A 527,073-nucleotide genomic window follows, 5' to 3' on the forward strand; every position below is an offset into this window, starting at 1 on the left:
ATTCAATCTGCCCCTAGTCCTCTGGAAAGAAAAAAAATTATCATTCTTTTCAAATTTTGAGTTTCCAGTTCTGTCCCTCCCTCCCATCCTTTCACCCATCCACTGAGATGGCAAGCAACAGGCTATCAATTATACATGTGAAATCAGGCAAAACATATTTCCATATTAGCCACACAGCAAAAAAAAGAAAAAAAAGAAAAAAAAAGAAAAATAAAGTGAGAAAATTCTACTTCAATTTGCACTCAGTTTATCAGTTCTCTCTCTCCAAAGGGGGAAAGCAGTTGTTCATCATGAGTCCTTTGGAATTGTCTTGGAACACCGTATTGCTCAGAGTAGCCAAGTCTTTCATAGTTGACCAACATGAAAACGTTGCTGTTATGGCACCCAATGACCTCCCAGTTCTTCTTCCTTCTCTTTGCATCCATTTATACAGATCGTCATATTTTTCTGAAACAATCCCCCTCATTGTTTCCCACAGCACTATTGTATTCCATCATAATCATATACCACAACTTGTTCAGCCATTTCCCAATTGATGGGCAACCCCTCAATGTCCAATTCTTTGCCACCACAAAAAGAGGTGCTATAAATATTTTTGTACATGTGGGCCCTTTTCCATTTCCTTTGGTCTCTTTAGGATACAGACCTAGTAGTGGTATTGCTGGATCAAAGGGTATGCACAGTTTGATAGCTTTATGGGCATAGATCAGTTCATAACTCTACCAACAGTGTATTATTTTTCCCTCATCCCCTCTAGCATCTATCACTTCTGATAAGTGTGAGGAAGTACCTCAGAGTTGTTTTAATTTGCATTTCTCTGATCAAGAATGATTTAAAGCATTTTTTCTCGTGACTACTGATAGCTTTAATTTCTTTTTCTGACTACTATTCATATCCTTTAGCCATTTATCAAGTGGGGAATGGCTCTTATTTTTGTAAATTTAATTCAGTTCTATACTAAATATATATTTGAGAAATGAGACCTTTATCAGAGAAACTTGCTGTAAAACTTTTTATATTACTTCATTGTCTATGGTACCTTTCAGCAAAACATAGTTTCCCTGATTATCTTTTTTAATTAATTTAATTAATTAATTTTGCTTTTGCTTTGTCTGAGATCATGATTGCTACCCCTGCCTTTTTTTAAAGTTCAGCTGAAGTATAATACATTCCACTGCAGCCCTTTACCTTTACTCTGTGTGTGTTTCTCTGTTTCAGATGTGTTCCTTGTAAATGACATATTCTGGTTTTTAATCCACTTTGCTGTCTGCTTTCATTTTATGGGTGAGTTCATCCTATTTGCATTCACAGTTATGATTACCAACTGCTTATTTCCCTCTGTCCTATTACCACCCCCATTTATCCTTTTCTCTCTCTCCTTTCACTCTATCCCTCCCTAAAAGTGTTTTGCTTCTGACCACCACCTCCTCTAATCCACCCTACCTTCTATCAGTTCCCTACTACCCTTCTCTTTATACCCATTCCTTTTTACTTCCCTGTAGGGTAAGCTAGTGTGTATGTTATTCCCTCTTTGAGGGAATTCCGATGAGAATGAGGTTCAAGTATTTCCCACCATCTTCCATCTTTCCCTTCACTGAAAAGTTCTTTCTTGCCTCTTTTATGTGAGACAATTTACCCCATTCTAGCTTTCGCTTCTCTTCCCAGTGCCTCCCTCTCTCACCTTTTAATTTTATTTTTTTGCATATCATCACATTACAGTTAACTTCCATTCATTCACTCCGTCTTTGTCTATGTCCATTTCTTTTAACTTTCCTAATAAGGATCAAGTGGAAGTATCATTTTCTTGTGTAGGAATGTAAACAGTTTAACTTTATTGAATCCTTTACGATTTCTCTTTCCTGTTTATTTTTTTTTTGGTGATTATCATGAGTTTTGTATTTGAAAGACAAATTTTCTATTCACCTCTGTTCTTTTCATCAGGAGTCCTCAAAAGTCCTCTATTTCATTAAATGCCTATTTCCCCCTTGAAGGATTATACTTAGGTAGGTGATTCTTAGTTGGAATCCAAGCTCACTTGCCTTCTGGAATATCATATTCCAAGCCCTCCAGGATCCTTCAGTGTAAAAGCTGCTAAATCTTGTTTTATCCTGATTGTAGCTCCACAGTACTTGAATTTTCTTTTGGCTGCTCATAATATTTTCTCCTTAACCTGCAAGCTCTGGCATTGGTTATAACATTCCTGGCTGCCCACCCTACCAGTCAGATGATCCAATAAAGCTCCTATCGAGACGGAAGCTTCCCTTTGGCATGCTAGAGACAAGAATTCTGTTAGGTGGGTTCAGAACTGGCTGAAAGGCTGTCATTAATGGATTAAAAGTATCTTGGAAGGAAGTCTCCAGTGGAGTGTCCCAGAGATTTGTGCTTGGCCTTTTGATGTTTTACATTTTCATTAGTGACTTGGAAGAAGGCCTTGGCTTTATTTATTTGATGAGCATGGCTCATCAAATAATAAAGATTAAATGTTGGCAGGGAGCTAACAAATTGTATGATAGAGTTAGCATCCCCAAAGCTCTTGGCAGGCTAGACACTGGCTGAATCTAAGAAGATGCAGTTTAATTGGGAGAAATGAAACATCTGATGCTTGTGTAACTGTGATTACCCTGACACCCCCCAAGCCTGATAGCCAAGTAGGACACATTTAACCCCTCCCCCGGTATTCCCTGGTTCCCTTAGGAGGTTCAGGGAGATCTGAGTTTTCTGCTGTCAGCTCCTGCCCCCACCATAGTGTCTCCCAATATTAGGGGTTCCCTATTCCCCAGTAAACAGTCAGTTGTACCAGAGGAATATTTACTTCAAAGGCATGGTAAGAATAAACATATAGACAACTCCTTTTCATCACATGGGGAGAAAATCCTTCCCTTCTCCACCCCTGCACCACCTTGGTCTCTGCGAAAGGAAGTGCATTAGGCTCAAAGCATAACTCAGGTCCTATATAGCATGTTGTCACCTGGTTCCAAGTCCAAAGACCATCATCTTCCTCCTGTTCTGCATGGGGGTCCAGGCACCCTGACTTTTCAGGGCTTTCCTGATGGGTTGACAGCAACATCTGGCCTGGAGTCCTTGCTTCCAAGGCCACCATTTCTCTGGTCCTGGTCCAGTGGACGCTTCACTGTCTGTGCCTAGAACTGAAAAAGGCTGGCAAAGTTGACCAGAACAAACCCCCAGGACCATTTTGGGGTCTATAGGGTCTCAAAGGGGTGAAGGGAAGACAGTTTTTGTGTATTGACCAGGCAAACAAAACTTGTATCCTCTCTGGATCTGGTTCAAAAGAGAGTATGTCCCAGTATGACATTTTAGAGATGCTGCCTGTTTGCAACATGCTCAGGAGAACAGGCTGCTCCCATCTGTGGCAGAGGAGCACAACGTCTTTGCCTAGAAGCGAGTCTTTGGAGTCTCCCATGTGGGTGACTCCATGTTAGGGGAATCCTCTTAAATCCATTACCTGTGAATGTAAAGAACCTGCTCCCCAAACACAGGGGAGGATGTAGGACATGGGCTGAGATAAGAGAGACTGAACTTCCAGGAAGAGGGGAGTGACTGTCCCTTCACCCCCTTTGCTGGCCAGGGGACTGGTTACTCCTTGTCCCCAGGGTGTGTGAAGGGTACTGGTCAACTAAAGAGTATCCCAAGGTGAAGGTGCTGGACATTAGGTCAGAAAAGACTGAGGTGCAGAAACTCTATTAGGAGACTTTGGGTGAGGAAGGGAAGGACAGGGCCTGAGAGCTCTCCCTCAATGGTCATTGGGTTAAAGAGGGATTAGCTTTATTCTGCTTAGCTCAAGAGGTCAGAGCTTAGAAGCACAGGGCAAAGGTGTGGAGGGGCAGGTTTATTCTGGATGGACCACTCCTTGATGCCTCCTGAGGTCCTCGGACCAGGCTGCATGTTCCCTGCTGGAATTTTTAGCAACCACAGGCTGGACCTAAGGTCTCGCTCTCTGCCTTTCCTACCAATTTGTAATTTGTGATTCCATGACACAGCTGGGGCATTAATTAAGAACTATTTTCTTCAGTAGGCTTTTGAACTTCCTTTTCCATTTGGCTAATTCTGCTTTTGAAAGCATTCTTTTCCTCATTGGCTTTTTGAACCTCTTTTGCCAATTGAGTTAGCCTGTTTTTCAGGGTGTTATTTTCTTCAGCGTTTTTTTTTGGGGGGGTCTCCTTTAGCATGGTGTTTACTTGTTTTTCATGCTTTGCTTGCATTTCTCTCATTGCTCTTCCCAGTTTTTCCTCCACCTCTCTAACTTGATTTTGAAAATCCTTTTTGAGCTCTTCCATGGCCTGAGCCCATTGAGTGGGCTGGGATACAGAAGCCTTGACTTCTGTGTCTTTCCTTGATGGTAAGCATTGTTCTTCCTCATCAGAAAGGAAGGGAGGAAATACCTGTTCACCAAGAAAGTAACCTTCTATAGTCTTATTTTTTTTCCCTTTTCTGGGCATTTTCCCAGCCAGTGACTTGACTTCTGAATATTCTCTTCACACCCACTTCGCCTCCATATCTGCCCAGCCAGCGCTTGGGGTCTGAGATTCAAATGCTGCTTCCCAGCCTCAGGGCTTTGGGTGGGGGCGGGGCTGCTATTCAGTGTGAGATCAAGTTCAGGTGCTCAGGTGGGGGCAGGGCTGCCTCATGAGCTCAGTTCCCTCAGGGGGTTTATGCAGAGACCTTCAACAATGGATCCAGGCTCCTGCCTGCTTGGGGAGCCCTGGTCTGCTCCCGCCTCTGCTGCTGCCTCCCGAGGGGGCCCAAGCCACGGGGACACCCCACTCCCCTCTCGACCTGCCAAAGAGACCCTCTCACTGACCCTTGTCACCTGTGGGTGGAGGGACCCGTGTGGCCACTGGAAATTCCGTCCCTGAAGCCCTCTTGGATCCGCTCCTCTCGGTGCTGCGGGGCCAAGGCAGGGCTGGGCTCGGCTCCGGGTCTGCAGCGCGACGGACCGTTTATGAGAGGTTTTCAGGCTCTCTGGAACAGAAGTCTAGTCAGCTCCGTTGTTCTGTGGCTTCTGCTGCTCCAGAATTTGTTGGGAGTTCTTTTTTACAGATATTTTATGGGCTGTGGGTTCAGAGCTAGCGTATGTGTGTCTTTCTACTCCGCGCCCCCCTGGGGCATTAATTAAGGTGCTTATCATCCATCGTGTGGGTTTAAAGAATTCATGGAGGAGTAAATACACGATGATGGTGGGAGAAGAGGGCAGCCATATCCACAGGGGCTCTGGGAAAGTTTCATGGGGGAAATGATGCCTGATCCTTGACAGCAGAGAAGTGTCTGAAAGGTGGAGATGAGGAAATTGTTTCAGGAAAAGGGGATAGCCTCTGCCCACCAATCCTAGCGGGTTTTGTGCCACCAACCTTTTCCAACAACAACATGTGTTCTGAATCCTCAAGGTACTTGATGATACTACTCAGAACATCCTTTTGGATCCAGTCATTAAATCTTTACATTAACCACAGTGGTCATTTTTGTGATCCAAAGCTCCAAGTGAAAACAGATGCTACCTAATTATAAAATTGAATTTTTCTATGTATAATTATGAAAATGCTAAACATAAGATTATAAAATAATGATGAATATTCTATGTGGGAAATCAGGAAGAACTTTAAGAAGTAATTGAGGTCAAGAACTAAAATTTACCATTATCTACAAGACTTTCATAGGTTTATTTTTATACACTTTCTTGGAGATCAATGACATTTCAGCTGAAATAAGTGTGCTTATCATCCTATAATAATTATATGTCAACTTAATTTTGATTTTGGACTTTTTAGTGATCCAACTTGGGTGACTTTTAGAAAAGAAGATCTTGCAGAGGCTATGTTAAGACTCCTTTTTGGAGGGAAATCTGTAAGGCATGTTTTGCCCTAAAGCTGAGGAATAACCACTGATATAGGCTCACAGATACAGAACTGGAAGATTCCTTGAAAGTCCTCTGGTTCAACGCTCATTTTACAGATGAAGAAACTGAGGCACAAAGATGGAATAAATGGCGTATCCAGACTCTGAGTGCAGGTCCCCACATTCCAAATTCAGCCTTCTTCTTACTCAGTCTCTCTGCCTCTCCTCAAAGAACAGAGCCCAAGCAAGCCAGAAGGAGAATCTCCAGAATTCTAACCAAATGGCTTGTCCATCGTACCTCTCATCCCCCATGTTCCTCATCTGTTGTTATCTCGTTTGTTCTCCAAAACAACCCTGGGAAGTACTGTTTTATTTCACAGATGAAGAAACCAAGGCTCAAAGCAGCTGGCCAACCTTGCCAAGGTGACTCAGCCAGTGTTAGAAGCAGGATATGAACCTGGATCTCCTGTTTCCAAGTCCAATGTCCTGGTTACTCCATCCTGACACCTGGTTTTGTAACCAAGAAACACCAAATGGATGGTGCAGGAGACACACTTGTTTACCCTATACCTCTCAGTCAGTGGTGTGACTTCAAAGACTTGTACTGCCATAGCAAGTGATCTGGGATGGGTATCTCACTAAATACACAAAGTAATTGATTAGAGTACTGCCATTCTTAGTACATCCATTTGAAACATCCATGCTCACTGAATTGGGGCTCCAGTAATTTGGTTCTTTTTTTTTCAGTCATTACAGTTTTGTGGATTCCCCTGTAGGAATCCCTTGTTTTTCTTGTTAGGTCAGTTCCTGACTATTTGATGTCTTTTGTGTTAATAAATTGGATTTCTTTTTGAGAGCTTTTCTTCTATCATTTGTAGCCTGTGTAAGCTCTGAGGCTCTGACTCATGAACTGCATCCACCAAACTTAGCCACAACTTCTTCTCAAGGTTCTAGGGGTTCCCCTGAGTGGTCAAGGGATTCTCTACTGCTATTGGCTCGAGCCTCTGAAGGTGTAGTTCCTCAGAGATTATCAATACAGAATCATTGGATCAGCCAGCTTTAGGTAGCTCCTAGGGGGCATTTACAAAGATAAATTCTGAAGAGTTAATACACAGCAACCCAAAGGGGTATGGCACCCTTTCCCACAAGGACATGTAGAATCCAGGGAAAATGAAGTCCAAGTTTAAGGAAAACATGTTGCAAAGAGAGAACTCTTGCCTCTGGTTGCTGAAAGCTCTCTTTTCCAGTTTGGGGCAGGTTAAAAATGTTCCCTTTAATATTGCGTAACATCCTTGCTTGGCTCCTGAGAGACTCTTAAGTCCAGTCTGTCCTTGGCTCCAGATAGTACAGATACTGCATCAGCTGATCCAATCTGCTTAGGGACCAATGGGAAGGTGGGAAATCCAGCATCTCTGGACCCTTTGAAACTGGTTGTTCTCCTTTACTGAGAGGGAGAGGGCAGGGAGGAGCTCTTGGCAAGGCAGAACGCGCTCAGGAGGATGTTGGAAAGCTACAAGCTCGAGTTTCTGGAAATAAAAACTCCCTTTTCTAGAACTTTCTAGAAACTTTGTATAAGGCAAAGAGGAGGTCACAAACACCCCCAGACTTGGGGAACAGATCTCTTGTCAGGCATCGCTTCACTTTATCCAATGGTTTTAACATTTAGTCTAATGTCTTTTGATCGACTATCTGAGACATGCTTTCACCTAGTTAAGGAATCAGGCTATAATATGATGGTTTCAGCTCCCTCTTACACATTCAGCCAACATTTATTAAGTATTATGGTGTGCCAGAAGCATCACTAGATGCCATAGGTCCAAAGACAAAAAGAAAACATTCTCTGTTTTCAGGGAGCTTACATTCTCCTATAAAGGAGGAAGAGGAAGCTTTTTTTCTGGTTTTGAAGCCCAGAAAATCCCAAATGGGGACAAGAGAGTCAGATCTGACTGAAACAACTGAAGAAATGGTAATTGACCAATGGAATAGTTGCAGCTCTGCAAACCTGGTAAAGTCCTGCTTGGTCAGGATAGAAATTGTTTAAATTAAGACCATATTCTATTACAAATATTTTATTTGTCATTTTTACACTTTTTTTCATTATCAAGGCAGTGTGGCGTAATAGACTGAACAGCCTCCGATGCTTATTAGCTATGTGATCTCTGTGCTTCCAGCAATTCCTTAGTGCTTATCCACTTTCTACATGCTGTCTGTCCTCTATTCATTAGTGAAATTAGCCTGTAGTTTTTCTTTTTTAATGTTATCTTTGCCAGGTTTTAAGATTAATACTACTCATGCATCTTAAGCAGTACTGGGCAATGGACCTTCTCTCTCTGTGTTGATCAATATTCTATGTAACAATGAGAAGATTTATTTATTTTTGGAAAATTTGAGAGAATTTCTCTGAAATCATATGAGCCAGGTTTGGGGTTTGTTTGTTTCTTTATTTTTGGCCAAGTAATTCTCTCATGCCATGACTTATTTCTTCCTTTAAGATTGGCCTATTCAGTTATTAATTTTCTCTTACATGGGTTCAGTTAATTTGTATGTTTGAAGGTAATCGTCTGTATGCTTTGAAGTCTCACATTAGCTAGGCTGGTGTGTGTTGTATGTGTATGTGTGCATATGCATATATGTCTCTGTGTGTGCATGCCTGTGCACATGTATAGGCATGTGTATGCATGTCTGTGTATTTTCATGTGTGTTTCTCTGTGTATGTGTCCACATGTATGTGTGTTGGTGTGTTTGCATGTGTGTACATGTGTGTGTGTGCAGAGGTTTCTAACATGATATTTCTGACTTCTTGTGCACTGGTTTTGATCTCTTCTCTCCCACTGGTAATTTTGCTGATTAGAATTTTCTCCTTTCTTTCGTGTATTAAATTCAACCAACTGTAGTAGCAGGGACCCTGACTCATCCAGGATGGCCTACAAGCACAGGTTCTTAGATCTGATTTTCTAAAAGGAAAGCAACTTTTGAGGGGTCAACAATCTACTTTAATCAGATATACCAAGAGAGAAAATACAAGCAGAAAAATAAAGACCAACAGACAGGGCTTCCAACTGTCTGACCATTACATACATACGTAATTACCAGAGAGACACACCAACATCCAGGTTTTCAAAGGGGGTTGGGGGCTCCTTAATGACTACCCAGAGTCTCATCTGATGCACAAGCCTTCTTACAAAGAGGAAGCCCCCAAACCAAACCTCACCTCAGAGCATATATACACTTTTCAGAGGAGCTGGAGGGCATCATGACCAATCATCACCCAGTGCCTCATTAGAAAGTAACAAAAAGTGTGCGCCTTCCTCCAAAACAAGATGCCCCAATCAAGCAACTCTCGTTAACCTCACACCAGCCAACTCCTAGTCTTATTGATTGGATTTTGACTCAGTTATTATATCATTTAACTTAGTGAGTTCCAGTTAGATGGCAGATTAAACACAAATATAGGAAAAGTATAAAAGGATGAAAGAAAAAGGAATTGTATATTTGGCTTAATTGTGGAGGGGAGATGACTTATCCCCCTCTTCCCAATTGGACAAATAAGAGGAATGAATAAGGACAAGGTAGATGTGCCTAGCTGCACAAAAATACTGATATTTATCTACCACAAAATATGTAAAATTCAAAGAAAAAGAAGAGATTAGGAAAAGTCTTCCTGTCTGATCTAGTCTAGAGGCCAGAGAGCTGGCATTAGAGTCAAGAGGACCAGAGCTCAGGTCTTGCGTTTGTCACATCTGGGGCCCCTGAAGTCACCCCCTGCCCCAGCTGCAGAGAAGGCTCTGGCCTGAATGAGAAGGGGTTTCCTTACTCAGGAGTCTCTACACCAATACAATCACAGAGCCAGGCCCTGCCCCTAGCCTTACACCAAATGAAAACATCAGCACTGAAAGGTATTGTGTAATCAGCAACTGTGTTTAAAAAAAATCTCAAATTTCTAAAGTGTTTAGGGTTCATAAAGCGTTTTACAAATATCTTTGTTGATCCTCACAACAGGCCTGGGGGTGGGAGGTGCTATTATTATCCCTATTTTACAGATGAAAAAACTGAGGCAGTTAGAGGTTAAGTGACTTACTCAGGGTCACACAGCTAGGAAGTATCTCTGGATCCAGGTCTTCCTGACTCCAAGGCAATGCTCTATATACTGAGCCACCTAGCTCTAAACAACTAAAGTTGTTGTTGCTCAGTCTTTGTGATTCCGTTTGGAGTTTTCCTGACCAAGATACAGGAGTGGTTTGCCATTTCCTTCTCCAACTCATCTTACAGATGAGGAAACTAAGGCAAACAGGGTGAAGGGACTCACCCAGGGTCACACAACTACCGAAGTCCGAGGCTGGATTTGAACTTAGCTGACTCCAAGATTGGTGTTCTATCCACTGCACCACCAGATGCCCAACTAAAAATGAGAGAATTACTAATTAAATCAACTCTGAGGTTCCACCTTACACTCATCAGACTGGCAAAAATGACAGAACAGGAAAGTAACAAATGCTGGTGGGACTGTGGGAAAACAGACACACTTCTGTGCTGTTGCCGAAGCTGTGAATCAATTCAGTCATTTTAGGAAAACGATTTAACTTTGCTTACCCTTTGACCCAGTTGGATCACTACTAGGCCTACAGGGAGAAAGGGGGAAGGGGAAGGGGAAGATCCTGACTAGGTCTAAACCAGGGGTGGGGAACCTGCAGTCTTGAGGCTACACATGGCCCTCTAGGTTCTTGGTTGTGGCCTTTCGACTGAGTCCAAGTTTTACAAAACAAATCCTTTTATTCAGGGGTTTTGTTCTGTGAAGTTTGGATTCAGCTGAAGGACCATGCTTGAGGACCTAGAGGGCCATGTGTGACTTGGAGGTCGCAAATTCTTCACCCCTGGCCTAAACCCTATAAAGACTGTAGAAAGAGGAAAAGGCACATGCAGGAAGATTTATTTCAACTCCTTTCAATGTAGCTAAGACTTGGGAACTAAGGAGCCGCCCTACCGAGTGTGAATCGACAAAATACGGCTCATGGATGCAACAGAATATGACGATGCCACAAGGAAGGACACAACAGGCCAAATGGGGAAAGTCTGTGCATTTGCTGGAGAGGGACGTTAGCAGGAGGAGAGCAGCTTATACAAGGGCAGAGAAAAACAGTTTGAAAAATAACTTTCTGGGGAAAAATCACCTTGACACATTTGAGAATTCTGATCAAGGCAACGATGAGGCCCAATGTCGGGAGGTGAGGTGTGCCCCTTCCCTCCTGCCACAGAGGTGGTGCAGAAAGAAGGCCTACCTTTACAAGGCATGGCCAATGTGTGTGTGCAGTGAGAGGTTCAGCTCATAAGTGCTTGTGAAAAGAAACACATCTCTGTAAGAACCCAGACACCTAGCCAACTCTTAAACATTTACAAAGTAACTCTTGGTCAAATCTTGGTTAAAGGATGTGAGCAGATAATTTTCTGAAGAGGAAACATTGTTAATACTTACTTGAAAAGGACTCAATCTCACTAATCATCAAACAGGGTGAAATCAAAATAGTATTAAGCTTCCACTTTACACAGGAGAAGGATGGGGCAAACCTCTCCAGCGTCTTTGCCAAGAAAACCCCAAATAAGGTCACCAGAAGTCCTATTCGGCCTCAGGTAGTTACTGACTGGATGACCCTGGGCAAATCACTTAATTCTGTTAAGCTGGAGAAAGAAATGGCAAACGCGCCCCCCCCCCCCAGTATAAGCCCAAAGGAGCCACGAAGGGTCGAATACGACTGAACCACAGCGACAACAACCACTTTACACTCACTCCAGTGGCAAAAAATATTGAAAAGTGGCCAAAGAGAGACTCACTTGTGATGGGGGAAGTTGCCACCTTGGGGTATCCTTTGCAGATCTATCTGGAGATCTACAGTAAACGTTACAGGGGGGTGCATTCTTGAAAACTCCTGTGTAGAGATGGTCTCTTGAGGGCTTTCGTTTTGTGATTCATCGCTAGTTCTTTCTATCTTAAGAGGGGAATACAGTTCTTTCCTACTTAGGCCTCCTTTTCTTGGCTCCCTCATAGGAGTAGCCAAAATTCCCCTAAATTGAGAAATCCTCATTTTGGTCAGCAGGTGGAGCCCTGAGACCGCAGATGACTTTTCAGACCTTGGCTCCCTTCCTGGAAAACAAGGGAAAATGTAGGCAGGGCAGCTAGGAATGCTGAGGATTACCAAGGCCAGGTCTCCAAAGGCGAGGTGGGGACCCATCCTCCTTAGGTTGCTCATCCTCCTCTGTTCTTAAATGTTCCAGAGCAGAAGAGATCTGAGACCAAAGATCCCTTTCCCTACCCCCATGCCCCCATAACAGAGTTCTTCTTTGGCAAACTCACTGGAGCCAGGGCCCCCCCTTCCACCTCAGGAGGGGGCATCTCTAATCCTGGCAGGCCTGACCTGACAATGCCATGGAAATGAGGAGGGGAGTTTATTGATCTTACCAATGGCATGGCCTTGGAGGGGAAGAGATCACAGAGACCCTTAATTTCATAGCCTTCATTTTACAGAGAAGGGAACTAAGGCTGCTGTGAGGGGAGAGGGTTACACAGGGAGGCCACCAGTGACAGCACTGAGTTTTGAAGCCCAGTCTTTGTACCAGGAGGATGATGGAGAGCACAGTGTCCCACTGACAGAAAGAAAGGATCCCCATGAGGAGGGGACAAACCCTCACCCTCTGCTTCTTTAGGAAAGATTCCTGTCTACTGGAGCTGAACTTTGATGCTTTCCAAATAACTGACCACGATATGGTGGAAGATGGACAGCAGGAGTCCTTGGTCTTTCTTTACCACTCAGTCTGTGTGACTTGGGCCAAGCTGCTTACACTCCATGGTCTTCCTCTCTTTCTCTATGTAAGAAAAGGGATCTAGATTCAGTCTCTAATGTCCCTCCCGGTATACTACAGTAGAAAGAATGTGAGTCTGGAAACAGAGAGCTTGAGTTTGAACCCTCAATCTGTCACTTGCTATCAATGGGACATATAGCCAATCACTTCTCCTCCCTGAGCCTTGGTTTCCTCATCTGTAAAATTGGGCAGTTGAGCTGGATGGCTGAGGTCAATTCCAGCTCTCAGCCTGTGGGCTGAGACCTAACTCCAAATTCTATCCCAAAGAGAGCAAGGACAAAGGGATACCAGTGTTTTCACTGGTGCTAAAGTGCCCCAAAAGAGAGGGCAAGTGGTCCATGACTCTGGAGCTCAGTGACCACTTGTCTCAATGATTTAAGCAGATGGGAGCCAAAGTGACCCATTTAGTGGGAAGGAAATTTGGGCAGGAACAATGTCATTACTGAAAAAACCAACCACTTCCCAAGACTGATCTTGTTTCAATGGAAAGACTATGGTTGGCACTCCTGGGATCCGTGGGCAGTGGGAGCCGGCCAGATGGACTTCTGGGTTTGAACGCTGGCTTTCTGGGGTTACAGCAGTCAGGCGCAGGGGTAGGTGCAGTGTCCTAGATGGCCACCAGGTGGAGCGCCATTTGACCTCTAGAAGCTTGTCAGTGGCTTTGTGCTTTCTAGACCTGCGGCAGTGTCTTAACTGACCACCAGATGGCGCCGATCTGGCAGGCACCCAGACTGCTGCTGCATGGCGAGGGAGCTGGCTGGGTTGATGGGGCTAGCAGTTTGGTTCAGTGTTCCCCCACCTCACCAGAAATTAATCCGGGGGATGAAATGGAATATTATTCCAAATGCTAAAACACAAAGTTTACAGTCTACACACTTTGTGAGGGCCTCCTCTCAGTGCATGATGTTCAGGGATTCAATACATTAAAAAGAGAGGAGCTGAACCTGTGAGCTAACTGGAGTAGGGAACTCCCATGTGGGAAAACTCCCTCCACAAATGCAGGTGGGACACCTTGTCTGGAAGTTCTAGGCTCAGAAATATGTCTGGAGTGCTGAGAGGATCCATGACTTGCCCAGAGTCACACAGTCAGAACAGATGGTCCAGAGACAGGACCTGAACCCAGGTTTTCTTGGCTGAAGGGAATGTTTGTTCCTTATCTCAAGATCTAGAAATACGGCCAGCAGCAAGCAGGAGAATGGAAATGGGTTCCCCCTTCCGGTCCCTCGGTGGAAAGGGATTCTCAGTAGCTGGCAGTCCCAGCAGTTTGGGGTCCCCTTCCCTGACTTCTGCTCCCAGATCAGGATCTGAATTTCTCCCTGAGCCCCAGTCTCCACTGCTAGCTCCCTGGCTCCTCTGGTCACTGGCTACAGCAGCAAGGGCAGCGGTGGCTGCTGGGGCTCTGAAAGCTCCCGCTTTCCTCTGGAAGACCAGCAGGGCAGCCTGGATGTCTGCAGCCTCTTCCTGCCAGCCAGAAAGCCTTGACTCCAAGGCCAGGGGAAGGAAGAGAGGAAACCAGCCCTGGTGCTGCAGCACAGACCATGCTTGCTCTCCTGGAGCGGGGGTTCCTTCCTCCTTGCCAACACATGCTCAGTTCACTGCGACCCCCAGAAGTGGAGGACAAACCTTCATCAGTAACTGCTCGGTCCTTGGAGATCATCACTTGGGGCCATGGGTGTCTTTCGAAGAGATAAGAGGACAAAGCAGACATTTGTTACATAGTGAAAGTGGTGGAGAGGTAAAGTTCCACTCAGCAGGCATTTATTAAATGCCAGCTATGTGCCAGGCACTGACCTGGGGTCTGGGGGCACAAAGACAAGCGTGAAAAGGGTCCTGTCCTTAAGGAGATTGCGTGCTTCCCACAGGATGCAACATGTGCCCAGAGTCCAAGGAAAACTGAGGCAGCAGAGAGCACTCAGTGGGGATGGGGCAGGAAGGGCTGGGGGGGGGGAGCTGAGCCTTGAGCCTTTGAGAAACCTCAGGTTCCAGAGGCCAAAGGCGAAGAGTGAGTGCATTTCAGACCTCAGACGCAAGAGCCTGGAAGTAGGAAAGATGTTCTGGGGCTGGAGCAACTGCTAGGTTCTGGAGACAGATGAGAGAGAGAGAGAGAGAGAGAGAGAGAGAGAGAGAGAGAGAAAGAGAGAGAGAGAGAGAGAGAGAGACAGACAGACAGACAGACAGACAGACAGACAGAGACAGACAGAGACAGACAGAGAGGAGAAAGATGAGGAATGGAGATGTGTGTGTTCGTCCTTCGTTGCTGAAGAAGACCATGCCATCAGAGAAATGATGACATGACTTGCACTTGACTTTGTTTTGAGTGAGGGAGGGCTGTGCTGGTCACTAGCTTCACTCCTCCAGAGCCATCTGAATCCAGTGACCAGATATTGATCAGAATGACTGGAGATGACCTAGGATGAGACAATTGGGGTTAAGTGACTTGCCCAAGGTCACACAACTAGTGAGTGTCAAGTGTCTGAGGTGAGATTTGAACTCAGTTCCTCCTGACTCCTGCATTGACTCCTGCACTGACTCCTGCACTGCCCTATACACTGCACCACCTAGCTGCCCCGGGGAGATGGAGATAGAGGATAATGAATGGATGGAGAGATGAAGAGAAGACAAAGGTAGAGGATGGATAGACAGATGATAAAGATGGAGGACAGATAAAGGATGGATGGAGGAATGGATGGATAGAGGAATGGATGGATAGACAGAGGACAAAGAGAGCACTTGAATGCACATCAGCTTCCAGTCAATGCGCAAAGCCCAGTGCTACAATAAAAACCAGCAGAACTGAGCTTGCCTTCCAAGGAGCCTCCCATTCTAATAGGGAGAAGACTACACAAAATGCAGACCTGGCAAATGGAATGGGAGAAGGGGGGGACACTTGAGGATATGGGGACTAGGTGGAGCACTGAGACCCTCCCCCCAAGTCCAAGATAAGGTGAAAACTCCCTGGTAGTTGGGGTGGACTTCATGGTGCTGGTGGGAAAGGGATAGGGATGGTGGGCTATGAGCAGAGCTCTGCACATTCTAGGGAGAGTTGTGAGAGAGTGGTGAAGGTGGGACTCCAGAAAGAGGGGCGTTTGTTTATGTTTGATCCTAGAAGTACTAGGAAATCACACAGGCTCATAGATGTTGCCTGGGGGAGAGCCCATGATCTGTATTGGAGACAGGGTAGGGAAGCATGGCTTTTAGTTAGGAGTAAGAAAGCTTGAGTTCTGGTACTGGGTCCATCACTCACCAGGAGTAGGAAAAGAAAAGAGAGTCCTAGGCATCTAGGGGACACCGCAGTGCACCAAGTCAGGGAGACCTGAGTTCAGCTGTGGTCTCATACACTAACTAGCTATATGCAACCCTGGGCAAATCACAACCTCAGTTTCCTCATCTGTAAAGTAGGAATAATGGTAGCACCTACAGCCCAGGTGTATTGTGAGAACCGAAGGAGAGGGTATTTGTAAAGCTGTTTGGCATAATAGATGCTGGCTATGATTCTTATTAGACCCAGAGGGATGTATGCCTCTAGAGAGGGACAGAGTCAAGGAGATCACACTTAGCCCCCCAGTTCTGATATGGCCTGTGGGGCTATCAATGCTTAGAGAGCTCTCATTCCCCCTCCCCACCCCCCAATCCTGCTGCAGACGACCTCAGTTCAGGACCAGGAGCTGCCTGCCCCAAATGGAGAAAAAAGCCCAGGTGGCACCTAAGCAAGGTTAGAAAGTTCTTCAACTAAGGAAAGCAGAAATCCTGAAGAGGGAGCAGCTGGTGGAGGTTGGAGGTGGCTCAGAGGGCTGTTCCTATTGTATAGATTAGGAAACTGAGGCTCTGAGAGGTAGTGACAGCTCATATCTATACAGGCTTTATATTCTGTTTTTTAAAATTCACTTTTATTTTATCTTCAGCTCTAAAATCTCTATCTCCTCCCACCCCCACTCAAGAAAAAAAAAACCTGTTACAAACATATACAAACAAGCAAAAACAACTTCCACATTGACCATGGCCAAAGCTATGGCTCTAGCTCTACCCTTAAATCTCTCTATACTTACACCTACATCTACATCTATCTCTATCTGCCTATACTGGTCTCTTCTTTCTCTGTCTCTCTATCTCTGTCTCTGTCACTCTCTTTCTCCTTTCTCTTCTCTGACTTTCCTTTTTTTTCTCTCTCTCTCTCTCTCCTTCTCTCTCTCTTTCTCCTCTCTTTCTTCTTTCTCTCTCTTTCTCCCCCTCTCCTCTCTCCTCTGTCTTTTTCCTCTCTCTCTTCTCTTTCTCTCTCTCCCCTCCTTCTCTCTCTCTCCTCTCTTCCTCCTTCCCTCTCTCTTCTCTGTCTTTTTCCTCTTGCCTCTTTCTCTCCTTCTCTTTCTTCTCTTTCTTCTTTCTCTTCTTTCCTCTTCCTTCCTCTTTCTCTCTCTTCTTTTTCCTCTTGCCTCTCTCTCTCTCTTTCTGTCTCTCCTCTCTTTCTCCTCTCTCCTCTGTCTCTGTCTCCTCTTTCTCTTCTCTCTCTCTTTCTCTGTCTGTCTGTCTCTCTTTTCTCTCTCTCTCCTCTCTCTTGGACATGACTGACATGACTGGACAACAAAGGAATGTAGCAGGTGTTTTGGAAGGGGGCCTTTTCCCAGGGTGGACAGCATGTTAGCAGTTGAGCTGATCTCTGTAAATGGAAGGGGAGAAGATAGAAGAATCTCTCTGTCTCTCTGTCTCTTCGCCCGCCCCTCTCTCTCCCATAAGCTCTGTCTCGGAAGGTAGACAGAATTCTTCACCCCTCATCCTCTGGAATTGTGGTTGGTCTATCTGCTGGTCAGGGAGCCTAAGTCTTTCCTGGTTGTCGTTACAATGTTGCTGTTACAGTATAAGTGGCTTTCCTGGATCTCCTTGCCTCCTTCTGCATCAGTCCATAAAGGTATTCCTAGGTTTTTCTGAGCCTGTCTCTTCTATTTCATTCTCCTTGTTCAGTCATTGCCTGATGGAATGACAGTCCCTGTTTCCAATTCTTCAAGCCGCTACATCCATCCTTTGTACTTTGGGGCCCTTTACCTCTTTCCTGGTTCTTTATTTTGCAAAATTTCATTGGATCTTATCTCACTGGATCTACCCACAGTCATTCAGCAGGGAATGTCCTGAGAGGAATTTGAACCCATGTCTCCTGTTACCAAGTCCATTCCTCTAGGCCTTACATTATGCGGCCTATGGACTGGGAAGAGCTGCTCATGTGGAAAGGCCTGTTTCAATAGGTAGTGAGTTTCCTGTCACCAACGGACTTCAGTCAGAGCTGAAGGGGATTCCTGGGCCAGTCCAAGCTGGATCAGAGGCTTCTGGACCCTTCCTACTCTCAAATTCTGTAGGGTTTAGTGACAACATGGCTGTGCCTTTCCCAGGGACAGCCAATGGGTAAAGGCTCCCTGGGAGGAATGAGTGGGTGAGCCCAGCTGCCTCTGGGATAGAATGGGATGGGACACCCTTCATGCCTGGCCACTCACCTCTCAGAGATACAGTGGCTGAGAAAGCTGGTGTTCACTGTCACATTTTCTCCCTCAGATAACTGGAAATCAATATGTCTCCTGGTCTGGACATCAGATTTCAGCAAGGGGAGGAGGGAAGAGGGGCAGAGGAAATGATTCCATGAAAAGAGAAAATGGGAGTGTAGGAATGTAACAGGCAGTTAAGTGGCACACGGACAGAGTGTGGACCTGGAGTCTGGAAGGCTCGTCTTCCTGAGTTCAAATCTGGCCTCAGACGATTTACTAGCTGTGTGCCCCTGGGCAAGTCACTTAGCCCTGTTTGTCTTAGTTTCCTCATCTATAAAAGAGCTGGAGAAGCAAAAGGCAAACCACTCCAATGTCTTTGCCAAGAGAAGCCCAATGGGCTCACAAAGAGTTGGACGTGACTGACATGACTGGACAACAAAGGAATGTAGCAGGTGCTTTGGAAGGGGGCCTTTTCCCAGGGTGGACAGCATGTTAGCAGTTGAGCTGATCTCTGTAAATGGAAGGGGAGAATATAGAAGAATCTCTCTATAGGGGCAGCGTCTGAGTCACTGTAGGCCTCACCTCAAGTTCAAAAGGACCCTGGACTGTCTCTAAAAAAACCCAGGCTTTCCAGAGGGAGAGATCCAAGAGGCTGCCAGACCCAGCTGGATCCAGATGGGCAGAAGTACTGGGGAATGCCCCTGGCATCCATCAGAGTGGCACCAAGGAAGGAGCTTTTAGACTAAAGTGGGTCAAAGGTCAGCAGACCTCCCAGGCTACACTGGTCCAGAGATGATGAATTAGGGAGCATGGAAGGAGCTACATCACTCACAGCTGGAGCTCCAAGGAGGGCTTATGTTTGTCCATTTGGGCTTTAGCCCCAAAAGTCCTTGCACTGTTGACCAAGTGCTTGTTTCTCCGGGAGAACATGGGAGCCCATCCTATTACCATGCTGAATTCCTGGAGGCCTTTGGGCACTCTTCAGAGGCCCCTCCCCAAGTATTTATTCCATCTACTTGGCATGCCAGTTTAAAAGACATCCAACAAGGCTGTGGTCCCTGCTCTTGAGGGACTACCAGCCAGGTGGGACCCTGGGTGCAGCTTGTCCCAGTCTAGAGCACAGACAGGAGAGACCCAAACAGGGAGCAAAAGCAAAAAATTCAGGGACAGAAGAAAGCCTTCAGATGGATCAGCAAGTATTTCTTTTTGTAAAAAATATTTTTTTCTGATTGCATGTAAAAACCACTTTTAGCACTTGTTTTGAAAAATTTTAAATTCCAATATCTCTCCTGCCCTCACTTTCCTCCTCCCTGAGATGGCAAGCAATTTGATAAAGTTTATACATGTGCAGTCAAGCAAAACATATTTCCATATTAGTCATGTTGTGAAAGAAAACACAGACCAAACAAAAAAACATGAAAAAATAAAGTGAAAAATAGTCTGTTTTAATCCACACTCAAACTTCATCAATTCTTTCTCTGGAGATGGATGGCATTTTTCATCATGAGTCCTTTGGGACTGTCTATATAAAGTCTGTCACAGTAGATCATTGTTACAATGTGGCTGTTACTGTGTACAGTGTTCTCCTGGTTCTGCTCACTTCACTCAGCGTCAGTTCATGTAAGGATTTCCAGGTTTTTCTGAAGTTCACCTGTTCGTCATTTCTTATAGCACAATAGTATTCCACCACAATCATTTACCACAACTTGTTCAGTCATTCCCCAGTTGAGGGGCATCCTCTCAATTTCCAATTCTTTACTGCCACAAAAAGAACTGCTATAAATATTTGTGTACATATAGGTTCTTTTCCCTTTTTAAAAATCTCTGAAATGCAGATCTAGTAGCGCTTTGCTGAGTCAAAGGCTATGCACAGTTTTGATTGTCTTTTGGATATGGTTCCAAATAGCTCTCCAGAATGGGAGGACCAGTTCACAACTCCACCAACAATGCATTAGTGTTCCAATTCTTCCACATCCCCTCCAACACTTATCATTTTCCTGTTTTGTCATGTTAGCCAATCTGACAGGTATGAAGTGGTACCTTAGAGTTGTTCTAATGTGCATTTCTCTAATCAATAGAGATTTAGAGCATTTTTCATATGACTATAGATATCTTTAATTTCTTCCTCTGAAAACTGCCTCTTCACATTTTTTGACCATTTGTCATTTGGGGAATGAGTCATATTCTTATAAATTTGACTCAGTTCCCGATATATTTGAGAAATGAGGCCTTTATCAGAAACACTTGCTGTGTGTCCCCCCCTCCAGTTTTCTGGTCTTCTTCTAATTTTGTTTGTATAGCCCCCTTTTAATTAATTCAATCAAAATTATGGTTTTACATCCTGTAATGTTTTCTATTGCATTTGGTCTTAAATTTTTCCCATAACAACAGACCTGACAGGTAAACTATCCCACATTCTCTTAATCTGTCCAAGGTATCACCCTTTATGCTTAAACCAAGTCCTCATTTTGACCTCCCTCTTCCCTTCCAGGGTCTATTTCTCTTCTCCCTTCCAAATTTTCAGAAGTGACCTGGGGTTGGGGCCAGAAATGCAGGGTCCTTTCTAGTTATCTCCCCAACTTCCTCAAGTCCAAAAATAGGCTTAGCAACTTTCAGATGGTCAGACTGTCTTCCTGAGCTGGGTCTTGGTGGGGAGACTGAGTCAAGGCTAGGGCCAGAGGCCAGGCTGGGAGGTGTCATCATCTCATACAAATCCATGGACCCTGCTGGCTTCTCCTAGGGTCCTTGTGTTTGGAGATCTGACCATTGCTCCAGGGAGGGTTAGGCGGTGGGACAGCTCAGACTTTGAGACTGAATCACAACCCTGCGGACTCCATTGATGGTTTGTTCAGCCAGGAGTCCAGGCAGTTCAAGATGAAAGAGCTCAGCTTCTGAAATGGAAGCTGAAAGGCAGCTTCCATTTTCTGACAGGGTCTGCTGAGGTTTCCTGGTCTTGACCCCTTTCTGTTTTATCTCTTACTGAGCAGGTGGGAGAACAAAACCAGATCCTGGGAAGTCCAATAAAAGTGGGAAAGTGGCCACCATGTTCACTGGTCTCCACTTGCAGATTGAGTGCTCCATGATGAGAGAAGATGGTGTACCATATCCCTATCTGCATGGACTCCGTGAACATATGTGTGTCTGAGTCATATCTGTGCCATGTGAACAGTGAGACAGAAAAGGGACAGGAGATCCAGCTTTAAGCTAGGGAAGGGGACTGGCCCTGGGATCTCACTGACAGAGGGAACTCCCATGGGAGCAAACTCCCTCTCCCAGTGCAAGTAGATCCGTCCTTGCCAGTCAGGGTCTCCAGGAGTGGCTGAGAGGTCCTGAGACATTAAATTTCTTGCCCAGAGTCACAGTCACCATAATTCTGCTCTTTTTCCACCAGCCTGGATGGTCTCACATCTTTAAAGTCTAGATTTAAAAGCATCTATAGAGGGACCCATCCTTTCCTTGGCTTTCTTAAGTATGCCTGGCACCATAGTGGCCCCATAGAATCCTCCCAGTTCAGGAAGTGCCAGAACTGCTGGTCAGGAGAATTTCAAATGTTGGGGGCTATACAGTGGAAACCCTTTGTGTTAGGGCTGGGCTGATGGGAGGGTGGGGAGGGGATGCTTAGGATGCTCAGCCCACGTTAACCCAGAAGACAATGGCCATTTCTGGGTTTCTCTGGGGGAGGGGGCAGGCCTGCTCTGCAGCCTGGGACTAGAAAAGTGTCCAGAGTACGGCTGCCCAAGGGATGGTGTCCTGGGGGAGGAGGGCAGAGAGGAGCTGGGCTTGACTCCCCTCCTCATTGCTGGCATTCCTGGCATCCTGGAGAGCAGAGAAATCACTTTGGGTTGCAGACATCCCCAGAAAGCTGGGAAGGAAGCTGGTAATTAAAGTGATTACTGACATTTCTCTAGAGAACAAATGTTTACAAAGTGCCTTACCTCTGTTGTCTCACAATCACCCATGGAGGGAGGGGGAGGAAGTGGCAGGTGGGGAGAGCCACAGTTTCTCTTAGTCCCATTTCATAGATGAGGAGATAAAAATTCACAAATCTTAATTGAATTGGCAGGGTCACACAGGCAGGAATGAAGCCCACTTCTGTGTCAGTACCAGTCCATAGGAGGATGTGTGTGTGGGGGTTAAGACCGGTTTGGGGAGGGAAGAGGAGGAGCTGCTGAGGTCCTCAAAGCTTATGGAGCTTAAGGGATCTGGCCAAGGTTGCAGGAGGAGTCAGGGGCAGAGCCAAGGCTCGAACCCAGATCTTCCGTCTGGCATCCCTGCCACAAACCCAGACCTGGTCCCCTCTCCTGTGTGTGGCTAATGAACTGCAGCCGTAGTGTTGGTCACGTGGCTAACTATCCAAGTGTCATTTTTCAGCCCTGGGGGTGCCTTCCTCATTCTGGTGCCTTTGGCGAGTGTGTGCCCGGAGCCCAGCACAGCTGATGTCAGAACCAGAGAGAGTCCACAGGGAACAGTGTCTGGTCGACCACAGCGAGCCCGCAACTAGAAAGCTAGGTTCCTTCATTTCCCCAGCGGACAGGTACGCAGACACACAGAGCAGCAGAGCCACCCCTAGCCACAAGGAGGCAGCAGAAGCAGCTAGTCTTTGAAGTCTTGATTTGAATCCCATAAGGTCAAAACAGGAAGCGCCCGAGAGTGTGTCATCTAACGGTGTCGTTTGGCAGAGGGGGAAACTGAGCCTTCCTGGACTTGTTCCTGTTCCTCCCCGCTGCCTCTGCCTCCACGGTGTCCTGGGGGCTGCTCTGGGAGCTGGTACTGCCAGACAGAGATTTAAGAACTTCCCTCCTGAGCTTCCCTTCCGATTAGTAGGGAAGAAAGCTGAGTGACCAGACACATGACCCAGGGCAAGTGACGGAGGCTTCGTGGCTGGAAGACTGTACAGAAGCCTGAGTAAATGGAAGGAAGGCTGTCAAAGCCAGTGAACTTGTCCAGAAACATGGTCCCCCAGGCTTGGATTAAACCAAGCACACCCTTTCTCAGGAGAGAAGGGCATTAGGGAGGGGAGTCTCTAGGGCATCACATATGTACAAAGGACTTCCCAAATTTTGTGGTGTGTCCTGGGGGTGGGTAGAATGTGAGGGTGAGGAAAGGTCCCTGACCTTGGGACACAGCAGAAACAGGATGGAGACCAGCTCGGGGGCTACATTCTTCTAGATAGCCTTTCCAAACTCCCTGGTCCCCTCCCAGGCCCCTCCTAGCTCCTTCCCAGCCCCAGGCACTCACATCTCTCCCTCTTAAAGTGACTTGGTATACGCTTTGGGAAGAAACATAGTTTAGATCATATTTGAGAGCTGAGTCAGGAAGACCTGAGTTCAGATCCTGCCTCAGAAAGTTACTTACAGTATGACCTTAAGAGGTCACTTCTGAGCCAGTCTCCTGGTGGATCAGCTGGGGGTTCGACTAAAACCACAGATCCAGGTGAGTAGTGCCTTTCCAGGGCTCTCGTGATGCTGGGTATCCTGTGGTACTGTGTAGGTGCTTACTGGGGTTGGACCCACCCCCCAGCCCAACTCCATGGGCAGAGACTTTGGTCTTGTTGTGTCTGTATCCTCAGCATGGAACACAGTGTCCAGCACATAGTAGGCACTTAATAAACAACTGGTTTTATGGAGAACTCTCATGGGGCAGGCGATCACATGGCGGCCAGAAGAAACAATACAAGGACACTCTCAAGAACTTTGGATTTGACTGTGCAACATGGGAGACACTGGCGCAGGATCGCTCAGCATGGCGTGCCCACATCAGAAAAGGTGCTGTGCTCTTTAAGCAAAGCAGAATTGAGACAGCACAAAGTAAATGCAGGATGCTCAGATTTGGAGTAACTACCCCAGATATTCACACGGATTGTCTGTGCCCAACCTGTGTAGAGCATTCGTATTGGTCTGATCAGCCATAGTCGGACACAATGAAACTTCACTTTATCATGGTGATGTCATTTTGGTCCTCTTCAAAGACGAAGGACAACAACCATTAAACAACTGAAGACTTGAAAACCAGCTTCCCTATTTAACTGTGTAATCATAGGAAAATCGCTCAACTTCTCTGGGCCTCAGTTTCCTAAACTGTAAAATGGAGTTGTTGCTGTTGCTGCATTAAGGCGAAAAGGGTTAAGTGATCTGCCCACGGTCACACAGCTAGTTTGAGTCTAAAGCCAGATTCAATTTCAGGTCTTTTTGATTCCAGGCCCAGAGTTCTATCCACTGAGCCACCTAGCTGCCTCAAAAGGAACTTACTATTACTTATACTATCCAGCTCACTGAGGAATAATTTTGTTTTTATTTTTAATAATGTATTATTTTTATTTTTCAAGTAATACGTTTTTTTAATTAATCTTTCCTTCCCACTATTTTTGGCTCCTGCAACAAGAAAAAAGTAATCCCTCAATATATAGTGAAAAGTCCAGCCAAACAAACCAGAATCCCTTTCTGCATTTGTCACTGTGGGGGAGGGGCGCATCCCATCTTCAGTCCTTTGGACTCCGGAGTTTAGCACGGAATCCAGCAGAGTTTTCAAGTCATTCCTAGCTGTTTTTCTCTGGAAAGTTGTTCCGTAACTAGTCCCCATAATTCTGCTCACTTATTCTGTATCAGTTCGTAGAGCTCTTCTCAGTGTTCTCCGCATTTCTTCATCTCCTATGGGACAGTAATATTCCACCAAATTATTTGTGTTCATCAGTAATGTTGGCCACTTCCATGATCTCATGCTTACATGGGTTCTGCATAATGGATGATGCTCTTCAGCTTTCTGGTCACCAACAGAGTGAAACAAAGGGGTGTGTGCTTGCTCCCGTGATTTTAGCATGATGTTTTCAGGCATGTTGTCAGATGCCTTCAACAAAGATGAAGGTGAGCTTCAGCACTGATAATAAATTTTTTCACTTAAAAAGGCTACAAGCCAAGACTAAAGTGCAGGAAGAAATGGTGAAGGACTTTGTGTACTCAGTGCAGCCTCTGAAGCTGAGATGCATCAAAGTATAGACGGATTCTCTGCTGCTTGTGCTAATTTTGGCCTAACAATGAACATCAAGAAAACACAGGTGCTCCATCAACCACCACCACACCGTCCATATGTGGAACCACTGGTTACAGCAAGTGGAAGACTTTTGAATGCTGTGGATAAGTTCACTTACCTTGGCAAGTATACTTTCCAGGGATGTACACATTGATAATGATACTGATGCATTCATTTTCCAAAGTTAGCTCAAGAATTCGGGAGGCTCCGAAGGAAAGTGTGAGAAAGAAGAGGTGTTAGACTAACTACTCAACTGAAGGTCTACAGAGCCATTATGCTGACATTATTGTATGCCTGTGAAGCCTGGACCATCTACCAGCACTATGCCAGGAAACTGAATCGCTTCCACTTGGATTGTCTTAGAAAGATTCTGAAGATTACGTAGCAGGATGAGGGACCAGACACGGAGGTCTTTTCTTGAACTAAATTGCTACGTAGTCAAACTACTTCAGAGAGCACAATTCCAATGGGCTGGCCATGTTGTTCCAATGCTAAAAGTACATTTGCCTACAAGGCTATTTTACATAGAACTCACACAAAGCAAGTGCTCCCATTGCACACTCTCTAAAGAACTTTGGAATCAATGGAGAGACATGGGAGATATTGGCAAAGGACTGCCCAGCATGGCATGTCCATGTCAGAGAAGGGACTGTGCTCTGTGAACAAAGTTCAAAAGAAACTTGAGATACACAGATTTAGAGATATCTCTCTTCCAAATATTCACGGGATCTGTTTGGGCCCAACCTGTGGTAGAGCCTTCTGAGTCCATATTTGTCTGATCAGCTCTCCCCCCGCCCCCCATCATGATATAATTTTGGTGACATCTTTGCGCCTACATCAATCAAGCATTTCTTAAGTGTCTGCCATGTGCCAGGCACTGCACTATGTGCTGAGGATACAAAGAAAGGCCAAAACACAGTCCCGGCCCTCAAGGAGCTCCCAGTCTAATGAGGGAGACAAGAAGCAAACATCTACACCAGCAAGCTACAGACCACGTAGAGAAGTAGCTAGAGAAGGTGCTGGGATTATGAGGGGCTGGGGGAAGCTTTTAGCTGGTACTTAGAAGGAAGCTGGGGAGGTCAGTGGTCAGAGCAGAGGAGGGAGAGTATTTCAGGCCTGGGGACAGCCAGAGATGGAGGGGCTTAGATTTTAGTTTGGGCCTGAGATATACTTGTACACTAGGGAGTTTGTGCAGACTCTCATTCAGAGACCCTTTTATCCAGCCACATCTTCTCCCAGAGGAAGAAGCAGGAGCCCAGAGAGGGAGAAGGCCCCAGGTTACACAGTTGAGTGGCTGTGAGTAGCTATCCACTGCTGAGGAGGCAGAATTTTCACCTGGGACCTCTGACATAAAATCCCAGGCTCCCCATCTAGCCAGGTAGATACATTTATGTTTATTTCTTCATCTGAAGGATACATTGTATCTCTTTCGGGGACAATGGGTGCAGACTGAGCTCCTATGGTATGCATGCCCCCTCCAGGAACAGCCTCGTCCCATTCTGGGACCTCACTTTGCCAGCAGGGCTCCAGCTGCCTACACAGCATCTGCACAGACAGGCAAGTAACTAAGTAACTTCACTAATGGCTGGAGGCCAGAGGCAAAGCTTGGTTCCAGGCAGCGGGTCCTTCGAAGCCCTGTGGCCCCAAAGGCCGAGGGCCTGGGGTCCGAGGTTTCTGATTTTATGGAATAGCTTGGATAAGAGGCAAATTGGGATTGAGCGGGCTGAAAGGACTCAAGCTTCCTGCCATGAATATGAACACATGCCCTTGAGCTTGGTACCTGGAAAATGGCCTTGTAAGTGGAGACAAGCTTGCTTTGGGGATGGGGGCATCCTGGAGGCTGGGCCAAGAGAATGAATGACTGTGGACACATGCCATTCACAGAAGATGTTGGCGAACACCAACCGCATTAAGCTCTGTTAGGAAACCTAGAGGAGGGACACTGGGTGGCTGCCACTGCCTGTGACAGTGGCTCCCCATCACCTTCCAAATTGTTCATTTGGGGCTCAGATCTCTTCATGGCCTGGTGCCCTGCCTTCCTCTCCAGGCTTCTTGCCCCTTCCTTCCGACCCACTTGCCTCCTCACACAGACTGCTTCTCTCTTAGACTCAAGCATTTCCATTGCCCATGCCTAAAATGTTTTCTCTCCTCATTTGCACCTCAAATTCCAACCAAAGTCCCCCCTTCTACGAGAAGCCTTTCCTATACCTCCTTGATGCTAGTGCCTTACCCTCAGTGTTAACCTCAATTTACCCAGACTTCATCTTGTTTGTACCAGACGTCCCCCTCTCCCGAAAGTCCATGTTGCTGTCTGGGGCACCAACTAGTCAGTGCACTAGTATTTATTAAGCCCCTACTGAGTTCTGTGAATACAAAAGAGAAGCAAAAGCCAGCCTCTGCCCTCAAGAAGCTCCCAGTCTAATGGAGGAGACAACATGAAAACTATACGCAAACAAGGTCTATAGAGGGTGAATCAAGGGTGATCTCAGAGGGAGGCCCTAGTATTAGGGGGATTAGGAAAGGCTTCTTGTAGAAAGGAAGGCTGAAAGGCAGCTAGGGAAGTCAGGAGGGAAAGGAGAGAAGCATAACAAGTTTGGGACCAACCAATGGCAATGATGACAATAGGGGGATGGAATGTCCTCCGTGAGACACCTAGAAGGCTGATGTCATCGGATTGGAGTGTGTGGATGTGTGTGTGGGGCGGGGAGAGAGTGAGGAGTCATGATGGCAGCCTAGCCTGATGATCAGGAGGATGCTGGGACCCTGGACCTGAATGGGGAGTTTAGGAAGACGGGAAGAGGTCTTTTTTCCATTAAGCAGTAGGGTCTTTATTTTTTCTTATGCAGTATTTTATTTTTCCTCAGTTAGGATTTTTAATATACATTTTTAAAACTTGGAATTCCAAATTCTCTCCCTTCCTCCCTCTCCACACCTGAAAAGGTCTTTTTTTGGAGGGGGGAGATGATGAGTTTGGTTCTGGCATGTTGGTTTTAAGATGTCTACAGGATGCGTAGTTTGAATTGTCCGGTTGAAGATGAAAGTTTGGAGGTGAGTGAAGAGATTAGGGCCGGCCAAAGAAATCTGAGAGTCTTCTGTAGAGATAACTGTCCACTCTGCCACCCGGGCTCAAACACTTGGCATCCTCCTCTGCCTCCAGCCAGATCTGTGGTAGATCTGGGAATTTTGGCCTTCAAGCAGCAGCCACAGAGGCCCCGTTGTCTCGGCTTAGCTGGCCAGATCAGCCTGGCTCTGTTCCTTATCGTTTCATGCTTGAGTGATTGCAATGATTTCTCTCTCCCTCCTTTCTCCTCTTCACCTCTCATCCATCTCCAACCCAGTTTTAGTCCCAGCTGGACAAGGTAATAAGTTGTAGGGTGACCATGTCCCTCACCCCCTACTCCATGGGTCCCAGGAGCTTTCTATGACAGTCAGAACAAAATCTAGTAATGAAATGATGCCTCCGCTTGGAATTTCAAGCTCTTCACAACCTAGCTCTTTCCTACCTTTCTAGTCTACTTAACTCGCCTTCACACATGCCTGCCTTGATGGCCTCTCAGTTTCCTATCTCCACACCTTTGCATTGGCTGTCTGCGGTGCCTGGAATGCTATCCCCTCACTGCTCTCAGATTCCCTGACTTCCTTTGAGACAGCTCCAGTCCCAAGCTCTGCAGGACTCCTTTCTCAGTATCCATAAGCCACCCTCTCTTCCACCTACTCTGAATCTACTCGCATGAATATATCTCTTTCATTAGAATGTGAGCAACTTGAGAGCAGAGCATGTCTTCGTTTTTCCTTGTGTGTCCAGTGCTAACCCTAGTGCCTTGAACCCAGTAGGCACTTAATCAGTGCTTGACTGATTCAATTTCACCATGGCCTTCTTCCTAGGAATCATCATTCATCCAGACTAGGAGCCAAGGCTTTCCTCCCTCACCATCTTGAACAGCTTGGGAAATGGGGCTTCACTGGGTCTCCCACCACACTTGGAAGTGGGGAACCAGAGATCATCATGGTCCCACTGGCCAGAGCCAGCCAACTCAGCCTCACACAGTGGCTGAAGTCATCTTCCTGAGCCACAGTTCTGATCCTCTCCCACCTGTCTTCCAAAGTTTCCTGCCTCCAAACTCTGATCTCCTGCCTAGTCCTTCAATTCCCATCTGGCTGATGCAAACAGAGGGAATAAACATTTATGAAGTGCCTACTATGTGCCAGGCATGTGCTAGATGCTTTGATCTCACTTTTTGTCTCACTTGATCTTCACCACAATGGTGGAGGAAATGGAGGCAGAAAAGCTAAGCGTCACACAATTAGTAAGTGTCTGAGGCTGGATTTGAGCTTAGGTCTTCTTGACTCCAGGCCCAGCATTCTACCACCTGGCTGGGGTTCAGAAGGAAGTTAGAGGGCCCCGGACTTTGGAGACCAGACTGAGCTCAAGGAAGGGCCTCAAATAAACAGTTTCCTCCCTCACAGCCTGGCACACCAAGTGAAAGGGGCAGGCTGGGGACTTGTTAGGGACTCCTCCAAAGTATTTGGGCTTCCCTCCAGGCCATAGGCCTTGCTTTCTGCCCTGGACTCAGCTGCCCCTCTGGTCCTTAAGAACAGCCAAACTATTTTATGGAAAAAGTGAACCTACAAAGGCCAGATCCCCGAGTTGAACTGAGCCAAGGTTGACATTCGAGAACCTCATGAAATGAAACAGAAAGAGAATGCCTTCAAATCTCAGCCTTGCTACTTACCTGTGTGACCTTGGGCAAGTCACTTCCTCCTCCCTGGGCCTCAGTTTCCTCATCTGAGGAGATTACTTTTCAGTTCCTTCCAGTTTTGAATCTATGACCCTGTGAAAATGGATGAACTCTTGTGTCATCAGCAGTCCTGGGGTTTCACAAATCAAGGACCTTGGTGGGGGGGAGGGGAAAGAAGAGGGAGTGTCGGTCGGGTAGTTGTGGTAGCATCTCCTCTGGAAGGGCTACAGCCCCTGGGGGGTCATTACTCTCAGCAGGGGATTCTCCAAAGTCCGATCCGGGCTGGTGAGCTCTTGATACTGAGGGAGGGGGGCAGTGTGGTACATGGAGTTCCGTGTCCTTGGCTCCAGCTTCCCTCGGCTCCCCCACTATCCCTCCTGACTTTCCACACCTTCTGCTCTGCCCTGTTCTCCCCAGCTCCAATAGAGGGCAATGTCGGGTAGGGATTCTTAATCTCTGAATACAGGAGGTTGGCAGGCAGTGCCATGTCATGCCACTACAGGGAGGGGGGCACCTTGCTGCCACCCAAGCCTCTGCTTTTGGGACACTTTCTCTGAGTTCTTACTAGAAGCCAGTAACTTCCCCCTGCTCTGAACTCTTCACCCCGAGCTCTGTTTGCCCCCTACAGGATGAGATCCGCACAGGGGGCACCTCAGTGTACTCCAAGTGTTTCTTTTCTGGTTTAGTTTTGTTTTTGCAGCCAGACTCTGGGTTGCTGCGAGATCCCCTCCCCCCTCTCCCCACCTAGGCTAGGCTCTGCTCCTTCTTTATCTACACTCTGCCTGCTGAGCTTTCCTGTGGGTCCCAGGGTTTCTGAAGCCTTCTCCCCTCACCACCACATAGAGGCTTTCTCTATGCAGACCCTTCAAATCTCCACAGTTTCTGACACAAAATGTATCTCCCCCACCCTATTTTCTCCAGAGAGCTCCAAGATATGTTCAGAAGACTAACTTCCCTCACCTCCCTTCCTTGGGGCAAGCCCCAGTGCAAACTTACAAGTCATGTTGTGGCCTTTAGCTTCTGGAGTCTGGGGTTGGATCCTCCCCCTCCCACTGTTGTCAGGAGTCTGTGAAAGACGGAGAACCAAAGACACCTGCAGACCCAGGCTCGGATGTCTTTGTGTTCCCTAAGGAATGTGTCCTTTGAGCCAACCTGCTAGGACAGCCCAAAGTCTGAAAGCAGTGCTGGCACACGGTGTCCTTCAGAGGATCTCCACGGCCCTGTGGAATACAGAAAGAAGCTCTGGGAGTTCACAGGGCCGGGAGATAGAACCACAACCATTGCTGTGTCCACAGATCTTGTTTGAATGGATGGATGGATGGGTGGATGGATAGATAGATGAATAGATGTATGTATGGATGAATAGATGTATGTATGTATGGGTGGGTGGGTAGGTGGATGGATGAATAGATGGATGGGAGGGTATATGGATAGATTGGATAGATGGATGAATAGATGTACATATGGGTGGATGATTAGCCCTGATGCAAATTATAGGATATTCTAGCGAAGACAACTGGAAATTACCCAACCAAAACACATGCTTGGCGGGGGCAGTGGGCAGCTAATAACAGCTGGCATCATCCCCAGAAGTTGGCACATCCTTAAGGATGCCACAGAACCATCTCCATGAGTTTCTTGGATTGTTCATTTGAATTTAGTGGGAGAAACCTCATAGACCATAAAATCCCTCCCTCACCCCCATTTTACAAAGGAGGAAACTGAGACAACTCAGAGAGGAAGGCACTTCAGCTCAATTGGCCAAGACTCGGGGTGAAATGGCAGGTGGCCCAAGCAGCTGCCCACATGGGCAGGCTGGGCAAAGCATCTCCCATGCTGTTTAGCAGGGTCACAAGATAAACCAAAAATAGTGCTGAAAAGTTGACCTGAGGGAACATTCTGGGAGGAGGTCAGCTGTGGACTCTAACCAAGACAAGTTCGTTAAGCCTGGAGCTGGTTTCACCCAAAAGCAGGCTTCCTCCGTAAACATTGCCACTAAGAGTCTGCATCCCACTAAACCCAGGACAATAGCCTCAACTGAAGCTTCCCCTGGGCAATCTCACCTGGCCTGAAGGGCTGTGCCAGGGTGACCTTTGATGGTGGCAGGACAAGGGGAACATAGACGTGGCTGCTCCAAGAGCAGGGATTGCAGAGGTGAGCTCCCAGCATAGGTGGGTGTGCCTAGAATACCAGGATGGAGGTCACCTCTTCTCTGTCCTGTGCAGTGAGGATATGTCTGGGGGCAGAGTAAGTTTTCCTTTGCTCAACTAACGATGAGACCAAGCACTAGAGGCACTAACAGTGATGAGGGCTGATCCATCATTTTTCTTTCATTTAGATCCATCCATTTTCTTCCATTTCTTCCACCTTTCGGAAGGAGGCAAAAATTTTTTTTTCTGCCCCTGCATCAGCTGATGCTTAAGTATCAGTGCTTGGGGATTTCCAGATCCACCTGATTTCCTCAGAAGGAAAGTTTTTTTTTTTTTAAAGAGTCATTTAGTGACATTAGAAGGGACTGCTGAGTGCTCATCTGTACTGAGTCTTCCCTCCTCCCTCTTTGGGCATCCCAGTTCGGAGGCTACTGGGTTTGGTGCTCGAGGTACAGACGAGTCATTTTAATGAATAACTGCTCTTCATTTCTTAGACACCTGAATCTGAGGAGAAAGAAGCCTCATGGACAAGTCAAGCGGCCTTGGAAAATGTCAAGCAGAGGGTCCTCTTCTGGAGTGCCCACAGAAGATGGGCATCCCGATTTTCCTAAAGGAAAATCTTTGGACGGGTAATGGCCTCCTGTTTGTTCGAAGTCAACTGAAGCCATGAGGCTGGTCCCAAAGAAGCTTACAGTTTCAGGCTGAGGGAGGTTCCTCCACAGCTCATGTTGGACACCATATCTGATTCTTCTCCTGTCTTTGGCATAGACAGGAGACTGAACCACACCTGTATATCAGTCTACAGATGACAGAGGTCCCAGAATCTGTGAGCTGGGCTCGGACTCAGAAGGTATCTGGCCCAGCCTCTTGCTGGGGGCTATGCCAATAGCCTGGCCAGCTTCCCCCAGGTCTCTTTGGTCTTCTGGCTAGTACCTCTGATGGCTACACTTGCCCAGCCTTGCATCTTCCATCCACCAGTGTCCATAGCTCAGTGGGAAGTTTGGGGCTGGGACCGGTATATGGTGAGAATTTGAATAATTCACTGGGTTCATCCACCCTGCCCTGTGTAAGACCCTCTTCTAAGCCTTCATTGCATCTGAAGCTCGACAAAGTCCCTGGGGATGGTTCTTGACTCCTAGTACTTTGGGGGGCAGGTTCTTTGCCCAAGGCAGGCCCCAATTTCCCCATTATTCTCAAAGAACTACAGGGGGAGGAAGAGATCTTGAAGCTGGCAGGAGTAGGCAAAGGCACTGAGATTCTCTCTTCTCCCAAAGCCTGACCAACCAGTAACATGAACATGGTGGGGATGGGGGGAGAATGGGGGAGGGCAGAGGACTTACCCTGGATTTCCGGGTATTTCAATATAGGTCTAGGCTAGAGTTTTAAAATGAGAATGCAGAGAAAGAGGTAAAAGGAGGCCTCAGGGGCCTAAACAGCTATCCCCCATCATATGAAAGCCAGGAGACTCTCTCATTCTGCTGAGAATGTGTTTGTGCTGAGCACCTCTGCAGGTGGGAGATCTGGTGAAAGGGTAAAGGTGGCTGTTTTCTGGGAGCTTACCATCAGGAAAATGAAAAGGCATGTCCAGGGCTATTGATCGACCAGCCCAGTTCGGCTAGGACTCTTACAGGTGCTGCAGCACACCCAGTACGGGCTGGGAAGTCAGATCACCTGTGTTTGCAGCCCAGCTCCTTGTGATCCTGAGATCACTGCATGTCTCTGGCCTCCTGTGTAAAATGACACTACATGGCCTCTTGGTCCCTTCTGACTGATCCTTCCCTCCCCAGGAGGCAGGACCCACCAGCTTCCCCAGCCTCTGTACTGACTCCTGCCTGGGGGCCCAGGGGCAAAGCCTTAAGACAGAGGTTGGGGCTCCATGAAGCTTCCTACCCATAGACTGAAAGGGAGAAGATGGGAGACCTAGCCTCCAAGAACAAACCAGTTGGAAGAAGGGAAACACCTGGGGCCTTATCCTCCTCCCCACTTCCCTCCGATGCTCCTGGTATCTAGCAGGAGGGGTGGGTCAATTACGGATGGTGATGGAGGATGCCGGTGTGTTCTTGGGCTGCAGAGGACTCTCAGGACAGGTCACTCCAGCTCAGGAGAACTCTAGGGGCTGCTGGATATTGGTCTCTGTGATGGGGAGGGCAGAAGGGGGGAGTGGTGATGAAAGAGGCACATCGAGTCCCTGGAATGGAGGGTCCCCAGTCACAGCAGTCCTCAGCCCCTCCGATTGTTGCTAGGGAACCCCGCTCCCAGATCCACATATGGGGGAGCTGTCCTCAGCCTAGCTGAAATCCAGGGCCCAGTCCTTCTCAGCCCTGGTCACTCCAGGGCCAAAGCGGAGTCAGAGACAAAGGCAAAAGCTCTAGACAGCGCGCGCGCTGCTGGGACTGGGAAAACGGAAAGAGCCCGAGGAGTTTGTCAGAAAACCTGACACTTCCTACTTGCGCAGTCTTGGATAAGTCACTTCCTACTCCCTGGGCCTCGGTTTCCCCCAGAGTAAAATAAGGGAGGTTTCAGTTCACTGCAGATGTGCGATCCTAGGAACTGTGGAGCTGGAGAGCTCTGAGGAACAAGGTGGAGGGAGAGACAGAGACACAGAGACAGAGAGAAAGAGAACTCTCGAAACTCTGGGTCCCGCGGCAGGAACAGAGCCTGGGCTCCAGAGGCCACGGTTCAGCCCCAGGCTGGCGATGGGGGGGCGCTTACAAAGGGACAGGCTCAGCCTTTCCCTCTCAGCCTCCGAGGGCCCCCGAACCCCGAATTTCCAAGCCCTCGGGGCAGCAAAGGCGGCTGGTGCAACGGAGAAGAGGGGGGAGGAGAAAAGGGGATCCCCCGCGCCCCCGGAGCGTCCGGGAGCCTCTCTGCAGCGTTAAAAGGAAAGGGGGAAGAGCTAGCGGAGCGGGGCGGAGGGAAGGGAGGGGAAAGGAGGGGTCCCGCGCCCCGCAGCCGAGCCCCCGCCTGCAGACAAAGAGCCCGGGACTTGGGGGGAGGGGCGGGGCGGGGCGGGGCCCGGGAGGGGAGAGGGGGATGGGGCGAGGGAGCGGGGCAGGGCCAGTGTCACGTTACCCTCGCCCCCTCCCCCCTTTCCCGGCAGGAGCTCGCGGCCCGGCCCGCCTTCCAATGGGCCGGGCCCCCCCTGAGGCCGCGGGGCGCTTGCTCCCCCCGGGAGGGTGTGTTCCGGGGGCCAATGGGGAGCGGGCGGGGGCGGGGCCGCGCGCGCCCGGGGGGACCAATGGCAGCCGTGTTGTCTAAACAGAAAATACTATTATGCTAATGGCGCGGGCGCCCCGCGAAGGGGGGGGGGTCGGGGGGAGGTGGGGCGGCGCAGGTATAAAGGGGCGCGGCGGCTGCGGCGGCGCAGCGCGGAGGCGTCCCCGTCCCCCCGGCCTCCCCTCCGCCGCGGCTGCGTCCGCTGTCGCGGTAGCCTCCTCCCGGTGCCCGCCCGTGCCCAGCGCTCGCCTGGACCAGCGCCTGCGGCTGCCGCGGACCGCACGGCTCGAGCCGTCCCCACCCCCAGCATCGGAGCCGAGCGGACAAGTGAGTAAGGAGCGGGCCCCGGGAGCGGCCAGGGCTGGGGCTCTGCGGAGCTCGGGGAGCCGTGGTAGCGCTCCCCCGGCCTGGGCTGGCTCCCCGCCCCCTGCGGGGGCCGGCCTGGCCGCCGCCTCGGTCCCCTCCATCGCCCCCGCCCCGTCCCGTCGGATCCGCCCCGCCCCCGCCCCGGCCCGTCCGCTTCTCCCTCCGTGGCCGCCTGACCGCCTGCCAGCTTCCCCGCAGGAATGGACTTCACGGGCGACCGTCGGGCGTTCCCAGTGGAGGCCAGCGCGGGCGTGTGCCGCACCCTCTTCGGGCCAGTGGACCACGAGGAGCTGGGCCGCGAGCTGGTGGGCAAACTCGCCGAGATCAGCGCGGAAGACGAGCGCCGCTGGGATTACAGCTTTCAGCACGACAGGCCGCTCGTGGGCCCGGGCCGGCTGCAGTGGCAGGAGGTGGACGAGCGCGCCGTGCCCGCCTTCTACCGCGAGACGGTGCAGGTGGGCCGCAGCCGCTTCCCGCTGCTGGTGCTGCGCCCGGCAGCCTGCCCCCCGCTGCGCCCGGCGCCCAGCTGTGCCCCGGACGATGAGGGCGCTGGGCCCGACGGGGCTGCCCACTCTCCGGTCGTGGCCATCTCTGATGAGCTGCCCCTGGACGCCGACATCGACTTGGACTCCGGCTTCACCATTCTGGCCACTGCGCGAGCGGGTGCCCCCGCCAGCAACGCTCTCATCACAGGTGAGTCCGGCCCCGCCCCGTCCAGGCCCCTCTCCTGGCCCCGACTCTGCGCGGGTGGAACCTGTGGGCGGGGTCAGATTAAGGACCAGCGCCTTACTCGCAAGCAGCCGTCGGGCAGGGGCTGGCAGACCTTTGAAAGCAGGTAGTGCAGTGCAGGGAGCTACCTCGAGCCTCCTGTTTGGATAAATAACAGGCCCGGGGTAGGGACTGTCTCCCCACTCAACCGGGTGGGAGCCTGGTCCCAGAGGCCGCTAGGGTTAAGCCCGGACTGAGTAATGTGCGTCCTGCCCTCAGATGGGCGCCTTCAGGCCGTCCTGGGCCCAGGCTTTCCTTGATCTGTTATTTGTTCGCAGCTTTCTTTGTGAAGCGCAAAAGGCCCCGAGCCTTCAAACCCTTTCACCTGGACCACGGTCTGCCCCGTGGACGGAGCCTGGATGCTGCCCCAGCGAGCCTGGATGGTTCGGACAGCTCGGGTTCGGACAGCTCGGCGGGCAGTTCAGGCCGGGACAGTCCAGCCGGCCGCGCCCGCCGCGTCCGCCGCACCCGTCGGCCCCGCTCAGCCGCCCCTCCCTCTGATCAGAGGACCCGTAAGCGCAGTCGGTAAATAAGGTGAGTGTCGCTCTCCAGCCCGCAGCTCGCTTGTGGTCTGGGGCAGCCCTTCCGTTTCTGATCTTCTCTCTGTGTCTCCGTCAGCTCGTATTCGAACCGCCTGCCGATGGCCTCCACTCAGACTTCCCCGCACCCGGAGGAGAGGGCAGGTGCAGGAGGAGGGGGCAGCCCTCCCTTGCTCGGGTGAGCCAGCTGTCCCACCGGGAACCGCCTCCCTTCAAGCAAGTCCTCAGAAGGACCGACCTGCTTTTGTACTTTGATGTAGCCACGACGGCTGAGCCTGCAGCCCGCCCCGGGGCAGTGTTTAAGAAAAAAAAATCCAGTAAAAAAAAAAAGTTGGACAACCGTGCAATGTATTAAGTTTTATGTAGAAATTGTTTATACGCCTGATGTGAGTAGCTGGTCCCAAAGTGCAAGAGCTTTAAGAAATCATTTCTATAAAATGTGTAATCTCTGCTGGAAACGCGGTGCCCAGCCCATGTATATTTGTACAAAAGTGTAAGAAGTTATGCGCGCTAATAACTTAATTCCCTATTTATGGCAGATCTCGCTGATCCTCAGTCTGGCTCTGGGGAGCGTGGAGAGGCCCAGCTTGCAGCCGAGCGCCCGGGCAGGTGGGCTGGCAGGGTCCTCTCTCCAGAGCCCAGGCCCGACTCTCCGACTAAAGGAACCCGGCCTCTGGGTTGCGGGTATTTTTTTTTATTTTACTTGAAAAGACAAATCTATTTCCGTGATTCCTGAGCCGGTCTGTACCACTGCCGTTTCAGTCCCACCACCCCGTTAATAATAAAGACTTAAAGACTTATTGGGTTTGGTCTCCTCTCCTTGGCTCCTCTCCTCTCCTTCCCATTAACAGCCCAAACTTGGCCCGACAGCAGCAGCCCCCGGGTCTGCCCAGGTGGCTGGAGCCCTGGCCAGGCCCTCCAGCTTTCCCTTTCTCCTAGGTTAGCTCTCTTGGAAACCTGCCCCCAGAGAGCAGAAAGCCAGGGGTGTTCTTCAAAGCCTGTTCTTGTAGCTGCCTTCCGGGCAGGGGGAAGGGGGTGGGATAGGGGTGGGAAGAACAGAGGAGAGCGCTTTCATAAAGCCGGGAAAAAGACCTGCACCTGTTGGCTGCTGGTAACAGGCTGAGAAGGTCACTTGCCTGCTTTAGAAATGGGTTCTGCTTGGGAATACGTGTGGACTGGAAAAGGGCATTTGTGGATGTAGAGAGCCAAGACAGCTGGACCCTGGACGTCATTAAGGGTCCTCCTCTTAGGCCCAGGCTTCCCTTCCCCCACCTCAGGCCTGCAGGTCCCCAGACTTGTGTTGGATGGCAGATAACCTGCCACTTTCAAGTGTGTCACCTCTCTTGTAAGGGGTGGAAGGAGCCCTTTATCCTGAGACTGGAAGGTGTGGCTGAGATGAAAGGGTGGGGTGAGAGACAGAGACACAATTGGAGATGAAGCCCTCAATAGTTCCAGTCTCTTCGATCTCACTAGTAGGAAGGGAACTTGAATTCCCCCAAGAGGCCACCTGTCACACCGGTCCCCCTCTTTCTGGGGGAATTGCTCTCATTAGAGGAGGGGTTGTTTGTCTTACAGGTAGCCTGAGGTCCTTGTTCCAGGAGGAGAGCAGAGTTATTAGCCAATGGCTGCCCAGCGGGAGGGTTGGAGTACAGAGAGTGGGTACGGTGGCACCTGAAGGCCTTTTAAATTACTCAGCAGGTGACCTTCTAGCCACAGAATTTTGTACAAGCCAGACCCTGATCTGAAGCCAGAAGCCTCTTGTGGAAGGTACCCAGTTGGAAGTGATCGGGGTCTCCATAGCAATGCCTGTTGCCATACAGTTGGCCTCGCCTTGCTTGCTGTTTTTAGAAAAGGCTTTCTCTGTAGCCACACAAGAGAGATCTTTTTTATTGTTGACCTATAAACCACCAAACTGTGGCTGTGAGTGGAGGGGTGGGAGAGGGGGGCGTACAAAACAGCCAAACCAAGGCAGAACGGGCTTTCTGCTTGTGCCTTTGGAGACTTTCTCTCATTTTCTCTCTGGCTCTTTTTGAGGTGACCTGTTACAAGGCAGTCACCCAAAGCTCCCTTGCTTCAAAGGGAAAGGTCCATAAGATTTGCATGATACATTTATTAGTTGAGCAGTCTCCAACCAGCAGGGGCAGGTTCCCAACTGCTCATCTCCTGGGACCCTCCCAGCTCCTGCTCAGACATTGATCTGTGTTAGAAGTTAGACCAGCCACTGCTCCCCAACATTAATCCTGGGTTTAGCCCCTCTTGGCCTCCTGACCCTTCTCCTTTGCCTGCTCTCTTCTAGACCTCAGGCTGCATAACTCCAAAAGGTAAACTGATCTGGACAAGAGGTCCCTTACCCGAGGTCTGTCCACAAGGGAGTGGCAGAGTAGCCACATTACCAGCTTCTACAGGAAGCTGCCAGAGACCTCTGCTCCCAAACGACTGGTCGTATTCATTCTCTGTGTGTTTGCTATATGTTTGGATGAATGAATGAGAAGACATGGATAAAATTTGCTATCTGCCAAGTGCTGTGCAAAGGAATGGTGATACACACACAAAATCAAAGATAGTCCCTGGCTCCAGGGATCTTACCTTCGAACAGGAAGAGCCAACACAGAGAGGGGAGTCACATTGTGGAGGACTGTTTTACTTTTGAAAATTATAGGGAGGGTGAATGTTGCTCTAAGAGAAAGAGTTGGATTGATTGGGGTTCTAGAACTAGGAAGGGAAGTGGGAGGGGAGGGGATAGAGGCATGGTAGCAGGGAAGGAAGAAAAGAAGTATTCATTAAGTACCTACTATATGCCAGATACTATACTAGGAGCTTTACAAATATGATCTGCTTTGATCTTTACAACAAACCTAGGAGGTATGTGTTATTATTATTCCTTTTTGACAGTTGGGGAAACTGAGGCAAATAGTAGTTAAAGTGAGTTATCCAGAGTCGCACAGCTAGGAAATGTCAGATTTGATCTTGGGTCTGCTCGAGTCCAGGTGACTGTACCACCATCAAACAGCGGAGTCTCATAAGCTTCAACAGAGCAGGGTATCCCCCCAGGAGGGAAAGCATGAAGGATGCTTAAGGATGCTTAAGGATGGATGTAATCATTGTCTCTCTCTGTTCTTTCCCCAGTAGACTGTAAACTCATTGAAGGCAAGGATTTTCCTTCGGTCTTTGTACTCCTGGAACCAGGTACTACACCTGGCCCTTAGTAAGACCTGAACGAATGCTAACTTGATTCCGTATTCTGTCTCTTAGTAATTCTGTCCTAACCTCCAGTCTTTCTTTAAGTGTTGGACATCTCAAATTGGCCATCTTGGAGATGTCAGACCCAATATGTACAAAACATCTCCTTACCCCCACCCCCTTCCCTCTCTTTCTCAGTTCCCTGTTACTGAGGGTGCTTGATATAGCCTATATTCTTCCACCTCCTTCTCACTAAAGGCACCCCTTAATGCAAAGAATGTTTTTTAAGAAAGGAGGAGAGAAAAAAATGAGCATTAAACAAATCCTACAATATAGGTGAGGTACACAAGACACAGTAGTCAATGATTATAGCAATCTATTGTGTGATAAACCCCCAAACCTCTGGGATTAGAACTCACTGCTTGGCAAAACTGCTGGGAAAACTGGAAAATAATGTGGCATAAACAGGGCATAGAGCAATGCTCTGTCTAGTATATGACACCATATACTAGAATAAAGTCCAAATGGGTACATTATCTAGGTATAATGACTGATACTACGAACAAATTAGGGGAGTAAGGAATAGTTTATTTGTCAGGTTTGTGGAGAATGGAGAAATTTATGACCAAATAAGAGACAGAGAACATTATGAAATGTAAAGTGGATAACTTTGATTACATTGAAGTGGAAAGTTTTTGCACAAACAAAGCCAATACAGCCAAGATTAGGAGAAAAGCAGAAAACTGAGAAAGAATTTTTACAACTAGTGTCTGTGAAAAAGGCCTCATTCTAACAAATTTACAAGAATACAAGTCATTACCCAATTGACAAATGGTCAAAGGATATGAAGAGACAGTTTTCAGAGGAAGAAATTAAAGCTATCTATAGTCACGTAAAAAATGCTCTAAATCACTGTTGATTAGAGAGATGCAAATCAAAACAACTCTGAGGTACTACCTCACACCTATCAGATTGGCTAATGTGAAAAAACAGGAAAATGATAAATGTTGGAAATATAGAAAAATTGGAACACTAATTCGTCATTGGTAGAGTTCGTAGAGTTAGTTGTGAACTGATCCAACTATTCAGAGCAATTTGGAGCTATGCCCAAAGGGCTATGAAAATGTGCATGCCCTTTGACCCAGCAATACCGCTTCTAAGGGCTGTATTCCAAAGAGATCATAAAAATGGGAAAAGAACCTACATGTACAAAAATATTTACAGCAGCTCTTTCTGTGGTGGCCAAGAACTGGAAATCAAGGGGATGCTCATCCGTTGGGGAATGACTGAACAAGTTGTGGTATATGAATATAACGGAATACTATTGTGCTATAAGAAATGATGAGCAGGCAGATTTCAGGAAAACCTGGGAAGACTTATATGAACTGATGCTGAGTGAGATACTAAGAACCAGCAAAACATTGTACACAGTAAGAGCTGCAGTGTTCGATGATTGACTTTGATAGACTTAGCCCTTCTCAGCAATGAAAAGTCCTAAAACATTTCCAGAGGACTCATGATGGAAAATGCCATCCACATCCAGAGAAAGAACTATGGAGTTGGCACGTAGAGCGAAGCAGACTATTTTCTTTTTTGTTTTATTTTGTTTTTCTTTCTCATGGTTCCTCCAATTCCTTCTAATTCTTCTACACAACATGACTAATGTGGAAATATGTTTAATAGGAATGTATGTGTAGAGCCTTGTAAGGTTAATGTAAGGTAATGGTGGGTGGAGGGAAGAGTTAAAGATCTTCCCCGCCCAATAATAGACCTCAGACACCTTTTGTTCATTTCTAATGAGATACAGGGTCACAGGGTGGTGCCCTCCAGCCCTGAAAAGAGTATCTATACTCTGAGGTGAGGTTTTGCTTTGGGGTTTATTTTTTGAAAGAAAGTTTGCATGCCAGGTGAGACTCTGGGCAGCTGTTTTAAGAAACCCCCCGGCTTTGAACACTCAGATGTTGGTTTTTCTTTCTCTGGTAACGATGCATGTATTGTGTATGGTCAGATAGCTGGAAGCCTTGTTTGTTGGTCTGTTTGTATTTTCTCTGAAGTTCAGGGTGCTGACTTTCCCCCTTAAACTAAGGGAATGATATATGTGTTTGATTAAAGTGATCATGGAGCCCTCAAAAGTTGCTTTCCTTTTAGAAAAGCAGATGTAAGAACCTGTACAGCAGCCCTCCTGTGTATGTCGGGGTGCTTGCTGATACGAGCCTATATCAGATTACATGCTATCTTGGGAAGGGGCAAGGGAAGGGAGGGGGAGAAACTTATAGAAGTAAATGTTGAAAACTAAAAATAAATAAGTTAACTTTTAAAAAATCTGACAATTAATGCAGCATTTCCCACCTGCAGGCCTTCTGCCACCTCTGCAAAGGAGCAAAGGGACAGGTTTTCTTCTATCTCTTCTTTTGGGCCAGACTTGCTCATTTTAACATCCACAACATCCCATTTAAAAAAAAATTATTTGTAATTTTTCTTCCCATTTCCAGGATTGGAGTCATTGTGTGTGCATGTTTTTTCTTGGCTCTTTACTTCACTCTGCATCAGTTCAGGTAAGTTATCCCTGGTTTCTGTATCCATCATATTCATCATGTTTAAAACTACACTTACATTCATATCCCACAATTTGTTTAGCTGTTGCCTAATCAATGGGCAGGTGTCTTACTTTGTTTATAGTTCTCTCCTACTACAGAAAGTTCTGAGATAAAGATTTTAGTTATACAGAGCCTTTTTTCTTTCTTTTTTTTTTTGGAGGGGGGTATCAATGATCTTTTGGGGGTATATATCTGGCAATGTAATCTCTGGGTCAGAGGGTATGGGCATTTTTGTCACTTTATTTGAAGAATTCCAAATTGCTTTCCAGAAGGGTTGTACTAATTCACTGCTTTACCAAGAATACACTAGTGTGTCTATCTTCCCACAACTCCTCCATCACTCCACGCCCATCTCTGACAATGTGTGGTGTATGAAGTGAAACCTCAGTGATTTAGCACATTCTTTTATGTAGTTGTGAATACTTTGCAATTTTTCTTTTGAAAACTGTCTTCCTATATCCTCTGACCACTTATCTATTGGGCAATAGCTTTTGCGATTACATATTTCTGTTAGTTGTCTATATATCTTGGATACCAAACTCTTACTCAAGAAATCTGATAGAAAAATTTGTTCTCTGATGCCTCTCTTCTCATTCTAGATGCCTTCATTCCATTTGTGCAAAAGTTTTTCAATTTACTGTAATAACAATTGCTTTATTTTATCTTTTGTAATGACATCAATCCCTATTGATTTGGCAAAAAAACCCAAAACAAAACAAAATCAATTCATCTCCTACCCACAGCTCCAAAATGCATGCCATCCACTTCTTGTCTAAATCTTGAAGGCATAATCTTCAATATTCAGGTTGTGTGTTTATTTTGAATTTATAATGGAATCTGGTAGAAACTGTTTGTCCAAATCTACTTTCTGAAAGACTACATTCCACTATTCTCACCAGATCTTATGTCCTAATAACAAACAAAAAAGATACCCAGTTCAACACAAATTTGATAGACTCATTTTTTCTCAATTTTCTTAACTGTAAAATGGGGGTGATGATAGCAACTAACTCACAGGGTTGTTGTGAGGATCAAATGAGATATTTGTAAAAAGCACTTAGCACAGTGCTTGGAACACAGAAAGTGCCAGATAATTGCTTGTTTCTAGAGGAAACAAGATCTAGAAGGAACAATGTGTGGATGGATGCTGCCAAGAGGCAGATTTAGGCTTGGTGTCAGGAAAATGCTTCCCAGTCATTGAAGTTCTCTCAGAGGGGAAGGGGTCTCTTTGGGTGGTCATGGGTCCTTGTGCAATGGAAGTCTTCAAGCTATAGCCAGATGGCCACTTGTTGAGGATGTTGTACAGGAGAGGCAGTTTCAGAAGAAGAAATAAAAGCTATCCATAGTCATGTCAAAAAATGAAATATTTATAGCAGCTCATTTTGTGGCAAAAAAGAATTGGAAATTGAAAGGATGTCCCTCGATTGGGGAAGTTGCTGAACAAGTTGTGTTATATGCTTGCAATGGAATATTGTTGTGCTATAAGAAATGATGAGCAAGATGATTTCAGAAAAACCTGGAAAGACTTATATGAACTGATGTAAAATGAAGTGAGCAGAACCAGGAGAACATTGTACACAGGAACAGGAATACTGTATAATGAGAACTGTGAAAGACTTAGCTATTCTCAGCAATATAATGATCCAAGACAGTTCTGAAATACTCATGATGAAAAATGCTGTGCCCCTTCAGAAAATGCTAGAATCTGATCGCAGATCGAATGAGGCTATTTTCACTTTATTTTTTTTTCATAGTTTTTCCCCTTTTGGTCTGTGTCTTCTTTCACAACATGACTAATATGGAAATATGTTTTGAGTGATTGTGATATATGTGTGCGTGTGTGTATGTGTGTGTGTGCGCGCAATATATAACCTCTATCAAATTCCTTACCATCCTAGGAAGGAGGGAGGAGAGGGAGAAAATTTGGAACTCAAAATCTTATGCAAAAACGAATGTTAAAAATTGTCCTTACATGTAATTGGAAAAAAGCAAAATACTATTTAAGAAAAAAAAAAAGAAAACTGGTTGAACTAATGGCTGTGAAAGTTCCTTTCTGCTCTTTGGGACTATATCTCTCAGCACCCAATTCTCTGGTCCTTTTGCTTTTTCCTCCCTTCTCCTATGCCCATGAGGACTGGGCATCTCCACTGCAGGAAGACCCCCTCTCCTGTCCAGCAGTCTTTCATCTCTTATGCCCTCCTTGTTGATGGGCAAAGGAGAAGAGAAATCATGTTCCTGTCCCCTTCCCATCCCCTAGAAAGAATCTTGTTCCTTTTAGAGTGGTCCTTGTCCCCCTGTCAGAGAGAGGATATATGGGAATTATCATTAAGGACTAGAGATGAGACTGTAGCCTTTTGGACATTCTCACTGGTAGTCCAATCCAAGCCAATGCCCAGTGCAGTGCAGTGCATTACCATCTAGTCTAATCCAATGCAATCTGGCAAGCTTTCATGAAAAGCCTACATGTGTGAAGAATTGTGCAGCCCCTAATGACACTGAGCCTTGATGAGACGGTCCCAGCCCTTAAGGAGGCAGACATTTCATAGTTGGCAAATCTCTCTGTTTAAAAGATAGATTCCATTTTTCCAGCAAAAGTCGCTTGGAGTCATGATTTGGACCTTTACCATGAGCTGTGTCTGACCCCAGGGAGAAGAAGCAAACTTCCTTCTAAGGCCAGTGACTGGCTCTCCACATGAGTGAGGGGCTGCAGCATGGCTGGAGGAAAACCACAGCCTCCCCGTTACAGGGATCAACACTCCTTTGGACAAAGATTCTGGCAATGTTCTTTGCTTCTGCACATGAGGTTCACCACCTATCCCAGGATCATGGGCAGAATTGGGGCTCTCTTGTAGTTGGCTTACACCAAGACTGCAGTGTATTTGGAGTCAGGAGACCTGGGACTAAAATCCAACTGTAACCATTACTACCTGAGTAACCTTGGGCAAGTTACTCCTTTTTCTCTGAAACACAGTTTCTTCCTCTATAAAATGAAAGGTTTGGCCTGGTTGACACTAAGGGCTCTTCAGACTTGGAATCTATAATCCCACAAAGGGGAAGAAACTGTGCACTTGGGGATTTACTTGGGACAAACACACATGATTTTACTAATGTGTCGAGTCCCTTGTCTCCTGCTCCTTAGCCAGCTTCTGGATAACCTGATCCTAGAGCAAGTGGAGAGGCTTGGTATGCATGGTGAACCAGCGAACTCCCCAAGTGCTTGCGTGTGCACCTGTGTGAATGCTGGCCTGTGCTGGACAGCAATTTGCTTTACTCTGTGTCTTCCCCATTAGAACATAAACTCCCTGCAGGTAGGGATTGTTGCATTCTTTGTCCTTGTATCCCCAATCAATCACTTAGTACACACTGAATGCTTGATGAATTACAGATGAAAGCAAAAAGGATCATTGTTGGAGGCCAGCTGTACCTATCTTTTCTCAATGTATGTAGGTTTTATTGGAGTCCTGACAGAATCCTAGAAGCAGAGTCCATCAGAGCAGAAAGAGATTTTAGAGTTCACGAAACCCAGTCCTTTCATTTTACAGAGAAAGGCACTGAGGCTTAGTGTCATCCATCCTTCCATCCATGCATCCATCCATCTATCCGTCCATGAATTCATTGTCCAGTTGTTTTCTAAAGTTCAGTTGCCTTGGTAATGAGGTCCATTAACTCTTGACCAGTGGGGGAAAATGAGCATTTCCACAGCAACATTTAAAGGGAGTTTTGTGTTCTGATTACTTCCACCAGTCACATCTGGCTTCCTGCCCTAGTTCTTTGGGTCTGCAGGCCCTCCAGGAAAGGCTATTCCTCATTATTCAAATGAGTGACCAGCCCAAGAATCTGCTTAGGTCAGCATTTTCAAAGCATAGAATCATAGGTTTGAAGCTTGAAAGAACTTCAGAGACCATGTAGGCCAGCCCTGTCATTCCACAGATGAGGAGACTGAGGTCTAGAAAGTGAGGTGACAGGTACAAGGTCACACAGGTAGGAATGAGTAATTTCTTTTAGTTCTTCCCTTAGCCTCTGGGCTTCCTCTACTTTGAACCTTCTTTCTTACTGCCTTTAGGACTGGGAACTGGATTGTCCAGAATCCTTGGACACTCTTTTCCTAGGAAGTAGCAGCTCTCTGAGATTCCTTTGCTCCAAAGTTCTGCCAACTCTGGAAATGTCACCAGATTTCCTTCTACTTCTTTTGGTCTGTACCTTCAAGACCAATGTTCCTCTTTCTTTCCCCCAGATCCTTTTTATTTTAAAATCAATTTAATTCCCTCTCCCTTAGTGATGGAGTAGCTTATCCGCCCCAAATGCTGTCTTTTTAGGGTCGAGTAAATGTGCAGCCCCCACTTGGGAGTGAGGAGCCTTGGAATGGCTTATGGCCAGTAGCCTAGGCCAAGCTGAAGTGTGTCTCCCAACCAGGAGGGTTTTCTAGATGGACCAGGAAAAGCCAATCTGGCCTTTATGTGTGGATAAAGCTCTTGATTCATCTCAGGCAGTGCAAATTTGTATAATGTGCATCTTCACCAGACTGGTTAAACTCAGTTTAGACGGAAGGAAGAAAGAGTGAAAGAAAGGAGAGAAGAAAAAAGGAGGGGAGGAAGAAAGTTAGGAAGGAAATATGAGAGGGTGGAAGGGAATTCTATTGAACAATAGTTTCAGGTTTTCTCAGTCCACATGTCATGAAACTGCTCGTTTGATGGTGCTCGGTTCAGGACTCCGCTGTAACGCCTGAGCCCCAGTAAGTCCGCTTTCTTCCACCTCCTTGGTATCCTTCCTTAAGCACTGTTAGGTTATGAGGATACAAACGCCAAATGAGTAACAGAATGAAAGCTTAAATTCAGAAATACCTTGGTTCAATGCCTGAATCTGAAACATATGAACGCAGAAACCATGGGCAAGGTACAACCTCTCAGTCCCTCCCTAGACAAATCTTTAAGACTACACTAATGAGGTCGCCACTATCACCCACAAATAGAAGCACCTTTCAGCCCCCAGGATGCAGGCGGGATGCCCATAGCTCTCTAGCCAATGAAAAGAGTTTCCAGTTCATCACATTCCTGTCTCCCAGAAAAAGAAACAAAAAATAGCGAGAAGGAGGGAGCTAAGAATCAACACTATGAAGTGCTTTTAAGGAAATACATTGCAGTGCCCCTGGGAAATCTCTTGAAAAGTGTCATGAGGAGGAGCTTGAAATGGAGAAGGGACCCCAGGAGAGCTGGATCTTCCTTTGTAAGTGGGCCACAAGAGATTCTGGACCAAGCTAAGGCTTACACAGAGGCAGAAAGTATGCCCCAAAGAAGCTGGCCACATGATCACCCAGGGGGCCTTAAGGGAGAAGCCAAGCCATGTTGCTCTCCCAGGATTCGTTGCAGGTCAGAAAAGTGATCTGCAATTGGTAAAAGATGCCAAAGGAAATAGGGGAAAATCTCACCCCACCCAGTATATCAGAATATTGAGAGAGGAAATATGCTCATGAAAATGCCAGTTCCTAGAGCATGTAGTTTTTCAGTTGTTTCAATTGTGTCTGACTCTTTATTTTCCCATTTGGGTTTTCTTGGCAAAGATACTGAGTGGCCTGTTGTTTTCTTCTCCTTCCTAGAATATGGCCCATAGAAGGAATAGCATTGTATGAAGAGGACAGGGAAGGGGGCAGATAAATGACAGTCGTGACAAGGTGAGAGCTTTAGGAACAAAGAGCAGCCACAAAGGATTGGAACGTCAGCTCCAGTGGGTTGGGAAATGTGCTGGCTTCCAATGACATCCTTAGATTCGAGTTCCCAATCTCTGCAGGTCTTTGAGCTCAGGTTCTGAAAAGCTCTGAAGGGGCTGGGCGGGAAATCCACCCGAAGAGAGCAGAAAACAGCCCATGGAAAATGTTCATATCAGAGGGGCAACTTTCACAGCCACAATCCCAGATATATCCATAATTTTCTGGTCTCCTGGGACTCAGGCAAGAAAGCTCTAAATCTCTATTGCCCAGAGTGATGCGGCATTGCAGTTCAGTACAATTAAATTAAATTACACATAATTTAGCACAATTCAATTCAATTAAGTTCAAACAACATTTATTAAGCACTTTCTTAATATTATCAGGCACTGTGCCAGGTGCTAGACACACAAAGGCAAAAGCCAAAAACAGTCCCTGCTTGTTCTCAAGAAACTGGCCTTCTACAGAGGGGAGATAAGTGGCTTCTGTTGGAGGTGTGTGTAGCAATGGGACATGTGGCTGCTGGACCAGAACCCTTCCCATTTTTCTGGTTAAATTCTTCAATATTAATACATATCCCTTGGCCTCCCTCTCTGGGTCTCTGTTTCCTCAACTGCAAAATGAAGGGGTTGAACTAGAATCAGGGGTGGGGAACGTGTGGCCCTCTAGGTCCTCAGGTGTACCCCTTTGACTGAATCCAAACTTCACAGAAAAAATCCCCTTAATAAAAAGATTTGTTCTGTAAAACTTGGACTCAAGGCCAAATACAAGGTCCCAGAAGGCCGCATGTGGCCTCGAGGCCACGGGTTCCCCACCCCTGGCTGATGGTCCCCTTTCCAACTCTCATTTACAACTCCTGTGTAAATGAAAGGTTCAAACATCATTGTTTATTTACTTTTTTAAGAAGAAAAGTAATTCTGGTTAGAAAAGAATCAACATTCCCAAATTGGAGAGTGCTGTTTTCAAGATGTGGTTAGTACATCCCAGAGTGTACAATTAAAGAGAGATTTTGAGGACCTGGAGGAGTCAAAGGAACTTTCTTATCCCTTTCTCCTTCTCCTTTCCTCCTTCCTTTTGTGCACACCAAGAGTGGTAGCCTCCATTTCTACCAAACTGCAGCGTCCCCTCTTCCAGGGAGGTTGGTAAGAACGTGAAACCCATTCTCTTGGTGAGGAAAGTGCCAGTAGCAGGCTTTGAACCCCAGACTCCTGACATCCAGCCCAGCATGTCCTGTGGTTTAGTGTAACTGCTACCTGGATTATGAGGCTAATAATGTAACAAGAACTCCCGCAGCTCTCTGGCTTCGAGGTTTACAAAATACTGATCTCAAACATCCCCTGAGGATGCTGGTTCAGATATCAGTATCTGCCCTTTCTGTGGGTGAGAAACTTGTCCTTGTCTCCCCTTGAGCCCTGAGGCATACAGCTGCAAATTGCAGGACTTTTCCCATTCCCCCAGTGATGGGACCACAAACTTCTCATGCGAAGATGGGAAGTGGGCCCACGACCCTAGATCTGAGGCTGGCCCTCAGAGGTCAAGGTCAAGCCCTTCATATTCCAGAGGAGGGAAGTGGGACTCAGAGATTTCGTGACCTGCCCAAAGCCCTGTAGTTGGTGGCACAGCCTGAACTCAGGCACAGAGACTTTGACCCCAGATCAAGATCTTGGGTTCTTCTCAGGTTCTCTCTGCCTCTGTATCTGCCTCTATCTCTTTCTCTCTCTCACTCTCTCTTTCTTCTCCCACTCCCTTTCCTTCTCCATTATTAGAAGAGAAGTCCCTTGAGGGCAGGAGCCGTATTTACTTGTAATTTGTATCCCCATTACTTAGCCCAGGACTTGACACATAGCAGCATTAATAGCCTAATGCTTGTTCTGTCTTTCTGTCTGCCTGTGTGTCAGCTCCAACGTGACTGGGGCAGAATGGATACACAGGATAGAACCTGGGGTCTGCTTGTTCTGGGGAATGGGTCGGAATGTAGTGTTCCCTAGAGTGTGGGATGAGGGTCAAGGGGTTAGTGGTGGAGCCCAGCTTGAGATTCCCAAGGGCCTCTGGGCACCAGGTCACTGAGACTGTTGGGGGAATGGAGGAGACAAAGGAGTAGCTTTGGGATTGGCCATTGGGGGCGGCTGGGTCAGCCTTGACCTTCTGAGTTTTGCAGATTTTAGGCAGGATTTTACTGCTCTCTTTCAGGGATGACATATGTCCCTTTTCTAGTCATCCAGAGCTCCCTTTAACAGGACTATATGTGGATTGGCTTTGTGGGATGTAGGGCCGAGCGGGGGAGGAACAAAGGTTCATTGGGTTTGCAAGGAGGTGCCACAAATAGCTGATATTGAATAAATCTCATATTTATGAGACCCACAGAACCACCTTTGGATCATGCAAAGAAGCAAAGAAAGGAAAATGAAATGACTGGAAGCAATGAAAATAGGCTCTATCTCAGGATCGATGCGCAGTCAGTCAACACATCTCACTTGGACAGCTTTTGTGTGCCGGGTTAAGTGCTAGGCTCTGTATGTGGGGATACAAAAAACCAATAGGCAACACTCCCTGGTCTTAGTTACTGTCTAGCATGTCCATCTCATTCAGTCTGTCCCACCAAATGTCTTAACTCGCAGGCTCTTCTCCTTGCAGGCTGGCTCACTCTTCTCAGCCTAGGCTGGGCATCTTAGCATTGCCCCCTCCCTAGCACTCTCCCCCTACTGAGTGCTGCCCACTTGGCCTCCCTGTCTATGCAGGAATCTTTAGAGGAGCACAGCAGAATTGGCAGCATTAGGTCTCAGCCGAGCCCCAAACTCTCCAGCTCCAGCTTGGGGAGAGCTTTAGTTTTGCTATATTATTTCGTCAAAGCTTCTGATCCAGGTCAAGAAATTTCAGGCAATTTGGACCTGCCTTAGAGACACTCATCTGAAGATTGCTTTTTTCTGTGATGTGCAGACCTTTCGGAAGGGTGGACCAGCTATCAGCACTGAACTCAGAACAGGATTCAGTGGGCAGAGCTAGACACCTCTCTGTTTTTGTGACTCCCTGCCCACCAAGAAAGAGAGGTTTTCCTGTTGAGTGGGGCCCAGACTGACCTGAGTCAGAGTATCCTCCCTGGGGTGCCCCAATCCCCAATTCTAGTTCATATTCCAAAAGAAAAATAAACCTGAGATACATGGACCCAGGGGAGCTGGCAAGCCTGGGGCGGGGGTCCTGCCATGTGGAATTCAAGGAGCAGACATGCTTTGATGTGTTGGAAGGAAGATGGAGAAAGAAGAGCGTGTTGAAGAGACTCCCTGGACAAGATTTGTGAAAGCCTTCTCTATTTTGTCCCAGGATAGTTTTCAGCATTATTCCAAGGGCCATGGAAACTTTGAGTCTTTGATGAGTGATTGGTTTTCTGGGCTCCAGGCAGCTGGCCAAGACTCCAAGGTGCACACCCAGGAGCTCCCAGTCCACTGGGATGGAGAACTTGCCTTGGAGAGTTCTCCATGAGGGTGAAATCCTGGGTGATGATCCAAGTGACAATACAGAGAGGTCAGGCAGGGGTGTGACTGGTGCTTCTGAGGCCTCGATTAACTGATGGATGCCACTGATGAAGCGCATCCTAAAAGCTGGGGTTCAATTGCAAAAATGGAGACTTGGTCTTTGATAGCTAACACACCAGATACCCCCCTTCTCTAACAACAGGCACATACTGCAGCCTGAGGTCTGTGGGCAGAGACCCTCATCCTTCCCCGGCGTGAGTGTGTGCACAAGACAAGCAGCTCTCACTATCCTGGACCCAAGAGTACTAAGAGCTTCATCCCTATTAGAGGAAGCCCCAGGAGGAGAGTGAGGCAAGTATAATCATCCCCTTTATTAGCTGAGAAAACAGGCTCAGGGAGAGGGAGAGTGAGAGAGGAAAGACAGAGACATAGAGAAACAGAAAAAGAGTAGACACAGAGAGACAGAGGAGAGACAGAGAGACAGAGAGACAGAGGAGTAAGAGAGGAGGAGGAACAGCTTTAGGACTCAGATAGAGGCCCCTTTCCACTAAGGTACCTAGTTATGGCCCCAGAAACATGGGACAGGGCCGGAGGAGGAAGGAACAGAATGAAGAAGAGGAAGAAGAGGAGGGCACCCTGAGCAGAGCAGCCTTCACTTGTTCCCTCCATAGCAGGAAAGGATGTCCCAGATGTCGCCACAGGTAGGCAGCTGAGAAGAGATTCTGGGTCCCTTCTTTGCCCTCCCGACTTCAGGGTTTCTTGCTTGTCCAGGGGTGCTTTTCCTTCAGATTTAATTCTTTCCTTTCTCCATTGGAGTAGCCAGAGGTTAGGGTTAACTGTAGTTGGGTCTCTTTCTCACTTTGCTCTCTGAAAGCTCCCTTGAGGAGTATTGAGTGGTAGGGGAGGTTTGGGTTAGTTTTCTACATCTCTGTCAGGTGTAGAGGGGCTCACAGAGGGGCTGGCGTCCCCAGCTCACTGCAGTGCTGTGTACTTGGAGAAGAAGGTGAAGAGATCAGGACCATATTTAGAGAAGGGGAAGGACTCAGGCCAGAGCTTGGGGCTGCTGCTCGATCTAGACACATCCAACACTTTGGGGACATCTCTAGTCTCATTTAGAAAGGTAAACAGACAGTTCCTCAGGGAGAACACTTTCTGCTTTCCATTGAATGTAATTATGGTGAAGTATTTCCTGATGTTTAGACCTAACATATGAATTAAACTGTCCCCTTTCCCACAGGCTGAGTCAGTTGTCCCATTGGACTGTGAGCTTCCTTAGAGCAGCGACTGATTGACTTTGGATTTTCTTGGATCCTTAGCACTTAGCCCAAGGCCTGGCACATAGTAGGAGGTTTCATAAATGCTAGTTGACTGAGGTGATTCATAAGGGGCTGGAAATCCAGACCTTTCCTTATCTGCTCTTTCCAACTGGATTCTCATCACTGGGTTTTGTGTTCCTTCAGCTCTCTCTGATAGCCCCCATCTCACCTAACCTGAACATGTGTGTGCGCGCCCATGCACGCCCCCCCCCACATGAGCATGCAAAGACACAATTCAAACCTTCCCATGGCAGCCCAGTTAGACGACACAAGGTAGTGTGATGTAACTGTGATTATAGGTTTGTGAAAGCCATGACAGCAGAACCTGCCCAAGAGTTAGCAGGTTCTAGCAGACTGGAAAAACTCTGGGTATGAACCTGGTAACAGGTAACCTGTCAATACAACCGAACTAGCCTCTCACCCTTGGGTGGCTGGAACTGAACAGAATAGGCTAGAGACAGGAAAGCCAGGAATCAAATAGTTTAATTTCAAATTAGGGAAACGGTTTGAAAGCAAGGGCACGTGTCGGGGCTCCCTGCTAGTGGAGGAGACCCACTTTAGTGTGACTAAACCTTGGTACTCATATCAATGTCTTCGAAGCGAGCTGTAGCACTGACAATGAGGGGAAACAGCCCCTAGCAGGTCTTCATGACCAGAACACGGTTACTTGTCCTGGCTTGTGCAGTACTTGTCCGAGCTCCAAAAAACACCTGTGCTGGTCAAAGCACACAATAATTATGTGACTTTGTCAGAGGGTGAGATCATCCAGAGGGTGAGCACAAAGGATTCTTGTCATGCCAAGCTTAGGGCATAGCTTTATTGCTGGGCCTTAGCTCTGGAAAACAGGGCGTCTTCTAATATCTTAATGACTCCATCCTCCAAGTATTTGCATGGCTAAGTATGTCATCAGGAGGGAGGCTGACTGAAGATGAAAGTTTTGGCCACAGTGACCTAGGAAACATGACAACTGTCCATTGGTACTGGACGGTGAATGCCCTTTTGTTTCTGTAGGAACAATGGAAGATAGGAGTGAAGAGGACATGGGGTGTTAGGAGTAGCATGGTTTTTACACCACCTATGTTACTTTAGCTGTAGGTATTTTAAATATGAGATCCTATTTATTTATTTGTCCATATTTAAATATGAGATCCTAGTTCAGTAACCAAGGACTAAAGAGGTTACCAGAGGAGCTGAATCTCTGAATTGTCTCAGTCTTGCATCCTAGCTGCACATGGAACCAGTTGACCAAAGGAAGTTGCAACTCAATGAAATGTTCTTCTCAAAGAGGCAACAAAACAAGTTGGCACAGCTGGCATTCAATCGATTGCCAATACACATTTATTAAGTGCTTAATATGTTGTGGACACTGTGGTAAGTGCTAGATTGAGCAATAATTCCCAAGAAGCATTTTGTCATGGGACATATGGCCATAATATACTGCTATCCTAATAACAAACCTTCTCAAAAAGAATCCCATGGAAATAATTGCAGATTGTACACTAATAGCTTTTGCAGGGATAGTGAAATTGTTCAAAGGAATTGACGAGACTCTGATTTCAATGAGGACGTGGAGAAAACATGGCAGATAATATGAATGAGGACCAAGGAATGAAAGATGCCCAAGTCTGGAGAACTACACACAGTCTCATGTCTATACCTTATGAATACTTTTTTCAAGAAAATAATTAAAGGACATTAGACATGGAAAGCAACAAAAAACATGACCAACAAATGATTCTACTCAAATAGGAAATAACTCTTGACTGATATGGGAGTTATTCCTCAATCACCTGTGATAAAAATGGGATTTGGATGGAAGAAATGACATCTATTCGAATTACAGTGGTTTCATACAAATATTCAGTCAGAGTAAATCAACTCACATTAAAGAGAGCCTTAAAACACCCTGATCCCCTCAGCACTTGACTTACCAAAAGCATGGCCCCTGAAGACAACACGTTTAAAATGCAAACTCTTTTGCAAAATCTTAGGGAGGAAAGGAATGGTGGAAAATTAGCTACAGTATCACCTTCTAAGGAAGAGAAAGCCATGGTGGACCAAACCAGTTTAAAGATGTCTAGGCAAGGAACCCAATTAAACACAATCATGACAAGGACATTTAAGGATAAAATAGAAAGGAGGGCAATGAACTAAAGAAAGACAGAAAAGATCTGTGAGAATTTTTTCATCATCAAGGATCATAGAGTCATGACACCATAGTCTGATGTGTGCTAATAAGGGAGGTAGAAATATCATAACAGAGAACAAAGTCCGGCAAAATCAGGGATCAGATCTTGAGTCAGAGAGAAAATTCATGTTGGATTTTCTGAGGTCATGGAGGAAATGATTCACCAGATGTCAGGAGTGGAAGACATTAAAGGTCTATACGGAAAATCCCTCCCCACAATACACATATACATCGATATATATACACACATATACATACATATGTGTGCGTGTGTGTATATATATATATACACACACACACATACACACACACTTATGTGACAGAAAGATAGGCCATCAGCACCTTTGACCAACTGCTAAAGTGACCTTACTAAAGCACAAGGCTGACCTGATAACTTGCCTACTTAATACTCCAGTGATTTTCTGTTGCCTCAATTGGGCCTGGAGTCAGTCAAATACAGCCTGGGTAAGTCATTTAATCTCTGTCTGCTTCAGTTTTTTCAACTGCAAGCTATATATATATATTCTATATTATGCATTATGTATTTCTGCCTTTTGTCTTTAGAATCAAATTCCAGTTCTTTGTTTTGGCATTTAAAAGCCTCCCAAGCAGCTGACTTTTCCAGGCTTATTATCTATTATTCCCTTTTATGAACTCTTAGGTTCAGTCACACTTGCTGTTGCTAATGCCAGGCTCACTCCCGGATGTCCTCTCCACCTTGGATTCATCCTTTCTTCTCCTCACCTCTGTCTCAGAACGTCCAGGCCTTTCTTAATTGCCTCCACCTGCCCATCTCTCTCTCCAGTGACCTCCTATTTATTTTGTGTATGGTCTACATACTAAGATTACAAGTGTATGTTGTTTTCCTCTGTAGTTGTAAGGTCCTGGAGAGCAGGGACTGTGTTCCTCTTGTCTTCCAGTTTTCAGTGCCTAGGGGGCTATTTCCAGTCCTTCTGACCCTTATCTGACCACTAGACCCAGATGGCTCCAGAAGAGATTTTGCGCAGTCCTCCATTGCTCAATCCAATTCACTTGCATGTCATGGCATCACTTCCCTGATGTTATGGTCCTCTTCGAGAATGAAAGACAAACTGCAACAACAGCTCCCAGTGCCTAGTACAGCACCCTACACGTATCAAGCCCTTAAATGTTTACTGATTGATTGAGTTGTCATTAATCTTCAGCCTCTGATCTCTGTCACTGGCAGAGGCATCACACTAGGAGGTATCAGCTGCTTATTCTGAAAGTGTCCTTTCAATAATCTTCGTCAATGCACCATCTTGATGCACTCCTTTCTTCTTCTGAACTGGACAGGACCAATGCTCTGGGCATTTCACATAAACTCTCAGTGTTCTTGACTCCTAGTGAGAGAGAGGAGTGAGGAGAGAGAGAGAAAAAGAGACAGAGACAGAGATATATAGGAAACTGAGCCCAGACTGACTGCATACATTTATTTAATTCACCAGAAAGATGAGAGTACTTGTCCAAAGTCAGATGGGTAGTAGGTAACAGATCTGGCATTCGAACCTTGATCCACTTCCTTCAGCTCTTCGGCTCAGATCAGCTGAAGTAACCAGGGATTTCCAGCCTGGGGAGGAGAAGACTCAGGCGGGACTTTGGAATCATCTCTCAGAATTCCAAGAGCTTTCCCATGAAGGAGAAATGAGGTGCATTCCCAGCCTCAGAGGACAGGGTGGAACAGTGGAGAGGCTTGCAAACTTGCAGAGGCATATTTCTGCCTGATTTTCTGACAGTGAAACTGACCCCAAATTGGTGGGATTGCCTTGTGAGGTAGGAAGCTCTTCCTCTCTGGAAGTCAAGGGAAGGCTGAGGTCCCTTTTAACTCTGACATAATAGCAAGGGGGTGGGGGTGGATTAGCAGGATTCCCACTGCTGAGAGCTTCCTGGACTGAGGCAGGAGACTCTCTGCCCCTTGAGAGGATAGCAAATAGCATCTCTTGGGGTGAGACCTTGTCCAGCTTGACGGCCAGTCTTCCTTGTGAGTGCTCTCTGGCGGGCCCCACGAGGAAGGAAAAAGAGCTGGTTCTTTTATTTATTTATTTATTCTCATTCGGATTTGCTTCACTTTCTAGCTTGGAGGAATTCAAGGAAACACAAGGGTGGCTGCCCTGCCCTAGGTGAGCGATCTCAAAGCGCTTGTGGCTGCCTGCTAGGGCCCAGTTGGGCTCTGTCAAAGTTCTGGCTTCAGCCCTCACTCCCTGTAGCCAGTCACCACCTGCCCAGGAGGGTCAATGGCGGGTGGACCAGAGATGGGGAGTAGACAAGAGCTCTGGGGCCAGCGATTCTAATCTGACCATTTCCCTGTCAAACTAATCTCTGCATGACTCGGATTGGGCCCTCCCGACGTGCCTGGGAAGGCCCTCATCTGAATGAAGCGCACATACTCCCGGGCCAGCCCATCTGCAAAGGCTGCAATTAAATGCAGGACAAAAAGGGGGGAGAGAGTGAGCGAACGAATTAGCATTTCCGTGACCATCTGGCATAAGGAGCCGGCGGTAGGGAACAAAAGGAGGGTTAGGCAAAGGGGCGAGGCGAGCGTGCCACGGCATTGACCTGCAAATGAGGCTTTGTCCCCGAATTAAAGCTGCCCGGACCCCCGGGGACCCCCCAAAACAGGCACCATTACAGCCCATCAGGACAAAAGCCCGCGCAGCCAGTCTGTGGTGCAGGAGAAAGGCGAGCGAAACTCCATCAGACAGCAGAGCTTGGAAGGCGGACCGAGCACCCTGGCCCCCAGCCTCGCACACGCATGCACGCGTGGAAGCGCGCGTACGCACAAGCACACACACACAAACACACAGGACAACAGCAACACAAACTGTAATAGCGCCTTAATTGTGCTCTGGTGGCTGCAGGAACGCGAAAGTGAATTCCGGGGGAGAGCTGCTTGACGCGCTGCCAGGCCGTGCCAGGCCGTGCCATGGTTGCCAGAGAAGGCAGGTGCCACGACTGGCTTCTGTGGCCGGCCCTCGGGCGCCTCCGAAGCAGTACTGCACGCGCAGCAGGAGAACGTCCACTTCTGCAGGTCGGCGCCCAATCCTGGCTAGCGCTGGCGGGCCAGGAGGTTTCTTGAGAGATGGGAGGCGCCCAGCTCGGGACGGGGCTGCTCAGCAGAAAGGCTGGGGCCCCGCCAGCCGACCTGAACGCTTGAGTCTACAGCTACCTCCAAAACCACACGATTTTCAGAGGACGCAGTGCGTAAATAATTGGAAAGGAGAGGACCAGGATGGAGCTTTCATGTTCCCCCAGAAACCCCAAGCTGACAGACTGGAAATAAGGAGAACGGATTTTTTCACGGCCCTCAGTGCCTCAAATCTTTGAAAACAGGAACTTCAAAAGCTTTGGAGGGACTTCAAAATCGTGGAAAATCCTCAGAATTGAAACGTTTCACTGTGAAAGCAATGTGCCTTCTGCCGGGTAGGCCGGTGGTGGCCAGGTGGGGAGTGAGCAGAGGGCAGTGGGGTGCTGGGTAGGCTGAGAAAGCAGGAAGCTGGACCGTTCCCTGGTTTTCCTGCTTCAGGAATGAAAGAGTTTATCCAGTCCACCCAGGTCTGAAACGGAGAGGGTTTGCCAATAAAACGATACCATTCAGACTTTTCTCTTCCTCCCTCAGTGCCTGGGTCCTAGTGACTCTTGGACCTGCGACCTCCCTTGGCCGGCAGCACAAGGCTTGGGTTGGGGGGGAAGGGCTGCGATGCTGTCTCAGCCAGGACAGAGGGAGGAGGGAGGAGGGTCTTCTGTCTCTAGAGGCAACTGGGAAACAAAAGCTAATGGCGATGAGGCAGTGCGCTTGGGGGCCACCGTTCAGGGGCAGTCACTGTGGCTTGCTCAGTGGGAAGCATCCAGAAGGGGGTGAGGTGGGGGGAGATGAAGCTAATCAGAGTCAGTCAGTCACTCAGCCTTCTTAATGAGCCTCCTCCTGCCCAGGGATGGAGAGAGGTGGAGAGCCCAGAATTCTCTGAGAGAGACCCATCTGGTCTCTCCCCACTCCAAACAGAATAAGGCTTTTCCACCTGAAGTCCTTGTGTCTGGTATTAGGCAGAAACCCTTCTCTGAGGGCCCAGAAAGACCTTCTGGTCCAGATGGTGATTTATAGGTGGAGAAAATGAGGCCTAGCAAAGGGAAATGGTTTGTCCACAGTTACATTTGTAGTAAAAGGCAAAACTCATGTAGAACGAAGTCTTAAACATGAAAAACAGAGATTGCCTTGGACTCATGCCATCCTCTTGGAAATTCTGAGCTCGGACATGACCAAGAGAGTGAGGGCAGCTCATGGTGGGCATGGTGACTCTGGTGAGACATCAGTGAGATCATGAATCTATTGAAGGGGGCTATCATTAGAGGGATGGCTTGTCAACGTGTAGAAAAGGAAGCAGTCACTACTCAGAACCAGCTGGGCTTCATCCAGCATTAGTCCTGTCCTACTAACAGCATCTCCTTGGCTCTTAGGGTTATCAGACAGACAGAACTCGATGAACCAGTCAAGGATGTGACCTACTTACATTTTAGAAAAGCATTTGCCAAAGCCACTCATGCTTTACTGTGGTCCAGATGAAGAAACGCAGGCTACTCTTCTCCACGTACTCCAAGATTCAGGCACAATGGCCACCTTGCTGCTTCTTCCATACTCCCTTCCAGTTTCCAGCTCCAGTTCTCTGTCCCCCATGCCTGGAGCTCTCTTCCTCCTCATAGTTCTCAGGGACAAAAGCCTATAAAGTCCAGGGAGACTAGTAGTCTTCAGTAATGCCTCTCTAGGTCAACCCCCAAGGACTTGTAAGCCTAGGATTTTGTCTCTGATGAGGGTTGATGATGGATGACTGCTTTGGGGTAAGATCAGATGGCACCAAATGCTTATATGGGGGTTGGGATCCATATGTGTAGTCCTACCTTCCAGGGCATTCAGAATCCCTGAATCTCCAGCCTGGAAGGGACAACAGAGGCTTCTAGCCCAACCCATACCAGAGCAAGAATCCTTTTTGTAACATGGAAGACAAGTGGGTATCTAGCTTTGGATCTCTTGGGGAACATTACCTCCTGAGGCCACCTGTGCCACTTGGGGACAGCCCTCTGCGCTGGGAAGTTTCCTGAAAGCAACCTTTAATGGATCTCAACTCAATTTACTCTTGCTCTGGGTTCTGTCCTCCAGGGTCAAAGAGAACAAGCCTAATCCTTCTTTCTCCTGTTAATTTGGCCTGACTTGGGCTTGGTGAAGGTTGGCTGGCTCGTGTGGTTGCCGCTTCCTTTTCTACACCTTCACAAACCATCCTTTTACTGTTACATCAGTGGAATGTTGAATCCAGCTAACGTCAATACTCACCCCAGTAGAGTGTCTTCACATTCTGTTCTACTCTGGCCCATGCCTTCCCCACAGGGGGTTCAGGGATGGGAGGAGGGGCCTTCTCCTGGATCCCTGACATTGCCATTACAGTGTATACTCCTGTTAGGAAGGGGTGTGTTAGGAATTATGTGTGGGGTTTCAATTCTTAAAAGCTTCAGTTACTTCCTAACTCAGTTTTTCAGAGCTGCTGGGATCTCTCCCCCACCTTGCAGCTGTGTCTGAGTAAACCTGGTCACCATCCCCTCTTCTGCCAGGAGTGCCTTTGTTCAGTCCCTCAGGTGATCCCTGAGGACTCCCTTCGCAGCATCTTTTGAATGCACTCCCTTCTCTCCTCTGACACTGCCCCCACCCTGGCGCAGATGCTCTTCACATCACCCCAGAATCTCATCCTTGAGGTCAGGGGGAAGCTTTGAAAGCCAGGCTAAGGGAAAGAAGGCAGACACTGAATCACACAAATTTACTTTAGGGGGCAATACTTCTCAGCGGCTCTAGATCACAGTCCTGACCAGCTGACTGAAATGGGAGTGGGGGCAGATGGGGGTTCAAGATTACATGGGGAGATTATAGAAGATGAGGCCACTCTCTGTACAAAACTCCTAACCTGAGCTCCATAGCTGTAGCCTGGGGCAAGGTTCCCTCCTGCCTCATACTTTCCCAGTATGTCACCATTTCCCTCCTGCAAAACAGATTAGGTCATGGGTGCCCTTTTCAGAGATGGAAACTTTTAAACTCTTAAGGACCTCAAATCCCACTTTTGATTCAAAATGGTAATTCACAAAGCAACTCACTCCACTTCCCAGTTAGTTTGCAGTGGGAACTGTGGATGAACCCCTCAGCTATCATCCTGAGACGCATTTCCAGAAGAAAAAGACTTGCCTTGAGGAGTCAACTCCATCTTTGGGAATTCCTGGTAAGTCCCGGTGGAAGTGGGAGAGTTGATGAGCTTGCCACCCTCTGGAGAGATTGTGTGGAGGAGGAAAAAGGGCTCTGGTCTAGGGGAGAGGTGAGTTTGCCTTGAGACTCTGAGGAGCATGCCTCTCCTCTGTGGGTCTCAGTTTCACCATCTGTACAATTGGGGGAACAAATAGAGTCAAAGGGGACCTTCAAGGTCATCCAGCTCCAGGACCTCATTGAACAGAGGGGGAAACCAAGGCAGTAGTACGTGATTTCTGAGAAGGCTTGTGGGTCTGGTTTTTGTCCCCTCCAGGAGTCGTTACTAACAACATGGATGCCTCCCAAGAACAAGGAGAATTCCTTTCATTGTGATCAGTAGGGCAGAAGAGCTGAGTGACAAGGGACTCGTGGCAGAGGCCCCTTGGAGGATGGGGACAGGCAGTTACAGAGCTGGGGCTTGAGGGAGGGATTCCAGAGCTTCCCCAAGCTCTCTAGAGGCTGGGCTGAGCTAGAGAAGCTCAGCCAGGCCAGGGGAACAGGGTCCAGAGACTGGGAAGAGGGGGGAGCACCTAGCACAGGACTGATGACTCCTGCTTCCTCTGTAGACTCAAGTGAAACCGCCTTGTTTAAGGAAGCTCAGAGAAGGCAGGACCCTTCTGGGTCACACAATGATTTAGGGCAGAGCACAGAGGAGGGGTGTCATAGACAGACTGGGATGCCAACCCATGTCTTGTGACTCCAGACTCAGCAGTCCCTTAGTCTCTCAGATGTGAGTTTTCTGAGGTTTTAAGAATCTCAAATACAAGACAAATTCCCCCCTCCATGATGTTCTGTTTGCAGAGCACTTTTTCTTATAACTCTGTGAAGGAAGAAGGATGTGTGAATATTATTATTTCCATTTTACAGAGGGGGAAAGTGAGGGACAGAGCAGGGAATTGGTTCATCCAAGGTCACATAGCTACAGGTGAAAGATCCAGATGGTAACCTCAAGCTTCCTTGCTTTAAGGTACCTTCCCTTAGACAATCTACAGCATCTTTTTTTGAAAGAGTTTTTTTAATTGATATGTTCTGTTTCTTGCATCACCATGAGAGCCTATAAATCTTCCCCCACCCAGAACCATTCTATATGACAAATAGTATTTTTTAAAGAAAAAAAATTGGGGACAAGTGATGGACACATTGAAAAAGTCCACCAAACATATGCAGTGATAGCCCTCCCACCTCCATGCTATGACATCTTTTCCCTCCAAGAAGAGTGTGGCTCCCTGGGGCCGGCAGCTCACAGCGCGCCTTGTCCTCAGCAGCTGATGCTTGTCAATGTTCTATCCAGTGACCTTGCCTTTTTGCCTGTCATACCAGAGGGGCAGGCTCTTCCTCTGGAATGATTGAGCAGATGTCTTTGGCAGCCTTTTTTCCTGACTGAGGGGGAAAGAAACAACCAGGTCTCATGAGCTTGGAGTCCAATTTCTACCCCCTTGTTCCCTGGAAAAAAACTGCCATTCTCCCTCTAAGAGAACAGAGACCTCAACTGCCTCGCCCTTGGGGAGGATGCCCACCTTCCCTTTCTCCCTCCCTCATTCCCTTCATTCCAGGATGGGAAACCCTGCCAGAATACAGCAACTGGAGAACCAAGGATACTGGGCTGGCTTTGGGCCTCCCCCAGGGGATTTCAGGCGACATCTTACTTTCGGAGGAGTCAAATGCCTGGCTTCAGCCTCTGGATGGGGCTCCCTCTTTGTGCCCATGGGCACTTGCCCTGGAGCCTGCCTTACCAGGAGGAACTTCTCATTCCAGGCACAATTTGCCAGTCCAGCTGAGAGTGGAGCAGCTGGGGGCCTGAACAGCTGGCGGCCGTTCCTTAGAAGAGAGATGGCCTCTTCTGCCTTTCTTCTTCAGTGATCCGAACATCACCTTTGACCTCTGGCCAGCAGCCCTGGCCCTTTCTTGGCCGAGGTCTTCTTTGGCAATGGACAAAGGTCTTCTCCATGTTACTTTTTGGGCCTATTTGGACTAATTGCATCAGCCTGGTGTGGTGTGGACATTGTGACAGTGGCTGACCATCCCCTCTTTTTTCTCTGGACACTGAAAGCTGCCTTTCCAGAATTGCAGTGGGGTGGAGGTGGGATGCCTCTGAGCCCTGGACACAGTGTAGGGGATAAAAGGACTGCAGGTGAGCAGCCTAGGCTAAGATACCTGGGAGAGTATAAGGCTGGGCAGTGGTGAAGTGCCCTGGCAGTCACTCCCCACTCTTCGACTACTTGGGCAGTCCACCACTGAGAACAGTCCGTGCTCACACAGGGTTATCAGAGGATGCTGGGGGGGGCCTGATCAGACGTGATGCTATGTCACATCAGGGACCCCGAAGTCCCTCTGTCTGCCTTGCGGGAGAGGCAAGGGATTGACCTGGTTTTCCTTGAAGGGGCAGGACACACACCTGCTCCTCTCACAACACTTCAGGTGAGAATCTCTATCCCTCCCTCTTGTGGATCAAGCCTCACCCTCCTGCCTTTAGCAGAGCCACACTCATCTTCCTCCTCTCTCCCTCCACATCTTCTCCAAACTGTTTGACTCAGCCTTCAGGCCTTCCTCCTCTGCTCTCCTTAGGGCTGCTCCCAAGTACACAATTGGTTTTCCCAACTTCCCACTTTAGCCTAAGTATTTCTCCTGACCTTGAATACATCTTCCTCCTCTGCCCATGCTAGACCTTCCAGGTCCCTCTCCTGCTCAGGGATCTTTCCTTGGTTCCCCTGGACTAAAGGGCCCCTTAGCTCCTCTGAGCTCTTCCAGGCCAGGTTGCCTCTGTGACCCAGTGGGCACTGCACCAGGCCCTCAGGTCTCCATGGGGGCCTGGCCTCTATGTCTAGCCAGACTATAAGCTAGTGGAAGAGAATCAAGGCTTTCCTTAATCCTTGGTGCCTGGCATAGTGGTGGACACTCCTCAGGGGAGCCCAGACTTCTAACACTGATCACCCCAATAGCCCCAACCATGCCATGGGTCCCTGCCCATCCTGATTGCTTGGCACAAGATAGTTTAACGGTGCCCTGGATTCTAGCATCTCAGGAACAAGTGTCTTCTCAATCTTTAATCTCAAAGCCAAGAAATGACTAGTATTTGAGAGGGGGACCCAGGAACCATGATGCCTTTTCCCCCATGGAAATGAGTGAGTGCTAACCACATAAGAGAGATTTGTTATGGCCCCTGTGCCTGCTGGGCCTTTCCCTGTGGCCTGAGTAGGCTGGGACAGGAAGAGCCTGGGCACCAGGGAGGAGCAAAGGCCAGGCCCAAGATAGCCTGGGGATGTTCCCTGGGCCTACAGAGTGAAGCTGTGAGCTCAATTGATCTTAAAGTGACTCAAAAGGTTGACAAACAGCTGCCAGGTCTGTAGCAGGTCTGACTCCAGGACACCTGAACTACTCCTGGGGAGTCCAGAGAGAAGGCAGCAAGAAAGGGGTGTGGAATGTATGGATCCAGGAGACCAGGAGGAGGGTGGGCTGCCTGGGCAGTGTCCAGAAGGGCAGCAGAGCTGGGCGGGCACAGGGCCATCCGCCTGCGCTGTGTGCCTCAAGAGGAGTTCCAGGCCTGACATCTGTTCCGGGCTTCACACAGTTGACCTCACTGTATCTGCTCAGTGAAGAAGGGTCTCCAGGGATTGAGGAAACTGAGGCCCAGACAGGCACTTCTCAATCAGCAGTCAATAAATATTCATTAGGCACTAATTGTGGGCTGGGCATGCTGTTCCTTACATAAGACACTCCATCTCCAGACTCCAGGCATTTTCTCTGACTGTGCCACATGCCTGGAATGCCCTCCCTCCTCACTTCTTTTTTGACTCAACTAAAATTTCTTCTTCTGTAAGAAGTCTTTCCCCACCCTCTTGTATCTCCAACATTTTGCACAGTGTCTGGCATAAAGTAGGTGCTTTACAAGAGCTTGGTGCCTTTCTGTATGCCAGGTGCCAATCAGAGAACACCTAGATTGTTCACACAGCTGGGCTTTGCTTCCAGCATCTTTGACTCCAAAGTCTGGCACGTTCTTTCTCTGGGTCTCAGTTTTCTAGCCTTGAAGAGCAGGGAAGACGGAGGAAGAGAAAGGAGGGGAGTGGTGAATTTAGGTCCTGGCCCCTCTGCTTGCTGATGCCAGGTTATTAGGAGTGGCCTCCTGTACAGTATTGGGGTGCCAGGGATGGATTAGGCTTTGGCCTGGCTACTGTCTCTCCAGAGGCCCTCTCAGCTCCATCCCTCTGAGGGGGGTCTGTGTCTAGCCTGTGATGGTGGCATTGGAGATGATCTGTGATCTCCCACAGCTGAGGCAGATGCTCCTTTCCCAGGGGAAGCTTTCTCATGTTTCCTTGTGCATTTTACCTTTGTGGATCCAACTTCAGGACAGGAACCAAGGACTTTGGGGTGGGATGGGCTGGGGTGGGGAGTGAGGCTCCTGGCTTTGAGATCTCTCCTTGTAGGAGGCCACTCCATTCATTCGGGGGACCTCCCATCCCCCCTCCTTGCCCCATCTCACCCCTGTGGTTTCCTCCTCCCTCTCTTTTCTCATTCAGGGAAATTCCCAACATGAGCCCCTCGTGGCCGCTGCCCTGTGAGGTCCAGGCTCTCTGGCTCACTCGCTTGGTGGCCCCTGTTGGTTTGGCTTTACAGAAGGAAAAACAAACAGGTCTGAGTTATTTGCATCTGTGATTTCTAACATACCTTTGGCAGCTGCAGGAGCCAGGGCTAGGGAAGGGGGTTGGGAAGGAGCCTTCTCCTTGTTGCCTGCACTAGGTGTGGGGGGCAGACAGCGTCACTAAGGGGATTTGAAGCACAACTGAAAAATCCCTAACCTGAGCCCCAGCTCTCTCTCAGGGAGCTTCCAGGGACAAGAGAACAATCCAGCGCTAGACTCAGAGGCAGCCAGCGCAAGGAGGGATGAGGTCAAATCCTGACTGTCCCTTCTTACCCAGGCGACCTTGGCTTAGTGCCTGTTTCTTCCTCATCTGTTAGAAGAGGGGGATCCTCCGGGATGCCAGGCCATGGCTACATGAGGACAAACGAAAATTGGGGGCTCCAGGGTTCAGAATTTCCAAGTCTGGGTGGCTGTGGGGAGCAACCTGGAGGCCTGCAGCATGGGTCATACATGGGACCTGGGGGCCAAATGGACCAAGGTCTAATTCTGATTCTACCACTTTGGGTCAGTCCCTTCCTGTAGGTCTCACTTTCCCCATATTTAAAAGAAGGATTTGGGCTTGGTGAGTTTTGTGGGTCTCTGTCATATCAATGACTCAGATTCTAGGAAAGTTTGGCTCCAAAGAGCGGCATGAATGTGGCCCCCCGACTCAGATTTGGGGCCCCTAGGTGCTGGAAAAATAATATGGATCACAGTAAATGCACCCGTTTCTGGAGCGCTTTAAGGTACTGGCATGTCTAATCTTGAGGAGACTCAAATCAGTCTTGTTTTGCTCAGCCCCAGAGGGTAGAGCCAAGAACTTGATGGAGGAACAGGTTCTCAGCGTGGAGGAGCGGCCTCAGGAGGTAGAGGCTCCTCCCTCTCCTGCCCACAGTAGGCATTCTTCAAGCTGAGGCTGGATGACTGTTGGTCAGGGCTAGGATTGAGGTTGGGTGAGAGGCCTCTGGGGATTCTAGGGTTTTGTGAGGAGCCCAAGATACTTTCTTTTCTGCATCCCTAGGAGGTGAGTTATTTGACAGATGTGGAAACTGAGGCTGAGTCACCAAACACCTGGCTGAAGGCCCCAGAACCTGTAGCAGGTGGCCCAATGAAGACTCCAAGTCAGAGGCTCTGACTACATCTCCTGTCCTTTCCACTTCCAGGAAGCTCTAGCATGGAGAGGAGGATAGGAGACCCTTACCTAGTGGGACCATGTGTGAGGGCTCATTGGAACAAGGTCCTGAACGACCAGAGGTAGAGAGTCAGCCAGAGCCTTCCCCCTCCATCAACACCCTCTCGTGGAACACATTGTGGGCAGCTCATGCTGGGCTCCCTGGTGGAATGTTGCTGGCCTGCCAGGGTCCTGGGCTCCAATATGGGCCTGCATTACCAGAGAGGGATGTCCCAACTTCTCTCCCTCAGGATTCTCCCCTCAACCCCCAGGGGGCCAAGGTCTGAAGCTCACCCTGCTGCCCTTCCTTGGCCCTGAGTTGAAGGTGGCTTGGTGCTGTGGGGGCTCTTTACTGGCCCCTTTGACCAGTGAGTCCTTGATCCAGATAGGGAAGGTGGAGGATGGAGCTTTCTCCACAAACTGGGCTTCCCTTTCATTAGAGGTCCTGCCCAGCAGCCCAGACCAAGGCCCTCTCTGTCTCTGGCTCTCTCTGACCCACTCCATAATACCAAAAGGCTAATTCACCATGAAGATAAGGTCACATAGCTAGAGACAGAGATGTGATTCCAAAGTGTCACCTGCACTGAGATTCATGGATTCAGAGTTCGCTCCTAAGCCCCATGCCTTCATTTTCTAAATGGGGAAACTGAAGCTCTGTGGGAGATATCTGGATCCAGGCTCTTAGAATTTTCCCAACGTCTGCCCCAGTCTGCCTCCTTTTGAAAGGTCCTAGCTCTGAGATGTGTTGAGGATCGGAGGCTGCCTGGGTCAAACAAAGCCAGTATGACTGCCCGCCCCCAAGGCCCTTGGTGTCTCCTCTGAGAGCTGCCTTGATGATCTATCTCTCGCTGGTGACACTCCCATTGTCTGCTGAAACTGCCCAGTGAAGTCCTGGCTGTGGTCTGCCGCTGGTTAGAATCCAGAAATTGGCCATGTCCATCCCATGAGAGGCTCAGCGTCTCTGTCCACTCCAAGAACATAAAAGCCATACTTGACACCTTGGACCTTACGGATGTTTGGGCATTCACTCTGTCCCCACAATGAAAATGGCAGTGTGGGATGGGGCCCAGAGGGTTCTGTTGAGCAGGCTCTCTAAGGGGGCGGGAGGAGACTCCCTATTTTCATGTAAATTTGCCCTTGTCCACCTGTTGATGGATGCAGGCCCTGGTTAAGGGTGCAAATACTGGAGTGAATGGTGCTGAGTTCCTGTAGATCAAGTGGTGGGCAGGAGTCAACCTCTCTAGTGTCCCTCAGGGATGGACAAGCCACTCAGACAAAGTCAGCCAAGGGGCTCCTTCCCGAGTCAGAGGTCCTTCATGGCCAGGAGGAGATGGGAATGATCCTCGCTGGCCTCCCTTTTTCCTCTTTCTCTCCTGCCTGGATTGTAGAGAATCCAGGGTCCTGTTCCCATTGTGGGTTTCTCCAATCTTCAGCCAACTTCCACATCCCCCAAAGATGCTTTGCACCACTTCCGGCTAGCCAAGCAGCAGCTGAGAAGGGAAGGAAGGGTTGTACCGCAGGGACCTGTGCTGAACCCATTTCTCATCTGTATGGATGACTTGGATAAAGACCAAGAAAGGCTGGCCTCATCCAAGGTGGAGACGACACCAAACCGGGAAGGGTGGCCAACCTACTGGACGACAGAGTCAAGATCCACAAAGGTCACTCAGGCTGGACCATTGACCAGGAAGTATCTAATATGAAGAAATTCAGTAATGATGAAGGTCAAGTCAAGAAAAAATGACTTCACAACTACAAGAGGGAAAGCTTCTGGGAATCTAGTGGACCCCAGGGTCAAGAGAAGTCACTTACATGATGTGGCAGCCCATTAAACCTGTACACACATGCACATATATAAATATTCATATAGAAATATGTGTTTATATGTGTATACATACATATATGCATGTATAATCACATTGCAGGTGGGTAGATTATAGGACTACAGCCCAACCAGAGCCCAGCTTTATTTACTTAAAAAGAAGCCCCACTTGGGCATATCCCTTTAATCGTCTCTGTGTTGTGCCCTGAAAAATCAAGTTTGTCTTCCAAGTTTGCACATCCTTCATCCAGTGACCTGGGTGCTGGCTCGCCTCTCGCGTTTCCTCTCTCAGGCCTGTCCTGTGAATTTTCCTGGGCAAGATGGTTTTTCTGCTGTTACTTCCAGCAAAGTCCTTCTCCTCCCATGGCCTCAGTTTCCCTTGGGAGAGTTGGGCTGGCTCTGATGCATAAATTCTATGGAGTAAAGCAGAGGAACCTGAGGTGAGTAAGAGGTGTCAGAATTACAGGTATTCCCCTTTAATCTTGCCTCACTGTGTGTGTGAGACTGACTGTCCTGATGTGCCCTGAGCAATGCCATCTCCTCTGCCCTTAGAAGGTCATCCTGGGCTATACAGAAATCCTGGCCATTTCCCTAGTCTCCTAGCCATGGACCAAGCAGGGAGGCCTGGGGTTCCAGGGCCCTGGGGAGCTGGGGTTCTGAGCCAAGGCACTGGAGCCCTCAGCCTCTGTCACTTACCTCTGCTTGGCCATGGACTTCTGGCTCTCAGCTGGAGGGGGCCCTTAGAGACCCTATTAATGAAACACAAGGAATGAGAAGGCAGGGACAATGGGAGCAGACACAATCCCCCTCAGATGAGCAGCATGTTTGGAGTCCTTTGCCCTGGCCTCGGTGGGACCCCCAGGCCTCTGTCCCCTCCCTCTGCTTGGGAGGTGGTGAAGAATTTGTGTTCATCTTGTGATAAATAAATGGATCGTTTGACTCCCAGCTGAGATGTGGTCACGTCCGGGGTTACTGGGGGCAACTGTTGCCTGGACAGCTGCAGGAAAGGCTCGATGTCAAGAGAATCTCGTTCTTTTGACCTTCCTCTCCATGTTATGCATGTAACCTGAGATCCAGGAACAGGTGACGAAGGAGCATGGATCTTTTTCCATGTAAGAATGGGACAAATGTTCATTTGGTCTGGGCTCTGGAGGCAAGGGATTGGAAAAGATGACATCCGTATTGAGGTCCACCACACTAGACAATTCTGATGCATGGAAGACTTGGTTGGCACCTTCCCTGATGTGGAAGTCTCCACTGCATGCTGCAGAGTCCTGGCATCATGGTGCTCTTTGGGGCTATTGTAGAGGAGATTCTTGTGAAGGGGTGGAACAAGGGAGGCCCTTGCCAGCTCTGAACTTCTTGGACTCTCCAAGATCCTAGGAAAGGACTATCACAGGTCTGCCACTTCCTATGGGAATCTTGGAACCTTGAGACAGGAAGTCATTGCACACCTGATTATGACGATGGGGAGATGTGGAGAGCTTCAAAGTCTCTACCCAAAATCCAGACTGACAATAGATCTACACATGCAGTGGGACAAATGACATCCATAGTGCTTTGGTGACTACTCCTGTCCATCAGACCAGAGAGACCAACATCAGCCTTTGGAGGGGGTCTCCTCTTGTGCTCAGTGTGAGGTTCTGGGACTTCTGGAGTATGCTTGAGGTATTTCTGGGCTAGCTTTCGGGTAAAGGGGAATCCTGGAGCATGTGGGAGCCCTGCTGGGTATGCCAATGGCTCCTGTGTGCTGGCTCATTAATTGCTGCCCCCCCCCCCCCCCCCATGATTCTCCGCCAACAGGTGGGATAGCAGCAGCTGTCCAGGCTCAGGTCAGAGGTGACTGGCTTGCTGTGCGCGAGCGCACACACACACACACACACACACACACACACACACACACACACACACACACTGGCAAGGATAGGAAAAGTAATTTTGGGGCCTGTCACATTTCATGGTGAAAATTTAACTTCAAAGGTCAGTGGAAGCGTAAACTTCTCTTTTTTTCTTTCCAAGCTCCTGTTGCCTCCTATCTCACACTGGCACTGAGGAAATGACCTTCACATATGAATCGGATGGATTGTGCAGGGAAGGAGCAGCTTCAGATCCTCTAAGAGTTAGCCATGGTCCTAGGGAGCCAAAAGGACTTTCTTGGAGACACCAAGGTATCTCCTCCTCCCTTCTAGCCTCCCCTCCTCCCAGATGTTATCCTATATCACAGCCTTGAAGGGCCGAATCTACTTCCCCAATCTGGGTTAGGAAGAGAAGGTGGACTGGACACCTGGGGCAAACTTTTCTAAGCTTCTGTTCCTCCTGGCACTTTGGTACTGAGATAAGCATTTCTCCCCCCACCCCCCTAAAAAAAATTCAGTGCTTATCCTGGGCTCAGGAAAGCATTGTTGATTGACTAGTCAATGTATGGCTTCACCACAACCTCCCAGGGATAAGGAACTTCACTCCCAAGTTGAGATCACCCCATTCGTGACTGACAATGAGAATCCTTGGAGATTTCATTTTGGGCGTTTGGGAACTCCACTCCTTTCCCTATAAGTCTAGCTGCAGAGTCCTTGAGATGGGAAGGACTTCAGGAGCCTCTGAGCATGAATCCTTCTACAGTGTCCCCAGCTAGTTGTCCTCAAGCCTCTGCCTGAAGACCTCCAGTGATGGGGAGCTCACTTTCTTCTAAGGGAACTCATTTCGTTCCTGCATAGCTCTCTTTATTAGGTAGTTTTTCCTGAGAGAAAGTCTGTCTGCTTCTCTGTGTTGTGCTTTGCTCTGCCCCAGGACAAGACCTATCTCTCTTCCATATGGACTTGAAGACAATTAACATGTCCTCTCTGAGGCTTTGAGGACCATAGATTTAGAGCTAGAAGAGATCTTTTAAGTCATTTGGTTCAGATGAGGAAACTGAGACCCACAGTGATTCAGTGACCTATTCAGGGTCACATAGCTAGTAAGTGCCTGAGGTAAAATTTGAACTCATGTCCTCTTGACTCTCAAATCAATCTCTCTACTGTGCCATAATGCCTCTTCCATAGATTAAGCATTCTCCAGCTCCTTCAGTTACTCCTCATGTGACCTGTCCCTCCCACCCCTAGCTAAGGTTCTGGCTGAGGATAAAAAAACTTCCATTCCAGCAATGGTCTTACTCCCAAAGGGGTCTGGGAAAGAGTAAGGGACAACCTGACTTGAAATCCTGAGGCAGGGCTGACCACTGTCCTATCAACAGAACTTTGGGACATGCTGCTCATGGAGAACATGACTCCAGGGGCTCCCAATGATATCTGTCCTGAAACACCCATGATGTCTGAACCCTCGCTGAATCAGGATATAGGAAAGTTGTGCAATCTGGGCACCGTCAGAAGCTCTTGGCCCAGCTCCCTACCACCAAACAAACCCTCCGTTCCCATCAGGTGGAAAGCTCATCATCCCCTTTGTGGTCAGCTCTCCCTTCTGTAGCTTCACTCGATGTCTCCTTGTTTCTTCCATGGTGGAGATGGAGAAGAGCTCCAAGGCTCAGTGGGCACAAAAGTCTCCTCCAGTGCCCTGGCCACCTCTGGCCTAGCCTTCTCACTTCTAAGTTCAGCAGATGTGCTTGGTCACTCCTGGCAGTCTGATCTGTCAGGCAATAGCTGGAGAAGGAAGGCCTCAACCTCACAGCCCCACCCCTTAGGGAGGTGATGAGCTGGCTGGGAACAGGGCAGCCTGGTCAGGGAGGACCGATAGGGTTTCACTGAACTGGGTCAAAGAAGGACCTTATCAGGGAATCATGGGTTCTTAGGTTTAGGGTTGGAAGGGGCATTGAAGGTCATCTAGAGGAGCCTGTTTCAGAGCACCTAAGGGACTTGCCAAGTGACGTCAGGTCCACTTCTTGATCTAGGTTCTCTCTGCTCCTCCCTGAGCTGTAGAGGGTCTGGATGTTGGGGGTGTTGCTTGGCATGGGTCACTTACGACTTTTGCTTCTGTCTTCCCATCTCTCTTGGGTTAAGAAGTGAGCCCCTAAAGGGTCTGGCTGAAGGTGAGGAAAAGGAAGGAAAGTGGTCCCAGGGGTCTCAGCAGTACCTCCTGGGAATTCGAGACTTGGAGAGAGGTCCAAGGGCTGACAGCCTCAGCTCTGCCCCTCTCTCATTAGAATATCTTGGGCCTCTCTCTGTCCTGCTATAGACCTCAATTTCTTCGTCTGAAAAACTAGGACATCGGCCTAGACGCCCTGTCGGGTCGCCTCTGTTCTTCCCAGCCTAGGACTTTTGGAGGGCTGCTCTCCCAGCCGTCTCCTTTCCCTCGGAAGCGCCAAAGCAAACCCTCTGGTGAGGTGGGCAGGGTGAGAGAGGGCTCTCATCGAAGCCCCGGCAATCGAGCCAAAGACTCGCCGAATTGGAGCCTCTGAAAGGGTGGCTAGGAGGCAGTGAGAGCCGAGGGGGCCGAGGGAAGGGGGCCAAGCCTTTTTCTCAAAGCCCCTTATCTCTGGGCAGCAGATGCTCCAGGCGCCCGCTGGAGATTGAAAACGTCAATAATGGAACCAAATTTGGAGACAATGGTCGGGGGCTGAGGACAAACCACTCCGGGATATTGTCAGTCTCGGAGTCACAGAGCAGCAAGCGCGCAGGGGGCAACAATGGGGAGGGGCAGAATACAGACAAGCGAGGGGGCCCCTGAGCTGAATGAGGCCGGGGGCTGCACATGCTGCTGTCGCCATGGAAACGGACCTCTCCCCGAAGAGGTCTGACGAGCCATTGTTCCGGGGACACAAGATGTGGCATCCACCAGATGGTCGTGTGCTCTATAACTCAGTTATCTGAGCGGACGAGTGAAGGAATGCGGGCCGCCTCCCTCCGCCCAGGACGCCATCTGCTCTTTCAGACGGCCGGCCGGCCGCCCCTGGGCTCGAGGCAAGCCCATGGAAGCCGCCCTTCGAGACGCGGCCGCTCTCGGGGCCGTCCCGGGTTGCCTTTAATTAGCTAATTTCATCAGTGGGTTTTCTTTCAGGTAAATTGCATTTCACACCCGAGGGGTTTGCAAAAGCTCTTTTCTGCGGATGGAGTGGCCCAGGCTGCTCCCTTCCTCCCCCTCTCCCTCCCCTTCTTGGGGTCTATGGAGGGTTCTGAGAAAAAAGAAAAACCGCATGAGGGCACCTGAGCCCCCCACCCCCGGGACTCGGAGCAGAGGCAGGGGGCAGCCAGCGCTCCGCATCGGAGCTCTCCCCATGGCTTCCTCCCTAGGTCTTGAGCCCCTTCCCCACTTTTCTGGGCCAGGAGGGGAAAGGTGTCCGACCTTCCTAATCGGGGCCCCGTCGTTCCCTTGCACAGTTGGGGCTCCGCAGGAGCACAGACAGGCACCCGATACAGTGGCGCACAACGAGGTGGTGGGGAGCAGAGGCCCAAGGGCCAGGGAAGCGGCCACAGGCGGACGGGGCGAGCCACCCGGAGCTCCCGAACAGACCTCCAAAGCTCTTGGCTTGCTCTTTGTCTGGGCCATCCCCGGATTTGCCCGGGCAAGGAAACGGCCTCAGAACCTTGCGCGTCTGCGATGAACTTCCCCGGGCCTCAGAACGGCGAGGATGGGAGAGCCCTTAGAACGGAGGCTGGGGAAGGAGCTTAGAACGTGGAACGTGGGATGTCAGAGAGGAGAGAACTGCAGAGCTGGGGCGGCGCGAGGGCTGAGACTCGGACCGCGGGACGGCAGGGCTCCTCCTTGCCTGGAGCCTCCTACCCAACCTCACGCTCTGGCTCCCTCCTACCTTGCTCCTCTTTACACACTCCACATTCCAGCCCAAAGGGCCTTGGTATTGCTTCCTCTCAGGCGTGTGTCCCAGGCTGTCCACCCCACGCCTAGAAGGTGCTCCCTCCTCCCCTCGCCCACTCAGAAGCCCCGGTCCCGGTTGAGGCACACAGCAGGCAGACGTGAATGAGCACGCGAGCGTAGTGTTCGGTAAAGCTACTGGGGAGAGAACTTAACGTTGGACAAAAATCAGGGGGCAAATTGGAAAGCTGTGAGGCAGAAACTAGGTCCGGACCAGTGTGTCGACACTCCAGCTGCCTATTAGAGATCTTGAACTGGCTGCCCCATAGAAATCTTACACTCAGTATATAAGGGAAGGGAAGGGAAGGAGAAAGGGAAAGGGAAAGGGAGCTCATTATCTTTCCCCCACTCTCTCTTCTTTTAAACTGCCCCATCACTGTGGAGGACACCACCAACTTCCCAGTCCCTCAGACTCGCAGTCTAGGCATCTTCCCATGCTGGACTCCTCCCTCTCCCTCACCTTGCCCCTCCCCCATCCAATCTGTCGCCAAGGCCTGCCGATTCTGCCTTTGCGACGTCCCCAGAGAATGCCCCCTTCTCTGCTATTGGTCTGCCTGCCTTAGTCTCTCCCCTCTCCAGCCCACCCTCTCCGCTTTCCTCAAGCAGCTGTCGGCCCTGTCACTCCCCTGCTCAATAAATCCGAGTGGCTCCTTATCACCTTTAGAATGAAACACAAACTCTCCGTTTCGGCGTTCAGAGCCAATCTGCCCTGGGCCAGGTCGGTGTGAGGATCTATTTTGCTTGACTATCTGTATATGTTTGTAATGAGTTTTTTTGGTGGGAAGGAGAGAATTCGGACCTGAAAATAAAATAAATTTAGAATGAAAAAAAAAAAAAAAGCACAGACAAGGGGTAGCAGCCATAGATTAGAGCCCAAATGCAACTGGATTTTTACAAATTTAAGAAAAAACGATACAGATCATGAAAGCGATCTCACCGAAAGGCTGACTTCAGGAGGTAACACAAACAAGAAGGCAGATATTGGTACTATACTGTCCAATTTATGTGTGTGTGTGTGTGTATACACACTTTAAAAAAAACCATGCTGGACTTAATGCAGATTCACGGTTTCCTATACAGCCTTTTTTCTGTTTTCCTTTGAAAATGTTCATGTTTATTGGTATTTACCAAAATCTTTGAAAAATGTATTGAAAAAATAATAAGGAAATAAAATGATCCAATTAAAAGAAAAAGAAGAATCCTTGGTTTCCTTCTAAAGCCGACGCAGGTGCTGGTTCTGGTAGGAGCCTATTTTATCCCCTATCTACCCCAGGTTCTGGGGTCCTTCTTCCCACCCCCTTCCATGGTCACTGGCTTTATTTATCCCAGCCCAAGGTATCTCCCCTGACAGAATGTTAGCTCCTGGGGGCAGAAACACTCTCCTTTTGTCTCTATAGTACCAGAGTCCAGCAGAGTGCCTGGCATTCAGTAGTCACTTAATCAATGCTTGCCAATTGAGAGTTTGATCTCTTCCAGCTCATCAGCTAACAGAACTCTCATCCAATGTGACAGGCAGGAGGGACTTCTGAGGCCCTCAACCCAAGCTTGTCATTTCAGAGAAGGAAACTGAGGCAGCCAGTGAAGGAGAAAGGTCTTGTTTGTGGATTTGAACTCAGGCCCACACCCACACTGACCATGTTTGTTTTTTTTTCAGCATCTGAGGAAAAGCCCATGGGACTTTGGAGGGTGGTGAGATGAAGCCTTTCCCTGAGGTTGTGGGGCTATGACCAGAGTCATGGCCTTGGTTCACCTTGGCAGGGGTGGGGAAGGGTGGGCATTCATCATTCTGGAGAGGCTCTTTCCCTAACCCACTGCTGAGCTTAGGGAGACCTGGTGTGTGTGTTTGTGTGTATGTATATGCACATGCATGTATATCCATGTTTGTGTGCACCTGTGCACGTGTCTGTGTGCATGCATGTATCTGTGCATATGTATGTATGTGTGTGTCTGTGCATATGTTTGTGTGTATGTGTGTCTGTGCACATGCATGTATGTCTGTGTTTGTGTGTGTGTGTGTTTGTGGGTGTGGGGGGAGTAGCTGTGCAGCTCACCCGAGTGCTGGCCTTGCAAGGTCAGGGTTTCTCATAGGAAGCACCAACAGAGGACAAAGCCGGAAGCAGGAGGAGAATGGAAAATTTTGTCCTCGGGCCCATTTTCTGACCAGGCTGCAGAGAGCCAGAAGCAGGCCTGGGGGCCTGCTGGAAGGAGGAGGGGGTGTGGGAGGAGGTGGGGCCAGTAGCTAGAGGGTTGGTTCAGGGACATCTGGCAGCAGCTGTGTTGGGAGCTGCCTGCAGAGACTGAGGTGAGGTGGGGGAGCAAAGTGGACGGGGCGAGGGCCTGCTGCCCTGTGCCCCCCAAAGCCAAGGAAGGAAAAGCCCCTCTTCCTGTGGAATTCTCCTAGTGTGTGGTGACTTCCCAGAATCTCCACCCTCAGAATGACCACAAAGGGGGTGCTAAATCCTCCATGCCTGGATGAAGGAAAGACACTGTGGAAGTGGAGGCTGATCCCACCCTCTCATGACAGCTTCTGTGTGCCAGGTACTTTGCCAACGCTATTTATAGCACATATATATATATGTATGTATGTATGTATACACACACACACACACACACACACACATATATATATAAAATCCCCACTTTGCAGTTGAGGAAACTGAGGCAGTCAGAAGTTACCCAACTAGTTCATGATCACACAGCTAGGAAGTATCTAAGGCCAAATTTGAACTCAGGTCTTCCTGACTCCAGACCTAATGCTCTAACCACTGAGCTATCATCTGTGTCAGAGAGAGGGACCTTGAACCATCCTCCTGTCCTTCCCTGGACTTGTCCTCTACCTCCACTCAACCTCCTTAATCCTCCTTGACAGCCTGCTGTGCCTGGCAAGGGGCAGGAAGTGCAGGGAGACAGGTTCGGTCGGTGAGCATTAATTATGTGCCAACTGTGTACTGGGCACCATGCTAAGCACTCAGGATACAAAGTAAAAAGACAGTCCCTGCCCTCCAGGAGCAACCAGTCTGATGGATTGTTGGAGGCCAGAAAAGTTTCTGGATAACAGATACATACATGAGGGGCAGTACAGAGAGATCAGAGCCAGCAAGTCTGAAGTTTGAGAGAGGGGGATGTTCTGGGAGGTAGTGAGCTCTCCGTCACTGGAGGGCTCCAAGCAGGAGTTGTAGGACCACTACTCAGGTGTTGTCTTGAAGGGGTCATCTTTACTACTGTTTGCACTGGCTGCCTCCAAGTCTTTGCAGTTCTGGGCTTTTGCTCTCCCTTCATTCAATGTAGTGATGGGGGTGAGGAAGGGGGAGATACCTCCCCCTCAGAGTGCTGGAGAGTGAGTAGCCGTACTTGGTTGGGAGCTCCAGGTTGTAGACTCTGGGAAGAACAACTAGAGTGGAGCAGCTGGGATGTTGCCCGAGGATGCTGATTTTAGGCACACTTTTAGTCCAGCAATAGCCCTTAGCAAGAACAAAGTGTTAACAAGGAACAGGAGCCGCAGCCATTCTTGTCTTTTCTCTCGGGGCAGCTTCCCTGGCACCTCCACTGTGCCGCCTCCTGCTTGCTCTAGGGTGCCAGCCTCAGACACAGTCATTCTGAGGCCTGTCTCTGACTTGCTGCCCCTTGTCTCCCCCCAGCCCTCCCATGTCTATCTATTTAGAGCTCCTGGGAGCCCTGCTCTCCCCAGCGAAGTCTGCCCAGCCAAGGACACAGATAGAGAGCAGGGTCAGGCATGTTTAGGATATTGCTGTCGTTTGGTTAGAATCCTGTAATGCAGGTGTCCAAACAAGCCTCCCTCGGCCTTGCAGCTGGCTGGGGGCCTTTCCTGGCCTACCTCCTCAGGGAGAATCCTCTGTTCTCTCAGCAGTGGTGGCTGGTCACTGGCTCTTGCTGAGTGGCCCCCTCTGGGGCTGCTTGACTGGGCTGATAGGACTGAGGGCTTCTCTGTCGCCTGTATGACCTTGGAGGAGTCACCTCGTTGGGTCTCTGGTTTCTCTTTTGGAAAGTCAGAGAGATGGGCAAGATGACCTTTGAGGTCCTTTCTAGTCAGTCCTCAGACTCAGGAGGGGGAGGCCCAACATTTTGGGACCATTCATTCACCAAGGCAAGCCTTGCCTGCTGTCTCTCCTCCAGGACAAATACGTGGAAATAGCTTCAAGCACATCTATTTCAGGAAACCCACATGAAAGAGTGCTCATGGTGTGTATGTTCAGAAAGGAACTGTTGACTTGTGGGCACCTTGAACAGTTCAGGGCCCTGGGCAGAAGGCAAGTGGTGAAGGGTGGGACCTGGAGACCCTCAGCAAACTTGCAGTGAGATTCTAGGGCTGAGTGAATTCTGGGAGGATGGTCCAGCTCCTTCTTCCACATGCACCAAGGTCCTGGGGATCACCAGGTGCTTGGTGGACTGAAGGGTCATCTTTCTTCCCTTTGTCTCAGATAGGGAGAGGCAGAGCCTGCCCAGGGGGCAACTGGGGGTGGGTGAGCTCTGGGCACTATAGGGATGGAATCCAGGGGGAGCTGGCTGACTCCCACCTCTCCCCCACTGCAGAAGGGACCAGTCTAGAAATGCCAGGAGCTGGTAGTCCAGCTGGGGACCTCTAGCAGATGTAACACCCCTGCTTCAGCCAAGCCTTCTAGGTTAGCTGGGAGAGCCCCCTCCCTTATTGCAGAGGGTGCCTCAGCTGGTGGAGGGTGATGGGCTGCTCTTTCTCTTTTGTCTCCTATCTCCAGGGCAAACACCCCATAAGTAGCCCCTGCATCCCAGCAAGCCAGATGTCTGTTTACTTTGTAATTAACAAAGGGCCAAGGGTCCCTTCCTGACATTTTTCTTGGGGGCTTAGGGATTCTCGCCAAGTCACTGACTGGCACCAACCCATTGTGTGGTAGCCTGGCAACCCCTGGGACACATGGGGCTGTGAGAGGCTGCTGTGTGACCTTGACCGAGATGCCATCTTCTCTGGTACTCAGGCTGGACAGCTTGGAGAGCACATCCCACAAAGAGGATAATTAGTACAGTCTACTACCCCACTCTACCCGCCCATGTACAAACATACCAGGCCCATTCTCTGGAATCAGGCCTCCTTGGAATGGGCCCAGCCGAGTCTGGGGAGGATGAACAAATTCAGAAGGAGGGAGGGAATTTCTCTCCTGGAGCTGGTGCAGAAGTTGTCTCCTAGAAGTGAATGGAGGTATTGGGCTTCCTTTCAGGTCACAGGCCTTGCTGATCCTGGCTTCTCAAGGGGGTACTTGGTTGGGGGGAGGGTTGGGGATAGGGAGAGGGTCAAGGACAACTGCCCAAAGGGCCATTGGGGAGATAAAGGCAGCTGTCCCAACAGAGGCAGGGGCCACCTGAGGAAGCTCTGGAGAGGAAGAGGGAGGAGGACTGGGATTGGCCTCTCTAACTTGGGGCCATCTGAGGCTGCCTACCCAATCCCCACTCAAACCCCAAGGCAAATTCAACCCCTCAGACTGCTATCTTTGACTGAGTATTTGGGAGAAAAGCCCCCTTGAACAAAGGATGTCCCTGCTGGAGAGGGCCTCAGCTATCATCCAATTCAACCCTCTTGTTGAGGAGAGGGGGAACTGAGGCAGTTCAGAGGAGGAGGGACTTGCCAAGGGTGCCCAGTGACTTATCAGTAGGGATTTCCCAGGGCAGTATTTGAGAAAGGACCTGAGACATGGTGTTACCCAGAGAAGCCACTCACATGGTCAGCAAAGACTGTCCCAAGAGAAGCTGGCAGAATGAGACCCAGCAGTGGTTCCCCACCACCACCAAGGCATCCCCCACAAGCCTTTTCCCAGATGTTCCAGGTAGGGGTGGTCACAGGCAGCCCAGAGCTATGTGACTAACCCAGGAGGAAGAGGGACAGGTGGGGACTGGAGAAGGACTGGCTGAGGAAGCTCACCCACAGGTTTCCTCAGGTCTTAGGAAACTAGGCCATGGACCCCAGAGGCCCAGGCTTTGGGTCAATGCTCTCCATGGAGAGGAGGGATTTAGCTTACTCTGCTTGAACCCCACCTCCCCAGAGCAGAGTTGGGAGCTCAAGACCTATACAGATTGAGTCTGAGGTCAGCAAAAATTTCCTCCAATAAAAACTTCCCTGGAGTGGATAAGACTGCCAAAAGATGAGTGGCTATTGCTAGAGGCAGTCCAGATCATTTCCCAGCCAGAGCAAGGAGATGGAATTTTGGTGGGTGCCACACAAGAGGCTGCCAGTGTTCTGGTCACCTCTACAGCTGAGGTCCATGCACACTTTTGGGACAGGCTGGGAAAGGGCAACAGAGGCAACGCTGGTTCAAACACCTTATTTAATTGGGGTGGGTTAGCCTAGAGAAGAGAGGATGGGGTGGGAGTGGTGGAGGGATTGACAGTGGTCTGCACTTATTTAATGGGTCGTCACTCGAAAGAAGAATCAGGTTTATCCTGCTCTGCTCCAGAGGGCAGAACCTTGGGATGGAAGATTTATTCGGGCAGGTTTAGGTAGGTAAGAAATGACTCCCTAACCACTAAGCTTCCCCCAGTGTGGAAGGGCTCCTTCTCACCAGAGGTCTTCAATCAACCAACCGACTAGTCACCAATCACCGGACATTTATTAAACATCGACTTTGTGCCAGGCATGGTTCGGAGGAGGTAGCTGTTTTGTCCTCGTGTCCCCGGTGCCTAGCTCAAGCAGTGCTTGGCACCTGACAGTAGGTACATATGCCTGCTTGTCAGGTGGATCCCAGAGGTCCCTTCTTTTGGGACTTTTCAACTTTGAGATTCTCCACTCTTTTCTCCTTACAGAAACTTTTCATTTCTTGTTTTCAAGCCAAATGAGTGGACCAGATGCCATGAGATTGCCTACCTCAAATTGTGCTAACGCTGTGATGTAGAAAACTGAAGATGTAGGTGTCCCTAGGGTTCAGCACAGATGCGTGCCTATGGTTTGAAGTTTATCTGGTGAATTCTGAAGACAAGATGTCCTCACACACAGCACGATTCCTTCAACACAGGTTCTGACAGATGAGCCATGGGCATCCTGATTTACTAGCTGTGGGATCTTAGGAAGGTCCTTTCTCTCTCCGGGCCTCAGTGACCTCCCTGTATAATAAGGGGCTGGATGAGCTTATTTCTAAGGTCACTTCTAGGCAGCAGCTTCTTTCTTCCATCCTTCCCTTTGGAATGGCCAATAGAAGCTTTTCTACGATAGCATATGTCTGAGTCACAATGCAGCCCATTATGGGTCCCAGTCACTCCTAGGAGCTCAGGGTCACTTCAGTGACTGCTCAGGGGCTCCAGGAGAAAGCTCAGGGGCTTCATTACAGATTATGGACAAAACACCCGGGATTCAACCTCCATCGTGCACTTCTGGTCATGTATGAGTTCCATTACAAATGCATCTTTTCCTGTGGCCTCCTGACCCTTTGAGAGGATCCCACTTGGGACTATGTGATCCCAGGCCTGATCCCAGGTGATGTGAGCTTCCTTCTGATGGCCTTTGAATCTGCATGATTCTTCCTGGAGAATCTTAGCTTCCTTGAATCATATGGACTGTCCCACAGAAAAGGAAGTAGATCTGTCCTGATTGGCCACTCAGGGCACAAATAGGGAGAGGAGGGTAGGACAGAGAGCAAAACTGAGGCTCCATGTCAGGAAGACCTTCTGAATGGTGAGAGCTGCCTTCCTGGGAAAGCCTGGCTTGTCCTTCATTGTAAGGCTGTAAGCAGAGTGGTTGGCTACCTGCTGGGGCTGAGGAAGAGGAGGCGAGTGAGGCGGAGGAGGAGAAGGGAGAGGAGGAGGAGGAGGGAACTCTTCTCCAGGTGTGTTTCTTCCAACTCTAAAATTCCATCAAATTCATGGATCTTCAAGCAGATATGTTGGCTCCTCTAAACTGATTGTCGGGAATTGTGGTGCAATTCCTGCGTTCCTCCAACTAGGCTGGCAAAAGATTTCTGCCTGCATGTTATGGACTGAATGAATATTGGAATGTTCCCTTTAACTTCTATGGGAAACAGTGATGCAGATCCATAGGTGAGGGCCTCCTTTGGGGCCATTGTAAATGTCCAGTTTTGTTCAGTCGAGCTTGTGACCTCCCCACACAAGACAGTGACTGCTTCTGCACGTTGGCTCTTAATCAGTCACACAGACTGTAGGCAGATGGGCTGGTTCAGCGAGAGATGCAATAATGATCTTGTGTCTGTTGAGCCAATGTGAAATGGAAATCTGTGTGTATGTGTGTGTGTGTGTGTGTGTGTGTGTGTGTGTGACAGAGAGAGAGAGAGAGACAGACAGACAGAGACACACACAGAGACAGAGACAAAGACAGAGAAGTGGGGGAGGGGAGGGGAAAGCAAGAAGGACAGTGTGTGAGGACATCAGTCAGAGGAAGGAGTGGAGCGGGTCATCTTCACATCCCATCCCGCCGTCCCTCTGCTATATCCTTGCCACCTGCATGATCACTACACCCTCTATGATGGGAACTGTCCCAGTTGGTGAGTGAGAGTAGAAAGGCCCCTCTATCTGACTCCCCCCAGACCGGTCCAGGCTTCTTTCTAAGGACTGGTCTGTCAGGGTTGGAAGGAGCTGAGAGTCTGAGAACTCTGCTCTGGGGAGGGCAGGGAAGTACTGCCAATAGGAATGACGGGGTGGGGCAGGGAAAGAATCTTGAAGGAAACAGATTCTAAGAGGTGGCAGAGTTGAGGGGAAAAGGAACCTGGGCAGGGCAAGAATTTGAACCCAAGCCCCTAGACTCTAGAATCCCCCGCTCCGTCCTTCAGAGCCCTGCTCTTTGTGCCTAGGTCTTCTCTCCCCCAACTTTCTCAATCTGTGGAGTGAAGGATTGCCCTCAGGGAGTCTCTTGTCTTTTTTTGTAATGGAACCCACCTGGGTTTCTAAGGTAGGATTTCGTATGGGCTGAGGAGAGAGCCTGGATTCAGTAAAGAGCACCCAAAGGGAGACTGCCTCCCACCCCGTGCCCAGCCCCAGACCTTTCCTCAGGTGGGACATGGGGATACAAAAGGCACATTTCTTTCAAATTCGACCATTTTTTAAATGCCTGTATGCTCAGCACTGTGCTGGGGGGGGGGGGTGCGGGTTGGGGTGAAGAAGGGATAAATTTTACCAGGATAGATCCCCTGCTTCCTAGAGGTAGATGGAGGCAAAAAGCATGCCCCAGCCTCTCTTCAGACCTTCAGGGATGCTTGTTGACTGACTGACTGACTGACAGCAGCTCCAGGGCCTGAGAACTCTCCTCCCCAATCTGAAGAGTACAATTATGGGGTGGGGTAAACTGGATCCCTACCCCACTGTGGAAAGAGAGAAGAGTGAGGGCTGGAGGGTGAACAAGTTCAGGGTGAGATCGAGAAAAAGGCAGCATGGGCTGGGCAGCTCACTGGCCAGTGAATCTAGAGAAAGGCAGCGCCTCAGAGGGAGGACCCCAAGCCCTCCCAGCTTGGGCCTCAGGGATGAGGAGCCTGCGAAGGTCCCTGCTTCAGTCTAGGTGTGGGGGAGCTGAGCAGAGGGACCCCAGAAGTGTCTTTCAGTGCTTTGGAGGGGCTTCCTGAAGAGAGAACTTTTAGGAGGTGGAGGAACAAGGGTGCTGGGTCCTATTGAGAGCCCTCTCTGTGTGTGTCTCTGTCTATCTGTCTCTGTATCTCTCTGTGTCTCTGTCTCTGTCTTTCTCTGTCTCTCTGTCTCTGTTCCCCCCCCCCCCCCCCCACCAATGACTCTCTGCTGAGGCCCTGAACCCAGGCTGGGTCGGTTCTTTGGTTTCTGTCTCTGTCCCCACAGACAGGATGCCTCCAGCTCTGGGCACCTCTGACATTGTAGGCAGACATTCTGAGGCAGATTATTCTCCAAGGAAGGGAGAAGACAGTGGCCAGAGAGAAGCTGGAGGCCCTTAGACGCCATTTTGTTTGGTGGATGTGGTGTTTGGGAGCCAGACCTCGGAGCTCACATCTAGTTTGAGGAACAGTCCCTAATTCAGACTTTCATGGAAGCCTCAGCTCCTGGGGTCTGGCTGGCTGGCTGGGGTCCTCCCCTTGCCCAGAGCACCTCAACATTGTTGAAGTGTTGCCTTCATCTTGGAATGAATTTCATACCTTCATCCAGTCCTTTGCTCCCTTGATTCATTCACCCTTCACTTTCTAGGGGCTCCCTCTCTGCAGGGCTCTGACCTGGCGACTGTGGCAGGAGGAGAAAGGGTGTTAAAGAAGTGAAATCCTATGGCCTCCAAGTGGGAAGGGTCAATGATCCCTATATCTGGAGTAATTCTTGTGCTGCACTTTCATTCAGCTTCTGTTTGAGGCCTCCAGTGATGGAGGAGGAAGCCTGTTGTCCTTTTGGACAGCTTTCTTGGTGGTCCCTTGGACAAGTGTCTTCCTCTCAAAGAGCCTCAGTTTCCTCATCTGTAAAATGGAGGGGTTTGCACTAGAGACCTTTAAAGTCCCTGAAAGCTCCTATTCATTGACCCATGTGCAGATGATGAAAGTCTGGTCTTTGAGTTTTACGGAGTCTTCACTTTCCAGGGGTGATAATGCTAACTCATCACTTTCTTCTATCTCACAGAGCCTCCAGGAAACAGGTGGTATGATGATTTCCATTTTACTGAGGAGGTTGCTATGGAGTAGTGGTAGCCCTGAGCTTTGAACCCAGTGCTCTGGATTCTGAGCCCAGGGCTCTTTTCTGTAAGGGGCCATTTGGTGGGGATATAGAGTTGGGAAAGCTGGAATCTCTCTGCCGGGCAGAGAAATGTTCCCACATGGCTCCACATATCTAATGACCAAGAGAAATCAAAGTCTGAGCCCAACATCTTTCCCTGATAACTCAGTCTGGCTACTTGACTTTGGTAGACAGGGCAGAGAGGTGGTCTGTATGTGAGAGCCTTTAGGGAGGACACCAGCTATGTCCAACTGCAGGAGATGGGCTGTGGCCTCAGTCTATTTGTTGGAGTAGGAGGAAAAAAAGAAATGGGATGGAAACCAGGAAACCACAGAATGTTCTGCATTTATTAGGAAATGAATGGAATATTAATACCCTGAAATCACATCGTGACCCTCATTAACAAACTCCCAAATCATCACAAAATTATTCTGATTGCCAGAAAGCATAATGCCCAGAAATATTCCCTATTCCAGCTTTCAGGCTCCATAGCCTTAGGCCTCATCTACTGTGCAGCAGTCAGAGCAGAGGAGGTCTGGTGGGATGCTGTAGGGGGAGGCAGCCAGCCAGATCCTGGGGCTCAGGGAAGCCCCCTGAAGTGTGTGCGCAGTCAGTCAGGGAAGCCCAGCAGGCCTGACACTGCTGGGAGGGGTCCTGAGGGCCAGGATTGGGAGCTCCATTTTCTAAGGTTACTGTTCTCCGAAGAGCAGGCCCAGGTCCACCTTGGGGTTACCTTTGTCCACAACCCAGAGTGGGACAGGAGGTTGGATAATGTGCCTTTTTTCTTGCCTCCAGCAAGAAACCTTTGGTCTAACGTAGGCTATTATGAGGGATAACAGGAAGGTAATCCCCACAAATTTTTGTCATTTGTATGGATTGATGAAAAAATGATCATTCTCTGAGACAAGGCACATGAGACAGGCTCCTTGGGAGACCACCAGACCAGAAAAGTCATATGCACGGCTCTTGTCTCTACAGAGGAGGTGGCCTCTCCTGGTCCTCATAGTAGGATGTTCTAACAGTCTCCTCAGATTAGACCCTTTCCTCTTTCCTTGAAGAAGAGCCATTCAGGAGAAAAGGAGAGGAGCTGCACCCTTCCCTTTGGGGCCTCAGGATGAAAAGAAGAGGGCAGACCATGGGAGGGAAGCAGTGGGTTCCCCCACCTACCTCAGGGGTCTTTCATATTCTATCATCTAGCTAGCTCAGAGACAGACAGGGTGAGAGACAGACAAAAGGAGCGTGAGCATGTTCTTGGCCCCAGCGAACTTCAAGTCCCTTTTGGAAGGAGAAGCTGGAGACCCTAAGGACCTTGTCCTCCGCTCTGCCCCGCCCATGCCAGTTGGGTCTTTTTAGACGGATGAGGCTCCGCTGATTCCCTAAGCCCCCCTCTGAGGGACGACACCCCAATCTTGGACATTAGAACACCCGGTGCTCTGCTGGTGCCCAGAGCCCAAGCCCTCACTGGAGGGCCCAGTAGCGCTTCTCAGGATGAGACCACCCTCTGCAGAAAGGTCTTATCTCCCAGTCACCACGTCGTCCTCCAGTCAGGTGAAGGGATGAGGATGGAGGAGGCAGGCTTTGGTTTTCAATCACCTCTGTTCTCTTCCTTCACGTTGTCCCCCAGCCCGCCTCCACCCTGGGGGCCTGGAGCCCGAAGGCCTCCATCAGGATGCTTCATCTGGCATCCTCTTGGGAACCGTCAGCTGTTCATAGGTGGGGAGGGAGTTATTGCCTAGGAAGAGCTCAGAGCTGGTCCTCTGGGAGGGTCTCCCGCCACCACCACCACCACTCTGGTCCCCTTGCTGCAAGGCAACCAGGTGATGTAGCATGTCTGTGATGAGGTTAAGCTTCTGGTCCATCTGCATCACCTGCAAGGACAGACAGAATCATTAGACAGATGAACCATGGAGGGAGGATGAACCTCTGAAATCTAGAGTCAGCCCCTCCCTGCCCCAAGTACGGAAGTAGGATGTCTGATGGAGACAGACAGACTAAAGGGGACCCCCATCCAGGAGCAGGGAAGGTGCAAAGGTCAAAGAGCCCCAGCATGACAAGGGGCTGGATGAAGCCAGGAAGCAGTGACTTTGAAGTCCCTCTCCCCTAACCCCTACCTTTCAATCTATAGACCTGGAGGGGTCCTAGGGAAGAATGAGCCGGTTTCCCCCATGAGAATCTCTGGAGACTTGGCAAGATTGTGAGGAACCATTAAAGAATGAGGCAGAGCTTAGAGTTAAGGTAGTGCGAAGGGAATCTTTTCAAAACCTGTCAGTCTGCTGGTAAGTATTTAGTAAATGCCTACTATGTGCTCAGCTGGGGATACAAAGGAAGGTGAGAGACAGTCCCTGTTCTCGAGGAGCTTCCAGTCTGGTGTGGGAGAAGACATGCAAACAGACATGTGTGAGTAAGACACAGACAGGGCAAATGAGAGTAATGAGCAGAAGGAAGGCCTGGGGTTACGAGGGGCTGGGGAAGGCTTCCTGGAGAAGGGGGGATTTGGCTGGGGAACTCAGTAGTTGGGGCTGAGAAAGAAGAGCGTTCTGGTGGTGGGGGTGGGGGGGCAGCCAGAGAGCTGTCCAGGGTCTGCTCCAGGATTGGGGACAGTGTCAGGGGAGAGAAGGAGCTTTTCTGAGAGGTGTACCAAAGGTGAAATCAACAGACCTTGGTCCATATTAGACATGGGGGGTGAAAGATGCTAAAGGAACCAGATGACTCCTAGGTTGTGAGCCTGGGGAACTGGGAGAAGCATGCTGCCTCCCATAGGAAAGGTGGTGGAAGGGGAGGGTTTGTGAGGAAAGATAACGAGTTCCATTTTGTACACATTAGTGTAAAACGACTACTGGACATCCCCTTTGAGATAGGAAACTGGATGACAGCAGAGAGGTCAGGGCAGGAGAGTTAAATTTGAGAAGAATCATTGGCATAGAAATGGGGTGGAGGGCTCCCATAATGAGTCTGTGGCTGTCTTGTGCCTGCCTTCCCCCCTCCCCCCCCACCCCCACCTGGCTCCTGGGACTCTTGGACGATGCCAGGGAGAAAACCCATCACAGTCTGAATCTTGGGCCAAAGACGCCTGGAGGCTGGCCCTAGGAAATGCTCTGGACACATGGCCTGACCTTCAAGTTGGTCACTCTCCCTCTTTCACCACAGTAGCGGGAAGGTCCTTGGTCTCTGTGAGCCTGGGGTTGGGGTGGGGCAAGGGGAAGGCTCTGAGAAAGGCCTGATCTCCTCTCAGATGAGAGAATATTGGGAAAAAGAAAAAAAGGTGCTTAGCATGGTGCCAGGCACATAACAGATACAATAATACACAAATGCTCCTTCCCTTCCCCTCCCTCTGCTATCACAAACTAGGCAAGAGGGCAGCACCCTCGTGGACTTGTCTGAGTGATAACACATTTTCAACCAAATGATCTCCGAGAACCTGAGAAGGGAAGGCTGGGGAGGCCGGGAGGCCCGATGATCTTGGAGATGGGGGTAGGAGGAGGGACGGATGGGCTAGTGTCATGAGAAGATGTCCATGGTTAGCTTTCCTATCTCCTCTTGTGACCTGATCGCTTGTTAATGTGGGAGTCACGCATTTTCGGTGCCTCAATTTCCTCATCTGTAAACCAAACCAGCCTGACCAGAGGATCTCTGGAGGGGCCTCCAGGTGCTAAAGCTGGGGCCAGAGGTCCTTCAACTTCCTGCTTGGAGGTATGTCACCTACATGACCTCGCCAAGTCCACCCACAGGTTGCCAGGACTGGCTCCACACTTGGGCCATATGTCCCTGGCCTAGGGTGGGCACATCCCCATGCATGATGTTCCAGCCACTTGAAGTGGTCCTTGGGTATGTGGAGACAGATGTCTGGTGGCTGGCACTGAGAGCCCGCTATCCTGGTTCATTTGTTCTGAGAGGGAGGAGGAGGATGACCATTCCCAAAGGGTCTAGTGTGTTCTTAGCTCTGTGCCAGTAGCTGTGGGAGAGGTAGCCAGAGGAAGATGCCCCCTGACCCTCCAGAGGCTCCCACGGCTACCCTTGGAGAGCAGGCTTCAATACTGAGTCTACACCCTCCCAAGGCAGTGTCTCAAGGGTGGAAGGGAGTCTATAAGGAGCATTGGAAAATTTGGCTTGGGGGCTGAAGAAATCAGTGGGGGACATGGGGGCAGGGCATGGGTTGTGGGAGGGGCAGCCTGAGTTAAAAGTGCAATGATGTTTTTCTGAGTTGAAAGGTCTATGGCATCATCTATTCAGTCAACAAACATTTATGATGGGCCTACTCCATGCCAGGCACCATGCTAAACTTTGGAGACATAGAGAAAAGCCATAAATTCAACAATCCAGGCTCTCAAAGAGTACAGTCTGATGGGGAAGACCATGTTCTTACAACTATGTATAAACAAGCTATTTACCAGAAAAACTGGAGATTATCTCAGAGAGGAGTTACTAGATTTGGGGGCAGGGTAGGAACAGGATGCCTGAAGAACAGGGATTCTCTCTGGGACCAAGGACTCCAGGAGGTAGAGGAGAGGAGGGGGAGCATTCCAGGCACAGGGCATGGCCAGAGCAAATGTCTGAGGTTGGGAGATGGAATTTCATATACTAGGGACCTTAGGAAGAGATAGGCCCAGCTCCCCCTCAGCACATGGCACAATACCTTCCTCCTAGTCAGAGGGTATTTAATACATGTAGTAGAATTTAGCTGAATCCTACCTTTGACAATCTCAGTGTGACTATGGGCAAGTTCTTAACCCCTTGAAGTCACAACTTCCTCATCTGTAAAATGGGAATGACAATTCCTATGGTTCCTTTCTCTGTGATAGAAAGTAAGGATTTCCTAGCCATGAGAACAGTCCCAGAGTGGAGGGAACTTTCCTGCCTCATGTTTGTGTGGTCCCTCTCCCTAAGGGCTGGAAGAGTCCTTGCTGAGGTTCCTTATGGAGATCAGATCTTGGATTCAGTGGTTTTCTAGTTGGTGCCAATTCTGGTAAGAGGTGTGACCCATCAGTGTTGCTGGACTCCAGAGGGGTGAGGGATTCCTGGGGGGTAGGGGTGAGGTGTGAGCCCAGCAGGCTTCACAAGCTGAGCTGGGAGTGGGTGGAGACTGGGAGCAGAGGCCGTGAATCAAGGCTGCTCCCCAAATAGCATTTTCTGACCTGGGGGACGGGGAGCTTAGACATGATGGGGAAGATCTGGGTGATAAGAGAAGGCCTAGTGGCCCGTGACTTCCAGAAGGCCCCTGAAGCATCAGGGGCCTCCACGGAAGGTGGCAGTGGGCTGGAAAGGAATGCTCTGAGTCATCTGTCTGGGTGCTGGGAACACACGGGCATTGACCTGCTCTCTTTCTGGTTCTAAGGAACCGATCTTGGCCTCTGAGGGGAGACACTAGCCCAGAGGCATGGGCAGGAGCAAGGCATATCCACCCTGAGTCCACAGGAAGGGGACAGACCCTAAATGAGTTCCTCAAATTCCCATGGACAGGGTGAACAGCTTCTTGTTTGGGGACAGGCCTGTGGACCCCACGACCTCTGAAAGCCACTTTGAAAGGAAAATGGGAGGCTCTCTCTACTTGCAGCAGATGGACCTTGGGCTCAGCTAGTCAAAGGACACAGCTGGCTTTCCCATCTCCCGAGCCTCCCTCCATTTTTCAGAGCTGCAGAAATAAAGAGACAGTATACATAGATGGGTCATTGAGCACCACTTGAACTATGGCTGACAAGCTGGCCAGACTTCTGGAGGCCAACCCCTCATGGAAATGGAATCTAAAGGGGCCCAGGTCCGGATGCATGCCTGCTGGGTTCTGTTCTCAACGACCTCACAGCTTGGGTGAGACATCAGAAAAGAGTTTTGTCACCTTGTCCTAGCTGGTCATGCTACAGAGAAGGAAAGTGAGAAAGACCAGAGAGAAAATACATGTCCAGGGTCACACGGATAGTCAGTGTCAGAGCTGAGATCCATTCTTGGGTCTTAAGACTTCAAACTTAGTGCTCTTTTCATTGAGTCAGCCAATCAATCAATCACCACGCATACATATGTATATATATACACATACACAATACCTATGCATACATATATAATACATATCCATACATACCTATCCATCCATTCATCCACCCATCTATGTATGTGTGTATGTATCTATCTATCTATCATACCTACTATGTGCTAGCCACTGTGCAAAGCTCCAGATATACAAATCAAAACCAGTTCTGCCCGCAAGCAGTGCACCCCACACTGAGTCTCTGCCCTCTGCTCCCAGTTCACCATCTGGGTGGAAAGAAAGACCACATGGGCAGGAAACAGTGAAAGAGCAAAAAGAAACAGGGAGCATGCGGGCCACACTCCAGCAGAACCTGGAAATGCTCTAGGATGAGCTGAGAGGGAGAACCCAATGTGACTGGAGTGGTCTGGGAGGGCTTCCCGGAAGAGGAGCGAGTGACTGTGTGTTTGCTTCCTTGCTAGAACTGACTCCATTTTGTATTTGGCCACCATTTTGTGACAAAGTGTTCCAATGTTTGTTTTTATGAGTTTTCAGTGCTAAGGCAAATATGTGTGGTGTAGGTTGGTAAACAACATGTGTGTGTCACAAACAGTTGACAAACATATGAGAATCTAAGATATAGGACAGACCACCCATGGGAAAACTTGGTAAACAGCCTGGTTATTAGCATAGGTGGCAATCAAATTAATTGGTAAACAATTTAGGTTCCTGGCCACCAGTCCAAAGGCTTGGGTATAACTTGGTATTATCAGCTAACACTCACAGCTAGAACTATCTAGAATGCTAAGAAACCCAATGGAGAGAGCTCTGCCCCCTCCTCCAGCTTTTGATATGCTCTTGGGTCAAGACTGAAGCTGGTTCCCTTCATTTGTCGCTCTAGCTTGAGGGCTGCGCTGACTGACTGATGGAGCTTTGACCTCAGAGGCAGACACGTGGCCTCCAGCTGGGCAGAGGGGGAGACTTGCAGTTCAGCCAGAACAAGACATGCTTACTGGCAAGCCCTGGGAGATCAGGTCCTCTAATTGACTTTGTGTATTAGATGTATGTGCTGATCTAGTACCGATAGATCTGTCTGAGCCAGGTGGTCGCACTCCTTAGCACATAGAAAGACAATTGGGGGTTGCTTGTACACGGCCTGTACAAAGGGGTTGGACCTGGGGGATCTACAGACAGGAGCGAGACAAAGGACAACGTGGAATCTCCCATTGCTGCCGATTTGCCTTTGGAATTCAGACACAGACAGCAGCCTTCACCAGACACATAAACACACCAATGTGGACACCCTGATGGGGGCACTTCAGAGGCCCAGGAGCCAGCATGAGGGGCTGAGAATGGGAACTGGGGTGTCACAAGGGAAGGGCAGCTGGAGCAGGGTGGAAGAGCCAGGAGACCAGGACCTGAGCTCTTACGCTGGCTCTCTGGAGGCATGTGGACAAACTGATCCTGAAAGGTGGCATCTCTGCAGCAGGATAAGTTTAGCATTCTCCCCCACCCCCACCTTTGCCCCCACCCCATGCTTGGTCCCTTGAGAAACCCTCATCTTGGGAATGAGGGGCTTGACACAAAGTAGGCACTTACTGAATGCTTATTGACTGAGGAGGAGCCATGAAGCCAATGAGCAGAGACATTCCTTCCTCCCCAGACTGAAGGAGTTGGGGGCTGTGGGTAGGGCGTTTGAGAAGGGGTTAGGGACCTTCTGAGGTGCCCACTATGAAATACGGGGAGGGTGGTCTGAAAGGAGAAGAGACCGGCTCAGGAACAAAGGGGGCTGCTCTGGGAAAGGCAGAGAGAAGCTTTTTCTGTCTTCCCTAGGAAGTGGCTCCTAAATTCACCTGAAACCTGCCTGTCTGAGACCTTTCCCAGTGCCTGTGGTGGGCACTGCTTCCATGCAAGAGTCAGTTAAGGCAGCTTATCAGACCCTTCCTGGCCCCACTACAGTCTGGCCCTGAGGAAGTGCTGAGTCTTCAGATGTTGGGGGTGTAAGCTCAGGACTTCTAAGTCCTCACTTTTACCTGCCCGAGACTGTCCACGTGAAAACTGAGCTTACACTCCCAACATTCAGAGTTCCTGGGACAGACCCACCTGCAGCCGCAAGTTGATAGTGACTGTTATTGGGCCATGCTAGCTGCTCTTTGCTCGGGGAGCCCAGTGCTATAGGACAGGCCCAGCCCAGGAGGACCACTGGGCTCTGGACTCAGCTCTGCCAACTATCATGTGGGACCTTCTGGGGAGGAAGGCTCATGCTCTGGCAGGCCTAGGAGGGAGATGCCTTATGCTTTGTGGCTGCCTGCCCCAGGGAGGGCTGGGGCCAGCCTGGCTGACTCTCCTCGCTGTGACCCTTGAGAGGATTCGAGGCCCAGTGACAGTGTCTACCGACCAAATGCCAACAGAAGTGGGCAAGGCAGCCAGGCGAGGGAGGTCTGCCTCTTTCTGAGGCCTGGCCAAGGAGCCACCTTCTTTTGCTGTCAGCCCTGGTCCTGTGGCTGGAGCCTGTAGGAGAGGGCTGTGGGAATGGTGGGTGTCACTGGAGACTGGACAGAAGGCCCTGGGCACCTTTGCTCAGATTCTTCCAGCTCTCTGCCTCAAGTCTATCTTTGGATCTCCTGTTGGTGGTCAGATGCCTGGTCCTGGCCTGACCTTTGAGTCATTACCAGATTTCTTGTAGTTTACCTGGCAGCCTTTCACAGGAGAATGAGTCCTCCAAGGCTACCTCATCTTACCCCTTCATTTTGCAGGTGAGGAAACTGAGGCAGGGTGGGAGGGAGAAGAAGTGACTTGCCCAGATTTACACAGGTATGTGTCAGAGACAGAATTCGAACTCCGGTCCTTTGCTTCTGCTCTTTCTACTGGGTTCCGTAACAAGCAGTGGTCCTCTTGCCCCTCTAGTCACTGGTGCAGACCCTTCCCTCACCATCAAGCACTACACAAAGGAGCCAGGTGACAATCATTCTATCCTCACATCAGGTGATGCAAAGATTAGTTATGTCCCAAGGCAGGATTTGAACCCCGGGTCTCCAGGCTCCTCAGTCAGTCGGCAAGTTGAGTAGTTACGTGGCCCCTCTAAGAGTGGCCGGGCTGATATTACCAGAGGTGTTAGCAAATGAGGGAAGGACCCAGGATGTCGTGTGATGGGCCAGCCTTGCTGCCCAAATAACTCACAATTATTCCCACCTCACTGTAGGTCTCAAGGGCTTGGTCCACTCTGGCCTTCAGGTCTTTCTGACCAGGCTTGCCTCTGTTTATGTTGACTCTACAGTCATGGCTGACAGCTGGGTCCAGGTACTGATTGTTTCCAGGTCAGAGAAAACAGCCTCACAAACAGCAGAGGAAAACTCAGTTTCACAAATGTGTGTTACTGTAGGGTAGCTGCACATCTATGGAGGGAGGCCTCCCCATATCCACCCAGTAGCTAATGGCAAATGAATTTTATGAGCCTTTTCCCTAAAGTGAGATGATGAAAACCAGGAGAAAGAAACAGGACAAGGTTGGAAAGGGGTCAGGGAGGAGGCTGGGCCATGTCCGGTGTTCCTGCCTTTAAAGCAGCTCAAAGGGACCTAACCCTCTAATTGTACAGTTAAGGAAACTGAGGCATTCTGGAGAAGGGAGGGGCTGCTCTCGGAGAGCTCTGGTTGGCCCATCCCAATGTCAGGGGGACCCTTCAGTGGCTGGATCCTTCAGTAGTGATGAGTGTCCCACTGACTGGCTCAGTCTACTCCCCCCACCCCAACTGGCCCATCCTCTACCACCACTTTCCAGCCCCTGCCCCAACTCCCACTTTCCCTGGTCCCAACGCTTTAGATGCCTGAGGAATGAATGATAGCCCCTCTTCTTTCCTATTCCCCCTCAAAAAACAAAACCCAAACCAAAGAAAATTAACAAACTGAGAAAGCCTTGAGCTCAGCCAGGCAATCCTGTTTTCCTTCCAAAGTCAAGGTTGTGCATCTCCCTCAGTGCTCCAGGGTGGAGCTGAGGCTTGGACCAAAAGCCTCCTGCCTGGGCCTGGCTCTTTGGGTCACCGTGGAGATTCCTGTCGTCCCTGCTGCTACCATGGGTGGCCAGATGGTGGGGAGTTCATACTGGGCTGACGTTGACCCCTGTCCTGTCTCAGCAGAAAAGAATCACTGAAAATGATCCTGATGCCTGTCCCTTGGGGAGTGACTAAAAATGTTGTGGTGCTTAAGTGTAATGGCATATTATAGTACTCAAGAAATATCCCCAAAGTGAAAAATTCAGAGAAGCCAAGGAAGATTTATGTGAACAGATGCAACGTGAGGTATGCAGCACCAGGGAAGCAGAACCAAAAAACCCCCAAATCCAAACTGTGACCCTGCACGCTGCCTAGTCATAATGCCCAGGCGTGGTCCCGAAGATGGGACCAGATAAAGCACCTGCCTTCCTTCCTTGTGAAGTGAGAGACTGTGGGTATGAAGGCTCCATTGCCACACGGGTGAGTTTTCTTGAACAGTTTCCTTTCATTTTATCATTTCTTCTCCGTTAGAGAGAAGACATTCAGAGGCGAAGGAAGGGGATATGAAAACAAAACATATCCATACAAAAAGTTTAAAAAAAGTTAAAGAAAAGATTTTCTAAACCAATGGGTAATTGAGTAAGATTTTGAGTGAGAATGCTAATGTTGTAGGAGAAAGGAACGTTTTCAAATACCCTTCAGACCACTTTGCTATTAACTACCAACAAGAGCTAATTAGAAATTAGTATCTTTGCCAAGAAAACCCCAAATGGAGTCACGAAGAGCCAGACGTGATTGAAATGACTAAACAGCAGCAGATCTGACACCACTGATTATGAACCTCTCCAAGTCTCAGTTTCCTTGTCTGTAAAATGTGGTCATAATGCGGATGCCTTCTGTTTCCCAGGGAGGTTGTGGAGATATGGTTGGGTAGCTCTCCCAAAGCTGTGGAAAAGGAAGATTAGTCAGCACAGTCTCATTCTGTATCACCCCAGAGGAGGAAAACATCTTTTCTATACAAAGAGTCTGCCATTCACTTAAAAAAACCCAAAAAACAAAAAAAACTTGAACCACTAATTCAGACTGTGTTTCTTTCTAATGATTGTAGATTAATGAGGTTTGACTGGGCTGTAGAAAGCCGAGCACACCGAGAAACGTCTACAGAATTTGTTGGCTTTAGACAGGCCCTGTTTAGGGGGCAGGGCAGGGTCCTCTGGGGCTGGGGCCTGGGGCTGGGCTTGGCTTGGGATTGGGGTTGAGGTCAGCACAGGGGCTGGGCCTGATGACTGCTGGTAGTAGTTAGGCAAGAAATGAAGCTCCTGCCAAAAACTGTGGAATTTCCCGCCCAAAGGAACCAGCCTCATCGTGCAGGTTCAGGGGCCTCCAGCCCAAGGAGTTCTGGGTGAGTCTCTCCAAAGGCATCTCAGCCTGATCAGGGCTGAGGATGTGCAACTGGGCCCTTCTTAGCTATTCGATTACTATTAACTGGCCCTGGAGACAAGGTCTTCTTTCTGTCCTAAAGCAGCTCTCCAGATTAATAAACAGATGGCATAGGCGGCTCCCAGCAGAGAAAGAGAACAATTAGAAGAACAGCTAGTTAGCAGTCTGCCCAGCAGCTCCTGCTAATTAGACCATAGGCAGTGGGGCTGATTGATGTGGTTATGAATTTGTTTTCAAAAGAAAATCTCGAAAAAGCATCTTTCAAGGGACATGTCTGTCAAAAAGGCTCCGTGCCAGTGACTCCAAGGGGAAGAACTTTGGGGGCCTCCTATGGCCTGGCCAGGGCAGAGCTGAGAGCCCAGGTGAGGATACGCCCACTTGGAGCTGTGCTAATGGCCCAGGTAGGCCCAGCCCCCAGTGGGGACAGGAAGAGATGACTGTTTCTCTAGGTCCAATTCAGAGGCTTTGGGGTGACCTATGATTCGAGAGAAGATTCCTTGTCTGCTCTTGAGTCCTGAATGGGTGGGGCTGAGGTATGGTAGGTGGCATGTGTGTATGTGTGTAGGGGCAGGCATTTTTCAGGGGGGGGATGGAGGAGGAGTGGAGGGTCAGTCCATTCGTCCCCTGACTCTGGGCAGGAGCCAGTCCTGAGTCTCCTGGACAAATGGCTTCTATCTGATACCAGGACCATCCTAAGATTCATTCTCAGGGTTTCTCATTGGCTGCCTTTGACTCTCTATGGAGCTGCCCATCATGGTGGGGAGGGTCAGCAGCCAGGACTGAGGATGGGACTGGTCCTATGGATGGGAGGAGACAGTAATCGAATCGCCCTAGAGAACTCCATTTCTCAGGCACAGTCTCCTCCTCTCAGTTTGGTAACTTTCCATGAAAGCCAGAGGGTCTCACCTGAGATCAGAGGAGCAGTCTGTCAGTCAAAGGCCTTTTCCCTTGCCCTTGGGAAAGGACACAATAGGATTGTCATCTGATTCATCTCCTACTAATCCATTTCCAAGCTGGAGTCACTTAGGTCCCTGATCTTGGGGTGAAGAAGGGAGGAGAGCTCTTGGGATGGCATCTGAACCCATCAGTAGATCTGCCTTTGCTACAAGCAGGCCTTCCAGAGCATGTGTCTAGCTGGAGATCCACACAGACTCCTGTGCCCAGAGGCCAGGAATGCTTCAGGAAAGGATGGGGCAGTGGAGATGGGTCCCAGACCAGGAGAACTGACAGGAGCTGGGGCATGGGGGACATGGCTGGGGGTGGGGCATGAGAGGCTGAGGTGTCTCTACAAGGGCCTCTCTAACAATCCTGTCACCTCCAAAAGTAGCTCACTCATCAAAACCCACTGGTCCCTTCATGGGCAGCCTTCTTTCAGTATCTGCACCTTCGTTTGCCCAGACAATGCCCAGCCTGGTCCTCCTGCCTTCTGTCCCCTCAGCTCCCTCCCTCCTGAGCCTGGGGGGTGGGGGGAACACTGTCTGGTCCTGAGGTCACCAGGAGGCCTCTCTCTGTGCCACTGGTCACCGCAGCCTATTGACAATTCTCTGGCTAATTCCATTCTCAGCTGGGGCTTGTACAATATCAGAGGCCGACAAAGAGCCTTTCCGTGAGAGCCGATGACTTGAACTTGGCTTTTGCTGAGTGTGGTGAGGGCTATTGTGCGTCCAGTGTACACGTGGACCAATCGCGCACTCCATTGACTTGAGGTCATCTTTCCTGGCAAGAGTTTTAAATCAGGTCCCTGGGGGGCGGGGGGCAGCATTTATATCTGCTTGAATGTCCCCCATCCCACCCCCCAGCATGGTGGGAGCTCCAGCCCTATGTTCCTGAGGCCCCAGATCCTGACAGAGGTAGAAAAATGGGGCTGGGAGAGGAGGGGCTTCCAGCAGGGCTCAGACTCTCCTCGCAGATCAGGCTGCCCCTCCTTCCCCACTCCTGCAGAGAAGTCCTTAGAATCTGCCTCTGTTTAGGCAATATATAAACATATTATTATTATATATAACATATTATATATACTTACAATTATATAACAGATTATTATATATGATAATATACAATGTAATATAATATATTATATATGTACGTGTATATGTATGTATTTCTCCTGGGGGTAGTATGGCCAAGGCAGCCCTCACAAATCCCTTCTGTCTCCCCTTTCAGACTTCGTCTGCCCTCCCGACCCAGGACAGGACTCAAAGCCTGTTTCCCGGCTCCCTCATCTACTTACCCACCGGCATCCCAGTGCCCCACCTTCTCCCCACACAGAACCTCACAAACTCCTTGGGGTGAATGGCCAAGAATAAATATCGACCCAGGAACACACCTACCCTTCAGGTGATGTTACCTGTCGGGGACCAGCCCCCGGCTCTCATGATCATTTCTGGAATGCTGGGAATTTCAGTCACTGGAAGAAGGGGGTGGGGATTTTTCAGTCATTTCCTCTGTCTTTACCACTTGGGAAGATGACCAGGCTGGTGTCCTCCCTCCCCTTTGTTCCTGGGGACATGGGGCCTTACCAAGATTGGAAAACTTGTGGACGGGGAGGGGGGAGAAGTGACCAGTGACACAATGGGTGTGATGCAGAATTAGACCAGCAGAACTGGGGGTGCACTTAGAACGGGAGGTCAGACCATCAGAGCTGGAATGGGTGAGCTTAGAACCCAAAACCCAGAATTGGGAGGCGCCTTAGAACTTAGAATGCCCTAGAAGTGAGAGAAACCTTAGAATACATAATGTTAAAACTGGGAGAGACAGCTTCCCTGGAAGAGTTTGGAACAAGAAATGCCACAATGTAGAACCTTAGAACATTGACTAGAGCCCGCCAGAGCTGAGGGGGAAACCTCATAACCTAGAACATGGAATATTAGAGCTGGGAGGGCCCTAGAACAGAAAATCAGACTAACCAAGTTGGAAAGGAGCTCAGACACCACTAGACCAATCTGTCCCAGTCAGAGAGCTGCTCCAGCCCCCTGGCATCCCTGGCAAGCAGTCACCTGGCCTGGTTTTGGTCTCCCCTTCCCCGGGTCTAAGGCAGACCATCCCACCTAGAGAAAACTTGAGGCCTGAGGAAGTTGAGAAAGTTAGGAAAATCAGAAATCAGTTTGGAGAGTGAGGTTTTGTAGAAAAGGGAAAGGCCCTTTGATGGGGCCCAGGGAAAGATGCCTGAGGGCAGGCATATTGCACTCCACATTCTTTTTATCCACCCAGGGAAAGGTCCAAGGTTTTGCATACAGCAAGTGCTTAAGGGATGTTTGTGGAATGAATGAATGAATGAAAGTCTTTTCACACCATCTGCCCATCTTACTGAGGGAGAAATGGTGGCTGAGGGTAGAAGCAGAGGGTGGAGATCTTTCCTGGAGGGTAGAACTTGGAGACAAAGGTCTCAGCACACGCACTTTGCTTGGCCTGGACCTCACAGAACCTCTGGAGCTGCCCGGGGCCCAGACACACAAAGAGTGAGCTGGCCATGCTGTGTCAGAGACCAGATGCGTACCCCAGCCGTCCTTGACAAGCCAGCTCTCTCCGCTACCCGGGGCTAACTCCGGGCCAGGGTCCTCCCACACTGGGAGCATTCTTTTCCTTAGGGAGGCATGATGTGTTTTCTAAGAAAGCTCCTAGCCCCCTGAATCTGAAGAAGTCTGATACCCCATGGAGGGTCTTGAGAGGCGACTTCTCTGACCTTCTATGCTCACAACTCTCAGGAGTTCCAGAATTGCTGAGAAGGACCTCTGGGGCCTTCATGTTCAGTCGTCCAGGTCCCAAATCCACCCAAATCCCAGAATTCAGCAACACTGTCTTCCTTGCTCCATCTCTGGGAGTGGCCTTCAAGGTCCTTGAGTTCCAAGTTCCTCAGACCCTTGGTGGGTTCTTTCTGCCTGGCTCCCTAGACCCCTGCCTCTGAGCTTCCTGGGAACACCACCCTGGCCAGTCCCTGCCCCCTAATCACAACAAAGACCTGAGGCTGTTTGGGGAGGCTGGGAGGCTCATGGACCAGGCTGTGTCTCCACTGCCTGAGGACTGGAGAGTCATCGGGGACAGTTTGCTGTCCTGGACCATTAAAAATGATGATTAAAAATGATTAAAAACAATGGAGGGGTGAGGAGGGAGTGCTTCTGAAATATTTCTTAGTTCTTTTACGTGGCAAAGGAAGTGGCTTCACAGGACGAGTGCCTACATCTTTTTGGCACATCTTCCACGGAGATGAAAGATTTCGAGTTCCAAGCCAGTGTGTGTGTGTGTGTGTGTGTGTGTGTGTGTGTGTGTGTGTGTGTGTGTGTGTGTGTGTGTACTTGAGCTAGTTAGGCAGTGATGGGGGAGGGGAAAGAGAGGGAGGGAAGGGAATATACACCTCAGCAGGAGCCCAGGCGGGAGCAGGAGCGGGAGAGAGAGAGGAGGGGGTAGGGAGGAGAGAGAGAGAGGCAGACAGAGACAGAGGGAAGGAAAAAGAGGGAGGAGGAGAGAGACAGAGAGGAGAGTTGTGGGGAGGAGAAAGATCATAGGAGTGCAGCGGGACAAGGGCGGGAGAAAGGTACGGGTACACACCCCCACAGTATCTGGGCGGGAAAAAGCTGGATCGCAGGGGTAACTGAAAAACCAAGAAAGGGCTGAGGTAGCCAGGAAGTCCATCAGCCTGGAGAAGAGCAGACAAGGGAAAATCTTCGGCTGAGCAGGCCCCATTGCAGGCAAGTTCCTGAGGGTCACTAGAAAACTGAAATCCATTTGCCCAGGACAGAACCGAACCCTGGACCAACCTGCTCCCTGGCTCCTGCAGCACAGAGGGACCTGAGTCAGCCACTCCCAGCCATGTCTGGAGAGAGGGTACTGATTCTGGCCTGAGCCTATGGAAGCCACCGAGAGCAGAGTGCCCCAAGCAGCTGCCAGGCCCTGCCCACCTGTTGCCATCCAGCGGTGCCAAGGTCACCCTTCCCTCTGTCCGTGGTTCCCCCAGATCTGCCTCTCAAAATCAGCCTAGTCTAAAGGCAGCTGGAAGCTGCTGTCAGCCCAGAGATGGTCCTGGGGCCTGGGGAGGGGGCATCCCAGAACCAAGGGAAGTATGGCCCAAAGATTGCAAAGGAACGATAAGCTTAGACAGCTGAGGTCCAGTCAGTGAGTGTGTTTAAAGATACTGAGGCTGCATGTAGGGCCTGCACTTCGCATTTTGTTCTCAGTTTCTAAAGACACTATAGACAATCTCTCTGTTCTGACTAAAGCCTAGCACTCTTTCTTTCCACTCTCCCTGCATGCCCGAGATTGAGGGAGGCAGCAAGGGGCTCTGGCCTCTGGCTATAGCTGGAGTCCAGGGAGGCCGAGGGCCTTGTCCCCAGGTGTCCTGACTTTCATCTCATTGAAGACTCAGTTGCAGGGAGATAGACTGAGACTCATTACTGGTTACCCATTGGTGCTGACTCTGACTTTGGGAGCTGCACAGAACAGACCTGGCCCTTCCCCTGCCTGGGCCTTTGTTTTCCCATCTGAGAAACGGGGGCAGACTGGCTGGTCTCTAAAGGTCCTTCCTGGTTCTAAGCTCATTCTGAATGGCCACGGAGGCAGAGCTGGGGTAAAAATCCAGGTTTCCTGCCTCCCAGCCCTGTCCTCCTTCTCTTTTCCTGTGGCAGATACTCTGCTGTCCATAGTAATCAACCCCAGCCTCTCCTCCTTTGACCAAGTGTTTCCCCTTGGAGACCAGTGACACAATGATGGATCCTGCCTTGCTTGTAGACTGAGTGACCTTTGCTTCCTGGTGTCTCTGAGATCTCCTTCCCCCTATGGAGCCAACGGTCCATGTATGGGGGGAGACCATTAAGAGGAGAGGCCTTCTCCCCCAACACACTGGGGGCTCCTCAGTGAGGACTAGCCCAGAAAATCATCTGCTTCTTACTGGTGTTCTCCTCAACTCTTCCCCTTAGGTGGCCAAAAGGTCCAAGAAACATGAACATGTGTGTGGAGACACATGCAGTTAAGCGTGCACCTGAGGGTGACAAGGAGAGACCACAACTCTGAGGTCAGGGTCAGGATGTCTCTTCCTTGCCCACCCCCAGCCCTACCTGTCCAATGCTCTGGTTGTCAACCCTGGGACTCTCTGGAGGGTCCCTTTTCCATTGGGGGTGGCCAAGGGTCTGCCCTCAAGAGGAAAGGTGGGCCTCGGTGCTCCATCCAAGGGATAAAGCAAAGGGGGAAGGGGCCAGTCAAGGTCGCTGAGTCATCTTGGCTGTTGTTTCAAAATCTGGGCATTCCTTCCTCTCCTGGGAGGCCTGTGGGAGACCATCAGTGGCATCACTGGAAGCTTGTCTGGGAGTGGGGAGCAGGGCAGGGCTGTATATCAGGGATGGATCAGTTCCCAAGTGGTTTTGAGCTCTTCCGGATTTCTCTGCCATTGATTTCCTGCAGAAATCCTGAGAGGTGAGAACTAGAGTCTCCTAAGAGCCAGTCTTCCCTGGGGTGCTCAGGCTCTGGGCCCCCTTCCTGTGACCACTGCCAGGGGTCTGGTGGTACAGCTGGGGGCACCTGGCAGCCAGGAGCCATAGAAAGCAGAAGGAGGGACTTCAGCTGAGGCTTGAAGGGAGCCAGAGAAGGCGGGAGGTGGAGATGGAAGGGAGAGCCAGAGAGAATGCCATGAGCGAGAGATGGAGGGGCACGTGGGGGGACTGAGGTGGAAGAAGCTGGGAAATTGTGTGTTGGGGGGGAGGCGCTGTGAAGGCCTAGCAGAGCATTTGTGTTTGCTCCTAGAGGAGACAGGGAACCACTGGGGGTTACTGAGGAGAGGTCAAGGATACTGGATGAGGGGATTTCTGAGTCCTTTTGGCTTGAAGAGCCACGGTCTTGATTGTGTGACTGGCCCTCTTGCCAGTTTCTTCCCCTGTAAAATCCCTCTGCATCCAGGATCCTGTGCTCCCTTGGGCCTCCACTTCTTATTCTTAGTTCAGCCCTTTGGGCCAAAGAGGTCACATTTTCCAGTGCTTGAGAACAGCCATATTGGGGGAGAGGGGCTCTTCTCCTGGCCAGCTCAGGAGCCCCCAGTTTCTCCCACTTCTCACACAGATGGCCTCGTCTGCAGGCTACCTGCGTCCTTTCTTGGCCCCCACCCCCCCATGGTTGTTATATGTTTTGTGTCTGGCTATTCTCTGTTTCCTCTAGTGCGATGTGGGTGTCAGCATTTATTAAGTGTCTACTATGTGCGGCATGTGTGAAACACTGGAGACAGAAAGGCAAAACCACGGTTCTCTTCTTCAGAAGCCCATATCTTGGTTTCTGTCCTTGTCTCCTCAATGCTTGGCCTAGAGGAAGCACCTAATAAATAAGGGCTGTTATTGGCTTCATGGAGAGATGCTGGGACTGGAATTCTCCATTTAGTGGGAGATGGAACGACAGAGGCCTAAATTCCCAAACCATGAGCTCCACCCAGGGACACACCCACAGGGGCTGCTTTGAGGCAGATCTGCCAGACTTGCCTGTCCAGTGTTTGGCTCTTCTGCAAAGTCACTGCTTCCTCCCCCATCTCCCTGACCTCGGGCTGCCCCCTGGACATGGGAGGGCAGAATCTGCCAGTTCAGAGACCAGCTCACACTTTCCAGAGTAAGAAAACATTATGACTTAGCTCTGAGCCCCCAAGGGCCCTTCCCTGGGAAGCGCAAAGAACTTTGCCTTTGAAACCAGGCCCGGGCCCCAGTCCTGGCTGCGCCTGGGGGCAGTATTGCTCCCTTCTAATTCTCCAAGAAGCCCCCTAGAGGAGAAGGCACCTCACTGCTTTACAGCCCGACCCCTGGGGCAGGAAGCACTGTGGGGCGGGGTGGGGCAAGCAGAAGGTTAAGACCACAAAGCCCCATCCATTGGAGGATGAAATGGAACCGTAAGAAGGAATGGAGACCAGCTGAGAGAGCCAAGGAAGGTGAGAGAACCAGGCATGCACTTTACACCTTGACCCCCAGAGATGTGAAACAAGTGTCCTGAAGAGACTTGGGAGGGCTGAGCGATGTAGGCTGGGGGGGAAGGACAGGAGAAGGCCACCCCTCAACGGAGTGGAAGGAGGTGTTTCCCAGGCTTCTTCACCCTGACTGGCTAGAAGAGGAGTGGGGAGATTGATAGACACACACATGCACACACACATGCACACAGAAGAATACACACATACACACATGCACATGTGCACGCACACAAGCATACACACATGCGCACACATGTACACGCACAAGCATACACACAGGCACATGTGCACACACGCACACACATGCACTCACACAATGCACTCACGCACACACATGCACACACAAGCATGCACACACGCACACACACACAAGCATACACACAGGCACACACACATGCATATACACACACACAAGATCAAGAAATGGCAATGTCAAGCGAGGGTTAAAAAATACAGAAAGGAGAGAGAGAAGGAGGTTCCGAAGGGGCCCAGGCCCAGACAGGTGGGTGCCATCGGACAGTCTGCCACCCCAAGTCCGGATGAGAGAAATCCACAGAAAAGGAAAGAAAAGAGACTCCCAAAGCCAGAGTCTGGCAAAGGAAGGGAAGCAGGCCCCACCTCACCCTGCCCTGGATGGGGACTTCCCATTCGTCCTCAGCTCCTTGACTTACTGGGAGGATGGCTGTCCTCACAGGGCAGGTGAGGAGACACACAAGTCCCCCCCCAGGTGTCTGTCTGTCTATTGGGGCATCAGGGAGCCTGGTTCTGTCTGATATTCTCCTGCCCTTCACCTTCACCTCCCTGGGTCTTAGTTTCCCTTCCTGTAAACCAAGAGGCAGGACCAGTTGGTCTCAGGGCCCCTCTAAGCTCTGACTCTGTGTTCTGTGTTCCAAAGTCCTTTTCAGTCCCTCCATTTTTCCATGGTCTGTTTTCATAGTTCTCTCCCAGACCTGATGTTCCCTGTCTTGTTCTAAAGTCCCTTCTAGCTGTGAAATTCTCTCTTCTGCTTTCTAAGGTCCCTCCGAATTCTAAATTGTTTTAGTTTTGAGACTCCTTCCTGCTCATACCTTCCCTGTTCTGTGTTCTAGAGTTCTCAGCTCTGACACCCTCTGTTCTATGCCCACCATGCCTTAGACAATCCCATATGTCTGAGGTTTGTTCACATTGACTAGTGGACCACTTCTTTCGGCCCTGGTGTGGGGGGGTGTAGTGGAGATGCCTAAATATCTTCCCGGGCCCAGAGAGGAAGGACAGCTTAGGGCAGTCCAGTCACCTTGAAGGGGAGCCATCAGAGATGGTTGGACCCTCACGGCAGGTGATGCTCCCCAGGTCCGGTTGCTTCCCTGAGGGGTGCCTGATGTCACCTTCCAGCGTCATCCCACTCCCTCCGTTCGTCGATGTCTCTGGGGCTCCTGGGCATCACTGCCCCATAATAAATGGGAGTGCACATAAATCACCTTGCTTGTGTCTTTGGGAGGCTCAGGGTCTGCCTGGAGAGAGATCACAGGCCTTTCCCCGTGCTCTCATTTATGGCAGGAGTCTGCCTCCCTTTCTTTTAGGATCTCAGCTCTATGGGAATGGATCCTGCTTTTACTGCCCCCCATTCCTGGGGGCATTTGGGAGACTTGTGGGAGCTGCTATCACTGAGAGGACTGAGGCTACTGGAGCTTAGAACTGACAAGAGACACTTTGTTACTCTGGGCCCTTATATGGGTCTCTCTTCCAGGGCCAGTTGGGTGGAAGGCCAGGCAATGTCTCCACGTCACCCCCACTCTCCTACAACCAATCAGAGGTAGATAAATACTGCAGATCACCCAAAGTCCAAGGGCCTCCCTCACAGCAGCTTGTGTGACTGTTCTAGCAGACAGATGGAGGATGAATGGAACCTGCTAACCCTCTTGTGTCAGGATGGCAGAGACAGGTGACCTTGCGTCTTGGCCTGTATAATGCAGGGCTTGGACTCAAGATGTCTCATTCCATAGTGCTGTGAAGCCGCGGCTAGTGGTATCTTTCCAACCCAGAAGGGGAAACTGAGGCAGGGATTTTGCTGCTCATGTCCAAGGTCACAACTCAGGCACTGCAGGGCCCCGTCTCACTTCCAGCCTCCTCACTGTTGAGAGAACACCCTTTCTTGGGTCCAAACACATCGACATAGCACATGGCCTTGTTAATCCATCCAGGACTCTTTGGAGCCCTTCAGTCCATGACAAGATTTTCTTTCAGATGGAGCTGGGATTGCTGTGCCACAAAAAGCCTTTCTCTTCAGGTTCGGGCTGCTTGTAGCAAGGATAGGATGGGAAAATATCTGTAAAAGACTTGCTTTGTCAACCTTACAGAGCCAGAGAAATGTGAACTAGGCCTTATGAGCCATCCTCTGAAATCCTGATAGAGAGGAGGCTGGATTCAGGAGGACCACCTGACACTTGTCTCTTTGTACCTCAGTTTTCTCATCTGTAAAATGGGCTAAACATGGTGCTTTTGAATAGGGTTAATGTGACAGATAACATGGAAAGCACTTTGGAAAGTCCATCTATCCATCAGTTATGACTGTTATTTAGAGCTCTGTGCAAGTGTTGGGCGCTGGCTACTAAGTTCAGGGGAGCCTGAAAAGCTACTTAGTCAAAACCTCTCATTTTATTTGACCAGAGAGGTCAAGAAATTTGCCCAAGGTCACACAAGTAGTAAGGATGTGAAGGAAGGTTTTCTAATTCAAGAACCCTGAAAATACCACTATGATGAGGTCATCTAGGGCTGGAGTCCAGGGCCTCTGAGGTCCCTTTGGTGCCTTGGGGATGGATAGTGGGTCAGGAGCACAAAAGTCCCTGGGACAGGCCTGAGCTGATGTAAGGTCTAGGAGAAGGACAAGGAAAGCACGCCCTTTGGCACCTCCCCAGAGCCTCCCCAGGTACCCTCCCTTCTTCAGGGGACTTTCTGCTGGGAGGCCTGGGCGTGAGCTGGGAGGGGGAGGGGAGAGGCCCAGGCAGGTCATTTATCTTCTGACTCTTCGTGCCGGGGCTCGCCTTGGGCCCCCTCGGCCGTCAATGTGTGTCGACTCGTCCGGGCTTAATCACACACAAGGGTGCCTACGTGGACGTGTTGCTGGTCTGCCTGGGTCCCTGGGGACAGGCTGTTCTCTACACACACCCCCACATGCACCCACACGCCCATGAGCCGGGGCTCCAGCACGCGCTGCAAACCAACTGAGGAGAACAAGAGACAGAATTCACTTCAAGGGGAAAAGACAGACGTTAGGGAAAGAAGGAGCGTGGCAAAGTTGGCGGCAGTTTTCTTCCTGTCTCTGGAGCCAAGGCCACGTTCTTCTGACTCGGGGGCCAGGCTCCAGCTTTCACTTCCAGTAGGTGCTTTCAGAAAAGTTTGCTAGATGGGCTTGTGCACGTGCAGACCTCAGCGAGCGTCCTGGAGGGCAGGGCTACTTTTCCTTTCTGTTTCTGCAGCCCCTCTGTGGAGCACCGGGCCTTGCACATAGTAGGTATTTGATAAATACTTGCTGAGTTTAATACACAACATACAGTCGGTCTCTCAGACCACCAGTTCCTCAAAAACAGCATTGCAGATTATAGATCGACAGGAGAGCATCAGCTCCTTGGGGGCTGCTTTGTCTCTGGATTCCTAGGGTCTGGCACAATCCTGACAAATGCTTGAGAGCTAGGACGCCTTGGACGGGACGCTGAGGACCAGAGCGGGGAAGGACCTGTCCAAGGTCATCAGCCTTATTAAGGACAGGGCTTGGCCCACTCTGGGAAGCAGTTCTACCAGAGATGAGTATCTTAACTCCGCTCCATGGTCTTTAAAGGTTTGGGCAATCTACGGGAGCTGTTTCCGAGGGAACATTGAAGGCTTATCTGGGGATGTTCAGTCACGAAGAGGACTTTTGGGGTCTCCTCACCCCCAGGGCCTTTCCACACCTCTTTGCCCCAACAATAGTAGGTCACTCCCAAAGAGAGATTTGCCAGATTTCTGCCAGGATTCGATTAGGTATCTCTAGCTTTAACACAGCACCTGGCACATAGTAGGCATTTAATTAATGTTGGTTAATTGATTGATTGATAGGCAGCACCCTCCCCAGGCTTACACTACTGCTTTGTTAAAGCCCAAGCCAGCACTGCATACAGGTCTCTGCCTTATCTCACACTTATCCTTCAGTCTAGAGTATGCCTGCCCCCCACTCCAAGCTCAATCCTAGAGATCCTTGCAGGAGGAGCTCAGGGTCTCCTCCTTCTGAAGGGCCCTCCTCCATCATTCCAGGTCACTTATCCATCTTGGGAACTCTCTGAGTGTTTTCACAAGGCTGGACTAGTAGCACCAGGGCTAGAGGGAGGTCTTTCTGTCAACAACCTCTTAGGCCATTGTCTTCCCTCCCTCTCAGTCTGACTGAAACCAGGGCTGGAAACCCACTCATCTTGAACTGCGGGTGCCATGTTCAACTTACCAAGGCTCAGTCTCACTAAGGACATCTATCACCATCCCCATGACCTCTGAGAGGTGGACAGAGCTGCTACTACCCTCTTAGGGAGCAGGCCTGGAGGCTGGGATGGGTTAAACGACTGGCCAAAGTCATAGATGAGCTAGGACTAGGCTTCTTGACTCAATCACAGAATTAAGGCTGCATCCACTTAGTAACCATATAGTCTAAGCCTAGCAAGGGTCCAAAGCAGAACTTACTCCCTTTCCCTCCAATGCCCTCCTCTTCCTGATTTATGATTGGTTGGGGGCCCTGCCAACTTTCCTCCTTCTCAGGACCACAACCTCAGAGTCACCCTCCAGTCTTTCCTCTTTCTTACAGCCAGATCCAATCCAATATATTCCTCCCATTACGTTGTCTTTGTTTACTATTTAGTTATCTCCAATATGTGTTTCCTTCCAATACAATGTCAGCTCTTTGAGGGCAGGCAATGGTTTGGTTTTGTCTTTGTATACCCAGTGGCTAATATAGGACCTGGCATAAAGTAGGTGCTTGATGAATACTTGTTGAATAAATGAATGACTGGATGAGTAGAGGCCCCAAGTTTGCTCTTTGCTTGGTATAATGGGGCATGGAGCGTGGGCAGAGTTGCCCTTCCTGTTTCAGGCTGGCTGCAGCTGACACAGCACTGAGGGTGCATGGCACTTTGAGAAGAAAGGTCATCCTCTTATTGACTATTAAGGAGGAAGAATGGATGACGCAGAAGACCCGACAAAGAAGAAACTCTATCCCTGGAGGTCTCCTGTCCTCCCAGCTTTGGATCAAGCTGCTTCTTATAAGGCTCATCCTATCTCTCACCCTGCCCACCACGTGGCTATGAGGACATGGCAGCCAAAGTCCATGTCCTATCTAGGGGAGCCTGAGTTTGGCTTTTTGGGCAAATCTGTTCTGTCTCCTGAGCTTAGGAGAGTGAACACTGCTTCAGAGCAGATGACTTGGAGACCACCCTGCAACTTGGAGAGGTTTGGAAGTCCCTCCTAGCTCTTTCAGCGGGGTCAGCTCATGGCCTCGGAAAGGATGCCAGTGACAAGAGACCAAGCCCAAGACCTGGCATGGCATTACAAAAGACAAGCACTGGGTGGGTATTTGAACATTAGGGAGAGGGCCCAGTCAAAATGGGGACTGTCCATGACAGCAACCTGCCAACATGGCTTGACGTTTGACTAGTCTAACCCTCAGGAGCAGCTTAGGAATTCTGGCTACTTGTCTAAGTTGGTTTTTGTCAAATATGTGCTTTTGAATGTTTAGGCCAAGCATTTCTTTTGTGTCTACGAAATGAAAACCTCTCATGCCTGATTTACATTCTATAATGGCTGCTTTCCTACTCTCCTCCTTTGAAAGCTACCTTTGGCATAGGAGCCCAGATCTACCTTTTTAAGTGTCATATGTAGGGTACTGGGCTTGAGGTTGGTTCAGCTCAGGACTGAGAGAAAATGAACTGGATCCTTTTTCTAGGGGCTCCTTCCCCTCCCCTCCCCAGGACTGAACCTGGTCTAGACCATAGGTGGGAGCCAGAGTAGATGAGTCCGTTAGTGGGAAAAGAGTGGGCACAGGGATCTAGCCCCTGGACCTGACATTTCTTCCTCATGGTAAGAGGGGGAAAAGAGAACATCAGCCTTGGAGTCTCTCTAAGCCACAAATATCTTTCCAGCTTCAAGGGGAGCCCTGTGCTTTATAGTTCAGAGAACACATCTGCATGGAGAATCTCTACCCCCCAGCCTGGGGGAGAGTTCACAGACTTCTAGGGCTGACAGAGCTGATGATTACAATGGGGGAAAAAATTAGTGATGGACAAAGGAACTGGACATGCATTGCATCCATGCTGCTTACTAATTGTATGACCCTTGAGGAGGCTGGTGCCATTGTGTCTAGGGTATTAGATCTAGGTGGAGTCAGGAAGACTCAAATCCCTCCTCAGACACTCACTAGCTGTGTGACCCTGGGCAAGTCATGTAAATGCTATTTGCCTCAGTTTTCACATCTGTAAAATGGTGATGATAACAGCACCTGCTTCCCTGTGTTGTTATCAGCATAAAAATGAGATAACATTTGGAAAGAGTTTAGCACAATGCCTGGTACATAGCAGGTACTTAATAAAAGACAGTTGACTGATTGATCAGTCTTACCTTGAAGACGTATGGCAACTTCTTGCAAAAAAGACCACAGTCTTATGCACCAACATTTTCCCCCCTCAAAATTTAAAGAGGCAGAGATTCTATGATGCTAGGTGTTCGAGGGTGATATTACACAGTAGATCACATTTTATCACCTTACAATTGATCAAAAAATGTTGAGTACAAGATTTCATTAAAAAAAAAAAACTAAGAAAATCCCCAGGGCCAGACAGATTCATAAGTGAATTCTATCAAACATTTAAAGACCAATTAATTCCAATGCTATATAAACTATTTGGAAAAATAGGAAAAGAAAGGGTCCTACCAAATTTCTTTTATGAGACAAATATGGTGCTCATACTCAAACCAGAAAGAGCCAAAACAGAGAAAGAAAATTACAGATCATTTTTACTAATGAATATTGATGCAAAAATTTTAAATAAAATACTAGTAAGAAGATTGTAGCAATCTATCACAAGGATCATACACTATGATGACTTGCAATTTATACCAGGAATGCAGGGCTGATTCAACATTAGGAAAACTATCAGCATAATTGACCATATCAACAATAAAACCAACAAAAATCATATGATTATATCAAAAGGATACAGAAAAGCTTTTGACAAAATACACCACTTGTTTCTGTTAAAAACATCGGAAAGCACAGGAATAAATGGATCTTTCCTTAAAATGATAAATAATATTTATCTAAAACCATTAGCAAACATTATCTGTAGTGAAGATGAGGTGAAAGCCTTCCCACTAAGATCAGAAGTGAAGCAAGAATGCCCATTATTAATACTGTACTAGAAATGCTGACTACAGCAATGAGAAGAAAAAAGAAATTGAAAGAATTAGAATAGGCAGTGGAGAGACAAAGCTGTCTCTCTTTGTAGATGATTTGATGGTACATTTAGAGAACCCTAAAGAATCAACTAAAAACCTAGTTGAAACAATTAACAACTTTAGCAAAGTTGTAGGATACAAAACAAACATAAATCATCAGCATTTCTATATATTACTAACAAAGTCCAGTAGCAAGAGATAGAAATTCCTTTTAAAATAACTGTAGACAGAAATAATACTTTTAAAAAAGCTTTTGATTCAATAGAGCCAAACATTGCCATTTACAACACAGTGTGCACCAGTAGAGTAATGACATATAACAACAGAGACAGCCCTGTTGGATGACGGAAATAATAAATATTTGGCTAGGCAAGACATAGCGAGAGACCCGCTTCCCAAAGGAATTGGGCACAGGGGTGGGGGTGGGGGAATAGAGGCCACGTTCAGAGTTCAGACTGAAGAGGGATTTTCTCTAGAGGCTCCCAGCAGAGGATGAACTTGGGCTGGTTGCATCAGAACCTTCTGGAATAGAGATGGAGATTCATTAAAGGAATCAGCTCAATCGTCCATAAAAGCCAAAACTAAGTGAATGAAGAATGTCTGTTGCCAAGACTATGACTCCAGATGGACAATCTCAAGACTGTCTAGAGCTCACCTATTCATATATATATTTCAATCTAATTCATATTTTTTATTTCCTGTTTCTATATTTATATTTCTGCATCTGTGTCAGTGTCTTTATGTATGACAGACTGTACAAATACACGATGAACTGAGCTCACAATCAGACAGGAGGCAAGTAGGCTGGAATCATCTCTGGTGACTCCAAACTCCTCCTGGAAATAAAGGCTCCTATTTTTAACACCACTGCTCTATAGCTATCCTCGAAGTGTGGCTGTGAGACAAATGGCATTATGATCCTCAAGGAATTGGCAGTAATAGAGAGGCACATGGTGGGTGGGTGTGAGCAGGCTGCAACCTGTCATGAACACAAAACCGTGAGACTGAGTTAGCAAAGCAGACACCATCAGGGAACTGTGGGAGCAGAAGAAAAGATGGGCTGGGCATGGGATGAGAGGGAGGGATCGAAGGTGAGCAGCTTGTAAGCTCCTCTGACATCCTCAAGCTTTCAGGTGGAAATTTGAGAGGCTCCCAGTGCATCCATTAGATGGCTGAGGCAAACCCATGGAAGGACACAGACAAGAGTCACCCAGCACAGACACCCAAGGATGTTAGTTATCTAAAACCATTAGCAAACATTATCTGTAGTGAAGATGAGGTGAAAGCCTTCCCACTAAGATCAGAAGTGAAGCAAGAATGCCCATTATTAATACTGTACTAAAAATGCTGACTATGCAATAAGAGAAGAAAAAAGAAATTGAAGGAATTAGAATAGGCAGTGGAGAGACAAAGCTATCTCTCTTTGTAGATGATTAGAGCAATGAACCTCAATGGAGAAATTGAATATTCACTGGAGTATTTGAGTCTGTGCCTGGCACTGTGCTAGCATGCCCTGAGTATACCAAGAAGGAGAATAAGGAAAAAGAAACCAATCCTGCTCTCAAGAAACTTACATTCTGCTCTGGAATATAGTATGTCTACAGAAAATTTAGTGGTAAACATATGCCAAGTGGTGACGGAGGGCAGGAAACACCTGGGAGGAATCAGCAAAGGCTACAGTTTCTGAGCTGTGCTTTGAAGGTTGGGCTCTGATGGGAGTATGCCAACTCTTCAAAGGTTAAAAACCTGTCTTTGAATGCACCTAGTATTTTCAGTCAACTCAAACCAGGCATTAACCTCTAAAATGGACCCACAGAGCAGCCACAAGGAATTCTTTGCGTCAGGCTTACCAGGATCAGCGAGGCGGGAAATGTCCAACGGTTTACATTTTCTTTTACAGAGTTTAGAAAGAAAAGCCAGTTCTTTAAATCCCTTTCCAAAGCCTGACCGCCTTTGAGGGAGTGTCCTCCAGTCCACATCCGAGCTGTGTCCTTCAGAGCTTTGCAGGGGCACCGGGAGCCACAGTGGTCTCATTCAGGGAAGATTCATCCATTGGGAGTTTTCTCAACCTGCGCTTTGTGTACATAGTCATACACTTGTCCCCAAGATGTTTGGACCCAAGTAGGGTATAGGTGTGAGGAGTGATGTGGGAAGAGAAGAGGGGCATCTGCTAAGCACCTTGTGCTAAGGGATTTACAAATTTTATTTCATTTGGTCATCACAACAACTCTGGGAAGCAGGTTCTACGATCTCCACTGTACAGCCTTGGTCTCCCCATTTGCAGAATTATGAGGTTAGACTAGATGGTCTCTGAGTGGCCTCCCAGTTCTGATGCTCTATATTCCATGATCCTATAAGATTGTAAGTGCCTTGGGGCCAGGGACCATATCTTCTTCCTCCCTATACACATGCCAGGATTCTTTCTCATTCTCTCTCTCTCTCTCTCTCTCTCTCTCTCTCTCTCTCTCTCTCTCTCTCTCTCTCTCACACACACACACACACACACTTTGTCACTCTCACAGATAGACACACACCATGACATCAAGATGACATAACAACAACCTGTGATACACACACACACACACACACACACACGTACACACACACAAAAGAAATTTGGCATATGTCTGGGCAATGAACCCTAGGGTCAGTCTTTGAAAAGCTCTGCCTGCCCCTTTGGGCTGGACAGAAGCAGGTCAAACAACCGCTGGTTCGAATTGAGTCTAAAGGTGAATTACTTAGTAGATTTTCCATTAGAGTATAAGCTTCTTGAGGGCAGGGACTCTTGCTTTTTGGCGTGTGTCCTGAGCATATAGCACAGTGTCTGGCACATAGTTGGTGCTTAATCCATGTTTATTGATCAATTTGATCCAATCAGGGGAAAGTCACTGAAGGAACCCAAGGGAACCCTGAAGACAGTTTTGATCCTTGCTCAGCCTTGGCGGGGGACTGTAACCAGTAGGAGGTTCTGGTCAGCTCAGGAGTAACTTGGACCTGAGTCACTAGGCAACTCTCAGCACAGGCCAGGACCCAAGAGCAGAGGCAGAGAAGGCAAGACTGACAGCCAGGAAGCTTGGGGGTTTTGGCATTCAGACGTCCTATTCTATTGACGGAAGTCTGGGAAGTTTCTGATTCCTGGGGGACCAGTATGGCCAGAAGCCCCTATTCTACTCCAGGCTAAAAACAGAGGCTCCTCAGACCGCCTCCAAAGGGAGATTCCTAGTTCCCACCAGTCCAGGAAGGCTGCATTCCCATCTGTTTGGTGGAGGGCTTCTCAAGACCTGCTCAGTACTGCCTCGAACCAAACGGCGTTTGGTGAGCCCCAGCCCATGAGGTCCAGACAGGAGGCTCTTTGGAGGCCAGGCAGAAGCTGCAGGCTTCAGCCTCCATTTTTGTCCCCCAAGTCCCTGAGTACTCCCTGGAGTGCTCCCCTTTCTGCTTTGCTGTGCATTTTGTCTTATCTCCTCCAAAAGGTTGGGTGCTCCTTGAAGGCTGTGGCTTCCCACTTTCTTCCTTTGGAGTTATCCAAGGATTGTCTGGAGATGATGATGCCTGCATGTATTTCCCTGCCCTCCCCAGCCCCCAAACAAAGTGCTGCCAAGCTCATGGTGTGGCTAGAAAGTCTCTGGGCCAGGGAGGTGTGAACAGCAAGGTCTCTGATGGGCCAATGGTCCTGGAACAGACCCAGTGAGACTCTGCAGTTTCGCCAAAGAGCTATATCCACTGAGGGGGCAAAGCCTAATGGGTTAGACGCCTCGATATCCTTTACAATAGTCTGGTCTCCCACGTTTCAGGCTGATTCAGTGGCCAGCAGAGTCAATCGACAACATTCATTCATTCATTTTATTCAACACACATTTGTTGAGTAAATTTGCTCAGTGATTCATGCGATTCCCTTCAATTGGATGCCCACTGATAAGTTCCTACAATATGTCAGTCTCTGGGCCAGGTCCCGGGGAATACAAACACAGAACCTACACAGATCTGCACTCTTGGGGCCCAGGAGCCCTTCCTAGGGCTTGCCCACAGGGAGTGTACGCTCCAAGTGATTGGTGCAGTTGCCCCTCTGGAAGGTCTCCTGGCTCCCATGGAACATTGGGATCATTCCCTCTGGCCTGGCTTCCTGAGGGGTGTCTTCCCCTCCCTCCTGATTATTGGGGAGTATCTTCTAGGAAAAACCTGCAGCCTATGAGAGCCAGATAACAGATTTAAAGATGAACTGAAAGACAGCTCCTCCAGGCCTGGTGGGCAGAGGACTGGGACTGGGCTCAGGAAGACATGCACTCAGATCCAGCCTCACTTACGAGCTGGTGACCCTTCACTGAACCACTGTGCTTCAGTTTTGCCATCTGTGAAATGGATATAACAAACATACCTGTCTCCCAGAGTTGTTACGAGGATTACACAAGATCGTGTTTTTGAAGCCCTTAGCACAGTGTCTGGCGCACAGAAGGCCATTAGTACATGCCCAGTGCCTCCTCCTGCCCCCTTAGAAATCATCCTACCCAATCCATTCATATTACAGGTGATGAAACTGAGGCCCAAAGAAGCGAATGGACTTGGTCAAAGTCACACAGAGGTTAAGGGACATAGCTGGGATGTGAAACCACGACTTTAGCTCATGTGAGCTTTCTATTGTGCCACTGGGGCTTTCTAGCTTAGGCTGGAGAAAGAGAGAGAGAGAGAGAGAGAGAGAGAGAGAGAGAGAGAGAGAGAGAGAGAGAGAGAGAGAGACAGAGAGAGAGACAGAGAGAGAGACAGAGAGAGAGACAGAGAGAGACAGAGACAGAGACAGACAGAGAGACAGAGAGAGAGGGACAGAGACAGAGACAGAGAGACAGAGAGAGACAGAGAGATAGATAGATAGATAGATAGAGAGAGAGAGAGAGAGAGAGAGAGATGGAAAGAGAGAGAGAGAGAGACAGAGACAGACAAAGACAGACAGAGACAGAGACAGAGAGAGAGAGAGAAACAGAGACAGAGAGAAGCAGAGAAGAGGCATTTGGAATAAAAGATTCTCAGGGGGATGGGCAGACCAGTCTCTGAGCCCCCATCCTGGCTCCCTCCCGCATACTACTGATCTGACTCGAGCCTCCCAGGTTGCCGTACACACAGCTACAGAAGGTGGGCTCTTTCCCCCCAAAGCTCAGAGGAAAGTCATGTCCTTGGTGAGGCATGAGAGGTGCCCAGGCTTGGGAAGAGTCAGCTCCCCCTGGAATGGAGAAGGAGCCAGATATGCCATTCCAGGCTCTCTGTATCTTCCCCAGCTCAGCTCAGCAAAGGGATGGTTCCCTCAGAGGAGTGGTCTTTTCCCAGGGGGATCCACTTCTCCTTCTGAACTAGGATGGAAGGCTGTGGGAGGACAGGTTGAGCTCAGCCCAAAAGAATTCACTTATGCCCTTTTGGCCATGCGCCACCCACATGGCTCCTGAATTCTCTTCCAGATAAGATTCTAAGGAACTGTCCTGGGGAGAGTGCTTTGGACTTGGGGAATGGGTCCCTTGTCCTGTTGGCCTTCAGTGTGGCAGTGACCTGCTCATGCTGAATCCCATCTTCAGAGTTCGCTCGTCCTTCTGGACCTTGTACAGATCAGAGCTCAAGTTCCCCTCGTCTGGAGAGACAGTCAGTCAGTCAGTCAACAAACACATTAATTCTTTACTATGTGTCAGGCCCTGTTGTAAGCAGGGTGAGGGTGCGTATTTACAAAGAAAGGCAATAGAATAGACACTTTGCTTGGCTGGTTTGTGAAGCTTTCCACTCAAAGGAGTTAAGACATCACCAGGTGCTTGGATGGCCCCAGCTGGTGTCCAGCATCTACTATGTGCTGGAGGACAGTCTATTGGGGTGCACTTTGCATGAAGAACTGGGGAAGTCAGTGAGATTCCCAGGGGAAGCTCAGGGGGCACTAGGACCCCCCCCCCAGTTCTGCAGCTGGACAGATGAGCCAGGTGCCTCTCCACTCTCCTGCCCCTGCCCACCGAGCAAGGGTGACCATTCTGGTACTGGAGCCAGTGATTCCAAAGCACAAATTCTTTGCTTCAAGTTTAGGATGGTCTTGGGGGAAAAGAAGGCTAGAAGGCAGAAAGATTGTGGTTTGTCTTGGCTCAGGAGCGAGCACACACCCCACCTGCATCTGATTCTGCTCAGCCTCCTCCCCGGCTTAGGAACCCTAGAAATGCAGGAAGTCAGGGGGTAACAGAGAGAGAACACTTTGTACTAACAGCCAGACCGCTGTGTAACTTCGGCGGCCAAAACCCCAATCTGAATATGGAAAGACTTTAGAGAGAGATCCAGCCACATCTGCACCCATGATGCGTCGGGCGAGGGGGAGGGGTGGCCCTTCACAATCGCCTGGTTATTTCAAGTCTCTCACCTGTGGCTGTGCGTGTTCATGGGCATGGCCCTAGGGCCAGGAACCAGGGACTCACTGGGTGTAGGTCCCTCCCATCCTGCTTACTTCTCCCAGCACCTTGCTCTCTGAGTGTCCAGCACAAGCTAGAGTATGAACCTCAGAGCTCTTTTCTAGGGCAGGAGAGACAATGGAGGGGATCCAGACTGGAGGCCATTGAGAGACTGAGGTGAAGAGGAAGGGACCTTGGAGGTCATCTAGTGCCCCCCTCTATTTCACAGATAAGCCACCTTAGGTCCAGAGAGGGGAAGGAGCTTGCACAAGTCAACCCACTTTTATTAAGCACCTACTATGTGCCTGACACTGAGCTCAGTGCTGGGGACAGAGAGAAAGACAAGTCCTCAAGGAGCTCCCATTCTGATGGGAGAGAAAACCTGCAAACAGCTGTGGACACACAAGCTCTAGACAGGACCACGTGGAGATAAGGAATGAAGGAAGGCTTAGAACTGAGGAGACCAGAGAAGTGGGGGGGTGGGGGAGACTTTCCCTGAGATCCCAAGGAAGTCAAAGAAGCCAGAGCTGGAGCTGAGGACAGAGAGACCTCTGGGCCCTGGCGGCCAGTCAGCAGAAGTGCCTAGATACCAGAGAGGGAGCGTCATGTGCTGAGAACAGTGCCAAGGCCAATGTTCTTGGCTCCCAAATCATGGGGCACGGCAACCGTGCCCGGGGAGATGAGAGGACAGACTTGGGAGACATCAGGGGAGCCAACTCGACAAGACTTGGCAAAAGCAAGCATGTGGGGAGTGACAGAGTGAGGGTTGAGGGTTACACTTGGGTCCTGAGCCTGGGGTGAGCAGGGGTGTGCGGGGTCCTCAACGATGGGACATGAAGAAGAGGGGAAAAGGGGGGTTTGGTTTGGGTCATTCAGTTTTCAATGTCCAACTGGCAGTTGGAGATTTGGGACCGGAAGTCCGGAGGGAGGTTAGGGTGGAAAAATCAATCAGAGTTATTGGCGTAGAGATGATAGTTGGATATGTGGGAGCTGATTAAATCCCGAAGTGACACAATAGAGAGGGAGAAGAGAAGAGGGCCCCGGCCAGCTGTGGGGGACATCCTGGGTTAGAGAGCGGTCACCCGTGTAGTAGGAAGACCAGAAGAAAGCAGCACCACAGACACAGAGAACGTATTAGGTGACAGCAAGTGTCACAGGCTGCGAATGGAAAAAAACCATTTTGTACAAGGTCATAAATGACAGGCCCTCAGGGGCCACAAAGCTAGCGGAGCCAGAAGGGAACAGTGCCACTTGTCCATTGGCTTTAGCAGACTTCTCCTTCTTCCAAATGGGTACATCTTCTACCCTAGGGGAACCTTCGGGAGCTGCTGGGAGACCGACCAAAGCCACAGGGTTGGGGGAGTGCCTGAGAGATGCCAGAAAAAGAGGCTTCCTCTGGGGTTCCTCCCTGGAGTGGCGCTGCCCGCTCTCCCCTGTCTGCTCCCCAACTCTGCCCAGTAGCCAATAGGCCAGGTCTCTAGAAAGGCCCCAACCCTCCCTCATGCTCCCATCTCAGTCAAAGCCTGGCATATTTCCATGAGTCTGTCTGCAGAGAGGAAGGAGCTTTCCCCATGCCCCAAGCTCTGCCAGGCTGCCTTCTCTGCCCATGCTGAGCCCTGTGCCACTGCCTAGCTCTGAGCATCTCAGTAGTGGCTACAAGAGGAATGAAACTCTGTGAGGACATCGGCCATTTCTGTTTGTCTTGGTGTGTCCAGTAACCTGCACACAACACGATACAATACTCACAACACACATTTTAAGTATGGCATACACTTGTTGGATTGGAGCAGAGTGACCATCCTGCTGCCCTCCAGTAAGGGCTGCTTTCAGAGGCTTCCAGGGGACAATGAGGTGTCAGATTATGCTTGGAAACACTGATGGAAAGGGATAGTGGAGGCCTAGGAGGAGACCCCACCCCCTCCAGAAAGTATCCCCCCCAAATGTACAGTAGGAAGAAGGGAGGCTGTGTATACCTGAGGCTAGGATGGAGGGCTCTCCTAAGGCAGATGGTCAGCTAATCCCAACACTGAGCCACACAGAGCTTTAATCAGCTCCATATCTCACCCTTCCTTAGGCAGCCTGGTTCCCCCTTGCTTTCTAGATTCCCCATATTGGCACCAGACTGGTGAGGACAGCACATCAGTTTTAGCTTTATTAGGGCTCAGAACTCCTAAGCCCACATAATCCACCAGTCTGTGCCTTTCTAGAAGCACTGAGACTTCAAGGAAGGGTGTCAGACATCTCTGGGCTTGGCCTGGGGCCCACTCCTGGGAGCCACTACCATCACTAGTCCCCCAAAGACTGCCCAGGGTAAATACCCCAGATTTCAAACTGTCCAGCTCCTGGGCACCTAAAGTGGCATCCCTTCCAGGACAGGGAGGGGAAGGCCAGTCAGTTTCCATGAGGATCCTCTTTCCTTTTCTAGCTCATCCTTCAGGTGACCACTCCTCTCATTTTCCACCTGGATGTATGTGGAGGGAGGGTGGGCAGGGGAGATGTGGCCCCTCCAGCTGCTTCCAGACCCCCTCTGTCAAATGAACATAGGGGCCGATCGCACCCCTGCCATCCTCTGCTCCATGTTCTGGGTCCATAATACTGAGGCCCAGGAGGATTTGTCGCTTCCTTCACTAGCCCTTGCTCCAAAGCCCACTGGATGCTCCAAAAGCCTTTTCCACTTTCAGAGGTTGGAGAGTGTGACACCATGGACAGATTGTTGGAACCAGGAGTCAGGAAGCCAGGGGATTGGAGTCATCAAGGCCCTGCGTGACTCTGGGCAAACAGCCTTCCGTATACTGATCACTCCCAATTGTTTGTAGTTTGTCTGAATGCAGTTTTCACTTGTCTCTCCATCACTCCAGGAGCTTCTTGAGGGCAGGGACTGTCTTTCCCCTTTCTGTGTATCCCCAGTGCCCAGGACAAAATGTTTGTTGACTGACTGACTGACATTTTGGGGATCAGGGTTCTGGTTGGAGCTCCAGACCTGCTCTTGGGCAGGCTCATTGGAAGGTTTGTCTTCAGACCTTTTCCTTCCATTGAAAACCTGAACTCACATTTCTCCAGGCTGCCGGGCTGCTCAAGTCAATGAGCCTTCAGCACAATCCCCGGTGACCTCGTTGGAGGAGCCTCACCCCACCCCCCACCCTCACCTCAGTTGTTCTCTTTTTTAAAATTGTCTAAATCTAGCCTTCCCTTCCCTGAAGGAGAACTGGATAATGGATAATGTGTCACTACCGAGAGGGAGAAAGGGAGGGAAGGAAGGGGTGGGGGAAGAGAGATGGAGAGAAATAGAGAGGGGTGAGGTGGGGAGACAGACAGAGACAGAGACAGTGAGAGAAATAGATAGGGGGACAGAGACAGACAAAGGAGGGAGACAGAGACAAGGAGAGAGAGAGACAGAAGAGAGGAGAGACAGAGACAGGGGGATAGAGACAGAGACAGAGACAGAGTGGGGAGAGGGACAGACAGAGAAGGGGGAGAGAAATAGAAATGGGGGACACAGAGACAGAGAGGAGATGGGGGAGAGATAGAGAGAGATGGAGAGAGAAAGAGGGGGTAAGGAGAGGGAGAGAGAATGAGAGAGGGATAAAGGGTGGGAGGAACAGAAAAGGAGAGACAGAAAGAGAAGCTCAAAGGAGAGAAGGAAGGAGAAAGGAGAAAAATGGAGGGAGACAGAAAAAGGAAAGTGAGAGAGTGAGAAGAGAGGGAGAGACATTGAGAGGAAAGTGCGCCTTGGTGGTGCGGCCTCGGGATGGGGGTTAGGGGGGCCATGGGTGGGGGGGGGGAGTCCCCGAGGTGCCAGAGCCCTGCTGACAACGCGCCCTGCCCCTCCTCCCCACCGGTTCTTTAATTAGAGGGCAGCCCGGCGGCCGGAGAGGCTCGGCTCCTTCAGAGCGTCCGGCGCTCCTTGCTGGGCTGCAGCAGCCAGGGCTCCTTCCCAGGCAGAGGAAGGAAAAGACTTTCATTTTCATGGAATTTGCTGACTCCAGAAGCCGTTTATATGAGCCTGCAGCCACAGTGGCTGCTGACCTGGGGGTGAGCTTTGATCCAGCCCCCTGCTCAGAGGACATTGTCCTGTGCTAGCTCTGGACCCCTGGACCCTGGGCTGGATTTCTTTCTCTCTTTCTTTCTTTTCTCTCTCTTTCCTTCCTTCCTTCTCTCTCTCTCTTTCTTCCTCTTCCTTCTTTTCTCCTCTGTTATCCACTTCTTTCATCTTTCTTTTTCTTTCTCTCTCCCTCCCTCCTTCTCTTCCTTCCTTCCTCTTTCTCTTTCCTCTTTCTTTTCTCTCTTTCTCTTCCCCTCCCTTTCTCTTTCTTTTTTCTTTCTATTTCTCTTCCACTCTCTTCATTTTCCTTTCCTCTCCTCTCCCTTCAGGGCTGTCCCTGGCTGAGGGCACTGCCACCCCCTTCTTCCTACACAGATCCTGTGACGTGGGGTCTCTCCATCTCCAGCAGGGCTGGGGTGGAATACACGCAGCCATGACCTCTGATCTTCATCTCACTTTTCGAGTAAATATCTTCCTCTCTTTGGGCCTCAGCTTCCCCACCGGATAAATGAAAATGTTTCATCAGACAATTTCAAAGGAAGCTCCCAGTCCTAAGAGTCTTGGATACTCCAGCATGCCCAGAGAGGGGACAGGGGATGCTCGGAAGTGATATTTACTCCTCAGTGACTGGGCTGAGTTGGTTTGGGACAGGGAATTTGTTCAGTCATTGATCGAACATCTATTAGGCACCCTAGGAAGACAGACAAAACCCAAACAATTCTTGCCCTCAAGGAGCATCTACTCCTTTGGGGGAGTGGGGGGTGGTGGAGAAGATAGAACAAGAAAGATAAGGACATATAAAATATGTAAAGGGAAAATGCAGAGTAATTTCCTGGGGAGGGGGCTCTAACAATGGTGGGGGCTCTCAAAAGAGTGCTTCTGATGCCTCTTTCACTACACCCCGTCCTTCTGGCCTACCTAGCCCAGTCATGGAGCCTGCGGATCCAGAGGGAGAGGGCCTTCCAGGACAGAACATCGCCAGTCCTAGCCAAGCATGGCCACACAGCTGTGCGTTAGGAAGAGCCAGCTGTTCTGGGGGAAAGAAGGCAGCCTTTGTGGACAAATGGCCCTGCTCAGGAGAAGCAGTTGGGGTCAGGGGAAGAGCACAGGGCTTGGCATCCAGCCGGGACTGGCATCGATGTGGCCACCTCAGTTTCCTTATTGGTAGGCTGGGGAGGAAGTGCTTTCTGAAAGCTTAGCAGAGGGCTGGGGTGGACCAAGCCCGGCAGAGAGCATTGCTTAGAAGTCAGGAGCCTGGGTCTGAACCTTGGCACTGTAGACCAGCTATGCGTCCCTTGCCTTACTCAATCAATGGAAGATGGGGGTGGATAACAGCCCAGGAGAAGATAAGAGACTGCATGGAAAACACGTGGAAAATCTTATATAAAAGCTATCTCTAAACACTAGCTACTCCTACCTGTGTGACTTGGGGATGGGGATCTGTCAGGAGATCTGCCACTTTCAGCCCTGGGGGCAAGCAGGTTTGGCGAACCTGCCTCTGAAGGGGATGCAGAGGCCCTGCCCTCCTCAGGGCAGTCTATATCTGCTCCCTAGGCCATAGAAAAGTGCTGCTGAGCCAGTCTGAGTGCCCACCCAGAATACCAAGGCACTCTCCCCCTCCCCAGGATTCCCAGTGAGGACCGAGAAGTGTTTTTGTCTCCAGCCTGGGGGCCACGAAGCTTTGTGTGGGCACTGAGTTAGGCCTCCAGAGAGATAGAGAACAACAACCCTGACCTCAGGGAGCTTCCATTTTATTGGGATAGGGCAGATGACTGAGTCACATAACAGAGACACAAATCCGAGGCTAAGACAGAATAAGGACCATGGTGTTTGGGGCAGGGGGAAGCACTCACAGCCAAAGGGCTTGGGAGAGGCCTCCTGGAGAGGGAGGGAAGGGAAGAAGGGGCAGGGGCAAAGGCAGGGAACCTAGTGGCATGCCACCCAAGAAGTAGCTGAAGTTGCTGGCACAGCCCAGAGGAGACTCAGGGTACCAAGGTGCTGTCTTCCGCCCTAAAGGGAAGGACTGGGAGCATTGGGGGAGCTTAGAAGGAGGGTGATTTGGGCTCCGTCTAAGGGATGCTGTTCCAACAATCTGGGTATCCTCTTCCCTGGAGGGCCTCAGGCAGAGGCTAGACGATCACCAGTGGGAGGGGCCCTAGTAGGGACTCTGGTCCTGCTCTAAGGCAGTAGCTGAGGCCCTTCCAGTCCTAAGGTGGCTGCAGCAGCCCAGTCTGTGGGGACAGGAGGGGAATGGGACGTGGCTCCTAGGCAGAGCCTTTACCTCCGTGGGATCTCTCTGGGGTGAATGCCGAGCCTCGCTGGAAGGGTGGCAAAGGGAGGTTCCCCCTTTCGTCACCAAGGACCTTTGGACAAACCTGCAGGAGTGCATTTCTGGAGAGACATCTGCCTGAGGTGGGGACAGTTATCCATTCGGGAAGTTTCTCCAGTTCAATACCATATATGGAGGGTGGGGAGGGAGGATGGAGGTTTGACTCTCTGCAATCCCTCTCTTTCTAGGACAGTGGCTATTAGGAGAGGTTCTGTGTGCCAGCCTGTCCCATGGGAAGCTGGGAGAGAGGAGGAACTGTGGGAACTCCTGTAAGGACAAAGCCTGGTGGGAGGCTGAGCATCCGGGTGTCTGAAAAGGCCACAATGATCGGAAGGTGAAAGGGAGGTTGGCCAAGCTCACCCCACTCAGGACAGGTCTCGCCTCAGGCCAGCTCTTTGTGTGGGGATAAGGAGAACTCCACACCCATGTCCTGTCACATCCTTAATCTCTTTTCCTGATTTCAGACTAGGATGAAGCAGGTTTGGGGGATGCCGGATCTAGCCAGGTCCTTGTCGCAGCTTCTCCTCAGGACCAGTCTTGGAGAACATTGTCTGGGACCCTGAGAGCATCAAAGAACTCAAACCAGAACCGTGGGGCACAGAGGTCAGAGATGGGAGCCGTCTAAGAATGAAGAACCTAGAATGTCTGAGCTCAGAGATGTTAGAACACAGATGATGGATGGAGCCTCAGAGATGGAACAGCTTTAGAATGGAGACTTAGAACATTGAACCTAGGCTATAAGAACTTAGATGGTCCTCAGAACACTCAACAGGGAAAGCTGGAGCTCGGGGGAGCCTTAGAACACATAACCTAGAATGTTCTGAGGTGGGAGGGAAGTTAGAACACAGACTTGGAAGGGGCCTTAGAACATAGAACCTGGGTTGCTAGAACTGAGATGGCCCTTAGAACTCTAAACAGGAAAAGTCAGAGCTGGGAGGAGCATTAGAACACAGAACCTAGAACGTCATAGTGGGAAGGAGCTCCCAACACAGCCTGTTAAAGCCTGGAGGAGGCTTAGAAACCATCTAGTCCCTCCTGATTTGAAGGAGGAATAAACTGAGGTCCACACTGGAGTAAAAGTTTGCCCAAGATCTTCAAGGGCATCTGGTGCAGCTGTTGTGATTTCTAACTTGCCCGGAGATGTTTTAGGGACTGTGGGCTCTGATGTAAGGGCCCAGGAGAGGTGTGATCCGGACAGAGGACAGTGGTCTCATTCTGGAAGCCCCACCCCCAACCTCCCAAGGCATTAGCTTTTCTCCTCACTGTCTCATCCCACTGCCATCTTCTGGAACTGAGCTGCCGCCTACTCAGCTCTGAGCTCTCCTTCCAGGTGAGCCCAGACTCCAGCACATGACCTTAATGAAACCATTAGTCCATCAGTAAGCTTCAGAGACTTAATTAGTGTTAATTGCTGACTGCCGGCAGACCCTGCACTAAACCCTGGAAGGATTACAAAGAAGAAAAAAGATGGTACCTTCCCTTGGGGACACTAAAGTTCCAGCTTTAATGGAGAAGACTGGACAAACACAAGGTCAACATTCCTAGAGTTACCAAAGGACCATGGGACTGACGGCCCAGGCACCTGGGGCCAGTTCTCTACCCTGAAGGGAAATGATAGGGAAGTTACTTGGATGGAAAGTTACTGCAGCTGGGCCTCACCTCAAGCCAGTTCTCACCGATTTAAGAGGATGGATTTGAACAAAGGTCTTCCTGACTCTAGGCCTGGAGCTCTAACCATTGTGCCAGCTAGCTGCTTCAGTTAGAATAACACAAGAATGGGGAGTTAGGAGTAAAGAGTCTTGTGTCCAGACAGCGGTGGGGGATGGGGGGGCACCCTGGATCATGGGAGGAGAGCTTATATCCAAGTGACTTTGGAGGAGAGATCTCAGCTCGCTAAGACCCAAACTCCTTGGGAGCCAGTTCCTCCCAGGCCCCCAGATCTTCTTCCACATCTTGGTTTTCAGATGATCCGACCACATGCAACAGAGAAGGGCTGAATGGCCAGACCAGGAGGGAAGGGAAACCACTGTGGAGGAGACCAGGTCTTAAGAAAGCCCCGCTGGCTTCCACACAAAGCAGATGTTGTCCAAGTCCATCCAGCTCCTGCTCTGCTATGTGGCACCAGTGAGTGTGGGTGGCAGTCCGGCGGCAGGGAAGGCCGGAGGGATCATGGCGGGTGGGGGGGCTGGGGGAAGCACAGACCTAGCCCTGGTGGCACCCCCAGATGCGTCGCCACTCCTCTCAGACAGCCCTGGCCCCCAGAATGGCTCCTGGCTTCTGTTTCTGTTGGCCAAATGAGCAGGTACAACGGCGACCACGACACCAACCCACACAACACCACCAGCACTGGGCTTGTTTGTTCCTGGAACCAGATGCTGTCGGAGGCAGGAGAGGTGGCTGAAGTCCTTGTGCTTGGAATGAGCAGCGTTCTTTGACATGAGGCTACTTCTGCTGCTGCAGCACCGGCCTCCCCCTAAAACTCCACAGGGAGCTCATGGCTCGGCTCTGACACCCCTTGCTCCCGTAGCACACTCGATTCCCCCTCTCCGTGCCACCCCTGCACCTGCGTGGAGATCAAGGCCTCTTTCCCAAGTTGTCCTGACATCTCCTGTCACACTTCAGACTCCCGGGGATCCCATCCAGTCTTTCTGATTGGTTTCCAAATGAGTCTTGGCTCCCTGAGGCCCTTTCCCTGGCCCCCTCCTGCGCCAGTGCACCCTTGCTGAATGACCCAGATGTGAGGGAAGAACCCTCCTGTGCAGATGTGGGGCACCGGCTGCTGCGGCCTCCTTTTGGAGAAAGCAGGAATGTTCTGGGAGACCTTCTAGGAAAGACATGGCGGGGGGGCTCCCTGGGGAGAGGGGGCAAAGGGAGGATTCATCCTGGGCCAGGGAATGTGAGGGACGGGGGCCATCCCTGGAGGAGTCCAGCCCTTCCCGCACTGAAGGAAGCCTCATTTGGGGCCAGGGATTCCTCGTCCTCCATCTTACTCCAGGGAACACCAGTCAGGCTCCAGTTAGAGAGGAGATTTACCAGCTGAGTATCCTCTGGGGGGAGGGAAGCTGAGAAGGTGGAGGAGGGGAGGTCAGTGTTGGGGTGGCAGCCATAGGGACTCTGGACAGCTGAGGAGATAGGAGACCCAGGCAGCTGGGCCCAGGGATTGAGTTTGGGGCGTCTGGGTGGTATTACTGAGCTGACAGCTGGGGCAGGGGGACCCTCAGGGAGGGGACAGATAGACCAGCAGCTGGGCACAGGTGGAGGGACACATGCAGCCGGGGGTGGGGCAGGAATGTGGCATCTGTGATGTGAATGAGACAGAATCCTCTTGTCCCTCCCCCCATCCATGCCCTGCAGTCTTCTCTAGTGTTGGGGAACCCTGGAACCTGGGGCTGAGTCCCTAAAGGAAGGCTCACAGACATTCCAGGCTGGGCTCGAGGCTGCATCGGCTCCAAAGTGTAAACTGAGGAAAGCCAACTGATTGCTACTAACAATCTTCCTTGTGCCTGTGCTGCCAGAACTTCTTTGGGAGCCTCCCTTAGTGCTGGCACCCGGAGGGCTGCCATTTCCAAAGAGGAATGATGCCACCTGCCTCCTTCACCTTAGAATGGTGACTCCTCAACCCGGGGTCTCTTTTGGGGACGGGCTGTGAAGAAGATGCTGTCTGCCCTCAGTGGCTTGTCCAGAGGCTTTGCCCAATGAAGGCTGCACAGGGAATGTGGGAGAGCTGCTGTGGCCTAACACCATACATGAGCTCTGGAGGAGAGGCCTTCCCTTGGTCCAAGCTGGAGGCTCCTGCCCTTTTATCCCATGCCTTCCTAGACATCTGTATCATGTTTAAGCATTGGCTTGGTCCCAGGAGATAAAACCAAAAGCAAGTGGTGGAACTTGGGTGGGAGAGGGACTAATTGAGGCTCAAAGTCAGGGGAACTTTCCTGTCAGGGAGAGTCACCCCAAAGTGCTGTGGCCCTCCCTCTCTAGAGGTTCTTAAGCAGAGGAAGAATGCCCAGTGGTTGGGGATGCTGAATGCTTATTCAGGTGTGGACTGGCCCCTGTTATCCCTTCTAACTCAGAGAATCAAGGCCGCTGTGACTTCACTGCCTTATTCTAAGCTGGGGTAGGGAGGCCACTTGTGACCCTCTAGGTCCTCAAGTGAGGCCCTTTGACTCAGTCATGTGGCCTTGAGGCCGCAGTTTCCCCACCCCTGTTCTAAGCCTTTGGGGCCTTCCTCTTAGTGGTTGTACCCTGGGGAGGGTCCCATGGCCTTCCTATATCAAGCCCTATGGGGCTTCTAGCCAGGATGCCAGAGTTCTCCTATAAAAGAAATGGTGAGAACCAAGCTGTGTGCACACATCATTCCCGGGTCTCAGGTTCTCCAGTGCCCCCAAGGTCAGCAGGGCTCTGGTCACCAGTGGCCCTTTGGTTCTGGTGCAGGCACTGCATGTGAGGGCTGGTCATGGAGGCCAGGGCTGCAGGCCCCAAGCTGGCCTCCCCTCCCTGTCCTGAAGTGGCCATCACAGCCTTTGAGGTGGACACACAGCGTGTCCTTTTCAGTTGGCCCCTGCTGGGGCTCCTAGAACCAGTGAGGTCCTGTACCCCATCCCCATGGACACACACCAACATCCCAGAGCCTGCTGGGTGGGGTACAATCTGGCCCCTCAGAAACTGGCGAAAACAATGGAATATGTTTCTGCAGCCACTGCCATGGCTCCTATCCCAGGGAGCGAGGGCCATCTGACGGCAACCACAAATATGCTGGAATTTGGTGGAGCTAGCAAAGCCTGCTCATGTCAAAGACAAATGAGCTGAAGTCAATAAAATACTTATACCGTTAACCCTTGGAATGCGTGGGAGCAGGGGCCTGAGGAGTTGGGAGGAAGGCAGAGATGGAATGCAGATCTCCTCCCAAGGAATGACCATGGAGGACCGCCTGCCTCTTAATGATCTCCATGGGGAGGCCTAGTCAGGCACACCAACTCTCCTGGTCCATCCCAAGGGCTCAAGAGTTCAAGAAGACCTTGCAAGCAGATGAGCAGCTGAGCAGCAGAGGAAGGCTCTGGCCTAGCCTTTAGGAGGAAGACACCTTTAGGGTACTCTCCTTACCTGGAGGCCATCCTGGGATCTGGTAATGGTACACAGAACCTCCTACTTCAGGTAGCCCTGAATCTGGGTCCCAGGAAACCTTCACAGGAGAGGTGGTGGGGAGATGCAGGAAGTCACGGGGCTGTAACTAGTCTAACCTGAATAGGCTAACTCAAATCGTGTGGCAAAAATATTGGTAGCAACAATATTCCAACGTTCATCCCATAATGACAACAATGATGATCTTGCCACCAGAAATCACAGAAGGGCTCTTCTCAAGACTTTTAGATTATTGCAGTTGATTCAGCAAGTGGTCCAAGCTGCAAAGTCACCCTCACGGAATGCTTAGGAAGATACAATCAAGTGTTCAGACCAGAATCACCCAAATGAAGCTCCCTGTTCTTCATGAATCAGCAGGTGACAAATCACCCTACTTCAAATTTGGATGCCAAAATCTCCATGAGAATTCAACCATTAAACCATCCTGAGACTGAGGCATCACTCTAGACCAAGCTGTTGCCTACAACCAGCCAGATAGAACAGTGATTCAGAAACACCATTTTAATAGATGTGGTTGTGCCAAAATATTCACAATTTCTAAACCAAGGGTGACCCAAAACTCTAGACATCAGGCAGAAGGACCCCAAGCCATGAAAGAGAAGCATGAAGAACATGTTCACAGCATAGTCATACTCTAGGGCCATCTCAAAGAGGCTTCCTGGGAGCCTTCAGAAGGTGAGCCCATTTCCAGACTTGGAATCAATCATAAAAGCTATTATTGTTATCAACTGTTCAATAGTCCACAGAATATTAAATATGAGAAAAAAATAGTAAGACTGTGCCTTGTCCTCCGACCATTTTTTTTTTAATCTGAACTCCTTCAAACAAGGTAAGAGGGTCAGGATAACATGAGTGATAACAATGCCCTTGGCCAAGTCCTGAGCTTTGTTTACAGAAAGAGAGCTGCTCATGACTGCTACAAGAGAAGGTCAGGGCCACTAGAAATCATGAAGAAGCACATCCTTAAGGATGCTGGACTAGCAGACTGAGCCAAAGTTTGCTAGAAAATGGGAGAAACAGATTTCAGATGTATTCCACAACAATGAAATGCAAGGCAAGAATAATGTTGATGTCTCAAGTAATTTTGAAAGGGAGATGTGCATCTGGAGAATGGCATTTCCAATAGCTCTTTTTGAGTTGGATGCTATGAACCAGGAGACCAGCTGAACTCAAATAATTTTCAAAAGTTAATTATCTACTATAATCATTATAAGCACAATCATTTTCCCTCAACATTTAACTGAGAGACAAAAGATTTCAGGACCTGGTCACAGAAGAATGTGTAGCAGCCATGGCCAAGAGAAAGACCATAGGCAGAAAGTAAGATTATTAAGAAACATTCTTAAAAGAAAGGATCAAATACCACCATGGATGAAGCAGCTTGGGAAAACCATGGAATCCCTACAGAAAGCCCAGTTGGAAGGACACATCCAATGTCTACCAGTCTGGGCAGTAAACACAGTGGGAATCTTGAACACCATATTACGCAACAAAAGGCAATGAGAAAGAACAGATTTCCGATTCCTTTAAACAACAATGAAAAGTAAAAGCCAGAGGGTTAAGGCAATGTTAAGAGTCAAAGCAAGGAACAGAATAAGTGATTCAGTGTGAAACAAAACCTAAAGCAAAGAAATGAGAGGAGGATCACCAACGAAGGATGTAGAAAGTCTCTGGTTATCTCTACGGTCACAAGGGTTTGACTTAACAGGTATGGTTCAGTTGGATCCCCTGTGAAACAGAGAGAAAGGATGTATCTCATTGGTATAATGAAGAACAAAATGGCTACACCAAGTCTGAGAGCCAAAGAGCAATGGCTCCAGAAGAAAGCCATAAAGGTTAGTGCAGATATCTGGCAGGAGCAGAGTTCTACCATCAAAGCCCTCCCCTTCCACTCCTCAGGAGAGCATGCCACCATCTTTCTTAAAAGAAGGGCTCATCTAAGATTATAGGGACTTTGCTCTAAATCAGGAAGGGACTTCTGAGACCACCTAGTTCAACCTTTCCCCTCATTTTACAGATGAGGAAATGGAGGCTCAATGACTTTCTCAAGGTCATAAGATCTTAAACACCAGCAGTCAAATACTTATTAGAAAAAGACGAGAATACCATGACCCTCTAACTATAAGCAAATTAAATTTATATACTTTATGCAAAACATTCAAAATTATATTACTCAAAAGAAAATCTATTATACTCGGAAGAAAGCAATATATTGGTGGAGGAGCAAGGAACATACCCCCACATGGCAGCTCATTATCGATTCCACGATGGTTAAAGAAACCTTCACAAAATACTGCAATATTGGCAGCCATCGGCTTTCCTGATTATTGTCATTCTGGACTTAGCTCCATGCTCATGGGTCAGTCATGGATGGCAAACATATGAAACATGCAAAGTATAATATCTAATGTCCAATCACATCAAGAACAAAGGATGCAGACAAGGCCTCTCAATGGATCTCAACTCCACTGTCTGCTCCTGAACAGAACTGAGTATGGCTGGTAAGTCACAGAGGAGGTCATACCATACTCAAGTATGTGCAGATGTAACATTGATGTGCGTATGTGGTATCAAGTTATAGCGCATTAAATCACTACTTCATCTCATGGACACTCCTCCACTGATATTAAAATAGCATTTGAGCTGGACAAATGTAAAATTGCTAATGTGCTCCAAGAAAGAATTGAAATGAGAGATTTTGAGCCTGAATCTGGACCTCAAATGGAGACAATGGATGAAAGTTATACCAATGGTTTGCTTTTCTACAGGTAAGACACAAGCTGAGGCTGTGGACTGCCTTGAGCCAGAGGGGTTAGCTGTGTCCTGCTCATTCCCAGATGGGGCCATAACTGGGAGTTGCAAAGAGGCAAGTTGAGGCTCAAGGCCAGCAGAGTTCCTGGCAAGGGTTGCCAGCTATGACTGGAGTAGGCTGCCTTAGGAGGGTGGGTTGCTCCTCATCGAGGTTCTTTAGCCAAAGACTAGGGGACCATTTGTTGGGTGCTTTGGGCTCTGCCACAGGCTGGTCCAGTCCCCAAGCTACCTTCTGGCTTGGAGATTCTGCGAAGAAAAAATCAGAAGCAGGAGGGAGGAGTGGTGGACAGCCAGGTGGAGAATTCAAGCAGTGCCCAAAGGAATCATGAGGTATTTGGTCAAGAGCACTCAGTCTGACCCTTGGGGCCAGATGCAATTAGGAGCAGAGTTAGAGGTATTGGCCAGAGGGCCCTTGGACCAGTGGGTCACAGATGGGATTCACTCTCACGGAAAGAAAACCAAACATTTTCTTAGCTGGGAGATGGCAGTCCAGAGGCTGGAGGCTAATGAGGTCCTCTGATAGCGCACTGATCCAGAACTGGCAGCCCTGTCTCCCGCATTTCCTGTTGTGCGTCATTATCTCCTTAATCGGAAAGTTGTCGAGAAAAACCATTCATTCCCACCACACCCAGTTTCCGAGTTAATGCACCAGAGCATTACAGATTGGGATAGCAGCAGGAATGTCCTCTGTGGGTCCAAGGCGTGAGAATCTGTGGCTTCCTCCAGCTGTGTGAAGGGCAGCCCTTTCCAGGCTCACTGGACTTTGGATGGCAGGAAACACACACACACACACACACACACACACACACACACACACGTCCTGTGCCTGATGCCACTCATGCTTAAATTAACCCATGAGCAGTTGATAAGAATGACTGAATGGGTTCCTCAGGCTTTATCAACCTTAGGGTACTGCAGAGGGGGAGGGAGGATTGGACATGGTCCATGGCCCCCCCACATCTGGACCTGAGGATGTGGAGCACACAGGGTCTCATGTATCACCATCCCTGTGAGGTTGTCAGTCTTCCCAGGGAGTGGGGAGACATGGCTCAAGGGTACCCTGAACAGGGGGGAGCCTGGTGGACTGAGGCCAGGGAAATGGAGCACAAGCAAGAGAGGCAGGGCTGTGGATGTAGTCTTCAAAGGGGCCCCTCTTCTCCAGAGGGTGGGCAGGTTCTGCTGCACCCTAAGGATGGAGACCACAGCTTCTTGTAGAGCCAGGGAAGGGGCAGAATGAACAGCAGGGGGCTCTTTATTGACCTGACTAGGGCCTCTGGTTGGGGGTGTGTGCTAGAGGGAACTTGAAGGCTTCCTAAACAGGCCACCGCCCAAGTCAGTTCATAACCCTCTCACTCGGCACCTTCTGTGCACAATTCATTAGGAGAAGTATTTGAGATTCAAGGCTAAAACAAGATGCAGCCTAGCCCCCAGGGGCTTCGAATCTGCTGAGAAGGCATCTAGGTAACACAGAGAAATCAAAGAGCCCCATTTATGACCCAAAGAGCATGGAAGGGAGGGGGAGAAGAGTAGGAGGGGGAGAGGGGAGGAAAGGCCACTCACTCTAGCATTCAAGGCCTTCCACCTCAGACACCTCATTCACATTTCGGCAGCTTCCCATGGGAGGCTGACCCCAGATGACCTAGAGGAAGCCCAGTGCACCAAAGAGGTGGGAAGAGAATGTTCCAGACATGGGAGCAGTCCTTTCCCAAGCTTGGAAGTGAGAGAGAACAGGATTGGAGGATGAGCATTCTGACTGGCCCAAACACTAAGTATGAGAAAGGATCCAGGAACCATGCTGGGTACCCAGAATCCTAACCTGAGTAGCCCCCTCCTCCTTAAGAGAGAGGAGGAGCAACGCCCAAGATCTAATGGCCAGTAAGGAACAGATTGAAGATCTGAACTCAGGGCTTCTGTCTGCAGAGGCTGGATTCTGTTCCCTGTATCTCTTTGGGAATCAAAGCCGAGAGTCCAATTATTTCCTTTCTCTGACAGGTGGGCTGTGAGTCAGTGGTATTTGAATCCCATCACAAGGCAGCTGTTGTGCTCAAAATGTAGCCCCACCTCGAGAAAGCCATGCTGTCTCGAGTTCAGGGCTCATGGCTTTCCTGTGGGGCTGGAAGGGTTTCTGGGGAGTGACTGTGAGAACTTAGCAGGCTAAAAGGAGGTCTGGAAGTGTGGGGGGTCATCCTTTAAGACATGGGCATCTTCACAGTGGGGGCCTCAGCCCCGAGGGGCTGTTATTGACAAGCACCAAAGCCAGCCCTAATGACCCTAAGACACAAAGCTAGAGTGAGCTAAGTGCCTCAGGCTGACAGCCATCTCTGTGGCCAGCAGTCACCTCACGAATGTTTCCAGCCCTGAAGCTTCACTAAAAAAGGGAACAGGTGCCTGTGTCCTAGAGAGAGCCAGGGGACAGAGAGAGGGAGGCAGATCTGCAGCCAGGACAAGAGAGTAAGTCTGTGAAGACTCAACTTGGTGAGGTAGGGCCTGGAGCTCAGGCAGTTGCTGTGGATCAGGGCATAAGAAGTGAGCGATACACTGGAGAGATGGGCAGCTCGGTGCCTGGAGTCAGGAAGACCTAAGTTCAAATTCCTCCTCAGGTACTTATGAGCTGTGCATCCCTTGAAAAGTCATTTAACCACTGCTTGCCTCAATTTCCTCATCTGTAAAACAAAGATAGTGATAACGTCTACCTTCTTGTAAGGATCCATTGAGGTCATAATTGCTTAGCACAATACCTGGCACATAGGAAGCTCTGTATTAATGTTAGGTAGCTAGCTGTCCAGAGTTGGGAGGGTCCCTAGAGGTCATGGAGTCCCATCCTGTCCCAGTACAGAAACATCTTCCACACCATCCCAGACATATTGCCACAGCCTCACAGTCCCTTTCCATGACTGGACAGCTCCAAAGGGCACTACACTATTGTCCAAATGGGCCTCTCTGGCTCCTCTGCAGCTTCTCCCCCGATTCTCTTTTTCCATCCCTGAATCTAGGATCTGGGGTCCTGATCTCCTGTCTCCTCATTATCTCAGCTGCTCTCTTCAGGACGTGGCCAACTTGTCCATGTGTTTCCTAAAATGGACGCAGTGACCCGACTGGTCTGAACAGGTCAGGGCTCCCACTAAAGATGGAGTGGACTGAGTGGAGTCAGGCTGGGGGCTCTGGGTCCCCTCTAGCTCCAGGGCCTCAGACCAGAGGCTGAGCCGCATGATTTCCCAAGGGTTTGGTGGGAGAGACCCATCCTCCATTCCCATCTCTCCTAGGAGACATCTTTCCTGAGTCCCCAGTTGTTCCTGACAGAGCAATGGGTCTCTGTCTAAGATGTAGAAGGGGATATACATTTTTGAACCTCTCCAGTGGGGAAATTTTTTTTTCTTTTTCAAATGGAGGAAGGGAAGATGAAGGGAGAGAAAAATAGATGCTAATTGAAAAAAATGTAGAAATAGGAATTATTGGGAAGGAAACAAGCGTGTATGAAGCACTTTATGTGTGCATTAAACTAAATACTGGGGTACAGACCAAAAGATAGTCATTCATGCACATCTCTGCATGCACACCACCTCCCCCAGTAGAGTATAAGTCCTTAAGAGCACGGACTGTTTTTGATTTGATGTTTCTATTCTTGGTGCCAATCACGGAGCCTGGCACTTAAGAGATGCTTATTTCCCGTAAGCTTCTTGAGGGCTGGAGCCATGCTAAACACAATGTTACATCACCACTGCCCAACACAGTGCCTGGCAAGTCCTCCGTCCCCTCAAAACTTTCCCTCTCCTGTCGCCTCCTCCAGGAAATCCCTCTTGTTGCCTCTAGATGCCCCAGTGTCCCCGCTCTCTAAACTCCCTTGAATTCATTGCGAGTGTATCCTCTGGACACGACATCTCCTCCATTAGGAGGTAAGCTCCCTGAGGGCAGCGATGGCCTGATCTTTTTGTGGGTTTCCCCAACCCAAGGATAGTGCCTGAGGCAGAGAAGGCCCTTGATAAATGCCCACTGCTTGATCAGCTGATTCTTTTGGATTAATCAGCACATTCTTGACTTGCTTTGGATTGGATGGGAGATACCTCTTCCTTCACCTTCCCCACATTCATTCTGAGGTGCCTGTGCCCTGCCTTTCCAGGTGTGTACACAAGGTCCCCACTATCAGTGAGTGTCCCCCAGCACACACCGTTCAGCATGGCTAGCTCTCAGTGACTTTCAGGAATGGAGGAGAAAGGCCAGAGGACTCAGACACACTCTGACATCTATTCCTGAGCCCTCTCCTGTGGGCATTGATTTCCACCAGTGAGGAAAGAGTTCCATATCCATGGACTTTGAGGGTCAGGTGAGGCACTTCTCTGTCTATCCATCTGTCCATCCATCCTGTGGACTGCCTGTCACACCAATATCTTCAGGTGCTATCCATCAATCTACCCTGGTATCCCTCTGTCCTGGAGCCTGCCCTAGGGCTGGTCCCTTAGCCCTACTTCAGGGCACACTGAGCCTAGCCTCCCCACTCCCCAGGCCATGGGTCTCTGCAGCACCAGAACATCTGGGTGGAAGGGGAAAGATGTGGCTGAGGCAACCCGGATGGGCTATCAGCACCATATTGAGTAAGGGGATGAGGCCAAGCATCTGGAGGTTTGGCACTGTCTGGGGAGAGCATCTGGGTGATCTGCTTGATTTTGCACCAGATGTTCTGGGCTCACGTATGGGCTGTTAGAGACTGGGTGATGGGGGCAGGAAGTTCATTCCCCTCCAAGGTCAAATGTCTGATAATCAGCTCCTTGCACAGTACCAGGTGGTGCTGTCCATCATGAGAAGTGAAGGATGAAGTAGGTCTCAGGACAGAGTCCCATCCCACATGTTTGGGATTCTTGTGCCCCCTGGACTGTTCTTGGGCAAATGGGCTGCCATGGGCTCAGAGTCCTTGTCTCAGGCAGGGTTCTGTACCCCCCTTCCTCAGCCCCCAACTGGCTCCTTCATTCTGGGATGAAGCTGTAGAATCCTATCACGGAAGCTTGCCTGGTCCCAGTGCCCCTGCTCCTGTCAGACAACACCAGTCTAATCAGGACAGTGTATGATCGTCCTCCACCTAGAAGGTGACTGAAACATCTCCATTAGGACTGCTGGCAACCCAGAGGGTAAGAAGTAACCTCCATCAGAGCCGCAGGAACAAGGAAGAAAAAAGAATTGGTGTCTTTGTCCAACAGGCCACCAGTAAAACCTGGAACCATGTCAGCTTTCATTGACCTAATAGAATGAAGATAGAAGACCATCCCATCTCCTGGAGGCTCCAGGGAAAGGCCTCATGCAAAGACTCTGAGTCATTTCTAGCTTCGGGTCAGCATCTTTAACAGATGCACACGACTGTCTAAGTCACTGCTGTTGTTTAGGAGCCAAAGCGAGGGGGGTAGGGTGGGCATGGCCTCAGACTACACAAAGCGGACTGTTTCTGGTGACCATGAGCAGGGTTTGATGATCAGAGCTGCCCAGAGGAGCAGGGAAAGGTGGCAAGCACCATACAGGTGTGTGTGTGTGTGTGTGTGTGTGTGTGTGTGTGTGTACACACATGTCCATTTGTGTCCAGTTGGGAGAAGGGGAGCAGGATACACACATAGAGAGAGACAAGGAGGGAGAGAGGAGAGACACAGAAAAGAATGTGCTTTCGAAAGGGAGGGACAAGGAGAGCAAAGGAGTGAGAGGAGGAGAGAGGGAGGGAAGAAAGGGAGAGAACCAAGGGGAAGATGCTGCCGATGCAGGGAGGGAAGGAGGCAGCAGGGAGGCCGAGGCGGAGGTTGAGGGTGAGGGACTGCTCGCAGACTCAGCCTGGCCCCAGGGGCCTGCATACCCCATGCCCTCCCTTCTGCCCCGAGGCCTCCACACTTGAGCCTACCAACCACCAGCCTTCCAGTCGTCCCCCATTTAAACTGAAAAAGAGACCCCACTCAAACCCTGCAGTCACTTATTTTGTCAGAAAGGGGGAAAGCCCAGAGCGGCCTGGAGGGATCCAGGACGAGATTTATGAGCACAACAAAAGCATGCTTTTATCAAGCAGGACTGTTTGTGTGGTTACTGCCCGACAGCGCCTTGGCCTTGGGCCCAGAGGGAGAAGGGCCAGAGAGTTGTAGCCTGAGCCTCCCCCTTGGCTGCCTGGGCCTCTGTCTCTGTCCCTTCCTCTCCTTTCCTCCTTCTCTCTGCCTTCCTTCCTCCCTCTCTCCTTTTTTCTTTCCTTCTCTCCCTCTCCTTTCTTTCCTTCCTTCCTTCCTTCCTTCCTTCCTTCCTTCCTTCCTTCCTTCCTTCCTTCCTTCCTTCCTTCCTTCCTTCCTTCCCACCTTCCTTTCTCTGTCTTCTCCTTCCTCTCTCTGCCTATCTCTGTCCCTGTCTCTTTCCCCAATCCCCTTCCCTTTCTTTCCCTCTCTGTCCCCCATCTCCTCATCTTCTCTTTCCTTTCTCTTCTCCCCATCTCTCTGGTCCCTTCTCCCTTGTTCTCTTCCCTTCTCTCATGTGTGCTATGTGCTTTTCTAGCTCAGGGCATTAGATCATGGGGGAGGTGCATTCATAGAGGGCTGGTGCCTCAGGCTCCTTTGTGCTTGTCAGTCCTGCAGGGTAGCAGGCCTTTCCTTCTAGGAATGGGGGCTGCTTCTTGCCCCAGCTCGGGTCTGTCAGACTCATGACATACTTTGCCCCGGCTCCATTATCATAATTAATCTGCATTTCTTTCCCCAAGAGAATAATTAGTGGAGTCCAAATAGTTTAAGTCGGCAATATAAAAATTCTCCTGCTTAATCATTCCATCTAGTTTCTTGGGTGACAAGGACCTGCTGGTGCCTCCCTGGCAGCCCGGCAGCCCCAAGGGTCCTTCTGGGGTCTGTCCTAACATTCTTCAGAAGGACCCAGGAGAATGACAGGGAGTGGGGTGGTCCCAGAAGTGGGCAAGCCAGCTGGGAGAAAGAAGCGATGGATTCCCATGCACTTTGTCCAGGGGACACACCACAGGACAGCCCATGAACACTGCTTCAGAGAGTGCAGCCATCAGGGGCATGCTGGCTGAGAGCCAGGAAGGGTGGGCAAGGCCTGGCTTCACCACCACCTCACTTTGTGATGCTGGGTCACTTCCCCCTCTCCCCTGTCCCCATGACCCCAGTTTCCTCACCTGAAGGAGGATGAGGATTTTTCTGGGCTTGCTCTCCCAATGGCTGCCTTCCATTCTGTGCCCATGGGCACAGGGGATGAGAGGTCCACAAGAGAGAGTCACCGAACACATGGCTATGAGGGTTGGTGTGCCCAGGACACAGAACTCACTAAGGTAGCCGCCGTGGAAGTGGTCATTGCTGGAGCCAGAGTCCATCATGGAAGGCTTCCTCACAGAGGAGGACAGCAGGGAGCAGGGAAGAGCCAGAGGACCAAGAGGGCCCAGATGAGGCAGGGAGAGTGGTGTCTGAGCAAAGGACAGGGCAGAGGGAAATACTAGCAAAAACAAGCTGCTGCTTACCCGTGAAGGTCTGGCCCATTGTTGACCTCAGTAGCTAATACATAGAGACAGAGACAGAGAGAAGGGCAGAGAGACAAAGAGACAGAGAGATAGAAACAGAGAGAGAGGGAGAAAGATGCAGAGAGACAGACTTACAGCTGAAGCAACAGACAGATTCAGAAGACCTTTCTCCTCGTCCTACCCCTGCCCGAATGAACTCACTTCTGCTCTTTCCCTATTGAGGAAGGCTTGGACCCTCTATCCACTGAGGTCTTCAACTCTCTGCGTCCCGGACTCCAGACCCTGGTGTGGGGGCCTGCTGAGGAAGCAGAAGGGGAATCCTGGCTCCCCTGCCTGAGCTATGATGCTGGAGGGGAGACCAGGTTTGTGGATAGGAGATGATGGGCCTGGAACACATTTAGGGTGTGCACAATTCCAAAGTTCCTTCCTTCCTCCAGGAGGAATTGTTTCATGCTTTGTACTAGTAGCCTGAGCATCAAACACAGTTCCTGACCCGATGGAAGGGCTTACTAACTACTTATTGATGGATTGATAGAGAACAGGGCATGGCTAATAAGGGTCTGAGGTGTTCTTGGATCACAGCTGGTGGGCACAGCACTGGACAGCAGCAATTGGAGGGGAGACAGAGACAGCACAGGGGGCACATGCCAGCCGCAACTGCCCTGTTCAAAGAAGGAGGAGTCCACCATGAGCTCCCTAGGATGGGAGGCCTTGGGGTTGCGTGCCCAGCAGGCATGTAGAGGCCCACAGTTCTGGAAAGCATGTTAAGGGTCATCTAATACAAGCCCTACATTTTACAGAAAGGGAAACTGAGACAAAGAGAGGAGCAGTAAGTAATTGGTGGCAGAACATGATTTGAACTCAGGATCTCCCCCTCTGATTCACAAGATCTTTTTTCCCTGCCAGGCTCCAAGGTACTTCCCTACCTTCCTTTGACCCTCACCTGCCTATCTCAGGAGGAAGGCAGGGCAGGGGGCCAGAGACAGGGACTTGGCCCAGGCTGTCTCTTTCCTTTCCGATAAGATGTGCTGCCGATGGGCAATAGTGGGCAGGGTGGGCCAGAGCTGTGGTGAGTTGGCTCACCTGACCGGAGCTGCCACCCAGATGTGTGTGGGAGGGCCAGGCCTTGGCTCTCAGACCCTCTGAGTGACTCAGGCCAGCTTCCCTTTCCAAGGTCCCAACAATCCCGGGTTGAGGCCCTCTGGGGAGAGGACCCACTATCTCTCCCCAAGGTCTAGACCAGCAGCTCTTTCCAGTGGGGGTGGACTGAGCAGCTTGGGGCTCTCTCCCTCCCTGGGCTGTTCTTGCTCAAGTCCTGGCCCATGCTCAGAACTTGATTAAGAAGAGAGATCGAGCTCTGGACTCTCCTGGGTGCTCTGTGCATCCTGTCAGCATCACAGGGAGGGATGGAGCCAACTCCAGGCTTGGAACTATGCAAGAAGGAGACAGAGAAGGTGTCAAGGCCCAAACCTTGGCAAAAGTCAAGTCACCAGGAAACGGATCCCAAACCCTGAAACTACCACAGAAGGAAGGGCCTAGTCTTAGCCCCCACATCCAGGACTAAGCAGGGCCTATCCATGCAATCCAAGAATGCGAAAGGGAACAGAGTCTGATCCAATTGCAAAACTCCAGACCAGAAACTGAGCAAACAGAAGAAATACTACAGCCTGAGAGAAGCTCCGGAAGTAGGCCCCAAACCCAGAAGAAGAGGATAACTCTACAAGAATTCCAAATACAACCTCAGAGAAAAGAATATTCGAGCCTCAGGGACAAGAAGAATATCTGGAGGAAATAAAATGTAATGTCAAAGGAAACAGAAATTTGGGAGGAAGGACAGATACAATGAAGAGCCCTGAAACTTAGAATGGGCCAGAGAGTGACAACTCCAAACAGTAACTATTCAAGCAAAGTCAGAAGGAATCCGGAGCTGAAAACAAAATAAAATTAAACTAAATTAATTTTAAAGAACCCCATCCTATCTACTCTTAGAGAAAAGTGATTGACTTGGTTCAGTGAAGCATTTTTTTGGGATGTGGCCAATGTAGAAATTCATTTTGCTTGACTATCTAAACATACTTGCAACAGGTTTTCTTTTTCTTGCCTTTTCAATAGGTGGAGAAGGGTAAGGAAGGAGAGAAGGAGAGAATTCACAAATGAAAACAAAGGAAAGCTGAATTAAACAAAGTCAAAAGCCTAAGAGGTAAAAAAGTCAAAAGAAAATGTAAGGTAGTCACTGATCTGATGAGATTGTCATTGGACCACCTAAAATATGACCCCCCAAAATTTAAAAGGCCTTATTTCAAAAAGTCATAAATAAAAGCTTCCCAGATCTGTTAGAACCAGAACGAAAAGTGAATGTAGACTGAATCCACAGATCACCACGATCGCCAAATGAAAATTCCTATAAACATCATAACCAAAATCCAAGCTTTCAGCCTAAAAATAAATCGCAAGTAGACAAAAAGAAAGAGTTTAAATGCCAGATAGCCTAAGTCAGGATCGCATATGACTTTGCAGCTGTAACAATAAAGGAGAAGAGAGTTTGTTGCACAATATTCCAACTGGCAAATGAGAAAGTCATACCAGATCAGGCAAAAGTAAATTTAGTCCATACCTTTAATGACATAGGAGACTTCCAAGAATTCCTGATGAAAGGGCCAGAACTGAGGAAAATTTTGAAAGGTAAACACCCAAATAAAGAGAGAGACAAAAAGGTAGATATATTCTATCAGTTGGAAGGGATTATATGGGAATGAAAAATCACTCACACTCTATTAAGAGAAGAAATGTGTTCTCTCAGAACCCTAATGCTTTCAAGGCTCATAGAGAAAGTAAAGTAAGACAAGGAGAAGGCCTTGGGGTGGGTGGTCTTGAGAAAAGACCACAGTTTTGATAGTCTTGAGAAAAGAAGGAAAGGAGAAGGCAGGGGAGAGAACTTACTATCTCATGTACTAGAGCTACAGGCAATTAAGAGTATATAAACACAGAAAAAAGTCAGGGTCACAGGAATCCCACAAAAATGATTTTCATCTGAACCGGACAAAAGAGATTGAACATACTCACATACAAGGAAAGAGTCTTATGTAGAAATACATGAAAGTCAATAGGGAAATAGATGGGTACTGAGGAGTAGGGGATGGAGTCATTAAGAGGGAGGGCAAGTTAGGTGAGAGAGTAGTAATATGCAAAACCAAGTTTAGTTTTGGATAGTGGAGAATGATGGGAGGATTAAATTGGGGAAAAAGAAAGAGCAAAAAACCTGTGGTCTAGGGTGGGGTGAGGAAAAGAGAAGAGGGTGAGCAGGGGGAAGCATATTGTTTCAATTACAGATCTCTAGTGTTACGCAAACTCTTCTTTTACTACGTTCTTCAGTGTAAAGATGGAATACAGCAAACGCAGCCTTTAGGGGAAATGCATATGTCCAAACACTTTCATCCACAAAGGAGAGAGATAACAAATTAATCAATTGGGTATCTATTTTTTTTTTTTTAAATAGAGAAGTGACAAATTAAAAAAACTCTACTTATGTAAAAATTCTGCGAAACAAATACTAACAAAATTGAAATCTAAAATGTAACTGAACTGATAAATGAAACTAAGCTTTTTGAAGAAAAATAATAAAGAAAATAAGCAGTCAGCTTGTCTGATTTTTTTAAAGAGGAAAACTAAACTAATAAAAATCTAAAAGGAAAATTCCAGAAACTTTTTTCTAATTACATTCTCAAAACTTGATAACTTAGATGAAATGGATGAATATTTGCAGAAAACACACCCAGTCTGACAGAACCAAAAAAGATTATTTCAATAACCCAGTGCTAAAAATTCAAATAAACCCTATGATCAATTGAACTTATAAGTAAATTATTTCAAACATTGAAAGAATAAATAATTCCAACATTACATAAACTTTTTGCAAAAATGGGAAAACAAAGGTTCCTTCCAAACTTTTTCAGTTGTAGAAATAGGATATGAATACATAATCAGAGAGACAAAGCAGAAAAAACCAACTATTAACTACTATCCCTATAGACCAGAGTCTATAACAATATATTTGAAAGATTATACACCGCGATCAATTTGTATTTATACCGGGCATTTAGGGCTGTCTATTAATAGACAACGTTAATAACAAAAAAGCACATGATTATTCAATAGATGTTAAAAATAAAAAACTTTGGAAAAGGCTATGTATTTTTGTAAAAAAACATTAGCAAGCATAGGAATAAAATGTTTCTTTCCATATTATGGTAAGTAGCATCTGTTTAAAGCCAAGATTTAACATGATATTTAACAAAGCAAGCCTAGAAGTCTTTCCAATATGATCAGAGATAAAACAAATATTTCCAGCATCGTCACTATTATTTGACATAATCATAACAATAAGACAAGAAAAAAGGAAATTGAGGGAGCAAATATAGGAAAAGGGTAAATAAAATTGTCACTTTTTGCAGTCTATCTAGAGAACCCAAAAGGATCAACTCGAAAATTAACTGAAGTACCTTATAACCTCAGCAAAACTGCAAAATATAAAAATAAACCCACACGAATCATCAGCATTTCTGTCTATTACTAACAATACTCAGCAGGATGACAAAGAAAGAGAAATTCCATTCAAAATAACTACAGAACGTGTATAACAATTGGGACTCTATCTGCCAAGATACATATAGGAGATATGACGATAACTACAAAACCTTTATTTCCTTATAGAAATAAAGACTGATTTAAATTATAGTAGAATTACGAATTACTCATGGGTAGGATGTACCAACGCAGTCAAATGGTAATTTTATTCTTATTCGATGTCAGACCAATTGACCTACCAACCGATTACTTTCTAGAGCTAGGGAAAAAATAATTAAATTCATCTGGAGGAAAAAAAGTTCAAGAATCTCAAGGAAAATAATGAGAAAAAGAGTAGATAATGGGGCTGGCAATGCCAGATCTCATACTATTATACAAAGCAAAAAAAAAAAAAAAAGTCTTCCTGATTCCATACCTGGCACTTTATCCACTGCACCGCCCAGCTGCCCTTACACATAAGCACATACACACTGACTCATACACACGTGCACAATACACTCACACAATTCACATATGTCCACATACTCTTACACACACACTCATTCATACACTGAAACTCACCCACTCTCACACTCTCAGGCTTGCAATCGGGGTGGGGGGAATGGGACTTAATTATTTTCCAAATTAGGATGGAAACTGGAAGGGGAGAGGCAGTGTGGGAGCCCATTGTGGAACAGCACTTAGGAGCCCAGGAGGACAGCAGGCATAGATTAAGTACCTACTGTGTGCCAGGCCCTTGGCTAAGCCCCGGGGATCGGCCCCCAGCTCAAGGACCAGCCCTTCACCATGTGAAGTCGAGCAGAGCCTAGAGGCCTCACCAGGGTGCTTGGCTCAGACAGATGTGGGCATTTCAGGGGCATTCCCCCAGCGTCCTCTGCACAGAGCCCCTCTGTTCCCTCTGGCCCCAGGGAGGGAGCAGGGGAGGCTCCCTTTCTTCATGTGGTTTCCTTTGGGCCCAACGATCCTTTCTCAGATCTGCAGTGTGCTTTCTAGCATGAGTCCAGGGGATGTGGTCTGAGGTAGGGGGCTGGGGCCAGTACCAATCAGGGAGTCCTCCCGCTCCTGAATCCTCCCATTATTTCTACCTGCCTCAAGCACCTCCCAACCCCTCCCCATCGGCTAAGGTGCCTGGAGGGGGCCACCAGGAAGGGATGACCTGAGGGACACTGGACGTAGGGCTTCTTGTGGGTGGACAGGCAGGCAGGAGTTGGGGGGAGGCAGGGAAGAACACAGCGGGGAGTTGGATGAATATTCATGAGGCACCTGGGCATCCTTTCCTTGAGTAAGTATTTGCTTGCCTGACCTCACAGGACCCCAGGGGCATGCCAAGCCAGGCAGCCTTGGCTTGCCAGGGAGGAGGAAATGGGATTGGACAACCTCAGAGGAAGCTGGGGCTGAGTCTGTGGAGCCAAGGCCAGCACTGATCAGTCGGCAGCTTTGTCTGCCAGGGCTCCGGCTTTCTCCTGATTGAACTGACAGTTCTACCCTCCCCCTCACCCCTACCCCCCACCCCGTGGGCCCCACCTGCCTCGTCTCAGGGTAGCCCTCTCAGCTCCCTGGGGTCCCTCCATGGGGACAAGACAGCTTGCAGCTCCCCTTGTTGTGCTGGATTTCTCTGATGCTCTAGGAGGAGAGCTGTGCCCATTTTACAGATGGAAAAGTACCTTGCTTCAGGTTACATGTCTGGGAAGCAGAGGCCTCGAGACTGGAACCCAGCGCTTTTCTTCTTCCTTGGTCCTGAATATGCCTTGGAAATGCTTCTAGGTCAGTGAAAGGTTACAAGTGGGTTCCAATTCTGGTTCAGTATTTATCCGTGTGACCTGGGGTAAGTTACTTTCCTTCTCTGAGACTCAGTTTCCATCTGTAAAATCCTGGCACCCCTCACTCTAATTTGTCAGCCTTCCAGGGTTGGAGTAAGAGGCTTCTTAACTGGGGACCAGGGCAGGGGGTAGCTGTTGGGAGGCAATAAGAGGCTTCCTGGAGAGTGAAGAGCTGGGGGCCAGGCCATAGGAGGGCCCCACTCAGCTCACTCCCATGATCCCACACTCTCACATACAACACACATGTGCTCCCCTACTCGCTCAGACATGGGTGTACAACACACTCAGCCTTACATACTCCTTATACTCACTCATGATTTTGCTGCCTTTCCCACTCAGTTTCCATAAGTGAAGTATTAATGGGCTCTAAGCTAGAAGTAGATTAACAGAGACCCCACAGCCTGCAACGAGCCAACCCAGCCAACCCAGCCACAGGGGACGCCTTGAAGGGAGAGAACTCCTAATGCCATGGTTCCTGGCATGCTTAAGGCCAGCATGATGCCTCCATGTGTAGACATCCATTGACTTTGTATTTTAAGTTTAGGGACTGGGAGTGGGCAAAGAAAAGAGGCTGCCTCCTGCTTGAGGGATTTTGGGGGTCACTTCTGTCCTTGCTGGAAAGGCCAGCATCCTTTTGATAAAGCAAAGCGATGTCACAGGTGTGATGAGTGGGATGGGGGGGGGGGGGAATGGCTGAGGGCCCATCTAATCCTGTTTCAATTGGCCTTAGGGTTACCATGGAATCCTGAGAGAGGAGGAGGAGGCTTCCTCAGAGGGAGCACACAGTAGGACCACTGCATGAAGACCTGGGTTCAGGACTTGTCTCTCACCCTGACCTGCTGTGTGAGCCTGCAGTACTCATTTAGCCTCTCAGGACCCTATAAGCTGCTGCGAAGACAGTCACAGGCCCAGGCCAGGACCTGGCCCTTTCTACTCAACAATTTTTCATTTCGTTTTTCTCAGACCTTGAGGGCCCTGCTCTCCTGGCGCTTTTGGGTGCACGGTCTTTGATCACTTCCACCAAGGTCTGCCACAGAGGTCACGCTGGTCATTGTTAACAGATACGACTTCTTTACTGACCCCTGCAGGTTGAAAGCTCCCGCTCAAATCTTGTAATGATTGAATGTATATAATCCCGCCCCCCTCCCCGCCCCAACTCTGAACTGGACCTAAGCAGGGTTTTAAAACAGAACCGGGCAGAGCTTTCTCCACACTCAGAAATTCTAATAATAAAGAACATAATTTCTATCTCGCTGACTTGGGTCCATCATTTCAATGGCAGGACATCCGCCTGACCTTTCTGCCTAATCCAGGGGGTATCACTGTCTTCTGCTCTACTGTGCTGCCTTCCAGGAACCTCTGGTCTCCCCTTTCCCTGCCACCTTTTGCATCCTCTGGTGGTCAGCTCATCACCAGCCAAGGCTCAGGGAGCTCATGAGCCACCTCACCTTGTCATACACCCAAGCTTGGGCCACTTCTGTGTGGCTTAGGGGAGCCATGCCCCAGGAAGCTGGCAGTGCTGAGGCAGAGGCAGGGGTAGAGGCTGGAACAAAGAGGGTAGAAGGAGAGAAAAACAGGAGAGAGAAAGGAAAGAAAGAGGTGGATTTGTTTGGGAGAGACGGCACCAAGGGCCAGAGGGATCAGCTCTCCATCTCCTTCTCTGTCTCCGTCTCTGCCCCTGTAGAAAAGACCACGAAAGCCTAAACACAGATTTCTGGAGCAACTTAAGACAGGGTACACACAGAGCACCATCCTCTCTCTTCATATGAGAGGACATTCCTAAAGATGCTGACTCTTGATGAGGGAGAGGGAATGCTGGCCACTCGATATCTTCTTTCACAGTTGAGGAGCGTCATGTCTATTCCAAATTCACGTGCAAAGAAAACACATCACTGAATGGCCATCACAGAAACACTGGGCACAGAGCCCATGGGTGGGGAATGGCTGAGGGCAGGGAGCTTTCAGACCCAAGGTGACAGACGACACTAACAGCTCAGAGTAATAAAGGTTCCTATTGATTTGATCATGCTTGTGGTGAATGAATGCTGCTGTTTTCCCAGGAGTGAAGAAAGAGCAGCAACACATTTCCCTGGTATGTCTCATTCATATAGTAACCCACCCAAACATCCACTCAGTCGTCCACATCAATCTATCCATGAGTCTACCCATCCATATATCCATCTACCTACCCATCCATCCACCTATCCCATCCATCCACCTATCCATTGATCCATCCATCCATCCACCCATCCATCCATTCATCTACCCACTCATCCATCCAGGAAAGATTGGGTTCAAATCCAACACCAGATGTGTGACCCTGGACAAGTCAGCTAACCCTAAATCTGTATTTTAGGCAGCTCTCTAAGGTTATAAGTGATGGAAAAGGTACAAATTTAGCATGAAGTATTTCTTCCCTCAGGAGTTTCTTATACCAGTAAAATCATAGGGCAAGGTCTCATTCCTCCTGCTTGGGTTCCATGCTTTGGAGGTCCCAGCCAGCCTTAAGATTTTTAGATTCTATGAATGGGTCAGGCCTTACTGTAGTCAGGTTTGGACCCTGGGCTGCCTGATACTTTCTCCAATGATGACAAACTATATTGACATAGATGGCTTGCCCACCGGATTATCCATTGACACTGCTTTGGGTAGTAGAACCAAGACCCCAGAGCATGTTCAAAGACTGGGCAGAATCTAAGAAGATGAAATTCACCAAAGAAGAATGTCAAGTCTGACGGGGCGGGACAAAATCACACTCCCCCAAATATTAGATGGGGAGGACGAGAGAGATAGAGAGAGAGAAAGAGGGAGGGAGGGAGGGAGAGAGAGAGAGAGAGAGAGAGAGAGAGAGAGAGAGAGAGAGAGAGAGAGAGAGAGAGAGAGAAATTGTTCTGCAAAAGACTGGGGGTCTGAGTGGACCACAAGCTCCATGGGAGCTCCCCATGAGATGTGTCAGTCAAAAAAGCTAGCAAGATCTTGCACTGTACCCACCCCCCAAGGACAGGAGGTGGTAGCCCCAGAGTGCTGAGGTCTGTCTAGAAGGTCATTGAGGATCTGGAGAGGGGTCTGGAGCACGGTGACTAGAAGGGGATGATCCCAAAATCCTTGTCTGGGCTATAGGGACTGGTTGAAAGAACTGGACCCTGACACAGGTGAATTATTCCCTAAGCCAGTTCTTAGCTGGGGTTGAGAAGATGGACCACAGGACAGGTGGAGTTAGGATAGGCTGGGCAGGTTGGGAGGGATTCAGATCACGTTATCTTTAGGCTCCAGGTGGGTGGGTGAGTGGCTGAAGAGGAAGGAGGCAGGTGGGGACAAACATGGCTACATTCAGTTTTGCCCCAGGGGTTCAAGGAGCTGGAGATTTAAGCTAGCTGAGGCTGAGGCAGGCCCATCTAGCAGCCAGGCTGGGCTGGAGGGGGCAACCAGTCTTCTACACGAAGGGAGAATGAGGAAAGTCAGGAACAGAGGGCAGTGTTCCAACCCAGAAAGACAGAGGGTCTCCCCAGGAGCAAAGCTACCAAACATTGACCACTGTGAAGAGACTCCCTAAGCCACTTGGGGGCAGAGCTAAGGCCTTGAGACCCTCCTTCTGAGCTGCATCCTTCTTCACAGATGAACAAAGTGGGCCAACGATGGAGGGTGGGCAGCACAGCCAGTTAATGACCTCATCACCTCCTTTCAGGCTCTTCTATCACCAGCATGGATGCCTCCTAGGATGCTAGACTGTAAGGCTCCCAGGGCAAGGGCTGAGCTGTGTTATCCTTTGTAGAAGGAAGTGTATGCAGAAAAGTGCTTTACACACAGCACTAATTCCATGAATCGATGCACGCATACCAAGACTGACCCGAGGCTTGGAGGTGCCAGGGTATCCTGGCCTCACAAAGCCAGGAGGTGCCCTGCATAGACCCACTTTTGGGCCAAGGCTGCTCATACTGCCATCTGCAGGCTATTGAGTGGTTTGGGGCCATCCATGACCAGGAGATTTTCCTTTTACGGTTGCCCCCTGCCCCCTAGACACTTCTTTCATCCAGTTTCCAGTCTCAGAATACCCAGGCCCCTGACTCTTTGATACCAGGGAGAAGGAATATCAAAGAGATGGCATCAGCTTTCCAGGATGAAGACCCCTCAGGCTCCACTGGCAAATCTTGAAGTGTTTTGAGCTGTTGCTCACAGTCAGGCTGGCCCCTGGGGTGGGTGGGTGAGTAACTGGCAAAGGCCAGCATACTATGAGTACTGTGCCTTGGACAATGTAGGGCCCCCAGTGATGGGTAAGGTGAGTCTCCAAAGGACTCCCAGAAGGCAATATTGGGTTCCCACAACTCCTGTCTATATGGCACCAGAGAAAACAGGCCAATGCATTGAGAGACACAAGGCAAACAGAAGTATGGGGAGGGAGGTCCCTTCTTAGTAAACTCTTGGAAATGCCCTCCAGAGACAGACAATGGTAATCTGCCTTTTCCTACACAATTCTAGGGCTCCCTTTCCATGGGCCAGGAGGCTGGCTCCTCTCCAGAATGGACCCTACAACCTCATCTCAAAAGATCCATCATGTGATCTTCTGCTGAAGGCACAGGTCACTGGTGTGAGCAGAGAGGCTTAGCCCTTTCCTGGCTCTATGGTGGAGTCACAGTCCAGACCTCAGGGAACCCTCAGTCTGAGGGGACAGGGATCCCCTGGAGAGCCCCTGGTCTGGGGGAAGACACAAAACTGCCCTGGGGAGCACCCTAGTGTGAAAGGCATAGCAGCCTTCACCAAGTCATGGATCTGAGGCAGAGACATGGTCCAGCTCTCAAGGATCCCCACCCCCCACCATGTGAGGGGGCCTCTGTTTTAGCTCTTCAAATAATCAGTTCTCAGGATTCTTGTCTCCCTCCCTGAAAACCCTTTTGTCCTAAATAAGAAGGACCTTCCTGGGACATCCATCACCTGAGTGCAAAGTTCATGGGGAGATGTCCAGGAGAGCTGGTGGGCAAGCCTAACATCTTATTCTGAAGGAAGGGGGCATCTACACAGCCTTCTTGGGGCAACAAGCCCACTACCATGGAAAATGACCCTGAGGAGGGGAATCCTGGCTTCTGAAACTGCTTCTGGCTTCTACTCAGTCTCTGCCATCCCCTCAATCATCCCCACCTCCCAATCCAATCCTTCCCCCACCTCTCCCCACCATGTGGCCACAGAAAACCTCCAGGCAGAGCAGGAAGAAGTCACCAAGACTGGTATGAGCTGAGCCCCTGTGCCCCTGGGCAGCCCCTTCACCAGCCTGTCTGAAGCCCCAGATAGCATCATCACTCCTAAGGAATCCTAGGCACACAGAATCAGAGACTAGAGGATGTCAGAGCTGGAGACACCTTGTTCCTCACTTCTAGGTGGTCCTCATCTACATGGCATCCCATCTCCCGTCTCCATGCCTTTGCACAGGCCATCTAGAATGCTGGCAATGCCTTCCCCATATATTAGAACATTTATTCAAGGCTCATTTGAAATGCAGGCCTCTATGGGAGACCCTTCCTGATCCCTCCCTCCCCTTGATGGATGCTCCTGACCTCCTGTGGACCTTATATACATACACCCACATGTCCATAGGTTCCCTATCCTCCTCTTGACTGTGACATCCTTAGGCCTGCTTTCCTTGTGTCTCAATAGTTGCAGCTCTGAGTAGGAGCTTAATTGATCCTGGTTGGTTGATTGATCGATTGATTGATGGAAGAGAGGATTTCAGAGTTGAAAGGGCCCTTGCAATCTACAGAGTCCAAGCCCCTAGCTCTACAGATGAGAGCTCAATGCCCCGTCTCCATGGGCATTGCATCAGGGAATGCTTCAGCGCTTGGGTGGTGGAGTAATCCATTAGCTCGTGGGCATACCAGCTTGGTCTGGTCTGGTTGACGACCTACCTGCAGGCACCTCCTGGCATGGATGAATTGGGGAGGGGAAGACAGGCTAGAGAACAGAAAAGTCTGGAGCTTCAAGATGTCTCTCTACTAAGAGCCTGGAAGAGAGGGCACCTGACAAAAGGAGGGGTGGGCAAACCCTGCCAAGCTTACGGTTTTGCCCAGAGCCAATTTCCTTCTAGGATCTAGTAGCTGCCATCTCTGCCAATGATAGGAGCCAGGGCAACAGAAAGCTGTTTCCCTGGAGGCAAGAGACCTCTGGGGATAGCTCATTGCAAGGTGGGGATTCCAGAGGTGTCCTGTGAGCAGTGGCCCAGAAGTAAGCCAGACAACTTTAAACACCCTGCTGTGAATGAATGAAGGTGTGCCCAACACCCAACTCTCTCCTTTGGTGCCCACCCCTGGCCTAGCAGCCTCAGGACAACCCACAGGATCAGAGGGGAACAGCTTCAGCCAATAAAAGTCAGAAGGACCACCCTGAGTCCCTGCCCTTCCAAAGAAAGCTCATCCCTGTCCATCCATCATCTACCCATTCCTCCATTCTCCATTCACCCATCCGTCTTCCACCCATCCACCCACCCATTCATCTGTCCATCCTTCCTCTAGTCATCCACTCGTCATCCTTCACCCATCCTCCCTCCTAGCCATTCGTCTGTCTGTCCATCCTTCATCCATCCATCCTACACCCTCCTTCCATCCATCCTTTACCCATCTACCCACCTAGTCATCCATTTGTCCATCCTTCATTCATCCATCATCCACCCTCCTTCCATTCATCCATCCTCCATCCACCCACCCATCCATCTGCTCATCCATCCTCCAGCCATCCAGGACTGCCCTCCTCATTTTCTTGTCACAAATATACAGAGTTTCAATTTTTCTCCCTGCCAGAGTAATTAATGCCAGGAAGGACTTAATCAGAGATCTGGGAGGATCAGAGTCACTCTCAGGCCAGCCTGGTCTGTTTGCAATTATGTTAATGAGGAAATGGAAAGGGAAGGAGTTGTCCCTTCCCCTGTTTTTAATTTTTTTTCTTTTCAGAGACCCCTGAATAATTTGCCCATTACCTAAGAATTAGGAGAAAAATGTTCTGCAGCTGAGGGAAACCTCTTCCCCCCAGAACTCAGCTCTGAGGAGGCCACCAGGGAATCAGATTGAAGTCCTGGCATCACAGAGGAGGGGGCTGAGAACTCATGGCACAGAATTCTGGATGGAGAGGCCAGCAGGTCCCACCCCACTGTAATGGGGACCAAATAGGAGGACACTGAGGACCATAGAGGGGAGAAGCCTCACCCAAGGGCCCTTCCTGGGTAGGATCTGGCCCCAGGTCTTTTGATGCCAAAGCCAGAACCTTATCCTGACAAATAGCCTCTGAAAGCTGAGGGATAGTCAAGGAGGGCCTTTTGTTTACCTGGACTCTGCTCCTCAGCCCCTACCTCAGCTGACCACCATCTAAAACCATACGAGGTAAGTCCATGGGGAGGGGAAGGAATGAAGGGGCAAACTTCCTTTCCCATTGGGGTTGGACTGGCAGAAGGAAGGGAGAAGGCTCCAGCAACCTGTTCCTGGGCCCAGAAGGGAATAGTGGCAGGATGGACATGTTCAAGGGTGCTTGGGGAAGGGGGAGCCAAGGAGAGCCCTCCTGATTCTAGGGTTGTAGGGTTTTGTGCAAAGTGGGCTGTAGAGATGGCCAGGGCAGGCCCAGAGAACCCAGGGACCTATCCTCAGGAAGGGGCTGGGCTCTGTCCTAGAAGGCCCTGACCAGGACGCCACCCATGGTTCTGTTGATGAGATTTCAAGTCCAAATCCCCATTATAGAGATGAACACACAGGCCCAGAGGGGTAAATATCCTACAAGTTCTAAGTGGCTGAGACAGGATTTGAACTTGGGTTCCTCTGACTGCAGGACCTGTGTGAATCTGGGAGCTGGAGGGAGTTGTGTGGCTCAGACTCTCACAGAACCACAGAATGTCTGTGCTGAGGCTGTTTGAGATCTCCAGTCAGCCCTGCCACCACTGACATGATGAAGGGAGGCCTATCGGAACTAAGGAGCCAGCTCCTCACACTGCCCCCAATCCATGCTGGGCTATTGGGAGGGGCCTCAAAGGGCAGGTGGAAAGGTTGAGGGAAGAGCATCCTGGGCAGAGCCAAGGCCAGAAGAGAAAGCAGAGGTAGTGGTCAGGATTGATACATGGATCATAATAACCCCCGCAATGATCTAGCTTGGGGGTGCTGCTGAGGTTCTGCCTGGGTGGGGGGGGCCTCTCCCCACCCCAGACATTGCGAATCTCCTTCCTCATCCCTGAAGTGCTTCCTGTTACCGTGGGGAGAGGGAGAAGGGGACTAAGATGGAGGGGGCAGCCTGGACTGCTTCTAAGGCCAGCCTTGAGCCTAGGGCTGCTGAGGCAGGGGACAGGCAGGGGCAGCAGAGATGGGGCCTCTGGCTCTCCCAGGTGAGGCATCAACACAGCAGCCCATTGTCCCCATTGGCTGGAGATGGTGGCTGCCAGCGGCCTCCCCCATCATGCTGACCTCCCTCTCCAACCCCCAGATCTAGTTTCTCCTCTCTGGCTGATCTGAGTTTAGTGACAGGACAAGCCTCATCTTATCAGGCACAGAAACCATTTGTGCGCCAGGATCAATGGCGTCTTTATTGGCACCAAAGGGCTGACATTTCCCCCCCGTACAATTTTGTCACGAGGCACATCTGTCAGGTGTTCCCGGTGGGAAAGGAGGAAGTAGCTCAGATAACTGCTGGGTGAAACACTGAGCCAGCAGATGGAGGGCGAGATAGGAGACAGCCCAAGGACAGAGCAGGCACCCAGGGGAGGGAGGACCAGCATTCTCAATGCTAGTGCTCCAGTCCATGCCCCAAAGCATGTATGCATGCGTTCATCCATCCATCCATCTATCCATCCTCTGTCTGTTCGTTTGTCCATTTGTCCATTTGTCCATCTGTCCATCCATCCATCCATCCATCCATCCATCCATTCATTCATTCGTCCCGGACTGTGTTCAAGCTCTGGGGCAGAGATACAAAGTGTAGACCATACTGTATCCTGCCCTCATGGAGTTCATGGTTAAAGAAGGAAGACTTTTCTGGGTCTTCCTAGTTCCTCTCTAAACTAGAAGTGTGGGATGACGTGCTCTCTCTGAATCTCCTGTCCTATAGTTCTGGAATTGGGAATCCATAAAATTCAGCCAGAGGCCAGAAGAGTTCAGGGGTCACCACTGGAAAAACCTTTAGAGCTTGAGGGGGGACGGGTTCTCGTTTCCAACAAGGTTCCTTCAAGGGTGAGCTGATGTGGTTTCCATGGACCTTCTTTCCAGCCACTGCCTTGGTGCACTTCTTCAGCTCCTGGCCCAGAGGAATGACATCCTCAGGCACCAACAGAATCAGTAGATACTAGGACAGAGCCATCCGGACAGTTAAGCAGTCACAGGCCAGGGAGGTGCTGCAGGACTGAAAACCTGGAGTTCTTCAATGAGGGGGAGCTCCTTCCATGCCAGGACAGTTCTCACAATTAGGAAACTTGTCCTGACTGAAGCCTAAACTGGTCTGATTGTGCCCTTGGGTCATTGGACAAAGTGCATTGCTCCTCCCCAAGGCAGAACTTGGAGAACCTGGAGGCTCCCAAGCCAATCATTCTCATTATTGATCCCTGAGTGACATGGACTCAAAATCCTATCCTGGCTACTCTCCTCTGATCACACCCCAAACTGAGTACAGTACTTCAAATGGGGTCTGGAAAGAGCTTCCCTGACAGAGTCCAAGATTTTGGTGGCCAAAGTCATACTGAGTTTGTGGTCCACTAAGACCCTAGAGATAGTTTTCAGTTAAAAATTCCTCCTTCTTAGTTGAGAAACTGATCCAGAAGAGACTTTCCCCTTGCTGCTTCCTTCACCTTTCAAAGGAGAAAATCATTAATCCAAGTGGAGAAGTCATTAGATGCCCAGCTTTGAGCAGAGAGAGATCCAGCTCCAGGAAAAGTTTGGATAACTGTGGTCCCTTATCCTACTATCTCATGCCTCTGGACCAGACTTGTGATATGCTTTTTACACTCTTCATGGCAAAATAAATGTCTTTTAATATTTGAAGGGAAGTTATATGGAAAACACATTAGAATGATTCAGTTCATCCCCCAAAGACAGAATTAGGGGTAATGGGGGAAGTTGCAAACAGGTCATTTTGGTTTATAATTTCCATAAGCGAGCATGTCTTCGAATTCAGTAAACATTTATTAAGCACCTAATAAGTGCCAGGGGATGCGTTGGGCTACCAGCACACAAAGAGGAATAGTCTCCACTTTTGAGGAGCCTCTATATTCTCACGTCTTTCTCTATCTCTATTTTCCCCCTATCTTTCTGTCTGTCTCTGTCTCTTTCTATTTCTGTCTCTCTAACGTTTCCAACACTGATTCACATGAAAAGATTAATTTGTATTGATGTGGTCAGTGAAAAGATGTTCATACTTAAGGATCTGTGATTGCTGAGAGTGGACATTCTCTGTACTGATGAAGACCCTAACCCTCTCTTCAATATGTTCTCAGGCAGTTGCTGAAGCCAAAAAATCCACCCTCTTCCTTGATGGCTCTATAGCCTGGACATCATTGATTACCCTCTTCTTCATACCCCTCTCTTCTGAACTTTCCTGTTACTGTTGAGGGAACCTCCTCCTTCTAGACTCTCAAGCTCCCAACCTGGGAGCCATCCTGGATGCCTCACTTTCACCACCACCCCCAACCTCCCACAACCAAGTAGTTGTTAAGGCCTATCAATTTCACCTCTGCAGTATCTCTCATGTATTTTTCCTCTGCAGCATCTCTTGTCCGTTTCACCTCTGCAACATCTCTCGTCTGTTTCACCTTTGCAACATCTCTCCTCTATTTCACCTCTGCAACATCTCTGGTCAATTTCATCTCTGCAGTCTCTCATTAATTTCACCTTTGCAGTATCTCATTAACTTCACCTCTGTACCATCTTCCTAATATTCCCCTTTTCCTCTTCTGACCCTGCCCCCACCCTGATGCAGACATTCACCACCTCATCCCTGGACCAGTACAGTAGATACTGGAAGGTCTGCCTCCCTCAAGTATCTCCCCACTTTGTTTCACCCTCCATTCAACCACCAAAATGATCTTTTTAAAATTGAGGTCCGACCATGGCAGCCCCCTCCCTATTCAATAACCTCCAGTGGCAACCTGTTAACTCCAGGATCAAATATGAAATGATCTGTTTGGCCTTCAAAGACCTTTATAACCTGGCCCCTTCCTTCTTTCCAGGTTTTTTTACACCTTGCTCCTGGAACAGGTGGACTCCAATTTGCTAGTTCCCTTTTGTTAATTCTTTGGATGGTTTTGTGCCTATAAGTTTCGTATTTCACACATAAAGAGGTGTCTGTGCTGGATAAAGGATAACTGAACCAGGTGCCTTAGTCAGTCAGAGGCACCCTTGTGTACAAGCTAACTCAGGCTGCACAAAGAACTTGGAGGAGAGTGACCACCCCTGAAACCCCAAGTACTGAAGGAGACCTTCTGGGAGAAGGTGCAGGGGAAGTCAGAAAGTGCCCTGGGACAAGGATGAGGAGATGGGGGAGGAATGAGAAAGTCGGGTCATTAGTGAACAAGCTTTTTTAAATCACCTGCTGTGTGCCAGGCACTGGGCTAAGTGCTAGGGATGCAAAGAGAGGCAACAAGTGTCCCTGCCCTTAGGGAGGAGGGAAAAGCTGTGGGCAGGAGGAGACCTCTCTGGGCATTGGGGTTCAGTCTGCTAAGCCAGGGAACTGCAGAGATAATGAAGGGGCTCCAAGGGGGTCTCAGGCTCAATTTTTATTTTGCTTCTGGAAGAAACAAATGACTTTTTAGGGAATGAAAAACAAATCAGTTGTAGCCCCATTGTGGTGTCCCTTAGGACATGCCCATGCCTTTAGCTGGAAGAGTGCACACATGTATCTGCATGTAGGTGTTGGGGGAGGAGGGATCTGGGAGTGAATGAGGGGGCCAATGGCCTCAAAATCACCAAGGTCATGGCTCTAACCATTCCTTCACCATCCAGGAAGGGAGAAAAAGCCTCAGATCATGACTTCTTTCCTAAAGCAGCTCTAGATCCACCAGAAGAAGCCTGTGGCCAGAAATAGTAAGGAGTGAAAGATGAATGGAGGGAAGGAGAGAGGAAAGAAGGGCGTGAGAGAGGCAGGGAAGGAGGGGGGAAGAAAGGAGAGAAAGAGGGAGGGATGGAAAGAAAGAGGGACTGAGGGAGGGAGGAGCCAGCTCCCCCTGGGTTTTAGAGCCTCCTTCAAGGTGAAGGTGAGCCAGGCTCAGCAACCTGGGATCCTCACCTCAGAGCTTCTGCTGGGTCTACAGACCTGACTGACCCCTACCTGAATTTACAAATGGGCCCATGACCTTTCCATCCTACCCCCATTGAGGTCTTCCTCCAGGCTCGGTCTGGTTGTTATCACTCAGACAAGTCCCTGATTCTTCTCCCAGGCCTGAGCATTTACACAGAAGGGTCATATCCTGAATGCCTCACTTGGGACACCAGGTTCCAGGTCACCAAACAATATTCATGCACAGCTCCAGAGAACTCACTGTGTGCACCACACTGGTAGGCACACACTTGCAGCTCCTGTCCCTTCAGACTCCTCATTACCCCTGCAGTGTCAATGAAACCCAGAGCAGCTCGTCTACTGGAGCTGAAATGTTTAAAACATCTATTTTCCTGTAGGCAAATATTTGAGAGCTAGAAACAGGAGAACTTGGGAGAGGGGTGGCTGTAAGAGAATGGATCTTTGATCTGCATATGTCCCAGAATCAGGCAGACTCAGAGCTGGAAAGGCCCTGGACAAATCTTTCATCTACCTCCCTCACTTGACGGTGAGGGGAACTGAGGCCAGAGCCTAGAAGGGTTTGAGTTATACACAGACTCATAGATTTAGGCTGGGATGGGCCCAACTGATGCTCCTGGAGGGCTATAAGAATGGGCAGAGGGCAGGCCCCCCTGAGTGGGGCTTCCAGGCCCCAGAATCAGAGCATCAGGTCAGGAGGGGCCCCAGGGCTTAGCGTAGAGGAGGCTGGGAGCTTCCTAAGCTGTTCAGCTGCTGACCCTGCTCCATAATGAGGATCATACTGACACATTTGGAGGAACCATGTTGATGGTGATCCTAGCCAGCGGAGTCTCCCTGTCACTTCCAGTTTTGCCCTCTGGGCCCAAGCAGTACAGCGCTGATTTCTCTGCCTTGGTGCAGGCCAGGAAATGTTTGAAGGCTTCCCCCACTCCCAGATTCTATTTCTCTAGGCTAAAGTTGCTGAGGAGGTTACCTAGAAGGGGCAGGCTGGGCCTCAGCCTCTTGGGAGGAGGTGGGTCTGCCAGGGAGGGAAGAGGCCCCAGGGATGAGGAGTGGGGAGCAGGGAGAGAGATAAGCCTGGAGAAGAAGCCTTGAGCTCAGGCTGATAGAGGATAGATGTTCTTTGACAGGGCTGCTGCCGATTCAGGGAATGCCAAGGGGCCTAGTTTATCTTAGGCCCAAGGGCTTGGGAGCACGTCTGGGGATCCTGTTATCAGGAATGCACCATGTCCAGCTCATCTCCTGACATGATCCAGCCTGAAGTCCTGGGGACTGTTCAGGCAGCTCAGGGTGTCCTCCTCCTCATTCAGGCTGGGCTGTCCTTGGGCCTTCCCCTTAATTGGGCTAGGCCATTTCTGGGCATCCTCCTCCCTTCTTCTTCAGTCTGACATCCATTCTCCTGAACACCTTCCCTTGACCCTGAGTGAGAACATGGGATGCAGAGAACCCCAGGTTAGGAAGCAGGAGCCCAGGACTTGTGTTTTGGCTGTCACTGACTCGCTATGCGGACTTGGCGGCATCTCTTCCCTTTCTGATCCTCAGTTTCCCCACCTATAAGATGGAGCTGATCCTAGAGGCTGGGCATCCAGTTTTGACTCAGAGGGCCTGGCTTTGACTTGTAACTGCTTCTTGTTGCCCAGGGCCTTTGGGACTCCTCTGTGTTGGCTATGCTGCAGAATGGACTTCAGCAGGGAATGGTCATGTGCGGTGAGCTCTTTGAGGCTCCCACCACAGTGCGAGGAGTCAAGACAGACAGAAGATGATAAATGGACTCAATCATGCCTCCCAATGACCACGCAGCCAAGTGCAAATGGGGACTTTCCAAAAGAAATTAGATGAAATGAAAGGAATGTATTGATCCCAGCTAGAGCTTCCCTTGGCCCGAGTTTGTCTCTTGGGACCAAAGGCCTTTGTATTGTCTGTCCAATTCATCTTGGGAGTGCTCATGGGAATAATGAAGCTGAACCAGCAAGGCCACTTTGTCCCTTGTCCCAATGGTCCCCATCGCCCACCATTCATCAGGAGCTGTCCATCATTAACACACACAGAGCAAGACTGGAGCATGAATCTGGCCAATAGAAGGCCTCTGGGAGCCTAATTGCTTCTGCAAGTAGGTAGGCCCACAGACACTGGGGACAATGGCAGGGCAGGGGGACAGCAGGCGTTGGGCACCCTCCCTCCCTCTCCAGTGAGGCCTCTCAGCTGCCTCAGCCCCAGCCATGGATGGATGGGGGATGCCCAGGCAATCAGGAGGATTGTGTGAGCCATGTACATGAGTGTTGAGGAGCTAGCAAGGGAGGCATAAACAGAGGCCAGTCAGAAGGCACCAGGGAAGCCTGGAGAGGGACTAGCCAAAGAGAGGGATGGGACAAAGCCCTGGCCAGCTCTGCCCACAGTGAGGGCTTTGGACAAAGGCCTGGAGGTGTGGCCCCTACCTCTATCACAAAAGGGGACCTGCAGGCTCCCTTGGAGCCCCCAGACTGACAGTCGACCATGCTGATGTGTAGAGAGCATCCCTACTGAGCAGGGGTGTCTGGCCTCATCCTGAGTCACCCCAAACTCACTGGCATTCAGGCCTTGACTTGTCACCAGATGCCAAAATCAACAGCTTGCACATATTACTTTATAACGCTGATTGATTGATTGATTGATGATGGTTTATATTGATTTATTCCGAGTGGTGGGTGTCCTGTCCTGCTCTGGACACCACACAAAGAGGGGATTCCAGTGGAGGCACACCTCTAACGTAAGGCACAGTCACTGGGGGAGGATCCAGGCTTAAGGCCAGATGGCGGCACTGGGGATCACAGCAATCCAAACCAAAGGGTGCCTGGGGTGGGGGCAGATGATAAAGGAAACCCGTCTCTGCTTCTGGAGGGAGGAAGGACACAGGACACGGCTAGGACCCGAAGGAAATCCTTCCACTGAGGTGCAGAAAAAGTGATGGTGGCATAGGTGGGGACATATACGGAGGGTCAGCCCTGCTGCAGCTTGTGGCCTGAGCCAGGCAGTATCCAGGGAGCACACAGAGGGAGCCCTAGCGCCCAGCAGAGAGGCTGCTTGCCCTGATCCCCTGAGAGACAGAGCCCTTGGCCCCAGTCTCTGGTCCCTGATCCCCAGCACAGGCCCAATTCTGCCCCCAAGGTCCCAAGAGGGTCCCAGATAGAGTGGCCAGGCACTGCCCACCAGCCTAGAGAGTGGCCTCCCTCCTCCTTGCCTTGCTGAGCAGGACCAGGGGCTTCACGTACAGATGGAGGTCATGGTGTTGGCTTCTGGGCATTGGGCTGCTTTTCAGGCTCCAAGTTTTTGTTTCTGTTTTCAGAGGAGGAGGAGAGGGAGCAGAAGGAGAAGGGGGAGGAGAAGAGCAATACCCCCCCCGACCCTCCTGCGTCCCCCAAAGTGGCTTGTCAGCAAAACCCTCTCTCAACACAAGGCTTGCCAAGAATCTTCTGGCTGAGGTCTGACACCTCATTGAGCTGGAATGGGAGGCCAGGGGAGGGGACAGGAGCTCCCACCTTTGCAGCTGCAGCTGCTTTTGTTGGCTAGAAGCCTATGCCAGGGGCCTGGAAGGACAGGGCCAAGTGGAAAAGATCCAGTGATCAGAGCCTCCAGGGAGCCCCAGCCCTCTCCAGGGTCAGTTCCCTCCTCTACCAGCTGGGCAGGATGAGACTCTAGCTCTGTCTTCCATGTGCTGACTCTGGGCTCCTTCTCCTCCGTAGACCTCAGTTTGCTCATCTGTAAAATGAGTGTGTGGGACCAAATGATGTCTCAGCCTTCCCTTAGTGCTGGGAGCCCAGGGCATCAACCTCAAATAGCCACAGGATCTGAGTATCCTGACTTGAAAAGCCACAGAATAACATCTGTGTTCTACTGTATTTTTGTTTACTTTGCTAGCTTTTCCCCTTTTTAGTCTGGTTGGGTGGCCCTCAGCGGGGTTCTGGGTGGCTGGAGGAGGACTGGCTTGGAAGAGATGCAAGGGGTGCCCTCATTTTGCAGATGAATCCATGGAAGCTCCGGAAAGGGCAGGAGGAGGATTCAGATCCAGCCTCCGATCCAAGTCTGTCTTCTCTCCCTCCCACCACACCATTCCTTATGTCGTGTCAAAGGGAGCTCTCCTTGCTCTGATCTTCTCTGCGTTATAAGGACCCTCTCAGTTCTGATGGTCCATGTTCTAAGTCTCTTCCACTTGGGGTCTCAACCCTCCTGGGTGTGTTCCCTTCAGCAAATCCCTTCCTTTCTTTGGATCTCAGTTTCCTCCCCTGGAAAAGGAGGGGGTTGGCATATTACATAGGTCCAATGTTAAGGGGATTTGTTTTGTGAAGTTTGGATTCAACCAAAAGGCCATACTTGAGGACCTAGAGGGGCATATGTGGCCTTGAGGCTGCAGGTCCCTTACCCCTGGATATAGTCTCCCAAGTCTCTCCCAGCTCAGACCACCTGTCTCCAAGCACAAAGTCCACAGCTGCTCCTTCCTTCTGGTCCAGGCCTCAGGCTGCCACTGACCACCTACTGCCCCAGCCACCCTGGGTCAAACAGAAGGGGTCCAGTCTTGTCCCAGAGCTACACCCAGCCTGAAGGCCCCGTGGCCCAGCACTGACCCCTCCCTGACATCTGCTCTGGAGCCCCCCCCCATAATAAATGACGCCACTTAATTCAGTCACTAGCTTTCCATTACACAGATATGAGGTAATGCCCTCTCCAACATCTGCATCTTAACCTAATTAAATCCTAATAGCCTTAATATATCAAGGAATCGGGTGTGATTAACAGCCCATGCCATCCATCCATTGCTTTGTCAGATGCTACACATCATGGTCAAGCCCCCTAAGGGGAGGAGACTGAATCAATGCATTGTTTAGGAAGGGATGGTCAGCATCATGTGATGTGAGGGGCCTCCGCTGTGTCCAGGGAGCCCAAAGCTTCAGCAGCTAGGCTTCCGAGGGCCATGAACAGTAGAGAGGAAGTAGGTAGGGTTTGTGCCTCAGAAGCCAACATTTTCTGGGGGCACTGGGCCAGGCTGGGCCCCAACAGGCCAGAATGATGCCCTAGAGATGCAGGGATGACAGAGGGAAAGGACAGTAAAGGTCATCTCCTCCAAGCTCCTCCTTTTACAGATAGGAAAACTGAGGTTCTGAGAGAGGAGTGGAGAGTCTTGTCCAATGGCTCATAATACTAAGGAACAGGGCTGAAATGGGAACCCACGTCCCCAACACCTAAAACCAAGGTTCCTTCCATTGGGCCATACTGTCAAAGTCGCAAGAGGGATCCTGCCCAAGAGGGGCCACTAGGCGTAGATCTCATCACCCTGGTAGTAACTCCTCCCCAGAGCAAGGGCTGTGCATCTTCTTCCGTTATCCCCAGCCAATCCTTGGCTCCTCATTCTAGAGAGGATATCTCAGGCACATGCAGAAAATGTATCCTCTTCACTGTTTATTCACTCACTCATTCATTGAACAAGTGATGATTCCTGAGCTCCAAATAAGCCCCTTAGGCACTTTATAAACTAGCCTCCTCACTTTACAGAGGAAGGAAGGACCCGAGAGGGACAGGGACTTGTCCAAGGTCACACAGCCAGCCAGTGACCCTAATGTAGGGGATAGTAGAGCAGAAGGAGGAGCCCAGCTAGTCCTTGCCTTTGGAGAGCTCCCAAACTCCTTGGAGAGATGAGACATGCAGGTAAGCTAGCAAGTCAGTGCAGTGTCAGGTCTGTAGGAGTTCAGGGGAGAAGGCTGTTTGTGTATTCACAGAAAACCTCTGGGAAGGAGCCAATCTTGAGCTGGGCCTTGGAGACAAGGGAGCATTGGGGGGCGGCACACCCCTCTACAGACTGAGCTCCTCTCCCCTCCAGCTTCCTCATTTCACAGAGCCCTGACGCAAGGCCACCAACCAAACTCACCAATTGGGAGCATCCTTCCTGACCTGTGGAAGAATGCCCAGGGTGCTAATTCTCCCCATGTGGCCCCTGCTTAGAAACCCAGCCCTCTGTGCAAAAGTAGCCTCCTGGCTCCAGGCTCTGGGGGCACATGCTTTGGGCAGAGAAATATTGGTTGTGTTGGGCCACAAGTCATGATCATGTCCAGAAAAAATAAAAAAGAGAGCTCCCCTCCCCCAAGACCACCACCATCTACTAAGAACAAGAGTGGCTTGAGTCGCTCTGGCCCCTGCAGACATGAGCAGCCAGGGAAGAGGGTCCTGATGCCTCCTTGGGCCTCTGTTTATCCAGGGAGCTGAGCCCCACGAGCCCCCTGGCTGGCACCGACTTTATGGCCTGCCAGGGAACACAGGGCCCGCCAAGGCTTCATGGGGTGGAGCTTAGTGGAGAACTTGGAGTCAGGAAGACTAGGCAAAGGGCTCCTTTGACACTAACTAGCTGAATGCCCAGGAGAGTGACTGACCCTTAGGGTGTTTCCCCAGACTGGGCAAGGCTGGCTTGGTCCAGAGGTCTCCAGTGAGCGAACACCTCATGCTAAAAGAACTGCTGCAGCTAACCATGCCTAGAGGGCTGGGCTCCAGGGCTGCTAGGCCTTTCCTGTCTCCCTGAGCTGGGAGTACCCTGTGGGCCACACACATACACACACACACACACACACACACACACACACACACATGCATATGCCCACATGCAGCACACAGTTAGCATTTAATAAATGCTTGATGGATCAGACTGACTTTAGTGCCCACTTTCTTCCTCTGGTTCCAGCAGACTCACTGTGACCTGGCAGGGCAAGGGAGGCCCACATAGCTCTGAGCTGCCCCCAAACTCTGCCTTGTTTCAGGGCTTCTCTGAAGCACCACATTCTCCAGGAACCATTCTGGGACCAGGCGGGGTTAGCGCCTCTCTCCCTGCCCTGCCAAGCATGGGCCGAATGGAACCGGCTTTCTTGCTTTCTGGCAGTCACCATCTTGTCACCTCCACTCCACAGCAGAGAAGATGCCAAGACTGACTCCTCTGGTCATGCTCTCCAGACTCCCAGTTCTCAGCAGAGTTCTCATGTCCTGGCAGGCTTAGCAGCCAACTGCTAACTCAGAAACAGCCCAAATGCCAATCCTGCTGCCCACAGGGCTCTCGAGCAGACTGCTGCTCGTCCCTGGGATTCAGTCCGGGAAAATTATCCTTGTCGACACTGAGAGAGTGCACTTAGCAAACCCTGTTTTCCCTGATACCTGTACTTTGGCCCTGAAACCATCACCACAAATTCCAGATTCACGAGGTCAGAGGACACAGCCCTCCAGCCATTTCTGCACGTTTGTCCTGGAATGGGATTTAGCACTTGGTCTCCTCGTCCACAAAGCCCTGCCCTGCCCAGGAACGAATCCCAGTGTTAGCCATCAAACTCCAGAAGCCTTGGGAAGAAGCCCAGGCAGGGTTGCTCACTAACCAAAGCCAGCAAGAAACTGGGGTCACACAAAGGACCCTGACCCTGCCAGTCAGAGCCCTGAGGCTGACTCCCGGCTCTGAGGCCAGGTGGATGTCAGCTTGTACAAGTCTCCCATGCTCTTGGTGCCCTAGCCTCCTCTGAGTCAGTTTAGAAAGTGGGACTAAATTTCTAAGGACCCTCCTGTCTCTGACCTTCTGGGTTCCAAGTCCCAAGATCCCTTCCAGTCTCACCCTTCTGCTGAGGCTTCTCTCAGCACTGGGGTCTCATCTTGTTCTGTTTTAAAATTCACCATTACTATGGTCAGGAGATTTCCTGGCATTGCTGCCAAACCCCAGTCCCAGAGCACACAGAGTGGTCAACACACCCTAGGCATCATAGACATCTACCCTCTATTGAAGGAGCCCTGCTGAGCCCCCTTCCTGCTCAGCCCAATACAGAGTTACACCTGAAGACACCTAGAAAAGGAGGAGACATAAGCCTGGCCTACTGGGAGGTCAAGGTCATGGTTTGGTTGGGGACATAAGACTCCCCCAGACAAAAAGAATGATAGAAAAGCCAGGGTGGTGGCATCGCCCAGGGAGCGACGATTTTAGGGCTTTCAATAAAACAGAAAGTCCAGACCTGAGAGTGGCATGACAAAATAGGCTCCCTATTGGGATGGCAGATTGGAACTGGTCTGGGGTGTGTGTGAGTCCCCAAACATATACAAGGCTGCCACATCAAGAGGAATCAGCCATACTCTGCTTGACCTCAGATGGTAGAACAGGGAACCAGGGAAGGGGAGGGGTGGAAAGCCAAAGGGGCAGCTGAAGGCTGAATAGTAGGAAAACCTTCCTCACATAGAGAGATGTCCCCAAGTGGGAGGGGCTGCCTGGGGGGCAGGGGACAGTGGGCTCTCCTTCCTTCACCCCTCCACTCTGCCCCAAGCTGGGTGGCTAAATAGGAGCTGTGGTGTGGAGAATCTCTGTTGGACCAGATGACTTTTGCTATCCCTCTGAGCAGATTTTTTGAGACTCTCTCTGTGTGTGTGTGAGTGTGTGTGTGTGTGTGTGTGTGTGTGTGTGTATGTACAGGCACACACAAGTGCTATTTCTGGCTTTTCATGAGAAGACAAAGAAAACTGACTGCTCTGTCCCCAGAACCAAAGAGCGGTGTGGAGGCAGGATTGATCAGCCCAGAGCAGGCCCCTGAGGTGTCCGGGGATGAGGGGAACCCTCAGGAGGAGGACATGGCATTGGTCTCTACCCCAGAGGGCCTACAGCCACACCAGGTTGTCAAAGACAAAGACCGAGTGGGGCAGGGAAAGGCACTGGGTCTGCTGCCCAGGCTGGGCCTGGCGCCGGCCCCATTTGTGCTGAGTGGGCACAACAGGGCCATTTCCCAGCTAATCTTGGAGTTTCCATGATGCTGCAGTGGGGAGAGGGAGGAGGCAGAAGCCTGGGCCACATTGAGGGAGAAGGCATTCCATGGAAAATGGGTTTTTCATGCCTCAGAAGTCAAGCCAGCCAGCAGGAAAGGGTGTGTGCCTCACTGGGGAGGAAGCCAGGACACCTGCCTGGTACCCTCTTGCTCCGTGAAACCCATTTCCTGCAGGACTTGGGATCCCACAAAGCATCCCTTCCGCTGGCTCTTTGAGGGACCTGCCCGCTGCCTGCTGCTTTTCTGATCTCCTGGTGGATGCCACTCAAGGCTCCTCCCTCCCACTCCACACTCTCCCATGGAGCTCAGTATGGGGGGGAATTTCAGGGCCCTTGGAGTTTATGAACTTGAGTACAGAACAGAGGAAAGTTCGCCCCCTTTTTAGGCACAAGTCTGTGCTGACATTGTCAACAGAATTCCCATGCTTGTATCCCCAAAGCATGATGAGCTGGTGGGCAAAGGGGAAGGCTGGAGAGAGGGAGTGAATGGGGAGTGATTCATACTTTATGTAAACGCAGGAGGACATAGAGTTACCCAGCTCATTACTGGGCTGGCCAGGGCAGTGTGGTACAAAGGACTCCAATGGTGCCAGTCACTGGCTGTGTGATCTTGGTAAGCCATTCACCTCTTTGGACCTCAGTTTCCTCATCTCTGTAATGGGGGTGGGGTGGGGCAGATGGCTTCCAAGGCCTTTTCCAATTCCATGATTCCACATTCCACACTTCTGAGGGGCACTTATTGGCCCATGGCTCCTAAAGCTTTCACTCTGTTCTCTGCACTGCTGAATGAAACTGGTGAGGAATCCTTCTGTGATCTGTGGGACCAGCATCCACTCTGGCTGTAGCTGGGGTAATAAAGTGAGCCCTGAATTTGGAGTCCAAGGACCAGGGTTCGAATCCTGACTTGCCTTTATAGTGCCTGTGAAACTTTGGGTAAGTTTCTTTCATCTGTGGTACAGTTAGGGAAGTGCAGTGGAGAGAATAGTGGAGTCAGGAGGCCCTGAGTTCAAATCTGGCCTGAGACATTTCCTAACTGTGTGAACCTGGGTAAGTCACTTCACCTTGTTTGCCTCAGTTTCCCTATATGCAAAATGATCTAGAGAAGGAAATGGCAAACTACTCCAGAATCTTTGCCAAGAAAACCCCAAAAGGAGTCACAAAGAGTTGGACACGACTGGGAATGACTAAATAATAAATACTTTCATCTGTGGGCCTCAGTTTCCTCCTCTATAAAAAGAGGGGGCTGGCCTAGCCTCCATGACCCCGATTCTATTGGTCTTGGGAGACTTTACTTCTTCCTTATAAAGTCCAGACAGTATCTGCACAATTTACTTAAAGAGCCCCTCCCCGGTCCCTTCCCCCCTTCTCCTCCCTCCCCTATCCCTCATGGCTCTGAGATCTGCCACTGGGATTAAGGCCAGCGCCGGGAGTGCTGAGTCCCCTGCAGAGCCCTGTGATTTCCGGGGCCCAGCTTTTCCCCCAGAGTCAGCAGGGTACATGCCGTCACTGTCTGCAGCCTTGATGGCTTCAGAGATAAGGCAGGTCCTCTGTCTGGACCACCTCTGCCTCTGTACCCTGGATAGTAGCCTGGGAAAGCTTTCCCAGGCTCTGTGTGGGAGGGGGCCACAGGCTGTGGGAGGGTGGCTAGGGGAGCACAGAAAGCTTTGTCTCTCTGAGGGCAGCCTAAGCTGTACTTGGCATTGGTTGCAACTGGGAGGGGGCAGAGGAAGCAGACTTGTTCTGTGCCACTGAGGCAGGTGAGTGAGAGTTAAGAATTCCCTCTGAAGCTCAGCCACTGGGCTTCACACCCTATCTATGTCCCTCACTAGCTGTGTGACCCCAGAGAGTCTCTGGGCTCCTTCAGTCACCTTCTCTGGAGAATGGGGGTTTGGCCTCAATGACCTCTAAGGTCCCTACCAGGCCCAATTCTATGGGCCTCTGACCCTAGAGGTCAGCTAGTCTCTGACCCTTACCCTGACAGGCATTAGGGCCACAACAGGCTGGAGGGACTAAGTGTGCCTGGCACAGGGGTCAGAGGGAGCCAAGCTCAGTAGATCAGAGCCTTCCATCAGCACCCGGGCCCAACTGTAGCAGAGAATCAGCATCCCCATGACTGTGGTGTTGCCATGGAAGTCAAGCCATAGAGCAGCCCCAGTCAAATAGCACTAGTTATTTTTAGTCTGGGGCTTTTTGGGCAGATGAGCTGCTTGGCTAAGATGATAATCTTCTATCACCATGAAAGATGTGACCTAAAAGGTCCTTCCTGCTCAGTCTGGTCTAGGTCTGCCTCACCCCCAGCTCAGATCCCTACTTCGAGGGCCTTAAAAGACCCAGAGAGGAGTCTCCTTGACCCTGCCCGCCCAGGCCTGCTGGCCCCGCCATTGTGAACATGGGCCCTGAAATATACTTCTATTTCTGATGATCAGGGGCCTCTCTGGAAAAGCCCCACCCCCACTGGGTCCCAGGAGACCTAGGGTGGACACCCAAGGGCAGTGCCCACCTTCTTGAGGATGCTGAGGAAATGGTGCTGAGAAGCCAGCGACCCCCAGCTTTCTCAAAGACAAAAGCAAAGTCACTGGGATGAGGGTGGAAGTGGGGGTGGGGTAGCTCTATCTGCAGCATCAGCTAGAGGAGCTACTTGGGATTTTTCCCCCATCTCCTGAGCTTCTGTGGCCTTGGACCAACCAAGGGAAGGTTCTCTGACCAGAGTCTCCATCCCTGAGGAACACATGTCAGCCAGCCAAGGCCATGTTGAACCATAGGTTAGGTCCTGCTATCTGGGGGCCCAGTGGGCTAAAAGAGATCTTAGAGACCCAGGCAGAGAGGTCATGGCAGAGTTTGGGTCAAAAGTGTAGAGGCCAGAACTAAATCCCAGCTTTCTGAACCCTGGGCAGTGCTTCTGATCCCCAGACTCCTTTGTAACAAGAGAGCATGAGATAGAGAGGGAAGGAGAGAAAGAGAGGAGAGAGGGAGAGAGAGACAGAAACAGAGACAGAGACAGAGAGAAGAGAAACAGAGGCACAGAGACTGAAAGACAAAGAGAAGAAAGACAAAGAGAGAGGAGGGAAAGAGAGAAAGAAGAAGAAGAAGAAGGAGAAGAAGAAAAAGGAGGAGGAGGAAGAGGAGGAGGAGGAGGAAGGAAGGAAGGAGGCAGAATGAAGGAGGGAGAGAAAGAGAGAGAGCACAAGAGGCAGCAAGGGTGGTTGTGACCCTTGTGAGTGATGGTGAGCTCACACGTGTGCACTTGGAGGCAGCCAGAAGTGGACAGGACAGTGTGCGAGGGGTCTGGCCTTCACTGCTCAGAGCCTCCTTACCAAGACCTTTCTGGAGTCGCAGGTTGGTTGCTCAGAAAAGGACCACCAAATCACAGGCCAGATCATGCCCTTCCCTTACTCCAGAACCTCTGTGGACTCCTGAGGGCCTCTTTGGCCTTGGAAGCCTTTCTCCATCTGGCTCACCCTTCTCTCAGTCTGATCTCACATGGCTCCTCCTCCCTCTGTCCCAGTCAGATTGGCTTTCCTGCCACTCCCCAAATAGGAGCTGTGTCTCTCTGAGTTTGCTCAGCCTGTGCTCCCCCTCCTCCCTCTCTCTTCAAGGCAGATCTGGGGAATCCTTAACTTCTTTCAAGGCTCAGCTCAAGTGCTATGTCTTATGCAAGGTCTTTCCAGATTCCTCCTTTTGTTAATGTCTCTACCCACAACCAGAAATGACTTTAAATTCACTTTTTATTTATTTTGTCTATCTGTTTTTCTGCACTCGGTTATTCCGTCATATCCAGTTCTTTGTGACCCCTTTTGGGCAGAGATACAGGAGGGGTTTGCCATTTCCTTCTCTAGATCATATTACAGATGAGGAAGCTGAGGTAATCAGGGTGAAGTGATTTGCCCAGGGTCACCCAGTTAGGAAGTGTCTGAGGTTGGATTTGAAGTCACAAAGATGAATTTTCCCGACTACAACCTGTGCGCTTGTTGTTTACCTCCAAAAGCCTGTAAGCACCTTAATGGCAGGGATTTTTTGCATTTTTATCTTTGTATACCTCCCGCTTAGCACAGGGCCAAGCATAAAGTCATCACAACATTTTTACTGAATGAATGAATGAATGAATGAAGCCAGCACTAAGTCTCTCCGACTGGTTCATGACAGTAGCTATGAAGTATGTCCTAGGAAAAATTCCATTGAAGCAGAAAGTTGGGAAACAATTTTTACAGTCAGTGTCTCTGATAAAATCCACATTTCTAAAACATACAGAGAACTGAGTCAAATTTACAAGAATACAAGTCATTCCTCAACTGATAAATGGTCAAAGGCAGTTTTCAGAGGAAGAAATTAAAGGTATCTATAGTCACATGAAAAATGCTCTAAATCACTATTGATTACAGAAATGCAAAGTAAAACAACTCCGAGGTACCACATCACACCTATCAGATTGGCTAACACGACAAAATAGGAAAATGAGCCCTTGTTCATCCTCCCTTCTCACTATTCGCCACGGTCTTTCCTAGCTTGGAATGGACTATCTTAATTGACTTAGAAGCTTCTCAATTTATATGACTTTGGTTGGTTAATTTACTTGGACTCAATTCATTTAAGTAAATACTTATTATAAAAATAATCATCATGAAATGACAGCATAGAAAGCACTTTGCAAACTTGGAGACAATGTATAAGTGCTAGATATTATTATTTATTAATATTAAATGCCAGAGGTACCGCAAGGTACCACATTGGTTATAGGAGATGTGAAAATGACAAAGAGAAACAACCTCTAGTTGCAAAGATGATAGCACCCATGGGTTTAACTGGAATCTCTGTGCAGATAATGTCTAGATCTGTCTGTCTATCTATCTATCTATCTATCTATCTATCTATCTATCTATCTACCTATCTATCTCTCTATCTACCTACCTACCTACCTACCTATCTACCTACCTACCTGTCTATCTATCTATCTATCTATCTATCTATCTATCTATCTATCTATCTATCTATCTATCTATCTATCTATCTATCTATCTACCTACCTACCTACCTACCTATCTATCTATCTATCTATCTATCTATCTATCTATCTATCTATCTATCTATCTATCTACCTATCTATCTCTCTATCTACCTACCTACCTACCTATCTATCTATCTATCTGTCTATCTATCTATCTATCTATCTATCTATCTATCTATCTATCTATCTATCTATCTATCTATCTACCTATCTATCTATCTATCTACCTACCTACCTATCTATCTCTCTATCTACCTACCTACCTATCTATCTATCTATCTGTCTATCTATCTATCTATCTATCTATCTATCTATCTATCTATCTATCTATCATCTATCATCTATTATCTATCTATCTATCTATCTATCTATCTATCTACCTATCTATCTCTCTATCTACCTACCTACCTACCTACCTACCTACCTATCTATCTATCTATCTATCTATCTATCTATCTATCTATCTATCTATCTATCTATCTATCTATCTATCTATTTATCTATCTATCTATCTACCTATCTATCTCTCTATCTACCTACCTACCTACCTATCTATCTATCTATCTATCTATCTATCTATCTATCTATCTACCTATCTATCTCTCTATCTACCTACCTATCTATCTATCTATCTATCTATCTATCTATCTATCTATCTATCTATCTATCTATCTATCTGCCTGCCTGCCTGCCTACCTACTTATCTATCTACCTACCTGTCTGTCTATCTATCTATCTATCTGTCTGTCTATCTATCTATCTATCATCTATCTATCTATCTATCTATCTATCTATCTATCTATCTATCTATCTATCTGCCTGCCTGCCTGCCTACCTACCTATCTATCTACCTACCTGTCTGTCTATCTATCTATCTATCTATCTATCTATCTATCTATCTATCTATCTATCTGTCTGTCTGTCTGTCTATCTATCTATCTATCTATCTATCTATCTATCTATCATCTATCTATCTATCTATCTATCTATCTATCTATCTATCTATCTATCTATCTGCCTGCCTGCCTACCTACCTATCTATCTACCTACCTGTCTATCTATCTATCATCTATCTATCTATCTATCTATCTATCTATCTATCTATCTACCTACCTACCTACCTACCTACCTACCTACCTACCTATCTATCTATGGCAAGAAACAAAGAGAAGGAAAAACATAAGAGACTACAGTAAATGGAAATAAACAATTAACAATCATGACTGTGAATGGGTTGATCTCACCCATAAAATGGAAGAAGGTAACAGAATGGATTAGAAATGCACTCAGAACAGAAAGATATACAAAGATCAAAAATAAGAGGCTAGTCTAGAATCTACCACATTTCAGTTAAAAAAAGGCAGAAGTAGCAATCATGATCTCAGACAATGCAACAGTAAAAATTGACCTAGCTAAATGAGATAAACAGGGAAACTATGTTTTGCTGAAAAGTACCAGAGACACCAAATTAATATCAATACTAAACATGTATGTACCAAATGGTACAACATCTAAATTCATACAGAAAACCTAAATGAGTTGAAATTGTTCCAATAAGATTAGGGATAAAGCAAAGATGTTCATTATCAACATTATCATTATACATAGTATTAGAATGCTAGCTATAGCAATGACAAGAAAAAGAAATTGAAGGAATATATACATAAACAAAGTGAAAACAAAATTTTCATTTTTGCAGATGATATGATGGTTTATTTAGAAAATCCTAGTGAAATGAAAGACTAATTGAAACTATTAACTACTTCCACAAAGTTATAAAATATAAAATAAACTGACATGAATCATCTGCATTTCTGTATATTATCAACAAAATATAGCAGGAAGAGATAGAGAAATTCTATTTAGGATAACTAAATATAAAATTTAAAATATTTAGAGGTAGGTTTACCTGTTTTGACACAGGAACCATGTAAACACAATTACAGACCACTTTATACAAATAAAAACAGACCTAAATCATTAGAGAAATAGTAATTGTTCATCAGTGGGCCAAGCCAATATAATAAAAATTATAATGCTACCCAAATTATTTTCCTTATTCGGTGATATACCAATCAAACTACCAAAGAATTGCTTTCTAGAGCTAGAAAAAAATAACAAAATTCATCTGGATGAACAAGAATATGAGGAAAATTAGTTTTAGAAAGTTGCAAGGAAGGGGACCTAGCAGTACCAGCTCTCCAACCATACTACAAAGATATAGTTGTCAAAATATATTAGTACTAGGTAAGAAATGGGGAGATTGATCAATAAGTTAGGTATGCAATATACAGAAACAAATGAATACAATAGACTTGCATGGGATAAACCTGGAGATTCCAGTTATGGGATAAGAACTCACTCTTTCACAAAAACTATTGAGAAAACTGGAAAGCAAACAGGCAGAAACTCGATACAGACCAGCACCTCACACCATCAACCAGAAGCTCCAAATGGGGACATTATTTCAACATAAAGAGCAATGTTATAAACAAGTTAGAGGAGCATGGAAGAAATTACCTATAAGATCTGTGAATGAGGGGAGAGTTCATGACTAAAGATAAAGAGAGATTCATGGGGTATAAAACAGAAAATTTTGATAATATAAAATTAAAATTTTTTGCACAAATAAAATCAATACTTCTAAAATTAGAAGAGAATCAGAAATATTTTGGGGAAATATCTTTGTATCAAGTTTCTCTGATGATGGTCTCTTTTCCTGTATAGGAATTGATTCAGATTTCTAAGAATAACAGTCATTGCCTAATTGATAAATGATTAAAGAATAGGAATAGGTAGTTTTCAGAGGAAGAAATCCAAGCTATCAATAGCCACATTAAAAATTTTTTGAAATCACTATTAGGGAAATGCACATTAAAACAAATTAAGGTACTACCCCACACCATCAGATAGATAAAATTGACCAAAAAAAGAGAAGAAATAAATAAAATGACATGCTAGAGGAGATGAGGGGAAATAGGCACACTAATACATTGTTGGTGGGGCTATGAACTGGTCCAGCCATTCTACAGAATAATTGGAACTAAACACCAAAAGCCATTAAACTGTGCCTACTCTTTGACCTAGTGATATTGCTACTAAATCTAAATTCTCAAAGAGATCAAAGAAAGAGGTAAAGGATCCTTATGTACAAAAATATTTATAATAGTTCTTTTTGTGGTGGCAAAGAAATCGAGGGGATATCCATCAATTGGGGAATGACTGAACAAGTTGTGATGGATGAATGTGACAACACTATTGTGATATAAGAAATGATGAGGGAGGATTTCTGAGAAGCTTGGGAAGATCGGTAGAACTGATGCAGAATGAAGGGAGCAGAACCAGGAGACAAATTATACAATAAAAATGATATTATAGAGACAAATAACTCTGAAAAACTTGAGAACTCTGACCAATGCATCACAATTCTGGAGGGCTAATCATGAAACATGCTAGCCAACTCTGGCTAGAGCAGCTCAGGGTGCAGACTGAGGCACACATCTTTTTGTAGGTCACTAATGAAGTGATTACATGCCCCCAGGACAGGGCAATGGCCTGTCTTTTATCAGACCAGGTCCAGGACTAGGCTGCAGACATACATCTAAGCTCAACCATGGTCCTTCCGGGCTCTGACAGTCATCACATCTGGAGAGATGCTCTTGGTCAGAGATGACTACTCCTCAAGTGATGGCCTTGTACCCATTACTCTAAGGATTGGACACCTAATCAGGAAGCTAGGTGGTGCAGTGGATAGAGCACCAGTGCAGGCGTCAGGAGGACTTGAGTTCAAATTTCACCTCAGACACTTGACACTCACTAGCTGTGAGACCTTAGGCAAGTCATTTAATCCCATTTGCCTCATCCTGCATCATCTCCAGTCATCCTGATGAATAGCTGGTCACTGGATTTAGATGGCTCTGGAGATGAAGTGAGGCTAGTGATCTGCACAGCTCTCCCTCCGTCAAAACAAAGTCAAGCGCAACTCATGTCATTATTTCTCTGATGGCATGGTCTTCGGCAATGAAGGATGAACAGACACCTAATCAATGCTCAGGTGCCTGGGGTGGGATTAGGGGAGAACAGCAGCACTTAAAAATAGCCTCAAGGGTGCTCTATATCCATTTAGCACAATTGAACCCCACCATGCAGTTGCTGAGATGGGATCAGCAGCCTTATCCTTCTCCTATCTCAGCGTCTTCCCTGCCATGATGTCCCGGTAATCACATTAACCTGTTCTGACTTGGACAAAAATTGTGTGTGTGTGTGTGTGTGTGTGTGTGTGTGTTTCCTTCTCATACCTCCTCAAGGAAACCCTGGGCCTCCCCACCTCAGGCCATACTCCAAAGATGGTACTGATCCCACCTCCCATAGAACTACTCTGGCACTCCTCCCCAAGAGGATATCCCTACCTGCTCAAGGGTCGGCCTGGACCTCATAATGAGGTAAGGAGGACCTAAGTTGTCTTGGGTAGGGCAATGTCTACCGTAAGAGTCTGAAGTCAGATAAAACAAGATTCCATGGCTCTCACTAATTGTAGATCCAAGGAGTGGCACTGCATCCTTGGAGTAGGTCTGTGCATCCCTGTCACCCTCTGCCCTCTGTCAGTCACAGACCAACCCACACACTCAGACACACGTGCACACACCCCTGCTCTGCCTTTCACACACAGACAGACACTGTCCCACTCTGGATAACAACCAGGCCAAGCAGGATAGAGCCCAGTTTGGATCTGAGAAATTTTCCTTTGTAACTGTCCCTAGAAAATTCAGACATGGCCTTAGCTTGTGCTAGCATGCTACAAAGATGACTGGTAGAAATACCCGCTGCCTAACCACCTAGCACCTTGTCATGAATCAGGGATAGTGGTGCTGTGACCCCTGATTACTTGCCACTCGAAAGGAAAGGTTTCATTGGTCATAAGTAAAAGCAGTGGCGCTCTCATCCCAGGCTTCCCTTGGCCTTGGATGGGAGAGGGAGTAAGATACCATGGCCCAGGGGCAAAAGGAAAGCTTGGGTCAGTAATGGAGAAGGGTACTCAAGGCACTCAAGGCCTGCAGCCCCTCAGTTAGAATGAGGGAAGCAAGCAGATCACAAGACACGTCATTTATACTATGTAGAAACATGCTAGGTGGGATCTCGAGACTCTCTGGAGAGCTTGCTTTCTCACCGTGCTGGGGAAAACAGCCACAACAAGATAGGAAATCTCCATTCCCCTACGGTGTTCAAGCTGAGAAGCAGCATCCTCCCTGCTTCTGGAAAACTTGCACTTGGCACACAGGCGACGGAAACCCAACTGAGACAACAGGAGACTCGGCCCCTACCTTGTCTTCCACCCTGTTCAGTCGGGCTCCAATCGTGTTATTTCCTCGGTCTTTACTCTTCTCTAGAGAAGGAAACAGACAGGATGATCTAGGTGAACAGCAGATGGAGATCTAAGCACAGTTAGTTACTGAACTGATGCCACCTGGGGACAATAAGGGGGTCTAACCTTCTCTCCTACAGCCCTCAGGCAACTTAGCCCTCTATGGATCTGTTTTCCAACTTGAAAAATAATAGTATCCATCTAGATGTCCTCTAGGGTTCTCCAAGAGACTCTGGTGGAGTGCTCAGCTCTGGGACACTAGTCATTAAAGTCAATGAATTCTTGCTCCTCCTATAACCCCCCCCCCCGCCATATATATGTACACACACACACACACACATATATATATACATACATATACATATACATATATATCTTTATCTATCTATCTATCTATCTATCTATCTATCTATCTATCTATCTATCTATCTAATGTGACTGGAGAGACAAAGCTACCATGTAAAAGTCATTCTCTGTTTTTTCCATGATTCAGGGTCTATTTTCTTTGGAAGTATCACTCTATCAAACACATTTACTTCCCTACAATGTCTTCTATGCCCAGCCTCCACATTGCATTCCTAAAAAGTCAGGACTAAATAAAAATTTAATAACTAGATCTTATTTCAAAGATACTAGGGGAGCTTCACTAGCTAAAACTGGGTCCTTAATCTCTTTTGTGTATGTCTTTGACCGTCTTGGTAACCCGGTGAATCCTGTGGACCCTTCTCAGAAGGGTGTTTTTAACTTATTGTATAAAATGAAATAATTACAATATGTCAAAAAATAAAATGAAAACAGAAACAGTCGAATTCACTGACCACAGATTAAGGGCCTCTTAATGAAACCTCCCCTCTATTTCATCATTTATTTAAATCTTGAGTTCTGTTTTGTTTAAATAGGAGTCCTGCTTTACGGGTCTCCCTCTTCATTTTCTGCTCCAATAGAATGGGACTTGTCATGAGTACTGCAATGAGGACTGTCTTGATATTCAAGAGACTACTCCCTGTGCTAGAACATCCCCGAAGATTGCAGCCACATCTTGGGCTCAGCAGGACCTCTTAGTCTCCAATTCCCTGAGTGTGAGTGGAAGGTACAGAACTTTACCTGAGACAGAGATGAAAAGAGAAGGCTTCCCTATTGATTGGTCCAGCCTGTAAAGAAAAAGGCAGAGTCTGAATCACCCCAAGGTCAGAGCTGATCCCAGGGCAGGGCACACACTTGAAATGCTCAGAAACTCCCCCAAAGTTGACATCATTCCCTGAAATAAAGCATCAGAACACTTTTCTGTTGGGGCCTCAGCATTTGGTAGACTTTCAGAAGTGGACTGTAGGAAAGGGAGATCCCAGATATCAGGCCCAGTTAGAAGAAAGTGCTGTGTGTTTCCAAGATGTGAGTCAGAAAACAGAGGCTCCTGTAACCTCTACCAACAGGAGGCTCAGACTGGAAGTCTGAACTTCAGAGTCCCTTTCTTGTGCCCAACACGGGCCCCTTCCTTAGCCTGCCTCTCGAAGGAGGCTCTGGTCCCAATAGAGACTGAGTCTAATGCAGGTACCTCCTTAAAAACATCTCCAATTACAGCCCATACCCAGGTTTGGGAACAAGGTATCTTACATCTGGGCCAATGCAGGTCTAACCTGGCTTTCAAGGAGATGAACACCCAATTAGTAGGTTAGCATTCTTGCTTTGGGGAGCTAGACAGATGCTGCTGGAAGGAATGAGGACTTCTGGGTAATGGCACACAGTAGACAGGCATAGCTTGTCTTGGAAGGGGCTGCTTAGCTTTTTTACCAATGAGCCCTGGGCCAGCTGCTGCTGGTGGCCTTGTCCTATCTGCCTGCTGTATTTGGGGCTTTGGAAGTTGGGAGCGGTTGGATAAGTTCTGACAATTTATACCCTTGTCTCTATCCAACCGCCATGTCTGTGCTAACGTGTCCCCAACTAGAGAAGGACTGATAAATAACTGTGTGTTACACATTCACCACGCCCCAGGAGGAGACACTGTGAGGCTAGTACTTGTAGGAAAGATTCCCTCTTGGGAGAGAACAGTTTTCTTGCCCAGCATCAACGCTGCTGTATCGCTGAATGGGCATCACATGGGGATCAATAAATGTTAACCAATACACATTTATTAGGTATATGCTATATGCCATGCTCTCTGCTAAACACTGGGGATAGCCAAAGAGGTAAAAGACAATCCCTTCCCTCAAGGAGCTCACAACCTAACGTGGAAGACATGTTTAGGGATTAGGAGACAAAATATGTCCAATAGCTTCCCTCGGGAGCTCAGACTGAATGGGGGCCCAGAGCTAAGCAGTGTGCAGACAGCATGGATGAGCGTGTTCTCATGTGTATGGTGGTGAGGCCCATATGGGCAACAGAAGCCCCTGCTCCCACAGCTCTGAAATATGCACCCAATTCAGGTATGTTTTCTCCTCTGTTTTGAACAAACCCCAGCAAAGTCCAGGTACTTCAGCATCTGAGCAGAGTCCATGTGGTCCTGGAGGACAGGCTGGGGAGAGTAGACAGGCTGAAGGAGCTGACTCAAGGGGCATAAGCATGGTATGATGTGAGCTCCAGGAGGATAGGGACTGAATCTTTTTTGTCTTTGTTTCCCCTACACCCAGCACTGTTGCCTGGAACATAAGGAGCATTTATTTGATACATTTGTTGAATGAATGGGTGAATGGATGGATGGATGGGATGGATGGATAGATATATGGATGGATGGATGGATGGATGGATGGGTGGATGGATGGATGGGATGGGTGGATGGGATGGATGGATGGGATAGATGGATAGATGGATAGACCACCACTAACTGCCTCAGAACTCTCATGGGTGAGGAGAGGCTAGGCAGGGGGATCTCACTAGGATAACTGGCATCAGATATGGGTAGAAGGATAAGTTCAGCTGGACAGTAGACCCTGTATGGATTATGGGTGGGGCTATTGGGGAGCAGGAGAAGGGGTAGCCTGAGCCACCAATACTGCCTAGAGACTTTGGCCTCTGTAAGAGGAAGATGAGGTGGTTAACCTCTTAAGGGGAAGTCAGGTCAAGGAGACCATTGCCTCAGACTCCTTTGACCAGCAGCCCACAGCAGTGGTATGGGGGGAGGGGAGCTTGCTGGGTCTGCCTCCAAGGCAGGTATCAGGATCTGGGTGAGATAGGGATGCCCAGCCAAGGTTCTGGGATCCCATCCTAATGAAGGTGCTCAATCCATTCTCACAGCCTGGCTGCCCTACCCTGTGTCCCTGCAGATGGCTGGGCAAGGGGGCAGTCTTCCCAGGCTTCTGCTACCCTCAAGGACCAGGCCCAGCCCAAGGTCCTGCTGTGCTGGGCACCAGTGCCACTTGGCTGGGTACCTTCTTTGGAGTTCCTTGATGCGCACCATCAGGTTGAGATGACCCTGTGAGTACTGCTCAATGACATCGCGCACGTCATAAGGCTTCCTGGCTTGCTGTAGGAGAACAGGAAGGAAAAACATAGGAGATCATTGAGCCAAGTCCCCTATTACCTCTGTGACAAGTCAGTCTAATGACTGCGTGTCTGTCCATGTCTCTGTGTGTGCACATCCCTGTGTGAGTGTGCGTGGCTGGTCACGCGGGGCACATCCTATGGAATCTCAGCTGTGCAAGGGACTTTGGGCTACAGAAAGTTCACCCCCTCTCCTTTTTTGGGAAAGGGGTTTGGGCCCAGAGAAGAGAAGGAACCTGCCTAAGATCGCACAGCCCACGAGTGCTGAGCCAGGCCTAGAGCCGAGGGCTGCTAACGAGTCCCGACTCCGGGTCATCAAGCATCATCCTGTTCAGAGATTCTATCTTTTAGTCCAGTCTGTTGGGTCCAGGCCCCTTGTGGTGCAGGGGAGGGGAGTCCAGAGCAGGCGGGGACTTGTCCATGGTCACACAGGGTACAGATCAGGATGAGGTGAGACGAGGCCTCAACTTTCACGCCTGGTAAGAATCTCATTTTCCTCATCAGTAGAATGGGTTTACACCATATAATAGCATATAATGTGTCCCCTGCCTCTGACGACCATTGTGAGGATCCAGTAAACCCATGGGGGCCACGTGTTTGGCAAGTCTGAAAGCCTGGAGAAATACTGGCTGGGCAGGAGAGACAACCTGGACTGGATTTGAACTCCTCTGATTTCCTGGAGCCCAGGGTTCCCTGTGTACTTGCCCTGGGGCTTGTGGAGGGGCTGGACTTTTTTCCGACACCTTCACTCCCAGACTTTCAGTATTGTCTCTGTTTCTATAGGGCTTCAACAGTGCTCCAAAGCCTCCCTGTGGGAAGTAGGCAGCCAGAAACCACCCCATTTTAGAGACAGGGAAACTGAGGCCCTGAGAGGGCTGCATGTGTGGGATCTGGGCCCTCTTTGTCCTGTAGTTCCATCTCTCTGAAGCTGGCCCCATGGACTTATTTAGACCAAAGTTTTCTGTCTCTAAAAGGTCCCTTTTCTACAAAAAGGCAATCTTGTTGAGAGCACTTGAGACGGTAGGGCACCCCTGGGCTTTAGGGCTGGAAGGGATCTCACCTACTTCACTGCAGAATTCAGTTTGATCCACAACCAAGGTGAGCCTTGGTTGGAGTAGAGTGGAGACTGACTAGGAGTCAGGAAGACCTGAATTCAAATCCTGCCTGAGTAACTGGCTGAATCGCAGATTCACTGAGCCTCAGTTTCCCCCTCTGCAAACTAAGGGAACTAATTCCCTCGAACTCTCAGCTGGGACCCTATGACCCTTTTCTGGAGATTTGAGAGGAGGGAAAAAGGGGAGAGGGCTGAGGATGTTGGGATCGCTTAGCCTAGAAGCCTCTGAGGACTCTTCCATCCTGGGGACCCTGGGGTTCTCTGACACTGCCCTTCTCTAGGTTCTCTTCCTGTTCCAAAGAATTCTCTGTACAAGTGCGAAGATGTTCGGGATGGTCTGGGTTCAGATGGGGGTGGGGCAGGAAGGGAGGGCTCTGCTTAGACATCCACACATGGCAAAGGTCTGTGTGATGGGGGAGGTGCACAACCCTGCCCCTGCAGCCATCCTACCCAGGGCCACCTGCAATCCCCATTCCTCCCTCCCCAGCCCCTGATGCCCTGTACAGCCTTGCTCTCAGGGGCAAGATTTCTCTGAGATGCCGCCGTCAGGTTGGGTGGGGGGCTCATTCCTTCAAGGGGTGCATCACTGCGGGGAGCCCGCTGGGAGTCCCAGACTTTGCTGACTTTCCAAAGCCCCCTTTGCATCCCACTGCCCCAGTGCTCAGCTCTTCCCCCCAAACCTGACCTGGCCTTAGAGTAAGGAGGACCCAGGAAGCCCAGCTGAGCATGGCTGGTTTTCACAGCCTCCTTTCCCTGGGAATTTCAAAGGGCTTCAGAGACAGGCAGTCATTGGCCCATCTGATCTCTCTGGATCAGCATTAGAGCCCATGGGGCTCTGCTCAGATGGCGCTCCTCACCCAGGACAGAAGCCATATGCTGCTGACCCTACCAAAGCCAGACTTGGAGCCATGCCCCTTGAGAGGCCCCTCCCCTTTTCCTGGGAATCCTTCCCTTCCTGTGCCCCTGACCAGAGAAGTCCCAGAGACTGGAGTCCTCCATGAGGAGCCAGATTCCACCTTCAGCCCCTTCTAACTATGGTCCTGGACTAGTCACTTCCCTTCCTTTGCCTCAGTTTCCTCCCTTGTAAAGCAGAGGCAACAACTGCTCTAGGGATGCCCTGAGACTCTAGTGAGACGTCCAGATGGGCTCAAGGTGTCACGGGCTGGGCCTGGACACTCCTTTGGCTTTTATGTCCAGTGCCTCTCCCTCCCTCCCAGTGGGCTCTCTGCAGGCTGTAGCCTCTCTTGATCCTGTCTGAATACCCAAAGTGCCCATCGTGGGGCCTGCACTGGCTCTGGGAGGGATTCACAGCTGGCACATCCTGCTGCAGAAGGAAGATGTCCTGGGTCAGAGCCACAGAAGTCCCAAGGCTCTTTCCAGAAGAATCACACCTGGCTTTGGGCTGGCATCCTCTCCCCTGGGAAACATGGAGACTTGTTCCTTTTGGATCAGAGGAAGTGGTCCAGATTGGGGAATAAAGAGGCAGGAATCAGCCTGATTCTAGATTCCGTTGGCCACCTCCCTAACACACCTTGGCCACAGTGGGTCCTCAGACAAGTCACCCAGCCTCCTTGTCTTCTCATCTGTTCAGAGAGGGGCCTGCATTCCGTGAACCTGGCCACGTCCCCAGCTGCAAACACCTGGTGGACTCCAAATGCCCCATGAGGAGCTGTGTGCTCTCCGGAGAAACCCTGGACTGGGTGCTGGTGGGCAGTAGGGGAGCATCTACATTCTCACAGAGCCCACTCTTCATTGACCTTCACTCAGTGACTGACCATCAAAGTCTCTTCCCTGGCAGGAGATGTTCCTGAGCATCTTGGGGAAGTCTAGAAAGTGGCCAGGGCAGGGACATTGGAGATGAGTGACTGACAGCTTCTCCAGCATCAGCAGAGGCTCCCACAAGTCCGATATGGGTCAGAAAAGAAAACCGAGGACGCCCAGGCATGGCCGGGGGCTGTGTCCAGGTTCACACAGGGAGGACTGGAACCCTGAGCCTCTGCCTGCCGCTGCATGGCCTTTCACCCTCTGACAACGTAGAAAGACGGAGGAGCAAGAAGCCGAAGGCAGCCATTCCGCCAAACCGCGTCCTCAGGAGCTGTCTCTGCCACGGGGCAGTTCGGTAGAATCGGCAGTGCCTTGAGCTGGAGCCACTCATTAGCTGTGTAGCCATAAAAAGTCATTTCTCCTCTGGAGTCTCAGTTTCCTCGTCTGTAAAATGGGGATGCCTGACCTTGTCCTGGTCAGGTCCTGGTGCCGGAGGCCTGAGGGGGCAGCCAGCGCAGTTAACGGGCTTTGTGGATTGCAGCTCGCTGCTGCCCATCCTCCGGGAGACAGGCAGAGCCTCCAAGCCCGGAATTAATGAAGACACGGTGGAAGGTTAGCCTTGTGGGGAGCGGGAACAGACCGCAGGGCCGAAGGGTCAAGTCCATTAGCAGAAAGTAACATTGTAACCGAGGCGCCTGGACTCCTCTCAGCCGCTGCCTCGGGGGAGCTGGCCCGAAGTCTGCCTCCCTCCCCAAGTAGGCCGGCAGCGCTCCTACCCCCACCAGAGGAGGGGCTTCCCTAGCAGCTCAAGGATGAACCCAGGGGCTCCCTTTGCGGAGGCGGAGGGAGTGCCTCAGGGGACCTGAGCAAGCTGCAGGGGAAGGGCAGAGGAGGGGGAGCGGAAGAGGAGAGGGGCCCTGCCCACCCCATCCCCTCAAGCGCCACTCACCTGGAATTTCTTCTTGGCCACAAAATACTGCATGCGCCTCAGAACCTTAATGGTGGCCCGGTGATGCTCCCGAAGCCTGGGGAAGAGGGAAGGGAGAGCCCCGTGAGGCTGGTGAAAGAGAAAGCGCCCCGCTCCTATAAGGAGGTGGTTGAGGGGTCCTCCTTGGCATTTCCCAAAGGTCAAGGGCTGTGTCCTACCTCTCTGTACCTGTGTGGCATCTTAGGTGAGTGGCACGAGACCTCTACTCCCCCTCCCCCAGGCTCTCACACACCCTGTTGATCCAGGCTGAGTGTCTACAATCCTAGGGTCACACCCCACTTGCCTCAATAGCCGTAAGTCCGAGATCCTTCCCTAACCGCGGACGAAGCCTGGCCCAGGGACCATAGGCCATGCCCTGGAGCATGGAGAAGGACAGGTAAGGCAGAGCTATCAGGGTGAGGCAGCCCCTGCGTGTAAACCCTCAGCACCTGAACAGCTCCCAAAACATCTCAGTAGGAAACCACCAGGCCCCACTTGTCTCCTTTAGCATGGGATTCAGGTAGGAAATGAGAACAAAGGTACTGATGACTGACCCATGCTACAGACTGGAAAACCGAAGCACTGGGTGAGAGAAGTATACAAAGTGGTCCAGAGGGAGACGCAAAGCCTAGAAAAGACTATTTTTACCCATTGCTTTAGCCCTAGAAGGGACTTTACCCATCATCCCTCTTGGTAGATGAGGAAACTGAGGCAGAGAACTCCCCCCATTCCCAGAGGAAGTAAGAGGCAGAGTTGGAATTCAAACCCACAGCTCCCACCTCCACATCTTTGTACGGGCTGTTTCTCCCCCTTTGTGGAATGTTCCCTCTTCATCTGTGACTGAGGATCCCTGACTTGTTTCTTAGCAAGTCTCCTTCTACAGGAGACCTTGCATAATCTCCAGTGTCCCTTTCCACCCCAGCTGAACCTCCCTCCCAAGCTGGTACTTACTATACACACTTCCCCCATTAGACGGGGAGATTTTGAAAGATAGGGACCCTATTGTTTGCCTTTCTTTGGGTCCCCAGTGCTTGGACCACGCTGTATCTGGCACACAGTCAGCTCTTAATAAGTGCTTATTTAGTGACTGAATTTTATAACTGGAAGCAACCTTCAAGGTCCCCCCTATTTTACATTTGAGAAAATCGAGGGTGAAGTGACTTGTCCAAGGTCACACAGCGAGGAAGTGTCTGAGGCTGATCTGAACTTGGGTCTTCCTGCTTCCAGGTCCAGCTCTCTATCTGTTACCTACCTAGCTGCCTCCCCCCCCACTTCTTCTCCCATCTCCCTCTTTACTCTCTCTCTCTCTCTCTTTCCTTTCTCTCTCTTCCTCTCTGTCTCTCTCTCCTCTCTCTTCTCTTTCTTCTTCTCTTTCTCATCTCTTTTCTAGTCTCGTCTCTCTCCTCTTTATTTTCTTTTTCTCTTCCTGTCTACCCCCTCTCCACCCCCTCTCTCTCCCTCTCTGTTTTTCTCTCTCTTTCTTCCTCCCCACACACATATTTATGTGATGTCCCCCCCCCCCCCAATAGAGTGTAAGTTTCTTGAGGTCAGGAAGTTTCTTGTCTTTGCTTCTGCAGTGCCTCAGTAGGACCTGGGGCATCTTGGGTGACAGTCTGGGATCTGAACTTGGGTCATGTGGCTCTGGGTCGCCATCCTCAGGGCTCACACATCCCCAGCAACATCACCCTAGATAAGCATCTCTCAGAGTGAGGGTCACGTCTGGGGTCTGGAGGGAGAAGTGATGTCAGGACGGACTGGCCCTCTGACCTCTCCTGATGAGAATGTCTTCACTGGGGCCAGCGCATTGTCCTCCATCCCTTGGTTGTCCTCCAAAACCCACTGCCAAGCATTTAAGAGAAGCTGACCCTCAGCCTACCTTCAAGGAGCCTGCCCTCCAGGAGGACAGAGGAGACAACAGAAACCCACCAGACGGTGCAGAAGAGGGGGAGGCAGGCAAGCCTCAGAGGCAATGGTCCAAGGAACTGGGGGGCTGGGAGAGAAGGAATCTGGGGATTCTAGAAGTCAGGAGAGGATGGAGAGCATTCCAGACATGGGAGAGCAAAGGCATGGAGTTTGGAGCTTAGAGGCATGAGGCTGGACCATATGTGGAGGGCAATAGGCTGGAGGAAGGGTGGTGAAGTAGGAGGGGGCCAAGCTGTCAATAAAGAACTTGATATTTGATCCTGGCCATAATAGGGAGTCAAAACAGCTCCTTGAGTGAGGGATGGGGTCAGCTGGAGATGAACTCTCCTAGTCAGCCAGCTCCTAATTCTAGCTGAGCCCCCTGGTTCCTCAGTCAGGCAGGCCCATACCTGGGAAACCAGGCCACAGGACCCCTTGCTAAAGGGGCAACCAGAGCTACTCCTTCCTTCCTTTGTTGGAAAAATGAGGAGGAGAGCAGAGTCAGAGGCCCTGGGAGCCCAGGCCCCTAAAAGTCCCCTTTCCCACTTCCCTTCCCCACCCTCCAGAGCCCTCAGGCTCCTGAGCAGCCGTCCCACCAGGGAGTCCGGATATAGGAACTTAGCCAGTCTGATAAACACCCGAACGCAGCTGAGATTCCGTGCTGGGCTCCATTATTTATACAACGGCAGGGTAAGTGAGCCCCAAATCCATTAGATCTTTTCAAGAAACACCCCGAAGCATAAGTATGTGTTAGCCTGGTATAGAACAGATGTTCCCCATCTCCTGACAGGCCCTCTGCTTCTCCTTGTTTATAGGCGTGCTAACTCCTTCATCCTTTCGCCTCAGGCATGGGGCTGGGGGCGCTGAGAGATTTCAGGCTGTGCCAGGTCCCTCCCCCTGCCTCGCCTGGTCGGCACCCGCCTTCCTCGGTTCATTGGATGGAATCTCCCCAACAAAAGCGACCCCATTGTCGACTGCACATCCAGGTGCTAAGGAGGCAGCCCCATTACGGAGAACCACCTGGGGTCTTTTGGAGGAATGCCAGAGGAGGCTGGTGGCCATACAGGAAAAGGGCTGTGTACCCTAGGACCTAAGCCCCGACTGCTGGCTCCAACGGTGGGAGGGCGTCTCCTCTGGAAAGGGAGCTTGGCTCAGCAGGCTTTCTGTGGGCAGAGAGCCGAATCCAGACCTAACCAACTTCCTATAGGAAATGCCAAAGTCACTGGAAGCCACGTGATCCTCTAGCCCTGTGGGCATTCTTGTCCCCATTTTACAGATGAAGAAACAGATCCCCAGAGGTGACATAATTTATCTCTGGTCACTTAGCTTGTCAGGGTCAGAGACAGGATTTGAGCCCAGGTTTTCCTGACTCCAAATCCAGAACTTATTCCACATGCCCACTCTATAGACTGGCCTTCATTTCTGATGAGGACCTAGCTCACTGTGTGCCCATTTTAACGATGAGAACATTTTCTAATGCCATAAGTTAGAAATGAGCTGCTGGCAAGGAGGGACATCAGGAAGCCAGTGCCCCAGAATGAGAAAATATGGTCCCCAAAGTGGGAGCAGGTTTTAGAGGATACCATTCCAGGTCAAAGGAGAGAGTCCAAGGGCAAGTAGGTATAGAGAAGAGACAGGACAGCCGAAGGCAGGCTCCCTCATTGGGGCAAAGTCTGTGCCTCCTGCCCCTGGGCTGCCTGGGTCACCTTGGGCTGGGTCTCTGACTCTGGGCCTCACCATCCTCATGCATAAAGTGGAGACCTCTTTGGTGCCTACCTCCCAGGCCACTAAGACAATGGACAGAGAGCTTTGGAAAGCACCAAGTGGCTGAACAAGGGGAGTGAACAGACGGTGACTCAGGTTGGCTTTGCACTGAAAAAAACCCGGTGTCAAGGGTCTTTGGAGCAGGTGGTGCTTCAGCTGAGACTTGAAAGAATCAAGAGATTCCCAGAGGCAGAGGGAAGGAGATAGGGAAAGCCAGGCATGGGGCACAGCCAATGCAAAGGTATAGCAATGGGAGATGGAGGGAACCAGCAGAGTTGAGACTGGACAAAGAGACTTGGGGAAGGGGGGAAGGAGGGGTCTATTATGACAATCCAAGGGAGAGGGTATGAGAGCCTGGCCTGGGTGGTAGCTGCATTAGTGGAGAGAGAAGGATGGAGGATGGATTCCATGGATAGAGGAGACCCAGGTGAGGAAATTCTCTACCACAGCTCTGCCTCTGAGGGTAAAGTATATGAGATGCATTGAGGTGACAGAAATAAGATTCAGCGCCTGATTGGCTGCAGGGGAGGGGAGAGTGGAGGAGGACACGGGTGCCTCTAGGATGTCTGGTTTGAGATGCCCAGATGGCTGGCAATGCCCGCTCAGAGCTCGAGCTGGAGAGGTCAGGGCTGCACAGAGAAGATCATGGAACCCAAAGACAGCCCAGTCTAAGCCCTCGATGAGTGGGCTGGATATGACTTGAGGTCCCAGCATGCTGGCTGAGGAGGAGCCCTGGGAGGGGCACGAGAAGACCCAAGAGGGAGCAAACCACTCCCCAAGGGGAGGAGAGAGAGCTCAGCTGAAGAAGGTGATGGACAGACTGCAGAAGGCTGCAGAGAGGGCAAGAAGGGTGGGTCTCGGGACTGCCAGTGGTCCTGGTAATGAAGAAGTCCTTGCTAGTCCGGAGAGAGTCCCTTCTGCTAAGCCAGGTCACAAAGGGTTAAGAACTGGGAAGAGGGAGAGGAGGAGGACTAGGGAAGGACCCAGGGTCCCAGAAGAGGCAGCAGGTACTCCAGGAACATCTCTGGGATAGGGACGGGCCAGGCCCCAGGCAGCTGGGGGGTCCCTTAGGACCTCCTGCCTGAGCTCCACACACTGCCTGGAAAGAAGTTTGGAGGTGAGGTGAGGCCACAGCCCACATTACCTCCCTGGCCCAGTTCTGGCCCTTGTACAGATGCAGAGGGGAAAGCAGGTGATGGAGGAGGCAAGAAACACTTGTGGTATACCCTGGAGGCCAGGCCCCCTGGAGGCCATCGGCACAACCCTGTCCTCAGCCCCAGATTCTCACAAGGACGTGATGTGTGAGGAAGTGATCTCTGCACATTGAAGAGATGGGGAAACCTGAGGCCTCGGGAAGGGAATGGGACCAAAGGGTCACCCCATCCTCAGGCTCCTGGCTCCTTCTAGACCACAGGCTGCTGCCAGTCCCTGCGTTTGTCCTCCCTGGCAGCCCCAACCTGAGCAGACACCTCCCAACTTCAGGGCTGCCACTGCCCATATACCCCCTCCCCCAACTAAGGCTGCTCACGGCTCGGAGTGCAGGCTGCCCCACTTTTTCTTCTGGGTCCATTTGACGCCTAGAGGAATCCGTATCTATTATGGGGGAGGAAGTCGGTCTGTCTGTCTGTCTACCTACCTACCTACTTACCTACCTATGATGTATCCATGTATCTATCTCTTCCTCCTTTCAACTCTCTCTTAATCTCTCTTTTTTTCTTTGTCTGTCTGTCTGTCTCTCTGTCTGTCTGTCCCTCTGTCTCTTGATCTCTGTCTTTGTCTCTCTGTCTCTGGGACCAGTTCTGAGGGGATGTAAGACCTGACAGCTCTGGACTTTTCAGGAAAATAATTCTCACTCATGGCCCATGATAATGCCATTTTCTTCCAGGCAGCCTGGGGAAGGGCAGACAGAGCATGGCCCCAAGGCAGGGTACCTGGGCTGCACATACCCTGGTCTCATGTCTCCCTGGCTGTGAGACAAGGGACAGTCACTCAATTTTTCTGAAGCTCTGTAAAAGAAACCAGTCTTATAACTCTGCCTCCGCAACATGCCAGTTAGGGGGTGTCTAATGAAATGAGAGTGATGGAGTGGGGAGGGTCTCCCAGATCACCCTGCTCTCTCCAGGTATCCCCCACAAACCAAATGACTGAGGCGCCTGGATCAGTCCTCGCTGTCGCCAGATCATAGGAACCAGTGACCAGCTTCTGCTGGGGCTGCCAATGGGCTGAACTCCCCCCCACCCCCAAGGGCACGCCCAGGCCAGTTCTGAGGCACCTTTAATTAATGCCTCTGCTTCCCTCCAGGTACAGAGTGCGGTTTCCAGGAAATTACAACATGTTCCAGGCAGTGAAATCACTTGACCTTGACTTGTTCCCGTCTAAACACACCTGTGGGGGCCCTTTCCTGATTACTGTGCCCACCTGGGTCCTTCCCCCTACCTTCTACCTAAGTCTGCCGACCTTCAAAGGAGCTAGGACTTCTGCCTTCTCAACAGCCTGGGATAGAGACACCCCCTGCATCCCACTGCACATGGTGTGCCCAGGGGAGCCCAAGCCTCTCAGTGTTGCCAGTGGCCATGACAGTCAAGGCCCATTTTCACTGTTTCTTGCCAGTGCATCTGTTTCCGGCAGGAGTGAGTTAGGGTTCTTCAGTTCCTCCAGAGCTTGGGATTTGGAGGTAGATGGGGGTTGGAAGGAGACAAGAGGCAGGTTTAAGTGGGTCTGAGAGCTCTACCGGGTTGTCTGGTAGAGCAAGGACAGCACACAGAGAGCTGGGCCCCTTCCTGATAACCCCAGGGTCAGATAGTTTCTAGAAGTGACCTCTGGAGAGGAGTAATGAGCTCCCAGAGTGACCAGTTGCATGAGACATGGGTAAGGGCTCATCACTGACATGAGGACAGGTTTTGGGGGGGAGGTATTAAAGGAGATAAGACTCAGAAATTGGTGCCTGGAGTGTGGCCAGTCTGGCAGCAGTACCACAGATGGGGATGTGGCCAGGTCACATCTGTCCTCACTCTGTCTCAGGGAGAAGTGGAAGGAAAACCCCAGCTCTGCAGAGAATAGGGTGAAAAAAAGTTTCCCCGAGTAATTGGGGTCAAAATAAAATCATATTAAAAACAAAATGTTTTAAAAGACGGAGGCTACTTTCTGGGTGTGGCAGGGAGGTGAGAGTAGTGTTCTGGGCCCTTGGCCAGGCAGCTCAGGCCCCACCAGAAGCCAAAGAAACATGTCATCTCTCCTTGACTTCATACCCCAGCACAGGGCTGTTCAGAAGCAGAGAAGAGGAATTTCTGTCGCCTTGTAAAACTGTGTAAACCTTTGGTCCCAAGACACAGGCCAGGAGAAAGGAGCCTGGAAAGCATCCACACTGAGAATTCAGGGGTATTGGGAAGGGCAGTGTGGGCATCAGAAGTGGAGATGGGTATGTGCTGGAGGGAAGAGCCATCAGTGAGGATGGGAAGGGGGAGGGAGGGGTTCTGCTCCTGGGCCAACAATTTGCAACTTAGATGCTTCTAGAAGCCATCTATTTTCAGTCCTATATCAACCTGATTTTTTAAAAAAGAAGAAAAGTATTTTAGAAGACAGTCATTCTTAGAAGAAAAGTAGTGTTTGGGGAAAGGCACTACTTCAAAGGAAAGTGGTGAATGTTGGTGGGCCAGCAGTAGTGACAGAACCCACTGGGGTACGAGAATACTAACTGTGGTGGTCAAGACCCCCAGTCTGACAAAAACTTCAGGGGAGCCTAGGTAGCAGTCTGGCAGAAATTAGGGGTAGAGGAACATCTTCTACCACATACCCCAACAAACTACAAGTGAACACGACATCAAAACCACTGACTGGCAAAGGAAGGAGATGCCTTTCACAAGTGTATCTAGGGGAAATAATGTTTACCTGAATAGGGGATAGAGATGCTGAGAAATGACGAACAGGTTTGATTAAATAAAATGAAAAAGCAGACACTCTCCTAAGGTTTGCCTGTTGCAGGAATTGCCAAAATGCCCTGACTCTGAGATACAGAAACTGTATGAGATCACTGCACTACCATCCAAGACGCCACACACACACACACACACACACACACACACACACACACACACACAAACGCAAGATGAAGTCAGATCATGTCCCACTATGTCCATTCCCTAATACAAAAAACTGCCATTGCCCCTGTGTTCCCAAGCACTGACTTCATCCCTTGATGTTCCCCACAGGAACTTCCCTGCTCCAGACATACAGCTGGGCCCCTCCTTCCACCTCAGGGCCTACTGAAGGAGGCATCTCCTTCCTCAGTCCCTTGAAGCCCTGTGCTTCCTGCAGGGACCCAAGAGAGGGAGGTGGATGGAATGGGCATAGGGATTCTCATTGCCTCTTCCATGGTCTGTAGTTGTACAAAATAAAACCAGGTGTCATGTGGGCCAGGCAGCAGTCAGGGCACTTGAAGGGTAGGGCTCAGGTCTTGACAAATTGTATTGTTCAGGAGCCTTAAAGAACATGTGGCAAGCTGGCATTACAAGTTACTGTTTACATCCTGGCAGGTTCAGTTCTCATCGTGTCACAATGAAGCACCCTAGGCTTGGTGTAGGGAGCCCTGGGTTCAAATCCCACCTTAGAACTTACCAGCTGTGTTGCCCTGGGCAAGACATTTAACCCCTGTCTGCCTCCTATAAAGAGATGAGGCCTTGAAGGGACCTCCTGGCTTCAAATCCTAAGCTCTAAGGACCTAGGTAGGATCAGACATGGGGAGCACTGGGACCTTTCTTCCTGCATGTGTGGATGTTATGTATATGTGTGCGCTCATAAAAACCTTTTTACTTAGACTTCAATGGCACAGGTATCTTTCCCTTCCTGGCTGGGAGAAGGAAGGAGGAATAGGGATCTTCTCTGGCTAACAGTTGGCTCCACTTTCCTCATTTTGCCCATTGTGTGAGCCATGTTGAGGGAGTCCAAGAGGCCTTTGCTTTGGAGAACCTCCCCCCTGGGCCACTGTAGGGTCTGGGCAGAGATCCCCTTCCTTTCTGATTTTCTTAGGGGCAGCGCTGATGCTTTGACCTAGAGCTTGTCAAAGAAGTGGGCAGTTTGCTGTGGCTGAACCCAAGGGTTCATTGAGGTGACCAGAATGTTATGATGTGGGACTTCAGAGCCAAGAGCATCTTGCAAATGGGGTTCTACAGAACAGAGCTCTACCCTGAGACACACCCCGTCTGGTATATGTCCCGCATTCTCCCACTGCCCTGCCAACAATGGGGCACAAGCTGCCACCTGGAGCGGAAGGCCCATTCAACGACAGGAGACCATATTTTATTCTGTTTCCTGTTGACACAAAGCAAAGCCCTATTGCCTTACACCCTGCAGACCCTCCGGCCCCATCCATTTCTGAGCCCCAGCACCTGGAGAGGGTCTGCCCATGGCTAAGGTCACTGGTCTGAGTATAGCCAGGCCTTTGCAGGTGAAAACCAGAGGTGGAGGAAGAGAATTGCAGGGACCATTGACTGTTTCAAGACTTTGTCCCTGGGACCAGGCCTCTGCATTGACCCTTCTGCATCCAGGCTTAATTAGACAAAAATCCTGGGAGGGACTGCAAAGCCCAGGGATCCAGGGTGCAACGGGGTGGAATCAATGTGCTGGCTTTGTTTAAAACAACATTTCCCCCAAACTCCCAAAGTAATCCTAGCCAAAGCAGAGTCGCCAGCTGTGTGGGGGGAGGTGACAACAGGCCGAATTAGGGGCACCTCTGCTGCAGGACACATTCAACAGCATTCACTGACTCAGTCAGGCAACTGAGAGTGGGAAGGGCCCTGAGGGCTCACCAAGGCCAAGGTCAGACAGGCCAGGAGACAAAGAGCAACCTAAAAGGTCAACCAATTGCCCCAACTCTGATTGAATACTTGGTTCTGTCCAAGATCTAGGCAAACATTACAAAGCAAAGCACCTGTTTCCTCCTTCCTCGAAGCCTCTCCCTGCCCTGCCTCCCCCTTCACCTGCCCATCTACCTTCCCTACCCTGCCTATCAATGGTAAATCAGTGAGAACCATGAATAAGTTAGCTCATTCTCAGACCTTAGGCCCCACTCATTCTTTTGGGACTTTGACTAGTCACTCTCCTTTTCCCCAAGTGTGCCTCCTGTCTCCCTAGCCAGGCTGTGTGGGTGACCCAGAAGCCTGGACTTCAGGGATGGAGGGTCCCCTCTGACTTTCTCTGCTCTCCCATAATCAGAAGAAGCCCTCCCATCACAGATCGAGCTAGTGACTTATGAGACCCCATTTGGAAGGTAGGCAAGGATGGCAGTGGTGAATGGGGTCCCCGAGTCAGTGGACCAGAAACGGCACCTGCCAGGATCAGTCTTTTGTGGGCTGCCCACCACAGTGCTAGGTCCACGGGGGTTTGGCTCAGATTATCTGGTCTCCAGTCAGTCAGGTTTTTCATTTTCTCACTCAGTGCTGGAGGAGGGGGCTCCCACAGCTGCTGCCCCTCAGTCTTTTTGGGTGCAGCTCCCTGATGGGATGTGTCTGCACCTTCGGGCCAGGTATGGCTGGAGAATGGGCCAACCTGGAATCAAGTGTGTATATCCTCAGAGGGCTTGCTGAAGAGCTAGCCAGATTCTAAGTGCACCCACTAAGTGTTCCTCCTCCCATCATTGGCAAAGCCCAGGTGCCAGGTGCCTGGACAGTGCCTGTGTCTGCCTTCATTTTCCCCACCCCCTTCCACTGTAGGTGAGGATGCAGGCAATTCCTCCCAAGGAGGATGGGGCCCAGAGGATCCAGGCTCTGGGTGGCAAGTGGGACCAGAAATGATCCTGCCCCTGACACACACTGACACAAACCCTGGGCAGAGACCCTTCAGTTCACAATGCCCCAGGGATCTCTCTGGCCATGAGTTTCAGAGGAGCTGCTGGCCCTGGTCAGCACAGAAAGGTTCCTCAACCCAGAGTCCCCTAGACCAGTGGATCCAATCCTTCTCCCTCTCACACATCCAACGACAAAAGTGATTCCCCCTAGTCCTTCAGGAGCCCAGCAGTCCCAAATGGCCCCTTCTCCACTTATACTCATCCAGGCCCAACAACACACTTCCTAGAGGCAGGAGTAGGGGTGGGGAGGGGAGGGGCAGAGGCCTTTCATGGAGGGCAGGGATCCCTGCCCCACTTTGTGAGGTTAGCCCATCAGGGATTATCTCACGGGAAGAAGATGCCTTAGGAATACTACTGATATGACCCAAAATAGCCCCTGTCACCTATGTCCTGTCTGAGACACAGCTGTTCTGCCCCCACAACTCTGGGCTCCAGGTAGACACACTGGGAGGCAGCCACGAAGAGGCTGAGATAGTGCCTGTCCTTGGGAGACCCTAGCCTGACTAGGGAGACAAGGGCTGGGTCAGAGGACAGGGAAGACAGAGCACAGGGGCTGGGCAGGGCAAAGAAGCAGTGGACATGGGCGGGGTTGGGGGCGGGGCAGCAGTTCAAGATTAACTGAAAGCCCTTCACCAGGACTTGATCAGGGAGGAAAGTCACAGGATCTTAGCCATAGACAATGAAATGGAGACAGAGAGGGTGAGTGACCTGCTCAGCATCACAGAGTGGAAGGTAGGATTTGAACCCAGGCCTTCCCAACATCTCTTAGTTTATGCTGGGTTGCCTCTGTCCCTGTCTTCTCCCTGGTTTCCTCCTGAGGCTGCTTCTTCAGGGTCAAGCCTCGAGTTAGTGATGAAAGCCAAGATTTCCCAGAACCCAGGCCTGCCTCCTCTTCTGTCCAGGTGACTCCGAGGAGGGAGGGGATGAGGTAGGGCAGGGTAGGCTGAGGGAAGGCTGGGGAAGGGCTGAGCATTTACTGAGTCCAGAGGCAGGTCCCAGCGGGAGGCAGATCCCCAGAGAGTGTGTGTCTTCACCTCCATCCTCCTTCTACTTCAGGTGAGAGTCGAGGTGGGAATGAGGAAGGACGGCAGGGGAAAGAAAACTGAATGGAGAGTCAATGACTGAGAGTTCCGCATTGCTGTCACTAACTACAGGTGTGACCTTGGGTAACTTAGTTTTCTTCTTTTGCTCTGCTTTCTCTTCAACAAGATGGGGGCTAATACTCAAGGTCCCATCTATCTCCTGAGTAGGGAGGATCTGCAGGTTCCCCTAAGGCATTCCAAACCTGGAGTGGGCTTACCTCCCCTCTGTATGTGACCCCCCAGGCAGGCTGAATTCACCACTTTGTACACTGAGACAAGGCCTCTACAGCCTCTTCCTCCCTTTGGGGGCTGAGACGTGAGGGAGTCAGAACTGGAGGAATCAGTGTGGGGGCTACTACTGGAATGTCAGTGCACTTTTCTGCAGGCAGCCTGTGAATTGGGGGAAGGCTGATGGGAGGGGGGAAAGCAGAGGCTCCCTCCCCTTGAACTCACTCCTTGCTCCCCATGACAGACTAGGAAATTCTTCGAGCTGGCAAAGAGCAATACCTGAGCCCCCTCTTAAAGACCCAAATTAAGGGCGGGGATTAAGTTATCGTTATAACTTATAACAACAATATATCAACTTTATAACAACAGCAGTTATAAACTCCCGGCTCATCTACTCTAGACTTTGACTGGCAGCCCCCGAAGTCACTAGGACATCATTGTCCTCCCATGGGCCAGGGGATGGTGGGTGGCTCCCCCACAAGGCTCCCTGCCTCAATTCCTCCTGAAAAAATGAGAACAGCGGGTAGGGCGTCCATTCTGGTCGGTAACCTCTCTCTGTGGGGGCTAGGAGCAGACAGAGGTGGAGAGGCCAAGCTTTGTGTCCTCTGCAGACGGGGAGAGAAGCACATTTAAATCCCAGGGAGATGACCAGAAATGCTGCTGCTGTGGTCTGTCAGGGATCATTAAGTTATTGGAACTGGTAAATTGGCCTGCGGCCAGCCCAGTACCAAAGGAAAATGGGGGGGAGTGCAGATTCAGTTTCAGGTTGGCCAACACAAGGAGATCATTAACTACAAATAGCATCCAGCATGGAGTGACTTCTTGGGAACTCTCCTGATGAAAGCAAGAGAAAGAACAATCCGCCAGTTTAAGAAGAATGCTTGGCCCCTGATGGTGGGTCCATGGCCTTGTAAAAGCCCCACTCACCACAAAAGGAACTCAGCATCTGCAGCAAAGCTCTTCTTGCCACTTCTGGGGACCCCAAGAAAGGTGGGAGCTTGGGAGCGTGGGGGAGCAACATGGAAAGGCAGGGGAAGGGTCAGGGATAAAAAGTCCAGCCCAAGGAGAAGGAGCTAAATAAAGGCCGGAGATGAGCCCTCTATCCACTTTGCTGTCCTGGGGTGAGGCTGCCACTGTCCAAGCCTGCACAATGTGCTCAGCAAGGGCAGTAACCCCGGGAAACTGAGCCCAGGATGCTGAGACAACCCAAAAATCTCACCCAGATCTGGCCTTTGGTAGACTCTGCAAGTGAGTGGTCAGAATCCCTAGCTCTATTGTGGATTCTGCTCTCCCACTCAAAATCCCCAGGTGCTCAGGGCTCACAAGGGCCAAACTTTAGCCTGGAATCCACTCCTGTGGGACCTTTCGTGGGACTCTACCTCCCCAAATGTGTCACAGGTTCTCATTTTGTAACATGAAGGCATGGAGGGCACAGAATCATGAAATAAAAGACGTCTAGTCTGATGCTGCTATGAGGAAACTGAGACTCAGAGAGGAGAGATGAGTTGGGATTCAAACTCACATCCCCTGACTTCCTCTCTAATCCCAGGAAACAGACGTATACAATGCCTTTGGTTCTGAGGGTCTCCCTTGGTTCTGAGGGTCTCAGAGTCTTACACGTACTCTGATATTCCAGTCTATGCATCCATCAGCGGTCTGCAGTGAGCCAAGTCAGGCACTGTGCTGCGCCTGGAGGACCCAAAGATCCCGCTAATAACACAGAGAACGCTCTCCCAGCTTGTCCATCCTCAGCAGCCAGCCCCCATTCATCAATGGTCCACAGGGGCTTTGCCCATCTGAATTTACCCAGAACCAAGTCTCTGGTTTCATCATGAAGTTAATGCATTGCAGTTACTTACACTTAGATCAAAATCTATACTTAATTGCGCCGGAAAAGGAATTCAATGGAAGTGAATGAATCGGTCCATCAACGACCATTTATAAAGCACCTACAGTGTGCACAGAACTGTGTAAGGGCTGAAGAAAGCTTTTGGGTGTTTGGCCAAACTCTGCTGGGGAACAAGGTAATGGGATACAAATGCTAGTGCAGCCCGGGGGGTTGGTAGGGGGCAACACTGGACCAACCTGCCTAACCTCTCTGTTCTGCTTCCAAGAGAAAGGGCCTAAGCGTCTGAACCTTCAGGCAAAGGAAGGATGTCCTGACCCTTAGCCTGAATCTCCTCCAAGAAAGTGCCCCAGCTTGCTTGGATCCAGACCACCTAGGACTCAGGGTGTCCCCAATGAAGGGCTAGAAGGAGGATTGCTGAAGGCCAGAAGCAAAGCAAGCTGGCTCTCCTAGCTCTGCCAAGGCAAAGATATCAGGCAGGGTCCTGGCATCCCGACTCAATTCCAAAATGAAGAACATTTCCCTCCCTCCCTGTGAGATGGGGGCTCCTAGGGCAGAAGGGTGAGCTTTTACCCACACACTTTGCTCCAGGTCACCTTATTGCCAAAGATGGCAGCAGGCACTTTGTGACCTGGTGAGAAAACAGCTGACTTTGGGACTTGGGACTTGGTTACTGATACTACCTCTGCTGTAGGATTACCTGTGTGACCTTGGGCCAAAGACTCTGATCCTAGAAACCTGTCTGTCCAAAACAAAACAGGACCTGTTCAATGCAAGCTGGGCCTGAGAGCTGAGCTTTTTCCCAGGAGGCTTTCCAGCCCCCCCCCCCCACTCCCGCCCTACATTCACCTTCTGAGTGCCAGTCGCAGGCCAACCTGGCTGTGCCAACCTGGCTGGGCCTGGGCCATAGAGCCTTGGCTTGGGGAAGGCTCCTGAATGAAAACCTTCTTCTGTTCTTGTCCCAAGAAAAGGCACAGCTCCCAGGTCTGTTGGTTGCCTGGAAGGGGCACAAACGAAGATGCCCCCTACACAGCACGCTCTCCAGGTATAGGAGAGGGCCCAGAGCAAGGAGAAGAGTCATGCCAAGGCTACAATAAACAAATAACACAGCCAGTGTTTGCATAGGCAGCTGTTAGCTCCCAACAGCAGTCCACATCTGGTGAAGGAACAGGTGGGCTTCTGGAGACAAGGACTCTCTGTGTGCAGGTCAAAATCTTTTTTATTCATTCAACAAATACTTCCTGAACTGTCCCAGAATAGAAGGGGTCTGGTTCAGGAGATGGTGCATCCCCCTCCATGGGGGAACTTAAAGTGGGGGCTGAATGACCACTTAGGTGGACTGGAGAGAGGGCTCTTGTTCAAATATGGACTGGGTTGGGTGTTCAAAGAAGCCCCTTTTGTAACTGAGACTGTTTCCTCCCTCCCTCCCTCCCTCCCTCCCTTCCTTCCTTCCTTCCTTCCTTCCTTCCTTCCTTCCTTCCTTCCTTCCTTCCTTCCTTTCTGAACAGAGGTCTAGAGTGAAGGCTGTGTAGAAGACAGAAATGATCAGGGTCCCTGCTCCTAGCAGCTCTCAGGCTTGTAAGAAAGGGTTGAGGAGGAGAGGCAGGGTGCTTACATGAGTCCTCCAGAGACAGAGATTGTCCAGTGAGAGGGAGGAAAAAGAGTTTGCCTTGTTTGTTCGGGCCCAACCTGATCTGAAGAGGTCTCAGAGGATTTGGTGAGCAGGACTGAACCTGCCTTTCTGCTTCAAGATTCCAGGAGATGCCGACATTTATGGGCAGAATGCCCCACATTGGGTGAGATGCCAGGGGCACTAGAGAAAGCTCAGAGCCCCAGAGGCTGACTGAAGAAGCCAGATCACATCCCTAACCCCTTTGGGGATATGATGGTGTCCAGGATGGATGTTCCCTGAGGGTTCCTCCAGCTCTGTACCTGGAGCTTATTCCTTGATATCCCAGAATCCCCACACCTCAGAGATGGAGTGGACCCTAGCAGCTGGCTGGTCCTACCTGTACCTTCTCAAGAATCTCTTCTAAATATCTAGCCTCTCCTAGAAGCCTTCCCGAGGCAGCCCAGCCCACTCTATGACTGGAGACTTCTCCTGAGGGGCCTTAGCATCCCAGCATTAAATGAAGGAGGTGGGTCTCCTGAGTTCCCAAGTCCCAAGAATGTCTCTGGATTCTCAAGATGGTGCAAACAGCAGGTAGGGACCTTGAAAGAGCAGAGCTTGGGCTGGGTGTGGTAAAGAGAAGAGGAAGAGATGCCCTCGCTGCCCTCACAGACCTTCCTGAGGTTTGTCAGCTCTAGATGGCGGAACCATGGAGTTAGATCTAGCACAACAGCTGGTGCATAGTAGGGGCTTCATAAACGCTGAATTGGAGTTCCCATAAAGAATGACAAGAGCAGAGTGAATTCGGAATCAGTTCTTCAAGAAAACAATGAAATTAGCCGAGGCCTCAACAGTCGGCTGGTCCCTTCCCAAAGGGGCACCCAGTCCAACCTATACCTGAATAAAAATCTGCACAAAATTTCACCAGGGAAGGCATCTGTTCTGGTCTACAATAGGCCTCCAGCACCTGTAATTCAATACATCCATTCCTCTAATACTCAGTTGTGGCATGACTCTGGGCAAGTCTTTCCCAGACTCAGTTTCCTCATCTGTAAAAGGGACACAGATGTACCCCTCTTCTGCCTAACAGTCCTTCAGTCACCTGAAGACAGCCACCCCTCTCCCCAGTCCCATACTTTTCAGAATCCAGAAGGCCTCCTCACAGACTCCTCCCCATCCTGGCACCCTCTCCAGTCATCTGAGCCCTTCTGAACCTGGTTCCCATTAACGTGCTCACATGCAGAGTTGGAGGGGCAGGACCAGACTGACCTTTCACCATCATCTCAGGTGAGCTCTCTTCACAGACTGGGAGAAGGGAGAAGGTGGTTCCTAGAACCCAATGCAGTCGGGCAATAGCCCAGGGGGGTCTGACTGGAGGGCCTTCCCAGGCTATGGAGAAGTTCTTCATTTTGTGGGAACTTCAGGGTTGAACAGAGGGGAGCTGAGCACTCGCTTCCAGAGAACTGGAGGTGACTGCAGTCTCATCTGAATTTGGCTCCATCTACACCTGACATAACTCGGATGGGGTAGGGAAGAAGAGGGGCGGGACTGTGGAGAGGGGTTTTGGGGGAGGTAGCTCTGTGGGGTGGAGCTAATTCAGGGTAACTTGGCAGCATCTCATAGCTGCCAGGTGGGAGGCGGGAGGGAGGCTGGGCTAGCCCTGGGATGCGGCCCCTAATATTCCATCTTTTTGCTCCCATAAAGGCCTAAGGAGAGGTCAATAAACTAATTACTTTGGGTGATGGATCAACATAAGGGCCGGCAGAGTGCTCAACGCCCCTCCCTGAGTTTCCGCATCATCGAATGCTAATAAGTTGGCCCTTTGTGGAGGCTGCTGTACTTTCTTCATAAGCAGTTTCTTCATCCACATCCAATCTCTTATTTCTAAGGCCCTATTAATACTTTTAAAAGAGCTCAGTGCCAGACTAATTCGATTTGCATTTCCCCCAGGAGCCCAAAATTTGCTAGCCCTAATGAGGAGTGGATAGGGTGGGGTGGGGGAGGCAGCTTGGCCTGCCCCTTGTGAAGGGGGCCTTCCTTGCATTCCCACGTCTAGTCCCAGCAGGCCCTTTGCACTGGGGGTAGGAGAGAACAAGACTGGTCCTTTTAAGTCCAGCTGTCCCTGTCTCACTGAGGCTGATCCCAGGGTGCCATAAGGTAGCAGTGGCTGCTTGGGAAGGCTGGGTACTGAGGAGAACCCCAGGGAAAGCAGAGAGGTCGAACTGAGTCAGCCTGGACCCCGCCGGGCTGGATCAGGGCTCCAGTGTGCTCTCCTTAATCAGCCCAGAAAGGAAGTGAGCATAGGTGCTAATTAAACTGTTCACGAGGGTCATAACAACAGCCCCTCAGCAGCCAGGGTCCAGTGTGTCCAAGGTCCCATGACCGCTTGCCCCAAGCCCCAGATGACCTCTGGGCTCCCTGGGCCCAGCTGAGCTGCTGCCAGGACCTGAACCTGGCCCCTTGAAGGAGCAGTGTGGGCATACTATGCCAACCCTGGGGAGTCTTGAAACCTCTTTCCACCTAGAGGCTGAAGCCATCATAGAAGGCAGAGGCTTGCCGCAATCATCAAAGGACTGTTGGGCTCCGGCTGAGCCTCCTCACTCCCATGCTTTCTAGGAACCCAGGCTCCTCTTCACTTCCCAACCTGGCAGGGACCTTGACACCAGGACATTCCCAGGTGCACATTTGAGAGAGGCAGCCTTGGGCTTGGAATCTGGCTCACACCAGCAGTCCTACTAGAGGAATAGGAGACAGGCAGAGACGAGAGCAGAGCCTGCTGAGGAAAACAGGATCCACCCAGGGTCTACCCTTGGAAGCTGCCCAGGGACCTTGCTGGGGAATGGCCCCCAAGGGAGAAAGCAGAGCGGGCTGGCCAGACCAGATTCAGTTTGGGTCTCTGAGATGAGCTAGCATGTGACCTTGGACAAGCCAGTCAGCCTCAGTTTCCTCATCTTAAAATGGGGCTAATAACATAGGGATAGGGACTGGCTTTGTGATTTTACTGGGATGAGGAAACTCCTTGCTGATGCTGACTGACAGCCTTTCTGTAACTTGTGGAGTCAGCCCAGCTCACACAACCAGGACAGTTAAGGTTCTTCTTGGCTGGCATTCAGTCACTCAATAATCGTGGTGATACCAGGCTCCAAATCCTAGCGGAGTCAACCTGTGCACGATCCTGGTTAAGTCCTTTCATCTCCCTGGCCTTCGGTGGCCTCATCAGCAAAGCTAGGGGTCTTGACCATGGACATTGAAGGCCACTTCCAGAGCCAGCTTCAAAATCCTCTGATGCTTTCTGTGCCTGCCTCACAGGGTGATGGGGGGAGTGAGGCTCAACTAACTGGATGGATGCAAGACTCTTTGGAAACTTGAAAGGATAGTGTAAGCAGAGAACAGTGTGAGCATTTCATTTACATGCCAGCAAACTTAAAACAAAACCCCGGATCAAGCAGAAGGAAAACCTACTCACCTGCCTGCCCACCTGCCTGCCCACCTGCTCACCTGCTTGCCCACTTACTTACCTGCCTGCTCACCTGCTCACCCGCTTACCCACCTATTCACCCACCTACTCACCTGCCTTCCTACCTACTCACCTGGCTGCCCATCTACTCACCTGCTTGCCCACCTGCTCACCTGCCTGGCCACATACTCACTCATCTGCTGGACTGCTTGTCCATCTGTGTGCCCACATGCTCACCCACCTGCCCACACAAGCTGAGACTGAATCCCAGAGAGGGCACAGGCTAGCTCAGATTCCTCCTCCAGCCCCTGGTCCTTGGCTTAGCCTAAGGAAGAATTCAACAGGGCTTGAAGCCTTAGCCAGTTCATATCTTCCTCCTCTAGAGCGGTCTGCTGGAAGTGGGGAATATCTCCCGAATGCTGATTCCTCCTGGCTCTCCCCTTCCTCAATCTCTCCTGGTCTTTGCTAGACAAGGCCGCTATCCTTCTTTGCTAATGTCCTGACTTCTTAGCTTCTTTAAGGCGCTGAATCTGTCCTCCTCCCCCATGGGAGTCCCAAGCCTCCTATTCCTCTGGCCTTTCTCTCCCTAGAGCTCATCACAGGTCCTGGGACTTGACGGAGCCTCCAATGGGTACAGCCCTGTGCAAATGACTTCAGGCCTCTTGACCTCAGTGTCTCCTCTTGTAAAATGAGGGATGACCTCCTCTTTCCCCTCTAGCTTCAAGTCCCCCATCCTCACAGTAGAAAGTGGTCATCCAGCCCCCAAAGCATCCCCAAGCACGGGGCACAGGTCATAGTAACCAGATTTCACCCAAATGCAGACAGGGAAGAGAGAGCTATGGAAAAAGGTGAGGGGGGTTTGCTGAGAGTGAAGAATGCCCTGGCCCAGAACTCCCAAGAGATGTCTGTGCCCCTAAGCCCACAACCCTCCCTGCTCTGCCAGCCTATCCCAGTGTGCTGGGGAGGAAAGGGGAACCTGACTCACACGGCTCTTCGCATCTTGTGGGAAGCCCAGGCCACCTGGCAGCATCTGGGCTTCAGTCTGGCCAATGCATGACACACACTGCAGGGCAGGGGGACTGTTTATTCGGCTTAAGGAAGGAAACTCAAGGAAGCACTTATAGCCTTGGATTGTTACTGCAGCTGCAAAGGATTTTGGTCTAAGCCCTAAAACAGAGCTGGCCTAGACCTGGTCCAATCCAATTCCCCAGGAGCCACCCTGAGTACCCAGCAGCAGCCCCGCTTCTGGAGGAAGGTTCTGAAAAGGCAGCTTGGCTGAACCGAGAATCAGAATCATGACACCTGACTTCAAATCCAGTCCCAGACACTTGCGACCCTAGTCAAGTGACTTCACCCCTAACTGCCTCTGCTTCTTCTTCTGTAAAATGAGAGAGAAGGGGTCAGTTTCCACGGCCTCTAAGTTGCTTTCAATTTGAAATCTAGGACTCTATGCAACTCTGTGAAGGGTGGCTTTACTTTGTATTTGGGTGGAGTGGGGCAAAGAGAGGGAGAACTAAGAAATAAGCCCTGACTCGGAGTGTAAGCCCACGCCTGTGACAGTCAGGTTGTTGACATGACTTTCATTATCTGTCTCCTGGGTCCAGGTTTTCTCTGACCTGACCCCCATCCCCCAGCTGCTCCAGCCCCTCCACTTGGGGTCCCCTCCCATGCAAGGCCAGGGTCCCTGGGGCTGGCACCGCCCCCCGAACCCACATTCCAGTGCGCACATCCAGGAGGATGGAGATTTCTTCAAGGCAGAACTAAGATTGCTCCATCTGGCCTCCAAACTGGAGACTTCCCTTTCCCATCATTCTCAGGAATTGAGTCCCATGACCTGAAGGTCACCATCTGCTCAGCTACATTGGCACAATGCCTAGCCTGCTTGGAGGCATTGCCACCCTCCTTTCCTCCCACTTGGGAGCCCCCCTATGGCTGACACTGACATGGGCCGAATCGCAGAGTGCATCCCCTGGGATACAATGAGCCAGCTCCCCAGAGGGATCATCTGGACCTGTCTGGAGACTCCCCTGCACAGGCCTCTTTCGGCCACACTGGACAAGGCCTTTACCAAGCTTGCCTACCTCCTCAAGGGCACAGACCTTGGCCAGATGGCAAGACCAGCTCACCCTCCTACTCCAAATCTGTCTGCAGAGTGCCCTTTCTACTGTGGGAGGACAGTGGGGACCTAGGTGAATGGACTGGGGCCTGCCCTAGGGGTTCGCCCATCCTAGAACATTCACTCTGGCTGCCTCCCTCTCTTCCAGGGAGAAGGGGAAAAAAGAGAGAGAAAAGTCAGGTTCCTCTAGTTTCTACTGTGAAGAGCTCAAGGCTGGCCTTTCCTTCAGTGGAAAGGAATGAAGATGGAATTGGTCTGAGGGGAGTCTGTGGAAGGCCCTGCAAGCCTAAGGAGCCCCACTCATAAGCCTGTGGGAGAAGAGGATGTTGAGACCTTTCTCTGTGGAGGGGCTCCCCGCATGGATGACCTCGAAGATTCAAGGAAAGACTGGACCACCAGTGTGAGCAGACTAGATGGCCCCTGGGAGCTGCCCCCAAGGCTGGAACTGGGGCTGCCTCTGCTCTGTCCCTTCCCACCCAGGAGAATAAGGGAGAGGCATCAGGGTTTGCAAAGCACCAAGTGCTTCCTTAGAGATGGGAAACCAAGGGTGATAGGCCATCCAATCACCTGTATGCTGTGCAGGGGATGCCACTAGAGGATGAGAAATGTCGAGCTGGGAAGGGTTTCAGAAGCTACCTAGTTCCACTCCTTCATTTTACAGATGGGGAAACTGAGGCCCAGAAAGTTGAAGTGACTAGCCAGGGTCCCCCAGGTGGTAAGAATTAGAGGCAGGATTTGCAACCAGATCCCCTGAGCCCAGGATCAGCGTCCTTTCCAATGAACAGCCTGATCTGCTTTCGGTTTCTAGATTTCCTTTAAAGAAAACCTGCATTTTGGGGGCGATATGTCGGTGTCTGGCCCACTAGAAGATCTTAGATGGTAAGAGTTCTGGGTGTGAACATCTAGCTCCTTAATTTTCTGTTACCGCTAAACAGAACTATCAGACACTCCTCTGAAAGCGGGCCCATTTTCTGCTGGCAGGTCTGGGATCCCAAGGGACCTGAAGCTTTGCACTCTGGAAAAGCCCCCAGCACATCCCTGGCCTAACTCATGGGTATGACCTTATTATCATGCTGGATGCCTCTCTTCAAGGATTGATCTCCCTGAGGTGGACACTTTCTCCGCTGACCCAGATCAGGCTCCTTTGGAGGTAGTGGTCAGAATCTAAGTGCTGTGGTATTGGGGCCAAATAATTCCAGATTCAGTGCCCCCCCCCCAACTTGGACAACACATACAAGTTGACCTGTGCCCCAAGCCTCTCTGGTTCACCAGGCATGGCATACTCTGCTGGAAGAGACGCCTTCCTGAAACCCTGAACACAGCTAGGAGACTGCCATAGAAGGCTTCGTTCCCCCATGTTGGCCCAGGATACACCGATCTGACTTCAGCAAATCTGGTCACTGGACCACAGATACGCAGCCTAGAGTGAAGCAGCTTCCTGACCGAGCCCTCAAGGCCGCAGCAAAGACTCAGTGATACTCCCCATCACGGCCAGGGCAGCCTCCCAAGAAGGGAGGCAGGAAAGGGAGAAATAGACCTACTCTGGCAAGGCACTGTGTGAAGCAATTTATAATATGATCTCTGATCCTTTGATTCCCATTTTACAGTGGAGAGAACTGAGGCAGATTGGCTAATAAATGTCTGAGGTTGTGTTTGAACTCAGCTCTTCCTGATTCCAAGTCTGGTACCCTATCCACTGAGCCTCTGATCAATAAATCAATCAGGCAGTCAATAACATTTGTTGACTTTGAGCCGGCTGCCCTCAAGGAGTTTATAATCTAGCTGGGGAGATAATAGGCAGTCCACTATATTGGAGGGTTAGGGAGAAAGAGGAGAAAAGGAAGAGGGGGAAGGCCCTGGATTAGGAGGGGCTGGGGGAAAGGGGGTGGGGAATTTGTAGCTGGGATTTAAAGGAAGCCAGGAAGACCAGTGGTCAGAGCAGTGGAGCCTGGGGGAAGGCCACAAAGAGTGCCCAGAGTCCAGAGATGGACAGGCTTATCCCTGGCACAGCCAGGTCCGTGCCACTGGGTGAAAGAATGAGGTGTCAGAAAACTGTCCAGGTGATGAAGGGCTTTGAGCCTCCTGGAGGTGACAGGGAGCCCCTGGAGGGCGAGAGCGGTGACATGGCCCAGCTGTGCTTTAGAAAGATTACTCTGACATTTAGAGGACAGACTGGAGAGGGGAGACTGACGCAGGGGGGCACAGCAGCTTGAAGTGAGGGTAGCTCTGGGCTGAGGGCAGGGTCAGAGGAGAGATACTGCAGAAGGGAAATCGATGGCCTTGGTACCATGTTAGATCTGGGGGAAGAGAGACGGAGGAATCCGGGGTGACTCCCAGGTTGGTAGTCTGAGGGATTGGGAGGAAGGGGGTACCCTCAACAGTGAGAGGGAAGATAGGAGGAGAAGGGGTTAGGGGGAAAGATAATGAATTGGGTTTGAGTTGAGAGGAAGCTCACCACCTTTGTCAGGAGCCCCTTCCACTCTGGGACAGCCCCCTCTGTGTGTCTGTCAGTCTGTCTTTGTCTCTCTGTCTCTCTCTCTGTCTCTGTCTCTCCTTTCCTGACAAAGAGCCTGCTTTTATCTCTTTGTCCCTTCTCTCCAGCTCTGTGCACCCTCTCTCCAGCCCTCAGCATCACCAGCCACTCCACAGTGAGTTCTGTGAGTCATTTCAAACACTCTGCTGCTGTCCCCACAGGGAAACCCATGTGCCCACTTTGACCTTAATTGAGTGCAAAGTTGGGATCTGTGGGAGCAGCCCCAAAGTGGATCAGACTGCTTCAGAGTGAGGGTAAGGTGGGGGTAGGGATCATTAGTCAGGGAGGCCGTGGGCAGCATTTTGAAGATGAAAGGTCTCTGAGGTGTCTTCCAGCTCTGAGAGTTTGGTTCTCTCCCCCTTCATGTCTCTGGCCTCCGCACCTTTGCCTTTGGGTCACTGAAGGCTGCCATGCACTCCAACATCTCATCCTTCCCTTCTTTCAAGGTTCAGCTCACATGCCCCCTTTTCAAGACACCTCACCTGATGATTCCCACCAAATGAATCCTCCCTGCTGTGATCCCCAGGCTTTACTATGTGAACCACCTCTGTATGATCCACATTCTGAATTATCATTGAATTCTCTGTCCTTGCCTTACACTTCTCTGGGGGCTCCAGGCCTGTGAGGACTGAGAGCCCCCTCTGCACCCACACAGAGCCCAGGCCTGGCCCATGGGAGTCACTCCACCAGTGAGTGGTTTTTGATTGGCCTGCTTCCCCTTGTGGGGATTCGGTGTGGCGGTATCTCTGCAGGGACAGGGTTAGGAGCCTGCGACCTTCAGTCCCGGAGAGATCGAAGAGTCTGTTTCTCTGAGGATCCCGGGCTCAGGTTCCTGTCTGATTGTCAGAGGGCCCCAATTAGTTAATGCATTCCCCACTGTCTGCGCAGACCTTTCACCTCTGCTCTGAGTGTTTGCTCTCCCAGTCAGTCCTGACCTGCACTGGCCAAAGACTTGTTAAAGGTGCTCTGCATCCCCAGAGAAACCTCTCTAGGCTTCGGACTGGTTTTGGTTTTGTCCGACAAAGTTTGGCTCCTCATATTAACAGAGATGAGTCCGTTCCATTCTGGTTGTGAGGAAAGGGCTCTTGAAAATGGGAGCCAGGTTGAACCTGAGAAGTCACTGGTCCTGAGCAGTCTGGAGGTGGAGCTGCAGAGGCGGGAGGGGCAGGGACCGATCCAGCCACGAGGACAGACATTCTTGGTTAGGAAAGCCCGAGGCCAACAGGATGTCCCCGGGGTAGGTAACAGGACAAGACAGTGATCGAGGCGGCCCCAAGGGTGCGGAACACAGCCACCCTGGCTTCTGTGTCAGAGCTGGGTGGCCCAGATGGGAACGGGGACGTCCGCGTCCTTACAGCGGATGATTCCCGCGCTGGCGGCAAAGCCAGGGATGGCTTGGATTGTACTCTTAAAGGTTCAATAGGTCCTCCCTGGTCATTCTCCTTCAGTTAGATCCCAATGGAAAGGGTCCTGGGACATTGACGAGTGTCTCTCTCGGGCGCGTTGCTAAGGGCAACCACAGCTCGTAAGTTCTAGATACTGTTTACGGGAGATGTAGCCAGCACAAGCTCAAGAAGGAAAATGAGAAAGGCGCTGTGTGTCCTAGCGGGGTGGGGCGGGGGCAGAATTCTCTTTTCTTATCTTAGTGAGCAAAGTACCAAACTTCCAGGAACTGGTCAGGACTGGGAGATGCCTTCGGAGTGGAGAGGCATTTTATCGAGGAGAACATTAAGGAGAGAGTGGACAGCAGGGAGGGAGCACAGGCCCTTCTTTGACTAGCTGAGAGTATGGGACGCAGCAGCTGGAGGCAGAATGGGCTGAATGCTGCAATCCCAGTTCTGGATTCAAGTCCTGGCATTGCTCTTTATGACCTCAGTACCACTGTTCAGCCTCATCAGTTCCAATTTCCTCACCTGTCAAATGAGCGCTTGGATTGGATGATCCCTAAGGATCCTTCCAGTCTAAATCTTGTGGGTTAGCCGAGACAAAATCTACTCGGAATTTCAAATCCTGGAGCCCAGGGCCAAGGAGGAGTCAATCTAGTTTTGATGGCAAAATCAGATGGAAAAGAGAAAAATTAGAGCCAAGGGTGTGTCTTCAAAGATGCAGCAAGGGAAAGGCTGGGAATGGTGGTGGTTGAAAGTGAGAAAGGATACCTGGTTCCCCCAGGGAGAATTAGCTCTGAGAGGGCGCTCTCCCTCTCCCTCTCTGCCTCTGTCCCTTTTCCTCCTCTCTCTGCTTCTCCCTCCCTCTTCTTCTCCCCCTCTCTTTCCCTTCTTCATCTGTCTCCCTCTCCCTCCCTCGCTCCCCCTATCTCTCTCCTCTGTTTCCCTCCCTCTCCCCCTCTCTCTCCCACTTTTCCTGTCTCTTTCCTCTCTGTTTCTCCTTTCCTCTCCTTGCTTTCCTCTTTCTCTCCCTTTCTCTCTCCTTCCCTCTCCTTCTCTTTCTGTCATTCTTTCTCTCCTTTATTTATGTAATGCTCAATCTTGGCTGCAGGCAGGTATGGAGTCAGTTTGGGTTGCCCAAGCACTGGGATGGGTTGTATTTACAAAGGGGAGGAGGCAGAGACTCATCCCAGGCAGTGCTTGGATCCTGAGTCTTAGCTCTGACCATAAGGAGAGTGCTTTACTGGCACCTGATGGCAGCATACTTAACGCCCACTGTCCACATTGGCCCCCAGTGAGGCTTCCCCTGGGTAGGTCAGTTATTCTCAGGACTCCCCACCTCACCTAAATCACAGGGTGGCCCCTCTGTCTCCTTTCCCCCACACAGAGAAGCCACAGTCCCAGAGGGCTTGGCCAGTGCATAGGTGCTACCTAATCATAGACCTTGCACACATTAGGCACTTAATAAGTATTGAATTGAATTGAATCTGAGATGTGTAGGCTCTTCCCCATTGCACTGAACTCTTCCTGCCCTGTGATTTCATTCGCATTTATGATTCCTTAACAGTAGGTGGCCCTGGACCCTTCCCTGCCAGAAAGAAGCTGGGGGAGGGGAGGCCTCGGCCCATCCTCACGTACACACTCCAGGGTAGGGCCCACTGTGGGAGGGAAGGGGAGCTTCCTCCCTCCTGCCCCCCAGGACCTCTTGGCAGAGGCCTCTGAGGCCCCCAGGAGACAGGTCCTGGCCTAGACAAACACTACAGCTCAGTGGTCCACTGGTGGTCATTTATGCATTTGTGGAGGGCCATATAGACAGGAGGAGAGGGTCCTGGGATGTGTCCCCCTGAATCAATGAGTGCTCATGCTGAAACCCCACCCCCACCCACCCAGATCCAAGCTTCCATCTGCTCAGTGAGGGCCAAGTAGAAGTTGGGGCTGGAGTAAGGCTGAAGGCTGGCCTCCAGGGACTCCTGACAGAGGGGCTGATGGCCACAGTGGATGCTTAACACCAAGGCATAAAGCCTGTGGCCCCAGCATCCTCCCAGGACCAGAAAGTGCCTAGAACAAGGTAGAACCAAGAACTGGAGGTCAAGCACCTAGAACTAGAGGCCAGGCTCCTAGAACCAGAGGTCAGGCTCCCAGAACCAGAAGTCAGACTCCTAGAACCAGAGGCCAGTCATCTAGAACCAGAGGCCAGGCTCCTAGAACCAGAGGCCAGGCTCCTAAAACCAGAGGCCAGGCTCCTAAAGCCAGAGGCCAGTCATCTAGAACCAGGGGTCAAGTGTCTAGAACCAGAGACAAAGCTCCTAAAGTCAGAGACCAGGCATCTAGAACCAGGGGCCAGGTATCTAGAACCAGGGGCCAGGCTCCTAGACCCAGAGGCTAGAGGGTCTAAAACCAAAGATCAGGCCCCTAGAGCCAGAGGCTGAGGGTCTAAAACCAGAGGTCAGGCTCCTAGAGCCAGAGGTTAGACTCCTAGAGCCAGAGGCCAGGCGCCTAGGGCCAGAGATCAGGTGCCTCCACAGAGATGAATTCCATCGAGAGAAGAGACTATGAGAGTCAGAGGCTTGGGGCCATCAGCCAATCAGTCAGAAGCTAGGGTTGGAAGGACCTGCAGAGACCATTGAGGCTGAGCTCTTCCTTTGACCAAGGAGAAAACTGAGGAAGCCTGGAGAAGTGATGATCACCCAGGGAAGAAGGTGCAGAGCCAAGATTAGAACCCAGGCCCCTAACACCCCATCTGCCTAATAGCCTGGGCTCCACCACAGTGGAAGTCACTCTTCTGAACCTGCTCTCCTGAACAATCCAGGAATACAAAGACAAGCAGGACTGAGTCTGTGGGCACCATGCACATGTGCATCAAAATCAGAGACCATCCCCAGAAAGGAAATGGGAAAGAGAACGTCTCCCTCCTCTCTGTGTCTCTGTCTCTGACTGACTCATTTCAGAAAACCAAGGGAATGTGCAGATTCTGTGGCTCCCTTTGCAAAGTGGGGTGGGCCCCAGGCAGGCCTGGACCTCAGGGGCCTCCGGGCTTGGCCGAATCAGCCCCCCTGAGGAGGGCTCATCCAGCTTCTCTGAAGCTCCTCACCTCCCCAGGCAGCCTGACCACCAGCCCGATTCTGCCTCTCTGCGCCGTCCTGGCTGGGGCCAAGGTCTGAATACTCCCTAGCCATCACATGTTTCTAACATGCATCACCCGCAAGCTAGGACAGTGCATCACCCCCAGTCCTGGAAAGAATGCAGTTCTTAGGCGGAGCCTGACCACTCATCCGACAGTGACTTGGGGCCCTGGGTCAGAAGGAAGGAGAAATCCCTGGACGTGAAGGCCCTGGCCTTTGTGGAGCATTCCCAGAAGTCCCCTGTCCATGGCCCATGTTGGTGCTGAGTTCCTCTCTTGGAGGCCCTTCAAGCCCAGGCTAGATGCCTTCCGGCCGGGGGGACATCAGGGAGGTACCCCTTCTGTCTCATTCTCTGCTTGTCATCATGGAGCACAGAGTGCTCAGAGGGGATCTGAACACCCCTGAGTACAGGTATGCTGGGCTGAGGAGCGAGCAGCAGGCCAAGCCCCTGGGAATGCTGGGGGGTTAGAGATACTGACCTCAGGGGCCTCAGGAAACTGATAATGGATCAGTGGAATCATTTCCCAGAAAAAGTCAAAGCCTTCACAATCCCAGATGGAGCAGATTTAGGGGTAGCTCAGTGGATAGCACACGGGGCCTGGAGTTATGAAGAGTCAAGTTGAAATCCAACCTCAGACACTGTGTGACCCTGGTCAAGTCATCTCACCTCTGGCTGCCTTTATCCACTGAAGAAGGAAATGGCAAACTGCTAGTGTCTTTGCCAAGAAAATGCCAGATGGGGTCACAGTGCGCCACCACCACCACGTGTGACCCCATGACACCAGCCTACACTTGGCCTGACCAGCCCCAAGCAGACTGGAGCCCTCAGGACAGGACAGGGACTCCCCTCTTCAGGAGTGAGTGGTCTCTGCCTACTCCTGCTGAGCCCTCCCCCCCAAAACCCCACAACCACCTCTGGGAGCCAGGATTTGGGAACAGTTGGATTTACTTCTTGATCTCTGCTCTGCCCCCCCCCCCCACTCAAGCTGGGCCATTCTCTGGGCATGGTAGCACTGCCCCTGCCCTCCATGTCCTGACCCAACTTCCTCAGGGTGAAAACTTGGGCCTCCGTTGCCTCCTAACTCAAAAGAGTGCTGTCTCGGCTTGTAGGCTGCCTCCCAGGGGCTTCCCTTGGCGAATGGCTCAAGACACTTTTCTCTAAGGCCAGATCATCTTTCTTTGCCAGCTAAGGCTGGTCAGTTCAGAGCCTGGTTCCTCTGGGCTGTGGGTGAGCTCGTGGGATACCAGGTCATTCTTCCTCACACATCCCATCCCTGCCCATCGATTCTGGGCTACTTCCTGTGGACTGTTTAGGATCCCTAGGACTTCAGCTCTCTGGAACCACTCTTTCCTCTACTCCTGGGCTCTCAGAAGCAAAGTGGGGTGGGGGTGGGATTGAAGCCATAACTAGGGTGGGGCAAATAAAGTCTTGCTTCAGGGAGTGGGCCTTTATTTCTAGGGTGCTAACACCACTTATACTCTCCTTTATCTGCATGGAGATCTAGGCACTTAGCCTCTTGTTTGCAAGATTAATTAGTTAAATCAGGAAACCCTCAGATGGCACGTGGTGGGTGTGTACCTTGGGTGACCAAATTGACTAGAGAGTGCCTTTCCAGTTTGCCCAGTGGAGGAGGGCTGTACTTGGAACAGGGCCCGGTTCCCACTTGTCTCCTAGGTCATGCCACTTAATCAACAAGCATTTATCAGTCCCTTCCGGGTGATGGGCACTCTGCTAAGTGTGGGGAGAAAGGGGAGCCCGGACTGGGTCATCGGCACCCTGAGCCTCAGTTTCCACTGCCATGCCTGAGAATCTGGACTTTCCTCCCCTAGCCTTCTGGGTGTGATTTCCATCGGCTTCCCCAGACACTCCTGGGCTGAAGCTGCCCTCTGGTACAGCCTGGCTGCAGTGGCTGGGATGCAGATGGCCACCCGTCTGGGAGGGCTCAGATCCATCTCAGGCTCAAGCAGGACAACTGGCACAGGGCTCACACTCATTGAAATAACCATGGGCAGCAAGAGGAGAAAGGTCCTGGGCCATCTACTCTCACTGTCCTTCCAGAACAGGGCTCAACCCCCGGGGTACCTCCCTCCCTCCTTTGCTGGGGACCCCAGTTCAGCCTCCACAAGAACTTAATTCAGAGGTACCTGAAGAAACCTAACCAGGGGGCCATGCATACCCATGTTTGAAAAGAAGCTGCCCCTGTATCTCATTCGAATTGTGGTTCAGCTTTGCATTGTGTCCTGGAAAGATCAAGGGGACTGATGGAGGATCAGAGTTGTGGGAGCCCTCAGGTCAATGGGAGTAACCCCTAGCTGAGCCTGTTCCAGGGGTTCTGGCCAGGGAGTACTGGGTACTTCTCAAAGAGGAGATTGGGGGGCTCCCCACCAGTGGCCATTCTGTACAGACTTAGGCATGGTCTGTTACCTATGTTGGTTGGTACCCTAGTCCTCGGACCCAGCCAGGCTAGATGGGGTATCCACCATTGGAGATAGGCAGGAGTCTGTCTCTCAAGAGCATCTGTTTCTGCACAGGTCAGGGGGGAGGGCAATACCAGAGGAGACAAGACAGCAAGGAGGGGGCAAGGCACGAGTCAAAAGCCAGATGCCAGTCTCAAAATGCCAGAACCTTTCCCACCTGCGTGACCTTGGCCATGTCTCTGCCCCTCTCTCCCCTTCAGTCTCATTTGGCCATGAGGAAGGCACCCCCAATGTGCTCCTAAGCACAGGATGAAGAAGGATGAACTCTCCCCAGCCCAGAGACTTTCAGTCCCACAGGTCAATGAAAGAGGAGTCCCAGAGGCCTTTGGGAAAAACCAGCCCAATGTGGAGATGTGTGTAGATCGTCAGGTGTTCTCCTGTAATGCATTTCCTTTCCATCCAAACCTTCCCAAAGGTCTGACAGGTCCCCCAGAATGAGAACTAGGAAGCCGGGGAAACTTCAGTGCCTTGCCCACGGTCATTGGGGCAGTATCAAAGTATTAATACCTTAAATTTTACACAGGAAGAAACTGGGGCCCAAAGAAATATCATAGAGTTCCAAGGTCCTTTCATCCCAGATCGCATCCTCTCCCATAGTCCACTCAGCCACCAAAGCAATTTCCCAAAGAGTAGGTCTCACCATGTCACTTCCTACTTAAGAAACTCCAGTGGCTCCCTATTGTTCTAGAAAAATACAACATGCTTTATTTGGCCTTCAAAGCCTTCAGAACCCAGTTCCCTCCTACCTTTCCAGTTTACTTATGCCTCATTCTGCCCTAGTATAGTGCAATCCAGTGATGCTGGCCTCTCTCCTGTTTTTCATACAAGACCCTTCATCTACCACCTCTAGGCATTTTCTCAGGCTGTGACCCCTGCCTAGAGCACTCTCCCTCCTCATCGCCACCTAGTGGCTTCCTTCAAGTTGAAGCCAAAATCTCAGCTTCTACTAGAAGCCTTTTGAAGGCATCCTCAACACAAATGCCCTTCCTCTGTTGGTCATCTCTAATTTCTCCAGTTCAGAACTTGTCTGCACATGGCTGTTTGCTTGCTACGTTTCCCCCATCAGACTGGGAGCTCCTTAAGGGCAGTCTTTTGACTTTCTTTGTATCCCCTGTACTTAGCACAGTACTGGCACACAGAAGGCAGTTCATAAATGTATACTGACAGAGAGACTGGGATGTTGGCTTTCCCTGTCTGTCATGGCCTGGGCCCCTCGAGCCCCTGGAGCACAGACACACTGCGGCCTGCCCAGCCACCTGGAAGAAAGAGCCTTTGCCCCAGAAGACCAGGCCAGGTGTGTGGTCTGTCTCCACATTTGTGATCTCAGCCAGGAAGGGAACTCCCAGGGTGAAAGCTGCCACCACCATTGCAACACAGAAACAGTCTCACCCAGTGAACTGGTTCACTGAGGTGTGAAATGACGTGTTTGAGGTCATAGCCAAATTATGGGTCAGGGCAAGACTTGAATCCAGGCCCAGCTAAGCCCTCCCAAGAGCTGCTGAGTATGCTGCTTTTATGACTCCTTTTCATCCCTGTTTGACATTGGAGGGAACAGGCTCAGAGGTGAGCATATGACTCCACAGGCAGCGAGTCGGGGAGCCAGGGCTTCAGTCTCCCAGGGCACCCCCCTGTCCTGCCTCCATGAGGCCCCACTGGGCAGAGTGCAGGCCTGAGCTGGCTAGTGGCAGGGAGCTAGCTGGGCAGTCCCTGGAGTCCAGTGTATGCCAGACCCAGTCTCTCCTCTGTGCGACTGAAGAAAGCCGGGCCGCTCAGAAGAGGCATTTGTCGACATCTGCAGCCGCCTCCCGGGCCAGGGCCCACAGCTGCAGATGCCTCTTCGGCTGCCCCTTCTCAGCCTCTGGGCCCTGTTACAACTTGGCATAGGCTGGTTCTCAGGGAAAGGTGCCCGGCTTCAAAGAGCCTCCCTTGTTCTCACTAGATCACCCATCACAGGGGCCTTCTCATGAAGCCAGGCTCTCAGCTGGTAGGGGACTGTCCCCATGGGCTACAATCACAGGCACATTGGATTTCCCCCTCCAAAGCCACAATGGTCCCTGCTCAGAAAAAAGAAACTGGCAGCCTTATCTCCCGGGCTGTCTTTTCTGGAGATGGGACCAGAACTGGGAGGGCAGCCACGAGGCCAAGCCAAGCCCCACGGTGTAGCCAAGCCCCACAGCCAGGCAGGCCCACCCCCAAGGGTCCTCAGAGAAGATGCCAGAGCCCTCTGCCAGAGGCCCAGCAGCCTGAAGCAGGATGTCAGGGCTAGGAGGGATGTCCTAAGGACAGAGAATGGGGGTGCCCAATCTGGGTGGGGGAGGGGACTTTAGAACTGAGGTTCAGGGAGAAGGAGCTGTAGAATTTGGAGCATGCAAGTGATCTTAGAAACCCCTTTATTTTAAACAGGAAGAGACTAAGGGTCAGAGAAGGGCAACATCTTATCCAGGTCCCAGAGTCTGTGCCAGGGCCCTAGCTTGGCGGCCCATGGTCTGGTCACCTGTTCCCTCTCCATGCCTTATGTCTCCTGGTCTGTGCCACTAGACTCCTGACCCTGGGTCCAAGGGCTGAGTCCTGCCTTTCAGGCCCTCATCTTTACTTCTTAGCTTTCTATGCCCCTCCCAGGGCATTGTGGGTAGAGGGGAGCAGGGAAACCTGGTAGGCCACTGCCAGGGGGCTCTGTCTCCCTGCTGCACAATCATCATATTTGTCCAAGGCAGGGCAAGCCAGGCCTGCTGGGGACGAAGAAAGGCCTGCCTGTCATCACACATTGTGGAATTGTTCCCCAGTGACGCAGGCACTGGGCCCCTGAGGTCAGAGGGCCCCCATTACAGGGCTCAGAAGTGAGAGGGCCCCTGGGGGTGGTGCTGACCATACGCACAACTCTTCACGGTTTTTGTGTTCTCTGCTCACCCTCTGGCCTCTGGTCTGAGCTTTGGATAGTGGCTTTCAGAGGCTGGGGCGAGTGGGGGACCAAGAGAGCTCTCCTGGGACAAACAAAATCTCTGTCCGGTTGCCCAGAGAGTGCCCCAGGACTATGTCAGGGGAGCAGGAAGGGACCAGTGCCAGGCTGAGGGGTAAGCAGAAGGAAGGCACTCGGGACCCCTAGTCACAGACCCCGTTGTCATGCTAAAGACACTGTCCTTGCTGAACCCGGCCTGGCAGAGGACAGAGGTGCCACTTCCCTTCCAGACCCGGAAACTAAGCCCCTCTTTGTGCACCTACGACGCCATTACTTTTCATTGACCTAACACCATGTCTACTCTAGTGGAAGGAGAGGGCCACTCCCCAACTCCCCACGTTGTCTGATTCGCAAATTTAATGAGCCTGTTTTCAGACGATGTAAATCATCTCCCAGAGAGTCTGTTTTTGTCTCCCATACACTTGTGGAAAAGGCTGATGAACAGAAGCCAGAAAAGGAGCTGATGGGCTGCTGCTGGGGGAGGGATCATGGCCTCCTCTCAGCCACAATGCCCAGAAAAGAAAGACCAGTCTTGGCTCACCTTCCTTCATCACAAAGTGAAGGGGGCTGACTAGACACCCTTGGAGGCCCCTGCCAGCTCAAAACCAATTTCCCTGCATTCCCTGAGGCCCCTCTGATCCGATGCCTCCTAGCTGGATGCTGGCACTCCGCCCTGCTCCCCCTGTAACCCTGGGAGGTGATTGCCAAGGACACATTAAGAAAATCGGACTAAAGCCGGGCATCTGATTCTAGTTGGATCTTTTTGGTCCCGTGAATGCCTCAGACCCTTGAAGAGAGTGTCAGATGTGGAGAACCAGCCCTTCCCACGCCCTCTCTCTGGGTTGCCTCTGGAGAGAGAGGAAATGGAGAACTGGGAAAAAGAATGACCACTGAGGCAAAGAAACTGAGGGGGAGGGGTGTGGTGCCTCAAGAGGGTGATGACTGAATGAGTTACGATCTAGGGCTGTGACCCAGTTCTATGTGGACGGCTTCAGAGAACCCTAGGAAGACTTGTATGGACTGATACAGGATGAGGGAGCAGAACCAGGAGAATGACGCCTACCAGACCAACAACTCGGTGAGACAAGCAGCCCTGAGAGACTGGGGGCCTCTGATCTGTACGATGACCAAGCATAAGAGGAACCTGGCAGCTGCCTCCAGACAGAGAGCTGACGAACTGGGCCAAAGGGAAGCTTTCTATCCTGATGGGGCAAAGGCGGATATTTATTCTGATTGCTTATTGGGAACAAGACTGTTCTTGTTTTCTCAGTGGAAAGAGGGGGAGGTAGCGAAGAGAGAATTCAAGACTGAAAAGAAAATAGATCTGAATTTAACAAAGAGAATGACCACCAAATACCACCGATACAAACTACTAGACACAAACTCCCAGTACAAATGTCTTATTTTACAGATGGGAAAACTGAGGGGGGAAATCACCTCATCGTGAGGAAGTATCCCCTTCAGTCAAGTCTGAACACATTTTTAATTGAATTTACCAGTGGCACTGGTGACGGGGTCCTTGGTCTCATCAAAGCCCAAAGCAACAGAAATGCCCACCCCCCTACTCCCCTCTTCCCCTGATGGACAGGGAGGTCAGAGCTCCAGGACAGGCGATGAGCACAGCTGTCCCCCACACCCAGGGCAGGAGCCAATAATGTCTTCCTCCCTGAATTCCAAGCTCCCTGGGTTACTCACTGCAGAGCCCTAGGTCCGGCCACCAGCTCTCACAGGCCCAAGTCTTTGGAGAGGGGCTCAGCTGGTGGGCTTCAGAGCAGATATAACAGCCCAGCTCTGTTCTTTCCCAGTGCCTGCCAGACCCCTGCACCTGCTGAATACCCCTCTCTGCCAGGCCTGTGAACTCTCCACATGCCAGGGAGAGGGGAGGAACAGAGAAATCCCCAGGGCCAGGGGTGAGGGCAGGTTGCACAATCTCCAGAATCAGTCACCAATCTTGGATGTGCAGGACCGTTGCTTCTCCCCCAAAGCTGTGGAAAGGGAGGCAGGCAGTGATATTTTGGTTTAGCCCAATGCCCTGGATATCAATGAGGACAAAACCAACGGTCAGTTTTCAGTTCTGACTGGTTCACGTCCACTCAGCATCTATTTCCTAAGTATATGCAAGGTACAAAGCCCTTGGTGATGCACCGGGTGAGTGGGATTGAGGGGACACATGAAAAATAACAAATGAACATTCCCCGAGATGAACAGATCCCTTTAAGGTCAGCCAAGCAAACCACATGTATTTTCCCATTTGAGGCCATCCCTATTGTGCAGATGAGGAAACTGAGTCTTAAAGAGGTGAGACACTCCCAAGACCACACAGATGGTGCCCAAGTTGGGTTGTCTTCTGCTGCCCCAGGTTGTCTCTAACAGCTGGGGAGGGGGTACACTTTAATTAGAACAGAATATGCAGGTGACCAAACTACACTGACCATTGGTAAGTATTTGATGGTCAGAATTCTAGGCTCCTAATGTCCCAGATTTGGATCTGAATGGGGCTTAGTGTCCAATCTCCTCCTTTTACAGATGAGGAAACTGAGGCCAGGAAAGTGACTTGCCTTATTATGAGGGGGTAGCACCTTCAGTCAAACCTAAACATGTTTTCTTTGATTCTGGCCCTTTAGCCAATGAAACCCCAAGGCTCAAAGTTGCCTCAGTGAGAAAATCATCGTCCTTCCCAAAGGCCAGTGGAGGAGATCTCTTTGGAGGAGAGGCTGCCCTGCTTTCATGCCGCCCGGGCCCTAGAACCCAGATGCCTAGACCTAGCTTCTACAAAACAAAGAAGAGATGCCAGAATAACTCTTAGGCTTGCTCTCCCAGCCTCTCCCCTCCCCTGAAAGTGCCTGGCAGGGAGTGGGGCGGCAGAAACTTGAAGGGAGGAAGAGCAGAGAGTGCTACTACCTGGGGAGAGGGGCAGGGACTCTGGGTTCCTGGTAGACAGCTGAGAATGGACATAATGAGAACTGCAGGCATGTCTAGGATGCCACAGGACATTCTGCATTCTCCCATTTCAATCTTCTGGGCATCCTTGTAAAGACATGGAGACAGGGGTGAGGGTTCATCTTTCACAGATGAGATAACTGAGGTAGTAGGGAAGAGGCTGACAGGTCCAAGATGATACAGCTAATCAGTGGCTGAGGCAGAAATCAAACCACCCCCACATACGTTCATATACACTCACACACACACACACTCACACACACACACTCACACACACTCTCACACACATACACTCAAACACACATACACTCTCACACACATACACTCACACACACATATACTCATACAAGGCACACATACACACACTCACACACACTCACACATATGCTCACACACATGCACACATTCACACACATGCACTCACACACATGCACACACACTCACACACATACACATACACTCACACACACTCACACACACACTCATATACGCTCACACACACACACACACTTACAGAGCTCCACCCAAGGGGTTGTGATGATCCAATGAGGTCATCCTTGTAAAGCACAGAACTCTGTTCCTGGCACGGGTGCTTAACCATGCTTGTTGCTCTCTCTCCTCCTCCCTTGGCGGCCTTCCTCTCATGGGTCCATCAGCGAGGGGCAGCAGAAGACCCAAAGGCCACACTTTGGATCTCCTCAGCCCCACTCTTTAAAGGTCCGCGAACCCCACCAGAAGGCCCAGAACAAAATGACCCTCAGACTTCGGAAGTGAGTTGATGGTGGGATGCAGAGGCAGCCCAATTAGCCAAGCATCCTTCAGGACGCTGAACAGACAATGACAGAGGCTTGAGGTTGCGTGTCAGGCCTTCGTCCAGTCCAGTTCAGCCACGCTGATAAGGCACTGTCAGTAAGCAGTGGCTGGTAAGATCCCTGAGGGCAAGGGTAAGTGCCAGTCCCCCGGAGGGGCTGAATAAATGCCCGGACAGGATTGCAGAGCCTCGGACACCCTGCCAACTCCTGGGAGACAGTTAGGTGAGGGATAGAATCTCGACACAGGTCTCTTAGCCCCGGTAACCAGGGGAGCAGAGGAGAAAGTGTAAACCGAAGGCCCTCTCCAGCCCCTTCAGCTGCTTGGGCCTAGCCTATCACCCTGGAGGGCTAGCCTGCCCTCTGGAGAAAAGGCTTAGCCGAGACAGGCTTAGAACACGGCTGGGGCAGGTGGGAGTGCATTCGTCCAAAGCCTCTCTGGGCCTGCCTATTAGCATTCTTTAAGCCGCAGCTGGGCCCATTGTGAACAGCCCACAGCACCTGCGGGATGCACGGGAGGCCAAGTCAAGCCCCTGGGGGAGGCGGGGGGAGCTGTATGGGCAGTCAGACTGCAGGAGCCAGGAGAGCCTCTCCAAGCGAGGGTACAGGGGAACCCCAGAGAAGCCCAATGACCAACAACAGGCAGGCCTGGGGGTCTGGGGGCGGGGTAGGAATGCTGGCTGCGGGCAACTCTCCCACGGGCCGGACACTGGCAGCCTGTCCAACCTCTCTTGGCAACAGCTGGGGCCCCCAGCCTCTGCCAACAGCTGGTCAGCTCAGCAGCAGGTGAGCAGGCCGAAGGGGGCAGCAGCTGTTACAGCGGAAGGGGGCTGGGAATTGGGGGCTGGGGGCAGGGTCGGATGGGGCTGGGGTGGAGGGTTGGATGGGGCTAGGGGCTGAGGACCAGGAAGGAAAAAGGGCAGAGCTGGGTTTTTTCAGGAGACAGAGGAAAGGGAGAATCAGGGTGCTACTCAGACAAAGGGCATCTATCTGCCGGACCCCCATCTCCCGGGAAGCGACCCCCAGGTGCCAGGGCTTGGCATGGGAAAAGAAGAACAGGCCTGTTTCTTTCTCGGCAGGGAGAGAGAAGGAGACACACAGAGCCCAGACCCAGAGGAGTTCGAGCTACCAGGGGCTTTTGGGGCTTTCCACTCCAGCCCCTCACTGTAGAGAGAAGAGATCTAAGATCCAGAGGAGGTGCTTGCCCTAAGGATACAGGATAGTGTGTGGAGATCTGAATCCAAGACCTTTGACATCAAATGGGATGCCCTTTCCACCGAATCAAGGCTGGGAGAAGGGGATTCCCACCTGCTCTGCCCACAACAGTCCACAAAAACACGCCTCCCTTCTTGCTTAAGCACCTTTCCTGTGCCTCTGTCTCTCCCACTCTCACCTGGCCCCAGTCTCTGGGGGAGCTCCCAGAAGTCACGGCTGGGAGCCACTCCCAGCAGTTGGCTAACAGGGCTCTGTAGAGGGCTTTAGCACAAGGGATTGAGCTGCCCCTTGGGAAACGGGACAGGGGAGACAGAAGATGCGTAGATGGAGAGCAGGGAGCGATCTCAGAAGCCATGGAGTCCAACGCCTTGGTGTTACTGAGGAGGAAATTGAGACCCAGTGACTTGTGAAGTGAAGTGATTTTCCTAGGGTCACACAGCTAGTCTCTGAGATGGGATTTGAACCCTGGTTCTCCTGACTCCAAGTCTGATATTGTCTCCACTACAAAATGTTGCTTGGTACTAGACAAGCTTGGAAGAGTAGCACACAGCCTGATGGCCACATTTAGAGGGCACAATCTCTTTTTATTTTATAGATGAGAAAACTGAGGCTCAAATGGACTTGATTGTCCCATGCTTACACATTCAGCAAGGCTTCAAATCCAAATCTCATTCCTTAGTTAAATAGCTACACTTGTTACATTGAACGGATAAAAATGACAAAGGAAGTGGAGGAGATGGGAGAGAAGGGGCAGGGGCAGGGCGGACTGGGGCAGGCTGGACTAGGCAGGCTCAGGTAGAAGCATGGACTCAGCCAGGCTTGATATCTGATGTTCCCATGAGATTTGGTCCTGGGCAAGTGGTGGCTTGCCTAGGACTCCGGCTCTCACCTGTACAATAGGAGCAGCCTCTATCCCGGCAGGGTTGCCAGGAGAAATGACCACAATGTCGGGGCAGTCTCCCTTCTGTGCTGGGGCTGGGTCTGGGGCTGGGGGGGAAGAGCCCCCTGCCTGGCACTGAGTCTTGGGTACTGGGAACAAAGCCCTGCAGGTCAGTGACAAAAGCCCAGCAGAAAGGCTGGCCTTGGCCCTCAGGGCCCACTTGAGTTTCCGAAGACAATAACCTTTGGGGGAGAAGGAGGAGGCTAATGAATTCTGGAGAGTGGGCTGTGGAATGATTCCCAAGCCTGAGCCCCCACCCCCCTCCTCCCACCTCTTTCCCAAGGACCTGGTGTACACACTTGTGTGCTCTGCTGGAAAGTCCAGGGGGCCAATCCCATGGATCACCAAGGACTGAACATCTCACAAGTACACCAAGAAGCTTTTTATACAATAAACACTTGAGTTTGGCCAACTGTGCTCCTGTTTGCTCCCAAGCAAGAAGGGGTGAGGGGGATAAAGGGAAAGAGCCCCCTCTCCTCCAGACTCCTGCTCCCTGGGTGCCATGATACACTTGCTCTCCAGCCCACCCTCCCCTCCCATCTGGTTCTTGCTCCTGATAACAGGCTTGGTTTTCTCTGCTCCCAGGGTGACCCATCTCCAGCCAGAATGCAAAACCAAGGCTTTTTATCCAGAAGGGGTTGGGGGGGGCGGGGCACTGATTTAATCCCTCGCTGTCTGAACAGCATCTTGGAAAGAGACCAACATTGACGCTTGCCCCCACCCCAGGCTTTGGTATCCCTAACCACCCCCACCCTCATGCTGGCTCATTAAGCTGAGTGTGTGTGTGTGTGTGTGTGTATGTGTGTGTGAAACCTAGAGAGAAGAGAATGTCACGGAAAAGGTGGTCACCGCTGTCAAAGGTTGTAAAGACATCGAGGAGAATGAGGATTGAGAAAAAACACTGAATTTGGTAACTAGGAGATCATTGGTAACTGGAGAAAGTCATTCTGTGGGATGATGAGGCCCGAAGCCAGACTGTAAAGGGTTAAGAAGAGAGGGAGAGGAGAGGAGAGGCACCTATCGTGGGTGACCTTTTCGAGGAGCTTAGCTATGCAAGGCAGAAGAGATAAAGGATGAGGGATCAAAGCGGAATTTATTTATCAATCAATCAGTACTAATTAAGCACCCACTTGTTGACAAATACTGGTGCAGCTTCTGCTTGAAAGCCTCCAGGGAGGGTCACCCACTATCTCCCGGGGCAAACAACTCCTCCACCCTCAATCTGCCTCCTCCCTGCTCTGGCTTCTACTTTTGCCCTCTGAGACCAAGCAGAGTGAGGCAGATCCCTTCTCCAATCACAATCCTTCAGATACTGGAGCACAGCTCTCATGTCCCCCTGAGTTTCCTCCCCAAGAACATTCCCAGTCTCCTCAATGGATCAGAGTCAAGGCCTTTCACTATCTTGGCTAGAATCCTCATGTTCTGGATGGGGAAACTGAGGCCCAGAGGGGAGAAGGGACTTGACCTAGGTCATGTAAGTGATAGATCAGGGCACCCCACTGGATTTCCGGTGAGAATGGAGAGGCTGGGTGCAGGGAGTCTCCCAAAGGCAGCCTCAGATCATGAAGGCAGGGATGCCAAGGGCTCTGAAGGCTCATCCCCTCATAGTCACAGAAATTAACGTGACAAGTGAAAAGAGAACACACAGAGTGAGCCCATTTGCCAGGATCTCTGGAAATGTGTCATGCTAAACCATGCATGATCTGAGCTTCCTTCAGATGCATCGCTGGGCCCTGAAGCCAACCTCTGACCAAGCGAAGCATCCTTGAGAAAAGGACTTGCCTCTGACTGATTCTTCCACTTTGTGGGTAGCTGGGATGGGGACTCGGAAGATGCTGGGTCCAAATTAGGCCCCTTTATATTTCTGAGTTTTGATTTGTTTTCCCCAATGTGAAATGGGTGAGCCAAGCCAGCTGGTGTCCAAGGGTTCTCCCAGCTCAGATGCTCTGGGATCCTCAACTAATGCTCAGATTCCTGCCTCCTGGATTTCTTTAAGAAAGGGGGATCTGTTCACATAGTATTTGCTGGGCTTAGATATGCCACATGGCCCAGATTCTTGGGGGAAAACTGGAGTTGAGTTTTTGCCACATTTCCTCTGCTTACTTTGCTTTTTTTTGTGCACGTGCATGCACGTGTGTGTGTGTGTGTGTGCACCGTGTGCACATAACTCAGAGATTAAACCCTGCCCATACCAGTGTTGACATAAATCAGCCAACAGGTGGACAAGCTGGAGGAGACACCAGACACAGAACCCACTGTGGTGCACACGTCTCTCTCAGCACTATCTGTACAGCCCATCTTTCCCCTTTCTTGTCCCACTGTCCTCCACGTTCTCCAACGGGCTTTTCAAACCTTTTTGTAGGAGAATGAGGGTCACCATGGATATGGGGGCTCTCACAAGCAGGGATGCTCAGAAAGATTTCCCTGTCGATGTGTTGCCAATAGGGACATTAGACATGTAGATCCTGCACTTTCTGCCTCTGCCCAGTCTCGGGGCTCATAATCAGCCCTTGGCTCCCTTCACAGCCCACCCCTCATCTAGGACCCTACCCCTCATGAGACCTTTCCTGACCACCCCTCCCCCTGCCCTTCTCAGTGCCCGAAATGACTTCGAACAAATGTGGTCTTTCCTTGGCTCTGTACACGCTGCGTCCCTGCAGTGGAATGTAAACTCCCCAAATGCAGGCATTATTGTATGCTCTGTTGTTTTTTGTTTTGGTAGAGACAGAGACAGGATACATTGTGCCCCTACGTACAAAGCATGATGCTGGGCACATGAGATGCCTGAACTGAACTGCACAAAGCCATCAAGTGGGGAAAGATCTGAGAGGTTGCCAAGTCTTGCAGACGAAGGGCATGGAGAGGCACAGGGAAAGCGTGAAGCTGTTGGAGTGTCCAGGGAAGGCTTCCTGGAGGAGGTGACCCCGAGGCAGGCTTCCAAAGAACCAGAAGGATTGGAAGAAGAGATTGAGGCAGCGGCTGAGTCCTGGAACGGGGGATGAGGGGAGCCAGGGGCTCACGATGGGACAGAACTGCACATGTGTGGGAGGTGCCCCCACGTGTGTGACTGCGGGCTCCCTTACAATGTACCTATACATACCTCAGGTTGATGGAACCTAGAGTATATGAGGATGGTCAGACAGGAAAGTTTGTCTTTACAGGTTGTATTACAGGAGTTTGGACTTTAATTTGTATATAATGGGTATCCTTGGAAGGTCCTGGGGTCAACGGGCCAGAGATTTAGAGCGGGAAGGCCCAGTAATTCAGGTCCTTTTTATAGATGAAGAAATAGAGGCCCAGAGAAGGTGGTTGCCCAAGGTCATCCTGATGGAGGCCAGGGCCAGGAGCTGGACCCAAATCTTCTGATGCCAAATATGATCATAGCTCATCCTAAACTGACTGTCTCTTTCCTCTGCCTGGGGTTTTGACTGTCCAAGCAGTGCTAAGACTCAGGATTCCTGGGTTCTAATTCCATCATGGAGGATAGGGGGTAACAGCAGAGACTCCTGCACTAGCTTCTGTGCAAGGACCAAGGCTGGATAAGCTGAAAGTAGGACACAAGGGAGGGATGGAGGCTCCTGGCAGCAATGCCCCTTACAGTGTCCCTGGCAGGTCAGGCAGGTGCCAGTATATGTTCAATCATGTCATGTGATGGAGAACTCCCTACCTCACTGGAGGCCCATTCCCCTGCTGGACAATCCTCACTCTCATCTTGAGTGTTGTCCACCACTCCCACACTCCTAGTCCCACCCTCCAGAGTCAAACAAACCAGGCTGATTTTACTCCAGGTTGCTTTACTATGTTCAAGGCCCTTCCAAGCCTTCAGATAGCTCCTCCTCCCCAATTCACAGAGTCTCGGATTCAGAAGGGACCTCGAAAGGGGTCTGGCCCAGCCCCCATCTCTGATGCAGCCAACAAAGGATATCTTGCTTAAACACCTCCAGGGATGGGGAGCTCACTCTGTGCCCAGGTTTCTCTTTGGAGGAGTTCTCAATAAAAAGAAGTTTCCCTTATAGCAAGCCTAATTTTCTGCCTTGCAACTTATTCTGGCCTTGGGGGTCAAGCAGGACAATTCAAGTTTCCTTTTCTGAGGACAGACTTTCCAACCCTTGGAAACAGCCTCAGATTCTCTGAGCCTTTTATTTCCCAGAAATATTTCTATTTCCTTTGATCAATGCCTATATCCAAATCTTAAGGAGAAAATCCACAATTAAGAAACAAACATTCTAGAGAATATATTTTGTAAAAGTGAGTTGTTAGTGGTTTGTTTGTTTCTGGTGGGGTGGATGCACATTTTGTTTGACACAACAGACATCTCTATGTTATATCTGACTGAAGCAAACTGCATTAAGTGACTTGCCCAGGGTCACACACCATTTGAGCTGAGGGGAATGGCCACACACATGCCAGGGTCACATGCCTCAGTTAGCATCTGAGGTCAGATTTGAACTCCAGAAGATGAGTCTTCCTGACTCCAGGCCCAGCACTCTGTGCATCATGGCGCCACCTAGCTGTCTCATTATATAGAGACAGAGTCTTGTTAGCTCTTAAATATATATTAAAAAGGTGATTTTCCCAAAGTCATGAAGATGTCAGAGGCAGGTTTTGAACCAAGATCTTCAGAATCCAGAGCTAGAAATCTTTTTATTCAGGTTGAACTAGAAACCTTCTGGGACACCTGAGGTAAACTGAGACACAACTGAGGGGAATAAAGAGAGCTCTGGCTGGACAAGGAGATGACAAAAAAATTCTCCTTTTAAGGCTAGTTCTCTCCTCCTGAGCCCCTAAGGGCTACTGGGGTATCACAGTGGGCATGTGCCCAGAAGTCTTGAGCCAGGAGTCAGTGCACTCTGGGCACCTCTATGGGGCAGGAAGCTTAAGGCTGTCTGGGAAAGAAGGGACAGGGTAGCATAAATAAACCTCTTGTTTCCAAGGGGCAAAGCTAGAATATTGTTGGGCCATGCAGGCTGAGCCCAGCTGAGCAGAATAGGTCATTGTCTCCAGGAAGGGCAGTCCCAGAATGCTAATCACCACCTTCTCTCTCCCTGTGGACCTACAGCTCTCTGCAGGGAGATGAGGCAGGCACTTTGGAGTACAAACTAGGGGATTGCAGAATTCTCTACGTAATCACAGAGTAAATTTCAGACTAGTGCAACCTATCTCTTCTCCATCCCCTGGGGACAAACTCAACTAGAATCCCTGGAAAAGATGAAGCAAGAGCCAAAAAAAAAGTTGAAAGTATTTTTTTATAAGTACATTGAGAGAGTAAAAGAAATGAATGCTATAAAAGGAAGAATCGGTAGTGGAATTAACAACTACCTGAATGCTGACCAAAAAAGAACCTCTGCATCATCTTTCAAGAAATCCTCAAAGAAAACTGCCCAGATCTCTTAGAACCAGGGGCAAAACGGAAACAGAAACCACTAGGCACCTTCTGAAAGAAACCCCAAATAAAACTGCCAGGAACATTATAGCTGAAACCCAGAGTTTCCATGTCAAAGAAAATATACTGCAAGCAGTCAGAAAAAAAAAATACTCAAGTACTGAGGACCCACAGTCAGGATCACCCAAGATTCAGCAGCCATTACAATAAAGGAGCAAAGAGCTTGGAATACAACATTCCAGAAGGCAAATGAGAGAGAGAGAGACAGAGACAGAGAGAGAGACAGAGAGAGGGAGAGAGAGAACCAACTTACAAATAACTTACCAGCAACAGGAGAGAAAATAGATCCTTAATGAAACAGAGGATGTTGAAGCACCTCTAACGAAAAAATCAGAACTGCAGAGAAAATCTGAAGATCAGACACAGGAGTGAAGAGAAACATAAGATGTTAACCTGAATTAAGAGTTATAAGGGCCTAAACAGGGGTAAAGTGCTTACATTCAAATAAGAGAAGATGATACAAGTGACCCCTCTAAACTATCTCATCATCTGAGTTCAGATAACAGAGTCCAATTAGACAAGGTCTGGAAGTGGTTCTGTTTCTTAATGCTCTTAAGAAAAGAACAGAAAGGGAGGGGAAGAGGAGTACATGATGGGGAGAGAAAAGGTTAGAAAAAATCATCTCCTATAATCGGGGTGCACAAATAGACATCTATATAAATAAGGAGGGGGAGGAGGAGAGAAGGGAAGGGTGTGACACTTAAACTGTACTCTCATCTGAACTGGTCAAAGGAAGGATGCACATACATGCACATGGGTGTTGTTGAGCATAGAAATACATTTCATTCAACAGGATAACAGGAGGGAAAAGAGAAAAAAGGGAGGAGGAATTAAATGGGGGTAGATTAAGGGGGAGGGATGAGTCCTAAACAAAACAAACTCTCAGGATGTACAAATATATTTATAGCTCTTTCTGTAAGAGGAATAATTTGAACTCAAGTCTTCCTGATTCCAGGTCCAGTACACTCTTCTCCACCGTGATACTTCTCATTCCTAACCGTAGGACCTTAGACAAATCCCTTCCTTTTTCTCAGTCCTCTATTTTACAACAGTTATTTGGGGGGGAGGGGAGGTAGGACTCTGACATTCCAAGTTATGCATGTGTGGATGTATCCAGACAGGCCTACTGATATCTCTCTCCAGTTGTACGTGCACGCATGTACACACACACACACACACACACACACACACAGAGGAAAGGTTTAATTGATAGAGATCTTTATAGAGCCCTCAGTTCCTGATCATGTTTGTGAAATAACAAAGTTCAGACGTGATTTGTGCCACTGGGACCCTGACGTCCACTGCCCACCCTGGGGGACCTCAAGGTTGGACCAGGATAGAGGAGAGAAGTCACCAGTCCTCTCCCCTGGATCTTCCCCAAGTTAAAGCCCTCTAGTTCCTTCAGCCCATAGCCACCTAGCTCAATCTCATGGCTCTTCACCATCCTGAGCACCACACCATATAGTCCTTTGTGCTTATCAACGATCTTTCTTAAACATGACACCCAGAACTCAACACAGTACTACTGGTGGGTCTGACAAGAACAGATGGATGTTCACTGCACATAAACTCTCTTGGCTGGCATATGCCACTGTTGACTCACATTGAGTTTGTGGTCCACTAAAACATGTAGCATCATTTAAAAGATAATTTGCTGGGTAGTCACACCTCCCTCTTCTTGGGTTGTGAAGTTGATTGTTTTGACCCAAGGATGTGACTTCCTTTTTCTGCCTATTAATTTCTACTTCATTTGCTTCAGCCCAGTGCTCTCACCTGTCAAAAGCTTTTTGGGTCCTGACTCTATCGGTCAATATGTTAACCATCCCACCCAGCATAATGTTGTGTGCACAGGTGATAAGATATGGCACACACCTCCTTATTCAAGTCATTGAGAGAAATATCAGATGAATCTCCAGTCCAACCACCCTCGTTCCCAGGAGAGGTACCTGAGAAAGTACAGGTACGGCTGCAAGGCTTTGAAATGTTAAATGACTTGGCCAGGGTGGTAAATGCAACAAAGATCAGAGATGGATTGGGGCCTATGTCATGTGCCTGAAGCTCCTGGAGACCGAAGGGCTTGCTCAAGGTCGCATAGTTAGCAAATTTCCAAGGCAAAATCCACACCCACCTCTCCCTTCACTGCTCACACCGCCCACTGTTCTCGGTGTCATTTGGTGCTTCTGATACTTATTAAAATTACAGAGCCCAGGAAAGGGCAAGGAGGCATGGAGAGGGTCTGAGAGGCCAGGCACCCTGTGGGCAGGCTAAGGTTCAGCCACAGGGGGCCAGGTCTCCCCTCCTCCCTGCACCCTCTAGCTGTTTGAGGCTAGAGGCATGGGATACCAGACTGGCCTTGACCTTTCCCTTGGCTGGGGAGAGGGAGGCGCTGCCTCCCTGCCCTGCCCTTTCCAGCTGCCAGGCATTGTGTAGAGCTGGGATACTGGGCTCTCACCCTCCTCAGCAGCCAGAGAAAGATGCCAAAAAGAAGCCGAGGCAGCCAGGCAGGGAGGCGGAGGAGCTGGCAGAGGCAGTGAGAGCATGTGTCAGGGGAGAGGGAGGAAGGCCTGGCAACCAGGCTGGGGTGGGCTCTGTGGGAGGGTGGGTGCTGCCAAGAAAGCCAAGGCAGAGGAGGGCAGAGCCGAGCAGAGCCCCCACACAAAGCCTGCCTGCTGGGAACACTCCTTGTGTGGGCCAGAAGAGCCCCTTCCCTACCCTTGGCCCTGGCAGCTCAGTGCATTTCCATTCCCTCGGCCCTTTCCCTCTCAGGGGACAAGGAGGGGACCAATCATCTGTGTCAGTCATCACGCTGTTGCTCTGGGGTTCCTCCATATGTATGCCCATGGATGGGCAGCCAGGCTTGGGGGAACACGCTGGGCCTTGCTGCCCACCCCCTGACCTCAATGGGAATCTTTCTGCATCATTTGACTCTGGAGGCACAGACATGTGGGGCTTCCTCAGGCCCCATCTCTCATCCCCCTCTGTCTCTTTCCATTCTTAGGATGGAGCCTCTTTTGATTTCCTTGGCAGCCCCTGCCAGCCAGCCAAGGGGGCTGGAAGTTGAGAAGTGGGCCTTCCTCTCATTCACAGGATCTGTGGGTAAGACAATTGAAAAGGAGGTGTGGGAGTGCGGACAAGGTGGAAGGGAACTCCCTAAGGGGCACTCTTTTCCATGGGGCTGCTGAAAGGATGATTATGGGTGCCAGGATGCCCCTGGACCTCGTACCAAAAGCCAGATGCCCAGGCCATCACGTTTCAAGTCCACCCTTGGGGTATATGGGACTATAATGGCTTTCTCCCCTTCCATAAGCTAAACTGTCAAGGGAGGCCTGACCAGAAGTTTCAGCTTTGTCCACATACCTGGTGCACTTGGGTAAGTTCCCTTGTCCAAGTTCACTCTTCTCTCCGGGTGTGGTTTTCCTATCTCTACAGGGAGGGACCCTGGGAGCTCTGGGAGCCTTCTTATCTCCGACATTCAGTGTTCTATGTTCTAGGGTCCCTCTCGGGAGGGAGAGTCCGGGAGTAAACTGAAGATCTCATTCTTGCCTTGCTAACAGGTCAGCATCTGGTACTTGCTGCTTCATTGGGATCAGACACACTCTGGGCAAACCCCTTGCGTCTGCCTCCTTAGTTTTTCTATTTTCAAAAACGGGCCACACATCTGGCTAGTGCTGCCAGGCTGTTCTAAGAACAACTCCCTCCTTTCTGGGCTCCCTGGACAGTAGTGTAGAAGCCTAGGTGCCCAGTCACTTTCTCTGACATTTGTAGGTCATTCTTCTATTAGCAGTCTTCTCTCTGATTGGCCAACCAAGTCAAACCTTCAAACCCTGTCACCCGTGGGAGACCAACCTGGCTTTTAGGGGATACAATGAGCGAGTGAGGAATGCTGACCAGGAGCCTGGCCAGTATCTCTCCCAAATACTGCCCAAGGTGGGGCATGGGAGGAGAAATAATTGGAGATGCTTCACCAGGACTCTCCTTCCTACCTGCACAAGCCAGCCTTAGAGGATCACAGACTAGAAGGAGAAAATGACAGTGATCATTTCATCTGGCCTCCATGTTTTACAGAAGAGGGAAGTGAGGTCAGTAGCATACAGATAGTATGACCACAAGGCCACTGAGGCCAGCTGATCAAACACCCAGCAAGTGCCTGTCAGCCTCTCCTCGAAGACATCCCCACCCCTTCCTCAGCAGCCCACTCTAGGATGTCCACTAGACAGCTTCATCTCAACATGTCCAAAGCAGAGCTCCTGAGCTTACCCCAAATCTCGCCTTCCCTGTTCCCAGAGAGGGCAGTTCCATCCTTCGCATTCCCAGGGCTCACATCCTAGGAGTTACCCTGGACTCTTCACAATCTCTCACTCCCCAAATCCAAGATGGTGCCAAGACCTGCCGATTTTTCCTCAGCAGAAGCTCTCCAATCAGCCCCCTTCTCTCCTCTGACCCTGCCCCCACCCTAGTGCAGACCTTCATCACCTGAGGCCTGAAGTATGGCAACAGCTGCCAGGCGGTCTGCCTGCCTCAGTCTCTCCCCCTCCAGTCCAGCCTCCATTCAACCACTAACAGTCATATCACTCCCCTACTCAACAACACCAGGGGCTCCCTATTTCCTCCAGGACCAACTATAAAGCTTCTGTTTGGCATTCAAAGCCCTTCAAGCCTAGCAGCCCCCTCCTTTCCAGTCGTCTTGTATCTGACTCTCCTACCTTCCTCTTCCTGGCTGCCTCACCTACAAGCTCCTCTGTCTCTCACCTCCGGTCATTTTCACTGGTCATCCTTCATGCCTGGGGCACCACCCTCCTCCCCTTTGACTGCTGACCTCCCGGACTTCCTTTAAGTCCCAGTGGACATCCCACCTTTCCCAGGAAGCCTTCCTCAGCCCTCACCATTTCAGTGCCTTCCTCAGCAACCAACCAATTTCCTGCTAATCTCCTTTATAGCTTGTTCTGGATACACCTGTTTGCCCGTCTCCCAAAAAGACTGTGATATCCTTGAGAGCAGGGACTAGGTTCTGCCCCTTTTTGTATCCCCAACACTTTTCCCAGTGCCTGGCACATAGCAGGTGCCTAATACCTGTTGTTTGACTGAGTGGTGTCTCAACTCCCAAAGCAAGTCTCTTTCCTTCCCGCCAGGCTGCCTTTCTGATCTCCACAGCTTCATCCAGCCCTGGCAGTGCTTCATGGCTGTTAGAGGGTCCCCTGAAGGACATCTACATCAGCACATCAGGGTGCCTCAGTTTACTGGAGAGTTGTATTTGCTGATGCAATTTAAATGTGAAAAGAGAAATGCAGGAGAAGAGGTTTTAGTCTAGAACTAAGTACATTCGCACACATGTGAGCAAGGTTCATCTGTGAACTGTGAGGAGAACACAGTGTCTAGCCCATAGGATGAACAGGAAGGAGCTACAGCATGGGGAAGAGGAGCTGCACCCTGTGTGCCCCTCTATCTATATCTGATCAAATCAAGTGCATGTGGAACATTTAGCCCAGCACCTGGCACACAGTAGGTGCTTACTAAATGCTTGTGTTCTGCCCTTTCCCTCTGTCCTTTATATTGTTTCTGGAACCCAGTCCAGAGCCGGTAGCCTTTCTGAAGCAGTAGCAGGTGAGGGAGTGAAGGGGTGGAGCGTGACGGGGGAGTTCTTGCCTTTTAGGTTATAAAGTGTTTTTTTAAAAATTCTCTAAGTAGCCATGAAAGGAAGAGACTTTCTGGGGACTAGGTATCTTGGCCTCATCACTCACGACTTGCTTCTTCTCCCATCCCGTGGCAGTGCCTTACCACACCCCCACACCCCCCTCAAACCTGGGTGACCTTTGAAGTCAAGGCTTTTTCTCACCAGAATGTAAATCTTGCAAAATATTTTTGGACCCAAATCTGTTCCACTCACAAGGTGGCCTGGAGGCACTGAGGCTGTATGTGGTGATGGGGGGGGGGAGGGGAAGGGCTGAGGGGGGACTGGCACTTGGGGATCAGCCAGGGTTTGAGGAGGGGGTCTGAGGGAAGGGGTCTCTGATCCAGGTTGGAGAGAGATTTCTAGAAGCTGAAGGCAGGAGAGCCCAAGCTGGTGGATGCCTGGCTTGGGGCTGAATTCCGAAGCTTCACAAAGGCTCCCGGCGGGAGACGCTTTCTGAGCAGACCATCCACAAAGGGCGCGGAGGGGTGGGACTCCCTCAGAGCAGAGAAGGCCCATTGTGCCTCCTTTCAGCCCCCTGAGAGGTGCCTTTTAACGTTCTCTCCACAGTAGGACAAACAGGGGAAAGAAATTAGTCTTGGATGATGTTGGATGTTTTGTGACTTGTAGCGGTCTCGCTGGCTGCTGGCGGATTTATCCTTTTGACATTCAGAATGGATCGCCTCAGACAGCCAGCTTGGCTGCAAAGTTTAACCCTTTAAAACACCAGCGAACGGGATGACTGGCCGTCCCAGTTCAGGGTCCACAGGGCACAGAGACGTGGCCTCAAAGGTCCCCAGGGGCTGGCATGCCTGCCTTCCTGAGTCCCTGGGCTCCATTTACCATGGGAAACCACTCTGGGACATTTCTTTCCAGTGATCAAGGCTGAGGAGAATGCCCCCTCCCCAGGACAGAAGCTGGTTTGGCTCCCCTGATCACAGCCCTCCAGTCAGTCCCCTGTTCCTGTGTACGTTCCTGCCACAGAAACGTCAGGGCTCCTGGAATCCACCATTTCCTGTTATGAGACACTTCTCACCTGGGGAACAAGAACTGCCCACCTTGGTGGGCTGGGGGAGCTATCTGGCTGGTGTCATGAAGAGAAGGCAGCATTTGGAGTCAGAAGCAGGGCTTCAGGCCCAGCCTTTCCTGGGATAGATGTCTTTGGCCAAGTCCTTGCCCTTGTCGGGCTCCTGAACATTTGGCGGTGTGTGAGAACTAAGTCTGAAATCAGTCAAGCATTCATGAAGTGCCTAGTGTGCGCCATGTGTGGTGCTGAGCACTGGGGACACAAAAAGAGGCCAGAGACAATCCCAAAGATAGCTCCAGGAGCTCCCAGACTAATGACAGAGACAACCAGCAAAGAGATGTGGATAGATGAGTCACATCTAGGGAATCTCAGTGGGAAGGAGACCAGGAAAGGCCAGAAGGATGGTCCTGCTTTGATCACCAGAGTGTAGCACCATGATGACCTCTCTCTTTGCTGAAGGGGAGTCGCAAGAGGCCTCAAGGTCTTTCCTCTGATCACTAGAGATGACTTCTAGGCCTGGGCATGGAGATGTGCAAGGCCTAGGGGACTGGGCTGGGCACAAACATGCACATGTATGCACATGTTTCACACATGCATGCACACATGCCTTTGTTGCTTTCTAACGCCCTGCACTGAGTCCAGCTGCTCCAGCCATCACCTCATTGGGTTTCAAATCTCTCTGCTCGGTTCAGTCGCAGCCACTGCTTAGAACTGGTCAGGAACCTTGAGACGGTTTGATTGAGGCCGAGTGGGAATGGTACTTGGATGGAGGATAAGAGCCAGCATAGGTGAGATTTAAGCCCAGTCTTCTGCGTCCACATCCATGGCTCCAGGCTCTACCCAGACCAGTGAAGCTCAGAGGTACAGAGTAGGTGAATAGGACGTGCTTGTTTAGGGAGCTGGTGGTCTGCAGAGCACTAGGCCTGGAGGCAGGAAGACCAGAGTCCAAATTCGGTCTCAGAGACTTCTCAGCAGTGTGACCTTAGGCAGATCACTTCACCTAGGTTTTCCTCAGTCTCCTCAACTGTAAAATGGGGATAATAGCCTCTACCTCACTTAGAAGAGGACCAAAATGGCATCACTATGATAAAGTCAAGTTTCAGTGTGTACGACTGCGGCTGATCAGACCAATATGAGCTCAAATGGTCTAGCACACATTGGGCACAGATAGTCCACGGGAACATCTGGGATGGATACTCCAATGTGCACATCCTACGTTTCCTTAGGCACATATAAATATCATACAAACACTTGTTTCTTACTTCCCCCTCCCCCCTTGATTCACTGATTGCTAGGTTGATAAAGTTCTGCTCTATCTCTTCTCAGATGACAAAGTCTGGTTACTTGAGGACTCTGGCTAGAGGAATCTCCCAGGACTCCAGGAGTCCAGCAGCCGAAGAAGCAGAATGGATCTTGATGTTCTTGAAAACAATGAAAATTCTCCGAGATGCGAGGCTCCCACTGTCCTCCCTCCCCCCCAGAACACCAAGGTCAAGGCCCGATGGAAATGTCCAGGGTGGCATGCCGGGGGTAGGCAGAACCCCAGAAACAAAGTGAGCCCCCACAGATAGGGGAACTTGTAAACACACCATGGACTGTGTGTATGAGGGAGGTCTATACCTCTGGCAGGAGCTCAGAGAAGAGGGAAAAGACTTGTATGAACGGATGCAGAGTGGACCACTTGGGGAAAAGCACAATCCGGGAAGGCTGCCCTTGAAGATGAATGGGTTCAGTGATGTCCCAGAAGAGTGAGGACGACAAGCACCTCCCTCCTCTTACTGGAGAGCCGTGGACCCCAGGTGGAGAAAGTTGGATCCCCTGAGGGAGAAAGTTGGATCTCTTCAGAGGAGAAAGTGCCTCTTGTTAGGAGATGTCCTCTAGGCAAAGGGCCCCTGGCAAAGGCTGCCCAAGGTTAACTCCCTCCTCCAGATATTGGTTCCTTCAGGAACTGGGGCCATTTTAGAACCCTCCCCGAGGGAGCTCCCAGGCCTTTGGAATCATCAAAGAAACAAACCGATTTGTAGTAGTTAATCCTAAAAGCGACTTCCCTTTGTGGCCCTAGGGGGTCTTTTCCACTAGTCTGACTTTTTTTTAATCCACTTTTGCTTTTCTCCTCAATCTCCAGGATCACCCCCTGCTGCCGCCTCACTCTGCCCACCTCCTAGAGCCTCGGTTACACCCTGGCCCACACCAACTGCCTCCTCAGCTGCAAAGATAGGTTCGTCAATACATAAATTACACGAAGCGGCTAAGAAGCCCTTCAAACCCCCATGCCCTCCACCATGTCAAACTCAACCATGAAGAAGCAAAAGCAAATGAATTTTTGTTTTGTTTTGCATTTTTGCATTTTCTGCCTTCCCTGGGCCTCTGGGACGCAGGGTGAGCCAACACTTTTATTGCGGACACCTGTAAATCAGAGGACGGGGCCTGACGGGGCCTGACCAATGATTACCCTGCACAAAGGCAAAGTAAACAGAGCCCTGATTCATGGGACATGCTAATTGCCGCTCCCTACTGTGAACATTAACCAAGGTTTTGTCTGCAGTGGTAACGAATGTATGCAAATGTGTCCAGGTGCCCGCCTGGGCCCTGCCATCTTGGCTGGGACTGGAAAATACTGCAGCCAGGGACAACCGTGACCCCCAGCCCGGTTCTCAACTGTGCCCCGGACACTTCTAACCCAAGCTTCTCATTAGCATTGAATTTCTTTGAGTGTTTTTACAAAGAAGTGGGGGAGGGGGAAATGAGGCAAAGGAAAAACACTTGAGCCAAGTGCCTCCAACCTGAAATTGGAGGCCTGGTGCAGCCTTGGGGGTGAGGGGAGCCCATAGAGGCAGTTTTCCCAGAGGCCTAATGAAGTTCATGGACATGGACCTACCCACAACTCCCCTGCCGCCACCTGACCAAACCACAGAGGAAACAGTGGGGGCACGGAGCCGTGTCGGAGACACAGTGGGAGCATGGAGTGGTGTCAGAGACTTCCACCCAGGTCCTTACTCTCAGAGGGGCGGCCAGTGGAAGTTAAGGAAGGAGGACCCCTGACATAGCTGCCTATGGCCAATGTAGCGCCCCAATGGTGAGCCCCAGAACTTTCTGGAGCCCTCTCACTTCGCCTCTCTACCACCTTGGCGGCCAGGCCAAGTTCTATCTAGTCCCCCAGCAACACTCCCCTGCCCCCAGCTCACTGCTGCCACTGACCAGGCTCCTCAACTCCATGGCCAGGCAGCCATAAGGCCCTGGTCTCCAAGCCCTTGGCATTATGAGGGAGGGGATGCCAGAGGTGCCATATGTGGTGTGGTTCTTGGGACTGCTTGGGGACTCCTTAGCATCACCGTCTCACTGCTGTCTACCTTCTCAGGTGGGTTCCAATCTGACTCGTCTGGAAGGGGTCGCCCCTGAGGGCAGGAAGGCTAGAAAGGGCCAGGGGCTGCTGCCTCCACTAGAAGAAACTTGAAGGGGAAGGCTGAAATGCTCAGGGGCAGGAATGGTAGGTGGGCAGTGCCAGCTGTGCCTTGCAGAGGCTGGCTCAGCAAGCTGACTGGGGCAAAGTGCCCCAGGGTAGGACATCTAATGGGAAAAGAAAGCCCTGGTGCCCAGAGCTGACCCCAGGACTCCCTCTGGCATCTGCAGGAGCCAGCCTCACCTTCTCCCTAGGCAAGGCCCCAGGAATTCTGAACTAGACCTCCTAAAGGTCTGGAGGCACCTATCCTTGTCTGCACTCTTCACTGAAGCCCCTGAGCTTTGGGATACTTAGAGGAAAGCACCATGGCAGGGACTTTCTGGAATGCAGGCATGTTAGTCCCAGGCTCCCTTGGGCCATGTCTGAGGAGGCAAGAGAAGCAAGGCTGGCACCGGTTGGAGGCAGGGCCCTCTGCCCTCTGTCCCAGGGCTCCTTCACTCAGATTGTCTCCCACTGCTGGCAAGTTTTTCTTCACATTAAACCTAAATTATTCCTGGCACATAGTAGGCGCTTGTAATGGCTTGTCTTCTTTCTCTCTGTAATTTCCCCCATCACTTCTGGTTCTGCCCCAAAGGGCCAAAGAGAACAAGTCTCCTGCCTTTTCCACACAACAGCCCTTCAGATTGATGAGCTGGCTACAAGACACACATACACAAACGCATACACATACATACACATACACTCACATACACATAGACACACAAACACACATATGCACACAAACACATACACACAGCCACACAAACATACACATACACAAGCGCGCACACACACAATCTCTTTTCCAGCCTCAGCATCCCCACTTCCTACAGTCTGCCTTCATGGGAGGCTGACTCAAAGTTCTTCCTCTTCCTGGCTGTCCCCCACCCCCACCCCCCATTCTTCTTTTTAGGGATATGCAGCCCAGAACTAAGCCCGGAGCCCCTCACTTAGGGGAGAGGACTGGAGGACCAGAGGGTAGACTCAGGGAAGGTTTTCCCTTTTGATTACTCTGTCTCTCTACCAAGGTGCCCAGTCCAAGGCTTTCCATACCCTGGATGCCCAGTGAGTGTCTGTTGTGGGTCAAGGACCAGATAATATTTCTCAGAGCGGAGATGGATACACATTCAGGCCTTCTTGGGAAAAATAAGACAAAACCCAGCTTAAGTTGGCAATGAATTAGTCATCATGCGATCTATACAAACACTTCTCAAAAGTTGAAATCCAACTAATCGCCAAATAAAAGACTGTTTTAAGTCATTAATAATAAAAGAAACGCATGTGGTCACTACTCTGAGGTCCCTCCCTAACTCCCGGACAATTGGTATAGATGACAAACGAGGAGAAGAGTCCCTGGAGGCACGGTGAAGGGCAAGTCACAAGAACGCACTTCTGGTAGAGCTTTGGGTTGGCCACTGTTCAAGAAGTGGTTTAGAATTTTAATAAGGGACTAAGATGTCTCCCCCTGAGAAAGCTAACCCAACTACAGGAAGAAAATCTTTGCAGCGACACTTTGGGAAAAAGTAAAGAACTGGAAACAAAATAGACAGATGTCGTGTAGCAATAGAGTATTATTGCTCTGGTGTGTGTGTGTGTGTGTGTGTGTGTGTGTGTGTGTGTGTGTGTGTGTGTGTGTATGTGTGTGTGTGTGTATGTGTGTGTGTGTGTATGTGTGTGTGTGTGTATGTGTGTGTGTGTGTGTGTGTGTGTGTGTATGTGTGTGCTCATGCACACGTGCATGCAAGCTCGGTCCCAGGAAGAATTGGGAAAATGTGCCTCATTTCCTTGACTACAGAGGTGAGGGACCCAGGGAGTGGATCACTGCATACCTTATTATATGCTGCTTTGCTTTTCTCTTTCTTTTTCATACTTTGTACCATGCATGGGGCAGGGAGAATACATTCAGAAGGAATTGTGACTCAAAAACTAAAGACACAATACAGATATGACTATTTTTCAAAAGTTTGGATCAGAAACAGCTGCACTGAACCCCCAGGCCCAAAGCAGGAGACCTCGAGTGTGGAGATTTGGAATCATGGGGCTGCCTTTGCAGCACCCCTCACATAAAAGGCTGCTCTTCGTAAGGGTCCCAACAGAAGGAAGGTAGTGGAGTAAAGTGGGGAAAGAAAGTCAATTCACCAGAGCCTTAAGAAGGATTCACTGGACAAGGCAGGCCAATATGAGCTTAATGGGTCCCTGTACCAGAGGTGGTCAGAGCTGCTCAGCACCCCGCCCCCCTCCCCATCCCCTCGCCCCCATCCAGGACTACAGATGGGCTGCCTCCCACAGGCCTCCCGATGGCACAGGGAGTCCTGAAAAATGCCTGGCAACATCACTCACCTGTTTCCCCCTTCACTCTGAACCTGAGGTGTCAGGAGGCCCCAGGAGACTGGGTGTGGCTTTGAACAAAGCAAGCCAGGGACATGAAGAAACCAGATGTTCCCTCTTGGCTGTAAGTGGATGGGCACACACTAGCTGGACCCCATTTCCTTTAGCCCAAGTCGGCCCGTCCTCCCTGGTAGGGGTCTAGAGCTCATCCCTGGCCACTCAGCCCCCAGACAGGCCGCTCTTTTTAACTTTCCTTCTTTATGCAATGGGGCTGATAGCAGCAATAACTCACAGGTATCTAGTGTATCCAGATGGCCGGAAGAGCTTACATGTTACAGAGGAAGCAGGTGAGGCAGGTCCAGAGAGGTTGTCTGACCAAGGAGCCATAGCTCATCAGGGGTGACATGGACCTGGGGACCAGGCCTCTTGTACCCCAGAGGGTTGCTCACGTTTCCTTAGTCAGCCCTCCACTGAGAAAGCCAGACAGACACCTGGCACCCTATGTGTCTTTGTTTCAAAGAAAGCCTCAGACCCCAGACCTTTGACAGGACCAGGTAGACCACTGGGCAATATAGCCCTGTTCGAATTAGTAAACATGTGCTAAGCACCATCTGTATGCACCCCAGACCTAGACCAGAGAGCTCCCTGTTTACAAGGCCCCCTCTCTATGGTAGATGAGAGCCTGTCTAACATGAGCCATTCAGCCCCACCCTCCATGACCCCTCCATGACATTGGTTCCTTCAGGAACTGGGGCCGTAAGCTTTAAGCCAGGGGCTGTTCACCTCGTCCATGTCCTGAACTCCCAGGCAAGTCACTCAGAAGAACCTTCTCAGAATCATCCTCTTACATATGTTAGTGAAACTCACAAAATAACAAAGAAAAAGGACCATATGGAAATACAGCCATCAAAAACAAAAACAAAAAACCAATTTCTGATATTATATCCAGAAGGAGGTCTGGGCAATAACGTGGGCTCAAGGTAGGGATGAATCTAAGGGACATTTTGTAACAGCAGAAAGCTGAGCTGAGAAGGAAATGGCAAAGACACCAAGAAGACCCCCAAACGGGAGTCAGACCTGACGCAGCAGCACCGACGGTACTGTGAAAAGAGAATGGCTGGGGTTTCTGATGGTGCCCATGTCACACCTCTGGCCTTTGTGATCAGACGGAAACATCCAGTGCAGGGAGGAGCAAACAGGGAGTTTTAGTCCTGTCCAAGTTCATGGATCCCTTAGAATCTGTCCGTGGATGCCGGGCTCAGACCCCTGCTCTAAAACTCTGCCACCAATATTTGCATGGGGTTTTGGGGAAAGCTCAGGAGCTATCAAAGATCCAACAGTTGCTTTGGGTTGGGGGCAGGGGAGGAGAGAGAACTTTTGGTTGGTGAAATCCAGGGTTGTAAGTCCCAGCACGAGGCCTCATCTATGTAATTGTCACAGAAGACAAACCCCTTTCCTTGTCTCTGCAGAAACAGCTCCGTGACCGAGCCCACAGGCCATGTCTCGGCACCAGATCTTTCCTCTCTGGCCGGACTCCAAATGTTTCTGCAAAATCAACGAGTTCTGAAATCTGGGTCTATCGCTGCCAGCGATGGGAACGGTGGGGCAGGGGATGAGTACGCAGGGCCTACTGTGTGCCAGGCATTGAGCTAAATGCTTCACAAAGCTCAACTGATTGGATCCTCACAACAGCCACCCTGGGAGAGAGGTACTATTTTCATCACCCCCATTTTACAGGTGGGGAAACTGAAGCAAATGGAGGCTAAATGACTTGTCCAGGGTTGCCCATTTAGGAAGTGTCTGGGGCCAGATCTGAACTCAGGTCCTCCTGACTCCAGGTCCAGCATTCTCACCACTGCCCTGCTAGCTGCCAGATAACCAAGCCTGGTCACTTTTTAAGTGCAATGCTCCTGGACCACCATGGCTACTGAGCTGCCACTATATGGAGTCAGGGGTTCTCCAGAGGGTGGCACAGAGGCACTGATGGTCATTGGTCTAAGTGTGAGGAAGACTGACAGCTAGTGAGGCAGTCAAGTCAGAGAAATGGGTCAGTGATGGGATCACCAGCTCACAGAGTATGGTGCTGAACAAGACTTGCAAGGTCATCTGGCCCAAGCCCCTCATTCTGCAGTGGAAGAGGAAACCGACTCACAGAGCTAGGAGGGAATCTGGGAGAATGACTTGGGAACTTTCAGAGCCAGAGTTTAAACCCAGGTCTTGACTTCACATCCCAGCCTCTTCCCATGGTCAAAACAAGAGACAGAACACAAGAGAAAGGTCAGCCTTGGCAGGGGGAGGGGAGGTCGCTCGCAGGCCTATACACTCAGGGTGACCATCCCCAAGAGCAGAACCTGGCACGTGACAGAAGTGCCCCAGCCATCCCTTATCTCAAAAGTGACTGACGCTGGCTGTGGATCATAGTGCAGTCTGGAAGCTTGGCTACTTTGGGGTGACTGCCTTCTTTTTTCCCCCTGTGATATATGAGCCGGCTCCCTGGGTGGAAGAGGGGAGGGATATGCTGGGAATCAAAGGCAAGTTTTAAAAAAAAGATGATAGTGATATATTTTTAAAAGGAGAAAGATGCCAAGGAACACGCGCGCATTTTCAACCCCTTCAGATGAAGGGGCAGCTGGGGCCCCTCCCATTACTAAGGTTTTCTGTTCATTCTTTCTCTAAAGCCCAAGTGCTCTGGGGGGCAGTTGGTCTGAGTCTAGGGGTCACCTCTGTCCTCTGTGCCTTAGGAGACCGTCTTCCATTGATAGCACACTGGTGACATGCTGACCTGAAGGGCATGGTCCCTTACTGGGACCTGGGAGGCCTTTCTGGGTGTGATGGGATCAGGGTCTCAGAGGAGACGTCTGTACTTGATACCATGTGGCTCAGCCTGAGGAGAGAGGGCTCATCAGCATTGCCTCAATGCTCAGCCACACCCTGAGGGCTCTGCTCAAACCTCTAGGCATTTCTAGCAGACCAGATACTAACTAAACCCAAGCCTGAAATTGTCCCAGACTCTCAGCCCAGCGAGAAGCAGCATGGCCATTCACAAGAGTGTGTGGAGCCTCAATGGGGTATCCGATTGGGACCAGGAGAGTTCCAGACTGGACTTTCATGTTCCCCAAACCAAACCTGAGAAGGCAGTCAATGATTTTACCATAATTTATGAAGGCGGCGAATTTGAAACCCTGTAAGACAATGTCCAGAAACGGTATGGGCCCTGGCCCAAAAGATCCAGGGGCTCGGCTAGATCTCTGAGGACAGAACTGATCCTCATCAAGTCAGGGTGCACGAGGCATTCTAACCTCGGAGTGGGTGGAAGGAAATTCTCCTCAGCATGGCTTTTGTGGGAGCCTCCAAAAGCCTGCTAGGCGAGGGCCCTGAGATGAGCTGGCAAGCTGGTACGTGAAGGAAAAATGCATTCATCTTGTTCAAGAGAAGCTGCTTCTGGGCTATCCATCACTGCCACAGGCTGACAACTTTGGGATCCCCACTGCTGCTGGGGGGAAGGTCCTGGCACTGGCCACTAAATTACCAGCAGGGCTAGAAGATGGGGAAAGGGAGTGATTTTGACCTCAGGACCTCAGTGAAGTTTAGTACCACCACAGAAAACTGTGACACGAGCATGGCCTGAGAGGGTCTCTCAGAAAACCAGGTATTGAATCCACCCAAACACCCAAGGTTATGTGCGTATGCAGTAGGAGCTTCTTATATGTTTGCTGCATATATGAAATGGGAGCATGTCCCAGCCCCTCTCACTGACCAGCATGCCGAGAAGCCAGACCTTGTCAGGTTCCCTCCTCTGCCATCCCCAACAATAAGCCAGGTCTGTTACTGAAGCCTTGAGACAGGCTCTAGTGGTACTGGGCTTCCCCCCAAGAAAGGACTCCCAGTGGCTCTGATTTGGGGTCCCCTGAGTCAGTCTGGATTTCGGAAGCCCAGTGAGACCTGAGAGTCCCTTTATTTTACAAATGGGAAAACCAAGGCCCATGGTCGCAGGGAGTTTGAGGCAGAAGTTGGGCTCCTGCCCCTCTGCTCCATCATCTTCCCCTTCTGTTTCCTAAGTGGCCAAAGATGCTCTCATTCTTTTATGTGTGAGTTTATTGTCTGCCTGACCTATCTAGCAGGAACTCAAGGAGCAAACCCAGTTATATTCCCAGAGGGCCTAGCACAGTGCTTGGCCATCAGAGGGCTTTGCAGACCACCTCATTTGGGTCAGGGGAAAGGAGGCTGCCCTTTCTTTCTCTCTCCCTCTGCTTATGTGGGACTAATGTGAGAGGTGTTGAGGAACGTACAGCCAGCCCCGGAGGAGAAAGATGCCAAAGATTGTACGGGATGGGGGGAATCCCAAGGGGGGTACCTGTCTCCTTCAGCTTGGGAAGACTCCAATGTGAATAGGGGGACAAGGACAGAGCTGGGGTGGATCCCGGCCATGCAATCTCCCAACAGATTTAGGCACCATTACACCAGAACCATGGCCCCCTTGCCCATCTGGAAACAATCCTGGGGTAATGCAATATGGTTAAAATGTGCTTTATTCTTTGAACAGCTAGAGGAACGCTCCCAAGTTAAGAATAGGGATTTAATGGATTATCTTCCTGGTCCCTAAAAGCCCCTCAGGGCCTCGGAGCACACCCAAAGACCCCATGAGCAGAGGGGAATGTGAATGACAACAATAATGAAAGGGCTGACGTTGGCAGAGTTCCGTTTGTGGTCCCAACGGACCCTTCCCTGCCACTGTGGATGTGAAGACAACAGAGGACCAGCCTGGCCATTTTTCAGATGAAGAAACTGAGGCACGAGAAGTGATGCTTCTTCCCAAGGTCACTCAGTCAGTCCAGGGGCAGCTAGGTGGTGCAGTGGATGGAGCATTAGTGCAGGAGTCAGGAGGATCTGGGTTCAAGTCTCACCTCAGACACTTGACACTCACTAGCTGTGTGACCTTGGGCAAGTCACTTAACCCCAATTGCCTCATCCTGGGTCATCTCCAGTCACCCTGATGAATATCTGGTCACTGGATTCAGATGACTCTGGAGGAGAAGTGAGGCTGGTGACCCGCACAGCCCTCCCTCACTCAAAACAAAGTCAAGTGCAAGTCATGTCATCCTTTCTCTGATGGCATGGTCTTCTTCGGCAACGAAGGACCGACACACACACACACAGTCCAGTCCAGAGGAGATTTGAACCCGAGCACTTCCTGACTCCCCATCCACTATATTCACACCTGGACCACTGCAATGACTGCTGGGGAGTCTGCCTGCCTCAGTCTCTCCCCCTTCAGCCCATCCTCCCCTTGGCCACCAAAGGGATCTTTCTAAAGGGCAGGTCTGACCACAACTCAACAAATTCCAGGGGTTTCCTGCAGCCTCCAGGATCAAACACAAAATCCTCTGTCTGCCCTTCAAAGCCCTTCTTATCCTAGCTGCACCCTCACCAGTTCAGTCTTCTTAGGCCTTGTTCCCCACACTCTGTAATCCAGTGACCCTGGCCTCCTGGCTGGTCCTCAAGAGACCCTCCATCTCCCAACTCCGGGTTTTTTTCCTGGCTATGCCCCCTGCCTGAAATGCTCTCCCTCCTCATCTTTACCTCCAGGTTTCTCTGGCTTCCCTCAGATCCTAGCTAAGCCTCTCCTTTTAGCCAGAAACCTTTCCCGACTTCTCTCAAGATTAGCACCTTTCCTCTGCAATTGTTTCCAGTTTCTCCTCTCTGTGTTTGTACACAGTTGTTTGCAAGAGTCCTTCTGGTCCTCCAAGTGTTACGTGGGTAGCAGGAGTGTTTGGGCCTGACCAAGGAGAGCCCTCTCTCTCCTTTCTCTCCTTGAAGAGGTGGGAATTCCCTCCAAAGACTGAAAACCAAGCTTTGACCAAGCATTTAGACCAAGCCCAGTGTGGCGGAGATAACTCAACTGCATGAAAGGTCCCTCAACTCATTTTTGTACCTCTCTTGCCCAACACAGTGACAGGTGACCAGCTTATGACCACTCAGTCAGTGGAGATGCCCCATGCTTCATCCAGCCTGTGAACCTTCCCATGGATATATCGTTTGGGGCCCTCAAGGACGAGGTCTATCAACCAATGAGAGTCTGTATTTCTCCATGCCTCTTTTGCATACCTTGGTACCAAACTCTATAAATACAAGGTCCTGGAAGAAGGGGCCATCTCAGATCAGGAGGGAGATCTGAGGTCCACTGCATTAAAGGGGACCATGGGCCCTTTGATAAAGTACCTTTGCCTCAGAGCTCTGCCTCAGTCTTTTTGATTATAGGTTGGACAATTTTAACCCCCACAATGTGAGACATTTTTTAAAGAGTCCCCAGGGAACCCCTATGGGGGGGACACACATAATTCCAAGATATTTGTAGAAAATGAATGAAAATGGCCTACTAAGTGCTTCCTCTGTACCAAGCATTGGACATACAAATAAAAACAAGTTGACCCCTGCTCTCAGGGAGCATAGAGTCACATGTGGGAATACAAAGCGACCTTAGAGATCCCTGAGATCAGCTCTCTAGTTTTACAAATGAAGAAACTGAGGCTTAGGAAGACATAATACGCTCAACGTTGGTCTGAGGACCTCTCAGGACCCACCATCCCAGGGACTCAGTGCTGCCTGGCCTGGCCCCTCCCAGGACTGCCTCTGGCTAGGAGGTTGGATTGGTGCCCGATGTGGAAGCCAGGCTGGGTGAGACCAAGGCCTTAGCTTAAAAGAGTCAAAATTTGATCCTGGATGTTTCCTCCACCATATCCTATTGGTCTTTTTATCAGAGACTAGTTAATTGACCAGGCCACCGTTGGACAAAATGCTGCAAAAGAGACCAGTCCTGAACCAATCCATACTGACTGATTGGCCGGTCCAATGCCTTGGTTTTACTGGGTGGGAAGCTGAGGAAGCCCAAAAAGGGCAAGTTACTTATCCAAGGTCATGAGGCAAGTAAGCTGAGTCAGGATTCAAACCCAGGCCCTCTGACTCCACATTCAAGGCTCTTTGCAAGACACTGGGTTGCCTCAAAACCTCATCAGGAACAGGGGACTGGGGGTGGGGAAGAGGGACCTGCTCTGGGAAGAGGAGAGAGGGAGCGCCGGGATCCTCGGGAGCTGGAGAGATAAAGGGAACGTCACTGTGCCTGGCAGAAGGGTACATGTAGGTGAGGGCCTCCGGAGGGCACATTGCCCATCCGTCCAGATCCGGTGACAGCTCCCAGGCTCTGGCAGATAAGGGCTGGCGCCTCCATCCCTCCGCTTCAGGCCAGACTGTGTAGATGTGCTCCCTCCCCAGGGTCTGAGGGATCATGGGCCCCAGGGGAGGCACAAATGGGGCTGGAGTGAGGGGAGAGGGGAAAGGTCTGGATTCCCCAGACTGGGAGGAGGGACGGAGAGAGTCAGGTGGGGGGAGGGCAGACCCTGCCTGCCTCCCTCCAGAACTCCCCCAGCCCCAGCTTGCTGAAGGCACACACACTTGGAATGCAAGCCTATTTGCCATCACTCTCCACATTCTGAAAATCCCCTTAGCAAGGCCTCAAAGGAATGGGACAAAGAGGGACTGCAGGCCTGGGCCCAGGATGTGGAGACTCAGAACTCCAACTGAGTAGGGCTGGCACCCACTTTGGGGCAGAACTCAAAGCTGAAGGCCTGATCCCAAGGAGTGAGTGTCAGAAGAGACCAGAAAGTGGTTCAGGGTAGTAGGAAGAAGGCACAAAGGAGTCTGGGGGAGGCAGGGAGACAGCAGCTCCCTGGAATATACAGGAGAGGGTGGGGGAGATGGCTGAGGAGTGAAGGCCATGTGCCTACCTCCCCCACCCCACCCCCTAGCTCCCAGGGTCAGAGATATAGGAACCAAAGTGGACCCTAGAGGCATATCATCCAATCCCCCTGACTTACAGATGAGGAAACTAATGCTTGGGGGAACTTGCCCCAGGTCACAGATAGAGCTGGGACTCAACCCTATAGAGCTTCTCTCAGGAAATTGGAATAAAGAGACAAACTAAGAACCAGAGAACAGAGACCCTGCTAGACAACCAGGAGCTGGAGGAGCCTAGAGGTTACCTTGCATCCCCCTTTATTTTAGATGATTTGGGAACAGATTTTTGTTCTCATGGAAATGGAGGTTTCAGGCTGAGAGAAAAGGGACTTATCCAAGGTCTCATAGAATGTTAGTGGCAGAGCTGAGACTAGAACCCAGGTCTCTTGACTTCTCCCCATACTTTCATTTCAAGGAGTCTGATGCCCAGAAGGATGAGAGTGCTGGCCAGCATGCGCTGGTTAGTGGAGGCCCCATCTCTTCATCACCCTGTGCCAGAGACCTGGGGCCATCCTCCCATCTGTACCTGGGTGTGGGGTGTTTGAGCACCTGTGACACCTCTGGGGCAAACTCTCATTTCCCATCTGTCCCCCAGTTTCCCCCACAGCTGGAGAAGAAGGAGAAAATCTCCCAGTCTAAGCAACAGACAGTGGAATTTTGCTTCCTCAAAAGCCAGAATGGGGCTGTCATTTTGACAGGTCCCTTGGATGGATGGCATCCCAGATGTTTGGATGGGGCAGGAGCTTGCCAGTCAGGGGTCCTGGTTGCTCCAGCTGTGTCTCTTAGGACAAGCTTGTTTCTCATCCATTACCATGAAAACAAAGAACCCCTCAGGCCCATGCCCTGCCCCCAAATTAATAAGTGAGTACCTAGGATTGGAGCCACACCATAATGGACAGTTCCAAAGGTCCCCTGAAGTCATCCCCATCTGCTAGGATGACTGTTCTGCTCCTCTTTCTGGAGCTGAGACTGATCCTTTGGAGAGAGGTGGGTTGGCAACTTGGTTCAGTGGGGAACATGCCTCTAGACACAGGCCAGTGGGGACTCCTTGGGTCTGGCAGCAGCCATATATCTAGGGGGCCAGTACAGGGCCATGGAATTAATTCCTAATAATGTATCTGCCTGGTTAGCCCAGGTAAAGGCTGTCCTGCAGCATGCATCCACAGAGAAGGGCATTTCCAATGACATTTGCATGCAGTTTCCAAGGAGCCCCCAGCTCTCTTATCCAGATGTTTCTTTTATTATCAGCAGCTGATGTTCCTCCAAAGAGTCACATTTTCCATAAGTGTTTCCAAAAGAAAGATGACTCCCCAAGGATGGAGAGGTGAATGAGCTCCCTAGGACCCACACAGAGCAAAGACAGTGACTCATCTCATTGTAAAAGTCTGAAATGGATCCATTTTCAAGATTTTTGGTGCTTGAAAGGCAAGACAGGAAAATGAGCATGGAAAAAGCAGTTAATAAATGCTTGTTGTATTCCTGATGGAAAACCAGAGCTGAGCAGAAAATCTGACACGCAAACACAAGTGTCAAGAGAAAAATCAAAGGCAAACAAAGCGAGCAAATAAAAGGGACTAAAAAAGGACAAACAACTTCCTTACAAGAAGAGATGATACAGGATTCCCTCCCTCAGAACTGTATTCTCATCAGGGGTTGAAAGAGAGTCTAATTAGAGGGTCTGAGAGTGATGATCTTCAAAGAATGCAAAAGCTGGGGAGGAGGAAGAGTGGGAGAGGAGAGGAAAGAGAGGAAGAATGGGGAAAATGTTCCCATGTAAATGGAGCGCACAGGTAGAAATCTGTACAAGAAGGAGAAAGTTGGAGGGAGCAAGTAACACTGAACCTCACTTTCATCTGCACTGGTCAAAGGAGAGAAGGAGAAAAGAAAACACACAGACACAGAGTTGGGTATGGAAATATATTTTACCCCTCAGGGTAACAAGAAGGAAATGAGTTAAAGGAATGGGTGGGAAGGGTAGAAAAATAGGATGGAGAGCATTATAGTTAACAGACATAATTGTGAATGTGAATGGGATGAACTCACCCATAAAACAAAAGAGAATGAATGAGAATCCAGAATTGAATAATACGTTGTTTACAAGAAACACATACTCCTAAAAGAAAGATGCATGGAGAACTAAAATAGCGGCTGTTTCCAAATCTATTATGCTTCAGATGAAGTAAAAAAGGCAAGGGCAGCAACCATGACCTCAGACAAAGCAAAGGTAAAACCAAACCTAATTAAAAGAGATGAATAGCAAAACTACATTTGCTGAAAACTGCCATAGACAATGAATTAATATCAGTGCTAAATACATATGCACCAAATGGTGTAGCTTCTACATTCTTAAAAGAAAAGTTCAATGAGTCACCAGCAGAAATAGTAGAACTGGAATATTGGGGGACCTCAATTTTTCCCTGTCAAACCCAGGCACATCTAACCAAAAGTAAGCACAAAAAGAGATGGAGAATCTGAATAGAATTTTAGAAAAGTTAGATATTCTATAGAATGCTGAATAGTAATAGAAAGGGGTTATGCCTATTGTGAGATGGGCATACCATCTTCACAAAAACTGACTACGTATTAGGGCATAAAAACCTCACAAACAAATGCAGTGAAGAAAAAAATATTAAATGTAATTTTTTACTGACTATAATGCAATAACATTATCCTTAATTAAAGGTCAAAAATTAATTAGAAACTAGCTTAATCTCAAAGAATTGGCCGCTCAAAGAACAAATCCTAGAAATAATCATAGAAAAGTAATGATACAAATGAGACAATATACTAAAATTTTAAAGATGAAACCAAGGCAATACATAGGGGGAAAATCTGTGTCTCTAAACATTTTCATTGACTAAAAAGAAAGAAACTAAATCAATTAATTGGGCATGCAGCAACAACAACAACAAACTTAAAAAAACTTAAAAAAAAAAACCCAACAGCTAGGTCCCAATTAAACACTGAAATAGAAATCCTGAAAATCAAAGATGCCAAGATGGTGGAGTAGAAAGATACACATACGCAGGGTCTCCCTACACAGCCCATAAAATACCTGTAGAGAGGAACTCTCAACAAATTTTGGAGCAGCAGAAGTGGAAAACAAAAGAGTGGAGGAGATTTCCAGCCCAGGGTGACCTGAAAGGCCCACGGGAAACATCTGTTACACTGGACACGGAGCGGAGCCCAGCCCAGCTCATGAACAGCCCTTGGGGCAGAATCTCCAGTCTTGGAATCCTCAGTCCCAGTAGCAGCGGTTCCTAGATCCCTCAACCCACAGGCCCCAAAGGTCAGTGAAGGGGTTTTTTCAGCTGGCCAGGAAGGGAGAAGGGCCTTCCATAGCTCCGGCCTTAGGCAGCCGCAGCAGAGGCCACATAGGCAGGTGGCCACATCAGCAGGTGCAACAGCCAGACCATTATTAGAACGTAAAAACCCCTCGGGGCATTGAAGAGCTGAGTCTTGCCTCGGCCCTGTGTGGAGGCCATAGGGGAGCTGGTCTTTGTCTCACACTGAATGGCGGCCCTGCCCATCCAGCTTATCTGAAAATCAGCCCCCAGTGCTGGCTTGGTGGAACTGGAAGCCAGGTGGCTGTAGAGAGGTAACTGCTAAGATTCTGGGCACAAAAATCCCTCTCTGCATCCAAACCAGTACACGCTTGATTGTGCCACCTTGGAGGAACTGAGATCTTACAGATTCCCAGAGTATACCCTACTCTTGACAAAGGACCCAAAAGTCAAGTAACTGGTTGGGAAAAATGCCCAAAAAAGGGAAAAAAATAAGACTATAGAAGGTTACTTTCTTGGTGAACAGATATATTCTAGAACCAGGGGGCAAAATAAATATTGAAAGAATCCACTGATCACCTCCTGAAAGAGATCCAAAAAGAGAAACTCCAAGGAACATTGCAGCCAAATTCCAGAGTTCCCTGGTCAAGGAGAAAATATTACAAGCAGCTAGAAAGAAACAATTCAAGTATTGTGGAAATACAATCAGGATAACACAAGATCTAGCAGCTTCTACATTAAGGGATTGAAGAGCATGGAATAGGATATTCCAGAAGTCAAAGGAACTAGGACTAAAACAAAGAATCACCTACCCAGCAAAACTGAGTATAATACTTCAGGGGAGAAATGGTCTTTCAATGAAATAGAGGACTTTCAAGCATTCTTGGTGAAAAGACCAGAGCTGAAAAGAAAATTTGACTTTCAAACACAAGAATGAAGAGAAGCATGAAAAGGTAAACAGCAAAGAGAAGTCATAAGGGACTTACTAAAGTTGAACTGTTTACATTCCTACATGGAAAGACAGTATTTGTAACTCTTGAAACTTTTCAGTATCCGGGTAGTTGGTGGGATACACACATACACACACACACACACACACACAGAGAGAGAACACAGGGTGAATTGAATAGGATGGGATCATATCTTAAAATAATGAAATTAAGCACTGAGAGAGAAATATATTGGGAGGAGAAAGGCAGATAAGGAATGGGGCAAATTATCTCTCATAGAAGAGGCAAGTAAAAGACTTTTCAGTGGAGCGAAAAAGAAGGGAGGTGAGAGAAAAACATGAAGTTTACTCTCATCACATTCAACTAAAGGAAGGAATAAAATGCACACTCATTTTGGTATGAAAACCTATCTTACAATATAGGATAGTGGGGGAGAAGGGGATAAGCAGGGTAGGGGGGGATAATGGAAGGGGGGCAGTGGGAGGAGGGATACTCTTGGGGAGGGATAGGATCAAAAGAGAGAATAGAAGTAATGGGGGGCAGGGTAGAATGGAGGGAAATATAGTTAGTCTTACAGAACACGACTATTATGGAAGTCATTTGCAAAACTACAGAGATGTGGCCTATATTGAATTGTCTGCCTTCCCAAAGGCAATGGGTGGGGAGAGAGGGATGAAGAGAAGCTGGAACTCAAACTGTTGAGTATTGTTCTTGCAACTAGGAAATAAGAAATACAGGTAATGGGGAATAGAAATTTATCTTGCCCTTCAGGACAAAAGAGAAGATGGGGGGGATAAGGGAAGGGAGGGATGTTAGAAGGGAGGACAGATTGGTGATAGGGGTAATTAGAATGCTTGGTGCTGTGGGGTGGGGGGAGGGGAGAAATGGGGAGAAAATTGCAACCCAAAATTTTGTGGAAATGAATGTTGAAAACGCAAATAAATCAATTTAAATACAAAAAAAAAAAAGAAAATTAAAGATGAGATGAACAAACTTGAGAGAAAAGAATCATTGAGTTAAGAAATAAAACTAGGAACTGTTTTTAAAAAATAGGTTAGCCACTATCTCACTTGATTAAGACAAAAGAAAATCAAATTACCAGTATCAAAAATGAAGAAAAAGGTTAATTCAAAACAAAAGAAGAAATAAAAGAAATTATTTGAAGTTATTTTCCTGAACTATATGCCAATAAAACTGACAATCTGAATGAAATGGATAAACATTTAAACAAATACAAATTGTTTAGATTAATAGAACAAGAAATTGAGTTCTTAAAAAGAGAAATTGAGCAAGCTTTAGATGAACTCCCAAAGGAAAAAACCTCAGGACCAGAAGCAGCTTGGTGGCATAGTAGATAGAGCACTGGACCTGGAGTTCAAATACAGTTCTGTCACTTACTAGCTGTGTGACTCTGAGCAAGTAAGTTAACCTCTGCCTGCCTCAGTTTCCTCATCTGTAAGAAGAGAATAAAAGTAACACCTACCTTTCAGGGTATGAAATAATAATTGTAAAGCACTTATCCCAGAGTCTGACATATAGTAAGCACTATACGAATGTTAGTTATTATTATTATCATTTATAGGTTCATTCTACTGAATATTTAAAGAATAACTCATTTCAATACCAAATAAACTGTTTTGACAAAAATGGAAGAAAAGAGATTCTATCAAATTTCTTCCATATAAATATATATGTGTATTGTCTAAATTTATATGCGCATATATTATATATATAAATTATACACGTATAATTTTGATACTTGAAAACTACCGAACAGCATCCTTAATGAATAATGAATAAATAAAATGAATGAATTTTTAAAGTAAAGAATTAGCGAGACTGAAGCAACATATACTCTTACCAGACTGCATTCATACCAAGAATGTGGAGCTGGCTGAATATTAATAAAACCATAAACATAATTGATTATAGTAATAATAAAACAAAAAAGCATCTGATAATATCAATAAATGTATAAAAAGCTTTTGACAATATATAACACTAATAATCTCTGTTTAAAACACTAGAAATCGTAGGAATGAACAGAGTTTTCCTTAAAATGATAAATAGTATGTAAAACCAGGATCCAGGATTACCTGTAATGGGGATAAGGTAGAAACCTTTCTAATATGACCAGGGGTAAAGTAGTGATGTCCATTATCACCATTTCTATTCAATACAGTGTCAGAAATGCTAGCTCTAACAATAAGACAAGAAAAAGAAAGTGAAGGAAACAAAACGATCGCTTTTGCCAATTATATGATGGATTATGGTGAGAGTCAATTAAAAACTAATTGAAATAATTAACAACTTCAGTAAAGTGGTGGATATAAAATGAAGCCACAGTTAGTAAATGCATATTGACCGAGGGACCTCAGAGCCCTTTAGTTTGACCTATACAGGAAGAAAATTTCCTGCATGATACACCCGTCAGGTGCTTAGCATCTGCTCAGACATCCAAGGATAGGAAGCTCTTTCCCCAATATGGCCCTTCCCACACTGGAACTGCTCTTGTTGTGAGCAAGTTTTCCCTGAGATCAAACCTAAAGGGAACCAAATAGGCTCCTGAGTGAACTGCCAATGCCAAAGACCAGCCTGGGCTTTAGTCATCCTCTCACTAGTTGCTCCCCTCTCTCTAGGCTGTCTCTACCCAACCAGGGGGCAGGGCCCAAGGCAGACCACCAAGAGAGCGTCCTCCCTTGCCCCAAGACCACCTGAGCTCACTGGTTACCTGAGAGAGATCCAGGTGACAGGCTCCTGGTCAGATGACCTCAAAGCAGTCTGATTGAATCTTTCCAAAGTCTGACGCTGATCCGTGCTCTAAGAAACTTCTGTCCCTATCTCTTGTCCTTACAGAAAAATAAGCTTTCCAGGCTGACGTTAAACGCTCTTCATCATCTGGCTGGCTTTCTCCCTTGACTTCTCTTTATTTATAGGGAGCATGGCTAGGAAAGTCTGGGTTTAAATCCAGCCTGTTCCTCATACTGGCCCTGTGACACTGAAGTTCTGAGGGGCCCAGTGACTGTCTAAGACCCTGAGATATAGAGAAGGGTCAGCAGAAAATCCTTCAACTATGAGTTCCTGCAACGATAGATCAGGGGTTCTAGACCCAAGGGGGAGGGGAGTCCACAGAGCCTTGCCCAGAAATGGCCTTTTGTAAATGCTGCCTGACTAGGGTGAAGACCAGGGAGCCTACGGAAAGAGGCTGTGGGGCAGCCAACCTGAAGTTTCCCAATCCAAAAGATGTTTTGAGACCCCTTTGGCGATTGGGGCCTTTAACCTCCTCTTCTGTGATCACTGCCCTGCCTCCCTCCCTCCCTCAGCTGGGGCAATGCCAGGGAACGGGTGAGACCGGGAACCATGGATTCTGTTGTATCTTCTCTGAATTCAGAGCATTTGAGGAGCTGGGAAGACTCCCCTAAGATGTCTCTGAGCTCCGTGGGGATGCCTCGACAACCTCCCCCAAGCCAGACAGAGGGAGGGAGGAGAGATGGCCGAACTCTTGGAAGAGGAGAATGAGACCACTGAGAAAGGCAGAGAAGAGGCTGGGGAGCTTCGTAAGTTGGCAGCTCCTCTCCCTTTTTCTGTGTGTGAGTGTGTGTATGAGTGTGTGTGTGTGTGTGTGTGTGTGTGTGTGTGTGTGTGTGAGAAGGGTCTTCCTGGGTCTGTGTGTTCAGGTCCACAGTGCACATTCATATCTGCACACATATATACATGTGAACCAGGCACATTGATGTGAGGGGTGGGTACTTTGGAGGCGAGGGCTGACCAGTGAGCCCTCCAGGGCCCATGGCCCCTGCCTGCAGGACTCATCAAAGATTAAGATCCAGCAGCCTTGTCCTGCTTGCAAGGGAGATTCCCAAAGGGGGCTCTGAATGCTTTCCCCCTCCCCCATCTCCCCCCAGCCTGGTCAGTGTGATGGGAGACGAGGGGGGAGCCTCAGAGGTGTCCACTCCAGCAGGGCAGGGAAAGAGGACCACAGAGGGACAGAGGCATGCCCAAGGTCACACAGCACACAAGAGGGCACCCGCACCATCCTGAATCCCAATGCAGAGCCCAGGCAGTGTCTACACTGAACTAACAGCCCCACCAACCAGCCTGCCCGTGTCTGAAAGGGCTCCAGGTGTCCAGCTGTCAACGTTTCCCACCACTGCCATCTAGTGGCCAAACCTGAAACTGCAGCAGTGATCCTCAGAACCTCTGCCCAGCTCTCAAGCAAGGACCACCAAGGCAGGGGCCAAAGGGAGGGTGTAGTGGGCTTGCCATCCAGAGCAGGGGCTGAGCAGTCCTGAGCCGGCCTGGGGCCTTGCTCGGGCACTTACAGGGACCTGCCCACACCTTCTCCTTGGGCCTAGTCTCAGGTCAGCTCTCATCTACAAAAGGGGAGGAGGGTGATGCCCATGAAAGCATCACAGAAGGGAAAATGGGGTACCGAATAAGGAAATGCTCAAAATGTCCCAGAGGCTGCACAGGACGGGCCTGGGCTGAGGGGCGAAAGGAAAGACGCTGGCCCTCCAGGCGTGGAGGAGGCTGAGCCAGCTGCCAGTGGGAAACAGGTAGCCTTGAGCCCTGGACTCTGGCCACAGGATCCTTGCACACAGCTGGCACTTAATAAAAGACTGCACAGGAGAGGAGTCATGGCCTTCCCTACTGACCTCACGACCCCAAAGCATCCTGGGCCACTTGGAGGAGGTGACCAGGAAGGGACCTCAAAGAACGAAGGGAAAGGTCCGGCCTCGGGAGCAGAGGGGCTGGCACTGGCTGCCAAAGAGACCTCCAGCCAATTGGTCTCTGGGTCTCAGTTTCCTCTGCTGCCATAACTGCCCTGCCTTCTCTGCTGACACCAGGCTGGGGAAAGGTTGAAGCCTGGACCCATGGGAGCAGCCTTCCCCCTCCCCACCCCAAAGCCTGGGGAATCTCAAACACACCTGTGTTTGTCTGTATTTACCAAAATGAAAAAAAGGCTGGTTTTCTTCTCCGGGCTGGCAGGCCTCATTTGCAATGTAAATATGGCCGCGGCCTTGGAGATGGGCCCCATCTTCTCTTTAGAAAATCCCGGCTTGAGAAAGCGATCTAATGGGCAACCTCATTGCTAATTACAAGAATTAAGAGAGAGGGGAAACAAACAGCCGGGCCAGTGCCCAGTGCCCAGGGAAGGTGGGCAGGGCTTCAGAAAGCAACTAGGATGGAGCTGGGGCATCTTCCCAGAAGGTCAGAGCCCCAGGGGCTGGCAGACTTTTCCTTGGATCCCCAGAGCTCAGCACAATACTGGGCACACAATTCCTGTTTAATACATGATTTTCTTTCTCTCTCCCTCTTTCTGTCCTTCCTCCCTCCCTCTCTTCCTTCCTTCCTTCTCTCATTACCAAAGCCTACTCTGGGCTGAGCCCTGTTCTAGAACTGGGGCGGGGGGCAAGGTGAAGCGGAAGACACAGCCCCTGCTCTCAGGGAGCCCATGGTCTAATTAGGAAGCCCAGACTCACACAAAAAACATAAACTGGAAAATGCAGAGAATGTTAGAGTTGGGAGAAACCTTAGGGGTTGTTTCCTCCACCTCCCTTTTTCCTAGACAAGAAAACTGAGGCCCAGAGAAGGACAAGGTCACACAGAGGTTGCTGATTTAGAACTGGAAGGAACCACAGAGATCACCTAGTGAGGCTCATCTGGAAGGTACAGACAGCAGCAAGGTGGGTCAGCCTAATGCAGAGGTCAGGGTGGCCCTTAGAACACACAGCATGGACTGTCAGGGGAAGGAGGGAGGGAGGGAGGGAGGAAGGAAGGAAGGAGGAAGGGAGAGTGGGTGCTGGCCTGGGATGAGAAGGGAAAACCATCTGGCCCAGGTTGGTCCATGAACTCCCTGCCAGGCCCCTGCCACTCTCTCAGGATTGACTTCAGAGCCGAGTCTAGAGTCAGCTCATCAAACACTTGGCCAACCGTTTGAACATAAGATGGTGGCGGCAGTGGCTGCGGCAGCAGGTGGATCTGAGAAGGGCTCAGTCTCAGAATCCCGGGCCACCTGGGGCAGACAGCACCTTTCTTCAGGACCTCAAAGGTCTCACCAGATGGGAACTGGGACAAGTTTCCCCCAAGGCACCAATCGAGGGGCTGGAACAGTTTTCCAGAGAGATAAACTCAAAGCTGACTTTCCGTCCCTCAGAGGACAAGGGTCGGGGGACTGGCCAAGGGACTTGAGTCCTCCAAAGCAAGGCCTGGGCCCAGGTTAGCCTCAGGCAGGACACTGCCTGGAGCTGGACCCCCCGCACCATTCAGAACCAGGCACCCCATGGAGCTCCAAGCAACTACACCACTCTCCCAATCCCGTCTCACTGTCTGGGCCTACCAAGAACCCCCAAACTCTGACACCAGACTGTGAGAATGGGGAAGGGTACCCAGGCCCCTCCTGCTCCCACATCGGCCCTGGAAGAGCGGAGGTCTGTGCGTAGCAGCATGAGGGGTAACAACAGAAATGGTGCTTATGAATGTGAGGGTGTTAAAACTGGGAGGGGTCTTAGAGACTAGAACCCAAGAGCTAAGAGGCCATAGAGCTCTTAAAACAGACACGGTCACAGCTGGCAAAAACCTCAGAACATAGAGCACAGTCGGCCAGGGGTGGGAGGATTTTAGAATCTATCCTAAACAGGGATGCTGATGTGTGTGTGTGAGTCTGTATGTGTAAGTGTGTGTATATGTGTGTGGGTGTGGGTGTCTGTGTGTGGGTGGGGTATGTGGTATGTGTGTATGTGTGTGTATGTGAGTGTGTGTACGTGTGTGTATGTGAGTGTATGTGTGTGAGTATGAATGTGTGTATATGTGTGTGTGTGTGTGTGTGTGTGTGACCCTGGAGACCACTTAGTTCAGCCACTCGTTAGACCCAGGGAGAAAATAAGGCCAATGAGAGAAGACTTGAGTTTCAAACACAGATCCTTGACCCCAATACCAGGGCCCTTTGCATGCCCCACCTGCACAACCTGGCAGAGCTTGAGGATCATGGCATCTAGCCACCAAACTTCACAGAGAGGGAACTGAGGCCTGAAAAGGGTTGAAATGACTCGACTAAATTCAGCCTGCGGATGAGTGTCTGAGCAGGCAGAGACTGGAATCTGGGGCTCCTGACTCTCAGCTAGGCATTCTCCACTACAGGATCTGGGCTTCCAAAGGCAACAGGGGACACTGAGGCAGGAGGGAGACAGTGCCGGCCACTGAAAACCCTTGGGATTGAAGTCAGAGGGGCTGGCTGGAATCTTGATTCTACCACTTCGTATGTGGGTTTGTAAGTGCATGTGTGTATATGTGTACATGTATGTGTACATGTATGTATGAGTGCATGTGTATAGTGTGTAAGTGTTGTACACTTAGCATATGTGTGGGTGAATGTGTGAATATGCATGAGTGTATGCATGCATGTGTGAACGTGGATGTGTGTATTGTGAGTGTGTGCATATATGTGTATGTGTGCACACATGAGAGGGAGGGGGAGAGCAACACTGGACCAGTCACAGTGGTGCTGGCAGAGGAGCCTCAGGGGCATGTATGTACAAAAGACACTGGTTCCTCCTGGCTTCTCAGGTTCCTTCTGGTTCTGACTCCCGTGAGCCCCAGGACCCTGACCATACCCTGCCTAAGCCCAAGTCCCTGGTCCCTGGAGAGCATGGAAGATTGGTGACTAGCACAGAGAGGGAACTAGGCCATCCTGGGGTGTCCAGAGCAGGGTTCAACCAAGACCAGGATGTTTGGCAAGGTCTCCCAGCTCCTGCCCACCCCTATCCCCCACCACTGGACCTGTGCCAGCCAAAGGCAGAGCCCAGGAGGCCAACAGCCTTCCAGGCTCCAAGAGTGAGTAGGGAGGCTCACTATCTCCTGTGGCTGCCCATTTCCACAATTGATAGTCTACATTGCCTCTCCCCTCCCCAATCTGTCCCCTGCACCACCACCAGAAAAAAACACATCCCTCCCCTGCTCAAGCAGCTGCTGGGGCTCCCTGTTGTCCCTGGGATCAGATGCCAGCTAGACCCAGTCAAGCCCAGAACACCGTCACAACGTAACTCGCGCTTCCATCTGGGCTTATTTCACAGCGAAAGAGGCCTGCACCCATGCCCAGAGCGCACCCCCTTCAAAGTCTAGGCCTCCTGCGGGGTACAGTCCAAGTGGCCCCTTATCTGCGAAACCTTTCCCAGATACTGCCAATGCCGAGGGCACTTATGTGTCTGTGTCCAGAGTGGCATAATAGAAACTGCCTTCCAGCCAGGAGACCCTGAGTTCAAGACCTGCCTCAGATACACACTGGCGGTGTGACTTTGGGCAAGTTACTTCTCAGCGCTTCAGGCACCCTTTCAAGACCAGCAGCTATACAGTGCAGGCGCTGGGCTGAGTACTGGGGATGCAGAGAAAGGCTGACCCAATCCTGTCCTTAGGGGGCTCCCAACATTCCATATCCCTCCAGATAAAGGGAACTCTGTGGTACAGTGGAAAAGGAGGAGGAGATTTCTGGTTCAATGGCATGAGTCTAAATGTAACCCCTGTCATTTGCTCCCCAAAAGACCTGGGGTAAATCACTTAACTTCCCTTGTCTCACTTCCCTCAGCTACAAAACAGTGTCCACCTCAGTCTCCATCAAATGAGAGAACATATGTGAAAACCAGTTGTTTCCAAATTGATCATGATTGTGGCCAATGGTCTCATGAGAATTAAAAACAAGAAAGCCGAAGCTGTTTCACCCAGAGCGGGGAACTGTGACAGCCACGGGGGTGGTCATCTGCAAGCAGAGGCAATGCCACCGGGCTCAGGGGCAAGGGACCTGGGTTCTGGCTCTTTGTGACCATGAGCAAGTCAGTGAGCATCACTGGTTTTGGTTTTTTCACCTTCGGGTGGGGGCTACCTGCCCCTTACCCCCACCCCCAAAGAGCATTTTAGTGCTTTGGAAACCTGAAAGTGTCCAGAGACCCTGTGCCTCAGGGGTCTTTTCTGAAAGATTGATTACCGTGGCCCCACATTGGCTGCTTGGTTTGCCCTGGTTGGTTCGGGTTGGCCGCAGGGTGGGAAGCCCTTGGTATGGGGCGTGGATGTGAGGAAGTCAAGAGCCTGGGCACTGCCCTCAAAGCCCCAGCTTTGAGCTCCAGGCCGGCAGGGCCTGAGAATTCAGGAGGGCTGAGCAGCTTCCCAGAGCGCCCAGGACCCTGGGGAGCCCCCCACTCCCATCTCCCACCTCCTCTCTCCCTTCTTGGGGCCCCTGGGAGCAGTAGCAAACTGGAATCCGTGACAAGAGGGCTTTGAGGACAGATCTTTCTAGACCGATGGATCTAGAGATTGCTTGATTAATTAGTGCGTTTGCCAGGAGCTCAGGCATCCAGACAGACTCCAAACGGGCTCCCTTTTCCCACTCTGGCCCTTTGCCAGGACCCCAGAGCACGCAGGACTCTGGGCTCAGGGCTTGTGGAAGAGCACGCCTGCCCCCTGGTGTCCACTGCCTGGAGGCCAGGAAGGAGGAGAGTCGGGAGGGGGAGCCCGAGCAGCTAAGCTGAGTTAGCTAAGCAGACGCACGGGGGCCCCCTTCTAGGTGAGCTGGGCACACTGAGGCCACCGCTGGGCCCAGGGCTGAGCCAGGGCAGACTGGGGCTGCTGGAGAGGAAGCAGGTCTCCCCTGCCTGGTCCCTGGCTCTGTGGGCGCAGGGAGGCCAGGGGGCTTCTGACCAGGCTCTCTTTGGGAGCTCTGTCCCAAAGCAGGCCACCAAGGCTACCCACAGCCACTGACCTCTGCCTACTGCACCACGCTGCCCTCCGGTGGCCCATGGTAACATCACCATGGTCACTGCCATGAACAGCTACTTGTTTCTCACAGCAGTATTAGGAACAAACACCCCCGTGATGACCTCCCCTGTTCTGGAGCTGGCCCTGGGATTTTAATAGCCAGGGGAAGTCTCAGAAAGGAAGGTCCCTTCACCACTGTCCTCCAATGTGTCACCTTGCCCAGGTACCCTAGTCAGCCTCTCTCCAGGCAGGGTCTTCCTGATTCGAGACTACTCTCTGACCACCGCCTCACGGCCACCTCTCCTCTTCCCTGCTTTTTCCCTCTTAGCTCTAATATCATCTCTAATCCCAGCTACAATATTCTGGCTCCCTTTACACACAGCCACTAACCCTCAGGATCCCTATCTCTCCAGTGAGGGGGGGGACTGGAGAGATGACCTCTCCAGAGCAGCCTCCACCTCAAACCCTCGGGGAATGTTTCCAGGAAACACTGGCCTCAGTTTACCCCATGGGCCTAATCGTAACAGCAGCAGTGACCAGTGCTACCCCACAGCCTCATGGTCCTTCCACAAGCAAGCCTATTCAGTCAGAAACGATGGCAATGGTGTTCCCTGGAGGTTAGGTCACTTGCCCAGGGTTGCCCAGGTAGTAGTGTTGAGGCTGGACTTCAACTCAAGTCTTTCTGACTCCATAAGCAGCGCTCTTTCCACTGAACTACCTGGTACAATGTGCATTCATCCAACTCCAAAAAGCTTGAGACAGGTTTTTGTTCACAGTCAATGAATCTGAGGCAGGATTCAAACTCGGGTCTTCCTGACTCGGTCTCCCATGCAGCTGTCTGTTCACAGGAACAACAGTGAGATCTGTCATCGTTGGTAGAAGTCCTGGGTGCTAACCACTCAGATGCAGGGGTGACCTAGTAACCACACTCCAGCATCACGGAGAAAGGACCCATTACCATTGGCCCCCCCCTCCCCTCAACTCTGGGTGAGAGGATAAGCAGGGAGGGAGGGCAGTGTGCAGGGGACCTGGGGCAGACAGCAAGATTGAGGGCCCCTCTAACCAGAAAGGTGAGGGCTAGAGCTAGGGCAGGGCTGGGGGAACATGGCAGGAGGAGCTTGGGATCCTTCCGGGACTGGGGCTCCCCCTAAGAGGCTTGAGAAGCAGAGCTCCCTTTGTGGAGCAGGAGAGACTCTGCCAGAGAGGAGTCAAAGGAAGGAGGGACTTTCCAATGTCTCTGGGTGACTGAGCCATGCAGCTTGAGGGCTGGACCAGGCTGGGCCTCTGATGGTAAGGACCTGGACTGGCACTCAGTCCTTGTGAACCTCTCTCCCACAGATTAATCTTGAGTCTTCCCCGGTGGGTAGCCAGGGGGTACTACAGTGCACAGCACCTGTCCTGGAGTCAGGAAGACTCATCTAACCTAAGTTCAAATCCAGTCTCAGACATGTATTGGTTGTGTGACTTCACTCTGTTGGCCTCAGTTTCCCTATCTACAGAGTGAAGGACTACAACCCCTCCCAGCTCCTACCCCTAGAATCCTCCACCACCTGACCCTCTTGTGGCCTGGTGTATTATAACCTCCATTTTACAAAGGTGCAAACTGAGTCCCATGCCCCATGCCACAAAGACAGAAACTGGCAGAGAGTGAAGCTAGAGAGAAAGCCAAGTGGTCTGAGTGCAAACACCCTGCCATGGGCAGTATCATCTCAGCTCTGCTGCCAGTCCCGGACACGGTATCCTCTTGTGGTGTGGGCAGGCTCAAGAGGACGGTGGCCCTGTACAGAACAGTGATGGGGCAGTACTGCTGCTGGGCTGAGGGGCAGAGGCCACCCTGTGAATGGCGGCATATGCAGACAGTGTCCTGAAGCTTTAGCACATAAGGTTACCAATGTGTGCAAACCAAAAGCCACAAGGGATGATTCTCCTCAAGGAAAGATCTGACAGCCATGCATGGAAACTCAGCTAGGCACCTGGGCTAGGTTCATGGAGGAGTTGGCCAGAGTGGAAGGTGTGGACAAATGGTGGCTACTGGGGAGGGGGTAGAATGTTTGGAACCAGCATGGTAAAGGGTCAGATTTGGAGTCAGGAAGACTTGGGTTAGAATTCTGCCTGTCATGTGGGGGAGGGATTGAGGCAGAGCCAGGAGCCACTAGGTGAGCACCCCAAGGAGGAGGCTGTCCCAGCATGGAGGGGCTTCCCTCGCTGGCAGGATATTGTGGGAGACCTCTTGTTCAGGTACACATTGGACCACAAGCACCTGAAGTCCCCTTCAGCCTGACACTCAGTTTTGGTCCTGGCTCAAGACTTAGCCTTATTTCAGTCCCAGTGGGCACAATGCTGAAGGTCACTGGGCTGGGAGTGAGGATGGCATGGCCAAGGAGCTCTCAAAGAGCATTTCTCATCTGACTCCAAACTCTCTACTGGGCCCCCCACTGAGACACCCAGTTGGCTCACCTCTCCCCCACCCTCACCCCTAAGAGCAACCCATGGGCCTTCCCATGGGCAGGGCGCTGCATAGAGTATACTCCACTGAGTCTCACACCACCCTGGAGAAAGCTGCTACCTTCACCCCCATTTAACAGCTGATGACACTGAGGCTTGTGGAGGGGAGGGGGGGACCAGACAAGGGAGCTGAGCTCATGAGCATCCAAGGTCCTCTCTGAGTCCTGACCCAACCAAGTGGCTCTTTTCTCCAGCCTGGGCTACAAAACCAAGTGGCCTGGAGGGGACCAGTCACACCAAATCTATGACAACACCACTAGGGATGGGGGTAGAGGCTGGTCCTGGATCTCCCAGGTGAGGAAAGCCCTTCCACAGATGCAGGTTGGTACTGGTTCAGCCACTGACAGTCCCAGAGAGCCTCCTGGAGGCACCAAAAAATGTAGTGACTAGCCCAGGGTCACACAGCCAGGGTGCAGCTGGCCAGGACTTCCTGGCTCTGAGGGCTGCCCAATCACCTTTAAGATGTTCCTTCCCATGATTACAAAGCCATCCCTCAAAGCACCTGTATGAGGCAGGCAGTGTAGACATTGGGGTGCAAATTGGACAGGAGAGGCCTTGTGGCTGTCAGGGCTGGATCTCACAGCTCCCAGGTCAGCCCTTCACACACAGAATGCAGGTGGACAGAAAATCAAGGAATGCCCGCTCCCTCTAGTGGTCCAGGCTGTGAAGAGCCCAGGTGTGGACCAGCCAGGGGATCTCCAGCCCTCCTACTCCCGGCCCCCAGCCTCTCCTGGACAAAGAGCACCTAAGGGTTAAGTTCAAAGGCGCAAGCCAGAGGGAAAGGCTTTCGTCCCAACCCGCTTTTCCCATTATTTTTCCAAAGCTCTGGCTTCCCATCTCAACGGCCAAACTCTCCCCAAACCCTGGAAGCCAGAACACATTTCCAAAGTCATGCGGCCCCCACCCACCCCGCAGCCCCGGTCCTGATGTGCTTAGTCGGCGTATTTCTCAGGCTCATCAGGATGGGGTTTGGAAGTGCGAGCCAGCGATGGCCTTGGAGGCCTCGGAGGAACTTGGGGGAGCGCTCCCCCCGGCCTTCCGCCCCCAGCCCCTTTGGAAAGCGGGAAGTGCACTTTGCCAAGAGTCGATGGAATTTGCTTCAAAAGGTTGGCCTTGAGCTCTTGGCCCCAGACCCTCCCCATTCCACAAGGGTCTGGGGCCCTCATTTCTCTCCTCCCACAGTCACCTCTGCCCCAGGCAATGGCCTGAGAGGGAGGGTGGACATGGGGACAAAGGAAGCTTGGTCACTGAGTCTCATCTTCACTCCTACTTCTCCATGCTCCTTCTGTCTTTGAGAAAAGTAGTCTGCCCAACCTTCTGAGCCCAGAGCCCTGAGCTGGTGAGTGTCAGGGGCATGGTGGGCTCAGTCCCTCATGTACTGATTACCCCCGGACAACACGCAGGATGTCACCCTGAAGTGAACCCAGAGGACACTTTGAGAGACACCCCAAAGTCCAGGACAATCCTGTCATTTGAGAGAGGAAGCCCAGAGAAGGCAAAGGTTGCTTCTAAAGGCAACCAGTGGCAAACTGAAAGAGGGCCTGGCCCATGGGCACTGCCCCTCTCCGAGAGGCCCAGGCTCATCCTGACTGGGGCTGCCCTAGGCCAAGCCTCTTTGCTGTATTCTGGCCCCCTCCCTGAGGTTCCAAGAAGGGTGTCCTTGCCTCTACCCCTCACCCACAGACACACTTACCTACCCTATACCCAGGTCTGGCCTCATCCCTCCCTTCTTTAAAGAACTTCTAACGACTCCCCTTTGCTTAACAAGGTTCACTCTCCTTGGTTCATAATTCAAGGCTTTCATGCCCTGACTCTACCCTCCCACTCCAGTCTTGTCACACTTTCTCCATCTAAGTGGTATGCATTGCAACCCAGCAGACCACAAGAGCCATCACCCTTCCCATCCCAACTCCAGGCCTTTGCATCCTGGGCCCCAGGTCTAGAAGGTTCCTCTTTACCTCCCTCCCTCAAGTCTTGACTCATTTTTGAAGGTCTAGTTTAAATATTCCCTCCTTTGTTAATCTATTCCCAACCCCCCCATACACACACAAACACACTCAGCGAGTAGCCTTCTCTCCTGAAACCTCTTCCAGCACTGAGCTTGCACCTCTTGGGTCCCCTGGACCTATAATCTTGTGCGTTAAAATTGTCTGTGATGATGCCTCCTGGACTAGGAGCTTCCTGAGGGCAGGGGTTGTGTCCTCCCTAAACTCTATAACTCTTCTATAGTTATACCCCATGATGTCAACGGTCTTCTGAAAATGAAGGATAAACAATAATTCCTAAAAAAGCTACAAAAGCTTCCTGACCAAGAAGAGAGGCAGTGGTCCTCTGAACTGAGGATTCCATGGAATGGGTCCTGATCTGAGTCCTCTTCCCCAGGCTGGGGCAAGTACTGACTCTAGGATCTCCTCCTACCCATCCTGGTCTCAGTCTGTCTCAGTCATACACTTGTGACTTGGGGACTTTCCAGAAGGGTCTCCTCAAACAAGAGCCTCACAGACCTTGAGATTTGAATGGAGCCTTGGAGATCAGGGCAAGTGCCTTAATTTTCAGATGAGGAACCAAGATCCAGGAAAGGGTGGGGACTTGTTCAAGGTCATATGTGAAGTTAATGACTAGGAGGGAGGGGAACAGGAACCCAAGAGCTCCACCTTGGTCTCCCTTTCTACCCCATTTTCTGGTTCATTCTCTCCTCTTTCTAATCTAAAAACTATTCAAAGTTCCATACTTAATGTCTAATCTCATGAACTATTCCTAATGTGTGAACATATGTTCATTCATTCGGTGTCAAGCATGAGCAGGACCCTAGGTCGTAGTATCTCAGACTGAAGATGACCCCTCTCCTCAAGTCCTCCTGCTGCCTTGTCTGAAGACCCCTCTTGAGGAGGATCCCAAGTCTTCCCCTGGGCTGCCCCTGTTGTTAGGAAATTTGACTCAGCTGGTCTCTGTGCCTGTGGGTGGCTCCTGGCTCTGCCATGGGGCCATTCAGAACCATTCTCCCAAGGACAGACCCACCAGGGATCAGGCACACCTCTCCTGTTCCTTCCCCAAAGTTCCAGATTCCTAATTTTCACTGGTCACACCCATGGCATGACCTGGAGGGCCTTCCCTAAGAGTTTCAGAGCTAGAAAGTCTTATTTACTTTAGATGTGTGATTTTAAAGATGAGGAGATGGGGACCAGAGGGTCAAGAGGACCTGTCCCCCAGGTCACACAGACAGGTTGGGGCAAAGCTGGCATGTGATGCCAGGTCCCTCTGCCTTCCAGTCTCTGCTCCCCATATCATTCCTCTCCTGTGGATGTCCTGGAAGCTGGTTCCCAGGACAGTCACCCTCCATGATGGAGAGTTGGGGCCAAGAGATGGGACCTCCAACCACCTCCTTCTTTACCAAGAGGATCCAAAGGGGACACAGATGTGTCCTCTGCTTTGGTGGCATCTGTGGTCTATGGGGGCACAGAGCACCTCTTCAGACACCCAAGAAGCCAGAGAGGAGAGGTCAGGGGTGGGCTGCTATCAGAGGACAACGTGAGAGGCTCCAAGGGGGAGATCAAGGAAGGTTGGAGCCCTGCCCTGGAAGGCTGGAAGCTCATTGTTCCTGGAGTTGGTTCAAACACCCAAAAGACCTCGGACTCTGCCTGCTGGAGCAAAATTTCATATTTGGGGGAGAATTTCCAGCCAGGCAAAACCCTCAACTCCACCTAAAGGACCATCCGAGGTTTCAGAAGCTCAGCCACTTCCCCAACGTCCTGAGGCCTCTCTGGCAGCCCCATCCCTGCCCCCGGACAAGCGCCAGCTCCCCGGCCCCCATCCATAGGCTCTGGGGGCGGCTTCCAGCCAGCCCGGTGATTTAAAGGGGGAAAAATCGCTCAAGTGTTTCAAACTGGAAAGGATTCAATTTAATTTAACAAATCCAGACACCAACCTAAGGAAAACATGAGCAAAGAAGATGGGAAAAAATGTTCCATCTCTGGATGGGCCAGAAAAGTGAGGATCCCAGAGGGTGCTGGGGAGGGGGCGCAGCTCCCCATCAAGGTCTAACAGCTGTCCTGACCGGGGTCAAGGAACAGAGCAAAGGAAGGGGGGGAAAGCCTCTCCTCAATCTGGGGAAACACAACAGTGGTGGCTTCTCATACGAGGGTCCTAGGGTGGGTAAGAGAAGCCTTCTAAGGAGGCACATCCACAAAGCTCAGAACCAAAATGGCATCATTTGCAAATATGACCAGAAAGATCCAGTCAGTGTGGAGGCTGAAGCACAGAGGAATGGCACTCTGGTTCTGCCAAGGACAAGGTGCCATCTGACTCCATGTCTTTAGACCCTATGTCTAGCTCTCTTCCTACATAGCTTCCTGGTCACACTGACCCTTTCCTAGAAGCCTGGAAGCCCTCTCCCACCCATTGGCTATGCCTTTGGGCTGGTCCTTGATCACCCAGGGCTCACCCAGGCCAACCCTAGCCCAACAGAGGAAGGGCAACACATGCTAGAAGCAGCCCTCAGGGGTGGAAGAGGTCCATGGACCTCCATTCAGACAATCCACTCTCACATACTCCCCAAGAGTGGGCTAGAGGACCGAGGCCTGGGCACCCACACCCATACATGCCTCTCTGCCCAGGTCCTCAGCTGTCCACCATATTCTGAGCTCAGTAGTTGGGAGGACACAGGGTGTGCCAGTCCATTCCCTTCCCCATTCACAGGATCTTGACCTCCTCAATATGGTCCATTCCATTCAAGAATCTACCATGTCCAAAGACCCAAAGAAACAGAGATGGAAGAAGTAAGCCCTGCCTAGGGAGATCCCAAGCTATCACGGTGCCTCACACCCAAACTGGTCATAGGGGAGCACTAAGGAGGGGTCAGATAGAGAGACAGATTCATGGCCGGCGAGGTCACTTCTAGCTGGGCGTGGGACATTCAAGGCCCTCCCAAACTATTTGCTCAGCAGAGTGAGGCCAGGCTAGGTCAGGACAGTTGGGTCCTCAGCATGTGACCTTGGGAGAACCCCTTCCCATTTCTGTGTGCACTGTCCTACACTCCTACATTCTGAGTTCTAAGGTCCCTCCCAGATGATGTTCAATGTTTTATGCTCAACAGCTTCTGTCTGCATTCCATGTCCTAAATACTTTCTCAACTCTGGTGTTCTATATTCCAAGGTCCCTCCCAGTGCTGAAATGTCATATTCTAACATACCTCTCTGTTCCTTCATTCCATGTTCTATGGTTTAAGACCTTACTTACCTCTGACATTTCACAGTCTGGGTTCTAAGGTATCTCCCAACTCTGACATTCCATGCTTTATGTCCTGAGGACTTTCCCAACTCTAACATTCCATATTCTAAAGTTCCTCCTCGATAGGAAATTTCATATTCTTAGGTCCCTCTCTGCTCTGTCTTTCCATGTTCTGTGTTCTAAGGTCCTTCTCACCCCTGACATTCCACAGTCTGTGTTCTAAGGTCTCTCCCAGTTGTGGTTTTCCATATTCTACATTCTAATATCTCTCTTAGTTTTGAAATTCCATGTTGTTAGCTTTCTTCCAGTTTTGACACTCCATGTTTCATGTTCTAAGACCCTTCTCAGCTCTGACATTCCATGTTCTAAGGTTCCTTCCAGATTGCATATTAGATAGTCTATATTATAAGGTCTACTCACGCTTGGCCATTTCCTGTTCAATATTATAAAGTCTCTCTCAGTTCTAATATTCCATGTTGTGAATTCTCCCCCACTTCTGACATTCCATGCTCAATATTCAAAGGCTTCTCCCAGCTCTAACACTCTATGTTCTGTATTCAAAGGTCTATATAAGTTCTGACCTTCTATGTTCCATGTTCTAAGGTCTTTCCCAGTTCTGACATTCCATGTTCTAAGGTCCTTCCTAGCTCTAACAGTCTATGTTTAATGTTCTAAGGCCTATCCAGATCACAAATTCCATGATCTATGTTCTAAGATCCTTTCTAGATCTTACATTCTTTGTTCTGCCTTCTTTATTCTCTTCTTGCTCTGTCATTCCATGTTCTGAGGTCTCTCCCAGGCCTAGTCTTCCAAGTTCTCAATTCTTAGATGCCTCCCGGCTCTAACATTCCACATTCTATATTCAGAAATTTCCCTCCTAGCTTTCACATTCAAGATTCTTTGTTCTAAGTTCTCTCTCAGCTCTAAAATGTCATGTCATATTCCTAGCCCTAAATTCTATGTCACGTGTTCTAGGTTCTTTTTCAGCTCTGACACTCCATTTTGTAAGCTTTTCAACAGATCTGACATTCCATCTTCTATATTCTAATGTCCTTCCCATGTCCTTGTTCTATGTTCAAAGGAGCTCCAAAGCTCTAGCATTCAATACTCTATGTTCTCAGTGCATTCCATGTTCTCTTTTTGGGGGTCTGACTAAGGTTCTAAGCTCTGACATTCTATGTTGCAAAGGCTCTCCCAGTTATGATATTCTACATTCAGTGTGCTAAGGCCCCCTCTAACTCTAACATTCCATGTCACATATTCTAAAGTCTCTTCTAGCTATGACAATCTGCACTGTAAGTTCTCTCCCAGTGTCTATGTTCTAAGGTCCTTCCTAACTCTAATATTCCATGTCACATATTCTCAGATTGCTCCTAGATCTGAAATTCCATGGTCTACTTCTAAGATCCCTCCACACTGATATTCTGTGGTCAAATCTCTCTTCACCTTCTGGATTCTAAGATCTAAGCTGCCCTCCAGCATGGTCTATTCTGCTGCTCTAAGAATATAGTGCCTTAACCTCCTGAGTAAAAGACACAGATCTGAATTCAGCACATCTGTCAGCTCACTCAAAAGCTTATATCAAGAATCCTTTCCTTTCACTGGCTTTGCCAAGTCCTCATGGTAACAGATGCATTTGGTGGAGAGGACAGCTTGGCTGAAGCCATGATACCCAACCAAGGGCTCTGGTCCTCAGTCTTCCACCTATTCAACCCACACATCTGAAAACCCATTCTTTAGAGGGCCCTGAACTAGGACAACATGGGCCAGAGATAAGGATGAAGTGTCATTTTCTGGAGCTTAGAAATTAGTTGAGGATATAAAGTACAGACAAAAGATGCCATGATGTGAGAAGGCAGGGAATTTCTTGTGCCCCCAAAGAATGGTGCGGACAAGGGATGGCTTAGGTATGCAGAAGAAAGTGAGATCTCCCATCCCTGTGGTCTCCTGAGGAGAGTGGCAATGTCTGGGAACCCCGAAAAGCTGGGGGGACATTGGGAAGGCACAGGGGGGATGCAGGCTACAGGAAAACTTGGGGTGGGGGAAAACAGAGGGTTAGACCGGAGATTTTCTCATCCGGTGGGCCGGGAGGAGAGGAGCCTGGCCCCGAATAGCCCCCAGCTGCAGCTTTCTGTCGATGTCATCCTACAATCACGTTACCAGGACCCTCGAGATGTCAGAGAGTAATTCACAGCTGTGTTCCACGGCCTTCTCTCCTTCTCCTCAAATCCCTCGTTTTGAACACACCCCAGAACAACAGGGGCTTAGCCCGCCCCCGGAGACATTCAAAGCTCCAAACAATGCAATTATCTCACTCTCCCCATGCATGGGGGGCGGGAGAGCCCCCTAATAGAAACAAAATGTCGCTTTATTTATGTTTTTAATTTTAATTCTGGACTGGGACCAGGATGATAATACATCTCACTTCAGTGAAACCCTGAAGAAAAAGAAAACTTGGGATGGGGAGGAAGAAAAGAGGGGTGCTCTCCTGTTCACCCTCTCCCCAGTCACAGCCCGCTCCCCAGCTGCCCCCCAAAAAGTGCATTCATTTCTGCCAGACACCGTCTCCAAAGCAACCTCTGTTCGGAAAGCCCAGGAATGGGACCTGCTCACTGTTGCTCCCTCCCATGAGCTCTGAGTTGTTGGACTCATGAAGCAGCTGGATTCAAGTTTAATTACTGGACATCAATCATGATACAGACCATCTCCCTCCGAGAGATGCAGGAATGTGCCGTCCATGGTGAGCGCAAAGGCAGAATGAAGGCCAGTCCCCCCTCGCTGGCCCCTCTGTCCAAAAGGTGAAAGCGCGGGCAGAATCAGGGGCGCTGTATGACCAGGATGGTCAGCAGCCCCCCACCATAGGATCCCAGTGCCATCACCACCCCCAGATTGAGCAGATGTGCTTTTCGGAATGACTGCACTACCCTGGCCTGGGGCTGAGGGCTGAACCAGCTCTCTTTGCTCTTCCCAGGGACCCCAAGGGTCTAGCTCACTTTGGCTTTTCTCCCTCAGGAATAGCCACATCCCCTCCCTTGCCTCGGGGCTCTTTGGGGATCCGTCTCCCCTCAGGCCCACCAGTTCAGACCGCTCTCCAGAGCCCCAACTCCACTCCTCTCCTGCCCACCTTCCAAGGGCTAGCCCAGGTCCAGTGGCCTTTGTGTGGACCAGGTTTTCTAATCCCCCATCTTCAAGTCATGCCTCCCTCTGAATTCAGCAACCATTGCTTTCTTTCTCTCCTGTCTCAATCCAATCCTCCTCATCCTTGTAAGCCCCATTTACTCCAAGCACTTCTGGGCTTCTCCTATTGCTCAGCTCTCTGCTGGGCACTGGGGAGACAAAGACAAACCAGGAACTGCCCCTTCCTGCTGGGCCCATGTCCCTGAGATCTCAGGGATACCTCCCATCCTCTGTCTTCTGAGACCCATCGATTGCACCCTGAACCCTTTGCCAGAACTGAGGAACACCCAAACCATTCCAAGGGGAAGGGTGTCTCTGGGGGTTGTCTCTGCCTCCGCCTCCCAAGACTTCACCCCTGCCTTCTCCAGATTCCCATACAATCCCCAAGTGCCTACAAATGGAGCCTAGACCTCTGCCCCTTATGACCTGTGTGGTTTGGGGTTGAGGCCTCAGTTTCCTTGGGTATAAAATGAAGGGACAGCATTGAATGATCTCTAAGTGCCCTCCAGCATCCCGGATGGGGAGTCCAATCTATTTTTGACCCTATGGATAGATTGATTTTACCAGGGTGGTCCCTGCTCAGAGAGAGACCACACTCCGAGGCCCCTAAAGGTGAGCATAGACTTTCTGGGTCAGCATCTTACCGTAGAGGAAGCCATGGCCCCCTGAGCCTCAGAAGGAAGACCAGCAGGCCAGACACAGGTCTGGGGAGAACTGAATGCTCACTCATTCACCCACCCATCCACCTAGGATCCACACCCACAGCCTTCAGTGAGTGTTTGTACACCAGAGCTTGCACTTAGCCCAGATCTCATAGCTGTGTGAGAGCCAGGAGACAAAAGAGAGGGAGCCCTTCTCCTCCGAGAGCATTTAAGCTCATTGAGAAGTCAAGCCCACCCGTGGTCCAAAGTCCATGTCCACATCCCTGGCTGGAGAGAGCTGGGAGCCCTACGTGAGCTGCCCTCGGTGCAACCCAGAGCAGAAAGGGGCTGGAGAGCTCTTCCATCCAATTTACTCCTTTTACAAAGGGAGAAACCAAGACCCAGAGAGAGGAACCAGGCACTGAAGACTGAGCTGGAAATTGAGCCTTCTGACTCGGAGTGGAGATGAAGGCTTCCCCTAAAGGCCTTGTGGGTTCATGGCTGGGACAGTGGAAGGGGCTCAGGCAGGAGGCTGTCAGGCAGGATAGAAGGAGCAGGTGTATGGGGCAGACCTAGAAGATGCCCTTGTATGGACCCAGGAGGAAAGGCCGTGGTGTGCGATAACTCTGTGGCTCACCAGCCCTCCTGCTGCTGGGCCAACAGAGCAGGGCCTCAGCCCTGCCTAACCACAGGCCCAGCCTCTCACCAGCAAACCCAGGGCCAGCAGGACTCAGCCTCAGCCCTCACCACTTGAAAGCAAAGAACAAAAAGGCAATATTTTCTCAGGCTTCACAAGGGTGTTGGGAAATAAAAGGGCATGATTAAAAAAAAAGAATCATCTTTCTGAAACAGTATGAACGACTGTCAGGCCACGGCAAGGAAGCTGTGGGCCAGCCAAGAAAACCCCAGGAAATCAGCGGGGGTCAAAGGGCTGGAGCTCAGGAAATGAGCACGACCGCCTCATGGCCAGAGGCCTCGCTAACGCATCCCTGCAGATGGACCACATCCTCTGCCATAGAGACGCAGCCCCTGGCCAGACCTCTCCTCTGCCATCCCATCGATGCCCACAGAGGGAGAGGGGACAAGGCCCCGACTCACACAGAGAGACTCGACTGCCCCTCAGGGCCCAGCCCCATGTCACCCACCTAGATCCCCCCCAGTTCCAGAGGCTTTCTTTGTCCCCAGCCTGTCTTACAGTACAGCAGGGTGAGTGCGCAATGTGGGGAAGGCCCCCTGAGGGCAGGGTCTTCTCTGATCTGTCCCTGGGTCCCCAGCACCAAGCACGGGGCCCTCAGGGTACCCGGCCATCCCTGAATCCAGCCTATGGGCAGGGGGCCAGGGCTGGGGCAGGCCAGACAGCTGCCACCTGTGCACATTCTGGATTTTTCCAAACACCTTGTGAAAGGGCATTTGTGAGCCCCAGCTCACATTTCCCCAAGAAACATTTTCCATGGATGAAAATCTCTCAGCATCACGTCCCGAGAAAGCCCAAGTGTCCTTTGGCTCCTGCTGGCGGCTCCGTGGGTTTGAAAGCCAGACTGTGAGGCTGGTCCCATATAATATCTGCCTTCACTGGTTATGTGGAGAGTCAACATTGGGATGGAAACAAGTGGGGGCCAACAGTCTTGGTCAGAGGCTAGAAACCCAAATGGGAAAGGCTGCCAGACAAGGGTGTGCCAGCTCTAGTCTCTCTAAAGGTCTCTGAGAAGTCACCAGCTTCTGTAGACCCTGAGCCCCTTGTGGGGCTCTTACGGCTGTGGGGGGCCAGAATCACCCCCATTTTGTATAGAATGAGGAGAAATCAGAGAGCTGGAGGAAGAGGGCCACCCTTCTCCCCTTCAGGGCTGGAAGTAAAGATAGCTCTGGGTAGGGATTTCTTGGGGAGCCCAGATACTTCTCCATTCTTCCACTGGGGGCAGGGAGGGGCTGTTCCTGGTGGACATTGCCTCCACAGTCATCGGGATAGAGAGCAAGCTTCTCCCCGGACCTCAGTTTCCTTATCTCTAGCACAGTGGGGATGTGTTCCTCTTAGCTCTAGAACAGATCCATAAGGAGTAAGGACCCTTGGGCACATGATTCTGTTAACAGGAAGAGCCCCAGGACCCCAGACCCACAGACAAGTCCAAGTTAGCCACTTCCCTGGCAATATGGATGTTGTGTCCATTTTGGCCCAGGCTGGGTTTGCCAAGGACCCAACCCCAAGCCTCCATCTTTCCCTAGGCCAAGGTGGTCCCCTAGCCCCCAACTGGACAATTGGGCCAGTTCAAGTCAACACAGTGGTGCCTTCCTCTCTGGCCATCTCCTTACACTGGAGACCACACCCAAGGGCAGCTTCCACCCAGGGACCCTGACCACCCTCTTGGGCACGCCCCAGCCGGCCTTTGCTTTCTCCTCCTCTCCAACCATCTTGGCACCCTGAATCTCTATTGTCTTCTATATAACAGGGCACCCCCACCCTCCCCCAGAGAAGTTGGCACTAGGGGAAAGACACCTCCCCACACATTCCTTTAACAGAAGGGGAAACTGAAGCCCACAGAGGGCTTGCCTTAAGACCACACTAGTGGGATGTAGCCAAGGTAGGATTTGGATCCAAGCTCTGACTCCAGCTCCACTTGAAGTTCATTTCATTCATTAAATTACAGGCCATTATGCCCCAACACAAAGAAGTCCAAGCCCAGAAAAAGCCCCAAGAAATCTCAGAGTTTCTTTGTTTTTAACGAGTGACTTCTGCTTTTACATCTCCTTCTTTTCTGACCATCTCTCTCCCCTACACAGGGAGCCCTCTTGGATTAAGTATTTAAAGAAAGAAAAAGCACCAACATGCTTCGGCGGTGTGTGATGGTGTACACGCCGCTCTGTAACCATAGCCTCCTATATCTGCCATGATGGGAGGGAAGGACATTTTTCTCAACTCTCCTTTGCAAACATCAATCTTGCTTCATCAAGACAAGCCAAGGAGGATCTGGGGATGGTCTTGGGACCTCAGAACTTGGTGGCAAAAGCAAAGGACCTGGTCCCTAGAGTGGCATGGCTCTGGACTATTAGGTTTGGGTCAAATATTGATTATTAGGTATGCCCATTTGGAGATTCATGAGACCCAAGCTGAGAACTGAATTACAAGGCAACCCCCCATGTGAGACCCGGCACTCGATCCTCTCTGTTCTTTGCTGGGACCACACAGGGGCCAAGCTTTCCTGGCTGGGGTTCCAAGTGGCCTGGGGAGTGGTAAGGAAGAGGCGGGGGAATGGGAGGATTGCGCCAAGGGTGATGCTGAACCAGCAGAAACTGCCCCCACCAAGGGATCTCCAAGGGCCCAGCCTCCAATCCCCACAGAGCTGAGGGGGGCAGGAGGGGCCCTTGCCTCCAGGGCTCAGGAGGACCTTTGTCATTCTATCAGAAGGAGAAAATTGTCCTTCTGGTCAATTCTTCTCCTTCTGCTGGTCTGGGATAAACCAGCTTTTGCAAAAGTTTAGACCAAAGCGAAACCTATCCATGACCCAGCCTGTTATCTGTGTCCTGGTAATACGGCCCCCTCAGGCCAGACAAAGGGCCCCTTTCCTTTGCCCAGAGCCCCTGAGCCCCTGAACCCCTGAGCCACGACGCTGAAATGGGCACTCACTGGGAAATGTGCGTGATTGGGGCCAGCAGAGTCTCCCCTTCCATGTCTAGGTCCTCGGCAAAGCTGTTGGTTCTCAGGAAGTGGCCGGGGTTCACCTCCAGTGAGGAAGGACTTTTCTTCACTGGGTAGAAATAGGCAGAAGAGGGGGAGGCCCGTTAGGATCTTGTAGGCATGCCACCCAGCTAATACACACACACCACACCCATACCTATACGATACTCACACACACACATACACACACACACATTCACAGCCACACACCTATGAAATACCCACACACACAGATACCACACTCCCATACAGATGCACACACACTGTTAACCCACCATGGTCACCATATAGAAGGAAGCCCAGTGCTTTCTAATGGGGCAGACAATATTAAATTGATCCATGTCAAAAGGGCCTGAGGAAACAGTACCTTCCACAAAGGCCACCTCACAAGGTAACCATAGTGGGGAACAAAGAATGGGAGGCCCAGAAAGGTCGCAGAGAGGAAGTGTCCTGGGAGCTAAGTTTTGCTAGGGAGTCAAAAGGGTATCAGAGAAGAGGAAGAGGAGTTCAGACAAAGGTGCAGAGGTGGGAGATGAGGCATCTTGGGTGCAGGAAGGTGACAAGGAGGCTGTTTGGGTGGAACTGCAGAGGGCGTGTGTGGAAGCAAGCGGTGTCAAAGAAGTCAGAGAGAGCTGGGCTTCTCTGGCCAGCCCCAGGGGACAGGGAATTACTTGGATTTATTGAGGAGGGGACAGCTGTGTGAGCACAGAGAGACACGAGGTGACAAAAAAGGTCTGACTGCTGGTGGGCTATGTGGGGCAGGGGAATGGAGAGGTCAGAGAGGGCACCAACCTCAGGAACTGGATGGCTGGGGGGCAGAGCCCTCCACAGAAGCAAGGAAATCCAAGAAAGGAACATGTGTATGCATGTGTGCATGTATATGTGTCTGTGTACATGTGAGTATGTCTGTGGGTATTTGCGTCTGTGTTATGAATTTGTGTGTATGTGTGTGTGAGTCTATATGTATGTTTGTGCGTGTGTGTGTGTGTGTGCGTGTGTGTGTGTGTGTGTGTGTGTGTGTGTACATTTAAGGCAGGGAAAAGAGTATGAAGTCTCTTTCATTCGTGGGCTTGCAGTTCTCCACTTAGTTCACCTGCTCTCCCTTTAAAGTGCACGTTTGGGGGACCCCAGAACTCCAAGCAGCTTGGGATGTAATGGAGGGAGGAGGTATGGCCCTCACAGATGAGGAGCATCTTCAAAGCAGCCCTAACTGACTTTTTCATGGGTCTCTCTCCTGCCCACCTGTCTTAGGGCATTCACACAACTCCACAGCTTTACCAACTACAAACCAAGAGCCTGTTAATCATGCCCAGGTAAATTCCTAGGGTATGGACCCAAGATCTTGCAAGCCCAGCCACCACCATGTCCAATCCTAAGGAGACCCCAGGCCATTGCCAATGGGTCCCTGATGGGACAGGAGTCACAGACAGTTCAGGCTATCTTTAGGCCCCCGTGCCCAGAGCTGGGGGACAGTCTTTCTCAGCTGCCTTGGAAGGATGGGGGGGATCCTGCAAGGAAGGAGGGAGGATTCCCAAGGGGAACGTGGGAGAGTCTAGGAGGAAAGACAAGGGCTTCAAGGATGGAAGCAGAACTGGCTGGCTTCCAAAGCCTAAGGAAAGGCGTGACTGACAAAACAGCCAGGAGATGAAGAGCAGAGCTGAGACTGGGGGAACCGGCCCCCTCCCATCCCCGGCGAGGGGCAGCTGGCTGTCCCCCTCCTAAGACACAGAACAGCCTACCTCCAGGACGAAAGGCAGGACTCCTGGAAGTCCCTGACGGTCTGCAGGGCCCAAAGTGAGGCCCAACAGAGGAGCCGAGCCCTGATGAGCGGGGTCGGCCTGAGGCTCTGGATTCCATCCTCAGGAAACCAGAGATCTCATCTGGCGGGGCAGCATTCCAGGGTGAGCTCACCCTCTCCCCCACCCTCCTGCCCTCACTCTCTCCTCTGTCCAAGGCACCCCAAGTCCTGACAGCTCCCCCTGCCCTACCAATGGGTCACCAGGCCTGGACCATTGGTGCCCCCATTCTCTCTGTCCTCCTCTTCACTCCCACTGTGTCTCAGCTCTCAGGCACATCCTGGAGTTACTAAACCACAGCTTCTCCCAGACTTCTATAGGGAAACAACCTGGGGTTTGGGACAATTCCCCCATGAAGAGAAGAGTCCACCCCCCACTCTCCAGCACTCAATGCACATCAGCGTGGAGCCTAAGATACTAAGGGCTGAGCTGACTTTTGGAGCTCTCTCTGGCTCCCTCACCACAACCTCCCCAACAACACTCCTTTGGTGCCCAGTCATCAAGGTAGCCTGGGTCATGGACCAGCTCTGTATTTGGGAACCAATCATTCTGGTGCTGGCACCTCAGTCACATCCTTAATCTCTCTCTGGTCCTCAAGTTTCCCATCTGTAAAATGAGGAGTCTGGGTTGGATGGCCCACCTCCACATCTATGATCCTAGACCTCTCCTCCAAATGGTCATTTCCCAGATTCTCTGAGCTGGAAGGAACTCTGGCATCATGGGGTGCAGCGTGGCCCTTTGGAGGATCCCCACTGCCACCTGCAGGCTCTCCTAGACTTGATGAGGGACCCAGCAGCCCAGGATCCATCTTCCCCTTTGGGCTACTCTCCTGTCCAGGAACACCTTGACACCCAGGGTTCCCAGCTCAGCCTTCTGGGTCCAGGTAGAACAAAGTGAATCTTTCCTGCGCAGGGCAGATCTTCACACAGTTGGGCTCCTCAGAACCAGGCCGACCACGCTCAGGGCCTTGGACTGATTCTGGGTCTTGGTTTGTTCTGCCCTGAATGCTCCCCAGCTCCCCCATGCCCTTCCTGCAGCATGAATGCCCATGCTTTGGCCTTCACTGACGGTGCCTGACTCAGCCACATCCCACTGGTCACTTGGGTCTTAGCTCACCCATTTGTCACTTTGTGAGACAGACCGCTGATGACATTTCACTCTTTGTGGAGGGCTATGCAAGGCCTTGAGTGGAAGAGACAATGAGCTCCCCGCCCTGAGGGGCTCGGGACCACCTTAGGTAGGAGGAAGGAAGGCAGATGGAATGACAAATGCCTCACAACACTGGAGAGAGAGGGAGGGTCAAAGAAGGACAGGTGGGAAGATCTGGACAAGAGAGAAAAGGTATGTCCTCTCATGCTCAATGTTGAGATGGTGTCCATTTTCTCTAACAAAAAGAATGACCTTTGTATTAGAAAGGGCAGAACAAAGAGAGATAACAGGGAAATGACCCCCAAGATCAGTCAGGGGAGAGGCGGAGGGCCCCTCACTGCTCTCTATGAAGTTGGATCCACTGGCCCAGAGGAACCACAACCTCGCTTCCTGAATGACCTGGTCCATGGGAGGACTGAGTCACTCACTGGCGCTGACTTCTGAAAGAACATGGGCAACTAGAGAGGGAGGACAGGACCCGGGCAAGGCCAATGGCTAGACAATTTTCAAAAAAAGAAAGAGAATGGAATCTCTTAACTGCAGGCCAGTGAGCTTGACTTGAATTCCAAAGGATTCCAAGGACAATTCTCAAATGGGCCATTGAAGGGATGACTGTGTGCAACAGTGGTCCCAAAGAGTTGGCATAGCTTAGTAGGAGCATCAACTCCCTTTCTGACAGAGTTGCTGACCTAGAGATGGGGCTTCAGTGGACCTCGTCCCTCTAAATTTTAGCAAAGTCTTTGATAAAGTGGCTCACAGTCTTCTAATGGAGAAGATAGGGAGATGCAGATCAGGTTAATAACATAGTTAGATGGATTTGGAACTGGTTGCATGGCCAGGGCATTCTATCCATAAGGCATACAGCATGAACAAAGGTGTGGAGGTGGGAAAATGCTGGATATGTGCCAAGGATAGTAAATGAGCCGTCCCACTTATCTAGTACACTGTCCATGAGGAGAAAAGAAGGTAGAGTGATCATGGACAAGAGGGAAGCCTTGAATGCCAAACCAAGTAGGCTAGACTTTATTCAGGAGTTGAGGTATGGCATGGCTAGATGTCTAGGGAGGGTCATTCTGGCTGCTGTGTTTAGGACAGATTGGAGGGGATGGGGAGGTGGATACAGGAAGAATAGGGAGCCATAGGAGGTGTTGTCCAAGGGACTCTGTCCTGGAGTGAGGGAACATGGGATCTTGGGAGCAGGGTCAGTGTGGAGAGAGACTGAAGGAGAGGTGATTTAGTAACCACAGAAGGGGCTAAAAGAAATGAGAGGTGTCTTTGCAGCCTTTCCTACACACACATGGAGATCCACACATGCCCATTCACATACATAAGTACATGTGTGTACTCACATGTACACACACACACAGAGGCAAAACTCTTCATGGACAGACAAGAACTGCTGACTTTTCTGACCCGAGGAAGCTGGTTATAGAGGAGAAAGGACAGAGGTGACCCATCCCCAGATCTGAGGGTCAGGAATCCTAGAAGAGTTGGGTCAGCAAAAGTGCTGGGCAGAGGGGCCAGGGAACAGTCAGTGAGGAAGGCAGGGCTGGAGGACGGCAGCTTGAACTTCACCTTTTAAGCCACTCTGAGAAGTATACATAGGCCTCGACCCCCACCCCACAGCCCACCTTCTCAGGAGCTGCCCTCCCACTCCCCTCCAAGGTGGCAGGGGAGCCCAGACCAGGCGCCTGAGAACACAGAACATCCTGGCGTGGTGGTCCAGCCACTAGGCCTCTCCCAGCCAGCCCCCACAGTTCTCAGAGCCCCCGGATGAGGGGGATGGAGGTAGGCCCCTGGATTCCGGGACAGACAAACAAAGGGCTCACCCTCATTAGAGCCCCTGCCTCCTCTGCTGTCTTCTCACCAAGGAGAACACGGTCCAGTTCCCCACCTCACACAAGCATCAAAGCTGTCAGGGAGGGGGAGGTTGCCAAGTGTCTCCAGATGTTCTCAGAACTCTTAATGGGGAAATGAGTTACATGCGTCAGCCGTGAGAAGCTGGCCCTGGGGGCCCCTCTCTCGAAGCCCCACATCTGCCTCAGGCCCCGCTCCCACGCACACAGCCTTTCTCTGTTTCCCCAAGGAAGGCCCTCTCAGAAAACAGGCCCTTTGCAGGTGATGGGCAAGCTGTGGCTGACACCCCAAGAGCCTGGGAAATGGAACATGGGGAGGGGGCGTTAGCAGAGACGACTGGCTCCACTGGTGCCGAGCTGTGCCATTGGGGCCAGCCTCAGTTTCTGCTTCTATAAAATGAGAGGGCTGGGATGAAGGTCTGTAAGGAGGGCCTTCTGGCTCTGGCAATCTCTGACTTGATGACCCCTGCCCGAGGGCTTTCAAGTCAAGCGTGGAAGCAGACCAGAGCCAAGGAAAGGCTTAATGTCAAAATGACTTTAATTGTGGATGTCACAAGTAATGAAGACAGGCCTGGGCTTAGCCTAGGAATCAGTGAGTGGGGCAGTTCTCCGGCTGGTGGGTCTACAAGGCTGGCCTTCATCCCCCACTTGGATATAATGAGGAAGAAAGCCGGCCAGGAAAAGGGTCCCCTGGCATTTGTCCTGGCCGAGGTCCCGGCCTGAGGTATGGTCTCCATTTGGGCTCTGGCCACACGGTCAGGCTCATCCTGACAGGTTTTACATGGGAATGACAGTCGAAGCCAGGTTGACACCAGAGGAATTTACCAATCATTGAGGGAAAATGTCTAAACAATGAGCTCTAACTCCCATGGAAAACAGCCTCCCCCTCCCAGGAGTGAAGGGCATGTGGTCTGTGTTAACAGCACTTCTGAGTGAGCCGGACAGCTTCCCAAGGATGATGGGGGCCCGGCACCAGCACGGCCATCCCTCTGCTCCCAATCGGGTTCCATGTGGACAGCATGGGCTCTGGGCTCAGTCCTTCTGTCCTCATGGCGAATCCTAGAACAGTCTCTGCTCTCTGCTCATGGGCCTGAATTCAAGGAAGGGGAACCTTTGTCACCTGGATCCTCCAGGGGTTGAGCCAGAAAGGAGCATGGGGCTTGTCAATCCTCTGCCTACCCAGGCAGGGGGAGTCAAGGCCCAGGGAGGAATGAGGATGTGTCCAGTGCCACCCAAATGGGACCCAAGCTTGAGCTTTGGTGGGTGGCCCTAATGCAGGGCTGATTCCCTAGGGCCATGCTGGCCAAATACCCAGACCTGGAGGCCTCTTAGGATATGGGGAAGGGAAACTTTCCCCTTACGAACAGCTTGATGAACCAGGATTTGAACATGGGCCCCTGATTCCAAAGTCACAGTTCTTTTCCACCCACATCTACCATCCCTACAGGCCACGAGGTTGATATGACAGGGTAGAGACCTCTGATCCTACATGATAAGTGAGGAAACTAAGGCACGGTGAGAGAAAGCCTGTTAACTGTTTTAGTTGTTGCACAAAGACCAGAGTTTTGGGATCTTGGCTCTAAGGTCACAGGATCAGAGATTCCCTGAAGGTCAGAGCTAGTTCAGTTCCTTTCAGAAGATAGAAGAGACTGGCACATAGTAGGCACACGAAGCATGAAGAATGTTTATTGACTCACTGCGTGACAAGATGTATTATTCTAAGGTGCTCCTGAGCCCTGTGGGAGGACAGTCTGACCTGCTAGTTCCAGGGGCCCCCTCAATTGGGAACTGGGACTTCTACAATGGCTTCCCCAGGTGCTTCCCTGGGGGCTCCCCTAGGACCCCATCTCCTCCTGCCTATGGCTCCCGTCAGGAGCAGCTATAGAATAGCGTCAGCCACAGCAGACAGGCTAAGAAGTCCAGGCAAGCTGACCCCTCCAAAGGGAACCCATATTTCCTGAGCCTAATATTATAACCTCAAAATCAAGATGGCAGCCTCCCATGGCAGAGTCCATGGATAATCCCAAGGGTCACTAAGATCAGAACAAGCCTCCTACTGGGCTGGCTCCCTCTGGCCTCTTCTGTGGCCAGCCAGGGCCCCAAGGTGGGGGGGCAGCGCTGCCCATTAGTCAATCAGCCTTTCTTAACTGCCATATGCCCGGCCGTATGCCAGGCCCAGAATGCAAAGAAAGGAAAGTTATAGTGGATATTAGCAGTACCCCCAGGCTGTGGGCATGAAGGCTTCTCCTGTTCCCTGGGCCCCCCACTCCGGCCAGAGGAATCTGATGGGGTGTGACAATTTGCCCAGCCGGGAAGGAGAAATCTCCTGTCACAAAGGACACCCAGCCTGGTCTATATTTCGAGCATCATTAACATTCCATCACCATCACTAACGACTTAATAACTCCAAAGAGTGTGAATGGACAGACGTCATTTCAGCCTGTTCCCCATTCAACAAGATGGCTGGGGATTCTTCTCTCGCTGGGTAAACAGGGAGGGCTGCCCTCCCAAGAGGCTTCTTTCATTGTGCCCAGCATCCATACATTAGCATTTCCAAAACACTATCATTTGCATAGAGAGAAAGGGGGAGTGGGTGAGTGCTGAATGGTTGGCTCTAGGGGCATCTGTCCAGACAATCACCCTTTGTGCGTGAGCCAGCAGGCTGGGGGAGCCCCCAAGGTCTGGTGGGCTCGAACCCAACGCCTTCAGAGTAGGCCGCAGGTATGGGTGGCGATGCCTGGAGGCTGTTAACAAGTGTTTTCACCATGCTTTGGCTCTAAAATACAAATTGGATTTGTTTGGCTGTGGTAAGGCAGCAGGGAACAGGCAACCAAGCCCTGTGGGAGCCAGTCCATTGTCCAAGGACTTCCGGCCTCTGCCTTCAGCCTGAAAATGTAATTGGGAGCAGATGTGTGCGGATGCAGGGCCTGGTGCCCCAGGCGACCAAGGGAGGCACGTGCACACAAAGAGCCTGCCGGGCCCATGACAAGAGCCTTCCTTTTTCCTGCCATCCAGGCCCGTTATCTGACTCCTTGGGCCTGTGGGCTTGCAGGAGTCTGGGGGGAGAGGAGATTCCAAGGCCAACACAAGGAGGAAGTGGGAAGGGGTGGGGGTGATTCTTCAGGGGAGCATTGACTCTAGGTAGCCCAAGCCCTACACCATCACCGGCACTTTGAAAGTCAATTGCATGCAGGAGAGTCCACCCTCAGACAAAGTTTACAGTGCTCCTCCTATTCCCTCCCAGTCAGTGGCCAGTTTGTGATGGAGACAGCCCCTGGCCCAAAGACTGGGTGGGTGGAGGTGACACTCAGGGTCTTGCTTACACCATTTAATCACAAGAGCTTCCTTCTGCCAAGGGGTGCCTTGTTCTGCCCTGCTCCTCAGAGGCTTTAAACACATCTGACCCAAAGGAACAATTATCTCATTAGCAAAGATCTCCAAAAGGAAGCCAGTGGTTCAATGGTAGGGACTCATACAAAACATTTTGACTTGGGCTGTTAAGACAGCCCGATGTTTTCAAAACATGTCTATCTGTGACTTTGGTGGGAAGAAGGCTGCCCTATGTGGAGGTTTTCACCAACATTCATGCCTCTTTGAAGCAGAACGGGTGTGACTGGCATTCTGAACCACAGCCCTGAGCTTACAAGACCAATGATTCAAAGATAAAGCAATTTCAACTAGGGTTTGACAACCCATTCTGACCACTTCTCAGCTGAGGAGGAAGGGGGGAGGGAGAGGAAAGAGAGGGAGAGAAAAGGACACATACAGAGAAAGCAAAGAGAGAGAGAGGAGGGAGAGAGACAGAGAGACAGAGAGGAGAGAGAGACAGAGACAGAGAGACAGAGAGGAGAGAGAGAGAGAGAGGAGGGAGAGAGACAGAGACAGAGACAGAGAGGAGAGAGAGACGGAGAGAGAGAGAGAGAGAGAGAGAGAGAGAGAGAGAGAGAGAGAGAGAGAGAGAGAGGAGGGAGAGAGACAGAGAGACAGAGAGGAGAGAGAGAGAGAGAGAGAGAGACAGAGAGAGAGGAGGGAGAGAGAGACAGAGACAGAGAGACAGAGAGGAGAGAGAGAGACAGAGAGACAGAGAGGAGACAGAGAGAGAGGAGGGAGAGAGACAGAGAGACAGAGAGGAGAGAGAGACAGAGAGAGGAGGGAGAGATAGAGAGAGAGACAGAGAGAGAGGAGGGAGAGAGAGACAGAGACAGAGAGACAGAGAGGAGAGAGAGAGACAGAGAGGAGAGAGAGAGAAAGGAGGAAGAGAGACAGAGACAGAGAGACAGAGAGAGGAGAGAGAGACAGAGAGAGACAGAGACAGAGACAGAGAGAGGAGAGAGAGACAGACAGAAACAGAGAGAGAGACAGAGAGACAGAGACAGAAACAGAGAGACAGAGAGATAGAGAGAGACAGAGAGAGGGGGAAGGAGGGAGGGAGAGGAAGAAGGGTGGTGGTGGAGAGAGAAACAGACTGGCCACAAACAAGGGACTGTGATTGATTTTCCAAAGAAAAGGGGAAAGTCTGCAGATACATGGGCAAGAGACAGACTCTCCTCTCTCCTTGGCCCTGCTGACATGACAGGGAAGCTGGAATCTTGTCTAGCTTTAGCACACAAGTGCCTCCCTTTCTTACAGACAAGTCTCTCCTCCTGTATGCTCTATCCAACCTGCTGCTGAGCAGGTAGAGAGCAAGACTCTCCCTGACAGTGTGTGGGTCTAATGACCATTGAGTCTCTGCATGGAGCCCTCCAGGGAGTGGCACGGACTGCCTCCTCAGGAAGCCCATTCCACAGATAATCACTTGTCATGACTAGGAAGCTTCAATCTGCATCTTCACAATTTCCCCCCTCCCCAAACCCCTATCTAGGCTGTGGCTCCTGGCTCTGATGGCTGAGGCCCAACAGGAGGAAGCCAATCCTGCTGTCCCAGGGCAGCCTTTCAAAGACTGGCATTTGGCCTCTCATGGCCTCTCTCAATCTGGCTTCCCATGCTTTTCTTACCAGAATTTTCATATCCATCGATGGAAAACTGGTCTGATTTTCTCTCCTCTGTTATGTGGTCATAAGTGATATGTGGCACTGTCAATGTTTTCTCTCCAGTGCCAACCCCGTTGTCCTTCTCCAGTTTGAATTTTTTCTTTTTTACCTAAAAAACAGGAGACCCAGATGACCAGCAACTCCAGCTACCTTCCTCTTATGACAATAGGTGCCCCCAAGGCTACCTCTCGCTCCCTTCTCTTCACCTCTCTGCTGCCCCAAGCTCTGTGATCTCATCAGCTCCCAGGGACTCACTCTGCCCATGACTCACAGACCCTGGGTATGAAACGTTGGTGTCACTTCACCAGCGGCCTTTTGGGTATTTCACACTGAAATATCTTGGAGGCACCTCCGACTCACCAGGTCCCAAACAGAATTCATTACCTTCCCCCCAAACTGTCCTTTTTTCTGAATTTCCTCCTTGAGGTTGAGAGCTCTCCCATCCTTCCAGCAGCATGGACACCTAGGTGCCACCCCTGGCTTCTCACTCCTCCTGACTCGTTGCTCAGTTGTCAGATCTGGATGGTCCCATTCCCACACCTTTCTTCCATCCATCCCCTTCTCTCCACATCCATGGCTACAGCACCCACAGCCAGGGTCTCTTGACCTCCCTCCTGAATTCCTCCAAGAGCCTCATAAGTGGACGCCCTGACCCAAGCATCCTCCCCACTCAATCCACACAGCCTCCAGTGGGATTTTCCTGAAGTCCAGTCTCTCAAATTCCACTGGCCCCCTAAGATCTCCAAGATCCACCAGGAAGTCTCCTGAGCTGACATCACTTCCTAATGTGTCTCCTTCCTACCTTTCTGTGACCCTTTACTCCCTTTCACAAACTCTGTCACCCAAGAATGCTGTTTCCTCACAGCTCCTCACACCCAGCACTCCTTCTCCCATCTCCATGACTTGGCACTTGGCTGCAATTCATGGGTGGAGGCCCTCTCTCCTTCCCCACCTCTAGAAGCCTTCATTTGGTTAAAGACAACTGAGGTCCCACTTTCTTCAAGAAGTCTTTGTGTTCCCCGCCCCAGGGTCATTTTGTACATGTTGTTCCTTCCTTTCTTCTTCTCCTTCTCTCTCTCCCCCCTCCTTTCTCTCTCTCTCTCCCTCTTTCCCCTCTCTCCCTCCCTCCCTCCCTCTCTCTCTCCCTCTCCTCTCTCTTTCTCCCATCTCTTCTCTCTCTCTCTCCCCTCTCTCTCCTCTCTCTCTCTCCCCTCTCTCTCCTCTCTCTCTCTCCCCTCTCTCTCCTCTCTTTCTCTCCCCTCTCTTCTCTCTCTCTCTCTCTCTCCATATGTATATACACACATATGCCATCTTGACTTTTGTCCCACTATTGGACTTCAATGACACAGGAAGAGAGAGTGAGACTGATGACTTGGCACAACTCTGTCTCACTTAAATCCAATTCACACCAAGTGAAATCATCATCCTGTGACGTCACAGGTCCTCTTTGAAAATGAAGGAGAAACAAGATATACATATGTTCACACATGTGCATAGAACACATGTGTTGTCTCCTAGGTTATAAGCCCCTTGGGGGCAGGAGTGTTTTGCTTTTGTCTTTACGTCTCCTATACCAAGCATAGTGCCTGGCACACATCAGCCACCTGATGAATGCTTGCTGATTAATCACTGATTTCTGCATGATGGGGTAAGGGGGCGTGGCTCAAGAACTCCCAAGTTCCCAGGTGTGCACACATCTGCGCATGCATACACATGCATTTGTGCACCCTCGCCCCAACAGAACAAAAGCCAGAACAGAGCCACTTTGGAAAAGAACACCAGGTAGATAGCCCCCCGCTAGAATAAAGCACAAGAGCTCTGTTACCATGACAGATTTCTTGGGTTTGGGACTGGGTGACAACAGGTGATAATTTCGGGCAGGTTTTCGGATATAAATTTTCCATGTCGAAGAATCAGGGTTCTCAGCTGCATAGCACCTCCAGGCTGTCTGAAATCATTGACAAAAGAGGTCTGCTCATCCTGAATCTTTAAAAATTCAGTTTTGTTCAAGGCACATATACAAACTTTCCTTTCTCTATATGGGTGGATAGATGGTTAAAGGAAGTAAATAAGGATATATGGATATATGGGTGAATGGATGGATGGATGGATGGATGGATAGAAAGGATAGATGAGTGAATGGGTGGAAGGATAGATGGGCTGATGGGAGGATAGATGAGTGGATGGAAACATAGATGGGTAGATGGATGGATGAACGGATGGAAGGACAGATAGAAAGGTGGATGGATGGGTGAGTAGATGGATGGATGAATGAGTGGAAGAATAGATAGATCAATAGAAGGATAGATGGGCTGATGGAAGGGTGGATGGGTAGATGGATGGATAAATGGATGGAAGGATAGATAGAAGGGTAGATGGATGGGTGGGTAGACAGATGGATGATTAGATGGATGGATAGATACATGGGCTGATGGAAAGATGGATTGGTAGACAGATGGATGAATGAATGGAAGGACAGATAGATGGGTTGATGAAAGGATAGATAGGTGGATAGATGGTTGTAAAGGTGACAATTTGGGAGCAGCAGAGCATTTTTTAATGACATTATAAACTTAACAATAAACAGCGATGGAACTAATTAAACTTGCCTTGTAACTATTTACATTTCACTTAATTCAGTTCAATGCATAAAACATCCTAGTTTCTCAGCCCCAGCCCAGAGTCCATTCCCATCAGCGCTCTTTGTCTTTTCCTTCTGCCTCATTTACATTCCCTCTCATGTGGTCACAGTCAGAGTGGACCATGTCGCCCCCAGTCTGCTTTTGTTGTTCTTGTGGGGATTTTGCTTTATTTCATAGAGGTCACACCAGATTTCCTTAGGTTTCTCACACTTAGTCTTAATGGCATTAGAATATTCCATGACATTAATGCACCATAATTTGTTTGACCATCCCTCTATTGTTAGACACTTAGGTTGCCTCCAGTCTTGTTTTTTTCCCTTTTTTTGGACTTTGGGGTTTTTTTTTCTGGTTACAAACATGACGTCTTGATGTTCTTAGAACAGAGTTCTTCAGGGGGAGATGCCCTATATGGCATCTGTACATCACCTTGACCCATGTCTGTGCTGGAGACAATTCCAATATTGTCTCCTGGTGTGGAAACATCAATCTAACTCAGATTTCCCCTCAGCCTGGCGAAGGGCCCTTGGAAGCCACCAAGCCTAAAGTATGGCTGAAGAGAACTGTCCTTGATGCCTCCAACACTCTCAGCACACACACTGGATACTGGTCCATAGGATCGGTCATTCACTTCTCCTGAATCCCCTTCACACTCTCCATGCTCCAGACACTTTACTCTTCAGCTCTTGCCTGGACACCACCTCCAGTCTCCTATGTTCATGCTGGGAAGGCTACCTTTTAGCCTGGTTAGCCTTTTTGGAGGTTAGGTTCATGGGCCACCTTCTATGGGGAGCCAGCCACGATCTCCTTAGTGGCTAACCCTAAATGCACTCTTCAGACTGACACATCTTTCTGTGTCTGCTTGTCTGTTGCATCCTCACCTCCCCTAAAGAATGCCCCCAAAGGCAGGGAACATCCATTCAATCTGGATGCCCAGTACCTAGCTTAGGGCCTGGTAGAGAGCAGCCATTCCATTAAAAGGGACTGGCCCAGGAGGATGGTGATGCCCTCCACAGAAGGAGGAAGTTGGGAGGATGGACAGGTTAAGGGGGCAAAGATGAGAAGACCTAGCTGAGTGCCAGATGTATCCACATGTGGCCAAAATGCCAAGCCCCCAGTTCCACATCTTTCCTCTAAACAAGAGCAAGTCGCCCTGGCTGCCCATGGGTGAAGGGCGTAGCCTCTGGCTCTTGTTAATAAGAGACTCCAAGACCCTCAGATGACAAAGGTCTTCTCCCCCCACCCCTCAATCCAAATTCAACTTTGGGAGCCCACAAATCGATTGGCCCTGGAGCCCCTGTGCTCTACCTGTGAGCTGGGGAAACTGTAAGATTTGTGTCTTTGACACTTTGTCAAAGACAAGTGTCTTTGTGAGACACTGCCCTAGCAGAGGACAGGCCTGGCACACTCCATACCCAAAACATCTCACATTCCTTCAGGGGAAGGGCCAGAGTCAGGCCTGTACCTCAGAGGGGACCCTCCCTTCTCCCTCCTCCAAAGACCTCCCCACCTTTCTGGAGATATCAAGGCTGCTCCAGGGGCTGCCTGCTACCCTCGCCCTCTAGGGGACCTGAGCTCCCACTCTCCACCCCAGGGGTTGCACGCTCAAAGCCTGCACTCAAATTGGGATGAGAGGGGGGCATAGCCTCCTTTGATATTACCTCCTAGCACTCTGCCCTCTCTCCCGCCTCCTCCTCCCTGGCCCATGGGAGACAGGGAACCCGGGAAAGAGAGGCATCTCCATCATTTAAATTTCTAACCATTCTCTGTACATGCAGCCCCATGAATCCCCACATAGGCACATGTCCCTAGGTCCACATGGCAGCAGGCCAGTTTGCCTCACAATTCAAAAGACCTGGATTCTAATCTCATCTCAGCTCCACCCTGGCAGTGTGGCCCTTCTCAGGGTCCCCTGCCAACCAAGACCAAACCCTGGCAAAGGGGCCTTATTCACTGATACCAATGAAGTAGACATATGTGCATGCATTCACATGTGCCTGGATGTGTGTCTTGTGTGCCTGAATATTGTATGGCATAACTATGTACACGCATGGTGTGTATCTGTATTCACACATGTGATATGTGCATGAGTGTCATGTGCACCCACTTATCTGGTCGTGTGTTCACGTGTGTCTGGAGTGTGCATACATGTTGTGTAATGTGCTTGTACGAGATGGCATGTATCTGTATGTCATGTGCATGTATGTTATATGTACATAGCCCCCAGTACATGTGCGTGCGTGTGTACGTGCAGGTATTTCCGCGGTGCCTGGCCAGGTCTGGTTGACCTCCAGTCCCACCTTTAGGGATCCTCTCAGATTCCTGCGTCTTTTCATCCTCAGTCCAAACTTTCGTCTTCCAATGACCAACGTTTGCAACTTCTCCTACCACAACTTTGACCTTGCTGTGGCAGCCTGGCCCCCTCTGCCTTCTGAATGCCTCAAGCTAAAAGGGACAGATGTGCATCCACTCTGGCCTGGGCTGGGGCTTTCCACTGGAGAGGGAGGCTGGAACATCTCTCTGGCCACAGCCGTGGGGGAGCAGAGCAAGGGTCCGATTTTATGGGCCTAATTTATAGGCCTTTGAAAGGCAATCAGCACTGGGAGTGGAGGAGGCAGGATGCCTCTCTGCCTTTGCTTAGCAGCCCTCTCATTCCTGCTTTGGCCTCTGCTCTCCATGGCCTTGCTTCATCAATAAGGCCCTTCTCCATGTAAGCTCTTGAAGGCCAGGCCTATATACTGTTCTCTGGACAGGGTTCAAAGGCAGGGCACAGAGACTCCAAGTAGATCAGAGTCTATGTGAGGCTGAGTCCTGGATAGATCTCCTTGGGCTACAGGAATCAAGTTGATGCCAAAATGCCAATATTGGTCTGGGAACCCCAAACATGTGGGACACTGGACCCCTCAGCAGCTTCAGTAAGACCTCCTGAAGACTCAAGCCAACAGTCACTCCTGGCTAAGGGGGTGCTGCCCCCCATGGGGGCCTCCAAGCCAGGCCCTCAGCTCTCCCAGGTTAAGGATCAGAGTGCAGATACTCTCCTTAACCCTTGGGCCGATTCCAGAAGGTCTCCAGAATCCAAAGTGCTTTCTTCCCAGTTAGTGCAGATGCTGGACTTTGGAGATGGAATGGCAGGAGAAGGAAGGATGTCAGCTGAACCCTGCCAAGCTAAACGAAACACTCTCGGGAAGATGTTTGCCTTGACCTTCAGCTTGATCAGTCAATTAAATGACCTTGTCCTATCCACAAGGGCTCTTCGAAGAAAGACCAAAATGGCGGGGTGGGGTGGAGGTGGGGGTGCCTTGCCAGCTTTCCCTAGGTCCACTTCCTGCTCGGTAAAATGCACTTAGTAGGACTGAGGGGTTTCCTGTTCAGGGGAGGGTGAGATGGACCCAGTGGTTTCTGCCTCCCCTCCCCTCCAGCTCAGGTCCCGTCCATTGATAAAATCCGCAATCCTGCAGCTGAGATCTCGGGACATTTCCTTGGCATCCCCAAAGTGAGTTGCCACTGAGGGACCTGAGGCAGGGGAGTCTTCCTCCGCTACTCCTGAGGGGCCATGCGGAGGACAGGGCCCTTCAAAGCCATTCACTCCCAGTGATGCAGAACCAGGCTTTTGTAGCCTCCTGACTCCTGGGCCAGGTCTCTCCCGGTCCCACAGCCCAGGTGTGAAGGGGTGAAGGCACCTTACCTGAATGAGAGAGGCCGCAGCAGGGATCTGGCGGTTGAAATGCTTCTGCCTCTGCTTCTGCTGCACCTTCAGAGCAAAGCCGGAACCAAGAATCCCCTGCAAGAGAGAAGACCATGAGCCTTGGCTACCCACGGTCTCTCCTAGAAAGAGCCAGGTGTGTTCTAGGTGCCCCTGGGGTCAGGGTCTCCAAACATCACCCAGGAAGGGGACAACCACCTTGAGACCAGATATCACCTACCGCAGGCAGGGCGAAGAATGAGATGGCAAAGACTGAGAAACAGGAGGCGATGGTCTTCCCAATCCAAGTCTGCGGCACCTTGTCTCCATAGCCAATGGTTGTGACAGTCACCTGTGCAGAGGAAGAAGAGAGGGCATCAGGCAGCGGCCGCAAATGGGGTAGAGGGAAAGCTCTGTGTCCTGGGAGGAGGAGGAGAAGCTGGGGAAGGGGCAACCCCAGTTCTGGAGTTTTCTGGTCTGGGGGCCAGGGGGGGTTGGAGGAGCAGGAAGGCTGGCAGGGCCTGGGGGGGGGGGGGTCAGGTGCCTTGATGGTGTGATCTATGAGCCCTTCATGTCACCAAGATCAGCTGAGAGGCCCATGGAAAACTCTGGGAGACCATAGGGCTTCAACTGGAGGGCCAGGGGTCCCCATCATCTGAGGGCCACCAGAGGCTTCATTTCATCCTCTTTTCCAAAAGGAGGTCAGAGGCCCCTCTTCTCAGTAGGGAAGGTTTTTTGGACTGTAAACTCACTGGGCATGGGCTTATCTGCCTCCAGGGTCCGCAGAGGGAGCTGGAGTGTCTGGATGTGAAGATGAGTGTGGAGGCCACCTCCGAGGCCCAGGACTGAGGGTAGCTGCTTCTCTCAAGGAATCAGGCTGCTTGGGCTAGCTGAGGTGACCCTGGGGATCCCTGGGCCTCCCTGCATCCATAGGTGTGACTCCCATGGTCTAACCCTGGGACTCCTGCCTTTGCCAGAGCAGTGACACAGTTTGAAAGGTGTCCCATTCCCCAGGGGTTCCCCTCCTTAGGAGGGGACACATGGACACAAGCTCCCCCCCGCCAAACCATTAGTGGGACTTACAGCTCCAATCACAGACAGCTTGGTGGCCCTAGGGATCTAACACTACTGGCCCACAATGCAGTGTCCTCTGCTTGGCTTCCACCTCAGCTCTTGTGCATGTAGCCATGAGGCAGGCCTCACCCTACTCACAGTGCCATAGGTAAGACTGTGGGCCAGCTCTATGGAATGATTTCCTTCCACTTGGGACGCTGTGTGACTGTTCTTGGTTAGGAGCAGAGGCCTTGCTCCTGACTCCCAATCTAACTGCCCTTAGGCTAACTTGCCTCCATCTGCACATACCACTCACTTTGAAAGGCAGACCAGTAGATGGAGATGCTCTACTGATGCAACTTCATACCAAGGGCCCCCTTGTTCTCTGGGGCCCAGGAGAAGTGTGGGTGTTCTCTGATGGATCCCCATTGACACACAGCCTAGGTACTATCCCTCCTGTGCAACGGCAATGGATGGGCATGGAACTAAGCTCAGTGTCTCACTGAGGCCTACGGACACGTTCCCCTCCAAACGCTGGAAGCCCCAGATGGACGTGCCATCCAAAGCCCTCTGGACACTAAATGCAGAGACTTTGAGGGACTCTCCCCAAGAAATGCTGACTTCTGTTCCTTTCCAGACCAGCTGCCTGCCTCGATGGCCCCTTTCACCCTCCCTCCAGACAGTCACATCCAGAGTGGATCGGCACATCCACCTTGTGGGTAAAGAGAGTCAGGGCACACCCTCACGTGCAGTTGAAACGAAGCTGGAACGCTGAACTCATCCCTTCCCAGGCCCCTGACCCCTCCACAGACATCATACAGGGACAGAGGAAGAAATAGGGCCAGGACCCTGGAAGCAGAAGTATCAAAGCTGCTAGTGGGAGGCTTGGGCTGCCCCCCTGCCCGCAGCAGCTGGTCATTGTTCTCCCCCTGCCCCCGAGGAGAGCAGAGTCCTTGAGTCCCCACTTAGGCCGCCCCATCAGGAAGTGGGGCAAGGGCCCCCTCCCTTTTCCTGAGAAAATGCTTTGCTTTAGCATTTTTCTCCTTCTTTTGGGAAGTCAGATCCTCTGGGACAGGCCAGATTCTGCTGCTCTCTCTGCAGCTGCAGACAAGGGGAAGGGGGTCGCAGGAGGCTGCCCAGCTCAGGGCCAGGCTCAGACTCAGGGACTGCCTGGGCTGGGGGAGGAGGTGCCCTGAGCCACATCAAGGATGGGGTAGGGGAGGCAGGGGGAGGCCCCAGGGGGGCACCAGCCTTTTCCTCCTCCTCCTCCTCATTGCCACCAAACGCTTCTGCCCATTGTCTCAAGGTGTCCTTCCACTCCCATTCTGAGGCCCAGAAAGAGTCTAGAGCTGCAAGGTATCCTGGTAATCACCTAGTTTATTTAGCTTCTTCATTTTACAGATAGGGAAACTGAGCCCTAGAGACAGAACTACCTACAGTCACACAGCCCTGGGTCTGGGGCCCCAGCCTAGACAACAGGTTGCAGAAATGGGCAGCTCCTTCCTGGCCACTGCTTCCCCTGCCAGTCACATCCCCTGAGGCCAGGGACTGCTTTGCCTGCCTGTTTGTATCCCCAATGCCTGGCATGCACTTGGTGCTTAATAAATGCTCATTGCTCAGTTCTTTCAAGAAGGCAGAGATAGCTTGTCTCCCACCTGGAGGCAAGGAATGAAGCTAGACTAGACTGGATTCAGTTCAAAGAAATCAGCGTTTCTTGAGTCCCTACTATGTGCCAGGTGCGTAAAGGAAGTAGGGGTATAAATATACAAATGAGGGAGCCCCTCCCCTCTGAAAAAGAAATTCCTAGGAAGCCATTTGAACTTATTTATTGAACTTATCTGAACCACTTATTTGAGCATAAGGAACTGCCAGAGGAGGGGAGGGGGGCTTGTGTGGCAGCCCAGCGAGGTTTGGGAGAGCGTTGGGGAGCTCTGAAGGTCAGTCCGAGCTGTTTCCCAGCACAATGGCCAGGACCCTTGAGCTGTGAGTGACCCAAAGCAGATGGAAAGATCCCTAGAGGGCCTACGTGCCAGGATATGCTCAAGGTGTGAGGGGTGTGACTACAAAGATGAGGGGGTGGCTGGGGGGCCTTGACTCTGCTCTGGCAGAGGTGAGAACCAATCCCCCCACCCTGACACACACACAGACCCCTCCTGTGCAGCCTCCAGAAAGAGGCCCTCTAAGGTTGCTCCTACAACAGGGGCCTTTGGAAATCTTTGGGTAACAAGAGACTCAAGTAGCCCCTTCTTTTTCCACAAAAAGAAGCCCCCTGACCCCACCCCATCCCACCCCTGCCAAAGCATGTCCAGAAGGGAGAGGGGACCGTCATTTTGGACCAGGCAATCCCTATGACTTGGAGAACCTGAGGGACCCCTCATCTGAGACATCCCTGACAGGGGCCTCTGGGGAAGGGACAGCTAGAATTGGGGAAGTGACATGGTCTCCTGACGGACAGCCAATCAATCAATCAATCCACACTTAATAAGTGCCTACTATGGGCCAGGTACTGTGCCAAGAGCAAGGGATCCAAAGAGTCCCAAGACAGTTCCTGGGCTCAAGTAGCTTTCAATCTGACAGTCAGGACCCACCCCCCCTTACTCCTCCTGTCCAGCCTCTGGAGGGAGCTAGTGAGGAGAGCTCTGATGGACTAGGAGGGGGCTGAGGCAGGATCCTCTCCTCAAGTCACTGAGTGTGTGCCCCAGATCCTACCAGCCCTCAGAGTGTGCATGTGACTTCCATGAGGCTGAGTCAGAAGCCCCTGGTTCAGATCCTGGTTTTGCCGCTGACCCTTGTCCCCACCTTAGGTTTCTCTACCATTTAAAATTAGGAGGCTGGACCCCCTGCTCTCAAAGGTCCCTCCCTGCTGCCATCCAGGGTCGTGGGGGATTGGGGGAAAGTCTTTTCTCTTCACCCTCTCAGATGTGCTTTGCTGCTGAGATCCCAGGACTCCCAGGATGTAGCCCTAGGAGGAGCAGAGCTCAAGAAGGATCCAGCTCCAACATCCCCAGCAATGGGGGGTTGGGGACACCAAGGTGGGGGCCGCAGCATTACCTTGAGACGCCCTCTAGCTGTGCAAATATCACAGATGCTGAGGTGGAAGGGGTCTCAGCAGCCACCTTGCCCTCACCTGCCCATGAAGAGAGCCCTCGGGACACCTCTGACAGAGGGAGGCCACACCAGAAGAATCACTCCTCCAGTCACCCCCCGGGGGGCTGGACACACTAATGGAAAACTTCTCTCATCATCCATAAACCCCTTGGTGAGAAGTCAGCTCCCAGGACAGTCAAAGGGACAGGAGAAGACAGGACACTGTCCATGGATGGGTGGGTCTGGAGGAGGGAAAGGTCAATGGGCTGGGGGCAGGGTTCAAGGTGGGATGAGTAGGGCTGGGGAGCTGGGGTCCACATCAGCACATGGGACTTGGCGAAGATCAGGTCAGGAAACAAAAACCCAACCAACCGCCTCGTTATGGTCAGGGCTGGGCCCAAAGAGGAGAATTTCTGGGAATGAGCAAGGCCTAACGAGGCGTTCCTTCAGCTCACCAGGGAGCAGCCCTGCTGTCTTTGCAGTGTGTGCTCCCGACAAGCCTTTGGGCCAAGGCAGGGCTGGAAAGTTCCCAGAGGCTGAGCCTGGCCAAGACTCAGAGACCCAAACCATGGGAAAGTGAATTGTCTCACCGGCTCGGCTGCCCAGGTCCTGCCCTGACCACTCCCTGTACCCGTGGCCATCAGGGAACTAGGGCCTTGTACTAAGGTGGGCCCAGGCCTGCTGGGGGGCCCAAAGTATACAAGAAAAGGGGTGTCCACAGCTGGAATTGGGGGGTCCTCTTTCTGGAACCATTCAGCCTCAGTTTCCTTCCCTTTAAAAATTGAATATCTATTGCTCTCCAGATGAAGATGGGAAGGCAGAAAAGCAAGGAATCCCAGACCTTAGAGCTGGCAGGAGCCTGCCACTTGGTCCAACCACCCCCTGATCAAGGATTCCCAGAAGAGGTCATCCAGCCTCAGTGGGAGGGGGAACCAGCTACCTCCTGAGTAACCAGCCCTTCCCCTGGTTTAAGTGTGGCTTATTAGGGAATCTTATTCATGGCCAGTTAAACTGGACCCTCTGAAGCTTGACCCCTATGCTCATTCTGTCCTCTGGAGACAACAGGGAAAGGCTGATGCCAGTCAAGTCCGTGCAGTACTCACCCATCCATCCCTCCATCCCTCCATCCATCCATCCATCCACCCATCCATCCATCCAGTCATTCATTCATTTATCCATTCACCTATACATTCACCCATCCATCCATTCATCCACCTATCCATCCATTCATTTATCCATCCATCTATTCATTCATTTGTCCTTCCATCCATCCATTCATCCATCCATTTATTTGTCCATTCATTTATTCATCTGTTCATTCATTCGCACTGAGTGCCCACTATGCTACAAGCATGGTGCTAAGGTGGGAATACAAAGACAAGAGACAAAGCCATCTCTATCCTGGAGGAGAGGGCAGGTGGGGACGGTTGCCATGTTCCCCACACCCATCTCCAGACTTCTCTTCCCAAGCATAAACACTTGTGGGCCTTCAAGGGCACTGCCCCCAATCTTCTTGCCATCTTGATGACTCTCATCTAGATATATCACATGGTGTCAACTGTTGGTGTGTGACCTGACCAGGGCAGAGGACAGCAGGGCTGTTCACTGTCTACTCCTGCCTCAGTGTAGCCTCAGACCCAAGAGACGGGCCTCAAAGACCAGCCTCATCATGGCCTTGACAAAGAAATGACAAGTCACTTCTTCCTTTTCTGAGTTCAAATCCAGCCTCAGACTTACTGACTGTGTGATTCACTTCCCCGCTGTCTGCTTCAGCTTGCTCATTTGTGAAATGGGGATCATAACAACACATCCCTCCCAAGGCTGTTGTGAGGATCAAATGAGCTGACAACTGTCAAACATGCGGTGCAGTGCCCAGCACATAGCAGGTACTATAGAAAAGTGAGCTACTGTTGCTGCCTCCTAAGAAGGACCTGGGAACCTTTCTACCATTGGCCCTCTGGTTTCATGATCAAATGCCAAGTCATACTGCTGGGTATCAGCTCTGCCAATAGCAGGTCCAGTCGTTGGCTTTTGAGCAGAGATCTCAACCTTTGAACACCCGTCATTAAGGGGACCGCAATGAGACCCCAGTGTCATCGCCGATGACAATGAACTTGGAGCCCCTGGGAGAGGGAAGCTAGAAAAGCATACCCATTTTAGGGGGGAGATGGTCTGCATGGATTGCTCCAAGCACTGCAAGGGTCAAAGAAAAAGATATTCCTTTATAGAGAAGCAAGGATTTGGGGGACCATCCCCCAAAATGTCAGAAAGTGTTCCCTTAGCTTTTATTAACTAGAAAATCAATGGATATCTACAATGTGAAAAATAGAGAGAACTTGGAATGTCAGAGTCGAGAAGGGTCTTAGAACATAGAACATGGAACATGAGAGCTGGGACCTTCACACACAGAACATCAGGGCAGAGCCCTTAGAACATAGAACTGGGAATGTCAGAACTGGGAGGGGCCTTAGAGATACTCTGGATGTGTCTCCCCCACCCCTTGTGCTTCAAAGGAAGGGGTGGTGGTTCTTCTTTCCATCCATCACACTATCTCTTGTGGGTAAAATCTGCAGCTTTTCCCACAGCATCTTTTCAGCCTCAATATTCTCTGGTGGTGCTGCAGGACTGGGTTCCCCCAGAAGGCAGCAAGGCAGAGGGCTGTGAGTGAAGCAGGATGCTCAAGCTATTGTGGCAAAAAAATGAGCTCATAGGAGAAAGACAGACCTGAGAAAAGGGGCAGGCAGGGGATACCTGGGGATACCAACACCTGGCCAGGGGTCCCTAGATCCCCATGACATGTGAAGAAAGGGCAGGGGCGGGATCTGCCCACCTCTGGCTCCCTCGGGGGCATAGTCCTGGGCCTGCAGGGGCCATCCCCAAAGGTGGCAGCCTTGCTGGGCCTCCTGAGAGAGAAGGAGGCTGCGGTGCCATCGAAGGCTGAGTTCATGTGTCACCGTGCTACTCTTAGAAATGGAGGTGTGAAGGGAGGCCTGGGAACATTCACTCTCCACTCGTTTAAGCTGAACAAGGCACCAACTCAGCAAATCGCGCAGATAAAAATAACATTTTCTCTCTGCTCATAACTCTAACATGGACAAATGCGTCTTGTTCCCAAGGTGAAATGAAAATAAAGTAAAATGGCTCCAGCACCTCTGCTGCGGGGCCCCACCATGGCTGCCAAGTTTCAAAGAAAGAGTTTTTACAGTCAATTTATAACCCCTAAAGAGCAAGATACTAATTTTACAGCGGTGACATAGGGGGCTCCATGGAAAGACTGACAAGCTCCGGGCTGTCCGAACACAGCTCCTTCATCAGCCCCAAAACCCTGTCTCCAGAGGAACGCAGGATGCAAACTCATTCATGCCATGATGAAGAGAGAGAGAGGATGGGGGGAGAGGGAAGGTACAAGGGAGAAGATGAGGAGGAGGAAGGGAGAGAGGGAAGAAGCAATTTAAAGAAAAGCATGGAGGAAGGTCAGACTGCTGCCACTCTGGGGTGGCCTCATTGCCCACTGAGTCCTGTCCCGTGTATCAGGAAGAGGCTGGGGCACCAGAAGAGGGTCAGACAAGCCCCGAGGCCTTGACTGAATGCCCCTTGTTGTCACTGGGCCTGCACCCACTCTGGGGAAGCCCCCCCAGGAGCTGCCTCTGAAGGCCAGCCCGAGTGAAGGTTCATGCTGAGAAAGCTGCTTCTTACTTCTCCCTGCCCCTGGCCCACCATAGTGCCAGTGAAGGGGCTTCAGAGACTGGCCAGCACAACCAACTCATTTTACTCATAGAGAAACTGAGGCTCAGAGGGAGAAAATGCCTTCTCCAGGTCAGACCCACAAAGAGTGGAGGGGGGAGTCCCACCAAGACCCTAGGACTCCAAATCCAAGGTCCTTCTAGTACCATGAGGCCCCCCAGCTTGTCAGCCAGTCACCCCAAGACAAGATGGAGTGCAGAAACGGCCAGGGGGTCACACTGTACTCTCGGTCAGCCCAGGAAGAAATGGGAAGATGCTGATTCGGCAGCTGGCTGTTTTTTTCCAAATGGAATCCAGCTTCTAGGCAGCCAGGCTTGTTTTCTCCTGAGGTGTTTCTCTTACAAGAAGTGAGAAAATGTCCCATAACTCGGGGTTAAAATTAATAGCTTGATTGAATCCAACTGACCCAGCCCTCCCCACAGCAGCTCCCCCGCACGGGACAGCTGCAGAGAAGGCATCATTAATGGATGGAAAGTTGTCACTCCCAAATATCCAAAACCTCAAAGGAACAAGGGGGGTGGGAGCGGGTAAAGACATCTCTTAGCTTGTTAGGGTGGGAAAGCACACAGCTGCAGTGACCTCCTGACCTCCCCCACACTGGGGCTGCTCCAAGGAAGGTACAAGGCTCAGGGTGTTGACCTGAAATCTCGGGGTCCTTCAAGCCCTCTTCATACCTGAACGGGAAAGCTCTCTACTACTTCCCTGACCAGTGATCCTCTGGCTTCCGTCTGAAGAAGGAGGGAGGCTGCCTCCCAAGGCAGCCCAGCAGACTTTGGGGAGACCTAATGAAATTTTCTTGGACATCATGGATTCCATCCACCTCCACTTATGCTTCTAGTTCCTTATGGATTAGAATCATGGTTATGCTGTGACTGGTACAGGATGCAGCTCCTATCTCCCTCTCACTGCATTTACGGATACGTTTTCTAAGTCCCAGCAAGAGGTCAAGGTTTGGAAACCTGACACATGATGCTGAAAAATAATTATACTCTTTAATATTCCCACTCAGTAGTCAACACCGGCTTATCAGAGCTAGTCCTTTCCATGTTCTTTTCAGAGAAGTGTTCCCTGTCCTGATTGTCTTTCTGTGAGACGCGCCAAATTCTGAAATAGGAAACCTATCGATTGCAGAGGGGGAAACTGAAGCTCAGAGAGGGGAGGGCAAAGGGACTTATACAAGGTTGTAGAAGACAGGGCACAGGGAGAAGGGAGAAGGGGAAGAGGAAGGGAAGGTGTCCCCTCTCCAGACTGCCAGCAGGAAGTCTGGAGTTGGGGAATGAGTCAGGGGTGACAAGGCCAATGTTCGAATCAGGAACCAGAGACTTAGGGAGCTGATTGGCAGGTTGGGAGGAGAATTCAGAAAAGGGATAGATAGAAGGGAAAACTACTTCCCAGGAATCCAGTTGGCTCTGGAAGTTACTATTTGTGTGACCTTGGGCAAGTCACTTTGAGCCCCAATGTCATTATTTGTAAAACGATGAGGCTTGAGCTTGAATGAGGACCACCGAGGTCCCTCCCAGCTCTGACTCTATGACCTCCATGTCCATAGCCTCCAGTCCCTGTCAGGTCAGTCCGTGGCTACACCCTGAGCAAACACATCCTGGGGTCTGGCCCCAGGAGCCTTTTAGTGGAAGGCAGAGGGGCCCTCTCACCTGGTGACATACATTCGAAATTTCCCAGGTGCCAGAGGCTTTACTCAGCCTCTGTGAGTCTTGATGTATCTCACTGGATTAGCTCTCCCTGAGGACAGGCCCTGTCTAATTCTCACTTTGCATGTCTCCATCTCAGGCATACAGAAGGCACTCAATAAAGGCTTGCTCTTGGTGCCATAAGGCACCGGCAGAAGTGTCCTCTGGGGAAGAACTCTGTAAAGCACACCCCCACCCCCACCCAGCTTCCTTTGGAGAGATCCAGATTTTCATTATACAGCTGGCTTTTTGAGAGACCTGCCCAGCCAACACTCACTGCTTTGCTGAGGACCTGTGGTTGATGTCCGAAGGCTCCCACGGTGCCAGGGTGGCAGAGCCAGGCAGACAGAGCCCGCGAGAAGCCTGGTGTTTCTGCTCTAAATCGGACTGGAAACCCGGCCTGCTGACAGCGCATGTGCTGTCCGGGCCCTCTCCTAGGGTGAGCCACATGCCAACCCAGGCTCGGGCTGGGTGTGCTGACGCCAACGGTTTTAGCCGCACGTTCCCCCAACTTGCCAACAAATAACTCACTTGGACTCCATAAACAAAGTGACTTAAGAGGCCCAGGCAGACGTCACTGGCCAAGGGGAAGAGGGAAGCCTGACTTTCAGTGGCCTTGACCAGAGCTAACAAGATGCTGAGCTCAGCGAGGGAAGCCCTCTACCTTCAGAGCCAGTGGGCAGGGAAGACTTTGACTGACATTCTGATGGGCAGATGCTGCTAATGGGGCACTCTCTTAGGGCCTGTGGAGGTACCTGGCCCATTCTCCAGAATGACCTCTGGTCAGCCAACATGGGCAAGCAGGCCCTTATGGATGCCAGGGCAGGAACCCAGCAACTCGGATTCCACAGGCGCCCCACTTACCACGCCCCACCACAGGGCATCGGCGTAACTGCCAAACTCAATCTGGCCCGACTCATTCACAGCATCCTTTTCCGCCAAATACACAAAGTAGGAGGAGAAGATTAGACCCAGAAACCCGATGTACAAGGTGGTTATCAGCTCCTACAACATGATCAAAGAAAAGGACACATCAGCTGAAAGTCGAGGTTCTGCTGAATGCCAGAAAGGAGTGCAGTCCTCATACCTGGAGAGCAGTAGACAGTGTGCAGATATGTCCCCACTCACTTTCCCCCAGTGTAAGCAGTCCCCACACAGGGAGCTCCAACTTCCAAAGTGCATTTCTCATCACTCTTGGAAATGAATGGATGGCACTTCACTCATTCTCCCTCTCTCTCCTCCATGGTTCCCCCTTGAACACAGATGCCAGTGAATGAATGAGGCATCTCCATCAGTGGCCTTGGGACCAAAGCCGCCATATTGACAATGACCCCTTTTCTGCTCCCTACGAGACTGAGCACAACATGACTCAAGTGTGTGTGTGCATGTGTGAGTTGTAGGATGTGTATATATGCATGTGAGCATGGTATGTGTGTATGTGAATGTGTGAGTGTGGTGTGTGTTTGCTGTGTATGTGTGAGTGTGTATGTCTGAGTATGAGCATGGTGTGTGTGTGTGTGTGTGTGTGTGTGTGTGTGTGTGTATGTGTGTGTACGCACAGGAACAAGTTTTTCTGATAACACTTGGAAATCAAACTAGTCTCTTCCACATAGCCTAAGACCTGGGCTGGCCCCGCTTCCCCTGCATCTATCCCAGGAAGCTCGGATCCTACAAAGCAGATGCTGGGATCAAAGGATAGGCTTAGGCTAGATGCCCTCCCTAGCTCACCTGTCGATGGATGAAGACCACAGAGCCCAGGAGTCGCCATGTTCCTCCCTGGCGGTCTACATGCAGCATCCGTAGAATCTGCAGGAAGCGAATTCCTCTGGGGACAGAATGGAAGAGCTCCTGAAACAAAAGCCCAAGGCCCTGGGCCCTTTGCCCCTTGGCTGGCTCTGGGCTGGCCACAGGAATTTCAAGGGCTAGGTCTATCTTCCTGCCAGGGATGGTGAGGACCCAGGAAGGTCTGTTGGGAGGGGAGGAAGACAGCATAGGGTGGCCACTTAGGGGTGGCATCTGCTCTCCTGGCCCAGATTCAAGGGAGGGCATTCTCCTCTCAGGAAGATCTTTCCACAGCAAGACCTGAGCCTCAAGTAGGATCTGGGGCTGGTCTCAGGCAGGGGGGATGCCTTCTTTTACAAGATTCCAACAGGATGCCCAGATTGGGTGTCACCATGTTGGCCCCAGCCACATTTCATGGCCAGAGGCATCTCCCTTCCACAAGTCCGTTTGGGTTTGGCCTGCCAGCCTAAACCACCAGCTCCTTGTTGGAAACAAACCTACCAAATGGTTACCAAAAAGCCAAGCCCTTAGGGAGAAGACAAAACAGAAGCTGAATGTGCTTCTGGAGAGACAGAGGGCAAGGGGCCCACACTGCACTGGCAGTTTGGCGGTAGGGGATGCAAGGGGACTGCTTGGCCTAGCTTAGCCCACTATGAGCTACCTCAGACCTCCTGGGATGGAATACAGACTCCACTGTTGGGCTTGTAAGGCTCTTCCCAGACCGACCTGAGCCCCTGTTTCAAGATCCTGACCACTGTCCTACTCACAGATCCATACACGATAGACCATCTCCCATCACCAGGCCTTTGTATTGACTCCCCCAAGACTCAGTTTCTCCATAAAGCCTTTCCTGGTGTCACTGCCCCCCTCCCCAAACTATCTGGCATTCATTCATTTGTATGCAGATTGTCTGTCCCATTTGAATTAAGAAGATAGAGAGCCTGGCATACATAAATGTCTGAGGATTGGTGGATCGGTCAGACAGTCCTGGGTGATTCCCTTCCTTCTCTGCTCCTCTATAAAACCAAGGAGTGGGGGGGGTTGATCTCTCAGCCCCCTTTAAATTCCTCTCTCTAACATCTGGCTACCAAGGGGAGGCCCCTCCAGTCAGCGGGCAGAGGGGTCAGGCAGGAGGAGACCTCAGCTGAGTAAGGGACAAGGCACGGTCCTGGGAGGCCTTTCCTTTGGTCTCCACAGCTGGTAAGGGGTGATTGATTACCTGATGGCTGACGTTGCGAAGACCTGTCCCTTGGAGCCCACGCAGAGTACAATCATGGAGGCCACAACCACAATGAGATCTGGATGAGGAGACACAGGAAGGCCAAAAGCTTGACCTTGTCACAGGCAAGGTGCCACTGACCCACCAAGGACAGTACTACCTGCCCACAATGCCCTGGCCCACATGACCTCCTCCCAGACTCTCTCTTTGAAGAGGTCCTGGGAGGGGAGGGGTTGGGGGTAGGGGAGGGCTCAGTGGACAAACATGTCCTGTGCTCAAGGGGCAAAATCAAAGCAAGGGCCCTTTGGCACTGGGGGACAGAGCCCAGGCTTGGACTTACAAGGCCCATGGCACAGTTCTAACTCTCCTGCTTAGGGGACTTTGACTCAATCCCCACCCCCAGCCTCCATAGGCCTCAGTTTCCTTTACTTTAAAGTGAAGAGGTCAGACCTGAAGATGCCTTACGCCCAGGTTGTGGTCCCTGATTGTGGTTTGCTCTGCTATTCCATGCCCAGCATGAGGGTGGTCTGGCTGGGGCACAATGGTTGCCGTACCTGTGAGATGTGAACTCAGCCCTACTCAGCCAGTCAAAAGCACGGGAAACAAGGTGCTCTGAGTTGAAATCTCAACTCTGCGACTTTCTACATTTGGAACCCAGAGTTAGGCTTTTCTCCTATCTGGGACTATTTTCCACTTGTCCAAGGAGAGGAATTAGCCTTCAGGGCTGCCAAGGTCCCTTCAGATGGGGAACCCACCTGCCTGCCTTGCCCACTGGTGAAGTGGGTCGCCAGCCTACCAAGTCCTGCTTCTTAGAACGGTCTTAGCTCTCCACACTCACAAAACCAGGTTTTCATTGGACAATGACCCCCAAGTTATTTTAATTTGTTCCTTGGAAATGCTGCAGCCCTGCATACCCCTCCTTTCAGGCACACCCCTGAAAACCACTGTAACTGTAGCATACTGAGAGCAACTGTAAATAGCTCCCACTCAAACAAACCCCAAGCAGCCTCTCCTCCTCTGACCCGAGCTGGAGGGCTCTCAAGGGCTCTGGGTCTGACCGACAGGCCAACTTGTGAGGCTGAGGGGGCATGGACAGAGAGGATGGAGGCCCAGCCTGCTGAAAAGGCTGGGCCCCTGGGCACTCAGTCTGAAGATCTGAAGGCTACTGTCCTTCGTGTTCCCATCTACAAAGTGAGGAAGGAGTGGGACTGAAGGGACTTTGTCAGTCTCTTTTATCTCTACAAGTTGCTTTCCTTGGGTTGGGACTCCTAAGAAAATAGAAAGTGAAGTGTGTTGGGATCTGCCTCGTGCTCACTGGGTGACCACAGGGAAGTCTTTTCCTCTATCTGGGCCTCAGCTTCCCTCCTGTTCAAGGCCAAGATTGGACTGTGCAGTCTCTGGGATTCCTTTCTGCTTTGACATTCTAGTTCAGCTTTGCCTTTTTGAAGTCAAGAATGTCCATGTCGAGGGGTATCTGGGGGGGGGGCTCCCAATCTGAGGGGTGCCCAGCCCTGACACCAGGCTCCAACTCACCAATGATGGAAATGGGTTTCCTTGCAAAGCGTAGCCTTCCCCAGATCCCCACGTACTTGCTGCGGCATCCCGCTGACCACAGGCGAACCACATACTCCGTCCCAAAAAATACCACGAGTACAATTTCCTGTAAAAAGGAGAGAGGAAATGCCAGGATTGCTCAGCTTCATTTGTAGGTCAGGGGCCTCTCGGGGCATGCTGGTGGGGCGACTCCGACCCAGCCCACCTGGGGCTCTGCCCGTGGACCGGCAGGGCTGATGGACAGGGAGTCCCCTGTTATTAAAGGCCTACTATGTGCCAGACTCAATGAGTCAAACAATGCCTGAGTGCTGCTGGTAGAAATACAAAGGTTGTCCCTGCCATCAGAGAACATCCACTCTGATGAGGGAGAGGAGAACAGCTAGAGAAATGGAAGCAAAGGTGGGAGGTGTGGAACAAAGAACTGGCCTATGCCTCCCAGGGGTAGCAGGGTGGGGAGGACACCCAGAGAGAGAGCCCATGCTCCCACAGAAGGGGCAAAGCTAGCACGGACCTTTAATTCCCAAACAAGAACACCAGCTTAGGGAAAAGCTTCCTGATGCACCTCCCACCCTGAAAAATGCCCAATGGCTTCCTCAGCCTGGCCTGCTAAACTCCCATGTTTTAGGACTTTCTAAGCTCTCCAGGCCCAGAGCTGGCTCAAGACACAGCCCACTGGGAGCCCCTCAAGGCTCTGAGCACTGCTAGGGCTGGGAGTGGGGCAGCAGCAGGCAGCCTAGGGACTATCAAAAGGCCTGTTTGCTGTGCTGGTATTAAGAGAGGAGAAGGGGGAAGGGGCTGCTTCTCCTCCCCTGACTTTCATCAGCGTTGTGCTTCCTAGAGGGTCAGACTCCATGCTCCACTGGCAAGTGTACAAATGGAGTCTCTGCAAAGACAGGGGACCCAGGACTCCTTGGTGGAGGCTGTCACTAGGCTCTCTGGTAGCCAGGCGGGAGGGACAGCTCCCAGGATGCCCATTTTTCACTGCCAGTGTCTGAATAAAGGCTCATTGACCTGAAGGAGGCCCACTGTGGCATGGAATGTTTGGGTAAAGGCTCCTGGGCTGTCTGTCCTTCCTGGGCTCACACAGAGATGTCCAGTCTCTGTTAGCAGCCGAGCCAGCGTCCTCCCCTGCCCATGGTCAGAGGCAGACAGAAATCGTGTATAATGTGTGTGCTCGGGTGTGTCTGCCCTAATGAATCTTGTTCAAGACAAGATCCCAACAAGTACCCCAGTCAGGGCTGGGAAGATGGATTGATTTTGGTCACTGCAATTCTGTGGGTTCCCTCACAAGAGCAGAGACTCCATGGGGGTCCAGAAAGCTCCTTTGGTTAGCTGTTCTAGGCAATATCGACATCTTCTTCCTGTACAATTCACAGCAGCTTGCATTTTACAGATGGGGAGACCAAGGCTGAGGCATATTAAGTGACTTCCACAGAACCACCCAGTCAGTGTCTGAGTCCAGCATTTGTTGGCTGTGCCCCCGAGTGTGGACACTGGACTCCAGGCCACCTTCCCAGTCTCATTGCACATTCCACTGACTTTCTATGTGGCCTTCCAGCCAAACTAGCCTGTATGCTAAGTATGATACCCAGGCCTTTGCAGATGCAGTGCTCCATGCCTAGCATGCAGTCCCTCTTCACCTGTACTTCTAATTCTTAGCTTTCTTAAAGACCCAGAGTGGTCCCATCATCATCCCCAGGAATGCTTTCTACTTCTCCCTGGTGGGAAAGAGCCTGCCGTCCTCAAGTAATCTCTTTCCTGCTGTTCCCCCATAAGTCAGCTCCCTGAGGGCAGGGATGGTTTCTTCCTTCCTTCCTTCCTTCCTTCCTTCCTTCCTTCCTTCCTTCCTTCCTTCCTTCCTTCCTTCCTTCCTTCCTTCCTTCCTTCCTTCCTTCCTTTGTATCTCAGTGCCCCACCTAGAGCCTGGCATATATCAGGCTTTTAATGGCACCTTTAATGCCCACCCTGGCTCAGAGAGAGATTCAGGATGGAGAAGGGGAAGTGGGAGAAGGCTGCTCGGCCGTGGACTCCTGGACCGGCCATCCTGCATCTCTCTGGTCACATCCTTCCTTCCTGCGCCCTGGGCCCAGCATCTCAGGGTGGCCCTGCAGGGACACCAGGCGTCACTATCCCTGCTCCTCTATGTTCCTAATTAGGATGGAGTCACCATTGCACAATTCAGCCTGGGTTGTTCATGGAGAGCTTTCACAAGTACATAACATTTGGAAAATCTGAGTTTTCCTTTTGTCTGTGGGTTTTAACCTTGAGGAATCTGAGGGTTTTTGTTTAGTTGGTTCTGATTTTTTTTACAGCCAGCCTCGCTTTCTAGTGTCCTTCCCTCAGGGCCAGGCTGGGGAAGCCGCGGCTCACCACGGACCTTGAGGACAGGCCTCTCTCTCTCTCAGGACACCGGCTCCACATTTTCATGGACAGGCCTCGGGGGCCCCAGGGTGGCTATTTCTGGACCGCGCCCACCAGCTCAGCCACACAGCTCCAAACACCCACTCAGTCGGGGCTCTGGAATCACTGGTCCTCCCAGTGGCCTGATCCATCTAGACCAACGAGCCCCTCTCCCCACCCCCAGTCATTAACCAAGAGCACACTCTCCCAGAGCCTTGGCACTTGACCAGAGAGCGGCCGATTCCAGTGGTAAGCCCTTTCTGAACGTCCAGACCTCGTTAACCCGACTCTACAAAGCTGCCTATTTTCAGCCGGACTCGGGTTTCCATGGGCCTGGTCTCCAACACAAATAAAGGTACAAGAGAGACCGCTGTTTGGGAGAGCAGACACTGTGGGGTGGGCACAGCTCCTTCCGAGCACGCCCCATCACCTCAGCCCTCCGCCTCGCCCCTCCAGGTGCAGGACAAGCACCTCATTCATCTCAGGCTTCCCCCACTCACTCCCCCACCCCTCCCTACTGAAAAAGAAAAAAAAGAAAAACCAGGTCCCGGTGGGACAAGTAGATTTAGGATTTGGGGTTTCAGGGGGCTTTGAGAAGGGAATCACTCCACCAGGGAAATTAGGGGTAGAGGAAACAGTCCTAGGCTAAGATTCAGGGCACCAGGGCCCTTGAAATGACCTCATCTTTGACTCTGCACTTCAGGGTCCAGCAGGGTGGCTAGGAGCTTAAAAAATGCTGTTTAACACAATTCATTTGATTCTATCCATTGTATTTGGTGGAAGAGTAGCAGTAGACATTAGGAGAGATGGAGAAGAGGGAGTATAAAGAGGGGTGCTGGGCAGAGAAGCAGTGAGGAAGGTGCAGTGGGAGGCTGGAAGACAGCCTATGACTCCATCAGCTTCTATTGATCAACCATGGACCCAGTGGGGATGACAATGAATTCCATTTAGGGCATGTTCAGTTTGACATGTTGGTTGGCCATCTAGATAGAATGCCCAATGGTCAGAGGGCAACAGAAGACTAGAGGGGCAGGCTAGATAGAGAGATCTGGGAGTCATTGGCAAAGAGATCGTCTCTGGAACCAGGCGTGTCCTTTAGAGCCTTGGGCCCCTCTGTAAAGTCCTGCCCAGGCTGAAGGGAAGGGCCAGGACCCCTCACAGGCTGCCCATACCCCAGCAGTGACAAACCCTCCAGCCCCAGCCATTCATTGTGAACACAAGAAACACTCTTTCAGCCTGCCTCGAAATCCCAAGGTCCCCAGTGCATGCCCAGACATAAAAGGGGGACGAGCTGAGCTGGCCATACTAAGAAAGTGTCCAGGGGCACAGGCCAGGCTTTCCTCCCTAAAACAGTAATCTTCCATTTGAGAAGCTGCTAGGGCCAGTCTGTTCTGTCCAAGGTGACTAGCTGAATCAGCTCATCTCCATGGAGAGAAAGCATCACCCAGCAGATGTTCATGGCCAGCCATTCCCCAGGCCTGACCTGATGGTCAGACTCATGCTGCCTCCCTGGTCTCCATGGGGATGCCATTCCCAGATGCCATGCAGCCAGGCTTACACCAGATAACAGTTACTGTCTAGTCTCCAAGGCTACCAGGCAAGATTGGAGCCAAAGGGAGAGATCCAAGGATGGTTCTCAGCTTCACCCTTACACATGTGACACAGTTACCACAGAGAGAGGCTCCCAGAGCCCCACCCTCATTTTACAGATGGAAAAACTGAGGCCCAGAGAGGGGAAGTCCACCTCCCAAGCCAGCAACAGAGCAAGAATCAGGACACTGCCAACACTCTCCTCACTATGACCTTCTGGGAGGCTCACTCTCTGGTCTGCCTGCAGATAGTTCCAGTATGCCCTTAGGACCAGAGATCCCTTGGGGAGGAATGAGGAGAGTGGCAGGGGGGGGGGGAACAATCTCCAATGCCAAACCAACAAAGGTCTGGACACTCTGCTGCTTCTTACTACAGGTTCTGCCTGCCACATGGGACCCTGAACCTAACTTTCCAGTCAAAGAGCTTTTGGGGGCCTAGGAGCAGATGTCAAGGTGCTGAGATCTCACCACAGACTCACTAACAAAGCCTCTCTGTAGCAAAGGGCCCTCCTGCAGGCTTAGGGAAGCCCTTGGAGTTCCCCCATGTTCCTCACCCCATACAAGGCTTGAATCCCCCTCCAACCGGGCAGCCTGCCACCCTCCATGGAGGGCACCATCCAGGGGCACTGGATATTCCTGCCCTCCCCATTTGCCTCAAGACAGAGCCCTGTTCAACCACCTAAATACAGCCTCCCTGAGCTAATGAGCAATTGAAGGAAATCCTAACTCATGGCCCAGATGAGCAGGCCACCCTACTGCCTGCTGGGATAGTCAGGAGAAGATGCCAGAGGCAGGAAGTCTCTGGGTAAGGTGACCCTCGGTGTGGTTCCCAGCTCTATGTCTTAAGAGGCCTAGAGGGCTTTTGTGATGAGCCTGGCCCACATGTGACTTCAGTGCCCTCTCCCACTTTTGTCCTCCATGTCCCAGTCTTCTGGGGTGCCAGGGGTTCAGGCACTTCACCCCATCCTGGCAGTCACAAAAAAGCTATAAAACCTTCAAAAGTTAGGATCACCCAACAGCAATTTCCTAGCTCCCCGGGAGCTTACAAGGAATGATCCAATAGAGGCTTATCCTCCCCTCCCTCCTCATCTCATTACTGAGCACCTCCTCTGTGCCCTCAACAAGGAGAGAGAAAGGGCTTGTGGGCAGAGGGTGTCGCCTGCCACCAGGTTCTTAAAGCCTAGGAAACTGAATCAGGGGTCTGAGAACTTGTGATACTCTTCTGGTCTGTGATCTCATTGACTGAGGAGCTCTCTTTACTGTTACAGATAGTCGCCCTCTGAGTCTGCCCATCCTCCCCTAAATTCATCCCAGAAGTGGTAGCCCTGGTCCCCAGCTTGGGTCCTGCCCTCATCCCCACTATGTCCCCACCCATCACAAAGTCCTCAGGGAGCCCTGGACTCCCACTTCTTCTCTCACTCATGTTCTATTTACAGCCACCCCAGACAAGCATCCCCACTACATTTTTCAGTGCTGTATGCCTTACAACCTGCACAGGAAACTGGGGTCAGTAGAGAAGCTGTGACTTTTCCTGATACCTGCTCACTTCCTGTTGCCCAGAATGCAAGTCGAGAAGGAATTCTCTGTGTCTAGAGAGGTGTTCCAACTGTTCCTGCCTGTGACTAACCTTGTCCAGTTGCTTCAAGCCCCAAGGGCATTCTCCAGGACAGAACCTCCTGGAAGGGAGCTCTCCCCACTCCTGACCATCCACACAGGGAAGGTCAAGTGGATTCTTCCAAGTGGAAGAATCATCATTGCACAGAAAATAGTGCATACTTGGATGGAAACCTGTAGACAGCCTGTCACTAGATCTTGGGGTGTAGCACAGATGGATTCTATGGTTTGGGGTGTTTACAAAGCCTTTCCTCCAATGGTGGTGAATGGGGAGTTCACAGATGGTATTTTCATCTTAGAGATGAACAAACCAGGACTCTAGACAGGGAAGTCGCTCATCCATCGCTCATCTACCATCACCCAGTCATAGATCAATAGACCAAGACTCAAGCTTTCCCATCCAATGCCTGTTCCACTTGACTGTCTTGCCTCATCATGGTCACCCAAGGCAGTTTGGGCTCTGGTCAGCTGTCCTGTTTCTGACCTTTAACTCAAGGCAGAACTCAGATTGGCCCCTAACCTCTGTGGAGAGCCAAGTTCCCTGCAAGAAGGTAAGGTACCCATGTGTGAGAGTGACAGGATCTAGAAGTTTCCCCAAAACAACTAAGAGGAGAAAAGAGAGCCTGGCAAGGATGGGGTGTGCCAAGACTGAGGGGAGCCCCTCCAAAAGACTATCATGGACTCCTCTGACCCAGCTAGGGTCATTCCTTTTGACTGGAGGAGAAAGCTGGCCTCTGTCTTGGACCTTTCTTCCCTTGCCCATGTCTGCCCAAGGCCCTCTCTAAGTGAAAAGCAGGCTGCTTTCTACATGTCTGGATGCCTGGCTCTTTGTGACCCCAAGAGCATGGAGACACCACCACAGAGGGCGCCCACAGTGGTCCCTTTCTACCACCAGCCCCGGATGCCACCCTTCTTCAGCCTCCCTTGGCATTAGGGACAGAATCTGGGCTCAGCTCACATATCACAAGGGCAAGGGCCCATGGGGTTGTGGGTCTCAGTTTCCTTCTCTGCAGAATGCTGTTGTTGCCCTCAGTGATCCCAGCTCCGGGCCCCCTAGTTGAGCCCCCTCTCCTTGAGTCAAATTGGCTGCCAGTGAAATGAGCTATGGAAAAGGGGGGTGTCTGTCTGCCCGATGCACGCAAATAGCAGCTAACCAGTCATCTCTGCACACAAATGTTTGCAGGCCCGACCGCAAAGCGCTTCCTGAGGCAGCCGCCCAGCCCGCCCGACCCACAGGGTCCGCGGCTCCGGCTGCGTCCAAGCAGAAGGCGTCTTTCATACATCAAAGACTCTGTGGTTAAATTACCTGGATGGACAAGAGGAAAAAAGACCCTCTGGCATCCAGGACGGGCTTCGGGAACAGCCAGACCCCCCCACCCCCCTTCCGCCCCAGCCCAGACACACACAGATTGAAATAACATGACAAAGTGAACACTTCACAGGAGCTCAGGGGGCCGCCTGGCCCTGAGGCCGGGGGTGGAACTTTCCAGCATTCCTCTCTACCCCAGCGCCCCCCCCACCCCAGCACACGTGCATATGTGCACACACACACAGCCCACCCCTCCTCCCCAGCCCCTGCCCACTCCTTTCCATCCCTGGACCCTTCCTGAACAGTGAGGGGGTTACCATCCACACCCTGCCCACCCCCGACCCTTTCTGAATGGTGAGAAGGGGTCATCATCCACACCCTGCCCACCCCGACCCCTCCTGAATGGTGAGATCCAACCTCTGCCTACCCTATGGAAGGGGTTGTGGATTAGTCTCAGTTTCAGAGTCATTGAAAGACCTTCTCCCTTAAATTCTGTCCAGAGGGAAAATTCCACATGAGTAGCGGGTGATAGTAGCTCAAGGCTCCCAGAAAACTCAGCCATAGGTTCTAGACATCAAAAATGAATGCACTTAGAGGTCCTTGACCCTAGGAAATGGAAAAACTAAGGCCCAGAGGCAGCGACAACCTTGCCCGGTGTGATTCAGCTCCTAAGGAGAAAGATGGGGATTCGCATACAAGCTCTCAGATTCCAAACCCAAGACCCATTCCATTCCCTGGGTTGCCATTCCTAAGATATCTCTCCACGGCCACAGTCTACTCTAGTCATCCAAGAGGTCAAGGAAGGATTCGACCTGATTCCTGTTCCCCAACGGAAAAACCACCTGAAGCCCAACGGGCTGGGGCAGGCAGGCTCTCCGCCTCAGCCCAGCTCTGCCTGGGTCCGGCGGGCACTTCCTCCTTTGTTCAGAAAAGCAGGATGATAATCCAGGTCCTGCTTCAGGCAGAGGCTCCAGCTGGATAATGTGGGATGGGAATTTGTCACCTCAGACACTGAAGAGCCTGAGCAGGCAGGACACCCACAGCTTTCTGGCTCTTTGACACCTATTCTTTTATGAGGAGGATGACCCAGGCATAGGCTAGAAGCTGGGTGTAGAGGAGAGAGGAGAGATGCCTGGAGGACAGAGAAGGAGAGAGAGAGACAGAGAGAGACAGAGAGACAGAGAGACAGAGAGAGACAGAGACAGAGAGACAGAGAGACAGAGGAAGGAGAGGGACAGAGACAGACAGGGAAGTAAGTGGAGGAGGAAAAGTCTCCTTCAGATCATTGGGGTCCAGGGGTGAGGATGCAAGTCTGAGCCCAAGCTGTATGGAGTAAGGCAGAGCCAGTGGGGGAGGTTCCTTCCTGCCCAGGCTTGGGGCTCCTGTTACTCAAAGTTACCTTCATTTCTAAAGAGATAGGGTGCAGGGAGGCCAGGTGTGACCCATTTTAAAGGCAGAGTGTAGAGAAGAAAGTGTGCTCAGTGACTTTGGGGTCAGTAGAGCTGGGTTCAAGTCCTGTCCCAGTCACAGACCTTGGGCAAGTGATATAACCTCTCCATGTGTAAAATGTGGCTGATGAGGTCCATTCTACCTCTAAATCCGCATCTGAGAAGATAGTCCAATTAGACTCTATAGAACTCTACTTTCTGCTGGGCTTCAGAGCACTGGATAATGAAAGACCAAAAGGAAACATACCCTGTCCTTGAGAAGCTTATATTCTGGGGGAAGGAGCCTTGCTACCTAGAGCCATCCAAGAGTGGATGAGAGAGTGAGCTCCCTGTCACTCCAAGGCTTCCTGCAGAGTCTGGATGACCATGACATTATAAGCTGCAGACTGGGAAATGACACTGAGGCTCTGCCGGTCCACTCCCCTCACTCCATGGCTGGGGAAATAGCCTTAGGCAGAAGAAATGACCAACTCCTCTATAGTCTGAGGGAGTTGAATGGGATGACTTCAAAGGTCTGTCCCACCTCCCAATCCTATGATATCCTTGCTTCAGACACTCGATAGAGTCAGAAGCAGACTGACGGTGGGTTCAAATTCCACCACTGGTGCTCACTAGCTGGGTGACCCTAGGCAGTTTGCTTCCTCCTCTCTGAAATGGTGATCTATGGCTAATAAGAGCTGGCTGGATGGTGAGGGATGTGACAGAGGTGCAGCCTTTGCAAACCTTAAGCACCACAGACTCGTCTTCGGTCATCAGTTTTGAGTTGTAATGATCTTTGCACAAAGATGAGCACGTGGCCTCTAAGGTTGGGTGCCAGGGCATGCAGCCTTGGAGGAAAGAGGGGGATTCTTACACTCATGATAAAAAGGAGAATGAGATCCAGTGAAATGAGGGAGAAAAGGAAGAGGGCAGACCAGAGGAAGGGTGGGGCCAGGCCAGAAGATGATTGATTCCCTCTCCCTCCATCCTTCTTCACCCTAGCTCTCCAGTTCTCCCCATGGCTTCAGGAAAACCAAGGGTGGAGGAGAAAGGGGCTCCCCAAGCATGTCCCCTAAACAATGGGTGGAGAGGAGAACCAAGGCTTTCAGGGAAGCCAGAAGCCCTGGGCTGCTAGGAAGGCCTTCTGAGTCCTGAAACACCAGAGAAGCTGGCTGGAGGTTCCAGAGGTCTGAGTTCAATGCCGATGGGCCCAGGCTCGGAGACAGAGAGATTAAGTCATTTTGGAGCTAAGCTCCCCCACCCCCATCATCCTGATCTCAGAGGAGGGAGGAGGACCTGGTTCAAGGAGAAGCTTGACAAGCTGCAGCCCCTATCCACCCTCAGCTCTGAGACGTTAATCCTGCCGGCACCAAGCCCCCACGATATTGTGTGAGATAAAGCAGCATCTGTCTGGGCCCCAGCTTCCCTGGACCAAACAAATGCCAAACTATTGATTTCTCCCATGCTCAGAAAGTGGAAACTGATTAGGGCAAACAAGGCGCCTTTGTTCCTTGCAGGCAGACCAGCAACCAGGAGGTCTGACAATGTCCTGCCACTCTCCAGACGCCCCTGCCACTCGCCTTCCTGGCACACACTTGCCGCCATGGGAGATCCAGCCACTGAGACCCAGAATGGGGCTGAGCACCCAGCTTTGGCCAGTGGGTTCGTGGAGCTAAAATCTGAAATAACTCCGGGAAACTCCTTAGCAGAGAGAGGCAGGGATGGACTAGGGTTGCCCAGCATGGCTCCAGGGCAGGGCACCAAGACCCTGGTCAAGGAGCATCCAGTAAGCACTTACTATGTGTCCACCACTGTGGGACAAATGGGCCCCCAAAGAAAGGCCAACGCTTCCTGGGAGGAGGGGATTGAGCAAATGTTCCAGGGGAGCAGATGTTAGACCTGTGGAAGGACACACTTCCTAACCATGAGAAGGGCCAGTAAATGGGGCGGGAGTGGGGGCTGAGGGCCTGGGGTCTCCCTTCCTCCGGAGAACTCGGAGCAGAGAGGGGGATGCTCTTGGGGAGATCCCACCCGAGCACCAGATGGCCTTGAGGTCTCCAGGGTCCTTCCCTTCCAAGCCCCAGATTCGAGGAGGAGCTCAGCTTCCTAGAAAAACTCTCAACACCATTTGAGATTTATGTTCCCACTTTGTAAACCTCAAGGTGCTGGATAAATACGGCCATCAAGTTATTATTATTATAACTGGAGCTGGGCATTTATTCATGCCTGAGGAATGTGTGACATTTGGAAAGCGCCCAGGTGAGCCGAGAAAAACAAATAACCCTCAAAAGGTGGAAAATAACACCTTTCAATGGGAACTGGGGCGCCTTTCATTGAGGCCAGAGAAGAGAAAGCTATGGAGTAACCCAGAATAACTTGGGCTAGTTTGTGGGGGCTTCTGTGGGGGCTTCGAGAAGCTCCCAGCCCAGAGACCCAACTACTCAGAGGCTTTCTGCCTGGGGAGGGGAATGGGAAGGGAGAGAAGGCACATGCTGGGACCATCTCTGAAGAAGAAAGAGGGAAAGATAGAGAGAGAGAAAAAGAGGAGAAGGGGAAAAGAGAAAAGTAGAGAAGGGGAGAGAGAGAGAAAGAGGAAAAGAAGGGAGAAAAGGAAAAAAAGAGAAGGAAAGATGGAGATAGAGGGAAAGAGAGAGAGAAAGAGGGGATAGGTGGACAGGAAAAGGAGAAGGAGAGAAGAGGGAAAGAGGGAGAGAGAGAAAGAGGAGAAGAAAGAAGAGTGGTAAAGAGAGGGGGATAGATAAAGAGAAAAGAGGAGGACACAAAGAGAGGGAGTGAGAGGGGACAGATGGAGAGAGAAAAGAAAAGGGGAGAAGGGAAGGAGAAAGAGGGAAGCAGGGGGATTAAGAGAGAGGAGGTGAAGGGAAGACGGGAGAGGCAGATAGGGGAGAAGAGAAGAGAGGGAGAGAAAAAGTAAGGAAGAGAGAGGGAAAGGGGGAAAGGGAGAGGGAGAGAGGAAGGGAGGAGGAGAGGGAGAGGAAAGTCATGGTGAAAAAGACCCTTTCCCATAAGCAGACATGTGAGGGAATGCCCCAAAACCCCATCCTCATTTTTCAGGAGAAGACCCTCAGGCCCCAGCTTAGAGGGTCTCATGGTGAGGCATCAGGGCTCTGGAAGGAGGTTCACCCAGGTTGTAGTCCCCTCACTGTTCTGGGGAGGGTGGATTAGAAAGAGGGCTTACTGTCCCCACCAAATGGTTGGCAAAGCTGGGGAGAACCCCGGGGCCATCTTTGCAGGCCAGGCCTGCTGAGAATTTGCCCTCAACTGAGGTTTGACCAAATTCAGGGTTGGACAGTTGCTCAGAGTTCCTCGAAAAGGATTTATTTGCCAAAACCTTTGCAAAGGAGGTAAGGAGCTGCCTCCCTCAGGACTGAACAGAGGAACTTTTCCTTTCTGTATCTCCAAAGGAGAGTTCTGCACTAACCATTTTTCAGATTGCCAATAACGTTTAACCAAAGCTTTGAGGTTTGCAAAGTGTCTCACTGGATTCTCACAACCACCCTGTGCGGTAGGCACTCTTATTAGCCCATTTTATAGGCAGGAAAACCGAGGTCAGAAAAGACTGGATGACTTGTCAGAGCCGCATAACTAATCATGTCTGAAATCAGGTCTTCCTGATTCCCCCTAGGCTGCCTCAAACACAGTCATCATGGGATCATGGCTTCCTGGAGAAGGAGAAGATGGGGTGTCTTCAAGAAACACCTCCCCCCAGCCCATCAGGAAGGTTCCTTGTCCTCCTCCCCCCGTCCTAGCCTTTCTTTGGCTCATGCTAGGGGGGGCCCTGACTCCTCCCGGTACCTCTTTCCTTCAGGGGACTGGAGAAGGCAGAGGGCAGCAGGACAGGTCTCTTCCAGAGGCCAGAGACCTCTTATTGTCATTGATTACTCTCAATGAGGCCCAGGATCCTACAAATATTGTCCAGCTAGATGGGCCCCGTAGAGCCCAGGACAGTGTATACTGGCCACAGCATGCAGGACTGGACCTGTGTACTGCTGGGTTGAGGACAGAGGCCATGTCTCAGAAGCCCCCTACAAGTCAGGGGCACCTCGATGCCATGCCAGAAAGGAGTTCAGCTGCCAGCTTGGCCTCCCTGGGGGTCCTTGGATCCATTTCTGGTGCTGGTGGCCTAAGTCATGCAAAGCTTAGGGCCAGCAGAAGGCGCAACCACCTCTGGGGCCAGAGTGGCAGGCAGGGGCAGATGACAGCTGCCCACCCCTCTTTAGGGACTGATGAGTAGCAGCAGTGGGCTAGAACCTGTAGGAGAAGGGAATGGAGGAAGGCTCAGAAGCCCTGTGCCAGGTACAGGGGATGCTAGAGGAAGGATGGAGCCATGCCTGCCCTCAGTTTCCGCTCTGCAGTTGTCCCCTTCACCATCCAGGGGCAGAGGGAGCTCTGGGAAGGATCCCTGCGGACATGGCTGTGGACACATGGGCACTGGTGTGGACTGACCCTCCTGCCTGGTAAGGCAGGGAAGCCAGCTGGCTGCCCTACCCCTAGGCTAACAGAAAAGAATAAACCACAGGAGTATTAGCAGTCAGCACTTTCCACCTGCCCTGCTTCCTGTCTGGCCTGCCAGCCTCTGCCTACAAGGCTTTTGCTAAATATTCAATAGTTTTATAACTTGGTACCTGGGGACCTAAGGAACCTTTGGACTCGGCATTCAGCTTGACAGGGACACAAAGGGGATGAGGAAGGTGGGGAAGGTGGGACAAGTCCGAGAATCCAGTCCCTTGGTCCCTGCCTGGGCTCACCTCCTGGTACTCAGTGACTCTGGGGGAACAACACCCAGAGGCCTTCCAGGGAAGGCTTGTGTCCTTTCTTCTGAGAGGCAGGGAGAGGAAGCCAGCCCACTGGATAATCCAAAAGGGGAAGGGTGGAGAAGCAGCCTACCCCTCTTTGCCTGTATTATCTCCAGGTCATTAACCCATCCATCCACCCATCCACTCATCCATCCATCCATCCATCCATCCATCCATCCATCCATCCATCCATCCATCCTCCATGTGTCTGTCCTCTCGTCAGCATGGCTCCTGGCTCCTACAGCTCCTCTCTCTTGAGAGACCTCTGCTTTTATGTTGGCCGAGGGGTAACAGCTGGCTGGCCAGCCCCAGCTTGTGCTGGGAGTCCATCATCCACAATGGGCAGTCCAAGGACCGATGAAGCTCCAACAAACTCTTCCTATTCCTCCCCAATTAATTACCCCTGGGAAGACCTTGCAGAGGGGCAGCAGGCTGAACTCTCCTTTGTGCAGGCAGCTCCCTGCCCAGGCCCTTGGCACCCTGTCCACTCACCCACCAAAGCAATCTGGGTGGATCACCTGTCATTCTCCCATTAAGACAATGGAGCCCAGCTGACCCTGTTGAGACAGAAAGCCCTGGCATTCCCACTGCCTTCTCCAATTGCACCTGGCATCCAATTGGTGCTATATAAAAGAATGGCACCCCCACTAGTGCTGGGTCTGGAGTGGCTTCTTTCCTTTCTTTCTCATTCTTTCAGAGGAGCCATGGCTCATTGCATTGTGGGGAAGGAGGACAGGACACAGTCAAAAATGAAGAGGTGATAAATGGTTTCTTCAGGCTCTGCCCAGGCTCCCTGCCCCTTCTCCTGCCCTCAGGCCTGAAGCCCACTGGGTGAGGAGGGGGCTCTGCTGCCAAGAGTCTTGGCAGACACATAATCAGCCATCCCCTTTCTCCCTTTTGGAAGTCTTTGGTTCCCCTGGACTCATGCCAGAGCACATGGAAAGCACATATCAGACACAGGGAGCTGCCCACCTCAGATGCTCCCTTAGGTGTCAGCCCCAGTTCAGGGGACCCAGGAGCTCACTGCACTGTAACCGGGCCTGGGCCTTGGACTACAACATAGCAAGAGCAGAGCTGCCCCCTCCAGGCTAAGTGGGGAAGCTGGGAGCCATATCTCCTTGCTCCCTCCAGTCGGCCCTCAGAACTGGGGGGGTCCCTCACAGGAAGTGTGGCATCTTGAACACCCCCTCGGGCAAGGAGCTGGCCTGCCACAACCTTCAGCCCAGGCCAGGCCAGGCAGAATCAAAGTGGGAGCCGATGAATTACTGTCCAAGTGGCCACCAGAGAGCCACCTCACTGCCCTTGAGGACCCCTAAGCATCCCATGTCATGGGCAGACCCATTGAGACGAATATCCGCTCCCTGACTTCTTTCCTCCCGCCACCCTTTTGCTACACACATACTCCTGTACAGACCCTGCCTGAGGCAGTGCCAGGGCCTAGACACAGCCCCTAGCCCCAACCTTGCTGGGCCCTGACAGAAGGGTTTCTCACCCCTTTCAGTACAGAGACTCAATCCTGTGGAGCACATGGGATGACATTTCTCCCACTTTTCAGGCCAGGAAAGTCAAGGTCCCCCACCTCCAACCCAGGACTAAAAGTACATGCACTTTTGGTCCAGAGAAGCTTACCACAGGACTGACACAATCTGTGCCTGCCTCCCTCCCAGCTCTCGGGGCAGCAGCCTCTGTCCAGCAGAATGTTGGGGAGTGGGCTGGCTGGGGGCTATCTCCCTGGACGCACAAGCTTTATCAGGCTGCCGTGGGCCCACAGTGGCTCTGGTGGCTCTGGCTTGCTGGGGAGGGACAGGCCATATTGCAGAGGGGATTGGAGGCTGATCTTGCAGTCTCTGGTAGTGATGTCTCTGAACACCCCAAGTGAGGTCATGAAGAGTCAGACATGATTAGAGATGGGCCTCCCCTAGTAATGCTTCCCTCCCCCATGGGAAGGTGGCCAGTCAGAACTCGTCCGAGGCCAAAAGGAGACCCCTCACTCCTCAGAACTGGGACTCAGCCACAGAGGGTAGGGGATTCAGCCCCCAACAGCTTGGGGACAGGGCAGCACCAGGCAGATGGGGGCAGGGGATGAGGTTCCAGGCTTGGTATCAGGAGAGACTGGAGCTGAATTCCTGTTTTGGACACTTCCTAGCTGGGTGATCTCTCCAAGTCTCAGTTTCCTCACCTGTAAAATGAGCTAATGACAGCACCTCCACAAGAGATATTGTAAGGACCAGAGGAGGTGTTGGCTGTAAAGCCCTTGCCCATCCTACCCTGGGGCAGCAGGAGGCCAGCAGGGCAGTGGGCTCTGAGGTTTCCAAAAGGACATTTCCTGCCTAGTCATGGCCAGCACACCTGGAGGAGAAGAGGCTTGGGATCCCAGTGGGCCTCCCTCAGAGGCCCTGCTTCCTTCCTCTACTGGCCGGCAGAGGCTGAACTGCCCACTCCTCGTCTCATTACTGAAGCCCTGATGCCTCTTCCAGACCATCCCCAAGATGGGGCTTTCCTAAGCCCCACCCCAGCCAGGAAGAGCGGGGGATGGAGGGAGCCTCTCACCCATGGGATGAATGTGCCCAGGAAGGGCACGGGGAAGGGCCATTAGAGCTCAGAAGAGGGTGTGAGCCTTTGGGGGCTAAGTGATCCAAGGAGGCATCTTAGGGGAACTGCCACTAGAGCTAGGTCCCAAAAGATCCCCAGGATTTCAACAGAAAGAAAGAATTTTCCAGAGCAGGAGCTGCAGCCCTAACTGTGGAGCCCCAGAGCTCTGACCACTTTGTGCCTGAGAGCTACAGAGGACCGAGGACACCCATGAGGGAAAAGGGGGCCAGACCCCTGCTGAACTCCTGGTGGATGCCATGCCTCCCTCCCCCTCCCAGCAGACCCTGCCTGGAGTCCCACCTCGGGCAGAGGCAGAACCCCTGCCTCCCCCCACCCCCCATCCCAGGGAACACTTCAGAAAGGCAGGAAGTTCATGGTTGGGTTCATCCCTTCAGGAGGGAGGATGTGGCCAGCCTAGGGGATGCAAACTGCGGCCCCCACCATCAGACCTCAGGGAACCTTCACTGCCACAAGAGAGGAAGGCCCCTACCTGGCCAAGAAGCAATGCTGGTCAGGGTGTCAAAAGACTTTATTCCAAAGTGGCACTTTTGTAATGCCCAGAAGGAAAGGGAAGGAACCCAGAGAAGCAGGACAGTTTTCAAGGAACTTGGAGAATTTTTATATACGTTTCCCCCACACAAGTGGGATAACAAGAGACTCCCAGTTTCACAGACTCCTTTTGGTTTTCTGTTGTGTGGATGGAAATGCTCCTTTTTTGTGTGTTGGTGTGTGTGTGGTGTGTATATGTGTGTGCGGTGTGTGGTATGTATGTGTGTGGTGTCTGTGTGGTGTGTGGTATGTATATGTGTGTATGTGTGTGGTGTGTGTATGTGTGTTTGTGTGTAGTGTGTATATGTATGTAGTATGTATGTGTGTGGTGTGTATGTGTGTGTGGTGTGTTATGTGTGTTTATATGTGTCTTAGTTCGAAAATTAAAAAAAATTGTAAAGAAAAGGTTTTTAAAAAGTTGTTGGTGCCAGTGAGGGACTGCTGGCTGCTTGTATTTCAAAGCCTATGCGTGCAAGAGCTCTTCCTAACAGAAGCCCTAATAGAAGGGCTATGCTCAGGGGGCAGGGTGGGCATTTGGTTTGGTATTTGCCTTCCAGAAGGGCCCCTCATTGGCCACTGAAATGGCCAAGCAAGGTTCACAGAAACCCAGAGCCTTCGAGCTGGGCAGGAGTTTGGTGGCCACAGAGTCCGGCCTCAGCAAGGATCTGCTGCCTATTGGCCAAGTCCTTGCCTGCAGACCTCTAAGCGTGAGGGACAGCTCAGCCAAAGGCACAGAAGGTGGGAGATGGAACCGGTGCCTTCCCAAGGCATCTGTTTAATGGCCAGGAAGCTCCTTAGTGACATTGTACTCGTCTCCCTCCCTATGGGTGCTGTTCCTGATTCTGCCCTCAAAGACCAAGCAGAACAAAGCTTCTCAGTTTTCCCTGTAAGGGTCCTTCAAGAACCACAAGACCACTGTCATTTCCTACCTGAGTCTTCTCCCCTCCAGGGCCTCCTAGATCTGGAGCCTCTGCTGCCCTGGCAGCCCATGGAACATATGTTCATGATGCCCACCCCCCAACATCAGAGTGGGGATCCCCCAAGCCACTGGGTGGTACATAGAGAAAGCCCTTTGCCCCTCCTCATTGGGCTTTCCCACCCCAAAGTTCATGGTCCAAAGGCACACTCACCACTGGAGGGCTCTGAAACACATGGGAGCTCATTTTAAAAGGTCTTGGGGGTCCCTAAAATACAAACCCAGATCTCAGGGCAGAGCAGAAAACTAGAGCCCCCCCCCCAGCCATGAGTCCAGCTTAGTGTCTCCTGTAGCCACAAGAGCACATTGAACCCAACCAAAGCCCCTGTCTGCCTAGGAAAGCATTTTGGGGAGCCCCCCAGATTCTTTCCAATGCGCCCATCTCCTCTGTAAGACCAGCAGTCACGTTTCCACCCGTGCAGCTGCGGGCGCCCCTGAGGACACACATGTCTGAAAACGTGCCCGTTAACGGTCCTGGGACGGGCCCAACATTGAAACAAGATTCCTCCAAGAAAATCATTTTTTCAGGCGCACTCAGCAGAATATTTAATCCCCTTGGATGCTGCCTTTGGATCGCTGAGATCATGCTGAGATTGCAGCTTTCTGGCACCATAAAACCCTTGCTTATGAAAAGAAGGGAAAAAATATGGTCTCTCTGGGAAAATCCATCTTCGAAGGACTTTTTTCCACCCTCTCAATATTGTGTTCCCAGCATCCAGGTTGCACAAATCCACATTCCCCATCTGGGTCCCAGCCCAGCCACGGCAGCAATCCAGACCCCAGTCCCCAGGTCCCTCAGAATGCTGAGAAGGTCCAGGCCTTGGCTGGGCTCTCCTTCCTCTGAGCCCTCAGCGAGGGGGGCTCAGAGCCCCCCACATCCCACCTGCCCAGGAACAGCCTCATCCAGTGACCTCGGCTTGGGAAAGTTAAAGCTGTAGATTCAGCTCTCAAGGCTGGGAAAGCTAGCTCTAAAATGAGAAAAGAATTTCTATCTAAACCAAGATTCCCAAGGCGAGGGGGTCCCAAAACCCTCACTTGACAAGTGGAGAAACTGAGGAAGGTCAACGTGTGCAAGCTCCCAGAGACCCAAGAAGTTCACCCAAGAACAAATACACTTCTCCACACTCCCAGCCAAGGGTGCTTCTCCTTGTCCTCTGCCCCTTCCTTGGTGGGGAGACCTACTGCTATGGAGTCATTAGTATACCCCAACAAAGATTCTTCATCTGACTTCAAGGGACCTAGGGGTGAAGGATGAGTCAAACATTCAAAGGAAAGCAGCCCTTCCTTAGCCTGGGGAGGGAACTTCAGCCCCCCCCACACCTGCCTGATGGAAACAGCTCCATCTTGCCCCATCCTTTGCTTGATACTGAAGACATTCCACAAGCCAGTGAGATGCCCTTGTCCAGGACTACTGCTGCCTCTCCTGACCACATACTCTGCCCTCTCACCAGACTGAGCTCTGTCCTTCCACACACAAGGAATGCTGGGAACCCACTTCACTGGCATGAAGAGTCTAGGACAGGATCACAGGTTCCATCTCCCACCTCCGGGCCTTTGACCAGGCTATACCTCATACTGGAATGCTCTCTCCTCACCTCCACCTTTTGAAACTCCAGGCACCCTTCAAGTATGGCTCTGGTCACCCCTCCTTATACGAGACCTTTTGTGAATTGCATCTCCTCACCCCACCCCCCGCTCTCTCTCCCTTCTCTTCCTCTCCCTGTCTGTCACACACACACACACACACACACACATGCATGCACGCACGCATGCATGCACACACGCACACACATACACTGTAACTTTGTAGTTCTTTGTAGAGACTTTGTAACAATGGTCCTGTGCCCATGCTGTGTATCCCCCTACACTCATTAGTAGGGGTGAAGCCCTCTGAGTCTCCAGAACAAAAGCATTCTTCTCCTGATTTTAGAATCAGGTCCCTCCACACACGGTCTTCGCTTGTGAATACCCTCCCAGACCCCACAGTCCACCTTGGAGACATTCCTGGCTTTCTCCAGGAAGCTCCTCTTCACTCTGTTCCAGCACCTCTCAGGGGCTCCTGCTGGCATAATCTCCAGGGAAATGGGAGCAGAGGGGATAATGGAAGCAGCCTCCAGCCACTGATCCTTCCACAGGAGGGCTCAGAAGCCCAATCCTGCCCCCAACCAAACATAACTTCACTAGCATCAGACAAGACAGAATTCAGGCAGAGAGTGGTGATGGATGTAGTGGGATATTACCCTGCCCATGCCTCTACCCGATGCCAGGAGGAAGCTGGGGAGGAGTAGGGGGCACCTGGCCAGCCATCAGAGGGAAAGAACCAAGCAACACCACAAAGCCTCTTGTAAAACCCAAGGTCTCTCCCCAAAGCCTAGAGTTTAAGGAAGGAATTTGTTTGTGCATAAACCTGTTCTAGAAAGTGTCCTTTGTTCACTCAGTCCATGAACCTTGACCAGGAACCTTGAATAGGAAGGGCCTGCTCAGGCTGAGCTGTGGGAGATGTAGCCCCTGTCCCAGCCTCAGACAGGGGCATGTATGGCCACTGCCCCACTCCCTGCCTGGGATCACCAATTTTCTCTCTGTATTTCTACCCTCTCCTTGGAAATGCCAGGGGGGCCGAGTTCCAGGGGGCAGAAGCCCTGTCTCGTTCTCCTCTGTACTCCTCCCCACAGGCCTAGGCATCATGGGTAGCTCTTCCAATACCCAGAAGTTGGGTCTAGAGGTGAGATGGGGAGCAATTCTGATCCTCTCTCCCTACTGTACCAGGCTCGGTAGCTTGCACAGACTTGGCTGAAATCCTCACCAGCTGAATGTCACTGAGTCAGTACTAGGAGGTGCTAGGGGGAAGGAGGGAGGTGCTGCCCTTTAGGGCTGATGTGAGTGCACGTGAAGGGGAAGAGAGAGGGCCCCATCAAAGGTCATTGAGGCAGTGGCCAAGGATTCATGTGGCCAGATGGGCCTGGTACCACCAGTCCTCAGGGGGGATGAAGAGCCCCCATAGATGTGTACGTACCATCCAGAAGAGGGTCCCGGTAGCCAAGGCAACGTACTGCTCAATGGTGGACAGCACACTGAAGACGAGGCAGATCAGAACAATGAGGAAGCTGGAAAACACCCGAGAACAGGCGCGTGTCAGTTCTGGGTGCCGGGGCTTCCACATCACCAGGCCCACTGGCCCCTGCTTCTCCCCTGCCCTGTCAGGTGCCCCTCAGTTCAGCCCGAATTGGCGGTCCTCCCCAGTAGAGACCCCTTGTGCGGGTCCAGGAAAGTTCTGACAGCTGAGCATGAGGGCTGGCACACTGCTGCCAAGCTGTGGCCCCAGAAGTAGGCATGTATGGGCATAGGTGCACCTGCACTGGGTCAGGGGGTGGACTGGCCCTCTCAGTCCACACGGGCTCCCTCCTTCATCGGATGATGGGATGGCAGGGGCTGAATGTTTGTTCCTTTGGAGACCAACTCCAAAGGTTGGAAGATTCAATTTTATGTAGGTGGAGGAAAGCCCCATGAGGAAAAATTATGACTCCTTCCCCCACCCTCAACTCCTCATCCTCAACTTTAGATAATGTGGACAGGGGGACACAGTTCTCTCAATTCCAAAGTGTCTCATTCCAAGTCCCTGCATGAGAAGAGGGGGAAGGGGACCAGGTGGGAAGGTCAGCCCTCAAGGTGAGTTTAATGTGGATTCTGACTGGAGAAAAGGCTTCCCAGAGCACAGAGGAAAGGGGATATCATGGCAGAGAGTGACGGCCGCACCAAAGGCTGCAGAGAGGCCAAGGTCAAGATTGAGGGCGGAGAAAAGTCCATTGTATCGAGTGGCCAACAGCACCAACGCTGTCCAAGATTACTCGGCCAAACAAAGACCATTCCTTTGCTGCTTCTCTCCAGCCTCTGTGCCCTTCCCTACCCCTTGTCTGTCCATAGAGAACCATGGGTGCCATTTCTAGGACGCTCCCATTAGACTGGCACACTACATCTCAATATGCCACTCCCCAGAATGGCCACTAGGTGGCAGCAAAGACCAGACTATGGCTTGGGCCACCTCAAGGCCAGATACCCATAGGTATCCCCGCTCCAGCCCTGGGGTCCTTGGGCTTCCTGAAGGATCATTCTTGCCCTGCCCCTGGGAAGCCCTCCTCCCTTCCGCCACCTCAGCCTCTCATTCCTGGGTTCCTCATTCAGCTGAACCTCTGAGGGTGCCTCTATATGTATGAGGACAGCAGGGGGAACAGTGGGAAGCAGGGGGGCCAGGGACCATCCCCTGAGTCCTGCTCTCTGCCTGCATTCCCCTCACATAAGGGGGGGGGGGGGTAATCTTTCCCATCCAATTTCACAGACAGCTCCTCCTCCAAATCGGCCAGGGCCCCCCCCAGGTGAAGCCACCCTCTTTTAGAGCTAAGGGTTGACCTTGGCTGGAATGCCTGCTTAGCTCCTCCTGCCTGTGTGATCTAGGGCCTGTCTCTGTCCTCTCTGGACCTCAGTGACCTACAATGAGAGCTCCAGAGCCACTGACTGGCTGTAAGGGCGGCCCGAGGCCCCAGAGCCATGGGACACCTGGGGAGAGAGTCCAGAGCACATATCAAAGGTAATCTGGAAGAAAAGCTGCAGATAAGGAGAGGAGCTGCAGACCTCAGGGACAGTGAAGGGGAAACCATTTAGGTGGGGGCAGCCAGCCAAGAAAGGAGGGACTGAGGACTGAGGATTGTCCTGGGACAGGCTGGCAACCTGGGGGCAGGAGCCTCCAGGGTCCATCCTATCCTGACCAACCCAGGGGAGGCTGCACTTTCCAGGCCGTGTGGAAGGAGAGGAAGCCGGGCCCCACAGGCTCCCAAGATCCCATTTCTTCCAGGCAGAAGAAGTGAGATTTTTTCCTATTCAGGAAGAGGGCAGCATTGGATAGGAAATGGAACATTGACTGTGGAGCAAGGAAGGAGACCACAGCTTCTGGCTCCAGCATTTACTGCCAGCATGACCTTGGCTACGTCAGTCAGCTAATCACTCAGTCAGCCAACTAGAATTTATCAAGTACCTACTATGTGCCAGGGTGGGGCTCAGTTTACCCATCTGTCAAATGGGAGAAATGGGTTCAACAGATGCCTTCCAGCTCTGTCCTAGCATGCTGAGGACTGGCGGCAGTTTCAACAATCAGAGAATGCTGGCCTTCACAGCCTTCTCTCATCTTGTCCTAGGTCACCATCCCACCATGTCTCCTGCCCCATTAAGGCTGCTGCTCCCCCAATCATGCACCATTCCTGCCACGTCAGAACCTCTCTGCCTCAGGCCTTTCTCCTCTTCCCCACGCAATCACTGCCCATCTTTATTTAAGTCCGTGGGTCCTCTCCTTGGCCTATCTGCCCTTCTATCCCTCTCCCCCACAAGATGGACGGGTCCCTGAGGCTGCCCCGGCTGCAGAGTCAAGCCTGAGGCTGAGTACAAAGTAGGGGCAATGAGCCAGGAAGGTTTAGAAGTCCTTTTGGTAATACGAGGAGGAAACTGAGGCAGCTCAGAGAGGGGCAAGGGCTTGCCTAGAGTTACGCAGGTGGAAATGACAGAGATAAGGTTTGAGTCCTGGTGAGTCCATGCAGAAGGGACTCTGAGAGTACAGCTGGAATGGGGCAGGCAAGAACGCAGAAGAACAATTTGGGGGTAAGCTCCCCATAAGCAAAGGTGATCCCAGCACACCTTATATAGGGAACACAAAAACTTTTCTTGGTCCTGCCTTTCCTTCCTGCCAGTGGTAAAAACTTTCCAAGGACAAGGGCAACATTGCCCTTCTCTTGGTACGGTTTAGTGCCAGCTTATCTGATCTCTGTTTCCTGGGGCCACAGAGAAAGAAAGCTAAAGCAGGGAGAGGCCTCAACTGAATTACTTGGAGAGAAGGGAAAATTTCCTCCTGGAATGAGAAAGAGACGAGACCATTGTTTCTAAAGCTGGAAGGGACCTTGGAGATCTTCAGTTGACAGATGGGGAAACTGAGGTAACTTAGTTGAGGGATGAGACTTCCCCCTGCTCACAAGGACTCATTGTTGAGTCTAGGAATGTCACCTGTTACAACATCAAGAATAAATGGGCATCCAGCCTCTGCTCTGAGCCTCCCAGGGAGGGGGAAGTCAGTCCCAAAGTCTACAGGAAAATTAGATTCAGTTTCCAAACTGTACATTTCAGGAATATGACTGCTGCCTAAAGCAAGGTACACCCAACCCAATTTGACCCTTCTCTGCCAGTGCCTCAATGTTCTTTACTGAACCTCAGAAGCTTTGGGAGAACCATGGGTCACCAGGTCAGCTCGGGACCAGCCTCCTCTGTTTTGGGTCCTCCCTTCCATCACCAGCTCCAGAAAAGATGCTGCCCCTCTGAACCCCCAGGCTATCCTGTGTGGTGCCGATCAGGACAGGAAGCAGGATGCACCAGGCTTTGTGGCCCCTGTAAAGCTGGGACTCACTTCAAATGAGGCACCTGCTACAGATGTGGACCACTCAGCCCCAAGCCCAATGCTGTCTCCAGCACTTCTGCTAGAACCCACAAGGCTACTGGCATGGGCTTTTCTAGAGGCTCTAAGGGATGGGGGATGAGCCATTGGAGGTGCTTGTTGACTCCCCTACTGGGGTGCCCCTCCTCCCAAGTTGGCTCAGTGTACCCCAGAATTTTTAAGCAGGCAAACATGAGAGTCAGAGGATGAAGGCAGGTGAACAGGAGAGGCCAGACATATGGTCACACATGCAAACCACTAATGCCACACTGTGGGAGGGGAGGCCCAGTGGGAAGGCTGACCAGCTCCTTCCTGCCTCGGGTTGCCTCCCTGCCTGCCCCAGCCACAAGGTGCTCCCACGGTCTGGCAGGGATGGCAGAATATAGCGGAATCCCCATGCCCAGCACGCCCATTCCCTAGAGCTCTGGGGAGCATCACAGGTCTGCTTGGGTGGCCCTGGGTGACTAGCACTTCAGAAGCCTAAGCCTGAGGTCTGAGCAGAGGGCTTACCCACACCCTCTCATATACAACCACTCACACACAGCCATATCCTCAGACCCACAATCACACACCCACCATTTAATTACACAATGTACGTGCATATAATACATAGATACATATTCAGATACTTTTTGGCAAAAAGAATCCCCAACGTAGTTACAAAAAGAATGATCCTTATTAAGGGCCTACAATGTGTCACGTCCTAGGGATCCATATGAGACAGGCCCTGCCCTCTCTTTTGCCAATGAGTATCTGAGCATATAGTTTTAATTGAATGGATTACTGAAATTCTGCTGTTGTGATCATGCAATAATGACTAGGACAGAAGCCTTCCTTCTTGCCCTCCCACATACCCAGGCATCTCCCACACCTGGAATATCCTCTGCCTACCCCTTCTGGGAAGCCCTGCTCCATCAGCCAGGCCTGGCTACAACTTCCTGTCTCCTCTTGTATTCCCTGGGCCCTTGGCTTTCTTCTCATCTTGGCACAAAGAACATGGCAGGAAGCCCCACCTTCCAATTCTGCCTCCAACATGAGTCATGTGGCCCTGAGAAAGTCATCTGAGCCTCTCTGTGCCTCAGTTTCCTCATCTGTAAAATAGGAATAAAGAGGCCTGTAGCCCCTGCCTGCTGCAGGGGAGACCACACTGGGAAAGCAGCTGCCATGGGCATCTGTGAGCAACACCAGCCTTGGCAGGCAGCCTGCCCCAAAGGCACCTTGGTCAATTATTCAGGTACAGAGTGGGTGGTTGGCACAGGTGGCCCCTTCTGGGGCAGGTGTGAGCCCATTGTCTGCTTAATGGGCTTGTGTGGTGGCTGCCTCACTGTGGTGGGCACCCACAGCTGGCTTCCTGCCCAAGCCTCACTTCCCATGCCCTCCCCTTGAACACCAGGTGGTCCTAGGGCAGAGACACATAGTCCTGACTTCCTCTCTTCAAAGGAAAGGCCCAGATGTCAAAGGAAATCAGTCAGAGATGCAATGAAAAGCCTTGGGAACCACAGACTGGACTGAGATCTCAGCTGGCGAGGCCACATCCTCATGCCAAACCATCCTGGGGACCCTAAGACCCATCTTATCAGCCTAGTGGGACAACAGGACAGCCTGGGGCTAAAGCCCAGGGATGGCGTGGGGAGAGGCTGGCTAAGCCCAGCCTCTACTGTCCCAGCACAGGCCAGAATCTAAAACCTGAATCCTCCACAACCATCCCCACAGGCTTGGGGCCACAAGAATCACTGTTCCCATCTTCAAAAGAAGAAACTAAGGCACAAAACAGATAGGACAGGAGAGAAGTCTTCTGCCTCCAAGCCCAAGCTCCTTCCCCTGCAGCTCGTGTTGGGCCAAGGGGAAGATGACCGCCGTTGCTGGGAAAGTCATTTCCAAACATGGAGCCAACTCTGCTCTGCTCCTGGCCAGGGGGAAGGGAATACAGAGACAGTCTCTGCCCCTGAGGAGCCCCTGTTCCCTTAGTGCTAAGGACAAATGGAATAGTCAGAGCAGGGGGCTCACCCCCCTTCATTTTCCTGTCCCATAGCCTCTTCCAAAAGCACTCCCCTTCCTCAGTCTCTCCCCAGCCAAGTCATGGCTTCCTACCTCAGTCCTCCCAGAATTCAGCCCTCTCTGAGGTGGGGCCACAAGACTGACCCAACAAGGAAATAACAGCCTGCCCTCTAGTGTAAGGGCAATGACTGTGCTTAGCACAGTGCTGGGCACATAGTAGGTCCTTAATAAATATTCATGGATTGAAATAGTGCCTATATGCCAGGCATTATCCTAAGCACTTTACAAATATTAATTACCTCAACTGATTCTCACAACAACCCTGGGAAGGAGGTACTATTGTTAAACCCATTTTGCAGATGAAGAAATAGAGGCAGAGTTCAATGACTTGCCCCAAGGTCACACAGCTAAGTATCTGAGGCCAGATGTAAACTCTGACTTTCCTAACTCCCAGTCCAGGGCTCCACCCACCTCATCATCATCTGCCCCATCACAAGAGGGAGAGACAGACTCCTCCTCACTGGATATCTACAGCAGAGGCTGGAGGGCCACTCGCCTGGGACTGTATGAAAGTGGCTTGGGGGGTGGACAAGATGTCTTTGAGTTTCCTCTAAACTCTACAATGATAAGTCTGATTCTGCACTTGGCCCAACTCCAACAAGCTCCGGGAATGGGGACCTCACTCCCTAGCCAGTTCTCTCCTTCAGTGGCTGTCTTGCAGCCTTGAGCATTCCCTGCTATTTATAAGTAGATGTCTTTCACATGATGCCTCCAGAATGGGCCATGTGGGAAGGCAGTGTCAGCTGGGCCTGGGAGCTCTTGGGCTACAGGCTCTATGGCCTGGGTGCTCAGGGAGAGCTTCTTAGAGGAAGAGGACCTTGAGCTGGGGCTTTCCTCCTCAGACCATCCCAGTCCTCCCAAAGGCATCAGGCTAGAGTCTTTCCCCTAGGTCTCAGCCATTGTGATGACCCCACTGGAGCCCTTTCTGATCAAAATGCTGTACCAGTCATAGGCCTCCTCACATGGACAGGTTGGTAGAATTGTGGAGGGATTGCTGGATAACTCAGCCTTTATTAAGTACCTATTATGTGCTAGGAAGTGAGGTACAAAGACAAAGATAGCAGAGACAGCCCAGGCCTCCCATTAAGAAGAAGGCACAACATCTGTGACAGTTCTAAAGGACTCTGAGCCCCCACCACTGCCTTTGGCTGTTACTATGGGACAGGTGTTACACTCACAAAGTATGACTCCTTCTTTACAAGTGATGAAAGGGGTACCCAGAGATGTAGCAACTTGGGTCAGTCTGTGTCACACTGCCAGCAAGTGGTGGAGGCAGGATTCCCTCTACAAAGTCAGTAAAATTTCAGTTAAGGGCCTTTGGTTCGATTTGTCCGAAGCATGGTGGGAAATTCAACCCAGGCTGGAGTCCTCCTGCCCTCTCAGAGCTCGTGGCCTCTGATAAAGCCAGGTATGAGGAAGGGCTCTTACCTGCCAGGCTAGCCTACTGAGCACTCAGTCAAGGGTCCTCCTCTTTATCTGTCACATCCCTGAGTCACCTTGTGGCCTGAAGGAATTGTCAGGAACCCCAACAGGATTTCTGAGTCATTAGGAACTCCAGAGATCATCAGGAAGGGCCAGATCAACTAAGGAAGGCAGGTGTTGGTGGCAGGCATCCTGTGGTACAGACCAACATGGGTCTAAAATCTGAACAGATCCCAGCTTAGAGTCACAGACCTCCAAAGTTAGAAGGGGCCTTGAAGGTCAGCTCACTCCACATCCACATTGTGCAGGTGGGGACAGGGAGGACAGGGTGGGGGGAAGAGACCCTCAGCCCCCTAAGTGTCAGCCCTAAAATCCCTCTGAAGGTCACCCTGATCCCTAAGAACATGAAAAGCTGACAATGTAGAGTGGAAAACCCTCCCCACTTTTGAGCCACTGATAAGTACATCTGAGAAGCTCCTCCCAGCTCAGGCCTCCAGAGGCCTGAGGATCCCAAATGTTGTATCAACTGCCAGGTGTCATGAGGGGTCTAGCACCACAGAATCGCAATCTACCATGCAAGAGCTATGGGGGTCACAGGCTCCTAGAATCCCAGTGTCTTCCTCCTCCCCAAGATGCTGCCAATTACTATGGGGCCCAGCACAGGACATCTTGTCTCACTCGCTTGTTTTACACAAACTAGAGGAAAAGCGTTTTCAGGAGCAAGGTAAGGATCAACTGTTTGCTTGGTTTTGTCCCCAGGCTGAAGGACCAAGAAGGAGAGGTGAGCCCCAAGGCAAGCAGGGGACCTAGAGCATCCAGGAGTTCCAGTGTGATAGTTCCCTCTCTGCAGTGACCAAACCAGCCTCCCCCCAAGACCAGCAGTCTTACTCTTTCACAGTGTCTGTGGCTGTCAGCTCTAATACTGCAGGAGCCCTCCCCTAGTGCTCCTTGCCCCCCAGGGCTTCCAGCCTTGAAGGCAGCAGGAACAGAGGGCCCCCATGTCACCGTCAAGAAAATGGGCTTTATCAGGACTGAGCTGGACACATGCTCCAGCAAATGCCACTGGTAAGAATCCCTAGCACAAGCCACCTTGTTCCTCAGTCATTTAGGGCCATTTTGGCCTCATTACCAGGCAGTCAGTAGAGAAATTGAGACAATCTCCTTCACTCACTCTTAGCACAGTTTAACATTAACCAGGGCTCTCTGGAGGTTGTTGAGGATAACTGGCCAACACCAACCACAAGGCAGTTTGAGTTGAGATCTTTGATGGAATGTATCACAATCCCCACAGTGCTTGGGAGAGCAACTTGAGGAAGGCTATCAGGGTGGTAAGGAGTCTGGACATCATCCCCCTTGAGAATCCACTGAAGGACCTGGGGGTTGTGAGCCTGGAAAACAAAAGTGCACAGCGGGAGCTATCTCATGATAGTTGTGCTCATGTGTCTGAGGAGTCACTGCTTGGCCCCAGGGGCAAGAATGGGGAGCAGCGAGGAGACCCATGCAGAGGTCTGGATGTCAGGAAAAGTGAGGCAACCCACAGAGGCACAGATCATCTCCAGACACAGTGGGCTCCTAGATAGAAGCCAAACTGGACGTCAACGGGTCAGGGAAGGTGTAGAGATGTTTGCTCAGATCTGGAGTAGACAGTGGGCCACAGAAGTCCCTTCTGGCTCTGTGATTGGTCAGCATCATAATCCATGGGTCAGTCACTACTCAACAATTAAGTACCTACTGTGTACCAAGCACCGTGCCAATGGCCAGAAGCAAAAGCCAAGGAGCTCCCAGTAGGATAGAAGTAGGAAGTTTGCCACCCTCACCCAGGGTACCTGCCTCCCTCTCTCTCCCTGGGACCTTGCTGTCCTGGGACATACTCGCACACAATCATAGGTTGTGAATTCTGCCTCCAGAACGGCCTGGCACCTCCCCTAGGCAGACCCAGCTTTTCTCAATTGAATGTGACATACATTTATTAAGCTCCTTCTGTATACACGGTCCTGGCTCCACATTAAAGAAACAGATAGAAATCCCTCATCCCCAGGTGCAGGCCTCCCAGGATCAAACAAACTGTAGCTGCTGCCACCCTAGATGTTCTCCCATTTCTCCTGTCTACGTCTTGTTCTCACATAGTTGTCCGAATGCGGTATTCCCCCATTATCTTGAGCTCCCTCAGGACAGGGGCTGCCTTCTGCCCCTTTCTGGACCCCCAGTGCCTAGCAATGGGCTTGCTACACATCAGGTGCTTAAGAAACACTTGTCAACTTGAAAAGACATCCTGTGGGTTATGCTGGACTCTTACCCATAGCCTGGTCAGACCCTGCATAAGTCAGCCTTCAATGCCTCTGATGGGGACAGGGCACTCAGTGGGTTTTGACTTCTGAGAGGCAGAGACATGGGGGTGTGTGAGGCACCAACATCAGGGAAGTCAAGGGCTCTTGCCAAGGCCTTGTTGGGCCCAGAGCTAGGGGGAGGAAGGCCAGGCCCAACCTGGGAAGGGAAGGAGCCTCACACCATGCCAGACTCCCTCCCAGGGCAGACAGGAATCTCTCCCCCAGCCCCAGCACCCAGCAGTGACCCAAGTCCTTCTAGGGATGGTGAGGGCTCTACTGCAGCAGTCTCCAAAGGACATTGAGACTCCTTTCCTCAGAACATGATACCTGTGGGACAGCCAGAAGAAGAGGGGAAGGGGCCACGCGGGGCTGGCTGCCATCCCTGGTCATAATTGTTTTATGGACCTGAGGTACCACATGCCCAGAGTACAATGGGGATCTGGAGGAGATTGCAGTTGCCCCACCCACCTGCCCTGGGCTCCAGGGGCCCCGCTCAGGTTTCTCCTGACAAGGGATAGAAGCAGGGCACAGGGGAACAAGCCTCAGCCTGCTCAGGCCCAGTGAGGGCCCCCGGGAAAGCCTCAGAATGCCAGCAGCAAGCCGCCTCCAATCATGACCAAAAAATCCCAGAACTAAAGCTAGTCCTGGATAACAGATGACCAACTTTCCCCTGCTCCTCAGCAGAGACGTGGGGGCCTGGACACAGACTATTGTATACACTATCACTGTCCTGGTTGGTTTTGTCATGAGAGAGGGTTCAGTTCTAGGCTTTGGCTGAATGCTGTCCCAGGCCTGGAGAATGGGAATGGGAACACCAGAGGTGCCTGAGGCTGGGGGCCTGACATCCCTCCCAGGTGAGCTACACCTCAGAGCAGAGCCTTAGGCCCGCTGACACCCTGCTCCCAAATCCTCTGCCTTGAACCCTGCACCGGCCCATCTCATATTAGGCCTGGAGAAGCTGCGTTGAATTCTGTTTTTCACTTGACAAACCTCTGTACAAGTCAGTGAGGGCAGACAAGTATTCCTGGGGCCCTACTGTGTGCAGAGCCCCGCTCTCAATGTGGAGGAGGAGAAGGTTCCCAGCCTGGAGGCTGGAATTTTCCAGCAGGTGGGGGATGTCCCTTAAGCTGCAGGATGACAGGCCGTTGTCCTACCGACACTGCCCTGCTGGAAGAAAATGATTACAGAAGATATCCCCACCCTAAATATTCATTGTCATCTCTCGTCTACAAGGAATCAGCAGAAGCTTTCCAAGCACAGAGGCCCAGAGCGGGAGGTCAGGAGCCTGTGGGAGCAGGATGAGCCACCCATTGTCCCACTAAACGTCAGGCCTCCCTGACTCCACACCCAGCGTCAGGAGACTACACTGAACTGCCTCTCCTTGCTAACCCTGTACTGGGTAGGAAAAAGTTCTGCATTCTTCCATCACACGGAGCCCCCACCCATAGTGCTCCTATGCACACACACACACACACACACAGAAACAAAGAAGGGGTTCAACAATTATGGGTCATGGTCAAGGGGAGCCCTTGTGTCCTTCCAGCCTTTTCAGGCTTTTAAAGACCTTTCCCCACAATACCTCTGGGGGAGGTAAGCAATGAGCGCAAAGGTCACTGGCTCCATCTGATGAAGAAGGTGGTTATGGGACCCAGGGCCTGGAGTCAGGAAGACCCAGATTCAAATTCAGCCTCTGAGACTTTTTCCCTGTGCGACCCTGGGCAAGTCAACCTCGGTGTTCTCATCTGTAAAAGCTTGACCTCAGGGTTGTTGTGAGGATAATATGAAATAACTTCTGTAAAGCATTTTGCAAAGTTTATATGCATATAAATATATATATTTCTATCTGGTCTTATATAAATGTTCCCTGTTATTACTGCCTGTTTAATTATTCATTTTTTACTGAGGCTCAGAGGGAGAGAAGGTGATTTACTCTAGGTTACAGAGGTGAGATTTGAACCCAGGCCTCCAGACCCAAGGTCTGTCGAAGCTCCAATGAGTTGGCATCTGGGATGTCCTGACCAATCCTGAAGCCCTGTTTCAGCCTCAGGTCATTGTCTACAATCATTGCTACCATCATCCTCACCATGACTCGATTCTAGCAGGAAGCTTCTTGCAGGGAGGATCCAATCCCAGGGGCTCCAGAGGGGCTCGGACGGCTGTGCCTCCCCTAAGCTGCCTGCCCTCTCTGACCTGCCAAGCTTCAACAACATCCTGCCTTCTATAAATACCCCCGGTCAGTCCTCCTGTTCACGTCCTCCATGGTCCCCATGGACCCCCCTCGACAGGCGTTGCGTAGGCTGACCTCCTGCTGAAGTCAGCAGCCCCCACCCAGCCAGGAACCAAGGGCAGACGACATCGGAGGAAGTGAAAACCCTGTGGGGCAGTCATGAGGCCTGTTGGGACCTTAGACCAACAGGCTCGAACGATCTCCCCCAGATCAAAGCTGCCCGGGGTCAGGATGGGCATCCTTGACGCCTTTCCCAAATCCCAGGAGCTCCCTGATGCCCCTCCAAAGCTCTCCTCGGCCTTTCTCTCAGGGGACTGACAGGCCCCCGGAGGATGGATGGGGGGGAGGCAGGGTGGAGATCACTGGCCTCCTTTCAGGGAGAAGTCTGGAAGTCAAAGACACACAGCCAAGCCTGCCAGGCCAGGACTACTCTTCCCATGCCCCTTTCATGTTCTTTCCATAGTCCCAGCCAGTCTCCCCAATCAAAGAAACCCCATACCAGCAGACAGAGGTGCCAGTCTAACCAAGGGAGCATGGGCGTGACTTCCCACCCCATCGAGTTCTGTCCTTCCTCCCCTTAGGGTGATGCTCCCTGAGCACCCTTACCTCTCTACACAACGCCCACTACACAGTAGGCATCTAAAGCCCATCCACTGACTGATCAGAAGAATAAACAATGATTCTTAATAGCATTTCTATAACGTTTTACAAACACTATCTCCCCGCTCCTCACAGCCACCTTGGGAGGTAGGTACCATTATTATCCCAGGTTACAGATAAGGAAACTTGAACAGACGCAGGTTAGCTGATTTGCCCAGGGACACACAGCTAGTCAGTCTCTGAGGCTGGATTTGAACTCAGGTGTCCCTGACTTTCGGTCCAGAGCTCTACTCACTCGATACTCAGTCACCATAGCCATGAGAAAGCCGATGCCAGGATGGAAGGCACATGTGAGCCAGAAGAAGCCTCGGATCCTGTTGCACCTTCCGTGGCTCCCCATAGCTGGCAGGATCCTTCACACAGCATTCAAGGCCCTCAGAGAGCCGGCCTTCACCTGCAGGACCCTCTCGCTTTGCTTCCCTGCAGGAACCGTCTAGGCTCACCTCTGTACCTGCAGGGATGTGGCCGAGCACCCCACTCAGCTACTCCTCTGCTGCACCCTGGCTCTGCCATCAGCAAGGACACCCAGCTTCCTCTAACTCCTGCAAAGAGTTTGAAATCCTACAGGAATACCAGTCCCACTGGGAGGATGAGAGAAAAGCCTGGATTGACCTTAAAAGCCATCATATGGAAATGGGGGAGAGGGGGGCAGAGATAAGAGACAGAAACAGAGAAACAAAGGGACATACAAAGAGAGAAAGAGACTGATAAGAGGAAGGAAGGAAGGAAGGAAGGAAGGAAGGAAGGAAGGAAGGAAGGAAGGAAGGAAGGAAGGAAGGAAGGAGAGAGGGAGGAAGGAAGGAAGAAGGGAGGGAGGAAGGAAAGCTTTTTTTTGCTTCTCCAAATCCTGCCTTCCTTAGGACTGTGCTCAAGCACCAACTCCTCCAAAGCCTAGAATGGGGAGGGACCCTAAAGGTCATCTAGTCCACCCCCTTTTTGACAGATGAGGAAACTGAGGCCAGGAGAGGCAAGGTGACTTGCCAGAGGTATCCTGGACCATTGGTGGCAGAGCAGCTATTGTTTGAACTCAAGGCTGTGACTCCACATTGGGTTCTTCTTTTCTACCTCCCCTGCCCCCTCCAGATCTCCCCTCTCAGTCTAGCCCTGATAAGACACTCCACCCTCCCTCCCTCCCCATATTACTATATTGTGTATCTCTCCCCGCAAAGACTCAGTCCAAAAGTATCAGCATCAGTCAATCAAACATTTATTGGGCGTCCTGGGTTTCTTTCGTCTGCTCCCCTCAGTGCCCAGCACCGGGTCAGGCACACACAGCAGAGCCCCGCCTCTGGACAGAGAATGCAAGCCCTGTCTCACCACCACCACCACCACCCCCCAACCCCTGCCCACCCAGCAGAGCCCAGGATCGCTGAGGGACGGATAGCAAGAATTCCAGATAACAGGGTGTTGGGAGACAAGAAAAAGACACCAGATGCCTCAGTCATCAGAACCCACGAGGCAGTGTCCCAAGCGTCCCTGAGAACCCTTTCCTTGGTCCCCCCCTCACTGAGCAGGGGACAGAGAGGACCCCACATCTGGGGGCAGACAGAGCCCAGGATTCTGGAGGCGCTATGGAGCTCAGGGCTGGAAACGCCTCCAGTAACAATCCTCAGGCCACACCTCTCACCTCCAAGCCAGGACAGCCCCTCTGGCCAGGAAAGCCAGCTCTGTAGGCTTAGCCCAGGCACTGTCTCCTCCCCTCTATCCCCCAGTCAGCAGGGAGAGATACTGGGTGCTCAGAAGCAGGACCTCTCAGCCACCCTGAGCATGGGGCCCTGGGCCCTCTGCACTCTGGACATCTCTCTAGGGACACTAATGAGCGAGCTGTATTGGAGGAGGGAGCTTCCTTCCCTGGGAGTCCCCTGCACAAATGAAGCTACAAGGTCCAGCCAGTAAGCATTTATTAAGCACCTACTAGGTGCCTGAGGATATAAAAAAGGGGAAAAGCCTGTCCTGGCTCTCAAGGAGCCCACAGCCTTTAGCACTGAGCACAAAAGTGGGCTCTGGCCTCCACCCCCTTTTCTTCTTTCCCTCCAGCTCTGGGGGCCAGGGAATGGCAGGAACTACAAACCCCAAACCCTCAGTTCTGTTCCTAATGGAAGCACACCCTAGGGATGGACTCTTGGCCTCCCCTTGCAAGTGACCATCTAGTTCCCACCCCCCCTGGTTTCCATTTGGGCCCCAGGGCAGGCCTTAGACACCACGCAAGCATTCACTAAGTGGTCACAACAATGTCCCAGGATAGTTCCAACTCCAGCTCTGCTCCTTAGCAGCCGTGTGACCTTGGGCAAGTCACATTACCTCTGTGGGTCTCAGTTTCCCTATTAGTAAAACAAGTGGATTGGCCTGGAGACCTCTCTGTTCTAGAGCCTGAGACCACCCCAGGAACCCTAAAATGACCCCACTTGTGTCCTTGACCATGGGGTGCTCCATGAGGGTAGGGAAGGTTTTGTTTTTGTCCAGCCCCACGTGTCGAACATAGTAAGTTTCATGAATGCTCTCTGGGTCCTCAAGAGCAGACCTTGGATTCAGTCAAAAGGCTACACTTGAGGACTTAGGGGCCCCATGTGGTTCCCCATCCCTGAATTAAAGGGAGTGGATTCTCCAGAGGGACCAGAGACCTGGCTGTGCTTCTACCCACTCCCCCAAAGAAACCATAGACAAACACAGAAACCACAGCTGTAGCAAGAGGGCATATGAACACCATTTAACTATTTCCAGTAAAAGGGACCTCATTACCTCCTGGGACAGGCCATTCCTTGGGGAACAGTTAGCACTAACATATTAGAAAACTCTTCTTAGACCCAGTCACCAGCCCCTGGGCTCAGTGTTCCCTGGACTGAGGCAGGAGCCCCAAGATATTCCTATGCCATGCTCTGATGTTACCCCCTGAGGATCCCCCTCCGGGCAGCTTAATCAGGGTGGTTGGGGGTGAAGAGAGGTTCCTAAAAAAGTCAGAGGGGGCTGGGTCCGCTCCCCTAGGAAGGTCAGAGACACTTCTGAAGCAAGTGATGTCATGCAGCAGCCAGGGAGGCTCCCATTCCTCCCGTGGTGGGGGAGGGTCTAGGGGAGGGGGTAAAGATCAGGATCCACTCAACACTTTCTCCTTTTCCCGAGCCTGAGGGCTCTTTTTGACTTTCTCTGTTCCCCCTCCCCCACCCCACCCCCAATCTCCACTCTCACTTCAGATTTTAAAGTGGTCCAAGGTCAAAAATTACCAATCTAAGTAAATACTGGAACCCTAATGAGGGAATGCCTCAGAGAAGCTTAACCACCCCAATAGGGATGGTACTCTAGGGGGCAGTTCTGGCTCCCCCCTTCTCCTCTCCATGATGGAAGGGATGAAACCAAGCCTCAGCATCTGGGCGAGGATGGATTTGCCCATTCCCTGGATCCCCCAGAACAGCTCCAGGGCATCTGGTCTTTAGAATCGGTCAGTATTAGCTGCCACAACTCTGGCGGCCCTAAACCTCTGCCTGAAGTAAAGGTATGTTTCATTAAAAAATGGATATCCTTCCAGCAATATTGGCTGCAAATGAAAGAATCCCAGAATTTCTGCAAAATTCCCTTTTCACATCACCCAAGGGTCGTATACCTCAGCCAGAGGTAATGATACAAGGGAAAAGAAGTCCGCAGGTCAGAAGAAGGCTGTGTGAGGATCCGAGAGTCTGAGGTAGGCCTAGGCAAAAGGCAGGGATGGCCACTGGGCACAAGCTACCCGAGGTGAGCACTAGTGTTCACACGAGACCCAGCTCTGGCCCTTGCTGTTTTCAGGTCTGATCCTTTCCTGCCCAGAGTCTGTGGTTCTTTTGCCAAAGCCCCTGACCAGAGCAGTGCACATAGTGGATGTCTTGCCAATAGGAGGAGCCCAGGCACAAGTCAGAAGGAGGAGCACAGAACATGTGCAGTGACCTTCTCCCTGCTCAGATCCACCTGCCAGCACCAAGAGATGGTGCCCAAGAGTCCTCCCCATCTGCTGACCACCCAGCAGCTCAGTGAGACCAGGTTGTTTGCTGGGAAGTACTGGGAGAGGGTTTCTGCCCTTTCATAGCACTGATAACTTCCCTGGTGGCGGTTCTGGGTTAGCCGTCCCAGTGGCCCTCCTGCCTCTGCCCCTCGGTGATAAGCAACCTCTTGAAAGGGTAATTTTGGAAGGCACTGTCAAAGACAGCAGTGAGATGACCTGCCACAGGTCAAGGAATGCACAGCCCCTGCCTTTCTTGACAACTAAGTACACTCCAAAAATATCCTGCTCTATTTTTAGAAGGCTCTCCACCATAATGTAGGGGCCACCGGCCATCATGGGTCCGTGTGGAGAGCCTACAGGCAATTCCCCAGCTCTCTCCCACAGAGCATTCTCTCTGCTCCCTTCACAAAGCTCCAGAAGAAATGAAAATGGTTACTCCTCATCCCTATTTCTGACTGGGCACAGTTAGATAGGCTTCTGACCCCAGTCACCCAGAATCCCAGCATCTCCCACTAGCTGAATGGAACTTCAGGCCATCTGGTCCAATCATCCTGGAGCACTGCTCTTGTCTACAACAACACCCCCACCCCAGCAAAGCAATGCATCCAGTGCTGGTTTGAAGACCTCCAAAGAAGAGGAGGCAGTCTTCATCACTGCAGGACAGCTCTCCCTGCTCTATGCTGACCTCCAAACTCACTTCTTTCAGACATCTCCAATTGGATGACCAGTAGAATCTTAGACTCAATGTGTCCATAATTGAACTAATTCTCATTCCCCACCAACCCCTCCCATCTTCCCAACTTCCCTATCACTGTGGAGGACAACACCATCCTCTCAGGCCCTTGAGCTCACAGAGCAGGAGTTACACTGGACTCCTCCCTCTCTCTCACTCCCAGATCCAAGATGGTGCCAAGGCCTGTTGATTCCACCCCTGAAGAATCTCTCCTATCTGCCCCTTCTATCCTCTGACCTTGCCACCACCCTGGTGCAGGTCCCATCCCCTCACCCTGGCCTGTCACCATAGCTGCTAGGGGACCACCTGCCTCACTCTCCCCTCTCCAGCCTCTCCTCCATTCAACATTCAAAGTGCTCTTTGTGAGGCTCAGATCTCAGATCCCACCACTTCACCTCCTACTCAGTGAACTCCTGTGGCTGCTCATGGCTGATAGGATCATATACAACGGGGTCTGTTTGGCCTTCGAAGCCCCTTCTCACAGCCTTCTCCTCCTTTCCACTCTTCTCACACACTATTCCTCTCTGAGCACTCTTGGATGTGGTGACCCTGACCTCTGACAAGTTCCACAAGAAACCGCCTCACCTCCCACTCTGGACCCTTTATCCCGCTGTGCCCAAGGCTCCTTATTTCCATCCCCTGGCTTCCTCAGCTGCCTTCAGGTCCCAACCAAAATCCCATCTTGTACAGAGTGTCCCCAACTCCTCTTTGCCTTAATGCCTCTCCTCTGCTAATTCTTTTCTGTTTATCATTAATTGTTCCAATGTATTTACGTAGCTTGTTTGCACAGACTCCTTTGCTTGTCATCTCTCTCGTGACATTGGGAGATCGTTGAGCAGTAACTACTTTTGCTTTTTTTTGAATCTCTGGCAATTGGCACAGAGCCTGACACACAGAGACACTAAGCAGTACAGTGGCTAGAGTGTTGGGCCTGGAGTCAGGAAGACTTGAATTCGAATTCAGCCTCAGGTACGTACAGACTGTGGGACATGGGACCAAATGGGACCAGGAAAAATTGGGCATGACTGAAAAACTGAATAACACCATATAGCTCTTACTAAGCTCTGAACTAAGTACTTTCTAAATATCTCTTTTGATATTCACAGTGACCCTGGGAAATAGTTATCACTGTCACCATTTTACAGATGGAGAAATTGAGCCAATGATCACATGGCTAGCAAGTGTCCGAGCCCAGATTTGAACTCAGGAAGACGAGTCTATTCCCTTCCCTACTTCAGTGTTCTTAGGAGGTGAACTAGAGACCTCTCCATTAAGAACAGAGGTAAAGCAAAGATGTTCCTCATCACCACTATTACTTGATAGAAATGCTAGTTACAGCAATAAGACCAAAAAAATGAGGCCATAAATGTAGCCAAAGAGGACACAAAATTGTAACTTTCTATAGATGATATGATGGTTTGCACAGAGAATTCTAGAGTCAATAAAAAATTAACTGAAATAATGAAGAACTTCAGCTAAGTTGGAAGATATACAATAAATCCACATAAATCGTCAACATTTCTGTATGTAATAATAGCTAACATTTTTATACTGTTTCATAGTTTGTAAAGCAATTTACATATAATTTTATTTGATCCTAGACATTACCAACAAAATCCAGCATGAAGAAGTAGAAAGAAAAATTCCCTTTAATGTATAAACATGTATGTATGCATGTATAAACATGTATGTGTGTGTGTGTGTGTGTATGTAGGAGTCTACCTACCAAGTGCCCAGAGGAACTATAGTGCTCTTTTCATAAAGACAGACTTCAGTGAATTGCTCATGGGTAAACTGAGCCAATCTAATAAAAATGACAATACTTCCTAAATTCACTAACTTGTTCGGTGCCATGGCAATCACACTGCCAAAGGATGAGCTAATAGAGTCCAAAATATAATAACGGAAATCATCAGGAAGAGTAAAAAATCAAGAACCTCAAGGGAAATAATGAAAAGAAGCTAGAAGAAAAGAAGGGTCTCCACGCCCAATCTCAAACTATACTTCATTGTTGTTTAGGCATTTTTAGTCATGTCTCACTCTCTATGATCCCCTTTGGGGTTTTCTTGGTAAAGATACTGGAGTGGTTTGCATTTTTTTCCTTCTCCAGCTCATTTTATAGATGAGGAAACTGAGGAAAACAGGGCTAAGTAACTTGCCAAGGGTCCCACAGTTTCTGAGGTCGAATTTGAACTCAGGTCTTCCTGACTCCAGACCTGGTGCTCTATGTACTGTACTCTCTATCTGTTGTTCTATGAAGCACTACTTTAGAAATTATGCTACTAGATGGCACTATTTTAAAAATAGACAACTGAATCAGTTGAAGAGATTGATCAGGTATATAATATACAGAACCAAATGAACCCAGTAACCTAGAATTTGACTGCAGTTGCTGTGGTAAAGACTCACCATTCCACAAAAACTACTGAGAAAACTGGACAGCCATCTGGCAGAAATTTAGCTTAGACCAACATATCTCACCATACACCAAGACAAGTTCCAAAGAGATATATGGCTTGGATAGAAAGGATGACATCCTCAACAAAGTGGAGGAATAAGGAAGAAATTGTTTTTCTGATTTATGGATAAGGAAAGTGGACCTGACCAAACAAAGGATACCCAGGATCACAGAAGATTAAATAACAATTTTGATTACATAAAATCCAAGTTTTTGTACAAACAAAACAATCCAGTTAAAATTAGAGGGGAAATAGATAATTGCAGAAAGTCTTGACAACAAATTTCTCTGATAAAGGTCTCATTTTCAAAATATGTGATGAACTGGTTCAAATTTACAAGAACCATCCCCTAATTGACAGCCAAGGGTTATTAATAGTCTATTTTCTTTTTCTTTTTTTTTTTTAGGGAGGTGAGTCATTTATTTATCTTTCATATACAGAAAATTGAGAGGAAACAGGAATGAAGTGAAGCCAGCTTTAATAGAATTTTTTCCCTTAAGGTCTGATTGGGGCAAGCTAGTTTTAGGACATACAGGAGAAAGGATGTAATCCCATAATTTTAAACATAAACCTCCTGATAGTGATCCAGTCATTTCAAATAGACTCATACCATTCCATTCAAGAACCATTTTCTCTAAGTAATACCCCTAAGCTAAGAAGTTTTAAGATTGCATTTGGAAGTATCACTGTCTAAATTGTTTTTTTTTTTCCCTTTAAGAACAAAAAGATGGACAGACACAAAATAGTGTATTTTCAAAGGAAGAAATTTAAGCTCTCAATAGCCATATGAAGAAACAACATTCCAAATCACTGAGGGAAATGTAAATTAAAGCTACTCTGAGGTTCTGCCTCACAGCCATTAGATTGGCAATGTTGACAAAAAAAAAGAAAAATAGCAAATGTTGGAGGGTGTACGGGACAAAAGAGGTACATGACTCAAATGGAATAAAATATGCGAAGTGCTTGGTAAACCTTAAAGTTGTCAGTATTGTCTTTTGCCATCATCATGACGGTTGGTCAAGCTAAGATCCAGCTGTTCTGAAGACCAAGTTATAACTACTCCCCAGATTCACTAAAAACTCAACTTCCTGCTATCCCAGAGATATCATTACTTGACCTATACCCCAAAAGAGATCAAAGAAAGAGGAAAAGGAGCCACCTGAACAAATATATTTTCAGTGGCTCTTTTTGACGTGGCAAAGAACTGAAGTCTGAGGTGGGTTGGGTGCCCATCAATTGGAGAATGACTGAACAAACCATGGTTGTATGAATGGAATGAAATATTATTGTGCCATAAGGAGTAAAGAAGGAATGGCTTTGGAGAAATCTGGGAAGATTCATATGGGCAGATGTGGATCGAGGTGAGCAGAACCAGAAACAAAATTTACACAAAAACAACGATATAAAGAACTTTGAAAGATTTCACAGCTCTGACCAACGCAATGATCAAACGTAATTCCAGAGGATTTAAGGGGAGCCCTTCCACCCTCCTCCTAAGAGGGTGTGAGGGACTCAAGATGTTGATCAAGACAAAATTTTTGGACATGGCCAATTTAGAAATTTGTGTTACTTGACTATGCATATTTACTACAAGGAATTTGTTTTTCTTTTTCAATTATAGGGGGAGGTGGAGAGAAAATAAATGTTTGTTCACTGAAAAAAAAAACAATTTTTTTTTTTAAAAAAGTAAGAAAGAAATTCTACCCAGGAACCTGGTATGCTGAGAATCTGTCCTGTGGGCTGGAAAGAGGATGTCTAACTGAACAGGGCAGGAAGCCAAGAGGGAAATGATTGTTCTCACTTACACTGTCTGGGGAGGTGACTCAGAAGGCTATGGGAGGCGCATGGAGACCCAAGAGGAGGAGATAAGATGCACCACCCACCTCTCAAATCTGAGCTAAGCCCTCGGGATGGTGCCCACCCCCATCCCCCAGAGAACATGATGATCGCTGGAGATGTTTGCTCCTTGTTCATCCCAGAAGCCTTGGAAATGTGTCATCAAGGGACGTCCACACTGGATTGCTAAATCAGGTCATTGACTCAGTCAGGACAAGGCTGCTTTGTCTTTTATCCAAAGAGCCAGCAGTAATAATTCGCAGTGGCAGCAGAATATGTGACTCCCATTTTAGCAAATGTTTCATAGTCTCTTATTTCCATCACCTCTTTTGGGTATCATTGCAACTTTTGGGGGTTGATGATGTTTGTGGCCCGTTTCTACAGATGAGGAAACTAGGGAAGTGACTTGCCCACAGCCACAGAGCTAGGGATTCAAACCCAAGTCTTGTTGACTGAAAATCCAGAGGTCTATACTAGCCATGCTGCCCCTGAGGTCTTGGGGGTGGGGGAGGGACCCTGGGGCCAGAAACCCTCTGACAGGGCTCTTCATGCAGCAGACAGTGGTGACCTCCTGTTTTTCTCAGGTGGTGTGGGAAGGTGCTGATGTCACCCTAAGTGCCTCAGAATGGAGGCTAGGGGGAATCTCAGAGGCATCTGGTCTGACCTGCCCCTGAACATGAGTCCCTTCTGTGACAGCTCTACCCAGGGGACATCCCACCACTTCTCAGGACATTCCGAGATTGGGACACTGAGTTCTCTGTCCCATGCCTTCCCCTGCACTGGCCTACCTGGCTCAGAGCTCCTCTCACAGAAACCAAGCAGAACCCAGGGAATCCTCATCCCCAGGCCAGCCCTTCAGATACTGGAAGTCAACTGCAGTCTCCTCCCATCAGGCTAAACATCCTTACTTCCTTGAACCCATCACTTAAGGCCCTCTCTCCAGTGTCCTTGCCAGCCTGGTGGCCCTCCCCTGGACTCTCAGAGTGTCCTGAACACTGCAGAGCTGCACTCATCCCAGCACAAGGCCACACTCCAATAGTTCTCTCTACTGCAGCCAGAAAGGCCCAGCCCAGGTCAAATGTGGCTGGGATCATGTTCACAAGATGGCCCGATTTACTTCACCAATTATCTTGACTGCCTGAATCTTATGCTAATTATCAGTTAAGATGCTTAGGACATACTCTGACTGCTAAGTTCTCTCTGCTTCCAGCTGTGGCCATGTGCTGTGCTCAGACCATCGAACATCCACACAGGTGTGCTGGAAGGGGCACTGCAACGGGGATCAGCAAGTTCCCAGCCAGACTATAGGAGGAAAAGCTCAGAACATACATGCATCAATCAGAAAGGCTCTTAGACAATAAGAATCAGATCTTATTTTAAAAATCAAATCACTAAGAGCACTAACATTGTAGATGCACAAGGCACACAGACATATCTGAAGGAGGAGGGGCAGAAAAATTGGGCCCCTAGGAGCAACTTGCTAATTCCCTGCTTTCTGAAGAGGAGCTGAGCTGGGAGGGCCCTCCCAGGCAGGGAGAGAAGGCCCTGACCAGTGGAAGCTCAGCTCCAATGCCAGGACAGCGAGCAGCTCCCAGTAATATCTTCTGATGGGGACATAACCAGCCCACAATCCCATTGAAAGAATGTACTCATGACTCCAACTTTGAATCAGTGGGTCGCAGCTCATTCATCAGAGAATGCTTCTCTCTTAGGCTCAACCTGAAATGTGAGGCACCCGGCTTTTCTCTGACCTATTATTCAGGTGGGAGCTGGGGCAGAGAATTAAATATCCCATCCCCCCCTTCCATCCACCCACTTCCCAAGAGCCAGAAGGGGTCCACAGATTGTCAACATGGCCAAAGATGCAGGAAGCTAAGAAGGGACCTCTGCTTCTGGGATAAGAACTCACTGTTTGACAAAAACTGCTGGGAAAACTGGATAACAATGTGGCAAAAACTGGTCAAAGACCAATATCTTACACTGGATACCAAAATAAAGTCAAAATAGTTATACAATTTAGATATAAAGGCTGATACTATAAGCAAACTGGGAGAGCAAGGAATAGTTTACCTGTCAGATTTATGAAGAATGGAAGAATTTACGACCAAAGAAGAGACAGAGAACATTATGAAATGTAAAATGGATAATCTTGATTACATTAAATTGAAAAGCTTTTGCACGAAGCCAATGCAACCAAGATAAGAAGGGAAGCAGAAAACTGGGAAAGAATTTTTACAACCAGCATCTCTGATAAAGATCTCATTTCTGAAATATAGAGAGAATTGAGTCAAATTTATAAGAATACAAGTCATTCCCCAATTGAGAAAAGGTCAAAGGATGTGAACAGGCAGTTTTCAGAGGAAGAAATTAAAGCTATCTATAGTCATATGAAAAATACTATTGATTAAAATTAATTAAAATTAATATTGATTAAAGAAATGCAAATCAAAATAACTTTTAGGTACCACATCATACTCATCAGATTGGCTAATATGACAAAACAGGAAAATGATAAATGTTAGAGACGATGTGGGCAAATTGGAACACTAATGCATTGTTGGTGGAGTTGGGGACTGATCCAACCTTTTTGGAGAGCAATTTGGAACTATGCCCAAAGGGCTATGAAACTGTGTGTGCACTTTGACCTAGGAATACTGCTTCTAGGTCTGTATTACAAGGAGATCATAAAAAAGGGAAAAGGACCCACATATACAAGGACCCACATGTAGCAGGTCTTTTTTGTGGTGGCAAAGAATTGGAAATTGAGGGGATGACCATCCATTGGGGAATGGTTGAACAAGTTGTATCTTATGAATGTAATGGAATACTATTGTGCTATAAGAAATGATGAAGAGGCAGACTTCAGAAAAACCTGAAGACTTATATGAACTGATGCTGAGTGGAGAGGGAAGAACCAGGAGAACACTGTACACAGTAACAACCACAGTGTGTGAGGACTGTTCCTGACAGACAGCCCTTCTCAGCAATGCAAGGACCTAAAACAATTCCAAAGGACTTGTGATGGAAAATGCCATCCACATCCAGAGAAGAGCTATAGAGTCTGAATGCAGATTGAAGCACGCTATTTTCTTTTTTTTCTTGTTCTTTTTTTCTTTCTCATAGTTTCTCCCATTCATTCTAAATCTTCTATACAATATGATTAATGTGAAAATATGTTTAACATGAATGTATATGTAGAGCCTGTATGAGACTGCACACCATCTTGGGGAGGGGAGGAAGGGGGAGAAATTTTAAAACTCAAAAGCCTGTGGAACTGAATGTTGTGAACTAAAAATTAATTATTTAAAAATAAATAAATAAGCAGGGGTTCGGACCAGTATCCTGGGCTCAGGGAAACTGGGGAATGCAGCAGAGACCCATGGCCAAGGACTTTCCAGAAATGGGCATGCCCAGAAGCCAGGGACCCCGCTGAGAGCTGGCACTCGGGGAACTTCCCACTGGTCCCCACTCCCTTTGATGCTGTCTGCCCCCAGCTGTGGCCTGCGGGCACCCAGGTTTGCCAGGGACAGGCACTTCTGATCAGCGGTCTGAGTGTAGCCCATTTCAAGGAAAGTTAAATCTCAAGATGGTCAGTCTCAGCTCAGATAGTTTACTTCCTTCAAGAGACTAACCCTGTCTTCCTGGCATCTTTATGGATGACAACATGAGGAAAAACACAGCTGGTATGTCTACAGTGTTGGCAGGTTTACCAAGGGCCTCCCACATATATGACCTCATTGGACCTGCATGCCAACCCTGTGAAGAGGGGGCTCCTTGCACTAGGGAGTCCCATTTTACAGATGAGAAAACTGAGGCTCAAGGAAGTGACATGATTCATTCTCGGCCACCCCACCATGTAGTGTCTCAGGACCATCTGACCTCATGTCCAACATGCCATTCCATGGTGCCACGAGGTTTAGATTTGAAAGGTTCAGAGGAGGACATGGTATCAGGGAAAGATATTGATCCTGCCTCCCTTACAGGCTCAACTTCAGGATGGCAAGAGAGCCCATGAGGAAAGAGCCAAGCAAAAGGGGAGGGCAGTGAGCCAACAGAAACAAAGTTAGCTCCCTAGAAACTCCCCCCCACCCCAGACAACACCTAGAAATCAAACCATTTACAGAAAGTTGAAGAGTATAGGTTTTGTGCCTAGAATGCCTGGGTTCGGACCCCAGAACCCAGCACTGCCACACATTTAGCTGGATGACTCTGGGCAAGGGCTTTCCCCTTTCTTAGATTCCTCAGTTTCTCCATCTGTAAAAGGAAGGGCTGAGCTCTTCAGTCCCTCCCAGCTCTGGGTCCTATGTTCATAGGAAGGAGTCATGACCACCCCAATGCCTGGTATACAGGGAGATGCCCCAACTCTCCACAGGTGAACCCTGAACCCCACAGACCACTTCCCAGTCAGGGGCCAGTCCAAGAAATTTCATCCACCCCTTCTTGCTTTGGCTCTGGGGCTGCCTCCTCCCCACCCCCTCCAGAACAGTGACCATTCCCACAGCCCCTGCTCTCCCGATGGTGCTCATTAAAAGCTCAGTCCTTCCGTCCACCAACACCTGAGGCCTGAGGTCAGGAAAGACCCTGCTGGCCAAGCCAGCACCCTATGCAGGAAGTCGCCACCTCCTTCTTCCCTGACAGGGTCAGGGAGCCCTGCCAAGTGCACCAACTTGGTTTCCTCTCCCACATCCCCGGGGATTTCCAGGGCCCAGGGTGCTGGAGGCCTTGTTTGTTCTGTGTGAATCCTTCCCTGAGAGCAAGGAGCCTGCACATCACCCACGGTTCAGAATGGAAACCTCAGAGACAAGGAGAGAGCTTGATCAAAGATGGTTAGAACCATCACAGAGATCCCTGCGATCTCGAGTCAGGAAGATCCGAATTCAAATTCAGCCTCAGATACTTCCTAGCTGTGGAACCTTGGGCAAGTCTGAGTAGTTTCTGAGGTTGGATTTGAATTCAGGTCTTCCTGACTCAGGCCTCTCCACGGCCCCCTCTCCCCCACATACATGCATGCAAACACACTAGGTTCACCTCTACAGAGGGAGAGCACTAAGTGGCAGGGCGTCTGGCATCACCTTCTGCCTCCCCAAGGAGGAGGTGAACTATTTCCTCCCTCTGTGATTCGAGCTCTGGGGGGCAGAGAACAGATGGAGTATGTCCATACATACCCCCTGAACTTCGGTTGGGGCTGGTGCACAGTAGGCAATGAATCAATGCTTCTTGGTGACTTCCTGCCTCCTGAGATACTATGATCTTTGAGGGCAGGGACTGCCTTTGGCCTCTTTCCATATCCTCAGGGCTTAGCCTGGTACAATGTTTGCCGACTGACTATTGATTGAACTTACCCCCTTGGGATCTCAGCACCAAGCAATCTCAGAGGAGGGTCTGGGTTCTTGATCCCCACAGATGCGCCAACCCCCCAAGACCTCAGGGACACAGCTTTACTGGAAGGGTCCTTAAAGGTCATCTAGTGAAAGGCCCCCAGAGAGGAAGCAGAGGTATGCTTTTCTGAAGCGAATATCCCCTCCTACAATGTCTTCTTACAGGGACAGGAAGGCCCCCAGGATTGAGAGTGCACATCCTCCCAATCCAGGCAGTCAAGCATAGCTGACCCTAGGTTTGATCCTGATCCACAGTGGAGGGTGACAACCCCTCCCACATGGGTACCTCAGTTCTGATCTGGACTTGCCTTGGGCCCTTGACCAAGTCATCTTATCCATGCCTCAGTTTCCTCATCTGTAAAATGAGTGTAAAATCATCACATATAGAGGAGATTTCAAGGCCATCTAAGGCTCCAACAGGGGAAAAGACTCATGTACCCAAGGTCACTGGAGAATGAGGAACACAATGGGGAGGGACTTCCTGGCTCTGGGAAAATCCAGGGTTCTTTACAGGAACATTTATTGTTCTGCTGAACAGAAACTATTCTTTATGCAGCACCTGGAGATACCTTTGTCTCCTACCTTCCATGACTCCCCTTCACGCAGGGTGGAATCTACCAACAAGCACTGATTAAGCACCTACTATGTGCCAGTTACTTAGTCATGGAATCCTGGGTGGGAAGGGTTGGTCCATAGGGGAGGGGTTATCACTCTTTACTGTGGGATCAGCAGCAGGGGGTGGAGAGGTAGGGTAACACATAGGATGCCTCCCCCACCTGCCACATTTCGAAGACTGTGGAGAATACAAGCAGAACACCTTGGGACAGGAGGGGATCAGATGTTCTTGTATTCATAAAAGGCTAGTGAGCAACTCTCCAGACTGGAAGTCCATGAGCCCAACTTTAATCGTGGGAAAACTCCAGAGTGGCATCTCCAAACATGAGGAAGAAGCAGCCTGGTTTCATGCCAGCCTGGCCTCACTACCTTCTTACCACTTCTGCTAAATGAGTAGGTTGGAGGAATAAGATAGATGCCAGATCTTAGCAAAGAAACTGAAAAACATCTTATTCTCCTCTTACAGAAAAGATGGGGAGACAGAGATTAGATGAGAAGGGAATTCGATTCAGAAGGAGGGGAAGGACTAGGTTTAACAATTCCAGAGGAATGTCTCCAGGGACACCCCGCCACCCCAGAATTTGATTGGCTCTGAGCAGTTGTGCATTTTATCAGGGGCTTTCTTTATTGTTATCCAGGAATTTCTTCATGACTCCATTTGGGGTTTTCTTGGCTAAGATCTTGGACTGGTTTGCCATTTCCCTCTCCAGCTCATTTTACAGAAGAGAAAACTGAGGCAAACAGGGCTAAGTGACTTGCCTAGGACAGCTGGTAAGTGTCTGAGGCTGGATTTGAACTCAGATCTTCCTGACTCCAGGCTTGGTGGGCTCTACCCACTGTACCACCCAGCTGCCCCTTAGAGAAAAGCATAGACAGTCAAGTTCATCAACCTTGCAGAAAAGGAGTAGCTAACATGGGATTCAGATGAATCTTGAAAGCCTAGAGAATTGGAATGAATATAATAAGATGAAACTATCAGGGCTCAGTGTCTGAAAAAACACAGAGCTTACAAGCCAAGGGGAAGGGACAAGTGGCAAGTCAGCAGTTTTGTGAGAAAACTGAGGGTTTTATCTGCACATGATGAGGAAGAGTCCATGGGCCCACACTGTGGCAGGTGGGATCTCAGGCTGTGGCTAGGAGGGAGGGAGGTGGCAGCAGATCTTCCCACCTCAGTCTAGGGAGGACTCTGGGAGAGAATACAAAAGAGGACCTGACCATAGCTGAGGGCCTGGAACCTGAGGATTCAGTGGGAATAACTGGGGAGGGTTAGCCTGGAAAAGGGAAGAGGGAGGCAGGTGTGAGAAGGGGCTGAACCCTATTCCACTTGGATAGAGATTTAAGCTTGAAGTCAGGACAAACTTCCTAGCAGTCAGAGCAGCCCCAAGGTGGGCTATGCTCAAGCTGCTTCGAAGGGGGCTGGGTGCTCATTCCCTGCTCTGAAGCCCTCCCTGAAGAGGTTGGTGGATCGTTCATCAAGACCACTAGATAGTATGGAATGGAGCAGGAAGCCACAGTGGGACGTCGACCTGCATTTGAGGACAAACTTCTTTTAAAATTCCTATCTACCAGTTTATGGGCCATGGTGTACACCAAGATCCCCCAGGTCACCACTTCCAGCACTGCCTTCTCTTTCCTTTCTACTTTCAGGGAGTGGACAGGATTTTCTCCCCCCAGAGTTATATTATTTTCACTAGAAGCCAGGACCCAAGTCTGAGACTTTACCTAGAGGTTCCAGGACTACTTGGCTGAAAGGCAAAGCCTTGGGCCCCTTTGGCAAATAAGCTCACCCTGTGACCTCAAGCTCAATCCTGTTGACAGCCATGAACTGTCCACTCTAGAGAGGAGTATTAAGACCATCTACAGCAACCCATTCAGCACATCAGAGATTTGGAGTTGGAACGTTCCTTAGATCACCTGGCACATCCCTTTTATTTTGCACATAAGGAAACTGAGACCAGATGAGTAAGTAATAGCTTTCCCAAGGTTTCACAGACATCTGTCCATCAGGATTTGACTGAATGCAGCGGTCTTTCCACAGTAATAATGAAAATGATGACAATCTCAGAAATAATAATTAATAATATTAATTATGAGAGACAGCATGGCACAATAGTCTTGAATGTAGGAAGGCAGCCCCACCTCTGACACATACTGGCTGTATTACCGTGGACAAGTCACTTACCATCCCACTGCTGTGAGTAGCTAAGACTATAGATTGACCTGTTTTAATCAAGTTATACTAATAATAGCTAACATTTTTATAATGCTTTAAGATTAAGACACCTAGATTACACAACAGGGACATGGGGGCATTTGGTTTGTGTGGATGTGCCCCCCGCCCTTGACTCCATCTGAAATGAGTGTGGCCAGGAAGTCATCAGGACACAGTGACTTGAAGGATCTGAGGTGCCCATCGAGTCTGAGGGGCCCCAACCACACAGAGACAGCACAGAGGCTGCTCTAGGGAAGTAGCAGCCAAAGGAAAAGTTTGGTCCTGTCCAGTCACACTCCAGCCAGTCACTGTGTGTGCAGGGCTGTGGACCTGGCAGGTTTGAGGAGTCCCAGCCTTGCCCCCAAGAGCCCTTGGGCAGACCCTGTCCAGCTTGCCTGATGCCTGTCTATCAGGCTCTGACACCTGGCAGGGAAGGGACCTGAGCGACCCTTCATCCAGCCCATGCCCAGGGAGAACCCTGCCTCAACCCTCCCTGCCTAGTGATCATTCAACACAAACCCATATACAAAGAACCTGGGTGGGCCTAGGCAGAAAGGCAGCAGCTGGCCAATGGGAACCAGCGGGACCCAGGGGGTTCATTCAACCTTTTTGAAGTGCCTGCTACAAACAGGAAGGGGTGGAGAGAGGAAACACAAAGGTGCAGTGAAGGCTGGAGGCCCAGGCATCACCAGGGGCATGGGGACTGAGGGGTGACTGTGTCCTGCTCTGTCCAGGCTCAGCTCGGGCTAGCGCTCTCAACCTCTCCCTGGACCCTGCTCTAACCTCTGCCCCTTCAAGCCTTCTCCACCAGGAAGTCTTCCTAGCTCAAAGTTTCTGTCCTCCCATAAGACTCCCTAATGGCATCTCCCCTGCTCAAACAAGCTAAGGTGCTGTTTGACCTTCTGTCACCTTCTGTCTGCCATCCCCCACCAGGTACATAATTCTCTGGGTATGTACTGTCTTCTGCCCCAAGTGCCCCAGGCCCCTACCCAGGCCCTGCCCAACAGAATTCCAGCTAACTGGAAGCAGAGATCATGATGTCCCCCTCCCTCCTATCTCAAGCAAACTTTTTCAAATGGAACTGGATAAAGTAGCTGACGGAAGAGGCCCAAGGAACTGCCAAAGTGGGCAGGGAAGGAGCACTTCCTGCTTTTTGGGTGGCATTGGGCTGGCATGACCTTGTTCTGTTTTATCTGGTAGTGGCACTGAAGGCAAAGGTCCCTTGGCAGAGGCAGGTCCTCGAGCTGGGCCATGAGGCCTGGACCTAGCCAAGTGCCCCAGAGGCAGCTGGGGGGCTGCTCTGGCCACAGAGCCTGACACCTCTCTCAGATACATTCACTTGTTGTCTATCCCTCATTTCCTGGACATTCCTCATTTGGCCTGGCCTGGCTAGCCCTTTGGGCAAGAGAAACAAAAAAAAAGGAAGGGAAGCCCCTCCCCACTGCCCCCCAGTTTGGGGGGGGGGCGCAAGGGGGTGGTCAGGAAACGGAAGCCACCGCATCCCCGGAGTCCTGAGGAGTCTGATTCACTCAAGCAAAGGAGTCCCTCAGGATGTAAGCTCCGCTCTGAGCCTGCTCAGGACCTCAGTTCAGAATCTGGGGCTTCCAGAAGCTCGAAATGGTGCCTCACATCCTTCTTACTCTGGCCCTAGACAGAGCCCCAAAGGCCACACACCATTCTGCCCTTACCCATGTGGAAGGGTCTCCCACCCAGACACACCCAAGGCACCCTCCTGACCCTAGAGGGATTTGCCAATGAGCCTGTGGCTTCCACCTTTCATCATCACCCTCCCCTCCCAGAACACTGTCACCCCAGGTCAGCCCCCAGGCCAGGCCCATGTGGCCAAGGAGCAGTTTAATGAAAGATGTTCCTATGTTCTATGTTCTCTAAGCCTCTCCCTGCCCTGACATTCTCCACAGTATGACTGTGACCAGGCCTGCTGGGTGCCAAGCCTTGTGCCCACCTTGTGCCTACCACTGAGGTTACAAAAGTGAAGGGGGGAAGCCCTGCCCTCAAGGAGCTCACAATCCACTCAAGATATAGCTTAGAAATGTAAGTCATTAGAGGAGGAAGCAACCAGCAACCAGCTATGGCTCCCTATGGGATGTGGCCTTGAGAGAAGCCAAGGATTCTAAGAGGGAGGGAGGGAAGGCATTCTAGGAAGGGGAAACAGCTTGGTCAAAGGCTGGGAAGCAAAACACAAGTCAAGACTGAGTGACACCAGCAGACCAGTTCAGTTGGAGCCTAAGTCCCCAAGGCAAAGTTTTCACCTAAGTCTGGAGGAGAAGTCAGACTGTGAATGCTTTGGCATGCCAAGCTGAGGAGTGTTTCACTCCAGAAGCACTAGGGAGCCCTTGATGGTTGCTGAGCATTGTGGAGAAGGGATCAGGAAGGGGAAGTTGGGACCTGCAGCAAGGAAGCTGTTACCACAGCTCACGGGAGAAGGAGTGGTCTGTACCAGCATGAGCGGAGAGGGAAACCAATGAAAGATGGGTGGTGGTGGTACTGATCAGTCTAGATGCCCAATGGACAGGGAAGGAGAAGCAAAGGTTGAGAAGGTTTTATCAAGGTTGGAAACTTGAGGAAGCAGCTAGATGGGGGTGCCCTTGGCTGAGCCAGGACAGGTGGCATATGAGACCTCAGGACTATCCAGGTGCGATGCCAGGGCTGAGGGGAGAGATCAGACCTAGAGTTAGAGTTCTGAGGGCCAGAGTTGCACTAACGGACTGTAAGTGACCCCTGAATGCCTTGGAGATCACCAAGAGAGTGTGACAGGGGAGGAGCAGCCAAGATGGTCCCACTGAGACAGAAAAGCTGCCATGAAGCTAAGTGAGAGAAGCATGTGTAGCACCTGCGTCTCAGACAGACGAGAGTCTGGGTGAGTTCCCCAGGCTACAGAGAAATCCGGGGCTGGACTGGAGCTGCTGAAAGCTCACTGGTTCCCTTGGAGAGGCCAGCCCACCCAAGCCAAGGTCCCTCAGTCAGGAAGCATTAGGTGATCAATAGCCATGTGACAGAGACTCAAGAAAGTAGCTGGGGTGCCCAGAGATTCCCTCCCATCAGAATCTCATAAACAAACCCAGCCTGAGGGTGGATGAGCTGCCCCGGACCTTCCCCTCCCCTCCAGTTTCCATCTGCTCACTCAACCCCACCAAGTGTCCCTGGGTTTCATTTAAATCTACCTTTCATCATTGGTGGAATGGGCGGATGAGAACAATTTGTTCCAACAGCCATGAAGGCAGATGAAGCAGGCGATGTGGAGCACTTAGAGCTTGGTTAGACAGCGAAGATGCCAAGGTCACCCACTGCATCCTGAGCCATCGCCAGTCGTCTTGACTCTGTCCTGCCACTGGACTATGATGACTCTGGAGGAGAGAGTGAGGCTGAAGACTTCATGCAAATCTACCTCACTTAAATCCAGTTTACACATGAATCAAGACATGCCCCATACCATTTTATTATTATACCTCAAAGTTCTGTGGGGACAGGCAAGTGATGAGGCAGCAGGTGTGGATATACTGGGAGCTGTAGTCACAACTCTGCACACAGGTGGCCAAGGCCATAGGGTTGTTTCTCACTGGAAACAGAAGGGGGCCTCCACAGCTGCCTGGGTGTCTGAGCAGCCTTTTAAGGCTCCTCCTCCTGGTGTGAGGAAGGGGGCTAGAAAAGGTGCCCTAAACATTGTCTGCTTACCCAACCCTGGGCTGATGACCACGGCAGGCAGGGAATCCTGCTATGTGGTCAAAACACAAAAAAATGTACAAAATGTACGAAAACATCTGCAAAGATGATTCCACTCACCATTGGCACATGGAACATGTGCACACTAACAGACAGCACAAAATCCAGTAGACCTGAAAGAAGAACTGCTCCTGTTGCAAGAGAACTCAACAGGTATCACATCCAAATAGCAGCCCTGAGTGAAACAAGGTTGGCAAACTAAGGCCAGCTTACTGAAGTTGGAGCTGGATACACATTTTTTTGGAGTGGTTGCAGTGAAGGGAAGCACCGTGAAGTTGGCATGGGTTTTGCGATCAAAACTAATCTAATCAACAAGTTGGTATGCCTGCCAAAAGGAGTGAATGACAAGCTCATGACAATGTGATTGCCACTCGCAGGAAAACACCATGCCACCATCATCAGTGCCTATGCTCCCATCACGACAAACCCTGATGAAGTCAAAGAAAAATTTTATGAGGGCCTAGAGACTTATCGTCAATGTGCCAAAAGAGGACAAGCTTATCATTCTGAATGACTTTAATGCTAGAACAGGCTCAAACTACCAGACTTGGCAGGGAGTCCTAGGGAGGAATGAAGCTGGAAACAGTAACAGCAATGGTCATTTACTGCTGAAGACTTATGCAACACATGACGTTCTCATCACCAACACTGTCTTCCATTTACCTAAACACAATAAAACTTCATGGATGCACCCTCACAGCAAACACTGGCATCTAATAGATTATGTGATTGTAAGAAGAGACAGACAAGATGTGAGAGTGACAAAGGTAATGTGTGGTGCAGAGTGCTGGGCTGATCATAGACTTATCCTTTCCAAGCTAAATATACACATGCATCACAAGTGCCACCCCGAAACAAAATGATTACCAGAAGAATTAATGTCAACAAATTAGAGCTCTTCTCTGAGCGTGAATAATTTGTTGCTGACTTAGAGGGAGAGTTGAGCCAACACACAGTTGGCAACAGTGGAGCAGAAAAGGAGTGGGCAGCCCTCAGAGATTTGGTGTACAGCACTGCATTTGCTCATCTGGGTCAGAACACTCACAAACACCAAGACTGGTTTGATGAAAATGGTGGGGAAATTCAGAAGCTGCTAAATGAGAATTTCACAGGACTTACCAGCAGGACAGTTCATCCACCTCTAAGAAGGGAGCACTTAATTCCATCGAAAGCAAAGTACAAGCAAAGCTTAGAGAGATGCAGGATTCCTGGCTCAGTAAGAAGGCAGATGAAATTCAGTTTTATCCTGAAAGTAACAATCCAAAGTGCTTTTATGATTCCCTGAAAGCTATTTATGGACCAAGAACCTATGGCGCATCACAACTACTCAGTGCTAATAGAGCCACTTTGATTAATGATAAGGACATGATGCTAAAGAGATGGGCTGAACCCTTCCATAGTGTTCTCAACAGACCATCATCAATCAATGCTGAAGCCACTGACCATTTACCTCAGGCTGAAGTCAATCCCTCCTTAGCTGAACTTTGAACTGAAGAAGAGGTCTTGAGGGCCATTAGATTCCTTTCATTTGGCAAAGCACTTGATGCTGATTCTATTTCAACTGGGATTTACAAGGTGGGGGGGGAGCATTGCTCATACAAAAGCTGACTGAAATTTTCCAGGTTATATGGCAAGAGGAGGTTATCCCCCAGGAATTCAAGGATGCTTCCATTGTCCATCTCTATAAAAGTAAAAGGAATAGATTTTCCTGTGACAATCACAGGGGGATCTCTCTCTTAGTCACTGCTGGCAAAATTCTTGCTAGAGTCCTCCTTAATAGGCTGATCCTTCACCTGGAAGATGGTCACATACCTGAGAGCCAGTGTGCCTTCAGAAAAGGCTAAGGAACAGTCAATATGGTGTTTGCTGCCCAACAGCTCCAGGAGAAATGCCAGGAGCAGGGGTCTGCACACAACATTTGTAGATCTGAACAAGGCCTTTGACACTATTAGTCATGAGGACTTATGGAAAATTATGTCAAAGTTTGGTTGTCTGAAGAAGTTCATCAATATCGTATGTGAATTTCATGATGGCATGTTGGCCTGGGTTCTGGATAATGGACAAAGCTCTCATGCCTCCCCAGCCACCAATGGAGTGAAACAGGACTGTGTGCTTGCTCCCATGCTTTTTAGCACAATATTTTCATCCATGTTGACAAATGCTTTCAATGAGGATGAACACGGCATCAGGGTCAACTATTGTACTGATGGCAAGTTCTTCAATTTGAAAAGGCTACAAAAGGGTGGAGCCAAGATGGCGGAGTAGAAAGACACACATATGCTAGCTCTCCCCCCACAGTCCATAAAATACCTGTAAAGAAAGGCTCTCAACAAATTCTAGAGCAGCAGAAGCCACAGAACAACAGAGTAGAGGAGATTTCCAGCCCAGGGTGACCTGAAAGGCTGATGGGAAATGTGTCGCACCAGATGCAGAGCAGAGCCCAGCCCCACGCAGGAGGACTCGAGCAGGCCGTGGGGGCAGAATCTCCAGTCGCAGTAGCAACAGTTCTCAGATCCCTCGATCCACAGGCATCAAAGGTCAGTGACAGGGATTTTTCAGCTGGCCGAGAAGGGAGAAGGGCCTTCCCATAGCTCTGGCCTCAGGCAGTGGCCACAGAGGCCACATCAGGCAGGTGGCAGCAGTTCCCACAGCACCCCCTACAACAGCCTGCATCCATTGTTGGGTCCTAAAACCCCTGGGGGCACTGAGCACCTGATTCTTACCTCAGCCCTATGTAGATACCCTGCAGCACCTGATCTTTATCTCACACTGAATGGCAGCCCTGCCCCTGCAGCTGAATCTCAGCTCCCAGTGGTGGCTTGGTGGAACTGAAAAAGAGGTGGTTGTGAAGAGGAAACTCTGCTAAGATTCTGGGCACAAAAATCTCTTCCTGCTCCCAGACCAGTGTACATGCTTGATTGTGCCACCTTGGAGGAAGTGAGATCTTACAGATCCCCAGGGTAAACCCTACTCTTGACAAAGGACCCAAAAGTCAAGTAACTGGTTGGGAAAATGCCCCCAAAAGGGAAAAAAGATAAGATTATAGAAGGTTACTTTCATTGTGAACAGATATCTTCTCCTCTCCTTTCAGATGAGGAAGAACAATGCTTAGCATCAGGGAAAGACACAGAAGTCAAGGCATCTGTATCCTAAACATCCAAAATAAATATTCAATGGTCTCAGGTCATGAAAGAGCTCAAAAAGGATTTTGGAAATCAAGTAAGAGAGGTGGAGGAAAAATTAGGAAGAGAAATGAGAGAGATGCAAGAAAATCATGAAAAGCCAGCTAACATCTTGCTAAAGTGCTGAAGAAATGCTGAAGAGAATAACATCTTTAAAAATAGGCTAACTCAATTGGCAAAAGAGGTTCAAAAAGCCAATGAGGAGAAGAATGCTTTAAAAAGCAGAATTAGCCAAATGGAAAAGGAGGTTCAAAAGCTCACTGAACAAAATAGTTCTTTCAAAATTAGAATGGAACAGATGGAGGCTAATGACTTTATGAGAAACTAAGAAATCACAAAACAAAACCAAAAGAATGAAAAAATGGAATATAATATGAAATATCTCATTGGAAAAACAACTGACCTGGAAAACAGATACAGGAGAGAAAATTTTAAAATTATGGGACTACCTGAAAGCCATGATCAAAAAAAGAGCCTAGACATCATCTTTCATAAAAATATCAAGGAAAACTGCCAATATTCTAGAACCAAGGGGAAAAATAAATATTGAAAGAATGCACCAATCACCTCCTGAAAGAGATCCAAAAAAAGAAACTCCTTCCTAGGAGTTTGACCACATTGTAGTCAAATTCCAGAGTTCCCAGGTCAAGGAGAAAATATTGCAAGCAGCTAGAAAGAAACAATTCAAGTACTGTGGAAATACAATCAGGATAACACAAGATCCAGCAGCTTCTACAATAAGGGATCGAAGGGCGTGGAATATGATATTCCAGAATTCAAAGGAACTGGGACTAAAACCAAGAATCACCTACCCAGCAAAACTGAGTATAATACTTCAGGGGAAAAATTGGTCTTTCAATGAAATAGAGGACTTTCAAGCATTCTTGATGAAAAGACCAGAGCTGAAAAGAAAATTTGACTTTCAAACACAAGAATGAAGAGAAGCCTGAAAAGGTAAACAGCAAAGAGAAGTCATAAAGGACTTACTAAAGCTGAACTGGTTATATTCCTATGTGGAAAGACAAACTTTTTTCAGTATCTGGGTAGTTGGTGGGATTACACACACACACACACACACACACACACACACACACAGAGCACAGGGTGAGTCGAATAGGATGGTATATCTTTAAAAAATGAAATTAAGGGGTGAGAGAGAAATATATTGGGAGGAGAAAAGGAATGGGGCCAATTATCTCTCATAAAAGAGGCAAGTAAAAGACTTTTCAGTGGAAAAGGGGGAATGTGAGAGAAAAAACACAAAGCTTACTCTCCTCATTTGACTAAAGGAAGGAATAAAATGCACACTCATTTTGGTATGAAAACCTATCTTACAATACAGGAAACTGGGGAGAAGGGGATAAGCAGGGTGGGGGGGATGGTGGAAGGGAGAGCAGTGGGAGGAGGGAGCAATTTGAATTCAACACTCATGGGGAGGGACAGGATCAAAAGAGAGAATAGAAGCAATGGGGAGCAGGATAGGATGGAGGGAAATATAGTTAGTCTTACACAACATGACTATTATGGAAGTCATTTGCAAAACTACACAGATATGGCCTATATTGAATTACTTGCCTTCCCAAAGGGAAAGGGTGGGGAGGTAAGGATGAAGAGAAGTTGGAACTCAAAGTTTTAAGAACAACTGTTGAGTATTGTTATTGCATACAACTGGGAAATGAGAAATACAGGTAATGGGGTATAGAAATTTATCTTGTCCTACAGGACAAAAGAGAAGATGGGAATAAGGGAAGGGAGAGATGTTAGAAGGGAGGGCAGATTGGTGGTAGGGGTAATTAGAATGCTCAGCGTTTGGGGGTGGGGGGAGTGGAGAGATAGGGAGAAAATTTGGAACTCAAAATCTTGTGGAAACAAATGTTGAAAACTTAAAAAAAACTGCTATAAATTTTTGTAAAAAAAAAAGGGGGGGCCTTTTTCCTTTTCTTTGATTCCTATGGGATACACATCTATCAATGGTCTTGCTGGGTCAAAGGGTATGCACAGGTTTGTAGCCCTTTGGGCATAGTATCAAAGTGTTCTTCAGAATAATTGTACTAGTTCACAACTGCACCAACAGTGCAGACCTCAGTGTCCCAGCTTTTTTCTACATACCTTCTAGCATTTATATTTTTTTCTTTTCTGTTATGTTAGCCAATCTGACAGGTGTGAGGTGGTATCTCAGAAATGTTTCAATTTGCATTTATCTAATCAGTTGTGATTTAGAGCATTGTTATATGACTATTGATAACTGATTTTGTCTTTTGAAAACTCATCATATTACTTTGATCATTTATCAACTGGGGGATGGCTCTTATTTTTATAAATTTGACTCAGTTTCCTATATATTTGAGAAATAAGGCCTTCATTAAAGAAACTTGCTGCAATTTTTCCCCAGTTTCCTATTTTCCTTCTAATTTTGGCTGTATTCATTTTGTTTTGGATCAAAAGCTTTTTAATTTCATGTAATCAAAATTATTTATTTTACTTCTTGCAGTCCCCTCTATATCTTGTTTGGTCATAAATTCTTCCATCATCCATAAATCTGACAGATAACATTCTTCTATGCTCCCTAATTTGATTGCGATATCACCCTCTATATCTAAATAATTTATCCATTTTGACCTTATTTGATACATCATGTGAAATTTTGGTCTATGTCTAATTTCTGCCAGATTGCTTTCCAGTTATCCCAAAAATTTTTGTCAAATGTTGAGTTCTTTTTTTAAAAAATTCTTTAACATTTTCATTTAAAGGTTTGAGTTCCAAAATGTAACCCTCCCTTCATCCCTTCTCTCCTCTGAGATGGTAAGCAATCAGATATAAGTTATGCAAGTGGAATTATATAAAACATTTTCATATTAGTCATTTTGTACAAGAAGACTCAAAATAAAAGAAAAAAAAAGGAAGAAAGTGAAAAATAGCATGCTTCAACCAGTATTCAAACAATGTCAGTTATCTGGAGTCAGATAGCATGCTTCATCATGAGTCTTTTGAGACTGTCTTGGAGAGGAGTGAGGAACCTACAGCCTCAAGGCCACATGAGGCCTTCTGGGTCCTGAGGTATGGACTTTTTACCAAGTCCCAAGGTTTACAGAAGAAATCCTTGTATTAGGGGATTTGTTCTGTGAAGTTTCAATTTAGTTGAAGGGCTGCACTTGAGGACCTAGAGGGTTACGTGTGGCTTTGGGGCCACAGGTTGCCCACTCCTGGTTCTTGGATCATTGTACGGCTGAGAATAGGTAATTCATTTTCGCAGCTCTTCTACACAGTGTTATTCTGTAAAACAGTCTCCTGATTCGGTTCACTTCACTAAACATTAGTTCATGTGAGTCTTTCCAGGTTTTTCTGAAATTATCCTGCTAGTCATTTCTTATGTTACAATGATATTCCATTACAATCTTAAAAAAAAGAAAGAAAAGGCTATAAGCCAAGACCAAAATGGAGGGAGCGTTGGTGCATGATTTTCTGTTTGCAGATGATAATGTACTCAATGCAGCCTCTGAAGCTGAGATGCAACAAAGTATGGATCAGTTCTCTGCTGTCTGTGCTAATTTTGGCCTAATAATTAACACCAATAAAACACAGGTGCTCCATCAGCCACCACCACACCATCCATATGCGGAACCGTCAATTATAACAAATGGAGAAGTTCTGAATGCTGTGGACAAGTTCGCTTACCTTGGTAGTGTACTTTCCAGGGATGTACACATTGACAGTGAGGTTGATGCACACATTGCCAGAGCTAGCTCAGTGTTTGGGAGGCTCCGAAGAAAAGTTTAGGAGAGAAGAGGTATTAGACTCACTACCAAACTGAAGGTCTACAGAGCCATTGTGCTGACCTCATTGTTGTATGCTTGTGAAACATGGACAGTCTACCAGCGCCATGCCAGGAAACTGAATCACTTCCATTTGAACTGTTTTAGGAAGATTCTGAGGATGAGCTGGCATAAGGTACCAGATACTGTGGTCCTTGCTCAAGCTGAACTGACAAGCATTCAAACTATGCTTCAGAGAACGCAACTCCGATAGGCTGGCCACATTGTTTGAATGCAAAATGTACGCTTGCCAAAAAGACTATTTTATGGAGAACTTGCATGGGGCAGGTGATCACATGGTGGCCAGACGAAAAGATACAAGGACCCTATAAAGGTCTCTCTCAAGTACTTTGGATTTGATTGTGCAACATGGGAGACACTGGCACAGGACAGCTAGCATGGCATGCCCACATCAGAAAGGGTGCTAAGCTCACTGAGCAAAGCGGAATTGAGACGGCACAATTTGCAGGATGCGCAAATTTGGGATATCCACCCCAAATACTTATGTGGACTACCTGTGCCCAATGTGTGGTAGAGCATTCCGAGCTCATATTGGTCTGATCAGCCACAGTCGGACTCACTGAAACTTGGCTTTATCATGGTGATGTCATTTTGGTCCTCGTCAAAGACAAAGGACAACAACCAACCAACCAACCAACTTTCCATCACTATTTGGGGGATGGGATCCAAGCTCCCTGTATTCTTGGGGTGCTCATGGGCTTTTCCCCTCACATCAGCACTACACCCCTGCTCTGCCTCATGTCAGCCAGCAAGGAGGAGGCCTTTGCCAACCTAGGAACTACCCAAAGGTCCCTAGCCCTCCAAGGACCTCACAGATGGTCACACCTTCAAAGGGCTTTTGTCTCCTGCCTTAGAAAGCTAGTGTGCCCACCCCAATCTGATAGGAAAGAGCCTGAAGGCAAGGGGGGCCTACAGAACCCACCACTGCAAATCCACTGGCTGGGGGCAAAGACAGGCTAACCCTGCCCTCCTGACCCCCGAGTGAGTTTTCTCCTCTACCTCGAGAGGCCAAAGGGTGATCTTGGGCCCAGGCCCTAGAGCAGTCTCCCCTGCCAGCTCACTGCATCTTTCCCATGTCCAAGACCTCCTGGAAAGGCTCTTGTCCTAAGGAAGCCAAGAGGGACTTTCCAAGGCCTGGTGGGAAGCAGGCTTGGTTAGGAATCATGGGTTCTGAGTTCAAATTCCAGTTCTGTTCTTTACAACCTGATTTACTGTGATCAGTTTCCCCATCTGTGAAACCAGGAGAGGAGAGGTCGGAGGATCATAAATTTAGAGCAAGTCACAAAACAGGCCTCCACCAGGGGGCACGCAGAAGAGTCAAGATTTGAATCTGGCATTTTTACAGTCAACTTTTCCACTGTCCTGGGTGTCCTGGGAGGCCCCCAGTATGGCTCTAAATCTGGGGTTGTGTGACCTGGCCTGGCCCTCCCATCCTACAAAGATGGAAACTCACGTACACTCATCACACACGTGCTCACATCCACCACATATCACATGCACACATACTGCACACTGGTCTCACATATGCAAAACTACCTGTGCTCTCATACATCACACATTATACTGTGCTCACATATACCACACTTATGCTTACATGCACCTCAGACATCACACATGTGCTCACACACACACCTACAGGTGAGCTCCTCCCCAGTTTCCCACCTCACACCCCTGGTTCTGCTGGGAGGATGAAGGGAACTGGGTAGCCAGCAGTCAACTAGCTGCCCCGCTTGGCAATTAATGGGCTCCTCATTAGCCCGGGGCCTGGCAGCTGACAGGCAGACTCAGCACTCGGTAATATCAGAGGGAGCTAAATTATTCAGGAGACCTGGGCAGGCAGCCTGTCTCAGGGGGCCCACTCACAGCTGGTCAGAAGCTACCCCCCAGGAGGCTGCTGCCACTGCTGGCCCTGGCAGGGTGAAGACACCCAGGGCTCCCCCACCAGTCAGCCCAAGGCCCTCACCATCTTAGGGTTCAGAAACCAGACTCACAGGGAGGGGAACCTGACCCAGGGTCAGAAAGGGAAGGACAGGACTGGACCCTGGGTCCCTGACTCCAATTCCCAGCCTGCTCCCATGCACAGCGCTGCCTCTCCCTTTAGTCCCTGGAGGGAACCCTAGCTTCTTTGGTCTGCCTTTTGGGGGAAGGCTTGCTTGGCACCACTGTCCTCACAGCCTGATCTCTGCAACTAGCACAACTCAAGGACTCATTGTCCCCTAAACTTTTCTCCCAGTGGTTTCCAGGCGATCAGACCCTTCTCTGCTCCCCTTCCACAACTCAGCTCAGATAAGGAGAGAGGCTGTTTGTTTTGGGGTAGAGCCCTTCCTGAGAGCAAGAGAGATGGAAGAAGAGGAGAGAATAGAGGTGGTAAGGGTGGCAGAGGAAGCAGGGCCCCCAGAAAGCTGGGGAGAAGGGTGTGGTTCCCAAAGCAGGAGGGAAAGAGTAGAGAAGGGAGAGGCCCACTGAGCAGTCTTTGCCACTCTGTCCAGGATCCACCTTTACTGTCAGGAGCCCACCTTCTCCTCTTGGTATCCTCCAGAGGGAGGGCAGAGACCAGGGCAAGAATACCCAGGACACCTCCAGCCAGCAGGCTTTGATCTCCCCCAGGTCCCTTCCTTCCCTCACTAGCAGCCCAGTATCCAGTCCCAACCCTATAGGGAGGGACCTTGTCCCCATAAGAGAAAAGTGGATCCTTATCTTAGGCTTCTGGCTCCACACTCAAGGTAAATTCAAGGATATTTCCATGTACTGATTGGCATATACCCTTTCATAGAGGGCCCTCTCCAGAGGACAAACAACCATTGTCCCTTTGGATAGAGGCTAGGCCTAACTGGATTTTGAAAGCAGGTGTATCAATTGATACTTTTCAAAGGAAGGGTGACCAGACCCCTCTCTAGAGGACCCCTGCCCTAGGATCACCCCCCTCACCTGATCTCTCAAAGGAAGACTTCCCTTTACCGTGGAGAATCTGTTACCTTCCACGCCAGCCTTCTTTGCCCCTCTCCTGCTGCCCACTATCACACACAACTCTCTCCCCAGTATCCCCTCCCCAATTCTACTGGGCACTCCAGGAAGGCATGGCCATGCTCTCATCCATCTCTGTCCCCTAGGTGGGCACATGGGCCCTGGGAACAGAGGAAATACTTGTTACACTTTTTTCTCTCTCTCTTCTCTCTGTCTCCCTCCCTCCCTCTTTCTCTATCTCTCTCTTTCTCTCTCCCTCCCTCCCTGTCTACTTAAACATTACATCTCTCTTCAGGTTCTCTATAGTCCCACTTTCCTATTGCTTTCAACACTCAAGACTCTTATCTCTATGTGTGTGGAATGCTCTCCTTCCTCACCTCTGGCTCCTAGAATCCTTGGTTTCTGGATCACCTTGTGCAGGAGAACTTTTTAGTTGTCCCCTCCCCCACTCAACTACTAGCACTTCCACCTCCCAGGTCCCCTTGTAGTTGGTCTATCTGTGTTAACAGCTCCCTGAAGGAAGAGACAATTTCATTGTTATACCTAATGCCTAACACAGTACCTGACACGCAGTAGGTTCCTAATAGATGCTGGAATGACTAGGTATACCCATCCTGCTCCTCTTCCTCCCCACCTAGCCAGTTCCTTCATTGGTCCTTGCCTCTCACCTGGATCCCCCCACCCCCACATTCTCCATTGGTGGAGTCATACAACCTGGTCCCCTTCACAGGGCAAGGAGAGGGATGGAAGGAGAGTAGAAAATGGACCTTCTCCCCATTATACAGAAGCCAACACTGAGGTCAGAGAAGCCAGCAAGGAAAGGAACTAAAACCCACCCTGTAGGCATCCAGGTTGACCATGACCAGATCCACAGGCAAGGAACTGAGGCAGCCCAGACCTGGACCTGGGGCCATTCAGCTCCTGGGGAATGACAGGTGGCGGGTAAAGAAATAAAATATTTGGCCTATTATGGAGAGTTACTCGAGAAGTAGTGCCTCCATATTTGAACAAATGAATGTCAGTTAATTAATGATGAAGAAGGAGGGGAACACTATGGCTTTCTTTCCTGCCTCCCTATAGACAGGTACCAGGGCATTCATTTTTAGACTGACCATTCCCTCCCAACTAGGCTGTGCTGTGCCCTGCCTCTCCCATAGGACAGGAATCCCTTCAGGTCTGACATGTGTCAGGCCTGGGAGCAAGGAACAGGCTTTGAACTCAAGGCTACCTTCTCCATTGACAGCCCAGGTGCCCAGGTCCAGGTTGAGATGGGCTGTAGGCAGGCTGCTGGGCTGCTTTGGGAATGAGCCCCAAGCAAGGACCTGGGAGCTTGAACCCTAGGAAGGCAATGCTGAAAGTGGTCTTAGAAGCCATCCAGTCCAGCTGCTTCATTGTAGAGATGGGGCCAATGAGGCCATCAGAAGGGATGGGGACACCCAAGCTCACACACAGCTTGGGGCAGAATCAGAACTAGAACCCAGGTCTACTTCCTTCCACTCACTTCCACCACAATGACCTTTACCACAAAGGTCATCGTATGGATTGACCACAGATGCCAGGCTGATCCAAAGAAAAGCCAAAGACAGCTCCAGTATCCCCAACACTTAGTTCAGTGCCTGGCATATAGTAGGTGCTTCCTAAACATTTATTGAAACAGCAAGGACAGTCTGACTGGACCACAGAATGCATAAAGAGAAGTCATGTGTAATTGGGCTTGAAAGAAAAGCTTTCAAACAGAAGCCTCTGTTTTATCCCAGGGGCAATAGGAAGCCACCTTACTGAGTAGGGCGTAATGCCGTTAGATCTGCCCTTTAAGAAAATCACTTTAGTGGCTGAATGGAAGATAGATGGGAGTTTAAAGAGACTTGAGGCAGGCAGGTCCACTCAGCAGCTATAACAGTGGTCCAGGTATGAGAGGATAAGGTCTTGTACCAGGGCAGGGGCAGTGTCAGAGGAGAGAAAGGGGCATACTGGAAAGATCTGGGGGAGACGGATGAAGTTGACAAGAAATGCTACACAGGTAAGTAAAATTCACCAGAGATGTTGCAGAGGTGAAATTGATGAGAGATGCTTCAAGGAATGGAAGGATGAAATTGACAAGAGATACTGCACAGGTGAAATTCACCAGAGATGTTGCAGAAGTGAAATTGATGAGAGATGCTTCAAGAAATGGAGGGATGAAATTGAGAAGAGATACTGCACAGGTGAATGAAATCTATAGGCCTTGATAATTGCTTGGATACAGGGTAAGAGTGGAGACTCCAGGATGGTAGTGCTCGCGACCTTGGGGGACCTGGGAGGTGCCCTCAGCAGTAATAGGGGAATTAGAAAGAAGAAAGAGGATGTCCTGTTGGGGACATGCTAAGATTGAGACACCTGTGGGCCATCCTGCAGGCAGCCATCTGCAGAGAGATGCGCAATCCTGGGGAGCTGGGATGAGGTTACCAACAGAGAGCAAGGCCCAGGTTGCAAACTTGGCTCTTACACTTACTTGCTGTGAAAATCACTTGAGCCTCAGTTCCTGCACCTATAAAATGAGGGTAGGATTGCCAGTTACTTGGGCTTGCTGAAAGACAAGTGCTCTGCAGATTGATTTTGCCATCCTGCCCTTACTGTTGTCTCCCCCTGGAGCATCCCTCAGCATTTGGGGTCTCCTTCTTTCCCCAGAGCATCCCTTGGACATACCAGCCTTTTTTCCCTTTGACAAGTTCCTCCATTTGGGGTGAGGCCCAGGTCAGCCCAGCATCATTCCTCTCCTGGCTCTGCCTCTGATTTTCTGGAGTTTGACACCATACCCTATGAGGACACCTTCCTTCCCCATCCACTGCCCTTTCAGCACCTTTTGTCCCTGGTCTTCCCCTAACAGAATGTCAGCATCTTGAGGTCAGGGGCTTCTGTCTTTCTGTTCATATTTGTAGTCCCAGTGATCAGCTTATAGTAAGAGCTTAAGAAATGCTTGCTGTTCCTCTACAGCAAAAAAAGAACCCTGAGAACACTGAGCCCCAACTCACACACCATGTAGAGACCAGGACTCCAAGTCACAGAATCTACAGAGGACTCAGAAAGAGCCACCCTCCTTGTCTAGGAGCACCCAGCAGCAGGGATGGTGGCTGGCCTCTCTAGAGGGGAACCCCAAAGAGAGAGAGGAAGAGAGAGACAGAGACAGAAAGGAAGAGAGAGGAGGGAGAGAGGGGAGGAAGACAGGGAGAGAGAGAGAGACAGAGAGAGAGAGAGAGAGAGAGAGAGAGAGAGAGAGAGAGAGCAGGCTCCACTTTATCCCTAACTGCCCCTGCTCTGGTCTTCCCCTGCTCTCCCTGCAGACAAGCCCCTTCTTGTCATGGGTACACAGACTTTCCCAGAACACCAAGTCCATTCCCAACACCCACCCCATCCTAGGGTACCTTTTCTTTCCCAGTGGGTCCCTAGGCAGCTCAGTCCAAGGCAGGGAGTATTCAGCCCAGGCTTCACTTGACCTAGAATTTCATTTCCTGGACAGCTCATGTGGGAGGGAGGACAAGGTAGATCAGGACTGACTTTTGTGCTCCTGGAGGCTCCCAAAGTTCAGACCCCTTCCCTATGGCACGCAGACAATCCCCTGCCTGAGATCCGACAGCCTGCTTGCCCCCTTCCCTCAGGCCTGGCCCCAGGAAAGCCCTGTCCTCCACTTCCCAGCAGTCACCCGCCTGGATCCCATCCCCAACAACAGCAAAGAAGCAAAAACAAAGCTCTGCCCCATAAGGACTGTGTTTGGATTTCAGATTTTGAAATTTCAGATTTTATTCCTGTTGCAACATCCTCTGGGTACATGTATCCAAGCCACAGTGCCCAGGCCACATCAGATGGCCTGCTGCCCTACCCCCAGCTTCCCCACCCTTCCTGGGTCTCAGTTTCCTCATCTGTTGAAAGAGGAGATTGGACTTAATGGCCCCTGAGGCTATCTCTGTCACAGCTAAGATTAGGATTCAATAAAACCTGTCCAGATCCTTCTTTTGCTTCAAGGCTCAACTCAGGCACAGCCCCTCCTCTGGGAAGCCTGCTCAGACCTGCTCCTTTGGGGCCAAATGGATCTCTCCCCAAGGGTCAGGGAGGGGGAGCGCACCAGGGAACACTCCCATGAGACTCCACTCTCCAGCCTCATACGCTGCCTAGCTGCATGACCCTGGGCAAGTCATTTCACCATTGTCTGCCTCAGTTTCCTCAATTGTAAAATGGGGCTAACCCTCTAGGATTGTTGGATGAAATGAGATGGTGTTTGCAAAGTGTTTCACAAACTTCAAAGTCATATATAAATGCTAGCTATTATTAATTATTATTAGGCTACATCTCTCTAAAGAAGGGGCTGGATCATGTTCACAGTTCCTTATCCCCAGAACACCTGAACATAGGTAGCTCATCTGCTGTTGAATTACATTATTATCCCCGTTTTTACAGAAGAGGAAGTTGAGGTCCAAGAGTTTAAGTAACTTGACCAAGGTCATGTGGGGTCTGGGACCAAGACCCAGGCCTCCTTCCTTCGAGGCAGGGAGTGAAGGGTGGTCTGTCCTGTGCAGCCCACCACAGGGATCACCGCACTCTCTTTGCCCAGCGGAAGACGAGGCAGCCTAGAGAGGGGACTCAGTCCAACTACATCTGAACCGCATCTCAGTCTCCCCATATGGTAAGACTATATGGTGGGACCTAAGGAAACATCCTAGGACCTGGGGTGCCAGGTCCAATATATCCCTCACCCTGCCACACTTGGACCAAAGACATCGTGGGAAAGCAGTCCTTCTTTCCTTCCTCCGGTATCTTGTCCAGTGAGAAGCCAAGATTGAGCTACCAAAATGCTGACAACACTCAACATGTTCAGGACCCTGTGGGAGGCCCTGGGATTGAGGGGAGGATGGGGGAGGGAGATACTAAAGAATCAAAGGGTATGGCCATGGTAGTATGAAGCCCGAGAGTGATACCAGAAAAGGGGATTACCCCCTCAGCCCCACCCCTCCTGGGTTCCACCAGCTCCAACTTCCCCAATTACCCTCCCTGGTCATACAGTTGCCTCAACCTATGGGAGGAGGGAGCCACTCCCCCATACATATACTCACTACCCAGAAACCATAGGCCTCCCACAATGCTCTCTGGCTTCTTTGAGCTTAAGCTCAAGGCCTGATGACCTTTACCTTCAAAAAACCCAGAATCTCATGGCCAGACAAGACATCAGAGGGCGTCTGGGCCATTCACAAAGTCTTCTGTCTCCATCATTCTCAGTCAATGGGTCTCCAGTTTTGGAGTCTCCTCCTTGCTGCCCCCATTTTCCCAATGTTCTTCCTATAAGGTGGTATCTAGAGCTAACCCAACCCAGAGATGGGCTGCGACTAGGGCAGAGGATGGCGGAGCTCACCATAAACATGTGTGTCAGGGTATGGACTGGAATCAGCCCCAGGGAATAGGTGTGGAGGCTAGAAGCGCCCCAGGTGAGCCTGGGCCAGTTGGGGACTGGCCTGTCTGCTGGACTGGGCTGGCCAGGGGAAACCCAGGTGAACCTTCTCTGCCATCTTGCTGAAGACCAGCCTCAACATTGCTACAAGGAGAACAGGTAAGATATTAGCCTAGGAAACTGACCATGGTGAAACTGGCCCCCTTCGGTGTTGGGGGCGTATGTTATGGGCCAGGTGAAAGGGACAGGGGAGACTCAGCCTCCACCTCAGGGGAGGCTTTGGTGGTCAAAGCTGTGCTACAGACTTGGGGGAGGGGGTCCCTTTTCCCAGGAGGTGGGGGATTTGATCTGAGATACAACTCTGGGCCCTTTGGGTCAAAAGACAACCAAAGCAGGGTTCTTAGAGATCTCCCAGGAACCAGCATTGCCCTCTGCTTTTGATGGATGGCTTTTCTTCATCCGCTTTTAAGAATCACTTCCACCTGGGGGTATCACAAGTCTTTGGTCAAAGGACTGTTTGAGCCCTTTGCCCAAACAGAGAGAAGCAACCTTGACCACCTGGCACCGGGCATACAGTGGAAACAAGAACAGAGTTCTTGCCTACAGGGAGCTCCCAGCAAGTGTGAGAGGTCAGCTCAGAGGGGAAGGCACCTACAGTTGGGGGGCAAAGGGAAAGCTCTCACCTCCCACAACAGCTCTTACCTACAACTGCTCTCACCTACAACAGCTCTCAGTTCCACAGTGACCTCAGTGACCATGCTGGGGGTCACTCCTCTAGCACCCATTTCTCATATTATCCTTGAGAAGAGTTGCTGCTTCCCTTTCTAGGCCTTTGCAAACCATCCCTTTCCTGGGGTCTGCATGTTGCCAGAAATCACAAGAAGCTCACTGGGTCCCATGGTGGAATAGAATTCTATTCCATGAGAATTCGGCCAGCCCTGGCCTTTCCCTACAATCCTCCAAAGATCTGTCCCCGTGGCACCCGTGATGCCCCCTGCCTGCCAGCTCTGTCATGAACTGAGGCTGCTATCGCTCACCCGGATGGACGACCTTGACTTGTCAGAGGCAGCACCAGAGGTGCCCTCCTATTATCACTTTGCCCAGACAACCTGCCAAGGCCCACAAGGCCCACATTCATACCCACTGACCTGGCAGCTCTGGGCCCCAGGGGAAGCAAACATTGGCTCTTTGATAGCCAAGGCCTGGCCCTGAACCCTGGGCCTGGGCCTTTGCCCAAATCTGATGTTCCTGTGGGGCAGGGGGGGTGGGGGGAGGTTGGTGAATGTCACTGAGGTCTGAGGGTCCCCCAGAAGCAGCCCCAGGCAGGCCCTGGCTGGCTGGTGGAGCCCATGTTTGTTGTTTCTACTGTTGTTCCCTGACACCCCATGGGTGGGGTTCTTATTGAACTGAGAATGTTTGCAAAAGCTTAAGTAGAGGAGGGGTTGGGGTGAGAAGAAAAGGGAGTAGAGGCAGAGAAGCCAGAGATGGGAAGAAAGGAGAGGAAAGAGCAATGCCTAGGAGATCTGTAGGGTCCCTTCAGAGCCACTGATATCTCAAACCCCTAGAAGCTTGTGCGAGCAGCTCAGACTGGGAGGGTCCTGGAGCAGGGACCATCTCTGTCTTCCTTCTAGTCCTCTGGCACTCAGCATCATATCAGGCACATAGTAGGTGCTCACCATTGTTCAGCTGGACTGTGCTCCCTGAGGGTACCACACTGCCAGGCAAGGGACTCTGCCCCTCTAAGGAAGGCTATGTCATTGGTGCCTGACTCTGGCAGGTCGCACCTACTATGCTGCCTCAGGTCAGGGAGGCCTAGCTTCTGGGGGCTCAGCATCTTACTGGCCCTGGGAGATGCATTTCAAAGCCACAGAACTCTCAAGGGAGGCCCTTCCTCAATGGACTGGAGGGAGGACCCAGCCCAATTATACCTGAGATCCTGGACACTTCACACCTCCTCAGTGCACTCTTGGCCTCCCCAAGAGAGAGATTTCCTATTTATCTCCATAATCTTTAGTCCTTGAGACAGGGACATGTAACAGACAATGCTGATCAAGAAGACCCAGATCCAAGGCCCACCTGGGACACCTGCTGGCTGTGTAACCTCATCAGCACACCCAGGCTACTCTCCAGCTACTAACCTGCCTAAGTGGAGAGCATTTCCTCATTGGCTATACTCTACCTTTCCCACAGCCTAGTGCTTTCGGATCCCAGCTCTGTCGCCCAGGGTGGGAGCCACAAAGTTGACCCTCACATCTACAGGAGTCACTGACAAACAGGGTAAGGATCCCACATGCCATTACAGATCTCTGGGACCTTCCACTAGAGACCTCCTTCCCAATGGCATGGTGCCACTAAGGAAGACCTCTAACTCCGAGCTCCTCTGCTTTGGCTCCATAGGAGTCCACCATAGGACCATCCAATTGACATCCCCCTGGTGATGGAAGATACACCTGTACACACGTGGCTGGCCAAGAAGGAGCTTGCACAGTCCAGCTTCATCAGGAGACACTCCAAGGCCCCTTGTTGGCCACCTTCCTCAAACCCCCAAAGGAGGCAGGCTGAGTAGAGAGTCTCAAAGTGGCACATGCCCCACAAGCTGCATATCCAGTGCCCACTTTGGGGGAAGCTTGCCAGCATTCCCCACCTGGCCTCCTTGGGCAAGCCTCAGGGGAAGGAGTGGAACAATTCCAGACATCCTGGGGATAAGGCCAGACTTGCCAAGCGCTGGGCCAAGTCCCTGAGTGAGGGGAGCCTTTCTCAGGTGCCTGCCCCACCTTGGTTGCTTTGGGGCCCTGGCAGGAAGGTACTCAATGGCCACAGCCCCAAGGCACAGCCTTGAGAACCAAGATAAATAAAAGCCACTTGGGAGGGAGTCTGACCACCGTGGGTCCCTTCTGATTGATGGTGACAGCTCTGTCCCAGCCAGCCAGGCAGAGCAGCGAAAGCCCTGGGAAAGAACAGAGGAGGCCAGAAGGGGGAGGGAGCCTTGGCGGGGGCTCTGCCAGGTCCTGGTGGGGGTGGGGTGGGGTGGGGGGCTGACTCCTTCCTAAGTACCCCAGTGATGTGTGCACCTCCACTTATCCATCTATAAAATGAACTTCAGAGCACCTATAAGAAGAGACTGATCCCACAATTGCCAGGTGCCCACCTAGTACAGGGTCTGATATCAGGTGCTAACAGGGAAAACTAGCCTCATGGTATCCCTTGTGTGAGAGATGGCTGTGACAGTAACTCCAAGGTGATCTGGACCAGATGAGGAAGTAGAGGACAAAGGGCCCTGCTCTGCTGAGCTGAGGTTGCCTGTCCAAGGTCTTTTGGGCATCCCTGGTGGCCAAGTGGGTGGCTTCCTAGTCCAACAGCCAGCACGGTGAGCATGCTCCATGGGAGGAGAAGGCATCTGCCCCTAGGGTCACCAGCAGCACCTCTGGTGGGTATGGCAAACCAGGCAAGGGCTGTATCTACCCCCACAGGCAAATGTGCCTGCTGCGCCAAGTACCCTAGGACCTCCCAGGACTCCACACAGGAGTCAGGCAGGCATCTGAGGAGAACAAGGCCTGCACTCCATAACCCCAGAGACTCCACCATTTTAGATTCATTCCTTTGGGCTAAGATCAAAGGAATGCTCGGGTTCTGAAGACAGGCTGAACCCTGCTGGCAGCATTCACTTCTCATACAGGCATCATGTGAGGCCATCTAGTGCCTCCTGAGCATTTTCCAGAGGGAGAAACTGAGGCAGGGAAGGGACTCACATAAGTGGCAGATGTACCTAGAACCTGGGTTCTATCTATCTCTCTGGGTTCTATCTAGAATGTTTGGAAGGGACCTCAGAGGCTCAGGGACCAACAGATGAGAACACCAAAGGCCAGAGCCCTGACACTGTCTCAAGATGGCCAAATGTCTGACATTCAATTCCACAAACACTTATGATGCTCTTCCCTAAAGACTCTGAGTCCATAGTCAGAGAGGGGGCCCCCTGAGCCATGGGTGTCCCAGGTATGACATGGAGGCGGTAGCTAATTCTGAGAACCAGTGATGAGGAGAGCAGCACTCAGCCTTGGCTCCATCAGCCCCAGGGGAAGGCTTGGGGATGGGGCTTGTTCTGGAAAAGTCCTCTTCACAGCAACTGTCCCTCAGAGTGGACAGTCCTTCTACAGGTGGGAGGTTTTGACCTTGAGATCCCAGATCAAGGTCAGCAGGCCTCCCAGAGGGCACAGGCTAGCCAGCCTCCCTGGGGAAGGTCCCAGGCATCAGGTGTGATCTATAGTGCCCCCTCCCGTGAAACAAGATGCTGAAAGTCAAGGTCAGAGGTCCTGCGGGCAGGAAAAGAGACGGGCCAACAGGATGACTGTGAGACTCAGCAAGGCTCTGGGTGGGAATCCCATCTGGGCACTCACAAGAAGTGTCAGCTGAGAAAAGTCACCTGGCCTCAGTTTCCTCATCTGCAAAATGAGTATGTGTCTCACTGGACTGGGAGGAAAGTGTTCTGCAAACCTCCCTGCTCTGTTGAAAGCTAAACTATTATCGTTACTATGATCTCATTCTGGGACCAGCCACAGTCCCCACTGCCCCTTCTTAAACTGGTTTCTGCTAGCGGCTTCATAGACACGAGGGATGTTGAACAGGCTTCTGCCCCTCCTCCTCAACGTTACCCTGGGCCCAGGGAGGCTCAGCTGAGACCTCGGGGAGCCTAGGGGCTTTCCTGGGAAAGCTCCAGGCCCTAGGGTGCCACTGAGGCCAGTATGGATTCTAGGCATTAGCACCACCCTATTGGGGGTAGGGTGAGAGATCCCTAAAGGCCTGGCTATTGTCCTTAAGGCCCTCCCAGGAAAGAGTGAGCACAGAACTTGAGTTCTAAGATCTGGACAGAGCAGGAAAGGAGCCTGGGGTGCCCAGATGCTACCTGAGGGCAAGACCTGGACAGGTTTCCTCTGCCCTGCCCCACCCCCCATACCATCAGCACTCACCCAGGGCCTTGCTTGCATTTTGGGTTGCCTTTGGTGACTGGGTCAGAATTCCTTCAGCTATTGACTCACTCTGCTCAGTACAAACCCAGGCTGGGATGTGGATCTCCACCCCGGGCTCCCTTTGCTCCCTGGGCCTTTCTGCCCAGTGCTGCTCCCCTTCTCTGGGCTAAAGCACCTGCCTGATGCCACTCCAGTCCAGGAAGACTCCAGTCCACCATCTCTTCCTGGGCAGTGGTGCTTCCGGGGGCTGCCAGGAGGTTTTGTAAAAGAGGAACCCAGGCCACCCGCTGCCCACTCCTGAAGCCCTGCTCAGTGTGTCCTTTCTCTCCATCTCTTCTCTGAAAAAGCTGACTTAACTCCTGAGTCCCAAGTGCCACAGATGCCCAGCACCCCATCCCCTGCTCTTTTGTGGGCCTCAGCGATCCACTGTTCTGCTGCCCTCAGTCTGACAGCCTCACACTGAGTCCATACTTTGGGGTCCCCTTTATCTGGGCAGAGGCCTTCACCCAGGACAGTAACTGAGGACTCTGAGGCAAGGTGCCTGTTTGCTGAGTAGAGCCCTGTGGAGCCTGGGGATCAGCTTGAGTTGAATTGGACCACCACATCATGCCACATGGAAAGGTCTGTTTGCTGTCTGCCAGGGTCCTCTGGGCATCTGGGTCACTGACCTCTCGCAGCAGGGGAGGGAAACTTTGGGACAGTCCAGGACCCTGGGGACTTTGGTGTGAACCTGGATGTGCAGAGGGACTCAGTTTGCCCATCTCTGAAACGGGACACACCTAGCTGGCTCCCGTTCCCTATATTAGAGTTCCCCAGAACCTAAGAAAATGTCCTTCCCTGGTATTCTCTGAAGGAGGCATCCCTGAGGCAGCTTTGCTTACAGAAATGGGGGAAGAGAGAGAGAGAGAGAGAGAGAAAGAGAGAGAGAGAGAGAGAGAGAGAGAGAGAGAGAGAGAGAGAGAGAGAGAGAGAGAGAGGAGGGAGACAGAGACAGAGAGCTCTGAAGCCTCGGAGTCAGGAGCCCCATCACAATCAAACAGAAGGTATGGGGCATGCTGGGAGCTGAGAATGTCCCCCACCACTTCGCTCTCCTTTCCATGCTATTTTGGTGAAACCTGTGTATTCTGGAAGGTAGAGGCTCCAGCAATCCAATGCTCTCTTTTTCCAGGAGAGGAAGCTGAGACCCACAGACTGGGCCCCCAGGCAGGAAGAGCCAGAGCCCAGATGAACTGGGGCCTCCAACTTTGGAGCTGCCGCTGCCTGCCCCGCCCCCACCTCTGCCACACCGTTCTTTAATCCTAAGGAAAAGAAAGAGCTGATGTCCCATCTTGGAGCTTCCCATCCTCGGTGCTGTCATCGCCATTTTACAGGTAAGCAAACTGAGGCTTTGAGGAACTGAACAACTGGTGCAGGGTCACACACAGACCTCAGACCCCAGGCTTCTGCAGTCCTCTCACTGTTCCCACATCACCTCACAAGGACCCATGAAGTCTGGCAGGGCCCAAAGGCCCAGGGAGCCAAGAAACAGCACCCAAGACCCTGCCCCCACACCCAGCTCAGGCTCCTGGGCTCGGCAGAGAAGGCCCCATGATGTTTAACAAACACTGGCTCTTTCTGCCAAGATGATAAGAACGGGGACCTGGGGGAGCCTGCCTGGCACTGAAGGACTCGGTGACTTTGCTTCCCAGAAGGAACCGGTGGGGACCGATAAGCTCAGCGTGGGTGTCAGGTTTGGGACCAGTAACAGGGGGTTTACAGCCGTGAAAGGCTGACGCAAACGGAACCTTTACACGCACATACCCCCTCAGCCAAGGACATGAGGGGGGATATCCACCACATGGCAGATTTTCCCTTGGTCCCCAAGAGACAGCACTGATTTCTCAGCCATTCTGGGGCTCCAGAGAACCTACTAGAGTATTAGAGCTGTCACTCTCCCCATTTGAAAGCTGAGGAAACTAAGGCCCAGTGACTTTCTGAGGTCAAACAGCTAGCTGGTGGCCAAGCTAAAATTAGGACATAAGACTCCAGTACCCCAGCCCCACCCCCTCCAAGAGGCCATTATCGTGGCAGATTGGGCAGCATCTCTATCATCTCCTCCATGATAAAGTCAGTCAGTCAGAAAGCATTATTAAGCACCTATTGTGCATCTGGCACTGGGGATATGAGAGCCCTCCAGGAGCTCCCAGTCTCCTGGGGGAGTCAAGGCCTCAAAGGGCCAGGGCCAGGGCTATGGAATGTCTATCACCTGGTACAGGAGTGACCTGGCCAGCTGTCTCCTTCTTCTATGAGGCTGGGAGCTCCCTGAGGGCAGGCTTCTGGGTCAACAGGCAGTAGGGGGTCAGGGGAGGCCAGTAGTGGGGGCTAATGGACACAATGTTGTCTCTGATACAGGGTGAACAAAGCCGTGGGCAGATCTGCTCAGGTGTACTGTGAGCCACAGGGAGGCTGAGAATCTGGGGACCCAGGCTCAGAGGGGACAGGTGCTGCTCCTTAAGGCTGGACACTTCACCCCTCCCCAGATGCCCAGTCTCATCAATGCTTCTCACTGATCGGCAAACACACCACAGAGAGTGGGGGGTGGGGAGAGGGGTGAGAACACCTGGACTGAGGATGCTGACCACACAGGGCATCCCACAGCCAGGACATGGGTTACACCACACACACACACACGCACGCGCACACACACACACACACACACACATACACACACACACACACCCTGTACCCACAGTCACAATCCAAAGCCTGGCTCCACTGGCTCCAAAATTTTCTGACTCTGTGGCCCCAGCACCCCAGAACCTTTCCCCCACTGCTCTCTGAGGCTGGCAGTGACTATCATTACCTGCACATTATGGGGGGCAGGGGGGACAGTGAGGCTAAGTGGAGGCCTAGGGCCTCAAAGCTAGGAAGTACAGGAGCCTCTGACTCCAAGGCCAGGGGCCACCCTGACTTAAAGAGGTGACCCATTCAGTGGCCTCAAAGGATAGTAGGATGTTGTCAGGCAGAGGACAGTGGAGAAATGCCCCTAACAGTGTGCCAGCCAGAGCCAAGTAAGAGGCAGGAAATCCCAGCCCATATTCAAGGACTGGTCAGTCTGTGGAGAATGGAAAGGGGCAGAATGCAAAGACAGGTTGGAGAGGGTATAAGAAACATATTGGCAGAGCCTTGAATGCCAGGCTCAGTGCTCTGTGTTCTTTCATCAGTAGGCAGTGGTCCAGGGTGGGAGGACAGAAGCATTTTGTAAATGAGTTAGGTCCCTAGGGCTCAAGTGCTGAGGGAGAGGGAGGGAGGGCAGGCAGGCCTGGGGAAGGAAGGGTGCCAACCGAATAGCACAAAGCAGGAGTGAATGATGAGAGTGTCTAAGCCCAGTCTGGTCAAGGTCGGGCCACCCCCAGGAAGTGGGCTCAAAATCACCAGGGAAAACACCTAGATTAAAGGGTGTGGAAGCTGTGGCAGGGACCTGTCTGTCTGTTTCTCCTGCCTAAGTCTTCTGATGCCATGCCCACACAGCAGCACGCTGCACTCAGATGATGCCAGCCACAGGCTGGACCATGCAGCCTGGCCTGGATGGGGTGCCCATGGTCCGCACCCCTAGCCCTCAGACCTGTTGCAATTTTCAGCCGGATGGAGGCAGAAGATCCAAGGGGCCTTGACGGAGAGTTGGCACTCCAGTAACAATGGGTATTTTGGAAGGATGAGGAGGGTACACCCAGAGATTGACCTGTCTATAGCTCATCCACTGAACAGGGAGCTAGAGAGGTCAAGCTCCAGAGGAATCTGCTCCCCCTCCCCCAGCCCAGTCCAGCCCAGCCCAGCCCAAGGAGATGCACATTTGTGGCTCCTGCAGACCTGCCTTCCTTTGTTGCTGCCTGGTTCCTAAGGTTATCAAGTAAAAACCAAGTCCCAGCCCTGCCACTGTGCCCTTCAAGCTTGGTTAAGCCTCTTCCCCCTCTTTGGGCCTTAGTAGACTGGATGATCCTTGAAGTCTCACCCATGGGATCTTACCATGTCTATGGAGAAAGATGGAAAAGCATAGGTTGCACAAAATGCCCTGAAAAGCAGGAGGGTCTTTAGGGGATGTCAGGAAGGAGGAGACTCAGCTCTGTGAGCCTTTCCTCCTTGCCTCTGTGCCTCAGTTTCCCCTTCTGTAAATCTCACAGCACCTGCCCTTCCTCTCTCTGGTGTCTCCTGTCAGTTCCCAAAGTAGTAGTCAAAGGTCTGAGTACAGCTGTCTTGGGAGGTGGAGCCAAGGGTGGGGGGGTGGGCCAAGAAGCAGCAGGACTGCCTCCTTCCTCCTCAAAGATGGAGAAAAGTCACCCACTGAGCCTTGCCTGGGGCATCTGAGACAAAATCACAGTGAGCCCATTTCCAGCCCAGGTCAGCAAAGTGAGACCAACAGAGGAGGCTGTAGGTGCTGGGGATGGTCCAGACCAGCAGCACAGGGCATTCCCACACAGAGGACCAGGCACAGAGGCCAGAAGAGGTCTCAAGTCCAGCACAGAGTGGTCTTAAGGTACAGTGTGAGGACAAGGGCCAGCTGGTGGGGCTCTATCCCTCACTACTCCAACCCAGAGACAGATTCAAGGCTGATTGAGGAAGGAACTTGCACCAGGGGTGGGGTTCCAGGATGACTTGAGGTGGTGAGCCTTAGTCTGGGTACCAATCAAGTAACAAGTTTAGAAGTAAGCAGCAACTTATTGGTTCTGCCTCTAAGAACACAGCAGGGTCTCATTTCCAGTTTCTAGATCAATCTAAAGTCTACAGAGGGATAACCAGGGCAGGAATCCCAGACCAAAGGGAAGACCACAGTCCTGTCATTCTGAACCAACATCACTTCCCTGTTAGTTTCCTCAACTGTAAAGTGAACCCTTACTTTGCAGGGCTGCAGTGAAGATCAAATGGGATAAATTTATAATGTGATTAGTACAGTGCCTGCACCACATGAAGGCTTCTTTCCTTCCCATCCCCCTCCCTGAACTTAAATGTTTACGTCAGGAAGTAGGCTAGAAGAATGAGCAAACAAACTACACAAAACAAAAGAACATCGCCATTAAAAGCTCTTCTGGTGCCAGGAATGCTCACAGAAAAATCTACAAGCAAAGCCTCAGAGAAAAGCGCTGCCTGGTAACAAACTCAACCAGAATTCCTGGGAGATATGAAGCAAGAATTTTGGGGGTTTAAATGTTTTGGTAAATGAAATGAGAGCAATGGAAAAAAGGATTTTAAAGGAAATTATCAGCTTGGCATAAAATGTACAAAACCTTGCCCAAACATTGCCCTACCTGAAAATTAGAGTGGACCAGAAAGAAGCGGCAAGAAATATTTAAACAAAATCAAAAGACAGGAAAAAAATATAAAGTATCTCTTAGCAAAAATAACTGAACTGAGAAAGTGGAGAGATAATTTAACCATTATTGGACCATATGATCAAGCCATCAGATTTGCAAAAAAAAAAAAAAATTATAACTTCCCAGCTCTCTCAGAACCCAGGGGCATCGTGGAAATAGAAAGAACCCACCTCATGAAAGAAATTCCCAAATAAACTCCCAGAAACATAACAGACAGAGCCCAGAGTTCCTGAGTCAAAAGGAAACAGCAAAACACTGCAAGCAGGCAGAGGAGACAGTCAAGATCACACATGATTTAATAGCCACCACCATAAAGGAGCAGAGAGTTTGGAACACAATATTCCAGAATTCGAAGTACATGGCCAAACTGAACATGCAAAACTGAACATAATTCTATAAGAGAAAAAATTACCTTTAATGAAACAGCAAAACATTTATGTTTCTTTTTGCAATGGAAAAGTATTGGATATTGAGGGAGTCAAAGTGATGGCACTTGCTTCCCACCTCCTGGCAGAAAGGAGATGGACTCAGGGCACAGGGTAAGACACAATATTTTGGACACGGCCAGTGCGGGGATTTGTTTTTGCTTCACTCTACATGCTTGTAACAGGCCTTTTGTTATTGTCTTTCTCGGGGAGTGGGGAGTTGGGAGAGAAAAAAACTAGGATTTCTGTTGATTTTTTTAAAATAAAATTTCATGTTTACAAAAAGGCTCTGCTTGCTCGTACCCATCCATGCAAACATCAGTGCGCTCACCAGAGACAGGAGCTAAGGACCTAAGGACCTAAGTCCTTGGCTTAGGCTGCCATACCTCCGTCCAGCAGGATCATGTGAGAGTGACAAGTCCCTTGATCCTGACGTAGCATGGGCACAGCGCGCCTCCCCTCAGGAATGCAGTTGGATAAGGCTATCTGAGACGGCAGAGATGACAAACCAGTGCCTGGCTGCCTAGGGATGGACTGGAAAGAATCTGAGGGGGTCTTGAGACTTGGGTGCAGGGACTGGTTCTGCCACCAACTCTTGCTGTGACTTTGACCGAGCTCTTTCCCCTCCCTGGACCTCAGGGTGAAGGACTAAGAGTGCTCGAGTCCAAGTCCCCGTCCCCTCCACCCCCCAGGCACAAAATTCTCTGCTCTCAGGTCCCTCCTGGTTCTACATTCCCTGCCCTATGTTCTGCCCTTGAGAAGGGCCAAAGAGAAGAGTCATTCCAACATGATGAATAGAATAGAACAGGCAGGACAAGCCCACTGGAGGACCCCAAAGCACAGGGAAAATGGATGTGTGAGGGGCTGCCCCTAGCTGACTGGAAGAGGGAGAAGGCAAGGCTTCCCAAAGTGGGGTACATCTGAGCTGGCCCATGGAGGCAACAGGTAGAGATGAGGAATTTATGGGAAAGGGGCAGGGAGCGGCGAATATCCATGTGGTTTCCTAGCTTTGCCTTCGTTGGAATCTCAAAGTACAGGGAACCCTTGGGTCATCTCTCCAACCCTTGGCATTCTTAGAAAGTGAGCATAAAGGTGCCCACAGTGCAGACCCAATGTGGTCCAACATCACTACCCCCTTCTTCTCTTCAAAAACTAATTAAGAAACACCCAGAGCACATGCCAAGCACCTCACCAGCGGGGCCAAGGTCCTGTCAGACCCTCCTGATGGATCCTGGCAGCAGGAGGCCTTCACCCAGGAAACCCCAACTCACCAAATATCTAGGGGTGGGGGAGGAGGTGGGATTCAAATACAAAAAGGTTGATTTACATCCTTTTGAGTGGAAAATGACTATGGGCCAAACCCAGGGACATCTCTATTTATCAGTAGTGCCTTCAGTGGACACACACGGGAGTAGAAAAATGGAAAAATGGAATTTGGGGCAGCCCCAGCCCTGACTGATCTCAGCCCTATTCCTTCATAAGCCAGGACTAATGCTGGTCCTCAGAGGGGGCAGGATGTGGGAGGGTGACCAGGAGTCAATCAAGGGGTATGGGACAGGGCTAAAGTGGGGGTCATAACCCGCAAAGCCCCCACATCACAGGGCTCTGAGCAGGATCACAGGGAATCGGGCCACACGGTGCTTTGCAAGCATCACTGTCATTCCCACCTGGCATGATACCCAAAACCATCCTCATTGACCAGTCAACATGTCATGTGCCAAGCACTAGGAGAATACAAAGATGCAGCAGCCCCCAGATCTCAAGGGGCTTGCCCTATGTTATTCTGGGGGCAGCAGGCACATCTTTCAATCACCACAAAATAATCCAAGAGGATTTGCTTCCTGTCAGGTATAGAGCAGGGAGACCAGGAACAGCTTTTTGCCCCAGGTGACCCTTAGCTGACCTTGAAAGGAAATTAGAGGGTATAAGAGGGCGAAGGTGTGTGGGGTGGGGGTGGTAGTTCTGATGTGAGGGTGTTCTAGGCAAAGGTACAGAGACAGGAGATGGGGTTAGGCTGAGACAGCCAGCAAGGTCAATGTGGCAGAGTCATGGAATGTGGGAAGGGAGTGATGTACATAAGGTTGGAAATATCAGCGTCAGGCAGGTTGTGAAGGGTTTTCAAGGCCCAACTCTGTATTTAAAGAAACTTAGGGGTAATAGGGAGCCATGAGAATTTATTGAGGAAGAATGCAACATGATCAGAACATCACTTTAGGGGACAACTCGGCTTGTGGAGACATTGGCCATTCCTCAAGATCTTGGGCTTGAGTGACATTGCCTCCACATCTGACCTGACTCCAGCCACTCTGATCTGATCTTTCATATGCTTTTTCCTTCTACCATATATTGAAGATGGATAGATGGACAGATAGATATGCATATATATATATATATATGTCTGTGTATACACACACACACACACACGTTGTTGTTTAGTCATTTTTAGTCATGTCCAACTCTTCATGATCCCATGTGGGGTTTTCTTGGCAGAGATACAAGTGGTTTCACCCTTTCCTTCTCCAGCTCGTTTTATAGATGAGGAACTAAGGCAAACAAGGTTAAATGCCCAAGGTCACATAGTTAGTTGGTGTCTGAGGTCAGATTCAAACTCAGGAGGATGAGTCTTCCTAACTCCAGGTCTAATGCCTTCGAGATCCATAGTCTACAACTATTCTATGGTTCTGTGTGTCTAGGATTGTTATCTTTTCTACCTGACTGTAAGTTTCCCAAGGGCTAACATCCTTGTATCTCCACCATGGAACAGGCACACACCAGAGGCTCTGAAAATATTTAATGAATTGAATACAAGTAATAATTCCACTCCTATTGAAAAACTCTTTCTACAATCACCATAATTAATCACACTGAAAACAAAAAGATCTCAAACCCCATCTCAAACCCCAGATGCAAAAAAGGGCTTTGACAAAGTATACTTATTCATGCTAAAAACCCTACAAAGTGCATACAGGCAAAGAAGGTCCCTTTTAATTTTTTGTGGAGAGGACCTTTATAAAACCCCAAAGCAAGCATTATATACAATGAGAATACACTAGAAACTTTCCCAATAAATATGAAAATAGTCACCCACTCTCCTCAGTCCTAATTGATACAGTTATGGAAATACTAGCAAAAGCAATAAGATGAGAAAGAAACTAAAGGCAGAAAGATAGGTAAAGAGGAGCCCAAACTATCCCTATTTGCTAATGATATGATAAAATACTTAGAAAACTCTAGAGAATCAGCAAAAATACTGAGACAACTAATAACTTCAGCACAGTTGCAGGCTGCAAAACAAGCCCTCAAAAATCAACAGAATTTTGTATAATAATAATAAGATCTAAGAGGCAATAATAGAAAAGGAAATCCCATTCTGAATAACTAAAATGCATAAAAGTACCTGAGACTCAACCTACCAAAGCACACAAAATATTTGCACAGATTCAATTAAACAGTGTTCCTTAAAGAAATAAATGGTCTACATAGCTAAAGTAATATTCAGTATATTCAGCACTCATGGCTAGGTTGTGCCAATATGAAAAAAATGACAATACCAACAAGCTAGTTTATACTTTTAATCCTGTCACAGTCAAAGTATCAAATGTATGACTTATAGACCTTGATAAAATAGTAACAGATTTCATTTGGAAACATATTACAGATGAGGATGTTGATGTAGAGAGATATGGCCAAGTTTGAGCTTGAGAGAGAGCACTGGATTGGGGTGGGAGGGCTGTCAGGAGTCCAGGCAGACAGCCCCAGCTCTGACACTCAGCAGGCTGCTGTCCCTCTGGAGTTGAGGTGCTAGATCTAATTCCTCCTGCCATGCTTACTGGCTGTGATAGAGCATGGGATGCTCAATGAGCCTCAGTTTTCTCATCTGTAAAAAGGAAATAATAATAGCACCCACCCTCCTAGAGTTTCTTGGAGGAAAAGAAAAGGTAGAAGCAAGAATAAAACACAGGACCTCAGACTCTGGATTCCATGCTCTCTCCCCTGCACCACACTGCCTCTTGTTATAACTCAAATGAGAAATTCAAGAGCCAAGAGTGTCCAGAGTCATAATGAGTGAGAACCAAGGGGCTTGTGAGTAACAAGAGGAAATCTGGTTTTCCAGACCCAGGGATGGAGCCCAAAGCCTGCCCAGATTATGGTCGGCAGCAGACAGACCATAATCAACAGAGAACAGACCGCAAGCAGGGAATGGTATATCCTCCATCCTCACCAGCTAGTCCACTCTTGATGACCATCTGAGATGCCTTATGTCAGAGGAAGGTCAGAGCTGACACTCTTGGCCAAGGGCCCACTTTGGGACCCAACCTGAATTCCAAGGGAGCTAGTGACCCACCCACTCCATGAGTCATGGTGGGCCACTCTCTGTCCATCACAAAATTCAAAAAGAACAACCGATGAGCCTTAGAGCCTTAAAATCTCAGCTGGACCCTTTCAAAAGTCCTTTTCTGACCCAGCACCCACTGTGGCAGCCTTGCCCTAAGGCACTCTCTGTGGGCTGGTGTGGTCAGAGTTACATGCATGAGTCCCCTCCTAGATTGGGAATGCCCCCTGGGGCCTAGAAAGCACAAAACCTGCTAATCCTTCCCAGGGTTGAGCATGAGTTCTGTACCCCATAAACACTGCACAAACATTGATAGGAATGAATGAATCAATGGATGCATGGATGGATAAATGAATTAGTTCATGAATGAATGGGTGAATGATGTATGGGCAGATGGATGCATACCTGAATGTTGGCACATTAGGTATGAAAGCAGAGATGATGCCCAGCCCTGGAGCAAAGATAGCTCACGTCCCATCTAAGACCTTTGAAACTGACTCAGGAGCCCAAGAGGAACTGAAAGTGGGAAGGAATTGCTGGGCAGTACCACAGTAAATGTGGATGTGTTCTTAAAATAACTATGGCCAACCGTCTCTGAGATCAGGCCCAACTCTAAGGCCTGGGCATCCAAGGCTCAGAATTTCACAAGGAGCTGGGACCTAGTTCTGTTTCCTCAGAGAAGGGCACTGAGTCTCCCAAAGCAGCCATCATGTGAGTGTTTGGGATCATATTGTATCCTTAGTCCCACTGAGGCCCAAAACCTGGACGGAACATCAGAGCTCAAAGAGACATCAGAGGCCACAAAGTCTGGATGGAGTCATCTCACCATGACAGGGTTGGCTCCAGTCCATGCCACCCAGCCTTGTTGGGAAGCACAGCATCCAAACAACCACAGATCTGTAAGATGCCTTGGCCCTACCACCTGCCTGTGCTGCCTCAGTTTCGCCATCTGTAAAATGAGCTGACTGTGTCTGAGGAAGGTGCAAAGGTCATGAGAACAAGCTCCCTCCCTGTGGAGTTCATGGACCAATAGACAATTGCTTTAGTTAACGTCCTTAAAGAATACCCCAGCCTTCCTTCCCTACATCTCATCAGCCCCTTTAAACCCAGTCCCTGCTGCTCACTTCTCTCTGGGGAAATCACATTTCCTAAATAAGTCTCATGGTTCACCATGGCCAAAGAGTTCATCACCGGATGGCAATTCTCCTGGTAATAAGCCTCCTACCTTGGCTGGGGAGGCTCTGGGACCCCACTCAAAGTCCTACTAGAGTTCATATTCCACTGATTCAGCCTCCTAGAGGTCAGAGAGATGTCCCCATTGGCATCAAGGGATGACTCCTTTCCGGCCCTGCCTGCCTCCTCCCTGCCACATACTACCCTTATTCCACCCCCACCCTTGCACCCCCCCTCCCTTCCCCAGCTGGCATACACTTAGAAAGAACCTCCCAGGGTTTGCATCAGCCTGAACTAAACATCCAGACTGAGAGGAACCTCAGCAAAAAACGAAACCAGAGATGTTCCCTCCCAAGCCAAACCCAGACAGCTTGGGGATTGGTCATTCAACTTCCCCCACCAACTGGCCGTGAAAACCCAGGACAGGTTCACCAGGAGGAGAGATCTCCCATTGCTGCCGGCCATCCATCAGGCAATAGGCACTTATGAGTGAGTCTTGAAATGACCCCAGTTGGCATGTCCTAGAGCACAGAGTGGCCTTGGAGTCATGAAGGCTGAGGCTGGGGAGGGGGAGAGAGGGAGAAGGAAAGGGAGAGAGAGAGGGAGAGGGAGAGAGAAAGACAGAGGGAGGGAGAGGGGAGCAAAGAGGAATGGAGGGAGAGAGGGAGACCGACAGAGTTTATCCATGTCCTTAAACTGAGCTTTCAGTCCTCCAGACCATATGTGAGAAGAGCAGAGTCCAGGGGCACTCATGCCTCCCTTCACTTCTATAGCACCCCAAGATCCTGTTAGCTATGTTGACTGACACATCCCACAGCTGACTCATGTAGTTTGTGGTCCACTCAGAGCCCAGACTTTTCTTCAGAGCATCTGCTGCCTAGCCACACTTTCCCCATCTTAGACTTGTAGAGTTGATTCTGTGCCAAAGCACCAGACCTTACCCTTACCCTTGTTAAATCTCATCTCATTAGACACCACCCAATGCTCTGGCTAGCCTGCCAAGATCCTTTGGGGACTCTGACAGGACATCCACGGTTGTATCGGCTCTCCCTCCCTCCACCTCACCCCCACTTGACTTCATCTGAAGACGGTGCATTTCATGTCTGCCTTTTATCCAAGCCACTGATAAAAACACGAAGCTGTATTAAGTCAAGTACAGAGCCGTGGGATCCTTCAGTGGAGACCTCCTGCCCTGCTGACACTGTACCATTAACACCCACTCCTTGGGGATGAATCAGTATAAATAGATATTCTCCTCCGCCTCTGGCTGTTCCAGAATAACCTGGCTAAAATCAAGGTATACATCTCTGGTTGCATGATCCGGCCAGGAAAGAAGCACTACAATCACTTGGTGATCGCTGTCTGCTTATCTAAGTGGTCGCCAACCTTCCCTTTAACCATCTCTCAGCTCAGCATCTGTTTTCTTCCCCTTGCAGTCAACGCTCTCTCTCTTGCAACCTCTCACTCCTGCTGCCACACAGGCCAGGGTCTCAGCAGTCACATCTGACCTTTGGCTCGGCACCTGAGGGCCCCAGGGCCGCCTTCTTGTCTCCTTACTTGCCCTGGGGGTTGACTCTCAGTTGGTTGTTTTTGTAGGGTCATTTCCAGGATAAAGGCCATTTTCCAGATAAAGGTTAGGGTAAAGTGATTGGCCCCCAGGTCACCCAGTAGGATCCAGGGCCTTCCTGATTCCCCTAGGGCCATAACCACCATACCCCAATGCTTCCTCCAGCGCCCTGGACTTCTCAGGCCTTGAGGCCTGAGGCCAATTCACTTTTGTTCTTGAGGCCCCAGTGCCTGCTGCATAGGAGATTCTCAGTGAATGCTGAGTTCAGTCATTTCGGTCCTGTCTGATTCTCTGTGACCCCATCTGGGGTTTTCTTAGCAGATACTGGAGTACTTTATCATTTCTTTCTCCAGCTCATTTTACAGATGAGGAAACTGAGGCAAATAGGATGAAGTGACTGAACCAGAGTCACAACGCTAGTAATGTCTGAGTCCAGATTTGAACTCAGATCTTCTCAAATCCAGGCCTGGCCCTCTATTCATTGAGTTACCAGCCCAAGGGATCTAATTAAAAAAGGAGAAACAGGAACCAGAAGCCACTTTGCCAACTGTGCTGAGACCCTGAGCTGCTCTGCTTCCTGAGCCAGGGCCCATGCCGCCATGGAGCACCACAAGCCCCAGTCTGCCCAGCCTCCTGGAGGCTGCCCCAAAGCAGTGGAGCCGAGGCCAGCCGCAGGAGAGGAGGAAAACAAGGCCACAGTTGGTCATTTGTCTTCCAAGCATGCTTCTGTTGACAATAAACTCTGGGACGCCAAGAGCCAGACCGAGGAAGGGGGCAGGGCAAGCTTGGGAGCCCAGTCAATGATTAACCAGCCCCCTCCCGGCAGGTTCTCCCCCTCCCCAAGAAGGCACTACAATCATTTTGGGCTGCCTCCTATTCACCTGAGGCAGGAAGTGCAGGTGGGACTGAGAGGAAGGGGGTAGGGGGTAGGGGGTAGGGGGGAAGGCAGGCAGGGGTGCCCCTCCTCTCAATGCTGCCCTCAGCACCCAGCCAGCGCTGTGCCTGGGAAGAAGCCCCCTTCTCCCTTCCTTAGAGGCAGCTCTGTGGGTCCTGTTCCCAGCATCAGGATGCCTGAAAGACTCTCCCTGTCACAGGCTACCAATCTATAAGGAAGGAAGAAGGCAGCTTATTTATTACTCTGCCCAGTTTACAGAGAGGGAAATTGAGGCAAGATGTAGGGAAGGTGGGATAAGCAGAGCATTCCTAGTAGGGAAATTCAAACAGATGGCTCTCTGCTCCATCCTCTGGTCCACCTGCCTCCTGCGAAACCCCTTGGAGAAGCCCTGGATGGGTGGCCCGGGCATGGGATTTCAGCCTCACTGTTTCTTCCTCCCTTCTGGGCCTCAGTCTCCCCCTCTGTCAAAGGAGGGGTTTGAGCTAGGTCAGTCAGTCAATAAGGATTTATTAAACTCCTACTACATACCAAGCACTAGGGATACAAAGAAAGGTGAAAGGCAGTCCCTATCCTCAAGGCACTTTAGTCCCACCACAGAGACACCAGGCAAGCTGACGTATACAAGTTCCAGGCTGAATAAAGGAGGTCAGGGACACAGGGAAGACCTGGAGCCTCAAGGGGCTGGGGCAGGTTCCTGTGGCGCATGAAGGAAGCTGGGGAGGTCAGTCGTGGGGGCAGAGGAGGGAGAAGGACACACCGAATGCCCAGAGCTGGGACTTGTTGGTAGGCTGTCCAGGAGGCAGGGTCATTGGTTCCAGGTGGACAGAAAAGGCTACCAAGGGCCTTGAAGGCCAAACCAAGCATTCTGTACTTGCTCCTGCAGGTGATAGGGAGCCACTGGAGTTGAATGAGGAGGGGATGATGTGGCCAGACTGGTTTCCTTCCTTCCTCCCCAATTTCTCCACAGTCCCTTCTAACTGTGATATCTGAGAATCATTCTCCTGGGCTATAGGTCCAGGCTTCAGACACACACACACACACACACACACATACACACACACACACACACACACACACACACACTCACACACACACACACACACCCTTTTCTGACTACTTCAGGGACACTACTAGGGACCCCCAGATCTGAACAGAAGAAACCCAGGCCCTGCTCCTAACCAAGTGACCTTGAGCTAGTCACCTCACTTAGCTCAATGAACTCAGAGAGTCCTATCCTGTGATCTGTGAAATCTGGGGGCATATTCACTATTGTCCAACAGAGGGAGAGCCTCCTCCTGCAGGCCAGATAGCCCAAGGTCCTGTGGGGGGCCAAAGACAGAGAGGGGATGGCCTTCAGGAAGAGCCTCTGATCTCTGTCCCTGGGAGCTGGCTAGAGAGGCCTGGTGCTACAGGGGGCAGGATATCCTCCCTGGAATGTTTGGGTTAACTCCATGGCCTCATCGGATGCCACTGAAGAAATGTTTATGGATGTCCTGCTAGGGGCCTTAGTCCACTGAAGGGGCACCCGGGGCCAGAGGGGGCAGGGGCATCAGGAACAGATCAGAGCCGGATATAACACAGTCAGGCTGTTCCTGCTGCCCCAGCTCTGGCCAAGACTGATCTCTCCAGCAATCCTTCCATTACAGCTCAGCTCAGCAGGTCTGGGGAGCACCTACTACGGGTGGGCCCTATGACACCCACTGAGGGGGATGCAGCCTGGTGGTCATCCTACCAGAGAGCTGCCTAGGCCCCTGGACCAGGAGGCTGGAAAACCACCCAGGCCCCCAGGACGGGAGCAGAGGCCAGAACACAGGGAGGATGAGAGGAGGCCAAATGTGCCCTAAGAGAGAGACCTGAGCCAGGACTAGGAAAGCTGGGAAGGCTTCCTGCATGAAGTGGATGGCTAAACTAGGCCTTGGTCAAGGAAGGCTGGGATTTAGTGGATCTGGGTTCAGAACCTGGCTCTATCGTTTACTTCCTGTTTGACAATGATCCACGAAGCACAGTGAGAAAAGTTCTGGATTTTGCCTGCAGGGCTGGGTTTCGATTCTGAACTCAGTCACTTACTAGCTGTGTGGCCTTGACTGAGTGGCTTTGCCTCTCTGGGCCTGTCCAATGAGGGCAGTTGGCCTGACTGACCCCTGAGGTCAGTACTCAAGGGAAGTGCTGGAGATAAGGATCCTCTTATTCCCACTTAACTTAAACACTCTCTTATTTGACAGATAGGGAAAATGAGGCCTGGAGGGGCAGATGCTTCCTAGGACCTTGAATCCCAGCCCCTGCTTGAAAAAGAATCGGGGTTGGTGTCAGAGGGCAGTGGGTTCAACCCCCAGCAGGCCTCCCTGCCTTCCCCAGGATACCAGGGCAGCCCCTGGGGTCGCTGCCCTCACCTCCCTCCAGCCCAGAAATGCTCCTGGGAAGAAATTTCCTAGAGCAAAAACAATTGAAATCAGGAAGCAGTGCACTTGTAAGCCATGCTTCCTGTGGGCGGGCAGCAGCAGCAGCCCAGGCCAGTCCAGAGGAGGCTCTGAGGAGGGCTTGGACCCAGCAGGCCTGACATGGGGCAGTCCCACCAGAGAAGGCTGGAGCACACAGTCTCTGCCCCCAGCAGCAGCCCAGGCTGGGACTCGAAGGAGGCTCTGATACACTCTGGCTAGAGGGAGTTGGGACGCAAGTGGAGTGGGACAGTCAGCTCCTGCCTCAAATAGCCAATTCCCAGACTCCCAGAATCAAGAATTGAGCCCAGCCCCCTCACTGCACAGAAGACCCTCGAATGTGGGAGAGGACTTACCCAGGAACCCACAGCTGAAAAACAATCTGTCAATGAATACGTGCACATTCCTCATCCTATGGACCAGGCACAGTCCTGGGCACTGAGGGGGGATGCAGAGAGAAGGTCCCTGCCTTCAAGGGGCTTATATTCTAAAGGATGGGAGGTTATGCTAGGCAGGCATATAGGTAAGCTGGGGTCATGGGACCAAGGGCTCCTACCCTTCTCACTTCCCCCTCTCCCCTCCCCAAGCATCTCCTAATTCTGTGTGGACCCAGGAGGCCACCAGAAGAAATGAATGAGTTTAGTGTGAGAGAGAGAGAGGAGGTAGGTTTACTCTCACTCTTGCTGTCTGGGTGACCTTAGGCAAGCCATGTTAATTGTTGGGGCCTCAGTTTCACAACCTGTAAAGTGAGCGCACTGCGCAAGATGGGGTCTTGAATGCACTGTGGACAGCTCCCTTGGCCTTTAATATTCCATGACTAAGAGGAAAGACTTGGCAGTTGGCCCTGGGTGGAGGAGAGGGGCAGCGTGGACCAGGCCACACCAGAGTCATTAGCAGAATGGCAAGAGCAGGTCCCTCTCCTCTCTGGGTCTCAGTCTCCCCTCTCTAAAATGAAAGACTGACTCTAACGTGCCATTGGCACATTTGGCCCCCAGAAATCAAACAGGAAGGGGAGCAGCAAGACCTCTGTTGTGGTCTGGGATGGGGGAAGAAAGCTGCGGGGATACCCTAGCCCTTCTGTCTTTAGGGCTCTCTCCAGGGAGGCCAGAGCTGACTTCAGGGCTTCTGGCAAGGTGACCCAAAGCCCACCCAGTCTAGGATGCCCTGGGAGAAGCCCTGGGGCAAGGGTGGCAGCACCTGGCTTGGAATCCCAGCCCCACCATCTACTTACTGATGGTGCAAGCTTGCTCTTTGGGCAGCAACATCCTCACTTGTAAAATGACCCCCTTGACCTTTGAACCCAGGACCCCACTCTAAGGCATGAATCCTAGGAGGCCAAAGAGGGGAAGGTCCATTCATACGAAAATATCCATACCAGAACTTCAGGGGGCAATAGCAAAATCCACTGGGAAAGGGCTGCGCACCATGTGGGAGAGAAAGGTCATAGAGAAAGGTCACTTACTGGCCATGAGAAATGAGGACAAGTCAGGATAAACCTAAGGCTGAGGTCAGTCAAATAAGCCCAGATACTACAATCATGAAAGAGAAACAAGCCGGCAAGGCATCAGCACTCAGACTGATGGAGCAATTGGTCCCAGAATTCTAATGGTCCAATCTACCACTAGTCCATAGGGAAGTGGTGGACTAGGGGCTTGGAACAGGAAGTCCACTGTCAGACAAGCAAGAGGCACCACTGGCTTTAATTAACTGGCCTTGTTCTGGCAGATTCTAGACACTGGAGGATACGGAGAAGCAATAATAATGTGAAGCAACACCATCAATACAGTCTTTGAAAATCCAAGAAGATGCAGGACGGGAGGCTGGTGCTCCCAGATCCCTCTCTTCTAGCTCTGACTCCAACTCAGGAAAGACAAGCAAGCAAGCAGATGAGGCCTTGCGCAGCCAAGCCCATGGCACAACAGAGCCTAGAGCATCCTTCCATGCTCAAGTCCTCCCAAGGAAAACCTCACCAGTGCCCCAGATCTGCTCATCTTTCTGAATGAAGAAGCTTCTTTAAGGAGTCTGAGAGTGGGGGACTCCAGATGAGGCCCCTGAAAACCCTGATCAGACATTGAATCACCTGGGCAACTGTCGAGAGAGGTGACTTGCAAGTGTCAAGTTCTCCACCTGTGAAATTGAGCAGCCACTACAATCCCAGCCTCTGCCTTCCTTGGGTGAGCCAGCTCCTCGTGCCCCCCCCCCCACACAATTCTAGCGTCTGCCTGACTCAGGGAGGGTAGGACCAGACCCTTCTCCCCGCCATACCCCATCGCAGCTGGGAAGGGGCTCTCTCTCACCTTCTCTCATTGGAATTGATGCTTGTCTCACCAGCACATTCTATCTTGCGGCCAGCCTAGATGGGCTTGTGGTCTCAGTGCCCATCTTTCATGTCCCCCAGACTGAAGCCTCCTGAGAGTAGCAAGTGTTCTTTCTTGCACTTCTCTGTGTCTTTCTCAAAGACCCCCCAAAAGACTGTAAGTCCCTGCAGAAAGGGCAGCTGCTTCATTTGACTTCTCATTGTGCTGAACTTGGAGTCAAGGGTGTGGGTTCAAACCTGCCTTTCACACTTAACTGGAGGTAACTTCGGGCAGTCCCTCAACCTTTCTGAGCAGCAATTTCCTCATCTTCTCTAGTGGGGATGAAATTCACAGAGTTCTTTGTCAAAAGCTTTGCAAATCTGAATGGAATGTCACATAGCAACGTTACCCACTAGATTCTCGGTGGATCTTCCTCCAGGTTGCTCCCACTAGCCCTGGGTGCTCCCAGGATCTGTCCTGGACCCTCTTCTCTCCCTCTTGGCTGAGCTCATAAGATCCCAGGTGATCAATAATTCCCTGCTCAACAAACGAATACCGCAGACCCTGCCTTTCTCCTGAGTTCCTCATCACCCACTGCCCTGGGACATCTTATCTCAAAATCAACATATCCAAAACTGAGTTTATTACCTTCTCCCCCCAACCCTTCCCTCTATCAAATTTCACCATCACTCTCAAGGGCACTGCCATCCTCCCAGTCAACCAGCTTCACAACCACACAGCCATTCTTGACTCTTCTTTCTCATCCCTACCTATTCGCTCTGCTGACAAATCTTATAATTTCCTTCTCCACAATATCTCTCACATCCATCCTGTTCTGTCCACTCACAGGGTCACCTTGTCCCCTCTTACCTGGACTATGGCAATACCCTTCCAACTCAAACACAGGTGTCAATGGGATAATTCTAAAGTGTAGACCTAGCCACATGATGTGAAGACTCTCAAGAACTCCCAGTGGCTCCCTATTACCTCCAGAATCAATATAAAATACTCTATATGCCATTCAAAGCCCTTTACAACCTGGCCCCTTCCTTTCTCCCTTCTCCACACCAATGATCAAGACAGGCTGGCCCCTCACCGGCGCTGACCCACTCTCTCCATAGCTTTGTCTGGGCTGTTCCCTAGGCCTGGAATGCTCTCCCTATTGACTCTGCCTCCTACAATCCCTGGCTTCTTTTGAGAATCTGTCTAAGTGCCACCTCCTTCATGAAGACCCTAGCTGCTAGGGTTATCCTTTCTCAGGTGACCCTCCACTTCCTCCATATTTATCTGCCAGGGTCCAATTATATCTCTTGTCTCTCCCAGTTGAGTAGAAGCTCCTTGAGAACAGAACTGTTTGGCAGTTTTGTGTTAGCATGGTGCCTGGAATACAGTAGGCACTTGATAAATGCTTGTTCATTGATCTTGCTCACCCCCTTTCTTGCTTTTACTCAGTAACCCCCCGGAGGCCGGAGTTGCTTTGTTCACCTCTCCCCAGCCCAAGCCAGGGCTTTGCACCTAGTAGGGGCTTAGTCAACCTGTGCTGAACAGAAACCCCTTCAGTACTATGGTGTAGGTACAGCAGTGGGTTGGCCAGCAGTCTCTCTTGACAGGAAAATGGATTCCTCTTTCATTGGAAACCTTTCTACTCCCAGTTTTCTTCTCCAAGGAAACCCTGCCCCTCTCTGGGAGTAATGTTCCTGAGAATTTGCCTGAAGTGATTTCAGTGGGAGCTTTCTGTTCTCCCTACTGAGCAGGTGTCTCTGGGGCTTGGGCTTTTCACCTATACTCAGAATATCCTTAGAATCCCAAGAACAGACAATAAGGAAAAAAAGATTGCTCTGGCCAGCAAGGGGTCAGGGAATGGACACCACCACCAGGAGGGAGAGAATGGAGGATTAGATGGATGGGTAGGTGAATGGATGGACAGGCAGCTCACTCCTTGCCCTCCCAAATGAAACCAGGCCCAATTCCCTCTCCCCTGTCCTTAGTCAAGGCCACGACCACTTTTCAGGAAACTGAAAGAGAGAGAGGAAGGTCCAAGACCCCAAAACGGGACTGGGAGACAACACCAGTCCAATCAGAGCCCTTCCTTCTCTTCAGTCCCACCCCCACCCCCTTCAAGAACCACTATTCCCTGGCCATTTGTAAAGGCATCCTGGGCAGACTGGCTGCTGGGGAACTAGCTCCAGGACAGCAGGGAAAGCTCACCCAGCTGGGGCTCCAGTTTGAGCTCCCCTCCCTCCTCATAGCCCCTCACCAGGAGGCTGGCAGCCCAGCAGTGGGCCGCAGGTGCTGGGCCCTCTGGAGCTGGCCAGCTTCGCCCCCTAGGCGGGGGTGGGGGGAGGGTTACCGCTGGCTAAAGGCCTACAGCCCAGCTGCCAGGGTCCCACACGGTGGGCAGCGGTGTGAGGAAGGAGCCTGGCCAGGGTAGCGGTCCCTGGGGACAGTCCCCGGTCGGGGCTGGACGCAGAGGGCGCGGCGCAGACACTTACACAGTAAAGTGGTAGAGAAAGCATTTCCAGCCCGTGGGTCTCTCGAGGAAATTGTAGACGCGTCCCTGGACGTGGCTGCGGGCGAGCAGAGGGCGCCACACGCTGTAGACGGACATGCGCGGGTCCAGGTTGACCGTGGCAGGCGGTGATGGCGACGGTGACAGCGACGGCGGGGCCGGGGGGCCCCGGGACGACGGCGGGGCCGGGGGCGCTGCGGCCGGGGGAGGGATGGGCGCGTAGAGCGCGCCGGCCGCCGGGGTCACCTCGGCCAGCTCCGAGGGGAAGGCAGCCTTGGGGCTGAGGCTGAGCCCCAGGGGCCCGCTGGCCCGACGGCCCCAGCCCCAGCGCCGCCGCTCAGCCTGCGGTGGGGACCCGGCCGAGGACGCCATGGGGCTGGCCCGGGAGCCGCGGGACACTGGACGGCGGCGGCTCGGAGGGCACGGACGGAGGTAGGAAGGAGAGCGGCGCTCCCAGCTCCCCGCGCCAAGCGCTGCCGCCACGGCCGCTGCCCTGGAGACTGGGCTCCCACTCCCGAGGGGAGGCACCGACCGAGCCAGGGAGGCGGGAGCTGCCCATGCCCGCCGCCCGGGGCGGGGCTCGGGCTGCCTCCCCCGCCCCTTCTCACCCAAGAGCCCGTAACCCATACACCCCCAGCTCCCTGTCCCGCCCCTCCCCAAGCCCGCCGAGGGGGACCCGAGCCGTAGCCCAAGGGCGCCCCCTGGAACCCTGCCCTGCCCTCCCCGGGTACCCTTAATCCCCATCCTCAAAGCCCCTCTCCCCTACCCACTCACTGGGCACACGTACCCACACAAACAGCGACACCTGCTTCGTGGGCCCCTGGCCTCCTTGCCCCCACCCATGGGCTCCCCTGAGTCCCTCAAGCCTCTTTGCTCGGACCCCCAGTTCCCTCCCAGGGGCGGTGAGAAGCCCGGTCCCCGATCTTTCGACTGGTTGCGGCAGCAGGTGGGAAGCATCTACAGAGGCTGGGTGACAGAAATCAAGAACCCGCCTCTCTCCAACCTGGGGGCCATCTCGACCTTCGGGAGGCCCAGCCTTCCCCAGTAGGCGCCAGCCCCCGAACTGGCTCTTCCCAAGCACCGCTCCCTCCTTGGTGGTCTTCAGCCACAGGCCAAGCAGGCCCTAGCCCCGGTCCCTTTCCCTCCGAGCCTCCGGCTTCGATCCCACTTAGCCCCCAAAGAGGGAAGGGAGAAAGAAGGTCAGAGGGAGTATTCTTAGGGTCTTGGGGCCCAGGTCTACCTCCCTTCTGGCCTGGCTTTAGTCCTATCGAGGATCACAGGCTTAGGGCTGGAAAGAACCTCAGAGGCTAGTTCGAGAGGAAACTGGGGCCTACATCACACAAGTAATAAGTGTCCAAGGCGGGGTTTGAAACCAGGCTGTCTCCCTCCAAAATCAGTGCCCTGGAAGGGACATTTCACACCCCACTTTTATTCAGGAGATGGGGAGGCAGCAGGGCCCAAGAGCAGGGGTTTAAATTTGGGCTCTTGCAGATGCCCCATAAGAGACTAGAGGGCCCCTTGAGTCAGATGAGCCTTGACTGGAAATGAGCATCTCTGCTCTGCCCTCCCCTCTTATCTTCCTGGCTCTTTTCTACCCACAGACTCCCAAGGTCCCCTGACCCAGAAGTCCTGCCCTCACATAGACGTGTGCTCAGGTCTTTGGCTCTCCCTAGACCTTCCTACTGGAAGCCCTCTGGTGGCATCTGTCCTGGGTGCACCTGTCCCACTCCACTATCCCTTGGGGCTTAGTATTAGGTTCAGTTTCTGAGCAGGCCTCCTGCTGGTGCTCCCAACTAAATCACAAACCCCTCAGGCCCTGTGGGGTAGGAGGAGCTCAGAACCCCTCTTTGTGCCCTCAACCCTCTGGTGGAGTGAGTTGGTGCCACAAATATTTGTGGGGGAGGGAAAAGTTTCCAAAGTCACCCCTCCCTGTGACACTGGCATTTTACCATCCAAATGCCTATGTTTGGACGCTGGGGGTGCCAAAGGATGGATCTGTAGGAGCTTGGGATAGGAGTCCATTTGGAGAGTGGACAGGCCTCCTCAAAGACCTGAAGTTACATGGAGAAAGTGGGGGGTGTCACATAGAGAACTGTGCCTGGAATACACAGAAGAAAAAGTTCTCTTCAGGTCATGGACTTATACATGTGAAGCCAGAATGAAGTTCCATTAAGTTAAACTCCTTCATTTTACAGAGGGGGAAACTGAGGACCAGGGATATCAAATGACTTACCCAAAGTCACTAAGGATGTATGTATCTCAAGTGGGGATTTGAACCCAGGTCCTGTAAGAAAAATGTTGACCACAACATCTGAACCTATTTCCCTTTTAAAAAGTATTGATTACAAAAGAAGGTCATTGTGTAGGAGAGAGGGAAGAGATATATTCAGAAATGAATGAGATGTAAAAAACAAAGGCATCGGTCAAAATATGATAAAGATTTTTTAATCCCTAGCTTCTCTCAAGGCTCAGCCCAGGTACTGCCTCTTCCTATCCCCCATCCCAAGATGTGGGTCAGTAAGCTCAGAAAGGAGAGGATGGGGGGAAAGAACATGAGGTCAGTTTTGGACATGTTGAGCTGAAGACATCTACAAGACATCCAGATCAAGATGACCAGTAGGTACCTGGAGATGGAAAAAGGGTCAGGAAAGAGGCTGGATAAGTTGATTTGAGAGTTATCATAAAGATGGTAACTAAATGACAATGATTGCCTGATGAGATCGCCAAGTGAAGGAGGGAGAATAGAGGGAAAAGAGAAGAGGGCCCTAGACAGAGCCATGGGGGCACCTATGGATAAAGAGCATGATCCCAAGGAGGATCCATCTCAGGAGACATTCAAATGGGTTTGAATGATGACAGCTATGGGATCAAAATCATTGTGATAGGGTGGTGGGGATTGTTCATCCTTCATTCTCGGGCATGACCAGGAGGGAGTTTGTTAATCACTGAGGAAATACAGGTACTTTACCTTTCTAGATCTCACTTTACACCTTTGTAAAGTGAAGGCAATACTCCTCTACCACTCCAAATAAAGACGTGTTATAGGAAGCAAATGAAACAACATCGTGGAACTCTGGAACAGCAGAAGAAAGGCTCACTGTGATGACTATTCTAGAAACTAGATTTCCCTGGAAAACACCAGAGTCTCTCCATCTGGAAGGACCCTCACGCTGCCTGATAGGTGTGTGGGCAGAGATCTCCAAGGTCCCTCCCAGTTATCCCATTCTAAGTTCTGGTTTCTCCTCTCTGTTTGGACATTCTATGAATCACACCCAAGTGGACACTGCCATGGACCTACCATTTGCAAACCCTGACGTCCTCATCTCCAGGCTATAGCATTTCCCAGCTCCCTAGGGCCCAAGTGTGAGGCTCGGGAGGATGTTTGCTGTGAGAAATGTAGAGCAGAGAGATATCCAACAAACAACCTATCTGGGAAGCAGGTGATTGGAAAGGAAACGATTAATGAGAGAGCTTGGAACAATGAATGACCCTTTGCCTTCTTGGCTTCGATCACAGGCTGGAGGCTGTGTTTGGGACTCCCTCTGGAGGAGCAGACCCTTCATGCGCAGAACTCTCAAAGGTACATGAAGCCTGACCTGGTCCTCTGGGAACCCTAACTGTTAGGACTTGATTTGTACCTAATCTCTGCCCTTTCCTGCCTCTGCCTCTTTCCATCGTCCTCCAGATGCTCAAGGAACTGAGTAGTGGGAATGCTTGGCCTGGGAAGGAGTACCCAGGAGGCCTGAGGAATTCTGACTCTGCTAGTTGCAGCTGGCCACTCTACAACTAATAACCCCCACCCCCACCCCATAACTCATTAATGTTAATCATAAAGTCAAAGACCTTGGAGACCTTTGAGGCCAACTGTCCCATTTTAGAGACAGGAAAAATGAGGCCCAGAAGGGCCAAGTGACTTGCCCCAGCTTCCATAGGGATTAAGAGAAGAGGCAGCATTAGAATACAGGTGTTCTGTCTTCATAGACAATTCCCTTTTCTCCTGACAGTTCACAAATCCATCTCATGACAATCCCTTTGTGAAGTAGGAAGCTCAACTCTTTTCCTCATCAACTGATCAACTGATGAGGACACTGAGGCTGAGTGAAGAAGAGTCTCAACCACCGTTACCCTAGGAAGGAAGGGTCAGACACAATTCTGATGATGAAATCTAAGGACAAGTCACAGGAAGCCACTTGTCCAACCTAGATTGGTGCTGGGGGACAGAGGGCTTCAGTCACAGGGGGTCAGATCTGGCCAAGAGTGGTCATGGGTAACCCTGGAGCACAAACAGGTCACCCACTGTCCATTCCAGCCTACAGATACAGGTAGACTGAGGAGGAGATCAACACCCAGAGGTGACCCTCTGCTGTGTGCTAAGAAGTAATGCTAGGCCCTAGGAAGTGGATTGAGAGAGCAGCAGTGTGGTTCTGACTCCAGGGGAAGGAGGGGGGCATTCCCAGCAGGAATCTCAAGTCAAAGGGAATCTGGAAAGGACCCACACATACCAAAATATTTATAGCAACTCTTTTTGTGGTGACCAAGAATTGGAAATGGAGGGGATGCCCATCAATTGGGGAATGACTGAACAAGCTGTGATATGTGATTGTGAGGGAATATTATTGTTTCATAAGAAATGGTGAGCAGGCAGATTTAAGAAAAAACCTGGAAAGACTTACACAAACTAATGCTGATTGAAGTGGACAGAACCAGGAGAACACTGTACACAGTAACAGCCACATTACTCAGTGACCCACTTTGTAAGACTTAACTCATCTGAACAATGCTGTGATCTAAGACAATTCCAAAAGAGTCGTAATGGAAAATGCTATCCACATCCAGAGAAAGAACTATGGAGTCTGAATGCAGATCAAAGCACACTATTTTCTCATTTGTTGTTCCTGTTTTTTTGTGTTTTCTTTCTCATGGTTTTTCCCTTTGGTTCTGATTCTTCTTTACAAAATGGCTAATGTGGAAATAGGTTCACTATGATTATAGTACAGCCTATGTATAGCCTATATCAGATTGCAGGTCATCTTAGGGAAGAGGGAGTGGAGGGGGGGAATTTAGAACTCAAAATCTTATAAAAGTGAATGCTGAAAACTAAAAATAAATTAATAGAAAAACAAAGGGAATCCTGAAGTTGTCACCCTGAACCTTCAGAGTCTCCCAGCTGACTGAGAGGGACTAAGTCCAGCAGTGTCTGTTGATGCTTGGACCCAAACCCAGGTCATGAACTTGCAAAGCTCAGATGAGAGGGGCAGCAACCTGGCAGCAAAGCAAATTTTTCCCTAGATCAGACCACTTCAGAAGCACTGAAAGCTCACAGGATGGCAACTTTTCCCTGAGATCTCAGAAAAACACAACTCATAATACCCCCAGGAAAGCAGTAACAAGACCAGCCCAGACATTCCCTCCAGTAATTCCATAGAGTCCTGCCCTAACATCAAGTCTAGAAGTCAGGCAGCAGGCTGGAAGAATGAGTAAACAAAAAAAGAACCCCACTATGGTGACTGAGACACTCAAAACACAAACTTAGAAGAAGAGAATGATTCCAAAACATCTACAAGCTAAGCCTTCTAAGAAAAGACAGTCTGGGGATAGAGCCAAAATGGCGGAGTAGAAGGACCGACCTGCTGTAACTCTCCCCCCATAGCCCATAAAATACCTGTAAAAAATGACTCTAAACAAATTCTAGAGCAGCAGAAGCCACAAAATGAAGGAGTAAAACAGATTTCCAGCCCAAGACAGCCTGGAAGGATAACAGGAAAGATCTATTACACTGGGCTCAGAGCAGAGCATAACCCAGCTGCGGCCACAGCACAGCAGGATTGGAGCAGGCTTAGGGCATGGAATCACAGGCAGCAGCTGTGGTTCTCAGATTTCTTAACTCACAAATGCCAAAAACAGCTTCAAAGGTCAGTGAGAAAGCTCTTTCACCCAGGTGAGAAGGGAGCAGGGTTGGGTCCTAGCCCCAGGCCCAGGGTGGCAGCAGCCACTGTGGCACAGCATCCATTTTTGGATCCCTCGACCTAAAGACCCTGGGGGAATCGAGAAGCCAATCTGGGCCTCAGTACTGAGTGGTGGCCCTGGGGTGAGGAAGAGTACTGGTGTGGTGGAGCTGGTGGAGGTTCTAGAATTCTGCTAGAATTCTACTAGCAGATCCTGGGCAGAAAAGCTTGTGGTTGCTCCCAGACCAGAGCGCAGGCCAGGAAAGGAGTAAATTCCTCTCACTTTATTGTGCCACCTTGGAGGAACAGAGAACTTACAGGTCCCTAATGTCCCTCCACTTGACAAAGGATTCAAAAGTCAAGTAACTGACTGTGAAAATGCCCAAAAAAGGGGAAAAAATAAAACTATAGAAAGTTACTTTCTTGGTGAACAGGTATTTTCTTCCATCATTTCAGATGAAGAAGAACAAGTCATACCATCAGATGAAGACATGAAAGCCAAGGCTTCTGCATCTAAAACCTCCAAAAAATATGTGATGGTCTCAGGCCATGGAAAAACTCAAAAAGGATTTTGAAAATCAAGTAAGAAAGGTGGAGGAAAAATTGGGAAGAGAAATGAGAGTGATGCAAGAAAATCATGAAAAGCAAATCAGTAGCTTGCTAAAGGAGACCCCCAAAAATGCTGAAGAAAATAACACCTTTAAAAATAGACTAACTCAAATGGCAAAAAAGGTCCAAAAAGCCAATGAGGAGAAGAATGCTTTAAAAAACAGAATTAGCCAAATAGAAAAGGAGGTTCAAAAGCTATTGAAGAAAATGGTTCTTTAAAAATTAGAATGGAGCAGTTGGAAGCTAATGACTTTATGAGAAACCAAGAAATTATAAAACAAAACCAAAAGAATGAAACAATAGAAGACAATGTCAAATATCTCATTGGAAAAGCAATTGATCTGGAAAATAGATCCAGGAAACACAATTTAAAAATTATAGGATTGCCTGAAAACCATAATCAAAAGAGAGCCTAGACATCATCTTTCATGAAATTATCAAGGAAAACTGCCCTGATATTCTAGAACCAGAGGGTAAAATAAATATTGAAAGAATCCACTGATAACCTCCTGAAAGAGATCTGAAAAGAAAATCCCCTAGGAATACTGTAGCCAAATTCCAGAGTTCCCAGGTCAAGGAGAAAATATTGCAAGCAGCCTGAAAGAAACAATTCCAGTATTGTGGAAATACAATCAGGATAACACAAGACCTAGAAGCTTCTACATTAAGGAATTGAAGGGCATGGAATAGGATATTCCAGAAGTCAAAGGAACTAGGATTAAAACTAAAAATCACCTACCCAGCAAAACTGAGTATAATACTTCAGGGGAAAAAATGGTCTTTCAATGAAATAGAGGATTTTCAAGCATTCTTGATGAAAAGACCAGAGCTGAATAGAAAATCTGACTTTCAAACACAAGAATCAAGAGAAGCATGAAAAGGGAAACAGCAAAGAGAAGTCATAAAGGACTTACTAAAGTTGAATTGTTTACATTCATACATGGAAAGATAGTATTTGTAACTCTTGAAACTTTTCTTAGCATTTGGGTAGTTGGAGGGATTCTATACACACTATATATAATATATATATTTATAGACAGAGGGCACAGGGTGAGTTGAATAGGAAGGGATGATATCTAAAAAAATAAAATTAAGGAGTGAAAGAGAAAAATATTGGGAGGAGAAAGGGAGAAATGGAATGGGGCAAATGATCTCTCATAAAAGAGGCAAGAAAAGCTTTTTCAGTAGAGGGGGAAAGGTGGGAGGTGAGAGGGGAAAAGTGAAGCTTGCTCTCATCACATTTGGCTTAAGGGGGAAATAACGTACACACTCAATTTGGTATGAAATTCTATCTTACACTACAGGAAGGTAGGGGAGAAGGGGATAAGTGGGGTGTGGGGGGATGATAGAAGGGAGGACAAATGGAAGGAGAGAGTAATTAGAAGTAAACACTTTTGGGGAGGGACAAGGTCAAAAGAGAGAAAAGAATAAATGGGGAGCAGGATAGGATGGGGGGATATATAGTTAGTCTTTCACAACGTGATTGTTGTGGAAGTCTTTTGCATAACTACACATGTATAACCTATACTGAATTGCTTGCCTTCTCAGTGGGGATGGGAAGGGGAGGGAGGAAGGGAGAGAAGTTGGAACTCAAAGTTTAGGAACGAATGTTGAGAATTGTTTTTGCATGCAACTGGGAAATAAGAAATATGAGTAATAGGGTATAGAAATCTATCTTGCCCTACAAGAAAAGAGAGAAAATGGGGATAGAGGAAGGGATGCATGTGATAGAAGAGAGGACAGATTGGGGGAAAGGGTAACCAGAATGCACAGGGGAGGTTGGGGGAGGAAAGAGATGGGGAGAAAATCTGGAATTCAAAATCTTGTGGAAATGAATGTTGAAAACTAAAAATTAATTAATTAATTAAAAAAAGAAAAGAATACATGGTCTAGGAACAAATTCAGCTAGAATCCCTGAAAGGGATGAGACAAAAGTTTAAAAAGAGTAGAAAATATTTTTATAAATGGGATGAGAAGACTGAAAGAAAATATCAAAAAGGAAATGAGAGCTACAGTAGAAAGAATTGAATAGAGAATTAAATGCTTGGCACCAGAAGTACAAAACCTTGCTCAAGCAACAAGCTCCCTGAAAATAGAATGATCCACATAGAAGCCATTGACTCCGTGAGACAATAAGAAATATTAAAACAGAGTGAAAAGACTAAAAAAACTGAAGAAAATATAAAATATGTCATAGAAAAAAAACAACTGACCTTGAAAACAGTTCTAGGGGAGATCATTTGAGAATCATTAAATTACATAAAAGTCATGATAAAATGAAGGATTCTGCCCAGGATATTTTTATTTCAAAAAATCATAAAAGTTTGCCCAGATCCCTTAGAATCAAGTGGCAAAGTACAAATAGAAAGAGTTTAGTGGTCATTTTCTGAAAGAAACCCCCAAGTGAAAACCCTCTGAACCCTATCATCATCAGGATTCACAGAGAAGAGTCTAACTAAACAAAGCCTAGGAGTGTTTCTGTTAGGTCCTGATCTTAGGGGGAAAAGGGGAAAAGGAAAGGGAATAAGGTAGGGGAAGGAGAAGAGAAAAGAAGGTTAGGAGAAATTATCTCACATAATTAGGCTGCACTTGAACCTTCCTCTTATCTGACCCGGTCAAAGGAAGGAAGAATACACACACACACACACACACACACACACACACGCACACACACACATACACACACAAACACATACACATCATCGGATATAGAAATACATTTTAAAATAATGATAAACATTGATACAGCACTTATTACGTGCCAGGCACTATCCTAAGGGCTTCAAAAATATAATTTCCTTTGATTCTCACAACAGCCCTGGAAACTCCCTCATGGTGCCATCAACATCCCCATTTTACAGATGAGGAAACTGGCAAATAGAGTTTAAGTGACTTGCCCAGGGTCACCCAGCTAGGAAGTGTCTGAGGTCACATTTGAATGCAGGTCTTCCTGACTCTGGACCCACATACCATCTCCTGCACCACCTCCACATGCTACTTGGTGTCTGTCTCTGTGTTAGATACTAGAGATAGACAAGTAAAATTCGAAACAGACCCTCCTCTCAGGGAACTTCCATTCTTTAGATGAACAGCAAAGATCAGAAGCTGAAAAATAAGCCCCTCCCATCCCTTCTCCTGCCCCCCAGCTTTGGATCCTTGCGGCCACCCCCAAAACCGAGAACGGTCTTCATTCTGGGCCAGATTGATGCTGATGTCCAGAGAGCTGAGGGAGCCCTTCCACCACAGGGAGAGACTAGCGCTGTTCTCCAACCAGACTGCCTGGAGCAGGGAGGGAACCTGGGGAGTGAGGAGCAGGAGAGGAGGGCTGTGTTGGAGCCTGCTTGAACCTACTCTGGAGAGACAGTTGTTAACTTTTAGTGCCCACATTTACACCTCAGAAATGGACAAATGCTATCAAGCAGGACTTGATTTTTGTTTTGTTGATTGCTAGATTTAAGGATGTGATGCAAATTAACTTAAAATGTGCGTGGTGTACAATCTTTCCAAGAGCTAGGTGTTAAACATTCGCTAGCATATTCTCTGGTTTAGTGCCTTCACAGTAAGTGCCATTCATTATGATTACAGGAGGCAAATCAATCCACAGATTAAGCACCTACTATATGCCAAATATTGCTAGGCTCTGGGGATGCAAATTCAAAGACTAAGACCTCCTAGGGGATCATTCCCCACTGGTCCTCAGTAGACACTGAGCATGCTCAAACCTCAGTGCTGTTAGGGACCTTAGGACATAGAACATGGAATGTCAGAGCTGGGAGGGAACTTAGAAATCTTCTAATCCCATCATTTCATTTTATAGATGAGTAAACTGAGGCCCAGAAGAAGGCAGGGTTTCATCCAAATTTCCATAGCAGTCTTGGAAACTAGAAGCCAGAAATCTGTCTGTGTTCCTTATCCAAGGTTTTGAAGAGGCCCCACATAAGGGCTTTGAGAGACAGAGAAGCAAACAAGACTGAGCTATTGGAAGAGACCAGAGGCCTGGCTGAACTAGCAAACCTTGAGTGTTTGACTTTCAGGTGTTTGGCGCTCACCCTTTCCCACAGGTGTGGCCAAGCATATGGGATTGCAGTCTTTGTTTAGAGGGGGACAACTGTTCCTGCCCTCCGTTTCCCTCTGCTTCCATGGAGGGAGCTGGAAACTTAGTTTGGCCAGTTCTTTTGATTAAATATTCTACAGGACAATGGAATCCCTCTCATTCTCTGCCCTTCTCCCAGACTTCCCTTTCTTCCTTCCAACAAAGAGGGCTAGAAGGAGTATGGAAGGACACTGAAGAAGGATCACCATTTGGGGAGTCTGAGGACATGAACACAAATTCTACTTCTGTCCTTTCCCTGAGATTTGAGCTCAGAGGCACAAATCCCTTCCTATCTATGGGACTCAGTTTCCTCATATGTAAAATTAAGGAGTCCAAATTAATTTTCTGTGCATTGCCTGAGAATGGAGCAAGATGGTGAGGGGACTAGAGGCCAGGCTGTAGAGTATCACTTGAAGAAACTGAGAAGGTTTAAGCCTGGAAAAAGAAGAGTGGTGGGGTCAGGGAGGGATGGGGTAATGGTGCTACTGTTGGACCATCACATGTGATTGAGATATTGGCCTTGCCAGTTTGGCTCCTGAGGGCAGAAGAAGGACCACTGAGAGAGGATAAAAAGGATAAATGTTGGACTCAGTGTTAGGCAAACTTTCCCAACTAGGTGCAAGGGAAGGACTCTCAGGATGGGCATGGGGAGCTGATCTCTGTCAGGGTTGGTGTTAAGGGAAGGCAGAGGGGAGACCAGATGCCCCTGAGGTCTCTGACAAACCTGAGGACTCTTCAGTTCTACTCCACTCCTGGGGCTCCCTCCAGTGGTCAAGCAAGAATAGTGCACTTTGGGGCAGGCTAATCCTTCACCTTCCCGGCCTGGACTGTTGTCACCTTTCCTATGAATAAGGAGGCAGAGAAAAGAAAAGGGCCTACAGGTAGCATCGGTCATTTTTTAGTCTCAGTCTCAGTTTCCTCACTTGTACCACAGGAACAGCAAGTCTTTTGTGCCCTACTTCACTAAGTTACTAAGAGGACCATACTTTGCCACCCTTAAAATGTTAAATAACTGTAAGATAGCAGAAGAGGGTGGCCGAAGCCAGAGCTTGAAGCCTTCCAAGCTCAGAAGGAGGCACTAGAGCCTTTCAGAGCCAGATAAGGCTAAATATGAGCTCCCTCCCCTTTTAGGGAAAGATCTCACAGCCAAGAGATTTCAGATCCCCCAGTACCAAAGAAAGCATTGTTCATTTTTGTGAATTCTCACAACTTTGAGGACAGTAGGAATGAGGCTGGGCTTCTAGGACCCAAGGATGTCCATTCTGGATGTGGGAATGATATTGGCAAAGACTTAGAGATAAGAATGAGCTGAGTATTTCCCAGATCTCTATATCCAGCCCTCACCTCTCTCCTTGCCTCTAGTCTAACATCACCAGCTTACTTAAGGACTTCTCAAACTGGACGAGCCAGAGGCATCTCAAACTCAACATGTGCAAATCATTATCTCCCTGCATTCACAACCCACTCCCCCAACACCCCCAAAATAAAACAAACAAAAAACCCTATCTTCCCAGTCCTCCAGGCTTAAAATCTGGGAGTCATCCTGGACTCCTTACTCTCCCCCTACCCCACATCCAATATAGTGCCAAAGCCTGTCGATTTCACCTCTGTAGCATCTGTTGTTGATTTCACTTTTGAGCATCTGTTGTTGATTTCACCTCTGCTGAATCTCTGGTTGGTTTCACCTCTGCTGCATCTCTGGTCCATTTCACCTCTGCTGCACCTCTGGTCCATTTCACCTCTGCTGCATCTCTGGTCCATTTCACCTTTGTTGCATTCATGGCTGCAGTACCTCTCAGATACATTCCCTTCCCTCCTCCAACACTTCCCTCACCGTGGTACAGGACCTCATTTCCTTATAGCTAGACTATTGCAATATCCTGCTGGGGTGGGGGTCTACCCACCTCAGGTCTCTTCCCACTCCTATCTATCCTCCGCTCAGCCACCAAAGCCATTTTCCTAAAGTGTAGATCTGACCACATCATTCCCCTGCTTAATCTATTGCAATGACTCCCTATTGCCTCCAGGAACTCCTCTAGTTGGCTTGTAAAACTCATTACAGCCTAGTCCCTTCCCATTCTTCCCGTCTTCTTGCACTTTATTCCTTGCCCTCTCACCTCACACTATACAGTTGAGCTCTCCTGGCCTCATCACTATTCCTTGCACATGATGGTCCATCTCCTGACTCTCTGTCTTTTCATTGACTGTGCCCTTTTCCTGGCATCCTCCTTGTCTCTACTTCCTTGGCTTCCTACAAAATTCAGCTCAAATCCCATCTTCTGCAGGAAGTTTCTTTGATCAATCCCCCCTCTCCCCAACCTTTGCTGTTACCACCTTTCCTCCAACCAAACCTTCTACTTAACCAGGTCTATAACTTGTTTGCACATTCAGTCAGTCCATTAGTAAACAATGATTAAGTATGTACTATGTGTTAAGCACTGGGACACAGACAGAGGCAAAAGACAAGCTTTGTTCTCTGGGAGTTCACAGTCTAATGTAGGAGAACTTGGCTGTTTACTTTATGTTTCTTTGTATTCCCAGGGGTTTTCTTGGCAAAGGTACTGGAGTGGTTTGCCATTTCCTCCTCCAGCTCATTTAAGGCAAACTGAGGCAAGCAGGGTGAAGTGACTTGTCCAAGGTCACTCAGCTAATGAGAGTTTCAGACCAGTGTTGAACTCCAGTCTCTGGCTCCAGAACCAGTGCTCTCTCCCCTGCACCACCTATCTGCCACCTTCTCTACTGAGCAGAAGTCTAACTATTCCATCGATGTTTTATCCTCAAGACCCTCACTGGGTTTGGGGTACCCTGACCTGAGTTTCCCTCTGTTGGTTTTGTATCGTCCTAATAGAATAGCAGCTCTTGGGGGCAATTGCTTCATAAATTACTTTTTTGAGATCACAATTAGGGCCTAGGACCAGCAGCCTTCATGACTTCATGGCTAAGGTTTCTGAACACAGCCTCCCTATGGTAGGGGCACAGCTCAGCACAGGGTAAGGAGACAACATGAATTAGTTGTTGGAAACCCATTCCTAAAGGCATCTTCCTGAGTCAGAGGGGCAGAAAGCTTCAGATGACCATAACCATAAAGCTTCAGATACCTCAAAGAGTGGAAGTCATGAGGATGGCCCTCTAGCTAGAGGGGTGGTCAGGGCCCACTGGTGCCCAGCACAGGGCATGGGCCCAAATGTGATTTGTATAGGATTTGTTTACAGCCCCTGCCCCCTCCTGGAAAACAGTCACAGGTGGCGTTGTAGGAGAGTCCCCTCCTCCTTTTTTTTTGCCATTTCAATAGGGAGGCTGGTCTATCTGGACACAGAGCTCTCCACAAAGAGACAAAGTCACTGGATTGGCTTTCTCTGCTAGGACTGGGCTGGGTGACTGATCTGCCTTACCCTCCTGTATCATGTTGGACTCCAGAGATGCCACACAGGTAAGAACAACCCTGGCCTCATCCAGAGGACAGTTTAGGACACATGGGAACCCCTTAACCCAGGCAAGGCCAAGCCAGGCTGCCAAGATAAACGCTGGGTACTTTGGCCAGGGAGCCGGGGCAAAGGGATTTGATGTCATCCTGGTTTCTGCTGGGGAGGGGATTAGAGAGGGTGTCGAGGTGGGAGAAAAACAGGGAGCATGGTAGAAGCTCAGGATTGACAGTGATCACCCACATACCCTTGTCTCTGCTTAAGCCTCAGTTTCCTTATCTGCAAAGTGAGAGAATATAATCCCCTGCTTTTATCTACTTCACAGACCTCAGTGGGAAGGGATGAAAAATTCATTACTTGATGAAAAAGAACTTGACTCATTCTTTCTTACTTTTCCTATGCTCAGTTCTGGATTGGGCAGGGAAAACTCCCTTGAGTGCAGGTCAATGCAAGGGAATCTCAGAGTTTGGTCTGGAGTCCAATACCACTCACAGGTCATTGGACTGGAAAATATTGGAGAGGGGGTGGTGTAGGCTGGGACCTTGTAGGCAGGGGAACCTCAGGGCATGGTGAGGGCAATAGGGGACCCAAGGTTCTCCTGGCAGAAGCTGTTTTCCTTGGAGAATACAGGCAGGACTAGAAGGGGTCCTAGGGGCCACATAGTCCAAAACCTTCTGTTTACAGAGGAGGAGACAGAAGCTCAGGCAGGGTAAGAGACTTGCCCAAAGCCACACAGCCAGTGACTATAAGAACCAGAGCCTTGGGCCCCTCCAAGCCCAGGGTTCTCTCCTCTTCTTCCTTAGCCCAGGGGCAGCCACAGGGTTCAGATGACTCTGCCTCCTTGACCCTGGAACAGCCACCAAAATCTTAATATCTACAGTTCCCTTGAGCTCATTTGGTAGCCCCCTCACTTCAGGTCTAGCCCTGTCCCCTCAGATGGATGAAAGTCTATGGAATTCAGCAAACTTTTGTAGGAGAGACTCCCCAGACCCCATTGTCTCTGGCTTCCTCAGCCTGTTTTAGGAAGTCCTCCAGCCATCACGTTCCTGTCAGGCCTTAGTTCATGTGTGTGAGAGAGAGCTTTTCTCCTCAGCCAAGCCTTCCCTCCCTGCTCCCACCTTCAGCTCAGGGCTATGGGGAGTGTGGGGGCTGGGCCTTGGTGTGCCCAAGTGGGGTTTGGAAGGCATCCTGCACCTGCATCATGCAAAGGAAGCCTGCCTTTGCATAGAGCTCTCTCTTGGAGCTGCCCAGGGTATTTGCATAGCCTTCCCAGCCAGGACCCAAGCTGAGGCCCTACCCTGTGGGCATCAGGGCCCCAGGCCTCCCCATCCATCAACCTCTCCCCACTTTCTCAGGGAAGGAGGGCATCTGGTATCCGCTAGGAAGAGATCAAAGGACTAGAAGACAAAAACCAGAAAATCAGGAGAGGAAAAAAGTGTTCCAGTCAAAAGTGGCCCCAAAGGGAGGGGCAGCAGGTCTCATGGGGGAGGGAAAGGTCAGAGGACCTGGGTTCATGAAGCCTAGCCCTGCTATTCACTGGCTTTGGGACTAGAGGCAAGTTCCTTCACACCTAGGGATAAGAACCACTCCCCATGTGGGGGTAAGGGCAGATGTCTTTGTTGCCAAATGCAATGAAACTCGCCCTCACATCCCACTATCAGGAGTTGGGAGGAAAGCACTTAGTTCATCATATCACGCCACAAAATTGGAAGCGATTGTCCATCAGTGAAGGGTAATGGGGCCAGGTGGTTCTTTTCCCTCACATTCCAATGATCCCATGATGCTGAGATAATCCAGCTCAATTCCCTGATTGTGTAGATGAGGCAGCAAGGTCCAGAGACGGCTGGAGACACAATAACTTGGGCCCCTTCCCTAGCATAACTGGAGAGAGAGAGACAGACAGACAGACAGACAGAGACAGAGACAGAGAGAGAGAGAGAGAGAGAGAGAGAGAGAGAGAGAGAGAGAAGAGAAGAGAAGAGAAGAGAAGAGAAGAGAAGAGAAGAGAAGAGAAGAGAAGAGAAGAGAAGAGAAGAGAAAGAGAGAGAGGAAAAGAGGAAAAAAAGGGAGAGGGAAGAAAGAAAAAAGAAAGAAAGGAAAGAAGAAAGGAAGGAAGGAAATAAAAAAGAAAGGAAGGAAGGAAAGGAAAGAAATACTAGCATTGGGGAAGAGCTGTGGAGTCTGAGTCCCAGAGAAAGCTAAGATGCTGGAACTTGAGGCTAAGAGGTCTATCGGTCCTCTTGCCATCAGGAGGAGGATCAGGATTAGCCACCATGGAGATGGAGAGACTCCACCATAGGGCAATAGAAGTTTGAATGAATGGATCCCTCCTCTTCTTCCAGGGAGCCTTCTCTGGGGATCTAAGCTCCAGGAAACCCCGCCCTTCTCTGAGTTCCTTTGGGAACATTGTCTCTACCCATCAACAAACACATAAGACACAAGACTGAGAGTGAGACCAAGATGGGAGACCTTATTTCCTTTCTCTGTTCCTGTCTTATCTGCTACCAGATTCTCAGGTTTTTGTGGGCAGGGTTAAGTAGGATGCGGGTAGGCCAGGCCAGGCTGACAGGTAATGTCATGGTCCTTGCCCCTCCAGACCCTCCACAAAGGCATGCACCTCTCTTTCTTTGATTTTCTCTTACCCTCTCCCTCCATTTTACCCCCTTGACTTTCACTGTCTCAACCCTGTAACTGTCTTCTTCCTGTTTGCCTACCTCCTGCCTCTCTTTCTTCCCTTAGGCCTTTCCCTGCCTCCACTTTGACCTTTGGGGACCCCACAAGCCTTAATAAGGGCTTCTTATTATATAGATCATATAATACATATATTATATAATAAGGGCAGTACACAAGTTGCACAGTGCTATCCTCACAACAACCCTGGGACAGAGAAAATACCATTTTGCAGAGGATGCTGAGGCTTATTCTCTGTCCAAGATCATTAACTTTTCTAAAGGGTGAAGCTGGAACTTGACTTCAGGTCCCTGACTTTGAGTGAGTTCAGGGCTCTGTTCAACCTAGCATTCTTTTCCTTTGCTTTGACACCTTAACTAGATAAGAATTGTCTCAACCAGTCAACCATAGACCCTTAGCTAAGTGTCAAAGAGCCTTTGAATTTGAAGAAAGTTGTACAAAAGCTGTATGGAGAGGCAGAGGAAACTTGAGCCAGACCTCAGGGACTGTCTATTAATTATCAAGTGGTGGAGAGATTGATTACCAAACATTGGAGCCAGCCTGGCATTCCGATCCATCCCTGAATGAACTGAGTGCTATCTCTGAGATGTGGCAGAGAAGGGGACTATGCAGGACTGTCACATGCTCTATAGTCAACTTGAAGCAAAAGAGCTGGGCTGAGGACAGTCCCCAGGAGATGGCCAGCTCCTTCTCCAACTTTCCCTCCAAGCTCCTATCTATCCACAGACACTATCTAATATCATCTATGGCTTCTCTCCAAACATTTGTAGCAAACACAATTGTACCTCAACTACAAAGAGGTCAGAGATTAACTACAGTAAGCATAAACATTGTGTGGTTTTGTCCTTCCTTCTTGGAAGAGGACCATGACATTAGGGAGATGATGACATGACTTGCAGTTGACTTTGGTCTGAGGGAGGGAGGGCTGTTCAAAGTCACCAGCCTCACTTTCTCCTCCACAGCCATCTGGGTCCACTGACCAGATATCAGTCAGGATGACTGCAGATGGCCCAAGATGCAATGGGAGACCTTGGGCCTTTTAAGCTAAGATTTTTTCAAGTTCTCTCTTTGAGTGAAGCAATGCCCATTCAGTGAATAGCCCTCTTAAAGAAGTGAAGCAATGGATGACCCCTTTAATAAAAAAAATCAAACTGGAATAGGGAGAACATCAGGGTTGCTGGCCAAAAGAGAAACAGTTACTATTTACAATCAGGTAGGGAACCCATCCTCTGCCTACCTGTTAGGAATTATCCTAACTGGGGTCTCAAAGCATGGTAGACAAACTCAAAACTTTTCATCTGAAAGAAACTTCTTAAAGCTGAAGGGGGAAGAACCACATATTCTTTGGGATGGCCACTGTGTGGCCTTTGTTCTCGAAGAGGACCAAGACATCAGGAAGGTGATGCCAGGATATGCAGGTGAGTTGGATTTAAGTGAGGAAGAGCTGTGCAAAGTTACCAGCCTCATTTTCACCCTCAGAGACATCTGGGTGCAGTGACCAGATATCAATCAGGACAACTGGAGATGCCCCAGGATGAAGTGGGGGAATCTTGGCCTTTTCAAGCTAAGGTCCTTAACAGGTCTAAACTCGACTGAGGCTGTGCCCATTCAGTGGTTAAGGTTAGTTAAGAAATAAGGCAAAGAATGAGCTCTTTAAAAAAATGGATCTAAGAAAACTCTCAGGGTCTTTATGATCCTTCTAGGGGATAAACAAGCTAATTATAGTACCTGAGTGATGGTCTCAAAGTGTCTTCTCTATGAAATGGGGAAAAGAGAATGCTCTTGCCCCTACTCTAGATGGATCAGAGAAAGCCACACGTTCCCCACACAGCTAAGCACTTCCACCTGCACCACACTGTTTGGTGGCATAGATACTAACTGTGTGGCCCTGGGAAAGTCCCTTACATTGTTTTCGGCATTTTTTAAAGTCTCTACCTCAGTTTCTTCCTCTGTAAAATGAAAATCATATTAGCACCAACTCATGTAAGGAGAACATGAGAGACTGTACACTTTGCAAACCTTAAAGAACTCTAGAAATAGGAAATGCTTCTTATAGGAGCTCTCCACCTCCAGGCCTAACTCAGGAGGCCAGACTGAATGGAACATGAAGATATCTACTGAACCTTCAAGGCTGGAACCCTTCCCACAAATAAAACCAGGAATGACTCAGGTTCTACAATTAATGGCATAAGTACAAAATAGGAGAGGTTTGTCTAAGAGCAGAGTTCATCCGAAAAAGATCTGGGGGTTTAGGTGGACCACAAGCTCAGTATGAGTAAGTAGTGGAATATGGCAATACAGACAGTGAATGTGATCTTAGTTTGCATTAAAGGAGGACTAGTGCCCAGGTCTGGGGAAGTGGCAGTACTGCTATTCTCCAGCTGCCTCAGACCCCCCGTCCCAGAGGATTGTGGTCAGTTCTGGGCACCACAGTTTCAGAGGGTCATTGATAAGTTGGGGACTGTCCAGAGGAGGCCAACAGGATGGTGTGTCATACAGGATACATGAGGTGGAGAAAAGGTCTTAGATGGGACATGAGGGGCTGGTGAGACCCTTCCACTTGACCCCAGTAAGCCTCAGAGCAAGGACTCATAGTTCAAGAGGCAAATCCTCACTTCCTAACAATCAGTGCCATCTAAAGAGCTGGGGAGGAGATGCAATCCATCCGAATCCACATTTTTAAAGCACCTACTTGGTACCAGACACTGGACTAAGGGGATGCAATTAATAAAAAGAAAGACCCTCCCTACCCTGGAGAAGTTTACAGTCTGTTGGGGAGAGGGAGGGTGGCTGATGAGGGAGGGGTGGTTGTGGGGAGGGGAGCAGGTTCCTCCTCTCTGGAAGTCTTCAAGTAGGGCCTAGAGGACAACATCTATGGCAATGTTGTAGGCAGGATGGTTGGTCAGGTAGAGGTGAAGTAAACCAGAAGTCTTGGATGTCCCTCCCAATTCTGACACCCAGGATCTCTTTTTCATTTGAGCTTCTGAAGAGTGGCAGATAATCAGTTCTCCCTAACCAGCTCTCTTCCTCCTAGTGCTGAAATTCACTCACCCAGTCACCCATACATCCATCCACCCACCCTGTCATCCATCCATCTACCCACTCACCCAGCTATCCATCCACCCATCCATCCACCCACCTATCCATCTATCCATCCACCCACCTATCCATCCATCCATCCACCCACCCACCCCTCCAACAATACATACAATCCACAATTCTTACTGAGACTCTGCTCTGTGTAAGAATGGTCTGGGGGCACCCTCTCTTTCCCTCCCTTCTACTAACTTAAATCTAACAAAATCATCAAAGTCTCAGCACTGCCACCACCTCCTCCAGGAAGCCCTCCCTGACCACCTCAGGCCACACCTTAGGGTTTGTGCGCACACACTCTGGACAAAACGAAGTTAGGACACCAAGGAGGCTGCTCCAGAAAGGGAGCCTTTGGTGCCCTCCCACTATGGGCTCCTCTGGGGTGTGACCCAAAGTCGAGGAGGGGATCCTCCTATTTTAACAAATGACCTTGACTAAGCTCAGTTGGTTCTAAGTACTAAAGTACACAAGTGGTATCTTCTGAATGTTGGTGCCCTGGGACAAAGCTCTAATGGCCCCACCCCAGTCCTAGGGAAATGATTTCTATCGTTTCTTTGAGACTTGTCCTTTGATGCATGTACTTAGTATCTACTCACATGCACCTGTCTCACGGCTCCACCCCTCCATGGCCACCCAAGGATGATTTGATGTTTGTCTGTTGTCTCCCCAGAGTCTAGCCTAGTGCCTGGCACACAGTAGGTGCTTACTAAATGCTTGCTGCTTGATTGGTAGGGGGAGATGATGAACACCTGTAGGGATTTCTAAGGCTCCTCCTAGCTGGGACATCCCTCACTGTGCCTTTTCACCCGCAGCACTCTGTTCTGCCCCTGACACACATCATCGGGTCTTTGATTGGGCTGAACTGAATTGTGCTGAATTGAGTGCTCAGTGGATCTCGCCTCCCCAGAAGGTCTCAGCCCCTCTCCTGCAGGAATGCCCATGGGCCCGTGACTGACTAACCCCTAATCTCAATCCTAAATTCCTGCTTTCACCAGTTAGAGGAGAGAAATACTGAGCTTTCTCTCATTATTCTCAAGGGTGAATTTGGTCAGCTTCAGTTCCCCTGCCAGGGTTGGCCAAAGGCTGGAGGTATCTGCCCTTTGACCTTCTAAGGGCTAGCAAGGAGCCCAGCAGGGCTCTTGGTCTAAACCATTCTTATTCTTGCCAGAGCCGGGGTCTCAAAAGTGTCCAGTGGAAAAGTGCCAGCACCCAAAGCCAAGAGGACATGTCTGCTCCAGGGTGAGCTTTGCTGAAGTGGGGTGGTAGGGTGGAACTGGAGGAGGTCACTCATTAGACCCAGAGCAGGCCTGGGTAACACAGGGGAGGAAACTCAGGCCAGGCAGTTGGGAGGCTGGGCCTACTTCTAGCACCAATTTCCCCTCCGAGGAAGCTTGGGCAGTGACACCCCACCACCTTGAATACAAGATACTTTGTCTCTAGGGTCTTTTCCAGCCCCTATCCCAGGCACCCCCCATCTCTACCCCACCTTCTAGGTTCTCTGCTCTTCCAGCTCTGACTTGCCATGGTCTATGGTCTAAGGCCCCTTCCATGAATCTGAGATGTTCTATAGCACTTTCTGTGGCTTTCAGTCCTCATTATCTGTAGGGGCTGCAGCTGTGACCCTGGGTCTGTGGGTATGGGCTTGGGTTGGGCTGGAAACTCAACTGGGTCAATGTTCAGGCCCACACCTCCTGTGCCCCAGCATCCCCCACCACTACCACCACAGTAGAACTGTCCTTCTCAGATCAGCTGCCCTTCACACAAATCACTCCAGTGTTCTTGGGGCAAAGAGAACAGCCTTCCCAGAGGAGGCTTGGGCCAGGGATGGCTTCCAGAAAGCAGTGACCCCTGAGCTGTGCCTTTAAGGACAGGCAGAAACCATCTCTCAAGCCCCCATAGGATCCTGGGATTAGAGCAGTTGTAGATGGGAGAGACTTTCTGCAGTGTCAGCCTCAGCTCCTCACTTGCCTCACTGCTTAGCTCCAGGACCCCTTGCCATCTTCACCTTCCATAAACCCTGTGGCTGAGCAGTCTCTAGAGTGAGCCCTGAAGGGAGGAAGGATGAGGACTTGGAGGCAACTCTGTCCTCAGGCTCCCTTTGCCTCTGCCCCCTCTCCTTTCCTCCCTTCTTGGTGGCTTGTTCCCACAGAGAAAGAGAACCAGCCAGTGCCATCCAGAGGCCCTGCCCAAGGTACCCCCAAACAGCCCGTGCAGGTAGCAAGAAGGAGGCTGGAGACTGGAGAGACTGGCACTACCACCAGGGAGAAATCAACTTTGTCGGTTCTGGAAAGAAGCATGCAAAGGTACAGAGCCAGGATCTGGTCCCAAACCCAGGGAGCTACTGTGCTGGCTCCTTGCTGGGACATTTTCTGTGTCTGGGGTTGTGATCATTCTTAGTGTAGGAACTTCCTAGTGCCAGCTCTTGAGAGCAAGATATTGATCACTCACTCACTCACTTATTCATTCATTCATTCAATCATTCTGTAAATCTGGACTGAAAGTGCTCTCTCTCCACCCACACCCACCCCCATGGTTGCTGGAACCCCTGGGAAGAGGCATCCTGGCAACTGAATTGAAGAGAACTGGAGATTCCCAGAGCCAGCAAAGGCACCGCTGAAGCTACATAGTCCAGCCCACCCCCAGGGCCAGAAGCACAGTCCAGTCTGATCTTAGACTGTCCATGTATAGGTGCCTAAGGAGTTTGGAGCACAGGACACCTTTGGGCTGAGCTGCTCCCAGAAGATTCTAGAAGACTTCTCAGAGGTGTTGGCTGGGCCCAGAATTTGCAAAGGCAGAGAGAAGAGCTGGAAAAGTAGGGGGGGTTGGGGGAGGGGAGGACAGGGTGAGCAAAATCAGAGATCAGGAAAAAAACAGTTCAGGACAGAATGAAAATACCTCATGGAAACTGAGGCCAGCTCCTTGTTCTTGTTGGTGACTGGGATCACTGGGAAAGCCAGGCTGGGAGCTCTGCACAAGTGACTTCTGCATTTTAATGGAGCTTGGGCTGACCCAGCCTGTCCAAGTCCTGACCCAGAGGAATGAGGCTCCAATGAAAGGGCTCAGGAAGCCCACAGGTGGGCTGGCATGGGCAGGAGGGGCCTCGTGGGTGTTCATGATGCAGCTTCTGGAGTCATTCCACTCCCAGACAGAATCAAGGGGGTGTCCCTCCCCCCCAGCTACAGGTTTGCATCTGGGCACAGCTCTGGTCTAGAGCTTGTGCTTTGCTTTTAAAAGGGATGTGGTGGCATCTGGGGATGAGAGCCAGACCTCAGGAACTATGAGGAGGGAGAAGTACCTGGGTATTACGCTTTGTGGTTACAAATGCCAGCCTAGAGCAGCCCAGAGTGGAACAGAAACCCAGAACCCAGCACTCTGGGCCAAGCAGCCCTAGTCAATGAGCTCCTTGGATGCTGAAATGCAGAGCAGAACCAGGCAGGGCTGAGCCGGGCAGAACTGGGGCAACCACAAGTGGACAAGTCGCCAAGATCCCCAGCCAATGAGTGCTGTCCCAATGTGAAAAGGACAGCCTTGGGAAGGGGTGGCCACCACCCCCCCTCCCTCCCCAGGGCTTCATGTAGTGGCTGCGCAGCCACTTGGCTTAGATGTGGCGCAGATGGTTTAGCTCCCATTGAGGTCTGCCCAGTTTTGTTTCTGAGCCCTGAACACTGATCCTCCCCAACCAAAGCCTCTTTTGGTCTTATTCTTTAACTTAAGAATTTCCTAGTAGAGCCAACCTTGCAGGTCCCTTTCTAGCTACCCTCTCCCCTCCCTGTCCCCCCCCCCCACTAACACACACACACACACACACGCACATCCTAGACTATCACCTTCCTAAGGATGAAGTCCTTTGCCCATCTCCATTTCTCCCAGCCTGGGAGCTCCCTGAGGGCAGGGCCAGCCCCCATACCAGCTGCGCTCGGAATCCTGGTATCAACTGACAATTACGAGGCACTTTTATCCTCTGCAGTTCCTGAGGGTGCCCAGCACCGTGCCCCCCAGCATCCTCTTTGAGTTCATGCTCAGCGACTGGTCCCTGCCTGCGCCCAACCTTGTGGTCTCGCTGGTGGGTGAGGAGCAGAACTTCCCCATGAAGCCCTGGCTCCGAGATATCTTGAGGAAGGGGCTAGTGAAGGCCATGCAGAGCACAGGTGAGACCTTGCCTTCCTTGTCGCGGCTATCCTTCATGGGGAGAGGCATCCACGAGGCCAGCTCTGGCCCCTGCTTCCCTGGGCACACAGGACGCACACACGGACACACACACACACAGGCATACATACACATTCTCACACACACAGTCACACATTCATACACATATACACACACACACTCACATGCACACAGATACATATACACACACAGTCACTTACACACAGTCACACACATACACACACACTCTCCCATGCACACTGTGACACACACTCTCTCATATGCACACACAGAGTCACACATGAATACCCATACACTCTCACTCCCCATCACACAGGCACACACACACACACACACACACATATGCATAGGGGCTTCACAGCTGGACCCTGCATTGTACTTCCTAGACATCCATAGTCCTGCCCCTGGGGGCTTGGGGGGAGGGGAGGACAGGATTTCCTTTTTGGCAGGAGCCAGACCTGCAGGATGGAGCTTCCTTCTCCAGGTCCCTTCTTAGGCATGACCATTGAGTTTCCTTTGCCTTGGCTGGGAGCCTCTCCCAAAGGGCTCATCTGCAGGGGGAATGAAGACACTTTGCACCTCCTTCAGAATGCAGAACCTCTGATATGATCCAACAGCTGGGGATCCTGCTAATAGTGATGAGGGAAACAACAACCCCTTACACAGTACCTACTATGTGCCAGACACTGTGTCAAGGGCGTAATGATGACGATATCCTTCGATACTCACAACCACCATGGGAGGTTAAGTGCCATTATGAGCCCCATTTTACAACTGAGGAAACTGAGGCGAAGATAGGTTATCCAAGGTCACTCCAGGCCCCCTTAGGCAAAGTGTGGTTCAAGTAGCTGAATCAGGATTCTTCCCCTCATCCTTTGAGGCTAAGGTTAGCCCTCCAAGCTCTCCAGTTTTCCCACTGCATTCTGCTCCTTTTTGGTGTGACCTTGGTCAGGTTTCTCCTCCACTTGTCTGGGCCTCAGTTTCCTCCTCTGTAAAATGAGGGGCCCCTGGCAGCTCCAGACCCCCGATCTTGTGTCTCGAACAGCTCAGGTGCTAGGAGGACAGAGCCATGAGAACCAATGAATCTGTATCTGCCATTGCAGAAAGCAGGGCAGACCCATTGCTCTCTCCCTGGGTTCTTCTCTGGCAGGGGCATGGATATTTACCAGCGCCCTGCGGGTGGGTCTGGCCAGGCATGTCGGGCAGGCAGTTCGAGACCATTCTCTGGCCAGCACATCCACCAAAGTGAGGGTGATCACCATTGGGATTGTCTCACTGTCCAGGGTGCTGCACAAGGAGGTTTTGGACAACTCTCAGGTATGTGGATCTAAGGACTGAGGGGCTAGGGGACAACAGCCTTCCCAGGAGCAGGGCTAGGATGAGAGCAGCCAGTCACAGATTGCTTCCTCACAATTAGAGCTGTCCTAGAATGGAATGGGTTGCCTTGAGAAATAGTAAGCTCCCCATTACTGGAAGGATTCAAGGAGGAGCTGTACAATCCCTGGTCAGAAAGGCTGTGCAAGGTGGGAGACTGGATTCCAGGGTCACAAAGGCTCCTTCTAGCTCTTGAGATTCAATGACTCGCATGTCCTCCCTATGCTAAGCCACATGATGAGGAGTACCCCGGGAGTAGCAGTGGGGAAGTACATGTCTATGCTGAGGTGAGGGGAGGATTAAGGGTATGCCTCATAGAAGGGTGGTAACAGACCCTAGGAATGTCTCACTGCTGTGGTTGACAGCCACCATGTGCCAGATTTTTGAGATACAAAGACAGAGACAATGTAGCCCTTGCCCTCAGAAAGCTCACATTCTACTCAGTGGAAGCAGCATGAATAGAGATAAGTATGAATAAAAATAGATACAGAGTAAATAAGGAGTAATTTTTGGAGGGGGGAGCCACTGACAACAAAGCAAGCAGGAAAGGCTTCCTGGAGGAGGTGCTGTTTGAACTGAACCTTGGGGTCTTCTCTGAGGCAGAGGAGAGGAGGGACAGCTGCATTGCAGGTGAGGAGAAAAAGCCTGGGAAAAAACATGGAGCTGGGAGATGGCTTATCCCATGTGAGGAACAAAGTGCAGTTGGGCTAGCCCAAAGAATTTCTGAAGAAGAGGAATGAGCTCTATGCCTGGAGTTAGTCTGTGAAGGACTTCAAATGACAACAGGAAAGTCTAACAATAATAGGGAGCCACTGGGGTTTATAAAACAGAGTCAGACCTGGGCTTTAGGGAAGTCACTTTGGTGTCTGTGAGAAGGACAAATTAGAGAAGCTTGGAGACTTGAAGCAGGGAGACCAACTAGGAAGCAACTGTAATCCAGAAGAAGAGAGAAAGGTCTGTCCTGGGTGGTGGCCAGGTGAGGGGAAAGAAAGAGATACACAGAAGTGTTGGGGAATGAAATTGGTAAGACTTAGCAACTGATTCTGTGTAGGAAGGGGGAGTGCAACCGAGTGAGACTTTGAGGATGATGACAAGGTTACAAACTTAGGATGTGGGTACCCTCACCCAAAATAGGAAGATAGGTTTGGGGGGTGGTGCACCTTGACATCCACTGATGTCTTGTGCCATGGAACAAGTCATAACGTCTCTGAACCTCAGTGTCTTCCTCTAAAATTAATGACCAGACTTGAGCATCTCTCACATCCAGTTTAGCCTTATGAAGTCCTACAAGACTTTTTTTTAATTCTTTGAAGGAGCCAGTAGGCTTCTATGTGGGGCACTGAATAGTGAACCTGAGAGTCTAGAGTGTTCCAGCTCTACCATTAATTTGCCATTCAATCTTAGGCAAGTTTCTTTCTTGCTTTGGGCCTCAGCACCCCAATCTGTATTTGACCTTTCTTCTCCTCTGGGAGTCTACCAGCCTCCTGCCCTGAGAACCTTCACAGTTGCTCAGTTGCTATAATTAGTTTTAAATGAACCCAGCCTCCTCTCTGAAGAACTCTGGGCCTCTAGACCCTAGGTTTGGGGCTTGGTCTGGTCTCCCAGGGCAGGAACAGGCTAGCTTTGAGGAGCGGAGAAAAAGTGAGACATCCCTTTCTGGAAGTGGGGGAGAAGACAAGGTCAGGGTGTCCTTCTCTTCCCTGGGTGGGGCTCAGTTTCCATATTTACACAATGAGGGGTTTTCACCAAACGAGACCTCTAAGGCCCCTTTGACCTGTGATCTTCAATGTTCTCTGTTCCAAGTCCCCCTCCCACCCTAAAAGTTCCCATTCTGCATTCTAAGGGGCCCCTCCCACCCCCATTCCATGTTCTAAGGGCCTTTTGGGCCCCTACTGCCAGGTTCTGGGTTCTCATCTCATAGTCTTCTCAGGGATTCTATGGAATATCCCAGGGGTTGGGAGACACAGCCAGAAGGTGGCAGTGCTGTCCATAGGAAACATGGACAGGGGCCAAGCCCTTAGCTGGGAATCTGGAAAGGGTGTGACCAGTAAAGGGAGGGTGGGCCTGCCAATAAGAACCCTGGGGAGCCCCCCTCCACCAGGAACTGCTGTCTGTCCTCATGGTCCTGGCTCCCCAGAGCCCCTCAACTTTGGTGTCTCACCCAGCAGTGAGAGCTGAGCCCAGAGCTCCCCCCACCCCACCTCTCTTGACCCTCTCTGGACCTCAGCCTCCTCATCAAGAAAATCAGAGGGTTTCCTCCAGCTCTGACCCAATGACTCTGTGCCATCTTCTTTGTGTGCCTACCCCTGGACTCAGTGACACTATAGGAACAGGGGAGGCATTGAGTGCCTTTGAGGCCCAGTAAAGAGCACAGGTTCTCCAAGCTCAGAGTCCTGGCCCCAGACTCTATGCTGCTTGCCTCCAAGACAGTGCCCTCAGCAAGCTTCCTGTCCAATTGAGAGGAGAGGGAGGGGAGAGGGCAGTGTACTAACCTTAGACCTGGAGGGTTCCTGCCCATGCCCCTGTCACCCTCACAAATATGGCTTCTCTTTCTCCTACTGGTTTGAATCTAGAACGAGAACCCAATCCCCTACAAGTCAGATGACAGCAGCCAAGGCACCCTCTACTCTTTGGACAGCAACCATTCACACTTCATCCTGGTAGACCCCCTGCTGGACAAAGCCCCAGTGGCAGCTGGAGCCACTGGGCATGGAGACCCCACCACCAGACTCAGACTCCTTCTGGAAAAGCACATCTCGGAGCAAAGGACAGGCTATGGAGGTAAGAAGGCTCCCTCATGCCACCTTGGCCCAGAAAGACTTCCCCAGGAGACAAGCCCTGGGTCTTACAGGCAATTTGGGTAGGAAGAGAAGCCACTCAAATGCCAGCTTCTTGGGCATGGCTGGGCTTCCTTCCTGATCTCTTTTGGTGAGCAGAGCCCCATTTGACTAGGGAAGAGGCAGCTCCCTGCCTTCCCGGTGTTCAGAGCTTTTCAGAGGCTTGGACATCGGTGCAGAAGACAGTGACATGGTGCAGGGTAGAGAAAGTTGACCTTTAGAGAGGTCTGGACCTCAAGTCTGCCTCATCTGCTTACAGGCTGCATGACCTGAACTTGTCTACTGTAACAGGAAGGGCTGCAGTGGATAGCCTCTGAGGCCCTTAGGCCTGTACGCTTAGAATTCTAACTGGGATTTCTCCTGGGGTTTGATTCTGAGCAGACACTTCTGTGGCCCTGCCTCGAGTCCAGATCTGAATTACAGCATTATAGAAGGCCCTCCTTCTGCCCTGGCAGCTACTTGCCTGCCTGTGGCCTTTCTGCTAAGTCCAGTAAACTGTTCATTCTTGAAGGAAGGAAGGAAAGCTACTCATCCTGGGGAATTACTAAGGGACCTGGAGCATACTGTGTCCTCTCTGTGAGCCTCTCAGGCAGGATCCAACCCTGTGAAGGAAATGAGTTGGACAAGGAGAGGCAGTAGGGGCATTGAGCATCTGTCCCTTCCCTTCTCTAAATGAAGGGACTGGGCCAGTGGCCTTCAGAGGGCCCTCCCATCCCAGATGCATGTCCACAGTCCTTCAAAAGCTACCATGCATCTCCAGCACTAGACGTACACTTCCTAAAACATTTAGAGAAATCAGCCCTAGGCCTGTCCCTCCCTGACTCCTTCTTGTGGTCAGTCACTATTGTATCCAGTCTCTAGTGAGAGGGACGGAGGGAGGGAGGGAGGGAGGCTGCTCGTCCTTCCACAATGCCCGTATTTGTAGTTTGAGGATGAGCCCCAAACTCTTCCTTACATTTCTCTACAATGGCTGCTTGTGGCCTTTCTCTGCCTCAAGCTTGAGTGCATGGTAAGATGTTCCTGCTGGCCCTGTCATTAACTGAAGGGATGACTTCCTTGCGTCTTCTGCCCAACTTTATTTACACCGTTAGTTGAGAATGATGGAAGGAGGGTGAAGAGAGAGACAGAGAGGGAGAGACAGAGAGACAGAGACAGAGACAGAGAGAGTCCCCCCTTAAAACATACAGAAAACTCCCTTAATTCATAACGGTTTACAGCTGGCCTCTGAAGTCACAAACTTAGTTTTCGCCAGGCCTTGTTTTCTAAATCGTTCTTTTTGGAAACAAGGCTCCTTTAACCAACAGAACATTTCTAGGACCCAAGTTTAGAGCAGTTTCTGTACAGAGTCCCTCACCCCAGCCCAGAATACAAGCTTTACCAGCCTCTCCCTTTCCAGGAAAAGGCAGCATTGAGATCCCCGTGCTTTGTTTGCTGGTCAATGGGGGCCCCAACACCCTTGAGGTAAGAGGTTGAATCTGAGCCTTGACTTCCGTTTCCTGGGGTGGCCCACATGATCTCTAAGGCTCCTCCCAGCATGGAGGTCCTGTGCTTGAAGGCCCCTCTACTGACTTCCTCTCACTCCTGGATTAATTTTCCTTCCCCTGCACCCCTCCTGACCTTCCCCTGACTCCCACTAAGGATCTCTGGGCGAGGTTGAAGGAGGGCAGCTCCTCTACCATTGCCTGTGCATGTTTCTCGCCATGCCCTCCCCTCTGACCAGGCACTCTGGTCTGGGGGTGGGGATAGCAAATTTTCCAGGCGGTGGAGAACTCTGCCCCTTGGTTGATCCTGGCGGGGTCGGGCGGCATGGCGGACATTGTCGCCACCCTGATGAACCAGCCCCACCTCATTGTGCCCCAAATGATGGAAAAACAGTTTAAGGAAAAATTCCCCACTGAGAAGTTCTCCTGGGAGGACATTGTCCGCTGGACAGAGCTGGTAGGTCCATCTCTCTCCATGGAGGTTGCGAGTTTCACTCTGGGAGGAAGCCTTGGGGTGGGGTCCTGGGCCAACCAGGGTGAGTTCTCCTACCTGGGGGAAGGGGTTTGGACAGACCTGACTGAGAGTCTATGAATCTTCAAGGCCATGTTTCCAAAGTGCTTGTCACCTCTTGAATCATTTGATTCTCACCGTAGACATAGTGAGGAGGGAAGGCAGGCCTTGTCCCCATTTCTTAGAGGAGAGGACTAAACCTCTGAGAAATGAAAGCTAGGAAGGGACAAAGACAGAAGAAGAATCCCCTAACTTTAAGTCCAGCAGGCTGTTCACTAAAGCATCCCCCCCAGCCCAAACCTAACCCTACAGCTGGGTGTCCTACTTCCTGGTGATGTGACCTTGAGCAAAGCTGTTTCCTTCTCATTTGTACAATAAGGGAATTGGACTAGTTGAACTCTAGGGTCCCTTCAGCACCAAAAAAGCTGGTGATGTAGCCCTTAGAGGATATTTATTTCACCTGCCCTCATTATTCAGGTGAGGGAACAGGCCAAGAGAACACAAGGGATTTGGCCAACATCACATAGAACCTATCAATGCCAACTCTGGAAAACCGCAGAACCCAAGTGATAGTACCCTCTTCCACATTCAAGAACCCTACTTATACTGCCCTCCCCATGTTCTAGAACCCTATTTCTCTTACCCTTCCCCCCACATTCTAGATGCACATTCTAGAGACCTAGTTATAATACCCTTCCCATTCTAGAGCCCTATTTCTCTTACCCTCCCCCCAATCTGGAGCCCTCTTTATATTACCCTCCTCCATACAAGCCTACCCACCCAGCTACCTGTGCTACTAGGTATGATCATCACCCCCAGCTAACCACAATGGTCTCCTGTGGGCTCTCCTTTCCAAGGCATCATGGGTCTAGAGTTGTCCCTCCCACTGTGGTGCAGGGGGATTTTTTTCTTGGTTTCCACTCCTTCCAGTGGAGACAATTGCATGTCCTGAGGCACTCTAAGAATTGTGGTCTCTGCTCATCCCTCCCCCACAATGGGCTCAGAGATCCTAGAGCCAGATTCAGACTCCCCAGTCACCCCAGCAGCCCCAATCATCCTCCTAAGGGGGATGTTGCCAATGTGCCCCCACCCACCTAGTAACCCTATCTGCCAAAGGGGCCAATGTGCCCAGCCTTCCCTGGGGATAGCCAAGCCCAAGCCACCTGACCTGAGCCCTGCTCCCACCCTGGACAGCTCAAGACCATTACAGCCCAGCAGCACCTCCTCACCGTCCATGACTTCGAACAGGACAGCTCCGAGGAGCTGGACACTGTTATCTTGAAGGCTCTAGTGAAAGGTAAGGACACAGCTGGCCTTGGCCTCTGTAACACCCAGGATGGTAGCTGCCCCTTCAGTCCCTCCTGTCACTGACCAGCCTCAGGCTTGGACCCCAGGTCAAAAGTCTCTTGACTGCATGGGCCAGTCCTTCTTCTCTGTGCCTCAGTTTCCCCTTCTATAAAATGAGGGGGCTGACCTCCATAATCTCTAAGGCCTTTTCTAGCTACATGTGCCATGATTCCAGAGTAAAGCTGTGGGGAGGGAGTATAGCAGTGGTCTGTTTTCTGGGCATCTGGCCCCAAAGTCAGGCTCTGGGCTGTTGAGAACCTCAAACTTGGCATCAAGAAAGAGTTAGGTTGAGGTCCCATCTTTGCCACTTCCTGGCTGGCCACAGTGCTGATCTTAGACTATTCATGTCACTTCTTGGGGTTCAATTGCCCCTTTTATAGAGTGAGGATAATTAGTCTGGTGGTTCAGTAGACCAAAGCTCTGTTTCTTCCATGACCGACTCATACCTACACACGCACACACCATACACACACATACACACATCCTTCTGAGACCCCAGGGCTCAGACACGTTTTCTTTAGGGTAAATCTTTCTTTTCAATGTCCTTGGGAGCAATTTACCAGAGCCTGGCTAGCTACTCGCTAGGGCCAAGAAAAGGGCAAAAATGCCTGGAAGTAACCTTTTAGATCTTAGGCAAGCTGGACCCTTTTGGAGGCCCTCAGCTAGTGTTGAAGGGGCTCTGCCTCTCCTGGGCATCCCTACCTCCCCCAGTATAGGAAGGCATAGCTTTCAGGGGCCACCTTCTCCCCCTCAGCCCCTGCCCCTCAGACTTCTGCACACACCCAAACTCAAAAGTCTGGTGTCTTCTGTTCCTAACAATCTGAGTCTAGAACTCAGCACTGCAAGCATGTGGAATAGTGGAGCAGGACAGAGAACCCTCCCAAGTGAGGCCTCTGGTGGCTCCCTCTCACCTCCATTTCAAAAGAAGCTCACCTTTTTTGTTGAATGTGTGTGAGGGATTGTCTTGGGCCCAAGAAATTGGTATATTGCAGACTGGGATGTTTTTAAAATCAGACCCAGGCTGCAGGGCCAGAGGCCAGAGGCAGCGTCTGAGCTGGGCCTGCAGAACATGATCACAAAGGTTCAGAGGTTGCTCCTCAGACCAGAGATGGCTATTCTGGCTACACTGGAGTCTAGAAGTTGGCCCAAGACTCTGAGATTGGGTGGGAGCTGGCTCATCTGCCTTGCCCAGACCCTTCTGCTGAAGAGCACTCTGAACCAGTGCCCCCTTCATCAGCCCTAGGTACCCCCTGGGGGGGTCACTGGCCCCACACCCTGACTTCAGCATCAATGTTAATGTCCCCTGATGCTCAGTGGCCATTCTCTCCCTCCCTGCAGCCTGTAAGAGCCATAGCCAGGAGGCCCAGGAGTACTTGGATGAACTGAAACTGGCCGTGGCCTGGAATCGTATTGACATCGCCAAGAGTGAAATATTCAGCGGGGATGTGGAGTGGAAGGTAGCTGGGGTGGGCCTGGCCCAGACTCCGGCACTGTCTCTTTTCTTTCTACTTTCTTTCTTCCCTGGACAGGACTTTGGGTCCCTTCCCAACCTGTGAAGGCTGGCCTCCTTCCCATTCCCATTCCAAATGCCCCAGGCTCACTGAGCTGGCCCCAAACGAGGGGCCAGGATTGGGAGTGGGGGGTAAGAGCAGCCCTCGGAGAGGTCCTTGGCCCAGAAGCAATTGGGGCAAATGGAAAGTGAGCCTGGAAGGTACAGCCTTCAGCCTGCCAACCAGTGGTGCCCACTAGCATGCCCACCAGGGTAGCCTCCCAGGCCGCTGTCTCTGATGGGAGAGTGCCGTGGCTCTCCAGCCTGAATGTGTCCAGGTATTTCATTCAGCCTCCCTCAAACACGAATAGCCTGCGGTCAGCTGGCCGCAGAGTGACTGGCCAGGGGCTTGCTTCTTCCCCTCGGGCCTTGATTTATCTCCAAGGATTCATCCTGACCTTTGAACTTCTCTCTATGTCCTGTGGCCACCCCTTCTTCTGGTAAGAAACTTCATCACAGTCACTCTCTGATGGACACAGCAGGGTGGTAAAGGGCACAGACTTTGTAGTCAGGCAGGAGGACCTAGAGCCCAACTCACCCTACTCCTGGCCAGCCAGGTGACTCACCCTCATCTGTAGAAAAGCTGATGGTCCTGGAGCATTCCCAAGGTGGCTCCCAGCTCTCACTCTGAAATCCCATGATGCCTTTCAAGGGCCAAGAGGGGCTACCTGGCTCCTCTCCTAGTCTACACCTCTGTCCTCTCCCCTTCCTGCCTCACCCTTCTAGGTTTGGTTTGGCTTAACGGGCTTTATCTATTTAGACTCTGCCTCCTGATGGTGACTGGGACCCTGACTCTGACTCTGACCTCTCTTTTCCATCAGGGACCATAGTCATCATTTCTGACCGAGGACCTCCATCTTCTTAGTCAGTCCTCAACCTCCCCTGCCAAGTCCTTCACGAGGAGCCCAAGAGCTGGGCCTCTTCCTCTTTATCCCTCCCTTCCTTCACCCCCTCTACCATCAAGCTATGCTAGTCTTCCTGCTGTTCTTCTCACATGGCATCCAACTCCCATCTCCAAGCCTTTGCCTTGTCTGTCCCTCCTACCTGGAGTGCTCTTCCCCCTCACCACCAAGCTGTGCTTTCTCCTCCCAGATCCTCCATTTATTCTGTACCTGTCTTGGGTGGACCTAATCATTCCATGTGTCTCTCCCATTCAAATGTGAACTCCTGGGAGGCAGGGGTTGGTTTGGCCTGGTACATAGTGCATGTTTCTTGTTAACTGACTGAAAAGGGGAAGGGGAAAGAAGCTGTTGGGGATTGAGGAAGTCAGGGGGCATCCCTGTGAAATTCTAGGAATGAAAGAGACCCCCCCACCCCGACTTGAATCCAGCTCAGCCTCTCTTTGACCACCCTCTGGCTTCTTCTCTCCCTCCCTCTCCCTTTTCTCTCTCCCTCTTTCTCTAGTCACACTACATCCTCTGTCTCTTCCTCCTCCTTCTCCTCTTCCTCCTCCCTCCTTGTAATGATACTGACAGTTGATCAGGGGAGGCTTGTTTTATAGGAGGGTCCACACCTTTATTAATTTCTAATGAGGCACTGGGTCATGAGTGTGGGTCACGCTCTCTGGCTCTGAAAAGTATATATGTACTCTGAGGTGAGGTTTTGGTTTGGGAGCTCACTCTTTGGAAGAAAGTTCATGCACCAGAGGAGACTCTGGGTAGTCATTAAGGAGCCCCCTCCCTCCCCCCCTCCAGCTTTGAAAACCTAGATGCTGGTGCTTCTCTCTCTGGTGTGTGTGTCATGGTCAGATGGTTAGAAGCCCTGTCTGTTGGTCTTTATTTTTCTGCTTGTATTTTCTCTGCTGGTATATGTGATTAAAGAAGATTGTTGGCCCCTCAAAAGTTACTTTCCTTTTAGGAAAGCAGGTCTAAGAACCTGTGCTTGCAGGCCATCCTGGATGGGTCAGTAAGCCCTAGATAGGCTTACTGGTACACTCCTCCTCTCCCTCCTCCTCTCTCCTCCCCTCCCAGAGCCCTAGAGCTGTTGTGGTTCTCAATGACCCCTCACTCTGTTCCTGATGACCTTCTGCCCCTGCAGTCTGGTGACCTGGAGGAGGTGATGATGGATGCCCTGGTAAACAACAAGCCGGAGTTTGTGCGTCTCTTTGTGGACAATGGTGCCAGTGTGCCAGACTTTCTGACATATGGGCGGCTGCAGGAGCTGTATCGGGCCATCCCCCAGAAGAGCCTGCTCTTCCACCTGCTCCTCAGGAAGCATGAGGAGAGCAAACTGACACTTACCGGGCTAGGGGGTGGGCAGCTGGGCAAGGAGCCACTGGGGGAACCCCCCTTGTTCTCCCTCCATGATGTGGCCCGTGTGCTCAAGGACTTCCTCCATGATGCCTGCAGGGGCTTCTACCAGAATAGCAAGCTGACTGGCCGCAGGAGAGCTGTGAGTCACAGACAAGGGCAGGGGAGTCCCTGGGTCTGCCCCACCCCCACCCCAGAAGACCCCTCAGATACCATCAGCCCAGCCCTGACAGGGCCAGAGGAGAGCAACTGAGGAAGCCCAGAGATGGGCTGAGGCTCACCCAAGGCACGGGGCTGGGCAGGGGCAGGGCAGGCAATGGAACTCTGGTCTCTGGACACCTGTCCCCGCCCCCTACTACCCTCCCCAGACCAGGGCCCTTTCCACAGCCTCCCATTTTCTCCCAAATGAAAAGCAAAATACCATGTCAAAGTTCAGGCTCAGAATTCACCACTGTTTTCTAGGGACTTATTAAACGCCTGCTGGGTACCTGGCAGCGGGCTGGGCAAACCAGGAGTAAGGGGCAACAAGGTGGGATTAGACTTCATGTCCCAGATACCTCCTCATTATGAGGGCTGTGGAGGGATGGTGGGCTCTCTGTCTCTGAAGGTCTGCTGTCTGACTGGATGGTCCTTTGCCAAGAAGGTCTCAATGGGCACGCTTCTTGGCATGGAAGGGGCTAGGTTGCCCCTCAGCTCCCTTGCGGTGCTGTTTAGGCATTCAGGTCTGAGCTGCAGTCTATGCCCTCGAAGGCTCATAGCCTAGCAGAGACATAGGCCACCAGCCAGGGTTCTGATGGGGCCCGGGTAGGCCTCAGATTCTCTCCTTGTAGTCCCTGTGAGGCCCCTGTGTGCTCAGAGCCCTGTCTACTCTTCCCTCCAGGACAAAGTGACCACCAAGCGCTTTGGGGGGCCAAAGTCGGCTCTGGACCTGACCCAGAGGAGCACAGCCCCCTGGAGGGACTTGTTCTTGTGGGCCGTGCTGCAGAATCGGCACGAGATGGCTAACTACTTCTGGGCCATGGTGGGTGAGCTGGCCCAGGGCTGGGGAGATGAGAGGAGGGACCCCTCCCCTCAGCCTGGGCCATGTCTATGGCTGGGGCAGACTCAGGCATCCTCTACCCCTTCCATGAGCAGAGGAAAGGAATCTCCCGCTCACCCCCTTCCCCATCCAGGAGAGGCCCAGGAACAGTGATGGGATCCCTGGGCGATAAACCCATTTGACAGAGGAGAACTCTGAGGCTCAGGGAGAGAATTACTAACTCAGTAGTCCTCCTATCAGGGGACCAGGCCCAGCCCTTGGTGTGTTGTAATGGGCCTGTGTATTGGCTCCTCTTTCTTTCCCTCAGGGAGTGGACCATCTAGTAGGGAAGGTCATCAAACTCAGACATCCATGGGCCACCATTCTAGGAAGGACATGGGAAGGGCATTGAGAAGTGTACTTGGGGCGGGGGCTGGGTAGAAGGTCCAAGGGACAGATCACATCCAGCCAGGGGCTGGGGGAGGGGGAATCCCTCTGGGGCAGGGAAGCTTCTCACTCTAAGATTGGGGGTGGGGCAGAGGAAAGGGAGCCCAGATACTGTAGGAGAAGCCTTCCCAATGGGGTGGAATGGGGGACTGGGCTGAAGACAGAGTCGGGGCTGAAGGAGGGTACTGACCTGGGAGAAGGGAAGGCTGAGGAGGCTTACAGATGAGCTCCATGGTGGAGCCACAGGGCACAGAGTCAGACTTGAGTTCAAATCTAGCCCAGAAACTGTGACCCTGGGCAAGTCACTGAACCTCTGCCTGCCTCAGTTTCCTCAGCTATGAAATGAGTATAATCACAGCACAGATCTAGCAGGTTGTTGATTAAGGGAGGTCATGTTTGTAAAGGACTGGAATGCAGCAGGTGCCCTCCCTCCCTCCTCTCCAGGGGGACTGAGGCTCTTGGGAGGGGGGAAGGATGTGGACAGGAGGGGTGTCCTTCCTGGGGATGACCCCCCCCCCACACACACACACACAGGGGCAGGAGGGGGTGGCTGCTGCTCTGGCTGCCTGCAAGATCCTCAAGGAAATGTCCCACCTGGAGACCAAGGCCGAGGTGGCACGAAGCATGAAGGAAGCCAATTATGAGCACTTGGCTTTGGGTGAGTCCCCTGAGCCCCCCAGCGCTACAGTCACCGTGGCCTGGTGCCCGCCCTCACGGGGCTTCCAGCGCCTAAGACCTGGCATCTGAGAGTGGAAGGAGGGCCAAAGCTGGAGCCCAAGAGTGGGCTGTGGGTGGGGCTATGGGAGGGGTGAGGCCACAGGAGGGGCCACGGGTGGGGTGGAGTGAGGCATGGATGGGGCCGGCTCTTCCACCCTGAGATTGCCCACGGGCGGGAGTGGGGATGAGAGCGATGTCTAAGCGTCCATTACCATCACTGATGCTTGTTGGGATGTCTTTGTGCCCTCATCCTCTTCCTGGGCCCTGAGGGAAGGGCCCCCCAACTTTGCATGTGCTATGGCACCTATCCAGCTCCCCAGAAAGGACTCTTGGCAGGGAGAAGGGAGATGGGAGGAGGACCACTGCTGACAAAGGATGCTGAGACTCTCACATAACTCCATGAGCCAGGTGACATTGGGGGAAACTGAGGCTCACACAGGCCAAAGGACTTGTTCAAAGTCACAGAGAGGGTCAGAGGCAGAGCTTTGCTTGAGCCTGAGTCCTAGGAACCCCCTCCAGGGCCTGAGAGTAAGGCTGTCTTCATTAACCTTGAAAGTTCACATGCAAGTGTTGGGGGTCAGAATGGACCTCTAGCTCCTCTGAATTCCTGTGATTTCCCAGAGCTCTGCAACCCCTGCAAGAAATTTTCTAAGGGTGCAGATGACCTGTGCCTAGCTCCAGATTGCACTGCATAGCTCCTGCATCTCCAGAATGCCCACCCAGGAGAGGGAGGAAGGGTACCCCACCAGGACCCACTGGGATAAGCTGGCTTAGCCACAGGAGGGTGGCCACAGAGTGGCCACTGCCCATTACACACAGGCACCAATGGAGGGGGGTGCTGCCCATTTTGCTATGGGATTCAGGCAAAACCCCTCACTGGCCACCACCTGGCACTCACTCTCTAGCTGAGGAGCTGTGCTAGGGTGGACAGGACCGAGCTCCTGGGGCATTGATCCTTAATAACCACCCATTTACTCTCATTGCCCAGCAGCCTAAGGGGCCATAGAGGGGCCAGAAAGGCAGCAGCAGTGAGGGCACATGCTTGCAAACTGTTCTTTGTGGGGAGAGATCAGAGGCACCGAGCCCACCTTCTCTGCAGCCCTGGGCATCATGGCCAGACCCAGAACAGCTCAGCTTGATGGGGAGCAGGGGAAGGGCTGGTCCAGGGGGCCATGGGGGCTTCTGGGCTGGGGACTCAAGTACTGTGGATGGAGAGGACTGAAAGGTGCCCTTTGCTTTACAAGTGAGGAAACTGAGATGCATAGACGCGAACCAAGGTAGAAAGGAGAAGAGTAAGATTTGAACCTGGGTTCTCTGAGCCCAAAGCAGCCTTTTCCTGTTGCTGTTTACCTGGCCAGGTAGCCATTTGAAAGAGAAGATTTGGGAGCCAGGGTTGCTCAGACTCTGGACTCAACGGAAATCCAGTTAGGTGGTCTGATGACCTGAAACCCCCACACACAACTGTAGGCTGCACTTGGAGGGGACAGGTCCAGGCCTTGGGAGGGGGCCACCCCTCGGTGCCTGCCTCAGTCAGGCCAAGCCTGGACTCTTGAGTCCAGTCCTGAGGTCCCCCTTTTGGGGAGGAGTTCACTAAGCTGGAGAGTGTCCAGAGGAAAGCAGCCAGGGGTCTGCGTGATGTTAGGATGAGTGGAGGGACCTAGAAAGGAGACTGAGGGGACAGAGGAGAAGGGCAGCCCAGCTAGACTGTCCTATGGAGCACGAATGGGACTTGTTCCGTCTGGGGGGGAGGATGGAGACTGGCACATGTGTGTGTGCATGCTCGCATGCTCGCTCACACGCTTTGCACATAAGTGTGGGGGGAAGGGCAGCTGACTGGTGCAGAGTTGGGTATACAGACTGCCCTGGCCCCCTGTCCTGGACAGAGCTCTTCAGTGAGTGTTACAACAACAGTGAGGACCGAGCCTTTGCCCTGCTGGTGAGAAAGAACCAGGACTGGAGCAAGACCACCTGCCTGCACCTGGCCACCGAGGCTGACACCAAGTCCTTCTTCGCCCATGATGGTGTCCAGGTGAGCAGACCTTCCCCTACCCCAACCTCCTGACTAGGAGCGGGGGAGGGTGCAGGGAGGAAGAGGGTGGAGGGAAAGAGGAGAGAGGGAAAGAGGGTAGGGCTATGGGAGGTTGGTTCAAAGAACCAACTGGTATGCCGGGTCTGACAGGGTACCTATGACCCCATCACAGTTCAGCAGCCTGGGGCCTCAGGCTGACTTAGCAGGGGTCATGGAGGGAACCAAGGCTGGAAAGGTATGTGGGGTCAAATGATGGAAGGCCTTGAATGCTACTGAGAAGACTGAGTGTCTCTGGTTTGATGAAATTAGACCAGCCCCGGGCTCATTCAGGACCCAAAAGTGACCCCGAGAGAAGTCAGCATGGTTTAGTGGGCACAGGAGTTGAGAAGCAGGCTCCACTCCCTAGATACACCTCAGTTTCTCTGTCTGTAAAATGGGGTGCCCAAATGGCATCTCTCATTATTAGGATTACAGAGTTACAGTGAGAAGGGTTAGAGGTTGGCCAAGCTAGCCCCTACACTTTACACCTGGGGAAACTGAGTCCTAAGAAGGTGAATCGTCTTGTCCCAGGCTACTCAGGTAGAATATAACAGAACCAGGGCCCCTGACTCCAAAGGTGGGCCTTTCACCATACACTGAAGAGCCTCCTGCTTTCAGATCAGGACCTCAGACAGGCTTGGGGCTTGTCACCACACGTACTGGACACCGATGACCCAGCAGGGGAAGTCCTATGGATGAACGTTTCTCTCTGATTTAGGCCTTTTTGACCAAAATCTGGTGGGGAGACATGGCCACTGGCACCCCGATCCTGAGGCTGATCTGTGCGTTTTGCTGCCCTGTCCTCATCTACACTAACCTGATCACCTTCAGGTAGGAGAAGGCCAAAGGTGTGAAGGCCTTGCAGAGCCTGGAAGGCCAAAGTTTCTGGGGAAGTCATCCCTTGGAGCCTTGGGGGAGGGGGGTCAGGGAGAGGGGTCACTGAGCTGGCCTGCAAGGGTGGGCAGGCTCTGGCCAGCCAGAGGAGACAGCACAGGGCAAACAGGGCCACCTGGAAGAGAGGCTCCTTCTGGCCTGGATGCCCCGAGCCAGTCACTGGATCCATGGCTATCTCCCGAGCACCTGCTGAGAACACCTGCTGGACAGGGCCCTGCCCACCCCCCAGGGCCTCCAGGAGAGAGTCTGTCCTTCAATGGGGGAGGAGCCCAGCTGGGGGTGGGGCCTGTCACCCCTCCTCTCTCCCGCCACCATCTTCACTCTTCTGAATAACCCTGAGCATCCACTGGGCCTTCCTTTAACCTCATCACCAAGAGCCAGCTCAAATAAAAACCCATTTAATCTGAGCTGGCCGGAGGTGCCACTAGAGGCATGGGGCTGGTGCTGGGAGGGGCACCAAAATCTCCTACCTCCTGGTGGGAAGGGGAAGGAGAGTAAGATGCAGCCCTAGGAGTGATGCACATGGTGGGAGCTGAGACAGCCAGACCTGAGGCGAAGGGAGCCATCTAAGGCTGTAGAGCAAGGGAGGGATGAGGCTGCAGCCTGTGTCTCCTGCTTTCTTTTCTGCTTGTACCCTCAGCACTCAGCAAAGTGTTTGTCACATAGAAAATGCTTTACCAATGACCCCCCCCCCCACTCCCTTCTTCCTTTCCTGCCTTTCCTCTCCTTTTCTTCTGCCTCCTCTCTCCCTCCTTTTTCCCTCCCTCCCTATTTCCCTTCCTTCCTCTTTCCTGGCCCCAAGGGCTCCAGTGACTCTCACCTCTCACAGAAGTCCTTCCTTCTAGATCTCCCCTCTGCCCCCCAGTCTGGGGAGGGGCTCATCCCTCCTCTTGGCCTCCTGGAGAGTGAGGCCTTTGGCCCCCCCAGTGCCTGGCATGGTGCTCTCTTTCCCCTTGGCTGGTGCTTCATGAGGGTTGAATTGTCCCCTCACACACCCCAGTCCTGGGATATTTGGCGGGGGGGCTTCAGTGCTCATGGAGCAGATTCAGTCTTCTGGATGCAGCTCCAAAGACCCCAAGACCCTGGGCCCTTTCTGCCCCGCACTGGGTCTCTTGCAGTGAGGAGCTACCCCTGAACAGTGGGCTGGAGCCCTTCCGAGAGCTGGACAGCCTGGACACAGAGAGGATGCTGCTTTTCCCTTCCCCCAGCATCAGGTGAAGTGAGGGATTTCAGGCCTGGTAGGATGGAGAAGCCTTGGGGAGGTCAGGGACCAAAGGGCCTGTTGGGGGGTGGTGTGAGCAGCAGGAGGGGATTCCCCCCAGGGAAGCAAGAGATGAGGCTCTTCCTGAGGTCTCCCCTTTCCTCAGGGGAGACCCAGGCCTCAGTTTCCAATTTTCCAAGCTCTGGCTGAACCATTTGGGACACAGATGTTTTGGCCATTCTTTGCCAATACCTCGGTCAGGTCTAGGCTGGTTCAGCCTCCCCATAACAGCCCTACTGGGAGGACCAGATCTGACCCAATCCAGTATTGAGTAAACACTGACTGCTGGGTCTTGTCCTGGAGACACAAAGGCACATCAGAGCACCAGCCCTGCCCCACAGGGGGCTTCTCTTCCACTGGAACCATATCATAGAGAAAACAGGCTGTGGGAAGGATACTAACCTGATCCTCTAAGGATCAGAGTTCAAATCCCACCTCAAATACCCACCAGCTATGTGACCCTAGGCAAGTCATAGCATGTCCCTGGACCTGAGCTTCCAAATCTGTAAAACAACATGGGGCATGATGGTCCCATCTGGCTATAACACCACATTCCCATGACCACATGCCATAAGGATGGTTGCATCCCCTCTCCCCATCCACTTCTCATCAACCTTCTTCAGGACTAGGGACAGCGGTGACAAGAGCAGAGCCTCTGACTGGAGCCCATGGGGGAAGGCTCCGGACCCAGACTTGTTGATAGTCTAGCGTTTGCTGTTTTTGTCATGCAGGAGGGATGAGTCATCAGAAGGGAAGAGGGTCAGGGACTGGGCCGTGTCCAGCCCCTTCCTGCTCTCCCGATGGAAGAAATTCTGGGGGGCCCCCGTCACCGTCTTCCTGGGGAACATGGTCATGTATTTTGCCTTCCTCTTCCTCTTCACCTACGTGCTCCTGGTGGACTTCCAGCCACCTCCGGATGGCCCCTCAGGGCCCGAGGGAGCCCTCTACTTCTGGGTGTTTACTCTGGTGCTCGAAGAAGTCCGGCAGGTCAGTGGTGAATGCGTGAACCCAGGGACAGACTCGTACCCCCTCCACTACTAACCAGCTGTGAAGTCTTGACTGTGACCTGGCCTCTACTGGTGTCTTAGTTTCTCCAGTGGACAAATGAAGGATGGGATGAGATGTGAGGTCACTTAGTCAGTTAACAAGCACCAGTGAAGCACCTACTATGTACCAAGAAGAGCGCTGAGGACACACAGAAAGGTGGAAGGCAGGCCTTGCCCTGAGGAACTTCCTGTCTAAAGGGAGACAGTCATGCGTGTGAAGAGGCTGGAGATGGGACATGGGGGAGATGATCCTGGGGGAGGAGGGGGAGGTGATCCCATAGGGGTAAGGGTGGGGGGCTTCCCATAGAAGGCAAGTGGAGGGAGAGCCTCCCAGGCCAGGAAGAGGACCAGAGAAAATGGCCAGTTGGTTTGCAGACAAAAGAGCTCTGCCCAAGTGAGGAAGGTGTAGCAGATAGAGCACTGCCCTCAGCATCAGGATTTGAGTCTTACCTCTTCCAGATCCAGGTTGTGTGACCCAAGGCAAGTCACTATACCTTGAGTCTGACCCCAGACAGAGCCCTGATCTAGGCTGTAGAGGGTTCCCTGACTGGGACTCCAGCCCCCAATCTGATATGCCTTGGAATCGGAGAGTCTCCCAAAGGCAGAGAGCCCAGAAGCCTGCAACTGTGACTGACGGGTGTTTGCTCCCACCCTAGGGTTTCTTCACTGATGAAGACGCCAACCTCCTGAAGAAATTCAAGGTGTACGTGGAGGACAACTGGAATAAGTGTGACATGGCGGCCATCTTCCTCTTTGTCATAGGAGTCACTTGCAGGTGTGACCTCTTACCCCCTGGGCCACCCCTGTCTCCTTCCCTCCTACCTCAACCAGCAGGCACTGCCTGGTCCCAAGAGGCTCTTTCTCCCTCTCCCCTGCCCCTCCGTGGGCTCCTTAGGATGCTGAGCTCAACGTTTGAGGCTGGCCGGACCGTGCTGGCCATGGACTTCATGGTGTTCACCCTGAGACTCATTCACATCTTTGCCATTCACAAGCAGCTGGGGCCCAAGATCATCATTGTGGAGAGGATGGTGAGGGGGTGTGGGGGGCATTAGCTCACGCTCACCTCGCACCCTTGGGATGCTTCAATCCTAGGGTCTCAGAGCTGGAGGGGGTCTCCTCTTGGCCGCCATGACTCTGATAAAATGTTCATCCAGCCTCCCCAGGGTCCCTGCAATGACAGGGAGGTCATCCACTGCCATTGTTAGAGTCCTACGTGACATGGTGGCCATCTTCCTCTTTATCGTAGGCATCACCTGCAGGTATGACCTCTCACCCTCTGGGCCCCCTGGGCCAGCCGTGGGCCCCTTCCCTCCTGGCCCAGCCAGTGAGCACCACCTGGTTCCAAGAGCTTCTTGCTCCTTTTCCTTTGGGACTAGGGCCAAGGGACCAGTCTGAGGCAGGTGTAAGAGAAACAGTGTCCCCTCTGTCCCAGAGGGGAAGGGGCTGCCTTGTGGGGGAAGGGAGTGGCATAGTGGGCTCCCGGTCCCTAGAGGACTCCCACCAGAGAAAGGACAGCCACTTGTCCTTTCAGGGTTGGGTGAGTTGATCTCACTACTGGCTGGGCTGGGGACCCTCCTAGCTCTGGAAGGCCTCTGACTCTGTGACCTGAAGCTGTTCCGTGTAAAAGTTCAGGCTTCCCGTCTACAATGAATTGCTCTTCTCTAAGGTTTGACTTGACACTCCCTGATCGCCATCCAGGGTAGTCATGGATAGGAAGAGATTAGAGTTCTGCTCTTTGGAGCCCTCAAGAGTGGCAAGGCAGTGGAAAGATACTGCCCCCCCATGGGATGCTGTGGAGCCAGTCAGCCAGGGACTGGGAGGTGGGAACCCAACTTTGGGGGAAACCAAGGCACTGCTCACAGAGACCCCCAGGCAGAGCATGAGCCAAACTGACTGCCAGGATTCAATTAGCCTGAGTCCATCCTGCAGACCACATTCACTGCTCACTCTACAGTATTCTAGGTACCAACTGAGGCAGGGTTTATCCTGCCCTACAAAACTACACCCAGGGGGAGAGAAGCATTCCCAGGGCTGTTGTCTGTCTTCACCTTTCTGCTGTGCTGGAGCATCTTCAGGGCCCACAACCAGTTCAACTGATTCAGGAGAGTAAAGGCATGGTTTCAATGATGGTTACTCTTCATGGAGCTGGTCTCTAAGATCCCTTTGGGCACCTAAGCCTAGGCTCCAGAGGCATAAGGATCCAGGGACTTTGAAAAGCCTCCATAAGCTGGCCCCCTCCTACCCTTGCCTGTCTTCTCACACCTGACAACCCCTCCAGATATTCCACAATTCAGTGGCACCCACTTTACTCACTATCCTCTGAAGGTGGCACTCTATCTCCTGTCTCCACACCTTTGTCCTGGCTGTGTCCCATGTCAGGAAGCCTCTCCCTCCTCATCTCTGCTCCCAGCCTCCCAGGCTTCTTTTGTCTCAGCTGAAGCCCCAGCTTCTGTGAGAAGTCCTTCCCCACCCTCCTCAATGTCCTGCCCTCCGGAGTCTGTTGTGTCCAAATTGTGTTCTCCAGTTTCTTGTTTCTCTCTCCCTTGTCAACCCAGTGCCTGGCACGTAGCTAGCTTGATTTAAGGTCAAACCCTTCCTCCTCCTGCCTATGCCCATGGGAGCTCGCTCTCTGAGCTCACCTGGGAACCCCAATACACTGGAAATGTGGGGATGAAGAATACTCCTCTGCCAGGAATTCCCTCTGGGACCTTGGACAAGACCCTTCCCCTCATTCCCGAATCTCCCCCTCCTCCTTCCCTGCCTTGTGGCATGGAGGGTCCCAGAAAGGGCCGTTGCCATCATTTTCCATGCCCACAGGCTGTTACACTTCGTTACAATTTCAGTTTGGGTTCTGAGCTCCTGCCATGTAAATGGCTGCCCCTTGTCTTTCCACCACTCTCTGGGCTCTCTTTAACTTTGCCCTGCATCTGGGTCTTCAGAGAGCGCCAGCTTCTCCATCTCTGGATGAGGAGGATGGAGGACGGTCCCTCCCTCCATGGTCAAGTTGAGGGAGGAGTGGCCCCTCCAACCACCTTATCTCTCCTGCTAGATGAAGGACGTCTTCTTCTTCCTCTTTTTCCTGACTGTATGGCTCATTGCCTATGGGGTCACAACACAAGCCCTGCTCCACCCCAGAGACAGCCGAGTGGAGTGGATCTTTCGGAGGGTCCTCTATAGGCCCTACCTGCAAATCTTCGGGCAGATTCCCCTGGACGAGATTGATGGTGAGGATGTTTCTATCCCCAGGTAGAAACAGGCCCCTGGCCTGTCTTTTACCCTATTGTTCAGTCATGTCCAACCCTTTGTGACCCCATTTGGGGTTTTCTGAGAGAAGATCCTGGAGTGGTTTGCCTTTTCCTTCTCCAGCTCATTTTACAGATAAGGAAACTGAGGCAAATAAAGTTAAGTGACTTGTCCAGGGTCACCTAGCTGGTAAGTATCTGAGGCCAAATTTGAACTCAGGTCTTCTGACTCCAGGCCCAGCACTCTATCCATTGCAGCACCACCAACTGCTTAAGTTGCTGCTGAGGCTGGCAAGAGCTTCAGTGCTGGGGGTGAGTGCAGAGACTGCTAAATCTCCTCTCTCAGCTGCAGGTCACTGGGGCCCCATCAATCTTGAAGGGAAGCAGTTCCTGTTGCCTTGGCCTCAGACCCTGCGTTTATGAGGAAGTAGATTTACAACTCTGCTCTTAAGACAAACTATCTCCGGCTTTCTTCTGAGGGGCCAAGGTGAAGAGGGGTGGGCTATGAATCAGTTTTGCCAGAGCTGATCCGTGCTCCAGAGGGTGACTGACCCCATGCTGAGAAGGGGCAGAGGAGGTCTCCCAGAAAGGGTCCCCTCACCATTCCATCAGTGGCAGATGTACTAGATGCTCTTGCTTACCCCCCTCCACACACGTGTACACACACACACACACACACATGTGTACGCACACACATGTGTGCACACACCTTGTTGTGGTCAGCAGTGTCTAGTGCTGGAAAGAACTCTCTAGAGTGGGAATCAAGGCTCCTGGGCTCTGGGCCCAGCCAGGCCACTATCTGTGTGGCTTTGGGCAAGGTCTGGCCCTTTCTGGGCCTCACTGGCCTCATCTGTACAATTCAGGCCTCCGAGCCAATGGTCTGTTTCCAGTCCCTTTCTACTTAGTCATTCCTGTGTCCAGTAAAACCCCACCTGGAGCTAGGGAGCCACCCTCCATTTGGGGCCCAACAGTCTGGTTTGTAAATTGAGAAGTAGGGTGGCTTTGGAGGCAGAACTTGGAGGCCTGGACATGAGCCCCTCCTCAAATCCTCATTGTCTGTGTGACTCTGGACAAGTCAATTACCCTCTCTGAGCCTCCCTTTCCTCTTCTGTAAAATGTGAGGAAGAGGAGGCCCTCCCTCCCAGGGAGACTGTATGCAAAGTGATTTGCAAACTTTAATGCCCGTGTAAATGTCAGTAAACATTACTTAAATGACCGAATTTCCGATTCAAGGAAGCCTCAATGGAGGCCCAGTACTAAGCCAGTGATTTGTTTGTTTTGGTTTTTTATTGTTGTTGTTCAGACCTTATTTTAATTTTTTTTAGTGTTTTATTTTTTTTCCCAATTACATATCAGACAATTTTTAGCATTTATTTTTATAAGGTTTTGAGTTCCAAATTTTTCTCTCTCCCCTCTTCTGAAAATGGCAGGCAGTTTGAAATAGGTTACACATCTGCTATCATGTGAAACATTTTCATATTAGTCACAGTTGCCAAGAGGAAACAGATCAAAGGAGGAAAAAACATGAGAAAAAATAAAGTAAGTGAGAAGAAGATGCTTTGATCTGCATTCAGAGCCCATCCGTTCTTTATCCGGATGCGAGTGAATTGCATTCTCCTTTGTGGATACTTTGTCTTAGATCATTGCGTTGCTGAGAAGAACTGAATTATTCATAGTAGATCATGATACAATGTTGCTGATACTGTATACAATGTTTTCCTGGCTCTACTCATTTCACTTTGTATCAGGTCATGTAAGTCCTTCCAGGTTTTTCTGAAATGTATCTGTTCACTTCTTATCGCACAGTAGTATTCCATTACATTCATATACATATAATGGCTTCTTCAGCCACTCCCCATTAACAGGCATCCTCTAAATTTTCAATATTTTGCCACCACAGATAGGGTTGCTATAAATAATTTTGCACTAGTCCTCTTCCCTTTTTTATGATCTCCTTGGGATACAGAGCTAGTAGTGGCATTATTGGATTAAAGGGTATGCAGAGTTGGGTTGCCTTTTGGGCATAGTTCCAAACTGCATTCCAGAATGGTTGGATCAGTTAAACAGCCCCATCAACAATGCATCAGTATCCCAATTTTTCCACATTCTCTCCAACATTTATCATTCCCCTTTTTGTCATATTAGCCAATCTGGTAGGTGTGAAGTGGTATCTCAGAGTTGTTTTAATTTTCATTTCTGTAAGCAAAAGTGATTTGGAGCACATCTTCATATGCCTATAGTTAGCTTTGATTTCTTCATCTGAAAACTTCCTGTTCATATCTTTTGACCATTTATCAACTGGAGAATGACTTATATTCTTATAAATTGGACTCAGTTCTCCATCTATTTGAGAAATGAAGGCTTTTTCAGAGACACTGCCCATAAAAATTATTTCCCAGTTTTCTGCTTCTCTTCTAATCTTGGTTGCATTGGCTTTGTTTGTAAAAAGCTTTTTATCTTCATATAATCACAATTGTCTATTTTACATTGTGTAATGCCCTCTGTCTCTTACTTGGTCATGAATACTTCCCCTCCCCAAAGACCTGACAAATAAACTGGTCCTTGTTCTTCTAATTTGCTTATGCAAATTAGACATCCTTTATGTCTAAACTCTGCACCCATTTTGACCTTATCTTGGTATATAGTGTGAGATGTTGGTTCCTGCTCAATTGTTTTCTAGTTTTTTCAACAGTTTTTGTGAAATACTGAGTTCTTATTCCAGAGGCTGAAGTCTTTAGGTTACTATGGTCATTTACTATTGTGTCTTATGTACCTAACCTATTCCACTGACCCATCATTCTATTTAGCCAAAACCAGATAGTTTTGATGATTACTGCTTTATAATATACTTTGAGATCTGGTAGTGTTGTCACCTTCTTTTGTATATTTTTTTCATTATTTCTCTTGTTATTCTGGACCTTTTGTTCTTTCATATGAATTTTGTTGTTTTTTTCTACCTCTGTATAATAATTTTTTGGTATTTGATTGATATGGCACTGAATAAATTAGTTTAGGCAAAATTGTCATTTTTATTATATTGGCTCAGCCTCCTCACAAACGATTGATATTTTTCCAGTTGTTTAGAACTGACTTTATTTTTGTGAAAAGTGTTTTATAATTGTGTTCATATAGTTCCTGGGTTTGTATTGGCAGGGAGACTCCCAATTATTTTATATTATTTACAATTATTTTAAATGGATTTTCTCTTTCTATCTGTTGCTCCTGGGCCTTGTGCTGATGATTTATATAGGTTTATCTTATATCCTGTAACTTTGCTAAAGTTGTTAATTATTTCAAGTAGTTTTTTCTTGATTCTCTAGGATTCTCTAAGTATATCATCATATTATCTAATAAGGATGATACTTTTGTTTCCTCATTGCCTATTCTAATTTCTTCAATGTCTTTTTCTTCTCTTATTGTTTCAGTCAACATTTCTAGTAAATTATTAAATAACGGAAGTGATGATGGGCATCCTTGTTTCACCTCTAATTTTACTGGGAAGGCGTCTAGTTTATCCCCATTTTATACAATCCTGGCTGATGGTTTTAGATTGGTACTGCTTATCATTTTAAGGAATGATCCCTTTATTCCTGTGCTGTCTAGTATTTTTAGTAGGAATGGGTGCTGTGTTTTGTCAAAACCTTTTTCAGCATCTATTGAAATAATCATATGATTTCTGTTAGTTTTGTCATTGATATGGTCAATTATGCTGATAGTTTTCCTAATATTGAAGCAATCATGCATTCCTGATGTAAATCCCACCTGGTTATAGTGTATGACCCTTGTGATATATTGTTGTAATTGCCTTGCTAGTATTGTGTTAAAAAAAATTTTAGGGAATTCATTAGGGAAATTGGTCTACAACTTTCTTTTTCTATTTTAGCTTTTTCTAGTTTAGGTATCAGCAAGATATTTGTGTCATAAAAGGAGTGTGGTAGGACTCTTTTGCCTATTTTCCCAAATAGTTTATATAGAGTTGAAATTAGTTGTTCTTTAAATGTTTGGTAGAATTCACTTGTGAACCCATCTGATTCTGAAGATTTTTTCTTAGGGAGTTCATTAGTGGCTCTCAATTTTTTTTCTAATGTAGGGTTATTTAGGCATTCTATTTCCTCATCTGTTAATTTGGGTACTTTATATGTTCATAAATATTCATATATTTTGCTCAAATTGTCAGGTTTATTGGCATATAATTGGGTATTTCCTAATGATTCTTTTAATTTCTTCTCCATTGGTAGTGATTTCACCTTTTTCATTTTTGCTACTGGATATTTGATTTTCTTCTTTCTTTTTTAAATCAACTTAACCAATGCTTAACCTAAATTATTGGGTTTTTCATAATACCAGTTCCTGGATTTATTTATTAGCTCAATAGTTGTTTTTCTTTTAATTGTCAGTCTTACTTATCACTCTTTTGATTTTCAGGATTTCCAATCTGAAGCTCAAATGAAAATTTTAATTTGTTCTTTCTCTCGTGTTTTCAGTTGCATGCTCAATTCATTGATCTGTTCTTTTTCTATTTTGTTGATGTGAGAATTTAGAGAAATAAATTTTATCCTAAGTACTGCTTTGGCTCTATTCCATAAATTTTGGTGTGCTCTTGTTATTCTCTTTAATGAAATTATTGATTGTTTCTCTGATTTGTTCTTGTACTCACTTATTCTTTAGGATTAGATTATTTAGTTGCCAATGAATTTTTAATTTATCTTGCCACTGCCCTTTGTCAAATGTAATTTTATTGCATTATGATCTGAAAAGAATACATTTAGTATTTCTGTCTTTCTGTATTTCATTTTGAGCTTTTTATGCCCTGCTACGTGATCAGTTTCATGCCATGTGCTGCTAAGAAAAAGGTATATTCCTTTCTCTTCCCATTCTCCAAAGGTCTGTCATATTTTACTTTTCTAATGTTCTATTTACCTCCTTAGTTTCTTTCTTGTTTATTTTTTGGTGGATTTATTCAGTTCTGAGATGGGACAGTTGAGATCCCCCACTAGTACAGTTTTGCTTTCTATTTCTTCCTGTAACTCACTTAACTTCTCCTTTAAAAATCTGGACGCTATACCACTTGGTGTATGTATGTTTAGTATTGATTTTGTTTCATTGTCTATGGTATCTTTTAGCGAGGTATAGTCTCCTTCTTTACCTCTTTCAATTAGGTCTAATTTTGCTTTTATTTTTTCTGAGATTAGGATCGCTACCCTTGCTTTTTGTTTACTTGAACTGATGCGTAACAGATACTGCTCCAGCCCCTTACCTTTACTCTGTGTATGTATTTCTGCTTCAAGTGTGTTTCTTGTAAACAACATATTGTAGCATTCTGGTTTTTTGATCCACTCTGTTACCCACTTCTGTTTTATGGGAGAATTTATCCCATTCACATTCACAGTTATATTACTATGTATTTCCCTCCAATCTATTTTTCCTCGTTTGCCTTCTCTCTCCTTTTACCCTTTCCCTCCTCACCAGTGTTTTGCTTGTCTACCACCTCTCCGGATGTGCCATCCTTTCTGTCAGTCCCTTCACGCCCTCCCCCCCCCCCCCCCGCCATGTTTTATTTAATCTCCTTCCCTCCTACTTCCCTGTCAGGTAAGATAGCTTTCTATATTCAACTGATTTTGTATATTATTTCTTCTTTGAGCCAGTGCTGGTGAGAGAAAGGCTCAAGCAATGCCCATCGCCCACCCTCCCATCTTCCCCTCCACTATAATAGGTCTTTCACACCTTTTCATGTGAAACAATTTATCCTATTCTACCTCTCCCTTGTTTCTGCACCCAGTGTACTCCTCTTTCTCATCCCTTATTTTTTATTTCATTCCCTCAAATTCATCTTATACTCATGCCCTCTATCTATGTATATTCCTTCTAACTGTACTGTTAGTGATATAATTTTTAAGAATTACAAATATTATCTTCCTATATAGGGATGTAAACAGTTTAGCTCTACTAAATGTCTTGTTTTCTTTTCCCTTTTTACCTACTCATGCTTCTCTTGAATCTTGATGTTGGAGATCAAATTTTTGGTTTAATTCTAGGCTTCATCTTATGAAAACTTGACACCCTTCTATTTTGTTGAATGACCATTTTTTCCCTTGATGTACTATATTAATTTCACTGGGTAAGTGATTCTCGGTTATAGTCCTAGTTCTTTGCCTTCTAGAATATCATTTTCCATGACCTCCAGTTGTTTTTTTTTTTTAATGTTGCAGCTGCTAAATCCTATGCAATCCTGATTGTGGCTCCCTGATATCTGATTTGTTTCTTTCTGGCCACTTACAGGACTTTTTTCCTTGACTTGATAATTTTGTAATTTGGCAGTAACATTCCTTGGAATTTTTATTTTGGGATTTCTTTCTTGAGGTGATTGGTGAATTCTTCCAATACCTATTTTGCCCTGTGGTTCCAGGACATCAGGGCAGTTTTCTTTGATAATTTCTTGAAAGATGCTGTCCAGGTCCTCCTTTTCATTATGGCTTTCAGGTAGTTCAGCGATTCTGACATTGTCTCTCTTGGATCTGTTTTCCAGGCCAGTTGTTTTTCCAATGAGGTATTCTATACTTTCTTCTTTTTTTTTCATTCTTTTGAATTTGTTTGATTGATTCTTCATGTCTCATAGAGTCATTAGCTTCCACTTGCCCAATTCTAGCTTTTCTTTCTCCAAGCTGTTGACTTTTTTCAGAATTCTCTTGCATCACTTGCATGTATTTTCCCAATTTTCCTTCTGCCTCTCTTATATGATTTTTAAGCTCCCTTTTGAGCTTTTCCATGAGTTCTTTCTGGGCTTCTGATCACTTTCCATTTTTCTTTGTGGCTTTGCCCGTAGCTGTTTTGACTTTGTTGTCCTCTTCTGCATTGGTGTCTTGGTCTTCCATCACCATCATCACTTACCATGGTGGGATTCTTTTCTTGTTTCTGTTGTTTTTTGCTCACTTTGGGGGCCTTTTCCCTTTCTTTTACATTTACGATCTCCCAGGGTGGAAGGGGCATTGCCTCGGGTTCTTGTGCCAGGGGCTGCAGGCCCTGGCTTTTCACCTGGTGCTTCACTGATGTTGCCCTGAGGTCCATGGTGGACTGTGGTGTCTGGTGCTGCACTGAGGTGGTGGTATGGGGGATGGCGGGTACTGCTGGAGGCTGTAGTGGTCTGCCAGTTTACGTGGTGCTGAGCTATGGTCCTAGTGCTGGTGTCTGGTGTGTGCTGAGGCCAGTGGGAGATTTCTGAGTTTCCCTGGGGTACACAACTGGTGGCTGCCTGTTTGCCCAAGGCTAAGCTGAAGCACTCAGCAGTTCTCAGAGCTGGAGTCTGCTCATTACCATAGCTATGCTGAGGCACATGGTGGGTCCTGATGTTGGTGTTTGCCTGCTCCACCACGGGTGCAGGATCAATAGCTGACTTGCTGAGGTGAGGATTGCTGCTGGCTTGCTGGGACCTTTTCTGCTCTGCACTGGGCACCCCTCTTACCCAAGTAAAACAGACTTTTCCTGCTGATCTTCCAAGTTTCTTGGGCTCAAAGATTATTTCACCCCATATTTTTGCTAGATATGTTTTGGGGTACTGGTTGTTTGGAGATGAATATGGGAGAGTTATGGCGATTGACTGCTTACTCTGCCACTTTGGCTCCCAAAAGTTCAATGGACACATTTGAGAGGGCCCCATGCTTCCTGGCGAGTGGTGTAGGCAGTGATCAGGTGGACGGTGGATACCCACCCCTGCTTTGTCCCCTGTGGGACGGTGTGGTGTCTGGGATGTTCTCTGCTGCCTTCACTCGTGGTCCTGGGCCTCAGTTTCCTCAGTGAGGAGGGGTTGTGGTGATTAAAGGGCAGAAAGTGAGACTAGTATGAATGAATGAATAGTAAGAAGCCAGAAGGAAGGCTCATTTATTTGTTTCAGAGGCTCGGGTGAACTGCTCTGCTCACCCCCTGCTGCTGGAAAACTCTCCCTCGTGTCCCAACCTCTATGCCAACTGGCTAGTCATCCTGCTCTTGGTCACCTTTCTGCTGGTCACCAACGTGCTGCTCATGAACCTGCTAATTGCCATGTTCAGGTGAGTGAAGCCTTTGGGACCCACCCTGTTCTAGACTCACCTCCTCTTGGATGTCTCTCCTGACCACCCCAGTCAAGGCCATCTCCCCCAGGATGGGGGAAGGTCTCCTGACAGGAGGGGTGATAGGTTCTCTCTAATTCTGGGACAGTAGATAGGACTCTGAGGGCTCTCAGCCCCCATTAAACTCCAGTCCTGTGTCCCATTGGCTCACCCCACCAGCCAGGACAGCAGTGGCCTTCCCTTGCTTGCTCTCTAATTAATTTCTAACAATAATGATGGTGAGGCCTGACAAAATGGACTTCCTTAAACATTCTCCTCCAATCGTCCCTCGCACAGAGAAGAGAAGCAGACCCTGCCCATGTGGGGAGGGTGTGGTGGGGAGGTCCCGCCCAATGGGAAAGGCTTTGAGGAGGGTGTTCCCAGGGGTCACCAGGGTGCTGGCCACCAAGGGACAAAGGCCATTGGCCAAAACATGGGGGAGGATGTCCTCTGTACCAGGGGAGAGAATGGGAGCCTTGAAGTCAGTGTAGACATGGCCTCACATCCCAGGTCCTATCAGTCCTTTGAGGTTGGCAGAAAAGGATTAGCCTCTCCAGCATCCAGGTGAGGAAACTGAGGCGACATACCTAGGGTTACAGAATCCGTCTGTAGCAAAGCTGGGAGCTGCAGAAGCCCAGGTCTCCCTGACCCCACCCCCCCAGTCCTTAAAATGTTACAGTTGGGATGGCCCCTCAAGGTCCTCATTACACAGGAGGAAACTGAGGCCCTTCTGCCTCAGTGCTACGAGCTCCCCCCAGATCTGCTGACGTGACATTTGAGCTGTAGCTTCCCAGCGCAGCCCCTGCTCATGCTCCTCCCAAGCCCCCTTTGCCCTTTGTCTCATCCATCTGCTAAGGAGTTCCGCTCCCAGCCCCCACCTCAACTTCCCCTTGCCCCCAAGGGCCAGCGTGATCTGGACCACGTCCGGTGCTCATACAGCCTCCTTCCCTCGCTGGGCCCCTCAGCTACTTCCCTTCTCATGCCCATGGAGACCCCATTCCTCTCCCTCCTCCTCCTTCTCTCGTCACTGGGCTCCTCTTCACCAACCCCGCCCCCGGCCCCCCGGGCCCCCGGCCTCCAGGCTCAGACCAGGCTTTCAGATGACACACGTGTCTCCTCTCCCCAGCCAGACTATGAACTCCCCAGGGGCTAAGAGACTGACCCATGTCTACTCTTGTCCTTGCCCCCAAGCTCGCTCCCCCCAATCTCTCATTCTGTCTCTCCTCCTCCTCCCCTCTGTGTTTCTTTCCATGTCCTGTCTCTGTCTGTCTCTTTCTCTCCTCTTTTCTCTCTCTCTGACTCTGTCTCCTCCTCCCTCTATGTTTCTCTCAGTCTCTCTCTCCATCTCTATCTACATGGGCAGAAAGTGACTCAACTTTTCAGCCCCTATACACACCAGCTCTAGTTGGATGGACAGAGGCTTGAGTGGTGCCAGTGTGAGGGCCCCCCAGAGGATCTTGGCTCAGAGCCTCAGTTTCCACATGTGTGGATGGGCATAAAATCGCTTGTGCTGAGGAGGCTGCTGTAGGGACACCTTGTAAAAGCCCCTTAAGCACTAGAAACATAGGGACTGCTCTCACCATCCCAGAACCCCCTGGTCTGATACACAGGAGGTGGCCTTATTACACCAGGGGCCACAGCCCTGGCCAAGGTGTTTGAGGCTCTGGATAAAGAATAAGCCCCCAGTTGGGAAAGGGAGTCAGAGGGGTAGACGTGGTGGGCAGAGGAGAAATGAGAATCAGGGATGGGATAGCCAGGGGCAGGCAGCTGGGCCTCGGGAGCCTTGGAGCCGGGAGGCTGCTGATGTTGGTGGCTCAGCCTTCTCACTAACTCACTAACACATCTTGCTGGGTCTGCCCAAGCTACACCTTCCAAGTGGTCCAGGGCAATGCAGACATCTTCTGGAAATTTCAACGTTACAATCTCATCGTGGAATACCATGAGCGCCCCGCCCTGGCTCCACCCTTCATCCTGCTTAGCCATCTCAGCCTCATCCTGAAAAAGGCCTTTAAGCAGGAAGAACACAAGAGGGAACATCTGGGTGAGCAGCAGCTGTGGCCAGGCCTGGGGGGGACTGTATGTGTGTGGGGGGGAGGGGGTGGCCAGGGGGTCTGGGCCTGCCCTGAGGAGAGAGAATCCACTGTCTGGGGGGACCTTGGACTTTCTGAGACCCTGATAAATCCCCTCCCCCCATCTCAAGGTGGCCCAGAGCTTCCTGGAGGAGCCAGAAGGAGGCCTGTGGAGGGCTGAGCCCAGGCTGGGTCGGGGAAGGACACCCCTCCTCCCAGCATCGTGTGGCCTTCCTGGGTTCCCAAGGTGCTCTTCCTCCTTGTAATGGGCAGGGTGGGGTTCTGAGTCCTCAAAGTCCCATATATTTGGAGTACAAAACTGTGCCATCTGTAGCCCTGACCATCCTGAGCCTCTGGTAGTGGATCCTAAACTGCGTAGGCTGGGCACAGATAGACACCAGCTGAGACTACATGTAGGGTATGGATGTAAGGTTAAACCAGGCCCCAACTGGCTCCTACCCCCAGCCATGGACTGAGTCCAAAAAGAGAGGAGAGACAGACAGACAAAGGATAGAAGAGAGAAACAGAGAGTGAGGAGAGAAAAACACACACAGAAAGGCAAAGAAGGAGAGGGAGAGAGACAGGGGCGGGGGAGAGGGAAAGAAAGAGAGAGACAGAAGGACACATACACACACACACACAGAGGGAAGGAGAATGTGTTCACAGGGGTCTGTGTACAGTTCAGGTCAGCTCTGAGGCCTGAGGCTGCATCCAGTGTGGTGGGTCAGCAGGCCTGGGGGCCCTTCTTTCCAGCACAGGCTTTTAGCTGCAGGACTCTCCTCCCATTTTGGTCATGGTCCCGTCCCCTGCACATAAAGGCCTCCCTCCATCCTTGCTTTACTTTCCAACTCCCAAGTCTACTTTCTCCTTCTGAAAAACTTACCTCAAATCTTCCCACCCAGAAAGAGACTTGCCTGATAGCTTGGACCAGAAAATTGTCACCTGGGAAACAGTCCAGAAGGAAAATTTTTTGGCCAATCTAGAGAAAAGGAGGAAAGAAAGTACGAAGGAAACGTTAAAAAAAACATCCCACAGGTGAGCATCTCCATCCCCATCTTTCTCAAGGCTCTGAGGAAGCTGCCCCAACTCAGCGCTCCCCAACAGGGAACAGGGGCCTCTGTGACCCTTCTTTCCTGAATGATTGCTGTCTTCCCTGTCCCTAAGGTGGGTCTGGCTAGTGACTTGGCCCTGGGACCCTCAGCCAGCAAGAGTCTGCCCCGCAAAAAAGCACAGGGTCAAGCTTGAGCACAAGAAGGCAGAGAACCCCCAAACTGGCCTCAGCCAGTCTTCCGATGGTCTGGAACAAGGTTGAGGTGTTCACTTGTCCAGGAGGCATAGTGGTCCTGCTTGAAGATCTGTCCCAACTCCTCTGGGACTTTGGTCATTGATCTTCCTAGGAATGAGCCTCTGCCCTCAGCCAGCTTGGGCCGGCCTCTGCCAAGCCTTGCAATCCAGCTGGAGCTGTGAGCACTCAGACTCTGCGGAATCACCTCCTAGAGCCAAAGGCCACCTCCATACTAAAAGGAGGAGCTGGGGAGGACTTTCCAGTCACATCTGTGATACCATAAGATCATAGATTTGGTGCCAGAGGGGGCCTTAGAGGTCATGGAATCCAACTCCTCATTTTACAGGTTAAGCTAAATCAATGAGCATTAATTAAGTGCCTACTGTGAGCCAAGCCCTATGCTTAGCACTGAGTAGTTCCCAATCTGAGGGGGGAGACAGTATGCAAACAAGTCCAATGCAGATAAGCTAGGAGCAGGATTGACTGGAGAGAAGCAGCAGAGGAAGGTAGAAGCACAAACGGGGCCTGGGAAGGCCTTCCTGCTGGATCCCTCCCCCCCCCCCACCCTGTAAGTGTCTGAGGCGGGACTGGGTCCCAGGCCTGCCAGACTTCAAGCATGATGCTCCATCTACTGCACCACACTGCCCCTTTCCCAGAGGACTCCCTAGCATTGTCCCCGCTCCTCTCATTTCTAAGCCCCAAATGTTAAGGGTCACGAAGTCTCTTTTTCTCAAGAGCCTCCTAAATGTGGGTAGTGCACAGATTATCACCATCTTTGTATAGAAGAGGAAACCCAGTGACCCCCAGTGCCGTGGGGACAGCGTTGGAATTGGAGTCAGAAGATTTGGATTCAAATCCATCTTTGGCATGTGGGCAACCTTGAGTGAAACCATTCGCTTGTCTGGGCCTCAGTTTTCCCATCTGTAAAATGAAGGCATGAGGACTGGATCAGACCTCTGGGACAGGAGAGTGTCATCAGTGAGCCTCTGATGGCCAAATTAGCTCCTGTCCCCTCAGTTTCCTCACCTATAAAATGTGGAGGTTGGACTCAAGTTATCATGGAAACCTAGATTTGGTCTCTTTCTGCTCTTGTGTGGGGCTCATACCCATTTGGAGAAGGGAAGTAGGTCTGATAACCTGGCTTGATGAGAGGCCTAGCAGAGAACAGCCAGCTGCCTAGGACAGTGCTAACCTTAGAGGCTCCCTGACCTGGAGAGTGACCTCAGAGCATCTGCTAGGTGTGAGGGGCTGGCATGACCGGTGCCTCCTTCCCCTCTCCTGGGAACAAACCTAAGTGTGTCTCTAGTTCTGCTTGGCCGGATCTCCTAATGGAGCAGGGCCAGCCCTGCTCTCTGCTCTTAAGTGAGTAATTACTGCTTGGCTTGGCTGCCAACCCTTCACTAGGGGGATATCAGAACAGACCCTTGTGGGTAGGCAGCAGTCAAAGGCTGGCAGCTCCCAAGATCTGAGAGGCCCATCCCAAAGCTAACTCAGGCCCGTGGCTCAGGTCCCCAGAGATGCTCATGGCCCATCACGACTGCCAAAACCTTTAGAAACCATCTCATCCCTTTTATATGGATGGAAACTGAGGTTCAAAGTGGAGTGGCAGTCAGCATCTTACCACAGTGTCTCTGGGGGTCAGAAAGTGCCCAAAGGAGCCCAGAAGTGCATGGAGGGAGATTCTGCTTAGGCAGAGGGTGCTTCAGCTTCAGAGACCATTCTGCAGAAGGTGACAGACTTGATTCAGAAGACCCTTCCCCTTGCTGAGCCTCAGTTTATCTGCCGTAAGATAAGGAGGGCTCTTCCAGCTGTGAATCTCCCCCTCACTGGCCTGGCAGGGGACTGGAAACCTCTCCAGGGAAGGTCCTCTCCATTCAGCTCCCAGAAATGTATCTGCACTTTTTCATAGGGTGGATCTCATCAGCCAACACATGGCAGGCCTGAGAGAACAGGAAAAGCGCATTCGAGTCCTGGAGTCACAAGTAAAGATCCAATCTGGCCCCTGGTTTTTTCTCTCCTGTGTGTGGGAGGTGGGGAGGGGAGGCGGTCAGCTTTGAGCAGAGGGCTCAGGCGCAGGAGGACAGGGAAGGGCTTCCAGCCAGCACAAGAGGGGACCATCCATTTTGTATTTCAGATCAATTACTGCACAGTTGTCCTGTCCACCATGGCAGACAGGCTGATCCAAGCCAGTTCCATGGAGCACCAACCACCACAAAACTATGCAAGTAAGGCTGAGGGAACAGGGTCCTGCCTGCTACTGATACATTATGTGACCTTGGGATAGTCTTCTCCCCTCTGTTTCCTCTTCTGTCTGGTGGGGATGTTGGGGCTGGCCACTGGCAGGGAGGAGGCCTCGCCATCGGTGCCCAGGCGGGCAGAGAGGAGAGGAGTGTGGCCACTGAGCACAGGGCTAGAGAGTTTTCACCTCAGCTAAGAGATGCAGAGCCTATGGCTTACCTGGCATGAAGGGAAGTCAGGAAATACTTGATCTTGCTTCTAATGCCAGCTTAAAGGGTGGCCTCAGGAAAGGCCCTTCCTTCTCCTCAGTGGGACAGTGTCTCCCTTGTTGTTGTTCAGTCACATCCAACTCTTTGTGGCATCATTTGGGGTTTTCTTGGCAAAGACCATAAGGCACCTGGGCATGAAAGGGCTCTAAGGTCATTACCTCTGAGATCTTCACTTCCTTCTCCTGTCTGGGTCTCAATTTCTCCCCTGCAAAAGGTACCTTTTTTAAGGTACCTTTCAGTTCTGGTCTTTTAGGATTCTCCGCTGTCTTGGCCAGAATTTGGTCTTCCCAATGCCCTGAGCTCAGCCCAGAAAGTACCTTGGACATGCTCTCTTACTGGAGGGAGAAAACATATACAAAGCCTAGGGACAGAAGCGTAGTCATCACGGTCAGGAGACAAAGCCACCAGGGGCTCCAAAACCAGAAGTGCTGCCCACCTCCCAAGGGCAGAGGCAGCTGGGGTGGTCCTCTGCTTCTGTTCTGGACCCACCTGACCAGGGGACTTTGTACCCAAACACCTAGTGGCCAGCCCCTGGGGAGACACAAGATCTCAGGCTGTAGCAAGAGGGAAGCTGCTCCTCAGAGGTCTCTGCCTGGCTGGGCTCTCTGGAGGGCATCTCATTCATCCCCCTCCCTCCAGGGAAGACTCTCCCACTGTCACCACCTCCAATTTCTGCAAAGCCCTTTCAACCAGTCTGGGAGTAAATGGCACTGCTCCCATTTCACAGATAAGGGAACTGAGGACAAGGAGAGTTAAGTGGCTAACCTAACCAAAGATTTATTTAGCACATGCCATTTACCAGGTCATACAGCTACCGAGCCCTGATATGGGACTCAACCCAAAGTCCTCACACTCCAAATTCCACCTTTCCCCTCCATGCTGTCCCCCTAGGTAATGGCGGTGGAGGAGGAAGGCGAATTCCTCTCCAAGAAGAGTTTCCCAGCCCTTGATGTTCCTGTGGCCACAGCTGGCATATTTTGAGGTATGGAGATGGCAGTTTCTCCAGCCTGTGACTTTTCATATCTAGAAGTTTTGTCTTTGCTCGTCAGGCTTCATGAGCAGGGTCAGTGAGTGGGCAGTTCCAGACAAAGTACCAGGGACAAGAGAGATGACAGGTCCCATGCAGGTGTTCAGTTGGGGCCCTGAACTGCCCGTCACTCCCTGGCTTTTAGCAATTGCTATCAAACTTACTGATACCTTTCTTTTTTTCTCTTTTAAAAATTAACTTGCTTTGTATTAAGAACTTCATCAACAAACATGAGTATTTCAGCGTTCAAAGAGGAAAAAAGGATTATATCTGAAGTCATGATCTTCTGAGGCACAGTTGTTTAAAATGTATATTAAATTTCAAAGGGAAATAGCAAAATGGCCCAGTTTGCTTCTCTCCTGAGCTTTCTTGTTTTTTTTTTCTGTCTACACTAAACTTCGTGAACCCTTGGCCACACAGCACATCTTTCCCAGGGTGTTTCTTTTCATCTATCCAGGACCTGTAGCCCTTGGTTAGCCCCTCTCTGCTTAGACCTTGAAGTATCAGCCTTTGTAGCTTTGTCCCCACATCCACATTCCAGCTTAGTCTTCCCACAAGCAGGTTTTGGGGCCCCAGGTCTTAGCTCTTCCCACCTCTACAGCCCACTTTTCTAGGAGGTCCCTAGCTATCCTCTACTTCTCCTCCATCCCAAGCAACTGCTTGTAACTGAGGGTCTGACAGAGGCCTCAGATGAGAAGACTTAGTGGGGAAACAAAAGCTGCCTTTGGGTATCTGAAGCCTTGTCATAGGCAAAAGGCATAAGACCTCTGGAAAAACTCAGGAGGGATTTGCTAAGAAAAAGATGTCCCAATTTACACTGGGCTGCCTAAAAGATTATAGGCTTTCCTTCCTTCACTGGAAGTCTTTAAGTAGAGGCTAAATGACCACTTGCCAAATCAGGTCAAGTCAATATATATTAAACACCTACTGTGTGCCAGGCAGATGCTGAACACAAGGGATACACAGTTTATACTCTAATAGGAAAGAGAACATGACAATAACTATGCACAAAGAACTTACAGACCCAAGGATGAATTGGAGATCATTACTGGAGGGGAAGCACTAACATTAAGGTGGAATGGTGGTCAGGGAAGGCTTCTTGGAAAAGATGGGGTTTTAGTTGAGACTAGAAGGAGTTAGAGGTGCCTCATTTCCACTCATACTTATTAAGTCTGGTAAGCAAAGAAAGAAAATTTCAGTTGTAGCGAAGAGGGACAGCCCATGAAAATACCTGGAGTTGGAAGAACAGCCAAGAGGCTGGTGTTGTTGAACTGAACACGTTTGGGAGCAAGATGGAAGTAGGAGGGGGTGCATTGTGAGGGGTTTTGAAGGCCAAATGTTAGATCCAGAAGGTAATAGAGAGCCATTGGAGTTCACTGAGTAGGGGAGTGACATGGTCAGACCTGGCCTTTAGGAAAATCATGTTAGTGGCTGAATAAAGGATGGACTGAAGTGGGGACAGACTTAAGGCAGGCAGACTCCCCCTACCCACCCCAAGCAGCTATTGCAACAGTCCAGGCATGAGGTGATGAGGCTCTGCACCAGGGCAGTGTCAGAAAAGAAAAGGGGGTGTGTCCCAGAAATGTTGCAGGGGGTGAAATCAACAAAAGATGCTGCAGAGGTGAAATCTACCAGAGGTACTCAGAAGTGAAATCTACAAGAGATTCTGCAAAGGTGAAATGTACCAGAGATGTGGAAGAAGTGAAATCTACCAGAGATTCTGCAGAGGTAAAATCGACAGACCTTGGAACCATATTGGACATGGGAGGTGAGAGACAGTGAGCAGTCCAGGAGGACTCCTGGGTTACGTGTCTAAGGGGGGAAAGGGTGGTGTTGCCCTCCACAATAACAGTGAAGGTAGAAATTCTCCCTAACTTACTGACAGGTTTGAGGCCAGTTGGTTTAGCCTGTTTGCTAAGATATTTTTCTTGTGGTGTGGCCACAGCACATGCTATGGCTTTTTGGAGCCACAGGTGAGAGTTGGGTAAAAGGTGAACCACAAAGGTGGATGAGTAGCCCTGAAAATGACATGGCAAGCCCTCACACCAGAGGTGCTGGTGCTCCTTCAACACCCCATAGACCCTAAGTCTCTGAAGACTTCCCTCAGCTGAATGGGTGGATGAGAACAATTTGTTCCAAGGGCCATTAAGCAGGCATTGTAGAGCACTTAGAGCTCCCCCAGATACTGAAGATGCCAAGGTCATCCACTGCATCCTGGGCCACTGCTAGTTGTCCTGACCTGTCGTGCTATTGGACTTCAATGACTCAGGAACAGTGAGGCTGATGACTGTGCAATTCTGCCTCACTTAAATCCAATTCATACTCAAGGCAAGACATGACCCTGTGATGTCTTGGTCCTCTTTGAAAATTTGGGACAAATCGAGATAGGCAAGGTAGGAGCATGGGGAGCCTTCAGGGGGAAAGATAATGAGTTTGGTTTTGGACATGTTGAATTGAAATGTCTGTGGAATATGTATTTGGAGATATCTAGTGGATAGAGATTTAAGACTGGAGCTCTACAAAGAGATGGACAAATAGAGCTCGGCTGAAATATTATACATAGGATTACTTTTCAGTATGAGCTGAACTACACAGCCCCCAAGGTCCCTCTGAACTCCCCAAATTCTATCCATTTTTAACTTCCTCTCCTTGACCTTGAAAGACAGAACTGACAACAAAGAAATCCCAGAGATGGCCTTGATGGAGGGAGGGAAACTTCCCCACCAGGCTGTGATGGTAATGAGATCCCTCCATATTGTCTGGCAGAGGCTGGACAGCCACTGGTCATTCATAATGTCACAGAGTTCTGAGAAAGTGATGGATTGGGAGATATGAAGGGACCCATACAACACTCCATTTCGGGTGACCTGAGGGCCCAAATAGTTCAGTGATGGGAAACACTCTTGCCTCTCAATTCTGCTTAGTCCTAATGCTCCCTAGCCCTCAGTGCCCTTCCTCTGACAGCAGCCTTTCTGGGCTGGAAGGGTCACCTGAAGTCCACTCATATGATGGCAACTAGAAAACCTGATTCTCTCCATTCACTGAATTAGTCAAAACCTGAGAACACTGCCTACATAATGGGTCTGCTTCTTTGAATCTGGTCTCCACCCCCAAGGCAAAGCCTATTGATTCTCCCCCAGGGCAGATTCAGGTATTCAGAACCTGTGGGCTTGCACCCCAGAATTCCCAGAAAGCCCCCAATGTGTCTCTGCCTTCAAGCCTCCCTGTGACTTCTTGGTGTTCAAGACTGCCCGCAGAGGTGGTATGTGGCATGATTGCTCACCCCCAGCCTCCTTGCTAAAACTTAAACCTCCTTAGGTTCACTTGCTCATGTCCCTCTAGCACAAGGACCCTGTTGCTCCAAGGGGCAGGCAAATCAAGGTGTTAAGAAAATCAAATGAGATTTTTTAAGGATAATAAAATTCTGAACCCCCTTGGTTTGGTATTCTCTGCCCCCACCTCCAACACAGATGATAAACTCCCCAAGATCAGGGGCCATATAACTTCTGTACCCCCAAAGCATGCTTATACACTGTGGGTGCTAGCCACAGGAGTCATTCCATCCTTTCCTGGAAAACAAGTTCAAACCAGACTCATTTCCTTCCAGAGCACTGCCTCCTCCCCAATACCCTGCCCAACTGTCCTGAGAAATGAGGGTCTGAGCCTTCAGGGCCATCAGCCTGATTGCCATCCTGGAGAGGCTGGCAGCCCCACTCTCTACGCTGTCCCTCCCAGACAGCTTTTGGATTAATGCCCCTTGATTAAATTGAATTTCTGGGAAATCCACCCCCCAGCCCCTGCTCCTGATTGGCTGGAGCCCTCCCTCACCAGAAGGCACAGTGCCAGGAAGGCAATTGGCAAAGCTGACTCACTTTCATGCTTAGCACCCCTGGCCTTCCTCCTCCAACTCCTTGGAGAACCTGCACTAATGGGATTACAACCCTTTAGGATGTTCATCAATAATGGAATTGGCCCAGGCCCAGTCCCCTTCAAGTGAGCCATGGCACTGAGCCCTAGCTAACAATGTGCTTGCTCCAGCCCAGCTGCCAGCACTGGCAGCTCCCACACCCACACCTGGAGCCAGGTGGCACACTGGAACACCCCACTGGAGTGGGGATGGAGATCCTGGACCATCCCAGGTGCCAAGACCTTCCCTCTATGCTTGTTTCCTCTTCTGTAAGATGAGGGGGCTGGACTACCCTCTAGCACTCAATGAAGACTGGGGTCAGGGGGAAGGTAGGTATGCAATCACTGGGGACAGTAGGCTCCCCATTGGGGGCCTTTAAGTAAAGGGTGGGTAACCAATTGTCAGAAAATCCTTGGTCCGTAAGAGCTGGCCTTGTTGGCCTGTCCAGCTCCAAGACTGTAGAAACACAAGTCCCAGAAGGCAAGGAAAGGCCTATGCAGGGCAGCAGATACTGGGGCCTCAGAAAACCAGGCCCTACCTGCCTGCCTCTAGTGGTCTTTCTCCCCTCTCCCTCTTGCTCGACTGGAGGCCCTGGGCACTGACTGCCTGGAGCTGGGAGCACAACAGGGATGGGCTAATATTCACTGACCAAGTGGCAGGAAACCCTGGCCCCATGAGTCAGGGATTTACTCAGAGAGCAGACCTTCTCTCTGGGTTTCAAGGACCCTGAAAGTGCAAAGTGTGTGTTGGGGGAGAGACAGGAGGGTGGAGGGTGGCGGGTGGCCAATCAAAAGCACCATGGCCTATCCCACAACCAGTCCCTCTTTCGCTCCATCGCAGGTAGCTGCCCAGCATCTGGGTCCAAGACAGGCCCAAAGTCCCCTTCGGGGAAACACCTGCCTGGGGCCACACTCGTGGAGGGCAGGGATCTCCTTATTTTGGGAATAGAGAGGGATGCTCCGAGTCCTGGGTGAACCCCAATGCCAGTGCTAAGGGTACCTTCTATCCCTGTGCCATCAACCCAGGACAAACTAGGGAGCCCAGACGTAAGGAAAGTGGCAGAGGTCTGTACCTCAGGGTAAAGTGGGTGGGCCCAGCGGCCAGGTGGGCAGGCAGGGAGACACCCGGGAGGCTCAGACTTCAGGGAAACCCTTTATTGTCTTCACAAGGTCAAACCAAGTCAGCGGGGTTGGGCGCCTGGTGTGGTCAGGGCCACCAGTGCCAGCAGGAGGGCACGCTCCCTTCCGCTGGTTACCACCCCATGACGCCTTCCCCAACCACACCGGAGGGCGTGGGGGGATGGGGCGGCCGGCCAAGCTGCCCCGGGCAGGTCTTCCATGCGGGGTGGCGAGCTCCGGGGCACCAAGGGCGCTGGGTAGGCTGCAGGGCCGCGCTCAGGGCTCCTCGCTCTCCTCCTCCGCCGGCCCCTTCAGCCGCAGGTGCTCCCTGCTCCTCTTCTTGCTGCCGTGGAAGCCCACGGCCCCGGCGGGGCCCGCCCCGTCCTCCCGCATGTCGGCCTCCTGGGGCTCCGCCGGCGTCCTCGGGGGCTCCTCGCCGTCGCCCTCGCCGTCGGGGCCCCCGCCCGAGCCCAGGTGGCCCAGCGCCACCAGCTCCTCCCCGGGCTCCCTCCACTGCGGCCGCTTGCGCTCGCCGGCCTTGGCCGGCTTGGTGAACACGATCCTGCCGGCCCCGCGGCTCGAGGGGTCCTGGTTGAAGGAGGGGGCGCAGCTTTCTGGGGGCGCGGAGCTCTGGCCGCCTGCCCTCCTCTTCAGGTCCCCCAGGAGCTCGAGGGCCACGGCGCGGTTGCTGCGGTCGCTGCCCTCGGGGACGTCCTCCAGGCTGTACTTGGTCCAGCGCTCAGGATGGGTCACGTAGTCGGGGACCGGGCTGGGGCCGGGCCTGGCAGGCCCGGGGCGGGGCAGGGGCCGCTTGAAAGGGTCGGGGTCGGCCTCCGCGGGGGTCCCGGGGGCGGGGGCCCGAGCCGCCCCCTCCAGGCCCTCAAATATGCTGCGGCTGCGCAGCGAGAAGGTGGGGCTCATGCCCCGCAGGTGGAAGGGGCGCACGGGGCCCTCGGGGGCCTGCGGGGGCTCGGCGGGGGGCTCGTCGTCCTCCGAGGCCGCTGCCTCCTCCAGGCACGGCGGCTCCCCCGGGGACAGCCCGGCCTCCTGCCCGTCCCAGTCCGAGTCCGAGTCGCTGAGCGAGCCCGTGTCCGAGGTGACTTCGCAGTCGGGTGGCCCTGGCCAGGCATCGCCCCCGCCTCTGTCCGCCATGGCCCGGCTCCACGGGGGCTGGCGCCTGGCCTCAATGTCCCCAGGCCGTAGTGCGGGGGCCGGGGAGGCCGGGGGGTCAGAGTCTGCGCAGACGGGGAAACTGAGGCTGGGAACGGAAGCCCCAAGCAGGGTCAGTCATGGGGGAGGGGCAGAAACTGGGACTCGGGGTCACTGCTCCCAGCCCCACCTCTCACAGAGGGGGACGCCGAGGCGGGGCTGCGCCGACCTGGGCCCAAACCCCGAGACCTGCCTCGGGTAGAGCGAAGCTCCCCGGAACGGTAGTCACCATCTTGGGCCTCGAAGATGAGACGGCCCCGCCTCCCGCCCGCACGGCTTTCTGGGAAGCCGAGTCCCCGCACTCCATCGTGGCAGGAGGCTAGGCCAAAAGAAAACGACAACCCCCACAATGCAACGCGATGACGTCACAGTCAGGGGACCGAGCGCGCCGAAGAAAACCTCTGCACGTGACCTTCTGAGAATGAGGCCGGGATCTCGCGCCTGCGCCGTGGCCTCCCGGAAGGCCTGTCCTCGCGCGGTTTTTCGGATAACTGCTTTTCGGCGTGGGTTGAAGGGGGAGGGGGTGGGATGAGCGGAGGACGCTCACAATGCCTCGCGGGGCAGGGCGGTGAGGGGCGTGGCGACGCTGCCTGGGTGGAGGCGTGTAACAGCGTCGCCTGCCGGAGCCTCCCAGCGCCGCACGCCCTAGTGGTGCGGGGCCCCGGAAGGCATATATATGGCGGGGGGGAGGGAGGTTCCGCCCTCCCCACTTCCCTTCCTCCCTCCTCCCTGGAGAAGCCACCCCACCTAGTGCGGGGCTGAGTGACTCCTGATGCTCTTGTTTTCAAATGAGGAAACTGAGGTCTGGGGGGAGGGTGGGGACTGGGGGGAGTCTGGGAGCCCACCCGGATGTTTCGCCTTTGCGAGTGACGTCACCCGTCGTCTGAGCGTCGGGAGGGGAGCCGGCGAGAGCACACACCCTGCGACGCAGCCAGGCTTGGGAGGGGGCAGCCCCCACCCCCGCCCCAGGGCTGCGCGGAGGAGCGAGGAAGGGTGGGGACCCATGTCCCGCCTTGCTCATGGGGCATTCGAGGCCCCATCCCCCTACAGGAGCCCTTGCCCCCGGTGGCTGAGTCCTTGTTTATTCAATTTGCTGCCTTTCGTGCCAACCCCGTCACACAGTAGGCATCTCGGGAACGCGCGCAGCTCGGCCCCCTCCCCCTCCCCTGTCTGGCCGGGCGGGGCTGGGAGAGCGGGGGGAGGAGGCGGGACTTGCCGAGGCTCCCCTCTCCCCATTGGCTGGAGGGCCGCTCCTCGCTACATTGTTGCCTCGTCTTTCCTGCCCAGACGCCGCCGCCGGGTGGGGGCCTGCGTAGCCTGGAGGAGCCTGGGGGGATGGGCGGGAAGAGGCGTCCTTTCCCGGGGTGCTGAAAGAGGGGCCCCGGGACCGGTTTCCGCTCTAGTACTTCCATCGTCCAGTACCTACTGCGTGCCAGCCCTAGACCCCGGGAGCGGCCCACAGACCACCCTGGCTCCCATCCTGGGCCCCCTCTCCAGCTCCAGGCGGCCCGGCCTGGGGCTCCCTGCCCAAGCTGGCCCTGGCATTCAAAGCCTTCCCAACCCCTTTCGGGCCTCGCTCTAGTGCCCGAGGGCCCCCTCCCGCCTCTGGGGGCCCTGTCTGGAGGAGTTTGCCCCCGGGCGCTCGTGTTTAGGGGTACGTGGGTGGCCCCCGCTGGCAAAGCTGCCCTCCGTGCCTCGGCTTCCACCTCTGTAAGATGGGGGTCCTGGACCCCAAGGCCCTTTCTGGCCGAGCCTGGGGTTGTCTTGGCAGAGACGCTGGAGGGGTTCGCCATAGGCCGGGAGGGTCACCCGGCTAGGACAGGTCTGGGGTCAGCTTTGACGGCCCTCCTGACGCTGGCGCCCCGAGCTGCCCGGGGAGGCCGGACTCCAGGAGCCCAGGAAGGGGCTTCAGCCCTCCGCGGTCACTGCGTCCTGTGGGAGGTGGCCGCAGGGCCGGTCAGAGGAAGGCCGGCCGGGCCGAGCCCCCCAAAAAAGAGCCGCAGATTCACGGATCAGAGCACTTGCTTTATTGGATACATGGATTGAAAAGGGGCCGCGTGGGGCAGACAGGCAAACGGACAAGGGGGGACCCTCAGGCCATGCTGTCCCCCCGAGGCCCTGAGCGAAGCAGGGAGGGGGTGGGGCTCCCAGGCTGGGGCAGAGGCAGCAGAGACTGCCTGAGAGGTGTGAGAGGCGCTCCTTCCTGCCAACGAGAGGCATGCGGTTCTGTCGGTCAGTGCCCTCCCAGCCCCGTCTTTGGGGCCACCTGGGGATGGCAGGGGAGGGTTCTGGGGGCCAGGGTTGGGGTACAGGGCCAGCACTGAACTAACCGGGGGGCACTTCCTCCTGGGGGCAGGAGGCTGGAGGGATTTATCTCCCTCTTCGTGCAGGTAGCCCAGGACACCCCCCAGCCTCACGGCAGTTGGGATGGTGCCCACCTCCTGCCATGCTGCTCTGTGCAGGCCGGCGGTCCATCCTAGAGCCTGGGCTCCAGACCTGGGCAGATGCCCAGGAGACAGGGAGATGGTGGTTAAACCCAGGTGTCAAAGGCCTCTCCTTCCACACGTCACATGAGACACCTCCTGGCCCAGCCAGGCTCCCTTCTATGGGAATGCCCCACAGGATGCCCAGCTGCCCACAGAACATAAACACGGAACTCCAAGGCCTGACTGCTGCCTCTAGGCCAAATAACAAGTCCTGGAAAGACATGAAGCCTGGGCCCAGAACATACTCGAGTACATGCAACATCTATGTAAGCACACATACGTGCATGGCCAGTGCACTATGGAAGAGACAGGCCCCAGGAGCTCTGCCCCCTCCCCCCAACATAGGGCATTCTGGGTAGTGTTCCTTTAAGGCTTTCTAAGGTTCAATCACCCACTTCCCATTGCCCACTCTGGGGGGGCCTCCCCTCTGAACAGCCCAGGACCATGGGGGAAGTCCCAGGCAGGAGAGCCGGGTGCTGGTGAAGTGGACCGAGCCTTGTGGCCAAAGATGGTCTTCTATGTCCACAGGCCAAGGTGGCCATTGGCAGTGTTGACTGCCAGGAGGGTGAGAGACAGCTCCCCTCAGCCCAGGCCACTCTGGGGAGGGCAGGAGAGCCAGCTGGCCCAGGCCTCTCTCAGCCTCCACAGGACAGGTCAATTTTCCTCAGAACTGAAGGCCCCCTCCGGAACCCCCTGCCCAGCCCCAGGGGGTCTCCTGCCAAGCAGGGCTCACAGGGAAGGGTCCACACCAGTCTGGATGTTCTTTCCTTTTTATTGAAGTGAGCTGGTTTGGGCCTGTCTTGGACAGCCAAGTTATGGTCTAAGGGGCCAAAGTCAGACATACAAGGCCAGAAAGTGTGAGAACGTCAGAAATGCTCGAGAAAAGTAGATGCAGGAGAAAAGAATGCAGATTGGTTAAAAAAAAAAAAAAGGCTGCAGCTGCAGGAGGGAGGGTGCCTCCCAAGGCTCTCTCCTTCCCCACTCAGAAGGCAGGACCAGCAGGGCCTCCTCCCCTGCCCTACCTCCATGCCCGGGAGGGCCCCACTGAGCCGTGGCCTCAGCCCAGGAGACCCCCTCCAAGGCCCTGGCTACACAAGACCTAGGTGTAGCCAGAGGCACAGAAATGAGTCTGGTAACTTTATTTCAAAAATAAAAACATCCCCTCCCCCACCCCCATGCCCCAACCCTCCAAAGTAAAAATGCTAATAAGTACTGCACGGTAATATCTGAGACATTTCTATACATAATTCTCTGGATTTCTCTCAGACGTCTCCTGGTCACTCGACGACAGTTGCGGGGCTCCTCTCCTGCCTGCCCACACCTCAGAACAGCCCCAGGGGCGGTCCTCAGTACACGGAGCTATTCCGAATACCGCAACACAGGACCATGCTGAGAATCATCTCAAAAATCTGCAGGGAAAGGGGGAGCGCGTTAAAGATGGGGCTACGTCCTCCCCATCTCTCCTTATCCAGGCTAACTGCTCCTCATGCGACACAGGGCCTACCCTGGTCACCCCTCCTCCAGACTCCCTACAGCTTAGCAAATGCGGCCCCCAGAAATGATCACTGTCCTCTGGGTGAGATCTGACTGGGGCCAAGCATAGGGGAACAATCACCTCCCTCCCTCGTCCTGCTCTCAAGGCAGCCCCAGATCAAATTAGCGTTTGTGGAGCTTGTGGCCCATTCAGACCCCCCAGATCTCTTTCTGGACAACAGCTGCCTAACTGCCCCATAGCTTTTTGGTCCTTAATGCCAGACTTTGTATCCATCCTAGGCTGCCCAGCTCATTGCTAGCACTTCTCCTCTCCCCCACCCCCAGATTGGTGTCATCTGTTCCTGTCCATGTCATGGATTCAATTAGAGAAAGCAAAGGCCCTTGGGGACTGCCATCGACTTGGGATTCCACCATCAATGAACAATCATCCAGCTTATCTACAAGTGCTGCCCTGCCAGCCTCTGGAGCAGGGCCTGCCCATGGAGCAGGGCCTCAGGGTGAGCCACCCTTTGGGCTCCCTTCCCGCTCACCATGATGACTGCTACCACGATGGCAGCGATGCCAATCAGATACAGCTTTCCTGAGAAGAGCTCATCTATCTTCTGGTGACAGTTTGCCTGCAGAGAAGAGCCCCCGTGACCAGCATGAACATCACCTGCCCATCCCCACCCCTCCCAGAGTTCCAGGCACTGCCCACCATCTGCTCATCCTTCAGAGGTGGGCCAAGAGAATCGGGCCAAGCACATGGCAGACAGAAAGCACGGACACGAGGGAAAGTCAGATTTAGAGACAGCGCTGTGGGGAGACCCCCACACCCACAGGCAGGACAGAGAGGAGGCATGGTCAATGCTCCACACAGCCCACCCTGAGATCCCCAAGCACAGACCTTGGCCAGCACTGGCCCAACCAGGCCGGCTCATACCTGGCTCCCTACACAGGCAGCCAGCATCTCCATCTGCCCTCGGCCTGGCCTTACCTTAAAGGGCATGGTGAGAACGTTGCTTCCACTAGGGCACAGCTCGCTTCTGGCGGCAGCCGTGATTAAGGAGGTTAGCGTATCAGAGCCGCAGCAGCCCAGCTGTAAGAGAAGACAGAAGTGAATTCAGACACGAGGCCTGGGGCCTCAGAGGGAGCATGGCAACCGCTCCCACACCATCCACATGGGGAAGCAGAGCCTGCTGCCCTGTCCCATTCCTAGCTCTCACCGTCTCGTGGAAGGATTTCACCACAGTCTTGGCATTACTGGCGTTGTCCTCCAGCACAGCCTTATTCAGGGCCTGGTCATAGAACTGCTTCACATCCTTGGCGATCTGCAGAGAAGCGTAATCGGTGGTCAGGTGGTGGCAGGCCTGGCAGCTGCCCTGCCCCTCCCCCTTGTCAGCTGGACAGGCTGAGATTGGGGGGATTCTTGGGGGTGGGCCCAGATTAGGGCCTGGACCTTGCAGGTGGGCAGAAACCAGATTCTATTTTTTTAACCGTTCCTGTCTTCAGAGGATTGATTTTGTTCTGCAACTGCCTAAGTCACGATGCTTTGTGTCTGAATTTAATTCAGAGAGTCAGCTGGCTTGCTCTCTGGCCTTGCAGCTGGACTCCAAAAGCCACAGGACCAACAGGCCCCTCATCCCCCATTTCCAGCATCTCCCCAACCTGATCTGGGGTCTCTGGGACTTGCCACAGCTCCATGAAGGTCGGGGAGCCTGATCTCAGAACTTTGTCTCAGTTTCCCTCAGTTTTCTAACAGAACCTATTAGGTGGCCTTGGACACCTCCTCCTGCAACCCTTGAGGGAAGTGAGACCCAAGGAGGGGAAGGCATCTGCTCAAGGTCACCCAGCTCTGACACAACAGAGACAGGGCCAGGACACTGGCGTCCTTGCTCTCTAGGCCTGGAACCTGCCCCAGGTACCTAAACCCCCTGGGGTTGGACCCTGAGGCTCCCTGCAAAGGCAGAAGGAGGGCCTACAGTTTCCCAGCTTACCTTGTCCCGGTTGACAAAGCCCCAGATGCCAGCGGCCACCTCACAGGCAAACAGGATAACCAGGCAGGTGAAAAACTGTCAAAACCAGAAGTGAGAAGTCATTTGTGCCCTGCTGTGGGCAGGGGCAGAGGGGCCCCCCAGGAGCCCTGAGATCAGGTGGGAGGGCCCAGACCTGGGCTGGAGGTGTGGCTGGGCTCCCCTCCCCAATCAGGGATTTGCTTTCTGCCTTGGAATAGGAGAGGAGCTGTGCCAAAGGTCAGTGCTACCACTCTGGTTTCCCTAGCATCTGAGGTAGGGGCATCACCCCACATCTTTGAAGAGACTACCAGGGGCAGAGGTAGTCCACAGCCACTCCAGGGCATCTCTGTCTGCCACCTGGCCTAAACAGGCCTCTTGGCACACACCCCCCAGGTCCCCTGGAGGGTCCTGGTTCTACCCTTTGGGCCCCAAGAGCACAAGGCTCATTCCCCTTCCCTAAGAAAGCCAGGGGTCATGTGCCAGTAAAACATTATGACAAGTGGTCAGGGGTCATCTAGACCTGGGTCATGTGGCACCGAGGCCTGTATGGATGGGTCTGGGAGCTGAATCTCCACTCCCAGAATAGACCAAGGGAACCGTGTTCTTGGGAGAGGACTAGGAAAAGGGAATGTCACTGCTGGCTTTAAAATGGAGGTTCTGACTATTGGGTTGGCGTTAGAACACGGAAGGTCAGAGGGCTGGGCTTCCCAACACGGGCCAGGAGGGCAGGGCGGGCCCCAGGAACATATCAGGACTGCCAAGTCAGTGGGACAAAAGTCATCAGAGCTGGAGGGGGCTTTAGAAGCCAGACTGTCCTAGTGGGAGGCCTTGAGACACCACCTGGGTTAATTCAATCCCACCCAACAAACAGTGATTGGATCTACTTTGATCCTGGCACCAACTGCTTTGTTTCGCAGACAAGGCCACTGAGGTCTGGAGAGATTCCCCAAGTCAGGCCCAGAAGCCCCAGAACTCAGGGGGCCAGCCAGCTGCAGACACAGCCAGGGCCCAGGGACAACCAGCAGCAGCCAAGAGGGAGGGCTGACCAATGCAGGGCCCCCCCACAAAAGCCAGGCTCAGCAGGCCTGCAGCAGATGTGGCCTCACACACTTTCTAGCTGTCTGACCCTGGACAAGTCACTTAGCTGCCGTGTGCCTCAGTGCCCTCATCCATAAAGTGGGGGTCTCTGACCTCCCAGGATTGCTATGAGGATATCTGTAAAGTGCCTGGCACACAGCAAGATTGGCCTCCTCCTGCACAGGTCCCCAAGAAAGGCACCCAAGCAAAGCTGAAGCTACAAGGTGTGGTAGCTCTAGGTCTAGGTGGGACATTCAAATCCCTGCATTCTGCCCTCCCTGCTGGCCTTCCTTGGCTGCCCTGGGCTCGGCCCACACCTCATTCCATTTCCTCAGCAAGATGGCTGAACCTTGGAGTCAAGGCTATGTTCAACCTCTATCCATGATTCTAGGACAGGATGACTGCCCTGCCCATGCAGAGGGTGGCAGGGGTCCTAGGCATCCCTGCTCTTCAGGGAGATCCTCAGCCTTCTTGCCTGGGTTGGTCATCACAGACCTGCCTCTCTCCCAACCTCCCCTCAATGACCTGCCTGTGGGTAGGCCTGTCCACACTAGCCCCTTGGGGGACACGTAGAGGGAGCCCCTTCCCAGTTCTGGCTGCCCTCCCTGAGGGCTCAGGCTCAGCAGTGGCTTCCTTAGTCCTGCACATGGTGCTCCCTCCAGCTGGGGCCTGACCCCTCACCAGAGCACAGCTCCTGATAGGGACAGGCAGCCTCCTCCTTGAGGCAGCAGACAAGAGGCAGGTTCTGGGCAGCCAAAAGAGCCCAGGGCTTGGGTTGTTTTAGGGGGTCCCTGTGGGGAGGCAGCTGATCTCCTTACCGTGCCCAGCAGGCACTGGGACTCCTGAATGGCACCGTAGCAGCCAAGGAAGCCCACGAACATCATCACAGCGCCCACGGCAATCAGGATGTAGATGCCTGGAAGAGGACAGACCTAGCAACTGAGGGTGGCCCCCAGGGACCGAGGCTACCCCACACTCCCTCCAGGGCTGGGCCTGAGGGATGTCAGCTCCACCCACCAACATTCGACAGGTTCCTGCGCTCTCTGCCACAGGACTCCCCGCGAGGGGCCATGTCAGCAAGACCCCCATGCCCAGAATGCCCTGCTCTGTGAGCAGAGACCACCTCATGAGGGCAGGGATTGGCTTTCTTTGCCTTGGATTTCTATGCCCAGCACAGTGCTTGGCACATGTAAGCCCTTAAATACTGACCAGCTGGGCAACAGGGGCCACGAGGGAGTGGGCACAAGTCTTCGGCAGAGGAAGGGGAATCTGGTAGAACGAGAGGGCCAGGGCATTGATTGCTCCCCGACCTCCATCCCAGCTGTCCTGGAGACCTGAGCCTCTTTCTGGAAGAGCCACCGGGACAGAGGCTGCATCAACCTCAGACCAGCTGCTGTTGCTGGGGGGCCAGGCAGAGGATGCGAGGGGGTGGGGGAGCACAGAAAGGGTGGGGCCAAGGACAATGGGATAAAGCTGCAAAGAGGCCAGAAAACGCTTCCTGATACTCAGCAGCTATCTCAGGAGGTAGTGAGCTCCCTTCCCTCCATGGAGGTCTCCAGCAGAGACCCCTGGGGCCACAGTCCAACTGTGTGCTCCCACATCCTCCTGCTCCGGGGGGAAGGCAAAATGCCCCCCTATCCTTCTGACCTCCCTATGGCATCCCCCCACCCTCCAGGGGCACCTCAGAGGCCCCAGACGGATGACTTCCCTCTATGAGGAGCTCTGGACCGAAACACCTCTGCCCTCCTCCCCGGTCACACAGCTCTGTAGGGAGAAAGCAGGGCCAGTGAGGGGAATGGTATAGGCTGGGAGGAACGTGACCCAGGGCAGCTCATGCCCCCAGAGCCCCACTGAGGCACAGAAGGCAGCTCACTGAGGCTCGCTCATTGCGGCCTCCAAGAGTATGCCCACCAGGTGCCAGGCACACAGCTGGAGAGCCTACTCCGTGTGGGTCTTAGCCATGATCTCAATCAGCCTCTCATGGTGCCAGTTAGGACCTGGATCCAGGGCATGCCAAGCACTCTGGGCTGCCATGGCAGAGCTAGGGGGAAGCAGTGGCTGGACTGGTGGACTTGGGAGTAAGAAAGACCTGTGTTCCAATCCTGCCTCAGACACTTCCTGAACAAGTCCCTCCCCTTGTCTGCCTCAGTTTCCTCATATGTAAAATGGGGATCACAATGGCACCCACTTCCTGGGGTTGCTGAGAGTCTTAAACGAGGCCACACACAACATGCCTGCCATTTTAAAAAGCTGAAGCAGCTTAGCAGTGGCCCCATTCTCACTTCCCTAGCACCAGCCTGAGGCCACCCTGCATGGACACCAGAATGTCCTGGTTCTCCTGCCTGATTTGCTCTCAGAGCGCCCACAGCCACACTGGGCCCTCCTTGGAGCCTGTCAGGATGACCTAAAGCAACGGGAGCTGCCCACCCCCATCCCCAGGCCTCCCTCTGTCATTTTCTTTTAAAAGTAATTCTGTAACGGAATTGGCTGGCGAGCCCTTGGATTACCATGGCGATGCCCCAAATCACTGAACTCTCCCAGGATGCCCAGATGCCCGCTGGGCCAGTGAAGGGGGGAGGAAATGAGGAAGGAGAGGGGTGAGATGTCTGAACAGGCCCTGCCCCGCCCCTGGTAGCTGTTTGGCAAGGAACAGGCTGGGTGGGGGGGGCTTCCACTCCAGCCCCCCCAAGAATGGGGGAAAGGGCTTGCCTCCTGGGGTGCTCTCAGAGTCCATCTGCACCAGGGTCAAGACGGACTCAAAATAGCCTATGGGGCCCCACCCCAAAGCTGGGCCCTAAGGAGGCCACTTTCTCAGCAGTTCAGATCCAGGACCAGAGACACATCCCCATAGGAATAACCCTCCAAGAGCTGGGAGGGGACCAGATGGGGAAACTGAGTCTGGGAGAGCAAAGGACAGGTCTGAGGTGTTTACAGGAGATAGGGTGGGGAAGGGGCCTTCCTGGAAGAGGCAGCATGTAGGGGTGGGACAGGGAGAGGAGAATTCCACAGGAGAGGGAGAAAGGACACTGAGAGGGAGACACAGCTTGAGCAAGGACACAGTGGTGGGAGAGCACAGGCCACACTCAGGGCTCTTCTGCTGTGGAAGCTGGAGGATATGGAGAAGGAGAACAGGAAGGTGGGGTGACCCCAGATTCTGAGGGTCAGGAAAAGGAAGTGAGATGGTGAGAAGTCACTGAAGAGTCCAGAGGAGAGAACTGTGCATGAGGAGGGGAAGGAGAGGCAGCCAGAGGGGGATGGTGGAGATCTGATGGAGCCTGCATTTGGGGTCAGGAAGACCTGAATTGAAATCCTGCCTCAGATACTCACTGCTTGACCTTGGTCAAGTCACTTAACCTTGGCCTCAGTTTCCTCATCTGTAAAAGGGCTGCTCTGAGTCTAGCTCAGGGATCCCACAGAAGCTGGAGGGGCCAGGGGAAGGGCCAGGGCCAGGGCCCATCGCCAGGGCATTCCCCAAGAGGCCGGGCTGAAGTCCCAGCCCTCACCAAGTTTTCTGGGAGGCACAATAAACCCATTGTCCTGTCTGGGAGCCCTGGCCTTCAGGCACCAAGGCCTCCCCAGCTGCAGGAGGAGCAGAGCAGGGACACTTTGGTTCCCCATCCCCCCACCTCCAAGCTGGCTCGCCTCACTCCACAGCTTGGACCCAACCAAAAGGAACCACTGGCAGCCCAGTGAGGTGTCCTGGACCCTCCCGTCTCCCCTGCCCCCCTAGCTGTCTACAGTCTAGTCTTCACTGGCTCTCTTCTAAGGGAAGCCAAGAGCTGGGCTCCTGTCTGTATTCTAGATAACCTGGCTGCCTGAGCCCCTCCTTCCTAACCCTGCTAAGGCTGGTGGGAGCCCAAGAGGAGAAAACTATAAAATGCCTTGTAAACAGCCCAGTGCCTCCATCAGCATCATGGAGACCTGCAGTGTGCCCCTGGGACAGTCCCTTCCTGCCTGGGCCCCTCCCAGGGCTATTGGGGGAGAGGCTTGGCACCTGAGACCACAGCTATATAGATAAGGGAAAGCCTTGCCCTGAAGGTGGGCACGAGCACAGTGGGCAGGCCTGCAGCAGCGGCTGCTTAGTGCCAAGGGAACAGGTGTGAAGGGAGCATATACCCTCTGTGAGGCTCCATGGGACTTCCCAGCACCAGAGCAGGCTACAGCCCCAGCCCTGGCCTCTGCTTAGAAAGCCACACCAGGAACTCTCCAGAGCCCCACACAACCAAGAGCTACCCTCCCCTGTGCCCTAGCATGCCAAGGGGTAGGGGCATCTCCCCTTCCCCTCTGCCCCAGTATGCTAGAGAACATGGGTCAAGATAGATGTGCCACCCCTTACAAACCCTGGAAGCTCAAAGAACCATGTCTGCGTCAAGCCTGAGACAGAGGTGCAGTCACCAGCTAGGACCAAGGAGCCCAGGGAATCTCAGACCAGACTCTAAGGGGCCTCCCTCCCCTCCCTCTGTCAGGTTCTTTAGCATTAGGGGAAAGGAAGGAATCCCTCCTCCCTGAAAAAGCCCTAGTGGGGCTGGGGTGGGGGGGCAGGGAGAGAACCATGGCCTGGGAAGGGCACTGAGAAGGACTGGCTTCAGGGTGCAGGGCAGGGCAGGGAGTGGGGCAGGGGCTGAGGTCAGCCCAGACACATGGGCTGCCTCTGAGGGGAGCCACGGGGCTTGTGCCAACGGGTGGCTCTCAGTGGCTCCCTGCAGAATGCAAGGAGCAGAGCCTCCCTGCATGGCAGGCAAGGAATGCCCCTTCCCACCCACCTTCCTCCCTCGCTGGGCCCAGGGCTGTCAGCCTTCTGTGGAGGGGCGGGGTGGGGGGAGGTTGGGGGGTGGAGAGTTGGGTGGGCTGGACCAGATCAGAGGCATCTGGCCAGTGCCAGCCCCTAACAGAACTCAGCAGGCCTCTCCTCTGGCAGCAGACACAGCAGCTGCCATTTCCTTTTCCCTGGCTATATAAGGAGAAAACGGGGAAAGTCGAGGGACTTGAGGATCCAGGTGTCTCCTCTCATGGCCAAGGGGCCCATGGGAATGGGCCCACAGGCTCAGAGATCCTCAGCCGACCCCCTCATTTGACTGAGGGGGCTGACAGTGGGAACTCAGGACAATGTAGGGGTGTGCCTAAGGTCACACAGGTAGCAAGCATTAGGAATGGAACCCAAGTCCTCTGCCTCCCTATTCCAGGAACCCCAAAGCAAAGGGCAGAGGTCATAAAGAAAGCCTCTCTACTGCCCGCCTATCAGCCCAGGCCACTCTAGCCTAGCTGGGGGAGCTACCTGTGCCCAGCCACTGCCCTGGGAGAGGGAAGGCCATGGTGGGGCTGGGTTAGCCCCAACCCCCTCCCTCCCTCCAGGCCTCCCCCAGGTCCAGAGCCCACCCCAAAGGGCTCACCACACCTACATCCATGCCAGGAGGGCACAGGTGCCCCACCACATAGCCATACTCCCCTGTAAATAAGAAAGGGGCTGGGACAGGAAGTCAGAAGCCCAGCCTCTCTGGCCCACCCAAAGGTAGCCAAGTGAAGAAGCCACCAGCAGGCTAAGGAGTGCCCCGGCCCTACCAGCCCTGGGGTGCGAGGAGGCTGGGGGGGTCACCCCTCCAATGGCCTGGGCCAGAGCCAGGGAGAGCAGGACAACAGGCCTGAGCCCCCCTCCTCCCCTAGCCTTCAGACTCCCCACATGTATCCCCTGGGTTTTTGTTCAAGTACCATTCCTGGGACTAGCCCCATCTGAATCCTACACCCCTTCTGAGCTCAGCTCAGATCTCAGCCATTCCCGCCAGCCTCAGGGCCTCTCCAACAGGCAGCACTCCCACCCTCACTGGGCACTGAATTCTGCGCAGCGTGGGAGCAGTCCCTCCTCATATTTTCTACCCCCCAAGACAGGGAGACCTCCCAGAGCAGGCAGGATCCAAGTCTGCTCCTCTTGACTCCCCGAGGGTAGAGCTGAGAACACCAGGGGTTGGGGGCCAAGGGCTTGTCCAGCAGGACTCCCAAACCTGAGGGCCTCACCAGCTGTTTTATCAAGTCCCTCGTACAGATGGGAGGACTGAGGCTGAACACAGTGAGTCACTGGCAAATGGAGGACCAGACCTCAGGTGTCTTGAGTGGCTTCTGGGGTCAAAGTGGGCTCTGCTGACCCTTCCCTCCCCCCAGTCTGGGCTCCACTTACCCACGTAGAAGGTACTAGGAGCTGGTTTGTCATCGAGATTCAGGTGTAGGATGCTGGTGGTCTGGGAGTCATGACGGAGCCAAAGGGCCACCCCGAGGATCACACCTCCGGCTAGCTGTGGCATGGAGAGAAACCAGAGAGTGACTCCAAGGAAAGGCCGGAGATCAACCTCCCACTCCCCTCAGACCTTCTGAGCCCACACCAGGAGGCTGTCCACTCCAAGTCCATCTCTGCTACTAGTATGGGTCCAGCCAGCAAGGAGTTGGACCAAAGGGTGCTGGGCAGAAGCCAGCCTGATGCCAGCTGAGGAGGCAGTCAGATTCATGATGCCTGGCCAAACCTCAGTGAGCTGAGGGTGCCCAGATCTGAGTGCTTCTCAGGGACCTGCTGCCCCAAGGGAAGGGTGCCCCACAGTTAAGGGAAGTGGCCAAGGACAGCAAAAAAAGGAGCCAAGCCCAGTTCCAGTTTCTGGGTCCCACTCACAAGATGGCTGTGGTTTCCTTATTCACACAGGACTGGGCCTGTGGTGTAGACATTGGCTTTGGAGGTCTGCCAAAGGAGGGAGCCTGCCTGTGTCGGAAGATGTGGCCACAGGGTTTCTGGACTCCTTAAAACTCCTCTTAAAGAATGGTTTCAGACATGCTCCGAGTGTCAGCCTGCCCTCACTCTCCTCAGTTCAGGGGCCCAGGGTCAGGTCACACAAGCCCCGTCAGCATGGCCTGTGATGCTATGAGCCACTGGACCTTGTCCACCCCAAAGACTGTCTTTCAAAGAGGCCCAGGCACCTAGAACATTAGAGATGCAGCAGCTCTAGATCATGAAACACAGGAAGTCAGAGCCAGGGCTCTCAGCACTTCAAACAATGTGGTACATCAGGTCTTGGGGAAACTAAACCATTAAATACAACCCTGTCCTTGAACTGAAGAGGAAAACTGAGGCCTAGGGGGAGAACGGACTTGACCAAGGTGACCCAGACCATCAGAAGTAGATCCGAGACCAGAACCCGGCCCTCCTGGCCTCTCCTCAGAGGCCACACAGCCTTGAAGGAGACTCCACTCTGGCTCCTGTTTGTTCTGGAGACACCAGGGATAGGCAGCCTCAGTCTTCTCCCTCCAAGGCTCAGGTGAGAGTCTATACACTGCTGTGACTACAGCCCCAAAAACAGAGTGAGCCCAAGGGGCCACTCTGAGGGCAGGGCTCCCCAGGGCCCACACACGCACGAGCAAACACACACACGTGCATGCGCACACACACACACATGTACGCGCACACACACACATGCACACATGCACACCAACACACACACGCACACACTTTACAGACAAACTTGAGGCCTGGTGCCGTGAGTTTCCTCTCTCTTCTCCCATTATCCCACATCATTCAGACACCTCTAGCCCTCTCTCCTCCACCTGTTTCACACCATGAGGCAGCCTTACTTTACTCCTGACCAGTCCCACTGCATCCTGTCTTTCCCAGAAGATCCCTGCTCCCTCTGTCCTCCCCACTATGATTTCTCTTCCATCTCTCCCTCTCTACTGGTCCCTTCCCTTCTGCCCACAAACATGGCCAAGACTTCCCCGTCCCCCAAACCCTCCCTTGACCCTTTCCGTCCCCACTAAGCATCCTCCTACATCTCTCCTGCCCTTTGTAGCTAAATCCTTGAGAGGTTGCCTCCAGCAGGGGCCTCCGCACTCCTTGACCCCTCACTATCTGGCTTCTGACCTCCTTATTCCACCCAAAGTTCTCTTTCACGTGACCAATGATCTCTTAGTGGCCTCTTCTCCCTCCATGTTCCTCTTGGCCTCTCTGCAGCCTCTGCTGCTACTGGCCACTCTCTCCTCTCTAGGGTTTTCAGAGCCTCTTTCCTGGTTCTCTGATCACTCCTTCTCTGTCTCCTTTGCTGGATCCTTCTCCAGGTCACTCCCTCTACTTGTAGGGGTGTCTCAGGCTTGTGTCCTTCTCCCTCTATGTCTCCTCAGCTCCATGGATTTCAGTATCATCTTTACACTTATAGTCCCCAAACCTCCCTTTCTTGCCCCAGCCTCTCTGCTGATAGGCACTCTCTCACACACACACTCTCCAGCTGCCTCTGTCCAGTAGTCATCTTAGATGCATTATGTCCAAAACCAAATTCATTATCTTACCTCCAAATTCTCATCCCTCCTACCTTCCCTCTCACAGCAGACGGTACCCCTACTCTGTCAGGCCTTCAGACTCCCTACCTGGGAGTCATCCTGGGCTCCTCACTCTTCCCACCCTCAGATGCAATATGGCACCACTATGGATTTGTGCCACCTCTCACATCTGACCCTTTCTCTCCTCAGACCCCGGCCCAGAACCGCATCTCCCCACACCTGGACCATTGCAGTAGCTGCTGAGGCGGTATGCCTGTCGCAGGTTTCCCCCCAGTCCATCTTCCGTTCAGCCTTCAAAGCCCAGGTCTGACCACATCACTCCCCTCCTCCATAATGTCCAGGTTACCTATCACCTCCAGGAGCAAATACAAGATCCCTGGCTTGGCCCCCATCGCTTCACTCCTCAGCACACGCACTTCAGTCTAGTGCCCCTCCATCCCTCAGCTCTGGGCAATCTCCCCAGTTTCCCAGGCCTAGAAGGCTGTCCCTACTCTGTTCTCCAGCTTTAGGGCCGAGCTAAAATCACCCCCCCCCCTTCATTCCAGTGCCTTCCCTCTCCAGTTGCCCAGTTGCCTATTTACCCTGTGAATAACTTGTTTATGCATATCTGTTTACATGCTGCTTCCCTCACAGGATGATGAGCTCCTGGAGGGCAGGGCAGGGCAGGCCTGTCTTTTGTCTCTTTGTAGCCCCAAGCCTGGAGCTTAATAGGTGCTTCATAAATGTTTATTACCTGACCCCCCCACACACACACACACAGGCACACACACACAGGCACGTGCACACACACAGGCTCACACACACACACACACACACACACACACACACATGCACGCACGCACACACCCATGGGCATGCCCACAGGGGCACAATTTTCCCTCAAAGACAGAGTCCTGCACAGACAGGCCTTCCACCTGTTTGCATCTCAGAGAGAAGGGGCAGGAGAGCCCCACTGTGCACAGGCCACAGGCCACAGACTATTGGAGTGGATGCCTGGTCAGCCTGGGCCACGATCCAGGGCCCAGAGACTCCAGGCACCAAGAAAAGTAGTTGGGACACAGTCACAGCTCTCCTGGAGGGAGATGAAGGCATATGGATGGACAAAACACTGCCCTCACCCCTGCCCAACAAGTGTCTTCCAGCACCTCCCTGGACCTGGCCTTGTGCCTGGGCACTAACAGCCATTCAGAAGAATATGGTGCCCAGCCCACTGCACCTCTCAGACACTCATCTAGTCAAGAATCCTCATTTTACAGATGAGGAAACTGAAACTCAAAGGTGAAAGGACTCATCCAAGGTCACAAAGCCAGTAGCTGGCAGCATCTGGACTCAGGCTCAGGTATTCCTGACTTCAGGTCCATCCCAAGTACCTGCTGTACCACAGTCAGAGCCACTTGAGCTAAGGCCCTCAAAGGCAAGGGGAGCCATGTTTTCAGTCTGGCTAGAGGAGAGATTGAGTATCTACTGTGTGCTGAGCCTCTGTAACACAGTGGATACCAACTCAGCTTCCAGTCTAGTGCGGGGACAGGAGGAATCTCAGAGTTGAAAGAGCCTTCAGGGGTCACCCAGTCTAACTTATCGTGTCAGCAGAGGAATCTCAGGCATAGTCCTGGAAGTCGGTGTCCAGCCTTGGCCTGAAGACCTCCAGGGATGGAGAATCTCCTCCCCTAGCTCTTCCCCATAGCAGCCCCTTGGGCCAAGCAGCTCAAGGTGGATCCCTCTCCCACACAGGAGCTCTGGGGAATCCAGCTGTTTAGGAATTCCTACAAACAGTTCTGAGGCAGAGAATCACCTAACTGGGCCACAGTCACTCTCCAGCTCCCTAATCTGCCTGGCACCGACTGTGGGCAGTGTGGGAGCTGCTGCTTTATGCCCCATTTTCCGCCAGGACCATGGGCGTGGGATGTTCCACAGTCTGCTTCTAAGCTCTGCTTAGCTGGGCCTTTCCAAGGTCTAGATTTCCTGCTTTTCACTCAGTCTTAGATAGTGCTGGCAATCAGAGCCACATAATATAATCTGAGTTCTGGCAATGCCAAAGCCAGTGCTTCTGTCAAGTCGGGAGGCAGCCCCTACATTAGACTGGCAGGGCTTGGCCTTTGCCTTTTTTTGTATCATCAGGAATCAACACAGTGCCTAGCACACAGTAGGTACTTAATCAATGCTTAGTAACTGACTACATTTTTTTTTACTTTTTCCTTCTTCCATATTAATTTTGTTATTTTATCATATTCCTTGAATGGTCAGTTTGATCATTTAATTGGTACATGAAAAGTGGGCCATATTTTTATCAGATTGGCACTGTCTAGGCATAACCAATGACTGTCTCTTCACTCATCTGGGTCCTCCTTTACTGGTGTGAAAATGACCTTGCCCTGTGCATCTGCTCCCTGTAGAGAAATATTTGCCTAGACCTCCATAGGGCCTCCTACTCTGAGATCCTATGATTCTGGGGTCCTCAAGGCCTCGTTCCCCAAGAAAATGGATACGATCCTGACCAGCCATTCTCTGCTTAGGAACAGTAGGGCTGTGCCCTAACTCTCTCTGCAAAAAGATTAGGAGCTAAGTGTCAGAGAGTCACTGTCTTTTGTTGTTACTTTAAATGGAATTCTCTCTCTCCTCTCTCCCCTCTCTCTCCCTCCCGCCCTCTCTCCCCTGCCTTCTTCCTTTCTTTCTAGTTTCTGTTTGAGAAATGCCCTCCTTCAGATATTTAAAGACCTGCCCCCTCTAGTCTCAACATTCGTAGATACTTCAGCTAAGGATGCTGGTATGGCCAGGTCTCCAGTCCTCTCTCACCTGCCCAGGCAGCTAAACCAGAAGCATTGACCTTGCCCAGAGCACATGCCCCTCCCCCCACTGCTTTACTCCCATAAGATGGCCCTAGCAATGGCAGGACCTGGAGAGGGATAGATTTTCTTGGGTGCACCAACCTCCCTTTGAGAATCATCTGCCTTCATGAAGGGCCACACTCTCACTGTTGAGCATTTGTTTGGGGACAAGTCTCACCCCTGAGTTCTCTGTACGAAAACCAAGCCTCTGGTTCCGTCCCCTGCAGAGCAGAGCCGGCGCCTCAAAGGGACCTCCAAGGTCATCCAGTTATCCAGCCCACATCTGAACACACAACTTTTGTACACCACCTCCCTACCTGACAAGCAGGCATTCGGCCTCTTCTCTCCTCACGGAGCCAAGAGCCCACATGTACTTAGATCCACTCATTCTGAGCTCAATGTTCCCTAAATGCCAGCCCCTCATTTTCCAGAGAAGAAAATAAAGGGGGAGGGGCCCTGACACACACAACAGGGGAGAGGCCAAGGCATCCACTCCAAAGCAAGGCTGTTGGTTCACTCCCTGAAAGTGGGAGACAGATGCCAGATTTGTCTTCTAAGGGAGCAGCCTCATTTCCCTGGAGCTGTGAGGATTATCATGTGCTTTCCTCACAAGGTCACAGTGAACTTCTTACAGCAAAGATAATTATCCCCACTTTTCAGAGGAGGAAACAGAGACTCTGAGATAGTGAAAAGCCTGGGGTGACGCCAGCAGGCTCAAGGGTTGTTTCCAAGCAGGTTATGTATAACCAGAGAAAATCAACAGGTGGGAAAGAAGAAGAAGGAAACAGAGCCTCTTCAGCAAGGGCTGAAAGGAGAGTGACAGGACTCAATCCATCCTCCTGGGACACAGGGCCCAAGGGTCAGCCTGCTGCCACCCCATCCAAGAGATGGAACAATCGCCTTTACTTCAGAGGGACCAAATGGCCCGTCAGTGCAGGAAGTCAGAGGATCCAAGCTGGAGAACCTGGGCCGGCTGACAGTCAGGAGACTGAGCTCCAGAACCCAGGCCAGCTGAAGGCAAGGGGCCGACCTCTGCTGATGACAGAGATTTCACTCTCCTGGGACAGACACATGAGGGAAGCCTCTCAAGGCAGACTTGGGGCCAACCCAAGAAGGCCAGGGCATGTAAAACAGGAGACAGTGGCTGACCAGGTGCTGGGCACAGGGCCACAGAGCTCACAGAGGGCAGCATCCATTCACAGAATCTGCTCCGGTGAGGGTGGTGAGACCAAGGCTGAGCCCAGACATTGAGAAAGGCAGAGATTGAGGTGATGTGTGTGTGGGTAAAACCTCTGACAGGAAGCCTTCCCTTTCTTCAGTATTTCCTCTTTAGCCTATCTAGTCTTTTCATACACACTGGTTTGCATGTTGTCTCCCTGTGGACTCCTTGAGAGTAACTCTTGTCTTTTGTCCCTTTTTGGATGCCCAGGCCTTAGCCTAGCACCTGGTAGGTGCTTAATAAATGTTTCTTGGGGGAGAGGAGGAGGTTGATGCAGGACACAGAACATGGATTGTCAGAAATGGGAGGGGTAGGGACCAAATTTCTCATTTTCCAAATAGGAAAACTGAGTGCCAGAGAAGAAAAAGCCTTGGCACAAGGTCTGTGAAAACAGAAGTCGAACCAGCACCCGAGGCTCCCGATCCTCAGTCCACAGCACCAGGAAGACTGAGCTGGAGGGGAAAGTGTGACTATGGACTCAGGGAAGACTTGGGTTTGGGTCTTGTCTCCGGCACTGAGAGGGGTCTGGATGACAATTCGGGAATCACTTGATCTCTCAGAACCTGATTTTCCTCAACCTTAAAATGGGCACTATTCCTGCAGTTCCACCCTCAAACAATTGCCTTGAGGCTCAAGTCATAATGGATGCCACCGTCTGACACCCACAGGCATCCTGCCCAGGATGAGGAACTTCAGTTGGCTCTGTGGCTGCTAAAGGTGCCTCTGTGTTGAAAGCAGAGGAACTAACTACTATTTTATCTGCCTTCAGGATAATTTCGTTCTTTAAAAGGCGGAGGAACCGACAAAGGGGAAGAGTCCAACACTGGACCTGACTCTCACTAACAGAGAGGACCTGGTAGCTGGAAACTGTGATGGGAAGTGACCACTTCCTCCCAGAGGATGTGATGGGCAAGAAAAGGAAACCTGGGCCTGGTCCGACCCACACCCTCGATTTAGAGAGGGCAGTGGCATCTCAAAGGGCTCAGAGAAAGAGGAGCCAGGATGGCCCCATGGAGCCACACTCTATTTATTCCACAGCAAGGGCTGGCTAACTGGACAGCCTGGGAGGTAAGAAAGCCTGTACATTTTCAAACACAATAAAACTTTATTTACAAATGTTAAAACCACTCAGCTGCCTCCTCCCCACCCTATGAAACCAGGAACAGGGGATTTGGCCCCTGGAGTGTCATTTGCCAACCCCTGTTCTCTACAGGAGTCAGCCTATGTGGAGGGATGGGAAAATTCTAGAGGCATAAATGGAGATGTTAGCAAAAAGAAGAAAACCAGGAACTGTTTGAATGTGGCTGCATAGGGAGCTCCCTGACCAACTTCTAAAAGATTGGGACAAAAGATAGAAGTGAGGGCTAGGAGCAAACGATGAATGTTCACAGGTGGCGTGGCCTAGAGCACACAGAAGCAGGCTCTTGAAGACCAGAGGAGCCAGGGCAGGATGGGTCTGATTGAGATGGCAGAAGATCAAGGGGGAGATGGGAAGCAGGGCCTACACGGCCTGCCTGGTCAGCATTGTTCTTACACTCAGTGTTCTTGGATTTTCTCTACATTGGAATGGACAAAAGTGACCTGTGGGGAGCTGATTCCTCAAGGGGAGTGTAAGTAGGAGTGCCCCCAGTTGCCCTCAGGCAACCTTCCTGGGCCCTGAAAGAGAAGGCAGGTGTGACTGCTGGTGACAGTGGTCCCATGTCCCTTGGCTGAGGCCTCTAGGGACAGGCCCCAAATCCTGGAATTAGAAGGTTGACTCCTCCGAGCCTGAATCAAAGGTGGTTTAAGCAGGATGATGAGAAGTTGGGGCATCCAGAAGAGGACAGTCAGGCAGTGCAAAGGCCTTGACTGCACCCAGGACATACACTGGAGATGCGCCCCCCCGTCCCTGAAGGGCCATGACGCTTGTCTCCCAGTGTCTGAGGGGCCGTCCTGCGGAAGAGGGATGGATTAGCTTCGCTCCATTGGAGAATCTGGGTCCCTGCACAAGCTGTCTGTCTTGTGGCCTCCCTGGGGCCTCCTCTGGCTGGGGTGCAGGACTGGGCTTGGGGAGGGGTCTCCCTAACTAGCCTGAGGGTCTGAGGCTCCTCACCCACACAACAAACAAACCAAAAGAAAGTGCTTTTCGACACTCACTACTCTCAAGCCCAGCCCACAAGAAGCCATCATTCTAATGGGCAGAGGCAGTGACCACCATGGAAAAGAGGCCAGTTCTAGAGGAGGCAGATGCCACCAAAGTGCTGACTTCCCTTGGGTGGGCTCAGCTCTGTTTGAGGGAAGCTTCTGTCCAATTACTCCAAAGTGAGAGCAACGAGCCCAAACAGAGAAAGTGAACTAGACTTCCAAACTGCTTCCTTCCCTCCATACCCCTCAACCTCGAGTCCTTGTCAGCACAGAGGATGGCATGGAGGGAAGGGCATGGGCCATGAGGGGCTCATCAGAGCTACAATGCTGGCTGGGGACCATGGTCCCTGAGCCTCAGAATTTCTTCCCAGTTTCCCTGCCCTACCCAATTCCCTGGGGGCCATGAGGAAGGCTGAAGGTTAAACATGATGCCCATGCTCAGCTAAGTCTTCCATGCCAGTGAGGCCTGGAATTTTGCACAAACTAGACCTGGAAGTGAGGAGTACCTGAAGTCAGAACACTTGGCCTGAGAACATACAACCAGCTCCCCAGCGTCTCCTCCCTCTTAAGGATGGACCCCAGAGGACAAATGGAGAAGGGCCTGGGCTGGTGAGGAGGGCTAGTGAGTGGGGGAAGCCCACAGACCTCTCTGGGACCCTGTGCTCCTAACCTGGCCCCTACCCAGAAGCCCTGCAGAGAGCATAGGGGTGGGTAGGATAGGGCATCCTCCTTTCAATGACAGACAACCATGCCTCTGTAGCACCTTCCAGATGCCACCTTGTCCTCCTTTCTGAACATGAGGAATGTCCTCTCTAAGTGCCATGGAGATCATCGCAACTGTCAGTCACAAGAGGGAGGGAAGCATCTCACCCCTCCCCAAAGCAGAAATGAGCTAGCCTAGGGATTATGGTGGGTCAGCTAGAAAGGATAGGAAGGTTATCCCACAGACACGGCAATGGAGGACCAGAGGGGAAAGGCCACAGGTAGGTGGCCAAGGCATTGGAGGACACAGGCTAGATAAGCACCCAGGCCTTCTAGCCCACAATCCAGGTCCCCTTCCCACCTCCCAAATGTATTCCAACTGTCCACTCACCACGGGGCTAGAGACACACTAGGGACTCAGAGCTGGCTGAGACCCCAGAGCACAGAAGTGCTCCTGGCCTCCCGCGGGTCACTGAGGCTTGGCCAGATGAGCGCCATGCCCAGACCACGGCCATTTTCCTCTCAGCTAAGACTGGCACCTAGAGACAACTGACCCCTAACAAGGCCCAAAGCTCTTTCCCAATACAGAAGAGGCCAAAAGCCAGTCACAAAACATGAGAGAATGCTCCACATCACTAAAACTGAGAGCCACAAATGGGAAGGACCCTGAGGACTGACCACCCACCCTGTAGACTGGCAGAGATGGGGGAGAAGAAGTACAGGAGTGGGGGCTGCCACAGAGAATGCCCGGGGTGGGGCAGATAATGAAGCCCTCTTGATGGCTGCCATTATCATTACAAACGGGAGGCAAACCAGACTCTGGGCTTAAAAAGAGCAAGGCTAGGAGTCTCCGCCTGAGAGCAGGGGCTCAGGACCTGGCCCCTGCCTAAGACCAGTTTAACAGCTTGTGAGTCAGGATCCCTAGGCATGCACTGAGCACTTAATTAAGGCTTGTTGGTTGGCAGCTGGCTCAGTGACTCAATGGGAGATGGGAGATGCGGTAAAAGCCTGGCAGGAGTCCTGGGGCCCACTCTGGGTATCAGCATTTGCAAGGCAGGAGCTCAAGGTCATGCCCTATGAAGGGGGCAGAAGGGCATGGAAAAGAAGGCCACCATGTACAGGAGGTATAGACCAAGGAGCAAAGGGGGCTGTGATGGACCGAACCCTGGCCCAAGTGGAAGGGAAGACCTCCCCATCCCTGTAAGTCTGCAAGCAAAGGCTTAGTGTGCTCTTGCTCCAGATGATAGACAGGCACCAACAGTCCATGCTCCCTCCCTGTATGGACATTCTAGATGATTGGGGCGGCTTCCCTTTCAATTACAGCCACTTGGGAGAAATAATACCATGGGGCAGATCAGGGGATGCGAAGGCTGTGATGCACCTGCCCTGAGCATGAGGAAGTAGAGATGCCCCGATGGGCAGGGCCACCCCTTCCCAGTCAGGTCCCACCCTCCTCCACCTTCTGAATCAGGCACCAGGTGAAGAGAGCCTTTTCCAGATGACCAGTCATGCACAAGGGGCAGTGGGCAGAGCAAGAATGCCAGGCTGTGGGACTCTGGCCCTCAGTCTCCCTTCCCCCTCATACAGACAGAGGGGCCTAGAGGAAGGAGCCTGCGAGGGAGGCTCGACCTCAACCCGGAGTTGCCAGGGAGGAGAAGGCAGCAGAGGATGGAGAAGCTGGGACCATGGCCATCCTGCCCTGGCTGTGCCATCCCTTGGAGACCGCAGCTCCATTAGCAGGGACTTTGAATAACTTGTGAGCACCCAGCATAGAGATCCAGAGCCCAGAACCAGGTTACGGGACAGATACATGCCCTTCCAGGCCTCTTTGGGCTCTGTCTCTTTCAAAGAGAATTCACTGGGAAAATGTTCCCCTGTGTTCTCAATCTAGAACATGGAAGCCCTCATCTCTGGAGGCCCACTGGCTTCCTGCATCCTACCAGCCAGTGACAACACGTGCCTGGGGGTCTTGGCACTGTCTGACACCTTCCCTTTACCCCGCTCAGCCTCATCTCCTCCTGCAATGACAGCTCCTGGAGACCAGGCAGGGCCCAGGGCTGACCTGTCCAGTGTCCTCCCCAGCCCTGCCCACCCAGGATAGACTCTGCCCTCAGAAGGGTGGCCTTCAAGGGCTGAGGTAGTTGGGTGAGGACCCCAGGAAGGGTCTGGCAGGCCACAAGCCACACCCTGCTTAAGAGGGGGTTCTTCTCATCTTTGGGAACTCAGCAAAACCTCTAGGCCCATCATGAGGATGCCCTTGCCGGACCCTAAACGGAGAGGAATCACTTTGTAAGAGAAGGCAGTGGAGAAGGGGGAGAGGGGGCAGTGTGTGTGTGTATGTATGTCTGTGTATATGTCTGTGTGTGTCTGTAGGTGTATATGCATGCATATGTATGTGCATGTGTATCTATATATGCATGCATGTTTATGTGTGTGTGCACATGCATGCACACATGTTGAGGCAGGAAGGACAGCCTTGAAAGGGTTTTAGGGACACCACGCAGGCACCTGTATTTCCTTTTTCCAGCTTCCCTGGCCAAAGACCTGATTGCTTCCAGGTCGGAGTTCTAGACTGAGAGCCCGCCCATAGGAGTGACAAAGGATCATCTGATCTGTGCTTGAGGTTCTCCCATGAGGAGTACCCACATAATCCCAAGGCAACTACTCCCCACCCCAAGAGGGGCCAGCAGCAGAAGATAGACAAAGGTAAGGAGGCTGAGGAGGGCATTTGTCTCATCCTTCAGGGCCCAATGGAGACCCCACCCTCTCCATGAGGCAGGTGACAAGAAATGGTCCTTTTTCCTCTGTGCTTGCCTGGGCCCCAGGTGTTTATCCATACTGCCCTCGTACTCTGTGGTGCTGTGGAAGCCCACCCAGACTGGGGAGCTGGGCTACCTGCCTCAGACCCTTCTCCTCCCCCCGCCTCCCAACATCCCAGGGAAGTTATGCCAGCTTCTCAGTTTGAGCAGCTCTGAAATGAGAGGATTCTGCCAGGTGACCCCAGGGCCTAAAAGTCTGTGGCACAGGTTGTAACCCTCTTCCCATACCTAATGCTTGCCAAGACGGTTCTTCCACCCTCATACATAAAAGGCTATTCTCCTGGCTGGGTATTTTTAGCTCTTGTATATGTGAGGGGAAGCGAGAACAAATACATGCATGGAACCACCAGATTTGGTGGCTAATTCTCCACCAGCTAAACCAGGCCCTTCAGTGTTGAGGGCCTACTGTGTGCAGAGGAGATGGAGAGAAGGTAGACAAAAGGCCTAGGAGCTGAAAGCACAGAGAATATTCACTGAACTGTCTAGCAATCTGAGCCCCTTTGGTTCAGCTGCCTCCTCTTTGGGTCTCAGTTTCTCCAGATGTAAAACAAGGTCTCATTATGTTCTTGGGAACAAGATAGGCAGAGCAGGGGAGGGGAGCAGGGCAGGGAGGGGAAGGTGATGGCACAGTGGGATGGTGAGAGCTCCCTGGAGGGTTGAACTCAAGTATTAATGAGTCAATGCCAGCTTGGAAGGCTGCCTTCAATGGTGTGCCCTAGGATTGTCTGATTGGTCCTTTGCTGGTTACCACTTTTATCAAAAACATGGTTGGCATGTGCAGCATATTTGGAGGGGACATGAAACTAGGTAAACTGCCCTTTAGATCAAAGCATCAAGACATAAAACATGGCAGCCTCCTAGAGCTAGAGCACTGCGCCCAATCCCGTAAGATGGAATTCAGTAGGCATCAATGCAAAGTGTGGCCTTGGGCTCAAGAAATCAATTTCACAAGTAGATTTTCATTGCGGAGGGGTAGGGGGTTGGGCTTGGGTAGCAACTTGGTTGAAGAGGATCCAGGGGTACGGATGGGCTGCAAGCTTAAGGTCTGTCCAGATGGTGACAGGGCCCTTGAGATTGGCTGCCTCCCATCCTGGCCAGCCCCCGAAACTGGATGCTGGTCTCAGCCCTGAGCCAGTTTGTGCCGTCCACTCACTGACACTCCCTACCTAGCCCTGGGGGCCTCAAGCTTGGGAACTGGTCCATTTACAATGGTTGGGGGTAGCAAGGCCGCTGCTGCATCCCCAGATCAGAGGCCCCCTTTGGGCGTCTAAGTGGGAGAGGGGTCCTCAGCCCCTCCCAGGTGGTATCTTTTCAGATTTGGGGGGAGAGGCGACAGCATCTCACCTCTCCTACAAGGCCTCGCCTTTGCCCATCCAGCTCAATGCTGGATCAAAGGAGGAGGGGATGGTGACAGGGGAGAGAGGCTAGGGTGCCAGAGAGGATCTGAGCCTTGAACAATTGGATGGCTGTCATGAGAACAGACAGAGAGGAGGGGAAGAATCCAAGGCAGGTAACTGGGGAGCTGTCCTGCCTTTCTCATTGGTCATCCAGTGGGGGATGACAATATCTGGCCAACTGACTCATTTCACAAATGGGAAGACTGAGGCCCAGGAAGGCACAGGTCCAAGGTCCTGTAAGGAGGCCCTCACCAGCTCTAGACCTCCAAATCCTGGGCTCTCTCTTCCCCCAGGGCTGGTGGGGGGAGGGATGAGGGAGCTGAGAACACATGCATTGCTCTTCCATTTCTACAGATGAGAAACTGAGGCCCAGAGATAAGGGGCTAGCATTTGGCTGTGATGCCCCAGAAGCCTTCATGATGCTCTGACAGGTTTGGGGCTGATGACAGGCTGGGGAAAGATAGACAGGGTCTGGCATGGATGCTCAGCCTCATCTCCTGCCCTTGGTCACCCTGGAGACCTCCCCGTGCCCTCCAAAGTCCTCCATTGTCCTCAAAGGGAGAGGACTCGTGGAGGTGGAGGGTTTAAATTTCACCTGGAGAAGGCTGTACCTGGGCAGGCCCTGATGCTAAGGGCGATGGCCCGCAGCCTGGATAAGATTGTTCCAGAAGGCCCCCATAGGGCATAGCTTCTTCTCTCTGGTGTCCAGAGCTCAACAGGGGTTCAAATCCCAGGGGTGTTGGAGGCCTGCCCTTGTCCCCCCCAACAAGCACATCATGCTCTCAGTCTCCTTCAGGAAGCCTCCCTAGACTGACCACTCCAGATACCCACCATCTGCCCTGGGCACTGCCACCTACTTGGCCAGCTCTCTCAGACAAGTCTTAGGGGGTCTTCTTGCCTCCTCTACCAGGGGTGAGGACCACCCTCCCCGCCACAGGCCAGGTGCCTCCTCCTGCAGACAAGTGAGAGGGTGGAACTATGGAGGAAGGGGGTTCTGAATGAGGGCTGGGAGCCCTCAGGGTGCCCTGATGCCTCAGGGCCTGCTGGACAGTGGACAGGACTTCCTTCTCCATTTTCCAGATAAGGAGACTGACACCCAGAGGGGAAGGGACCGGCCCAGGGCCACACAGGTAATCCAATCATACTGGGCTGTCACAAGCCAGGGACACATTATGAACCCTTCCCGGCCTCTACCACCGCAATACTAACAGCTCCAGTGCTAGTGATTCTAGGCCAGACACAGGGAGCCTAGATATAAAAGAAGACACAGCCCAAGAATCCAGTTCACACCCCACCCCCCATCCCCCCCAACTGCAGCCTGGCCCTGAGACATCTGGAGCCCTAGCCTCCTCTACAGGGCCAAGCTACGTCACCAGAGAAGGGATCAGCAAAGCCACGGTCATTTATGCCCCCATCGTTCAGATGGACAGACTAAGGAAGGGAAAGCATTTGCCCAAGTTCACTCAGAGAGTCAGAAGCGGAGTTGAGATGGAAACCCAGGTTGGGGCTATTCCAGACAATGGCTCCCGTCCTCCTAGGCAGTCTCTGCCTCAGTCTCCACCTCTAGGAAAGAGGGTAACGAAGTTATTCCCCCAGCTGCCTCCCACCACTGGAGGGCTAACAAGGCAGGCCTGGGAAGGAGAATTTAGCGTGGAGAGGCAGAGGGGATGTCCAGGAATGTCCAGGGGATGTGGCAGGTAAGAAGGAAAGCATCTTTGGCCAGCTGGAGAAACCCATAGACTCCCTCTAAGCATCACATTTTTAAAGCAATTACATTTAAATATAGTCATAAAATAGCATAGAAACCAGGTTAATGACCTGTCTTCCATTTTCAGAGAACCAGATGCCTCATGAGAGCTGATGAGGCCCCAAACAACTGGGAAAACCCCAAGAAGTGGGATCACTCAGGGGCCAACAGCGAGCTGAAGGAAGCTGTCGCTGTCTCCTGTCCCAGACGGACCAGGCTGCTGGTCACCGCATGCTTCTTTGGACATGGCCAGGGAGGGAACTTTTTTTGACTGTGCATCCTGATTAAGACTTCTCTCTCCCCCCACCTCCCATGGAAGTAGGGAGAGAAGAGTTCATTTTTGTTCATTGAGAAAAATTAAATGTACTTTTAAAGGGTGGACCTGTCTTGGTCTTGCTAAAAGCAGGTGACGTGTCCAGGGTCACTCAGTGATTTGTGGCAGTGAGGAAAAACCCAGGTCTTCCTGAGCCCACACATGGTACCAAATAAGTGAATTAGGCTTCTCCCCTCAGGCATCTGGGGCTGGAATATCTGAGCCACCCAGGCATCAGGCTGTCCCCTCCTCCATCCTCCAGACAGACCTTCCAGCTCCCCAAAAAGAGCCAACAAGGTCAACCCAAGACAGCTCAGACCCAGGGCCTCCTGCAAGATCACACCCCCTCCCCCCCAGGGGCCAAAGCACAAACAAGTCTCCTCCAGATCCAGGGACAGCCAGGAGGATTCTTTCCATGGAGAGCTGCTCAAGCCTTTTGTCCAGCCTGGCCCAGTTGGACAACCCAGGAAGAAATGGGCTAACCCTGGAAATCCCCCACCCAGGGCAGGGATGGCCCTTCTTCAGCCTCAGGCTTGGAAAAAGACCTGGGGCAGGGGGGAGGGGGCAGGGGGTTGCCTGAGGCCAGATCCCAGGCCCACATGCCATCTAATTAACAACCATCCTGGTGATCAAGCAGGTGGCCTCAGGCCTGGCCCACTGCCACCCAAAAGGCGGCTCCTTCCCAGGGCAAAGCCCATCAGCTAATGCCAGGGGGCAGTATCCGGGACTAAGCCCAGGCTTCTAGCAGCCAACTCTACTAGCCTTTCCCCACTCCACCCCCACCATCTGAAGATGCAAGGACGGGATGGGGCAGGAAGTGCCCACGTCTGCCCCTAGCTGTGTGATGCCCTCATGTGATGCCTCTCAGGAGGACCCTCAGCTTCCCACAGCTCACAGAGGAGAATGCTGGCTCTCCCGGCCTACTCTGCCTTGATTCGGAGAAGGGAGGTGTGTGTGTGTGGGGGACGTTTAGAAATGAAATCCTGCCAATTACAACCAGCACAAAAGGAGAAGAGAACGGAAACATGCGCGCTCAAAATTGCGCTTGTTTATCAGTTAACCACCTGCCCCTTCCTGAGGTTGGCCCTAACAGCCTATCGCTGTGGCAGGTGACCCCTCCGAAGCCCAGGGAGCCCCAGTCTGATCATGAAGACCCTGCATCCTGACCACAAACCTCATCCTGAGGCTCACCACTCACTTCCCCCCTCCTCTTCCAGCCAACCTCAGAGCTCCACCAACGCACTGGGGGCGGGGGGAACAGAAGACAAACCTGGGTCACAGCACCCTCTTCTGCACTCCAGGGCTCCCTAGGTCAGAAAGTCCCAACAACTGGGTACACACACATTTCCCAACCTCAAGGCTGTTCTCTGTCACCTTCTGTCTGTTGTACCTCAGAGGTTGGGGGTGAGAAAGGGTTGAGAACATTCAAAGGGTCCCCACCCTCTCTGTGCCATCCTCTTGGGTCCAGGAAGTGCCAATCCTTCCCCAAACTGGACCCTCCAGGGCCAGCTCTAGGAGGGAAGCAAAGTAGGGTTCACCCCCTACTTGGCAGTGAGAAACTGAGCCTCAAGAGGGAGAAGTGACATGGGATCATAGACTGAGAGGTGGAAGGGAATTAAGATTATCTGGTCCATCTTACAGATGGGGAAACTGAGACCGGGGAGGGGTCACACAGGGAGAAGTGGCAAAGTTCACATTTGTTCTCAGGGCCTATGCCTGGTCACAATCAGTTAGCACCAGCATCAGGTCTAGACTCTGGCTCTCCTGACATGAGCCACCATGGGCCAGCCTGGCTCCTGCCTTTCTGGGTGCCCATCTACCAAATAAGGGCTCTGCTATTTGCCCTTCCCAGGCCAGCAGCAGGTGAGCTGTCCAAAGGACAGCCACTCCTATTGAGCATGGTGTCCAGCAGCAGGGCTAGAGACCAGGTGCCTGGGGGCCAGAGGGCTCCCTCTGGGGAATTCCAGGCACACAAGTCCCATCTCCATCCCAGACCCCCAAACCTGCACCGGCTAGCTGCCCTGCTCAGCTCAGACAACGTACCCCACCCAAGCTGCCACTTGGAAACCACTTACCTTCCATGAAAGGGGAAAGGGGGCATCAGGCTGAGAGCCCTCCACCTGAGGGGGCTGCCTGCCAAGGAAGGGACCCCCTGGGCAAGAGCCCAGAGTCCCCCGGGGATATCTGAGGAGAGCAAGGGAACAGGCCTGCACAAGGGAGACCCGCACACACCAGCTTGCTCATCCCTCCCTCCAAAATTAAGCAAGAATCTGAGCACAGGAAACTGAAACAAAACCCCCTCCCCCACCTCTGGAACAGGGGTCAACAGAAAGTAAAACCTAACGCCAGGAAAACAGAAAACAAAACACAAAACCTAAGGCTGGGAGAGAGAAAGCTCGAGCCCCCAGCCCAGGCGGCAACTGAAGACACAGAGCCCCGAGGGAGGCAGAGAGCCCAAGGGAAAACAGGGGAAGGGGGAGGGGCACCAAGGCCTTAATCTCATTTTATTGCCCTTACTGACAAAATCGAAGGACTACAGGTGGTAATCTTTAGCAGGCAGGACCTGGGCTCTGCACACCTTGGGGAGCTCTAGAATGGGGAGCCAGCACCACCGGTGGTCCTAGTCCAGGCTCCTCCCAGGGCCCTTCACCCTTGGAGAAAGACCCAAAGATTACACATAACACACAAGCTCACTAAAGCTAGGATTCTGGCAGGCGGGGCAGGGCCACAGGAGGGAAGGGGCCCACGTGCCCAGGAAGGGCAGACCAACTTGTTTGCTTACCCTTAGAACAGAGCTGGAACCCAAAGGGGTCTGAAAGGTTGCCCTGTCCCCTAGTCACCTGCCTTGGGTGTCACCACTCAGAAACTTGGCCTACCTTAGAGGAAATGTACGTTTTTGGGGGGGGGGGGTGAAAGACGCCCCTTTCCCTCTTCCCTCGTGGCTTCAGCAAACATTCCCTAGGAGCCTGTTCTGGCCAGCTTCCCCAGCCCTCTGCATGAGAAAGCGAATCTCGAGCCTTCTGGGTGAGCTCCCACAGCAGCCAACCCAGGGGAAGGTGCCCATGCCAGGGCTGGCAGGGTCTGGGTCCCCCTCATGCAGGACTTGTCCACTCCCCTCCGTGGGAGGGTGAGCAAGCCTGGCTCCAGCCCCTCCGAGTGGGGCCTAGGCCCGAGCCGAGGTTGTCATGGAATCTCCCGAGTGGGGCTCCACTGGGATCGAGAGCCACTCCCCCCCGGCCTGCCAGGCCGTTATCCGAGGGGAGTCCGGTCCAGGCCCCAAGCGAGGTGGCCCCCACTCACAGGCCCACGCCGAGGGCTCCCCCAGCGCCCCGCCCCGCGTCACAGGGGGCTGAGCCGGAGAGAGGCTGTGCCCACACCCCAGAGCGCCTGCGGGGAGAGCTGCCCAGCAACAGCTGCGGGCTCCGACCGCCCCCACTGAGGCCTGGACGGACCGACTGAGGGACCGAGGGACCGAGGGACCGAGGGACAGGCGCTCGCAGGTGGTTGGACAACTTCCCCTCGCTCCCAGTCCTTGGGGACGCCCCTCCCTGGGGCCGATCGCCCTGGCAAAACATCCGCGCCCTCGGAAGCGCCTCCATTGTCTGTGCCCCCCAAGTCCCCACGTTCGTGCCCACGCACACCGCGTACACACACCGGACAGACAGACAGACAGGCACGCACACACACCACGCACGCACACACACACACACACACACACACACCAGACAGACACACACACACCACACCAACACACACACCATGCATACACACACGCATCGCGGCGGCCGCAGGCCAGGACCCCCCCACGCCCAGGCCCGCCCCCGCCCCCCGATCGCCGGCCCCCCACTCACCCAGAAGACGAAGTTGAAGACGAACAGCAGGTATTTGATGCACTTGGTGCAGCCTTCCACCCCCATGGCGGCGGCGGCGGGGGCTGGGCCGGGGCTGTGCGCTCAGGGGGCGCTGGGCCCAGGGGCTCGGGGGGGCTCCGGGGGGTCGGGGGGGCTCTGGGAGGAGCTCCGGGGGCTCGGGGGGGGGCTCCGGGGGGGCTCCGGGGGGAGCTCCGGGGGCTCGGGGGGCTCTGGGAGGAGCTCGGGGGGCTCGGGGGGCTCTGGGAGGAGCTCGGGGGGCTCCGGCTGGCTGCTCGGCCTCGCGCAGCGCCCGCACCTCCGCAGACGCCGCCGCCGCGCTCGCTGAGCTCACCGCTCTGGCTCGGCTCTGCTCCGCGCTCAGTGGCCACCCTCCTCCTCCGCCCCCGCCCCGCCCTCCGGGACAGGCCCCGCCCCGCCCCCCGCTCTCGGGCGCCCCTCCCCCTCGCCCCTGGGCCGGGCATCCCGCCTGCGGGGGCAGGGCGGGGGAGGGGGGCACAGCCTGGCATCCGTGCCGGGCCCGGGACCACCCGGTCGGTTCCCCAGCTGAGCCCTGGGCCCGGCGATGGAGGCCGGAGGAGAAGGAGCCGGGCTCGGCGCTGTCCAACCAGGCCCAGGGCCGCCTAAAGCCGGCGGCTTCACCGATCGCTGAAGCCCCGGGCCCTCCGGGGTGGGTGGGGGCGCTCCCCGGGTCCGGGCTCCTCGCGCTCTCCCGGGTCCCGAGCCCTCATCTTGGGGGGCTCCGAGCGAAAAGCCCGGTGGGTCCACTGGCCTGTGGCCTCCCTCCCTGTCTCCCTCCGTCTGTCTGTCTGTCTGTCTCTCTGCCTGTCTGTCTCTCTGCCTGTCTGTCTCTCTCACCACCAGCTCCCAGGAGTGTCGAGGCCCTGGGTTAGAGTTCTGCCCATGCTCCCCAGGACTTCTCTCTTTGAGCTTCAATTCGCTCATCTGGAAAATGGCGGGGGCGGGGGCGCTAATTCTCTTCCCCAAAGTGTTCCGCAAACCGGAAAGGGCCAGAGAGATGCAGCCATTTCTATTCCGGTCCTAACTAAATCCCTGAGCCAGGGCGCTGAAGCAGGGGAGGCTGCTAGACAATGGAGATAGGAGGCAAAACTCATTGCATTGGGAAGTGGGAGGGGCTGCTGGGATGGAATTGGAAATGTCCTGGGCTGGGGGCTCTGGAAAGGGAGGAAAGCTCAGTCTTTGACCTGGCGCTCCCGTTAGATCCCACGGATGTAGCCATCAGCTCTGTGCTGTTGTTTCCCAGATCCGTTTATCCAGCCCTCACCTCTCTCCTAAGGTCCCAGCTTGCATCTCCAGCTGCCACTTACACATCTCAGAATGATATCCCACAGATACCTTAAACTTGACCCACTCAGACACACTCCCAGGGCCTGCGCAGCAGTGCATCCACTGAGGAGGACCCTAGGCTCTGCAGGGCCCTGAGGTGGCAGAGCCCTACACCTCTATGAGAGCGCAGCAAATGGCAGGGGCATGCCAATCCCTACCCCACAATGACCATGACACACAAATTCAGCTTGGAACAGAGCCGGTGACTCAGAAAGCAAATCTTGACAAATACACACAAACGCAGATGTACAAAGATGGCCAACCAAGAGAGAAGCAACTTCAAGTAGTGAGAACCCCCCTCAGGGTGGATTGTACCAAAATATTGACCCTCAGGGACCAGTAGAGAGCTATAAGGAAGCAACTACATGAAGACAAGACTGAGAGACAGAGAGAGAAGGCCTTGTGCTCCCCAAGAGCTGTGAGGGTATCCTTTGACACACTTCCCCTACACTGGTGCCTTCTTACCTTTGGGCTCAATGCTCTCCCATCACTGGGTGTGCTGGTTAAGAATGTTTCTGATTGGGACAATTTTTGTATCAACCCTTTGTACCGTCCCTCCTCATTAAACACCATTACTCTAAGCCAACTGAGCTACTGGTTGATAATTATTTGGAAGCACACTAGTAGGGACCCATGAATGACAATACTAAAAATCCTAGCCCCTCAGGGTTGCCCCAAGAAGTCCAAATCTTGGCCCAAGCAGGGCATAATCAAAGGAAAGATAAGCCCTTCTGCTCTGGTTGGACCAGATAAAAGACAGAGCTGCTCACCTTGGGTTTTGCTTCAGCTCCCACCCCAGCCCCCAAAGAGCCTGACCTTCGCCTGTAAATAAAGGAATGATAAAAGCTAGTAGACGGTTGATCCCTAAGCTAAGGAGAGCACCGAGGGACACACACATGTGCCCAGGTCCCAAAAGAATGGGCCAGTGATTGAGGAGCCACAGTCTGAATGGATGTTTGAGTGGTCAGAGAGAACAGGAGCAGAGTTGCCCAAGGGTGTGTGCCCCCATAGTCATAACAGAGAAGTCTGCAACCTGGGGGCCTGTGAACAGGACTGCTTTCTGGCAAAATTCTAGGGCCCATTAAACAAGCATCTGGAAAAGGAGGAGGTGGGAGCACTGGTAGTGCCAGAGGTGCCATCACTCAGAAACTGTGCTGGGAAGAGGGCGACAAGACCCCAGATCAAGGGGCACACTGCAAGCAGCTGGTGGCCAGAGCTTTGTCCAGCATCTGATAAAGGGGTTCAGCTTCTTCTTAGGGGAAAGATGAGGAGACAAGGACGAGCCCTCACACAGACAGGAAGATGAATCGGCCTCCAGCCCCAAACAATGTCCAACAACGCTGCCATGCCAACCATCCAGCAAACACTTATGAAGAGCTTTGTGTGGATCAAGCACTTTGCTAAGTGATGGAGAGCCAAAGAAATGAGTAAAGACTTCCATCTCTCAAGCAGGTCAGTCTGTTGTTGACTGTCCTTGGTTCTCAAAGAGGACCTTGACGTCAGGGAGGTGATGCCAAGACACACAAGTGAATTGGATAGAAGTAAGGGAGGGCTGTGCAGTCACAAGCCTCACTTTCTCCACCAGAGCCATCTGAATCCACTGGTGAGATGTAGATCAGGACAACTGGAGATGGCTGGGATGCAATGGGGACTTTGGCTAGACCTAAGCTAAGGTCTTGGACAGGTCTCAGTTTGACTGGGGCAACATCCATTCAATGATTAAGGCTGGGTAAGAAATGAGGCAGAGAATATCCTCTTTACTTAATTAAAAAAAAAATCAATCTAGGGAGGGAAGACCATCAGGGTTTCAGACCAAAACAGAAACAATTGCTATCTACAGTCACTCTGAGTCAATCAAGGCCTTGACCTGGAATCTCCTGTTGGCCAGTCAATGAGAACCAAAGTGATTTGGGTTTGAGGAGTGATGTTTAAGGGGAAAAAAAGCTTTCAGGGATGAAATATTACATTCCTTTGGGCAGAGTACCCACAGATAAGAATATAATACCCTATGTGGATAGAGAGGAAAGAAAGAGAGAGAGAAAGAGAGAGAGAGAGGGGAAGGAAGGAAGGAAGGAAGGAAGGAAGGAAGGAAGGAAGGAAGGAAGGAAGGAAGGAAGGAAGGAAGGAGAGGAGAGGAGAGGAGAGGAGGGAGGGAGAGAGGGACTGAGGGAGGAAGAAGAAGAAATAAAGCTGTGTTGCCCAACTGGCCAGTTCCAGTTGGGTCCCCAATGGGGACCCTATTCTCCACTCACAGAAGTTGTTTGTCCTTCCAGGATATGCACCTAAATTGGATCGAAGTGAGGCAGGGCTGTGCAAAATCGCTGGCCTCATTTTCTCCTCCGGAGCCCCCTGCGTCCAGTAGTGAGATGCAGATCAGAACGACCAGAGATAGCCCAGGATGCCTTTTGAAGCTGAGGTCTTTCCCAAGTCTCAGTTTGACTGAGGCAGTGCCCATTCACTGGTTAAGGCAAGGTAAGAAATAAAGCAAAGAATGACCTCTTTACCTAGTCAACAACAAAAATTCAGTCTGAGAAGGAAGACCCTCAAAGTTTCTAGCCAAAGCAGAGCTGGAGTCAGAGGATGCATGATTGCTGTCTTTGCAAGTCCAAAGGGCCGACTGTTGCAAAGAGGATTTGTCCTTGACCGGCTGGCTCCAGGTTACAGCTGAGGGCCATCTCCAGCCATTCAGTCTTACGGGGGAGACAAGACATGAGGAACCAGATGTGTGTGTTCTGCAGATGGGGTTGCTACTAGAAATTTTAAACTGGGTGTTCTCTAGTCATCCCCTTACAGTAATAACATTAACAGGAAAAGGAGAGTACAGGTTTTCAAAAGAATTCAAAATATCCCATTGCTTCTAATTCCTGTCCTTCTGTCCGTCTGTCCCTGTCTGTCTGTTTCTGTCTTTTTCTCTTGGAAAGGTTTCCTGAACAAGGTGGGATTTGATCTGAGTTTTGAAGGAAGCTAGGGAAGGTAGGGGTGGAGATGGGGCATGGGAAACAGTGAAGAAGAGGCCGAGAGATGGGAGATAATGTGACATGGCAGCCAGAAGCTGAATAAAGAGAGAGATCTCTTCCAGGAATATGGAGGCCCCATCCTCTGTCCTGCTAAGACCCATCTGCGTGTTCTGGTCAGTTCTGGGCTTACAAGGCCATTCATTGCTAAGTGGAGAGTGTCCCAATGAAGGATGAGGAAGGAGGATCAGTTGAAGGAGAAGATTTGAGGGACGTGGGGCTATCTTCAAAACTAAGCAGACTGTCCAGTTTGTCTCTGGAGGATAAGACTGAGCCCAGTGGGGGAGAAGCTTCCCAACAATGAGATATAACTGTCCCATCATGGAAAAGACTTCTCAGGGGTGAGGTGGAGGGGGGAGGGCACCAACACTGGTCAGTATCAAAGTCTGCTGGTCAGGATGGGGATTCCTCTCTACTACAGTGTGGGCTGGCCTGGAAGCCGAAGGGTCCTTGCCTGCTCTGATTCTGTGCCTCTGTGGGCCCTTGGGCTCTCTAGTTGGGCCCCACAGCTTTCCTATCTGCATTAAATGGATCAGACAAGAGCCCACATTGATTTTATCATCAAGCAGCTCTGCTCATCCTTCTGCTGAACCCCACTGACCAAGGAGCTGGTGGGACAGTGGATGGGGTGCCAAGCCTGGAGTCAGGAAGACCTAAATTTGAATCCAAACCCAGACATTTCCTAGCTGTAAGAGGGGAAGATGAGGGGATGCTTAACTGCTGCCTGCCTCAGTTTCCTCAACTGTAACACAAAGATAATGATCACACCTACCTCCAGGGTTGATTGTGAGGATGAAATGAGACTATATTTGCAAAAGGCTCTGCAAGCTTTGTTCAGTCATTTCAGTCTTGTCTGACTCTTTGTGACCCCATTTGGGGTTTTCTGGGCAAAGAAGGGGTTTATCATTTCCTTCTCCAGCTCATTTTACAGATGAGAAAACTGAGGCAGATCAGGGTGAAGTGACTTACCCAGGGTCACACAGCTAGGAAGTGCCTGAGGTTGGATTTGAACTCGGGCCTTCCTGACTCCAGGCCCAGTGCTCTGTCCATTGTGGCCCCTAGCTTCCCCTTTGCAAACTTAGTGCTATAAACAAAGCTATTATCTCCTGATTCCTGGCATTTTCTCCAGTCATCCCAACCCTGTCCCCCAAGCTCATCCACCTCACCTTCCCCTCCTGGTTTGGGCAGTCCCACTTTCTGCACAAAGCTTTCACAGTCTTCCTAGTCTTCCTTAGTCCATCTCCTCCCCTCTGGGGTCCCCCCCTCAATGCTGTAGTTTGTCTGGCCAGAGTGGTTTGCAGGCTGTCTCCCCCCTGAGACTGGGAGCTCCATGAGGGCGGGGGATGCCCCCAATACTCCTAAATGTTTCTTCTTTGTTGACTGCTAGCTTTGGAGCCAAGAGGATCCAGAAGAATCCCTCATCACAGGACTGCCCCTCAAACACCTGGATCCAGCTCCCTGCATCTCCTCTTCCCCAGGGATGTGGGGGGGGGCCTTGGATTTGAGGCTGGGGGTCTTTTCTGGCTCTCAGGTCTGTGATTGCTGGAGGGCATGACCTCAGGCCTCCCCCTTCCTACCTAGGGTAAATTGTGCCTGTCTGAGGGCTTCAGAGGGTGGACCCTACACTTCCGGGAAGACCCATCATCCTTCTGGCTTGGGCCCTGGCTTCTTCTGTTGGCACACACACACACCCCCCCCCCCCCAGACCTCTGAAGCTGGCCTGATGGGTTAACCTTGATCTTCTTAGATGGGGTCCAATGGAGCAGCCTGTGGAGTTGTTCAGCATCCTGGCTTGGTCTTCCAGTGTGTTCCCTCTCCTGGCCAGCTCTGGGTCATCTGGAGATCAGATAAGGATGCTCCAACACCTCTGGAGTTGCAGATAACAATGTTAAACAGTGGAGGAGCCTGGTCCCATCCTTGGGTCTCTCCACTAGAGACTGACCGCCTTATCAAGGTCTGGCCATTCAATGAGGCCTTAATCTACTTAACTGGTTGGCATTGTGAGCATATTACTCTGTCTTATCTACACAGTGAGCTGGGGAGACTTTCCTACAGCTTTGCTGAGATCTAGGTGAACTACATCTTGGCCAGCCCTTCGTAGCCAGATGAGAAGCCCTGTGGCCCTCAGCCTGCCACAGCCTTTCCTGGGTGTACCCCATGGCTCCCTTCCCACATTTCAGAGTTACTGCTGCTGCCAGTGCCACTGCCACCACCACCGCTGCCTCTCCATCATGGCTCAGGGTAGCCCCTTCCCTTCATCTGGGTCAAGGACTGTTTACTCACCCCAGGCTTCCGATGCCCATCTCTCAGCATCTTGGGCATCTCCTCACTCTTAGACATGTATATTCTATCCCATCTATCTCTTTCCCCAAAGTGGGCATCTTTGTCTTGGCTCTCTTTGCAGTTGGTCACACTATGACCACCCTGCCCACCCCAAGCTCAGTGCAGTCCTATTGTGGATCTCTGTTGTCTTCTAGAGATAACAAGCAAGAAAATGACCTCCCGTTCCCAGGGGTCACCCCTGCCCCAGGTAGAACTCAGATAACCTTATGGAATTCACCCCTGCTTCCAACTTATGCTCTGGGTAAAGATCCCTCCTGGGTCTCCTCCCTCTGAATAGCTTGGCCTCTCTGGGTCCTGACCCTGCCTCTAGTGTTCTCCTCCAATCTGTCTGATGCCTGCCCCACCCTGAGCCTCCCCCTTCCTGCGTCCTCCCTTGGCTCCAGTCTCTCTCTCATACTCCCTCCCCCTCTCTGACTTTGGGCCCCTACAACTGTTCTGTTTCCATCTTCCTTTCTTTAGCCCCAGGCCCGGAATTGCCTGGGGATCCCTGTGGCTCCTGCATCTCCTAGCCTGGAAAAGGGGCCCCTCTCAATCCATGCCCCTGGGCACTTTCTTTCTAGAGATGTGAATATGTCCTGCCCATGGGAGTCAAAAATAGAGTGCAGCCATGACAGGAAGCCATGTACAGTCGAGAGACTACCTGAAAGTCATGGGAATTTCCTTGGTTGGGCTGTCATGGGGACTGCTGGGGTACAAAGGCAGAAACCAGCATGTGAGAGGTATGAGGAAAGGAGGAGACCCTAAAACAGAAAATAATATCAGAAAGAGATGGTGACCAAGCTGAATGGAGAGTTAGACAGACAGGCTTCCATGGATCCCAACAGAGAGTCCATGGGGCCCCACCCTGCCAACGGAGGGCCTACAGGGACTCCACCCTGCCAACAGAGGGCCTACAGGGACTCCACCCTGCCAACAGAGGGCCTACAGACGCCCCACTCTGCCAGTGGAAGTCCCACTGGGACCCCACCATGCCAATGGAAGGCAGAACACAGGCAGCACCTGAAGACGGCTACATCTCTACACCCCACAAGACCCAGCCATGGTGACAGCCAGGCGTGCAGAGGGGGAGGGCCACCAGATTCACAAATAATCCCGAAATCCAATGTTGACCATTGTCTGAGATTCTCACTTGGCTTGAGCCAGCTTGCCTCTGCTCCCTTGCTGCCTTGGGGAGGGTTGAAATGCCCCAACATGGCAAGAAGGAGGAGTCACCCCACAGTTGACAGCAGTGGCCCATCTTTAATGCTCGAAGGGATTTCTCAGCACTCTAGAAGTGTCCTTCCTCAAAACTATATCTGGCAGCCCCCTCCCTCATCCAAATACTGAGCCAAAGAAATGGCTTTCTAAAAGTGGGCTCTCAGCATCGGAAGCAGGGGGAGGTTTGGTTTTCATTTCCTTGGAGGTTTCTTGGGTTTTTTTGAGAAATGGACTTTCCAGACATCAGTTGGAAAATAGACAATAGCAGTTCCCCCTGAGGCCCTGACATGGTGGTGGTTGGGGTAACAGACAGAGGGCACTCGGGCAAACCACCACAATCATGACCTCCTGGGAAATCAGCTCTGCAGGCCCTGTACCTGGTGTCACTTCTGTTAAAATCCCTGGGGCCCGAGGAGAGGGTGCTCCTGAGGAGACAGATCTCAGGGTCCCCTGCTGCTGTCACCAGGCTGCCCCCCCAGTCCTCTCAACCTGGCAGAAAGCAGGACCCAGCCTGCCCCCCTCCCCTACCCCGCCCCTCACTGCCTGCTCAAATTCTGGGCTCAGGGGGCTAACAGACAGACAGACAGACAGGTCCTGAAGGTCAAGTCAGGGTGGACGTGGCCCATCCGGGTGTTGAAATCTGAGGGCGCCCAGTACTCCTGGGGAGGAGGATCAGGAAGGCCGAGTCGTCTTCCTGACACTAAAAGGCCAGAGTGCCAGGAAACCATGGGTCTTGTATGACCAGGTCTGCTCCCCATTTGCTGTGTGATCTTGGACATATCCTAGCCCTCTCTGGACTTCCCCCTGGAAGGTGCACAGTGGGAGCAGCTTGGGTCTGAGGGCCTTCCAGTTCAGAGCCTGGGTTCCTGGCAGAGCTGGGGGGCAGGGCTCAGCCTGGGGCAAAGCTGACCCCCGTCCTTCTCAGGCCCCTCGAGGGAGCCCCAGCATCTCTGCCTGCATCCTCCTCTGGGTTCCCCCAGCTGTGCGGCAGGACCAACAATCTCTGTTTCCAATCAGCAACAAATGGTTTCCGTCTGCTTCAGCCAACTTCGGCTTTTGTCGCTGAATTTAAATATTTATATCCACATCCCCATGGTTACTGCTTATGTAAGACAGAGAGGGGGAGGGGGAGGAGAGAGAGGAGGGAGGCAGGCAGCTTGTTGGCCCCTCAGGGAAGGGTGAGTGGTAGTGACTGTCGCTTAGGGAGATCCTGGGCTGGATGCTGGCTGTGCCTCCTCCCCAGGCCCATCAGAGAGCCGCTGCAGAGAGGCGCCTTGGGACCCCTTCTCCCATCTGACAGATGGAGAAACTGAGGTCCAAGGACAGAAAGATTTAACTGAGGTCAGACAACTAGCGAGCAGTAGTACTGGGAGTCAAGCTGCCTGAGCTCGTTTTCTCTTGGATCATCCATGCCTTCCCTTTCCCCCTCTTGTCGGGTCTGTGGGGAGCCCCAAAACATCACGCGATTTCTTTCCTGTCCAGCCTTTGAGGTTCTGAAGGTCTGTAGGGGAGGAAAGGCAGGCCTTATATAAGAACAATCAATAATGGTAATGAACAACATTTAGGGAGTGATGTAAGGTTTGCAAAGCCTTTTACAAATACTATCTCATCTGTTCCTCATAACCCTGGGGTGTGGGAGTTATTAGCATCCCCATTTTGTTATGTCCAGTTTTTCTGGAGAACTAAAGCAGACGGAGGTTAAGTGACTTGCTCAAGGTCACACAGCTAGGAAGGTCCTGAGGCAGGATTTGAATTCAGGTCTTCCTGAGTCCCCTACTCTGCTCACCTAGCTGATCAACTAACTAAATAAACTGATTTTATTGCTCTTGTTTTATAGGTGAGAGAAAGGAAAGTCAAAGGTCACCATGGAATTCAGTGACAACAATGCTGGTCTTCGAACACCAGGCCCTTTCCCTGTGTCTAAGTCTCAACTTTCCCATCTGTAATGTAGCAGGAATTTATTAAGTGCCTACTATATACTAGGCACCGTGGTTCTAAAAACCCAAAGAGTTTCAGCCCTCAAAGAGCTTCCACTTTATGGTAGTGATGGGGGTGGGAGAGGAAGAGGAGGAGAGACAGAAAATTAAGCCTAAAAGACTCAGTGATAAAGCTGCTGTCGCCGGGGAGAAGTGGCAGAAGGGCACAGGTCTAATGAGACCAGCACAATAAAATGAAAGAGGGGGGTGTCCAGGGAAGGGACTGGGGAGGAATATTGGGCAACAGATAATGACAGCCAACAGTGTAGTATAATGCTCCCTCCCAGCTCTCATTGATGCTCCTGGGCAGGACTCCCAGAGGGTTGCTGCTGTGGGAGTAGGGGTATCTGTATAGAGGGGTCTAGCTTCACTACTGCAGCTCATGAGCCCTCACCAATGGGCTTCCCTTTAATAATCCTCCCAAAGTCAGTCATCGCACACTGTGGCTGTTACTGTGTACAACTTTCTCCTGGTTCTGCTCACTTCACTCTGTATCAGTTCATATAAGTCTTTCCAAGTTTTTCTGAAGTCCACCTGCTCATCATTTCTTAAAGCACAATAGTATTCCATTACATTCATATACCACAACTTGTTCAACCACTCCCCAATTGATGGGTACCTCCTCAGTTTCCAGTTCTTTGCCACCACAAAAAGTAAAGACCTCATCTCTCAAAGACAGATAAAACATATAGAGAACTCAAACATATAGAGTCAAATTTATAAAAATGAGCCATTACCCAACTGACAGATGATCAAAAGATAATGAAGTTTCCAGATGAAATAATCAAAGCTATCTATAGCTATATGAAAAAAAATGTTCTAACTCACTATTGATTAGAGAAATGAAAATTAAAACAATTCTCAGGTACTAGTTCATACCTATTAGATTAGCTAATAGGACAGAGAAGGAAAATGACAAATGTTGGAGGGGATATGGGAAAAATGACACATTAATGCATTACTAGTGTAGTTGTGAACTGACTCAACCATTCTGTAGCTATAAAACCATGCGTACCCTTTGCCCTAGCAATACCACTACTAGGTCTGGACCCCAAAGACATAAAAAAGGAAAAGGACCTGTATGTACAAAAATATTGATTGCAGTTCTTTTCTGGTGCCAAAGAATTGGAAATTGAGGGCATGCCCATCAATTTGGGAACTAGCTGAACAAGTTGTGATACGTGATGACGATAGAGTGCTATTATACTGAGAGCAGGATGCTCTCAGAAAAACCTGGAAAGACTTACATGAGCTGATGCAAAGTGAAATGTTCTGTGTCCAAAGTAACCGCAGTGTTGTCAGATGATCAGCCTTGATTGACTTAGTTATTCTTAGCAATACAACAATCCAAGACAGCTCTGAAGGACTTATGATGAAAAATGCTATCCATCCCTGGAGAAAGAACAGATGGTGTCTGAATACAGATTGAAGGATACTTTTGGGGGGGATCATTATTTTATGTGTGTATGTATGTTTTTAATTAATTTTTAGTTTTCAGCATTTTCTTTTATAAGATTTTGAGTACTAAATGTTTTCCTGCTCCTTCCCCTCCTTCTTCCCCAAGATTGTGTGCAATCTGATACAGGTTAAACATGTAAAATCCTATTAAACATATTTCCACATTAGTCATGTTATGAAAGAAGAATCATAACAAAAGGAAAAAAACATGAGAAAGAAAAAAACAGAAAAAGAAAATATCTGCTTCGATCAGCCATAGTTGTTTCTCTGGATGTGGATAGCATTTTCCATTATAAGTCTTTTGGGATTATCTTAGATCACAGCATTGCTGAGAAGAACTAAGTCCATCAAAGTTGGTCACCGCACAATGTGAAGCCTACTTCTTTTACTTTATTTTTCTGGAGGGTTTTTTTGGCCTATGTTTTCTTTTACAACATGACTATTTATGGAAATATTTTGCTTGACTACACATGTATAACCTCAATTGAATTGCTTGCCTTCTCAATGAAGGGGCATAGGGAAAGAGGGAGGAAGAGAATTTGGAACTCAAAATTTACAAACAAATGTTAAAAATTGTTTTTCTTTGTAACTGGGGGAAAATAAAATACTAAATACATTTTGAACATAGAAAAAAAGGTAAAAAAGAATGTGATTCCTTAAATATTAGAATTTGGCAAGTGGAAGCTAATAACTCCATGAGACATCAAGAAATAATCAAACTAAATCTGAAGAATAAAAAGCAGAAGAAAAAGTGAAATATCTCATTGAAAAAATAGATTAGGGAGAGACAATTTAAGAATTATTGGACTACCTGAAAGTCATGACTGAAGGAAGAGCCTAGACATTATATTTCAAGAAATTAAAAACTGCCCTGGTATCTTAGATCTAGAGGGTAAAATAGAAGTTGAGAGAATTCACTGATTAGAGCTTGCAGGTCAAGGATACAATACTGCAAGCAGTCAGGATGAAACAATTCAAATATAATGGAGCCACGGTCAGGATCACACAAGATTTTGCAGCTTGAGGAGTGGGGGCTTTGGAATAGGATATTCCAGACAGATTACAACCAAGAAGAGTTTACTCAGCACATCTGAATATAATTCTTGGGATGGGGGTGTGGGGTGTGGATATTTAATGAAATAGAAGACTTCCAAGCATTCCTGATGAGAAGATCAGAGCTGGATAGAAAATTTAGCCTTAAAATAAAAGACTCAGGAGAAGCATGAAAAGGCAAAAAGGAAAGAGAAATCATGAGGGGCTCAGCAAGGTTAAATGGTTTACATTCCTGCATGGGAAGATAATCCATCTAACTCCTAAGAACTTTATCATTGGGGCAGTTAGAAGGAGTCTACATGGAAAGAGGGTGCGGTTGTGAGTCAAGTATGGAGGGATAATCTCTCCAAAATGAAGATCTGAGAAAGAGGGATGCATTGAGAGAAGGGGGAAGGGAGAAGAAAAATGGACAAAAATACCTCCCATGAAAGGAGAGTGCCAAAAAAGGCTTTTATAGTAGAGGTGAAAATAGGGATGTAATGGGGGCAAAATTTGAATTTTACTTTCATCAGAATTGGTTCAAAGAGGGAAACGTGTGTGTGTGTGTGTGTGTGTGTGTGTACACACACTTTGCTGGGTATAGAAATGTATCTTTCTCCATAGAAGGGGAAGGGGATAAGAGAAAGTGTCGGGGGGAAAGGGGATGATTAGAGGAAGAGCAAATTAAGGGCTGCCATGATCAGAAGAAAAACAGACTTTTGAAAGAAAGGGACAGGGTAAAAAAAAAAGAAAGAGAAGGATAAACAGAAGAAAATAAGATGGAGGGAAATACACTGTTGGTAATCACCATATGAATGGACAAACTCATCCACAAAATGGAAACAGATAGCAGACTGATTAGAAACCCAAATCTGGAATACAACAAGAGGTAACGCTGAAACAGAAACACATAGAGTTAAAATAAGGGGATGGAGCGGAATCTGTGATGTTTCAGCTGAAGTTAAAAAGGCAGCATAGCTATCATAATCTCAGAAAAGCAAAAACCAACCTAATTAAAAAAGATAATCAGGGAAACTACTTTTTGCTAAAAGTACCATAGAAAATGAAGTCATATTAAAAGCGTTTACAGCAAGTTTCTCTGATAAAAGTCTCATTTCTCAAATATACAGGAAACTGAGTCAAATGTATAAAAATTAGAGCCATTTCCCAGTTGATAAATGGTCAAAGGACATGAACAGGCAGTTTTCAGAAGAAGAAATCAAAGCTATCTATAATCCCATGAAAAAATGCTTTAAATCACTATTAATTAGAGAAATTCAAATTAAAACAACTGTAAGGTTTCACTTCATATCTATTAGATTGACTAGGATGACAGAACAGGAAAATGATAAATGTGGGAGTGGATGTGGAAAAATAGGGACACTAGTGCATTGCTGAAGGAATTGTGAAGTGACCCAACCATTCTGGAGAACAGTTTGGGACCATGCCCCAAATGTCATAAAACTGTGCATCCCCTTTGACCCAGCCATACCACCACTAGGTCTGTATCCCAAAGAGATCAAAGAAGAGGAGAAGGACTAACATGTACACAAATATTTATAGCAGCTCTTTTGGCGGTAGCCAGGAATTGGAAATTGAGGGGATGCCCATCCACTGGAGAATGATTAGACAAGTTGTGGCATATAACTGTGATGGAACACAACTGTGCCATAAGAAATGATGAGCAGGGGGGTTTCCAAAAAACCTGTATGAAAAGGCCTATATGATCATTGTTCACGGTAACACCAATATTGTAATGGTAATCAACTCTAGAAGTCTCAGTTGCTCTGTCTGATACAATGATCCAAGACAATTCCAAATGCTCATGAAGAAAAAGGCTGTCTACTTCTTAAGAGAGTCCAAATTGAAATATACTTTTTGACTTTATTTTTCTTGGTTTTTTCTTGTGACATGGCTAATATGGAAATGGGCTTTGCATAATTCCACAGTTTTGATTGTTTTACCTTCTCAATGTGTGATGGAAGAACAGGAGGGAAGGAATTTGGAATTCAAAAAAATTTTTATGTGTTTAATAATAATAAATTTAAAAATCCAATCAGTCAATATGATAGGGTACAGGCTCTGGAACTTGAACTCTTGAACTCTCCATGAATCTTCCCACTAGATCTGGCGCCTGAAAATATAATCCCCTTAACTGACCTTTCATTACTGCGATGCCCAGTTCTCTGTGACCCTGAACCTAGCCCAGGCCTCCCTTGCTGTTACCTCTGGCTTGCCTCTGGCTCTTTCCCACCCTTGATCCTTTCTAACCAATCTCTTGGTTCCTGGCCTCCCCTTCCAGTCACCCCTGCCTACTGGCCACTCCCATCAAGATCTTCCCTGGACTCCTCCTCCAATCACCCCAGACTACTTGGCCAACCTAGATCCTTCTCACAGTCTTTCTGTGTATAAGAACCATCTTGAGACCAAGAAAGGTCCCAGGTTCAATCTGGCCTGCTTGCATTAGAGATACAAATGTTTAAATTCCTTAAGAGTCTAGTCAATGCTGAGATTCCTTAACAGTCTGGCCAATATAGTGGATTTTAATCAGGTTTTGCTTTGGCTGAAAGATGACTTGCGTTAAATTCATTTGGGGAGGACCCAGTTTCCTATTTCAGGATACCAGCACCTCTAAACCTAAGAGATAGACTTAGCTTTTAGCAAAGGCTTTCCCAACATGGTCTAGTAACAGAAAGATGGCAAGGCCTTCCTTGGCACTGCTGGATGGTCAGTGCAGGGGTCAGAGTTCTGGCTGCTTTGAGAAGGGTGAAGCAGGTTTGGAGTGCTCATCCTCCGGTCTTCAGCTGGTCAGCTCTGTCCAAGTTTCTTCTACTGTTGAGGAGACTGTCTGGGAGCCAGGGAGGAAGCATTGGCTGTCTGGAGGGTCATTGGCTATGGACTAGGGGCCAGAGTGGACGGGGAGAAGCACAGAGATATAACTACAGGCAAAAATGTATATCCCCAGTAAAGCACCTGGCACTTAGTAGGTGCTTAAGAAATGGCTGTTGATTGACCTGGGCCCTGCCCTTCTCTGAAGCCACAGCCACTAATGACCTTGAAAAGAAAACCCTTTCCTAGGCATGGCACTGTCAAGTATGGTGGAGATAATATTAAAAAGGACACGTCACCTTCTGCTTTGTCACTGCACCCAAGGACCATCTGGCTTGAAGTCGAGAGTAGGGTCTGTCGTGGTTTTCTGTTTGTGTCCCAGAACTTATCACAGTGATTTGTACATAGTAGGTGCTTAAGCAATGCCTTTTCATTCATTCATTCTAACCATTCAGGCTCCAGAATCCTATGGAGCCTGCTTTGACCATTGGGCAATATCAGGGCACTGTTTTCCATCCCTTCCCTTCCCTTCCCATTCCCACCTCCTCCTTCATATGTCACCTTCTCTCATTAGAAACTCCATCTTTCCTTCTTCCTTCTGCTTCTCTTCCCCAGAAAACCTCTGGCCAATAAGGAGTCTCATTTTCCAGAATGTATTCAGAGTCACAGGCCATCCTTCAGGGGATCACTCAGCCTGCCTTGGGGTGAGACTACCTTTGTCCCTGAGATGAAGCTTTTTGCAGTCCTTCCCTTGCAAGAATCAGCCTCCATAAGCTTGAAACCTATAACTAGGGCATCAGGGCAACACCTGTATGTTGGGGTGGGCATTCCAGGTAACCACCCCAAGGTGCACATTTGCAGTACATTCAATAGGCTTTGCCCTGGACAAAGCATCACCTGACAGGTACTTTAGGGACCACATGCCTGAAGTACAGGCATGATTTCTGATTCTCCATGACCCATTTGGAGTTTTCTTGGCAGAGATGCTGGAGTGGTTTGCCATTTTCTTCTCCAGCTCATTTTACAGTTGAGAAAACTGAGGCAAACAGGGGTGAAGTGATTTGTCCAGGATCTCCCAGCTAGTAAGAGTCTGAGGACAGATTTGAACTAAGGAAGACGAGTCTTCCTGACTTCAGACCCCACACTCTATCCACTGAGTCACTTAGCTGACTATCAATGGCCCTGTATTTCTTAAAAAATGCACAACTATAGCCCAGTGAACGGAGCCCTGAGCCTTGAGTCAGGAAAACCGGAGTTCTAATGCATCCTCTGACACTTACTAGCTATGTGATGCTGGGTAGTTCATGTCAAGGCTGGTTGCCTCAGTTTCTCCATTTGTAAAATGGTGACGGTAGCACCTATGTTGTGTCATGAGGATCAAATTAGATAGTAATTGTAAATCGCTTAGCACATGCCTAGAACACAGTAGGTTCTTAATAAGTATTAGCTATTACTCTTAAAAACCAAACATAAGCAAATGAACATGACAGTAAAATAATAAAATGAGCTTGCTCCAATATTCAGTAATAAACATATAGAATTTGCATATCGGGCACACTTTATGGGGCACTCTAATACGTATATGTGTATGTAATACCTGCATATGTATACCTTGGGTTTTTGTTTGTTATGCATTCATTTTAGTCATATCTGATTCTCTGTGACCCCATTGGGGGTTTTCTTGGCAAAGATACTGGAACAATTTGCCTTTTTCTTCTCCAGCTCATTTTACAGATGAGGAAACTGAGGCAACAAGGGTAAAGTGACTTGCCCAGGGTTACCCAGCTAGTAAGTGTCTGAGGCTGGATTTGAACTCAGGGAGATGAGAATCCTGACTCCAGGCCCCATGACACCTGGTATATACGTTTAATTATTTCTAGTTTCTTTGCCACTGATTGATCTCTCTCCTCTTCTAGTTGACCTCCCTGTAGGTTGTGGGAGTGACCTTCCCAGACTCGCTTATCTACACAGGGCTGACAGTAGGGACTGGTTGTCTCTCAGCCTGTTTGTTCTGGGAGGCTGTGTGTGTGTGTGTGTGTGTGTGTGTGTGTGTGTGTGTGTGTGTGTGTGTGTGTGTGTGTGTGTGTGTGTGTGTGTACCCTAGGCGTCATTGCCCTGGGTTCTGTCCTCCCACCTTGGAAGAGCACGCATAATCTTGTTCAGTGGAAACATCACCTTCAGCGTCCAGGTGGAGGTCACTCTTTGTCCAGCTGGGGGATGGTTTCTTTGGCCCCACGTTCACTAAGGTGAGTGCCCGTCCTTCCTCCCTCCTGTTTGTTAGGACGTCTGACTGACTCTCTCATGGGCCTGGTGGTCTTCAGAGAAGATAAGACCCTCTCTCTTCTCTGGGGCTAAACAGACCAGCTTGCTCAATCTTCCAGCAGCTCTGCATGGTTCCCTAACTCTTGAGCCCCTTGAATGTTGAGGTTTCTCAGCAGGACACTGTCTCCTTGTTGAACGTCTGAACACCATACTCTGACCTCCTGTTGTCTTGTTTCTACCATAGTGTTTCTGAACTGAAATAGTGGCTAGGCATCTTTCAGTATCTCCCTAACTGACTGATGTACAGAGTGTGAGGAGTGGTGTCCCCTTCTTCACCTGAAGAACCAGGCCTCCAGGCAGGAGAGGGTCTGGTCAGAACATGAGCCAAGATGGTGGAAGGACAGAAGCCTCCTTCTGGATTGCATGACGATACCAAAGATGGCGCACATTGACCCCCCCAAGCTTTGCGCTCAGATCTCTGTTCAGCAAGGTGTGAAAATGTTTCGGCTGTTGGTCTCCTTGGGAATGGTGAGCACCAATCCTAGACTTCTGGATACCTGCCAAAGCCAATGTGTCCTTGGGTCACTGATCATTCTTTTTTGGAGAGGAGCAATGACATCACAGGTGATGCCTTGACTTGAGTGTGAATTGGATCTAAGTAAGGCTGAGTTGTGCAAAGCCATTGGCCTCACTCTGAGACATTAAAGTCCCATGGCTGGACAAAAGTCAAGATGACTGGCGATGGGCCAGGCAATGGCAGACCTTGATGTCTTCAAAGTTGACCAAGCCCTAAGTGCTACACAGGTACTTGCTTCAGCCACCTTAATGGACATTGGAACAAATTGTTCTCATCCACCCATCCTGCTAGGGGAAGTCTTCATGTACTTGGGGTAGCCCCTCCAACTTAATGACAGCCTGTCAGTTACCCTCAACCTGGTTTAGCCCATCTGCCGAGATGGTTTAACAGGGTGTGGCTACTAGGCTTGCTCCAGCTTCTTGGAGTCATGGGGGAGACTTGGATGAATCAGGTGGACACCGAAGGTGGCTGAGCAACCCTCCCCCCAGATGGGCTGGTTCTCCTTGAACACCCCATATACCCCTTGCCTTTGGCAGGTTTACTCCTGAAGTCTGCCTTGGTCAAAACAAATCCTGGCAGGGAATGCATACACAGAAATGACAGCAGGAAGCACTCCCTGGTTTGAGGTTGGTAATATTGGACCTTTCTGGTGGAAATATCAGCCGTCACCAAGATGTGACTCATCTTTTTACTATTTCCTTCCAGAGGAAGAAAGCCAGCATAGCCAAGCCTTGCTAGCATTCACAACCTTCAAATCTGCAGCACAAGTGGGAGCATTTCTCTTTGCACACACCTGGCTGAAGGGTCACACATCTTGTTGACATCTGAAATCATCCTCTGACAATAACTTGGTTTCTTTCCTGATGGAGGGTCCTTTCTTGCTTCCTATGCCCACAGTCATGGAAAGTTCTCATGGTGACTGGGCGCTGTGCTCTGGGAACTATCAGCTGCTCTGGTTCCACAGGCAGAGTCTGTCACACTCTGGTCCAGTCCTCCATAGCCCAGCTTCCATGTGCTATTGTCTCAGCAGTAAGGAGCCTCCTGCCATCTGGAATGGAAGGCTTGGCTCTCTCCTCTTCTAACTGAGCCTATGGTAGATGGTATAGTATAGAATGATCATCCTGGACTTCTCTGTCTATGCTTGGGCTAACAGTTGGGGCTGGGTGGCCCTCCATGCATTTGAATTCTTGCCTCGGTAGGTATCACCACTCTTGGTCCTGCGTGTGCCATTTGTTTTTGCACACAGCTATGTTGAGGAAGACTGCTCCAGTGATGTGTGTTAGCTCCACTTCCATCTGGTAGGTGTCCAGCTACTTGGGTGTCACTGATAGCTCTCACCCCTCCTTCTGGTATCACAGTAGTGGCAGTGTTAGGTGACATTTTGGACACCTGCCTCTGCACTGCTTTTCCCAGCTCTGTAGCGTCTCGATCAGTGCTGTTCCCATCTCTTCCAAGCAGAATCCAACTCAGCTCTGCTTGGGAAATAAGTCAGTGAATTACTGTTAGCCCCTCTCTGGCATCTGGCTTCCTCCACATGGTCTTAGACTTTTTCAGGGCTAGCTCACCTTCAGGCCAAGAACCCAAGCTTGCCGACCAGCATGACCAGTGCTGCCAGTCAAGCTCTGTTGACCCATGCCACTGATCTCTGGAGTTCTCTGCTTTCCTGGTACGGGATGGCTTCCCCACCCATGCAGGCTGGTATCTATGTGGCTAACAAAGGTTTGCCTGAGGGTGAACAGGCAAGGCTTAAAGTTAAACGAAATCTCCAAGGCTCCTCCCCATCAAGGCCTCTTGTCCATCTAACCCCAAAGGGCTTTGGAGGTTGTAGATAATTTTTCCTTCATGCATTTTGGCCCTGAATATCTTCAGTTATATCTCCACAAGGGAGGCCAGGACAGGATTTGCAGTCACTGCCAAGTCCTTCACATTCTGTGACAATGACCACCAGGTCCCAGAAAAGTTCTCTGGGTGTGGCCATTCTCCAGTCAGTGTTTACACCTTGTTGGGAGAGGATGGCACCCAGGTATCAAGGAGAAATTCTGCAGAATTGGCCTGCCTCTCCTGACAACATCAGGCCAGCTTTCTCCAGCTGAGTCAGCGCCTTCACAAGCTTCTCTTGTTCCTCCAACATTTTCCCAAAGACTGTGAGGTCATCAAGGCACACTAGAACTTCCCAGGTCGTCTGGGTTAGTCAGTCAGTCAACAATTAGGATTCATGAAGCACGTACTATGTGCCAGGCCCATGAGCCTGAGAAGTGACAGATGCCCCTCAGAAATGCTGGACCATTCACTCAAATCTACCAAATTCAGCAGGGAGAACTGTCTCACCTGCCTCAAGAGTCTCAATGGTCCTGGGTACCATGAGCCTGAGGCAGAGCGTCCTGGCTGGTCAACTTGAATGCTCCCAGTCACATCTGGCATTTTTCTCAGACACTGGTCCCGTGGGTGACAGGGTCTGGGAGGATGCTGGGAACCAGCATTTCCTTGAGATGGTTCCAGGGACTGGCCATCATCACACCAGCAATCCTCCTGGTGCTGGGTGCCCTCCAGTACTTTCCATGTCCCTCCTGAGCTGGGAGCTTCTGGGCCAGACTGTCTTCCAGTTGTTTTGTTCTGGGGAGACACCAGCGAGATGAAGAGTCAGAATCCCCAGAGAGATTGCTGACGTCTCCCATTTCTCTCCTTTTGTAAGCCTCTGTGCCGCCACCGTCTGCACCGGTGCCAAGGGGCCCAGGTTTCGGCACTCTTCTTCCTATGGACGGTTTCCTGTTAGAATCTGGAAAGACCAGAATTGGCTCCCATCAGGGCTGAGGTTCCAGTGAGGAGGTAGGGTGCGGTTACCCCGGTGGCTTGACCTTGGTTGGGGATCTGCTCTCTCTTTCACTTCTGGAGCCCACACTCAGGAAGCAGCTGGGCCAGGGGCTGGAGCGTGTTTCACACCTTATGTAGTGCTGACTCAGTAAAGCCCACAGGCTGGGGTGGGAGTGAGGGGGGTCATCATTCCTCCAGGCATTCCCTGAAGGACACAGCCAGTCAGCAGAGGTGGAGGTCTGGCAGGCCTCTCTTCCGGAGGCCACAAAGTTCAAATTGCTTCTCCAAGCTTTTGTGCCATCACACAGACTGAGAAGGCTCCCCGAGGGTCCTGCAGGATGGCTCCAGGCTGCTCTCCCATTGAGATGGTTCCTAGGAGACCCCCAGGCCCCTGGGAGCAGAGCTCTAGTCCAGGGGAAATGCCAGGGGGAGGGCCTATGGTGGCTTCCGGCGGCCCAGGGATTGTGGCTGCCTGCCTCCTTCAGATGTCTTGGGGTCTGATCCTCCTCTGAGGACAGGCCAGAGGAAGAGCCTAGCTCTCACTTCCTGTTTCCAGTCTCTCAGGTGGGGCCTCCCCGTGCCTCAAGGTCTTCATTGTATACTCTACCTATCCTTTCACATTTCTAGCCAATAGCTATAAGAGGATCACATTCATTTTAAAAATAAGATATTAACATCTTTTATTTGCGCATGGCCTAAATTTCACCTTGTATCCACTTCCCCAGCTCCCCTAGAGCTGTCCCATATGATAACATTTAAAAATAAGAAAAGAGGAAGAAAAAATCCCCGGAAAAAAAAAACAAACCAAAAACCAATCCATCCAAACCAACCCTGAGTACATGTGCACTCTTGCCTCCCTCCCCTCCCCTCCATGGGCCTCCTCTCCAAAGCCCTGGGAGGAGGCATCTTCCCAAATGGTTTTTGGGCCCAACTTGTTCCTGGTGATTTTGTAACCTTGGTGTGCGATTGCTTTGTGGGATATTGTGGCCGTCCACAGGTGTCTCATTTCCACCAGTTCCTCTAAGTCTTCCATGTTTCTCAGCATTTTTTTTGTATTGGTTGTCTCTTACAGAACAAATATTCTGCTGCGTTCACATATCATGGTGTGTTTAGCCATTTCCTGCCTTCTTAAGGACTGCACCCATGTCAATATTCAAATATTAGGGCAATTCACAAGTGTGTACAATTCCAGCCAGTAACGTTCCACAGAACAAATGTGTGATCCATAAGGAAATGATCAAGAATGCATGCCAGGTCAAAGCCCAGATGGTGATCTCTAGAACTTTTTAATATATTGACCTCTATTCCACATTTACACAAAGAACAGGCGTTCGAGTCTTGCTTAGAAACACACGAGTAAACTTTAGCAACTGATTTTAGGAATTCTAGATTAAAAATGAGAGGCCCTGTGTCCACTGCTGGCTCTGATACCACTCTGACCCTGCGACCATCTAATCTCTGGGCCTCAGTTTCCCTCACCGGATGGCTTTGCAGGTCCCTTCCAGCCCTACATCTATGAATCTGACAGTTCAGAGAGGCTGAAGAAGTGATGGCATCTGAGTACATGGGATGTTACTTGTGGTAAGGAATGAGAAATTCACAGAAACATAGGAAGGTTTTATGAACAGGGCCAAGTAATCAAGGTCAAAGAA

The 527,073-nt window shown here is 50.7% G+C and overlaps 5 protein-coding genes and 2 long non-coding RNA genes across 11 annotated transcripts; 4 read left to right on the plus strand and 3 right to left on the minus strand.

Moving 5' to 3' along the window:
• Nucleotides 1–1,219: 1,219 nt before the first annotated feature.
• On the plus strand, nt 1,220–6,706 carry LOC140523431 (uncharacterized). Its single transcript, XR_011973399.1, has 2 exons — nt 1,220–1,284; nt 5,784–6,706. It is a non-coding gene; the product is annotated as an uncharacterized lncRNA (long non-coding RNA).
• Nucleotides 6,707–35,451: 28,745 nt separating this feature from the next.
• On the plus strand, nt 35,452–37,771 carry CDKN1C (cyclin dependent kinase inhibitor 1C). The gene is made up of 4 exons (XM_072639471.1): nt 35,452–35,625; nt 35,863–36,357; nt 36,711–36,966; nt 37,051–37,771. Exons 2-3 carry the CDS (start codon nt 35,865–35,867, stop codon nt 36,959–36,961), a joined length of 744 nt encoding a protein of 247 aa, XP_072495572.1. The 5' UTR covers nt 35,452–35,625; nt 35,863–35,864; the 3' UTR covers nt 36,962–36,966; nt 37,051–37,771.
• Nucleotides 37,772–86,092: 48,321 nt separating this feature from the next.
• KCNQ1 (potassium voltage-gated channel subfamily Q member 1) lies at nt 86,093–405,426 on the minus strand. 2 transcript variants are annotated; one of them, XM_072639473.1, is made up of 16 exons: nt 404,925–405,426; nt 330,513–330,603; nt 310,206–310,332; nt 308,673–308,751; nt 307,400–307,496; nt 306,536–306,676; nt 296,341–296,451; nt 296,103–296,198; nt 291,604–291,726; nt 289,743–289,887; nt 279,897–280,017; nt 185,814–185,889; nt 181,875–181,969; nt 179,617–179,663; nt 178,472–178,533; nt 86,093–87,634 (listed from the first exon to the last, which is right to left on the minus strand). In XM_072639473.1, exons 1-16 carry the CDS (start codon nt 405,311–405,313, stop codon nt 87,431–87,433), a joined length of 2,004 nt encoding a protein of 667 aa, XP_072495574.1. In that variant the 5' UTR covers nt 405,314–405,426; the 3' UTR covers nt 86,093–87,430. The 2 variants fall into 2 exon arrangements, with proteins under 2 accessions (XP_072495574.1, XP_072495575.1); XM_072639474.1 differs by lacking the exon at nt 330,513–330,603 and having other exon boundaries at nt 404,925–405,070.
• Nucleotides 223,223–225,466, plus strand: LOC140524732 (uncharacterized). The gene is made up of 2 exons (XR_011973820.1): nt 223,223–223,685; nt 223,979–225,466. It is a non-coding gene; the product is annotated as an uncharacterized lncRNA (long non-coding RNA).
• A 13,266-nt stretch (nt 405,427–418,692) lies between the features above and the next one.
• Nucleotides 418,693–466,412, plus strand: TRPM5 (transient receptor potential cation channel subfamily M member 5). 4 transcript variants are annotated; one of them, XM_072639476.1, is made up of 26 exons: nt 418,693–419,018; nt 425,963–426,033; nt 426,944–427,097; nt 428,762–428,942; nt 430,112–430,278; nt 432,909–433,116; nt 434,569–434,633; nt 434,919–435,110; nt 436,359–436,461; nt 437,850–437,968; nt 440,098–440,451; nt 441,190–441,330; nt 442,309–442,432; nt 444,375–444,520; nt 445,278–445,390; nt 446,572–446,667; nt 447,446–447,701; nt 448,417–448,788; nt 450,810–450,984; nt 458,891–459,044; nt 460,946–461,124; nt 462,055–462,187; nt 464,347–464,419; nt 464,572–464,662; nt 465,836–465,926; nt 466,186–466,412. In XM_072639476.1, the coding sequence occupies exons 1-25, from the start codon at nt 418,992–418,994 to the stop codon at nt 465,892–465,894; spliced, it is 3,753 nt and encodes a 1,250-aa protein (XP_072495577.1). In that variant the 5' UTR covers nt 418,693–418,991; the 3' UTR covers nt 465,895–465,926; nt 466,186–466,412. The 4 variants fall into 4 exon arrangements, 3 of the variants coding, with proteins under 3 accessions (XP_072495577.1, XP_072495578.1, XP_072495576.1); XM_072639477.1 differs by having other exon boundaries at nt 448,417–448,535; nt 448,656–448,788; nt 465,836–466,412; XM_072639475.1 differs by having other exon boundaries at nt 465,836–466,412.
• A 4,605-nt stretch (nt 466,413–471,017) lies between these two features.
• TSSC4 (tumor suppressing subtransferable candidate 4) lies at nt 471,018–472,785 on the minus strand. Its single transcript, XM_072639478.1, has one exon. It carries the CDS (start codon nt 472,146–472,148, stop codon nt 471,273–471,275), a length of 876 nt encoding a protein of 291 aa, XP_072495579.1. The 5' UTR covers nt 472,149–472,785; the 3' UTR covers nt 471,018–471,272.
• Nucleotides 472,786–474,217: 1,432 nt separating this feature from the next.
• Nucleotides 474,218–504,753, minus strand: CD81 (CD81 molecule). Its single transcript, XM_072639482.1, has 8 exons — nt 504,558–504,753; nt 485,426–485,540; nt 480,075–480,172; nt 478,162–478,236; nt 477,391–477,495; nt 477,162–477,263; nt 476,716–476,802; nt 474,218–476,100 (listed from the first exon to the last, which is right to left on the minus strand). Exons 1-8 carry the CDS (start codon nt 504,621–504,623, stop codon nt 476,038–476,040), a joined length of 711 nt encoding a protein of 236 aa, XP_072495583.1. The 5' UTR covers nt 504,624–504,753; the 3' UTR covers nt 474,218–476,037.
• Between the last annotated feature and the right edge of the window lie 22,320 nt (nt 504,754–527,073).

The sequence above is a fragment of the Notamacropus eugenii genome, chromosome 2 (genome assembly GCF_028372415.1).
Source record: "Notamacropus eugenii isolate mMacEug1 chromosome 2, mMacEug1.pri_v2, whole genome shotgun sequence".
Taxonomy (NCBI): domain Eukaryota; kingdom Metazoa; phylum Chordata; class Mammalia; order Diprotodontia; family Macropodidae; genus Notamacropus; species Notamacropus eugenii.

Excerpts from the sequence above, each read along its gene's own strand:
- CDKN1C (XM_072639471.1), top strand. The coding sequence starts at position 35,865 with ATGGACTTCACGGGCGACCGTCGGGCGTTCCCAGTGGAGGCCAGCGCG. Across the intron at positions 36,358-36,710 it reads CAGCAACGCTCTCATCACAG|CTTTCTTTGTGAAGCGCAAA; the intron begins GTGAGTCCGGCC and ends ATTTGTTCGCAG.
- KCNQ1 (XM_072639473.1), bottom strand. The coding sequence starts at position 405,313 with ATGGCGTCCTCGGCCGGGTCCCCACCGCAGGCTGAGCGGCGGCGCTGG. Across the intron at positions 179,664-181,874 it reads ATCAAGGAACTCCAAAGAAG|GCTGGACCAATCAATAGGGA; the intron begins GTACCCAGCCAA and ends TTTTCTTTACAG. Across the intron at positions 178,534-179,616 it reads TCTTTTCATCTCTGTCTCAG|AGAAGAGTAAAGACCGAGGA; the intron begins GTAAAGTTCTGT and ends TTCCTTCTCTAG.
- TRPM5 (XM_072639475.1), top strand. The coding sequence starts at position 418,992 with ATGTTGGACTCCAGAGATGCCACACAG. Across the intron at positions 437,969-440,097 it reads GCGGGGATGTGGAGTGGAAG|TCTGGTGACCTGGAGGAGGT; the intron begins GTAGCTGGGGTG and ends CTGCCCCTGCAG. Across the intron at positions 447,702-448,416 it reads TGCTCGAAGAAGTCCGGCAG|GGTTTCTTCACTGATGAAGA; the intron begins GTCAGTGGTGAA and ends CTCCCACCCTAG.
- TSSC4 (XM_072639478.1), bottom strand. The coding sequence starts at position 472,148 with ATGGCGGACAGAGGCGGGGGCGATGCCTGGCCAGGGCCACCCGACTGC.
- CD81 (XM_072639482.1), bottom strand. The coding sequence starts at position 504,623 with ATGGGGGTGGAAGGCTGCACCAAGTGCATCAAATACCTGCTGTTCGTC. Across the intron at positions 485,541-504,557 it reads TCTTCAACTTCGTCTTCTGG|CTAGCCGGAGGTGTGATCCT; the intron begins GTGAGTGGGGGG and ends TCCATGCCACAG. Across the intron at positions 477,496-478,161 it reads GCTTTGTCAACCGGGACAAG|ATCGCCAAGGATGTGAAGCA; the intron begins GTAAGCTGGGAA and ends GCTTCTCTGCAG.